Source organism: Vipera ursinii, assembly GCF_947247035.1.
Source record: "Vipera ursinii genome assembly, chromosome: 6".
Taxonomy (NCBI): Eukaryota; Metazoa; Chordata; class Lepidosauria; order Squamata; family Viperidae; genus Vipera; species Vipera ursinii.
This window is the reverse complement of record NC_139515.1, coordinates 22,354,922-22,852,675: the sequence shown is the minus strand read 5'-3', so window position 1 is coordinate 22,852,675 and position 497,754 is coordinate 22,354,922. Positions and strand designations below refer to the sequence as shown.

At 39.5% G+C, this 497,754-nt stretch overlaps 3 protein-coding genes across 6 annotated transcripts; all 3 read right to left on the bottom strand.

The window, feature by feature from the left end:
• Positions 1–53,892: 53,892 nt before the first annotated feature.
• FEZF1 (FEZ family zinc finger 1) lies at positions 53,893–58,136 on the bottom strand (the record flags this gene model as incomplete). The annotated part of the gene is made up of 4 exons (XM_083366632.1): positions 53,893–54,185; positions 55,948–56,080; positions 57,013–57,147; positions 57,237–58,136. 4 exons carry the CDS (start codon positions 58,134–58,136, stop codon positions 53,893–53,895), a joined length of 1,461 nt encoding a protein of 486 aa, XP_083222758.1.
• A 12,063-nt stretch (positions 58,137–70,199) lies between these two features.
• Positions 70,200–480,130, bottom strand: CADPS2 (calcium dependent secretion activator 2). 4 transcript variants are annotated; one of them, XM_083366018.1, is made up of 29 exons: positions 479,681–480,130; positions 387,621–387,734; positions 355,105–355,437; positions 342,604–342,684; positions 339,265–339,501; positions 331,658–331,779; positions 303,368–303,479; positions 282,449–282,588; positions 256,578–256,644; positions 253,232–253,340; positions 251,528–251,728; positions 244,575–244,711; positions 241,035–241,222; positions 219,650–219,751; positions 215,745–215,808; positions 211,673–211,796; positions 197,917–198,020; positions 190,934–191,090; positions 169,199–169,340; positions 168,946–169,065; positions 160,621–160,776; positions 158,474–158,621; positions 152,948–153,022; positions 146,829–146,912; positions 146,704–146,736; positions 111,224–111,241; positions 110,495–110,602; positions 72,656–72,760; positions 70,200–71,180 (listed from the first exon to the last, which is right to left on the bottom strand). In XM_083366018.1, exons 1-29 carry the CDS (start codon positions 480,026–480,028, stop codon positions 71,010–71,012), a joined length of 3,900 nt encoding a protein of 1,299 aa, XP_083222144.1. In that variant the 5' UTR covers positions 480,029–480,130; the 3' UTR covers positions 70,200–71,009. The 4 variants fall into 4 exon arrangements, with proteins under 4 accessions (XP_083222144.1, XP_083222145.1, XP_083222146.1 ...); XM_083366019.1 differs by lacking the exon at positions 111,224–111,241; XM_083366020.1 differs by lacking the exon at positions 168,946–169,065.
• RNF148 (ring finger protein 148) lies at positions 358,818–359,870 on the bottom strand (the record flags this gene model as incomplete). The annotated part of the gene is made up of 1 exon (XM_083366545.1): positions 358,818–359,870. The coding sequence occupies one exon, from the start codon at positions 359,868–359,870 to the stop codon at positions 358,818–358,820; it is 1,053 nt and encodes a 350-aa protein (XP_083222671.1).
• Positions 480,131–497,754: the final 17,624 nt, after the last annotated feature.

Genomic DNA, 497,754 nt, shown 5'->3' with positions numbered 1-497,754 from the left:
GAAGGCCTTTGCATCCAGCCATTCTGGCATGAAGTCTGTAAATTAGTTGGAAGGTGTTTCTTTAACTACCAAAACTATCTACTCTAATTTAATTATTATGCATAAAATATTGCCAGTATAACTCAACCCACATTTAAAGATCTCTTCAGTAATGGAATGGCCTTTGGTAAGAATGTTGCCCAACTTCCCATAGTTATTCTAAAGATAATACAGATGAGGAAGAGATACAGATACAGCACAGGGGAGAGTTGCTTGGGATATAAAAATTGTAAGTAAAATTGAATGCAAAGTAAATAATAAACATCTACCCAGCTTACCAGGCTAGATAGAGCATGGGTCCCCAACCCCTGCTGCCCACTACTGGACCAGGAGCCGTTCAGAACTAGTCCGCAGAAGCAGTGAGTCAACATGCACGAGCGCTCATCCCCACTTGCATGACCAGTGGGTGAGTGCGTGCACATCCTGGCCTCTGGTGTGGAGCCACTCAGTCCGCAAAACTGGAAAGGTTGGAGAACTCCAAGATGGAGGGATCACTCCTAATCCCTTCCTTTAAAGATTGCACCTTATGGAAGCCAAGAAGCCAGCCTCTGCCCTAAGGAACACTGCCCCCTGAAGTTCTGCAGGCCTCTACCATCCTAGCCTTCTGAAAAGCACCAAAGACCTTGTTTTTCCCTAAAGTGTAAGATAAAGCTAGAAAATGGGAGATGGTGAGTTCAAGTCCTGCTGTAGCCATGAAAGCCAACTGGGTGACTGGGCTAGTCCCTCACTCTCAGCCCAACCTACCTCAATGGGTAGTTGTGGGGAAAATAGGAGGAAGGTGTTTTGGACAGGTTCACTATCTTGAGTTTATTTGTAAAAATAATAAAGGTGAAATACAAATAAAATGAGATAAGATTACTCCATTTCAGAAGCTTGACTTGGCAACACTCTTCTATTCTTATCTTTTGGATTTGTGGTTTTAATATGGTTTTAATGTATCAGTTTTTGATTGGGAGCCAACCAGGGTTTGTTACAAGAGGGACAGCTATTTAAATGTCTTACATAAATAAATTAGGCCAGCTAATAAAATGAAAGAATATTGAAGCTATTGTAAATATCTACCACATCTGAGAAGCTTCAGATTCAAACCCTGAAGAAGATAACAGGAAGAAACCTTATCCACACTATTTTAGTCTTCTGAAAGGCCATCAAGATGTGGCTCTTCATCCAGGCCCTGGGACAGAGCGATTGGGCCTATGAAGGGTTGTTGGGGCACCTTAGGAAGATGCTTGCACTGGTGTTTAGTTTTAGTTTGTGCTTTTATAGTTTGTATGGTTTCTTATTTTTTCCATGAGCTGCTCAGAATGTACTCTTCATATCGGCAGCCACACAAATCTTTTAAATAAATAAATACAATTGTAAGAGGGATTTTTTCCACATACCGGTAACCTTCATCTGTGTAGCCATCCTGTCTCCTCCTCCTCCTCCTCCTCTCATTAAAATCCAAATTCTACATTGGTCAAATTCCTCCTTGCATCTGAAAAAGTGGCCTTCAGATCACAAAAGCTTATAACTTTTAATAAAATATATTAATTGGAAAATTGGCCACCAGACTCCTTCTGATTTTTGGATACCGTAAACTAACATGGCTCTCCTACTGCAATAGCTGAAGACATAATTAACTGAAGTGCCTGTGAAAACTGGCTGTGTGATTTGTAAAACTATTCTGCCAAACAAATATGTTTAAGAGCATGAAAGAGGATGGTTTCAAAAGAATCCTGGGAATAGAAAAAATAGAATCTATTTGTAAATCAGCTTTCCATTTGTAAGACAGAATGATGTATAAAAATCATTGTGTGAGAATATTTTAAACTTTCAATGACAAAACACATTATTCATGGAGCATTAGAATTATTTAAATGTTGTAGTTAAGAAGGATGAACAATATATTGTTGTTAGCTGCAAAGTCATGTCCGACTCATCGCGACCCTATGGATTACGTTCCTCCAGGCCTTCCTATCCTCTACCATCTTATGGAGTCCATTTAAGCTCACGCCTACTGCTTCAGTGACTGCATCCAGCCACCTCATTCTCTGTCGTCCCCTTCTTCTATTGCCCTCAATCTTTCCCAGCATGAGGCTCTTCTCCAGTGAGTCCTTCCTTCTTATTAGGTGGCCAAAGTATTTGAGTTTTAGCTTCAGGATCTAGCCTTCTAAAGAGCAGTCAGGGTTGATCTCCTCTAGGACTGACCGGTTTGATCGCCTTGCAGTCCAAGGGATTCGCAGGAGTCTTCTCCAGCACTATAGTTCAAAGGCCTCAATTCTTTGGCGCTCGGCCTTTCTTATGGTCCAACTTTCAGAGCCATACATTGCAACTGGGAAGACCATAGCCTTGACTATATGCACTTTTGTTGACATCCTTTTACCTTCCATCTTTCCCAACATCAGGGATTCCATGATCTTGGTTTTCTTAATGTTAAGTTTCAACCCAACTTTTGCACTCTCCTTCTTCACCTGCAACAAGAGGCTCTTTAGTTCTTCACTTTCTGCCATTAGAGTGGTATCATCTGCATATCTTAGGTTGTTGATATTTCTCCCAGCAATCTTAATTCCAACTTTTGATTCATCTAGCCCTGCCTATGTGCTCTGCATATAAGTTAAATAGGCAAGGCGACAGTATACAGCCTTGCCGGGCTCCTTTCCCAATTTTGAACCAATCAGTGGTTCCGTGTCCAGTTCTCACTGTTGCTTCTTGACCTGCATATAGGTTTCTCAAGAGACAAATAAGATGGTCTGGTACGCCCATCTCTTTAAGAACTTGCCACAGTTTGTTGTGATCCACACAATCAAAAGCTTTAGCATAGTAAATGAAGCAGAAGTAGATGTTTTTCTGGAACTCTCTAGCTTTCTCCATGATCCAGGGTATGTTGGCAATTTGATCTCTAGTTCCTTTGCCTCTTCGAAATCCTGCCTGTACTTCTGGTAGTTTTCGATCCACATACTGCTGGAGTCTAGCTTGTAGGATTTTAAGCATAACTTTACTAGCGTGAGAAATGAGTGCAATTGTGCGACAGTTTGAACATTCTTTGGCACTGCCTTTCTTTGGAATTGGAATGTAAACTGATCTTTTCCAATCCTGTGGCCACTGTTGAGTTTTCCAAATTTGCTGGCAAATTGAGTGTAGCACTTTTACTGCATTGTCTTTTAAGATTTTGAATAGCTTAGCTGGAATACTGTCACCTCCACTAGCTTTGTTGTTGCTCAGCTTTTCTAAGGCCCACTTCACTTCACATTCTAGGATGTCTGGTTCGAGGTCAGTGACCACCTCATTGTGATTATCTGGGACGTTAAGCTCATTCTTGTATAGTTCTTCTGTGTAATTTTGCCACCTCTTCTTAATCTCTTCTGCCTCTGTTAGGTCCCTGCCATTTTGGTCCTTTATCATGCCCATTTTTGCATGAAACATTCCCTTCATCTCTCCAATTTTCTTGAAAAGATCTCTGGTCCTCTCTATTCTATTGTTTTCTTCTATTTCTTTGCACTGTTCATTTAAGAAGGCATTCTTATCTCTTCTAGCTATTCTCTTGAATTCTGCATTCAATTGTGCGTATCTTTCTTTTTCTCCCTTGCCTTTCACTTCCCTCCTTTCCTCAGCTATTTGCAAAGCTTCCTCAGACAGCCATTTTACTTTCTTGCATTTCTTTTTCTTTGGGTTGATTTTAGTTGCTACCTCTTGTACAATGTTGTGAACCTCTGTCCATAGTTCTTCTGGCACTCTGTCTATCAGATCTAATTCCTTAAATCTATTTGTCACCTCTACTGTATATTCAACAAGTCCTTTGGGAATAGGGCGGTATATAAACCGAAATAATAATAATAATAATAATAATAATAATAATAATAATAATAATAATAATAATAATAATATGATTTAATTCATACCTAAGTGGCCTAGTGCTTTTCCCTACTTTCTTCAGTTTAAGCCTAAACTTTGCAATGAGAAGCTCATGGTCTGAGCCACAGTCAGCTCCTGGTCTTGTTTTTACTGACTGTATAGAGTTTTTCCATCTTTGGCTGCAGAGCATATAGTCAATCTGATTTCTGTGTTGACCATCTGGTGATGTCCATGTGTAAAGCCGTCTCTTGGGTTGTTGGAAAAGAGTGTTTGCTATGACCATCGTATTCTCTTGACAAAATTCTATCAGCCTGTGCCCTGCTTCATTTTGTACTCCAAGGCCAAACTTGCCTGTTATTCCCGTTATCTTTTGACTTCCTACTTTAGCATTCCAATCCCCCATGATGATAAGGACATCATTTTTTGGTGTTAGTTCTATAAGGTGCTGTAGGGCTTCATGGAACCGGTCAATTTCATCCTCTTCAGCACCGGTGGTTGGGGCATAGACTTGGACTACTGTGATATTGAATGGTTTGCCTTGGATTCAAACTGAGATCATTCTGTCATTTTGAGGATTGTATCCCAGTATTGCTTTTCCTACTCTTTTATTGACTATGAAGGCACATCCAGCTTTCCTTGATTCATGGATCTTACATTCCAGGTTCCTATGGAGAGAAAATCTTTACAGCATTGGACTTTTCTTTCACCAACAGACACATCCACAGCTGAGCGTCCTTTCGGCTTTGGCCCAGTCGCTTCATTCTTTCTGGCGCTACTAGTACTAGCCCTCTGCTCTTCCCCAGTAGCATATTGGACGCCTTCCGACCTGAGGGGCTCACCTTCCAGCATCATATCGTTTTGCCTTTTGGTACTGTCCATAGGGTTTTCATGGCAAAGATACTGGAGTGGGTTGCCATTTCCTTCTCCAGTGGATCACGTTTTGTCAGAACTCTCTTTCCGTCTTGGGTGCACGGCATAGCTCATAGCTTCATTGAATTACACAAGCCCCTTCGCCACGACAAGGCAGTAATCCATGAAGGGGTGAATGTATGTGTGTGTGTGTGTGTATATATATATATATAATTTATATATATATATATATATATATATATATATATATATATATATATATATATATATATATATATATATATATATATATATATATATATATATATATATATAGTGTTTTGAACACCTTGCCGGCTCAAATACAGGCCAAAGGTTCGAATCTTAGAAGGGTGTGGCTGACTGATGAGACAAATAAGTTTGAAATGGCTATATCAGTCTTCCTTTAATTCTTTGTTAGCAATCCAAAAATGTATGCAAAATAATGATTGTCGCAGTTGCGACTACCGCCTGTGGACGGCCTCAGTTTGGGCTGATACAGGCAAAAAAGATTTGGCTCGTATTTGGGCTCGCAAGGTGTTCAAAACACTCAAGACATATCTCCCCTACCTCTTCCCTCCCCGATGCAGCTAACAAGGTGGGAAAGATTCTGTGGCCTAGAGGTTAAAACAACTGCCTAATGTGCAATCAGCCCAGGTTCAAATCTCAGAAGGGTGTGGCTGACTGATGAGAACAAATAAGTTTGAAATGGCTATATCAGTCTCCCCTTAATTCTTTATTAGCAATCCAAAAATTTATGATATATATTTTATTTATTTATATATATATATATATATATATATATATATATATATATATGTGTAGATCTAGAGTCTCGGGTTTCTTCCCGCGTTCCTTTCATCTTCAGAAAGTTGTGGCGACGTTTCGACGAAATCCCATCCGTCATCATCAGGCCGGAGTGTTCCTCCTGCTGCTTCCAGGAGCAATGCGTGGTCTGGCTGTTCCTTTCCTTCCAACTGCCGGTGGGGCTGTGTTCTGACTGGGTGGAGGCGTGGCTGCTTTCTGATTGGGTGGGGGTGTCCTCCGATTGGGTGGAGGCGTGGTTGTCTTCTGATTGAGTGGAGGCGTGGCTGTCTTCTGATTGGGTGGATGCGTGGTTGTCTTCTGATTGGTTGGAGGCGTGGCTGTCTTCTGATTGGGTGGGGTGTGTTCTGAATGGGTGGGGTTTTTTGTTGTGTTGTAATATCCTGAGTGTTGTGATTTGGTGTCCTGAGGAGTGGGCTGTGTAGTGGCCTCCAGAGCTTTGGTTTGGCTCCGAGTTCGAGGACCTGCTATGTATCTCTGGTATGGGTCAGTCAGGTTCGTGTGTGCGTTCTTCTGCTTGGGTGATGGCACTTTTGCTTGACTTGTTCTGTCTTCTGTGTGGGGGAGTTTTTGTTCTGGGTGTGGATGAGTCTTGCTGGGGCTGGTGGCATTTGGGGTTGTTTGTTGGTTTTTTAAATCCTTGTTTGCTGAAATTCGTTTCTCTATCAATGCTGGTTTCCAAATGTCATGTAGGCGGGAGGTGTCGTCTCGCTTGTTCATACTGTCTGGGTGTTTTTCTATTTCAATGGCTTCTCTGATTATTCTGCTATTGAGATGTTCTATTTTGGCGATTGTTTTTGTACCTTCAAAATTGATGTTGTGTCCCGTAGTGTTTATGTGTTGTACTAGTGAAGATGTGTGATCTTTCTTCTGTACTGAGTTCTTATGTTCTTCTACACGTACCTCTATTCTTCTGTTAGTCTGTCCGATGTATGTTGCTGGACAGGAGGCGCATGGGATTTGGTATATGCCCTGGTTTTCCAGTTCTATTTTGTCTTTGGGATTTCTCAGGATGGTTGATATCTTTCTGTCAGTGTTAAATGCGGTTTTGATGTTATGTTTGCGTAGTACTTTACTGATTTTGTCGGTTGTTCCTTTTATGTAGGGCAAGATGGCTCGTCCATTGTTCTGTTCTTCTTCTTGGATGTTTTTCTGTTTCGGAGTCCCCTGCTGAATCATATTGGTGATTTTGTTTTTTTGGAACTTGTTTGCTGTCAATATGTCTGTCAGGGTGTGTAGTTCTGTTTGTATATGTGTTTTATCTGCAAGGCGTCTGGTTCTTGTTATTAGTGTTTTGGCTACTGAATTTATTTGTGCTGGGTGATGATGTGATTGCGCATTGAGGTAACGGTTGGTGTGCGTTTTCTTTCGGTAGACTGTGTGTCCTAGGGTGCCGTTTTGTTTTTTGTATATAAGTACATCCAGGAAAGGTAACTCGTTGTTTGTTTCAATCTCCATGGTGAATTTTATTTTGGGATGTAGGCTGTTCAGGTGTGTTAGGAAGTTTTCTAGCTCCTTTCTTCCGTGGGGCCAGATCACGAAGGTGTCATCCACATATCTGAGCCACAGTTTTGGTTTGTTTGTAGTCTTTTCCAGAGCGTTAGTTTCAAATTCTTCCATGAAAAGGTTGGCGATAACTGGTGATAGAGGGGATCCCATTGGTGCGCCTTCTATTTGTTTGTATCTCTGGCCTCTGTGTATGAAGTATGTGTTTGATAAGCAGTGTTCTGCTAGTTCTATAATATGGTTTGGTGGTTGGTATTTGCTTCTTATTGTTGATAGAGCTTCTTGGACTGGAACCTGGGTGAATAGTGATACCACATCGAAGCTGACTAGTAAGTCTTTTTGGTCTATCTGTAGATTTTTCACTAATTCTATAAAGTGGTATGAGTTTTGGACATATGAAGCTGCCATTTCTGCTTGAGGTTGTAGTTGTTTTGCTAGGTATTTAGCTAAGTTTTGTAGTGGTGAGCCTATAGAACTTACTATGGGTCTTAGTGGGATTCCATCTTTGTGTATTTTGGGGAGGCCATATAGTTTTGGGCATCTGGATGACTTCTCCCTGGGAATGATTGTTTGTTGGATTTCTTGGCTTATAGAAGTTGATTTTATCTTTTTCTTGGTGGTCTTTTCTAGATAGGTTGTGGGATCTGTATATATAGGTTTGTATGTAGTTTCTTTGAGTAAGTTGGACAGTTTCTCTTCATAGTCTGATGTGTCCATTACCACTGTAGCATTGCCTTTATCTGCTGGTAGTATGATTATGCTGTTGTCTTTTCTTAGGTTTTGCAATGCTACTTGTTCTTCTTTTGTTAGGTTGCTTTTGGGTGGTTTGCTTGTGCATAGGATGTGGGTGACTTCATGTCTGACTTGGTCTGCTTCATCTGCATTGAGTTTAGTTAAGCTGGTTTCAACTCCACATATGATGGTTTCTGTGGGAATTTTCTTTGGTGCAACAGCAAAGTTGAAACCTTTTGCTAGGACGTTTGTTTCTGCTGTTGTTAGTCTTCTGTGGGAGATGTTGTGCACTACTTGTTGTAGATGTTGTTGTGATGTGGTTGTTTGGTTGTTGTAGTTCTCTAATTGTTTGAGTTTCTTTGAATGTCTGTTGTTTTTATAGATGGTCTCTGTTTCTGCTCTCCAAACCGCCAGTTGTTTCACTTTGTCCCATAGTATCGGGTGAATAATGTTGCTGAGTTTGAGATGTAATGTTAGTAGGTCCTTGTTTGTTTGGTCTAATTGAAATCTTTTATTGTGGAGTTCATTTCTTAGTAATGCCATTTCTGTTCTTCTTAGAATGCGTTTGGTTGAAGTGGTATTGATGTGGAATTTCAATTTGAAACAATTTGGTCTTATATTTTGGTCTCGACATTGGCATAGGAAAGGTATGTCACTTAGTATTCTTGCTCTTCGTACTTCTGACTTTTCGTAAGTCCTGGTTAGTTGGTAGATGTCCTCCCCGTAGAGGTATGATATTTGTTTTCGTAGATTCTCGCGGGTGTCTGTATGTGTAGATCTAGAGTCTCGGGTTTCTTCCCGCGTTCCTTTCATCTTCAGAAAGTTGTGGCGACGTTTCGACGAAATCCCATCCGTCATCATCAGGCCGGAGTGTTCCTCCTGCTGCTTCCAGGAGCAATGCGTGGTCTGGCTGTTCCTTTCCTTCCAACTGCCGGTGGGGCTGTGTTCTGACTGGGTGGAGGCGTGGCTGCTTTCTGATTGGGTGGGGGTGTCCTCCGATTGGGTGGAGGCGTGGTTGTCTTCTGATTGAGTGGAGGCGTGGCTGTCTTCTGATTGGGTGGATGCGTGGTTGTCTTCTGATTGGTTGGAGGCGTGGCTGTCTTCTGATTGGGTGGGGTGTGTTCTGAATGGGTGGGGTTTTTTGTTGTGTTGTAATATCCTGAGTGTTGTGATTTGGTGTCCTGAGGAGTGGGCTGTGTAGTGGCCTCCAGAGCTTTGGTTTGGCTCCGAGTTCGAGGACCTGCTATGTATCTCTGGTATGGGTCAGTCAGGTTCGTGTGTGCGTTCTTCTGCTTGGGTGATGGCACTTTTGCTTGACTTGTTCTGTCTTCTGTGTGGGGGAGTTTTTGTTCTGGGTGTGGATGAGTCTTGCTGGGGCTGGTGGCATTTGGGGTTGTTTGTTGGTTTTTTAAATCCTTGTTTGCTGAAATTCGTTTCTCTATCAATGCTGGTTTCCAAATGTCATGTAGGCGGGAGGTGTCGTCTCGCTTGTTCATACTGTCTGGGTGTTTTTCTATTTCAATGGCTTCTCTGATTATTCTGCTATTGAGATGTTCTATTTTGGCGATTGTTTTTGTACCTTCAAAATTGATGTTGTGTCCCGTAGTGTTTATGTGTTGTACTAGTGAAGATGTGTGATCTTTCTTCTGTACTGAGTTCTTATGTTCTTCTACACGTACCTCTATTCTTCTGTTAGTCTGTCCGATGTATGTTGCTGGACAGGAGGCGCATGGGATTTGGTATATGCCCTGGTTTTCCAGTTCTATTTTGTCTTTGGGATTTCTCAGGATGGTTGATATCTTTCTGTCAGTGTTAAATGCGGTTTTGATGTTATGTTTGCGTAGTACTTTACTGATTTTGTCGGTTGTTCCTTTTATGTAGGGCAAGATGGCTCGTCCATTGTTCTGTTCTTCTTCTTGGATGTTTTTCTGTTTCGGAGTCCCCTGCTGAATCATATTGGTGATTTTGTTTTTTTGGAACTTGTTTGCTGTCAATATGTCTGTCAGGGTGTGTAGTTCTGTTTGTATATGTGTTTTATCTGCAAGGCGTCTGGTTCTTGTTATTAGTGTTTTGGCTACTGAATTTATTTGTGCTGGGTGATGATGTGATTGCGCATTGAGGTAACGGTTGGTGTGCGTTTTCTTTCGGTAGACTGTGTGTCCTAGGGTGCCGTTTTGTTTTTTGTATATAAGTACATCCAGGAAAGGTAACTCGTTGTTTGTTTCAATCTCCATGGTGAATTTTATTTTGGGATGTAGGCTGTTCAGGTGTGTTAGGAAGTTTTCTAGCTCCTTTCTTCCGTGGGGCCAGATCACGAAGGTGTCATCCACATATCTGAGCCACAGTTTTGGTTTGTTTGTAGTCTTTTCCAGAGCGTTAGTTTCAAATTCTTCCATGAAAAGGTTGGCGATAACTGGTGATAGAGGGGATCCCATTGGTGCGCCTTCTATTTGTTTGTATCTCTGGCCTCTGTGTATGAAGTATGTGTTTGATAAGCAGTGTTCTGCTAGTTCTATAATATGGTTTGGTGGTTGGTATTTGCTTCTTATTGTTGATAGAGCTTCTTGGACTGGAACCTGGGTGAATAGTGATACCACATCGAAGCTGACTAGTAAGTCTTTTTGGTCTATCTGTAGATTTTTCACTAATTCTATAAAGTGGTATGAGTTTTGGACATATGAAGCTGCCATTTCTGCTTGAGGTTGTAGTTGTTTTGCTAGGTATTTAGCTAAGTTTTGTAGTGGTGAGCCTATAGAACTTACTATGGGTCTTAGTGGGATTCCATCTTTGTGTATTTTGGGGAGGCCATATAGTTTTGGGCATCTGGATGACTTCTCCCTGGGAATGATTGTTTGTTGGATTTCTTGGCTTATAGAAGTTGATTTTATCTTTTTCTTGGTGGTCTTTTCTAGATAGGTTGTGGGATCTGTATATATAGGTTTGTATGTAGTTTCTTTGAGTAAGTTGGACAGTTTCTCTTCATAGTCTGATGTGTCCATTACCACTGTAGCATTGCCTTTATCTGCTGGTAGTATGATTATGCTGTTGTCTTTTCTTAGGTTTTGCAATGCTACTTGTTCTTCTTTTGTTAGGTTGCTTTTGGGTGGTTTGCTTGTGCATAGGATGTGGGTGACTTCATGTCTGACTTGGTCTGCTTCATCTGCATTGAGTTTAGTTAAGCTGGTTTCAACTCCACATATGATGGTTTCTGTGGGAATTTTCTTTGGTGCAACAGCAAAGTTGAAACCTTTTGCTAGGACGTTTGTTTCTGCTGTTGTTAGTCTTCTGTGGGAGATGTTGTGCACTACTTGTTGTAGATGTTGTTGTGATGTGGTTGTTTGGTTGTTGTAGTTCTCTAATTGTTTGAGTTTCTTTGAATGTCTGTTGTTTTTATAGATGGTCTCTGTTTCTGCTCTCCAAACCGCCAGTTGTTTCACTTTGTCCCATAGTATCGGGTGAATAATGTTGCTGAGTTTGAGATGTAATGTTAGTAGGTCCTTGTTTGTTTGGTCTAATTGAAATCTTTTATTGTGGAGTTCATTTCTTAGTAATGCCATTTCTGTTCTTCTTAGAATGCGTTTGGTTGAAGTGGTATTGATGTGGAATTTCAATTTGAAACAATTTGGTCTTATATTTTGGTCTCGACATTGGCATAGGAAAGGTATGTCACTTAGTATTCTTGCTCTTCGTACTTCTGACTTTTCGTAAGTCCTGGTTAGTTGGTAGATGTCCTCCCCGTAGAGGTATGATATTTGTTTTCGTAGATTCTCGCGGGTGTCTGTATGTGTAGATCTAGAGTCTCGGGTTTCTTCCCGCGTTCCTTTCATCTTCAGAAAGTTGTGGCGACGTTTCGACGAAATCCCATCCGTCATCATCAGGCCGGAGTGTTCCTCCTGCTGCTTCCAGGAGCAATGCGTGGTCTGGCTGTTCCTTTCCTTCCAACTGCCGGTGGGGCTGTGTTCTGACTGGGTGGAGGCGTGGCTGCTTTCTGATTGGGTGGGGGTGTCCTCCGATTGGGTGGAGGCGTGGTTGTCTTCTGATTGAGTGGAGGCGTGGCTGTCTTCTGATTGGGTGGATGCGTGGTTGTCTTCTGATTGGTTGGAGGCGTGGCTGTCTTCTGATTGGGTGGGGTGTGTTCTGAATGGGTGGGGTTTTTTGTTGTGTTGTAATATCCTGAGTGTTGTGATTTGGTGTCCTGAGGAGTGGGCTGTGTAGTGGCCTCCAGAGCTTTGGTTTGGCTCCGAGTTCGAGGACCTGCTATGTATCTCTGGTATGGGTCAGTCAGGTTCGTGTGTGCGTTCTTCTGCTTGGGTGATGGCACTTTTGCTTGACTTGTTCTGTCTTCTGTGTGGGGGAGTTTTTGTTCTGGGTGTGGATGAGTCTTGCTGGGGCTGGTGGCATTTGGGGTTGTTTGTTGGTTTTTTAAATCCTTGTTTGCTGAAATTCGTTTCTCTATCAATGCTGGTTTCCAAATGTCATGTAGGCGGGAGGTGTCGTCTCGCTTGTTCATACTGTCTGGGTGTTTTTCTATTTCAATGGCTTCTCTGATTATTCTGCTATTGAGATGTTCTATTTTGGCGATTGTTTTTGTACCTTCAAAATTGATGTTGTGTCCCGTAGTGTTTATGTGTTGTACTAGTGAAGATGTGTGATCTTTCTTCTGTACTGAGTTCTTATGTTCTTCTACACGTACCTCTATTCTTCTGTTAGTCTGTCCGATGTATGTTGCTGGACAGGAGGCGCATGGGATTTGGTATATGCCCTGGTTTTCCAGTTCTATTTTGTCTTTGGGATTTCTCAGGATGGTTGATATCTTTCTGTCAGTGTTAAATGCGGTTTTGATGTTATGTTTGCGTAGTACTTTACTGATTTTGTCGGTTGTTCCTTTTATGTAGGGCAAGATGGCTCGTCCATTGTTCTGTTCTTCTTCTTGGATGTTTTTCTGTTTCGGAGTCCCCTGCTGAATCATATTGGTGATTTTGTTTTTTTGGAACTTGTTTGCTGTCAATATGTCTGTCAGGGTGTGTAGTTCTGTTTGTATATGTGTTTTATCTGCAAGGCGTCTGGTTCTTGTTATTAGTGTTTTGGCTACTGAATTTATTTGTGCTGGGTGATGATGTGATTGCGCATTGAGGTAACGGTTGGTGTGCGTTTTCTTTCGGTAGACTGTGTGTCCTAGGGTGCCGTTTTGTTTTTTGTATATAAGTACATCCAGGAAAGGTAACTCGTTGTTTGTTTCAATCTCCATGGTGAATTTTATTTTGGGATGTAGGCTGTTCAGGTGTGTTAGGAAGTTTTCTAGCTCCTTTCTTCCGTGGGGCCAGATCACGAAGGTGTCATCCACATATCTGAGCCACAGTTTTGGTTTGTTTGTAGTCTTTTCCAGAGCGTTAGTTTCAAATTCTTCCATGAAAAGGTTGGCGATAACTGGTGATAGAGGGGATCCCATTGGTGCGCCTTCTATTTGTTTGTATCTCTGGCCTCTGTGTATGAAGTATGTGTTTGATAAGCAGTGTTCTGCTAGTTCTATAATATGGTTTGGTGGTTGGTATTTGCTTCTTATTGTTGATAGAGCTTCTTGGACTGGAACCTGGGTGAATAGTGATACCACATCGAAGCTGACTAGTAAGTCTTTTTGGTCTATCTGTAGATTTTTCACTAATTCTATAAAGTGGTATGAGTTTTGGACATATGAAGCTGCCATTTCTGCTTGAGGTTGTAGTTGTTTTGCTAGGTATTTAGCTAAGTTTTGTAGTGGTGAGCCTATAGAACTTACTATGGGTCTTAGTGGGATTCCATCTTTGTGTATTTTGGGGAGGCCATATAGTTTTGGGCATCTGGATGACTTCTCCCTGGGAATGATTGTTTGTTGGATTTCTTGGCTTATAGAAGTTGATTTTATCTTTTTCTTGGTGGTCTTTTCTAGATAGGTTGTGGGATCTGTATATATAGGTTTGTATGTAGTTTCTTTGAGTAAGTTGGACAGTTTCTCTTCATAGTCTGATGTGTCCATTACCACTGTAGCATTGCCTTTATCTGCTGGTAGTATGATTATGCTGTTGTCTTTTCTTAGGTTTTGCAATGCTACTTGTTCTTCTTTTGTTAGGTTGCTTTTGGGTGGTTTGCTTGTGCATAGGATGTGGGTGACTTCATGTCTGACTTGGTCTGCTTCATCTGCATTGAGTTTAGTTAAGCTGGTTTCAACTCCACATATGATGGTTTCTGTGGGAATTTTCTTTGGTGCAACAGCAAAGTTGAAACCTTTTGCTAGGACGTTTGTTTCTGCTGTTGTTAGTCTTCTGTGGGAGATGTTGTGCACTACTTGTTGTAGATGTTGTTGTGATGTGGTTGTTTGGTTGTTGTAGTTCTCTAATTGTTTGAGTTTCTTTGAATGTCTGTTGTTTTTATAGATGGTCTCTGTTTCTGCTCTCCAAACCGCCAGTTGTTTCACTTTGTCCCATAGTATCGGGTGAATAATGTTGCTGAGTTTGAGATGTAATGTTAGTAGGTCCTTGTTTGTTTGGTCTAATTGAAATCTTTTATTGTGGAGTTCATTTCTTAGTAATGCCATTTCTGTTCTTCTTAGAATGCGTTTGGTTGAAGTGGTATTGATGTGGAATTTCAATTTGAAACAATTTGGTCTTATATTTTGGTCTCGACATTGGCATAGGAAAGGTATGTCACTTAGTATTCTTGCTCTTCGTACTTCTGACTTTTCGTAAGTCCTGGTTAGTTGGTAGATGTCCTCCCCGTAGAGGTATGATATTTGTTTTCGTAGATTCTCGCGGGTGTCTGTATGTGTAGATCTAGAGTCTCGGGTTTCTTCCCGCGTTCCTTTCATCTTCAGAAAGTTGTGGCGACGTTTCGACGAAATCCCATCCGTCATCATCAGGCCGGAGTGTTCCTCCTGCTGCTTCCAGGAGCAATGCGTGGTCTGGCTGTTCCTTTCCTTCCAACTGCCGGTGGGGCTGTGTTCTGACTGGGTGGAGGCGTGGCTGCTTTCTGATTGGGTGGGGGTGTCCTCCGATTGGGTGGAGGCGTGGTTGTCTTCTGATTGAGTGGAGGCGTGGCTGTCTTCTGATTGGGTGGATGCGTGGTTGTCTTCTGATTGGTTGGAGGCGTGGCTGTCTTCTGATTGGGTGGGGTGTGTTCTGAATGGGTGGGGTTTTTTGTTGTGTTGTAATATCCTGAGTGTTGTGATTTGGTGTCCTGAGGAGTGGGCTGTGTAGTGGCCTCCAGAGCTTTGGTTTGGCTCCGAGTTCGAGGACCTGCTATGTATCTCTGGTATGGGTCAGTCAGGTTCGTGTGTGCGTTCTTCTGCTTGGGTGATGGCACTTTTGCTTGACTTGTTCTGTCTTCTGTGTGGGGGAGTTTTTGTTCTGGGTGTGGATGAGTCTTGCTGGGGCTGGTGGCATTTGGGGTTGTTTGTTGGTTTTTTAAATCCTTGTTTGCTGAAATTCGTTTCTCTATCAATGCTGGTTTCCAAATGTCATGTAGGCGGGAGGTGTCGTCTCGCTTGTTCATACTGTCTGGGTGTTTTTCTATTTCAATGGCTTCTCTGATTATTCTGCTATTGAGATGTTCTATTTTGGCGATTGTTTTTGTACCTTCAAAATTGATGTTGTGTCCCGTAGTGTTTATGTGTTGTACTAGTGAAGATGTGTGATCTTTCTTCTGTACTGAGTTCTTATGTTCTTCTACACGTACCTCTATTCTTCTGTTAGTCTGTCCGATGTATGTTGCTGGACAGGAGGCGCATGGGATTTGGTATATGCCCTGGTTTTCCAGTTCTATTTTGTCTTTGGGATTTCTCAGGATGGTTGATATCTTTCTGTCAGTGTTAAATGCGGTTTTGATGTTATGTTTGCGTAGTACTTTACTGATTTTGTCGGTTGTTCCTTTTATGTAGGGCAAGATGGCTCGTCCATTGTTCTGTTCTTCTTCTTGGATGTTTTTCTGTTTCGGAGTCCCCTGCTGAATCATATTGGTGATTTTGTTTTTTTGGAACTTGTTTGCTGTCAATATGTCTGTCAGGGTGTGTAGTTCTGTTTGTATATGTGTTTTATCTGCAAGGCGTCTGGTTCTTGTTATTAGTGTTTTGGCTACTGAATTTATTTGTGCTGGGTGATGATGTGATTGCGCATTGAGGTAACGGTTGGTGTGCGTTTTCTTTCGGTAGACTGTGTGTCCTAGGGTGCCGTTTTGTTTTTTGTATATAAGTACATCCAGGAAAGGTAACTCGTTGTTTGTTTCAATCTCCATGGTGAATTTTATTTTGGGATGTAGGCTGTTCAGGTGTGTTAGGAAGTTTTCTAGCTCCTTTCTTCCGTGGGGCCAGATCACGAAGGTGTCATCCACATATCTGAGCCACAGTTTTGGTTTGTTTGTAGTCTTTTCCAGAGCGTTAGTTTCAAATTCTTCCATGAAAAGGTTGGCGATAACTGGTGATAGAGGGGATCCCATTGGTGCGCCTTCTATTTGTTTGTATCTCTGGCCTCTGTGTATGAAGTATGTGTTTGATAAGCAGTGTTCTGCTAGTTCTATAATATGGTTTGGTGGTTGGTATTTGCTTCTTATTGTTGATAGAGCTTCTTGGACTGGAACCTGGGTGAATAGTGATACCACATCGAAGCTGACTAGTAAGTCTTTTTGGTCTATCTGTAGATTTTTCACTAATTCTATAAAGTGGTATGAGTTTTGGACATATGAAGCTGCCATTTCTGCTTGAGGTTGTAGTTGTTTTGCTAGGTATTTAGCTAAGTTTTGTAGTGGTGAGCCTATAGAACTTACTATGGGTCTTAGTGGGATTCCATCTTTGTGTATTTTGGGGAGGCCATATAGTTTTGGGCATCTGGATGACTTCTCCCTGGGAATGATTGTTTGTTGGATTTCTTGGCTTATAGAAGTTGATTTTATCTTTTTCTTGGTGGTCTTTTCTAGATAGGTTGTGGGATCTGTATATATAGGTTTGTATGTAGTTTCTTTGAGTAAGTTGGACAGTTTCTCTTCATAGTCTGATGTGTCCATTACCACTGTAGCATTGCCTTTATCTGCTGGTAGTATGATTATGCTGTTGTCTTTTCTTAGGTTTTGCAATGCTACTTGTTCTTCTTTTGTTAGGTTGCTTTTGGGTGGTTTGCTTGTGCATAGGATGTGGGTGACTTCATGTCTGACTTGGTCTGCTTCATCTGCATTGAGTTTAGTTAAGCTGGTTTCAACTCCACATATGATGGTTTCTGTGGGAATTTTCTTTGGTGCAACAGCAAAGTTGAAACCTTTTGCTAGGACGTTTGTTTCTGCTGTTGTTAGTCTTCTGTGGGAGATGTTGTGCACTACTTGTTGTAGATGTTGTTGTGATGTGGTTGTTTGGTTGTTGTAGTTCTCTAATTGTTTGAGTTTCTTTGAATGTCTGTTGTTTTTATAGATGGTCTCTGTTTCTGCTCTCCAAACCGCCAGTTGTTTCACTTTGTCCCATAGTATCGGGTGAATAATGTTGCTGAGTTTGAGATGTAATGTTAGTAGGTCCTTGTTTGTTTGGTCTAATTGAAATCTTTTATTGTGGAGTTCATTTCTTAGTAATGCCATTTCTGTTCTTCTTAGAATGCGTTTGGTTGAAGTGGTATTGATGTGGAATTTCAATTTGAAACAATTTGGTCTTATATTTTGGTCTCGACATTGGCATAGGAAAGGTATGTCACTTAGTATTCTTGCTCTTCGTACTTCTGACTTTTCGTAAGTCCTGGTTAGTTGGTAGATGTCCTCCCCGTAGAGGTATGATATTTGTTTTCGTAGATTCTCGCGGGTGTCTGTATGTGTAGATCTAGAGTCTCGGGTTTCTTCCCGCGTTCCTTTCATCTTCAGAAAGTTGTGGCGACGTTTCGACGAAATCCCATCCGTCATCATCAGGCCGGAGTGTTCCTCCTGCTGCTTCCAGGAGCAATGCGTGGTCTGGCTGTTCCTTTCCTTCCAACTGCCGGTGGGGCTGTGTTCTGACTGGGTGGAGGCGTGGCTGCTTTCTGATTGGGTGGGGGTGTCCTCCGATTGGGTGGAGGCGTGGTTGTCTTCTGATTGAGTGGAGGCGTGGCTGTCTTCTGATTGGGTGGATGCGTGGTTGTCTTCTGATTGGTTGGAGGCGTGGCTGTCTTCTGATTGGGTGGGGTGTGTTCTGAATGGGTGGGGTTTTTTGTTGTGTTGTAATATCCTGAGTGTTGTGATTTGGTGTCCTGAGGAGTGGGCTGTGTAGTGGCCTCCAGAGCTTTGGTTTGGCTCCGAGTTCGAGGACCTGCTATGTATCTCTGGTATGGGTCAGTCAGGTTCGTGTGTGCGTTCTTCTGCTTGGGTGATGGCACTTTTGCTTGACTTGTTCTGTCTTCTGTGTGGGGGAGTTTTTGTTCTGGGTGTGGATGAGTCTTGCTGGGGCTGGTGGCATTTGGGGTTGTTTGTTGGTTTTTTAAATCCTTGTTTGCTGAAATTCGTTTCTCTATCAATGCTGGTTTCCAAATGTCATGTAGGCGGGAGGTGTCGTCTCGCTTGTTCATACTGTCTGGGTGTTTTTCTATTTCAATGGCTTCTCTGATTATTCTGCTATTGAGATGTTCTATTTTGGCGATTGTTTTTGTACCTTCAAAATTGATGTTGTGTCCCGTAGTGTTTATGTGTTGTACTAGTGAAGATGTGTGATCTTTCTTCTGTACTGAGTTCTTATGTTCTTCTACACGTACCTCTATTCTTCTGTTAGTCTGTCCGATGTATGTTGCTGGACAGGAGGCGCATGGGATTTGGTATATGCCCTGGTTTTCCAGTTCTATTTTGTCTTTGGGATTTCTCAGGATGGTTGATATCTTTCTGTCAGTGTTAAATGCGGTTTTGATGTTATGTTTGCGTAGTACTTTACTGATTTTGTCGGTTGTTCCTTTTATGTAGGGCAAGATGGCTCGTCCATTGTTCTGTTCTTCTTCTTGGATGTTTTTCTGTTTCGGAGTCCCCTGCTGAATCATATTGGTGATTTTGTTTTTTTGGAACTTGTTTGCTGTCAATATGTCTGTCAGGGTGTGTAGTTCTGTTTGTATATGTGTTTTATCTGCAAGGCGTCTGGTTCTTGTTATTAGTGTTTTGGCTACTGAATTTATTTGTGCTGGGTGATGATGTGATTGCGCATTGAGGTAACGGTTGGTGTGCGTTTTCTTTCGGTAGACTGTGTGTCCTAGGGTGCCGTTTTGTTTTTTGTATATAAGTACATCCAGGAAAGGTAACTCGTTGTTTGTTTCAATCTCCATGGTGAATTTTATTTTGGGATGTAGGCTGTTCAGGTGTGTTAGGAAGTTTTCTAGCTCCTTTCTTCCGTGGGGCCAGATCACGAAGGTGTCATCCACATATCTGAGCCACAGTTTTGGTTTGTTTGTAGTCTTTTCCAGAGCGTTAGTTTCAAATTCTTCCATGAAAAGGTTGGCGATAACTGGTGATAGAGGGGATCCCATTGGTGCGCCTTCTATTTGTTTGTATCTCTGGCCTCTGTGTATGAAGTATGTGTTTGATAAGCAGTGTTCTGCTAGTTCTATAATATGGTTTGGTGGTTGGTATTTGCTTCTTATTGTTGATAGAGCTTCTTGGACTGGAACCTGGGTGAATAGTGATACCACATCGAAGCTGACTAGTAAGTCTTTTTGGTCTATCTGTAGATTTTTCACTAATTCTATAAAGTGGTATGAGTTTTGGACATATGAAGCTGCCATTTCTGCTTGAGGTTGTAGTTGTTTTGCTAGGTATTTAGCTAAGTTTTGTAGTGGTGAGCCTATAGAACTTACTATGGGTCTTAGTGGGATTCCATCTTTGTGTATTTTGGGGAGGCCATATAGTTTTGGGCATCTGGATGACTTCTCCCTGGGAATGATTGTTTGTTGGATTTCTTGGCTTATAGAAGTTGATTTTATCTTTTTCTTGGTGGTCTTTTCTAGATAGGTTGTGGGATCTGTATATATAGGTTTGTATGTAGTTTCTTTGAGTAAGTTGGACAGTTTCTCTTCATAGTCTGATGTGTCCATTACCACTGTAGCATTGCCTTTATCTGCTGGTAGTATGATTATGCTGTTGTCTTTTCTTAGGTTTTGCAATGCTACTTGTTCTTCTTTTGTTAGGTTGCTTTTGGGTGGTTTGCTTGTGCATAGGATGTGGGTGACTTCATGTCTGACTTGGTCTGCTTCATCTGCATTGAGTTTAGTTAAGCTGGTTTCAACTCCACATATGATGGTTTCTGTGGGAATTTTCTTTGGTGCAACAGCAAAGTTGAAACCTTTTGCTAGGACGTTTGTTTCTGCTGTTGTTAGTCTTCTGTGGGAGATGTTGTGCACTACTTGTTGTAGATGTTGTTGTGATGTGGTTGTTTGGTTGTTGTAGTTCTCTAATTGTTTGAGTTTCTTTGAATGTCTGTTGTTTTTATAGATGGTCTCTGTTTCTGCTCTCCAAACCGCCAGTTGTTTCACTTTGTCCCATAGTATCGGGTGAATAATGTTGCTGAGTTTGAGATGTAATGTTAGTAGGTCCTTGTTTGTTTGGTCTAATTGAAATCTTTTATTGTGGAGTTCATTTCTTAGTAATGCCATTTCTGTTCTTCTTAGAATGCGTTTGGTTGAAGTGGTATTGATGTGGAATTTCAATTTGAAACAATTTGGTCTTATATTTTGGTCTCGACATTGGCATAGGAAAGGTATGTCACTTAGTATTCTTGCTCTTCGTACTTCTGACTTTTCGTAAGTCCTGGTTAGTTGGTAGATGTCCTCCCCGTAGAGGTATGATATTTGTTTTCGTAGATTCTCGCGGGTGTCTGTATGTGTAGATCTAGAGTCTCGGGTTTCTTCCCGCGTTCCTTTCATCTTCAGAAAGTTGTGGCGACGTTTCGACGAAATCCCATCCGTCATCATCAGGCCGGAGTGTTCCTCCTGCTGCTTCCAGGAGCAATGCGTGGTCTGGCTGTTCCTTTCCTTCCAACTGCCGGTGGGGCTGTGTTCTGACTGGGTGGAGGCGTGGCTGCTTTCTGATTGGGTGGGGGTGTCCTCCGATTGGGTGGAGGCGTGGTTGTCTTCTGATTGAGTGGAGGCGTGGCTGTCTTCTGATTGGGTGGATGCGTGGTTGTCTTCTGATTGGTTGGAGGCGTGGCTGTCTTCTGATTGGGTGGGGTGTGTTCTGAATGGGTGGGGTTTTTTGTTGTGTTGTAATATCCTGAGTGTTGTGATTTGGTGTCCTGAGGAGTGGGCTGTGTAGTGGCCTCCAGAGCTTTGGTTTGGCTCCGAGTTCGAGGACCTGCTATGTATCTCTGGTATGGGTCTACGAAAACATATCTACGAAATCTACGAAAACATATATATATATATATATATATATATATATATATATATATATATATATATATATATATATATATATAATATGGATTCAGGGGGTTCCATTGAATGGATTAAAGCTCCATTCAACCTTAATCTTATTGAAGTTCCTGTCAAGAAACTTATTTCTTGGCTCTTTCTAAACAACAATAAGGATGGTGCTTATAAGACTGAATTATTTTAAGGTCACATAAATCTCTGTTCTCTGAGATTCTAAAGGTGACACAGAAGTGACCTAGAGACCATGAACACCTTAAGGAATCACCAAAAAAACTCCACAGGGAGAGACAGAAAAGTAATGGTGGAGACTGCAGTTTTGTGACCGAAGCATCATTTTTTTGCATATGTTAAAACCCCTCAAGACAAGTTTCAACCACTCATTCCTAATTGCCTTCTTTAATTCTTTTAGCACCACTATTTTGTAGATGCCCCTGTTCCCAAACAACTCTGGCTTGAAGTCCTCTATCTTGTTTCCCATTTTCTGTCACAATTGAATCAGTAAAATATGGCACAGTGGTTGGAATGCATTATTGCAGGCTACTTCTGCAGACTGCCGCCTGCCAGCAGTTCAGCAGTTTGAGTTTCACCTGCTTAAGATTGTCTCAGCCTTCCATCCTTCCAAGGTTGATAAAATGAGGACCCAGATTGTTGGGGGCAATAGGTTGACTCTGTAAAATGCTTAGAGCTGTAAAGCATTGTGAAGTTGTATATAAGTCTTAAATTGTATTGCTATTATCTGGAGAGAAAAAAAGTGGGTTGCAAAAAGTCTTATTCATCCAAATCTCTTCTCTCCTTTTGATTTCCACCTCTTGTTTTTTGTCAAATGTCTTCTTTTTCAAGGACTTGGAAGAAGGTAATTGCTTATCATCTGAATTTTGTTGCTATGGAAGTATTCATTATCTTAAATAGGCAAGACATACAGGGAAACCTTGATTTCATTTCATACAATATGAGCTTTTTAATCTTGCCATTTCAATTAGATTATTGATGCGGTGCTATAATTTGCAGTAAACGTTCACCCACTGACTAGCTATGCTAAGCACTTGAAATAACTTCTTAGAAGGAAAGAATCTAGTGCTCTAAGCAAAGTAATATATCTTTGCGACAAATAATTATAGCAACACAGAATCAGACTATTGCAGCTCCAAGAAAAAGTACAGTTTTTGTAGCACATTAAAAAAAGGACATAATTTGTTTTTAGTCCTAAAGTAACCCTGGGCTAAAAGCAACTTATGTATTTTGCTAAAAAAAAACCAAAATGATCTGAGAGACACAACTGAACTGAGTCACTGAAGCATAGTAAGTTTTTCCCTTTTATAAATACAACTGAAACATAAATGGAATATATATGTATGTATGCATGTATGTATGTATGCATTTGTTACGGGGTAGTTTTTGCAGAAACTGGAAATGCTGATTTCTAGCAAAGCAGTCATAAATTGAGGTTATGTGTGGCACTGCAAAAAGCTATAAATGAGGGCCAGTTGTCAAGAACTCAAAATACGGTCATGTAACCATGGGGAGAATGCCCCTGATGTCAGAGCTTGAAACCGGGTCATAAGTAGTTTTCTTGGGAGATCTGTTATAAGGTCAAATGATTGTTAAGTGACCGATCGTAACTTGACGATTACCTACATTTGCAGCTCACATTTGGTAGCCCCACAAAAATGATTCCCTTTTATCTTTTTCTCACAGTCTTCTAAGTGCAATAAACAGTTTGAAACAATATGTATGGGAAAAGGAGGCCGCTGGTAGCTCCCTGCCCAGAGCCTGCATAAAAGGTAATCAGCAGGTTTATCTGGACAATCCACTGCAGAAAAGCATAACCTAAAAGAGACTGAGAGACACACCTGTCCTTGAAGTGACATGTTGGGGCAAACTCCAAAAGATGGAAGGAATCAGAAGGAAATAAATGGTTTGGTATGATACAATTTTATTACTTCCCATATGTTATGCATTAGTAGAAATTTGTGCATGAGCTCTGGAGTTGAACTCAAGGGTTTTAGAGAGCCCCATGTCTCTTTAAGGTCTCAGGTTATCAACCCCAATCTACTGGCTAGATCTAAATTGCTCGATTTCTTCCAGGAGATTAGGAAGGGATTTTTTTTGCTTACAAATGTTTAAACAGTAACAAAAAATGGATTTCCCCTTTTTTAATGTCCATTTCATTGTCATAACTCAGGCATAAGGTTGTATTTATATATCCACCGTGTTCTAGCAGTCTTCTCCTACCTGGTGCTCATCCAAATGTATTGAATTTCAGTGTCCATCATGCACAAACATAATGCAGTGTATGCCTCCCAGCATACACAAAAGACAGCACAGCAGGAGGCTGATGGTGCAGATCAGCAAAGGGGCTGGACAGCTCTGGGCGATGACTGCTCACTCAGGATAAGCCTAATGACTTAAGCTGTTGACAGCCCCAGGCATGGTCAGCCTGGTGGGAAGCCAGGATCTACACCCATTGTCACCTGCACTGGCAGGAAGCCCAGGTTTGAACTGATTGGATGCCATCCACCTGGGCAGGTACAAATAGACGCCAGGCTTCCCTGTTTCCCCAGTTCATTCTGTTCAGAATAAACTCATCTTTACCCCAGCTCTGTGTCCGTCTCTATGTGAAGCACGCGACTTTACACATAACATCAAATTCCCTGCTGGCTGAGAACAATAGACACTGAAATATATTATCTGGACCCATTAACCATTCAGACCAAGACTGGGATGACATTAAACATGCATGTGGATTACTCTGGCAGGCTCAGGTTGTATCAATCCTTTCCTTCCTTAATCTCTCAGACATGGTGCAATTTATGTCACTGGTATCAATTTACATCATATACATAACAACTCATTAGTGTACAAATTATGCAAATTGACACAAAGGTGTAAATCCCAAGCCTTCCATCCTTCCGAGGTAGGTAAAATGAGGACCCAGATTGTTGGGGGCAATAAGCTGACTTTGTAATAATGCCGCTTGGGGTGTGTGTGAAAGCCCTAATAAGCAGGCATATACATAGAATGAAGGCTACTGCTAAGCTTGTAAGCCGCCCTGAGTCTTCAGAGAAGGGCGGGATATAAATGGAATTAAAATAAAATAAAATAAAATAAATCACTACAGAGTTTGTAACATTAAGATAAAATAAACTTTTAATCTACTTTATTTGCCTCTTTCAGATGCAATGGACTTGTATGTTACTTCAGTGGCACGTTCAGATGGATATTTGGCATTCTGCATGTGATCCATTAAGTGAGGGCAGAATAAATCAAGATTTCATTGCAATCATTTTTGTGGGGCTACCAAATGTGGGCTGCAAATGTAGGTAATTCTCAAGTTACGATTGGTCACTTAACGATCATTTGACTTTATAACAGATCTCCCAAGAAAACTACTTATGACCCGGTTTCAAGCTCTGACATCAGGGGCATTCTCCCCATGGTTACATGATGTATTTTGAGTTCTTGACAACTGGCCCTCATTTATAGCTTTTTGCAGTGCCACACATAACCTCAATTTATGACTGCTTTGCTAGAAATCAGCATTTCCAGTTTCTGCAAAAACTACCCCGTAACAAATGCATACATACATACATACATTTATGTTTCAATTGTATTTATAAAAGTCATCTTATTAAGTCACTATATGTCCTGTTTTCAAGATTCTTATTTAAGCTTAATTTCCCCTCTGTATTTAAACCATTCTTAGTAGTCATAATTTTCTCAAAGTTAATCACCTTTAAATATCCAAACTTTTCATTCACATACACCATCTCAATATTTTTACATTTCCTATATTATAAAAAGTACTATACTACTTGCAGTGCTTTTTTTGTAAAAGAAAAAGGTGCCGGAATTCACACATGTCATACAACCCACCTTGCCTACCCTACAAGGTTCCATTCAAAAAAGGTGCCGGAACTCCGTTCTGAGGGTTCTATGACAAAAAAAGCCCTGACTACTTGTATATCTTATCCCTGTTACTGTAGGGCCCCTTTATATCCATAACCTATCTATTCCTTTAACCATATTCAAACAAGTGTTTAATCATATAGTACTCCATCTGGTAAGTCGAATCAAATCTCTTGAATCTAACTCTAGCCTTCTTCTTTTGCCAAGTAGCTTTCCAAGTGAGTGTGTTCAGCTTGTCAGAGGATTCTTACTGTATTTTTGTGAATGTTATTGGGAATAGGAAAGACAAGTTAGGTAGGATGTGTGTTTTTTGTCTCCCAAACTCTATAATTCTCTTGGCTGCTCTATAATCCATTTTGTTAGATCTTCATTCCTATCTTCAGGTCTATTTTGAAGCCCTGAAAAATAAAATATCTTTTCCATTTCCATTGTTGTGGCAAAATCTTGCAAATTTTCTTTTGTTTGTATTAAGCTGTGGTTCTCTTCATTTGTAGCTTCCATATTTAGGTCACTGTCCTCTGGTTTATGTTCTGTTATCTGGTTTGTTTGTTCATTCTTTGTAGTCATTTTCGGAGAATTTTTTAATTATACGTTTAGGTTAAAGATGTACTCATTTATGTCATCAAAGTTGTTTTTAATTTCATTATGATTTGAAACCATTGTCATTTGAATCTGTCACAACATTGTGTATGTTTCCTCCTGGAAAATATTTGCCTTATCTTGGAGTATTGCTCCTGCAGATCTCTGATGTTCCAGACTAGGGCCTTCAGAAGGAGTTATTAAGTGTGGTTTCCTGTCACTTTTATATAGGTATGAAACATCTATTTTATCTCCCACCCTCCAGATAGTTTTTCATCAGTACCATAGCCTCTATAATTAGCCTTGCAAACCAGCCAATAGTAAAATCCAAACAACCAAATCTTGTATAGTTCTTTATATATGGTTTTTATAATCCAGTATGTTTTCAATTGTCAAAGCACCACTAAAAACAGTGTTTTATAACAGTTCTTCTATTCAGGAGTCTTACGATTATCAGCCAGCCAAAGTTGCAGTCCAGAATGTTTAACCATCTAAGAACTTTCCAGTAAATTTCCCCCTAGAAGATTAGCCAAAAGTCAAGGTTTTTCTTTTTCTGCAAACAATTCTTGAGTTTAGAGATCACAGCTCAGTAAAAGTTTATAATCCTAGAAGGTCAGCAGTTTTTAAAACAAGTATAGTTCTCACTCTGTAGTAGGTGGCCCAGTATATTTTCTTTCCTCTGTACTCGAGGTAGAAGTCACTGAGGTTCAAAGGGATAAGCTGTTCTTTGTTTCTGGGCATTTTGCCAATTTTTGAATCAATATAGCTGTGTTCTATGCTCCAATCCTCCACTAGATGTCAGTAGCTATTCATTTTCCAACTTTTAAAACAAAGAATTATTTTCTTGAGTTTTCATCACTACTCTTTCAAATATGAAATCTTAACAGTTTTCATAATTTTCAGATTTATCCAGACTGTAGTATTATTAACTTCATTTAAATATATTTCTGTCTCCCATAAAGATTAAATTGCCACTTCTGTCTATGGAAGGGTGGGGGTGCGGTCCCCTCCCTTCTCACTTTCAGAGGGTTTTTTGCTTCTTGGGGATCTTTTCGAAGAAATCAGTTACAAAATAGACGAGAGAAGATCGATATTCTCATCCAGTTCCAAGCACACTGTTCACAGTTGTTCTGGTTAGTGCTTTTGGACTTCGGCTGCTGGTAGCTTGGCTAGTCACCGAGGTGTACCTAGCCTTTCTCCTGTCAGCTTGGAGGGCTTCCCCCAGATCAAACAGATCAACCACCATTGTTCTGCGATCATTGGGGGGGCCCCTCCTTCTTCACCACCTCTCTGGGATGACTTTAGACACATTTAGGCAAGGCAAAACCAGCTGTGGGGTGCGGAGCCCTGCAACCCTTGACTGTGTCACTATGATGCAAGACCAGAAGTCTCCACATGGTGAGCTTCTTTATGACCAACTTACAACCACAATTGCCAGGTTCAATTCCAGTCATAACTGAAGGACTCCCTGTATATGAGTGACCACCAGGATAACAGGAAAAAGATGCTCCAAATCCTAACTGTAACCTTTTCCATGTTTACATCCAGTTTTTAGCTCAGTTTGTCTTTTCCAGTAGTCTCATAAAAAGTAAAAGATTGAGGCTCCATCAAACCATTTCCATAACCTGAACGGTGTTCAAATATTTCATTAGATTAATCCCACGTTAGTCACCTGTGAAAGCTGAATAGCACAGAATACTGTAAAAGGAGGATGTTTCCAACCCCAATTCACAAACTTTTTCTTTGTAAGTCTTCCACAAGGAGTTCTAGGGGTGTCCACAGAACAAAGCAATATGGTGGCCACAATGGCATAATCAAAATTGCCAGTTTTTTATGTTGTGCAATACACATTAAGGAAAGGCAGAACTTTGATTGCGTCATTGTGGCTGCCATTTTTATTTTTGCTACTGTAGGCACCTCTGAAATCCACCCTAAGCAGTCAGGATGCACACTGTTACCTTGGATCAATAAGACTCCCTTTTTCTAGAGCATTTAACTAAGCGACTTTCTCATGTACTTTTTCAGTTTAATCAATTAATGTTACAAAGCCTTTCTGCGCAGAAAAAAAAAGATTCTTTGGTTTCACAAGGAGATTCAGTGACACTGCATCTTTCCTTTTCCTCCCTTTAATTTTTTCAAGTGGGCACCTTCTTAGTGGATGACCAATAAGTGGCTGTAACTCACAATGCTGCTTCTTGGTATAGCAAAGACATACAGAAATCTGTAACTCTTTGCTCTTATCTCATGGATGTACAGGGTTTTTTTCTACCATCAATTATACTGTATGTTTGAGTTTTTTCTCTATTAATTTCTTGTTTGAGTTATATGGCTGTGAAATACCTTGTAATGCTTTATTGTTTATACTGGGATCACTTTGCTTTTAAAAGGTTTTAAGTTTGCTTATTTTTATTTTTATTGCATATGGATATATTTAGACAACTGATATATAATCTTCGTTTTACAATCTTAATGATTTGACTACCAATGTTGAGAGGAAAACCATATGGAAAACTCTCTTTGTTTCTCTGCCTGGATTTTCAAAGCCCAAATATGGTAGGCATATTTTATGAGAAGGAAAAAGAGATTAGCTTTAAATTTCTCTTTATTTTTTTCTAGTGCTTAATAAGAAAATCTTTTTATTATTTCATTTATTTAGAATATTGATCTCCCATTGTAAGAGTTGGAAGCGTAGAAGATGAGAGATGGGACAATATTTATAAACCCCAATACTGTAATTTTAAATAGTATCAGTAAATTGGATTATTAGTAGATAAACTGTACAGCACTTATGTTTCAATTTAGAAGTATAATAGATGTCCACTAGAGGGCGCCACATCTTTCTCTTTAAAAATCACTATTTTCAATAGCGAAGGTAGAATCTTGGACAACTTAAAACTAGCGAGCAGCTCTGATTTCTTCGTATGAAATACCTGCAAAGAATTCCAATGGATTTTTCCTTCAAAATTATATTCTAAGCAAAATATTAGATATGAAATAAAAAACTCAGCTAAGAAAAGTTTGTGACAAACAAGTCAGAAGCAGGAGGTGAAGATTTATTTTAGCACATAACTAAAGCCACAAAAAACAACAACATAATCATACCATAACTGTGATGAGGAATTTCTGGCATCCGAGCATAAAATTTCAGAGAAAAATATCTGGACAAATCCATGCAGTTTTCTTGGCAAGGTTTTTGAGAAGTGGTTTGCCATTGCCTCCTTTCTAGGGCTGAAGAAAAGTGACTGGCCCAGAATCACCCACCTGGCTTTGTTCTTAAAATGGGACTAGAACTCATGGTCTCCCAGTTTTTAGCCTGATGCCTAAGAGTTAAAATAATAGAAATTTTGGTTTTGGGTGATCAAATATTGTTAGAATTCTTGCTTTTAACAAAAAGCTTAGGAAAAATAATCAAACAAAAAGCACTGATTTTGGAAAGCCCAACTGTAATAAAGAAAGAGGAGTAATAAGCAAGATACCAGAGAAAGGAGATCTTAAAAGGCAAAATGTTGTAGCTAGCTGGGACTTCTTGGAAAGGAAATTAAGGATAAGATGGTCTCAAACAATATCACTGAAGAAGAAAATTAGCCTCGTAAAGACACCAGTGTGATTGAATAGGCAAGTTACAAAAGAATTGAGACTAAAAAAGGATGCTAACTGGAAATGGAAGGAAGGGTTAATGACCAAGGAAAACTACAAAGCTTCACTCAGAAATGCAAGAATAAGGTTAGGAAAGCTTAGGCAGAAAATAATCTAAGACTATCAAGCAGGCACAATCTAGAGAGAAGTTTTCTTCATATATGTCAACAACAAGACAAAAAAAGGCAATAGCTCATTGCTTATTTCAATTGGATAAATCTAAAACCAAGAGAAAGCAGAGGAGCTCAACTCCTTGTTTGCCTCTTCATCAAAGGAAATGATGATTTAAGTAACAAAGTCTGGAAACAAATACAAGGGGGTGGAGGTATACATCAATATGAATGTAAGAAAAGATGTTCTAGTCACCTTCAATTTTCTAGGCTACGATGAAATGAAGCCTAGAATATTAGGAAACTATCTGAACACCTGTCTGAACCTCTATTGATTATCTTTGAAGAATCCTGGAAAAACTAGGGAAGTACCAATAGAGGAGAATATTGTACTCAGGATTGAAATGGGAGGTTCCTTGGTGCCTTCTAAGCTTGGTTGTTTTTTTCAGATGTTTCATTACCCAAACTAGGTAACATCCTCAATGCTAGGACCAGTGCTTTTTTTGTAAAATAAAAAGGTGCCGGAACTCACACATGTCATACAACCCGCCTTGACTACTCTACAAGGTTCCATCCAAAAAAGGTGCTGGAACTCCGTTCTGAGCGTTCTATGAGAAAAAAAGCCCTGGCTAGGACTGATCATTGTTAACACTGGTGATATTACCTAGTTTGGATAATGAAACGTCTGAAAGAAAACAACCAAGTTCAGAGACCACCAAGGACCCCTAAATTAGGGAAGGCCAAAGGACTGGAAAAAAAGAAATATGATCCCCGTCTTCAAGAAAAGAGGGAATCCCCATAATTATCAGCCTAGCATCAATACATGGAAAGATATTAGAGAAGATATTAAGGCCCTTAGAAGCACCTTGAAGAAAAGATTGCAAGCAGTGAACATGGCTTTGTCAAAAAAAATGGCCATGTGAAACAAATCTTGTTACCTCCTTTGACAAAGTAAAAACTGTGATGGACATTGGGAACTCTGAGGCTATTGTCTACCTCAATTTCAGCAAGGTTGACATATTTCCATATATTATCAATGACAAACTGTTAAAGTGCAATTTGAATTGTCTGTCTGACCACACTCACTCATGCTTAATTGCAGAGCAAATTGTAGAGCGGAATTGCAGGGGGTTGTCCCTGGGATCTGCCTTGTATCCATTACTGTATTATTTAACTTTTTGCTAATGATCTGGATGACGGAATGGATGGGCTGCTTTATCAGAGATGTGGATGATGCAAAATTGGTCCAGCCAGCACCCAAGATAAAGAATGAGTTGAAATCTGGACATGTTGTAAAGCTAGACTGAGAAGAACAAGTCCTTTCATAGGGAGGAGAGTATTACATTTAAGGACTGAACATCTAGGACAGAAATGCAAAATGGGGGATTAATGACTTGGAAATGCTACAGTACATTAGAGAACTGCTAATTGTGTTCATTGATGAAACTCTGAATATGAGCCTGTGTGTGTGATGCCCTATGCACGGTTACCCACGCCCTCGTCACTTCTCACCTGGATTACTGCAATGCTGTTTACATGGGGCTGCCCTTGAAGAGCACCCGGAGGCTTCAACTGGTGCAAAATGAGGCTGCACGGGTGCTTATGGGAGTATCTTGGTACTCCCATGTTACACCACTCCTGCGCGAGCTGCATTGGCTTCCGGTTACCCTCCGAGTGCGATTCAAGGTGCTGGTAATAACCTTTAAAGCCCTACATGGCTTAGGCCTGGGGTACTTGCAAGACCACCTGCTGCCATTGTCAACCTCCCATCGCTCGGTTCGCTCCCACAGAGTCAGCCTCCTCAGGGTGCTGTCGGCCAGGCAATGCCAGCTGGCGACCCCCAGGGGGAGAGCCTTCTCTGTGGGCGCACTGACCCTCTGGAATGAGTTGCCTCCGGAGCTGCGGATGGCCCCTGACCTTCGGTCCTTCTGCCGTGACCTGAAGACCAGGTTGTTCCAACAAGCGGGCCTGGACTGACTATGTTTTTTAATTAGGCTTTTTACTGGGTTAAATTGTCTCGTAATTTTGCATTTATTGTTTAATTCTCTTTTAATTTTTTTACTCTATGTTTTTTAATTTTTATTGTCGTGAGCCGCCCTGAGTCCTCAGAGAGAAGGGCGGCATATAAATTTAATGAAATAAATTAAATACAGCGTCCTAACCCAATGAGCCACCGCATCCCGCTAAATATACTACTGCCCAGTAAAATATTTACTATGAAAAATAGAATAATATTTGTTTGTTGAAGCACTTTGGATTTAGGAATTTAAAGAAACATACACTGTGCTTTGTCCCTTCATTTCCCTTCTAAAATAACTCTTTGAGGTAGGTAAGCTGAGCAAAAGGATTGAGTTGAATCTGGGTTTCCTCAGCACCAGTCCAACACCTTAAGCCAGTGTTTATCAACCTTGGCAACTTTAGATGTCTTTAGATGTCTTCAATTCCCAGAATTCCCCAGCCATTATCCTAAAAAAGTCCAGATGTTTTAAAGTTGCCAAGGTTGAGAAACATGTCCTTAAGCAGTACACTCTACTGGGTCGCATGGCAAGCTATTTCAAACTACAACATTTCACAGCTGTATCACTAAAAGTATAATGAATTTAGTACTTGACAAGGAAGAAGCAAAATGTACAAATGACCAGGTTTAAATTATCCTACTTCAGATACATTATGTAAAAGGCAGTTCTCTGGAGAAGATGCTGGAGAAGTCCTACATAATGCTGTGTAAGGACTAGCTATCATACTGTATAGACAAGGATGCAATAAATGATGACATTAACCAAAATGCACAATTTTTTTTTCTTACAGAAGACCCAAAGTGGTAATATTATTGCTCATAGATTCCCCCCCCCCCAGTTTTCTAGATTAACCAAGACTATGACAATTGGAAAACTGAGCAGTGGGTAGGCAGACCATGGAACTCCTTATTGTTATTATTGGGATCAGATTCCTGTTCACCCATGTTTCCTCCTTAGAAAGTTTTGAAATTGACCAGCACTCTAGAATAGCTTTTATAAATTCCCAAAACTAAGTATTTTTCTTCAGCCACTTTAATTGCATTTTTCCAGAGAGGAAAAAAATGTTGCTGGTTCCTTCAGGAGCTGTCTTAAACATCTCTGGCTTCTCCTATCTGACTAAGGAGTTGATAATGCCTGTAAGGGTTTGGCAAGGTGCCCCCTTCTTTTTAAGCAAGAGCCTCACCAATACCCTTCAGCTATGGCCTGCACATCAGGTCTGCTACTCTGCCCAGAGCTGGCCAAACTGAATAGCTTTTATTCTGTGCAGGGAGCTCCAACAGGAGTTTGGCCTTTGACAGTCAGACTCATTTTGATGTGTGAGCTAATCCAATCTGAATTCAGATTTCCTAGAATGGGCATCTAGCACGTTATGAAATGAAACTTCTTTTCTTAAGCATCAGGAAACTAAACCATTCACATCGCTAACTGCACAAAATCAGTTTGCAGCTGTAACCTGCACAAAACCCACAATTCATACCCATCTGAGGCAATTTACATGTGGAGAATTAGCCTACGTATACATTATTTTCATAAAAACCGATTCTTCGGCCAATATGTATAAAATCCATTTTCCCCATCTTTCTTTTTCTTATCAACATACTATTCTTCACAATTGCCTGGGAATCCAAGCAAAACTGTTTTTATTTCACTCCCAAATTATTTTGGAATCAATATAATCTGCATGACTGCTGATAGAAATTAGCTTAATGGGGGGGAGAGATCCTTATTCTTATGGCTGCTCATGTAAAAAAGAAAAGTATTTTTATCCCCATAACTTTTAGCTTGTTCTGAATATATTGCAGGGAGACACTTCAGATTTTATATTACGTTTATAAATTGGATGATTTGGGGTTTAAGGGACCAAGGACCATCCCCAATTCAGAGGTAGACCTCCAATAGGAGGAAGGGGGCTCTAATTCTTTGTTCCAGTAGTGACCCAGATTCTTTCTCTCCCCCCTTCCCCCCCCCTCCCATGTTCAAAGAAGACATGTGAAATGGTAAAGGCAAAAAATGTTCACTGAAAGCACTTTTTTTAATCCTCAGACAGACACCGTCATTTTAGGTATTACCTTACTACGTACCACTCTTCTCTTCAATAAAAGAAAAGAAAATTAGTAATAGTTTTTAACAATTTAAAAGAAAGCAAGAGAAAAGAAATACAGTTCTGAATTCCACTGGTGGTCTTTGATGACAGGTTCCTGGGAGGCCTCAATAGCAAAAGCAATAGCTCTTAGACTTATATGCCACTTCAATAGTGCTTTACAGGCCTCTCTAAGCTGTAGCAAAGTCAGCATATTACCCGCCACAATCATTTCACCACCCTTGGAAGGATGGAAGGCTGAGTCCACCTTGAGCCCTGTCAGGATTGAACTCCTGGCAATCAGCTGAATTAGCCTGCAGTACTGCATTCTAATAGGGACATGGTGGCTCAGTGGGTTCGGATGCTGAGTTTGTCGATCAGAAGGTCGGCAGTTTGGCAGGTCGAATCCCAAGTGCCACATAGCAGAGTGAGCGCCTGTAACTCGTCCCAGCTTCTGCCAACCTAGCAGTTTGAAAGCACGTAAAAATGCAAGTAGAAAAATAGGGACCACTACGGTGGGAAAGTAACAGCGTCCCATGTGCCTTTGGTGTCTAGTCATGCCGGCCACATGACCACGGAGATGTCCTCGGACAAGCGCTGGCTCTTCGGCTTTGAAACGGAGATGAGCACCGGCCCCTAGAGTTGGAAACGACTAGCACGCATGTGCGGGGGAACCTTTACCTTTACCTTTTTACTGCATTCTAACCACTGCACCAACCCGGCTCCTCAAGATAGGAAGAGCCCACAGGACAGTGTAATCCCCTTGGAAGCTAAAAAGATAATTGGGTAAGTTGGACAACTGCAGAATGTTGCATCATTAGATATTTCATATTCTGCTTTTCTTTTCTAAAGAAGGGAAGAAGGAGCAAATCTCTCCAGCCTGCAACTAAAACTTCTGAAAAGATTTTTTTTCTTTCTACTGAGGTAGAAAATGCAGATTGGAAATACGATTATTGATCAATTTAAATTCCAAACTGAATGAAATTACTCAACGCCTTTTAAATTACATGCCAGCTAAAAAGCTGAGATAGGAGGTTAACTCATTCCCACATTCCCAAGACATACCTCTGGTCACACCCCAAACCAGGTTGCTGGACTTCAGCTCCTTAAAATGAGGTGTCAAAATGCTATATCTTTTCTCCCTTCCATATCACTGCAATGAGACCTTGTCAGTTTAAGAAGGAAAAAAGAACCATTCAAAACAATAGGAAAAATATACAGGTAAGGCTCTTTAAATTCTGGACTCAAAATGGGGACATGTTAAAAAAAATGAAGGAATATAGTGGTACCCCAGTACTCATGGTTAATTGGTTCCAGGAGGGGCAATGAGTACCAAACAATTTTTGCCATAAGGAATAATGTAATGAATCACAAGAGAGCTGATACTGACATGTTCTAGCTCAAACAAATGAGTACCTGAACAAAATGTTTGTGTCAAAATGTGCTGAGTTCAATGAGTTTCAAAGCAGTTGAGTACCAAGATACCATTGTCTTGGAATTGACAGCATGTTCTGGTACTGAGATAAGTGATAATTACGGAAACAAAGCATCAGAATATCCCAAGTGAATAAATGGGGTTGGGTGTCTTTTCCCAGCTGCCATTTCAGCACCTTTATTCTCTTTGTAGACAGTGTGTAAATCTCTTTTTCATCCCATTTCCACTTCTGGATTGGCAATAGAATTCAGTTTTAAAAATGACAATTCTCACTTCATTTTCCCCAGAGGTCTTCAGACTGACATTATTGTGACTAGTCATTACTTCTTTGGTTGTTGTTCTTTCTTTTCTTAACTGAGTTCAAAGTGCTACTAAACAGACATAACATCAGGATGATAGCCTAAATGGAAATCCCCTACAATATCCTGGCCAAAAATGAGCTTTATAAAATCAAATGGAAAAGGTTATTGTCTTAAATCAACATTGCTGAACTCATAATACTTCCCCATAAGGAACATCAGCTCCTTACTGAAGTATCTTCCATTATTTTTTCACAAGTTTCTGCAAGCTCTCTAAAGAGCCTTCTTGACCAGATCTGTATATACATGTTCACAACCTACTGCCTTCTGGATATCTGGATGTTTCCTTCTTATTTATTCCTAGCTAGTCATGCATCTTAAGAGAACATCTGGTTGGAGATATAGTTTTCTTTCAGAGGTGTTCTACTCCAGAGGTCCCCAACCTATGAGTGAGTGGCTGGCCAGTACACATGTGCTCATCCCCTCTTGCACCAGCGCTAGCATCACCATGAGCCTCATGCTGGTGCTAGCAGCCCCATTTGTGGAGCGTGCATGCTCACAGCCCCGTTCGCATGCATGCACAGTCACATTTGTATGTGTGCGCATGCACGCATAAAGGTGCCTCCCCCTCCCTTTCCCACTGGGCCACCAACCCAGAAAGTTTGGGGACCCTGTTCTACTCCTGGCAACTTCAGGGGCACCCACATGACTTTTGCTTGATAGTGATGCACAAGTATTTTGGAGACCTGGAGACTTCATTTTTCAGCTTTCCTATCTATCCCACAGCTCTGATATCAGTGGTGGGATTCAACCAGTTTGCACCACTTTGGCAGAACCGTTAGCTAATTTTTTGTTTCCTAGGCCCAGAATGGACTTCCAGAAATGGCATCCACACAGAGAACCAGTTGTTCACATATCTGAATCCCACCACTGCCTGTTATTTCCTTGTAGTTATTCACATAAGCACTTATTAGCTTTGTTTCTCCTTAACTATGAAAACTCAGTTCTGTTAACTAAATTTTCTGCATGGGAAGAAATAAGGAATCCTGTGATAGCTGAACAATTTCGTGTACAATTCAACAATTTCATGTCACTTTGGAATTCCAAGTAACTGTGTGAAATTTCAAATGTTCAGCAAGACTTATTGTTGAATGATCAGGTTCATATGAGTCCCATATCTCTGAAGCCCAATCTCTCTTTTATAGTTAACCATCATGGAAGAGAACAAGGTGGCCCATGACACTTGAAGAAGTTCATGGTAAAACTAGAAGAGTACTTAAAGAAGCTAAGAACATAATTAAGGAGTTATCCTGCAAAGAAAGGGTACAGGATTGGAGACTTTTTAGAATTCAGTGAAGGCATGTGAGAGTAGACATGATAGAAATGGATCAGGTCAGACACATTAAGGAATAAATGGATAGAGATCTTTTCTCCCTTTCTCCAATTGTTAGAATTTAGTGTCACCTATCAAAGTTTAGTGCTGGAAAAACATTCCTTAAACATCAGCTATTTGGAAAGAACAGTGGAAGAGGACACTCTTGTCTACAGTATGTATCTGAATGGCCATCATGAGACATTGAAAGCTGGCCTACATAAGCCATTGGCCTGATGTAGCAGGGATGTTGTTTTAAAATTAATTGTTATGGACCATGTTCCAAGAAGGACCCCATAATAGCAATAGCAGTAGCATTTAGACTTATAAAGAGCCGTGGTGGCACAGTGGTTAGAATGCAGTACTGCAGGCTACTTCTTGTGACAGCTGGCTGCCAGCAGTTCAACAGTTCGATCCTCCCTGGCTCAAGGTTGACTCAGCTTTCCATCCTTCCGAGGTCAGTAAAATGAGAACCCAGATTGTTGGGGGCAATATGCTGACTGTGCAAACTACTTAGAGAAGGCTGCAAAGCACTGTGAAGTGGGTATAAGTCTAAGTGCTATTGTTATTGCTATATGATGCCCCATAGTGTTTTACAAACTCTCTGGGAAGTTTACATGGTCAGCGTATTGGTCCCAACAATTTAGTCTTCATTTTGTTCTTCTGGCAAAGAACAGGATGGAAGGATTACTAACCCTTCAGAGTCAATCCTGACCCTATCAGGATCAAATTCCAGACTGTGGGCAGTGTCAGTCTGCAATACTGCATTCTAACCACTAAACCACCAGGGCTCCTGGTGGCAGATCAGAGTTGGCAGATTAGCTTTCCCTGCTCTAGGAAAATATATTTACTAGGACCCACATTTCAAAACAACTGTTGCTTTCTTGGATGAAGCCCTTGTGGGTCACCTCTTCATTTCTTTGTATGGCTAATGCATGCCAAGAAACTAACATAGTGAAAAGATTAGCATGCTACATTCAACCTCCTTTATGTTCATTAACATCCTTGGGGCAAACAACATACAACTCTCAGTCTAACCTTCCTTATATATTTGTTGCAAGGCAAACAATAGCTTTGCTGGAAGAACAAATTATAGGAGGAAGAAAGAAAGAATGAGTTCTTTGTTCTAGAATGTTTGTGATAAAAGATTCTCATTTTGAAATTCACATTAGCCACAGAGATCAAGTTTGCAATATTCAACAAATTAACATTCAAGGAACTGTAGGTTTCCATCCCAGGACATTTGGTCAATAATAGCCTTCATTGTTATGGCCCTGGTATACTTTTGAGATAAAAATAATTTCCTACAGATCTTCCATTCATCTGATGTTCCACAAGCTCCCCCAACTCTGCCAAAGAATGAGAATATAGTTCTACTGTTAAAACACTTGTACTGTTTGTCCTACTGCTTTGGGTAGTCCCAATATTTACCTGCCTCCATGGTCTGACACAACAAAGAAAGTGATATCTAATCATATGACCATTCTAGATTAATGGTAGTCTTCAACAGCTTTTGCAATATTTTCATTGCTTCTTTTTTTAAGTAGGACATCCATGAAATCAGACACTATCCCACCTGAGCAATATATATTTGCACAATGGAAAAGACAGAAGATGTTTAGAAAATAATATCTAGATGGCAACAATATCTAGATGGTGGGGATGAGACAGCATACAGGGCAGAAGTACAAAAACTATCTATATGGTGTTGTAACAACAATTTGCACCTGAACATTGGCAAGACGAAAGAGATGGTAAATAAATAAATAAACCTTTATTGTCAAGGTACAACATGTGTACATTGAGATTAGCTGAGCCTCCCCCCGTGCTCTCTCCCCCCAACACACAGTGACAACAAACCCTCCATCCTATCACACCATGTGAACCAACTACATCACACACCGGCCTCCCAAGTCAATTCTGCATAAGTTCACAGACATTATGTCCCATTTAAAAGCCTAACAGCTCACAGATAAAAGCTATTTTTCAGCCTGTTGGTACGGCTGGCTATATTCCTATATCTTCTACCGGATGGTAGGAGAGTAAAGAGATACCGTCCAGGGTGTGAGTCATCCGTAAGAATCTTCCTCACTCTTCCAAGGCAACGAGCCCTGGCGATGTCATCCAGTGGTGTCAGGGAACAGCCCACAATGTCTTGTGCTGTGCTCACTACCCTCTGTAATACTTTCCTGTCCGCGGCTGTCAGACCAGCATACCAAACCACAATACCATACGAGAGGACGCTCTCTATAGTAGACCAGTAAAAGAGGGTCATTAGCCGTTGTTCTACCCTGTTCTTCCGCAAGACCCTAAGAAAGTGAAGCCTCTGTTGGTGCTAGACTTCTGGAGGAAAAAGGAGGAACCTGCCCCACTTTACATCGGGGAGTACTGTGTGGAGAGAGTTTCCTCCTTTAAATTTCTGGGAGTCTACCTCTGTGAAGATCTGACCTGGAAAGTTAATACAACCCAGGTGGCCAGAAAGGCCCAACAGAGACTTCACTTTCTCAGGGTCTTGAGGAAGAACAGAGTAGAACAATGGCTTATGACCCTCTTTTACCGGTCTACTATAGAGAGCGTCGTCTCGTACTGTGTTGTGGTTTGGTATGCTGGTCTGACAGCCGCGGATAGGAAAGTATTACAGAGGGTAGTGAGCACAGCACAAGACATTGTGGGCTGTCCCCTGACACCACTGGATGACATCGCCAGGGCTTGTTGCCTTGGAAGAGTGAGGAAAATTCTCAGGGATGACTCACACCCTGGACGGTATCTCTTTACTCTCCTACCATTGGGTAGGAGATATAGGAGTATAGCCAGCCATACCAACAGGCTGAAGCACAGCTTTTATCCATGGGCTGTTAGGCTTTTGAACGGGAAATAATTTTATAAACTTTATGTATAATTGACTTGCGAGGCCAGTGCATTGTGCAATTAGCTCACATGGTGTAATAAGATGGAGGGTTTGTGTCACTGTAAGTTGAGGGTGGGGGCACGAAGGGAGGCTCAGCCAATCTCAATGTATACATGGTTGTATTTTGACAATAAAGGTTCATCCAACATTTTAGTTTATTAATCTCATAACTCCATAAGGGTTTTTTCAGAGCCCTTTCTCAGTGATCTTCATGTACCCCTTTTCTGATAACATTTATAAAAAACGAGGATAGGGGACACTAATAGAGAGTTTCAATGAAGTGGATGTCTCTCTGATCAAATTAAGAGAAAGTGGATCCAGTTAACTAGTTTAGCCAACCCACATAGCTCCCATAAGAGGTATCATTTCAAGCAACCCCCTGCCCTGCTTCTGTAGAAGGAAGCTTTTCAACCAATAAGTCTCAGCACAACAATCTGTCCATGACCCTTGACATACATGTCACCATTGTCCCATCTCAATAAATTTTCTTGGTTTATTAAACTAATGCAGGAATACAAACTCATAACAATGTTAATGAGACAGCATAACATCAGTAATCATAACTATGACAATAATACTGATAATATAGTGGAGATGGCAGCACCCAGAGACAGCAGAATAGAAGAGAAAGAACTGGAGAAGATAACAAAATACAAGACCTGCAGATAGAAATAGAATGACTGTGGCAAAAGAAAGAAAACAAATACTAAAAGGTGCCTTGGTGAAATCCCAAAACAACTCAAGCACCACTTGAATGCCACTGACATTGACAAATTCACCATTAGTCAATTGCAAAACACAGCTTTATTCAGACAGCTTACATCCTGGAATAAACTGGCAAATGTTTCACAGTTACTGGAGCATTAAGAGCCATAACTATAGAATTTGACTAAAGCTTGAATTAGTCCTAAACCACCATTTGCTGAGCATTGTTTAGAAGAAAAATATAGCAGTAATAATAATAACAAGGAAAGTCTTAACATTTGAAACCTACTGCTCCAATCTGGAAGAAGATGAGGAGGTGAGGGAATAAATAATCAAATTCAAATTTTATTAAATACTGCAATTCAATCCATTACTACAGATCAGGTGTAGATTACTTGTTCCAGTGCTACATAACAATTATTTTGACCAAACCCTACAATTCTTCATTTTTGGATAAATCCAGATAGTCAAGAAGGACATACTCATCCTTAATACCCAATGATCAAAAGAATCATTATACCCTATACCAAGAGCCTTGGTGGAGCAGTGGGCTAATGCCTCCTTAAGTAACACCAGCTGCCTGCAATTAGTGCAGGTTTGCATCCCACCAGGCTCAAGGTTGACTCAGCCTTCCATCCTTCCGAGGTAGGTAAAATGAGGACCCAGATTGTTGGGGGCAATTAAGCTGACTTTGTAATAATGCTGCTTGGGGGGGTGCGAAAGCCCTAATAATAAGCAGGCATATACATAGAATGAAGGCTATTGCTAAGCACATTTGATTTGTGCTTAGATTGTAAGCCACCCTGAGTCTTCGGAGAAGGGCGGGATATAAATGGGATTAAAATAAAAAATAATAATTTGAGCCCTAAATGTGGATATAATAAAACAAGCTCAAAGTATATAAGTTAATGTTCTAACATCTAAACTGCAACTCCAACAATAAAACTCATCCTTATTAAATATTCTCTGAAGTGTTCAATGGGCACAAAAATATATATAGAAGACCAACACTGCATCTGTAAACTAATATTCTCCAAATATACCTTGCAGCATGAAGGCCTACAGACAAAGTTCCCTGTATTTGCCAGGAATCAAATATTTGAGCCAAAGAGGAAATTAATTCTGATTCTTATTTCATACACTGACTAATGCTAAATTAATGCTAACCTGAAAATGTGGAAAATTAATTTCAATTTTTTGAACAAAATAAATTTGGTATCTTATAAATTATCTTAATTTGCTAAAGTAATCTGGTGGAATAAAAATAGGATGATCTTTTAAAATGTAATTCAGATTTAGAGTTAAATTCATCTTAATCAACTTTATTTTACCCCAAATTCAAAGGAATTGTAAATGATCAACCTAGATTTTTTTTTCTTGCAAAGTAGGAATTAGTGTAAATTTACCAAATAAGAAAGGTAGCTGAGTTTCTTTATACACTAACAAATAATCAGAACACAACTTAACACCTCGATACTTATATTTGTCAGTATTTTACAGTAATTCAGTGTGATCTGTTTTATGCCAATTTATAGAATAAGGAGGCAAGGTATTAATTTAGTCGGATTAGAAATTGTCCACGTACAGTATAGTAGAATCTTATATCCCTTTATTAGTTTACCATTTTCTCTACATAATGCTATCGGTAAGAGATTCATTAAATCTTTTTAAAAAGAGTAAGGAGCTCAGCTGTGAGACCAGCCCCAGGCAAGTTCAATTCTCCGTCAAATACACTTGTAATCTGAGGTAAACAGAAATGAAGTAAATAGTCAGATGGCTCTCAGATGAAACAAAACACAAAATTAAAAAACTGAAGTATCCCAAGTATAAGGATTCTTCAAAATAACTTCTAGGAAAATGTACTACTGTGTCAGTTCCAGTTCTGACTCTTTATCAAAAATATTTCTCTGGGAAGACTAAAAGAAATCTGGTAGCACTTTTCCCAAATAATCCCTTTTTATTAAAGGACAGAAACTTGTATTTGTTGTAATAAGGCTGGTCCTCTGCATTGTCATTATTGTTCACTTACATTCTGAAAAGCGACAGGCAAGCATTGGGTAAAAATGTAGAAAAACAGAATTAGATCCGAATTCTCCCATTTAATTATTGAATAGATCTCTGTATTTTTTTCACTTCTTTTTTTAAAAAAAGATTTTATTAGTTTTTATAGGGTTGGAAATAGAGTGGAAGGATAGGGATTAGGGTTGGGGTCAAAGGGAGGTTGGAGTCAGGGTTGGGGTTGGGGTTTCTCCCAATAGTATTTCCAATATTTGGCAAACAGCATATTGTCTGGGTAGATATACTTACATAACACTAATAGATCTAATGATTGATAACAATAGTAAATATAGTTAATTATCATAAACAATGTTAATTTTTCAATCCATAGTATTTTTCTTGCTAATATATAGTCAAAATTACATATCACATTCCTTTCTCTTTAATTTGTTTTTCTAGCCACTGATAAAATTTATTCCAAGTTCTATAGTAAACTGAATGTTCTTTCTCTTTAATCTCTAAAGTTAGTCTATCGGATCCATTTCTGCAACTCTAATATTTTCTTAATTAATACTTCTTCAGTTGGTAAGTTTTCATTTTTCCAATATTGGGCAAATACAATTCTCGCTGCTGTTAGTACGTGTAATATTAGATATCCACTCTCCTTTTCATAGTTAGGTCCTATCATTCTTAGCAAAAACAATTCTGGTTTAAATTCTATTTGATTTTTAGTCATTTTCTCCAACCATGTTGTTGTTGTTAGCTGCGAAGTCGTATTTGACCCATCACGACCCTATGGACAACGTTCCTCCAGGCTTTCCTGTCCTCTACCATCTGCTGGAGTCCAACCATAGAGGTATCTTAAGCCAAAACCTTTTACCTTTAGGACATGTCCACCAGATGTGATAATAAGTACCTGGTCTTTGATTACAGTTCCAACAAACATTTGAAGTATTTTTAAACATTTTCGCTAATCTCACTGGTATCATATGCCATCTATAAAACATTTTATACAAGTTTTCTTTATGTGGTACAGCTTTGGTTAATTTAATATTTCTGTCCCATAATTTTTCCCATTCTTCTAGCTCTATAGTGTACCCAAAGGTTTTGCCCATGTTATCATTGTATCTTTGACTTGTTCTTCTTCCATCTTTAGATTAAGCAGAAATCTATAAAGCTTTTTGAACAGCTTTTCATCTGTTTTTAACAATATAAGATCAAATTCGGTCTGTTCTTTATAGAGTCCCATTGTTTTCACATCTTTTTCATATCTTGTTTGGATTTGCAAATATGGCCACCATGCTAGGTCAATACCTTGTTGTTGTAAGTCTTGTCTAAATTTCAATCTTCCTTCATTGCCCAGTATATCTTTATAAGTTACAAGTTTGTCATAGTTAATTAAGTTTGGGTATGGAAAGGCTTCTATTGTTGAAAGCCATTCGGGTATCTTAATATAATTATTTTCTTTTATTTTTTCCCATTCTAAAAGAAGCACATTTCTTATAGAGTGGTTCTGAAAGTATCTGTGAATTTTATTCTTCCCATACCACAAAAAGGCATGCCAGCCAATCTGCAGATCATGCCCCTCTAGGTATAATAGTCTTTTATCTCTGAGCATTATCCATTCTTTAATCCATGTTAAAATAGCTGCTTGGTAGTATAACCTCCAATCTGGGAGTCCAAATCCTCCACTTTCTCTGGCTTCCTGTAGCATTTTTGCTTTGATTTGTGCTTTTTTCCCTTGCCAGATAAATTTCAATATTGTTGTATTTAGTTCGTCAAAGAAAGCTTTTCCTAGTTTTACTGGAAAGTAAAAAAGTATTTTCGGTAAGGTACTCATTTTGACTGTGGCTATTCTCCCCAGCATTGACAGTTGAAGATTTTTCCACTTTTCTAAGTCCAATTTTATTTGTTTTAACAATTTTATATAATTATCCTCTTTTACTGTTGTACATCTTGCTGTTAAGTAAATTCCCAAATACTTAACTTTTTTGACTATTTGGAGGTTTGGTTTTTTGTAAGTTGGGTTTTCTGTTTTTCTGTTAAGTTCTTTGTCAAGACTTTAGTCTTTTCTCTATTTATTGTCAGGCCTGCCACTTCACCATATTTTTCTATTGTCTCCAGCAGTTTCGTGCTTGTTTCAAGAGGTTCTTCCAATATAAAAACCAAGTCACCTGCAAATGCTTGCAATTTATATTTTTCATCCTTTATCTCCAGTCCTTTAATTTCAATATCTTGCCTAATATTTCTGTTCAATACTTCCAATGTTAATATGAATAACAATTGGGATAAAGGATATCCCTGTCTTGTACCCTTTTTGACATTAAAATTTTCTGTATAATCTCCATTTACAATTATTCTAGCAGTCTGTTTATCATAAATTTCATGGATTGCATTCATAAAGTTTTTCCCAATGTCCATTTCAGCAAGTTGCTGGATCATAAACTGCAAGTTTAGATTATCAAATGCTTTTTGTGCATCAAGGAATATTAATGCCATCTGTTTCCCTGGATGGACTTCATAGTGCTCTAAAACATCAAGGATCGTTCTTAAGTTATTTTTTTATCTGTCTTTTAGGCAAAAAGCCGTTTTGGTCTGTATGTTTAAATTCTAAATAAGGGGTAATCAGGAGAGCTGCAAATTTAACATTTAGAACATTTTTTCTCAGGGTCACTGTATAAAGTGAAGACTGCCAACACAATTTAAAAATGATTGTCATTCATAAACTGGTGCAACTGCCAGCTCTGCAGAACCACATATATAGGGATGAACTCTCAGGAAAGAAAAAGAAAAATGTACCGGTAAATGCTGGCCAAACATTTCTTCAATTTTTCCACCTCTGTACAGCCAGGGGTCTCTTAATGCAGAACTAGAATCACTGAAGAAGTCCAGCCAGATGACTGTTTCGCTGGACATTTGCTATCTTCAGACATCACACTAAGATGTGATTTGCTTAATCTTAGATTGATCAGGGTGAATTGCAAGTAATGCAACTAGTACGCTATTGTGTAATTACAAGCACAGAAAATGGTCCTTTTTCATTGTGTTTGAATTGTAATGAGTTGAAATTGAAATAAAATCCATCTAGGTTTTTGCACTGGATGTTCCTCTTTGAGTAATCTAATGTTCACTGTGCTTCTCCCTTTCTGATCCACAGAAGGTCTGCGCTCCTAGGCAGCTCTTGAGAAGCGAGTCCAATCCAGCATCTATGTTTATTAGTGTGAAAATATTAATGGACAAGAGGAAGTAAACAAGTAATGTTCACCTTCACTCTGACACTTCTTTAGGGATAGTTCTGATTTCCAAAATAAATTTGTGCACAAAAATTTAAACTATGGGCTTTGGAGAAGCCATGAGAGTAGCCCCAACAGGGAAGTTTGAGAAGCAGAGTGAAGGGGAAAGACTAAGGGAAGGGTGTTTTGTATTGTATTCAACTAAATTCTCCATGGACTGAGGAACCCAATAAGGAGAACTCCCAGATTTAAGGGGATAAATTCCAAGTAGGATTGAGCCCACTTTACTGAAGTTTCTAAGTCAGTGTGTTTTCTCTGACAAGTCTCTCTGTAGCTGAAAATAATGTTGGATCACTCCTGAATAATAGATGTTACTTATAACAATGACACTCTTTTCAGAAGATGAATGTATAGCAATTAGAATGTATGAGGAGAAATAAGGGCCACCTTCCCTCATCAGCTCAGACACGAAGGGCCACCAAATTCAACAGGAGAAACAGGAGAAAGGGAAGAGGAGGGAGAAGAAGGAAGAAGAAGAAAGAAGAAGAAGGAGAAGGAGAAGAAATTCCATTCTTCTGTGAAATTTTCCATGTTTTGCAGCATTAGGTGGGGAGTGCATCTGGAACACAGCCCAAAATGAGTGAATTTTTGAGTAGAATTGCACAGGGCGTGGAGGGGGGAATTGCACAGGAGAAGGGAGGGAGGGAGCAAGTCATTCCACCTTTTGTCTTGCCAATCAAACCAATGCCCAATTTAGTGTGATGAAAATCACAAATCCCACTGAAGGAAGAATTTAAGGAGTATCTTTCTTTCTTCCCATCACTCCTCCCCATGTGTAAGTGGAAGGATCTTTGCTGTTAAAACACAATAGCCTTTTTTTCCCCTTCTTCGAAGAAAATATAAACAAACCAAATCCAGTGATAGGCATTGTTAGGAAGAAACCACTTTCCCCAATGATAAACAGACCAGAATCTTTCAAATGATCACTTGCGAACAATGGAGAATTGGTGGTTTGTTTCCCCAGCTCAAAATCTGAGGACAGAGGCCCTGCTGAAATCCAGGGGAACCCAGAGACCACAGCCCCAGAAGATTGACCACAAAAGCTGCCCCTGCAGAGGGAGGAAGTGACAAGCATAACCCAGACATTTCAGCAGATGCGCAATGGTACCCTCAGGTAGAAAAAAAGAGGATTGCTGGAACCAAGCTAGGTCTCCTTTGAGGTTGCTTTCCTCCTTGCTCATCACCATTTAATGCCAGGAAAAGCAGCACCTGTTGAACTAAAGCATTCCAGTCTGTGCCAGGTTGCAAATAACTGTAATGGATATGAATAAGGGTAGGCAGCAATGGATTGACTGACAGACTGATTGATTTCAATGGGACTCTGGGCAGTTTGCAAAATAAATAAATAACAGAGCTGTACAATAAAACCTCTGAGGTGTATCTGTAAGATAAGCCAACAAATCAAAATAAGAATGAGCTTTGTAACCAGCCACCTTCTGTTTAACTTGATCCGTTTCTGAAGCCATCCCCTGTTGATAGTTTGGATTTCAGTATGTCATACTGAACTATCTAAATTCACACACTAATACACAAACAATAACAGAATACTGGGTTGAGTGAATCCTGGTTGACTACCGATGGGGGTCCCCGCTATCTCTGAAACAGTTAAAAATGTGAAAGCTTTACGTATGGTATGGAATAAGGTATTTTCTCTGTTTCTCTTCATCCTAGAAGCACAAACAAATATATACCTAATTGCTTGGGTGACAGATGAAGACCGTCAGAGCAGAATTGCTAAAGTTTTATTTATTGAACTTCACACACACCCCCGCTAAAGCAGGAAGGTGAATCCAGAATAGAAATAATCAGGTTTCTTCCACCTGGCTTGCCTGCAAAGCTTTGGAGCATGAAAAACATGGCAAATATGATGTCAGCAAATGAGGTGCAGAAAGAACAAAGCAACATTTGCTGAAATTCCTTCTAATGCACGACCAGTAAAAGCAGAAAGCCTTATCCTTATCCCACCTACCCTTTGAGACCTAAAAAACTGAAATGCGGGGAAACTGTACAGCGCAGGCAAATGCAAATCTTATGCACAAATAACAGCCGTGCTCCTTCAATAAATTTTACGGACTATCTCCTTAATCCAAACGCGATCCTCCCCCCCTCCCCCCATTCTACCTCTCGGTTTGAGGGAACAATAAGGCCTCCCGGCCAGTTTTGGGGTTCCCTATTTCTTCATCTGGAGTGGAACAGATGAAGAGGGCTCATGCTTTGGTCTTCGTCAGCAGCAGCAGCAACCTTGCTTGCTGGCGCTTCATTGGACCCCAGCCCCGCTTAACAAGGGAAATTCCAATAAAGGAGAATACTTGTAGCTCAAGGTTGAAATGAGGGGTTTCATTACCCGAACTCGGTAACGTCATGAATGCACTGATATTATTACCTACTTTGGGTAATGAAACGTGTGCAAGGAAACAACCAAGCTGAGAGAGCACCAAGGACCCCTCAAAGGGAATTCCTGCCGACCAGGTCAATTGGTCTCCAGCTTTTTTCTTTTAACAGCACCGTCCCATAGATTCCGGATTGCTTGGGACGCGGGCGTGGAAGCCCTTTCGAAATGAGTAGCTCAGGACTGGAACCCGCTCCCCACTCCCCCCCCCCCGTGGAGCCTTTTGCTTCGGCCTTTGCGTTCCTAGAGCTTTTGTCTCCTTCATCTAATCTCCTGGATCGATGGGCCGCCGTTGGAGCAGAAAAAGGGGGAGAAAAGTGAAAGCAAAGGTCATTTCCCACTACTTCGCCAACTGGAGGGCTGGAGGGGCGGAGAGAGAGAAGGGGGAAATTACAGGGAGGAGAAGCAGAGCTAATACGCCCCGGAGCGACCTGCTTCTGGTTCTGCGTGTCCTGCCAACTTAAGAGTATATAACCCCACTTGCTCGCCGTGGGCCATGGATCACATGCGAATACAGCCCTCTAAACCTGCGATCGATCCGACCATTACACGCTTGCTAGAGGGTTAAGACCTCGGCGTCACGCTGTTCAAACGGCCTGGCCCCTAACGGGACGATGGATAGAGCTAGGAGGGGGACCCGCAGTCTCCAAGATTGGGTTCAATATCTGTTTTCAAAAGAATTTGAGAATGGGCGGTCCAAAGTTCGTTGCCTTCTACCTGCCCGGCTCTTTCCATCGGGAGAAAGGAAAGCGCTCCGTTAGCTTCCAAGCACCTTCTTGAAAGAAAACAGGGTTTCAGGGCTCGGGGAGAGCCGAAGCTGATGGGACAGACGCTCTGCCAGATGGGAGACACCCAGCGGTCCTCGAGTCCTCACGTCGGTACAGCTGCAAGATGAAATCCCGCGACTTCAACGGGGTTCACTTTGGGAGCCGGGCCGCGGGGTCAGATCCGCTTTCTTTGGAGACCAGAGTCAAGCCAAGCACCTTTTGATGACTTAAGGAGAACAGTCACATACCAACACATATCGCACACGCGCTTTCCAGTTACGTCGGACTACATTGTCCATTCCCCCCCCCGCCCCCCCGGCCAGAGGGTTCGCAATAGCCAATACATCCGGAGGGCAAAAGTTGGGAAGTTTGCCGGAGGCTCTCCTTGTTCTGGAGCAATCGCAGCACGTGGCGCAAGAGGAAGCGCATCTTTTGAGAACCCTAACAACGCCCGAAACGACTCTTCCTTCTCTGCGCTTAGAACTGCCGCGCAGAATGCCGGAAGCCGGTTCTTTTTTTTCTTTCTTTTCTATTTTTAAAACTTTTTTCGCTTTTCTTGCACGTTTTACTTTCTCTTCGATTTTTTCCCTTTTCTTTTTTCTTCCTTGCTTTATGCTTAGTTTGTATTAGTTATCTTTTTTATACACCTATAAAAGTTTTCAATAAAAATCATATTTTTTAAAAAAAAACCTTCGTCGAAGTTCTCGGTTTTCCGGATTTCATACAGCCAGAAAAGAAGGAAGAGATCACCTCATCTGTAAAAATATCAGGTACTCTACCCCACCCCCCACACACACCCCACCCCAGTTTCTACTTTAGCTGAGTGTTCCAAACTAAACCGAACTAAATATAAAACAGTGACGAGTGGTCCTTGGGAACATTTAAAGTGCTCTGCCTAATTTGGTGTCCTCCAGATGATTCGGGTTAATCTCCCATTATCTTTAACCAGCGCACCAACCGCCCGAAACAGAAGTGGGAAACAAAAGGGGAGGCTTTGATCTAGCTATGTTTCCTTGCTAACAACTTCAGCCTCCCTCTCCCTCCCCCCTCCAGGGCGGGGGCTTCTACAATCCAGCGGGGTTTCTACGCGGCACTTCCAAGCAAAAGTCCCAAGATTGCTTTCCCTCCCCCCCCTTTTTTTTAGGTCAAAGAAATCCTGACACCGCGTCCCTGAAGTGGCAAAATTGGGCGCCGCCTAAGATATTCTCTGGCGGAAAACCAATCCCGAACCAAAAATAGCTCGGTGCTGATAAGCCCATTGGACCGGATGCCGGAGAAAAATCTCGCAGCACTCAGGCAAAGCCACTGGACGGGAGGCGGTCGGTCCGGGCAAACTCAAAAGTTTCCAGCAGGGTGGGCTGCAACGGTCGGATGTAATTAAAATCACGACTCGGGTCGCCTTGCGTGCTTTCTCCTCCCCCGGCAGAAAGCGGGTGTTTTTTTTTTTAAGTTTCCCGCCCTAGCGAATGGGCGAGTCTCGTCCTCCCGCCCCCTTTTTTGCATCCTTCGAGGGGGACAGCCGTTGACATCCCACCCCAAGCACCATGGGGCTGCGCTTGGGTGAGGGGCTGCGCATGATGATCGCCTGCCTTTGGTGGGAGGGGGCAAGCGGAGCTCAAAGGAGGCCCATATGAGAGGGAGGGGTGGTCTTTGCCTCCTTTGCCCCCTCCCACCTTCTTCGGGGTCCCCGGCTCTGTCACCACCAGGCTGGTCTCCCGCGCCTTCTGCGGGCTTCGGGACTGAGCGTCGGTCTCTCCTTGGGCTCCCTCCATGGTCATCCCAAAGGGCAGCCTTCTCAGGCGGCTACGCCGGGGAGCTTGGATGAGAGGAGGCGCAGTCCAGCACGTGGAGATGGCTGCTGATGACCCGCCAGTCTGGTTTTGGACCCTTTTTGCCCTTTTTAAGCACTGCTTAAAAAGGGCAAAAAGGGGGGGGGTTGTTTCTCACGACACAGTGAGGTGGAAGCCGGCGTTTCAGCCCAAGCTCTTTCAGAAACCCGCCTCGTAGAGCACGTGGGGCAGGCTTTAATCCTGAGTCAGTAGAGAGAGAGGTGCTTGCACGCGTCCGAGTGCTGCGCACCTTCTCCTGCTCACAACCTCGCTTGTCCCTCAATCTGTTCCGGTTTTAGTTATTCGGCGCGTCCTTTTCCTGGTCTAAGGAAGCGAATCGGTCTCATTCTCTTTGGAAAATCGGGGGAGGACGGTCGGGCCTGCTCGCTTGCTCCTGACTTTTACATTCCCCCCCCCACACACACACACACTGTATCTGCGCCACTCTCTCTGGGTCCCCTGATCGCTCGGAGCCGATCGCTCGGTCAAAGGGGAGGGGAGAAAGTTCCCTCTTAAAAACAAAAAAAAAAAACAACCAAAAAAAATAAACGCCCAGCTCAGAACCAGGAGATCTTTTATTGGTCACCAATTAGCGCCCTGCCAGCTCTCAAGTCCGCCGGCTCTTCCTCGGGCTAGTCAGCCGCCAAAGAAACCGGGGCGGCGGGGGCGGGGGGAGGCGGAGTAGGCGAGGGGTAAGAGCCCCTAAACTTGTAGCTTGAAAAGGGCAGAGAAAGACTTCAGATCCTCAATCTGGCCTCTGCCTGGAGTAGAGCCGTTCTCACTTCAGGGGCGATCCGGTCGAGGGGTGGATGCCGGTGCTTGCATCCCCTCTCCGCGTCACTTTCACTCAGTATCACAGAAGGGCAGATTCCCCCCCACCCCACCCCCCCTACCGGTCAGCTATTGCAAGTGAACGGCGTAAGGACAAAGCTCCCTTTCAGCTCTTTTTGCCAAGAAGCGCGCGCCGGGGGGGGGGGGGCGGCGGAGTTTACAGAGGATCGTCTCTCGAGGCCCGGAGCTTTGATCAATCCGAACTAATTACCCTCGAGTCTTAATTAAACTCTTTTAGCAGTTAGATCCGTGGCTTGGCAAGCGGACAGGAGCGTTTCGTAGTTAGACAACACCCACGCCCGGCTAGGCTTCTTAAGGACCCACGTTGGCACCTCTGCTACTTGGCTCACCTTCCGAGGTTGATAGGCGGGCGGTCGGTCCCCCCCCCCAGAGGAATCCCTTCCCCCGGCCTCTCCTCCTTGCCAGGCAGGAGAAACAGCCACCGCTTTTTCTGTTTTAAAGAGGCGAGCCACCTCTTTTATTTGCCACCAAATCCACCAACCCCAGTCCCTGTTTTTTGTTTTTTGTTTTTTGTTTTTTTTTTGCACGTGCAATAATCATAATTATAATAATTTAAAAAAATACAACTGGAAATTTCAGATCCGTACAAACCTCCACAAGGGGTAGAATAGGATGATCGGGGAAGTGGGAAGGAGATGAAAGGTGGGTCGTGGAAACGGCGAGGGAGGAAAAAGGAGAAGCGACCCACAATGGAGAAATCGAGAATCCGAGAGACAAACAGAAGCGACCAGCAGGCAAAGTCAACCAACACAGCGGGTGATAAAAATCTCTATGTACAGCAAAGGAGTCTGGAGGACGCCTAAACGGGGATTGTCAGATCCAAGGGGACACGGTGGAGGCCTCCAGGAAGGAGATGTGTGTGTGGAGGGGGGATTTCCCCCCCCCCCCGAGGGTGCACTGGAGTACTTTCAAGGTATTTAGTGACAAAATTAGGTCTTTCTCGGTAAAGACACTCAAACTCGCGCACGCACCCATTCACACATGCAGTCCAGGGAAATCTTTGGGATTGTCCTGGGGAAAGGGGACAGACACCGCAGAAGGAACGGGGCCCTCGACAAGAAACCTAACCTGGGTTCCCCTTTTTCTTTTGGACTGGCCTTTCAGGTCAGCCCTTTCTGCAGCGCGGGGAGTCTGCCGGGATCCTTCAGCTAGTGAAGGAGCGGCCAAGGAGACCGGGCTGGCAAGGGGATGGATGGGCGCCTTGGATACCATAAAGAAGCGCCCTTAGGGTTCAGCTTCGTTGGAAAAGAAGCACCTTGGCCCCTAGGGGCAAAAAAAAAAAAAAATCAGGAGGAGTCTAGTATAGCCCCTTTTCTAATGGGCAGGTTTCATTTAGAGGCCTAACACTTCGGGAAAGGGGCTACCAGGCCCCTTCACGAGTTCACTGCACCTCTTAAAACAACCCGCTTGTCAAGGGAGTCCACCCAGATCCACATTCGGGTCTTGGGTTAAACCGATTTACAGAACGACGCCGATCCGGGTAATTCAGAGGAAACGGGACCGAATTTCTCTTCCCGGGTTCCGTTAGGAGTAAGGAACAAATAGGAGCGATTTTGCTCCCCTCCTGGCTTCAGGACCAGGACCGACAGGGGCCGTCTTTTTAGGGAGGAGGGGAGCACATCCTCTTCGCTAGTGACTGCGAAGGGGCCGCACGGGGGTTAGGGTGCCCGAAGTATTTGCTTCCAGGAAATGCTTCCGGGGGAACAGGGAACTCCCAAGAGCCAGCCGAGGAGCCTGCTGAGTTCGTGGCCAGATGAAAAACAAACTCTGGGCTCGGCGTCCGGAGAATCCCACTCCACCTTTTTCTTTCTGAGTCAGCTCCAAACGCTTGGAAATAAGAGAAACTTGAAAATGAAACTAAAAGCGAAAGTGCTTCCTTCCAAAGGACGCGCCTCTTCATTTGCTCGCTACGGGCTGCAAAGCCTCTTTGGGGGAAGGAAAGGAAACGGGAAAGGAGACCACGTGGAAAGACGCGCACTCTTTGACATTCTACATTTTGTCACCAGCACCTCTCTCCTTATCGGGCGAGCTCAAGCACCATCAGTCCGCAGAGTCAGCCTTGCTGCTCCAAACACACGGACACACACACACACACACGAACAACAGAGAGAGAGAGAGAGAGAGAGAGAGAGAGAGAGAGAGAGAGAGAGAGAGAGAGAGAGAGAGAGAGAGAGAGAGAGAGAGAGAGAGAGAGAGAGAGAGAGAGAGAGAGAGAGAGAGAGAGAGAGAGAGAGAGAGAGAGAGAGAGATCGCCAAGGCGTCCGGGTTACAGAGCGGGCCGCGGCTTGGATCTGGCAAAGACTCAATAAATACATGCCCGGAGTCTCGCCCTCCGCAAATCGTGGGTGGGGGGAGGCGGCGGTTGCAGTCTTTTTGCTCCCCCTCCCCCGGCAGCAACCAAGGAGCCAAAGTTCACGGAGTCCCGCCGCTTCTGCCAGCAGCAGCGCGGCTTCCTCGGGAGCGAGTGCGAGAAGCCGGGGAAGGCGGGCGGTGCAGAAGGCCGCGCCCAGGGCGCTTCACGGGCGGTGAAGCAGCGGCGGCGGCGGCAGGTCTGGCTCGCTGCCGCCTCGAGGGAGCCCCAGGGAGGCGCCTCCGCCCCCGCCGCTGTCGTGCAGTTTGCGGACGTGTTTCTTGAGGTCAAAGTTCCGGCAAAAGCCTTTCCCGCAGGTGGGACAGGTGAAGGGCTTCTTGTCGTTGTGGGTGTGCATGTGGAAGGTCAGGTTGTAGACCTGGTGGAAGGCCTTGTTGCAAATGGTGCACTTGAACTGCTTCTCGCCGCTGTGGGTCAGCTTGTGGTTTTTGTAGTTCCCTATAATAATAATAATAATAATAATAATAATAATAATAATAATAATAATAATAATAATAATAATAATAATAATAATAATAATAATAATAATAATAATAATAATAATAATAATAATAATAATAATAATAATAATACAAAATCATCATCGGTCAACCACAAAAAACCATATTTACGGGGAACAGCTTTTAATACTATCGGATTTCCGTGTCTTGTCCTTGGGAGTTGGTGAATAAAAATGCCCGATCCTGCCTAAAGGTTTGGCTGATTTGGATGAACTATAATAATAAAAACAAAAAAACAACGGGGGTTCTGTAACTCAGCGCGCATACTTTCTTTTAGGAGTCTGCAACTCACATCTTAGCCAGCCTTTTCAAGTCCAGATCCGCGTTATCAGCCAGAATAGTTTCATTCACACAACTTGCTGACTTCATACCCTCTATGCAGGTTTCCCCTCGTAACAAATATTTAAGTTGGGCTTCTGTGTTTTGCCTGCTACTCTTTGAACAGAAAACTTTGCCACAGTGGAACAGAATTTCACCATGATCTTGAACAGGGAGGAACGAACTCAGGCGAAAAGCCCAAACTGGAATCTCCCAAAGTCTGGCATCCAATCACTAAATAGATTTTTGCGGGATTCACAGGGTTCCCCAGGTAGATCAGTTGAAATCGGTTTTCCTTAGCATCCCATTTCTGAAATGCCAACCACCAGCAGGATACAAGGATGCATAGGCATTTTGTCTTACTAAAGAAATAAATTAGCTTTTGTCAGAACAAAGTTCCGAAAAGTGAACTATAAAACTTTCCGGCGAAAATAGCGTACATGTTTACATAGTCGTTGTAAACAGTGAGGTTTAATCCCAAATCGGTAACTCTTGAGTTTAGGATTTTATCTTCTGTTCTTTACAGATCCGGCTAAAACAACAACGGATATTTTTCTCAGAAGAAATGGAAGAGTTAAAAAGAGCAGGAGGGGTAATTTCCTCAACTGACACAGTCTCTAAGCTTAACTTTGTTCTGTGGGGAATAAATCCCATTCACTCTTGAATTACTCTTCAGTAACTGAAAAAAAGCCAACCTTAGGCTGTAATTTTAGACATTTCTGAATAGGGATATCATTTTTTTTTGTTTTCTGACAAAGGGAGAGTAGACTGAGAATTTTCTCAGACTGCAGTACAAGTAGCACGGTATTTTGAAATTTGTGCCCAATCGTGGAACTTATTTCCAGGTAAACATTCTTTTGTAAAGAATTGTAACTGTGAAATTACAGTTGCAATCATGCTTAACATTTAAAAATCAAAGAAATTTCTTACTCTACCTGCCCGATGAAATACATCGAAAAATAAAACTTAAACAATTAGATATAAGGCAAAACCTTATCGGTTTTGTGCAGCCAATGGACAGCAACGGTTTCCCACATCTGAGAAACGAACGTCAAAAACTTTTTACATTTACAATTTCATATATTTTAATACACACACACACACACACACACACACACACACACACACTTTTTGGTATTTACATTTTCACAGTGCCATTTCCCTATTACTCTTCTCTAAAACTAGACGCGCTGAATTCCAGTTCCGTGGCTGGGAATGGTAGTTTTAGGGCAGAATCTGCTGCTGGTTTACTTGTCAGGCCTCCCACCAGAAACAAATGGGCAGACCCCCCCCCCAAGCCATTCCAGCTGCAGGCTCCGTTTTACAGCGATAATTCAGAGCCAGTCCTTGTTTGACACTTTAATCTCAGCGGTTTGGCTTACCTTTTTGGTGAAAGCCTTTTCCGCAGAACTCGCAGACGAAAGGTTTGTAGCCCGCGTGGATCCGCGTGTGGGTGTTTAACGTGGAACTCCGGTTAAACGCTTTCCCGCACTGGTTGCACTTATGGGGCTTTTCCTGTGGGGAGAAAAACAACATCAAAAGCACATCCACGTTCAGATGCGCGCTTGGGAGAAACGGGGCAGCACCTCGTCCTGGTCATCCCGCGGCTGTAATGTGATGTGAAGAGCAACAATCACGGGCTTGAATTTTGCCATTGATCTCCTGTCCCAAAGGCTCATTGAATGGGGCCCCACCCTCCTGAAAAGGCAGCAAAGGGGAGGAGATGAGGTGGGGCTGGCTCCGAAGTGGAAAATCTGCGGCCTCGGCGCACTCGGGGTGTTCTGGGACTCTCTCGAGGGACTGAAGCCGAGTCGAGCCCTCAAGAGTTTGCTAGACTAAAATGGATTTAAGGAGGCCCTGTCCAGTGTAGAGTCTTCTTCACACAACACTCTAAAACCTAAACCAGATTATTAGAGCACAATTGCTGCGTTCGCATTATCTGCCAGCCGGACACAAACCATAGCGTGGTTTAGTTCACACAACACATTAAGAGAAGGACTGAGTAGGTTTCCCGAATAACCAATCGGTTGCGCAAACCAAGACCCTTATTTCGGACGAGGCCGGGAGATGGGGCCATGGGGGACATTTTCCCCGAGCAAAGGAGTGAGAAACGAGCGGAAAGGAAGCAAAACAAGAGAGCCCCCCCATTCCTTCGTCTCTGTACGCCTCCTCGCCTCTCTTTCTCTTTCCGCTCCTGTTTTAGGCGAAGCGAGCACCGCAGAACAGAGGGAGAGGGGAAAGTGGGGCAGCCCCCAGAACCCCGACGGGGAATAAGGGGCAGGAAGGGCGGAGAATCCTGGATGACGGCCTGGGAGTCTGGACCTTGGCCGGGCGAGGGATGTCTTGGGGGTCCTGGGCTCACCGGGACTCATCTGGGACCACCGTTGGCCAGGTGGAAAACCGGCCCCGCCAAAGAGGCTAACGCGGGAGGCGGCCGGGAGCGCTACCTGGGTGTGGATGATCTTGTGGCGGCAGAGGGTGCTGGCCTGGCGGAATCCTTTGCCGCAGACCTTGCAGATGAAGGGCCGGGCGCCCGTGTGCACAGGCATGTGGCGGGTCAGGTTGTAGTGCGCGTTGAAGACCTGCAAGAGAGAGCCAGGCGCGATCAGACGGGGAGTCTTGGGGGGGGGGGAGGAGGAGGAGGATGGGGCCATGCACGCGGGTCACTTGCCTTGCCGCAGACCTCGCAGGTGAAGACCTTGGGCTTGGCGCTGGGCGAGCCCCGGCTGTAGTCGGCCGACACCCCTTTGAACGGCAGCTTCTCCGTCGCTAGGAGGTGGGCGGCGGCGGCGGCGGCAGCGGCGGCGGCGGCGTTGTGCAGCTGGGCCTGTGCTAGGTCCTTGAAGGCTGCTTGGGAGTATTTCTCCGGCCCGGACGGCAGCACCTGGAGCTTGTTGCGCTCGGCCAGGTAGGTCTTGGGCGCCGTCGAGTCTTGCAAGGCAGGCGCCGGCAGCGACGAGCCCAGGAAATAGGAGGCCACCGGGTGCAGGCTCAGGCCCGGCGGCTGCGGCTGCGGCTCTGCCGCTCGGCTGAAGTAGCTCAGGGCGCCCAGAGCGTGGAAGGAGGAGTGCTTGATTACCCGCGGCCGAACCAGCTTGTAGTGGGGCGGCTGCTGAGGCAAGCTGAGGGCCGGCTCGGCGGCCTGGGGCTTGAGGCTGAGCGCGCAGCTGAGAGCTGACGAGGCGGAGGAAGAGGAGGAGGCCGGCTCCAAGGGGGGTTTCCTGGGCTCGGACCCCACCTTGGCGAAGGGCTCGTAAGCCAGCGGCACGAAGGGGATCATGCAAGGGATGGAGGGCCCCAGGCTGAACGCCGGCTGCTGCTGCTGCGGCTTCAGGTGCTCCGCCGCCGTGGCTGCAGCCGCTTTGGGGGCCCCGCCTCCCCCTGGCAAGAAGTGGGGCAGCAGCGGCACGGCTTGGGGTTCGGGGCCCGACCTGGCCATGATGCGCTCGATGGAGAAGGCCAGGGGCTTGGGAGCGCTCAGCATGTTGCCCCGCGCGACGGCGAGGCTCTTGGCCGCCGTCGGGGGGAGCTGCTGCTGCTGCTGCTGCTGCTGCTGCCGGCTCTTCTCCATGGCCGGCGTCTCGCTTGGGTCAGCGCGGTTCGGGATGCTTTGGCCCCGCTGCACCCGGTCACAGCGCGACAAGCAGGGAACCTCGCGCCACCGCCGCCGCCGCCACTCGGGAACCCGACCTCAAGCCTTCCGAGGACGCTGCCGCCACCGGCGCCCTCCGCGTCTTCATCGCCTGCGGCACCAGCAAGAGCTCCGGCAAGGTCTCCATCCCGACAGCCGGCGAACGCCGCCTGCCCGTCCCGATGGACTCGCGCCAGCCCATCGCCGCCGCCGGTGTGCTTCCTTGGCGGGGGATGCTGGCACACCTCTCCTCCTCTTCCTTGGCAGCGTCTCTCGCGGTTCCTCCCCCCCCCTCCCCGATGGAAAGTGTTGGGTCAATAGCAGCAGCCACGATCCCCGCCAATCGCTAACTTCCAAGAAGGTAAACTAGATAATTGCTCAATTCGCGTCCAACAGGCATCGGGAGGAAGGGGGGGGGGAAGAGAAGTTGAGTCCCTCTTCCCTACCACCTCGGAGAGCCAGTGGCTCCTTTTCATTGGTGCCTGCGCCTCCCTCCGCCCTCCTCTCAGAAAGAAGGGGGGCTCGTCTCGCCCGCCCCCTCCCTCTCTCTAGATCGCCCCTGCTCTGGATCCCCCCCTCACCTCGCCTAGCCTCCAATTGCCTCTTCTTGCTAGGATCAATCGGAGACCCAGCCCCAGCCCCCTCCCTCAACCCACTCCTGGTAACCCTCCTCCCCCTCCTCTCATCAAAAGACCAAGGACTCGCGCGACCCGGTCAGCGTCGGGAGAGGTCCCGTGACGGACGGGCGCGGGTTTCTAAGCAGTGCTGAGCGAGCGAGCGAGCGAGCGAGGAGAAAGTTGCGTTGCCCGCTCGCTGTCCCTTTCAGGCTGGGCGAGGCGGGGAGCAGGGCTTGGCTGCTCCGCCGCTGCCTTGCTGACTCGCCCGCTCGCTTCCCGTAGCGCTCCAGCGGGACCCCCGAGGTGGCTGCTGGCTCGGCTCTGTAGAAACAGGGGCGAGCGAGGCGAGGAGAGAGCGCTGCCCGGCCTTACCGGGCATCCCACCCGCGAGGAATCGGATTCCTCGTGCCGAGTCCCCTTGACTCAGAGTTGAGTGGGGCAGGTCCGAAGGGATTGTTCCCCTTGCAGACGAGGGGCTGCGCTTCCCTGTATTGTCGCCCGTTTCTCTGGGTCTTCGCCTATTTGGCGGTGCCTTGACCGAAGCCCCGTTGATCGGAATGCGATCTGTCTTCTCTGCTCGCACCTCCCGGATCCTGGAAATGCGTGGATTTCTTGTAAAAAGTAAAAAGTCGAACCAACCATTCTCAATAGGATTTCTGCTTCCTTTCCCTATTCTGAGCTGGTTCTCTTCTTTCAATCCTGCAGAAAGCCCTGGTGCAGTGTGCCGAAGGTACATCCATCCCTGGGACGGGCCCCAAGGCGTCCTCTTGCTGCGCGTGGCTAGGCTGCTTCTGGGCCCTTTGAGGACGGCTGAGGGCAGCCTTTCGGCTCCGATCAGCCCTCCTTAGAGCCACCTGGCCCTTCAAGCAGCCCAGGCCAAGAGCTATATTAACCGGCTGCAGGGAGAGGCTAAGGCCAAGAGAAAAAGGCCGCTCCGAAATACAGTGAAAGAAAAATTAACAGACCAAGAGTTCTCCTGGCCCCAAAACAGAGATTTATTATTATTATTATTATTATTATTATTATTATTATTATTATTATTATTATTATTATTATTGTTGTTGTTGTTGTTGTTGTTGTTGTTGTTGTTGTTGTTGTTGCTGTCATCCTCATCCTCATCATCTTAAAAAAAACCGCTTCACGGGAAGACTAGCTCATTGGGCGCTTGTTACTATTTATACCTTTTAATGGAACCACAGGCGAAACTGCTCAAAATTAGTGTATCATATCGGACGACCCCCGCTGTCTTGGCGAGCCCCTCGCCCTCTTCAGATCGCGTTGGTCCACACCATCCTCTCTTCTCCCCCGCCCACGCGTTGCCACTTTTTCCTTGTATTTCGACCTCCGCGAGACGGTTAATGGGAGCTCTTCCCTAGAGCAGGTGGGTTGGCGCTAACCTATAATTGCCACCCTCTGCAGAGGGGTCGGATTCCCTCTTTAAGCAGCCCAGTGCAACAAGGGGGGGAAGTGGGTGGAGAGCGGGGCAAAGACATCGATTGCGGGCCAAGCACTTCTACCTGTACAGTGCCTGGCACACAGCATAATGCAACCTGAATTGAGACCTGGTTCTTGCCTAGCACAAAATGTGCTTGGCTGGCAGCGTGGCGAAGGCGGTCTGAAGCACCCACGTTAGGGCCAAGCGTCAGCCTCACTCGCTCTCCCAGCCTCCCACGGTAACTATTTGCGGAGCTGTCCAAGTCTCCTAAACGCCTCCGGAGTGGCCTCTTTGCCCTTCCTTTAGAGCTCGGCTTTTCCCCCCATCTCAGAAAGGGAAGGAATCAACCCTTGGAGGAGCATGAGTAATCCCTTCTCAAAGTCGATTTACTGGCTCTGCGGGCCCGTCAGAAAATGCCTAAGGGCAAGAGTAGGAAGTTAGAAGCCTCCCTCCCACCAGCCTCACCTTTGCGCATCTGAGACAATAGAGGGACAGCTGTTGGGGCCGAGAATTAGGCACCGCCCAGCCCATAGAAATCCGAGACAGCCTCACTTCTGCCAAGCTAGACAGGGCAGATCTCACCTTTCCCCACCTGAAACAGAAGGCCTAAACTGCCTCCTCAAGAGCAGATGAGGACTGTTGGGATCTGTGCAGGGTTTCTTTAAAAGAGAAATTGCATTCAATTCAGTACGCTTGTTCTTGCATCCTATAGAAGAATTGCTGTGAGTGTCAGAGGAAATGGGATTTGTCCCCACTGGAAAGCTTTGGGAAGTGTAAAGGTGAAGAGCCTTGCTTGGCTGCTGAAATGCCAATATTGTTTCCTGAGGGGTGGGGGGGGGGAAAGCTGCTTGGCGTCAAAAGAAACTTTGAATAGCTGCTCTGCTCACAGTTCAGCAAACTCGCAGCCTGGATAGCCTTTGCTAAGAAACAGTGTTTTGCTTCCCAGTCTGTGCAAACAATAACCATGTATGCTAGTAGTCTGAGAGGGAGGCACCAGGGAAAACCATGCTCAGAGTTGTGCTCCAGAGCTTAAATTGAGTGTCCTTCATGCACTCTCTCCAGCAAAGGGAAAGTTTGCATTCCAATCAAGAGCAGTCAGAGCAGGACCTAGGCTATTATCTTTTGGCAAACCTGGCTCAGTGATGTTAATACATGGTTCATTGGGTGTCTAACCCAGAATATTAGATGAACTGAACCAGTAAATCAGCACTCAGGTAATCATAAGAAAATGTCACGCAAACACAGCCTATACAGGTAGTCCTTGACTTATGACCACAATTGAGCCCAACATTTCTGATGTTAAGCGAGATAATTCTTAAGTGAGTTTTACCTCATTTTACATACTTTCTTGACACCGTTGTTAAGTGAAGCAGTGCAGTTGATTAGTTAGTAAACTGTTTGTTAAGTGAATCTGGCTTCCTCATTGACTTTGCTTGTCCAAAGGTTGCAAAAGGAGATCACATAATCACACGATCACAAGGGGATGCTGCAAAGGTCGTAACTGAAAAACAGCCACAAGTCACTTTTTTTTAGTGCCGTTGAATGGTCACTATGTGAACTGTTGTAAGTTGAAGACTACCTGTACAGGCTTATGTTGTGAGAGCATTTACTCCACAGCTCCATCAACTTAGAGGGTGTGTGAGAGAAACAAGTCTTTCTCTGCTGCTGAATGAGTACACAATCAAGTAGGCAGACTCAAAGCATTGTACCTGTTCCTGCGAGGGCTCCTTAAAGGGGCACTTCTGGGCCTTGCAGGGAAGTCCTGTGGGTTATGGGGAAATTAGCATTAAAGTGAAGGAGACAGCAAAAACTGTGTCCCTAACTCTAAAACTGTGACTTTGTGATGCAAATCACCCTCATTTGCTTTGGAGCTGAATGCTGTACTCTTCTGCTATGATTCCCATCCTTGATTCAACAGAAAAATAAACTGATGTTGACCACACCCAATGATGATTTCTCTCAACTTTGTAGCTGCAGATGCCTGACTTTCTTTCATGGTAAGGAGTAACAAAGGCTCACAGATTTTTGCATACAGTGATGCTGCCCTTGGATAGTGATGCAGGGTGGAGGAGTTGGAAAAAAACCCCCATCCTTTTAACATGTATATATTTAAGGATGACTTGAAGATGCTCTCCATCCTGGGGCAGTGGATGTGATACAGGTAATGCCATGGAAATAGAATGGCAGGAGGAAAAAAGATGCTGCCAGAAGATGCTTGTGCTGTGGTTAGGTGCAGGTGAAGAAAGCCCATTAAGGCAACATTGATTTGGCCTGCAAACAAGGGAGGGCATAGAGGAAGATTGCTTCACAGCCTTTGCCTCCACCGGAGAACCAGAGGTAGCCAGTTCTACTTCTGGGTGGGCAAAAAAAGGTGATTGTTCGGATTCTGGGTAGGAAAACTAATCACAGAGAACTATAGTTAAATTCCAACTAGCGGCAAATTCCATTTCTGCTTCATACTGAAAAGTTCCTCTTTCTGCTGATTCGCAACCATTCATGCCAATCAAATCAGGGCTGAACCCTCCTTTGACAGACTGAACCTGTAGGTGACTCTTTGAAAGACATATTTTCTTGAACTATCCCAGGAAAAGATGCTGCTGCTTTGAGGGGTTTCTTGTGGACAAGTGCCATGTTTGAGTATCACTTTGGAAAGGGCCAAAATAACTTCAGTCTTAGGACATCACCAGCCCTCTCCATGGCTGAACGCATCCAAATTAATGGGCACAAAACTTCCAGGCCACCATACGTATCTTTTATTTTAGATCGTTTATTTCAACTGTATTATTTTTTTTAAAGTAACTCAAGCTGGTGAACGTAGCTAATGCCCCTTCTTCCTCCTATTTTCCCCACAGTAACAACCCGGTGAGGTGGGTTGGGCTTTCATGCTTAAGGTGGGACCTGAACTCAGTCTCCTGGTGTCTAACCTCGTGCCTTAACCTTTACACCGAACTGAAGGACGCTGATTACTCAGATCGGGTACATAGCTGTATGTGTGTTGTGGGAGAAACGGAAGGAAATTCCGTAAAGCTAATTTTTCGGGGGAAAGTTTTTTTGCGTTCCTCTCTTCCACTCCTCCAGGCAGTCCTGACAACTAACAAGCCGATCCCATAGAGCTCAATGACATTTACGCCCAGGAAAGTAGGCACAGGACTGCGGTCTTCTTCCATCCGGGAAGTCTTTGGCCGGTTCCCCCCCCCCGCCCCCGTTTCTCAAGATTACTACCGTCCAACCGCGCTGTCTCTTTCCTGCTAGGGTCAACCCCCGCCTTCCATGTCTGAACTAAAAAGATCTTTCTCCCTGCCGCCCCATCTCCTCCCGTCGGGATTCAGCGGCGACCAGAGCTCCACGCCACGGCGACTTTGCTCCGCTCGCTCTTTCTCAACCTGGCGCCGCGCTTCTGCCCTTCCAGAGGTCGAGGCGGCCCGCTGCGCGGCTGCCTTGTCTCTCCCGGCATTCAACTCGCTTCCCCGGAAAAGCAGCGTGCTCTTCCTCGTTCTCTTCCCGGGGTAGGTCTGACCTTGACCTCTTCCGACGGCGAAGTGCCGAGGACGGCGAAACGCCCCCTTCCCACGTGCCGCCAGCGGCCTCCAGAAGGCGCGCGGGGTCTTCCGTGCCCCCCACCCCACCTCACCCCACCCCACCCCACCCCCGCGCCACTGGATTCCTTCCAAGCTCTCGGGAGGCGAGGGCGACAGGCGGGCCAGGAAGGATCGCGGACGTCCGGCCGCTTGCTCGTTTCTCAGTCGCGGTTCTCGGCGTTACGGGGCCCGCAAACGGCCGTCTGCTGAGGGGAAAAGCAACCCCAGAGCTCCCTACAAAGAATCGGCGCGAAAGGCCCGCTGATTCCCAGCTCAACAGCTTTGATAGCCTTGCTACCTCCCCGAAATCCCGCCGACTCCGGCTTGAAGCCGGAGGGGAAGGCGAGGAGGGCTCAGACTTGGCCAGGGGCAGGAAAAGCAGCCTTAGCGCAGAGCGAGCGCCTGTCGGGCAAACGGCTGTCCGTCCTTCCAGCCCCCAAGCTCCAGAAGAGGGCCGGGATTCCCGTCCCTCCCGTCCCTCGCCCTCGGCAGGGCTTGCGCAGCGCAACCCGGACTTTCAGCGGGAACCGTTGGCTTAGCTGGGAGCGAGCAACGGGGCGCCCGGGCCGCCTTCTCCAGCGGACGTGGCTCTCGCAGCGACCTGACACACACACACACACACCATCTTCGCCCTCCTCGGGGAATGGAAGCAGCCCTGAAACTAGTGTAAGACCACGAAAGTTAGCCAAAAATCATAATCAAATCAGGGAAAGGGAAAAAAAAAAGACCGGCAGAAAATCCGGGTAAACCCGCTCCCGAACTCGATGAGTGCGGAAACTGAAACTCGTAGCTGGCGGTTTCCAACGTGGCCCGGGAGCTGAGGCTGCAGCTGTTGGAGGCGTCTGGGGAATGGGTCTCCTTCTATGAGGCCCATCTTGCTCCTCGTGGCCTCCCCACAGAAAGGTGGGACTTGGCTCCGGAGAGGAAGGGGCGCCGGAAGATCCCCAGGCCCCGACTCAAGTGAGTCGAAGTACTTTGCAGATGTTGCCCGAGAGAGTCGGGGGAAGGGAAAGGCTCAGGAACATCGGCCTACCTTTTGCAAAGCTAGTTTTGTTGAACCGTGGATCAGTGAATAAACCGTCATCGGCGGGCTTGTACGCCGCAATGATTAGGTTCCGAGTGTTTTTTGTTTCGGTTTTTTTAATTTGCAGGAGCTATATTCCTGCGCCAGGTTGCCTTATGGGGAGGCAAGCAATCGTTATTAAAATAGTTAATAACCTGTATTTAAAAGTTATTAAAAGGAGGGGCTCGCCCTCAAGTATTATCGCCTTATTTCCGAAGATGTTGGGATGTCCTGCAGGTAGTGGGAAATCGCCGAGGGGCGGGAATGGTCCGTGAAACACTTTCTTTAGATTTGTGTGTGCCCGGGAGGCGCCCCCTGCTCGTGCCAGCCACTCTGTGAATTTCAGTAGAGGAGAAAGAACGTCTTTAAGCTCAGGGTTGAATTGTGGAGTCCTTGGTGCTCTCTGCGCTTGGTTCTTTTCGTACTTCAGCGCTGAAGTTTTAATGCTCCGAGCATTGAAGAGGTTACCTAGCCGGGTAACGAAAGGCTTGCACGACAACAACCCAGGGCAAAGAGCACCCAGGACCTCGCTTGGTGAATTGCCTCCTTCGGCGCCCGCCAGTTCCGATTCCACCGCCCAACGTGGGCACCCCTGGCTACAAGGCTGTGATATGAATCCGATTTCTCAGGGTAGTCTAAAGTGGTAACAGTTGAAAAAAAAAGAGGCTCGCCTGTTTTGTTATGTGCTTCGCTCACCCCTTCATGTTTTTTTCCCTTTTCCCTCCTCCGAGTTTTCTATTTTTTACATTTCTCTTTGCGTTTTATGTTTTGATAGATAAAAGTGTGAAAAAACGCTGCCATCTTGATGATTTCGATCGTACCTTGTTGACATAGTTACTCTAGATTCGAATATCAAGTCCGCAGCCACCTTCCGATTTAAACAGAATATCCACCTAGCTAACATCGACACTGATGTTATCACCTACTTGAGTAACGAAACGTCCGCAAGCGAACAAGATTCCCTGATAATGATCTTTTTTATTCGGTCTACGACCGACTATAAACATCGGACATACTAACGCCATTGCTTGATCCAGCCTGGCACGTGGGAAGGGAGACATTCGGCCCCGGGCGAGCCTGCAAAGCAGGGGTTGCCATAGGAGACAGGGCGCCGTCGAGTCGCGGGTCTTCGGCGGCCTTTGGCCAACACAATGTAGCCCAATGCAACTCCCATCATCCCAGCCAGCACGGCGAAGTTCAAGACGGGCAAAGAGCTGGGCTCTTTTAGTCACGCCTTCTGGTCACGCCCATTCCACACACACACACACACACACACACACCAGTTGTATCAGGTGAAAGGCGCCACTCGTTGAGGATGAGTGGGATTGCCCGGCCGGCAGGTTTTGTTTATCGCGGTTTATTAACAGCGTCCTCTGGCTGGGGCTTTGTATTGATTGGCTCAGCTCCTGCCGAGGCCGACGAGCTCCAGTCTGTCAGGCAGTGCTGGCCGCCTTGCCAGCGACTCCCACGCCGGCTGCGTCTTCGCGTGCGCCTCCAGGACTCGGGCTTTGGCCTCCTACTTTGAATGCCAGAGAGGCGGAAGGAACCGGCGTTCGGACGAGATGCCCTATTCTGCGGAATCTCGGGTGCCCGGAGCCTTTTCTTGAGAGAGAGAGCGAGCAAGAGTTACTTGGCTGATCCTCCCCTCAGTTTGTGGTTGGCTTGTCTTTAAACGAGTCACGTTTCAAAACCCAGTAAAGCAACTGGTTTAGGATGGGAGAACTCGGAGGAGGTAATCAAAGAGGGCGGGGAGATTGAATGAGGTGCGGGCTAGAAATTAAAACAGACTTGAACTACCCCATGTCTCTTAAGGCTGCAGTGCTAACCCTGGCCTGCCTTCCTGCCTTCCTCTCTCTCGTTCTCTCTCTCTCTCTCTCTCTCTCTTTTCCTTTCTTTCTCTTTCTCTTCTTTCTTTTTCTTTCTTTTCTTTCTTTTCTTTCAATCAAGGGACAGTGAACTGTTTTTGAAGGGACAGTTTTAAAATCCATCCATTTGCCTTCTCTTGGGATGGGCATCCCGTTCTTGCTATCTAACTTTATTTAATAGGTCGATGTTTCCTTTTTTATATCTTATTCAGGTTAGAAAAGGGGGATAAATTAAAAATAGTTCAGTGTATTACAAGGAGCCACCACTCTTCACATCTGTCACTTCTCTGTTAATAATTTCATGACTGACAACGATGGTTCCGCCCCCCGCCCCTTTCCTGGGTTTCACTTAAATGTGTTTCAACCTTGGCAAGTTTAGAAGGACGAACGTAGGGAAGAGTAGGATAAAATTAAGGACCTAGGAATCCAGTTGAACTCTTTTCAGCACCAGCCAGTGCTTGGCAATGATGTGTTACCTACAAAATCCTTTGCTACTTGATATCTTTCATGTGGTTTCTTTTCCCAGAGCCCGTTTAGTTTAGTGGTTAAGGCATCAGGCTAGTAATCGGGAGCCTGTGAATTCTAGTTCCATGTTAGCTATGAAAGTCAGTTGGATGACTGAGCCAGTTACTCTCTCTCAGCCCAACTCGCCCCACAGGGTTGTTGTGGACAGAATAGGAGGAGGAAGGGGTATTATGAATGTTGGCTATCTTGAGTTATTTATAAAAGTAATAAAGGTGGAATAAAAAAAATCTAATAAATACTGAAGTAGGATGTGGAACTATAAGAAAACCATGTGCCTATGCCTCTGCCATTCCCTCCCACTTTATAAATGTAAATGGACAGCAAAGGGCTGTCTATTGTGTGACAGTTGCACTATCTTTTCCAGGTGGTCTCTACCCTCAGGCATTTGTAAAGCTTAAGCCTGTTGGTGGGGGAAGTGTTTAAGAGCTTTCTTGTCCAAACTCAGAAACCCCTCCTGGAACACAGGGGTTGCCATGCTGTGAATTGTGCCCCCCTGGGAGTTGTGCTTGGCTGCTACACTTTCCACTTTTTGGTTATGAATCAAGACTACCCACTTTAACCCACTTTGTCAGTGGGAGTTGGATAATAAAATAATTCTTACATATTTTATTTCTTACTGCTGTCTTATATGCTCCATTGGTAGCAGAGATAATACAAAGTAGTCAACTATTCGGGAAGTATATATCAACTCTTCATAGAAGGTGGTGAGATTGACTCTAGAAATGTGGCACAAAAGTAGTTCAGTGGTTTTGCCTTCCTTGAGTAGACATTCTTCCCCTGGTGCAAAACAGTGGTGTTGATAGTATCTGGAAGCTTCCCTTGGATGTAGAGGCAGTGCCTCTCTCATAGTTGAAAGCAGAGCTCTCCAACCTTGGCAATGTTAAGACTTGTAGAGTTCAACTCCCAGAATTCTAGGAGCTGAATCCACAAGACTTAAAGTTGACAAGGTTGGACACCTCTGCTTTAAAGTTGACACCTTGCCAACTTTAAGTCTTGTGGATTCAACTCCTAGGAAATATGAACTTTTAAAAAATAATTATTGGTTGAAAAACATTTTGCAGATGAGATGGCTTCTTGGAACCCCATGTAAAAATACATTTGAAATTTTTATATCCATTAGCTGATTAGCATAGAGTCAGTTTGCTTTAGGGGTTAAGGCAACAGGGTAGAAACCAGGAGACTGTGAGTTCTAGTCCCTCCCTTAGTCATGAAAGCCAATGACCTCGGGCCAGTCATTCTCTCAGGCCAACTCACCTCACAGGTTGTTGTGGAGAATTAGGAGGAGGAAGGACTATTAGATATGTTTGCTACCTTGAATATTTATTAAAAAAATAAAGGCAGTTAAAAATCTAAAACTGTATTGTTATGCTTGATCATGAAACAGAAGGGAATATTCTAAAATGGATGAAAATTCAAACAGTTCTCCTAGCTGGTGCAATAATCCTGAAGTTGCAGGAAATAAAATCCATGTATGTTTTAAGCCTTTTTTGTAAGTGAATGAGGGCAGGATCCAGGCTCAGTCCACTGCATTTAAAATGGCATACGGTTTATTCAAAGTATATTCAGAGGTCTCCACAGGGAGGCCACTTCCATTATCCATATGGTGCCTCTCTACACCAGCACACTAAAGCCTTTTGAGCCTCACACTATTTGAATGAATGTGTAGATTTTCCCCCCCAAAAAATATGGAATAAAAAGCAGGGGAGAGGAATTGTAGAGTTGAGTGTATTTGTAAATGTATGATTTACAAATACACAAAATATAAACATGCTGTCACTATCATGGATGGAAACGCTTCCTGCTGGGATTGAAGCAAACTGCAAATTAATTTAAGCAGTGTATGCATTTTAACTTTAAAAAAAAACCACCCAAGTTGAACATCAGAATTTTAATCAAGTTGTTTAGTGAGTGTCTATGGATGTTCTTTTCTTTTAATGTATCCTCATTAGCTCCTAAAAAAGTCACCCTGCCTGAAAGTAGCATCTACATTCTGAGCAATATTAAGGCAAATTAGGATTGTGTCTCTAACCTGTGTTCTATCCTGTTGTCAACACACAAATGCAAGGTGACGTGGAGTCTCTGAAGAAGCAAAAAGAATCATGAGAGTGACACGACCAACTCCTAGAGCAGATTTTTTTTCCCTTTTAGTGGGGGTGGCCGAGAACTGCTAAACTTTATTTCAGAAGAAAGCATGGCGATAGAAAAACTAAACTAAGGTAAAGAGATGTTTGTGCAGACAGTATGCCTGCACAGAATATTTCTTGGGCTCCCATCCACTTCCCAAATAGATGTATTTTAATTTCTTTGGGGAACGAGTGCCACTTTTATAAGTAGCCAGGTCCTGTTCAAGGGCATCTGGTTTGCCCTTGTTTGGCATGATTTATACGAGTGCTTAAAAACAAAACAAAATGAAACCAGCTTGAAAACTTGCTACTTTTCAATTCTTTGGTCCTTTGTCCTTACACAACAGCCCCGAAGTTGCATGACCTGCATTTGCAAAGAACGGTTGGTATAAGCAACCAAGATTCTGAATTGTTCAAGGAATTCATTGGAGTAAAACACTTCACTGCTAAATTAAGGGTCAATGGGAACGTAAGTAATGTTCCCTCCCCTCCTTACCATACAGCCCTTCTTTGAGCAATGCTGTTCCTGATGTCTTTGGAGCAATTTAAATTGTCCTTAGGGGAAAATGCATAGATTTGATTTGAAGATGTGTGTATGTACACACACACACACACCACACACATATTCTGTTTGGAGACATCTATTTTTGTATTCTTACAAATGAATATGGGTTATAGACAGGTCTTTATATAAAGCAGCTAATCACATGCATGTATAAAATTTTGATATCTCCCCTTGCTAACACAGGAGGTCAAATTGTTTTACATACAATAATCATCTTTTAATTTCAGAGTTTTATACAAATATGGGCTAGATAACAGAGGTGACATGGATGACAAGAAGGTTCTTATTGCTTGCATGTTTCCACAGAGACACAGAAGAACCCAGGACAAGCTTCCTGACACCCCACAAGATGACAATATTTTTTTCCACTGTGAAAAAGATGCAAAGATTTGAAGAAGCAACACTTCAAATTTCATTTTCTGTGTACTTTCCCAGGAGTCCTTGACATTCTCCTGCCCTTATATGTAGCCAAATCAAAACACTAAGATACAAGAGTAAGATTTTTAATGTTTCACCTGGTAATGAAAGAGCAAAAATACAACTTCCTCAGAAAGCAAAACCACAGCAGCATCAAACCATAGAAAATACAGGTGGGGTTTCACTCTTTGTGAAGTGCCACAGTATTGTCTGTGAACAATAAAATGGGAGAATTTCTAAGAGTGGCTGCCAAAAGGGTTGGGTGGTGTCTGCAGTTTGCATTCTGCACAGGGGCATGCTGTACTGAAGGCATGGCAAGAGACTGCAACAATACATACAAAAGGCAATGAATCACAAGGGGAGCCTGTGGCTCCTTATTGGCATATTCTCACAGTACAAAGCAAAGCCACGTGGCAAAAGATGCAAAATCTACTGATGTCAGAATCTCCTTGGCATGAACACTGCTCCTCACCATCGCCCTTCTTATGTCATTTTTTCAGAAGTCACTTATCTCTTCCCTTCAAATGGGAGGAGCTCACATTGTAATACCAGGGCATTAAGGCAAAACATACATTCAGACACGAGGACAAGTTATGAAACAGATACTTGGGAGAGACATAAAACATCAGCCTTCTTCTTCATCGCTATCTTTCATGGTGATGCCTTGCAGTCCACCACCATTAGATACAGAAACGGTGGTTTCTTCTACTGTGAGACGGCTATGAACTGTGTTGTAAGTTTTACTGTTTAGGGTTCCTTCCAGCACACCCTGTAACCGAAAGTCTCGATAGGTTTTCTGTAGCAAAACAAAAGCAAAACTCAAGATTAAGAACAACTGTTATATAAGACATAACCTGTTGATTAAGTATTGTATTTAATAAAGGTATGTTGGGAATGGTTCTATCTGCAAAATAATGAAAGGCATGAGTTCACTGATAAAAAATGTCACTTTATAGGCTGTATCTGTTAATAAAATGTTATATGCAGCAAAAGAAAGGCACATGGAAGTACTGGACTAGCAGCCTTTAAAAAAAAAGAATAGCTATGTATCCAATATACATTCTTACAATAAGTGCTTTAAAAGTTTTAGTTTTCTTATTACAGCTTTTGAGTCCTGAGTATTTTCATGTTCATTAGATACTTGCTGTGCTGCTTATTTTGTATGCAGGATATTTTTTCCTGATCACCTCAATTTGATTAATGTAGTTTTGTAAAGTTTCCGTGACATCAAAAGCCACCTCAGGACAAGAGAGGCAGGGCAAGTTGACCCACAGCTCCTGCCTGCAGCACAATTCTCAGGCATTTCAGCACAAATCCCCCAATATAGTCCTGAACTGAAACATGAGTTCAGTTTGATGAACACAATATGAATTCTTCAGCTGATCAGGCTGATCACAGGCTTACAGATAAGCTGTTCTCCATAATTTCTGTAGAATATTTGTATACATCCAATCAAATTGAATACAAGCTTAGTATGAAATAATGCAAGACTTTCCTACCAATTTTGAATTCCCTTGCATGCCACTATTTCCATATAAGCGCAGACAGAAATTATAGGCAGAAGTGTTTTGCCATTTATGTTATCTTGAAACTGGCATCTGCTCATCAGCCTTCATTCATGCTATGTGCCATTATTACTTAATGTGCAGCTCAACAAATTCTGATGATCTTTCAACTATACAGTTACATAATTCATTAAGTGGCTTCTGAAGTCAATTTTCTGTTCTGCAGTATTTTAGCTTAGGGGACCAAGGCTGGTTCCTCAGAAGGCTTTGGGTTGGTTGGCTAAGAATAATTGGAGACTTGGAACAAATGGCACTACGCATTAAGTCTACATTTCAGATAGTCCTTGATTTATTACTGTAACTGATCCTATAATGAATGTTGTAAGTCGTGATGGTCACTAATGCAGTGGTCATAAAATGAACATAGTGGTAATTAACCACAGTTTTTGCTGGAAACCAGAAGTAAATGCCTGTTGCAAAAATCTGTCAATGCAGGCTGGTTGCTCAGCACTTAAAATGCAGTCATGTGACCATGGGGGGGGAGCTATCAGAATTTCAAATCCAGGTCATAAGTACCTTTTTTGGATTCTGGTTGCTAAGCGATCAGTCCTACGTTGAAGACTACATGTACACAATATCTCTGTTTCAGAAATACCACAAAAAGTCTTCCCTGTTAAGGTGTTAAAGTTTTTGACAATAAGAGGAATAATTTGTTGCTGTTGCTGTTTCCAATGCTGCAGTGCAATCACATTCTACTCATATTTACCTTTACTATTTTGATGAGAGTCTTCAGCTGGTATATATGAAGTTGGAGATCTAATCTGTCAGCCAGCCACACACATATGACTTTCATGGAGCTGCTGTACCACTGCTGCAAAAAAGAAGAAGGAAAAAAAAATCCAGTCCAATTGTACAGAATTGACAATGAGAGGTAAATGGAGCACTTAGAAATAGCTATAAATCAGCACTTGAATTCAATAATGCCTTAATTTCTGTTAATAAAATAGCAAGTGTTGTTGCTAGGAAATCAGTTAACTGGACCTCAGTTGGTCTTGATGTGCATTAGCAAAAAACTGTTCAGAGTTGCATCCCATTTATGTGCAAGAGTTTTTTACCCTTTGCCTCCCATAAACAGAAAATAATAATAGCAACAGATTTATAACATGCAAGTCAAACAAAAAGACTCAAGGTGTATAGAATTGGAAACATAATACAGATACAAGCTAAGTGCTAAAATATTGAGTCATTCAGGAAATACAAAAAAAAAATTCCAATCACCCGTCATCACTCAAGCAAAATTACAAATAGCCCGAGCCTCTGGTGTGTTTGAAAAGCTAAGGTTTTAAAGCTTTTCTAAAGGACAGCAGGGTTAGGGCTAGATGGATCTGGGGTGGGGAATGATATCAAACAGTATTAAATGCACATTTCCCTGAAATAGGTATTGAAACAGTTGGTGGAGGGAGATGTTATAGGGAAAAAAAGAGGTAAACTTAATTAGGGAAATGAAATCCTCTCAAAATCAATTACTGCTGTTGTCTTCTTACTCCCACTCTATTCATAATTGTGTCTATCAACATTTCCCCCCCAGTTTTAGGACCTGGAGTAGGGGAAAATTATTTTACCAGATTTACATAGCTTTGATGTATATGAAGCTAAATCATGTTTAGGAGAAAACCTGAGCTTATTTTTATGAGCTTTTATAAGCCATCAAAAACATATTTTAAGGATAATTAGTAACAGGGGAAAGTTAATATTAAATATGAGGTCTTATAGTAGATATCACAGAGGAGAAACCATTTGACAGGATGTCACAGAAGATGTTGCTACCTAGAAGAAGTTACTACTTTGAGACTTAGGAAAAGCTGCATGATTCCAGGTAAAGAGATTTGGGACCTCCACTGACAGCAAAGAGAGTTTTACTTATATCATCATTTTTCTTTGTCAAGAACTATATTGCTGTGTACTGGATCTAATGTCAGTTCTAGCATGACCTCCAATCAACCTAGCATGGGCCCCTTCTTCCATCACCTCCATCTTAAGTTGATGGAAGACTTTGAAGAATTTGAAAGCAGAGTGGATCTATGGAAAGCTACAAAGAACCAACGCTGGCTGGAACCAATGGAGGAGCTGGAACCTGGGTCTGATGAAAGCTGGGAAGTATGGAAATCATTGACTAGATTGCACACAGGTACAAGATCCAGAGAATCTCTAAACAAATGGAGCTATCTGGTGGCTTCTGCTCTTTGTGATTGTGGTGACATGCAGATAACAACGCATATGTATATCTGCCCTTTGTTCCCTGATCAGTGTATACTGGAGGACCTCATGGCAGCACAACAGAACACAATTAATGTTACTAGTTTCTGGGGAAGATCTGTTTAATTTGTACATATTTTAATCTTGTATTTCATGTTTTAAACTTTTATGTCATATAGTATCTTATTTTAATTGTGAGACTTCTTTTCAGGTGCTTAATTGGCAGTGTAATTGCATCAATTTTAAACATTAATATTAGTCATATAGTATGTGGCTTCCCATACTATTAATACAACCTATGCAGAATGTTGTTTCATAAATCTATAGTCAGTTTTATTAATTAGTTGAAGAGCTGTATAAATATGAGAAAATAAAATAGCAAGAGGAACTATGCTATCTGGATAAAGAGCAGCTGTGATGGGTGTGATCAGGTAGATTATATGCAAAATAAGAATTCTTTTTTAGTTTATTTGCTTCTGATGTCACCATTTGAGTAAAATATGCTTAAAATAGCTTTTAAAAGGATAATAACTTATTAAAATATATTTTTGAAAACTTATTCATATGTTTTTAAATATATTTTTTTAAAAAATAAAGTAATTCTGAATTTTAACCTATGGCTAACAGGTGGCATTCAATGACTCCTGTCAGGCACATTAACATGAGTATCATGTAGCTTAACAGATGGCATCTAAGTCAATTCACTTGTGGTGATAAATTCACACTCACCTGATAAATCTCTTAATTGCCATTTGTTCTTTTGTATCTGTTCATTGTTACATGCAATATGATAGGTCCAATCTGTTCTCTTATCAACCAGACTTTTAGACAAATTAACCTCAGAGGTACCCATGTGATCTGGTGCTGAGCACAATGGAAAGATTCTCAATAAAGGAGGGGGAGCTCACCAGTTATGCAAAAGAGACTGGGCATCAAACAATTAGTCAAGAGCCAAAGTGGTGCTTCTTGCACAAATGAGCAAACCGCAGTTACTGTGACAAGTGCTTCAATTTGTAATTCCATGAAAGGAAATTAATAGGGTTGCATGAAGATACTAGAACCCCAACCACACAAACGCCATGTGTCCCATGCACATAAAAAGATGGGGCCAAGCTTCTCTCCCATCCAAATATGCAAAACACCAAAAATATGGAGAAGGCAACTTGCAGCCTTTAATTTAGTCTAGCTGAATTTTACCTTTTTCCTTCATTGTCTATGGCTACTTATAATGAGATGCAAAGTGGAAGGTTTTAATTGTAAATAATCAGCACAGCATTTTAATGTTAATAATGCAATATTAATACTGCAGAATGTTTTTTCAGCAGTATTTTTCATCTCTCACTTGTTTATTAATGTAAAATAGCTGCCTGTGGGACAGCAAAACAAAAAACCATCCCGCTCCCATAAAATTTGCTCAGAATTCCCAGCAAATACACATTAGCATATTTTTAAGCAAAAAATATACAGTAGATAAAGATTATAGCATTTGCATATTTATTATACGACATCCAGAATAAGTAGCTGAAACTTATTTTTGAACATTTTTCCTAACTAAACACACAGTAACTGAAGTAGGAAAGCCACAATGAATGAGATGTGCAGCTTGGTTTAAAGATTGTATTATACAATCTTGGGATTGTATAATAGGACCCTGAAAGCAATGGACAAAGCAATTAACTGTTTATTCTAGGAAGAATAGTGTGTTCTCATAATAAATTCACGAATTTTGATTCAACTTAGTATATGAAAGATCACTACAAAACAGAGGACTTCATGCCTCTCATAATTCTAATGAGCCAGAGGACCCACATCTTTTGATAATGCTGGTGTGTAGAGAACAATATTTAGTGGGATAATTGCTGTTCAAATTCAAGAGATGAAGAAAGAGCAAACTCTGGATGAAATTTATCAGCCCCCTCCCCAATTTTAGCCAAATCATCCCCTTCTAAGAGCCTTTAAAATCACAATAGCTAAGGGGGCAGACACAAAAAGAGAAGGGCATTGGCCTCCCCTGCAACATGAACAAAGCAATTTCTTCATTAGGTCGAAGAGATGTTGACAGGCAGCAGGCAATCTTTTGATGATTTTTTTAAAAAAAGGAAAGGTCTTTTAATATTAGTGCATTCTATTTGCTAGAGATCAAACTTCCCTAAATTACCCTCCAGGCATGGAAAAATACATTTTTTCCAGTCTCCATCCCCTATACTAGACGTACTATACTCTACTACACGTTTTTCTGAGCCTGATGGGGGAAAAAAATTGAAAAAAAGCATTATAATGCCCCCCCCCCATGTCAAGCCTGTGGCATTATTTTTGGATGCTGTGGTCAACATAAAATAAAGACAGAATGTGTGTCTTCTCCCTATTTTTTCACACTGGCTCATGACAACAGCCAACCATTTAAAAATAAAATGGGTTCTACCCCTCCTCTTGCTAGTGCAGTCAGCTCCTGTAAGGGCATGAATTACTCACTTCATTTTCCCTTGAAATATCTCTTTTGAAGTTCTTTTCTTTTTTTTTAAGAGAGAGGAAAAAGGAAAGGCTAGGGTTGACTCTGCAAGACCCCTGTATTTATTCACACTTATTGTGCATGACTGTAGACTGGTAAATCATATTAGCAGCCCGTCTCCCCATCAAGCTGCTACTTGCTTTTCAGCCCTGGGAAGGTTCAACAAATCAACAGGAGCACGGAAAACAGAACATCAGTCTAATCTAGTGTTTAAGGTGAAGTTTTCAAACCCAATCTAAGAAGATCTTTAGAGCAAGTAACAAGCAGAAGGGCTCAGAAGGTGGTATTGACAATGAAAGAGTGTTGAAATATTGAGAAGCGCAGCACTTGTGCATTTTTAATAACAAGAGGGTCAACAAGGACACAGCCCCCTCTGTGCCAATAGTTGCCACCGCCTATGGAAATTGCCATGCCGGAGCCATAAACGCTTTCAGTTCATCAGCCGTCTTAAACACCCTACACCTCCTCGGTGGACCTTTAGTCTTGAATTAACAAACCAAAGCAATGAAAGAGGGTGCAAGCTGAATGGCTGGCATTGATCCCCAACTGTGTTCAGCACTGCTACAAGCCCTGAAAAACTCACTCTATTGTCAATAGAAATTGACAAACCCTCCTCTCCTAAATAGTACAGCTGAGCCAGGCTGGATCCATGCAGCTGTAAAGGGCTCCACTCTCAGGGTCCAGGAACACTAACAATAGAACAAGCATGAGCTCTTTGTCAGCTGCAGACTCGGCAATTTTCTAACAAGGATTAAAGTTGTTTCTCGGCAGTGTTCGTGAAAAGAGATTTAGCAACATACCGAGCTTTCTTGGGCAAGTTAAAGAGAAGTAGTTAAGGAATTTCATTATTCTGTTGACTATTGGAACATACAGAACAAACATGTTCAATATTCACAATCCTTATCTCCCTCTTTTCTTTGTTTTGAGAGCAATTAATTAGATGTAATAAATTGTCTCTTGAAATCATGCACTCCAGATTTCTCTCTCTCCCTCTCCCTCTCTCTCTCTTCTTTATTTCTTTTCTATTTTTTTTAAAGATGCAGCTGTTTGCTACCTGGAATGAAAACTCAACATGTAGTAATACACAAAGCGGCAGTCCATTCAGTTCCAATATTTCTGTATCTGAATCACTGACCACATAGAGTTTTTCTTTAGGTTGGTTCTTCTGGCAACCGCCACTGACAGAATGTGTTTTTGATGAAGGGGGAGCAAGAAATGGTAGCTTTGTTTAGGACAGATCAGCACTTTTGTCCTACTTTAGGGAACAAAGGAGCAATAGTGAAATTAACAGAGGAACACAAGAGCAGCCCCCAATTTTAAAGTAGATTGTATAATTAGGAGCGGTTCTTATAAAAATCCTAATAGATTTCGTTAGTGATATTAGATACACTCATAACAAAGGCAAAGACTACATAATCCTGCCGATTAAAATAGGAAATGCATAAACTATATTGGTAAAGACAAGACTTTGCCTTTTTGGATGCTAGAACATTTTTTAGCACCTCACTCCTGGACAAAATGCAGCACTGATCAGAAATTAAAAATATATTTAAACATTCTGAAAGGATTCTTTATAACAATAAGGTGATTTAATCCTGGGTAGATAGGAAAGAAAAATAAAATAGTATTCAAGCAGACAAAGCTAGAATCATTTAATGAAGAAGTCAAAAACTGTGTAGCACAATCTGTATTATTTAGAGAATTTTATATTATATATGATCTCTGGAAAAAAATAACAAAACAACTGTCTGCACATTATAGAACATTTTTAATATTTTTAAATATTTTAATAAGATTCTATTTATACATATCTCTGCTCCCAGTATATTTTCAGCAATCATGTCTTAAGGAGAATGTGACTGACCAAAATAATTACATGGAAACATCTCATAACATATCACTCACCATTTAAATTTCTTTCATATATTTATGTGCTTTAACTACCTTTGCAAAATTAATTTTCAAGCATAAGCAATATGGATGCATCAAAACGCTTCCAAATCTGACTTGAAATGAAAAGGAAGTGTAATTTGAAAGATTATCCCAGAACATTTCAGATACTTAAATATTTACATTTATGATAGAACATTATGGACCAACTATGAGGAGTCTGTCAATTGCATAAAATATCACAGCAAATGACTGTTCTTCATTATCCATGTGCAATTCAAGATTAAGATCCTATTAAGCCCTTGACTTTTCTCTTAAATTTTGACTTTTATCATTGAAACTGCCTATTAACTGAATGCAATCTTCTATTATGGCACATTCACCCCACTAATTATCATAGATTGCTAATTTATAGTTTCCTAATCTCTATCAATGCACTTGAAATGAATATTGCCTAAAAGCAATTCTGCTTGTGTTAGTGTGCAATGCTAGATCACATCTGCAAAGCTCTGCATTAATGTCAGAATTAATTTTAAACAATTATTCTGTTTGTTTGTAATTACATTATATCAGTATCAGAATGGGACAGCTGATTCCCACACAAAACAATAACTACTTAAACATGTGAAGTTCCTAAATGATTAAAATTATGGTTATGAAATCCACCGCTTCATTCTGATTTTCAAGGCAGATGGCTAAAATGTTGGAGAAAGGAAACCAGATCAGAGGAATGTCTTGTGCATTTGCTCATGTTCCTGACATTTCCCCCCATCAAGTTATGGTTTGGGCCAATAGTGATACTTCATAGCCTCGGAAATAAAGGAAATGGTGGGGACGGGATTTATTCCTTGCAGTTATAGTGGGGACAAAAAAGATTTTCCCTTGAAGCCCAACTATGCTGACAGTTCTTTTCAGGATAGTTGCTTGGAAGCCATTGGTTACAAAGACTATTCAAAACATTTCCAAATATTTGCTCCCAATGAAAACATTTTAGTGGTCATCTGCCATTAAATGTGCATATTGTTTATTAAAAATACATTCAGTAGACTAAAATCCAGGAATTCTGGTATGTATATGGAACTTCAGCATTAAATTTTCATAAATATGCATGGCAATGGTCTTCAACATGAATGCTGCGATGCTCATGTAAAAATTTGTGTACTGGAGTTGGATATGCAGAGTTCTTTAATAAGAGTTCTAATTTCTAACATATTCTTTTACATACAACCTTTCCTTGACAATTTATTTTCCAGTCTAATTTTTTTTTGCTATTGCTTTATTTCAAAAAAGGATCTCACTGGAGAATTTCACTTGAGTTAACAGATAGCAAGGAAAAGGCAGTGCTATTTTAAAAATCAGAAACATATCCAAAGCAACAAAAGCAGCCCTAAATTTGGGACCTGGTTCTCAAGCTGGGCCCACTACCAATAGAGAATCTTGGACCATACCAAATTGGCAAGGGCATCTGTTAACCCCTCATGTGCTTTAAAAACAGGGTTAGCCAATCCTAGGGTCATTTCATTTTAGCCCTCTTCTGAAATGCTTTTCAACTTTGGTAAAAGGCAAAACTGCAGCCACTATAAAAATTAGGTGTTTTTTTAAAATGATACTGCCTTTCTCTTTAGAGTAGATGGCTCATTCTGCCAGCAACAGAGTCCAAAATAGCTATCTTAAAAAAATAAAGTCACTAATATTAATCCTTTAAAGCTAGCCCATGTTTGCATGGTCAACTACCACTAAAATATATTCATGTATTCTATGATAAGAAATCCCTTCCCCAACTGCATAATAGTTGGGAATTTGTAGACATATTTCATAATCTCTTTCACCCTTGGCCAACTGAATCCATAGGAGTTAAGAAATCACAGACTATCTACAGGACATTTGCTGTCTTCTTCTGCTCCAGAATGTAAACTCTTTGCCCTTCTTTGGTTACTATAAAATAAGGCAAAAAAGCAGCTCAGTCGAATTAAAATAAATTGAGAGACAGAAGTTATTATTTTTAATAAAAAAAAGACAGCATGACACTATAAGAAAATTTGACAGGGCAACAAAGTTTATATTTTTTTTCATGGTCTTTTTCCATTGTGAATACCTGTAAAGCTGTTGCAGTATAACTCCATGCTGCAACTGTGAATACCAACCAGGTATAACTTTCTATAAGCAGCAGTTCTCAATCTTTTTCTTTTTTGTAATTACTACATTCTCACTGAAAAAATTGAAGTGCATCACATGACCCTTTCACATAATGTCTGCAGAGCCCCAACTTAAAGGATCATTAATTATAAGAAAGTATTTTACGGCTCAAATAAAGAACGCTAAAACCTTGCAACATTTGGTGAACTCATGACATTTTGGGTGTTTGAAAAAAGCATCTATTATAGTGCCCATACCACAGCCTACTACCACTAAACTGTTGGAAGTCACTGCTCTAGGATACCAAGTTGTAAGAAGATGTGAGTTAGCTCTCCAAATTTTCTAATTAAACCTCCCCAGCAGCTCCAGCCAACACAAGCAGTGGGATGAGCACTGAACATTGGAGCTGTATGTCTGGACTATCTGGAGGCACAGAGGCAGTGGTGGGATTCAGCTGGTTTGCACCACTTCGGCAGAACCGGTAGCTAATTTTTTGTTGCCTAGGCCCAGAATGGACTTCTGGAAGTGGCATCCACACAGAGAACTGGTTGTTCACATATTTGAATCCCACCACTGGACAGAGGTCCTGCAAGTCTCAAGAGGTCAAACTCCATTTTTCTAATTGACAAGAGGCCATAATAATCAGACTTATTTTCTCTCTTCCCTCCCCCTTTTTTTTTAGCACTTTGAATTTCTGATACTTCCATAGTTACTCAACTAAAATGTTTCTGTTTCTCAAAAGCTTGGCCATGCTTTTGATCCTAATCGGCAGTTGATCATTTAATTTCACCCAGAAGAAATGAAGTTGAACTGTTTAAATGCCTTAATACATTTTAAATGTAACAGATATTAAATATTGGTTCATATGTTCAGTAAGCTTTGAAAAGCTGCTTCAGGGGGAGAGTTCCTTCTGTTGGATTTATGATTTCAAAGTTTTTCACAAGCAAAATTATTGGCTATGAATAGTGGCAAAAGCTAGCTTAACATATGCAGGGTTCAGTAGTAAAGGTAGTAGCAGTGCATACATGGTTGCAGAAACTGTGAGCTTCTCCTGCTGATTAAGTGTATATATATATTTACAGTACATGAGGAAATCAATAAACCCTCAATGGTGCCTTTGCCTGGCATTTCATGGTGGAAAACATCTGACCTAAGACAATCCAAATGGTAGAGAACCTATTGATTTTTTTTTACTACACAGAGGACGGCAGGTCCAGTTAACACTTTCTATCAGATTTACCTAGAGTTTTAGAGCTTTGCAGCTGGATGCATCCTATTGATCTCAGCCAGGTACTTCTATATGATTTTTAAAGATACCACAGTAAAATGCGTATGTAATTATGATTCTCTTTTTGTTCTTACCTCTGTAGACAAACACAGTGTTTTCAGGTGATGGGTTTAATTCTAAATTATGACAATATGGGAACCTTTCTCTTTCCCACTCAAACATTCGGGTCATAGTGGCTATTTTTTTAAAAAAAGAAGACAATGTGGTTCATTTAAAACTCACTCTAAAAACATTTTTCTATTTTAAAAGGTTTTTTTTAAATAAAATTAGCTTAACAAATTTACTTATGTGTAGACATTCATGTACTGCAAAACCATAATGTTACAGCACTGTGTACAAAATTATTCCATGATTCAAATGCATTTTGTAATGCTACACAAATGTTATGAAAAATCTCCAGTGCATGACAAAGCTGTTTGGAAAGAATACCTCTAAGAATTATTTTTGAAAATGTACGTAACTATTTCACTGAGCAAATTTTCTTTCTCTTTTCTTCAACAGCATGCAAACTATATTTTAATTTACACAAATACCCCCAATTGCTTTCTGGAGGATTTTTGTTCCTCACATGTAGGAACCTTGGAAGAGATCAAAGAGATGACATGATTATGTTTCTGAAGAAGAAATGGCAGGACTCATTCTAAGGTGTAAGCTGCTGATTGAACTGTGAAAGGAATGATTGCTCACTGAATGCTCAACTTGATCAACTTGAGTAATATAAAGAAAGCCAAGATATAAAAACACCATACTAGGTTTTATCTGGATCAGCTAACATGGATCTGAAACCCTAAAGGTAATTTTTTAATGTATAATCTATTCTGAGAGGATAACAAATTAGAGGCCATCAAACAATTACTCTAATTCAGGGGCATGAGAACATTAGCGGTATTAAAATCTTCAAATTATAGTTTAATTCTGAAACCAGGTTCAAGGGGAAAAAAGTATTAAGGTAAAAGGAGGAATGTGAATTCTCTTAGCATTGCATATTGAAATCTCATTTCTGAAAAGTAAGTGGGCAAAGGGTCTTAGGGTTGTAATGTATTAAGCAAGTAAATATTAAATTTTTCATTACAAAATGAGCTTACTTTTACAATACAGAACACATACTCAGAAGAGTTTGTGAACACTTTACAGTATTTGACAAGTTCTTAAAAATACAGTATTTAATTCTAAAATATAGTTTAATATATTATTATAACATTATTTTATTTGATAGTTACTTTTTTTCTCTAAGATTGGCAGAGAATAAATACCAAGAAAACCAATTTTTTCATTGTTTCATCTTTATACAGTGTGGCACAAAACTTGAGTTATTATTAAAGCACTCACAAATATAATAAAAGATGGAATATTATGAAGAATTGGAAATGTATATTATAAGTGACTTACTGACAAAGCAGTCTATTAAGCCTACCGGCTGCCCTTCCTCCACTTATTTTAGTAATGTTTGTGAGGTATCTGCACTGGCCTTAGTGAGAAAATAGGGGGCTGTTCCCAACAGTGTCTGTGAATTGTGCTTTGTGCCTCCACACGCGTACGCATGTGTGTGAGGTTTCTTTCTCCCACAACAGTCTGTTAATATGTTTGAAAATTTACAAGATTTGCTCTTTCATGCTCTATAGGGAAAACCTGATGCTACAAAGCACGTTAAAGGAGTCAATTATTTTGCTCCCTTAAATAAAGAATCTCAGACTGATTCTTATATTCTTTTATTGTCTATGACAGCCTTAAAAATTAGGCTTAATTAAAGGTGAGTTAAAGCTCAGTAGAAACGTAAAGAGTATCAGCAAATCTGAGCACTGCTCAGCTTTTGAATTTCTTTCTTTCTACCTTTCTTTTTTACTTCTCAGTTCTTTTAAATGGTTTTCTATGGCAGGAACATTTTTCTTAATTAGTCACAGCTAATTAGTGTTCTGGCATAGACAAGTAATCAGAAATGTCAGAGCTACAAGGCTACATCTCCCTAATCCTTTGATAATAATTTAGCCTCCTGGGAGGGCCTCAAGCTGCGGTAAGTAGTAGTTGACAATAAGGCAAAATTAGGTGGGCAGCAGACCATTAGGACAGAAAAATAAAAAGCACTACCAAGTCCTGCTGAGCACCATCAGGCAACTAACTGCATTGCCAGATGAGGTGCCTGTTTAAGCCTGAGTTGTTAATTAGCTGATTCTACCAGACCTGCCACATATGTCCAGGTGCATCAGGAAAAAAACCCCAAGAAATCTATTTTTGGGATTGTGCCAAGTGACAGTTATGTTCCTATCCAGTTTCTGGAAACCTGATAGCAGAAGTTCACATATTTCTTGAAGATTATTTTGATTTATCAAAGAAATAAGCAGCTCAATACAATGCATTATCTTGTGGAGTTTCTCTGGGAATTAGGTACGCTTCATTCAGATTTCTTAGACCTTCATTCCCATGCAGGTTTTGGATGTGAGAAGAGGACTTTTGAACAGCTTCCCACCCAGTTTTAACTTGCAGGTGTTGTCCCGGCATATAATTGAGATCAAAAGAAGAACATTTTTGTCAAAGCTCACACCTACAAATGATAATTTAACTGAAACGAACTTGACAGACTGTAATCTGAGAATGAGCAATTTTGAACACCGATATTTACATTTTCAGAGAGAGAAAAAACAAGAAACAAAAAACTCTCCAAACCTTTTCACTAAATGTGAATTATTTGTTAGACATACTTCAAACTGATCAATAAAAAGTCAACTGACAACAGCTACTCTTCTATCATTCAACAAATGCCGAAAAAGGCATATGGATACTATGATACATGTTTTCAATATAATGTTCAAAACTTTAGCACTGAATATTTAAAATCATTCTGCAGTTCTCCATAATATGATTAGTAACTTTAAATTGCTTCAAATTTAATAGGACTTTTGAAGAATGGATACTATAGAAAAGTAATACATATTTTAACATTCATGGCTGAGAATGAATATTGCAGACTCTGTAACATTAAAACAAAGTTCTGTGAAATGAAATGTACTTTCACTAGGAAGTCTCATGTATAAAGCCTTTAACTTGAAAACAATATTGAAGGACTTAAACATGGTTTTAAAATCTGCAAAAATAGCAAATTATATGCATTTGTTGCTTTAATCTAAAAAAAAGTAATTCCAAATGTTTCTAAGCCACAATGCAGTCTTACCTACACTTCTGTTTGAAATATGAATTTGTTAGATAACATACTGTTAATATGTTAATATCCAAGTCTTTTTTCATTTTCACTGAGTCCAGATCAATTACAAGATAGTATTTAAAGTGAGAAGATACTGCATTAGGGTGATCATGTGTCCTACTTTTCAGAAGACTATTTGAAAGGCCTCTAATATAAAAACATAACAAACAAGAGCAAATGCCTTTGAGTTACTCACCAAGAGTAAACTGAGATAGCAAGCAAAGACATTCAATGGGAAGAGAAGATCATAGCAATCTGTTGCATTTTTAAAATCACACTAATGTGCAGACTTGAAGTGTTTTTGGTACTATTACTACTGTGCTTGTAAACCCTAAGAAATCCTGCTTCATCTCATTCCAATTATCTAAGAGTTACATTTTAAATGAGGATTGGAAGAAGCTTATCCTGAGATCTTAATATATCACTGGAATGGCAAGGGAAACATTTTCGGGCTGTTATGAGGAATTTTAAAGTGCATAATGAGGCCTTAAGTCTCCCCAAAGTATTAGAGGGCACTTTTTAATTCCGTCCTTCCTAAACATTAGTCCAGTTCAGAAAACTTTGGATTGAGGTTTTTTTTTTAACCAACCTCCAAACATTAGGAAAAAAATGTACTATCCCACATCTGTATGGTTGCTTCTAGTATTTATTGATGGAGCTGCACAGTACTTACTCTGTGAAAACCAGTTTCTCTTGAAAAGCTAATTATAGTCCATAGATGAGCAGCCCTGAGCTAATTGTTTTTTAAAGTAGTGTTTCTATTTCCCCCCCCCCCCACAGATTTCAATCTCAATTGCTTCCAGATTCTACCTTGTTCATGGACTTTTTAAAAACTCTACTGAAAACATTGTCTTTAACTTTGAACTCGTCCCTGCCAGAAAAGTTCAGAGAAAAAGCAGCTCAAGGGGAAAAAAAGCTTGCACAATACCCCTTGATTGGTACTTCCAGGAGACCTCCATCTGAGAGCGCACCTAATGACTGCTTTCACACTTGTGTAACCTCAATGCTAGATTAATGCATTTCCTCTAGGTAGGAATGCTTAATCAGTCCTCAAGAGTTGATGATGCAGGAAGGTCAGTGAGAGATGCCACTTTATGAAAGTCTTTCCAAACATTAAACAGTAGGCGGGTGTTATCTAGAAAATCCTTAAGAATAGAGTCCTGGATTTACAGAAGAATTACTTACTATTTGCTCCCTCCTAAGTACTGCTCCTAAAAGAGAACATCCTACTGATTTTACTATTCATGCTTTAGGATTGAAAATAAAGGCACTGAGAAAATCTCTCGACTTTGGGGTTCTCTCTAGTATAGTATTCCAGAAGTAATATACTTTTAAGAAAGCATCTATTGATTTTTGGATTCTGCAGTTAAATGTCAAATTTGTATCAATTGTGGTCACATATAGTATGGAAACGTTTTGAGTGGTACATCAAGCATTTCAAGAAAACACTTTTATTGAAGAAGTATACAACTGTAGGGAATTGACCCATGCTAGCAGACTCATTTGTTTTGACCTAGAATATGGTGTTTTACCATTTTAATTAATGATAGTAAAGTTGTACCTGCAAATTCTCACCCCCCCATATCACATAGCCTCTCAACATACCTGACCTAGAACACTTTTCAGTATCATGTTACAGGGAAACATTATCCTATTGCAAGAGACAGAAGAGGTGCAGGGTTTAGGCAGTACAGAGTGGACAGGCAGGCTCAGTGTCAGAATCTGTGTGCTGTATCCCAGAAAGAATAAGAACAGGTGCCCTTGGGAGATGGGGCAGATGCAAGCACCTTGATGCTGGCTGGTTAGATAGTAATGATAAGTAGGTAAGATGTACTGCTGACATGTAAAGGCTTTGGAAGGAGATCCCAGCCCCCTGTTCTACATACAGTCTGCTCCGATGCCAACAGCTTGAGAAAAGACGAGTAGGAGCAAATGCATTGTCTCTCAAATTTGCTTATAACTCTCACTATGAGAACCTCTACTTTAATCGACAAAGTGGTTGAAGCATCTTCCACCACAGGAACTTTAGACAAAGAGGAAATGGGATGGTTCTGCACCTAAAACAGGCTTACTTTCTTCTTCCAAAATGCAACCTTGCCTTTCTTCTGTCTATTTTTTCTGGCAGTAGTTACAGTACTTGGATAGTCTCCCAAGCCAGCTTGAAACCTTTAATACTTCTCTGCCATAGGCATTTCTCACTGCACATTTGCTTTTTACATCTATCCTTTATGCTTTTAATTTTACTGTAACTTACAGGTATCCTGCCTCAGTTTCCCTGGAATGCATTGCAATATCCAATCATTGCCAAAGAAATCCTATCCCATGAACTCCTCATCATTTTGGTAACCAATTGTCATCTGATCACAAGAGTTATCCTTGAGGTTAAATATTCTAATTATTTATTGTATTCTGTTACTGTCTTCCTCAGGAAGAAATTTGTTCAGTTGCATTTCTCTCTCATCCCCACCCCTCAATCATGGATGATAACTTTATTGTCACTTTGAATGTACACCAATCGGCATACATCAAAATGAAATTTCGTTGCATACAGCTCTCAAAGGGTCACCACCTCCGATATACAGTATACTCCTTGTTCGGGGCCCGCTCAAAATCGGACACAGTTGCTGCATCATTGTCATCCACATTGCTTTGGGGTCTGTTTTTGTATGTGGGCTTCTCTGGATCCTGACCACCGCTCCATTTAAATCCATTCATTCTAAGCTCAGTTTATGGTTTGGGATTTATCATGGATAATTCTAGAGCGCTCATATCACATGCTTCACCTGAATCTGGATACATTTTAATCCATGCAATGTTCAAAATAAGCCATAATTTCAAAGATTGCAATGTGGTCTACTTTCACTATTTGTATTATAAGGAAACCACCAGAAATTAATAATTTATGTAACTTAACACTTAGCTCACTGCAAAATGTAAATATTTTGCAAAACAAAGAGTAAAAATACAGAATTAAAACAAAAGAAGTTATGACAAAAAGAAAAGATGAAAAATATTCTGAAGTAAAATAAAAGTGGGAGCATATGTGTTACACACAGAAACAAATTTACACACTTACCCAATAAAATATCACCAGCCAGTTTCTGATAGATACCCAGAAGCTCATAATTGATACCAAATACAAAGAACGTTAGATCATATGGTTTCACTTTGACCCAGTACAATTTCACTACATTTTTAAGCAGGGTTGTTTACTTATAATTGCTTAACAATAAGACTGCTTTAGTTTTATGAAAACTTTAATTGCAGCGTTATTACATACTGAATCTATCAGCCTAATAAGTAAAAGGCACAATATATCAAAGAAATTTTAAACACTTGCTATTAGATTGCCTTAACCCTAATATTGGTCCAAATTTGCATTCATGCAGTTTTTACTTACTGAATGCTCCATCTTCTTGATAATTCTTCATATATTTGATTATGACTGTTATAACTCTTCAATTATCTCTAGGTTTAAGCTCTTAATTTACAAATTAAATACAAAATGATGGACCACAAGAATGCTAACAAATTAAGAAAAACTCTAAAAGAAATTTGCCACTCAAGACTACACAGCCCACTCTGTAATAAGTAACACTCTCAGCTTGAAACTCTGCATCCTTTTCAAAACACACCTTGCTCTTCCTATTTATTGTAGAAATGACAATATGTCAGACTGATATGTAACCTGGAGAAATGCTCAGAAGCATTATTTCAGGAAAAAAGCATGTATATGTATCAGAAAGCATGTTTTCCACAGAAATAATATTTTTAATGAGCAATATTCACCTCTGACATATGACCAGGTTAACAACAGCTAATGTTATTTTTTTTTAAGTCAGATACTTTAGCATCTCATTTAATAAGCGTAAAGCCAATTATAACTCCACCAGAACAGATAGAATTTAGTGCATTATAAACATTTCCAACAGAAATGTGAATGCGTGCTCATTCACCTATTGAAAGAGCTTTCTAAAACAACCCTAACCAAAAATCACTTAGTACAAAAGAATATGAGACACAGTTGCAGCGATGGTGTTATTTTAGAAATAGATGAAGCACAGATGTAGTTAATCTTAGGAATTATAGGCCAATGATAGCAATGTTTATTGATTAAAACTGTGAACTGCTCTTCATCTCTGGAGATATCAGGGCAGTCTATAAATATAATATAAAATTCTAAACCCTGTATCATGAGGGAGGCAAAAACAACTGATTAATACAATTTGACAACCACAATGTTTAGAGTTAGCTCATAAACACCACTACTAATTCCAGTCCAATATCCATGATGTAAAGGACTTCAAAGCTGGATACCAGAATTGACACCAAACTATCAAGAGCATTTTTTAAAAGGAAGAAGCTGCAGCTGATATTTGGATTCAAATTAGTAGATCTTGAAAAGCAAGAAGTAATAACTTGAACTGGGTGTAAAAGCAAATGTATTCTTATGGAAATTGGCCCACATGCATGTGAGTTTAAAAGTTAGTAAACCAGGTAGTTGGATACAGAGGAAGAAAAAAAGAGACTGGAACAAAAATTTCAATCTCATTTAATCTCACAAAACCTAAATAAGATAAAGTTCAGAATCAAAGGAATAGGACCTATGTTACTGAAAAACTGAAGTACATGCAAACATCTGTAAAAAAATATTTAAGGATCTTGGGGGAAAGCTCCCCCATCCAGCCCCAACCCCAAAGACCAAAATGGCCTCAATCTTTTTTTCCAGACATGATATGATCATGATTAAAGTCACAAATTAATTCTAACTCAATTCTCATGATTGAAGAAATTATACCTTGGCAAAAGACAAAAGAGTAAGTTCTTCAGTATGATAGACATTACTGGTTTTGCAATCTGACTTCATCTAAGTTCAAAAATATTCTTCCAAAAAAAGCTTCTATGGTAATAAGACTATTATTTAATTTAATTTAATTTAATTTAATAACATTTATATACCGCCCTTCTCCCTGAGGACTCAGGGCGGTTCACAGGGCAGAGTAAAATAGCAAATACAAACATTAAAAAGAGATTAAACAATTGCCCTAGTTAAAAACAATAGAAGTACAATTCTAAAAACCCCAAGATAAAATTAAAAGACCAAAGATAAAACAACCCCACCGATCCCCATCAGGCTAGGCCAGCTTGTACAAACAAAAATGTCTTGAGATCGCGACGAAAGGAGCGAAGATCGGGCGCCATCCGGAGCTCTACCGGTAGCTGATTCCACAGCTCCGGAGCACCCACAGAGAAGGATCTCCCCCTGGGGGCCACCAATCGACATTCTCTGATCGGTGGCACCCTGAGGAGGCCCTCTCTGTGGGAACGCACAGGGCGCAGGGAGCTTGATGCCGGCAGCAGATGTTCCCCGAGGTACTCCGGCCCCATGCCATGGAGGGCTTTAAACACCGTTACCAGTACCTTGAATCTCACCCGGAAGACAACTGGCAACCAATGCAGCTCACGGAGCAGAGGTGTAACGTGGGAGTATCGGGAGACTCCCAACACCACTCTTGCGGCTGCATTCTGTACCAGTTGGAGCTTCCGGGTGGTCCTCAAGGGCAGCCCCATGTAGAGAGCGTTGCAGTAGTCCAGACGAGAGGACACGAGCGCATGAGTGACCGTGCACAAATCATCCCGGCTAAGATAGGGCCGCAACTGGCGCACCAGGCGAACCTGGGCGAAGGCCCCCCTAGTCACAGCTCCTATATGGTCTTCCAAGGTGAGCCGTGAATCTAGGAGGACTCCCAAGTTGCGAGCCCTATCTACGGGGGGTAATAGTTCACCCCCCATAGCCAGAGGTGGAATGTCCGAATAAACCCGGGATGAAGGTATGCAAAGCCACTCAGTCTTGTCGGGGTTGAGTTGAAGTCTGTTCCTCCCCATCCAGACCCGAACCGCCTCCAGGCAACGGGACATCACGTTGAGGGCATCACTGGGGTGGTTTGGGGTCGAAAAGAAAAGTTGGGTATCATCAGCGTACTGATGATACCCAACTCCAAAGCCACGAATGATCTCACCCAGCGGCTTCATGTAGATGTTGAACAGGAGAGGCGAGAGGACCGACCCCTGAGGAACTCCACAAATGAGAGACCTCGCGGTCGACCTCTGCCCCCCTGCCAACACCGACTGCGAATGTCCCAAGAGATAGGAGGAGAACCACTGTAAAACTGTGCCTCCCACTCCCAGTCCCCTGAGACGCCGCAGCAAGATACCATGGTCGATGGTATCGAAAGCCGCCGAGAGGTCTAATAGGACTAGAACAGAGGAATGCCCTCTGTCCTGAGCCCTCCAGAGATCATTCACCAGCGCGACCAATGCCGTCTCCGTGCTGTGCCCGGGCCTGAAACCCGATTGGTACGGGTCTAGATAATCCGCTTCATCCAGGACCAGAGGAAGCTGATGCGCCACCACACTCTCAACAACCTTCGCAAGAAAGCGAAGGTTGGAGACAGGACGAAAGTTGTTCAATACAGCTGGGTCCAGGGCAGGCTTCTTGAGGAGAGGCCTCACCACCGCCTCCTTCAAGACGGCAGGGAAGATACCCTCACTCAAAGAAGCCGATATAACTGCCTGGAACCAGCTGCGTGTCCTCTCCCGGGCTGCATAGACCAGCCAGGAAGGGCACGGGTCCAATAAACATGTGGTGGTGCTCAGCCTCCCCATGATCCTGTCCACTTCCTCCGGAGTCACAGAATCAAACTCCTCCCAGATGATATCGACAAGACCACCCGTGTCCTGATCGTCAGACTCTGCCCAGTCAGAGTCCAGACCGGTCCGAATCCGAGCGATTTTGTCCGACAGATGTTGGTTAAACTCCTTGGCACGACCCTGCAAGGGATCCTCCCTCACCTCCTGATTTAGGAGGGAGCGAGTCACCCTAAACAGGGCGGCCGGGCGATTATCTGCGGACGCAATAAGGGTGGCGAAGTGGTTAGACCTCGCCTCCCTTATTGCAGCGAGATAAGACCTAATGTAGGCTCTTAGTCGCAATCGGTCGGATTCGGATCGGCTGGACCTCCAACCGCTCTCTAGGCCCCGTCTCCGACGCTTCATCTCCCGGAGCTCCGCAGAGAACCATGGAGCTCGACGGGATCTGCACCGGGTCAGGGGCTGCAGGGGTACAACTCGGTCAAGAGCCTCAGTGGCCGTCCTTTCCCAGGCTTCCACTAAGGCATCGGCCGAGCTGTGAGCAAGGAAGGCAGGTGGGGACCCCAGCGCCGCCTGGAACCTCTGGGGATCCATTAAGCGTCTGGGGCGGTACCATTTAAGTGGTTCCAAACACCCACGGCGGGGGGTGGCAAAACGGAAGACCAGCCGCAGGAGATGATGATCGGTCCATGACAGGGGCATAATAATTGGAGAGCCCCCCACGGTCTGAACCACCGTCCAGACAAGAAAACTAGGCCAAGGGTGTGGCCTCCTTCATGAGTCGGTCCCAAAATTACTTGCGTCAGGTCCATGGCCGTCATGGAAGCCATGAACTCCCGAGCCAACTCAGATGATCCTCCCAGCGATGGTAGGTTGAAGTCCCCCAAAACTATAAGTTTCGGGAACTCAACCACCAGCCCAGAGAGGACATCGAGCAGCTCAGGCAGGGCTGCTGCTGCGTGACTAGGCGAAAGGTACACCAGCAGCAAGCCCAACTGCGCACCAGGGCCGCATCTCAAAAAGAGAGACTCACACCCGACTATCTGGGGAACGGTGGCCTCCCGCGGACACAAGGTCTCCCTCATAACAACAGCCACTCCCCCACCCCTACCCTGAGCCCGAGGCTGGTGCAGCACCCGGAAACCTGGTGGGCAAAGATCAACCAGAGGAATGCCGCCCTCTGGGCCCAACCAAGTTTCCGTGATGCAAGCCAGGTCAGCCTGCTCACCCTCGACCAAGTCTCGGACGAGAGGAGCCTTGTTAGCGACCGACCTGGCATTCAAGTACACCAGCCGGAGCTCAGGAGGCTGCACATCCTCACTCCCGGGACCTCGGGGCGGAACCAGAGGGTCGGAGTGCCTCACCACTTGTAAGCAGCGGAGAGGCCTTCCCTGAGACCGATACGGCCCTCTGTTCCTACACCTGCTGCCATTCCCTATCATCGTGGGGATGGATAGTCCCACGACTGGCCCTGGAGCCCCAGAAGCAGCCGACCCCCGCTCCCCCCCTCCGCGATCAGCCTCAGCACTAGCCTGAACAGAGGTAGTTGGACTGCCCCCCTCATCCAAACAACCAAGAAAAGAACCCTCCCTCCTCCCTAACCCCCAAAAATTTTTTGACAAAAAGCAAACCAAGGACCTCCTATTAGGTTTACGTCGGAGGCCCATAGCCGTGCCCGGCCATCTCTCAGGATCCCAATAAATGGGACCTTCCTCGAGATTGTACTCGGCTGGAAAGGCGGGCCGCCTCCAGGAAGGGGGAGCACCCCTGAGGGCGAGCAAGTCCGTAGAGGAGTACCTAAAACAAGGCATAAGAGCAGTCCAGATATAGGCAGTCCATGGTCAATTGATTTAAGGAGGAACCAAACAGAGAGCAAATAGGTGTCCCGAGCCTCCACCCAGCCACTGCCACTCAGCTGGGTGCCACCCCAGGACAGGCCAACCACCGCCCTCTCACGACAGTTGGAGAGCCTATACCAGGGGGAATGGTCCGAAACATCCATCCTGGGTACAGCATGTCCCCTAGAGCTCTCACCTCTAGGGGCAGCAGATGTAAGTTCAGGCCACCCTCTCACTGTGGCCAGTACCCAGGGAACTCTGAATCCTTTGGGGACGATATGTGAATGGCAATAAAGAACAGTCCGAAGGCAGGGATGAGATAGTGTATTACATCATCAAAGTCTGCACTACTAGATGCACTATTATAGTTTTAAGGAAGAGGGATTTTTTTTTTTTGCCTCAGAGAGATATTGATCGTGAAGCCTTTGTAACTTTTTGCTTCCCTATGATCGTTTTTTGGTTCAGTATGGTGTGCCTGGAAGAAAAAAAAAGAATGGAGGGAAGAAGTGTTTATGGAGGAATACATGGAGTGAAAGAGAAGATTACCTCTATTAGGGCTCACAGACACACTCAAGCACTTCAATTTCTTTGAGCTTTGCATCTCCAGCACCTGTTCCTAGACATTCCATGATGCTCAAGCTCACGACAAAGATGTTGCCCCTGTGCAGGTGGAACAATAGCTAAGGATGCAGGCTACCCTTCCTGTTTCTAACTCAAATAGACAAGAGACGCTCTCATATTAATCACAGTGAAAAATCTATTACTAAAAATGGAGGAGATAAGCAATTCTATCACATCATAAAAAAAGGCAAAACCTGCTCTTCCTTCCTTATTCCAAGGTGCCATTTTACCCATCTATCTTCACACTCATAGACATTTTAAAATTTGTTTTTAATTTAGAAAAGACCCTTTAAACAGTGGTGGGATTCAGCCAGTTTGCACCAGTTTGGCAGAACCGGTAGCAATTTTTTTGTTGCCCAGGCCCAGAATGGACTTCCGGAAGCAGCATCCACATAGAGAACTGGTTGTTCACATATTTGAATCCCACCACTGCCTTTAAACTCATTCAATCATAATCAAGGAAACTGTGTCTGAACTACCTCCAAACCTCTTCATTGTATTTGAGCTGGGAAATATTCACAGTTAGGATTTACAGAACAAAAAAGCAAAAGTATCTATCTATTGATACATTAAAAAAAAATCTCATTAAATAAACAAAGAATGTTAGTGGAGCACCCAGTAATTCAGACCTGACCAAGTTAGTCACATGCACTAAACCTTTCAACAAGGTACCTTTTGAAACAATATGGAAAATATGTTGAAACAATATTAAAATATGACAAGGAAAAGCTTCTCTGTCTTCGGTTTGAGAGGCTGAAAGCTACCTTTAGAGGTTTCTTCTCACATGAGATATAATGGCTCAAAGGGTGACAAGTGTGAGTTAATTCTGAAACACTGATGAACCATTATTTTAAAATACTTTATTTTCATTCAACCACCCCCTAAAGCAGACATGTCAAACTCGTGACATCATGTGACATCACGCAATGTATCAAGACAGTTTTGCCATTGCCGGCAATGGGGTGGGCACGGCTTCCACATGATGCATCCGGCCTACAGGCCGGCAGTTTGACACCTGCTCTAAAGAATGAATTATTTTTCAGGCTCCCACAAAAAAGATTTTTCATATTTTTATTTTAATATATCAGAATGTGAGTTTCCTCTTTCATTTTCATGCATGATTAAAAACAAACTGCTTTTAATGCTTAAGAATGAAAAAAACCCACTGGTAATTCATCAGTAAGAGCTCCCAACTCCCAATCCATTCACTTCATGTGCACAGGACAATGAGGACGGAAGCCATTACCCAATGGAATGAAAATAGCATAAAGTTTACAGTCCCAGTAAGTCTCTTAGTTGCTTAGCCATGACAGCCCTAGAGTTTTCAGGGTCTTATTCAGATTTGGAACCATTGTTGCTGTCCAGGAAAAATCACTGTCAGATATTGTGACTCAACACAAAGATTACAGGATGATGTCTTCATCCCTTCCTCTCACCATTAACCCAGTTATCAGCCTCATATAACATGGAGTGGACATGGTTTTTCACAACAGCATATGAACTGATTTCTTTAGAAAGAAGACTTCAGTTAATAAAAACTTCTCTTTGTGGTAGCTCATTCATACACACTACTTTTTGTAGTCTTGTAAAATGTAATGAAAACTGAGTACTTCCCTTAGAAAAGCTCATTTATATATGCTAACTATTTGATTTAGCACTACTGTGATTCCCCCTAAAAACTGCTGAACATTTATATATGAATCACCTGACACTGACAGAAAGAGTATGTGATAGATCTTTCTTTAAATCTAGGATCAGATATATATTAAAAATAGAGCGGAATGAAACACAATTTTAGAGCCATTGGAAGATTGAGCAAGGGAGCTAATCTTTACCCATGTCTGCTATCTTGCCTAGCAAAGCTCAGCTGAGAACATTTCTACACATTCTGTTCATGGACACACCAAAAATGAGCAAATATACAATTTGCATCAAACCTATGTTTAAGCAAATAAGTATGTAATTATAGATTGTTTGAGCTTCATTGGTCTAATTCTTTGCACTGAATAGCTCAATTACTATTTATTTACATAAATCCTTTAAGTAATACTATACAACACATATCTTGACACTGTAGTTGCAGGTGCAGTCTGAGTGCATAAAATCCCAAACCTATAAATAGTCAGCTTTATTTGGGCTTCCCAAAATGGTTGAATTTTCCAGGTGAGATGAGTAAAAAAACCAGGGGACTGGCAATTTTAAAGGTGAAATTGTTAAGTAGTTTTTTTTTCTCTGCATACTCATGGATTTTTAGAATTTTGCCAAGCTTAAAAATAAAATAACCTAGAAAATTAAATTACTCAGAGTGCTGGAAATATTCCTAAGGTCAATTTATCAAATCTTGTACCCTACCAGAATACATTAAATCAAAATAAATGAACAGTAATTTGCCATAGGTATCTGTCATAAGGAGATATAAAATTAAGCTATTGTTTAAACCCAGATAGCTTTGGTGTTGATACAATTATTCTTGATCAACCAGCTAATTGGTGCCACTGGAGTGAGCCTGACTAGATCCAGATTAAACTTTTCCTGACTTTTGATATACTGAGGGACATACACTGCATAAACTATAAAAGCAAAATTGTTTATTTGCTCATAACTTTGCCAGAAAAGGGCAGGAAAGCAGTGAGTTGAATTTTTGAAAGTTCCCCTAAGCCTTGATCCTAAAATAGAGTTCAGAATGTTATATGAAAAGAGTGAGTAATTTATATTGCACAAGTGCTATTTGTTACTTGACTTTATCATGTATAGAAGTTGTCTTGTAATCAAAATGTGAAAATTGGATGTAGTCTTGAAACAACCAATTGAATTTACTATGTACAGTATAAAGCAACACCTGAATATAATTTCAGAAGTGATAAGGTTGGGGAATTGTAATGTATCCCCCACAAGAATGACAGCTGTCAAAGGCCACTCCACGTGGCCGTTCTGACAGCTGTCAAAAAAGCCGCGCATGTGCAGTAACAGCCGCGAGCTGTCAAAACAGCGGCAGCTGCGAGCTGTCAAAACAGCGGCAGCTGCGAGCTGTCAAAGCGGCAGCAGCCGCCAGCTGTCAAAGTCATGCACGCGCAGACACATCAGCCACTGACAGCCGCTAGCTGTCAAAACGCTGGCTAGGTTTACCCGCGTTCCCAGCTGAAACAGCAGCCAGCTGACAGGATTCCCCAGCTCAGCGGTGCATGCGCTATCACTGGGGAAATGTCAAAGCTGCCAGCTGACTATTGGGTACAGCCCCTCGGCGGGAAAACACCCGTCCCTGATTTGTTAACCTGTTTGACAGTTGCCTATATAAAGGCTGGTTGTACAGTTTTGCCCCGTCCGGGCTGAGTCAATAAATGTTTGAGCTGAAGCCATCGTCTCCCTCTTCATTGCCCGAGATAAACCACCTGGCGACGAAGGTGGGATCGCGGTACAACTAAGCTGAAGTCACGGCCTAGAAGGCAAGCCGTCCCAGCCGCCGATATCGCTGAAGTCACGAGCTAAGTCACTGGCTGGGGCAGGCTAACCTTCTTTTTAGTGCCACGGTACCGCTGACCCAACATGGCAAATCTCGGGCATGTTAGAGAATTCGACGTCCACCACCCTGAAGGCTGGGAGTCGCATTGGGGCCACGTCGAGGGGTACCTCGTTGTGAATAAAATCACCGAGGACCGCCGCGCTCCTATGCCTCAGTGGACCGGCAGTATATGACATTGCCGTGGGACTCTGCAGCCCGGACCCGGTCGCCATGGTGCCGTACGCTAAGCTAACAGATCGCCTCAGTAAACACTTTATGTCCACGTGATCGGAGCTGTATTGGCAACTCCATTTCGCCCGCCGTCGCCAGCAACCGGGGGAACCTTCCACTGCCTTCATCGCCGGGGTCCAGCGCGCTGCTCGGAAATGCCATTTCCCGGACCTGGAGGACCGCATCCGGGATCAAGTCATTGCCGGCCTCCAGAACGAACGCCTGCAGAGGAAACTTGTGGCAAGACCCACAATGGACCTCGCAGAGCTCACGCTAGAGATAATGGCATATGAGGACAGCCACCGTGAAGATCCCCCACCGCTCAGCGACAACCCCAGCGCCTCGGTCCATCAAGTTCGGGAAGCTGACCAAGGACCTCTGGAGCCCGGCTCCGGAGTGGACACAATCCTCTCCCGATTCAACCGGATGGCTGCCGGTCGAGAAGGAAACTGCAGACAGAATAGACCAGCGGGCCCCAGCACGAAGAAGCCTCCGGCAGGCAACAGGGCCAGATGTGCAAGTTGTGGTGGGGCCCACGCGAGAGCCACCTGTCATTTCAGGAATGCGAAATGCCACGGTTGTGGGAAGACCGGCCACATCCGTTCTGCATGCCGCAGTCAAAATCGGGAGACCCTCCATGAGCTTGATGAGATCCCCGCAGGTAGGACCAAGTTCCCCCGCCATCCCCATGGGTCTGTAGGGTCCGTATTTTCCCAAACCAAACCCACTGCCACGCACCTCATTCGTGCCAAGGTCAAGGCCTGGGTCAAAATTCAGGGAGTCCCCTGCGAGATGGAGGTCGACTCAGGGTCCTCTGTCTCCATCCTATCATGGGACACACTCCAAAAAATAGCGCATAAAACCAAACGCCGCATTCCCTTGCAACCTTCCAAGGTCCTGCTAGCAGATTTCCAGGGCGCCCCTATAGAATTAAAGGGACAGGCCAGCCTAAAGATTGAATTCAAAAAATTCAAAGGGAACCTTTCAGCCCAGATAACCGAACACCCCCGGACCAGCCTTATCGGGTTGGACTGGTTTGAGGCATTAGGCATTCGCCTAGAAGGGACGAACCACATCCAACCTTACTCATTAGAAGACATTTGCAAAAATTTTGCAGATGTTTTCGACGGATCACTAGGCAGATACAACGGGCCGCCCATCGACCTCAAGCTCAAACCTGAGGTTGGGCCAATTAGGATCAAAGCTAGAAGAGTCCCCTTTGCGCTGAAGCAAAAAACAGATAAGGAGTTGGATCGCTTAGTTGCCCTAGGAGTCTTAGAGCCCACCGACAGCGGAACATGGGAGACTCCGATAGTGACGCCTGTCAAACCAAACGGGGACGTGAGGATCTGCGCAGATTATAAAGCCACCCTCAACCGCGCACTGAACCCCCATGTGTACCCCGTCCCCTCTGTCAGGGATGTCCTGTCAGAAATCAGTTCTGGCTTCGTTTTCGCAAAATTAGATCTAGCACATGCCTTTCTGCAACTCTCGGTCACCAGAGAGACTGCAGACGCCCAAACTATAGTCACTCATCACGGGGCGTTCAAAGTAAACGGCCTCCAATTCGGCATATCCGTGGCACCTGGGATTTTCCAGGAGGTCATGGAATGCACCTTAAAGGGCATTCCAGGAGTATGCCCATACTTTGATGACGTGCTCATCGCGGGCGACTCCAAACACATGCTGGCAGCCAGGCTGCATGAAGTTCTCAGTAGGTTCCGGGCAGCCGGATTAAAGCTAAAACGGGAAAAATGTTCTATCGGGGTCCCCTCCACTGAATTCCTAGGGTATAGGATAGACTGCAAAGGCATTCACCCCACCAATTCAAAAATCCAAGCCATCAAGGACGCCCTAGCACCCAAGAATAAAACAGAGCTCCAGGCATTTCTGGGACTCCTAAATTTTTATCATGCTTTCCTACCCGGCAAAGCGACAATAGCAGAGCCCCTCCACAGATTGCTGGACAAAGGAGCACCCTGGCAGTGGACTGCCGCTCACAATGACAGTTTTTTTATTGAAAAGTTTTAAGATACAATTTTCCTTTAAAAAATCCCCCCTTCCCCCTCCCTCCTCCCCCCCTCCCTCCCCTCCCTCCCCCCCTCCCCCCTCCGACTTCCCAGAGCTAAATACAAGGTATATATATAAAAAGCAATCATAAACAATCATATACTAACAACTATAAACTCTAAAATCCATCACTCTCTAGCTTATATAGGATAAAACAAGCCTTAGTAATATTGAATATGTATAAAAAGAAACTAAAATAAGAAAAGAAAAGAAAAACGAAAGAAGACTTATTCAAATGCTACATAAAACTTCTTAACCCTATACTTGTTCTGGATAAACTCAATCCATTTTCTCCATTCCATAATATAGCGTTCTTGCGAATGATCTTTCAAATAGGCCGAAATCTTCTCCATCTCTGCCAGGTCGGAAACCTTTAAAGTCCACTCTTCTATGGTCGGCAGTTCCTCTTTCTTCCAATATTGGCCTATCAAAAGTCTTGCTGCCGTAATTAAGTTCAACATCAACTTGGTGTCCACAACTGTAGCGTCTGCAATTATTCCCAACAAAAAAAGTTGCGGACAAAACTTTATCCTCTGTTTAAAAATCTTCTGCATATTCCACCAGACTTTTATCCAAAAAGCCTTAACCTTCTTACATGTCCACCATATGTGAAAATATGTTGCATCTTCATCACCGCACCTCCAACATTTAGGCTGATAATTCGGATACATACTTGCAAGCTTTTTAGGATCTAAATGCCATCTATAAAACATTTTGTAAAAGTTCTCTCTTAGATTTTGAGCTTGAGTAAATTTTACGTTCCTCACCCAAATCTTTTCCCACGTGTCCATTGTGATAACTTCCTGGATATTTTGGGCCCATTTTATCATACAATCCTTAACAAGCTCTGTTTCTGAGTCAATCTCTATCAATGCAAGATATATCCGTTTGATATGTGCTGGTCCCTGATTTCTAATTTGCTTTATCAAATTTTCATCAGTCATTGTAAATCCATTTTTCTGGTCTTCTTTCCACCTGGCCCGTAACTGAGTATATTGAAACCAATTTTGAACAACCTTCTCTTCTCGCAAGAGGCTATATGATTTCAAACACCAAACATTTCTTTCCAAACTAAGGATCTCCTTGTACGTAGTCACATCATGTTTGAAGCCAGCATGTATATTTTCTATTGCGTGTTTTGGAATTGCCCACAATGGTATCTTGCAACTTAACTTATGTCTATACTTCTTCCAAACTCTCAGCAATGCCTGTCTTAAAATATGCACCCTAAACACGTTGTCTACCTTCTTATCATACAACAAATATGCATGCCAGCCAAACAACAAATCATGGCCCTCAAGATTTAATAACCTCCCTTGCGTCAAATTAATCCAATCACTTATTCCTACTAATGCAGCAGCTTCATAATATAATTTAAAATTAGGCAATTTAAGGCCACCTCTCTCACGAGTATCCTGCATAATCTTAAGTTTAACTCGTGGCTTTTTCCCTGCCCAGACAAATTTATTGATACCTCGCTGCCATTCCTCCAAATTAGAATCTTTCTTAAGAATCGGTGTCATTTGAAATAAAAATAAAAATTTAGGCAGGACATTCATTTTTACTGCTGCAATCCGTCCCAACAAAGACAATTGCAATTTTTCCCAACTCTCCAATTCTTTTTGAATTTTCCCCCATAGTTTTTCATAATTATTTTTATATTGCTTTGTATTAGAGGGTGACAAAATCACCCCCAAATATTTAACCCTTTTAACAATCTCAAATCCAGTTAGTCCTTCTAAGAGAGCCTTTTGCGAAGCTGTCATATTTCTGGCCAAAATTTTGGTTTTCTGTGTATTAACTTTAAATCCAGAAACCTTCCCATATTGTGTTATTATCTCCATCAGATCCACAACAGAGTTCTCTGGCTGGGTCACTGTAACAACCAGATCGTCTGCGAATGCTCTCAATCTGTAGTCCTGATCTCCAATTTGTATCCCCTTAATTTTTTCCGAATTCCGAATTTTAACCAATAATATCTCTAATGTTAACACAAATAACAAGGGCGATAACGGACACCCTTGCCTTGTGCCCTTCTCAATATTACATGCTTCTGTCAAGCTATTATTAACTATAATTCGGGCAGTTTGTTTTTTATATAATGCCCTAATCGGTTGTAAAAAATTTTCCCCAAAATCCATTTTATCTAAAACTTTCAACAAAAATTTCCAATTCAATTGATCAAAAGCTTTTTCAGCATCTAAAAAAATTAGCACCGCAGCGATCTGGTTGTTCCTTTCCAAAAACTCTAACACATCAACTATATGCCTCACATTATTTTTCATTTGCCTACCACTAATAAACCCCGTTTGATCCCCATGAATCACCTGTTGCAGAACCCTCATCAGTCTATTAGCCAAAACCTTAGCAAATATCTTGTAATCTGTATTTAAAAGCGATATCGGTCTATAATTTTTAACTTGAGTAGCATCTTGGTCTTCCTTCGGAATCAAAGAAATAAAAGCTGTTCTCCAAGACGGTGGCACCTTTCCACCCCTCTGGATTGTCTGGAACAGTTCCTTTAACGGTTTTATCATCTCTAGTTGTAAATTTTTGTAATAGGCCGCAGTCAAGCCATCCGTACCTGGTGCTTTATCCACCTTCAATTCCTTAATTGCTGTGAAAATTTCTTCTTCTGTAATCAGTTGATTAATCCCCTCTTTTTGTACTTGCGTAAGAACCGGGATGCTAGCATTCTCCAAATATATATCAATATCTTTTTCATTAATTTCCTCTTTAGCATATAATTTCGAATAGAAATCCACAAAAGCATCCTTAATAAGGTTCTGTTGAAACACAACCCTTCCTTTATACTCAATCTTATCTATATTAGAAGCCCTTTGTTTTTTCCTCAATCTATAAGCTAACCATCTGCCTGGTTTATTGGCGTTGCAAAAAGTATTATGCCTAGCAAACCGCAGATTGGTCGCCACTTGATCAGCCATTAATTTATCAAATTGTCCTCTTAACAGTCTAATAGCCTCCTTGGTCTTCACATCCTCTGAGTTCAAGATCAAAGCCTTTTCTTTTTCCTTTATTTCATTCTCCAGTTCTTTCCTTCTAGTTTCCACTGCACATCTATGTTTATTATTCATATATATCAACACCCCTTTCATATAGGCCTTGCTAGCATCCCAAACCATATCCATAGAGGTACCCTTATTCATGTTAATCTCAAAAAAATCCTTCATCCGCTTTTTGCATTCTTCCACATTTCTCTGATTTGTAAACAAATTCTCATTTACGCGCCACGAGCGCCTGTCTCTTTTCTCCTTATCAATCTCTAACCAAACTGGACTGTGATCAGAGATAGTTCTTGCACATATCTTCACCTTTTTAGTCCTCAAAAAAAATCATTAGTCAGCAAAATAAAATCAATCCTCGAAAAAGATTGATGTCTATCAGAATAAAAAGTATAATCCTTCTCCTGCAAATGTCTCTCACGCCAAATATCTCGCAATTCCAGGTCATCCTTCATTTCAAAAAAAGATTTAGGCAATCTAGCATGACTTGGAATGCGCTTGAAAACTCCAGCCTTGTCCAACTGTACATCCAAAACACCATTCCAGTCCCCCATAAAAATAAAAGATTTATAATCCAACTGGGTAAGCTTTGTGTGAAGTAAACTAAAAAAGTCATCTTGTTGTTGATTAAGTGCATATAATCCAACTAAAAGCGTCTTTTTACCTTCTAACAGCAGCTCAATCATAACATATCTTCCATGCTTATCTGCTTCAATTAAATCTGCTGTTAAGGCACTTTTAACATAAACAACCACTCCATTTTTCTTGTTCTCTGCAGAAGCAACAAATTGCGTACCCAACCTCGAATTCGATAAATACTTTTGATCCAAAACTCTAATATGCGTTTCTTGCAAACATATAACATCTATCTTAAATTGTTTTAAATATTGAAAAACTTTCTTCCTCTTCTGTGGTGAATTTAGTCCATTAACGTTCCAAGTTAAGAATTTAGTTGCCATGCATATCCTCCCAAAGCTCTTGGAGCACAGCTTTGATAGGACTATCTTCTTTAGGCCGTGCTCCTCCCACTGCTTGGCTATGAGTACGTTGTGAAGATTCTGAAGACTTTTGCTGGTCTTGTTCTTTTATTTTCTTTGCTCGTTTTAAAGCAGCACGCGTTACCCTTTGCTCTCTAGGATCATCCAAAGAAGTTATAGCTTGATCTCCTCCAGCACCATTTTCCTCTGTTTCATCCTCTTGATGTTCTCCTTCTCCAGATCCCTTTGCAGCTTCCAGAAGTGTTAATGGGGTTGCTTTTAAAACATTATTGTAGAAATCACGCGCTTGCTTCACAGTAATCAGCCGATACCTTTTACCTTCATACATCACCATCAGCCCGTCTGGAATCTCCCATCTGAACCTTATATCTCGTTGCTTGAGCTCTTGCACAAGAAATGTAAAGTCCTTCCTTCTCCTTAAAATCTTTGGAGGGATTTCTTTTAAAACCAAGACTTCTTGATCAGCAATCACAACTTTAGCATCATAGGCAGCTTGTATAACTTCATCTCTAATTTCTCTTTTTGCAAAGTAAACCACCACATCTCTAGGCAACTTTCTCTGTTTGGCAATCCATGAATTCACACGGAACACTTTATCCATAGCTGCTCTTATTTCAGATGCTGGCTGGTTCAATACCACTTCGAGAGCCTCAGAAACCAGCTGCTTTAAATCTTCCTTAATATTCTCTTTTAAACCTCTGATTCTAACAGCAAACTGCATCTGGTAATATTGAGCAAGGCTTAACTCCCTTTCCATTTTGTCTCTTAAATTTTCATTCTCCCGTACTTTAACTTCTAATATTGCATTCTTTTGGGTCAAATCATCCACTTTTTCATCTAAATCTTCCACACATTCCGCCACTTTATGCACTGAAGACAAAATGTCTACCTTCATCACGCTGAACTTCTGTTCCATCCTCTCTTCCATTCTCTCCTCCAGTTTCTCCAATTTCTCCTCCATCTGTGCAAATTTATCACCCATTGATTGATTAATTGATTCCAAAAGTACCTGGGCATGTTTATCCAGAGCATCTCGTAAGTCCTTCGGTGTCAGTACATCAGGAGGGTGCAACGCCTGTAATGATGATTGTTGCACCGGAGAAGATCCACCACTCCGAAGAGTTTTAGGGGGAGGTTTAGCCGCCATCTTTTACTTTTCAATTGTGACGCACTTTCACTTAAAGTTTAACAAAGTCCATCAAGCTCGAGAGTATAATAAAATAATCCTCTTCACCTTTTCCTCTTGTACCGCTCTGCCTGCTCCTTTAATCCATAGTCCTTTCTTCAGGCAGGGGTGGTCGCAGACGCCTGGCTCTGCTCCAAGAAATCCGGAGCAGAGACGCTGGCCAGCTGGGAGCAACCCAGGCTTCGGGGGAGTTCAATCCTTCAGCCGCCCAAGCTCCAAGCTCAGGCGGCCCCGGAGAACTCGACCCCTACCTGGGGCCTCACCCCCTCCTCTTCTCCCGAGGAGGGGGCTTCAAATTCGCCCGAACAGCTGATCGGCGCTGTTTCGGGCGAAAAAACACACAGCTGAGCCGCGGGCAGCCCGGGAAGGCTGTCTCCGGCGCCGCGCAGCCACCGGAAGTCACAATGACAGTTTTATAAAACTCAAACAACTACTGTCTAGCAATACTACCATTTCGCACTACAATGAATCCAAGCCCCTATGCATCACTTGTGATGCATCTCCTTACGGAATCGGAGCGGTTCTAAGCCATACATTTGGCGATGGCACTCAGGCCCCAGTAGCATATTACTCTAGGACCCTCTCGAGGGCCGAACGCAACTATGCACAAATTGATAAAGAGGCACTGGCCATAGTAGCTGGAATTAAAAAATTCCATGATTATCTCTACGGCAGGCCCTTCACCATCTACACGGACCACAAACCTCTCCTTGGGTTATTCACGTGGGACTGTCAAACCCCCCCAAATATTGTCCCCTCGCATGCTGCGATGGACTACATTTCTCTCTGCATATTCCTACCAGTTAATCTATAAACCTGGAAAAGAGATGTCCCATGCAGACGGTCTCAGCAGGCTGCCCCTGCTACAAATAGACCCAGACCCAGCCCCGGCAGGTCGTATATTAGCCATTCAAGAGCTCTCAGAATGCCCAGTGACAGCCAAGGACATCGCGTCCACCACCAGCAGGGACCCAACGCTCAGCAGAATCCTAGCCTGGGTATCGTCAGGCTGGCAATCTACCTGCCCCAGCCCCACCATCCAGCCGTATTTCGTGAAATGCCACGAGCTCACCACCCATTTAGGCTGCATTCTATGGGGGTGCAGGGTGATAGTTCCTCCATGCCACAGACCCAGGGTCCTCCAAACCTTACACGACGGTCACCCGGGCGTCATAAAGATGAAAGCCCTGGCATGCAGCTACGTATGGTGGCCTTCAATTGACAAAGACATTGAGGCACACGTAGCTGGCTGCTACCTGTGCCAGCAAACCAGGCCAGCGCCCCCCCATTCCCCTATTCACAAATGGGAAAGTACAAAAAAACCCTGGTCCTGCATCCACCTCGACTTCGCTGGCCCCTTCCAGGGACAAATCTTTCTTATCATTGTAGATAGTTTCTCTAAGTGGTTGGAGGTTCTCCCGGTTTATAGCACCACCACAAGTGCCACCATCCAGGCTCTAAGGGGGGTTTTCGTGACGCACAGTCTTCCCGATGTAATAATCACTGACAATGGGCCTCAATTTACCTCCTGTGAATTTCAGATCTTCACGACGAGCAATTGTATTAGACACGCCACGTCAGCCCCTTTTTACCCATCGACCAATGGCCTTGCAGAGGTCATGGTGAAGACCACCAAAGACTCCCTCCGCAGGCTCGTCACCGGGGACTGGCACCTCCGACTCACCCGATTCCTCCTCGCCCAACACACCACACCTGTATCCACCACTGGCAAATCCCCCACCGAACTCTGCTGGGGTCGCCAGCTGGTGACTCGACTCGACAGGCTCCACCCTGACAGACCTGCAGCCGAAAAAACCATCATCCCGCCGTCAAGGACCTTCAACCAGGGACAAAATGTCTGGGCTCGCAACTATGGGGGAAGGGACAAATGGACTCAGGGGGTTATCCTTGAACAAACCGGCCCCCTTTCTTATACTATTAACATCAGCAGAGGGCTCACCCTTTGGAGGCATGCAGACCAACTGCGCCCCAGGGCACCGCTCAACACCCCTCCAGAGCCAACACCAGAAGATACCAACCGACCCAGCACTGATCACCCTGCTAACGCCCAAACACCCCCCCGATCTACAAAGCCTGCCCCCCGAGGAGACTCCCGTGGCAGACGAAGAGCCACTGTTCCATCGCTCCACAAGACCCAGACGACCCCCTGCCTACCTGGCGGACTTCGAGTGGGCCGGAGGCACGCCGACATGCATTCGGCCATAGTTAAAAAACTGTTCCAGTTCCAATGTTTTCTTCAAGGGGGGGGGGAAAGGGGGGTAATGTATCCCCCACAAGAATGACAGCTGTCAAAGGCCGCTCCACGTGGCCGTTCTGACAGCTGTCAAAAAAGCCGCGCATGTGCAGTAACAGCCACGAGCTGTCAAAACAGCGGCAGCCGCGAGCTGTCAAAACAGCGGCAGCTGCGAGCTGTCAAAGTCGCGCACGCGCAGACACATTAGCCACTGACAGCCGCTAGCTGTCAAAATGCCGGCTAGGTTTACCCGGGTTCCCAGCTGAAACAGCAGCCAGCTGACAGGATTCTCCAGCTCAGCGGCGCATGCGCTATCACTGGGGAAATGTCAAAGCTGCCAGCTGATTATTGGGCACGGCCCCTCAGCGGGAAAACACCCGTCCCTGATTTGTTAACCTGTTTGACAGTTGCCTATATAAAGGCTGGTTGTACAGTTTTGCCCCGTCCGGGCTGAGTCAATAAATGTTTGAGCTGAAGCCATCGTCTCCCTCTTCATTGCCCGAGATAAACCAGGAATAGCAATAATATTGTCATCTCTAGTAATTAGTAACTTACTCTAGGAACAATTCCAATTCCTACACAATTATGGTTTAAAAAACATGGAGTATATTAAGACTACAAGTAATTCAGTGATAGATAAGAGCAGAGGCAGTATTCAGATGTTTCATTCTTCTTGTACTTTGCAAATTCATAGGAATAATTAACAACAAAAATACTGTACAGCATTATAAAATACCACAGGCACAACAAAATAAATGTAGCTTAACTGTTCATCTGTAGTTCTGAATTTAAAAAATCCTGCAAAAGCATTGAGTCTCTCCAAATGCTCTCTATTGCCAGAAGAGTGAATAGTGATTGTTACCCAGAAGTTTTAAACATTTAAAAAACAGCAAAGTAAGCTGTGGGAAATAAAAAAACACCTTCAAAGTGGACCATATGCTTGTCTATCCACAAAAACTAATGCAAAGTTGGAAATATGGCTCTTAATACTTTGTAAAAATGCCAGATGAATGAATGAATTTTCTCCCCTTGCAAGAAATCAAAGCTCTTGCAAAATAAATATATAAATAATTTTTCACACATAGTAACACTTAGCTTATTATACCAGATGATACTTTTCTTCTAGATCTGCTAGCAAATGTCTGTAAAAGAGGGAGCTTGAACAAGATTTATTTCAGTCAGCCAAGATAAGAAACAACAAACACTGACATGACATATCCATGGCAGAGAATCTTGTGTGGTGAGACCTTGCACAACTGACATGAGTGAAGTGTCACAGCAAGGGCTGTGAATTGCTGTTATGAAAACATTTGCAGAAAACTTGCATAATTAAACGAAACTGCTAGAAAAGCATTTTGAAATGCCATGGAGATTGAATGTAAATAAATACCTTTCATGACAAAAAAAAGTATTCAGAATTATACTGGAATCAACTGTGGGAAACGGCAGAAAGTGGGTTTCACAAGGAAAATAGATGCAGCAGATTATGAGAGTTAGATTGCCCAGAGACAAACAACGGGCTAGCAAATCTGACCATTGCAGGAAAAAATCATGAATAGGAACATTTTATTGATTGTATTTTTATTGGTCAATGACTGAAATAAAGTTCTGAAAGCGAGAATGAGAGGAAGAGAAAGTAGATCCAAGTGGCTGGAATAGAATACCGTAGTGCTCTTGAGACAAAGCAGTCACTAGAATTCTCTAACATCTCTTACATAATTATGCATTAGAAATTCCTGATCTCTGAAAGCTTGTCTAATTGGTTCTGTCTACTGTGTGAAGCCTGACACTAATATCTGCAACACTACAATCTCTCTCCCATATCAAAAGTATTTTCAAGGAAACCGTACCAAGTTGTTCAGTAGCCAAAGGAGAGTGAAAGGAAAATAAAGAATCTATAGCAATTGAGTTTGGAAATAGTCAAAACTGAAATTATTGCTGAAAATTTCTCCTGTTTTGTTTTTAGAATCCTCATTTGAGTTGATTTGGAAAAATTGCTATTGTTCCCACCCTACCTCTTCAGAGAAGGGAAAAAAAACCCTTGAGGAACAGCGAGAATTTTTCTGTTTTAAAATTCTTGTATTATGAGGTGGCCAAAAGTAAATATATGGACAACTTGTCTTTATAGTGAAAGAATGTAATATGAAGTGCTGGGTTACATTATTGAATACATCATTATAGAGCAGATGTATATCCAGAAAGGATCCATCTGTTTAACTTCAATCTAAACATATAAGGGAGTTTCCTTGTATATGAATATGGTATTTCTCCTATTCCGCTTAACAATTTAATTTCTTCTCACAGTACATACAATAGAAAAATGGCAATCTTTGTCAAGAGATCATTTGTTTCCCAACTCTCTTAAGCTGAGGAGAAAAAGGCAATGCTATAGTATTTCAGCTGTGTGAAGTACCTGAGATTGGAACCTTTTGCTCCAAAAGTAGATGGTTTTCTGATGTTAGTAACAAAGGAAACACAATAGCATTATGGAAAAAAAAATGATACAATTATGAGTGTGGTAGGGATGAAGATATAATCAAGGATGGAAAGATATGACCCATACAGCTGAAGAGATATTTCAGCTACTATGAAGATTATGGTCTCTCTACTTACCTCATAAATGGCCATTAGACGTGTTGAACTGGCCACTTAATAGTAGGATGAAACTACTGCTGAAGCAGAATTGACTTGCATCTCAGTGATGTATTGTGTGAACATAAATCTAAAAGATTCTCACAAATCACAAGCTTTCTAGCACTTCATTTTTACAAAAAGGCAACGAAGACATAGTAATATTTTTCAGTTATTTCATTTCCCAGAGAAAGTATTTTTGAAATCCAAAATCAAGAGTGGTTTGTAAACATTGTGATTCCTAAACTATAAAAGTAAACAATAGAAGGCATGTGTTTATAATATTCAACTCTATGAAGTACTATTTCTCATTGAGACAGTTACTTACATCAAATATTTTTTCTATGTACATTTCTTCATTGACTTTATCTCGAAGTATATCTTGATTTTGACGAACAAACATAATGTAAGTATCTGCAAGATCCATCCCTGGTTTCTATTTTAGTAACAAAAAGAAGAAAAGTAAAAAAAAATGAGAGAGAGATACAAGGTACAGATGTACAACTTGCAGTGTTATTTTTTGTCATATACATATTTGTATGTGTACACATATACATTATAAAATGCACATGCGTGTACATATGCATGATAAAATAAAAACCTGCATGCATATACACATTATTTGTCTTATCCAAAGTTCATATAAGATATAAGTGCAATTTAGACTAATTAATATGGAGTCCTATTTTTTTAAATAGGAAGCTGATTCTACCCTATTTAAAAGTTCCATGGATTTTTTGAAATATATTCAAGAATGTATTTTGAAGCAGCACTCATTATATATATATATATATATGTATGTGTGTGTGTATATGTATGTATATATCTATGTATCCAGGTGCATATCTGGATATATTTTGCAAGTGTGGACACACAGAGGCAATAATCCAAAACACACACACACAAAAAAAAACCCCCAAAGAAACCCAGCACACAATAAAGGGAGAAAAATAACATGTTGATTATGAATTAACAGGCTTCTATAAACAGCATGAGGAAATATATGAATACTATGAATAAATATTTAAAACAATTATATTTACTCATCCATACATACACAGTTGTGGTCTGCAGTCTGGATGTATAGTAGTATAGCATGGATATGAAAACAAAAGATGGATACATTACAGATCAAGAAAACATACTATTTTTTACTAAATTCCTCCTGTCTTATCCCACAGCACATCAGTCATGGAATCATATCTACTTTAATCATGTCAAGTCATGACACAGTTTGTAGGAGAACAAATGCTAACACTTTTAAATGATTACTCTTTACTGGTTACTGATCATAATAAAGATTATCAATCAATCATTACTTTAATAGCCCAGTCTGAAACATTTCTTAGGTTCTGACAAATGAAAAACAGCAATTACTCATGACAAACACAAATAACTAAATTACCATAATAGAAATTCAAAATCATCTTGGAAAACCATTTAAAATTCTAAATCAAAAGCTTAAAAACGGAATGAAGAAAACAAAGAGATATAAGACTTTTTGCATTTGGCCCTGATTCAGAAAAAGTTCCAGAAACTCAAGTGGAATATGCCATTATTTATTATATTCATTTTAGTGTAGGTTTAATAATGTACTAATTGTTATTTTAATAGTAGTAAACCACCAAGAATCCACAAAAAATTAAGTGGTGGATAAAAGGCATAAATAAATAAAAAATAAATATTTATAAAATATCTGAAAGTAAAAAGAAAAAAGATACAGCTTGGAGATTTCAAAGAAAACAATATTAGAATACAAATATGAAGACTAGCATATAACATTTGTTAGTATTATTCTCTGATACTATCCACCCAATATTTTTTGTGAACTTCAATAGCTTTTTATTTTATTCAATACACAAAGCATTGTATATTTTTTATGCATACATTGACTTTGGGATTCACATTTAGAGAGGGAAATTCATCACAATGGATTTAGAGTTTTTAAAAGGGTCTTTATAGTACAAAATGTAGCATGCATCTATACAAAATAATTGTGTTTACATTACAAAAATTACCAACCGTTCTCTGCTCTGGTCATTAAACAACGTACACTATAGAATGACACAATCTGTCATAAAGTAATCATGTTTTTAGCTTTCCTAATCACTACAGAGTAGGCTGGGATGTTGTCAGTTTTGTCTTCACCATCTGCCTTCTAATTCTTTCCCCCACCTAATAAATACATACTCATTGTGCTGTTCTTTTGTGACAAGCAATATTATGCAGAGTGCAGAAAAGGAGTAAAATCTAGTAAATCATAGAAATGACGATTAGAAAAAAAATAGCTAAACCTAATCTACAACACCACCATTCGCTAAACTCATTCATAGCTTTCTTCCTTGCAAGTTATCATTGCTTCCACCATGACCATAGAAAAAAACATTCCGAGAGGATGTTTCAGGCATGGAAGCTCATCCTCATGTAGACCCTAAACTGTACAAAGACCCCTGACATTTTGGAGGATGAAAGATGATTTGAGAGAAAGTGAAAGCTGAGGTTTGTCAGAATGTTTGAAAGTACTGTTCATCAGAGGTGGAGCCTGACAGTACATCTATGTGATGGATGACAGATTTAAAAACTTCCAGAAAGAGGCACATAGCTAATAGTTCTCAGACAGAATATAAAGAACAGAAGAGAACAACTGTTAACTCCCTGTCTCTATACTTTATACAGTTAACTAAGTAGGAAACCAGACACATAAGGGAGGAGTCACAAGAAATAGCCACAAAGCTTGTTTAGCTAGCTAAAAGTGAAGACAATTTTCCCATGTAAGGTTGGAGATAATAACGGTTAATAAAACAAGTCCCTTTTTAACAAAGTGAGAAATCAAAAGAAAGAACTTGCAGAGAAGCAGTAAAACAATACCCTTATATTTAAGAAAAATAGAATCCTTCAGGTATCAGAAGAGCAACTTCGGAAGAGTTTTGTTTATAATATAAACTCATTGTAAATAATCTCATGCAATTCTTCAACAACCCCAGTTTAGTTTGTAAATAGTCTGCTAATAAAAATGATTCCCCATCAGCAGTTATCTATGATTTATCTAGTTTGTTCCCATCCTAAAAACATTTGAACTATGACAACTGTTTCACATATTACCTTTATTTTTTTAAAGTTCTCACTTGTCTCTTTTTGAAGATCTCATCAATTCTACCCAACAACTTTTACAATCTTCCTCTTGACACATTCACTTTTCCTTCATATACTTGTTTTGTAATTCATCCTCATTCATTCTCTCTACATGACAAAACCTCTTTAATGTACTTCTTTCATACTTATAACTCACTTTTGCATTTTTTCACATTCATACAGCTCTCATATGATCTTGATCCTATCTTTTCTTAGTATGTATACTTTTTAAGTACTCCATTCCCACACCATTCAATTTACATCTGGTTTTCCTGACATACCCAATTCTCATTTTCTTATAATAATAGGCAGGAACAAAATCCTAAATAAAGCCCTTTTGCTTCTTTCACCTTTTATTCAATGCAACAGATCTCTTCAGCATTTGGCATATTTAATAGTTTTTCATCCATCTCACCACCTTTAATAAACATCTTAACTAGGAAACAAATTCACTTACCTGTTTTAGTTTTTTTTCCCCCACTGGTGTCTTACCTGAAATCATTCACTCTTATTTTTCCTGTCAAACACAAGTATTTTGGGCTATGATATTTTAATCTTGAGTGATCCTTGTTGCAACATATAATCTGTCTAATGTGAAGGATTTTTATGCTCCCCATGCATAGTTGTTTATTTGCAGACATTTCATTAACCAGTTAGGGTAATTCATTTACAATTGTTGTTATCTAGTTTAATAATGAAATGTCTGTAATAACCAACCTCAGAAAGCACCAAGAACTCCAACAGTTCAACCCTGAGCAACAGATATTCCATTCTACTGAATATGTCTAATGTGTATTATAAATCATTTGAAGTCCCATTGTCATTGTCCACACACAAAAGTGTATCTACAGTCATGTCCCAGGTACTACATAATCACATTATTTATATTTAAGTAACATTAAACAACCAAGGGGACAGTCTGTATTCTTATTCTGACAGAGTAAAACCAGGTGCTTCACGGTGGGTGTGGACATGCTGTCACTGGCTCCTTTAGTCAAATATGTATTTTCATGAGACTGAGCAGCTAGTTCAGGAGCTCAGAAAAACATACACTTACTTTAAGGAAGCATCATCAGATAACACAGGGCTTTTCAACCTTTTCACCGATTGTACCACTTTCAGAATACAGCAATATTCAAATACCACCAGTCACCTAGCAAGGTGTCAAAAACTTGATGATGACCAAAAAAAGTAATAAAGTGATAAAAGTGATAAAGTATAAGTAGTCATCACCCTCTTTTAATATCCTCTCTTCCCCCACCCCCTTTAATATCATCTATTTCCCCACCCCCTTTAATATCCTCTCCTCCCCCACCTCTTTAATATCCTCTTCCCTCACCCCCTTTAATGTCCTCTCTTCCTCCACTCCCTTTAATGTCATCTCTTCCCCCACCCCCTTTAATATAATCTCTTCCCCTACCCCCTTTAATATCATCTCTTCCCTCACCCCCTTTAATATATCTCTTCCCCCACCCTCTTTAATATCATCTCTTCCCTCTCCCTCTTTAATATCTCTTCCCTCACCCCCTTTAATATCTCTTTCCCCACTCCCTTTAATATCCTCTCTTCCCCCACTCCCTTTAATATCCTCTTCCCTCACCCCATTTAATATCCTCTCTTCCCCCACTCCCTTTAATATCCTCTTTCCTCACCCCCTTTAATATCATTTCTTCCTTCACCACCTTTAATATCATCTCTTCCCTCACCCCCTTTAATATCATCTCTTCCCTCACCCCCTTTAATATCTCTTCCCTCACCCCCTTTAATATCATCTCTTCCCTCACCCCCTTTAATATCCTCTCTTCTCCCACCCCCTTTAATATCCTCTCTTCCTCCACTCCCTTTAATATCCTCTTCCCTCACCCCCTTTAATATCATCTCTTCCCTCACCCCCTTTAATATCATCTCTTCCCTCACCCCCTTTAAAATCTCTTCCCCCACCCCCTTTAATATAATCTCTTTCCTCACCCTCTTTAATATCTCTTCCCTCACCCCCTTTAATATCTCTTCTGCCACCCCCTTTAATATCATCTCTTCCCTCACCCCCTTTAATATCCTCTCTTCTCCCACCCCCTTTAATATCCTCTCTTCCTCCACTCCCTTTAATATCCTCTTCCCTCACCCCCTTTAATATCATCTCTTCCCTCACCCCCTTTAAAATCTCTTCCCCCACCCCTTTTGAATTGTCTTTACAAAGACAGACGCGAGACCGTAGGCAAGGTTCAAAAGGTTTATTCGGTTCAGCTCCCGGCAGCTGACTGTCAAAACACTCCGGGTTTATATAGAGAACTGTCAAACGATTCAACCAATCAGGTAACTGTATTTCCCCGCCGTTCGGAGGACGGCCAATCAACACTCGGTACTTTGACAGCTCAGCGGCTGTCAGGGAATTCCTCTCAGCTGAGCGCTTAGCTCAGTTCGGAGGACCGAGTTGTAGACTGCGGATTTGACAGTTCCGGGAACTGTCAAATCTGGCGCGTGCGCGTTGGCCCCCGGCCGCTCTTTTGACAGCTGTCAACGGGAATGGCGGCCGGCCGGGCGGTGCGCATGCATCGTTGCTTCGGGCGGCCATTTGACAGCTGTCAACTGTCAATGTCTGCCGGCCCGGCTTTTTCTCGCGGCTTGGAAACTCCTGGTTTCCAAATATGATTCACCCCCTTTCCCCCCCCCTTGAACAGGTATGTTATGCCTAACAACATTTGAACGTTTTAACACAGTATGGTTAACAGATTTTTTGACAGATGGAGGGTTTCCCTTCCATTCAAAGTCTGCGAGGTATGCGGGGGGTCTTCTGGCTCGGCTGGACCGTCGGGGACAGAGGGTGCTTCCTTCGGGTTGCGTGGCCGGAGGAGTTGCTTCTAGGTGGGGCTCGGTCGGTGGCTGTGGGTCCTGGGGAGGGAAGAGTTCATCAGGTCCGGGGGTGTCGGTTGGTGAAGGCTCGCCCAGAGTTGGTTGTAGAGGGGGGTTGGGGAGTGACCTCGGTCGGAGCTGATCTGTGTGTCTGCGTTGCGTGAGTCCTGCCCCAGTGTCCACTGTGTATGATAATGGTCCAGTTTGGTCCAGGATAACCCCCTGAACCCACTTATCCCTTCCCCCATAATCTCGGGACCAAACACTTTGTCCTTTGGCGAATGTTTTTGGCTGGGTGTTTGGTGTCATTTCGGCTGCCGGTCTGTCGGGGTAGAGTCTGTCGAGCCTTGTCACCAGGCGGCGGCCCCATCATAGTTCGGCTGGGCTTTTGCCGGTGGAGGTGCAGGGGGTAGAATGGTGGGCTAAGAGAAATTGTGCCAAGCGACGGTGCCAGTTCCCCGTGATGATTCTTTTGAGGGCGTCCTTGGTGGTCCTCACCATAACCTCCGCAAGGCCATTGGACGATGGGTGGAAGGGAGCCGATGTCGAGTGCCTAATACAATTGCTCCTCGTGAAGATCTGAAAGTCATGAGAAGCGAATTGAGGGCCGTTGTCTGATATAATTACGTCGGGGAGACCGTGTGTGGCGAAGATTCCCCTGAGGGCTTGGATGGTTGCGGCAGAGGTTGTGCTGTGAACCGGGAGAACCTCCAGCCACTTGGAATAACTGTCTACAACTATGAGGAAAACCTGCCCTTGGAAAGGTCCGGCATGATCAATGTGGATGCGGGACCAGGGGTTTTTGTGAGTTCCCATTTGTGAATTGGGGCTCTGGGTTGGAGTGGGCGAGATTCTTGGCACAAATAGCAACCTGCGATGTATTTTTCTATGTCTTGGTCTATTCCTGGCCACCAGACGTAGCTGCGGGCCAGGGCTTTTGTTTTTACGATGCCTGGGTGGCCCTCATGTAAAGTGTGCAATACTTTTGGTCTGTGTTTAAGTGGTACGATTACCCTGCACCCCCATAGCAAACATCCCAAGTGTGACGTTAACTCATTTTGCCTAGAGAAATACGGCTGAATTTCTGTGCCTGGACAGGAGGTTTGCCAGCCGGTGTGTACCCATGCTAACACTCTGCTAAGTGTTTTGTCTTGGGAAGTTGCGGCAGCGATATCATTCGCTGTCAGTGGGCATTCTTGGAGTTCTTGAATAGCTAGGATGTTGCTTGCTGGGGCTGGGTCTAGTTCTGTGTGGGGTAGGGGCAACCTGCTGAGGCCGTCAGCGTGACACATTTGGTGTCCTGGCTTGTATATTAGCTTGTATGAATATGCTGCGAGGAATGTTGTCCAGCGCAACATCCTGGGCGACAAGATTTGGGGGGTTTGACGGTCCCAGGTGAATAGTCCTAACAGAGGCTTGTGATCTGTGTAGATCACAAAGGGGCGGCCATAAAGGTAATCGTGAAATTTTTTATTCCTGCCACAATTGCCAGGGCTTCCTTATCTATCTGGGCATAATTTCTTTCCATTTTGGAAAGAGTTCTGGAATAATATGCCACCGGGGCTTGGGTGCCGTTGCTGTCTAAATGGCTTAAAACTGCTCCAATCCCGTATGGGGATGCGTCGCAGGCTAGGCAGAGGGGTTTGTCTTCTTTGTAGTGGGAAATAGTGGCGTTGCTGGAAAGCATTTGTTTGAGTGTTCTAAAACTGTTTTCATGGGCTGTTGTCCACTGCCAGGCTGCCCCTTTGTCGAGCAGCCTGTGGAGGGGTTCTGCGATCGTTGCTTTCCCTGGCAGGAAGGCATGGTAAAAATTTAAAAGTCCAAGGAAAGCTTGGAGCTCGGTTTTATTCTTTGGGGTAGGGGCGGCTTTGATAGCAAGGACTTTTGAGTTCGTGGGGTGGATTCCCTGCGAGTCAATTTTGTAGCCTAAGAAATCTGCAGATGGGACGACTATAGAACATTTTTCCCGTTTAAGTTTTAGCCCCGCTTTCCTAAATCTTAATAATACTTCTTGTAGCCTGTCTGCTAAGTTGTTTTCTGATTCCCCTGCGATGAGTATGTCATCGAAATAGGGGCATACACCTGGGATTCCTTTTATTGTTTTCTCCATGACTTCCTGGAAGATGCCAGGAGCCACTGAGATGCCGAATTGGAGGCGGTTCACCTTGAAAGCGCCTCGGTGTGTGACAATGGTTTGTGCCTCAGCTGTCTCCCGGGTGACAGGTAGTTGGAGGAAGGCATGCGCTAGGTCGAGTTTGGCGAATATTGAGCCGGACCCAATTTCTGACAGCACGTCCCTGACAGCTGGCACTGGGTATGCATGGGGATTTAATGCGCAGTTTAGAGTCGCCTTATAGTCCGCGCATATTCTCACGTCACCATTTGGTTTAACTGGTGTGACTATGGGAGTTTCCCAGGTTCCCCCATCTGTTGGTTCCAGGACCCCAAGGCTGACTAAACGGTCTAATTCGGCCTCGATTTTTTGTTTCAGCGCAAAGGGGACCCTTCTTGCCTTGATGCGGATGGGACCTACCTCAGGTTTTAATTTGAGGTCTATAGGGGTGCCTGTGTATTTGCCAAGCGTTCCATCGAAAACGTCCGCGAACGCCTGGCAAACCTGTTCTAATGTTTGGGATTGTATACGGTTGGTGCCCTCTAGGTGGATGCCCAGAGCCTCAAACCAGTCTAACCCAAGGAGGGTGGACCTGGGTGCCTCAGTGATCTGGATCGTTAAGTGTCCCAGGAATTTTTTGTATTCTACTTTTACTTGTGCCTGCCCCTTTAATTGAATAGCGGCTCCCTGGAAATCTGCGAGGAGTATTTTGGAGGGCTGCAGGGGAATACGGCGTCTATTTTTAAACCCAATTTTTCTGAGAGTGTCCCAAGACATTATTGAAACTGAGGAACCGGAGTCGACCTCCATTTCGCAGGGCACCCCTTGAATTTTAACCCAAATTTTAATTTTGGGTTGTAACTGATGGATGGGCGAGATTTTTGTTTTGGCTCGTATGGACAAGACTGAGGGCTGGGGAATTCCTTTGGCTGGGGAAGGGACCTGGGTCCTACCTGCCGGAATTTCCTCAAGCTCGTGGAGGGTTTCCCGGTTCAAACTGCGGCATGCTGAGCGAATGTGCCCGGTCTTCCCGCATCCGTGGCATTTGGCGTTTCTGAAACGGCATGTGGCTCTGGCGTGAGCCCCGCCGCAGCTGGCACACTTTGGTTTCGGCCCTGTGGCGGTGGGTCTTGAACCCGGACCGGCTGGTCTGGATGGCCTGCGGTTCTTTCCGTGGTCGGCGCTCATTTTGCTGAAGCGGGACATGATGTCGTCGACGCCGGTGTAGGTCTCTGGTTGCTCGTCGTCCGGCTCCCTGGTGTGGTGGACTGAACCGGCCGGGCTGCTTCTGTACACCGGAGAGCCCTCACGGTGGCTGTCTTCGTAGGCCATGATCTCTAACGTGAGTTGAGCGAGGTCCATCGTGGGCCTGGCTACCAGCTTCCGCTGGAGCCGCTCGTTAGAGAGACCGACGATAACCTGGTCTCTGATACGGTCTTCCAGGTCGGGAAATTGGCACCTGCGGGCAGCGTGACGTACCCCCGCGATGAAGGCTGTGGTGGTTTCGCCCGGTTGCTGGCGGCGGTGGAGGAAATGGAGGCGCCAGTATAGCTCGGACCGACGGGGCATGAAGTGCTTGCTGAGGCGGTCAGTCAGCACGGCGTACGGGACGGTCGCGATGGGGTCAGGGCTGCAAAGCCCTACGGCGATGTCATAGATGGCGGGCCCGCTGAGACAGAGGAGGGCGGCAGCTTTGTGGCGGTCCTCTGTTATCTTATTGACAACGAGGTAGCCTTCAATTTGTCCCCAGTGCGACTCCCATCCTTCAGGATGGCGGACGTCGAATTCTCTGACGTGACCTAAGTTTGCCATGGTCTGGGTCCACAGTACTGTTCAAGCTGCTGAAAAGGGTTCCTTTGCCCTCCAAGTGGCTTCAGCAGTGACTTGTCAGCGGGAGGGATTGGAACTCCTTCGCGGTGTGACTCGGCTCAGTTGGCAGCTCTATAGTACCGGGATCCCACCTTCGTCGCCAGGTGAATTGTCTTTACAAAGACAGACGCGAGACCGTAGGCAAGGTTCAAAAGGTTTATTCGGTTCAGCTCCCGGCAGCTGACTGTCAAAACACTCCGGGTTTATATAGAGAACTGTCAAACGATTCAACCAATCAGGTAACTGTATTTCCCCGCCGTTCGGAGGACGGCCAATCAACACTCGGTACTTTGACAGCTTGGCGGCTGTCAGGGAATTCCTCTCAGCTGAGCGCTTAGCTCAGTTCGGAGGACCGAGTTGTAGACTGCGGATTTGACAGTTCCGGGAACTGTCAAATCTGGCGCGTGCGCGTTGGCCCCCGGCCGCTCTTTTGACAGCTGTCAACGGGAATGGCGGCCGGCCGGGCGGTGCGCATGCGTCGTTGCTTCGGGCGGCCATTTGACAGTTGTCAACTGTCAATGTCTGCCGGCCCGGCTTTTTCTCGTGGCTTGGAAACTCCTGGTTTCCAAATATGATTCACCTTTAATATAATCTCTTTCCTCACCCTCTTTAATATCTCTTCCCTCACCCCCTTTAATATCTCTTCTGCCACCCCCTTTAATATCATCTCTTCCCCCACCCCCTTTAATATCATCTCTTCCCTCACCCTTTAATATAATCTCTTTCTTGGGGGGCTTCTGGTGGCTACGCCGCGCCGAATAGCGGCTTTCCCCTGGCTGCCCACCCTAAGGCTTCGTTGGAGCCGCGGAGACAGTGACAATCAGCTGTTCCGTGGCTCGTAAACTTCCCCTTCAGGAGAAGAGAGAGAGGTGAGTTTTCTCAGATAGTGGTAGAGCTCCCCAAGACCTCCCAGAATTATCTGGGGGTCAGAGGGTGAGAGCCCCCACGGAGTCCGAGGCTTTCTCCGAGTCCAGGACGCCTTTGCTCCGCGTAGGAGCGAAGCCAGACACTGCATCCACATCTGCGGATTATAGTGATTTATGTGTGCCTTTAAAGCAGACAGAGCTGACCAGGAGGAGTAAAGTTGCAAGCATTCAGAATTTTAACTCAAGGTGCTTTAATCTTCTCCACTTATAAATCAGACTTTGAAGAAAGAAAAAAAATGGCGCTGAAATGTTTTTTCTTTTTAAAAGAATAAATTACGAGGACTTTGTTAAAATTTAAATAATATACTGGAATTTTTTCTCTTTTTTATTATTATTGCTATTAAGAGTTTATTTCCCTTTCTTTTTTGGATTTTATTTTTATTTTTTTCCCCTCTGGAGTGCAGAGGGAAAGTGAAAGTGATAAGAGAAAGTGATTTGTAGCAAGTGAAAATGGCTTCAAGACGGCAGGCAATTCCTGTTGTTTCTAAAACCTCAATCTCTTCTCCTGTCATTCAGCCTACTGTAAAACCCAGATCCCCTCCACCCTCTCCTCCACCACCAGCACTTATACTTAAAGACCTTCAGGATGCTTTGAAGTTGCAGGCACAAGAAATGACTTTACAAATAAAGGAAGAGGTAGCTGATCTTCTTGAACTTAAAAATAGAGAGATGAGAGAAGACATTTTGTTTGCATTTCAAGGGCTGGCTGCACATATTGAACGTTTAGATGACCGCATGGATGAGGTCGTGGAAAATAGTGACAGACTTGAAAATAGAATTGCTAAAGCAGAAAATAAAATTGACAAAACTGAGGATGAGCTGATGATTTCACAATTTAAAGAAATGGAATTTGCTCTGAGAATAAGAGGGTTGAGAGAAAACCGCCGTGAGGATTTACTGGAAGAGGTGATTAAAGTCACTGCTCCCATCTTGGGATGGGATCCTAAGGAGCTATCAAGGGAGGTGGAAAAAATTTTCAGGGTCAATTCCTGGATTGCGAGGCAAAAGAATTTACCTAGAGATGTGGTGATTTATTTCTCTAAGAGGTCACTTCGAAATGAGATTATCCAGGCCTTTTATCAACAGAAATTTCAAATTGCAGGTCAAGATATTATAATTTTGAAAGAAATACCTCCTAAGATGTTGAGAAAAAGGAAGGATTTTGGTTTTTTGTCTGATGAACTTAAAAATCGACAAATTCAGTTCAGATGGGAGATCCCTATTGGAATAATGGTGAGTCATGCAGGGACACGATACAGGCTTAATACGATTGCTAAGGCTAAAGAATTTTATACTTATGTCCTGAAAGCAGGTTCACCACCATCTCCATTGCCTAAGAGAGTGGAAGAAGATAAACAACAAGTTGAAGGTGCATCAGCACAGTTTGTTGGAGAGGCACAATTGGCTGAACCCACTGAACAGAGTTTGATGCTAAAGGCTGACCCAAAAGACCAGAGAATGACACGTGCAGCGCATAAGCGGAGAGAAAAGGAACAACAGAAACAGAAGATGGATTCTGGGCCTATGACACAAAGCCCTGTTATTACGGAGCCAGTGGGAGGGACGCGACCGAAGAGACCAACTGCGGATCTCCAGGTGGCGTTCCACAGGTTCCAGGTCGCTGAGTATGGCGATAAAGCTTTTGACATGGAATGTTAATGGCTTAAATTCACCACAAAAAAGAAAGCAAGTGTTTCATTATTTGAAGCAACATAAAATGATATTGTTTGCATACAAGAAACTCATATTTGTGCAAAAGATCAAAAATACTTGATTAATTCTCAGTTGGGACTTCATTTTATAGCATCTGCTCCAGATAAAAAGAGTGGAGTGGTTATCTATTTTAGAAGAGACTTATCTGCTATGTTAATTGAATCTGATCCACAGGGAAGATATGTTATTATTGAACTATTGTTACAAGGCAAGAAGATTCTCATTATTGGATTATATGCTCCCAATCAACAGCAAGGAAAGTTTTACAAGATTTTACATGATAGACTAACTCAATTGGATTATAAATCTGTTATCTTGATGGGTGATTGGAATGGTGTTTTGAACTCAAATAAGGACAAGAAGAGGTCATCTAAAAACTCTCCTATCTATTCTAGATTGCCTAAAAGTTTTTTTTGATTTGAAAGAAGACTTGGAACTAAGAGATATCTGGCGGGAGCGGAACTTGGAAGATAGAGATTTTACTTTCTTTTCGGATAGGCATCAATCATTTTCTAGAATTGACTTTTTTTTTAGTTACTGGTGATCTTATTTCCAGGGTCAAGCATGTCAAGATTTTTCCTAGAACATTATCGGACCATAGTCCTGTATGTATGGAATTATTTAGGGAAGATGGAATAAGAAGGTCTTGGAGATTGAATGAAAATTTATTTAGATATGATGTACTTTCAGAAAAATGTAAAGATTATTTGGAAGAGTTTTTTGTTCTGAATATGCATAAAGGAACACCGATTGATATGGTTTGGGATGCCAGTAAAGCTTATATGAGGGGGATTTTGATTCATATGAACAATGGTTATAGGCGTAAGCAGATGCAAAAATGTAAAGAATTGGAAGAAGAGATTAAATTGAAGGAGAAAGTTTTTATTTTGAATCCATTACATAAGAGATTAAGGACTTCAATAAATTTGTTGAAAGAGCAATTTAATATGTTAATGGTGGATCAGGTTGCAACTAATTTGAGATATGCGAAGCATAATACTTTTTGTAATGCAAATAAGCCTGGTAGGTGGTTAGCTTATCAATTAAGGAAAAAACAGAGGCTACGTACAATAGAGAAAATAGAATATAAGGGTAAAGAAACATATCAACAAAATTTGATCAAAAAGGGTTTTTTGGATTTTTATCAAAAGTTATATGCTAGTGAGAATGTACAAACTTTAGATATAGATAAATATTTACAGGAAGCGCATATTCCTATGCTCTCACATGAACAAAGGGTAGGGATGAATTGTTTAATTACTTCTGAAGAAATTATTTCAGCAATTAAACAGTTAAAAGTGGGTAAGTCTACGGGTACAGATGGCTTAACAGCAATTTATTATAAAACTTTACTTACAGAGATGGTAGAACCTTTAAAGGAACTATTTAATAATATCCAGGTTGGAGGAGAGGTGCCTCCATCTTGGAGAAGGGCTTTTATATCGTTGATCCCAAAGGAGGATCAAGATCTTACTCAGCCTAAGAATTATAGACCTATATCGCTTTTAAATACAGATTATAAGATTTTTGCAAAAATATTGGCAAATAGATTAATGTAAGTTTTGAAACAGATGGTTCATACAGATCAGTCTGGATTTATAACTGGAAGATATATGAAATATAATGTAAGACAATTAGTTAACTTAATTGAGTATTTGGATAAGAATAACCAAGTCCCTGCGGCATTGATATTCTTGGATGCTGAAAAAGCCTTTGATCAATTGAATTGGCAATTTTTATTGAAAGTTGTGGAAAAGATGAACTTTGGGGATGAATTTTTGCAATCTATTAAGGCCATATATCAACAACAATCAGCGCAAATTATAATTAATGGGGGATTAACAGATGCTTTTAAAATTGAAAAAGGTACAAGACAAGGGTGTCCTCTGTCACCATTATTGTTTGTTTTAACATTGGAGATTTTATTGATTAAAATTTGGGAATCAACTAAAATTCAGGGAATAAAAATAAAACAGAATGATTATAGATTAAGAGCGTTTGCAGATGACTTGGTTGTTACATTATCTCAACCGATTCAATCGGTTATAGATTTGATGGAAATTATAAAACAATATGGGAAAGTTTCGGGCTTAAGGTGAATAATAATAAGACTAAAATATTATCTAAAATATGACTATGAATGAGAAGGATACGTTAGTAAAACTGACAGGTTATGAAATTGTGAAAAAGGTTAAATATTACAGCTAATGTGAAATTATATAAGAATAATTATGAGACGTTATGGTTAAAAGTACAAAAGGATTTAAATAATTGGAAAAAACTACAATTATCTTTGTTGGGAAAAATTGCAGCTGTTAAAATGAATGTTTTACCAAAGTTTCTTTTTCTGTTTCAAATGATACCTATTTTGAAAAAAGATGCTAATTTGGATGAGTGGCAGAAGGGTATTAATAAATTTATCTGGGCAGGGGAAAAACCGAGAGTTAAATTTAAGATTTTACAAGACGTTCGGGAAAGAGGAGGACTTAAGGTGCCTAATTTGAAATTATATTATGATGCAGTGGTTTTAACATTGGTTAGTGATTGGCTTAATTTAACTAATAAAAGTATACTTTATCTTGAGGGATGGGATTTATTATATGGGTGGCATGCATATTTGATTTATGACAAAAAAGTTGATAAGACTTTTAAATCTCACATCTTAAGTGCTTTATTGCGTGTTTGGAAAAAGTATTATTATAAGTTAAATTATAAAATACTAATTTGGGGGATTCCTGGACATGCAATAGAGGGGGTATCTATGGGTGTGAATTTGGATATGATTTTTTATAAGCAATTACTTAGATTGGAAGGGAGAGACTTGCAATTAAGGTCGCTAGTCGAGTTAAAACAAGAAAATATTGTACAATCTTGGTTTCAGTATACTCAATTGCAAGCCAGGTGGAAGTTAGACCAGAAGGTTGGTTTGACACTGATGGATGAAAATTTGGTAAAACAGATCAAAGATCAAACTCGAGCGCATATAAAGAGAATTTATAATGCTTTTAATAGAATTGGACTCGGAAACGGAATTGGTCAAAGATTGCATGGTAAAGTGGGCTCAAAATATTCAAGAACCGATTCCATTTGATGTGTGGGAGGTGTAAAATTTACTCAAGCCCAAAATTTAAGAGAAATTTTTTATAAAATGTTTCATAGATGGCATTTGGATCCTAAAAAGCTGTCTTGTATGTATCCTAATTTACAGCCCAAATGTTGGAGATTTGGTAGTTTGGATGCTACCTACTTTCATATTTGGTGGACTTGTAGAAATATAAAAGCTTTTTGGATTAAAATTTGGTGGAACATTCAAAAGATTTTTAAGAGAAAGATAAAGTTTACCCCACAATTAATTTTTATTGGGTGTTATTACAGATGGTGATACTAAAGAAATTAACTTGATGTTGAATTTGATAACAGCTGCGAGGTTACTGATAGGGCAATATTGGAAGAAGGATTGCCTGCCTACTATAGAGGAATGGACACTTAAAGTGTCAAATTTAGCAGTAATGGCTAAGATTTCTGCTTACCTGAAGGATCATTCACAAGAAAGATACATTTTGGTTTGGAGAAGATGGATAGATTATATTCAGAAAAAATATGGGACCAAAAAGTTCGAATTAGCTTATGAGTAAATTCTAGATTGTTATAAAACCTTTTTTTATTATTATCATTAGTTATAATAATATATATATATTATACGGTATTATTGTATTAGTATAAGTTGGATACTTTTAGATTGTTTGTAATTATGTTATAGATGGGTTAAAGTGCATTATGTATTTGGTTATTTATATAGTTGGTTAATGTTAGTTAGATTATGATTAGGGAAGTGGGGGAGGGGGAGGGGGGTTTAGGGGTGGGTTGGGGATGGGATAATATTGTAACTTTTATAAAACTTTTCAATAAAAAAATAAAAAAAATATAATCTCTTTCCTCACCCTCTTTAATATCTCTTCCCTCACCCCTTTAATATCTCTTCCCCCACCCCCTTTAATATCATCTCTTCCCCCACCCCCTTTAATATCATCTCTTCCCTCACCCTTTAATATCTCTTCCCTCATCCCCTTTAATATCTCTTCCACTACCCCCTTTAATATAATCTCTTCCCCTACCCCCTTTAATATCATCTCTTCCCTCACCCCCTTTAATATCTCTTCTACTACCCCCTTTAATATCATCTCTTCCCTCCAAGATAAAATGTAAGAGAATGAAAGAGCAACCTTTGCACAAGGATAGGTTTTAACAAGTTGGTCCAAAAGTACTTTCCTGGAACCATGTGGACTGCCTATATACATCTCTTGAAGCTGAGCTAATGGATATTTTGCCTTTTATAAAACTGCATGTTACATTTTACTCTGGAGAATGATAGATGTCAAATCTCCTGCTAAGAGGAAAAATTGGCTTTAAAAGTGGGGAAGAGACTTGCAGTGTATTCAGACAGAGCTCAAATCTGCCCCAGTGTTGTGGAAAAAGTATCCCACAACAGGTGCTTCCAACAGAATGACCCTACATATTAATGGGTAATTGTGGAAGGGGTTGGACAGAAAGTGCTTTGGTTCAGCAAGGTAAGGATCAATAGGAAAAGAGACAGATTGGCAACATGTTTCTGTCAAGTGAATTAAAAGTGCTAAATAAGGAGCTTCCAGCAGAATGAATGGAATCAAAATGCCAGCTCAGCGTTGTTTTCTATGGATGGGAGAGGCAGGCCAGATCCAGCTTCTTCTTCTGCTCTTCAGACCTTTTACTGATGTGGCTGCCAGGATCAGCATTGGGCTACAGCTGATCCACGCTTCTGGGCAGCTCTGCAGAAGTGTGGATCAGTTGTAGCTGCGATCCTGGGCTCCCACCCAAAAACACGTGCTTGCTCACTCACCCTTCCTCTGAAAACAGTCCGCTCACTCGCTGTTCCTCTGAAAACAGGCCGCTCTCTCTGTCTCTCCTCACTGCTTCAGTAAGAAAAGCCTCTGCTCTTTTTAGTCTGCCCCTTTTATACCTTCTCTTCTCTCGGCTCTCCTCTTCCTTTTCTCTTCTGGGTGCACCAGAAACTCCAATTTCTATGTCACCATGTGGCAGATCCTGGGGATTTTGCCAAGCTCTGCAGCTCCAGCTGATCTCCTCCAGGTCTGTGCAGCTCCACTTTAACTGGTTTCCTCCCCCACTACAATTAGCTAGGCTCACGTACCACCAGCCAGGTGCTAAAGTACCACTGGTGGTACGCATACTATGGGTTGAAAAGCCCTGAGATAACACATCAGCACTGTTATTTTTGCTTTGGATCCAATTGTAACATATTAACATTTCAATTTCATTATCATTATCATTATCATTCAATACAAATTTTCAGTTTATTCTCTCCAGCATTCCCTCACTCCAGCTTCATTCAGCATTTATTTTTGATTCCATTCATTCTGCTGGAAGCTCCTTTTTTAGCACTTTTAATCCACTTCGAAAGCAGTTTTGGAATATTTGTTTTCTTACATGCATTTTTTTCTCTTCTACAGGTTCTTTCCCCAAGGTTCATATCACAGTTCCCATTAGTATAACTCCCTACATTATAGTGACATTCTGTTACATATTCATTTCACACGTCCATAGCTATATCTTCAAGAAGCTTCCATGACCTCTTTGCTTCTCATTCATTCTGTTGTGAGATTATTTTTCTTCTACAGAAAGCAAAGATAAGATGAGGTATAACAATTAAATTTAATATTGTTCCTCTTTCACTTCTGCCTTGCTAGTTTGTCACTGCCAGAGCACAAAATTCATTGGAACATGAGTGGAACATTCTGACTTAGCAAAATGATTAGTTTCTTTATGGGAATCAGTAGCATTAGGTATTTTCCTTTGAAATAAATTTCAGCACCAAAAGTGTGCATTATAATTATATGAGGAAGGACAATACCACTTTTGCACTCTGTACCAGATAGTTAAGTTGAAAATTAAGATGTAATGTTGCAATATTGCTCCCTACTAGAAGCATTTGTGAATTAATTTTGTGCTGAAAAATAATTTTCACAACAAATCACAACTTACTGTCTTCATGGAAATCTGTTTTCAAGTTTTTAAAACATCCTGAAAATAGTCAATTCTTGAGGGAAAAATTCCTATTAGCAGTTTTTCGTCCTTTTTCTTGGAGCTGTTTACCTAATTTGTGACATATGGGAATTTCACACCTAGTGAATATATTTTCATGTAGCTTGTGGCACGAGACTCTAATTATTAGGAGAATATACACAAGTAAGATAGATGCAACAGCTGGTGACATTTACCAATTAGAATTACAGTTCTTTAAAACACTTTATACTTTTTCTTCCCTGCCCTGTATACAGGGTAATTATCTCTGATAAATTTGTTGAAAAAAAGATAATTTTTCTTTTAAATAGTTTTAGTTGATATATATACACGTCTGAATATACACTACTGATGCTTCAAAGAATTTATAATGGCAAAACCTCTAGTTAAAGCTAATGAAACTATATTACCTAATTAATATATAAAAATAATAATGAGCAATTACTTAAAATCTTTAAGTAAAAAATATATCCTGTTAATTTAAAATAGTTGAGTAATGCAAGGTAAATTCTAATAAACTGTTTTAGCAAGTCTAACAAACAATAATCCTGCTTTGCCTATCAATTTAGTTGGTCGTCGCAGAAGAGAGGTCAATTTCATGGCCTCTGATATGTGGATGGTACAGTGGCTGATCCTCTCCTACGTGGTTTTCAACATCTGAAGTCTAACCTAATGAAGAGAAGGACGAGCGGTGACATGATAGCAGTCTTTCAATATCTGAGGGGCTGTCACAAAGAACAGGGAGACAGCCTCTTCTCCAAAGTACCTGAGGGCAGGACAAGAAGAAATAGCTGGAAGATAGAAGCAACCTAGAACTTAGGAGGAATTTCCTGACAGTGAGAACAATTAATCAGTGGAATAGCTTGCTTTCATAAATTGTGGATGTTCCATCCCTGGAGATTTTTAAGAAAACAGTGGACAGCCATTTTCTGGAATGGTATAGGATCTCCTGCTTCAGCAGGGGGGTGGACCAGAAGACCTCCAAGGTCCCTTCCAATTTTTTTATTCTGTATTCTATAGGACTGATGAAGCTCAAATTATACATTACGAGAGAAGGTTGCCCTTGCAATGCAGTTAAAGTCTGATCCCAGTATCTGGAGGATGCCAAGATCTGGATGGGAAGAAACAGGTTAAAGAGGAACTCAGTCAAGACCAAGGTGCTGCTAGTAGATATGGGTTCCCTGTTGATTTGGTCTTGGGGTTTGGCATTCTCTGTGCTTGGTTCTTTTCCTGCACAGGTTTTTCTCCCAGTCCATCCTCAGTGTATGGGATTTTTACACATAATAGCTTTTCCCTAGCATTTTTTAAAATTTCAATGAACAGTTTCTAAGTTGAAGTTGAAGGTCTATATTTTGATAGACTAAAGAATTTATATTATGTTTTCTAATTGCCAGATGATCATAGATGTGTTCTGCCAATTTTCCATCCTAGCTGTTGCATTTCTTATGCTGTAAATTGTAGATGATGTCCAACACATGGGGGCTTCAGTTTGAGATGAATAATAATAATAATAATAATAATAATAATAATAATAATAATAATAATAATAATAATAATAATAATAATAATAATAATAATAAAGTTGGAAGGGACCTTGGAGGTCATCTAGTCCAACCCCCTGCTCAGGCAGGAAACCTTATACCATTTCAGGCAAATGGCTGTCCAGTCTCTTCTTAAAAACCTCCAGTGTTGGAGCATTCACCACCTCTGGAGGCAGGTTGTTCCACTGGTTAATTGTTCTAACTGTCAGGAAGTTTCTCCTTAGTTCTAGGTTGCTTCTCTCCTTGACTAGTTTCCATCCGTTGCTTCTTGTCCTGCTTTCAGGTGCTTTGGAGAATAGCTTGACTCTCTCTTCTTTCTGGCAGGCCCTGAGATATTGGAACACTGCTATCATGTCACCCCTCACCCTTCTCTTCATTAAACTACACATACCCAATTCCCGCAACCGTTCCCTATATGTTTTAGCCTCCAGGCCCCTAATCATCTTTGTTGCTCTTCTCTGTACCCTTTCTAGAGTCTCAACATCTTTTTTACATCGTGGTGACCAAAACTGGATGCAGTATTCCAGGTGTGGCCTTACCAAAGCATTGTAAAGTGGTATTAGTACTTCACTTGATCTTGATTCTATCCCTCTGTTAATGCAGCCTAGCACTGTGTTGGCTTTTTTGGCAGCTGCAGCACACTGCTGGCTCATATTGAAGTGATTGTCTACTAAGACTCCGAGATCCCTTTCATAGTTACTACTATTGAGCAAGGTACCACCTATACTATACCTATGCATTTGATTTTTCCTGCCTAAATGTAGAACCTTACTTTTTTCACCATTGAATTTCATTTTGTTAGATAGTGCCCAGTGTTCGAGTCTGTCCAGATCCTTCTGTATCTTAAGCCTATCTTCTGGAGTATTGGCTATTCCTGCCAGCTTGGTGTAGTCTGCAAATTTGATGAGTTCCCCATCTATCCCCTCATCCAAATCATTAATGAAGATATTGAAGAGCACTGGGCCCAGAACAGAGCCCTGGGGCACCCCACTACACACTTCCTTCCATGTAGATGCGGTTCCATTGAGGACCACACGCTGAGTACGGCTTGTCAGCCAGCTACGAATCCATCTGGTGGTAATGCTATCTAACCCACATTTTTCTATCTTATCAAGTAGTAGGTTGTGATCTACTTTATCAAATGCCTTACTGAAGTCTAAGTAAATTATATCTACAGCATTCCTCTGGTCCACTAGTTTTGTCACTTGGTCAAAGAATGTAATAAGATTTGTCTGGCATGATCTGTTTTTGACAAACCCATGTTGACTTTTAGTGATGACTTTGTTTGCATCAAGGTGTTCGCTGATTTGTTGTTTTATTATCTTTTCCAGAATCTTCCCAGGTATTGAAGTCAGGCTGATAGGTCTGTAGTTTCCTGGATCTATTTTTTTCCCTTTTTTGAAGATGGGAACTACATCAGCTCTCTTCCAGTCCTCTGGTAGTTCCCCAGTGCTCCAGGATCTTTGAAAAATATAGTTCAGTGGTTCTGAGATCATGTCTGCCAGTTCCTTGAGAACCTTGGGGTGTAATCCATCTGGTCCTGGTGATTTGAACTCGTCTAGGCTGGACAGGTGCTCACTTACCATTTTTTTGCCTATCTTGACTTGCGTTTCTATTCTGTTTTTTTTTTATTGAAAAGTTTTAACATACAGTTTATCTTTAACAATCCCCCCTCCCCCTCCCCTCTCCCTCCCTCCCTACCCCTCCCCCCCCTCCCCCCCCCTGACTTCCCAGAGCTAAATACAAGGCATATAAAAAAAACCAATCATAAACAACCATATACTAACAACCATAAACTCTAAAATCCATCACTCTCTAGCTTGTATAGGATAATACAAACCTTAATGATATTAAATATATAGAGAGAGAAAAAAAAGAAAGAAATAAAGAAAGAGAAAAAGAAGGAAGACTTATTCAAATGCTACATGAAACTTCTTAACCCTATATTTGTTCTGAATATACTCAATCCATTTTCTCCATTCCATAATATAACGTTCTTGTGAGTGATCTTTCAAATAAGCCGAGATCTTTGCCATCTCTGCCAGGTCGGAAACCTTTAAAGTCCATTCTTCTATGGTCGGCAGTTCCTCTTTCTTCCAATACTGACCAATTAAAAGTCTTGCTGCCGTGATTAAATTCAGCATCAACTTAGTGTCCACCACCGTAGCATCTGTGATTATTCCCAACAAGAAGAGTTGCGGGCAAAACTTTATCCTTTGCTTGAAGATCTTCTGCATATTCCACCAAATTTTTATCCAGAAGGCCTTAACCTTTTTACAAGTCCACCATACATGAAAATATGTTGCATCTTCATCACCACATCTCCAACATTTTGGTTGATAATTCGGATACATACTTGCAAGCTTTTTAGGATCTAAATGCCATCTATAAAACATTTTATAAAAGTTCTCTCTTAGATTTTGAGCTTGTGTAAATTTTACGTTCCTCACCCAAATCTTTTCCCACGTGTCCATTGTAATAACTTCTTGAATATTTTGGGCCCATTTTATCATACAATCCTTAACAAGTTCTGTTTCTGAGTCAATCTCTATCAATGCAAGATATATCCGTTTAATATGTGCTGGACCCTGATTTCTGATTTGCTTTATCAGATTTTCATCAGTCATTGTAAAACCATTTTTCTGATCTTCTTTCCACCTGGCCCGTAGCTGAGTATATTGAAACCAATTCTGAACAATCTTCTCATCTCGCAAGAGACTATATGATTTCAAACACCAGACATTTCTTTCCAAGCTTAGAATCTCCTTGTACGTAGTCACATCATGTTTAAAACCAGCATGTATATTTTCTATTGCGTGTTTTGGAATTGCCCACAATGGTATCTTACAGTCTAACTTATGTCTGTACTTCTTCCAAACTCTCAGCAATGCCTGTCTTAGAATATGCACTCTAAACACATTATCTACCTTCTTATCTATTCTGTTTTTTATGGCACTGGTTTGGGTAGGTTGGACTGTTTTTTCCCTTTGTGTAAAGACAGATGCAAAAAACGAATTAAATAGTTCTGCTTTCTCCCTATTGCTCGTCACCTTCTTGCCACTTTCACCCACTAATGGACCAATCATTTCCTTAACTTTTTTCTTGTTTTTTATATGTTGAAAGAAGCATTTTTTGTTATTTTTGACTTTGGTTGCAAGCCTTAGTTCATTTTGAGCCTTAGCTTTCCTCACTTCTTCTTTGCAGGCACGGGCTATTTGCTGATATTCTGACTTAGTTATGTGCCCCTCTTTCCAATTCTTATACTTGTCCTTTTTATCTTTCAATTTATCAGAGAGTTCTTTATGCAGCCATGCTGGTTTCTTTTGAGAGCTGTTATTTTTCTTCTTTGTTGGTATTGTACTAGACTGGGCCTTTATTATCTCACTTTTCAAAATTTCCCAAGCTTCTTGAGTTGTTTTCCCCTTTAGGATTCTCATCCATGGAATTCTTCCCATGGTCTCTCTAAGTTTATTAAAATTAGCTCTTTTAAAGTCCAAGACTATAGTTTGGCTATGTTCTATTGCTTGTGCCTCCAGAATGTTGAATTCCAATATTGCATGATCACTTCCCCCCAAGGTTCCTGTGGCTTCGACACCTTCTATCATTTCATCTCTGTTTGTGAGAATTAAATCCCCTAGTTCCCTTCTCTACTTTTTGGGAGAGAAAGTTGTCTGCTAGGTTTGACAGGAATCTGTTTGATCTTCCACTTGGTGCAGAGTTTGTCTCCCAGTTGATATCAGGGTAATTAAAGTCCCCCATTACTATTGTGATGTGCTTCTTACATACCTTAGATAGCTGACTAGCAAAAAGTTCATCTATTTCCTCTGCTTGGTTGGGCGGCCTATAGTATACACCTATGGCAATGTCATTTTTTCCCCTTTTATATTGACCCAAATGCTTTTAAGTTTACAGTTTTTGTCATTGTTGTGCTCTATTTCTGTAGAGATAAAGTTATTTCTTATATATAGAGCAACTACTCCTCCTCTTTTGTTTAGTCTGTTTCTTTTAAATAGTTTAAATCCCTCTAGCTGTGTGTTCCATTTGTAGGTTTCGTCCCACCATGTTTCCGTAATGGCAACAATATCATATCTGCCCTGATTTACCTGAATTTCTAGTTCACCCTGCTTATTGTTCATACTCTGTGCATTGGTGTATAGACATTTGAGTCCTTTATGACTGACCCTGTGTTTACTTGCTGCATAACTTGTGTGGTGCCTGGCTTCCCCTATTTTCTTAGATTGCCGGGGACAGTGATGTTCTGTATCAATTAACTCACTATCCCCATTATCTAGTTTAAATGTTCCTCCAAAAAAGCTGTGATTTTATTGCCAAGTAACTCAGTCCCTTTCTTGGATGGATGCAGACCATCTCTTTTATACATTTTTTCATTGGACCAGCTACAGACATCATGACTAATATAACCAAAGCCTTCTCCTTTACACCACTCCTTTAGCCACATATTAAATTCTGCTATATGCTGGCCTTTTCCATTTTGCTCCTTATACACTTGTAAAACCTCTGAAAAAGTAAGCCTACAGCCTATTCTGCTAAGTTCCTGCCCCAAGCTCTGGAAATCATTCTGCACAGAGAGTACATCTTTTTGGGACAGATCATTAGTGCCAAGGTGTACAATAGCCTCCACATCACAGTCCTTGCTGGCATTCTTGATTATTTTAGAAATACGCTTCTTGTCCCTACTGGCAGCAGCACCTGGAAGACACCTGACCTCTTTCAAAACCTCTGTGTCCTTTCCTAAATTTACATCCCTTATAATTGAATCACCAATATTTTAATCATTTCTGTATTATTGTCCTATGGATATGTATAACGTTCTTTGTAAAATGCTGAAAATCAAACAACTGTGGTGCTTAAAAAACTGACTGATAATAAATACATTTGGAGGGGGAATAGTTATTTTACTCTAAAATAATATATTTTTAAACTACTGAGCAAAATATGGACAACAAAAGTACAGTTAGATGTCCAATATTCAAAAGTGCCATGAGAACATTTTTAAGAAAGTGGCCTTACTGCATTCTAATCTCTTGGACTTTGCCCCATTGCCTTGTCACTGATCCTGAATGCCAAGTCAATCTGTAGTATGGATTTCTTCATTCTCACCTTGAATGATAAGGCTAATCTGGCATGTTTCACCCAGATCTGGTTGGGTACAATTCCTCTCTTCGAAATATGGCCACCTGGATTTTAGCTGTACCAGTTGTGACCCCAGGGCAGAGGTAGTGAACTATCTATACAGATTATTCATTGAAGGGCCCCTGTGATCACATGATCAAAATTCAGGTGCTTGTTAGCCTGCCTGCATTTATGACCGCAGAGTGTACTTTGATTCCTCACCTGCCTATTTCCTCCCATCTCTCCCTTTTTGGCTGCCCTGCAGCCCACTGTCCCTGCTGCCCCAGCTGACCTTCACTGTCTCCTTCTCCCTACTGCTAATGAGGTGCACCTACCCTAGCCTTTCATGAAGCAATTGCTGGCCACATGTCATCTTCTTCCTGAAGCTGCTTATAGCCTGAGGCCTCATGGAGACTTACTCATTTGGCATGCTGACATGACCTCAGTGATCTCAATGCTACGTGCACACTGGCTACCAATAGGTTTCTGGGCATCATTCAAGGTTGGTTGTCATCCATAAACCTTACATTGTACAGTGTTGAGTTATTGTAGGATTTTTGATCTCTTATTACTTTAGTCTGTCTCATAAGATCTGAACATGTGGGTATGCTTTTGGTCCCTTCTTTTAACAAATGTCTGATGGGACCTGGAAGGAGATATATTTTCTCTATCTTTATGGAGACCTGAATGGCCATTTGAAAGTCCTGATTCTTTTCTTGAGCCCTGAGTAGCAATGTTGGATGCCTTTGAAGAATGCTTAGGCAGATATACTAGTAGGATCAGGCACAATTTGCTTTTAGGATTTTTTTCATTTGACATCCTGTTTGTTGTTTTAATCTGATATTAGCCCCACAGAATTACACTTATGAGTTGGGTAGCTATATAAAAGGAATTATAAATGTATAAATGAAATGCACTCTATTAAATAAGTTAAGTAGGCAAATAATAAGGGCCACTGTTAAGATCTGGTTTAAACAAAATTTAATATTAAGAAACAAATTTATTTCAGCTTAGACCTAGGAACTCTACTACTGGTGCATGTGCAAAGAGGGAGTTGGAAACATCATGAAAGGCAACATGCTTCAAATGATCCTTATTCAAAATGTACAGGCTTGTGTTTTCCTGCCTCTGTGTGTCCTATATACAAGTAGCTGACTAGAGTGGGTACAGAATGCTGGAATTAGATCATGGGTTTCTTCTTATGTTTCCAGTTTAATATATTATTTCTGAAAAGGACGTGGTAATATTAACTAACCAGGACCAGACATTATCCTAACATTCTGGCTAACATAAACAAAACTTTGTTTTGTCAAATCCTCCAGTTCATCCTTTTTGATATGAAATAGTAAATCAGTTATCATTTGGGAATGGCTGTTTCTACCTGAACATGTTTATAATTCCAATCTCTTCTTTTGAAGTTTGCCATGTTTCATTCTCATAAGAATCTTATTGAATACAATAAATAATTTTCTCTTGCAAGGTTCTAAAGATGTGGAATGCACATTTGGAATCTTTCAGGAAATAGTTTGGAGTAGGAGAAAGAGGCTTGTAGTGGAAAGCAAAGGATGGGAAGAGGATTAAGCTCACGTCCTGCTGTTTCTCTGTTCCAAATTTCATGTTCCTAAAGCTGCTTTTTCAAAGTGTCATTCCACACACTTGAAATTCCTTACAATGTGAGTCTTACCACCAACAAATAAATTTGTCTACTACACATGAACCAAATTTGGCATATTCCCCAAGGATTGTATGGACTGAAACTTTGTCATATCCTTAAGAATGTTTAAAAGAATCTAATATATAATTAAGATATTTCACTTCTTTTGAATACAGTGATAATGACAAACATTTATTAACTCTACTAAGTGGGGCAGGGGATTGGTCCTGATGAGCTAAAAGGTTTCTTCAACTCTGCAGTTCTGAATGTGAGTCACATTGGTTAAGTTAGCAGGACACTGTTGGCTAGTGACACTGGAAGCAAACGGATATAAAAACATCTATTGGTATTAGGATCAGCCACCATCCCAAAACACTGAGCACCAGAGGAACATCTTACTGTCCTGACTTTTATATTCTAGACATTTTATGCAACTTCATAATAATAAACTGTACAACTGTTTATGCAGCTTAAGACAGCATATATATTATTAGCAGCACTGACTAGAAATTTTGGGAGTTGTGTGAACCCAATAGATTTGATTGCTAAAAATATCTAACTTAATTTGTCACAAATGCTCAACAGTATTAATGGGTAACACTGTTACAATATTAGCTCAAGGGCATTTTTGTACCCTAAAAGAATCAACATTTGCATGATATTTTGAAAAGATTATGGGCCAGTGTTATGCACAATGGAAGGTACCATTTTGCTTGGTAAACATCTGATAAATAAATGCCAGATTTCAAGAGCAGGCTACAGCTTTTTGTTTGCTTGTTTTTGGTGGAATTTGGTGTTCATGGAAGGAGTCATTGCTTTCAACTTGATCATACCCGCCTGCCAACACTACACAGAGCTAAATGTAAAAAACTGTGAAGCATGAATAGAATACAAGGAAATGAAATTTTGTAACAGGGATACTATTTGATAGGTAACACAGATAAACAAGTGCACTAGCAAGAGGGCGAAAAAGAGAGAAGAGTTTAAAACAAGGAAATTAACAGCAGTAGATCCTTTTCTTGAGGTTAATCACTTGTTAACCTGATGAGATGAACAGTATTTACAAAGAGAGAGGCAGAAAATTTCTGGTTAATTATATATTGCTTCTGGGGCTCTTACTTCCTGTGGCTTCACCTAATCCTGCAGGTGTGGACAGTCCCTTCCCATTCAGTGGTGAGGGGAGGGGGGGGGTCCTTTCTATACAGCTTCCCTCTGGCCCTGCAAGCAACAGATTTAAATACAGAAGGACATACTGAACCTTTTTACTGAATGTTAACAATGTAAGAAAAGGGCATGTTGCCTTTTTTAATGAAGAAGATTTCCAATGCTCAAATATACACTTTTTAAACAATTACCTTAACACACAAAATAGCTACCTCGTATTTCATTAAACTAGAATACAAAATGTATTTTTCCTCAGGATTATTCAGCAAAGTCACTGACGCTTCTTTGAATATAGGCTAATTTGTAGTCATTTAAATAGATTCAAGCTGCCATAAGAATGTGGATATAGAATGAGTGCAAATATATAGCATGTAAAAATCTTAATTAGTTCTAATAATGATAAAAATAATAATTGGAACAGTAGACTTTGCTTAGGTTTTACAGTGGCTAGATAATTTTATGAATTTCTGTAGTTTAACACTGCCTGCTTTAAGTTTCTGGCTTCAGTGTAAATTGGTAGGCAGATATCAATTATTCATTTTGCTCATCACATCTGATCTTGGGAGATAGTTTCTTCTGTGCTGTTTTTTTACGGGGATATTTTTCTCACTTTATTACATCCATTTTATTGAACATGTCAGGCAGAATTGAATTTGATTTTTTTTTATCTGACCATTTGTCAGATCAACATTCAGACATTTCTACTAGAGCGGTCAAATTCTGTACCTCCTCCTGAATAATAATTGACTAAAACATCAATTAGTCAATTAGCTAAGGTACTCAGTTAAGATGCTGAGTAAATTGATTTAATTATTATCTTAACGTTTACCCAAATGTGAAATAGTTTCCTTACCAAATGTATACCATTGTGATCATCCAGATCATCAAAAAGAGTTGAAGAACCATTCAGCTGGTGTGAATGATTTGAAAGAAACTGATTAACTGGCCTTTCTACTATACTATATTTTAAATGTGAAGGATTGTCATAGAAAATATTATCATATATGGAAATATTACTTCTCAACTTAAGAAAAACCATTTCAAAAGAATTTAGGAAACAGGATTAGTTAATGTTATCATAGTTTGGATTTTTCTTTTAAGTAAAGTATATGAAATATATATTTGTACACCCAAATTTGTTTGATAAGATATTATTAACCTCTGATGAGAAACTAATTAAAAAAATTTATAATTTTTTATTAAATTTGAAAATGGAAAGCGAAAAAGTTAAAGAAACAATGATAAGATGGGCAAATTTTTTTGGATAAAATATAAGATTAGAAAAATGGCAAAATTTGTGGGAAAGAAATTATAAACTGACAATGTCAACTTCTTATAAAGAAAACTTATATAAAATGTTTTATAGATGGCACTTGCCACTAGCAAGATTAGCAAAAATGTTTAAAAACATGTCAGATAGATGTTGGAAATGCAAACATAAGTCAGGTATGTATTACCATGTTTGGTGGACATGTGCCAAAGCAAAGAGTTATTGGAAAAAAATACATGCCCAGCTAGGAAAGATGTTGGGAGAATATGTAGATTTTAAACCTGAACCTTTTTTATCAGGTATAATGCCAGAAAGGACTGATAAACAAAGCACATATTTGATTCTGCATGTTACAAGAGCTGCAAGAATTGTATTTGCGCAATATTGGAAAAATGAAGAAATACCATCGGATGAAGAAATAATTAAAATAATACTAGAATGTGCGGAGATGGATAGACTGACTCTGAGGCTGAAAGAAAAAGAAGAAATAGAATATTATCAAACTTGGGACTTATTTTATTGATGGCTAGAGGAAAGAATAAAGGATTAGGAATTAAATAGGTACTAGTGAATGTAAACTCAGACAGCACATTTGTTCAACAAATACTATTGAATGTATGAAAAAAAATCATTACAAATCTTTTTAAAAAAGAGAAATATAATACAGGTTTTCTTGATTTTGTTTTCTCTCCAGACCATTTTTCTTCCTCTTAAAATTTTCAAGACATTTTAGTTCTTTGTTTAACACACACACACGGATACATACACACAGAGAGACAGTAACTTGCATTCACTAAGGAGACAAAATAAAAAGAATTTGCATTTTCAATTAAATAGATAGCACCTAAAATTTCTTCTTTTTTCATGAAATCTAAGGATATTTCTTGTTTACAAAGAAATAAAAATCATGACATCCATCTGTTCCAGATTGGAAACCCATTTTTCTTTTAGGGCTATGCTGTGTCTTTGATAAAGAAATAAGAGGAAAATAAAAGATAGGAAAGATATGTAAAGCTCATCACAAACTCAATGCATTTATTTTGTGGATTGATTTATTATTTTAGAACATTCAGTAATGCTTCTATACCATAAAAGGTGATATTCAAGAAAAATCCTTAAATTATTGGCTTTCTTGAAAAAGATGTCCCAAACTTGTTTTCGAGAGATGAAGGGAATGTTTCATGCAAAAATGGGCATGATAAAGGACCAAAATGGCAGGGACCTAACAGAGGCAGAAAAAGAGGTGGCAAAATTACACTGAAGAACTATACAAGAACGAACTTAATGTCCCTGATAACCATGATGAGGTGGTCACTGACTTTGAGCCAGACATCCTAGAATGTGAAGTAAAATGGGCCTTAGAAAAGCTGAGCAACAGCAAAGCTAGTGGAGGTGACAGTATTCCAGCTGAGCTATCCAAAATCTTAAAAGACGATGTAGTAAAAGTGCTACACTCAATTTGCCAGCAAATTTGGAAAACTCAACAGTGGCCACAGGATTGGAAAAGATCAGTTTACATTCCAATTCCAAAGAAAGGCAGTGCCAAAGAATGTTCAAACTATCGCACCATTGCACTCATTTCACATGCTAGTAAAGGTATGCTTAAAATCCTACAAGCAAGATTCCAGCAGTATGTGGATCGAGAACTACCAGAAGTACAGGCAGGATTTTGAAGAGGCAGAGGAACTAGAGATCAAATTGCCAACATACGCTGGATCATGGAGAAAGCTAGGGAATTCCAGAAAAACATCTATTTCTGCTTCATTGACTACGCTAAAGCCTTTGATTGTGTGGATCACAACAAACTGTGGCAAGTTCTTAAAGAGATGGGAGTACCAAACCATCTTATTTGTTTCTTGAGAAACCTATATGCGGGTCAAGAAGCAATAGTGAGAACTGGACACAGAACCACTGATTGGTTCAAAATTGGGAAAGGAGTCCAGCAAGGCTGCATACTGTCACCCTGCCTGTTTAACTTATATGCAGAGCACATCATGAGAAAGGCAGGGCTAGATGAATCAAAAGTTGGAATTAAGATTGCCGGAAGAAATATCAACAACCTAAGATATGCAGATATGCAGATATGCACTCTAAGATATGCAGATATGCACTCTAATGGCAGAAAGTGAAGAGGAACTAAAGAGCCTCTTGTTGCGAGTGAAGGAGAGTGCAAAAGTTGGGTTGAAACTTAACATTAAGAAAACCAAGATCATGGTATCTAGCCCTCTCAATTCCTGGCAAATAGATGGGGAAGAAATGGAGGTAGTGACAGATTTTATTTTCCTGGGCTCCAAGATCACCACAGACGGGGACTGCAGCCAAGAAATTAAAAGACGCTTGCTTCTGGGGAGGAAAGCCATGGCAAATCTAGAAAGCACACTAAAAAGCAGAGACATCACCCTGCCAAAAAAAGTGCATATAGTCAAGGCTATGGTCTTTCCAGTTGCAATGTATGGCTGTGAAAGTTGGACCATAAGAAAGGCTGAGCGCCAAAGAATTGAGGCCTTTGAACTATGGTGCTGGAGAAGACTCCTGCGAGTCCCTTGGACTGCAAGGCGATCAAACCGGTCAGTCCTAGAGGAGATCAACCCTGACTGCTCTTTAGAAGGCCGGATCCTGAAGTTGAAACTCAAACACTTTGGCCACCTAATGAGAAGGAAGGACTTACCGGAGAAGAGCCTAATTTTGGGAAAGATTGAGGGCAATAGAAGAAGGGGACGACAGAGAATGAGGTGGCTGGATGGAGTCACTGAAGCAGTAGGTGTGAGTTTAAATGGACTCCAGAAGATGGTAGAGGACAGGAAGGCCTGGAGGAACGTTGTCCATGGGGTTGCGATGGGTCAGACATGACTTCACAGCTAACAACAACAAAACTTGTTTATCAACTTGCTTAAGTATGCAAGAAATAATTGACATGGTACAGTCCTTGAGATTAGAGAAAAGGCATAATAGATAAAAGTCAAGGAAACAGATCATTGAACAAGCAGTTTCTAAATATCTTATTCAGATTTCTCAGGTGACAATAATTGGAACTGTTCTCTCAGATGTTTTCATATTATGTATAAACTTGCCATAGCAGGCCTCAGAAATTCTAAGACCCTTTTGAAGGTGAATAAGAGGGTTTCTCTGCTATGATTGTCACAATTATATTCCAAATTTAGCATTGTTGGTATGAAATTTATATAAGAAACCTACTGATTTCATATTCTCAATGAGCCAAAGAGTCAGTGTAATTCTGCAAGACAGTGAACAAAAATGACTATTTCACAGTAAAATCAAAACACAGACAGAAGCATCAGTCATTCCTGTTCATTTATGCTCATTTACAATCTAGCCATAATCCAGGAGAATCAAATCTCAAAAAGAAAGTTACAAATTTCTGGGTGCATATCAAGTTAATAATTCCTCACCCCTGCAGAGGGGATAAACTATTACTAGTCCTTTTTGAGAAAACTGACAGGAGTGCTATTAAGAAAGAAATGGATATAGATGCTGGTCTCAACATAAATGAATGCCTATTGATTACCTCCAAGATAAGCCTAAATATCAATAAATAAATGTTAAATAAATATGTACAGTTTTGATGAAACAGTAAGTCATGAAGGGTATTATTTGCTAAATTATGTTTTAAAAAAGACATTAAAATAATCAATTAAGGATTGATTTGGAGAAATATATTAATGTTTTGCTCCAAATTAATATTGTAAATTGTATTCTTAAACACAAAAGTTACAAATATACACTTACTAGAGTGACAAGGAATGGTTGTCTATCCTTTCCCACTGATGCTGTTCAAATCCTGATTATGGCAACTTCTTGTTCAAAAAGAATTGTTGGATTCTAACCATATACAGCATATTTGCACTGACCCTAGATAACATGACCCCATGACCCAACATAAAAAGATCACATTCATGTGTGTGCACATGAATGTGAAGAAATGATGTATGAACTCTTTACAGAATCTGATAGCTGAGCTACAGAGTACAAAGTACTATTTTTTGTAGCATCATTTCTTTCCAAACAATCCAGTCAAGTGTTCCACTATCAAAGTAATAACCTGCAAGAAAACTGTATAAGAACTCTATTTAGATGAGCACAAACACATTGCAGCACCCATGAACACCTGAAAAAGGAAACAAATAATCTATACAACATCTTCCAACAAAATGGATATCCATGCAACTTTATCAAAAAGCTCTTGACCACTCAGTCCAATATAACACAACCAACACAAGCCATAAAAAGAATAACACTACAATACATCTCAGAAACCACCAACAGATGTCTACAACTACATGGAATCAGGGTAGTACACAAAACCAACTAAAACCCTCCAAAATATCCTAAGTAAACCAAAAGACTCATCAGCCCTAGAAGAAAAAAACAGGAGTCATCTACAATAATATATAGTGTAAAGACTGCTACAGCCACTACCTAGGGCAGGGGTGTCAAACTTGCAACATCACGTGACATGCAAAGATGATTCGCAACTTTTTTCCCATTGCCAGCAATGGAGTGGGCACAGTTTCAGCATGACGCATCTGGCCTGCGGGCCAGAGGTTTGACACCCCTGACCTAGGGCAAACAGAACACATCCATGAACCCTAACACATCCATGAAAACTCTTTAATTTCACAGCATATGGACAAACTTAGCCATAATTTCAACTGGGAAACCGTGACCATCCTAGACCAACACTAGAGAATTCCCGAAAGCCTGGCACTCGGACAAAAGACATAGACATAAATAACATCTACATATTATGCAAAAGAGACAATCAAGCTGAAAAGGAAACAAAAAGATCAAAACACTTTCCCATCAGCAATCAACATCCAGGTTAGCATAGATTAACCACCAAGATTGACATCAGACCAACAATCAGATAAATAATACCCCACTCAAGGAACTGTCAAACAAGTTAACAGTAAACAGCCCAACCAAAGACCCCCAAGACCATTCCCACCAACGCTGACAGAGTAACTCACTAGAATATAAATTGAGAACAAACCACATTCCTTATTACCACATGATGTTACTTACTTTTCGTAATGAAACATCTGCAAGAAAACAACCAAACTCAGAGAGAACCAAGTACCCCTCAATCCAATTTGAATTGTGAAGTACTATATACATAGGTTTCTCCAAATTCCCTCTTCATTTGATCCATTGCTGCATTTCTCTGCCATATATTTTGCAGAGAATATTTTTTCCTCTTTTCTCATGTAACTATTATTTGCTGCTTTTAATTTCCCAATGCCCACAAAGAAGAATTTGATACAAGTGATACTTAAGGACTGCTCTTTTCTGGACCCTGTATATATAAAGCAGTGGAGTGGAATGCCCCTGAAATTCTGAAGCATTGTGGAATCATTGTTATATGCTAACTAATTATATCATAGTTGGGCAATGCAATGTAGTAGTTAAAGCTTTAAGCTAGGACCAGGAGACACAGTTAATAACTTGTTACATAAACATCCAGTGCAGGTCATAGTGCACCAACCCTTATCAAAAAAAGCCTCTAAGAAACCTTTTTACACTCCCCCCCCCGCCCCATTTCCAGGAGAAACAAATTCCTGCTTCCTTTTCTTGGAAAATAACCTGGATCTTGGACTCTGCTTCCCCCCTCACCACATTTGATGTTGCTGCTTTCAGAAAGCAAATGTTGTGTAGTGTTTATGGTACTAGACAATGAACAAAGAGATGCAGATTCTAATCTCCTCTTAGGCATGGAAGCCAACTCAGCAACCTTGGACCAGTCATTCCCTCCAGCCCTCACAGTTATCAGGCTGAAAGTAAGTGCAGTATAAAACAGGTGGATCCTGCAACCAAGTAGAACAAATGCTAAGAACAACATATACCTGCTTTCAGCTGCCTTTACTTTCAATGCAAATCTAAAGCTTGACTTCTACCAGCTTTGATCATGGAGCTACTCTGACCTTTGACTCCAGCCTGAGATTTTGTTTGTCATATATCTGGTCCATTTGAAGAGATGGCCAGTGCCATGGGCCACAGAGCTTGATATCCTAAAGGGACAGATTGTACCATCTCAAAATAACAATGAGGCCAACATAATTTTACACTAAAGAAACAATAGATTGATCTGTATGGTTGAACATGGGGTTTGCAATACTTTGGTTTCAAAAAATGGCATACCATCACTGACAAAAAAAGTTTTCAAAATGGCATCTTACAATATCTAATGTACCCAGAACTTCAACTCTATTAATTGCAACTTGAAATAAAACAGGACTAGAAAAAGAAAACAGGAAACACAGGTTTGCAAATAATAGTTCAACCTAGAGGTAGGAAAAAAAGCTTTACTATTTAAAATTTTATAAATATGTTTTAAAATATAAAAATGATATTTTCCTAGTTTGAAGCCCTTCTAGTTTATGTATTTGGCTACATAACACTGAGTTTAATAACAGTAAGTCCCAGAATTTTCCAAAAGAGTTTTAGGCAAGGGAAAAAGGTAGGTAAATTCAGAAAAACTTTCTACAAATTCTTTTTATACTGCATCACTCATAGTTTATACTTGATATTGTAAAATACAACATGAAAAAAGGTGTATGACTACAAATTGAAAAGAAATATCTATTTGGAACAGGATATATACATCTTGATATTTTTAGTGCTTGAAAAATATGAGCTCCACACTTGGAGAACCTTATACAGTATGCTTATTTAATGCAACAAGGATACCTAAAATTATGATATATATACAGATATTCATGGACATAGGATATAATTATAAACTGTTCACTTTCATAAAAACTCTAGTGAGCTAAACCTAGGAACAATTACACCCAAATGACAAAATTTCCCCCATGACACAGTTTCTAGGTTACAATCCTCACTCCTGCACAACTGAAAAAGTACACTGAGAGTAATCTGAATTTCAAAGCTTTGCTTTGAGACTTTGTAGTAGCTTAAGGGAAATGAAATGCCCTCTAGGGGCAAGAATGATCTGCTTAAATACATGATGTGTAACTATAACCAACCTTTAAAAGAAAATGCAATGATAATACATGAAAAATTACACAGAGTAGAAAGCAATTAATTTATTGCATTCATATTTAAAAAAAAATACTTACAGGAACATCAACATATTTTGCAGCTGCTTTTACCTTTAGAAAATGTAAAAGTAGAAAATAAATATCACTTGGTATTATAGGCTCATAATGGATTTTTCAAATCGTTATTTAATAGTTGTACTTACAGTGAATGAAAGTATTGACGAGAAGAAAGTGCCTTCATCATACCTTGATAATTTAGAGAGCACACCTTCTAGCACTGCAACAAACTATATTAAGAAACACAGTATAAGAGATTGACCTTTATTGTCAATTTTACTATGAGCACACTGGCCCACATTAAAAATAAACTCTCTGTTGCCTGCTCTCAAAACAAAGTATATATCTACCTATAAACATACTTAACACACAAATACACATGCTATACATACACACAGACACATACCTACGCACACACACACACACACACACACACAAATATTAATCACTGTCCATTTTGAATGCACAGCAGAAAGAGGAAACTTGAGAGTTCACAAGGTTGATGCTATGTGGAACAAAACTGTGACTGAATCTGGATGTTCTGCTTTGGATACCACAAAGCCTCCTGTGTAGCAACCCAGACAATACTGCGGACTCTGCTCAAGCATCACTTATATGCTATGTCCTGAATAGAAGGAGGTGAACTTCCAATAATTGTTTGTGCCATATTCGTAATGTGTAAAAGGTTTTGAAATTACTTTAAACAGCTACAGAAGGCTGTGGAGAGGGGAGACCTTTCCTTTATGGCTTATGTATTGTGCCAGATAATAGCTACTGCAAATTCCTTAGTTAGATGTATGGAGTACTTGATGCTTTCCGAGCTTGGTTGTTTGTCTGTAGACATTTCATTACCCAACTAGGTAACACCATCTGTGTGAGTGTGGAGCTTGCTCCCATTTATAGATAGTAGCTTGCCCTGCCAGTTTTGGTGATAAAAATTCCTTAATCTCACAACACCTGGACAGATTCACCTACAGTAGCATCTTAAAGAAAGGTAAAAGTTTGCCCTGTCCAGTTGTGTCTGACTCTAGGGGGTGGTGCTCATCTCCTTTCCTTAGCTAAGGGAGCTGGTATTGTCCTGTATCCAGCATGACTATATGTTGAAGTGCACAAAATGCTGTTATCTTCCCACTGAAATGGTACCTATTAATCTACTTGTATTTGCATGCTTTTGAACTGCTAGATTGGCAGAAGATGAGGCAAGTAATGAGGGCTCACCCTGTCGTGCAGCACTTGAGTCTCAAATCTGGGCAGTCAGCTTTCCAGCTGATAAACTCAATATCTTTAACCATTGTGCCTCCCACCAATAAGCATTCTGAACCAAAACAAATTTAAAAAATGATAGGGAATTTCTAGAAGTTTGATATTTAACCAAATTAGATATTAATAGACACATAGAGATAAACCATATTTACATACCATTCAAAAGAGACAATAAAAAAAGCCAAGAGGGAAACAAAAAGACCAGAACATTCCCTCTCCAACAACTTTACATCCAGATGAGCAGGGATTAACACCAGGCAAACAATCAAGCAAAAAACAATACCTACTATTAATTTTAAGCACCAGTAACACAATGCAAATTAAACATGTAAAGAATTTCTTAACTTCTTAGGTTACTTTTATGGGTATACAAAGCAGACAGCACAAAAGAATGTTGATGATAGAATCCATTGGAAGTTAGACAACTATAAGAAATTTGAATTACTGTAATAATATCCACAACTAAGGAACTTCCTGCTTTGGTTGGTCACTTTCATCAATTAATTATCTTGTCCCAGAATCACACAGTTGGAATTGGGTGGCCTTATAAATCTTGCAATAAATAAATGCAAAAGTACTAATTGCACAATTGGAAAAAGTTCACTACTGTACATATTAATCACGTATGTTTTTTTTAAAAAAATATGTAACCCTTTTTATGTAACTCTTATTGTTATTTATAATGTTATATTGCATTGGTTTCAATAGTAGCCAGCTACATTGAATGACTCATAAACTTTAAAAGAAGCAATACTTCTATATATACATGGAGTAAATCTATTCAGTTAATGCTGTTGTGAAACTGTTATGGCTCTTCTGTTACAAGATTATGATAGCTATAGCAAAACCAAAGGAGAATACACCATTATGGACTCCCTTCTTAGAAACTTCGCTTTTACTGAATAAATGTGAACAATATAAAGCAAATGGCTAATTGCAGTGGAAGAATCCTCAAACTCTTTCAAGGTTGTGCATGTTTTTTTCATTCAATTTCATTGAATTTCAGCTTTCATGAATTCTACCAAGCAAATGTTGAGAGTTATTAGAAACTTTTGGTGGCCCGTGTCTAATCAAGGAACCACCAAGAAAACTTCCACCAACACTAAAAGGGCAGCCACAAGTACATAAACTGAAAGCACACCCCATTCCTTTCTAAGCACCGATGATTTTACTCAGTTTGGTAATGAAACATCTGCAAGAAAGCAACCAAGTTCAGAGAGCATCAAGCACCCCACAAAACTCTTAATTAAAATAGAATTATTTATAGTTTTCTCTTTTGTGTACAAAATATTAAGAGGAATTATATTATGCCTTTCTTATTTCCTTTTTGTAATAAAAGTCATATTTGTAATCCACTAATCAGAATATATGCTTAGACTCTGAATACAGCCAATTTCTAAAATAATCATCACAATTATTTTAAACATAAATAAACCCAAACTAAATAGGTCAACAATTCTGTTGTCCTTATTTTGGAAATTCTATGTGATACAAACAATAATTAAATCTTATCACACTTTGAAAACATACAGTAAAGAGAGTATATTTAAAAACATGTATGAATAAAAATATTTATATGAGAACATTACTCATTGTCAAAGTAACTGCAAAATGTTTATAATAATAGAATGACTAATTTTATAAATATTTTGTAGAGTAATTGCTTGACATCTAAATCACATTCCTAGAACTCAGGAGTGAGAGGACAGGACAGAATTCCATCTGGCACGTTGTTAATGGCCACTCTAACAGTGTCATAACAGTGTCATATTTCTTGTTCTCTGTAAGGATTTGAAAGTCTCACCTTGCAGCAATCAAAGACCCTAACGGTTTAACAGAGTGATAATAGTGACCTTATCTTATTCTGTTTTTCTTATATCTTTATACATTTAATACACATTCTTCCTTCCTATATATCTTTCTTTTTATATCATCATAAAGATAATTACAGAAGAAGAAATGAGAGGGATTAGAAGTAAATGAAGGTATAACTAAAGGCACTTCTTTATTCATTGCACTACTGTAATTCTGTGGCCTCCTATTAGCAAGTCAGTCAGTATAGAAATCCTCATCTATGATGACATAAATGTTTATAAATGTTGTCAAATTTTAATTTTAATTTAGCAAATTAAATTCAACAAAATAAAATAATTCCAGGAATTCAATTTGAACTAGCATTTTGAAAAATTACTCTTGCTAGTTCAAACTGAATTTCTGGAATTGTTTTATTTTGTTGAATTTAATTTGCTAAATTAAAATTAATATTTGACAACATTTATAAAAGGTAAGAATCCAGTTACTTAGAATGAATCTATTTCATGGTGAAGATGCTTATGACTGGGTCAAGTCTGTCCTCAGCCATGGAAGCTCACTGGATGGTTTTGAGTGAACCACTGTCTCTACCTGACCAGTCTTGAAATATGGTCATGAAAAACTTGCAAAGGGAGTTCTGGACATGGTGCTTTGAGCTACTAAAAGGAAGCAGGATAGAAATCTAACCAATATATCAAAATATGTTGGATACAAAGCAAAAATGAAGTATTATCATGGTTTTGCAGTCACTTGGAAATCTAGGGAAAAGATAATTATATTCTTCTGAGTTCTATTTGACTTATGGCAACATAAAAATATTATGCAAGAAGTGGTTATCCGATTCCAATTTTATATGATATTCCAACAGAGATCTATTGTTACTCCTTGGACCTAAAATCTTTTTTTCCCTTAATGATGAGAAACAAAAGTTTAATGTTACTGAAGCTCCCCTTTATGATCATGTGAAATTGAATGCAAAAGTAATTTAAATCTTAATACATTATAAAACTCTTAGAACTAAACATATAAATTTGCTCATATTCTTCCTATGGAAGAGAGAAAATGATGGCCCCCATTCTTATGCTTTGCACCTTTATTTTATTTATTTGCATGGCTGTTCATTTGACACACAATTTAGAGGGGCAAACAGTAAGTTTCAAACACTAATAAAAAATATCAACCCAAATTAAAATACAGCATTCCTAGGGCAGTGTATAATAACCCTCGAACAAGGAGTTCCGCTAGCCTTCTGGCCCAGGGCTTGTGTTCACTGACACAAGATCCCAGTGTATGTTGAAGAGCTATCTGAAGAGCTTTCCTTCCATAAACACAGTGCTTTCTGTTGTATGGAACTATGAATAAATTTCCTCTTCTGCTTTTTCCTTAAGGACACGGAATTAGCTGTGGTCTTCCCTCTTTTTCACAAAAGCATCTCCAAAGTTCCTCTTTGAAGTTGGCCACCTTAACCCTTTCACTTTAATGGCATTTTCAGGCTACGGACAGATGCTAGAACTGTACTAAAAAAACCCAGGTAACTGCACATCTTTTCCCCCTAACATTCATAGTCATTCGTATCCAGTGCAATTTATTACTTTCCATTCCAAGACTCTCATTAATTTCATCCATCCACCCATCCATCCCTCAGCAATGCCCATAACAACTGCGATGAGAACAATATAACAATATAAAATGCAGCATTTGTGTTATGATGTCATCATATTTGTGTTGTCATTTGCCTCCTATCTCTCAGCCCACCAGCACCCTTATTATTTGATATATCCTCAAACTGTCAGAATTAGATAAAGAGTGTACATAAAAGCAGAAAAACTGAATAGCAACATTTCAAACAAGAAAGATTAAAAACAGATTAGCCAATGTCTTTTGAACTTTTTCATATAAGAACAAATGCGTAACCAAAAGTAGGCTTAAAAATCTTTTGAAGAGACTGAAAACATACTTTCCTTCACTGCAAGATGCAGCAAACCAGAATTTCCTTTATCTAATTAAAGCTAATCTTGGAATAGTAAAAATGTGGTCATATTAAAAGGAAGCAGGATAGAAATCTAACCAATATATCAAAATATGTTGGATACAAAGCAAAAATGAAGTATTATCATGGTTTTGCAGTCACTTGGAAATCTAGGGAAAAGATAATTATATTCTTCTGAGTTCTATTTGACTTATGGCAACATAAAAATATTATGCAAGAAGTGGTTATCCGATTCCAATTTTATATGATATTCCAACAGAGATCTATTGTTACTCCTTGGACCTAAAATCTTTTTTTCCCTTAATGATGAGAAACAAAAGTTTAATGTTACTGAAGCTCCCCTTTATGATCATGTGAAATTGAATGCAAAAGTAATTTAAATCTTAATACATTATAAAACTCTTAGAACTAAACATATAAATTTGCTCATATTCTTCCTATGGAAGAGAGAAAATGATGGCCCCCATTCTTATGCTTTGCACCTTTATTTTATTTATTTGCATGGCTGTTCATTTGACACACAATTTAGAGGGGCAAACAGTAAGTTTCAAACACTAATAAAAAATATCAACCCAAATTAAAATACAGCATTCCTAGGGCAGTGTATAATAACCCTCGAACAAGGAGTTCCGCTATCTCTCAGCCCACCAGCACCCTTATTATTTGATATATCCTCAAACTGTCAGAATTAGATAAAGAGTGTACATAAAAGCAGAAAAACTGAATAGCAACATTTCAAACAAGAAAGATTAAAAACAGATTAGCCAATGTCTTTTGAACTTTTTCATATAAGAACAAATGCGTAACCAAAAGTAGGCTTAAAAATCTTTTGAAGAGACTGAAAACATACTTTCCTTCACTGCAAGATGCAGCAAACCAGAATTTCCTTTATCTAATTAAAGCTAATCTTGGAATAGTAAAAATGTGGTCATATTAAATGCTGTTAATTAATTAAGGCACTGTAGCATGAAAGATAAGATAATCGTATCTGCTTAATAGATATTGCATAAAAAGATTTGTTCAAATTTGAATCCAATTTACACTTATAAGTATCTGGATGATCTCATGGAGTGTTAGTCCTTATTTTATTTTAAAAACAAGAACATGGAAAATATAAAAAAAATATTTATAAGAAGCAGATATGGATATTTTATTTTTCTCCCCAAGTGCAAATTTTCTGAAAAAAATAATAATATTTACCTTTGAAACAAGAAGTGAAATTACTTCTTTCATGGTTTCTTCAATCAAATCATCAATTTTTGAATGATATTGTTGCTGTGGTTCAGAAAACCAAAGTAGCATTAGTATATTAAATGAGCACAATGCTGTTTGTCATAAGTCACATTTGCACAAAGGTACAAAAACCGACAGATCAGAGTTATTTAAAATTATTAAAGGAATAAAGCCTTGAAAATGATCCACCCACAAATTACTTTCTTTCATACAATATCCAGAAAGATTTCCTGTGTATGCATTTGAGTTAAGCAGCTAATGGGGTTATTATTTAGATGCAGCAAGGTCTTATGCAGGAAAAGGAATGTGAAGGATATTTTTGTCTTCTATGTAATTAAGGTAGCTATGTATTCCTCTACCCCTGAAGGGCTGATTTAGCTGCAAAAGCAAGACGAGAAGAAGATTTAGTAAATAAACCACTTTCTGTCTGATAACTCTCATTCACATGTTATGTTCTTCAGAAATAAAATGAGTGGCCAATTGTTTGCTCTTCAAAAAACCCTTTTAAGAGTGAAGTGAGCTGCAGGTTATACAATTCCTATACAATCTGCTCTAAAATGGGCAAAAAATAAAAATTAATCAGAAAACCTGAAGAATGGTAATAAATTACTCAACCATAAAATATATAATAGCTAAATCAGTTGCCGCTCTCCATCTTTCTACTACTGCCTTTTTCTCACTAATGAAAACATTTTCTTTAAGAAACACATTTTAAATCTGAAAGACTTTCACATTCTGTTTTTGATAATAATAAAGCAAGCGTCCATCCTGCAATTTGTGGGAGCAAAGGCTCTTTCTTTTATTCTGAACATATATTCATTCAAAAAAGTAATTCTTCCATCAGAACATTTGTTTGAAAGCAAAGAATGCTCCACTAGCCCACTTCACAAAAAATGTGTCTTATAAAGACTAACCCTATCTTGATGGTTCAAGGCTACATGAATCAGCAACAGCATAATGCTTTGAATAAAGAACAGCCAGCATCAGTCTAAACATTCACTCAACTTTGTAAGAGCCCATGGCATATTCTTCTGAAATTTAGGGTACCTGAAGGCAATTTACTTCCTTTTTCAAAGTGTTACATACACATACTAACTACTTTTAAGAAAAGTATGTTAAGCATGATCCCCAGTGCTTGGTTTATCTAGGTAAACTACTGAAGCTATCAACCTTCCCTAACCCCTAACCTTCAAATGTGCTGGCCCTACAGCTCTGCTAAGCCCAAACTTTCTGTAGGATATGTGATGTCAAAGAGTTCCACATGCTATAATGTAACCCACAGCTACAACTGTCACTAGAATAATCATGTCAAGATTATAATCACAGAAAATGGTGTTTTCTTCTCTCCTTCTGCAATGGGAGAGACAAATGCCAGGCTGGATGGCTTTCTAATTCTGGCTGCTTTTCTGTTACATGAAAGACTGAAGGATTTTGGATATTTAGTGCAGTGGAAATGGTAGTTGTTGGAAGGTGTCCTTACAATGAGTACCAATGCTTGCTGTTCAGAACTTATTTCCCTTTGTCATTTCAACAGTTGCCAAGGAAAAGTATCTAATTGCAAAGTTGATGGTTATGATATCATATTCACAGATCTCAATGGGATTTTTTTTAAATAAATGATAGGAATGATAGCTAGTTAGCTGTGCAATTTCACCCTTTCATAAATACTCACTAGACACACATAAAAATTTGAAAATGTCAAATTGGGGGGGGGGGGAAAGCGCATAATATATCAATTGATTTCCCCTCCATTTTGGGGCACTGATTGAATTAATTAATGGCATCCTCCTATTAGTCCTATTTCCTATTAGCAGAAATACTGTGATTGTCTCATATTTTAGTATTCCATATCATTAGAAGTAGTAACAGTGGTCTGTTTTAAAAGGATTGGGAAGTAGGAACAATGCTGTGAGGAAGTGCCCATATATAATGTAATTATAAATGTAGACATTGCTGTCAGGTTTTGCTGAATAAAGGTGTGCAAATCACCTGATTAGGCATTTTTGCTCCTCTGGATCTAACATTAATAGGTTCCTTCTTTGAGATTAGAGTTTGATTCTTGTTAAATCTAAGAAAAGCTACAACCTGTTTTGCCTATAGTGACACTTAAATAGAGTAGATTGCATTATCTGATATCTGTATGCTGGTCTGTGACTGTAATAATGATTTGATTTGATTATCTGATATTGGAAAAATTTGGGGGATTCTTTTAAAAAAACTACAACAAAGAATTAATTAAGACATGACATGAGAGGAATTTGATAAAAGATGTAGATGGTCAGACAGATGGTCAGATAAAGCAAAAGCAAAGTCCTCCCACTGACACTGGGACACACATGATAATTGTAGTGTTGTTTGAATAATGAAAGGTTAATAAAAATGAGAAAGTGGTGGGTTTGAGAATGGCAGATAGAGCACTAATGAAAAGCAAAACCGTTTTGAAAGGTTTTTGTTTGTTTGAAAGTTGCAAAGGAGAGCTGATAACTTTTGCTTTTCCATTGATCATAATTACCCAAAAGGAAGACAGATTTTTCTCCAACTCCAGATAGGTACTTGCTTAATTGAGAAGGGTGTGTGTGTTTCATTTTACATTCCATAGAGAACACATTAGAAGATATTTTAGAAAACAACCAAATGGGTGAAGAAATAAATGATTACATTTATTACATTCTTGCTGAAAAGCAAAGATTAGCTTCAACCTTGATGCTATAAATAAATCATTTTAGGATTAGGAAGAATCCTTTAGAATGCAGTATATGGTATGTTTTGAGAAGTCCAACTAGTACAGTGATAAGTCTTCTGTTCTTTCATATTCATATGAAAATATATGTGACTTTCCCCAGTTTTATTTATTTATTTATTTATTTGTTTTTATATACCGCCCTTCTCCCGAGGGACTCGGGGCGGTGTACAGAGCAAGGTAGGTATACAATTAAACAGTAGTAAAAACAAATGAAACCCCAAGAACTATCAGGCCAGGCCGGACTGCTGGAACAAGTTTTACATAATTATTATTTTTTACTCAATCAACAATTGGGAAAAATGATTCCCTTGAACTACATTGTCTAGGTCTGTTTTCATTTTGTTTAGGGATATATAATCAGAAATTATAAATTCTACCCAAAGCAAGTAAAGATAGAAACACTTTGGAAAAAAAACAAAAACAAAATTTAAAGTAATGAACTTACCCATTGATTTGCAAACTGGTTGATACCCCGAAAGCCCCCCCAAAAGAAGAAAATTGAGAAAAAAAATTGTGAAAATAATTATAAAATAATATAGAAAACAGCAATCTTAGCTGACTTAATGAAAAGCTTGTTTAAATAAAAACAGAATACAACAAAGATGGCTACAAAGATAAATGCACATAAATAGCACAATTTACTGCAAAGTAAAACAGTATGGTACTGTAGCATTGTGAATTTGAAAAACCCAAGAAAGATCTGCGCTCTAATTGGTTTGGTAGTTACCAATGCTTCTTGGAGGAAGCAAGTTCTGGCATTTTCATCTCCTGTTCAACAGAAGCATTTGCCCCTTTTATGGCCTCTCTTTGGTATTTTGTGGGGAATGGTTTGCAAGAAAAGACAGACTCCTCTATTTGAAGCTATCATTTTCTTGCAGCTCATGACTCATATGTATACCCAACAATATGTAACTTGGTCCTAATTTTTAAATTAATTAATTTTCTTAAAAAGGAAGAAATACTCTTTCTTCCCAGATTGTTATGCTCAAACGTACACCAACCAATAGGAAACACCCCTTTTTTCTGGTGTTTTCAATTTTCTTGTGGACATTGATGACTGTAACTGGAAACAATGTTTTTTGAAGGCTATTGAAAAAGCGCAGTGCAATTTCTGCTGGTTTTGGTAGTGGGGATGATGGAGACTTGTAGCATAACATAGCAAAAACACTGAAAAGTGATTTTTCCCCCTCCCCACCACCTTGGAAGTCTTAATAAAATACAATGCAGGAGAGTTGTCAAATACATCTCAAACTATGAAGCATGCCTATTTATCATATGTTAACTATTAAAAAATGAGGGACTGTAATTTTTAGAAACAAAATACCTCAAACATCAAATATTTATAGGACTATTTTTACTCAAAAGGAAGATGGCCCTGAATGTAAGACAACTAATCACAAATTAAGAATATTCAGGAAAAAATACATATTCATGAAAAAACATCATGTGGAAACACCCAGCTTGCCAATATAGTATTATCAATTCCACCTAAAAGCTAAAAGCTAACCCACCAACCCGCCTTGTCAGGAGTCAGTCAGGAATCATGATCCTAGAATTAAGGAGGAATTGCCTGACAGTTAGAACAATTAATAAGTGGGACGACTTGCCTCCAGAAGTTGTGGGTGCTCCATCACTGGAGGTTTTTAAGAAGAGATTGAACAACTATTGGTTTGAAATGGTATAGGATTTCCTGCTTGAGCAGGGGGTTTGACTAGAAGACCTCCAAGATACCTTTCAACTCTGTTATTGTGTTATTTATACTATAAATGAATGGATGGAAGGAAGGAAGGAAGGAAGGAAGGAAGGAAGGAAGGAAGGAAGGAAGGAAGGAAGGAAGGAAGGAAGGCATCTATGCAGCTTCTCTATCAATCTATCTAATCATAGCTACTAATTGTATATGAGGTTCCTAAATTATTAAATTATTTAAATCCCATGTACATATAAAAGCATTCTTTCTCTCTCTCACACAAACCACTCTTATATCAGAAATACAAAAATTGCAAAAAGAATTAGACACAATGAAGGTGGGAAGAGAGGGACAATAATTGCACATAAAACAGAAGGGAAAGCAAAATTTGGAATGGGAAAAGCAGACGAGGTAACCAGATAGGGAAGGAAAGAAGAGAGTAATAGAGAAGCCCTATTTCAATGTTAGGAAAAGGACTAAACTCAGCAAACAATTCAGTAGCTGTATCTATAGGTCTCTGCATTTTATGCTCAATGTTTTGGTTTACAAGAGCTTTTTCTATTCTGTAAGCCACACCTGTCCCCGATAATTATTTGGGAAAAGAATTCATTCATGGTAACTTTTTCTGGATGAATTAGTTACCAGTAGAAGAATTAACATCATCATATCCAACACTAAATCCATTGGCATTCACAAAATAATGTAATATAATATTTTTGGACATCTGGGCTTTTTTTTCTTAAAAAATGGTTACCAATTATCATTGTATTTCTGAAAATCATGACACATAACAATCTTCATTGTTTAAAGCAGCACCACATTTTCAAATTACTGTGTAATTTTGTATTTTGTGAAAAAAGAATGTCCATATGATTTATGGAAAAAATGAGGTTTACAATGTATGTGCATATGTACATAGGGAGGGGCATTGTGTGTGTGTGTAAGTGTGTATCTCACACACAAACACACAAATGAATAAATGTTTGGCATAAAATTACCCCGAAACCTTTTGCATCTTTATTAAGATTTGTCATCATGAATGTTCCTGCTGGAATTCTCTTACCTCCTGCCCACCATTCAGAATACAAAGTTTAGCAGTTTGCTTCTTGGCATCAACTAGTATGTTGAACATTGTGCATACAGAAGAAGGAATACGCAAATCTGTTGATTTGTTTGTCTTCTGCACTTTGAGTTCAAAAGCAGCTCTTGTTCTATTAATTGAAACATGGGATTTACAGAAATTGAAAGATTTGTCAGTCATATTTTAAATAAACTAAATGAAAAGTGGAATTCAGTGAAAACATGTGAAAGGCAAATATGAAATGTTTAGATGCGTGTTACATTAACTAATGTGATTATCATATTTATAAGTTCTAAATTCCGATAGTCCTCTCAAGGTTAGATATTGATTTAACAAAATAGCTGCTTGTCAAAGCATAGCCCAGATAAAGCACAGATTGTTGAATGTTTTCTGCACAAATTTCAAATTAACAAAAGCTGATCATAGACCCCATTATAATATATTCAAGGATTCCTGACAATTAAAAATGTTAAAGAGTTTCAGAACATGTGGTACATTTTAAATGAGCAGGGGAATAGATGGAAAAAGCATAATAATTGTTCCTTTACACAAATAACTCCCACAGAGGTATAATTCAGAAATAACTGGCATGGTGAAGCCAAGAATAGATTATGGTAGAATGATTAACACCACAAACAATTAAAGATCAGTGGACATATTATAGTTTCCTCTGCTTGATGAATCTATTATCATAATTGTACCAGGACACTGTGTTTATGGCAGCATGGTGAAATATGGCTAGTCTGACCAGTGCATATGTACTGCTACCATTCTTTCAGAAGATATTTATAGTGGTCATGATGTAGAGTTCTTGTGCATGACTTCAATAATCAAATATATACAATTTATCATGAAATGTTTTTACTTCTGCCTATTCATTCAGTCATTTGTTTAGCTCTAGCTTGTATTAGTAACCTGAAAAACAATAAGTTCTTCAAGAGCTTGAAAATGAAGGACAGTATTGAATACTTTTTCTAAGAATCTTCATTTTCTTCATGTCCAGTGATGAAAAAAGCAATAATGTCGATTGCTTGAACTGGAAACTGTAGCTAGATAGATCTTCTGCTTTATGCTTTTGCTCCCCAGTTGCATATTATAGTGATTGGGGTTCATTTTGCCATTTTGTCAGAAAATTCACCATATGATACTTACATAAAGCCTACTTATGTGTAAATGCCAGGATTTGAATCCAAATTCGAGGAGCATTTCTTGCTGAACATTCCAAGAACCATGAACACATTGTGCAGAAACTCCATAATATGCGGAGTTGTCACTTGGCATTGTGGGACAGAGAGGAAAGTTTTGTGCAGGAAATTTTGCTTCAATGAATTGGTTTATCAGCTTAAGCAATACAAAGTAATCCATGAAACTGAAGGACATATATGGAAACAGAACATTAGCATCTGGTGCTATTTTTGGTGTAATGGTTAAGGCACCAGTGTGGAAAAGGGAGACTGTGAGTTATAGTCCCCTTGCCCCTCCAGTACATAAACCAAGGCAATCAGTATGTATTTCTGAATGTTAGCCCTAAAAGATTTGTCACCATGTAATGATATATAGAAATGATCTTAGGAGATGAGAGAAAGAGCCACAGACTATAGACAACTATCATGTAAAGATATCTCAGCCATAGGAGGGGAGGGAAGCACTTCAGGAGGGACCCTCCCTAGTTTTCTAGATAGTAAAAGGAAAGAAATAGTTTCAGACTTGCAAGATTCTGTCAATGTAACCATGCAAAAAAGACAGAGTTAGTACTCATAGTTGTGCTTTTTATCTGAACTACCTCAAAGGGTTAACAGATTAACTCCAGTGATAGGTACCAGCTGAAACCTGTGGCATAAATGAGGTTCCACTGGAGCTCTGGATCTGTTGCTACCTATTCTTGCTTTCAATTCATCCATCTCCTTTGTATGAACAGTGAACATAGCAAAGTAAACAGAACAGTCATTTTTCCTTTGCCCTGTGCTCTTATACAGATCAGGCCTACCAAGAAGTGATGAGGAAGTATACTTACCAGAGATATAACCTGTTTCTTAATTAAAATATCTTCCCAAAGGAAGATCCGGATTGATTGATTGATTTTTTTTACAATTATTTTATAAATTAGATACAAAGTTATGAACACATACCTTTTGATGCAAGCTTCTATCATATCACTAGCCATAAGTTTAAGTCTCTGTTCTAAGTGATGGGCAAACTCTGGTTCTGGCCAATGGAGATCTAAGATGAACATCTGTAGGGCATCCAGTTTCCAGAAGAGGTCTTCTGATGTTGCTGACCCATTACTAACAAACAAAAAAAATACTATTATACTTGAACCAGAGCACAAGATAAAGTATAAATACTATTTCTATATTTATAAGCATTTCAGCTACTTGTCATAAACAAGTGACCTGGGATCACTATTATTTTGCTGTAATTACTGGGTAGCTTTGTCATACAAATCTGGTGTGGCTCTAACAGTGGTTCATTTCAGCTTAGAGAGAAAGGAACAATTCAGGCATGAGCAGTAGGGTTATTTAATGTACTGAAGCTATTTCATTTCAGGTGTGAACCAAACAGAGCTGAGCAGGAAGAAGCAATCTGATCTTAAGACAGGGCTTTGATATTGATAAAAAAATGGAAGTTTGGAATTTATCTAAGTTACTCTGCTGACTTTTACAACTTGGTGGTGATGATTTATGCACATTATTGCTTAATATCATTTAATTTTCTCCCACAATATAACAACAGAAAAATATCGCGGAGTACTGCTTTTAATCCCATTAATGTCCTAATTGGAGTCAATGGTGTCAAGAAAGAAGTCAGGTGTCCATCATCATTTCTGGTCCAATTCTTGGGGACTTTACAGAGGTCAAGTTGAAATTCTGATATTATTTCATATCTACATAAATACATCCTTAACAGTAAATTAACTATTAAAAAAACAAAAGCAAAACACTAGCACTAATATTACAATCTTAACATGTGTAAATTCTTGTTTGTTGTGTCTGACGGAAAATTACTATTCATCCTAAGTACTGGGAATGGGCCGAAAATGATTTATTACACAGTAAAGGATGGGGAGGATACCAGGCCATTTATGATAATTTTGTTGCTACAAATGATACAACCGGTTATTTTCAATCAGATGTTTCAATTTCATGTATGCGTCCATGTGTGTGCATGTGCATGTATGTGTATGTATGTATTTGCTGATAATATTGTTAGAAAAGAATAGAATAGAATAATAGAATAGAATAGAATAGAATAGAATAGAGTAGAGTAGAATAGAATAGAATAGAATAGAATAGAATAGAATAGAATAGAATAGAATAGAATAGAATAGAATAGAATAGAATAAGAATAACTTTATTGCCACTTAGAATGTACATTAATCGGCATACATTAAAATGAAATTTCATTGCATACAGCTCTCAAAGGAGCACCACCTCCAATATACACTACATAAATATGACAAAAATAAATACATAATTATGCATATACCCACATATATTATATGACATGGAGAAACAACAGTCTAGTTCTGTTATAAGCTATTTCCATAATGTGCACTGATTAGACTTGAAGTCTCTCATGGTCATATATTGTTCTATCATGAGAAATCAAATCTTAGACTTTTGTGACTGTTCTATGTAAAAAGCAATATATGATTACTATAGTATTAGCCTTACTTATACCTCAGATTTTATAGAATTTACCAATGATAATTCTGTCATTATAGGCTTGGGTTCAAGTTCACCCAGTCCTTGAAGGCAAGTGAATTTATTATTGTGAAGGTCATATGTAGTGGCGAAGGCAGAATGCATTCCGAATGCAGAATGCAATTGTGTCCAGCCTATTCATCTCCAGCTTCCACAGAAGAACAAGATATGAGGAATTCTTAATAAACTTAGATACTCAGGAGCATTCAGAAACCCTGTATGTTTCCTAATTTTCAGGTAGTTCTCATCACTCCCAGCACAAAGGAACAACAACAACAACAACAACCAAACAGAATTACAGATACAGAACTACAATCTAATTAGTTGTATATGAAAAATAGGATGTATGTTAGCCTTCAGCATCTATATAGCATGTTTTTTGTCTGATGAAGCATCAACCCAGAAAGACCAGTGAAGTATTTATAATCTGAGTAAAGCTCTCAATAAAGGAAAAACATTTCTAGAGTTATTTTATGCTGGTCCTGAGATTTACAAGATGCCACAATTGACAAATACAAATTAGATCAGCTTTGATATTTTTATAGAGCCAGTGTCATACATTTTGAAAGCAGTATTTTCACTTCAAAGTTTGGCTATTTATTACCTAAGAATTCAGATTGCAAAAGTGTAATTTCATGCCTTTAAGAGACCACTGGTTCTGCCTAATTCCAGATCCCTGGCAACTGATTTAGAGTGATAGGTTCTTAATCACTGAGTCACAGTGCCCCAAATCATGTTAAATATAGCTCAAAACTATAATTTTATTTGTTGGCTCATTTTGTTGGACTCATTAACCCATAGGAATGTGTGTCTCCTCTTGCCTCACTTGACCATTTACATTCCTGATACTACAAACAAGCCTCTGAGTTAGCACAGAGGTCTTATTTAGAACTGTAAAAGTGAGCACTGAATGGAAATGAAAGAGTATCTTTGAAAGAGAACTTCTCTCCTGGCTAATTATATTCCCTTTCTTTCTTTTGCAACACATTGTTCCAACTCCCTCCTGCTTCAAGTGTGTTTTCCTCAGACAACTCTAATTCAGCATGCTTTTATCGTCTAGCCAAGATATCCTTTGCACTAGATTCTCAAGGGACCAATCAAAAAGAACACTGAATACTACACATAGCATTTTGCTCTCTTAATACCTCCTCCACCTTAATACACAATGCCCCAAATGTACCATTAAAGAGGGTGGCCAGCAAAAACAACTGAAAACAAAGTAATTATTTTCCTGAGACTGTAATGACAGGTAAGAACACACATTTACTGCTCCTAACCATGCACAGAAGAAAAGCACTTCTTTGAATAGAAATGCCACCACAAGAGCAATATTATAATTAATTGTTTAAAATGTGTACATGGTTCTGTGCAGGTCTGTGTGCAGACATGTTACATAAAAAGAGGATCCAATCTTATTTCAGCTGGGCTCCTCCATGCTTGGCAAGGAGCAAGCTAGTGGGACTGAGAATTCCCTTCTCAGAGATATACAACATCCTGCTTATCTAAGAGACCATGTATACATTATTCAATGTGTATCCTAAACAATATTTTAAAATACAATTTTTAAGAAATTAGAAAGACAATCTGTATCTCTGTCATTCCATGACATTTCTAAATCCCTGGTTTATTGATCTGAATTTTATTTTTTCATTATTTTTTAAAGTAAGACAAGTAATCAAACAATTGTTACTTTCTGTAAATTGTGCATTAAAATACAAAAAATGAAAGCCTTGAATTTCCAAGGACTAATAAATTCATTAAGATTTAAATATACAGTATATGATAAAAGAAACTAAATATAGGTATCAATCTCGACTGAGAGGATTAACAGTTGTCACGTGTTTGTATCATAAGGGGCTATTTAGGTAACCCAGTTTAGGGGAAATCCAAAATTAAAATACCATTCAAGAAAGGGAAGCCCCAAACTCTCCGGTTCTCCTGTCAAACTGTTATGAATATTTTTGTCACATTCTCATTTGGGAGAAATATAAAACAGAGTGTAATCATTTGCGTAACATTCCTTCATCCTTCTGAAAAATAATATTTCACCATGTGTTGGAGCAAACACTTCTCTTAGAATCATTAAAGCAGCCATTGTTTTTCCAGTTTTTTATAGCTGTTTATCACCTGCATTTAAGAGTGTGCACAGCCAAGAAGATGCATTTCTGTGAAGCATTTCTTTTGAAGAAGTTACATATCCTTATTCCTACATCCACTTCAGTCCTTTCAAAGCTGAACAGTTCCTGTTTATTCAACTTCTCTTCATGGGGCTTAGTTTTTAATCCCCTAATCACCTTTATCTTTCTTTGAACCCATTACTATTTTTGTGATACTTAAAAACTGGTGCCCAAATGGCACAATATTTGAAATAGGTTTTGATCAAAAACAGAATAAAATAGAATGATATGATGAAAGGGCTTATGACTGAACCTTGTGGCACCCCCACTAGATAACTCATTCCACTTTAATGACGAACCATTGATGAGCATTCAATGAGTTTGTTTTTTCAGTCAGGTATGTATCCTTTTAACTGTTATGCTATCAAGTCCTCCTTAATTGTCCAGCCTCTGCCTATACTAGCCATTACTTTCTGAGTATCTAGTTCCACTATCAAACTGTTATTATTACTACAATGTTTGTTTTTTAACATTTACACAAAATCTCTCTTTAACTCAAAGTCATAATTCAGCAAAATACTGCTAAAAGTAAGATACATTACATCTACAGCATTCCCACAATATATTAAGAAAATTATCCAACTGAAAAAAATATTTGTTTGGGAAATAGAAGGTCTGGACAGATCCATGTGATATTCTGGTAATTACTACATCCCAAAATATCCCAGGAATTAATACCAGACTGATTGGCCTATAGCAGGCATGTCAAACTGCCGGCCTGCAGGCTGGATGCGTCACGCCGAAACCATGCCCACCCTATTGCCGGCAATAGGGAAAAAGTTGCAATACATCGTGTGATGTCACGTGACATCACGAGTTTGACATGCCTGGTCTATAGTTTCCTGGATTTCTTCTTTAGGATAATGATAACATTTTTCCTTCATTCATCTGACCCTTACTCATTTTCCAGGATTTATCAAATATATAATGCTTCAGCAAAACAATCAGTTAATAACTTACATTTCCATGAATGAAATATATGTGACCCTGAAGATTTCATCTCATACAGAAGAAATATTATTCCTTATATCAATCACAAGCTTGAAGCCAGTTCTTCCATACTGCTGTTCATAACCGCATGATTGAACTCACACTTTTTTGTTGAAAAAGACTTAATCTTAATTAGTAGTGTGAGAAATAAGGTCTGGTATTTATGCAAAAAACCAAATGCACTGATATAAAATAGGTGGTACCTGGCTTAACAGTAGTAACTATGAGAGTGGTCTAGATATCCTAATGGACCACCACTTAATTATGAGCCAGCAGTGTGCTATAGTTGCCAAAAACAACAACAACAACAATGCAATCCTAGGCTGCATCAACAGAGGGACACCATCAAGTTCATGGGAAGTAATAATACCGCTTTATATTGCACTAGTGAGGCCATACTATACTATGTCCAGTTCTGGTTGCATGATACAAAAAAGATGTTCAGGCTCTAGAAAGAATGCAGAGAAGAGCAACAAAGATAATAAGGGGTTGGAGGGTAAACCATATTATGAGCGGTTAAGGGAATGTCTAGTATATCTAGCCAAATGAAGAGAAGGATTATGGGTGACATGATGGCTGTCTTCCAGTACTTGATGTAGACACAGTGAAGAGGGAGTTGACTTATTCTCCAAAGCAGCTGAGGGTAGGACAAGAAGCAATGGATGGAAGCTTACTAAAGAGAGATCCAAACAGAAACTAAGGAGAAATTTCCTTATAGTGAGAACAGTTAATCAATGGAACAGCTTGCCTCCCGAAATTGTGAGTGCTCCATCACTGGAAGTTTTCAAGAAAAGATTGGGCAATCATTTGTCCAGGAAGGTATGAGGTCTCCTGCTTTGGGTGGAAGTGGGGTTGGACTAGAAGATCTCCTGGGTGCCTTCTAGCCCTATGATTCTACTTTTAAACTAGGAGTACCTAGTGCACTGATTCTTTTTATTTTGAATTTATATGAAGCACATTTTTCATTGATGTTAGCATCTTTAACAAATCTCAGCTCATTATGAGCTCCAGTTTTCCCATCAATCTCTGCAGTGTCAGAATGCTTTATACATTAATTCTGTGTGGTTTATCTCTCATCTCACCACCAACATTTGTCATTTTCTATTTTTAAGTTTTATTAAGCTTTTTGAGCAACCCTAATGGATTCTTCTTCTTGTAGTTCAAGATGTAAAATTGACTTCAAGCAGCTTTAGCAGAAATTTCCATGAAAACAAGAAAGTTGTTTCCAATAAGGGAAAATAGTCAAGAAAGTGCTGTAAAATACTTCTTGATTCTGCTTGATTAGAGATGTTGCTGCCTCTTTCATTTGAGGACCTGTAGCAACCTCCAAAGCTTGGCCTTTATTAGCTGGTGACACTATCTCAAAATTAAGCTTTGTCCCTTATGACCAGAACCAACTTCTAGATGTACTGAGGCAGACCCATTATTCACAGGTAGCTGATATCTTGCTATCTCTTGAACTGCAGGCTAAGAACCCACTCTTAATGTCTGAATCAGTGGAGAAATCCATAATGACTCTAGGAAAATTCCAACTACTTTCTATATTGCCCAAATCTTTATTTCAGTTGCTTTCTTCAGGTTTTCATCAAATGGATGAAATATGGTTTTAAGACTTTACATTATCTTAAGTAATACAAATGCACAATTCTTATGTTCTATATTTTGAAAATGTGCTTAATATCTTTAATTCAAAAGTTTATTTTTTATTTCATACTGTATATGGGAAACAGAAATACTGGAAAGCAAAGTGTTAACATCTAATGTCATCTTTATCTAAATACAATATAGATCCAATAAGTCAGTCTCAGAAAGTAAAAATGGGAGTGGATGAAACTATTTATTCAGAGGTGTGGCCACTGTCTAAACCTCACCAGGTTGACTTTTGATAAACTTTGAAAACAAGCAGAGCACTTCTCAATCAAATCTAAGCATGGCAAGGGATTGGTGGAGCAGTGGGCTAATGCCTCCTTAAGTAACACCAGCTGCCTGCAATTAGTGCAGGTTCGCATCCCACCAGGCTCAAGGTTGACTCAGCCTTCCATCCTTCCGAGGTAGGTAAAATGAGGACCCAGATTGTTGGGGGCAATTAAGCTGACTTTGTAATAATGCCGCTTGGGGTGTGTGTGAAAGCCCTAATAAGCAGGCATATACATAGAATGAAGGCTACTGCTAAGCTTGTAAGCTGCCCTGAGTCTTCGGAGAAGGGCGGGATATAAATGGAATTAAAATAAATAAATAAAATAAATAAAGTCCCTCTACTTCACGTACACGAATCCTGATCCAAATCAGCCCGCCTACCTATTTATTTCAAACATTCATTTATAAAATTGGTAATCGTATGAATGAAGTCTTGCTTTGTTTGGTCTTGAGTTAAATATAATAAGAATGCAAGAAAATGTAAAATACAGTAATCTTCACCATAATGTTCCAGTCGACTAATCAACCTTCACCTCTTCATGTGTCCATGCTATTCTGGATATATTTTTTATACTATTGGAAGTGCTGTAATTTCTAATTTTCCTTCCTTAGGCATGAATGGTTTTGTTATAGCTACATAAACAATAGAATCTCCAATTACAGGAAATGAGACAATAAATAGCAGAAAAAATATTGGCATCAACAATTATATGTACATGTAAATCTACTGAATTTTTTAAATTAGTGGATACAGTACACTTAAATGACAGGTTTTAGCGAGTACAGTACTTCTGGATGCATCCAGGAGAAGCTTTTATGTTGGGATTGCCTTGTTGGAATCATACAACCATGTAAAAGTTGAGGCTCCCTTTTTTTAAACCTTTTTATAGTCATCCCTTATTTTCCACCATTTCATCTTCTCTCAATTAGTGTAGAAAGAAACATCATAAAAATTGGACAATGCTTCTTGACTAGTACAATTTTGGAAGTCTCTCTTCACATATTGCTAATTTTGTTCAGTTTACTGAATGCATTTTCCTAATATAACATAACCATAATGTATATAGTAATTGTAAAGTTGCTCTTTGAAAACACAGAAAACTATCTGATTCTGTTTTGTAAAAAATAGAGATGGAATCTCAGTCGGCTGCAGTGTAATTAGTTGGGAATTGAACTCTATTAATGCTAGAAGTGCTTTAATAAAAGAAGACTATCAAAGTCTCATAAAAATAATAAAACCAACTGCTACTGCTGTGGCTTTTGAAATTATTTGGCACATGCAGTGGATTAGTAACAACACGCCAAAACACAAAGAGCTGTTGACATTTTTTTAAAAAAATATACTTGAGTACAATAATTTAAAGTGCTTCCATACTGCTTATTAACTAAATAAGAGCAATTATGTAATTAAGGGTGATGATTGTTAAGTGTACCATAACAAACCTTTACCTAGTTAATTTTAAGTAATATCCTACTGAGATCTTATACACCAAAAAGCACAATCCAATGACATTCCATGCTTGGCTCTCAACCAAAAAATTCTAATTTCCAATCCAATGATCACAAACACCATGCGGTCCAAATGCAGCTGTACAACATGACACTAGCAAGGCCATGCAGAGCTGAGACACATACAGACACTCAAAGTTCAGTCAAAAATACACACGTGGAGTCATATAAAGAAGCCATCCATGTTGGTGTAGGAAAACTAGGTATCTGTGGAAGATTAAGAGGCAAACTTGGAACTTTTGGAAGAGCTACATTGGGAAGACTGTTGGTGATGGTCCTGTGAAGAAATAAACAATGCATGGAAACCATAAAAATAATATATAAAAACTAACGTTGAGGAGAATAACAAACCAAAATGAGAATAAAGATATTATAGGTGCAGTTGGTGTAGGCTTTCCAGAAACACTTACTTGACAGGCTGCCATGATTCCTGTTCAAGACCTCTGTGAAGGGACTGGGCAATGGATGATTCCATGAGATCAATGTAGCGGATGACCAAGGGAACAAAAATCTCTTGCAAATGCTTGTGAAACTTTCCATTGCACAAAAGTGCTTGAAAAACAAAACAAAAACAGTTCAGTTGTGATTACTTCTTTCTCATTTGTACAGGCTTAAGATAAAAAAACCTAATGTTTCATAAAAGACTGTCATGGTAAACTAAAACATAATCAAAATTGGATTTAATGGCTAAACACTTCCTGAAGAGTGCATGACTATGTACATTGGAGAGAAAGCAAATTGATTTCAACAAAATCTTGCTTTAAACATGAGTAGGATTATACATCTGTAGGCCAATGACAATAAACAGCCATGTTTTCAAATAGAAATGTCCTAAAAAACCCCTCCAAAACATAAAATTATCTGGAAATGAAATGTAACCCGATCAAAAATCAAATTTAAAAATGGAACAATAATTTGGAAATGTGAGGATAGATTTGAAGTGAACAAGCATGCAAACATTTAAACAGTATACTCCTATGTTTCTGCCTAGAACAACATTTGTGCAGACAAAGGAAATTCAGATGGAAGCACTGTTTACTTAATGTATTATTTTCATATAGATATATGGGTATGTAAAGAAACACAAAAATATATCAAGATCAGGGAAAAACTGAAAAGAGGAAAAATACCTATAGAAAGAGATTTTTTTTTAAAAAATGAAAAAGTTATTTCTTTACTGAATTTACATAGCCTTCCATCAAAATCTTGTGATTCTGAGTGATGCACAATGCATGCAAAAAATCCAAGAAATAATAAAATATTACAATATAGTCAAACTCCCTGAAAACTATAATTCAATCAAGCCAAACATATTGGGTTCTACTAACTAGATGACCTCAATGATTGAAAAAAGCCTTGTCTTCAAAGCTTTTAAGAATGCTAAGTCTGCATCTTGAAGAATGCTATTCCATAAAGCTGATGCTGCAACTTTGTGGGTCCCATTAGGTGGCATTGTTTCCGAGAAGGGATCTTCTATACCCACCTTGTCAAATCTGGTGGGAAGGGCAGGTATAATTGGGGATTGGGGATCACATAAATCATCTGGTCTTGTGGGGTTTTATAGTCACCACTACCACCTTGAATTGTACCCATAAACCTACTGGAGCCAGTGTAGTCCATGAAACAGAGGTGTCACATGAGTATATTATGGTTTCCTCAAATTGCCTTAATATTATGAACCAGTTAGGGCTTCCGAATGCTCTTTATGGGCAGCTTGGGAGCCCAACTGGAAAGTGGCTAAGGCATGAGTAATTGGGAATAGAATTTCCCATTCTAAGAAGCACAATTGAAGAACAGAATGATGGTATGTGGAAGTCCTTCATCCTGCCAGTTGCTCACCAAGTAGGACCTCCAAATTGTGCAGTGACTATCTGAGAGAGTAAAGTTCCATTCTGAGTCAAAAAGGAAATATCCACATACAGTATCTGGAGAGTTTTAAAACCAAGTTATCTCATCTTATTAATGTTGAGTCAAAGCCTGTTTTTCCCCATCCAGACCACTAGAACCTCCTGGCAGTGGGAGAGAACTCTAGCTAGAAGCAGGACAGAAATTTAGAGCTGAATATCATCAGTCTACTGATCATACTTAACTCCATAATAGATTGCCTCACTCAATGGTTACATGTAGATGTTAAATAAAAGAGGGAGAGATTAGGATACCAATTGTGACTGGAACCAGATCTGGAGGAACAAGGAGAACCACCATAAAATACTGCCTGACACATTCAAGGGCCTGAACTGGTCCAGAAGAACACCATGACTGATAATATGTCTGAGAGATCTAGCCATGCCAGGACAGAAGTACTACCTTATTCCTGTGCCTGTCAAAGGTAATCCACAAACACAATCAATGCATTTTTGGTATTATCATCCAGGGTGAAACCTGAGTGAAAAAGCTCTAGATAATTCATGTTTCTCCAGGATCTTTAAAGGCATAAGCCTCCCACCCCTTCCACAACTTTCTCCAAAAAGTGAGGAGAAGAGAAGGTTGGAGACCTGATGAAATTTCTCCAGGTGCTTGCATCTACCAAATGTGTCTTAAGGAGAGTTAAGACCACGTCTTTTTTCAAAGCAGATGAAACCATCCCCTTCCCCAGAGAAGCATTTACTACTGCATGGGTCCTGCCATGCCGTATTTTGGGAGACCTTGAAAGACAGGTGAGACATGGATCTAAACACAGGAAGCATAATTCATAATTCATCATTCATCAATGAACAACCCTGTCCATTTCTTCGGGAATAATAGCTTAAGTTCCCTCTAGAGCAGGGGTGTCAAACTGGTGGCCTGCAGGCCAGAAGCATCATGCACAGGCCATGCCCACATCGGCTTATACGTCACATGATGCAATTGAGCCTGGGAGAAGTGGATGCCTGAGTGAACTATTCAAACAGGTCCTTCTTCCCTGTGGTGAGGAGCAAGTACAGAAAACTGCAAGGCCAATAGAGAGTAATTCTTTCACGACAAGGGACTGAAGGTAATATCCATCAATAACAGGTCATGTTACCACTCCCTTGAGACAAAAAAATAGATCTACAGGTAGCCTGGACTACCAAATACCTTGTTTAGAGACCATTCAAAATTACAATATACTGCAAAAGTGGATTTATGATTGGGACTCAAAACTGCAGCCATTGTAGCATCCCCAGTTACATGATTGCAATTCAGGCACTTTGCATCTGGCCCACATTTACATTGATAGAAACTGTGGTCATGTGATAACCATTTGCAACCCCCACAGCCAGCTTCCAACAAACAAAGTCAGTGGAAAACAGGCAGTAAGTCACAAATTGCGGTCATGTGATGTTGCACTTAACCACAGGTAGTTTACTTAACAATTGCAGTGGAACAGATTTTATTAAGTGTGTGTGGGGGTGGTGGTGGTGGTCATGTGATGTTTCACTTATCCACTATACTGCTTAATGATGAATTGCCAGTCCCAATTGTGGTTATTAAGTGAAGACAACCTCCAGTTTTAGACTGCTGCCATGAACTGCTGATCTGTAAAATCAAGACCAGAGAAAGCAGAATTGAAGTCTCTCAGGATCATAAGGCTAGAGAACTCTATTGTCACCTCAGCCATAATATGCAGCAGGAAGGCTGCCACAATAAGAGTTGCAAATCCACTTGACCCCTAAAGCACAATTTCTCAAGTACCATCTCACCTCCAGTTATCTGTACAATCATCTTCTTGGAAGTCAGCAAAATCTCACAAATAGCAATAGTCATTCCACCACCCCTGCCCCAGAATCATGGCCCATGCCATACCCCAAGCCCATTGTTCAGCCAGATTTTGGTAATTCAGAACAGGCTGGCTTTCTCATCCACAGTTAAATCACAAAGACAAGCTTTGTTACATACCAACATTACATTAGGCAACAACAAACAAAGACAAGGCAAAGAAAGACATTGATGTTTTGAAGACCAGGCACTGGTGGTGGGTGAAATGCAGAATCATTTCAATCACCCGCTATATCTTTTCATGCATTTCCCTGATCCATACTCTCCCTCCGTCAAGCTAAAGACCATCCAAAAAGACCAACACATTCGTCTAAATAGCCAAGTGGTCTGAAGCTTCACTCAACATCTTGGATGCAGCCTGGTATCTGCCTATCCTTTCCCCAACATTGACATCCATTCACAAAAACCTCTCTCCTCCTTCCCATTTTCTGCTGTTACCTGGACTGGCTGCAAGGAAGAAAAGCACATTGTCATTAAACAGGAAAGGTGGAAAAACTGGTGTTGGACTGATGATCCAAAGTTAAATTACACAGTTAAAAAGATATATCCTGTTGTGTACATAGTTATGGGAGTGGTTTCCCTTCGGCGGGAAACCTTTGTGCAATCATTGGCTGTTACTACCCGGCGGGAGATTCTGAGCCGGGGATTGGTTATGTTTGAATGGAACCTAGTATTTAAGGTAGGGTTCAACAGCTGCTAGCCAGTTGACCTATGTGAGTTCTAATAAATGTTCCTTGTTTGACATCGCTGTCTCCGCTCGTCATTCCGGACTTAACAGTGGCGACGAAGGTGGGATCTGACGACAGAACAGCAAAAGAACCGCGGAAAGCCGACAGAGTGAAAAGTGGGAAATTTGAACCACAGTCAACCGAGCAGCAAGCGAACTGAACCAACAGAATGGCGCAAGTCGGTTCCCTGAAGGAGTTTGACCCTAACTACCCTGAAGACTGGAAAGAATATGTCGGACAAGTCGAGGGGTACATGCTGGTCAACGGGATCACGGAGGACAGGAAGAAGGCGGCGGCGCTACTAACCATCAGCGGCACTCCGGTTTACCGGGTGGCCGTCGGCCTGTGCCAACCCCTGCCGGTCTCCAGCGTATCGTACGCCGACCTGTTGGCTAAGCTGAGGGTCCATTTCACCCCTAAACGGTCAGAACTGTTCTGGCGGAGGATATTTGAAAAGCGGAACCAACGGCCGGGCGAATCAATACAACAATTTGTGGCGGCAGTCCAAGAAGCAGCCCTGCGCTGTAAATATGACAACCTTGAGATTCGCATCAGAGACCGAGTGGTTTTGGGCCTGCGAGATGAACACTTGCAAAACCGAATCATCTCTAAGCCCACAGGCAACCTCCAAGAAGTCTTAGACGAGCTACTCACGTACGAGTCTACAGGCAGACGCGACCCCCCCTACAACAGCATGGCAGCCTCAGCCGAAATAAACCTGGAGAGCCCTGTGGATGGTGGGGAGGTGGACTACCAGTGGGAAGCCGAGATTGCCGAAGTAGCCAGAAGATTCGGGAAGATGGCGCCGAGACCACAATGAGCCGAAGGCCCAGACCAGAACAGAAGACAACAACCTCCAGCGCTACAATGACCCCAGAGGGACAACCCAGCCAGACCTCGCGACCCAGAGACCCGGTGCGGAAGCTGCGGCGGGAATCACCAACGATTGACGTGCCGATTCCGAAACGCCAAATGCCGAGGGTGTGGGAAAACGGGCCACATCCAGGCCATCTGCCAAAGCCGACCGCACGACAACCGCCTCCACGAGCTCGACGCTTGGGCCTCAGGTGAGGTAACCCCCGAACGGAGTGGCGGAGAGACCCATAGGCCTAAGGCACGCACTTCCAACCCAGGGGCTGGGGTGGGGGTCAACCACATGGGACTCCCTAGACAAAAACGCACCCCTAGAATCAACCACATTTTGAGGCCTAAATTAAGAATTGAAGTCCAACTGCAAGGTGTCCCTTGCAAGATGGAAGTGGACTCTGGGGCCTCAGTATCTATAATTTTGAGGGACACCCTTAAATACATAGAAACCAGAAGCGGCCAGAAAATTCCCCTTAAAACCACCAAATTACAATTAGCCGACTTCCAGAAATCACCCATAGAACTAGTGGGAGAGGCTACCATTAAAGTTAAATATAAAGGGTTTAGTGGAGTATTAACTATTTTAGTCACTGAGGGCCAGAGAACTAGCCTTGTAGGCCTTAATTGGTTCTCGGCCCTAGGCACCTGGGTGGGGGGAATTAACACCATTCAGAATAAAACCCTAAAATCCGTCTGCGATAACTTCGCAGACGTATTCGACGGGTCGTTAGGGAGGTACAAGGGACCCCCCATTAACTTTAATTTAGAACCCGAGGTCAGGCCCATTAGACTTAAGGCCCGGAGGGTGCCTTTTGCCCTTAAACAGAAAATCGAGGCCGAACTAGATAAGCTAGTAGGCCAGGGCGTTTTAGAACCTGTAGAAGGGGGCCTGTGGGAGACACCGATCGTCACACCCCTGAAACCAAACGGGGATGTGAGGATCTGTGCCAAGTATAAGGCCACCCTGAACCTCGCCATGAAAAAGCATGCTTACCCGGTCCTGACGGTGAAGCAGATCCTCGCGACGATCCAGGATGGCGCCATTTTCGCCAAGCTCGATTTGGCGCAGGCGTATTTGCAACTTACTGTGTCTAAGGAAGCCGCCGAGGCTCAAACGATAGTTACCCACAAGGGGGCGTTCCGCGTTCACAGACTTCAGTTCGGGATAGCTGCAGCTCCAGGCATCTTCCAGGAGGTGATGGAGAGAACCTTGAAGGGCATCCCAGGTGTATGCCCTTACTTTGATGATGTCCTCATCGCTGGAAAATCTGAGGACATCCTAGCTGAGAGGCTAGAACAGGTACTGGGGAAGTTCAGGGAGGCAGGATTGAAATTAAAAAAGGATAAGTGCTGCATAGGGGTAAAATCAACAGAATTCTTGGGGTTTAGAATTGATGCCCTAGGCATCCACCCTACAGAAGGGAAAATTAGAGCGATAAAATTAGCTCCAGAACCCAAGAACAAGGCGGAATTACAAGCTTTCCTTGGCTTAATAAATTTTTATCCCACATTCCTGCCTCACAAAGCAGCTATTGCTGAACCCCTCCATAGACTTTTAGATAGGAAGACCCCCTGGCAGTGGCACCAAAAACACAGGACTAGTTTCCAAACTTTAAAGGACATATTGTCCAGCAATTCTACAGTCACTCATTTTATAGAAAACAAACCTACATTTTTAGCTTGTGATGCTTCCCCTTATGGAGTGGGAGCAGTTATAAGCCACATGGATGAGCAGGGTCAACAGAGGCCTATAGCATATTATTCCAGGACCTTAACAAAGGCGGAACGGAATTATGCACAGATTGACAGGGAAGCATTGGCCATAGTGGCAGGCGTAAAAAAGTTCCACGATTATTTGTACGGGAGGGACTTTACCATTTACACTGACCACAAACCCCTGCTAGGACTATTTACTACAGATAGACAGACACCTCAAATAATGTCACCCAGAATGCTAAGATGGTCAATTTTCCTTTCTGCTTACACATTCTCAATCAAACACAGGCCGGGCAAGGAGATGGGGCACGCTGATGCCCTCAGCAGGTTACCTCTAGAGGATACAGGTACAGACCCAGCACCTGTGGGACAAATCATGTCCCTACAAGAACTCTCTGAGTGCCCCCTAACTGCCAGGGACATTGCAGTAGCTACCAGAAAAGACCCCATACTCAGCAGAATAGCAGCATGGGTACAAGGTGGGTGGCCTAGCAAAAGCCCCGACCCTAAGTTCACACCGTTTGTTAGAAGGAAGGACGAATTATCATCACATGTTGGATGTCTGTTGTGGGACAACAGGGTTGTTATACCAGAGAGGCATAGAAACACAGTGATTGGGGAATTACACGATGGGCACCCAGGAATTGTGCGTATGAAAGCACTAGCTAGAAGCCATGTATGGTGGCCTGGGTTAGACACAGCCATAGAGGACAAAGTAGCGGGCTGCTACCAGTGTCAGCGATCTCGACCAGAACAAGCACACACAACGGTATACAAATGGGAAGAGGCCAGGAACCCGTGGTCTAGGATCCATATTGACTTCGCCGGCCCATTCCAGGGCCTCACATTCCTTGTAGTAGTGGATAGCTACTCCCGGTGGTTGGAGGTCATGCCTGTTAAGTCCATGACGTCAGCCAAAACCATACAGGTCTTAAGGGGACTCTTTGCCACTCATGGGTTACCTGACGTAATTGTTTCAGACAATGGGCCACAATTCACGTCTAATGAATTTCAGGACTTCCTCAAGGCCAACTGGATTAGGCATGTGACTTCAGCACCCTTCCACCCCTCCTCTAATGGCTTGGCAGAACGGAACGTCAGAACAACTAAGGACGCCCTCAGACGAATAATCCATGGCGACTGGCATCAGAGACTGGCTCAGTTCCTGCTGGCACAACACACCACACCGTGTGTGGCCACAGGAAAGAGTCCTGCTGAAATGAGGTGGGGCCGGCGATTGATAACGAAATTGGACAGATTACACCCAGACAGACTACCTGCTGAACACGACCCGGTTACACCAACCAGGTCTCTGAACATTGGGGACATGGTGTGGGCCAGGAATTATGGACAGGGGGACAAATGGGCACAAGGGGTCGTTATCGATAAAACTGGTCCCTTATCTTATTTAATTGAGGGGGAAGGGAATCAGCTGATTAGGAGACACATCGATCAGTTAAGGAAAAGGGTCCCTGAAGGTGTACAAGCCAACAAAGAGAGGGAAAATACCACAACTGACTCTGCACCTTCCCCAGCCAGGGGTAACAAAGTACCAGGGGGGAAAGGGAGGAGAATACATTTCAGGGCAATTGAAGCAAACCCCCAGAATTGCAACGCTAGGATAGAAACAGCGCCCCCTGACAGCCCGCCAGGGTCACCCAGCCAATCCAATGTCTCCCAACAACAGCAATCACAACAACAGCTCAATAAGGAAACACCACCAGGGCCGTCCACACACACAACAGGGTCAGAGGAGGTAGTCACCGGCGGAACTGAAGGAATCCCAGCAGCTAGTATGGCCAGCCGATATCCAGTCAGGCAACATAAACCCCCTAGCTACCTGAAGGATTATGTCAAATAATAAATTTCATCCAGGGGGGAAGGGGTGTTGTGTACATAGTTATGGGAGTGGTTTCCCTTCGGCGGGAAACCTTTGTGCAATCATTGGCTGTTACTTCCCGGTGGGAGATTCTGAGCCGGGGATTGGTTATGTTTGAATGGAACCTAGTATTAAAGGTAGGGTTCAATGGCTGCTAGCCAGTTGACCTATGTGAGTTCTAATAAACGTTCCTTGTTTGACATCGCTGTCTCCGCTCGTCATTCCGGACTTAACATATCCTAAGACTTTTATATCAGCTCTCTCCAACTTTGTGATCTCTTGGTTTCTGGAGTACAGAGATCGCATCAGCTAGGATGGTTATACAATACCTTAAAATATTTCCACTGAGCTTGAAAATTCAACACCCTGGAAGATGAGACTCCATACACACTACATTCACCTTAAGCAACTGTCAGGGTTACTTGAACACACAACTAATCCTTGAAGTAAAGGAAAAAAAGAAAGAAAAGAATCAAGAAGATTTCCCAACTGTATCACTTCAATCGTCTGAGTATTCATTCACTGTACATATTCTGACTCATTATTAAAGATTAGGATTGGAATCAATGACTCATTCCACTGAAATTATGGTTAAAATGAAAAGCTGCTACTGTGGTATACATAGACTATCGATGACTTCTTAGCATCAACATGGAATTCTAGTTGAACTGCATTTGTGAAAGCAGTGTACTTAAAGCTGCAAAGTGGCAGAAGAGAACCAACCATAGTAATTCAGGCTGAGTTCATTAGTACCACTGACAAAGAAATCAACCACAGTTTCCCAAGGCTCCTGAATTAGATTCAGATCACTTTTCTCCAGGTACTACAGGTGGTTGTTCTTTATTTATTATTTATTTATTTATTAAATTTTTATACCGCCCTTCTCCCGAAGGACTCAGGGCGGTGTACAGGGCAATAAATATCAAAATGTAAATACAAAAGTTAAAAAAGAGTTAAAAAGAATTAAATAATTATGCCCAATATAATACAATAATAAAAGTGTGTTAAAACTAAATCCAACCCCAAACCCATCAGACCAGGCCAGTTTGTTCAAATAAATAAGTTTTTAAATCGCGCCGGAAGGAGCGAAGGTTGGGGGCCATCCGGAGCTCAACCGGCAAGCGGTTCCACAGGTCTGGCGCGCCCACAGAGAACGCCTTCCCCCTGGGGGCCACCAATCAACATTCTCTGATCAGAGGCACCCTGAGGAGGCCCACTCTGTGGGAGCGCACTGGACGGAGGGAAGTTGATGCCGGCAGCAGGTGCTGCCATAGGTAATCCAGACCCATGCCATGTAGGGCTTTGTAGGTCATAACCAGCACCTTGAATCTCACCCGGAGGGCAACTGGCAGCCAATGCAGCTCGCGGAGCAGAGGTGTAACATGGGAGTATCGGGAGACCCCCAACACAACTCGCGCGGCTGCATTCTGCACCAGTTGAAGCCTCCGGGTGGTCCTCAAGGGCAGCCCCATGTAGAGAGCGTTGCAGTAGTCCAAACAAGAGGTCACAAGTGCATGAGTGACTGTACGCAAGGCATCCTGGTCAAGATAGGGCCGCAACTGGCGCAGCAGGTGAACCTGGGTGAAGGCCCCCCTAGTCACAGCTCCTATATGATCTTCTAAGGAGAGCTGTGAATCTAGAAGGACCCCCAAGTTGCGAGCCCTATCTACGGGGGGTAATAGCTCACCCCCCATAGAAAGAGATGGAATATTCTGAATATCCTGAGATGCCGGCACGTACAGCCACTCAGTCTTGTCAGGGTTGAGTCGAAGCCTGTTCCTCCCCATCCAGACCCGAACCGCCTCCAGGCAACGGGACATCACATCGAGGGCATCACTGGGGTGGTTTGGGGTTGAAATAAAAAGCTGGGTATCATCAGCGTACTGATGATAACCAACTCCAAAACCACGAATGATCTCACCCAGAGGCTTCATGTAGATGTTGAACAGGAGAGGCAAGAGGACCGATCCCTGAGGAACTCCACAAACAAGGGGCCTCAAGGTCGACCTCTGCCCTCCTGCCAACACCAACTGCGAACGCCCCAGAAGGTAGGAAGAGAACCACTGAAGAACTGTGCCTCCCACTCCCAACCCCCTGAGGCGCCGCAGCAGGATACCATGGTCGATGGTATCGAAAGCCGCTGAGAGGTCTAATAGGACTAGGACAGAGGAACAACCCCTGTCCCGAGCCTGCCAGAGATCATTCACCAGTGCGACCAATGCCGTCTCCGTGCTGTACCCGGGCCTGAAGCCCGATTGGTACGGGTCTAGATAATCAGCTTCCTCCAAGAACAGAGGGAGCTGATGCGCCACCACACTCTCAACAACCTTCGCAAGACAGCGAAGGTTGGAGACCGGATGAAAGTTATTTAATACAGCTGGGTCCAGGACAGGCTTCTTGAGGAGGGGTCTCACCACCCCCTCCTTCAAGGCAGCAGGAAAACTACCCTCCCTCAGAGAAGCAGTTATCACTGCCTGGAGCCAGCCTCGTGTCCCATCCCGGGCTGCATAAACCAGCCAGGAGGGGCACGGGTCCAACAAACATGTGGTGGAGCTTAGCTTCCCCATGATCCTGTCCACATCTTCAGGAGTCACAGGATCAAACTCCTCCCAGATAATATCGACAAGACTGCCCTCGTCCTCATTGTCAGACTCTCCCCAGTCGGAGTCCAAACCGGTCTGAATCCGAGCGATTTTGTCTGACAGATATTGACTAAACTCCTCGGCACGACCCTGCAAGGGCTCCTCCCTCACCTCCTGATTAAGGAGGGAGCGAGTTACCCTAAACAGGGCGGCCGGGCGATTATCTGCGGATGCGATGAGGGCAGCAAAGTGATTAGACCTTGCCGTCCTCATCGCCACGAGATAAGATCTCGTGAAAGACCCTAGCCACAACCGGTCGGACTCAGATCGGCTGGATCTCCAACAGCTCTCTAGGCCCCATCTCCGACGCTTCATCTTCCGGAGCTCCATGGAAAACCATGGTGCCCATTGGGATCTGCACCGGGTCAAGGGCCGCATGGGTACAACCCGGTCAAGTGCCTCCATGGCTGCCTTTTCCCAGGTTTCCACTAGGGCATCGGCCAAGCTGTGAGCAAAGGAGGCAGGTGGGGACCCAAGCGTCGCCTGGAACCGCTCCGGATCCATTAAGAGCCTAGGGCGGAACCATCTCGTTGGTTCAACCACCCCACGACAGGGAGTGGCAAAACGGAAGACCAACCGCAGGAGGTAATGATTGGTCCATGACAGGGGTAGAACAATTGGAGAACCCCCACCTAGATCATGTAACCACCGTCCAGATAGGAAAACCAAATCGAGTGTGTGACCCCCCCCCCATGAGTTGGACCCTGAATAACTTGCATCAGGTCCATAGCTGTCATGGAAGCCATGAACTCCCGAGCTAACTCAGATGATCCCCCCAGGGATGGTAGATTAAAGTCACCCAAAACCATAAGTTTGGGGAACTCAATCACCAACCCTGAGAGGATGTCGAGAAGCTCGGGCAGGGCTGCTGCTGTGCAACTAGGCGAAAGGTACACTAGCAGCAAGCCCAACTGAGCTCTAGGGCCACATCTCAGGAGGAGGGACTCACACCCGACTATTTGGACAATGGTGGCCTCCCGCAGACATAAGGTCTCCCTCACAACTACCGCCACTCCTCCACCCCTACCCTGAGCTCGAGGCTGGTGCAGCACCCGGAAACCTGATGGACAAAGATCAACCAGAGGGACACCGCCCTCTGGGCCCAACCAGGTCTCCGTGATGCAAGCCAGGTCCGCATGCTCCCCCTCGATCAAATCACGTATAAGGGGAGCCTTATTAGCTACGGACCTGGCATTAAGATACACGAGCCTGAGCTCAGGTGGCTGCTCATCCCCGCTCCCGGAACCATAGGCTGAAACCAGGTGGTCGGAGCGCATCACCACTCGGAGACAGCGGGGACGCACTCCCAGATATTGATACAGCCCCCTGTTCATATGCCTGCTGCCATTCCCAACCGCCGTGGGAATAGACAAACCCACACCCCGCTCCGGGGTCCCGGAGACATCCAACCCAAGCCTCGTCACGACGTGATCAATCCCAGGCCTGTTCTGAGTAACGGTTGGTGGAACCCCCCCGGTCTCCAACCAAACCTTTTGAGAACCCTCCCCCCTCCCTATCCCCACAAAAAATTGAGCTAAAAAGTGCACCAGGGGCCTCTTATTAAATTTGTGACGGAGGCTCCTGTCCTTGCCCAACCATCTCTCAGGGTCCGAATAATTGGGCCCGTCATCAAGAGGATAGGTTAAAATAAAGGCGGGTCACGCCCAGGAAGGGGGGGGCACCCCTGAGCGCAAATAAGTCCGTGCTTGAATAAGATAAAACCATTTTTCGGGTAGATCCAGCCAGGCAGTCCCATAGTCACTCCAAAAGATGTAAAATAAAAGGTCAACAATGTCCAGTCCACCAGCTCCCTGCCACTTGAGCTGGCCAGGTGACTTCCAAGACAGATCGGGCATCTCCCTCTCACAGAGGGCCCAAACCTATCCAGAAGCGGACAGGATACCAGCCTGAATAGAGCATACCTTCCTAGATCTCTCACCTCTAGGGAGATAGGAGATGGTAAAGGGTGGTATAGTTGATGGTATAGCTGAGCCACCCTCTCACAGCGGCTCAGCTCCAAGACCTTCTGAGTCCGATGGGTCCGGTGGGTTCGTGGGGGGAAGTTAAGACTTAAATACAAGCAACTACCCATCATTTTTTGTTGTTGTTCTATCTGTTTCTTACTTTCTCATTCCCAATCCCTCCCTGAATCTAACCATTCCATTATTATTTCCACAACTGATCTTGAACCAAAACCCAAAGAAAACATATATTAGGTACCATATGCGACACACATATGTAGCTCATACCTGCAACTCCTCTACTTGTTTTTGATTTTTCTAGCTTGACTAGCTGAGTTATCCTCTGGCCTTCTACCCAACAACTTTAATTAGAGTGTTAACTCACTTCATTAATATAGTGATAGGATTTTGTGTGCTTATATATGTTTATATGTTTATCACATATAACTAAGTCTTCCAAAGGTCACGTTAATAAGCCTGCCTGCCTGTATGAATACTCCAGGGGGAAAAAAAGGTTTCCCATCACACTTTTCCTGGTAATACAATATAAATTCCATTTTAAAATATTTCCAGGTTTAAAAAGTTGATTTACTGGCAGAAAACAGTAAGAGGAAATTAGTGTTAGATATGCTTTATGTATATGCTTCCTCCAGTTAACAAAGTAGGCAATAGAGATGTGAAAAATTATGTTTAATATTTGGAACAGAAATTAAAGTTATGTTCAAAAGACAGATCAATGGTTTGAATCTGTGATACCCATCTCCATATAAATGCTTCAAAAACAACAGATCACAGCTTTTACAGGTAATGCAGAACATTATTGATTTAAGGTAAATAACCTATAGAGCCACCACAAATAACCAGAAGCTTGCTGGCTCAGTAGGATTCAGGGAAAGGGAGAAGCTGCAGAAAGGCCTTATATACCATGTCATCATTCCTTATCATCCTTCTGGAGACCTAACACATTAGTGAGGTCTTTCAAGGTAACACAACTTGGACTATGACCTGAACAATGGGGACTGGTAGGTGATGAAACATGTGTCAGGACACCAAAACTATGAATCCCCACAAAATGTTGGGATTCAAATACATGAGGGGCAGATTTGCATAGAGACAAATAGTTACTGGAAAGTTCCTTGAGCTTCCTGAATATTTTATGAAATGCTCCGTGGTAACCTTCTCCTCAAAGGAATTTGCCCTAATCAAGCCTCCTGGGTATGTGTTGCTGTTGAGATGTGATTCTAGGGGAATAAAACAGGGAGCTAAGGACATACAAACCTGACACTAAAATATTGCTCACATAAGCAGGATTGCTGTGTGCAATTTTGAAAGATATTTTTCAACATAGGAGAACATACATGAAGTGCCTCTCCTCAAATCACTGAAGTAGCCATGTTTTTTTCCAGGCTGTGAAGACAAAAATGTATAAGACTGCAGACAGATGTAGCTGCTTTTAATGAATAGAGATGATTCATATATGTGCCTTATATTGTACCTCACAGTCAATTGGTATCTATCTTTATATTTAACCCAACCCTTAATGGCAGCTCACAAGTTACTTTCTCTTTTTCAAGAGCACCATTCACCTTTCTTCCGAGCAATTTGAAATGTTAAACACATTTTTAGCATGAGCCTAGGCTACTTTCTTTCCAGAAAATCATAGCAGAAAATAATCTCTCGGGTGCCTTAAATAAGACTTGGTGAGCAATGCACATCTCAGAGTTTATTAAATAACGCTTTGTTTGTATGAATTAGGATCTTTGAGAATGTGGCTGTTCAAACATTAAAATTAACAATCCAGGTAGTTTGAATTTTAAAGTAGCAAAAAATGCAAACTGATTTGTTTGTTTATTTAGTATATGGCACATTGTACATGGACCAGAAAAATATATTAACATATATAGGGTGTAAAGCTAGTTTGCCTCCTTGTGGTGCACCTTGGATAGAGTGACAGAGTGAGTTAAATGAACTGGCAACTACTGGCAGCCAGATTACTCTGGTTCTCAAAATATATGACAACAGAGGCAAAAATATATACTGATAGATAAAACAGTAACATTATCCAAAAAGGGATTTGAGAGTTATAAACTTATTTTGATTTATTTTGCATCTGATTACTGGAAGTCCTCGACTTACAGCTACAATTGAGCCCAAAATGTCTGTTGCAAGGCAAGATAGTTGTTAAATGAGTTTTGCCCCACTTTAGACTTTTCTTCTACAGCTGTTAAGTGAATCAATGCAGTTGTTAAGATAGCAACATGGTTGTTAAATACATCTGGCTTCCCTATTCACTTTGCTTGTCAGAAGGTCACAGAAAGTGATCACCTGACCCCAGGATACTGCAACCACCCTAAATATGTTTGGCCAGTTGCCAAACATATGAATTTTGGTCACATGACCTTGAGGATGCTGCAACAATCATAAAAAATGTTCATAAGTCACTTTTTCCAGTGCCATTGTAACTTCAAACAGTCCCTAAATGAATGGTTGTAAGTTGAGAACTACCCATATAAGACTAGATTAGCTCTCCTGTTGTATTGCAATAGTGGACATTAGTCCTCCTCATAATTCCTATATTTAGTATAACTAAATTAACTGCTATATATTGTAGTTATATCATCACGATCAAAGGACATGTTAGAATTTCATAGACTTTCCTATGCATTATCTTCAAATATTTAAAATCACACTGTCAATTAGCTGATGAAAGAGAGACAAATATATCTAATGAGTTCAGTGATTTGGAGAGAACTGAACCAAAGATTTCCTACAGTAAATTCTTGATCGCTGTTGAAAATTGCTACCAACTTTTTGTGTAATATAAAAATCTTTTAGGTATATCAAAATAGCATCAAACTGAAATAAAATAGATTAATGAATCTGCATATGTAGATGTGGAAAGGAACAATATTAAAATTCATAAAGGTTTGCAACTGAATGTATGTAGGTTTGCTTTTTTTTTTTTTTTTACAAATTATGATATTCCTGCATGGATTTGTCACCAAGTAGACAGATGTGCATCAAAGTGTGAAGTTTATAATCACTCCATATGGTCCAGTAGGAAGGCATAATTATTACAAGATAACACGTGATCCAAATAGCAACTTTGTTCATTAAATATTTGTTATGATAACATTTAACATTAGCATTTTAAAGCTTGACCTTTAGTCAAATGTAATATTCTATACAGTAGCATCTCTCACTAAAATTATGGCATAGTTTCTAAATTTTTTATTTGTTTTTAAATCTACTTCATAAACATAAAAATCCTTCAAAATCAAGAAAATGAACTGTCCACTGCTCAACAAAATTTCATGGATACATTAACTGTTAACATTGTATAAATCTACACAATATATTGCTACCTGAATCTACTGAATGCATTTGTGGCAAATTAAAAAAACCCCTCAGCTTTCTGATAAACTATTATTTAGGTACTAGGGACAAGGTCAATAAACAGAAGAGAATAATGAGCTATAGAGAATCCACCCAATTGAAGGTTTTCTTTAGGCACCTATGAAAAAGGAAAACTTGCCCAAATACCTACTGTATACAATCATGTGAAATGAGAGTAGTTTCATTTCTCAATGTGTAACAGCTCCAAAACACCAAATATAACCCATTATTTTGTATTTTTTGTATAAAAATTACTGAAGCAAATTATTTTGCATAATTTTTGTTAAAATAATAGCTCAGTGGAAATAAATGTTCATGAATTATACCAAAACTAATGTTTTTTTTAGAAAAAGTTTGATAAAGATTAAAGAGAGTTGCTTGGAACTTTATTAATTTTATTAAAGATGAAAAATGGGCATAGTGTATGCGTAAAAGATTGCAGGTTTCAAAGCACCTCTCCCAAAGATCTCTGGAATATATTGTACATTCTAACTTTAACTTCTATCTTGGCATAGCAGTTTGGTAGTTACTACTGCCACCCTCTTGCTTTGAGTAGGGTGCCTCCCTGGTATCACCTCCCCAAACTCCAAGGAGCTTCCACAATGTGTGTTATTTTTCTGCTAAATAAAAAAGAAAGACACAAATAATATAAAGCACATTGTATACTGTCATCTCTTGAGTGTGTTACATTTCAACATGTGGCTAGGTAAATCAGCACCTTGTTCCTGTAGCTTTTTGGAAGCTAGACCAATCTTATAAGAAACAAAGAAAAACAAAGTTAAAAAATAAAATCAAAAACAACCACCTTTTTTGTTTTAAGCACTAACAGCAAAGTATTTAATGGCAAAGGAGATTAAAAATGCAGAATTGTACATTTGTTTATTTGGTGATAAATCCACTCAGGCATAATTTCTAAAAACAATGTGACAAACAGATCTCATATAGAAAAATATGAAGGAAGGGCTCTGGGCAGACTGCAAAATGGAGCTAGCCTGCTTCTAATTTAAAAGCAAAACTGATAAACAAAAGGTTTCAAATTGCTTCCCTATACAATTTCTATTTAGATACTTGGGAAGGTTTAATATATAACAAGGTTGTCCTTTGTGTTGCTGGCATTACATAAATAACAAATATTAGCAATTCAGTAAATTACAGGAATTGAGTTTATATTTTGAAATGTGTTGCAATCCTGAAATCTAGAAAAATAATTGATCAGGACAATTGAAACTTACTTTAGTGTTTTGAATAACATTCTTAATATTATTCAGCTTTATGAACACTTTGGCTGTTGACTTTATTAATGTATAAGTATATTAAAACATATTAATATAAATTATATATGTACACGTATACATCCATATGCTTCTGGGCTAGATTAAGGATACCTGATGCCCTAAGCACAGCTCAACAATGTGCTCCTGTATGGAAGCAAAATATGAAACAGGAACAAATGTGATATCCAACAAGACTTCAAACCCAACTTTTAAATTTTAGTTACCATGCCAAAAAAAGTTTTTGTAACAGAGCAGAGCAAGGTCAAATATCATAGATAAGGGCAATTACAGAATATTTGACTAAAGTTGAGTGTGACTTGGAAAGAGTTTCAGGTCTTGATAGGTGGGGGGGAAAAACTGTGGTGCCCCCCTTCTCTTGGTGCCCTGAGCACATACTTGTATTGCTTAGTGGCTAATCCAGGACTGATGTGCATCTTTGTAGAATTCTGTCAATCCATAAGAAGAAACATAATGACACACAGACATATATCTAGAAATTCTTCACAGATTCACAATGTGGAGACTGAAACTTGTGCAAGAGAACAAAATGCAACCGACAACAGTCCACATTTGAAAGATTGAAACATTAAAAACGTTAGAGAAATATCTAGTAGGATTTTCACCTCTTCATTTCCTAATGAGCTTTTTGATAATGAGAGGTTAACTTAACAGTCACTCTGGGCTCTATTATGACTAATTTGACTCCACTTCATTCTCCCTGTTAATTATTAACACTAGCCTTTTTATTCTCCAGAGAGCAGAATTTCAGATTTTTCCTTTTTCCTTAGATTTTTATGAGCTTCTTTTTTTAAAAGAGATGAAAATATCCAGCAATAAATTTGAACAACTTTATTTATTAGCCATTAAAAGAAGACACATGACATCAATACCCTAAGCATGAAATCTCCTTTGTGATTTAACGTGTTCACTCTATGAAAGGGCTGGTAATTATGGACTCCAACTCATCTTCAAATAAACAGCTTTGGGGAAAAGTAATTTGTGACTTAGAAGCAGGAACTGTCCTGATTTTTCTACAGCTGAAGCAACTACACTTGCATTAAAAAAGAAACAAGAAAGTTAGCCCTATAATTACTGGTATTTCAAGTTCCAGCAGCAGCACTTTGTAACACAGGTCATAACTGCTTCATTACGAACATACATTTTCTGTCATTTTAATAAATACATTCTCCCCTTAGAAATGGTTTTCTCATTATTATTTAAAGTAATTCCATATTTAACTGACATGAGGGGAGAAAAAGTTTAAATTCAAGACTTTACATTATTGTCTACTTTTTTAAAAAAATAAAATAGATCCCTTTTTAATGTTTCTGTTTGATAGTATTACTTGTTGGTCTGAGTGAGAAACTAAGTAATATTGACTTAAGATGGCAAAGCAGCTGTGATATGAAAGAACAGGAAGACTATGGAATATAAAGGTTTACAGTTTCTGAATTGGCATTGATGATACAGTAGGTGAAGTAATCCCATTCAGTTACTGTAGGGTTCAATAATAATGTTTTTTTCTAGCTGGAGGGAACTAGGAAGAATGGCAGTGGGTGTAAGACCAATAGGAAATGCTAGCAAAGAATTTGGAATATTTAGGGGGAATGGAGACCAAGCCTTCACAACACACACATACACATGCTTCACACACACACACACACATACACACACACACATGGGTATTTTTAGGTGTATCCTGGGTGTGTACGGCTATATAAAAAAATTCACAAAATGGCAGATGTAGCATTGTGATCTATGCTTTAGTAAGATTGACACATGTACAGTACAAAAAGGCCAAAGCTTAGACTGCAAAGTTGCACCCAATCTTGCAGCTATCTCTTTAATAGCTGCTACATTTATTAAATAATTAAAAATATACTCCTTCCCCCCCCCCCACCATACCAACCCTGTCCCCATTTGTGCTTTCAAGCTGAGCAATTTCTACAATGATTCATGGTTCTAAGGATATGATTGTATGACCAAATGCAAATTTTTCTGCTAGAATATTTCTCATTACCAAACTATGTAAACCATATTATAATTTAAGCTATGATATGTAGAGTGTCCTTTGCTACATATGTAGCCAATTCCCCTCTTCTTTTTGTGCTTGCAGTGGATGCTGAAAACCCTAGTTAAGCAGACTCTCCCATTTCACCTTTTGGGAAATGATGGTTGTCAGATTCCGAATGTAAACATCATAAATCATCATGTAACCATAATTATAAATGTGGGTTGTTCTGAGCTTGGAAACATAGTTTTGTAACAGAAAAGACTAGCAGAGAGCATTCATGAACATTTACTAGCAGTCAGAAGACACGATGAAAACTCCTTAATTTCACAATACATGGACAGACTTAACAATAATTTCAACTAGGAAAATGTGAACATCCTAGAGCAAACCAAGTCCAAAAATGCTAGAGAATTTCTGGAAGCCTGACAAATTGGCCATCAACAGGCACATAAACATAAACAACATCTACATACCATTCAAAGATGATAATCAACAAGCCAAAAAGGAAACGAAAAGACCAAAACACCTCATCACAAGCAACCAACACCCAGTTTAGCACAGATTAACACCAAGATTAACATTAGACTAACAATCAAGAAGCAAGGAATACCTCAATAAAAGAACTGCCAAACTAGCTAACTTTAAACAACCCAACCAAGGAACCATCTAGATCAGAGATCCCCAATCTTTTGGGCACCTGGGACTGGTTCCGTGAAGGGAGGTTTTCCACACACCAGAGGGCATATGGTTTTGTGTATTGCCTGCATCTTGTGGATGGGGCTTTGCTTCTTTGTGTGGCCTGGTTGCTGGTTTGCCACAGCCCAGTACTGGTCCACAGACTGGAGGTTGGGGACCCCTGATCTAGACCACTCCCATCAACACTGACAGGGCAAGCCATTAGAATATAAAACAAGAGCAAACTCCACTTCCTCCCAGCACTGACGATGTTACTTAGTTTTGGTAATGAAATGTCTGCAAGAAAAAACCAAGCTCAGAGATCATTTCATAACTTTATAGTTTAAGTATCGTGGGAAACACTGGTTTATTAGAGCCTTCTAAGTTTAAAGGACTTCTCACTATAAAAAAAATCTGCTTCTCATAAAAAAAATCATGTACAGGTGAGTTTTTTTTTGTACAAGTGTTTAAATTGTAAACTCATTTAAACTAAAGTCATTGTCAGCTGTAACCACAGATTCTTGCTTGCAGTCAGTAAGAAACAAACTGTTGCATATATGATGCATTATACAGTATCTGGATCCATGTAAACATTTAGAAATATATTTGAGAAGCTACAAAAATAAACGAGAGAGAAACAAAGCTCAAAACCTTTTTATGAAACAACAAGAAAGTCTCTTTATACTTCTTTGGACTGTTCAATGTTAAATGTCTAGAGGAAAAGTAGTTCTAATTGTAGTTTAAATCCTCTTTTGTGGAGATAAAATGTGAGCAAGGATCTCTACTGAATTTCTTGGGATTACAAGAAATTTGCTAAAGCCAATCTGTTTCCCTGTCTACAAAGAAGCCATGTGCTACCTGTAATGCAACAGCAAAAGAATTTCAACCTTCATCTAAAATCTGTTAATATTTGCTTTGTATGTTTATTCTGAAATAAATCCCACTGAACACAGCGGGATTTACTTCCCTGCATCATTAACAAACCTAGAAAATCCCAAGGTTAAATAAATGAAGCTAAAGATTCTAAGTTACCCTCAACTTTTTTAAATCTTAAAAAGATTTTAAAATTGAAAGTAACTGTAGCTATAGCAATAACCAGGGCTTTTTTTCTCATTGAACGCTCAGAACAGAGCTCCGGCACCTTTTTTGGATGGAACCTTGTAGTGTTGGCAAGGTGGGTTGTATAACATGTGTGAGTTCCGGCATCTTTTTCTTTTACAAAAAAGCACTGGCAATAACCAAATACCAAACTTACAGTCATTTCTCAGGAAGTTATTGAGTAACTGGAAAAGAGGAAAGCTATCCCAGCTATCCTGTGGTTGTGTCTCCAGCGCAGAATCCATGTCAACAGTAAAAAGTGACCAAAACTTCTCCCCATGTTCAGCTAACAGATCTGGCCACCATGCAAAGGCCTGCATCATCAATTAAAAAAAAAAGATATGATGAAGCAAGGCATAAAAATGGTACATCTATGAAATTATGGAATGTGGCATATATTTTTAAAAGCAATTGAAATTCTTCATTAAGTAAAGTTGAATTTTGCATCCAATGTAATTTTCATGTGTATACAGCATTTCAGTGAGAGTATTATGTTTGATTAAAGAATTTGACTGACACATAAACTAGGGACCTGATTATTATACCCTGATAATCTGATAATCTGGTTTTTTCATGTTACTGTAGATGTAGTTATAAATATGAGAGCCAATGTAAGAGATATGACGTCCTATGAGAAAAAGGATGGACTCTATTTTCAAAATTTCAGATGTAAAAAGGACATTCACCATCTAGCATATGAAGTAAACATTTCTCTTTAAAATTGCAAGCCTAAAAGTGTTTCTTAATATATCAGACATACAATTGGATAGTTACATTAACAACTAATACTATCTAAATGCTATGATTGAAGAAAACAGCTCAATGTTTTTTTTAACAATTTAATATTAAATTGGGTTTTTAAATTCCTGCATACATGAATCAACTTTATATAAATTTGTACTTGCTTTTGTAAAAAACTCTATGGTACCTCTGTTAAACTGAAATACATAAAAATCTTCAAGTGGGAAACACCCCACCCCCCAAGCATAAAGATATCTTCAGTACTTTTTATGTTCTGATAGGGGGTTCTTTGTATGAAAAGAATAACTGCGTATAAAAGGATAATCATGTTGACTGCTAATCCTGAGATTGAGATTGAGACCAGTTTTTACAATAATTTAATCAATGTCTAGTTCTTTCAAAAGAAATGGAAAGAACAACTTATTGTAATTAGTAATTATAACCCTGTGAAACTCAGAGATCAGAATTTCCTTCCAGCTAGCAAAGATAAAATAATATTAAAATGGAAATAAGTTGAAAAAGGTAATGCATGGCAGATTCCAATAAATCACATTCAATAGCAAAAGTAGAAATTTCCGTGAGTCTCTTGATCATACCCTGCTCTACTGGTGCCTGGGAATAAAGTCATGAAGAAAGATTAATATCACAGAGAGCATGGTTCTGTCAAGAATAATATAAAACAACATGAAAAATGAATTCAATTACTGATTAATCACACAGATTCCAAGTGGAAGAAGAAAAAAATACTGTATGAGTTGAAAGTCTTATTTGTTATATTACATGACTATTATTTCTAATTTACAGTATACAATAAAGCAACATATATTTCCTGTACTACTGAATTATAACATTTCAATATTCAGCAATGGCTCAGTTAGTAATGTTCTGTCCAAGACTGAACTGCATAGGCTTTTATCTTCTTTTTCTATGCTGTCCTCAAAGAACTTGCAATAGGACTAATATTTCAGAGTAAAAGGGCTTGTCAGATAATTTTTGGATGTTTTTGTCCATATTGTTGAGTAGATGAATGAATTGCAGCCATATTAGAAGATGCCAGCAAAACATTGGTATTCTGTATGAGCCAGAGGATACCTATTTGGCTGACATTGACCTGGAAAAGTTCTCTATTTGTCACATGTATTTTATAGTCTCGAATCTATAACTTTATGAGTTAGATGAAAATTATTCCACTTTTACTTGTTCAAAGCTGGTAGAAGAAACTCTTTAAGTTAAATCTGTCTGATATCTACTTTTAATCAGCTATCTGTTGGACCAGGTATAATTTTAAAAAGATAAAAAAATAATACAGATGAAATAATGAATGCCACAAGTAAATAAAGTGAATGCCATCAGAGAAAATAATTGATGCCATACATTCAAAATGGTTTAACAATGCATGGAATCAGGACCAAAATGTCAGTTTTGATTGGGATGAATAACATACCTCTTTTCCCTGGGGTAATCCATAATTTTGGAAATGTGGAACAGGAGAGAAAAAAAAGTTAAAAATGTGTTGAACTTAGCAAGATGGACATCCTTTGTCTCCATTTTTGTATCATTATACAATTTTTAGATATATGCTACTCTCAAGTATATAATGTTTGAACTGAGGCACAATAGCCTTGGTGGAGCAGTGGGCTAATGCCTCCTTAAGTAACACCAGCTGCCTGCAATTAGTGCAGGTTCAAGTCGCACCAGGCTCAAGGTTGACTCAGCCTTCCATCCTTCCGAGGTAGGTAAAATGAAGACCCAGATTGTTGGGGGCAATAAGCTGACTTTGTAAAAATGCCGCTTGGGGTGTGTGTGAAAGCCCTAATAAGCAGGCATATACATAGAACGAAGGCTATTGCTAAGCACATTGATCTGTGCTTCTTAGATTGTAAGCCACCCTGAGTATTCGGAGAAGGGCGGGATATAAATGGGATATATATATATACCGTATATACTTGAGTATAAGCCGAATTTTTCAGCCCACTTTTCGGGCTGAAAAACCCCACTTCGGCTTATACTCCAGTCAACAAAAAAAAAAGAACTGTCCCTTCGTTCGGAACAGGCTGCTGAGAGAAGGGAGTGGCAGAGCCTTGCAGAGCTGGCGGCAGTCCAGCGTTGTTTCTCCCCCTCGTGCGTGCGTGTGTGTGTCAGACCCACGGGAATGGCTGGTAGGGAAGCGGCATTCCGGCATTCCCCCCCTTCCTGTGTGTTGAGCCCACGGGGCTTGACACACAGAGAAACGCAAATGCCGGACTGCCGCCACCTTCACTAGCCATTCCTGCGGGTCTGACACACACACACACACACACACACACACACACACGCACGAGGGGGAGCACGAGGGGGAGAAACAACGCTGGACTGCCGCCACCTCTGCCAGCCCTGCAAGCCTCTGCCGCCCCGGCGTTGGTGGTCGAGCTCTTCGGAGCCGGCAGAGAATCTCCCGCAGGAGGAGGTCGCGGCTTTCTCTCTTGCTTCGGACTGCAAGGATTTAAACTCCAGGAACAAATCCCGATGGAAGTTTTTTTAAAAAAAATACTCCTCCAGGTCGGACAGGGGACCGAGGCTGAGGTCTAGGGGTAGTGGGGGGGGGCTCGCGGACATAGATGGGCTCAAGTGGAAGCCAAGCAGCCCTCCCGAATCTGGGCTTCTGGACGGAGCAGCCGATGGTGCGTTTCAAAAAGCAGAAAAGTTGGATTTTGAACATTTCAGAGGCCATGGGTCAAGCAGGCTACGCTTCCCCGGGCGCTGCAATGGCACCCGTTTTCCCCGGCGAGTTTTCCCTACCTGGCCCCTGCAGAATCGCGGCGGCGCCCCTGGAGAAGCCTACCCCGAGGCTGCGGCCGATTTTTCCTTCTCCAGGCCTCTGCCGCCCGTTTCTGTCTGACACACACACACACACGCACGCACGAGGGGGAGAAACAACGCTCTGGGCGGCAGAGGCCTGGAGAAGGAAAAATCAGATTACCCCTTCCACACGTAAAACTTCCAGTTTAATTACAAAGGAAGAAGAGAGAAACTTAGATCAACAGCTCACCTTCATTTCCTCTAGGTTGCAAGGGGAAAAATAAAAATCAAAGATCCTTGGAAGTAATGGTTGGAAAAGTTTGCAAGTCTTTGGGAAAGTTCAAGAAGTGAAAGGAATACCCTCCTCTTGAAAGACCAGATAAGGCAGACAGGGAGATGAAGAGTTCAACCGAGTTTCCTCTTTTGTTCAGGCATCTGCACCCGCTGCTTTTAAACTCGCCGGGCGCTGCAACGGCACCCGTTTTCCTTCTCCAGGACTCTGCCGCCCAGAGCGTTGTTTCTCCCCCTCGTGCGTGCATGGGATGAGGCGAGAAACCAACAGCCTGCGTCCGTCTCTTTTTATGTATATTTCTGTATATATCTTATCTCGGGATCTAGACCTTTCGAAGGAGAAGGGGCGGCTGGAGTTCGTGAGTTGCTGTGGGACCCAAGGGTTGGGGGAAGAGAGATGGGAGGGAAAAGGGGAGAAACCTGCCGCTGGCTAGTTCTTTGTCTGATCGGGGAGCCTGAACAAAAGAGGAAACTCGGTTGAACTCTTCATCTCCCTGTCTGCCTTATCTGGCTTTTTGAAACGCACCACTGGCTGCTCCGTCCAGAAGCCCAGATTTCGGAGGGCTGCTTGGCTTCCACTTGAGCCCATCTATGTCCGCGAGCCCCCCCCCACTACCCCTAGACCTCCGCCGCCGCCGGAGGCTGGATCCGCGCTCCGCAGCGGCAGGGCGCGGATCCAGCCGGTGGCAGAGGCTTGTGGAGCACGGATCCAGCCTCCGCCGGCATGCAGGCAAATCCTGCTAAAGGGCTTTTCCCCCCCCACTGGATCCGCGCTCCGCAAGCCTCTGCCGGCGGCAGGGCGCGGATCCAGCCGGCGGCAGAGGCTTGTGGAGCACGGATCCAGCCTCCGCCGGCATGCAGGCAAATCCTGCTAAAGGGCTTTTCACCCCCACTGGATCTGCGCTCCGCAAGCCTCTGCCGGTGGCAGGGCGCGGATCCAGCCGGCGGCAGAGGCTTGCGGAGAGCGGATCCAGCCGGCGGCGACAGAGGCCTGCCTGCTTCTTTCCGCTGCGGAACGAAGCAGCCTGCCTGCTTCTTTCCGCTGCGGAACGAAGCAGCCTGCCTGCTTCTTTCCGCTGCGGAACGAAGCAGCCTGCCTGCTTCTTTCCGCTGCGGAACGAAGCAGCCTGCCTGCTTCTTTCCGCTGCGGAACGAAGCAGCCTGCCTGCTTCTTTCCGCTGCGGAACGAAGCAGCCTGCCTGCTTCTTTCCGCTGCGGAACGAAGCAGGCAGGCTGCTTCTTTCCACAGCGGAAAGAAGCAGGCAGGCAGGGCGCGGAGGTCCAGAGACCTGCCGACATTTGGGGAGGTTTGGGGAGGTGCGCGCGCACCTCCCCAAACCTCCCCAAACTTCGGCAGGTCTCCGGACGGCGGCGGCTTGGGAGAGGTGCGCGCGATCCTGGAAGCACCGAAGCCTCCGCCGCGCGCAAGTCCTCGGTAAGCTCCGGGCGGTCACTTGCTTCGTGTCTCCTGAGGGAAGGGGGGGCGACTGGAGCGGGCGTGTTTCCTCGCCTCCTGGGCGCCGCGATTTGCCCGGGGAACGCGCGGGCCCCGAATGGCAGCGTGGAGCGAGGAAGCGGACAGCCAGGGCTTCCCCGAGAGCCGTGGCCACACAGGGTATTCCTGTGTATTCAGGCTTGCAAAATGGCGGATCGAGCCTCTGCTGGCGGCAGAGGCTTGCAGAGCGCGGATCCAGCCTCCGCCGGCGGAGGCTTGCAGAGCGCGGATCCAGCCTCCGCCGCCGGCGGCAGAGGCTTGCAGAACGGCGGATCGGCTTATACTCGAGTCAACAACTTTTCCCAGTTTTTGGAGGTGAAATTGGGGGTCTCGGCTTATGCTCGAGTCGGCTTATACTCAAGTATATACGATATATATATATGTATATATATATATATATATATATATATATATATATATATATATATGTATATATATGTATATATATGTATATATATGTATATATATGTATATATATGTATATATGTATATATATGTATATATATATATATATATATATATATATATATATATATATATATATACATATACATATACATATACATATACATATACATATATACTGTATACTTAAAAAAATCAGCATTCTATTGATGCATTTAAACATTTAAACATAAAAATAAATTGCCAGCTACTATGGTTCTAGTTACATTTCTATTTTGCAGAAGGAAAAATATATAATGGACATTGTATTTTAAAACTAAGTATTAAGAATGTACTTTTTCAATCATAATTACTGCAATTTCTAGTGATTTTAATTTAAATATATATTCTCAAAAGAGACATTCACATATAAGCATTATTAAGTATTTACAGTGGCAATACCATTGTAGAATGCCTCATGGGAATTAATTTCAAATCTTTGAAGCAGCTGTTTCTTCAGGATAAAATAAAATATCCATAACAAGTTCACACATGACAGATGTAAGCTAAAATCTAGAACTGACAGTGTGAGATAAAAGCAGATGTTTTGAATGATCGTATTTATAGACATTATATCTTAGCTTACTACTTTGTGTGTCTCCGCTGGAGAAAAATATATATATAACAGTTTTTATGTTAAAATATGAATTTCCAGTAGATTTGTGCTTCAATAAGGCTAGTTCATCAAACTTTTAAAATGTCAAAATGAATATTAATGCAATTCTATAAACTTTATTTGTTCACTGTATTTAATAAAAAAACTTTTTTTATTAATACAAAACCCCTGTGTTGAACTGCATATTTGGGAATTGGCTTCAACTTCTGTCCTCCACAAATAACAAAGGTTTGCCGCTGAATAGAAGACTTGTTCAGATGATTTCACTGATAGGGCTCCCCAAAACTTTCATGTGGACTGTAGCAGTATTATTATTGTTGTTGTTGTTGTTATCCTTCTTTTAAAAAATAATAGCCAAACTAAGAAGGAAGCGTACGAAACACGGCCCTCTTATTTAATCTGTGTATCTACATTAAGACAGAAAGCATTTCTATTTTTATTGCTGTATGGTGCTTATTTTTATTCAGATAAGAATGTGGAGAATTATTTGTAAGATAATGGCTAGCACCACCTCTTCTTTGCTCTTATATTTCCCCCCCCCCAGCATTTATGTCTTTTTTAAATATTTAAACCTGAAACAAAAAAAAAGGAGCAGGGCTTTATTTCACTTGATTTTTCAAACCCTTCACAACTCTGAGAATGCTGCAAATGTAAATTGCTTTTAACATATATTAGAGGTTCTTTCTGTAATGTTTTTTGACAGAACTGCTTCACACCGAGGCAGTGCAGGGTGGTTATTAAAGCATTATTGTGCAGCTAATACGGTTATCCTCACCTCTGAATGATGTTCTTCATTCTGCTGCAGGACTTCAATGCAGAGCTCTGCTAAATGAATAACCTCTTCCAGCTTTACAGAAGGAGATGCCAAGTTCAGCGTCTCTGTAGTGAAAAGGAACACACAAACCAGAATGATTGTAAGTAGGAAAGGCTGGCATGGGAAACATTCCAGATGACACACAACTAAACCATTTCAAGAGATTGACATCATCTGACACTTCAGGGATGCTTTTAATGCAAATTGTACAAATACATAAAATATTTAACCTGCCATGAAATGAGTGGGCACCAGAAGCACTTTCCAATTTAACTAGCAGTTGAAACTGCACTGGCACATCAGATGCTCAACTTCTAGAATAAGTAAATTCTAATCTTTTCCAAGGTCATCTCTGCAAAGAAAGCAGAAGCTACTGGTTTGTTTATTTCTTCATCACACAATGGCTGCAATATTATTTATACTGGAAGTATAATTGTGCTCAGCATGCAAAATTCTTGCTTTTCAAACAGTTGAATTCCAGTTATGTACAATGTAAAAATAAGATTAATGTTAAACAGTGACCAGGATTGCCGATCCTTTTCTAAGATACATCACAATGAGACCATAGTTGAAAATATAGGTTCCACTACCAAAATATTAAAAATGAGGAAAAAATGGTCTACCATTTTCTGCAAAATGGAAAATAACCACAGCTTTAAAGACACAAAATAGGATAAACATATCTATATCTAATCTATATCTATAATCTATATTTATATCATCTGTCTATATCTAAGATAACTGTGTCTATCTATATATCTATATTTGTATGCTCATAAGCACATACAAGAAAGTTTATCTCCACCCCAAAAGCAAGGAAGTACAGAAGGAAAATTATGCTTAAAATAAATTATATTTAGTTTTGTTTAATTGTTATTTGTATAAACATAGTCCTTGATATATAACTGATTGTTCAATGACTGTTCAGTTACAATGGATCTCTAAAAAGGTACTTATGACCTGGATCTGAAGTTTCAACAGCCATCCCCCACATAGTCATGTGATCACATTTTGGGCACTCAGCAACCAGCCCATATTTACAGCTGTTTGCAGTGACCCATGATCACATGACCTAGAACTTTTTTTTGGCCAGAAACTAGTGCTTCTGGCAAAAAAAAATGCCCATTGCAGACAATACGTTTGCTTAATGGCCATAGGTCTGCTTAATGACAGCATTATGACTGTCCTATTAGCTTAATGACCACCAAAAAAGGCCATAAAATTGAGCATGGCTACAACCACTTAATGTTCAGCATGACTGATAACCATAATTCCAGGCTCAATTATGGTCATGTCAAAGACTACCTGAATGTTTCCAAATTGAAGACATTTTCACATATTGCATGTAATGTATATACAGGTAATCTTCGCTTAGTTCACAGTTACGGCAGTGATGGAAAAAAGTATCTTTATTACCAATCCTTGCATTTATGACCTTTGTAGGCCTCTATGGCAAAAGAATGCTGAAGTAAAATTATAAGCACAGTCAGTTTACTTAGTGACCACGTCACTTAATGATCAAGTTGTTGGTTGTGGTCACTAAATGAGGATTATTTGTAATCTAAGTTATATGTGCAAATAGTTGATTTATAAATATGCATATACATGTAATATAACATGCACATATTCTGGTTAATCTTTCAAGATCCTTTGCTTCATATTATTCAGGTTGTGGTCTTACTAAGAACTAATGACTTCTCCCATAAACTCATACCTAAAAATAGCAAGATCTAGACAGATGCCTCTTTTCGCAAGAGCATCTACTGTAATTAAACCACAGCTGAAGGCTACACAGCTTCTTCAGTAGATATCTCCTGGTAACTCTCCACTAAATTCCCCACAAGCCCCACTCAAGAATCCCTGGCAACTCTAATTCATTCCCTTTCCAGCCCCAGTCATTGTGTGTCACTTTCCCATCTACAATGGTCTTCTCCCCTTTCTTTAGCTGAAAGCATAGTGCAGCCCTTAGGGTCTAAAAACATGTCCATACCTAAATTCCCCCACCCAAAACCTGGCATTTTGGAGAAGTTCTGAAATATACCTCCATAGCTGCACCCACCAACTGGATGGAGAATATGAAAACTGTAATCCAATATATCTGGCAGACATTGGGCTGGAGAAAACTTCACTAAAGATTAAAACTCTGATCCTTTATCGTAGTATTTGACCTTTACCATATAGTGAACTTTTGATGTTTCTTGTCTCATGTCTTGGTACAGAAGTATTTTAAATTTGGCTGGAGGTTGCACCACTTGCACAAATAGCTCCTATTTTCTTAAACAATGCTTGTACTGCCCTTTTTTTTCCAAATACATTTGGTTCTGTATTTTTTTAATTACTTAAAAATTGCTTAAGCAAAGCAAGATTCATCAAGCAATTAAAGTATAAGCAGGTTATTGAGCTCAGTTTGGGGACATCCTATGGAATTCACCAAGGATTCTGTAAAGTAGACATGTCAAACTCGCGACATCACATGATGTCGCACAACTTTCCCCCCATTGCCAGCAATGGGGTGGGTGCAGTTTCATCGTGATGCGTCTGGCCCACGGGCCGGCAGTTTGACACCCCTGCTGTAAATGGTACCAGTTTCTGTTTCAGGTGATCCCATTCATGGAGATTCTAATAACATTTATTTATTCAACTCATTATAGGAACCTATACAAGATTTTCTTACTTGAGCTGTTTATTTTCAAGGAAATTAATGTATAGTACTAGAGGAAGTAGAAAAGTAGAAAAAATATAGACCATGTTCCTATATGATTAAAAGCAAACAGAGCCTAAACTTGTAATTTAATTTTCACTAGGATCAAGATGCTTTGAAAAGAACAAAAAAATCTTTCCTGGGGAGAAGAACTAGGAGCACAACCCTGTCAGCAGCTTCCTTTTCACCACTCCCACAAATATCACTCAAATCTATCACATCACCACCTTGGCTGTCTTTGAAAATGGAAAGTGACCTTAACCTCAGGAACATCACCAAGGCAACCTTCCTCTTTGCTGAGACTCTTGTCATTTACAGTACTCGCGGCAGCACCAAGAGTCCACACACAAAAATGAAAAACAAAACCCCATTATGTCAAGCATTGTATGTACATATTAGTGGAGCAAGACATTGAAAAGAGCCTACTATAAGAGGCATATGTGGGTAGACACATATCGAGACATCCAAAATATTCTTCACTACATACATTAATCAACTTAGCATATGATCTTTCCAATCCCTCTTATTATTTTTTTTACTGATGGATCACACTGTAGCAATATGGACAATGGGAGATTCCTGTGAACAGCTGAAAAACTGAAATTTGGCTCAACTGATTCCTAGGAATGAAGAAATTCTTCAGCTAGTTTGTTTTTTTTAAATAACTGAATCCTATGTGATTCTTCTGGAAAAACATTTGCTTACTTGTCTATTTTTCATAATCTTGTAACACAATTTGCAGTTTATAAAATGCATACAGATATAAATAAAAATACATATAAAATTGTGTCAATTAGAAAAAAATACAGATAAACATGCCAACTTAGAAGACCACTTTCAAAAATCATGCTCTCTAGAAAATACTCTTACAAAATTGTTTAAATTGAAAGAAACCATGATGCTTTTTAAAAATAGTTTTCAAGCAGATCTCAAAATAAGCAACAACTGCAAAAATCTATAGCTTCTAAAACAAACAAAAAATAACTTTAAATGAACAAATTATCCATTTCCTAAAGTATTAATTGTAGTTAATTCATATCTGAAACAAAATCATTATATGCATAAGCAAATGTAATGTCCAATCAGTAGGGAACAGCTGAAAAAGGTGTACCAATATATTCCCCTACAAAATTGATAAATAAATAAGTAAACAAATACATTTCTCAACTTGGTAGGTAAGTTCTGGGTGGGGAAAAGTTTTAAATGCAATTGTATTTTGCCTTTTCATCTTAACTGGCTTATCATGGTTACTCTGCAAAGTATATATTAGATATAGTTACATACAAAGAATATGCTTTAGAAATACACATATTCATTGTATGTAACTATATTGTGATTTACTTTGTAAACTGACACTGAACTCATCTTTCCTGAATTCCCCACATATTATATTTCTGGAGTTTTAGTCCAATACATCTAGATATCATTGATTGGTAAAGTCCAGGATAGAATTTATAGTTGCTTGAGAAATATAAGAATTTCACTACATGTAATATAAAACATGGTTACTACATGTAACCAGAAAACATAAAAGAATTGAATAAGTGTTTAATAAGTTATATTATTAAGAAAGTGTCTCTAAAGAAAAAATCCAGCTGATGAGATTTCAAGAGGTCTACTTCAGTCCTTAAAAATAAACTGATTTAGATCTCTTTCTATATTCTTTTTCATTATCCAAGACTATAACAGGTATATATTTATGCACAATCTATTAACAGCCTTAATATCTTGCCTTGTTAATAGAAGAGTTCTCTAACAATTCTTTAAGGATACAGTTCTGTATATTTATGCATGCTTGGTTAAATTGTGTATTTCAACGACTCACCATGCAAACAAACCTGACACATCTTCTGCAAGTCCAAAATTAGACACAATATATTTCTGAAGAATTGAATTCTGTCTATCATATATACAGCTCCAGTTGAAACTGACTCAGAACAACTTATATATCATATTTATATAAAACGCAAACATAAAAAGAATATAAAACAGCCCCAAAGAAGAATAAAGCTCTACCATTCATATTTCAGGAAGAAGAAACCCACAACATTCCTATCCCCACGGTCTATTGAAAATAGTTTTTGATAGCTATTATGATAGTAGGATAGGGAAACAATTAATCTGTCTCTAAGGTTCATGAAGATAGCAACTTGTAATTGAATGGACCTGAAGTGACTCCCTTCTATATAACTGTATAAAATGGACAGATGCAATTGGGGGAAAGGTAGTTCCAAAGATATCAAACAAATAACTGCTATGATCTTCTCTTATTTGGAGGAATTCAAGCCTTAGCTGCCTAGTGCACAGATTGTTGGGAGGAGTCAGCTGATGAAGTTCTCAAACTAGTTTCATTTATTCAATATATAGAACTAGATTTATGTCATCTTAAGAAACAACCATCTATCTATGTAAAACTTGAAACATTAATATTGATATCACTGCACACTAGCATTTAAGAGGAAAGAAAAAAAGGGAAAGGGAAGAGAGTGGACAAAACTCAAAAAATAATTTTAAAACATAAAACATAAAAATAATATTAATATTAAATTCTAAATTGTACCCAATAGGTGAAAAGTGTTTCTTTTCCAGTGTGGGGGTAGCATATATCCTAATATATCCTAATATTTTTATGTACATGTTCTGGAAAAAACAGGCTTGACTTCAACCTATGTTTTTAAAAATATTGGATAATGATAACATTTCTCCCCCCCCCACAACAGTTTGGGTATTTTTTTACATGACCACCACATATGATAAAATGTTCGTTCTGTTTATCATTTCAACATTTTTATTCAATAATTTATTTATCTTTGCAATTACCAATGGAGTTATGTACTACCTATAAAACATTTTATACCAATTTTCTCTTAAATTATAACATGGGGTAAATTTTACTCAGTTTTTCCACAAGTCCTCCCACTGCTGTAATGAAATCATTACCGTAAAATTTTGTACTCATTTTATCATCCATTATTTTACTTGTTCTGGTTTCATGTTGTATTTTAATAGCAATTTCTATATACGTCCTAATAGTTGGTCTTGTTCCGCATAAATGTTTCAAATTATGCTATTTGTCTTAAAAACCTTCTTTCTTAAGATTGGTTTCTTTCATCTAGAAATCTGTAAATACATCAACTACAGTAAATTTCAACCTCCATCAGATAATTCTTGCTGTGTCTTTAATCTTTTCCAAGTCTGGATGGATCATGTCTGCATATGTAATTCTATTTTTAAAAAGAGGGTAAGGCTAAAGGAAAGATTGCTGGACTTATGTTTTTATGGAATTCTATGCTTTTTTTTTAATTGAAAAGTTTTACAGTACATTTTATCTTTAACAATCCCCCCTCCCCCACCCCTACCTAACCCTCCCTGTCCCTGCCCCCCATTTCCCCCTCCCCCCCCGACTTCCCAGAGCTAAGTACAAGGTATAAAAACAAAGAACAATCATAAACATCCAGATGCTAACAACAATAAACTATTAATTCTATCGCTCTCTAGCTCATATAAGATAACTACAAGCAATATTAATATTACATATAAAAAGAAAAAGAAAAGAAAAAAGAAAGGAAGACTTATTCAAATGCTAAATGAAACTTTTTAGTCCCATATTTGTTCTGGATATAATCAATCCATTTTTTCCACTCCATAATATAACGTTCTTGCGAATGATCTTTCAAGTAAGCCGAGATCTTTGCCATTTCCGCCAGGTCAGAAACCTTTAGAGTCCATTCTTCTATAGTCGGCAGTTCCTCCTTCTTCCAATATTGACCTATTAAGAGTCTTGCTGCTGTAATTAAGTTCAACATCAACTTAGTGTCCACAACAGTAGCATCTGTAATTATGCCCAACAAAAACAATTGCGGACAAAACTTTGTCCTTTGCTTGAAGATCTTCTGCATATTCCACCAAATTTTTATCCAAAAAGCCTTAACCTTTTTACAGGTCCACCATATATGAAAATATGTTGCATCTTCGCCACCACACCTCCAACATTTTGGCTGATAGTTCGGATACATACTTGCAAGCTGGAATTCTATGCTTTGAACAAGCTCTGTCTTATAATATTTTGTTTTGAGAATTTGTGGGGTTTTTTGGTATCCTTATCCCATAAATATCTGTGAAATCTATTAGCTAAGTCAGCAACTTCCTAATATTGTGGGGTTTTTTTTTGTATCCTTATCCTATAAATATCTGTGAAGTCTATTAGCTGAATCAGCAACTTCCTAATATTGACATTCTAAATTTCTAATGAAATTATTTATTTATTTATTTATTTATTTATTTATTTATTTATTTATTTATTTATTCAATTTGTATACCGCCCTATTCCTGAAGGACTCAGGGCGGTTTACAGGGCAAAATTTAAAAACAATACAGTATAAAATTAAGTTAAAATAAAATTAAATTAAATATGGCCCCAAGAATTAAAATCCCAATTTAAAATCATTAAAACCCCTCAGTCCAGGCCTGATAGCTCAAAGAGCCAGGTTTTTAGGTTCCGGCGAAACGAATGAAGGTCAGGGCAATCCGGAGTTCCGATGGCAATTGGTTCCATAGGGCAGGCGCACCCACAGAGAACGCCCTCCCCCTGGGGACCGCCAGCCGACAATCCTTGACCAACGGTACCTTGAGGAGGCCCTCCCTGTGGGAGTGCACAGGACAATGGGAAATTGACGCTGGCAGCAGGTGCTCCCTCAGATAATCTGGGCCCATGCCATTTAGGGTTTTACAGGTCATCACCAGCACCTTGAATCTCACCTGGAGGGCAACTGGAAGCCAATGCAGCTTGCGAAGAAGAGGTGTTACATGGGAGTATCGGGGAAACTCCCATCACAACTCGCATGGCTGCATTCTGCACCAGCTGAAGCCTCCGTGTGGTCCTCAAGGGCAGCTCCATGTAAAGAGCATTGCAGTAGTCTAGCCGGGAGATCACGAGCGCATGGGTGACTGTGCGTAGGGCATCTCAGTCCAAATAGGGCCGCAACTGGCGCACCAGGTGAACCTGGGCAAAAGCGCCCCTGATCACGGCTCCTGTATGATCTTCCAAACTGAGCCGTGAATCCAGGAGGATGCCCAAGTTGCGAGCCCTATCAACGGGGGGTAACACCTCACTCCCCATAGTTAACGATGGAAAAACTTGGTTAGTCTGAGATGCCGGTATGCACAGCCACTCAGTCTTGGCAGGATTGAGACGAAGCCTGTTTCTCCCCATCCAAACCTGGACCGCTTCCAGGCAACGGGACATCACGTTGAGGGCATCACCGGGTTGGTTCGGGGTGGAAAGAAAAAGCTGGGTATCATCAGCTTTATCTATTAGATTATCAATGTACTACCTGGCAGTATACTATAATTTCATATCTGACTATTTTGCCATTTTATTGTGCTTGCTGAACACCAACAGCAGCACTTTTTAAGGCAGGTCATTGCATTTTAAGGAAGGATGTCTGTGGGAATAACTATGAAAACAGGAAGAAGCTCTGCAGATTAGACAACTGTCATGCAAAAGGTATCTCAGTCCACAGAAACAGAAGGGGCAAAGGAAGAGTTTCAGAAGGGATCCTTCCTACAGTAGTTTTCTGGAGAGTAAAAGGAAAGGAGAGGAAAAAACTTAATTTGCGAGATTCATGTTAGCCCTTCAAAGTAGTCAAGACAAGAAATACAACTACAGGTATTAACTCTATTTTCATGTATGTAAAATTATGTCAAGAAAATCAAGTCTGAAAGTATTTCTCCTCTCTTCTCCTTTTACTGCCTGGAAAACAACATCCCTACATACCATTACTGTCTGCTATGTGAAGGGCCGCTATGAAAAATTCTTCATCAGTTGGAGAAACAAACTGCTCAGCTAGACCATATCAATGGAGCTGATTGGGGCCTTGTCTTGGGAAGTGATTTGGGCTCTAAGAAAGTGGATAAGATCCTTTGCAGTGTTAGTTTGGCTATTTCCCAATCGGATCCTCAAGACTACTTAAAGTTTCCCATGAAGAACAAGAGTTTGGATCCCAAAAGGAATTGTTGGTGAGGACTGTTTCTACTATATTTTTTAAAAAATGTAGTATGCTCCCTGCTTAAGGTGACTTTATTCAATCTAATTATTTTGGATAACTTTACACACCTTTCCTTTGTTAGGAAAAGCTGTTGTTCACTGTTGCCTTTACCTGCCTTATTTTTAGAATATTATAAGATATTCTGGGAATTTTCCTGGTTGAGAAGCAGGAAATAGAGGTTTAAGCAAATTGTTTTGAAACTATAGTTTTGTTTCAGAACAATCCTATAATTCCTATGCAACAATGAGCCTAATCATATCAAAGATTGGAAATATATAATTAGGTAGCACCTTTAAAAAGAAAAGAAAACAGAAAAAATGGAACAAAAGAGGTTACATCATGTCCCGAACACATTTTTGCATCTCTACTTCTTTAAACATTTTTGAATGTTTAAAATATTTTTTTTTCATGGGATGCCTATTATTTTTACATATGACATTTTAAAGGCTGCAGAAAATCATGAGATTATTGCAGGTATTCATTCCAACAAGATCTTAAACTATTGCCACTAGCTCTACAAGAAAACTAAGAATAACACGAGTGATGTTGACCTGGTGACCAATGTTGAACTGATGGTGAAGTTAAAACAATTCTGGAGTGGTTCAAATGATCTAACCCATATTTAGCTAATCAATACTACTGTATCAGTTTTTATAGATTCAGTTGTGATTCTGATCTTTGGCACTTTGCTCAGATAGGTCCAGACGTTTCAAATACACACATTTAGATGCAAAACTAATTAGGGACCTTTAAACTGGAGGATTTTGGAGAGAAAAATGTATGTAGATTATCTGGAGAGGCTTACAATGAACACACACAGACACATTAATGCACACACAAACAAATATATATACAGAGATTAAACGGCAGAATTCAAACTTGAATATGTACATGCATACAATTAACACAACAGTCACCTGGATCCTTTTCATTTATAACTTATGTAAAAAGAAAGGTTCGGAAAACCCTGCTCAAAAGTTGAGATTATTTCTTTATAAGCATTCTAAAGCATTAAGTTCTTATTTCATTATTTATTCTGACAAGAAAAATATGTGTTAGTAAATGCATCCTTTTGAAAAAAGAAAGTTTGTACAGCAAACAAGATATGTTATCCTCTTAAGCAATATGACTGAAATTTGATGGAATCACCAGAGAAGAAATAACACATGCTGCTTGTGGCTTTATTTTCTAGCCAATTAGCATAATATATGAAATATTCAACTAATTTTATAAGGCTATTATTGTTACAATACTACTGAATATTTTTCTGACAACAGAAAAACATTTCTTTCTAATGTTGCTTCTTGGGTTCATTTAACTAAAGCAATGATTGCAAGAACTATACTGTACCATACCATACTATACCATCACCTTACATCATAAACCATGCACCATATATCAAACACCATACACCATGCCATGCCATACCATACCAATGTTTCTAGTTCAAAGCCTCTTTATTTACTCAAGATGCCCATAAAAATGACCCTGTTCTGTAACAGCCCTGTATTGCTAGTGATTTCTGTTCTACTGAAACTGATATGATTTACAAAGTGATATTTCTCTACTTCCTGGTATCATTGTAGTGTGGCTGGCATAGTAAAGATTATATCTGTATGGTTGCTCTATCATAGCTTCTGCCCTCCTTATCCAAGAATAATATAGCCTCTTAACATTAATATCATTAATTTTTGTGGCCACATCAATATGGAATTCTTACTTACTGCAATAATGCATTTTTCTCTTTATTCCACAGGAAAGAAGAAGGCATTTTCCTCTACCAGGAGTGGATTCAGACATACTTAATTTCAGACAAAGGCAGGATTTGTGAACTTCATAACACAAGATTTGAATTCTGACTTATGAATTTCTACTTAATTAAATATATGTGGTTCAACTGAAGAGAAAAAGTGATATTGCTGGTGATCATTCAGTTGGAACTTTAAAGCATTCTTAGTCACACTTTTTTCAAGGAAGACTATTTCTTACATTTTCAGAATGTTTTAAAAGATATAAAGTAAAGACATTTATATCACCTGTAAACAGTGAGTTATATGCCAAGATTACTTTGCTGACTTTCAGCCCAGCTTTGGTGACTTCTTTTAGAAACTTTCTATTTTTACACCAATTATTCCAAACAAGCTTGTTAAAAACTCAAGATAATTGAACAGCAAGAACCCCTGCTGTAAGCATGCATTGGATGCTTGCTGAAGGTGAAAAGGTAACTTTCTCATTTTCCAAAAGATCTACATACATCCTCCTTCATTTAAACACAACATGATATCTTAATTAATTATGATAAACTGGTTACTAAGGTGCCTCCATGTTGTTATTCCCATGATATAATACTGGTTGCTATAGTGATGAGATGGCTTTTTTTGGACTAATCAGTGAGGAGATTGGTTAACCCATGTTTGTCAGTGAACCTGAAGAATGAGAAAAATAAGTTAAAACAAATGGTCATATATACTATGTGTATTCCTTTTCCCTGATTTTTAAAATAATATTCATGACTGAAATTTTACATACTAAAATAAATTGTAATAAACTGAATATAAACTGGAAGATTCTATAATATTCCTTAAACAAAATCGTAAAAACACATTATGCTACTGCTATAACTAACAAGTATATAAAATGCTTTATATTCAGAAGATTCTAGAGTAAAATTCTGGAAAATACCCAGTATAAGTCTTTGATTTTTATGAACTTGGTACCTTTCAGATGTGTCAGATGATATATTTAGCCATAATGCCTAGTTAAGAAAACTGGTCTGCCCAATAACAAGTTATTGACTATTGACTGATTTGGATTTGGATTGATTTGATAAATCAGCTTCATCGAACCAAATATTTAATTTCTCAGGAAATTCAGAATATTCCATCGTTAATTATGGGGGGTGAGATGTTACCCTCCGTAGATAGGGCTCGCAACTTGGGTATCCTCCTAGATTCACAGTTCTCCTTGGAAGATCATATAGGAGCTGTGACTAGGGGGGCCTTCACGCAGGTTCGCCTGGTGCGTCAGTTGCGACCCTATCTAGACCGGGATGCCTTGCGCACACTCACTCATGTACTTGTGACCTCCCATTTGGACTACTGCAATGCTCTCTACATGGGGCTGCCCTTGAGGACTACTCGGAGGCTCCAGCTGGTGCAAAATGCAGCCGCGCGAGTGGTGGTGGGGGTCTCCCGATACTCCCATGTAACACCTCTACTCCGTGAGCTTCATTGGCTTCCGGTTGCCCTCCGGGTAAGATTCAAGGTGCTGGTAATGACCTATAAAGCCCTAAATGGCATGGGTCCGGGTTACTTACGGGAGCACCTGCTGCCGGCATCAACTTCCCTTCGTCCCGTGCGCTCCCACAGAGAGGGCCTCCTTAGGGTGCCGTCGGTCAAAGAGTGTTGACTGGCAGCCCCCAGGGGGAGGGCGTTCTCTGTGGGCACGCCAGACCTTTGGAACCGTCTACCGGTTGAGCTCCGGATGGCTCCTGACCTTCGCTCCTTCCGACGGGACCTAAAAACACATTTATTTGAAGAAGCCAGCCTGGTGTGATGGGTTTAGGGGTATTTTATAGTTTTGTATTAATTTATTGAATAGGGCTATAGTATTTAATTTTTTTTTTAATTTTTGTACATTGTATTTTATTGTATTGCCCTGTACACCGCCCTGAGTCCTTCGGGAGAAGGGCGGTATATAAATTAAATTAAATAAATAAATTAAATAAATAAATTTAGATTTAGGAATTTAGCACATCATAAACTATAAACTATTTATAGTTTGTTTTTCAAAACAATTACAAATCTGAATAAAGAAGTATAAACTATCCTTTAGATAATATTAGATATAAACCAGTAGGTAATCTTGAATGAAAATTGGATATTGATGCAATAGTATTGTAAGAGTGATTTCTTTCCTGCCCTGTCAATTTAACTATGAGTAATTTGTCAGTGCTTCCTTTGAACTCAATCTGAGGTTTGTATTATGCATCTGTATCCTCACAACAGTGTGGGGATTCCATAGATCTTTGCAGGCTGAGCTGATTTGCTTCATAAATTAATAATCTCAGCCTCTGTGGCATTTTCTCCAGATTGCTGAATGAATGATTGACCATTGATTGGTGCCCCCAACTTGTCTTGCCTCTAATGTCCCCTTTCTTTTCTTGGAAAGTCAAGTTTCTAAGTCACTTTGGTGATCCTATAAGTAGTCACTTCTGGCTAAAAGAGAAACTTGCAATAATCCCTGTAATAAACCTTTGAGTCTTTCTTTACTTTTATAGTGTTATCATCCACAAGCTAAGGGCCATGATTTTTTAAAAATCCCATTTATATCCCGCCCTTCTCCGAAGACTCAGGGCGGCTTACAATCTAAGCACAAATCAATGTGCTTAGCAATAGCCTTCATTCTATGTATATGCCTGCTTATTAGGGCTTTCGGGGGCCCCCAAGCAGCATTATTACAAAGTCATCTTATTGCCCCCAACAATCTGGGTCCTCATTTAATTTGACAATGTAGATTATCAGTTGTCTGTTAATAAAATAGTCCTATAATATATATTAAAATTATGTAAGGATTAATAATGCATTATTCTAGACTGACAACAACAGGAACTTCTTGCTGTATGAAGCAACTGAGTTCAAATGTCAACACTGGGAAAGAGAATGTCTACCAGAACAGGCTGATCTGAGCCACTTTTGTGAAACATAAAACTACAGTTAAAATAAAGGACAAAGGACAACTTCAGCACAAAGCAAAGATCATTCATTCAAGCATGGTCCCAGGAGGCATATTACAGCAATGAATAGGAAAAAGCTCAGTAGTTCACCAGCTGAGATTTTAATGAGATATTTCCCCTTGCTGTGGTTCAGGCTTTTGCTCAGCAAAGAGAAAAGGCTGCTCACAAAATGCATGCAATGCATGGGCACCAATTGCTTTTACAGCCACTACAGTAGCTGATCACTGTACTAACCTTCTATTTTGGCATAATCTGTAAGTCGAGTGTAATTGATCAAGGCTGCTTTCTCTAGACATTTTCTAACCACTTTCTTCACTTCTTCTGCTGGTATGGGAGTAGCAATATCTTTCATTAAGACCTAAGCCAAAGACAATCAAATACTTTTGGTCAGATATCTTCCCAGAAAATAAAAAATGTACTATTTAAAGAAAAGCTTTTGTAACTATTAAAAATTGAAAAGAAAGGAAATTATTAATGGATAAAAGCTATGTTAAAACCATTGCTGAGGCCATAATGTTAAGGTCTGCCTATTGACATGAATGAACCTTTATTGTCAAAGTACAACCATGTATACATTGAGATTGGCTGAGCCTGCCTTCATGCCCCCACCCCCAACTTACAGTGACACAAACCCTCCATCTTATTACACCATGTGAACTAATTGCACAACACACCGGCCTCACAAGTCAATCATGCATAAACCTTATAAAACTATTTCCCGTTAAAAAGCCTAACAGCCCATGGATAAAAGCTGTTCTTCAGCCTGTTGGTATGGCTGGCTATACTCCTGTATCTCCTACCCGATGGTAGGAGAGTAAAGAGATACCGTCCAGGGTGTGAGTCATCCCTGAGAATTTTCCTCACTCTTCCAAGGCAACGAGCCTGGCGATGTCATCCAGTGGTGTCAGGAGACAGCCCACAATGTCTTGTGCTGTGCTCACCACCCTCTGTAATGCTTTCCTATCCACGGCTGTCAGACCAGCATACCAAACCACAATACAGTACGAGAGGACCCTCTCTATAGTAGACCGGTAAAAGAGGTTCATTAGCCATTGTTCTACCCTGTTCTTCCACAAGACCCTGAGAAAGTGAAGTCTCTGTTGGGCCTTTCTGGCCACCTGGGTTGTATTAACTTTCCAGGTCAGATCTTCGCAGAGATAGACTCCCAGAAATTTAAAGGAGGAAACTCTCTCCACACAGTCCTCCCCGATGTAAAGTGGGGCAGGTTTCTCCTTTTTCCTCCGGAAGTCTAGTACCATCTTTTTCATCTTGCTGATGTTCAGGTGCAAGCTGTTGTTGCAACACCATATGGATAGATTTTGTACCTCCCCCCTGTATGCTGTCTCATCCCCACCTGTAATAAGACCCACTACGGTAGTATCATCTGTGAACTTAATTATCACAGTAGATGGGTCGGATGATACACAGTCATATGTGTACAATGAGTACAGGTAGGGGCTAAGCACGCAGCCCTGTGGTGAGCCAGTGCAAAGCTTCAGGGGGGTGGATAATTGTACATATTGTACAAAAGACAAATTATAAACAAAAGAAAATATAAACAATATAAGTAGTATATCCTCAGTTACAAATACATTAGGTTTCAAAATTGCAAAACAAGATTACTTTTTAAATTTTATATTGCTGAATTAAGGAAAAATGGTTTGCCAAGGCATTTATACTACAGTACTGCATAAGAGTAAATTCTTGTGTGATAGCCAAATTCACATGTGTCATTTGAGTATAGGATATGTATCTAGGAGCAGCACAAGAAAAATATGTGGGCAGGGAACATGTGAGTCAGGACTTCTAATTCTCGCCAGGGGTTTCCAGGGATCAATCTCACCAAGAATGAAGTTGAACAGAAGTAATCAAATGCTTCACCAAATGTAGCAAATTTCCTCAGCAGCTACAGTCTAATGCATATTAACCTCATATTAACACTGTGAGATTGGTAATTAAGAGCTCAATTTTATAGACAGGGATTGACAAGATGAGTTTACTAAGGTAGCCAGCTGAGTGCAAGACTTACTGGGACCAAAACTTCCTAAGACCAAATTTAACTCTGCAGATACTTGCCAGCATTAAAGTTTTCTAAGGATTTTTCATTCTCTACAGGTTATTTTGGAAAGTATTTTGCACAGTGTCATAAATGACTGAATTGGATTTAGAGTTCATACTTTTAAAACCCAACATCATTGCTCAGGCTTTTTTTAAAAAAATCATGTCTGTGTCATGATTTATATATATATTATATTATATATATAATATGTAAAGGTAAAGATTCCCCCGCACATGCATGCTAGTCATTTCCGACTCTAGGGGCCGGTGCTCATCTCCGTTTCAAAGCCGAAGAGCCAGCGCTTGTCCGAGGACGTCTCCGTGGTCATGTGGCCAGCATGACTAGATGCCAAAGGCTCATGGAACGCTGTTACCTTCCCACCATAGTGGCCCCTATTTTTCTACTTGCATTTTTATGTGCTTTCAAACTGCTAGGTTGGCAGAAGCTAGGACGAGTAACAGACACTCACTCTGTTACGCGGCACTCGGGATTCGACCCGCCAAACTGCCGACCTTCTGATCGACAGGCTCAGCATCCTAACCCACTGAGCCACCGCGTCCCATATATATCTATATCTATATCTATATATATGTATGTATGTATGTATGTATATATGTATATACAGTATATATATACAGTATATACAGTATATACAGTATATATATATATTGTTGTTGTTGTTGTTGTTGTTAGCTGCGAAGTCGTGTCCGACTCATCGCGACCCTATGGACAACATTCCTCCAGGCCTTCCTGTCTTCTACCATCTTCTGGAGTCCATTTAAGCTCACGCCTACTGCTTCAGTGACTCCATCCAGCCACCTCATTCTCTGTCGTCCCCTTCTTCTATTGCCCTCGATCTTTCCCAGCATTAGGCTCTTCTCCAGTGAGTCCTTCCTTCTCATTAGGTGGCCAAAGTATTTGAGTTTTAGCTTCAGGATCTGGCCTTCTAAAGAGCAGTCAGGATTGATCTCCTCTAGGACTGACTGGTTTGATCGCCTTGCAGTCCAAGGGACTCGCAGGAGCCTTCTCCAGCACCATAGTTCAAAGGCCTCAATTCTTTGGCGCTCAGCCTTTCTTATGGTCCAACTTTCACTGCCATACATTGCAACTGGGAAGATCATAGCCTTGACTATACGCACTTTTGTTGACAGGGTGATGTCTCTGCTTTTTAAGGTGCTGTCTAGATTTGCCATGGCTTTCCTTCCCAGGAGCAAGCGTCTTTTAATTTCTTGGCTACAGTCCCCATCTGCAGTGATCTTGGAGCCCAGGAAAACAAAATCTGTCACTACCTCCATTTCTTCCCCATCTATTTGCCAGGAATTGAGAGGGCCAGATGCCATGATCTTGGTTTTCTTAATGTTAAGTTTCAACCCAAGTTTTGCACTCTCCTTCTTCACCCGCAACAAGAGGCTCTTTAGTTCTTCTTCACTTTCTGCCGTTAGAGTGGTATCATCTGCGTATCTTAGGTTGTTGATATTTCTTCCAGCAATCTTAATTCCAATTTTTGATTCATCTAGCCCTGCCTTTCTCATGATGTGCTCTGCATATAAGTTAAATAGGCAGGGTGACAGTATACAGCCTTGCCGGACTCCTTTCCCAATTTTGAACCAATCAGTGGTTCCGTGTCCAGTTCTCACTGTTGCTTCTTGACCGACATATAGGTTTCTCAAGAGACAAATAAGATGGTCTGGTACTCCCATCTCTTTAAGAACTTGCCACAGTTTGTTATGATCCACACAATCAAAGGCTTTAGCATAGTCAATGAAGCAGAAGTAGATGTTTTTCTGGAACTCCCTAGCTTTCTCCATGATCCAGCGTATGTTGGCAATTTGATCTCTAGTTCCTCTGCCTCTTCGAAATCCTGCCTGTACTTCTGGTAGTTCTCGATCCACATACTGCTGAAGTCTAGCTTGTAGGATTTTAAGCATGACTTTACTAGCATGAGAAATGAGTGCAATGGTGCGATAGTTTGTACATTCTTTGGCACTGCCTTTGTTTGGAATTTGGACTTTATATATATATGGTATATCAGCTCATCAAAGCAGAAAGACAGGTGATTTGGGACTTTTTAGTTTGTAAAGGATAAGCATTATGTATATTAAACATTGGGATAAAAATCTAATCATAATTAAATATGAACAGCACAGATCTGAGTAGAAATAGGCTGTTTTGGTGCCCCCCAGAGGAGGACCAATGTCTCTGGAGGATACTAGCCCAAAATTGGTTGGTTTTAGTTCATGGACTTACCCTCTCAAGCAAGGAAAGAGTGGCTTTCAAAGCCCCTTCAGGACGTCCAAAAGGAAAGCAGTATCTTCAAAGAGACAAATAAAAAACCCAACATATTAGAAGCCCACTTTCTATGGGTTTTACTAGATAATTTAATGCCTAATCTATTGTCTTCCTCACAGGGAGAAAATTTCAGAAGCTACATTTCTGATTGAATATACTAGTCACATACAGTAATTTTAAATTTGTATTTACTTTTATTTTGCTATTATTTGATCTGGATTTAGCTATTTATGTATCTGATTTAACTGAGCTGTGTCTTTTTCTCTGCAGATGTACAACTGGATAACAATTATTTATAACAGCTACTACTTCAACTACAGATTGGAAAATATAGCAGAAACTTACTATTTAAAAAAGTGCATTACAGTACTACCTTAAAATATTCAGTTGTATCAAGCTAAAATCAAGCTAATGATGATCAATAGATTATTAGAAATGTGGAAATGATTTTTACTTTTTCTTTCTTCAACATTTAGTTCTCTCTTTGATTTTTTGATTTCCTTCCCCCCCTTACTCTTTATTAGTTTGCATTAGTTTTTATCTTTTTTTTAAATACCCATCCAATCTCTTAAAATCTCCAGGCACCTGGCCTGTGTGTGTTTGTGTGTGTGTGTGTGTATCCCTACTCTCTCTTTCCCATAAGAACCTTAACAAATGCTACACAAAAATGTGTGGATTTTTGATGAATAGAGATTTCCAAAAATTAGATAAAAGTCATGCCATGATTTCAATGGGCTACCCTAGATATCACAAAGTTGAATAATTTTAGATACAACTTGTGACTCACAACTAGAAGTCCCCTCTAAGACAGTGGTCCCCAACCCCCAGTCCGTGGAGCAGTACCGGGCTGCGGCATGCCAGCAATTGGGCTGCACAAACAAGCAAAACCCCATCCGTGGGATGCAGGCAGCACACAAAACCATGCCCCCTCTGGTCCACAGAAAAACCTCTCTCCACAGAACCGGTCCCTGGTGCCCAAAAGGTTGGTGGCCTCTCCTCTAAGGGAATAATCCTGTTATCATTTTAGGAGCTGCTCTTCTCATTTCTGAATCAGTTATTTCTACAAAGATGCTCTATTATTTATAATTTATTTAACAAGTTTGTGTTTATTACTGTTACTTTATGCTCAGGATAAATAATGTAAAAATCATCTTTGAAAATTTATTAGAAAACTTGGAAATGAAATTTGGACAAAATTGGGTGGGCAGCTCTAGTAGCAGAATACTATTCTTCTTTCTTATTTTTACTGTATTTGCAATTCTACAGAAACTTCATCAAGTAGCAGTATATGTATTTTGTAGTCCCCAAACTAATTCAGTGAAATACACTTAAGGCAAATAAGAAATGCAACTTCAACCTCAAATCCAGAAATTATCCAAGAATAACTGCACTTTCCTGTGTTTACTCCTATTTTTATTCAATTGATAAAAGTATAAAGAAATGCTGCTAATCACAGAGTTACATTTCAAATCAAATTATTCCTTAGGGCTTTTCATAAATACATAGTTATGATATGTCAGTAAATGAATGACCAGTTGAAGCACATATAATTCTAAATAATGAAACATTGAAACAACTATTTAATTAATATGCACATTTTTCTTTTACAGTGCTCCTAAGATATAGTTCTATAAATAGCTTTTCTGTAAAAAATAATTAAACATTCAAACATTTTAGAATGTCAACAGATTTGTTTCTAATGAACATTCATTATAACAAGGACTTGAAGGCCAAGTTATATGTTTAGTACCAGGATATATAATCCTATGATAATAACATACAGTGCTATGTTACATCTGAATCATATATTGCAAGATGAGAGCTAGTATCGTGCTATGGTAGTGAATTCTATGATAATAAAGAGAAGCTGAATCCTGCTGAGATTCTGGTTTTGGATGGTATCTGGATCTACCTCCATTTAATTTTCATCTAGGAGGAGATATATGGGAATTCTGGAACTATTTCTTGATAATTTTTAAAAGGAAATTGCTTTGAAATTTATAATAAAATTAAAAGCCACATCTGCATTTTAAATATACAAAATGTTAGTTTCCAACCCTTTTTAACACCATTAATGACAATTATAGTAAACTTTAAAATACATTAACCAAATTATTTGAATTGTAGTCAGTTCTGGGTTTGAAATGACCAATTTAGCCTTCAAGGAAGACTTATGATACCAGATTGCTTTGTATCATAACTGGCCGCTCAAATCTTGCACCTCACTGTTTGAAATAGGCACAAATAAATGAATATTCCCTGTTTGTTTCTTGTCATCTGAGAAGACTCCTACATCTCACATCTCCTAATGTAATTGCTCCCAGGACTGGGGCCAGTGTCCATATTTAGAATTTTGAAAAATTTCACAGAACTGTTGCCATGGTGGACATGACCAGGCACAAACATCTTTTTACCAGAAGGCAATCTACTCTCTTCCAAATGAGCTGAAACAAAATTCTTAGCTAGCATGAGGGAAATCTTTTTTAGCGAGTTGGTGAGAGTGGTCCCTTTAAGTCTGTTTTGTTGATTGGATAAGTCCATCCAATTTTCTTGGCAGTATTTCTGGAAGCCATTTGCAATTGCCTTCTTTTTATATGAGAGAGAATAACTAGTCCAAAGTCACTTAACTGGCTTAGTGCCTAAGGCAGGACTGGCATTCATGTTCCCTCAGTTTTTAACTGGATACTTTGAAGTATTGCACCAAACTGTCTCTCATGAGGGCAACTAGTCTGTGCAAAAATGACATATGCAATTATTTTTCAATAATACAATATATTAACATACTATTTGCTCTCCTTATCAACAACACAATGGAATATCATATAACATTCCAGATATTAGAAAAATTAATCCTGCAGCTGTTTGATCATGTTCCAAATGAATGCTTGTAATGGTCAAAATCTTGAGGAGACAAATTTTGTTCTAGCAATTAGGACAAAGTATCTAAACAATCTGTTTGGCAGGCTCCAGAGTCAGTTCCTCATTCTTTGTTGACCTTTGCCTCGGAGGATAGACACTTCCTTTTTTGAGTAATTAAGTCTACCTTGCTAGAGGCCCATTTCAAATAAACTAAACTACTGCCATCATCTTGTGCTATTTCCCACCACTAAAAATTTGGACTTTTAGTTTTCTACGGAAATTAAGTGAAAGTTGGACATTGGCTAAAGGAAAAAGGGGCTCCATTTTAAGATGAGGAATGAAGAAATGAAAACTTTCCCTCTGTAGAAAATGGATTTTTGATAACAAATTTATCCCAATGCTAAATTGCTATTAAAAAAGGTACTGTTTTTCTTTCTACAAACAGGAATGGGGAATTGGATATTGTAGTTTTTGTCACTGAATTCTTTTTTCAGGTTTTATGACATGAGTCAGTGCCTGCTATTAATAGTTAAGAGGCCAAACATGGGTTGGTAGTAGGAGAAGGAGAAAGAGAAGACTTAATTGACCTTAGGATCTTCAAGTGGTTTGCATCACTGAACTTATTGAAAGAATCCAACTAGCCAAGCATAAACAAATCCTCTCCATCTCCATTAAAAGGTAAATTATCATGATGGGTAGAAATTAGCATTATAATAATTAAACAAGAAACTACACTACTTATTAAGGGGTGATTTGTAGAGCTATGCCACTTGTGCTAATTTAACACAAAATCAGCATAGTTCATACGTGATTAGCAATGTTAGGTATGAAAAATATCATATAGGCAGAAATCATCCGCATGGAATGCGGTATGCAAAATGATTCAACTGCTTTATAAAAGCAGAATATTCAAAACACTCATACCAGGGCTTAATGCCTAACTCCTTCTCTATTGTCTTCTCACAGTTTTATATATGCCCAGCTTGCAAAGTGCAAACACTCACCTAAAGTGGCTTATTTGGTTTTCTAGAAGTGAAGAAAGCCTCTTCTTAATATCTTCAAATCTTTCTCTCTCTTCAACAGTTACAGTCCCAATTCCATCAGGCCTGAAAATTGATATTTAAAAAGATATGCACATTTTATTTATTAAGAGCACATACACCCTCTCACAATTTTCTTAACTCACTCATTTTGAAATTCGTAAGGCACTTATAGTACACCAGTTATAGTTTCATACAACACTTCCTGTTTCAAAAGAAATGGAGCATAAGCAGAATTAATATATTAGCCACAAAACTCTTCAACAGGAATAATATGATAGAAGCGTTGAACTGAATAAACTGACTATATCTGGCAATTTTGCACAAGATACAGGAAAGGAGTACAGTTAAATAAAGTTGTTCAAATGAGAGAAGCAATAACAGGAAAAGCAAACAGTTTACAACTTATAGGTAAGTGAGCAGGGAAGAGCAATTTGCCACAGCAAATCCTAGAAATAGAACACCAGATAGAAGAGATTGTACGTATAGCATTTGTTTCTTTACACTTTATATCACACCAAAAGGAAAACATTGTTTAACATAAAATAGGATAGGTACTTTGGACTTTATCATGAGTACTATCAGAGAAAGGTAATTGTGAATGTGACCTTATTTATTTTCTTCCACTACCTGCAGGCCCCCAGGATGTGTACCACCATTCTACAGATAGTTGTCAGTTTGTTTAGTGACTGTTCTAAGTTACAGTGGCACTGAAAAAAGTTATTTTGACTGTTTTTCACACTTGTGACATTTGCAGCATCCCCGTAGCCTTGTCCTCTAGTCCAACCCCCTGCTCAGGCAGTAAACCCTATACCTTTCAGACAAATGGCTGTCTAGTCTCTTCTTAAAATGTACAATGTTGGAGCATTCACAACTTCTGGAGGCAGGCTGTTCTACTGATTTATTTATTTATTTATTTATTTATTTATTTATTTATTTGTTTTTATAAACCGCCCTTCTCCCGAGGGACTCGGGGCGGTGTACAGAGGAAGGAAGGTATACAGATTGAACAATAAAAAACAATAGTAAAAACAAACTGGGACCCCAATTAAAGCTATCAGGCCAGGCCGGACTGCTGGAACAGGAAGGTTTTTAAGTCGCGCCGGAAGGTGCGGAGGTCGGGGGCCATCCGGATTTCGGTTGGTAAGCTGTTCCAGAGGGCTGGCGCACCCACTGAGAATGCCCTCCCCCTGGGGGCCACCAGCCGACATTCCTTGAGCGGTGGCACCCTGAGGAGGCCCTCTCTGTGGGAGCGCACAGGACGGTGGGGTGCTGACATTGGCAGAAGGTGCTCCCGTAGGTAGTCCGGACCCATGCCATGTAGGGCTTTGTATGTCATTGTTAGCACCTTGAACTTCACACGGAAGGCAACCGGAAGCCAGTGCAGCGCACGGAGGAGAGGTGTGATATGGGAGTATCGGGAGGCTCCCAAGAGTGTCCGTGCCGCTGCACTTTGCACCAGTTGAAGCTTCTGAGTGGATCTCAAGGGCAGCCCCATGTAGAGAGCGTTACAGTAGTCTAGGCGAGAGGTCACAAGGGCATGGGTGACTGTACGTAAGGCATCCAGGTCCAGATAAGGCCGTAGTTGGCGAACTAGTCGAACCCGGGAGAAGGCCCCCTTGGTCACAGCTCCTATGTGATCTTCCAGGGAGAGCTGCGAGTCTAGGAGGACACCCAGGTTGCGGGCCCTATCAACAGGGGGTAGTAACTTGTCCCCGATGTTAAGGGATGGGACGTTCTGAATATCCTGGCTTGCCGGTACGTCCAGCCATTCAGTCTTGTCCGGGTTCAGTTGAAGCCTGTTCCTCCCCATCCATTCCCGGACCGCTTTCAGGCAGCGGGACATCACGTCGAGGGCATCACTGATATTGTTTGGAGTTGAGATGAAAAGCTGGGTGTCATCAGCATACTGATGGTACCCTACTCCAAAGCTGCGAATGATCTCACCCAGCGGTTTCATGTAGATGTTGAACAGGAGAGGCGAGAGGACCGACCCCTGAGGGACTCCGCAAGCGAGAGGCCTCGGGGTCGACCTCTGTCCCCCTGCCAGCACCGACTGCGAGCGACCCTGGAGAAAGGAGGAGAACCAACGCAGAACCATGCCTCCCACTCCCAGTCCCCTGAGGCGTCGCAGCAAGATACCATGGTCGATGGTATCGAAAGCCGCCGAGAGGTCTAATAAGACTAGGACAGAGGAATGGCCCCTGTCCCGGGCTCTCCAGAGATCATTCATCAGAGCGACCAATGCCGTCTCCGTGCTGTAGCCCAGCCTGAAACCCGATTGGTACGGGTCTAGATAAACCGCTTCATCCAGGATCTGAGGAAGTTGGTGCGCCACCACGCTCTCAACAACCTTCGCAAGGAAGCGAAGATTGGAGACAGGACGAAAGTTATTCAAAGAGGATGGGTCCAAGGTGGGCTTCTTGAGGAGAGGTCTCACCACCGCCTCCTTCCTCTGACAGTTACTACTATTGAGCAAGGTACCACCTATACTGTATCTGTGCATTCGGTTTTTCTTGCCTAAATGTAGAACCTTACTTTTTTCACCACTGAATTTCATTTTGCTAGATAGTTCCCAATGTTCACATCTGTCAAGATCCTTCTGTATCTTAAGCCTATCTTCTGGAGTGTTGGCTATTTCTGCCACTTGGTGTTGTCTACAAATTTGATGAGTTCCCCATCTATCACCTCATCCAAATCACCAAGAAATTTACTGATAATGATTTGCTAAAGTATGTAGATTCAGTTGTCAAGATTCTGTAGTATAATTCCATATTTCCTTGCAATAAAGCTTGTTAAAAAAGCCTGAAAATCTCACCTTGATTGTGAATGGCTGCTAAGGGCTTAACATTGTACTGTTTTATACACACACACACACACACACACACACCTTTTAAATAAGAACATAAAAGCTAACACTACTATAAAGTAAGGAAGATAGAATAAGAAAAACAAGAAAACTAAAAAAGAAAGAAAAAAGATATACAGCCAGTCCTTGATTTACTTCATTTAATCACGATCTGGAATTACAACAGCCTCATAAACTTCCTACAGTTGCAAAATAGCAGACTAACACCCCTGCAGTCTTGGGATAGCAATCTGGGTGCTTGGCAGCCTGTTCACACCTAGACTAGTTGCCAAGCGCCTAGTGATCATTTGATCACCATTTGCAATCTTCTCTACTGGCCTACCCAGAAAGTCAATGGACAGGGAAGGTTGCAAGCAGGGAAGGTTGCAAGCTGCTGCCACCTGCCAAAAGACTCCCTTTCATCTCTGGGGGCTGTAATTAATCATAATTTTAATTAATTAAAACACTGATGTTTACTGTAGTTTATTTGTAAATTCTATAAGCCACCTAAAATTCATTAGATTTCAGGTAAGACAAACTTATTAAATAAAATTGGCATCATTACTCTATTTTTCTTGAAAAATACCATTATTTAAAGATGGAACAGTTATGTTTTCATTAGTAACTGTTTTGTTATTTTTTATTCTGAATGAATGACAAAACATTAATTTAAAAATCCTCCTCAAAACAACCCACCATCCCAACAAATTGCTAAAGATGGTATATTTCTCTTCTACTACAATGAAACAGTATATTTTTCCAACAAGCTATGGCCACCGGAAGTCCCAAAGTTTTTGAATTATAAAGTCAATATAAAACAAAAAGTGCAATTAAAATTAATCATAATATTGATGTCCCATAGCCTAAAATAATTTTAATTCATCATGAATGCCAAGTGTGTCCTACAGGAAAAGTGAAAACTCACTTTGAAAATAATATTGCACCCTTAGGCAAAGACTGCACATTGTTCTAACTCCTTGATGTGCAGCCATCATTGACAGGATCACTATGGTAAAATACAAACCTTCTTCCTGAACTCATTACTTCATAAGACAAATTAACTCCTTTACTTGAGAAGAAGATACAATGAAATACTAGAATACTTGATCCTTCTCCTCCCTCCATCTCAAACTTGATATATACCAATGACTAAGTGTATCAACTCTTGGTTTTTATTAGAATGCATTTCAAGTGTTAGGAGTCTTTTACATATTATCTCTCAGCAATCTTTACAATAACTCATTTAAGTTCACTGGTAGCATTATTGTCACATTGAAGATGAAGGGCAAAGATAATGGAAGCAGGGCCTAGGATTGTCCCCTAAAATAAGGTTTTAAGATTTTCACAGCTCACAGATTCATCAGCCCTGATGCAATCACATAACTGCTTTTTTGTTTGCATCACTACAAGAAGAGAGATTTATAATTCCGCAGTCAGTTTAGAATAATATCAATACTATTATTGTTTAAAAAGTCAGGACAGCTTAAGCAGATGAAGAGCTAACTGAACATTTGGGCAGTGAAGAATCAAGCATGATAAACTATACTTTGGTGATGACAAAAATGTTGCACTGGTAGGCACATAGCAGTTTCCTTCTTTTTAGACCAGGAGTGTCAAACTGCCAGCCCGCAGGCCAGATGCGTCACCAGGAAACCGTGCCCACCCCATTGCCGGCAATGGAGAAAAAGCTCCGATACGTTGTGTCACATCATGTGACATCCCAAGTTTGACATGTCTGTTTTAGACCATTTTTACTTGTGACCTCTCAGGTGAGAGAAAGCCACATTTCTTGAAAATAATGTTGCAGGTTCAGTAACATCAGATAGGGCAAATCTCAGACATATCACCATACTCTTTCATAAATGTAATGTGAAAGAATGAGTAACTTCTTTCTCCCTCACCCAGAATGCCATGACATTTTATCTCAGAGCCCTGACAAATGGAACATCCTCAAATTCAGGTGAATTTTCCTGCCTAGTTTGACTGTCAGGAGACATTGCACTCTGCAAATGATAAAGAAAACAATCTTGTCATATTAAACTTTGCTAGGGCATGTCTGCATCTGTCAGGAAATAGACCAGAGGTCTTGATAATGACAAGTGAGAAAGGTAAACCCCAAGAATGTCACCATCTGTCATGCTCTCCTAGAAGAATTGTTACAGTTTTATAGAAGATCTCACTATCTATCATGTCATACAAAATGCTCCTGACAATGCCTATGATTTTACAGAAGTACTTCTGACTAACCAATGTTATTAAAAGCTATAACTCATGAAAACATATTCTTTTTAAGAACTTTGGAACTCTGGAAAAAGTGCTACCATGCTACTCCTCATTTTTTTTTGGCTACAATAGACAAACATGGCTTACCCTTCTGCTATGATTTTATAATAGTTGATCCATTGCTATACAAAATCCATGCCAAACCAGAGTCTGAGGGACCAATATGAAATCAATATGATCCAATTCTTCATCATTGTTATAGGAGGTGACAAAGTTTATCTTCTCTGTTTTACATTTATGGGAAATAATGTTTATTGTCATTCTCACAAGAGATAGCAGGTAGCTAAATTATGGGCTTTTGCTCTTCTATAAGGAGTTTGATCCCCTAAGAGGGAATGGCAAGAAAATACTTCACAGCAGACTGCTTTAAGATCTCAGCACTGCCCAGGTGATAAAAGCAAAAGTTTTTCATGACATATTCATTTTCTCCTTTTAGTTTCTACTTGTCAACAAACAATAAAATGCTTAAGTACGTAGTTAAATTGACATTTCTTATTTTTTTAAAAAAATCTTTTTTAAATGCAGTTTTCAAGTTTTTGTGGATTTGTATATTGAAATACAGACAAATATATGAAAAAATAGAATAGAATAACAGAGTTGGAAGAATCTTGTAGGTCATCTAGTGGTCAAACTCCCTGCCCAAGCAGGAGTCCCTACACCATTTCTGATATATGTCAGCCCAGTCTCTTCTTGAAAGCCTCCAGTGATGAAGCACCAACAACATCTGAAGGCAGTCTGTTCCATTGGTTGATTGTTCTCACTGTCAGGAAATTTCTCCTTATTTCCAGGTTAAATCTCTCCTTGATCAGTTTCCATCCATTATTCCTTGTCTGGCCTTCAGGTACTTTGGAAAATAGGTTGACCCCCTCCTCTCTGTGACAGCCCCTCAAATATTAGAACACTGCTATCATGTCTCCCCTGGACCTTCTCTTCACTAGACTAGTCATGCCCAGTTCCTGTAAGCGTTCTTCATATGTTTTAGCCTCCAGTCCCCTAATCATCTTTGTTGCTCTTCTCTGCTCTTTTTCTAGAGTCTCAACATCTTTTTTATAGTGTGGAGGCCAGAACTGGTTGCAGTATTCTAGGTGTAGTCTTACTAAGGCTTTATAGACTGGTATTAGTTCCCAGTGGTGGGATTCAGCCAGTTCTCATCTCTTTGGCAGAACTGGTAGCTAATTTTTTGTTGCCCAAGCCCAGAATGGACTTCCAGAAGTGGCATCCACATAGAGAACCAGTTGTTCACATATTTGAATCCCACCACTGTTAGTACCTCATGTGATCTTGATTGAATCCCTCTGTTAATGCAATTTAGGATTGCATTGGCTTTTTTGGCTGCCGCTGCACACTGTTGACTCATATTTAATTGATTGTCCACTAAGACTCCAAGATCCCTGTCATAGTTGCTATTAAGCCTAGTTTCACCCAATCTATCTATCTATATACTTTTGGTTTTTCTTGCCTAAGTGTAAGACTTTACTATTCTCTATGTTGAATTTCATTTTGTTAGATAAGGCCCAGTGTTCAAGTCTGTCAAGATCCCTCTGGATCTTGAGCCTATCTAGGCCAGTGATGGCAAACTTTTTAGAGACCGAGTGCCCAAACTGGAACCCAAAACCCACTTATGTATCATTGGGTGCTGAGTGGGCATGGCCCATTGGGTGGGTATGGCCCATTGGGTGGGCGTGGCTGCAGTGGTAATGGCAGACTGGGTGGGACTAAAAAGTTCAATCAATCAATTCCAACTTTGCGAGATCTTTTTTTTCCCCATGAGAAGTTGAAATTGATTGATTGATTGAACCTTTTTTTTTGACACGGCGGCAGAGGCCTAAAGTAAAAAGGTTTTATAAAACCCAGCTGAAGGCCTAGGACTGGGGTGACAGCGCACATGCCCACAGAGAGGGCTCTGCGTGCCATCTGTGGCACGCGTGCCATAGTTTTGCCACCATGGATCTAGGCAGTGGTGGAAGTCAAATACCTAAACAACTGGTTCTCTTATTTGATGGAGGCCTGGGCCTCCGAGGCCTAGAATGGACTTCCGGAAGTGGCATAATATACTTTTTTAAGCTTTCCAAGAAGTAGATTGTGGTTTACTTTGTCAAATGCCTTACTGAAGTCCAAGTATACCATGTCCACAGTATTCTGCTGGTCCACCAATTTAGTCACCTGATCGAAGAATGAAATAAGATTGGTTTGGCATGATCTGTTTTTAACAAACCCATGCTGGCTTCTAGTTATAACTTTGTTTGTTCGCAATTTGTTTTTGGTTATCTTTTCCAATATCTTCCCAGATATTGATGTTAGACTGATTAGTCTGTAGTTTCCTAGGTCTGCTTTTCCCCCTCCTTTTTTGAAGATGAGAACCACATCAACTCTTTTCCAATCCTGTGGTAGTTCCCTGGTGCTCCAGGATTTTTGAGAGATGAAATCTGCCAGCTCTTTCAGAACTCTGGGATGTAATCCATCAGGTCCTGGTGATTTATGTTCATCAAGAAGAGACAGGTGTTCTCTTACCATTTTTTTTATTTTAATTTTTATTTGTAGTCTGTTATGTTTTTGGCAGATCAGGCTATAATTTCTTTTTGCATGAAGACATGCATAGAATGAGTTAAGTAGCTCTGCTTTCTCTCTTCTCTCTGTTACTTCCTTGCCATCTTCTCTCTTTAGTGGACCGACTGTTTCCTTGATTTTTTTTCTTGTTATTTATATGTTGAAACTTTTTTATTATTACTATCTTTGATTTTTGTTGCAAGTCTTTGTTCATTCTGAGCCTTTGTTTTCCTGACTTCTTCTTTGCAGATTCTGGCTATCTGCTGTTATTCTGCCTTAGTTATGTGTCCCATTTTTTGTACCTTTTTGTCTTTGAGTTTATCAGAGAGTTCTTTGTGCAGCCATGCTGGTTTCTTGTTAGATTTATTGATTTACTTTTTCAATGGTATTGTTCTGGATTGGGCTTTTATGATCATATTTTTCAGTGTTTCCCAAACTTCTTGAGTTGTTTTCCCCTTTAGGATTTTCATCCAAGGAATCTTTCCCAAGTTCTCTTGGAGTTTGCTAAAATCAGCTCTTTTAAAATCTAAGACTCTGGTATCATTATGTTCTATTGCTTGTGTTTGCAATATTGAATTCCAGTATGACATGGGCACTCTCACCAAAGGGTCCTGCAGTTTCAATTCCCTCTATCACTTCTTCTCTGTTCATGAGAATTAAGTCCAGTATGGCTGTCTCTCTAGTTCCCCTCTCTACCTTTTAGTCAACAAAGTTGTTAGCTAGGTTGGTCAGCAATCTATTTGATTTCTCAAGGTGCAGAATTAGTCTTCCAGTTGATATCAGGGTAATAAGTAAGGGTAAGGCTGTGACAAACATAGTTTCCTACAACCATTTTTCTCATCAGGAAGTTTCTCCTTAGTTCTAAGTTGCTTTTCTCCTTGATTAGTTTCCATCCATTGCTTCTTGTCCTGCCTTCAGGTGCTTTGGAAAATAGCTTGACTCCCTTCTCTTTGTGGAAACCCCTGAGATACTGGAACACTGCTATCATGTCACACCCTCGTCCTTCTCTTTGTTAAACTAGATATACCCAATCCCAGCAACCATTCCTTATATGTTTTAGTCTCCAGTCCCCTAACCATTTTTGTTGCTCTTCTCTGTACTCTTTCTAGAGTCTCAACATCTTTTTTACATCGTGGTGACCAAAACTGGATGCAGTATTCCAAATGTGTCCTTACCAAGGCATTGTAAAGTAGTATTAATACTTCACGTGATCTTGATTCTATCCCTCTGTTAATGCAGCCCAGCACTGTGTTGGCTTTTTTGGCAGCTGCAGCACGCTGTTGGCTCATATTTAAGTGATTGTCCACTAGGACTCCAAGATCCCTTTCACAGTTACTACTATTGAGCAATGTACCCCCTATACTATACCTGTACATCTGGTTTTTCTTGCCTAAATGTAGAACCTTACTTTTTTCACCATTGAATTTAATTTTGTTAGATAGCTCCCAGTGTTCAAGTCTGTCCAGATCCTCCTGTATCTTAAGCCTGTCTTCTGGAGTGTTGGCTATTCCTGCCAGCTTGGTGTCATCTGCAAATTTGATGATGTACCTCCAGCTTTGAAGTGTTTTCCTTATGATTGTAGTTTCTTCAATTAGTTCTGAGATAGCAGCTGAGACTAGCAGAACAATTTTTAATATGAAAATACAGTTATTCTGATCTGTTGTCTTGTAGACTGTAAATAGTTTTTTTTTCCCATCATGGAGCAAATGGCAATTCTGATTTACTGCTTATTTCATAGCAAAACAATATAGGAATTTTTTTTGCTACTTTTTTCTCTCTTTATTGGTAAATGTTATGCAGGAACATTTAACCAAAGCCATTCCCAATGTTGGGAAGAGGAACAGTTTACAGTTTATTTAGGCTGGATAGTAATATATAGTTTTATTTTCAGTTTGAAGGATTTTTGCCCTACCCCCTCACTAATAAAATTTGTTTGGAAACTTGTTTTGCACTATCATTACTTGAATTTGCAGAAGTGAGATGATTTTAAATAGATGGAAAACTTACTGGAAGTTTTAAAATAATGCTGAATTCGTAATTTAAAAAAGTAGTTTTATCTAATATTAGAAGCACATATAAAATTGCATGTTTTATTTTTCAATTATAAGTATTAGGATCATAATTTTAGATGTGTTAATTGTCCAAACAGCCATCATAATCTTCCTCTATGCAATAGATACAACTATTATTTCTGTTTTTCAGCACATATCAGCAGTTCCCTTACCATCTTTATTACCTACTATAATAATAATAGCCTTGACATCACCAAAGCTAAAACAAAATTACTTGCATTTTCTAGAAATGCTGTGTCATGTCACATCCTAGGAAATCATTGGTGTCAGCATGGAACAGGTCTGGGCATTTACATATACCTAAATTTTCTTTTAAGCAACAACACTCTGAAAAAGATCAGACAAGGGGGCAATTTCAAAAACTCAAAGCTGAGCAAATGCCATTTTACATTTTATGAAATGAAACAGCAAGCAACAGCAAACAACCAGCAGCAACTGAAATATATATAAAGTGAAAGTTATGATTCACTTTGCCTATATACATAGGCTATAAATATACATAGACATAGACATAAATATAGCTAAAAGACCCTCCCCTTTAATCTATTCAATCTAAATATGGACCTTCCTTTATGGACTTCAATATTTATCCAATCCCTTCATAAGGTTGAAACCAGTTTGAATTCTATAGAGTCCTGTATTTGACTTGGCTGCTTGAATATTGGCTTAATTTACTTCGGGAAAACTATGGCCTATCTGATTTTGGGGGGACAGCTTTCTACCTACATGTTCAATCCCCCACCCCCCAATACTTAACTTTAACTGCAGATCCACAGTCTTTGCAATATCTGACTATGCTGTATTTTTAGTTAGATTGATCTGAGTAAAACAACAAACTTTTGACACATAGTTCCAGAAAGACTTCAGATCTAACCCTAAAGTTTGGCACTAGGGTTTTTCTGAAAGTTCCCAGCCCTCAGATATCCTTTGCAGATAACACGTTACTATCTGCATTCCTGGAAGATTGATTTAACGGAAGTTCCCCACAAGAACATCTTTGCCACTGTTTAGATGTGGCACTGCATGACTAGATGTTATAACCATCACCATCTTCTCCTATATTATCCTTTTTACTCAGTACGGTGCATAGATCTAATCTTCCCTTTTTTGACATTCTACCATGGAAACTCAGAAGACAAATGGTCCATCCTGCAGCAAGTTATGCTCAAGAATAACATATTTCACTGTTCTGCACATTTTCCACATTTGAGATGTTCTAGAAAGAACCTATAACTTTTCATGTGCACCCATCTAGAGTTCTTTCTTAATCAATTTTTTTCTTAGCAATTATTACCTCATCTTAACACTGTCACAGGCTAATATTTAGCAATATAAGATTGCATTATTTTTTTCAGTGAAAAGGGCTATAATTTTAGCCTATTTATACATTGTGCATCTACTTTTGTTGCCAATCCATTACTTCCTGTAGCTTTTAGGATCTGAAAGTTTCCTTACTTATTTCCTTAAGACATGAGGAATGGTGTTTTTCTTGATCAATCTTAACCAAGAAAAAAAAACCAAATACCAAATAACTGCTTCCTATAAAAGCATGATTTACTTTTATATCACCTTTGTTTCTAAAGAAAGAGAGGACCAGAAATCCATGCAGACCCTGAAACTTAATTTCCAAAGTGCAAAATGAAATTGTATTAACATCTCAGAGGGATTGTTGAAACACAGGTTTTCAGTTATAATGGAAAAAGGGGTCTCTAGCCAACTTGATACAAGTATAAAATAGGATGACCCAAAATATTTTCTGGATGAAGTTGGCTGTTTCTTTCCTCCAAAACTCTTAATTTTATGATGCTATGAACATTCAAGGGAAATAGCAGGAAACATAGTACATAAGCTCTGTTCATTTTGCTGCTGTACAAAGCAGTTGCCTCATCCAGATCCAGTTTAATATGTGTATGAAATAACTAAGCAGAAAGAATGTATAAAAACTTTAGGCAGGATATTGACAGAAGTAATCAGAATTTTTTTAAAAAAAATATTTTTACATTTTACATGTTCTAATATGGACATGTTCTATGACCTCAGTTTAGTCACAATATTTAATGTTAATTTGTTATAATTATACAATTTATTTATTTGTTTGTTTGTTTATTAACCTGAGAAAAAAATAATATCCAGAAATAATTAGGAAGGACCCATTGTCTTTAAACTTTATCTGCTTGTCCATGTTGCTTTTAAAAGACTAGCTTAGCTTTCATTCTATGTTAATGCCTTGCAAATGTTTGAAATGCATTCATCCATTCACACAAACACTATCAACATTTCAGGGCATCAGGACTTACTTTAAGGACTACATTGTAACAGCTTCTATGTCAATGCTACAAATCATATACTACTTCACTCCTTCAAATTGTGACCAACATGTTTTACAGGTAGTCCCAGTCTTATGACAGTAATTGAGTCTGCAAATTTGGTGAAGTCATGATGGTTGTTAAGTGGGTCCCAAGGCAACCACATTCAATTTTATGACTTTTGGGGTGGTTGCTAAGTGACATGGTGTAACAAGATGGTGGGTTTGTTGTCACTGTGAGTTGTGGTGGTGGGGGGCACAAAGGGAGGCTCAGCCAATCTCAATGTATACATGCTGTACTTTGACAATAAAGGTTCATTCATTCATTCATTCACTATGAATGCCACTGGTCTGTAAATGAACCTATTGTTTGTTATGGGTGTTGTTTGCTGGAAATTAGAAGTAAATGCCAGTTTCCAGCAAAAAAGTTGTAAATCAAGTTTTGTAAGTTGTAAATCCCATGACTGCGGGGTGCTGCAAACAGCCATAAATGTGGATTGTTTGCCAGGAAACCAAAATGTGGTAATGTAACCACAGGGGGCTCCTAGCTATCAGAACTTTGAATCTGGGTCATAAGTACTGTAGCTCTTTTTGAAGTCTGTCAGAACTTTGATGGGTCACTAAATGACCGGTCATAAGTCAAGGATTACCTGTATTAGGAAATGAAATTTCAGCCAGTGCAACACAGTAAGTAAATACTTCCAATTGGATATTTTCTAAAAGCCTCTATGAATGGCAGTTCATGTTGCCGTGCTCAGTTTCTTCACAAAAAATCCACATTCATTGCTAGACAGAAAATACTTTTCTTTGCACGGGCATTTTTTTTTCCTACCCAATCAAGTATCTCAGACTTTCAGCCCAGACAAGAACCGAAGAGCTGCACATTCTGGTCTTATTCCTTGCCTACCCCTGGAAGTAATCTTTTTTTAAAAAAATAAAAATAAAATTATAACATTGGTGGCCACGGAATGATTTCATTCCTATACAGTTTCCCCCTTTATTATCTCTTTGAAGAATGTTCAACATATCAGCTTCTGTCAAAGAGAAGTAGTAAAATGCCAACTAGGGGTGGGGGTGGGAGGCTTCTTTGTCAATTCAGCTTGCCTCTCAGCAGGAGGAAAAAGTCACTTTGCACTTCATGTATTTCCCACCAACATCATTTCAAAAAGAGATGGACAAAATGGGAAGTCGCAGCATGAAAACCAGATATAAGATGAGACGAAGAAGAAAACAATCGTTCTTTGCTGTATTTTGTAACTTCACTTAACTCCTGCTCTTACTGAAAAGCCTATACTTTGTGTAATTATGATAATTTTGAAGTCAACATTTATCTGATTATATATATATATGTGTTTGATAATAATGCAATCACATTAATTACTTAATTTCTAAATATGACTATATTTGGATGGTTATATAGGCCGACAATAAAATAAGGGAAATAAGTTAGCTGAGAAGGGCAAGCATATTTACTAAGTTGTTGATCATGATTTTGGAAATATGTGAAAAAGAATTTAATCTTCAATTTGTGATGTTGGGTTGCGACAGGTAATCTACAAGATATAACTGTAGCCTACTAATACAGTATTATGTTTTCATTATAACTTCAGATGTGAACTCCAACTGACTGATGAAATATATTTATAGAGGAACAAAAGAGAGAACAAATGGTACAAAATATGAACAAAAAGATGGCTGTGAATTGTTTCAACTGGACCCCCAGTGTCTATGGGGAGAAAAAGTCATGTAAATAACAAAATATATATCATGCTTCAAACTGTTCCTTTTATACTTATATTGGGTCATCCTATACAAACAAGGGGTGAAGATTGCATCATAACAGAATATAATGGAATAACAGAGTTGGGAGGGACCTTGGAAGTCTTCTAGCCCAACTCCCTCCTCAAGCAGGAAATCAAATACAATTTAAGACAAATGGTTGTCCAATCTCTTCTTAAAAATCCCCAGTGTTGGCTTTCTGTGGATATTTCTGGCTATTGGATTTTAACTGAGAAGATGATTTCGCGGCTTCTTTGACATGGCATAAATGTAAGGATGCAATCTTAAGGCAATAACTTTTGTGAAAAATTGAGTGGTTTTGAAGGACTTAAATTCTAAGCTTGCTTCATTTATTTACTACACTGTCAGTGCTATTTTTGATTGCTGTTCTTTATAGACTCTAGTTTTAACTAAATTATTGTATTTGCTGTTTCAAATAAATAATGGGCTTGCTCTTTTATTTTGAGTCTGTAAGTTCCTCTGGTCAGATTATTTCATCACTCTGGTACTTCTTTCTAGGTCTCTCCAAATTGTTTAATGAAGATGCTTTACTTAAAAGTGAACGACTTTACTGGAACTAGTTCTTGAAAATGCTAAGTAGTCATAGTGCTCAAGATCCTACTGATATTTTCTGGGTGTAGGAAAAAAACAAAAAACTTTTGATCCCCTCCAAGACTGAGTGGCTGTGGATACCGGCATCTCTTATTGTCCAACAAGTTCTATCTCTTTTGATGGGGGGGAGGTATTGCCCCCCTCAGAAAGGGCTCACAACTTGGGTGTCCTCCTGGATTCACGGCTTAATTTGGAAGATCATCTAATGGCTGTGACCAGGGGGGCCTTCGCACAGGTTCGCCTAGTGTGCTAGTTGTGCCCCTTTTTGGACCGGGATGCCCTATGCACGGTTACCCATGCCCTTGTCACTTCTCGCCTGGATTACTGCAATGCTCTTTACATGGGGCTGCCCTTGAAGAGCACCCGGAGGCTTCAACTGGTGCAAAATGCGGCCACGTGGGCGCTTATGGGAGTATCTCGGTACTCCCATGTTACACCACACCTGCGCGAGCTGCATTGGCTTCCGATTACCCTCCAAGTGCGATTCAAGGTGCTGGTAATAACCTTTAAAGCCCTACTTGGCTTAGGCCCGGGGTACTTGTGAGACCACCTGCTGCCATTGTCAACCTCCCATCGCCCAGTTTGCTCCCACAGAGTCGGCCTCCTTAGGGTTCCGTCGGCCAGGCAATGCTGGCTGGCGACCCCCAGGGGGAGAGCCTTCTCTGTGGGTGTGCCAACCCTCTGGAATGAGTTGCCTCTGGAGCTGAGGATGGCCCCTGACCTTCGGTCCTTCTGCCGTGACCTGAAGAAGTGGTTGTTCCAACAAGCAGGCCTGGACTGACTACGATTTTTAATTAGGCTTTTTATTGGGTTAAATTGTTTTGTAATTTTGCATTTATTGTTTAATTCTCTTTTAAATTTTTTACTCTATGTTTTTTAATTTTTATTGTTGTGAGCCACCCTGAGTCCTCAGGGAGAAGGGCAGCATATAAATTTAATAAAATGAAATGAAATAAAATATGCACACAAATGGAGCACTACAGTGAAACTGCAAAGACCTATTTTTATTAGCTGTCTAATATTTAGGCCATAAGCTCCATAGCAGCATCTTGTGAGTAGATAATAAGAGTAACTTGTTTTACGGAATAGAAAAGTAACTTGCACTACTATGCACCGTGCTTTTGAAAGGTTTCTGTCAGTCTAAGTAATAAGGTGATGATGGCCCTATTAACAACAGAATACACTGCTCATCTCATACACCCAAACCATTTAATAAGTGGGCCATAAAAACCCTTTGTCTTGACGTTGTCATCTTTCTCCTTGAGAGCCTGACTTAGAAAATTAAGAAGTACAATCACATAGAGCAGCCTAGAACTTTGACCTGTCATACATTGTCTGTAAAATTCTTTCCCCTCCCTCTATATTATTGTAAATGAATGAGTGGATGTTATTATCTGTATGTGTACAATCCTGAAAGAGTGCTTCTATTTGTGTCCTTGACTTACCTTTCTTCTCTCCCCTTTTCTTCATATTTCTTTTTCTCTATTTCAGTATCTTCATACCAGCCAGACCCCATATTTACAACAGTATTCTATTCTTTCATTTCTGTAACACTCATAATGTTGCACAAATACAGTGGTTTGAATAGAAGGAATACATACAGAATGCTCACCATCCTGGAAGAAATATGCTTGGAGATTTCAATGCGGCACCATTGTCCTTCACTTAATACATAAAAAATTGTTCTACCTTCCTTTTCAGTTCTTGAAAACAAGTTTGGGCAATTATCAGTTACTCTGTATTGAATGTTAACTATCAACATTTTCAAAATAAAGTAACATAAAAGGCTAGCAAAGTAGTTGTATATAATCAGACTTCCATGCAAAAGTTTCTCTGACTATACTGGATTGCTTAGGAATAAACATGCAAAGTATGCTAAAAGCCTTGAAATCTTGATTTAAAAAATAAAAGCTAATAATAATTCACTAAATAAAAAGAATTTTAGGAAAGGGTTGTATCTCTGCAAATGCTTCAATGTAGAGCCTTATGGAATATATTTTGGTCACCTCAAAATTCCTAATACCTAAATACTCCTATTTCCTATTTTCCCCATAGCAACAACCGGTTGAAGTGTGTGTGTGTGTGTGTGTGTGTGTGTGCGTGAGAGAGAGAGAGAGAGAGAGAGAGAGAGAGAGAGAGAGAGAGAGAGAGAGAGAGAGAGAGAGAGAGAGAGAGAGAGAGAGAGAGAAACTAGCTCAAAGTCACCCAGCAGGCTTTCATATCTAAGGAAGGGCCTGGAACTCACATTTTCCTGGTTCTTAGGCCAATCCGTTAACCACTGCATTAGTTTGGCTCTCTATTGTCTAATGGCCAAAGTTACTCTTTTTTCCCCAGCAGCACTAAGTTCTTATCTAAATGATTAGGCTGAGTAATTATGAATCCATATGGAAAATATCATTTTTGTAACATTATGGGTTTTTTAAAAAGAAGTTATATGGGCTATGATTAAGTAATCAGTGCACTCAAGCAATGTGCTACACTTGAAAGCCCAACTGGATCAATCCATACTATCCAGGAATGTGTTTCTGAGTGGTTAACTTATTTATTATTTAGGCTGGCATGATATTTAAATCAAATAACTCTCCCCAAACTTTGAAAAGCTCTAATACTAGGATGCTTTAGTGCCTTCCCAAAACAATTCTTCATGGCAAAGATAAAAAAAAGTTACATACGAGGTAAGATTATGTATGAAGGGCCCATTGAATCTACAGCCCACATTTCATTGTCTTTAAAAAAATGTTTTATAACTCTCTGTCTGCTGAAGTAACCAGAAAATTCTGACATTTTACAGACAGCTTTTCCTGTTAGAATCAGTAAGATTACCGTATATGAAACAGAAATTACACCCTTAAAAATCAAAATCCAAAAAAGAACAGAAATAAACAACAAAAATAATGCAATAAAACATTGGGAAAAGTAGATTTATTGTAACAATGTAACTAAAAGATTCTTCACACCTATCCTGGACCCTGTCTGCACCTATTCAAGGGAAGTACACCTTACACTTTGGGAAATCCTGCAGCAGACTATTGGAAAAGGAGAGACTCCTGAGAAATTCAGCCCTCCAAGGCTGTCCTCATTTGCCTTTGTTAATTATAAGAAACGGCCAACCATGACAATAGAGCCCATCCTTTTTTGAGCAATATAAATTAAGCTCTTTGGCTGTACTTAAATTGGCCATATCTTCTTTACGCCAATGTATATATTATTCTGAATTTTTATTATGAAATGTTTACTTTTAACCAAATAAATTCCAGAAGACTAAGCAAATCACATGTTAACATTTGCCAAACTTTACTCATTCAAATACACATGTACACACACACACACACACACACACACACACAAAAGAATCTAGGTGAGTACTAATTCAAAATGGACCAAATGGACGATCGGATGAGGAATCAGTCTGGAACCAGCTTTCTTGAACTCCTGTGACATGGAACAATCAGAGATTGGCATGCTAGGTTTAAATCCAAAGGCCACTTCAGTTGTCTCTGAGCTGCTAAGAGCTACATCTGAAAGTAACTCATGCTGCCTCTGAAGATGCCAGCCACAGCTGCCAGTGAAAACTAGACCATGGCCATTTTGCCTGAAAGCTCATTCACTGCTCCAACAAAGTACTGCTTATGAAGAAAGATCCTTTTAAAAATATATAGGAGGCACCTAGAATTCCTAGTCTATTCACTTTTCTAAGGGCTTGAAATAGTACCAGAATATAATTAACAAATTTTAATAAGTCACTGAGGCAGATAAAAGGCAAGGAGTCCTGCCTTGATTACTTAAAATGATTCACAAATGCATAAACTTCCTTTGGGATTTAATTTCCTATCTAGTTTTATTTCAGAAATGGCTTTTAATTTCTTAAGATCCAGTTCTCATGCTAAATGAACATACTGTATATAAACGCAACCACAATGCAGTCAGAAAAAAAACACGTTTACAACACAAAGGATATGTATATATCAATGATTTCCAAACTGGTGGCCTTGGCTTAATTACATAACCTTTGATATTTCTTAAGATTTCATATTTTGTCCTTGCTTTTTGGTATCACCATGAAACTGCTAGGAAAAGTAATCTGGGAGTTTTGGTTAAAATATCAATATGCAGCTGATGCTCTACTTCTAATTTCCATCTCTTTAATTTTTTTAAAAAAACCAATATAAATCTAAGCAAGTCTGTGATGGATGAGGAGAAATGAACTGAAGCAGAATCCAGGTAAGATTAGAATTGATGTAGAATGGGGACCATTTACTTTGGATTGGAACACACTTCTTCTAAAGAAGCAGGTACATTGTTTAGGGATTCTCCTGGACATATATTTATTGAGAAGCTTTAATTAATATATATGGCCAAAAGCGGTTATTACATACTTTTTAGCTTGCTCAAAATGTTTTATAATTTTTAGCTTACTTATCCAGAGAAACCCATCCTTGCCATTACAGCCACAATGAACTGCTTAAATCCAGCCTTGATTATTATACTTTACTTCTAGTTGGTGCTTTACTTAAAAAACCCCCAACAACACCTGATTTTGAAGCTACAACTAATAAGGAATTTAAGAGTCATAACTAACTTTTGAACTCATGTGAAACTTATTTTGCACCAGCTGAATTGGATGCTTAAATAATGTAATTTGGGGCTACATTATCTAAAACATGGACATAAATGCGGAATTATCCAAGATGTAAAATCAGTTCTGAAGCTTATGTTTCTAGTAAAGAGGAAGTTCCATGAGATTGATAATTAATAAGGGCATGACTGCAGCTCTGGTAGTTCCACACCTCTGGTGTCCTCTCTCCTAATGAAGTAGATATGGTTCCACTCCACTAACCTTTAGGATTATTTTTGTTGTTGTTCTGGACCACTTCTGATTTCACCGTCCTTCTTTACCGACTACGTTACTCTGTTTGTAACTCTTTCACTGTTAATTTATATATAAATATTGTTTTTACAGCTTGGTTATATAGTTTACAAACTAGCTTTGTTGGGGTTTAGTTCTTGAAAAGGAAGTTATGTATCTATTAAATGAAACTATGCTGTTGGTGAAAAAAATGGTAGTAGATTTTTTTAGTATCCCATAATATAAAAAAGTAGATGTTCACTTTTTTCTAATGTTTAGCAAGAAATATATGAGTACTGCAATGATTTCTGGAATCTATAACTTCTATAAGAACTTATGATGGAAGGTCAAAGGATGGAGGAGAGTTCAAAAATGGGAGGACCTAATGGACTGCTCTGAAAGCCTATGTGGATTAATTCTAGCCACTGTAGTCTTTAGCTGTTGGCTAGTTTTTGGAGTGGAGTGTTACAGCTTTCCATGGTAACATTCTATCACTCAATATCCTGTATGTGCGTGCAAAAAATTCCCTAAATATATGACATGTTTTTTTGCTATTTTAATACAAAGCCTCCAGTCTAGCAAAGTTAAACAAATTTTTTATAATCTTGAAATCTTTCACCCAAATGTATACATGTGTGTTTAAGGATGTATATTTACACAAGTATGATGTTATATATGAATCACATGCCTTATGGAATTTATTTATTTATTCAATTGAAATATCTGCTTACTCACCAAATTTTTACCAGTTTACTAAAGTCTGTGCCAAATTTGCTTAATTTTTGTCCCTCAAATTAAGATTTTTTGCCAGACAAAATTTACTTAGAAAAACAAATTTTGCTTTAACAGAAGAATCCATTCTCTTCCAACTATTATGATTTAAAAGATGTAAAGGAGTCTTAGAAGTTGAGAAGGAAACATAGGACAAGTAGAGGCAATAAAACTAGGAATCACTATTGGAATGTCTATAAATCAAATCCCAATTCTATCCTGAAAAACACCAATTTATTGACAATGTATTTAATATACTATGCATAAATATTTTTCCTAGAAAATGTTTCCATAAAAAATACTTTCTAGCTGAAGTAGATTTTCTTACCTCACTTTTAAAATTGTAGCCAAAGCTAGTACTTAAAATAAATCACTGGACTCTATGATGGATCTAGGTAGCTTATCATAATCATCACTGCTAAACCTGGACAGAGTTTTAAGACACAAATCTAGGCAAGAATAATAAAAAGTGCAGCTTAACAGATTTTTAAAAATATTTTATTTCTTTGTTTCTTTGATTGAGTTATATACAATTTTGTGTTTGGGAGGTCAAAACGTTGCTCTCTTCTTGATTTAAGCAGCAAATTGGGGCTATAAATTTTCTAAAGGCTTATGTTATTCATTTCATTTTTCAAAAACTCTATTCCCTATGCAAATAAACTGTACATATCCTGGAGTGACCCTTGAGGCAACCTAAGTTATCCATGTTTTGAATCAGCCATAGATTCATACCCAAATGTCAGAAGTCCTATCTATGTAGTTGGTCTATAATGCTTTCTAAATCACATGCTATCAGATTAAATAATCTCCTGTAGCAATAATGTTGCTTCTATCTTTGCATTAGAATGTAGTGTTTACCAGCATCATCCATCTCATAGTTTAAACATGGATACCTTGCTTTCTATTTCATGCCTTCCATTCTTCAGCCTTTCTACATTTTTCTAGCCACCATGCACTTGAGGACAATAGGATTTGTAGCTGACATATCTGGAGGGTAACTGGTTGGTGAAGGTTTCTCTATACCCAATGTATAAAATAAAAAATAGCCTTCAAATAGAGGACTTTTGAAATGCTAGTCTATTTTAAACAAGAGCCCTCATTTATATGGAAAAGCATTTTATCACACTTCAGAATCAACAGCAATATTTTGTATGAATTTAACCCTTATACTCATTCATTTCTTGGCTCTGTTCTAAGTGGGAGAAGTGAAATCTAAATACATTGCTTGTTTCTCATTTATCACACAGAGTAATGACTTTTTGCAGCATGCTTGCATCTTAAAATACCTGTTGCCATGAACATGAGAAGCACAAAAGGCAAAGCTGTAATGGAGCAAGGTTGGGTCAATGACAGCACCATTTTCTGAGTGTTCCATCAATTCATTCAGATAGCAGAGATGGCGGTGACAGCCTCTTACTCCATAACGAGCACAATATTCATCTAACACGAAGACTTGGCCGGGGCTAAACCAGCCCTGCAAAAGATGAGAAGAAAAAAAGCTCTTTAATGAATATAGGCTGTTCTTTTTTCCCCCCTCAAACAAGTTCTCAGTGTATTATATAAACCTTTTGAACTATTATAATTTTAATAAGCTCCATTCCATTTCTTTGGTCAATAAATTACGAGCCACTAAATTCAAACAATCATTAGCTCGACAACTAAAAATGTCAGAAGTAATTTTTTTCACAGTAGTTCATCCAAAACTATTCCACACTGTATACCAAAATGTCTAAAATGGTATCTCAGATACAACAGACTACAATTTCTTATGGAAAGGAGGTTACCATGATAGAGTATTATATGGGGAAAAAAACTCTAAAAGAGTAATAAGAAATAGTTGCAATTATTCACTTTGCCTTGAGCAAAGTCAGTTTTTCATACTTTTTGTTCTATAGTTAAAAAAATGATCACTGGATGATATTCCAGGATATTCCAGGATATCATCTAGAAGGCTGTGTTGACATCTAGACTCCATATCTTGCAATAGATATAGCTGAATCAACTGAAACATATTTCTTTAGCTTAGAGCAGTTAAGCATTCTGGGATGCTCAGCACAGAAATCATGATACAAAGCTGCTCAGAAAGTGAGACAATAAAGGAGGACTGATGCTTCCGAAAAGTAATAATAACAACAAAAACCAACATCTTAGCTCTCAGAGGTCTGGACTATTGTGATATCTTAAACATGAATAAAAACATGGCACAATATTTCATCTGACCAAGATCAGTAATAAGAACAATCATAGCATTAAATAGACATAAGATACCAGACAGCTAGACCCAAATTTGTGAAAATCTGTTCAACAATAAATCTGCCTATCTTTACACAAAATTCTATCTCGTTATAAAAAAAATAAATCAAAGGTGCCTTTTCTTTCCTTGGTAGCATTTTAGAAAATATGAAGAATAATTTTCTTGGTTTTGAGAGAATCATGATTTAGAAAAGGGCCAAACTGAGGATGTTCAATAGCAGACCTTTTGACAGACCTGAAAAGTCATGGTTTCTTGGCTAAAGAAGCCAAGATTACTGTTCTTGTAATTCTTAAAGAAGCATATGACATTTTTATAGAGCCATTTGTGTGAATAATAAGCAAGGCTTGATTATTTGCAGTAATATTTTGTTTTGTGAGAGCAACAGGAAAGGGGTCCCAACAGGAAGCTGTCTTATAGCAAGTCAAGCCGTTGGTCTGTTTCAACTAGAATTACTAGCTTTGATTGGAAGCTTTGGGTTTTGGAGACACTTTCTCATTTCTCTCTGAAAGTGCTTGAGACTGAATGCAGGAAATGCTACATCTGAATCATTCTCTATCACTAGAATGTCCATTTTGTCATATGAGTCTTCATTTATTCCCCCCCCTCCCAAATTTGTAGCTCTGCCGGCACAACAGAAAATTGAGTTTTTAATGTGATAAAATTATGATAATCATGTACTGTTTTATAGTTGCTTACAAGTTTTCCACTCCTTATCAGGGAGTTGAGGAAAGATACTTCAGCAAAGATTATGGTTTTAATCAGTTTGTGTTTAAATCTAGTTTTTCCACATTAGGCTTCTTTTCTTGTGCAAAGAAATAATGCATGTAGCTATTTTCATTCAATTTACCAAGATGCAAGAGACTCTTTTTTAAAACGTTATTTTCAGTATATGCAGATTGAAAAGAAGGAAATTAAAATATTCTTTCCAAATGGATGTTAGAGAAGAATTTCTACTATAAATTAGTTGATGTCTCTCCAGGTTTCCATGGGTGCCAAATTTCCAACTATCTATACTGATGAAAAAATAATGGGGGAGGGAGGGTGTCACAAAAATAACCTTCTCCACACCCACACCATACTTAGCTTCAAATATTACTAATAAAGAGAAGAGCTACAATCAATGGCAAGGCATATGCGTTACTATGCCAGAGCAACCTTATTATCTGAAGTAGCATTGAAAAGGATACCTATCTGAAAGATTGGGGAGTTACAGAAGATAGGTATACAATAAATTAGGTAAAATGATGGTTTTAATCAATATAAAGCAATCTCCAATAGTCTACATTTCCCTAGTTCTTTCCTGCTGCAGCAAATAAGCCTATCCCCCTCACCTTAGTATACACCACCATACTTCACATTTAGTGCATCACAGAAAAGGAGTCAAGAGAGGATGGTTTTATATCTGTCTGTCTGTCTGTCTGTCTGTCTGTATCTATCTATCTATCTATCTAAAAATATCAAGTCCTAGATCCATCAAGCGTGTCTCATCGTGCACATACATAATAACGCTACTTTTTTTAAAAAAAACTCAGCATTTACTGAATGGCAAACCTACGTTTGTTGTATTGTAAGCTTTGCCCTTATCTTTTTGTGATTAGTAATTTATAAATTAAAAGAAAACTATACCTAGATATAAGAATATGCCATGTCTAAAGCAGAAAATTGGTGGGTCAGACCTCACAGCAAATTATGTTTTTCAAGATACCAGTTTCTGCTTTTGCCGTGAAAGCTATTATTTTTGTTGTACAATTCTTATTTTATCATTTTGATATATAAAAACTTGTACTAGGGGACGATCTTATCTTTTGTTCTGTTGGCTGGTGACAGTAATAAAATATGTTACAGCTATAAACAAAAGGAATCAGCAGCCAAACCGAAAACTGATGTGAAGAATTGCATATCATCTTTTACATTTTTTCCTCTTACTCTTCTCAATTACCCACCTTCATGATTGCAATATCACTCTTTAAATGTTCTATGTGCTCATTTGAAAGTGAAAAAAAAGAAAGAAAGAAAGGAAATAAATTACAGAGTACCTCTAGAGTGGTAAGGAAATGCATTCAGGATTTAAGCTTAGGAAACTAACCTTGACTCAGCTGAATACAAGTGCAATAAATCTCTCTCTCTCCCCCCCAGTGGTTTTGATTCTGTTCTTTTCATTTCTTTTCTCTTCTCAGTCCATAAAGGAGGAGAGAATTACCAGATAGATGACATAATGCTTGACATCTGGCAAGCTGGATTTGTACCTTAAAATGCCTGTACAGGTGTTAGCAAATCCTACCACAGAGGGTTCTATATTTATTAAAGCCTTCTGCTTTTATTCAGCCCTCCCAAGAGGAGCTGATAAACCATGGTTCAGAGACGGTTTGAATCTCTTCTCTTTTCTATTGAGTGGCACAGCAGTAGGCTGCAAATGTATAATTTTCAAATTTGAAGGCAATCGATTGAAATGCTTTATACTAACCTCACGCATAGTTATTAAATGCGTCTAGAAGAAAAGACCAGTTTGCAGTCTTTCTATTTCTCAGTTTTTCTTTTCCGTCACTTCTTTTATTCTAGCCCTTTTACTCACCAAACAAGAATAGGAATCATTCAGTCGGTGATCCAAGGTCTGTCTCTGTAGTACTCTAAAGAGTGCAGCATGGTCAAATGTGCAAGGATTAGCAGAAATAAACTCATCCATGTCATGCTTCTGTGCATGATCTGCATCTGCATGTAGAAAGGTAAAAATAATACTTTGATATAGATTATTTCACTTTAACAAGAGCTTAAAGTTATATGGAGAACAGCTTTAATTAGAACCTGTCTTCTTTTCCAAGTCTCACCACTTCTTTCTGTAAAAATACCGTCACAAGTAGAATCTAAGCAAATGACAATGATATAATTCATGGACAAACAGAGTAACACACACACACACACACACACACATATACATATATACATATACACAAACATATAGATAAAGAGATACACATATACTTGTATATTTATATGCTTTAAAATTCTCACATATAAATAACAAAATATTCACACAGAAATACTTTCAATATTGTTTTCATACATTGCCCACTGCAAAGCTTTCTCTGTAATGATATTCTAAAATTTTAGAAAGTTTAATATCAACTGTTTTGCCAATACTAACTATGAGATGCCTGTTTTAACAAGATACTAACTGTACAGAAGATTTGGTTTATTTAAAACAACATGTCTTTGCTTACAGGCATGAAGACACTTATCTCAGAGGAAAGTAGCAATGGAAGATAGCTGGAAGCCCATTTCTTAAACATCAAACTCAAGCAAAAATGAACACATAGCCCCACACAGGGTCATTTCCAGTCTTTTGCTTTTTATATGCCGTTTTTAAAGAAACAAACATAAAGTAGTAATGGCAAAGAGCTCTTTCAGCCTTCCAGAACAAGAGTAATGAAACGGGAAACAATATTTCTTTGTGCAAATTATATATAACATACCATTTTAAATGGCACCTCAATCAAATATCTGAATTTATTGTTGTTCAGAGATTGCATCTTTCAACGCCTTTGAACCCCGCGGGTTTATCAAAAGACACAATCTAGTGATTCTTTCGTTAATGGTATGTTTTGTCAAAATCCTCAATGCAAGTTGCTATAAAGTATGGACAGAAAAAGCCTTACCATTGCCAAAAGGACTAGTTATGCATTAGCACATTAGCTCACTTTGATTTTGTACACAATATTGGGAGTGAACAGGCCACTATCAACTAAAAAATTGATTTGACCCTTACAATAAGGTCTTTGCTCTTCTTTGTTCTTTTAATTTCAAATATAGAGGTTTTTAATGTTTGTTACTAGAAAAGATGTATTCTCAATATATTCTTGAAAACTGTGCTACAAACCTAAAATTTCTATTAAAAAGGAGACAAAAGTTTATTGATTAAATCCAATTCTAAAGTTAGGTTCATAATAAGACTCCATATTGATCTGTGGGCATGATGCTAACATAATCAGTCACATTTAGAAATTTAGCCCCAGATCATATTGATCCATGTCAAGTCCAACTTTCAGATGCATTTGCAGATGGAAGAATTATTTAATTCAAACTGAAGGATCTACAGCATCATATCCCGAAAAGATGCAGAAACAAATTCATATCACTTGGCTCTGTATTGTCAAAGCAAGAGTCACATTCATGTGACAGATTTAACAAGGTACATATAGCAAATAAACTGTGTGATAACACATTGATAGGTTACGCTATGAGATTATCATCTACAGATAACAGGAGTAAATTTTTACAGAGTTTTTGGAACAATACTTCCCCCACTCCTCAAGTCCTAAGATATATTGATGTATGTAATTAAATGACTGTATTTAATTACCAAGCATAAAATATTAATTTTAGATATAACTACATGATTTAAGAATCTCCTAGTGTAGAAAGGGATTTGAATTATTCTTAAGTAGACTGACAGTTTTTAACTGAATTGCGATGTAGCATATATGGCACTTTGCTATTAATTTTATATATGCAAAACATTTCTGATTAGCAAAGGATATGGGGAAAATTGTTACGCTGATGGCTTACTGTAATCATCTGATACAGAAAAGGAAAAAGAAAGACAATGGTGATTTTTTCCCCTCTCCTTATCATGCATATAAATTAGATCTAGATATTTCAAAATAATTCAAAGCCTTGATATTTCATATTAATAATCTTTATCTATTAAAAAGAAGAAAAGTGAATTAGTTTATGTAAGTTCATTAACTTTTTTTGAAAACAAGTTTACTTATTATATAGTCCTACATACCATTAAAACCTTAATTATTTGGTAGCATAGGCCCTTGAACTCATAGTAGAGTTATATCAACATAAATTGATGCCACATTGCTGCACTACTCTGTGATAATTGATCTTGAGCTTCATTTGGATAAATACACAAACAGTCTGCGATTCCCCAAAAGAGCAGAAAGAATCCTATCCAAACATAGTTTTTTTTAGGGGATATTGTTCAGTTAAAATTGTTAAAGTATTGGGAAACTGAGATGGAAAATGGTTTATAAAATGTTAATGTTATTTTCCTTAGCTGTCTTCATATAACACACACACACACACACACAAACAGAAAAATAGCTACTAGAACATTTTGTTAAAACAGAGAACTGTTTAAACTGCATTTTGCTGTTTTTGCTGACTGTTTTTGCTGCATTTCTGCCATTAGCATAGCAAGCAAGGGCTGGCTATTTTGATGATCCCCCATCTGTACTAAGTTCAATCAAGAGACAGTTGCAGGAAGTACGATGGAAAGGAAATTTGATAAAACCGAAAATTATCCTGTAGCTATTGTCAAGCAACTAGACATAGAAAGGATGCAGCAAGATGACAAGGAAAATGATAGTTAACCCTTAGGTTGATACCTGCCACACAGGACCACATATTTTGCTGTCACATTTTATATTTAAGGAATATATGTCTCTTCCTAGCCTTAGGAGAAAGCAGCCAATATTTCTTTATGGAAAGTTTGGAGAATGAAACAAGGCACGCCATTCTTAAGGCTGCCTCTCATTTTCGATTTTAAAAATCGGTATTATTTGTATCAGGAAATCAATAAATATAAATGTGGGTGGCATCGTCCTTCAGAAGTACTGTCTCATATAAATGTTAAAGTATTATTAAATACAAAGTAAGCCAAAAACATAAAAGGATGCTATAGTTACATATGGAAAAAATGTATTATTTCCAAATAACAATAGAAAGAGGTATTATTAAATAGGATTTAGTTAGCTAAGATGGTTGAAATGGCACTATATGCTTACTCTCTGGCTATTTCTTTAAGCCAAAAGGGTGGTGAGTCATTGTTCTTATTATATTATCAGCTTGAGTTAATTTTTTAGAGCCATATGAACCACTTCAATTATCATATAATCAATAAAAGAACTACTAGAAATGCCTATGAAACTGGCAGTAATAACTGAAAACATCAGTAGTAGTGAAACTTGACCCACTCTCCTGACCAAGAGGCAATTACAGCAAACTGACTTTTCTTGCTTAATGGAACAACCAGGTTTTAACCAGCTTTTAAAAGCCCGAAGGAGCCAGTTGCAGATCAGGTGGAGTGCTATTTCAGAGGCTAGGACAGGAGTGTCAAACTGCTGAGCCATGGGCCAGATACGTCATGCCAAAACTGTGCCCTCCCCATTCCCGGCAATGGAAAAAAAAGTCGTGATACATCGTGACACGTCACGTGATGTTGCAAGTTTGACACCCCTGGGCTAGGAGCATCCTCAAGCCAAGTAGCAACTAGTGCTGCTCTGTGAATAAAGGTGTTACATCCATCAGTATATGAATCAGCTATATTCTGGACCAGCTGCAGTTTCAATGGCATCCCCATGTGAAGCTTATTGACTGTTACCAGTCAAGAGGTAACTAAGGCATGAGTAATAGTAATTAATGCCAGCTAGGAAAAGTCACAATTAGTACACTAGATGGAGCTGAGTGAAGGCCCTATTTAAAATAAAAGCTTGAAGGGCCACCAAAATTGCAAACTGAATCTGCTAGGGAAGTGCAAACTCATTTAGAATTAATGGAGGAATATCATCAGAAGTAATTCTTGCTGGAGTTAAGCCTTAACACTTCCTTCCTATACAGACTTAGTTGATATTAGGTTTTTGGACAGCACTTTGACAGCATAAATAATTTGGTCAATGGCCAAGATATGTAGTTGGGCATAATTGGCATACTGATGCAACCTGCATCATTTTCTTCCCAACCTTCTCCTAAAAGGGATATGCTGGAAACGATCTTCAACAGTGAAGACAGTACATTAGAATTCTCATCTTGTCTTTAGAGTCCAACTTTCCACCCTGTCTTTAGAATCCAACTTTACTGGCAAGGCTTCACATCTGGTTAATTGCAGTAAAGTATCCTTTGATGTCAATTACCCCACTACCTCCTCTTCCCCGAGTTTACAGCTTGAAATTCCTGGCAAGGAAGAAAATTGGAAAATTTCTTTTTTTTTTTTAATTATTTTTATTTTTTATTTTTATTTTTATTTTTTTTTATTTTTTTTTATTTTTTTTTCCGGTGGCTCCGCGGCGACGGAGGGAGCCTTCCCGGGCTGCCCGCGGCTCAGCTGGTGTTTTTTCGCCCGAAACAGCGCCGATCAGCTGTTCGGGCGAATCTGAAGCCCCCTCCTCGGGAGAAGAGGAGGGGGTGAGCCCCCAGGTGGGGGTTGAGTTCTCCGGGGCCGCCTGAGCTTGGAGCTTGGGCGGCTGAAGGATTGAACTCCCCCGTAGCCTGGGCTGCTCCCAGCTGGCTAGCGTCTCTGCTCCGGACTTCATGGAGCAGAGCCAGGCGTCTGCGACCATCCCTGCTTGAAGGAGAGACTATGAAAGGGAAAGAGCAGGCAGAGCAGTACAAGAGGGAAAGATGAAGAGATGAAGAAGATTTTATTTTACTCTCAAGCTTGATGGACTTTGCTTAAAACTTAAAGTGAAAGTGCGTCACAATTGTAAGTAAAAGATGGCGGCTAAACCTCCCCCTAGAACTTTTCGGAGTGCTGGAAATTCTCCGGTGCAACAACAATCATTGCTGCAGGCGTTGCATTCTCCTGATGTATTGACATCGAAGGATCTTGAAAAACATACCCAGTTAATTTTGGAGTCAATGGGTGTTAAATTTCTACAGATGGAGGAGAAATTGGAGAAATTGGAGCAGAGAATGGAAGAAAGGATGGAACAGAAACTTAGAGAAATGAAGGTAGACATTTTGTCCTCAGTGCAAAAAGTTGCTAAATGTGTGGAGGTGCTGGATGATCAAGTGCAAGATTTGATTCAAAAGAATGCTTTATTAGAAGCAAAAGTATTGGAAATTGAAGATTTAAAAGACAAAATTGACAGTGAACAGAGCTTGGCTCAATTTTACCAGATGCAGTTTGCTGTGAGAATTAGAGGCCTAAAAGAGAATATTAAGGAAGATTTAAAGCAGCTGGTTTCTGAGGCTTTTGAGGGAGTATTGAACCATCCAGCATCTGAATTAAAACAAGGTATGGACAAAGTGTTTCGTGTGAATTCGTGGATTGCTAAACAGAGAAAGTTGCCTAGAGATGTGGTGGTTTATTTTGTAAAAAGGGAAATTAGAGATGAAGTTATACAAGCTGCCTACGATACCAAAGTTGTGATTGCTGGTCAACAAGTTTTGGTTCTAAAAGAAATTCCTCCAAAGATTTTAAAGAGAAGGAAGGATTTTATATTTCTTGTGCAAGAGCTCAAGCAAAGAGATATAAGGTTCAGATGGGAGATCCCAGCTGGGTTGAGCTTCATGTATGATGGCAAAAGGTACTGTTTGAGTAATGTGAAGCAAGCGCATGATTTTTATAATAATGTCTTGAAAGTAACCCCATCAACACTTCTGGAAGCTGCAGAGGGATCTGGAGAAGGAGAACATCAAGAGGATGAAGATGCACAGATAGACGAGAAGGGTACAGGAGGAGTTCAAGCTGCAACTCTTTTGGATGATCTTAGAGAACAGAGGGTGACGCGTGCTGCCTTAAAACGCTCAAAAAAGGAAAAAAAATAAGACCAGTAGAAATCTATGGAACTTCCACAAAATATTTATAGTTAAGTGGTAGTTGTGTTTTTTTTAAAAAAAAAAAAAAAGTTTTGGGATGCTATGTATGGTAATAGATTTTTTTTTTTTTTAATTTGGAATTAATGGACAACTTACTACAGAGGAAGAGGAAGAAAGTTTTGTGGGTTAATGTGGGTTAATTTGTGTAAGAACTATTTATTAATGTGCAAATGAGAATATGTTAAGGTAATAGTGAATTGTGGAAGAACATAGATGGGAATGATGCTAGTTTTCTTTTATTTTAGTTTTTTATATATATTTAGTATTATTAAGGATTGGTTTACTATATACAAGCTAGAGAGTGATGGATTTTAGAGTTTATAATTGTTAGTATATGATTGTTTATGATTGCCTTTTAGATATATACCTTGTATTTTGCTCTGGGAAGTCGGGGGGGGGGAGGGGGGAGGAGGGGAAGTGGAGGGGGGGAGGTAGGGGAGGGAGGAGGGGGAGGGGGAGGGGGGGAGATAGGGGGGAGGTAGGGAGGGGAGGAGGGAGGGGGAAGGGGGGTTTTTTTAAAGGAAAATTGTATTTTATAAAACTTTTCAATAAAAAAAAAAAAAAGAAAATTTCTTCAAATGATAATTCATGAAGCGATGTAATCTTATGCTCGTCTTGCTCAATATTATTTCATAAAAATAATGATGCAACTTAGTCTTGAATACCCAATTGAAGGTATTTGTTATAAAATCAGAGTAAACCCTGAAACAAAAATAATCCCTAAAAACTGTTTCCATGAGAATCTGTATTGAATTTTAATGATACCAATTACATATTTTAAAAAGTAACACAACAGCAATAATGAGCTACAAGTCTGGTTTCTAATGGTTAGTAATACTATAAATTTTCAAGAACAGTCAAGTTAAATGCTGATTAATTATACAATTGAAATCCCATAAATTAAGAACAATGTAAACTTACTCTGTGATAAATCTGTGTGAGTATTGTTTCCTTTTGGATTCATCTTCTGTGCTTGACCTACAGAAACTGGCTTGTAAGATTGACCAGTAGCTCTATACATTGCTTGGACCCAAAGGATCCGATCTTGTTCATCATCACTGGCAAATATCACTATGTCGCCTTCTTTGACAGCATTGAAGAACATCTGACCACCTTGAAGGCCTGCAGAATTAGAAGAACTCAGGATGCAGCCAAGTCAACTGACATGAAATTAAGTTTTCTCTTTCCTCTTCCTCCTTAACTAATAACTGGATTTATAGTCTACCTTTCAATCTAAAAAGAAAACTTAAAGTGACTAAATTAATAGAAACATAATTAAAGGCACAGTTAAAATGTAAATGTTAAAAATCATTAAAAGCACTCAAAAGCTAAATTGAAGAGATAGACCTTGATGTCTCTGCTGCAACCAGAAAACATGGAGGACAATTTCAATGGGAGTAATATTATACAACTTGGAAGACATGCATAAAAATGCCTAGTCCTGTCTACCCAAGAGATGGCATATTAAGCAGAAGCATCTTCAAAAGGGTCTCTCAGATAATAGCTCTTAGAAAGAACATTTATGTTCTTCTGTAAGAAATTTCCCAGGTCCACTCAATATAGTGATTGGAGTGAGGAGAAACAAACTCATGCTCACCTCAAATCCCAGTGACAAGAGAAAATTCTTCTATGTTGAGGATATTTCCAGTTACAGCTTTACCTTTCTGTTAGACATGTAGACAAATGACACTTTGATCCTTTTATGTATATTAGTGGATTGTGCTCCCACTTAAATACATTTCTCTAGTTAACCAACTTCCCTTGAAACTTTCTGTCCTAAGCACTACTGTACTAATTCATCTATTGAGTAAGTTCTTGCTAAAGAAAGCATAAAAGGAAAATTGGTATGATGGCTATTATACAAAAGGGTTAATTGGTAGCTGTACCATTTACTACTTTGCATTTGATATCTTCAGGAGGAAGACCACTATAAAATCAGAATCAAAACCTTATCCTCACCTTTGAACGAAATATTGCTTTTCAATTACCCGGTAATATCAGTTCATGATATCAATGCCTTTAATAGCATTAAAATAATATATAGCCTGGCAATTCGGATCTGCAATGAGATGGAGATCCGAATTGCCAGGCTATATATTATTTTAATGCTATTAAAGGCATTGATATCATGAACTGATATTACCGGGTAATTGAAAATTACCAATGAGATGGAGATGTTTCTGATATGATAGAAAATAATATAAAAATGTAACCTGACCTAAAATAGTCTCTCTCTCTCTTTCTATATACCTATATGCCGCGTAGCAGAGTGAGCGCCTGTTACTCGTCCCAGCTTCTGCCAACCTAGCAGTACGAAAGCACGTAAAAATGCGAGTAGAAAAATAGGGACCACTGCGGTGGGAAGGTAACAGCGTTCCGTGCGCCTCTGGCGTCTAGTCATGCCGGCCACATGACCACGGAGACGTCCTCGGACAAGCGCTGGCTCTTTGGCTTTGAAACGGAGATGAGCACCGGCCCCTAGAGTCGGAAATGACTAGCACACATGTGCGGGGGAACCTTTACCTTTACCTTTACTTACTTGATAGGATTTTATGAAAAGATAAAACAAGCCCTCTTTTCTAATTTTCTTTGCAATCAGACATTTTAACTCATTTTGCAGAATACCTGGATGGGGTGCTGTATAATCCACAGTGTATCCTTCAAGTTGCATTAACTCCTGAGGCTCTGATTTTTTCTCTCTGTAGCTGCACATAGCAAATGTATATTGGCTAACCTAGGTGAAACAAGAGACAAAGAGAAGCCCTGAATTAGCTATACTTCACTACATCATGTTATATTGACATTCAGCTCTTAGTTCTGTGGGACATGGGACATAAATTAGATGTTAACAATGGGAATTATAAATAACCTGCTATGTGGCTTAGAACAAATATGTCAACTGTACATTAACAACTTGAAATTCACAACAAAACAAATTGCCTTACAAAATACACTTAGATATCAGGACAATACCACTAATCTATTTGTATACTAGAGGTCTACAGCTGTAATTGTGCAATATTTGTGAAGTCATGATTTGAGAAGTAAAAGCACTATTTTATCTGTCAGCAGTACCCATCTTGAGAAACAATGCTAAATTGAAAATGTAATCACTATTCTATACATTCCCATCAATACATTTTTAAACCTGGTATATGTAAGGCATTTGTTCATTTACCTTGAACACTGCATGTCCTTCCAACTGACACCAATACAAATATATTTACCTTGAAACTTAGAGTGCACAAAAGTTTGAAGGTCACATCATACTTCGCACAATTTGTCTAAGAGCTGTACTTCAGCAATGCTTGGTGGATAGCCGGCCCTATTTTTTTCCCCTAGGTGGGAGAATGTGCACATGCAACATGATACACAGATATCTTTGTATCAATGAACTCACCACTGCAAATAAGACAGAAATGTTTGGCTTCACCCACTTGGGAAATTGGGTGAAGGGCCACACATGAGATACTGGTGTGCCCAATAAAGCCTCTGGTTACACTTTACAACTCCAATCAAAACAGTCAGGAAAGGTATCCAGAAAATAATTGGATCTTCAATTCTGTCTCATTGCTGAGAAAAGTAAAAGTTTTGAATACACACATGCCATTTGCATTTGACTCCAGGTTTTTGATTATTGTAGTCAAGTATAAGATTACAAAAAGTGCTAAGTGATCACCATAATAAGACAAAAAGTTAAGTAGACAAACTCAATGCTACCTGATTTAAATAGCTTTTTAAAGTTGCTGGATGGGGTTATTCATTATGTCACCCATAGTTCATCTGCCACTTAATAATCCTTCAACATAAAGATAAAATATAAATTTAGCACAACTCCTGCAGTGTCAACAGTGCAGGAATTATGAAAGGGATGGCAAAATGCCCATCTGTCAGTACTATTCTTTATAGGCATTCTACATTAGGTCTATTCGTAAAACCGAAGTGGTCAATTGGATTGTTCACTTCAGACTGCAGGTGAAGGAAACAACATTAACAACTTAGTGCACACTTATGCGAGTGGAATCAGGGGAATGGACAGATATCTCTTGCAACTAGATAAGACTACTGTTGGCCTCATCTAAGCTTTTCTGAGAAACAGAAAACAAAAGGAAAATCATTGAAGAAGAAAATAGAGGCCTGAAATCTCAGGTGTTTAAGATTATACATGGACAGATATCAATATGAGTTCAAAAGTGACTTGTAATAAAACATCACATACACTATGTTAAAGTATGCTTATATGAGTACTATTTAATTTATACATAATTCTATCAATCTGTGTCTGACATAAAACTATAGGTAGTAGTATTTGTAGATAGCCTAACTTGGCCAATGATCACAAACACTAGAATTGAATTTTAATTTTCTTAGTTTCCTGCATATTAGATAAAGGGAGATTGTATCTGTACTCTTTTTGTGTATTATATTCACATTGCTCTTTTCATATTTTAGTTATATATATTTTAGTCTGCCAAAAAACAAAGGTACCATTCCTGCATTCCTCACTTAAAAACATACATTATGTCCATGGGAGCAGGGAGGGGCAAAAGTTAATTTTCAATTTACAAAGCAGTTGTGGAGATTAGACAAAAATATTCAGTGAAAGCCCTCCACCATATTTTGAAAGGTCTCTGGGGATGGCCTAGTAAATTATGAAGGATATTTTTGCCTGCCAGCATCCATGAATACGGGAAAACCCAGTTGAAAAATGAACCCTCATTGACATTGCCTTGCCATAACAAGTTTCTTGTATCCATTCGTCTTCCAACTGGAATACTTTGGGAAAAGACCCAGTGACATATTCCAGAATTTTTGGGAGGTAACTTTAGCATCCTCCAAGGTCATGCCTCTGAAGTTTCATAGATTTGTCAGCTGAAGGGACCTTAAGGAAGCCCAACAGAGTGCTGTAACCACTGGATCGTTGTCTCTTCAACCACAAGAGAGTGATAGGGATGGGCTGATATAAAGAACCTTACTTTATTCTCCTTGTCTTTGCTATTGCACTCTGTACCAAAAAAATGCCTGCATATATTAAACGACTCTATACATTTTAAAATTACCATAACAAATTACCTTTGTGGAAATTCAAGATTTTACCTAGCATGTTTGTGCTCACTGCAGCCTATGATCTTATGTGCTCAGATCTCCATGAGAAATTCTTCATGAGAAAGACAGCTAAAATAATGAGAATTCATACCACCAATGCTTGGAAGTGTGAAGAGCCATTGTTATATATTCTCTATCTGGGTCTGTTGAGATTGTTTTGTTTTTTTTGAACTGGGTATAATATAGTTCCCAAACTCCAGCATGGATTCAAAGGAGGGAATCTGTCACTGACTAGATCTATTGATAACTTTTAAAATGTATATACATCACATACAGTATGATTATCATTGAAGTTAGAGTGAGAGTTGCAAATGTAGCATTCATAAAATACAGAATTGGTTTAATGAGTTGCCGGTGAATGCTATATTTATACTCTTACACACTCTGAAGCACCATTTTGGAATTGAATCCAAGTGCTACACAACCTTGACTGGAAGTGAGCATTTATGCACTTGCTCTCTTGAATATAGTCTAGAAAGAAATTCAGGATTTTGTAAATGAGTTCGAACTGTTTTGCTGAAATCAGCATTATCTATCTATCTATCTATCTATCTATCTATCTATCTATCTATCTATCTATCTATCTATCTATCTATCTATCTACCTACCTACCTACCTACCTACCTACCTACCTACCTATCTATCTATCTATCTATCTATCTATCTATCTATCTATCTATCTATCTATCTATCTTTATCTATATATCTATATCTATATCATCTACCTCTACCTCTCTCTCTCTCTCTCTTCAAATTTCCTTTTGCTGACAAAGAGTTAAAGATTTTAAATCCGAAAAAACTTTATATATTTAACACCATCTCTTGAAATGAAGTTGAAATTAAACAAGAAAGAAAAATCACTAACCTGCACAAGAACAAAGTAGCGCTTTTTCCATCGTTTCCAAACTTTTTGTCCAAGGGCATACAAATACCTGTTAAATGTGAAGAAAAATCATTGTCAGTTAAAAATCTTACAATGAAAGGGCCACAAATGAACATTAATGGAAGAATTGAGGATTTGTTTCTTATTACATTCCTCTATTTACTTATCTTTAATATACATGGATACATTTGGATGCATTTATTACTAGTACTATTTATCTTTTATATATGGAGCATGAAACATAGATCTTGAAAGGTAAATTAGTATTATACCATATGCTCCACATAAAAACTGAGATTTAGCAACTAAAGCAACCCTATTAGTTTATAGCAGAGGCAAGATTTGAAATTGAGGTTTTCCAGCTCATAGTTCATGTGGTGTTTCATGAAGAAATCTGTGAGTTTACAGTAGTTGCCTTTCAGAATGCTATTGAATTTTCAATCAATCTTCTTCAATCTGGGGCTGTGAAGAATTGTTGGGGCTACAACTTCCAAGACTTCTAGGAAAGGCAATCTCAATATGTCTAGAAGATCACAGGTTGAAAAAGCCAAGAACTAAAGATAGCTTTCTAAGGCTTTGTGGCTGATATACAGTATAATAAAAAATCTGAGAGCAAAGATTGGAGCAGATTCTTGATTGCAGCATATTTGCAGGATCTCAAGAAAATATGTAGTTGAGTTAAACAACTGTTATGAAGATGGCAAAAGGATATAACCAAACATCAAGACTCTTGCTTCCTCCTCAACTTGCTTCTATTGGATGAACCCAGAAGCACCAACAGATAATATGAAGGTACCTGCACTGGATCCAAATATTTTTTCTATGCTTTGGAACTTAATACTACATATTTCTAAAGCATGTTTTGCCCTCAAATGCACTGCATTTTTCAGCATTCTCTGAATAAGTTTATGAAATATATTTATTCTATTTGCATATATACTCAGTCACTCTGCTTCCAGCTCTATAGCCAAGAATTTGTTGATTAAATAATGATTGAGTTAATATATTGTGCTAAGCCACAGATGTCAAACTCAATCACATCATGTGATGTATTGTGACATATCATGACTTTTTTGCCTTTGTGGAGCCGGGGTAGGTATGGCCTATGCATGATACATCCAGCCCACAGGCCACCAGTTAACACCCCTGTGCTAAACCATTAATTCACAGAGCATCTCTTAATACAAATAGTTTAGATAGATACTTCTATAATGCTTACCTTCAAAAAAGAGGTTATGAAGTTTGTTGAGGGTATGGATATGCTACATTCTCACAAAACATATACCTAAAATAGGGGTGGGTGACTTGCAACCTCCCTGTTCTTGGGACCTTTAGATTAAATTTTAGTATTTAAACTACTTTAAGTAGGAAACATAAGAAAGCTATAGTGTAACTTCTAAAACAGGCATACCAATGAGAGGGAGAGAGGGAGACTATCCTTATAAACTCTACTTTTCCAAATCCCAACTCTCTGTATTCATGAACTGGCCTTATTTACTTATTAAATTTATCTGACACCCATCTCACTATTGAGAGATGTGAGACTCTTATCTTGTTTATAGCTTTCAACCTTGTCAAAAATGTTAATGCTTTCCTTGACCATTATAAGGTTACCCATCACTGCTCTAAGGCAGTATTATGCCCCTAATTAAAACCTTATCCTTACAAGTGAAGAAAGATGAAACTGACTTAATCATGGAATGATACTAGGAAAATTTTGGCTTCACCGACAGACATGAGAAGGTAGCAGGAGTTATTGTGCTCAGTCCTTGTGAGTAAATCTTGAATTGGAGGCTCATCCAACCACCCAATGGAAAAGCTGCCAGCTTTCTGACAAGGGTAAAGAAATCAAGGAACAGATGGATGTTTGAGTACCTGGAGAAGCATCCATCATTATGCAAGACTACTTAGGAGAACCCTATGGAAATAAGAATTGATCACTGCCACCTCAGAGCTTCGTGTAAGGTTCTACTTGAGTGCAACACATCTTTCTGTGCAACTCCATTCCTGTATTCTTTACACTCCATTTTAAATTGTGCCCTGCAAATCTCTCATTGTTTCTAAGTCTTGTTATGAAACTTGGTTCAGTGAACATTGTCTGTTGAAAGGGAATCTATTCTCTTGAACTTGAACTTAAATTGGTATTTATAACGACAACTTTGCTGAATTTATGACCTTGTAACTGCTATACTAATCAACTGTAACCCAAGGGGGCCAGGAGAGTTACACACAGTATACTGTTCTTTGACAGTGAAGGCAGTGGTTTATGCTCTCAATACCTCTGATCACTTGGTTAGATAACAATACTTTAAAAAATGTCTAGTATGCAGATAGCACAAAATTCCTATAAAAGTATAAAAGAATATGTTCTCACACAGTTTCAGGATAGAGCTGAGATTTTTACAAATGATAAATGTTGCCAAACACAAAAGACACATGAAAATGGCAGCCACAAACACTCTGGGATTGAAGAGTGGCCATTTTTAACTTGACACGGGTAGTACAAGAGCCCATGGCAAGAAGAGGGTTGAATTGGATAAATGTTTGCAATTTAGGCCAAAGACGCTACTAGGACTTGCTCCTATAGGAAGGGAGATACAGGAATATACCTCTGTGTTCCTGTAATGTGCATATTGGACTGTCTAGGCAGGGAAGATGGAAGAACATTTGAGGTATAATTTTACAAAAATCAACCCCCTGACTGGAAATTTAAATTTGAGTGTGGTTGTTATATTAATTTCTTGTCTAGCCCTAGATCCAATTAAATCACAGGATTTGTTGAGGGGAAGGAAGTCTCAGGTTTCCCATTTTCTTACTTGCAGCACACAGAGTTTGAGAATCCCAGCAATAGCCAATAAAATAAGAGGGACAAACGCATGCCTACTCCCACAGACCTGAACTAGCACTGCTAGCTAAAGATGAATCAGATAAGCCTCTATTGTTGTATGCCTGGTAGGATGAATCGGATTCTTCAAAAACACTGTTTGCCATAGGGAAGTTCTTATTTGATTGTAATGTTGTCTGTGGGCATTCTGGTTATGGTCTGTTTTCTTTATGAAGCAGGGAACTAAATGTAAAAGTACATGACAAAAGACATTGCAATGCCATGGAACCTCCAGGTTGCCAAATGTAAAACTATGTTTCTTGGCCATTGAACTTTCCAAATTCAAAAAGTATTCACTTTGCATGTGTACAGTGTTCAGAAGTGTCATAAGCTAAAAAAGTGCATTTATTTATGTTAATCATATTGTTCGCAGGTTGTATTGAAGTCAGAGTAATCCATTGCTGCTGCTACTTTAATGGCTTAGCTCAATGGCTGAACAAGAAAACACGTGCTCAATTGTTACATTTGCCACTTGCTAGAGAATTTTAAATGTTGTTGTTATCATTAGATTTTCATCCCACCTTTTTTACATATTACTCAAGGTGGCAAACATAGCTAATCTTCCTTTCTCCTATTTTCCCCACAACAACAGCCCCATTAATTGGGTTGAGCTGAGAAAGAGTGAGTGGCCCAAAGTCATTCAGCTGGCTTTCATACTTAAGGGAGGCCTAGAATTCACAGAACATGTAGGCTGCTCTTTAACCACAAAACCAATGTACTTCCCTTAAAAAAAATCATCTTCATGGCCAGTTTCTTTGTAGCTGATAAAAAAACCAGCGAGAAAAAGGCTTTTAAAAAAAAATTCTAAAGTTATCTAAGATGCAATAAATCTTTAAATTAGTTCCACAAGAACAGAGAATATATGAAATGTTCTGATAGAACATTTTGAATTGTGATTTTTTAAAAAAAAGATATGTTTGAATGCTTTATATAAAGGAATGATATATGTGTGAGACAAAGATTTATAGCACTTAAGACTATGCTATGAGGTTTGCCTATTTCTCTTTGATGTTTATGAAGGGAAGGAGAAAAGCCTAATTATTATTAAATAACTATATGGCATCATTATTTACTGGCTCCTAAAACAATTCACCACTGTTGTATGTGTTGGAATAATGTTGTTAGTACTTGTTAATACTCCATAAGTAGGGTCTATTCTTTGTTTAAGGAAAAAATCCATCTGCATCTTGAAAATGAATTATTTATTTTTTATAAGCTTTTATTTATCACAGTTGAAGAAAAGGTAGAAAGGAAAAAAAATCAATACATATTACTGTTCTGTTCTGTTCTACAAAAGGCTTTCTTAAAAAGAATCTAAGTCAAGGTTGAAAGAGCAATTAAAGCAGTCTCAAAATCTGGGCCATTCTGATAGTGTTCAGTTAACATGTGGCAGAAGTAATCATCCACTTGTGAAAATGATTTTCAGTTCATTCTCAAACACCTTTCAGACACTCATGATCCCATTTAACTGACAACAATACAGTCTATCTGCGGGCATCACTGCATTCAGTGTGAGAACCAATAGGGACCAAATGCCCACAGGCACTTTCAGCCATCACAGTGTATTCTGTTCTGCCTAGCATAAAGGAAATTCTTCCTTGTTCTGCATTCCTTCTTTTATATAACCCCCACAAGATTAAGCTTTTTTCTTTTCTTTTCTTCTTCTTTTTTGTCCTTAGTTGAGGAGGAGACACACAACAGCTTGAAGACTACAATATGGCTAGGTCATCAGAAGCATAGCTGAAAACATTCTCAGATTGATTTCAATACTTTTCTGTGCTCTTGAAAAAGAGCACCAAACACATCTTCACAAGAAATGGGGTGGGTTGAGGAGCTAAGGAAAGAAAAGAAAACCCACATTGCCCAAACAGCTGTTATAATGATGTCTTGGGAAGCAAATATTCTGAATGCAAAGAAAGCTAAACAACAATGGAAACTATATCTATTCACTTCAGTGAACTGGACGCTCAATATACAGTATGAATAGAAAAATTGGCAGGAAGCCCCTAAAGATTTATACACTTTCCTTCTATCTCCCAAAATATATGGACATAGAGAGAGGGGGGGCATTAGGACATTAATACTGTTATTTACTGATGGCACAAGTATCTTTCATCACTTTGGAAACAAATATATACAAAATTAATAGACAGGTTATCATGAATGAATGCTAATATATGTCCCAGGATAATGTTGCAGGATCCAATCTGGGGAGCAGAGTTTTTTAGTCTTCCGATTCCAAATGTGTCATTCTGGTGAGAGAAAAGTTCCTTTGGGCTCCTGAATAAGTCTGAAATCTCAGAAGACTAAAAACCTCTGGTCCTGGTGACTGACCCAAATTGGATCCTGCAAATAGGTTGTCATTGTGAGGCTGGGCTTTATATTCTGAGTTAGACACATAATCTAGTTTGAGAACGAGGCTAAGCAATTGTTCAGGCTAGAAATGATTCCCAGACAAAAATCTAAGTAAAGTATAAATAAAATAAGTACTGAAAAATAAGCCAAGTGCCAGCCTAGATACCAGGAAACTGAATTCTTGTACCGCCTTAGGTATAAAAGTTGGCTGGGTGATTTTGGACCATCTCTTTCTCTCAGCCCAACTCAACTCACAGGGTTGATGTATGGAAAAAAGGAGGAGGAATATTATGTACATTTTCTCTGTTGAGTTCTTTATAGAAATAATAATTAGTACACATTCCAATACTGTATATAGGTACCTAGGATAATAGTAGCCTAACAGCTGTATTTTTCTAAAGATATAGGAGCATAAGTATCACTGTTTACATTGAATTCCAGTTCTTAAAGCCATTTTAAATTTTCACTGATTTTAGATGACAAAAATCAAATACTTTCCCACTTTTTATTTTATTTATTTATTTATTTATTATTACATTTATATCCCGCCCTTCTCCATAGACTCAGGGCGGCTTACAAGCTTAGCAGTAGCCTTCATTCTATGTATATGCCTGCTTGTTAGGGCTTTCACACACACCCCAAGCGGCATTATTACAAAGTCAGCTTATTGCCCCCAACAATCTGGGCCCTCATTTTACCTACCTCGGTAAAAGGATGGAAGGCTGAGTCAACCTTGAGCCTGGTGGGATGCGAACCTGCACTAATTGCAGGCAGCTGTGTTACTTAAGGAGGCATCAGCCCACTGCTCCACCAAGGCTCAAAATATTTTTGAGTATTTTGCTATTTTAAAAACTAAATTTAAATTACTTATAACATTGTCTGGCCTCGGATGTCAACCTTGATCAATGGCAGAAGGGTATTAACAAATTTATTTGGGCGGGGAAAAAAACCAAGAGTTAAATTTAAGATTTTACAAGATGCTAGGGAAAGAGGGGGACTCAAGGCGCCGAATTTGAAATTGTATTATGATACGGTTGCCTTGACGTGGGTTAGTGATTGGCTTAACTTAACTAACAAGAGAATACTTTATCTTGAGGGATGGGATTTGGTATATGGATGGCATGCATATTTGTTTTACAATAAGAAGGTGGACAGGGCTTTTAAATCCCATATTCTTAGAAGTGCTTTATTGTGTGTCTGGAAAAAGTATTATTACAAATTAAATTATAAAATACCGATTTGGGGAATTCCTGGACACGCGATAGAGGGCGTATCTATGGGAGTGAGTATGGATATGGTTTCTTATAAGGAACTACTTAGATTGCAAGGGACTGATTGGCAACTTAAATCATTAGAGGAGTTAAGACAAGAAAACATAAGTTACTCTTGGTTTCAATATACCCAATTGAAAGTTAGGTGGAAGTCAGATCAAAAGGTTGGCATCACAATTACAGATCAAAATTTAGTAAAACAAATTAGAGATTTAAATTGTGCACATATAAAGAGGATATATAATGCTTTAATTGAATTGGATTCAGAAACGGAACTGGTTAAAGACTGTATGATAAAGTGGTCACAAAATATTCAGGAACCAATTTCGTTGGACACTTGGGAGATAATTTGGGTTAGAAATGTTAAATTTACTCAGGCTCAAAATTTAAGAGAAAATTTTTATAAAATGTTTTATAGATGGCATCTGGATCCCAAGAAGTTGTCTAACATGTATCCTAATTTACAGTCTAAATGTTGGAGATGTGGTAGTTTAGAAGCCACCTATTTTCACATGTGGTGGACTTGTAGAAATATAAAAGCTTTTTGGATCAAAATTTGGTGGAACATTCAAAAGATTTTTAAGAGAAAGATAAAGTTTTCTCCGCAATTGTTTTTATTGGGTATTGTGGTAGATTGTGATGTTAAAGAAACTAACTTGATGTTGAACATGATAACAGCAGCAAGGTTACTGGTGGGACAATATTGGAAGAAGGATAGTTTGCCCACTATAGAAGAATGGGTGTTTAAAGTTTCAAATCTTGCAGAAATGTCTAAGATTTCTGCTTATTTGAAAGATCATTCACAGGAAAGATATATTTCAGTTTGGAGCCTGCTAGCTGTTTATCTGGGGCATTACATTTATAAATTGCAGGAGTGTGCAACTGTTGTAAGTTCCATGGATATTTCAATCTTTGTACTTAAGGTGTGCTCTTTTGCACATGCAACAAAAACACGGACTCTGGATCCTCAATTCTCTGGCTCAGAGATTTTAAGGCCCTTAATTGATTCCTTGAACTTTCACAAGAGTAAAAGCCCCTATTTTGTCCCATAATTCTTTTTCTAAATTCCCCAATATGGGAAAACATCCTCCCCAACTCTGATGGCTCCCAAGTGGCTCATTAGGTATCCCTGGGATAGGATCTTTAAAAGTGAAATCTACATAGTATATTTTCTACTATAAAAATGCCAAATAATGTATGCTAACGTAGACATACATCCAGTGACTTCCAAGCCTTTTTCCAGTCAGTGGTGTAAGACTGCAAACAAATATAGTTTGTTTGAAGCCCCCTGAAGAATTTTTTAAAAATAGGGGAGGGGGAGAAAATGCAATACAACTGACTCCTTTAAAAACAAACAAATCAAACACACCCACATGCTGAAATCTTATCTAAATATATGATTAGAGATACAGTACCTTTCTACAACTTATTCCCTTTCTAGATAAGCCATGTTATGCAAGGCACAAAGAGAGAAAAATAGTGAGCCAAAGAATTTAAGGGCAGGCAATGATAGAAAAAAAGAAAATCTCATCAAATCTAGAATACTCTAATAATTCATCCCTTATTTATTTCCATCCTTGCAAATTGTTTTTACTTCCATATACCAATTAACACATTGCCTTTTGTTCTTATAATTTCCTACCACAGGTTTCTCAGTCTTCTCCTCTTTCCTCTTGATCCATTTTTCCGTCCTTCGTGTATGTTTTATGAATTGATCCACTTTATATGACCAGGCCATCTCAGTATATTTCTTTAATACTCTTCAATTAATTTTCATTTTTGAACCTGTAACTTAATTGTTTTACCAATTTTAATTAACTCATTCCTATTAGTTAGTTGATTTTTAACTTGCTCCTGACATACACAACTCTCACTTTCAAAAAAGAAAATAAGCAGAGCACAATCTTGTACAAAAGCACTTTTATTTTTTCAACAATATATACCATAATTCCTTGCAGCAGACCACATGCTGCTACTATCTTATCATTAGTAGTTGCATCTCATAAAATTTCTCTGTTGTTAGCTACTATTGTGTACAAATTCATCTACATGTAAACTTTTAATCACTTTTGCACAACTCAGAATTGTTTGCTCAGTTTTAATCTTTCCAACATAACCAGCTTAATTAATTAATTAATAACCAGCTTAATTAATTTCCCACATGGGCATCAGATCTAAGAAATCATTTTGTAGCTGATATGGCATCATCTGCACTCAAAAGAGCATGTATATTCATGTCCCCAACCAACATACTTTTAACATTAGCACAAGCATTCCTTACACATTTATTCATAAATACGGTAAACAACCATGATTTACAACCATGATTTACACCCTGCTCACATTTTGATCAAGTTGCACAGCCACTCCATATGCAAACCACACCTAGATCTTAATACGTCTGCAGTTACACTTTACTGTTGTTCAACATTTAAAATTTTTGTCACTTTTTTCCTGGATGCCAACATGTACAGCATTTATTTCAATTCCATTTTTTGACATACTGCTAATTCCCATGAGAATTTCTAAAATGTTTCTTCCTGCATTATTTTATTCCATAGGACTTCATTACTTCAGTTTTCTACTACAGTATATAATCAAACTAAAATCTACATAAAAGAAAAATAACACATACACATAAAAGCAAAACAAAAGAAGAATCAAATGTACCTATGACAAAAGAATCTCATAGGGCCGGAAGGTGGTCTTCCAGTCCAACTCCCTATTTGAGGCAGGAGACTTATAATGTTGCAGTCCAATGGTTGTCCAGTCTATTTTTGAAAACCTCCAGTGATGGACCACCTACAATTCCAGGAGGCAAATTATTCCACTGATTAATTGTTCTTACTGTCAGAAAACTTCTTAGTTTTAGGTTATAATTCTTTTTGACACTCCTCAAAGACCCATTAGTTCTTGTCCTGCCTTCTGGTGCAGTTCAATTGATTTCAGAAGAAACCTTGGTGAAACTAGGCATTCAGGTCTTTTTTTTAAAAGAATGTAATGTGCCTTTTTCTGCGTTCAAACACTATGTTTGTCTATACATTTGTAAACACATCAAAAGAAAGAATCAGTGATTATGTATGCGCATTGGTGATCTTTAAAAAAAATACTACAGCAGCTTGTCTTCCATTCTTATGAATATCGTCTTTCAATCTCTTGAAAGACTGTAGAAACCAACAACTGTGGTTTCACATGAAGTGTTAGTATCAGTTTATATTGCTGTGGTAAGACCACACATGAAATTCTGTGTCCAGTTTTGGTCACCACAGTACAAAAAAGATGTGACTCTACAAAGGGTGCAGAGAAGAACAAACAAGATGATTGGGGGCTAGAGGCTAAAACATATGACGAATGGTTGCAGAAATTGGGTACATCTAGTCTAACAAAGAAGACTAGGGGGTGACATGATAGCAGTTGTCCAATATTTGAGGGGCTGTCACAAAGAGGAGGGGATTAACCTATTCTCCAAAGCACTTGAAGGCAGGACAAGAAGTAATGGGTGGAAGACCATTAAGGAGAGATCCAATCTAGAACTAAGGAGAAATTTCCTGATAGTAAGAACAATTAACTAGTGGAACAGCTTGCCTTCAGAAGTGGTGGGTGCTCCATCACTGGAGGCTTTTAAGAGATTGGACAGCCATTTGGCCAAAATGGCATAGGATCTCCTGCTTGAGCAAGGCTTTGAACTAAAAGTCCTCCAAGGTCCCTTTTATTGATATTCAGTAATATCAATAAAAATAGTCCATAAATTCCCAAATTCAACAATTTATGAGATAATAACAAAATATTTATGTAGTAAGAATCATCCACTAAAAAGTCAGGAAAAGTAAAACAGATTGAAGCAGTAATATATTACTATAGTAGGTAGTGAAAAGGTCTTTAGTCTCTACAAGCTTTAAATGTTTTACAAAAACATTTAACAGTAACATTTCCAGAGGTTTGAAACTAATCAATGAAACAATGAAATTTCAAGTCAAAACTTATTAGTTGCTTAATAGACATACTATACTGGCAGGTTAATAAAGAGCTTCACAAATTCATTACCACACCCCAATAAAGAAATGATACCTCATCTTCACAGACATGAAGTTAAATACAAAGTAACAAACCTTACAACTCTCAATATTAATTTCTTAGGTAATATTTCCCATATTTTTCTTAAAAACAAGGCTCCCTTTGTCTGACCACAATTATCAAAAATCATGGCATAATTTTATACCATTTGACAGCAACAAACAAAAACAAGTATCTTAAATACTTAAACAAACAAAAACAAGTATAAATCTTAAAAACAATTTCTCCCAAAACAAGAAAAAGAGAGAATCTTGGTGTTTCCTATGAGCATAACATAGTCTTCTTTGCATTATTGTCCCATATACCATAGGCCAAATCTTTACAGAAAATGTTTAATGAAACCTACTGGCACCAAAGCTTGGCTGATCATATTAAATAAATTGAAGTAGTAATAAGCAAACCATGGAACACTCCACCATTCTGCAGGATAGCTAATGTGTTGTCACATCATTTCTATATATTAAAATCTGAAACAAAATACTCCAAATTGATGGACAAACTAGTGTTATTCACATAACCTTCTAGGGCTAGGCTATACAGTTTCATTTTGGCTTACCATATTCAGTGATTAATTTGGAGCTTAGTGTGTTGTGCTTATTTATAGCTTAGCATGTGTGAAACCAGCCAACTAAGATTCAGTAACAAACTCCTTGCATTGGATTCAATCTTTGTGACTATAAGTAAGTTTGCTATTATCATCTTCTGGGAAGGTTTTCAATTTCCTAGTCAAGCTTACCATCCAGATATTCCCTGATGGTGCCCAACAGATGGTTTCCCTGTTTTGCTTCAAAGGCCAGACATGATTGGTCAGGTTCTGCCACCTGCTGGGAAGATATATTCTCTTATGACATGTGAACCAGGAATTAAATTCTGACAATTGAGCTAGGATTGTTTGAAGAAGTGAGGAAGGAATAGCTTTGGCTACACTTCCTAGTTTTTTTTCTTGGTGAAAAACAATAACACCACCCTACTATTATGAGGAACAAGAACAAATATATTTATATTACCCAGGAATTCTTCTTTGGATCAGATTTTTCCCCCCTGTCTTGTGCCTTTTTGAAGCTTGTAAAGATCAAGTTTCCTGTCTTTGGAAAATTAACTATGTGGGCTCAGGGAAGTTAAAAGGCGATATGAATTTAGATTTCCTTTTCAACTCTAAAGTTCTTTTCCTATGAGGCATGATTTATTGCATGAACATATAAGAACTCTTGAATTCTTGAATTTGTTTTTAAGGCTGTATAAGGTAGTCAGTGGAATGAGGGACAAAATCTGCATTGTAGAGAAAATTGGAACAAAAGCAAATTCCATTTAAGCAGAAAATCACTACAGATCTATCTATTTAGGTAGTAGTAATGCACGTATTTGCAACCATAGGTTTTAGCAAAATTTATGTAAAATATAAAATTTAGCAACATTAATATAAAATTATTATTCATATAATCCATATGAGTTCATCTCCTCTAAGATTAACAGCACTGTCTGTCAACACCTGGTTTCATATCTTCTGCACAGCCATTGCAAACAATGCAACTTAAAGTAAGACATTTAAAAGTAAGTCTTTTTCTCTAACTTTGAAATTTAATTCTTGACATAGCTCTAAATTTCCTGTGGACCCAACCACACATAATCAGAAGGGTGACATATCTGCTAGTAAACATTCTATTCCCTACTCAAAGAAGGAAAATTATGTTTAAATCTCCACAAAGGTGAGGGGTACTGCTATCTTATCACTACTTTTAGCACTATCAGGAAACTTTTTTATCCATCTAATCCAACTCAAGTCAACCAGCCTTCTCAAACAGTATGAGGATTTTGACAAAGTGCTTCCACTGAATGCATATTGCCAACAGCAAACCCTGATAATCTGTTTTGTCAACTAAACATTCTGGTTGCTTGTAAACCTCTAAACACTGGCTTTTCTTTTCTTTTCTTTCTTTCCTTTTCTATCTTGTGCTTTATTAGGTCCATTGTGTATTTGAATTGGGTAGGTTGCCTAACACATCTTTTCCTTCTCAGCTTTACAAAATTGGTTTGCTATATTATTGATAGTAATAACTCCAAATGCCTTCACACGTATGTACTTGATTGCTTAAGTTTAAGATCATCATTCCATTTTAAATTAAATTAATTGCTTTATAATTGCTTTATAGGGCATGTAACATCTAGAACAGGTTCCCCAACCTGTGGGCTATAGCCCACTACTGGACCATGGTTTCTTGGCCACCAGGCCGTGTGAAGGGATGGCCAGTGCACACGCTAGCATCACCCCGCCCTGAACATCCCAGCAGCACTAGCACCACTCCGAGCATCCCGCCGACGATACTGCCGCCCCATCCCTGAGCATCCTACTGGCACTAGTGCTGCTCTGAGCATCCCACCATCGCTAGCACTGCCCCATTTGCAGCACTCACACTCGTGTGGCCCCTATTTGCACGTGCACATGTGTGGCCCATTTGCCTGTGCATGTGCACTTGCGTGTGGCCCATTTCTCTCTGTGTGTGTTTGTATGCACGTGTAACAGTGCCTGCCTCCGTTTCCGAGCCACCAAACCAAAAAGGTTGGTGACCTCTGATTTAGAACATATCTGAATATTCCAGAATATCAAATATCAAACAAAAAGTCACACTTATAGAATAGGGTCTCAAATGCAAATAGTCAAAAATGTTTTGTGAGAGCTATTTCATTAGGCCAAGAAACTTACTGAAATCTTTTCATAATTAATATAAAAGTCTCTGAGTGAAAGCTAAAGAAAGAAATCATGGACCCAGATTGTTGGGGGTAATTAAGCTGACTTTGTAATAATGCCGCTTGGGGTGTGTGTGAAAGCCCTAATAAGCAGGCATATACATAGAATGAAGGCTACTGCTAAGCTTGTAAGCCGCCCTGAGTCTTTGGAGAAGGGCGGGATATAAATGAAATTAAAATAAATAATAAATAAATAAAATAAATGTGCGTGAAATTTTTCTTTACTATTTCAGTTTGGATACGAAATCACAGTGCTGGCTGCACAATGTTGGTTAAAACTGCCATTGTCACTGGATTTGAGCTATTGGCTCTGTGAAAGACAATAGAGAAAGGCCATTGAAATGTGAAAACACTGGAAATCCAGGAACTCTGCTTACATTCCTGTAAGACCAGAACAGGCTGTTGGTCTGCATTGGACTCACAGAATCCACCACTCTTCCTGTCTGCAGGGCATCCACTCTGCCTGAAGTACTCCAGGAAAATGGAAGAGCAGAGCCATAACAATCAAGGCCAGGACCCACTTTACTCTACTCTACCGCCACTAAAGATAGTCCTTGACTTTCAACTCTTTGTTTAATGGCCATTAATTCTGACACTTTTTGTTGTTGTTGTTAGCTGTGAAGTCGTGTCCAACCCATCGTCACCCCATGGACAATGTTCCTCCAGCCCTTCCTGTCCTCTACCATCTTCTGGAGTCCATTTAAGCTCACACCTACTGCTTCAGTGATTCCATCCAGCCACCTCATTCTCTGTCGTCCCCTTCTTCTATTGCCCTCAATCTTTCCCAGCATTAGGTTCTTCTCCAGTGAGTCCTTCCTTTTCATTAGGTGGCCAAAGTATTTGAGTTTCAACTTCAGGATCTGGCCTTCTAAAGAGCAGTCAGGGTTGATCTCCTCTAGGACTGACCAGTTTGATTGCCTTGAAGTTCAAGGGACTCACAGGACTCTTCTCCAGCCCCATAGTTCAAAGGCCTCAGTTCTTTGACCTATAAAGCCCTAAATGGCCTGGGTCCAGGATATTTGAGGGAACACCTCCTGCCAGCATCAAACTCCCTTCGTCCAGTGCGCTCGCACAGGGAGGGTCTTCTCAGGGTGCCGCCGGTAAAAGATTGCCGGCGGATAACACCCAGGGGGAGGGCCTTCTCTGTGGGTGCGCCTGCCCTCTGGAACCAGCTGCCCATGGAGCTTAGGACCGCCCCTGACCTTCGTTCATTCCGCCGGGACCTGAAGACCTGAAGAGAATTTTTAACTGAGGTTTTTAGTTAAGGGATAATTTAATCTTTTAATTGTTTTTTAACTTTTGTATTTCGCACTGTTTGATTTTAAATACCCTGTAAACCGTCCTGAGTCCTTCGGGAAAGGGCGGTATATAAATTTAATAAAATTAAAATTAAATTAAATTTGGCACTCAGCCTTTCTTATAGTCCAACTTTCAATACCATTCATTGCAACTGGGAAAACCATAGCCTTGACTATACGCACTTTTGTTGACAGGGTGATGTCTCTGCTTTTTATTGTGCTGTCTAGATTTGCCATGGCTTTCCTCCCAAGGAGCAAGCGTCTTTTAATTTCTTGGCTACAGTCCCCATCTGCAGTGATCTTGGAGCCCAGGAAAATAAAATCTGTCACTACCTCCATTTCTTCCCCATCTATTTGCCAGGAATTGAGAGGGCCGGATGCCATGATCTTGGTTTTCTTAATGTTAAGTTTCAACCCAACTTTTGCACTCTCCTTCTTCACCCGCAACAAGAGGCTCTTTAGTTCTTCTTCACATTCTGCCATTAGAGTGGTATCATCTGCATATCTTAGGTTGTTGATATTTCTCCCAGCAATCTTAATTCCAACTGTTGATTCATCTAGCCCTGCCTTTCTCATGATGTGCTCTGCATATAAGTTAAATAGGCTGGGCAACAGTATACAGCCTTGCTGGACTCCTTTCCCAATTTTGAACCAATCAGTGGTTCCGTGTCCAGTTCTCACTGTTGCTTCTTGACCGACATATAGGTTTCTCAAGAGACAAATAAGATGGTCTGGTACTCCTATCTCTTTAAGAACTTGCCACAGTTTGTTGTGATCCACACAATCAAAGGCTTTGGCATAGTCAATGAAGCAGAAGTAGATGTTTTTCTGGAACTCCCTAGCTTTCTCCATGATCCAGCGTATGTTGGCAATTTGATCTCTAGTTCCTCTGCTTCTTCAAAATCCTGCCTGTACTTCTGGTAGTTCTCGATCCACATACTGCTGGAGTCTAGCTTGTAGGATTTTAAGCGTAACTTTACTAGCATGTGAAATGAGTGCAATGGTGCAATAGTTTGAACATTCTTTGGCACTGCCTGTTGTGATTCAGCGTCAGCCTGTGGTTTTGGCAGCTGAGTCGGATAATTCTGAAGAGGAGAAGGAGGAGGAGTTTGGAGAGCCTTTGGTTGCAGAAGAAAGTTCTGACGCACTGCAGAGCTCTCAGCCAGGCCCCTCCCGTCTTGTTCCTCCTCAGACCCAGCTGTGTGAGCCTGAAAGATTGGAAGAAGACGATCCACAGCTGGCTCTGTTCAGGGACGCTCGAAGCAGGAGGCAGACTAGCAGAAGTGAACAAAGAAAAGCAATGAGGCACCTCAGGAGAAGGCAAAGAGAAGCCACGCCTTGAGACTGCTGTTTAAAAGGGGAATGTGTGGGAGATGCTGCTTGATGAAGGCAACTGTTTGAAGAGCTTGTGATATAGTCTCGGTGTGTATTTGTTTAACTCTGTTTTGAACTGTTTCATTTAGTTTTTGCAAATAAATTTGGTTGTCTTAATTCCAGCCTATTGAATATAAAAAAGGGGTTGTCCCTGACATTCCAACAGGGCCGGTCGTAGGCTGGAACAGAACACTGCCTTTCTTTGGAATTGGAATGTACCGTAAACTGATCTTTTCCAATTCTGTGGCCACTGTTGAGTTTTCCAAATTTGCTGGCAAATTGAGTGTAGCACTTTTACTGCATCATCTTTTAAGATTTTGAATAGCTGAGCTGGAACACTGTCACCTCCACTAGCTTTGTTCTTGCTCAGTTTTTTAAGGCCCACTTCACTTCACTTCACATGAAACATTCCCTTCATCTCTCCAATTTTCTTGAAGAGATATCTGGTCCTCCCTATGTCTACAAAGGGGTCACTCTCTATGAAAAATCGATAACTGGATGGTCTCCCTGGATTCAAACAACATATGTAGGAAGAAAGGGAGACACATTTGAGAAGCTAAAGGCAATGATATGGAAGCCTGTTTGGCACAAAAAGAAGGCTAGAGTTAGATTTTTTTAAAAAATGATTTTTTCTTCCTTTTCTGTTGTAAGTGTTGGGACTTGCAATAATAAACCTTGATTTTTTTCTCTCAACAGGCCAAGGGGAACTGTTAAAAGATATAAACTGAGTCTATATTTAGGATCTAGATTTTAAGGCAATGAAAATTAGCTACAAACAATAAAACACTTTGTTAACTATAGGTGAATTGTAAGGATGACAAATAGAATATGTATGTATTTCAGATACGATAATTACTATATAATGAAATAGATTAGTTATCAGAACATAACTTTGAATTATATTATAGAATTTGCAATGATATAATAAAAGATATTATTTTAAAAATTGATGAACTACTAAGATGATAAATAGCATATATTTCTTGTAATGATAGAGCTAATTTTTTTTCTCAATGGGCTAAGGGAAATCTTTAAAAGATACATATTGACTTTATAACAATATATGTATTTTAGACATGATAATTACTATATAATAAAATGGGGGAAATGTGAGCTACCCAAAAATTAAGTTTTCTTTTATATATTATGAGCTAGTTCGGAATATCCTATTCCAATTAGGTAAAACTCAAAAACAGGACATGAATATGTATATGTGAAAATATATTGAAAATTGTTCTGATTGTGTTATAATTAGAAATGTATTAATTTGATTAATTTGACTATGTTATCAAAACTAAGGGAATCAGAGAGGGAATTCTTGTTGATGTAACTTGACCTATCTACAAATGACTTTGTTATTTACTATTGTTTACTTTTAACTACCCAACAACTGTATTGCTTCATAAATACCTGGATGTAAAATTAAAAAATCAATAAAACTTGTATTAAAAAAACCAAAAAACAAGTCAGTTTAGTGGCTCCTACTACCCAACTGAAGCCATGTTCTTTTCATGTGTGCTATATGTGTAGCTACATGTAAAAAAGAAGTCAAGACTTCAGTTGAGTGGCCACCATCTTGAATTTTTTGACATCCTGCATCCCCTGTCTTGAATCAATGTTCATACTGTCTGGGGATTCTGGGCAGTCCAATACTTCTGAAGGGAAGTCTAGTATAAATCAAAGCAAGGTTTGAATGTGTAACACCAAAGATTTCAATTCTGGTTATGTTATTTCTTTTCAAAATGTAAGTCAAAATATTTGTATATCATTGATATTTTTTTAGTTCTAAAAACTAAAGTTCATTTTTTGAACAAGATTGCATATTAATATGTTGCTGAAAATAAAGTAATTTATAACTATAAAATAAGATATGGTAATATTGTATATTTTACATGTTGAACTTTATATCAGTTCAACAGTATTTTTAGAATTCCTTTAAACCATGCTGCCCTCTTGTGATCAATTTAATATTTCATACTAATACACAAGACTGTAAATACAGCAGCTGCTTCTATTGGAGTATTGTTTAAAAGCCTAAATTCATATGGTGCCCATTGTATAACATTGGATTACTGATACTCTTTATATCTGAAGTTCATTTGACACCATAAGTATCAGCAAAATCAAATCTTTTTTCTGAAAATACTTCATACATTAATGTTTAGACTGAAGAGAATACACTCACACACATATCACTTTTAGTGTGCACATTCAAAAGTGACAAATGACACAAATCATTTAAAAGGAAAAAAATAATCTGGCACAGAGATATTCATTATAAGGCTAGCATAGATACATATAAGATGATTTTGAGTCCTCAAGAAACATTTCTCATGAGGTCATAATTTTGTATAAACAATCACACTCTCAGTTTATGATGTAATATTGTTCCACATAAGATTCACTCAAATAGTAACCTATCACGTCAGAATACATTCACCTTCTTATTGCCAATCAGCTATACTATAGAAGGCAGGTCTACAAGAAGTCTTGAAAGAATTTCTATCCCACAAAGTTATTTCCTCACAAACTGGCCTCTGAAGTTCCTTCTTAATAAAAAGATGTGAATATCACCTTTATTACCTTTATCCCCCAGTATCAACATCATATCAGTTTCTTAAAAATGGGGAATGAAATGTTCAAAGGTACCTGTATTTCTTAGCTGTTCAGTAGGGGGTCACTACCCAAAACTATCCCCTGAATACGACTATATGCTATAGGAATTATAATAGGTGGCATGTAGATGTACTGAAGATGTCCTTCTTCTGCTATGAACATCCTACAGATATGGTAAAGGTCAGAAGGTGGAGCTGTTAGTCTGCATTTTAATTCAGGTGAGATGTTCTAATGAGAAGTTTAAGCAATTGAGTTTCCTTGTGGGAAGCTTGCAGTCAATATGTATATATCTGAGGTATGAAGCATGGAGGAGTTGCCAAACTTTATTGCCACTTTGACACACAGAGACCTCCTCAAATAAATATCATAGAAAGAGAGAATGTATTGTAAGCTGTACCACATATTTTGGCAAAACTATACCAGTCAAACTTCCAAGTTTTAGTAATGGCGTTCAAGAACCAGGAAGGATTTGCATTCCAGAGGGCCAAGAGGCAGCAAAGTTTAGATAGCTTGGTTGGGAAAAAGAGAGTTCAGATGGCTCCTCCTTAGCAATTCTCAGAGTATATATCTGTAATGATGCAAGTAGTTGCTTTAGTTTGGCAAGATTTCTGTGAATAGCTGAAACTGCTCAGAAGTAATTCTACATGTCTTTCTTGGTTCTTGGCGCCTGATAGGGATTTACTTTTTCCATGTCTTCCTGTTTGAACACTGAAATCTGTGTTTGAATCCCATGGTTGAGAGCCCATCTGGTCCTGCCATGATCTATTGTTATAATATGTGGGAATATTCTTGGAAGATGGAGTAAGAGCTGCAACCAAGGCAATGGTCAGATAAAAGCAGCTTAGCTTGCAACAGACCTACCTCACAAAGTTGACATCTATGTGAAGACAAATGTTTGAGGCTTAGCAGCTAAAGCATGTCATGCTTATTTGACAGTGTTATGATTAATGCCACAATTTTAAAATTGTTACTACTTCTATGTAATATATATATATATATATATATATATATATATATATATATATATATATATATATATATATATATATATATATATATATGTGTGTGTGTATATGTATATGTATATATATATACATATATATATATATTGCTTGGAAAGCTGAGATAATTCATTCATTCATACCATGTTTTCAGATGCACATTTTTCACATGTTTGTTTTCAAAATTATCTCATTAGTAAGCTTTAAGGAAAACTAGACACTATAGATTGCACTATTTCTCCACTGACTTTCTCTTTGCAAGCTTCCCACAAGCAGTCAGTTCTTTCCAGATTCCCCATTGACTTGTAAGAAGCTGTCAGGGATTATTGAAAATAAAGATCACGTGTGTGGCTCACCAAGGCAGCACAGCGACAGTGCTGAACAGCACAGTGCGGTAGCACTGAAGGAGCAAAAAAATCCCCAAATTTCATTTCCTCGGGAGTAATGGGTTTTGGCATTCTGAATATGAGGTACTTAAAGGTTCTTCCCTAGAGTATTTTGCCAAACTTTGAAGTTACAAAGTATCAAACAGACACAAGAGTTTTAGTAGTATATAGATTATTTGATCCCAAGATTACTGTTATTCAACAGTATAAAAAGAGAAGGATGCTAGGATTTGCCTTTTACTTTTTCTATCTTTGAAATCATAGAGATATTTAGAGTCAATTATGTTAGGATACAAAATGTTATAAAATAAAAAGCTGTTGGAAGCATGTTACTATAAACTGAAACAGTATGTTTTACGCTATAAATCATGAAGCCTGTCATGCTAATGAAAAAGCAATTGACCTCAGTAGCCACACTAATTAGATAAGATAATGAAATGCTTCTCAACATGTAATCACAATGAAGATGATAAGTGTGTCACAACTTTTCCTTCACCACAAGTACTCTGAGAAGTCAGAATCAATTTAACTAAAAAATTAAGAAATGGATGTGGGCCAGCATCCAAATAAAAAATAAATATTTTATCAAGAGGGAACTACAATTGCAGCAAGAGCTATGTGCATTCTACTACACAATTACCATACATAATTGCAGCACAGATATTTCAACAGATATGAAAAACCAACAATAGCCAACATGAATAGATATTTATCTCTGCTAAACAGAAATGCACACCAGCATCCAGTCTCATATAGAGATTAAAATATATTACTACAAAGCATATACCAGCTCAGGAAATCCACTATTCGTATTTCTACTTGCTTATTTCCCTGAACTATATAAGTAAAAAGGAGAGATTCTGATCTCACTTTTTACCAATATATTACAGGAATGTGTAGGAAATTCCTCACAGAAACAGTAGTCATCATGGATGGAAACTTATTAAGGAGAGAACCAACTTAGAACTAAGGAGAAATCATTCCTGACAGTTAAAACAATTAATCAGTGGAACAACTTGCTTCCAGAAGCTGTGAGTGCTCCAACACTGTAGGTTTTAAAGAAGGGATTGGACAACTATTTGTCTGAAATGGTATAGGGTTTCCTGCTTGTGCGGGGGTGGGGGGGAGGGGGATTGGACTAGAAGACCTCCAAGGTCCCTTCCAACTCTGCTATTGTGTTAGTCTCTGTACTATTGAGAAGACATGACCAAAAAAATTCTTTTCTATTCCCCAAGAGTAGAGGAACCCTCCTTCAATCTTAGCTTTGTCTTCCGAGAGAAGAATTGTGGGCCTGGGAGGTTCAGAGAGAATACTTCCTCAAAATTCCTCCTTCTGCACTGTAAACAACTGTGCTCCTCCAGCAGCCATAACAAATATTGTTAGCACAGGAAGGGTAAAGGAGAAGTCCAAAAAGCAATTTTTGATGGACACCAGCAAGGGCACTCCTGTAAGTTCCATGGTATGACAGAATGTATTGGGGAGGTTGTAAAAATTCTATTACATTACTCTATTAACAATAAATATTTTTCTATAACTAAAAAGTTCTGGTTTCCTAGGTTTGCTAGCCACGCAAGGCTTGACATTAATCTTGAAAGAACCTCAAAGTAACTCTGCACAATTTAAAGCTACTGTGATTAAAGCAGAGTTTCTCTGACTCCCATTTTCTTTCTTCCTCCCTCCCTCACTAGATAGTCAAGAATCACTTCTGGAATTGTCCTTTTTCTCCCATGAAGTATCCTGCTGCCTCCACTGGGCTCCCAAGGTCTAACAGGCTTCACACTCAAAATGGCAACAAAGGCCCAGGGACAGTAGCTGAGTTACAGTAGCTAGCTTCTCATTTGCTTTTCCTCCAGCAAAATTAAGGGCCTGTGCATGCCACCATCCACTTCATACATGGAAGTATGTGTTCTGAAGCACCTCTTTCGAAAGATTAGCATAAGCCTAGTACATTGGTCAGGAAAATCTCTTGCCAGATTTTCTTTAGGAAAACTAAGAACATTTCCTTAGGATCAGTGGTAGCCTGAGTATGGGAAATGCTATTTGCTGAAAAATTAACACTACCACAAAAACTCTTGAGCTGTCTTTTATTTAAATATGGTTTACTCATGCTATTTAGTTACACCACTAAAATAATTCCTAATAGTTTATCTATTAATGACAGCATATATCATTTAATCAGTATACTTGGGCAATTAAAAGTGTCTCAGCTCTTAAAGTGGCTAGAACGTTTGTAAGATCCTCTTACAGCAAATTAACAGAGATCATTAAAGTCATATATATCTATACAGGTAGACCTCAACTTATGACCATAATTGAGCCCAAAATTTCTGTTGTTAAGTGGGGCACTTGTTAACTGAGTTTTGCCCCATTTTACAACCTTTCTTCCCACAGTTGTTAAGTGAACCACTGCAGCTGATAAGTTACTAACCTGGTTGTTAAGTCAATCTGGCTATCCCATTGCCTTTGCTTGTCAAAAGGATGCAAAAAGTGATCACATGACCAGGGCAGTGTGAGAGCAGAGGGACACAGCAATGGTCATAAGTATAAACCAGCTGCCAAGCATCTGAATTTTGATCACATGATCATGTGAAAAACAGACATAAATCACTTTTTTCAGCGTCATTGTAGCTTTGGCCACTAAATGAACTGTTGTAAGTCAAGGAGTTGTAAGCTGTCCTAACTTACAACAGTTCATCTAGTGACCATTCAAACCTACAATGGCACTGAATAAAGTGACCATTTTCCACACCTACAACTGTTGCAGCATGGTCTTATGATCAAAATTCAGATGCTTGGCAACTGACTCATATTTATGACAGTTGCAGTGTCCCAGGGTCACATGATCCCCTCTTGTGACCTTCTCACAAGCAAAGTCAATGGGAAAGCCAGATTTGCTTAACAACCATGTTACTATTGCAGTGTCCCAGGGTTCATGTGATCACCTTCTTACTTTTACTGCATTAGAATGAGTGAATGACTTGAATCTTGACTCTTGCTTATTTCATTCATTTTCCCTCCAAGGGCTGTTAACAGCTTGTGTTTGCTCCAAATATATGCCAGGTTGTTTTCAGTTAGGGAATCAAGGACCAGAACAGCAAATGCTTACACAGTTTAATAATAAGATGATAATAAGAAAGGACAAGGATAAGCAATAAAAGAAGCAAGGATAATGAGTTAATGAGAAAGGACAAGCACTGATTACTTCTGTAAAGGAAATCTGCAGCACAAATTGACAGATGAAACAACTCTCCATAAGCAGGGCATTCAAAGAGAGAAACAAATCCAGTGGATGAGACAAACAATCAGAAGCAAGAGACATAGATTAGATTTTGCATTGCTCAAACTCAGGAGCAGTTTTCAGGTATTTGAAGATGAAACAGGCTCTGAGAATTCAGGAGAGCAAAGAACAGGAGAATAAAAAAGGATGTATTCCTAAAGGGCAAAGACAAAGTGCTCACTACTACAACAAACATATTCTACTTTATTCTGTTTTGATGAGTTGCCATCTCGACTTTTGCTTCAAAAAAGATTCAGAGAAACTGGAAGAGGTTAAGAGAAGGACAACAAGGATGAGAAGAGACCCAAGAACTATGAAAAAAGACCAAAGAAACTATGGATGTTTAGGTTTAAGAAAACATGACTCAAAACAGAACATATAGGAACTTTTCAAATACTGGAATAGAAAGCAAAGGCCTGTTCTCTCTTGTCTCAGAATGCAGGAAAAATAGCATATACTGTATATTATATATATATATATATATATATATATATATATATATATATATATATATATATATATATATATATGTATGTGTATGTGTATGCGTATGCGTATGCGTATGCGTATGCGTATGCGTATGCGTATGCGTATGCGTATGCGTATGCGTATGCGTATGCGTATGTATGTATATATATATATCATATATCATATCAATATAAGTTTTTAAAAGAAAATAAAAAACTAGTGCAAACTAATACAGATTAAAGAAACAGAGAGAGAGAGAGAGAGAGAGAGAGAGAGAGAGAGAGAGAGAGAGAGAGAGAGAGAGAGAGAGAGAGAGAGAGAGAGAGAGAGAGAAATGCAGAAAGAAAAGACACAAATAGGAAGAAGAGATTTTCTCTGTGACCAATACAGGTATGATTACAAAGTTATCTCTTACTCTATGATTAGAAAAAAAAGCTCACTTTTTCTGTTATCTTTTTTTCTAATTATCAAAACATGAGTTGTAAGTACATTTTTTTCTATTTCATGCAAAAAAGTCTATAAATGGTTTCCCATCAGCCATAAATGCAGTTATTGTCTTTTTTCTAATCAGAGAAGTCAATTTAGCTATTTGTGCAAGTTCCATCATCTTCAACAGCCATTCTTTTATTGGGAGTAGTTTTGAACCCTACCACTTTTGAGCATGTAGTAATATCACTGCAGTTGTCATACATACCTAAAAATAAAATTCAATGGCTTTTTTCTAGCCATCTCTCCATTCACCCCAAAAGAAAAGCTTTTGGTTTCAATTGTGACAGATAAATAACTTGAAATAGCTGAGGAAAGTCTCCATTTAGACCTTGAGATGAGTTGTCACAAGAACAAATGGAGATTGGCTCTACAAACTCTTAAAAATATAACACATAGAAAATAGGCCATTTCACCTAATTCAATCAGTGTTAAACTCAGCCAATTTTAAAGATTAAATATGACTAGATGGAGAAGCAGAAGCCCACAACTACAAAAGCTACTGAGACCTTTGGAGGTGATTTCTTCTGTTTCCTCTCTTCCCCCAACTCAACCATTCATTTCCTAAATTTTATTTAATGGCTTAAAAGTATTCACAAAACGAAGCAGCACATATTTTTGGCCACTAGGCTGTGCTAAAACATAACTCATCTGATAAAACATTTTGTTTTTTTACACTGACTTTTGAAAATCCAAACATTTGCTTGCTTTAAACTGTTAGTTTTGAGACAGAATAGCTAGAAGTCATTCTTTAAATTTTTCAGTGGAAAAAAATGAAGAATCAGGGCCTGGCAGACTCCAAGTAGAATGGTTAGCTCCTAATCTTTTCAAACCTCTCTTCTTGTTTACAGCACAAAGAAAGTATTTTTCATCAATTTTTAAAAATTCTGTCATAAATTATGTATACAGTGACCTTTTCATTTTGCTACATGTAGAACTGTTTGTTCTTTCTGAGGCAAAGATTCCCATTAAAGAATTATACTAAACTGTGGAAGATTTTATATTTATATCCCTGATAATGTTCTGTTTGCAGTTTCTTTAGGCATGTCCAATATGATTCAATTTTCTCACTTTGTTTTTAGAAACTCTGAAGCTATTTCTCAAAGTCTCTTAAATTTCAGAAGTGGTCTGTCAATGTGTAATAGGAAGTAACATATTCATTCACCTAAATTCACATTATGGTATTTTATATATTAGCTAAGAACATCATCTCCTTCTTTGAAATCATCTGTATCACATAAAGAACAGCAACAAAAAAAATGTTTTACATATACTTGGAAAACAACATGAAAACAGAAAAGAGTTACATGTGGTAAGTCTGATTTGTAAAGAAACATAATTGGAAATATGGAATATGTATCAGTAGAAATCATCATTTAAAAACTCAGTACATGTTAACACATCACTTTCCCTTCTTGCTTTTGATTGTACTATGAGTCGTTTACTTATTTTGAGGCTACAAAGGTGACCTGGTTTAAATAAATCTTACATTTCATCTTACCACACTGACAGTGGCTTCTCTACTTCCTTCTCTTCAGTCTATAGGCCATGTAATAAAAATTTACATGGGCAGCTGAAAAGGAATTAGCATTTACTCTTCTTCAAAATAGGCACTCACCCACAATGCTTCATGTGTGGTGGCTTATCCATTCTCACTGCTAGTTTTATCCTCAGATCAGAATCTTGGCTGTTTTTAGGGACTATCATTTTATGCAGCTCTGTTGACTTTGAGCTATTGGAAGTTGGGTACAACACAACCTGGAAAAGATATAAAAAAATCTATTTATCAGTCTGACAGATTACAATAAACTTTACTTGGAAGCTTTGGTTAACTGAGAAGTTGTCCGTGCCACCTTTTTCTATTTCCTAAAAATTACATGGACTCCAAAGAAAATCACACGCTTCCATTACACTGCAACTCATCGTTTCAAGATAGGTTCATTTTCTCAAAAATAGGTCACATAGGAGCTCTGATTCTCCACTGGCCTACTTTAAAAACATAATGAGCATTGAAAGTGAAAAATAGTCCTTCAGTGAACCAAGCACTTATAATAAGCATGCTATTCAATATTCCCCAGATTATGTGCTTTTACTAACAATGAACATTAGAGAGCACTAAACTATAACTTTTTGTATGGTTTTTTTTTTGCTGTCTTGGATTAAATGTTTTAGGATTAAATATCCTAAATAAATTAATACTACCTTCATTATTCTAATCAATGCAGCTAATAGAACTATGCTAAAATAATATTTTAGATTTAGTTTAAAGTAGCTGAGTTTCAATTTCACTGATTAAATTATTCTGTTGTAAATGAAAATAACTCAATTGAAATTTGTAGAAAAGATAAAACATGCTATATTTATACAATAATATTATAACACTGTGAACTGGATTGTGATGTCCATGTTTTCTGGGTTGGTGTATCTCATTATCTGAAAGTTGTAGGAATTGCTAACCCAAACCATGTTTATTATCCTCGTGATCTCGTTGCAAACACACATTACTTTCCAGTGAATGTTAAACTTCAGAGTCTGGAACAAAATCAGAAAAACCAAAAAGCAGATAATAAATATGATTGCAATATTTTTTCACATTAAACATGCCTTTTGTGTGATTGGTTCCTTTTATTATCTTAACACAAACAGTTCCATTCACTTGAAACAAACTAGATATCAACATAATAGTAAAATATGCTGCTGTACCATTAAATGTATTCTTAGAAGTATTTAAGTGGTAAAAATAACTTCACTCTTTTTGGTGTCAAGAAACAGTACCAATTACCACAATGTTACACATATACAGTCTCTGTATATTTTACTAAATATTTTACTAATCTGCTGTATTTTAACAATATTAAATACCAAATGAATTAAAAAGAATACATTTTCATCCATATATTTCTTGTAGATAGAATCTGTTTCAGATTTGAAGATTTATCAAAGCCCTTTATGTCCTTCTAATAGCCCAGCACTTAGTGCGAATGACTAAGTTCTAAATTTTCAGTAAGTACTTGTGGCAAGTGTGTAATGATATACTAAGATCTCTCTCTCCTCTGTCAAGTAGATTGGAACAATGATCATTTATCTTATGATATTTTTCCAATTTGAATATTTTCAAACAATATTTTGAAAGAATCTCTGAAACAGTCATTAAATTCCTTCTCCCCCACATTGCCCCTGAATTCTCTTCTCTGCTGACTACCAGCTATCCCATAATCCTGAATACATCTAACTTACAGCCCTACATACATGCAGTTTGTACTTTCCTGGCAGTGTCAAACATGGATGGAGTTGATGAACACTATACGAGTATACTAGTGAACACAAAACATCATCATGCTTCCAAAGTTCATGGTTGGCCAAGGAAAACAAAAGGATGGACAAACTTGAAAAATATTTAAACTAAAAAACAAAAGCCAAGGAAACACATACCAACTTAAAGAACCCCAAGTTCCATGATGCAAGAAGTAGAGAAAGGATTATCAGTTATTTTCTAAAAGATTAGCCTTGGCTGCTATTTGAACAACCTACATGAATCAGAACCAACCAGTGAAACAGATAGGTATCAGAACATATTATTTCTTAGATGTGAGGGGATAAAATAAAGCTCTCTCAAATTAAGGGGAGGAGAAGTGGTGAATCTTCACTGTTAGATGGGAAAGAAATAGAACAAAAGCCTAATGAGTTGAAGACAAAGCAGCAATTTTATCCTAACAAAAGAAAAACAATAATGATCATTGAAGAATGGGAAATTATTTAACTATGTTCACAAGGCGTGCCAGCAAGCTATTTTAAGATCATTAGCAGTTACAGAAAAGAACATCAGCAATATAAAGTATGCATGTGCATGCTCACCCCCTAAATGCTAAATTATTTTTTGGCTACTTAAGGATTTGACAAGCAGCTTAAAGAAATTAGAGTTTATTTTTTAACTGAATAATCAAAACTAATAAGACTAGGTTTTCTTCTTATTGAAATAGGCTTTATGCTCAAACAAGCCCAGCTGTTCCCATGCTGAGTTCACTTCTGTGTTAAGCAAGTACAATGAATGTTGCTTTGAATTAATTTTAAATATCTGGATTTCCAAAGGCCAGAATATGACAGGATGAGGAAGAAGTTCTTTGATGGTACAGAATTTAGTAATCCTAATCCCATCTCAAAAACATATCTTCAGAAGGCCGTTTTCAAAACTGCTAAAAATATTTTATCCAGACTTTGTCATGTTTAGAGGAAACTAAAGAAAACAATGGGTCATGTTAATAATGCTTAATTGATATTCCATTAAATTTAATGAGTCTATTCTACTCATTAAGTCAGGAACCAATATGTGGATCTGCCTCTGACAAGTAAACATTTTTATGGGTATAAAGTTTAAAATATATGTGCATGACAAAGCATGTTATTGTAGTTATATACCGTCTTTGCCAAATTAAATATCAAATTTCTTCTTTCTCTTCCTACTATTCCCATACAACTCAATATTGCCCTGTTGTATTAATCTGTGAATACATTGGAAATTGCTTATGCTTGTAAGCATGTAATATTCAGGATTCATGTCTGATAAACCCAAGACAAATAAGAATATAGAACAATCCTGCTGGATCAAGCCAAAGGCATATGAAGTCCAGTATTCTGGGTCACAAATGGCAAGTTGTACTGGTGGACAACAGCCTCTTTCAGTATTGGAGTAACCAATACTTAAAAGACACTGCCTATGATTCAGGAAGTAATGAATAGGTATCAGTATCCTTGTCCACTTTTAAACAATCAAAATTAGTTGCCTTCCACAATTGAGCTATGTGCTATGACACCACATACAGTATTTCTTTCATCACTTCTGAAACTCCCTGTCTTCCCTGTCCAGTTTTATTTTGTGAGTGAAAGAAAAACATTTCTCTGTCTGTGCTGCTTGTGCCATAAATAATTATGTAAAGTCTTTGTAAAGTCTCCTTTGCTTTCAAGCTGGAGCTATAATCTTTCCTCATAGGAGGCTAGCCCACCCCTTAATTATGTTGGTCGCTCTGTTTCAAAACCTTTTCCACTTCTAAATTAGCATTCTAAAGGAACTGTGACCAGAACTATACATAATACTCTAAGTGTGATTTCACCATAAATTTGTGTAAGGGCATTATTATATCAGCAGTTCTATTTTCATTTCCCCTACAAACGTTTGCAAGCATAGAATTTTCTGGTTTTGCAGCAGCTACATATAGGTTGACATTTTCATCAAGCCATCTATAATTATTTCTGATCAGTCTCTGTCAGAAAAGATGACATTAATGTCACTGTGGTAGGTTGTTGCTGTTTTTTGTACCCTTGAATTGGTGTTGATTTCTAGTGACCTGCCTGGGCAAGTCCCTGCAGTTTTCTTGGCAATGTCTTCAGAAGTCACTTGTCATTGCTTTCTTCCTACAGCTAAGAGACAGTAATTGTCCCAATGCCACCAGGCTGACTTTGTGCAACTATAACTCACAGTCTCCCAGTTTCTAGACTGTATCTTTAACCAAGCTGGCATTTTCTCTTTTCATGAAAACGATTGAAAGTGCCCATCATTATCATTGCAGCTTTTTTCAAATGTCTAATTTCATTTGCCATTTTCTATGTTAACTTTAGCTTCTTTGGAGCTAGTTGTCACTAGTAATATTTATCTTTTGGGGGAGGGGGAGGGAAGGGGAGAGTTGGGGAGGTTTGGGGAGAGGGGAGGGGGAGGGGAGGGTTTTTTTTTATTGAAAAGTTTTAAAATACAATTTTCCTTTAAAAATCCCCCCTTCCCCCTCCCTCCTCCCCCCCCACCTCCCCCCCTCCCCCCCTCCCCCCCGACTTCCCAGAGCTAAATACAAGGTATATATATAAAAAGCAATCATAAACAATCATATACTAACAACTATAAACTCTAAAATCCATCACTCTCTAGCTTATATAGGATAAACAAGCCTTAGTAATATTCAATATGTATAAAAAGAAACTAAAATAAGAAAAAAAAACGAAAAGACTTATTCAAATGCTACATAAAACTTCTTAACCCTATACTTGTTCTGGATAAACTCAATCCATTTTCTCCATTCCATAATATAGCGTTCTTGCGAATGGTCTTTCAAATAGGCCGAAATCTTCGCCATCTCTGCCAGGTCGGAAACCTTTAAAGTTCACTCTTCTATAGTCGGCAGTTCCTCTTTCTTCCAATATTGGCCTATCAAAAGTCTTGCTGCCGTAATTAAGTTCAACATCAATTTGGTGTCCACAACTGTAGCGTCTGCAATTATTCCCAACAAAAAAAATTGCGGACAAAACTTTATCCTCTGTTTAAAAATCTTCTGCATATTCCACCAAACTTTTATCCAAAAGGCCTTAACCTTCTTACATGTCCACCATATGTGAAAATATATTGCATCTTCATCACCGCACCTCCAACATTTAGGCTGATAATTCGGATACATACTTGCAAGCTTTTTAGGATCTAAATGCCATCTATAAAACATTTTATAAAAGTTCTCTCTTAGATTTTGAGCTTGAGTAAATTTTACGTTCCTCACCCAAATCTTTGGAGGGGAGGGGTTTTGTATTTAAAAACGTACTGTAAAACTTTTCAATAAAAAAAAATGTCTTTTGGGGGGAATATATAGACACACACATTGACTCACTGAAACAATTTCTTCCATATATAGGTAATCTGTTATGATACTCTATGCCACTTTCAAGTTACGGTACAATTTTACCCTCAATATACCCTTATCTACAGAGCTTATATAAGAGATAACTATGCATCAAGTACTCCAACTCCCCTGTTTTTACTTAGATCTTCTTTCATTTGACAGAAATACATAATATTTCTTACCAAAAAAAAAAAAAGTCACTCTCAGCTATGAGTGATTCTTCTGTACTGGTTATTCCTTGCATTCTGCTGGCTTTCTTTGCAGTACCCATTTAAAAACTGCTCTATCATGGCTTCCAGTTAGGCATCATGGTGTGACAGATGCAGGAAGATGGGGCTCCATCTTCCATGTTCGATTTCACCCCACTGGGGACCCTAAAAAGGGTTGAAAGTCATCCTGGAGAGGCGATGAAGAAGGAGAGGAACTTCATTGATTGCAGAGGGGTGGCGGCCCTCCAAACTGGCGGGGAAAGACTGGCCACATTTGTGTGCCAGTCAGAAGCTGCTGACAACCAAAGAAAATAAGTACTAAGGAGCAAATTTTGAGCAACGTGGATGGAACCTCTCTTTATGACTTTAAGACTTTTTCCTGGAAAAAATCACCCAAAGGAAAGAATCCTCCCCGATGAGAGAGGGAAGAGGAATTTCTACCTCATTCTCTCAGGAAAAGAAAAGAGGTGAACTAATTGCTTGGGAGAAACAGAGAAAATTACAAGATTAATTTGGAATCAATACAGAAATATAACTTTGAAATTTTGGTTCTAAAAGTGCTTTTGAGACTTTTTTTTAGAAAAGAGACTTGAAAAGCTTGCAATATAAGTTTGGATTTAAAAAGCTGGAAGATGGTGTCAGTGACATCTAGTGGCAAACCATGGCACTACAATCTATTATGTTTAAAGGAAACTTGGGTTGAAGCCCAGATTCAGATAAGACTTTTGTTATCCTTGGAAACTTTCACTTTTGAATACTACAGCTGGAAAAAGGGGAAAAAACTCTCTTGGGCTGCTTATCTGTGTGGCAGAGATGATACACTATTTTGAAACTGGCCTGCCTGGATTACAAATACAAATACTAACTGATGTTTAGGGCTGTGTCATGGATCTATTGTATCCAACCTTTTTGATTTGGCAGCCTGGAAAGGGAGGCAGGCACTGTTATGTGCACATGTGCAAATGGGCTGTGCACGTGCAAAAATGACCCCTGCGCATGCATGCACAAATGAGCTGTGCTTGAGTGCATGCACAAACAGCTGCATGCAAGCGCATGTGCACATGCAAATGGGGCTGCATGGGCACTAGTGCTGGCAGGATGCTATGGGTAGCACTAATGCCAGTGGGACAGTCTGAGGAGGGGTGGCGCTAGCATGAGGGGGTTGCTCGGGGTGGTACTAGTGCTGGCGGGATGCTCTGGGCAGGGTGGCTCTAGCGCTGGCAGGATTCTTGGGTTATGGGTGGCACTAATGCCGGCGGGATGCTCAGGGTGGAGTGGTGCTAGCACCAGCAGGATGCTTGGGGCAGGGTGCCACTAGTGCTGGTTGGATGCTTGGAGTGGCACTAGCATGAGTGTGGGGTGGTGAGTGCACACATGTGTGCATGTGCACTGGCCATCCCTTCATGTGAAATGGGGGCCAAATGGCCGTGGCATGGTAGTGGGCCATGGCCCATAAGTTAGGGACCCATGTTGTAGAAGAAAAATGCATTACTGATTGAGATGATGGAATACTTTGGATTATAAGCCTTTGATTGATGAACAATTTTAATTGTTTTTTTCTCTCTGGACAGAAAGGATATGTTTTTCATTGGACAGAAAAACTTGGATTTTGCTTATATTTGTTTAGGGGAGGCTTAAGGATGGACTAATAGGCTGGCTTGATAATTTGGAGTGCAAATGACAATTGACAGAATTTTTTTTAATCCCTAACGAGATTAGACAATAAATACCACATACAAAAACAAAATGGATGTTCCATACTTAGCCTTAAATGGTAAAAAACCATCCCTATCACTTGTCTTCAAAGCCCCCAGCTTGACATACCAACAAGAAAATGTTGATAAATCTCAGAGAGAAATTCTTTCTATGTTGAAATCAATACAAGAGACAATTCCCTTAGCTCATGATGGGACTAAAAATAACGCAAAGAACAATCTTCTAATCTAAACCTACAAATTTAGAAAACTACTATAAAGAAGGTACTAGTAAACCAGACCCCTTCATGGATTACTGCCTTGTGGTGGTGAAGGGGCTTGCGTAATTCAATGAAGCTATGAGCTATGCCGTGCAGGGCCACCCAAGATGGACAGGTCATAGCAGAGAGTTCTGACAAAATGTGATCCACTGGAGAAGGAAATGGCAACCCACTCCAGTATCTTTGCCATGAAAACCCTATGGACAGTACCAAAAGGCAAAACGATATGATGCTGGAAGATGAGCCTCAGGTCGGAAGGCATCCAATATGCTACTGGGGAAGAGCAGAGGGCTAGTACTAGTAGTGCCAGAAAGAATGAAGCGACTGGGCCAAAGCCGAAAGGACGCTCAGCTGTGGATATGTCTGGTGGTGAAAGGAAAGTCTGATGCTGTAAAGATTTTTTCTCCATAGGAACCTGGAACGTAAGATCCATGAATCAATGAAAGCTGGACGTGGTCAAAAAAGAGATGACAAGACTGAACATCAACATCTTAGGTATCAGCGAACTAAAATGGACAAGAATGGGTGAATTTAATTCAGATGACCATCAGGTATACTACTGCAGGCAAGAATCCCTCAGAAGAAATGGAGTCGCCTTCATAGTCAATAAAAGAGTAGGAAAAGCAATACTGTGTTACAATCCTCAAAATGACAGAATGATCTCAGTTCGAATCCAAGGCAAACCATTCAATATCACAGTAGTCCAAGTCTATGCCCCAACCACCGGTGCTGAAGAGGATGAAATTGACCGGTTCTATGAAGCCCTACAGCACCTTATAGAACTAACACCAAAAAATGATGTCCTTATCATCATGGGGAATTGGAATGCTAAAGTAGGAAGCCAAAAGATAACTGGAATAACAGGCAAGTTTAGCCTTGGAGTACAAAATGAAGCAGGGCACAGGCTGATAGAATTTTGTCAAGAAAATACGATGGTCATAGCAAACACTCTTTTCCAACAACCCAAGAGACGGACATGGACAACACCAGACGGTCAACACAGAAATCAGATTGACTATATGCTCTGCAACCAAAGATGGAGAATCTCTATACAGTCAGTAAAAACAAGACCAGGAGCTGACTGTGGCTCAGACCATGAGCTTCTCATTGCAAAGTTTAGGCTTAAACTGAAGAAAGTAGGGAAAAGCGCTAGGCCAGTCAGGTATGAATTAAATCATATCCCTGTTGAATATACAGTAGAGGTGACAAATAGATTTAAGGAATTAGATCTGATAGACAGAGTGCCTGAAGAAATATGGACAGAGGTTTGCAACATTGTACAAGAGGTAGCAACCAAAACTATCCCAAAGAAAAAGAAATGCAAGAAAGCAAAATGGCTGTCTGAGGAAACTTTGCAAATAGCTGAGGAAAGGAGGGAAGCAAAAGGCAAGGGAGAAAAAGAAAGATACGCCCAATTGAATGCAGAATTCCAGAGAATAGCTAGAAGAGATAAGAATGCCTTCTTAAATGAACAGTGCAAAGAAATAGAAGAAAACAATAGAATAGGGAGGACCAGAGATCTTTTCAAGAAAATTGGAGAGATGAAGGGAACGTTCAAAGCAAAAATGGGCATGATAAAGGACCAAAATGGCAGTGACCTAACAGAGGCAGAAGATATTAAGAATAGATGGCAAAATTACACAGAAGAACTATACAAGAATGAGCTTAACATCCCTGATAATCACAATGAGGTGGTCACTGACCTCGAACCACACATCCTAGAATGTGAAGTGAAGTGGGCCTTAGAAAAGCTGAGCAGCAACAAAGCTAGTGGAGGTGACAGTATTCCACCTGAGCTATTCAAATTCTTAAAAGACGATGCAGTAAAAGTGCTTCACTCAATTTGCCAGCAAATTTGGAAAACTCAACAGTGGCCACAGGATTGGAAAAGATCAGTTTACATTCCAATTCCAAAGAAAGGCAGTGCCAAAGAATGTTCAAACTATCGCACCATTGCACTCATTTCTCATGCTAGTAAAGTTATGCTTAAAATCCTACAAGCTAGACTTCAGCAGTATGTGGATTGAGAACTACCAGAAGTACAGGCAGGATTTCGAAGAGGCAGAGGAACTAGAGATCAAATTGCCAACATACGCTGGATCATGGAGAAAGCTAGAGTTCCAGAAAAACATCTACTTCTGCTTCATTGACTATGCTAAAGCCTTTGATTGTGTGGATCATAACAAACTGTGGCAAGTCCTTAAAGAGATGGGTGTACCAGACCATCTTATTTGTCTCTTGAGAAACCTATATGCGGGCCAAGAAGCAACAGTGAGAACTGGATACAGAACCACTGATTGGTTCAAAATTGGGAAAGGAGTCCGGCAAGGCTGTATACTGTCGCCTTGCCTATTTAACATATATGCAGAGCACATCATGAGAAAGGCAGGGCTAGATGAATCAAAAGTTGGAATTAAGATTGCCGGAACAAATATCAAAAACCTAAGATATGCAGATGATACCACTCTAATGGCAGAAAGTGAAGAGTAACTGAAGAGTCTCTTGTTGCGAGTGAAGAAGGAGAGTGCAAAAGTTGGGTTGAAACTAAACATTAAGAAAACCAAGATCATGGCATTCGGCCCTCTCAATTCCTGGCAAATAGATGGGGAAGAAATGGAGGTAGTGACAGATTTTATTTTCCTGGGCTCCAACATCACTGCAGATGGGAACTGTAGCCAAGAAATTAAAAGACGCTTGCTCCTCAGGAGGAAAGCCATGGCAAATCTAGAAAGCACACTAAAAAGCAGAGACATCACCCTGTCAACAAAAGTGCGTATAGTCAAGGCTATGGTCTTCCCAGTTGCAATGTATGGCAGTGAAAGTTGGACCATAAAAAAGGCTGAGCGCCAAAGAATTGAGGCCTTTGAACTATGGTGCCGAAGAAGACTCCTGCGAGTCCCTTGGCCTGCAAGGAGATCAAACCGGTCAGTCCTAGAGGAGATCAACCCTGACTGCTCTTTAGAAGGCCAGATCTTGAAGCTAAAACTCAAATACTTTGGCCACCTAATGAGAAGGAAGGACTCACTGGAGAAGAGCCTAATGCTGGGAAAGATTGAGGGCAAGAGAAGAAGGGGACGACAGAGAATGAGGTGGCTGGATGGATTCACTGAAGCAGTAGGCGTGAGCTTAAATGGACTTTGGAAGATGGTAGAGGACAGGAAGGCCTGGAGGAACGTTGTCCATAGGGTCGCAATGGGTCGGACACGATTTCGCAACTAACAACAACAACAAAGTAAACCAGAAAATAGAAGGAAAATTAGAGGAAGTGGATCCAAAGATGGAGGACTTAAACGAAGGAATCAACACACAGTCTCAGACAAATGAAGAACTACAAGACGTAGTGATAATACCAGAAATGGAAAAGATATCTTACTTGTCAAGATCTCAGAACACATTTGAGGATAAGGAAAAAGAGCTGATCGAACAGAAGATAAAGCTGTTAGAAGAATTGTGGAAAATTCAAGAAGGAGGGGGGCTGTTTAATGAATATAAAGGGGCTGAGCATTCTTCCAAAAATATTTAATCAAATTGTCTTTCTTATTCCAAACAATATACCCAAAGATAGAAGAAGAACTACTTGATGATTCAAATGCATTGACTTGGAAAGTTAGTTGGCAAAGGAAGAAAGCTAGAGTAAGACTGAAGAAAATAGAGATTTTGACACATTAGATGAGATATTATATTACTAAATAGATGTTTGAACATGGCTAAGAGAATAGATAATTGTTAGAAATAAAAGGATTATTATAACTAGAAAGATAGGATCTGTAACTAGAATATTATATTTTGGTATGAGAAGGGAAATATGAAAACGGTAAGAGGGTCTGAATACGGGAAGCTTTTGGTTACCCAAATATAATTTATTATGAGAAAACTATAAGCAATAGAGAACACCAATGGGAAATCATTTTTTTTTAAAGTGGGAAAAACAGGATACTGATTGAACAAATGGATTTTAAGTGCAAATGCAATCAAGATGTTTTGGTTAGAAAAAATATTTTAAACTGACATTACTGATATTATATATAATATTAGAAAAATATAACAAAGATGCTGTTATTCAATTGTATTAACAGCAATAAGAATTGTATTTGCCTAGTGTGGAAAAATGTATACCACCCGAATAAGAGAGGAAGCACTGGATGGTGTAGTATTGGATCTAGATTGAGGAAGTTAATATGTACCACTGAATTACTAATGGACCCAGACAACACGTTGTTTGTTAAGTACTTATGATTGCAAAACTAGAAAATTAATAAAATATTTATAGCCCCCCCTGCTCTATCACCTTTTTGAAGTTATCTTATGCCCATTACTGTGCAGATTAGGTTTGTCCCAACAGATATACAGGTAATCCTTGACTTACATCAGTTCATTTAGTCACTGTTCAAAGTTACAACAGCAGTGAAAAAAGTGACTTGTGACCGTTTTTCACACTTATCATCATTGCAACATTCCCATGGTCATGTGATCTAAATTCACACACTTGGCAACTGACTCATATTTAAGACAATTGCCATGACCCAGGGGCATGTAATCACCTTTTACAATCTTCTGACAAACAAAGTCAATGGGGAAGCCAGATTCATTTAGCAACCATATTACTAACTTAACAATTGCTGTTATTCACTTATCAACTATGGCAACAAAGGTTGTAAAATGGGGCAAAATTCACTTAACAAAACTCTCACTTAGCATCAGAAATTTTGGGCTGAATTGTGGTCATACGCTGAGGACTACCTGTACTGTACTGTACCTCACAAATCTAAACCCTTTCCCCAATAATATTGTCTTAACCATTCATTGAGATTTTTCAACCAAACTTAATTGATTCTGTGTGGAAAAGTCGTATCATCAGTCATTGATGCCAAAAATGTGCCACAGCCAATGAACAGCTTTTCCCAGCGCTATCTAAATAACTATGTAGACAGTGTCTGCCACCTTCATACTAGGCAGATGGAACACCCATATCTCTATGTGTAAACCTCTAAAAAAAAGTGAATACCCCACTACTGCAAGCTGATGTATCAGACTGAAGTTATATGCTACTATCTTATCCTTGACATTTGTTGCCAACCTCTCTGTTTTGCTAGCTAATTTTGTTCATCTATTTTGGCCCGATGAGAATGAACCTGCTCCCTAAGAATCAGGAGGTCATTACACTGATCATACACACATAATGTCTGACCAGCAGTTATTCACATGATGCTCAATACAATACAACAGATACCATAGTTCCACAGCCTCTGACAGCTGTTTGACTGTCTACTTGTAATATAAGATCACAACAATGAATCCTAAATTGATATCATACCTAGGAGGAAATAGAGACAGTGTTGCCCAATCTGGGCGATTCCCTTCTCCTAAGCAGAGAATCAGCTGCAACATGAACTTGCAAAACTCAAATGCATTCAGGAAAAACAACTGAGTGGACAGAGATAATAAACATGCAGATTTCACCATTTATCTGCTCTTCCGGCTGGATCAACAATAACAAAAAAGGAAAGTAAGAAAACATCATTTAGAAGTTTATATGCCTTGAAGCAATTTAGTCAATTTCTGTATTTCTTTTATTCTCTACTTCTATGCTCAATTTTTCTGTGCTGCTTTTTTAAAAAGAGGTAGTTACAAACTTTGCCCAGACTTTATACTATAACATGCTGAGATTCCTGCTGGATGCCTACTTTTCATTTTCCTATACAAATAAATGAAGAGTTTTTATCTACTGACTTGCACAGAGGCAAAAAGATGCCTCGATACTCCAGTGGGTGTGGACTGAAAGAAAGTATAAAAGGAAAGTATAAAGAAACTGGATTTTTTTTAAAAAAAAACCAACAATCAGCAACCCTATCCTGTAGGAAGATAATGGCAAGCTGCTTTCCTATAGCCAAGAAAACCACAAGGGTATGGTAGCATAGTCACCAAAAGTAAAAAAATGACATGCTTTCATGAATATGAATACATGTGTGTATAGAAAATAGTCAAAGTTGGGGAATCTGAGTATTTGGTAACTGACCATCTTGAAAAGCTGCTCCAAAAGGAAGTACTTATCTGTCTCTGAAGAAAACTTCTCTTCTACTAAAAAAATATTAAGTTATTAAAAAGTGTTATGGAAAGGGTGTGGGTGGGGGTAAGTTCTAGTGTCTGTATAAACTGGCTACACCACAGCTCCCCACTGGATATAAGCCCTGTTTTTCAGCTGCTGAGCTCAACAGCTGAATGCAAAATCTCTATTTCATGGTCCTCTTGCGAGGACAAATAGCTGATTTCCCTTACAGCCAAACAACTCTTCAGGCTACAAGTTCTGCTTGAGTACCAAATCAGTTGTGGTGTCAGTTCTCCTTTGCAAGAACCATTCAATCTGCCGTTTCCCTCACCAGTGTCTAACCATATTTCTAACACAGATCTTTTTTAAAAGCAAGCCATGCTACCCACTACAGAAATTGGTGCTTGCATCCACAGTGATTTTTAATGATCGTGTATATGAGGAATATTCATACCTTAGAGATACAACAATGCATATATCTTAATACATGGGAAAAGTATTAACTTAATGAAAAAAGAAACAGGAAGATCCCATAATAAATCCGGTATGATGCTAAACATGAAATGGATTTTTCACTATTTACTGAAAATTTGAGAGAAGACGGTATGATGAATAGCTTTGGAAATGATTCAAATTATGTTATGGTCACAAAAGATTAACTTAGTTGAATACCATAAATAATGAACTTACTTTCACATATTATGTTCAAGCACAGCTATGCATACTACATATAAATCTCCCTTTTTACAAGTGAGAGGATGAAGCTGAGGCAGGATGCCCTTCCTTCCATACAGAGTTCACAGCAAATATTTTTTTTCTTTGCACCCTAGGACAAAAACATCTGCAGCTACTTAGGATTGAACTCTCAACTTTCTGAGTGGGAGGTGAGCATCTTTACCACTAGGCCACCATGCCATGCAATATGAATGGAAAAATTCATTGCCAATCTTTCAGGTTGTCACTCTCTCCTCAAACTAATTTTCCCATGCAGCTATGAGAACTTTAACAGAGTTCATGACTTCACTTTCCATAAAAGTTGCATTGTTATTATGTGCATACCAGAAACGATTGTTTAAAACAAATTGTTCAGTTAGGCAAGCCAACTTTGAGACTTCCGGGTGGCAAGACTCCGTCGATGGCGGTCATTTCTGACCGTCAGCCCCGTTGTTCCGTTCAAATTGCGAAAACAGCGACAATCAGCTGTTTTGCGGTTTGGGAATCCTCCCCTTGGGAGAAGAGGGGAGGGTGAGCATTCAGGTAGAGGTAGAGCTCCCCTAGACCCCCAGAATTAACTTGGAACATCATGCACGTTCCTCTATAACTGTGAAAATAGATATAGCCACTTCCCCTGACCATCCAGTGGCCATTAGCAAGAGAATTAAGAACTCTCATCCTTAGAGCACATAGTATTGGGTGCCACAGTATAAGTATCCAGCTGTCAAATATCTCCAATCTAATCCCTTCTAATAAATCTGATTAAAGAGCGTAAGCATCTTATATTCTTTTCCAAGTACCTGACACTATATTTTGTGAACCAAAAGCTTTCAAAATCATGTTCTTAGTTGCATGATATAATAAGAAATGATAATAAGACTCATTTGAACTTCTTCCATTCACACATACATAGTGTGCATATAGTCATGCATGTATGTAACATGTTTGTAGAATATAGTGGAAACATCTGAATCCAAACAATGAAAGACTGGGGGTCTCAAAACTCCTTTCCCAGAAACCTCCCCAGTGTCCCCACTTCGGCTACAGTTTAGGATAGCATCTTGGTAGTTGCTGCTGTAACCACCTATTTTCTGGGAAACAACCAATCTGATAATCTTTCCACACTAACCTTCTTCGTATCCTCTATCCTCAAAATGTGACAAAATTGCCTGTTCAACTTTTTTGGAAAAATATAGGTTAGAAATTAAAAGATGAAAATAATTTTAGTAATGGATCTTCCTAGTCATATACATGGAGTCAGTTTTAATCTTTCCATCCTGTCCTTGGAGAAGAGAGAGCGCAATCTTGCCCAGGATTTTAAAAAAATAAACTTTACATAGAAAATATAAAGGTTAAAATCATAAAAGAGAATGCAATATTCCAGGCATACCACGATGGGTTTTGCTACAAATAAACTCTTTTTCTTTGGGAAGTTAGCCTACCAAAATATTATAAATAAAACAACATTTTCCTGCTCAAACTGAAGACTGGAATGCAAGACTGTGATTACAGTCTACACAACCCAGAAAGAGGCACTTACATAGCATAGGAAAAGAGATTAATCCAATTCAGATTCCTATGTAAATTTATTATTTATATCTTCGAATCTAAAATTCTCTGGAAAACAGATGTTCTATTTTTCTCAATTACCTTGGATGTTCTGTAGATTCCTGGCAAATCTAAGTTTCAATGAGAGGCTGAATGAAATAATCTTAGGCTATTTTTCAGCCCTGATTCATAACTGCTCCCTTGGTTGTCTCCTCCAATACTTTTTAAAGGATTCAAACAATTTATCTCCAAAATAGAACAGACTAGAGTAAATCTCTGTATGTATGTGACAAAGAACATTTCTCCCTCATGGATGTAACTGAACATCTGAGACCATCTGGCAAACAGCCCAGAGTAATGTGAATGACTGGCTTGAGGTTACATCCACAACACATGGTTTTGCATGAGATGCAAATGTAGTTGACATCTACAGTAATATTTTTCAGCTTGCTTTCTCAGTTAAGAAAATGTTTAGAATACTTTTGATTTGAATATAATATCAGACTGCTGTAAGAATTAATAATCTTTGGAACAGATGAAGTCCAGAATAGTGATGTTATATAGTCAATGTATATTTCACCAGTCATCAATGGGATAGTTCAAAATACTAAATGGTGCTGCATTGTGGGAAAAAAGGTAATAGAGAGGAGGGGCAAAAAGAATTAGTTAGCCTTTCATCCAGCAACTTGTCATTAGGAATGATGTAATCAGAGAACAGAAATGAATTTTAATTGCTGTGAAAAAAGTCCACCTAAGAAGCTTTTTGTTAATGTGATCCACAATTACAGCTGTTAAGATTAAGTTCAAAGTGAACAATAGAGGTACAGGTAGTCCATGATTTACAGCTGGTTGCTTAGCGGCTGTTCAAAATTACAACAGACTCTTCCTCCAAAGTATTTACAATATGGTTCCAGAATTCTGACAATCCCACCCTACAGTCACATGACCACAGTTTGGGCGCTTGACAACCATCCCACCTTTATGACTGTCTGCAGTATCCCATAATCATATGATCATGATTTACATTTTTGCCCCAAACTGGTGTTTACTTCCAGTTTACTTAAAATGCCCTATAGTAAACAATGAAGTCTCTTAATAGCTGCAGTGTTTGCTTAATGACTGCAGCAGTGTAGGAGATGATCAAACTGAGCCCGAGGGAGGGGTCAAATGCATCATCAGTCATGAGTCTCTTTGTGCCTACAAGAGATCTAAGTGCAGCCCACTATGAATTCCTTTGACCTTAATAGTTCAGATTCTTGTAGAGAGCTTAAGCTTAAAATAAATTCTTATAGTCATTTGAACTGCCTGGATCTCCTGATTTTATGACTGTGGCAATTCCTTAACAACCATTGCAAAAAAAGGTCATAAAATTGAGTCAGCCACATGATGATTCACTTTACAACTATCACAATTTATAACCATAACAGGAAGGATACAATTCAGTTGAAAGTTGAAGACTACTTGTATCAAGTCAGATAACACAACCAAAAGAATCTCTACGACTTTTATTGCTCTAAGTCCGCAGTTTCTTAGGAATTTGAAAGCCCTTCCCAGTGCATTTATTCATTTCAATGAAACACTTAGGCCTTCATGCACAAATTAATCTAGATGATGACCTCTTCCATCATATCATAGAATAGGATGTTATTCCCAACAGAAAATGTTGCATCGCTATCAGTTTTGAATATATGGATAATATTCATAATTCCTAGCTTCTGGTAAGGGTTGTTGTTATTTTAAATCCAGAATCAGTTTTACAAAGATTTCAGGAATACAATAAACCTCTTATATCTTCTCATGCAATTTAGTATGCAATTGAAATCAAGAAAAAAATCTAGCCCATTAAAAATATCAAGAATGGCTCTTATTTCTCAGTAATCAAAGCCCATATTGCAGTGACAATCATCCAAATCATTTGATCAACTACACAACCTAGCACTATTTTTCCAGAAATAGTGCAGCTTAATTTGTATAAGACATCTCCTAACCGGTTATACTGTTTTTTCTTTCTGTGCTGCTTCAAGAAACCAAAGAGTCAGTAATAGTTGTATCTTTTAAATAATCCTCTTTTGCTTTGGAGAAAGGGAACAGCAGATCTTACACAGTTAGGAACAAATTGAACATAAGCAGTGCCCTGCTGGATCGGACCTCAGGCCCATCTAATCCAACAGACTGTTCTCACAGTGGCCAACTAAATGCACAAGGAAGTCTCTCAGTAGTCTCTCAGCAGACGGCCTTCAGAGACAGTCACACTGCCATCAAGGCTAATAGTTATTGATCCACATGACTTTCATGAATCGATCCAAACCTTTTATTGAAGCTAGCCAAGTTAGTAACCAGCACCACATCTCTTTCAGGCTATATTGCTTGCTAAGTATGACAATGCCTCACACAAAGAATTTGCCTTCAAACCAAGTATAAATTATGTGTTCCACCATGTGCATCTTTTTTAAATACTGAACTGTATACTTCAGTATAATGATGCACCTCAATGCTGGAATCAAGTGTTGGAGGCTTTTCCATTGACATTGTTACTTGCTTTATCCAATTTTCTTTTAATAAGCATGATCTGCAAAGGATCATAACTTAATGTCAACTCTTTAATTTTCCGGCTCCCGGGAATTCTTGCTTAATGACTCTCTTTGAAATTGTCAACTCTGCTGCTAAGTGAAGTGGTCCTTAATTGGCACAACTGTGCTTTCCAGCTAGAAAAAGACAAGATTACTCAGTTACACATTTTGGGTTTTTATTTGCCTCCTAACCATTCTGCTGGCCTTTGCAATGCTCAAGTGCCTGCTTACTGTCTTGTTTACACTGAAAGCAATGTGACTGTGCCACAACCTGGGCGTGGGAGCCATGGGTATGCTACATAAACATCTTACACTAGTACTCTGTTGAAATCTCTTCCTTTCTTTCCATTCTGTGGTGGTGAGGGTGAAGAGAGAAAAAGCAAGCAATTTCTGTAGACAATCTTTTCTTTGCCTGACCCTTAAAAAGTAAAGGTAAAGGTTCCCCCACACATGCATGCTAGTCATTTCCGACTCTAGGGGCCAGTGCTCATCTCCATTTCAAAGCCGAAGAGCCAGCGCTTGTCTGAGGACATCTCCGTGGTTATGTGGCCGGCATGGAACACTGTTACCTTCCCACCTTAGTGGTCTCTATTTTTCTACTTGCATTTTTACATGCTTTCGAACTGCTAGGTTGGCAGAAGCTGGGACGAGTAACAGGCGCTCACTCTGTTACACGGCACTCAGGATTCGACCTGCCAAACTGCCGACCTTCTGATCGACAAGATCAGCGTCCTAACGCACTGAGCCACCGTGTCCCTTGCATGACCCTTACCTACTACCAATATATGATCACATAGCTTTCAATACATAAAAGAGCAAATAGCTTATTCTCTTGAAATGCAAAGATCTCAAATGTTTTTAAATGGGCTAGAAAGATATTTTTCAGCACTATTATAACTTTAAATTGTTATTGAATGAACGGTTGGTAAGCAAGGAATACCTGGATTTTATTGTAATAATTTCATACATCATGTTTTTAAAGTTACTGTTTTATCTCAAATGAACTGTAAAGTACCCAGATACTCTAAGTGGAGGCTGAATTAAAATTCAGTAATGGCTAGTCCTCATTTAGCAAACGACTCATTTAGTGACTGTTTGCAGTTACACAATGATGAAAATGTAACCTGACAACCAATCCTTGTAATTATTACCCCCCGTAGATAGGGCCCGCAACTTGGGGGTCCTTCTAGACTCACAGCTCTCTTTGGAAGAGCATATTGGAGCTGTGACTAGGGGGGCCTTGGCCCAGGTTCGCCTGGTGCGCCAGTTACGGCCCTATCTAGACCGGGATGCCTTGCGCACAGTCACTCATGCACTCGTGACCTCTCGTCTAGACTACTGTAATGCTCTCTACATGGGGCTGCCCTTGAGGTCCACCCGGAGACTCCAGCTGGTGCAGAATGCAGCCGCACGAGTCGTCTTGGGAGCTTCCCGATACTCCCATGTTACACCTTTGCTCCGCGAGCTGCATTGGCTACCGGTTGCTCTCCGGGTGAGGTTCAAGGTGTTAGTTATGACTTACAAAGCCCTTCATGGCATGGGTCCGGATTACCTACGGCAACACCTGCGACCGGCGTCAACTTCCCTCCGCCCAGTGCGCTCCCACAGAGAGGGCCTCCTCAGGGTGCCGCCGATCAAAGAATGCCGATTGGTGACCCCCAGGGGGAGAGCGTTCTCTGTGGGCGCGCCAGACCTCTGGAACCGCTTACCGGTTGAGCTCCGGACGGCCCCCGACCTTCGCTCCTTCCGGCGAGATCTTAAAACATTCCTTTTCGAACAAGCTAGCCTGGTCTGACGGGATGGGGTTGGGTTTTTAAAACTAGTTTTAACTTTAATATGTATTGATTTTATGGGCATGATGTTTAATGGTTTTTTAATTTTTGTATTCAATTTTTATTGTGTATTGCCCTGTTCACCGCCCTGAGTCCTTCGGGAGAAGGGCGGTATAGAAATCAAATTATTAAATTAAATTATTAAATTAAATTAATTCTAACTTTACAGGTCTGTAAAACAAAGAACTGAATTAAGATCATAAACACAGTCAGGGTTTCATTTAGCAACCCCTTCACTTAATGACCAAGTTGCTGGTCCCAGTTGTGGTCATTAAATAAGGACAATCTATACCAGATGCAGTGGCATTCTAGAAAAGACAAAAAGATGATTCATCCCATTTGTATATGATCCAAAGCAAATGGGGCTTTGATCAAACTGCCACAGCCACCATTTTTTAATCATCTTCCCCTCACCAATATATTACTGAACAGATACTGAGCACATAATAACTGGAATTTGTTACAACCTGAGGTATAATCTTTATTCACCTTTTCAGGCTTCTTCTCCTGATGTTTTGGTCATACAACTCCCAAATTTTCAGAAAATATCATTTTGGCTAGAAATTCTGGGAGTTACTATTCTAACATATGTGGAGAAGGCTAGTTAGCTTATTCCTTATTTATGAGACCATCACTAGCAAAAAAAATGAATAAAGCATAAAGCACAGTTAAAAATCAGCTGTTATTATCTACCTTTAATAGGTACGACATTACTTTTTACACCAAAAGTACCAGGTTCACCGTTTCAGAGATAAAGTAAATATCAATTATTGTCAAATTCTATTTTACCTTTATGAATTGCATAGGCCAAACATCTTGCCATTCTCCATACATTCTGGTTACAAGTCATTAATAATTTGTTATCTATAAATTGGGTTTTTACTGCAAGTCTGAAACTAATACATATTTATGGGGTTCACAAAGAAGCTTATAGCAGTTACCCTCTTACTCAATATTTTATACTAGTAAAAAAAAAAAGTTAACACTCACCCTTCCTAGCTCTTTATCTTCAAGTGCCAAGACCCCTGTGCTTTCTGTAAAAAGTTTCACTTTGACGACAGGCCGAGGATGGGTTGTGGTAAAATCCCCCTGAGTTCCCCATCTGTAACAACAAAAAATTGTGACATTCATAACCCAAGCCCATTAAGGGTAAGTGGTGCTCTGGATTTCAATAAATAAATGCAGGATTTTCACCTCTCTTCATACTTATTGAATAGAAATGTACATCTGAACATTAAGTTTTGAGAGTGGCAGAGTTAAGGATTTTTCAGACATTAGTTTTGTAATTAAAAACCATTCAATGTGGCAGATGGCATGATGAAAGATTAATTATACGCTGTGAGTATACAACAAAAACTGGATAGATTTGTGTAAATTATTTGGGAGAAATCTAAATTTTTCCCATTAGAATATACTAAAGATATGAACACCAATCATGTTAAAGGTGTTTTTTCAAGTATTGGTCAACTGTCTAGTACAATGTTGTGACTAATGCCTAATCCAGTGAGGATGAACCTATGACAGGGGTCCCCAACCCCCAGTCCGTGTACTGGCCCTGGGCCACAGTATGCCAGAAACCAGACCGTGCAAACACAGGATGCAGGCAGCATGTGAAACCACACCTCTCTTCACGGAACTGGTCCCTGGTGCCCCAAAGGTTGGGGGCCACTGACCATGCCATTTTTGCTGACATGCAAGCCCTCTAAGGCCTCTGAAAATCGAGCAAGCATTTTCACATGATTTTCAGAGTTTCCACAAGCCCAGGGAGAGCAGGTCCCAGGCACATGAAAGGGCCCTCCTTTTGCAGGGCCCGTGAGACCTCCAAAAAACCCACACAAGAACAGGGCACGCTATTCCGCTCTTTTCGGACAGTGCAAGGACAAGTAACAGCATTCTCTCATTCAGCATTCCAACAACTACAACCTGAAAATAGATTTTCATTAATAGCATTCTAGCAGCTACAGCCTAAAAATAGTTTTCTTTTTAAAGGCTTGTTTTGATGGAGCCCAGTTGCAGTCACTGCTGAGCTTTCCTGTTTTGCTTGTCTTGGAAAACAAAGGAGAATCTTCCATAGAACAATTGTCAGCAGGTGGGAGCTAGAAGCATGTCTTTTCCACGGCAGCCCCTGCTCTATGGCACACTCTGGGCCCCTGAAGTTCAGCAGGCCTCCATCCTCCTGGCCTTCTGTAAAGCTTTGAAGACCAGTCTTTCCCCTCAAGCACTGGGAATAGATGACTGCATATTAGAAGTTTGACTTGGTGCCAGGTCTTTTTCTTAATGTTTTAATCTGTTTTATAGTTTTAATAAAAAATAAATGAGTATTTAACCATTTTTTGATAAACCTTGCCAGAAAAAAACTTCAGGGACTTATCTAGGCAGTCTCCAAGAATTGGACATGGTTGAACAGGAAGAAAAAAAAAGCCTCTGCATTGCCAAACCAGACATCATCTGAAACATGTTGCTGATACTATCCTGCACTTTATTGCTACCTCCTAGTAATGCAGAGGGACGCGGTGGCTCAGTGGGTTAGGACGCTGAGCTTGTCGATCAGAACGTCGGCAGTTTGGCGGGTCGAATCCCGAGTGCCGCGTAACAGAGTGAGTGCCTGTTACTCGTCCCAGCTTCTGCCAACCTAGCAGTTCGAAAGCACATAAAAATGCAAGTAGAAAAATAGGGACCACTCCGGTGGGAAGGTAACAGCGTTCCGTGCGCCTTTGGTGTCCAGTCATGCCGGCCAAATGACCACGGAGATGTCCTCGGACAAGCGCTGGCTCTTCGGCTTTGAAACGGAGATGAGCACCGGCCCCTAGAGTTGGAAACGACTAGCACGCATGTGTGGGGGAACCTTTACCTTTACCTTTACTAGTAATGCAGATCTGCAACTTGACAACAAAGGTTTCTTTTGCCATGGAATTTCATGGCTGTCCAGTGTATACTTTAGGAAAATGCTGAAGAAGAAAAAACATATAAGGAGAATAAAGGTAAAGGTAAAGTTTCCCCCGCATATGCATGCTAGTCGTTTCCGACTCATCTCTGTTTCAAAGCCGAAGAGCCAGCGTTTGTCCGAGGACGTCTCCGTGGTCATGTGGCCAGCATGACTAGATGCCAAAGGGGCACAGAATGCTGTTACCTTCCCACCGTAGTAGTCCCTATTTTTCTACTTGCATTTTTACGTGCTTTCAAACTGCTAGGTTGGCAGAAGCTGGGACGAGTAACAGGCGCTCACTCTGTTACGCAGCACTCGGGATTCGACCCGCCAAACTGCCAACCTTCTGATCGACAAGCTCAGCGTCCTAACCCACTGAGCCCTCACATAAGGAGAATATAATGATACAAAGTTGTTGTTCTTTCATGTCAGTGTTGATGTTGCTGACTGATTGGACAAGTTGCTGCAATTTTCTTGGCAAGATTGCACAAATGGTTTGCTATTGCCTCCTTCCAAGGATTGAGAGACAATGACTGGCCCCAAGGTGACCCAGCTGGCCTAAGTTGGGATAGAACTCACAAACTCACAATCTTAACTACTTGCACCAAATTAGAAATAACTGCTATAACTAACACTGGCAACAAATTACTTTAAGATAAGACAAACTTCTACGTACATATTTTGGCTGTTTTAAACAACTACCGTCCAGTCTCCAACCTTCGCTTTCTGGCGAAGGTTGTTGAGAGCGTGGTGGCGCATCAGCTCCCTCTGTTCCTGGAGGAAACTGATTATCTGGACCCATACCAATCGGGCTTCAGGCCCGGACACAGCACGGAGACGGCATTGGTCGCGCTGGTGAATGATCTCTGGAGGGCTAGGGACAGGGGTTGCTCCTCTGTCCTGGTCCTATTAGATCTCTCAGCGGCGTTCGATACCATCGACCATGGTATCCTACTGCGGCGTCTCAGGGGTCTGGGAGTGGGAGGCACCGTTCTACGGTGGTTCTCCTCCTACCTCCAGGGCCGCTCGCAGTCGGTTTTGACAGGAGGGCAGAGATCCGCCCCGAGGTCTCTCATTTGTGGAGTTCCTCAGGGGTCGGTTCTCTCGCCTCTCCTGTTCAACATCTATATGAAGCCGCTGGGCGAGATCATTCGTGGTTTTGGGGTGGGGTATCATCAGTACGCTGATGATACCCAACTTTTTCTTTCCACCCAAAACCAACCCAGTGATGCCCTCTCCATGATGTCCCGGTGCCTGGAGGCGGTTCAGGTCTGGATGGGGAGAAACAGGCTTCGTCTCAATCCCGCCAAGACTGAGTGGCTGTGCATATCGGCATCTCGGGTTAACCAAGTTATTCCATCCTTAATGATGGGGGGTGAGGTGTTACCCCCCGTCGATAGGGCTCGCAACTTGGGCGTCCTCCTGGATTCACGGCTCAATTTCGAAGACCATAGAGGAGCCGTGACCAGGGGGACTTTTGCTCAGGTTCGCCTGGTGCGCCAGTTGCGTCCCTATCTGGACCGAGACGCCCTACGCACAGTTACTCACGCACTTGTGACCTCCCGTTTGGACTACTGTAACGCTCTCTACATGGGGCTGCCCTTGAAGACCACTCGGAGGCTTCAACTGGCAGAATGCGGCCACGCGAGTTGTAATGGGGGTTTCCCGATACTCCCATGTAACACCTCTACTCCGTGAGCTGCATTGGCTTCCGGTTGCCCTCCGGGTGAAATTCAAGGTGCTGGTTATCACCTATAAAGCCCTACATGGCCTGGGTCCGGGATATCTGAGGGAACACCTGCTGCCGGCATCAAACGCCCTTCGCCCAGTGCGCTCCCACAGGGAGGGTCTGCTCAGGGTCCCGCCGGTAAGAGATTGCCGGCGGGTGACACCCAGGGATAGGGCCTTCTCGGTGGGAGCGCCTGCCCTCTGGAACCAGCTGCCGGTGGAGCTGAGAACTGCCCCCGACCTCCGATCATTCCGCCGGGGCCTGAAGACCTGGCTCTTCGAGCTCTCGGGCCCAGACTGAGGAGAAATTTTTAATTTGGGGTTCTTTTTAATTGAGTACAGGGTCAATTTAATATTTTTTAATTTGGTTCTTAATTTTTGTATTTTGGATTTTTAATTCCCTGTAAACCGCCCTGAGTCCTCAGGGAATAGGGCGGTATATAAATATAACTAAATAAATAAATAAATAAATGTAAATACTATGGCTACAGCTGTGTTTTCCATAATTTGCAACCCCCCCTTAAAGATAGCAATCAGCAAATGGCATCAACTTCATTTGACTCATGGTGGAGTCATTTGAATAGCAAATTTCTTCTCTAACTAGACTGGCCACCATGATGCAGAATTAAGTCTTTTGCATTAGCCTAAGCATTGTTTTCTTACGTATATAGCTTGTCTGCAACTGTTTGCAGAGAGCATTTATGTATTTTTCAAGTTACTAGTTTTGATTTTTCCCCAAAAGCATTTAACCATCTGTGAACTACCATAATATGAATTTATTCTGTTGCAAGGGTTGGATGCCTTAGCGACAAAATACTGCCATCTCTTACACAAGGATGAAACAATTACAACATGTCAATCACTGCAGACTTAATTCTAATAGAGTTCTGAGATGATGCTGAGAAAAAAGACAGGTGATGCAGGAAAAACAAAAAAATAGTGCAGAAGGGGAAAAAAAGCTTATTTAGGATGATATTCTGAAAGAGACAGGAGGGAGAGTATTCTGAAAGAGATAGGGCAGATATACAAACATTAAACAGTGAATTCTTAATATAATAGATGGATGTAGAAACTGAAATGGCATCTAACTTAATGAAGTTAGATTATTTTTGTGACTCTTATCACCAAAAGATTACTCTTTTGAAATAAGCCCAACACCATCAGCTTTTCTTCAATCCATTTTGTTAAATAGTTAAATTCTGTGATGCAAATGCTTACAGCATAATGCCAAGTTATATTGGAAACAGATATTCTCTTGGCTTCTATTTACTATAAAGATTGTTAAGGCTACTTTCTATTTCTTCTGCTTCATTGTGGTACACTGAAAAGTGTGTGTGTGTGTGTATGTCTATGCAGTATATCCCTTGTGGTGTTTTTAGCTACACTGATCAATAGGAGTCACTATGTGACCAGTTTTATTGTACTGTGGCTCAACAGATATGAGTAGTAGTCGTTATTCTTTGGGGTATAATATCCAATATATGGGTATAACATTTATGGGGAAGACCATCAGGTGATTCATTTTGATGTCCAAATAGGACAAAACCAGTCACATGGTGGTCAATGTAACAGAAAATACCACATAGGTTATCTGCTATGTAAAAATGGGGAATCCCTGTTCATTAGATCAGAGGTCCACAACCTGGGCTGCGACCCACTACCAGGCCATGGGCTGTTGGCCACTGGGCTACCTGAGTGGCTGACCAGTGCACATTTGTGTGTGCATGTGCACCGCCATTCTCGCTAGCATCGCAGTGTCACACGGGCACTAGCGATACCGTGAGCATCGTACAGGCATTACCTAGTGTCACCATGAGCCCATCCCCCCACTTATGATAGCATTGTGGCAGCATACCGGTGCTATCATCGCTGCGAGTGCACACTTCCCCCACTCACACTAGCATCACCCAAGCATCGTGCGGGTGCTCGTGGCCCCATTTGCATTGCATGTGCAATCATGGCCCCAATTGTGTGCGCTTGCAGTCCCATTCGTGCACGCATGTATGCACAAATAAATGTGTCTCCACTCCTCCCAGTGCACTGGGCCACCAACCAAGAAAGGTTGGGGGCCCATGCACTAATAATAATAATAATAATAATAATAATAATAATAATAATAATAATAATAATAATAATAATAATCCCCTCCAAGGATTACTGCCTTGTTGTGGTGAAGGGGCTTGTGTAATTTAATGAAGCTATGAGCTATGCCATTCAGGGCCAACCAAGACGGACAGTTCATAGCAGAGAGTTCTGACAAAATGTGATCCACTGGAGAAGGAAGTGGCAACCCACTCCAGTATCTTTGCCATGAAAACCCTATGGACAATACCAAAAGGCAAAACAATATGACACTGGAAGATGAGCCCCTCAGGTTGGAAGGCATCGAATATGCTACTGGGGAAAAGCAGAGGGCTAGTACTAGTAGTGCCAGAGAGAATGAAGCAACTGGGCCAAAGCCGAAAGGACGCTCAGCTGTGGATGTGTCTGGTGGTGAAAGGAAAGTCCGATACTGTAAAGATTTTTTCTCCATAGGAACCTGGAATGTAAGATCCATGAATCAAGGAAAGCTGGGCGTGGTCAAAAAAGAGATGACAAGACTGAACATCGACATCTTAGGTATCAGCAAACTAAAATGGACAGGAATGGGTGAATTTAATTCAGATGACCATCAGGTATACTACTGCGGGCAAGAATCCCTCAGAAGAAATGGAGTAGCCTTCATAGTCAATAAAAGTGTAGGAAAAGCAATACTGGAATACAAACCTCAAAATGACAGAATGATCTCAGTTCGAATCCAAGGCAAACCATTCAATATCACAGTAGTCCAAGTCTATGCCCCAACCACCAGTGCTGAAGAGGATGAAATTGACCAGTTCTATGAAGCCCTACAGCACCTTATAGTACTAACACCAAAAAATGATGTCCTTATCATCATGGGGGATTGGAATGCTAAAGTAGGAAGCCAAAAGATAACGGGAATAACAGGCAAGTTTGGCCTTGGAGTACAAAATGAAGCAGGGCACAGGCTGATAGAATTTTGTCAAGAGAATACGATGTTCGTAGCAAACACTCTTTTCCAACAACCCAAGAGACGGCTCTACACATGGACAACACCAGACGGTCAACACAGAAATCAGATTGACTATATGCTCTGCAGCCAAAGATGGAGGAGCTCTATACAATCAGTAAAAACAAGACCAGGAGCTGACTGTGGCTCAGACCATGAGCTTCTCATTGCAAAGTTTAGGCTTAAACTGAAGAAAGTAGGGAAAAGCGCTAGGCCAGTCAGGTATGAATTAAATCATATCCCTCTTGAATATACAGTAGAGGTGACAAATAGATTTAAGGAATTAGATCTGATAGACAGAGTGCCTGAAGAAATATGGACAGAGGTTCGCAACATTGTACAACAGGTAGCAACCAAAACCATCCCAAAGAAGAAGAAATGCAAGAAAGCAAAATGGCTGTCTGAGGAAACTTTGCAAATAGCTGAGGAAAGGAGGGAAGCAAAAGGCAAGGGAGAAAAAGAAAGATACGCCCAATTGAATGCAGAATTCCAGAGAATAGCTAGAAGAGATAAGAATGCCTTCTTAAATGAACAGTGCAAAGAAATAGAAGAAAACAATAGAATAGGGAGGACCAGAGATCTTTTCAAGAAAATTGGAGAGATGAAGGGAACGTTTCATGCAAAAATGGGCATTTTAAAGGACCAAACTGGCAGGGACCTAACAGAGGCAGAAGAGATTAAGAAGAGGTGGCAAAATTACACAGAAGAACTATACAAGAATGAGCTTAATGTCCCTGATAATCACAGTGAGGTGGTCACTGACCTCGAGCCAGACATCCTAGAATATGAAGTGAAGTGGGCCTTAGAAAAGCTGAGCAACAACAAAGCTAGTGGAGGTGACAGTATTCCAGCTGAGCTATTCAAAATCTTAAAAGACGATGCAGTAAAAGTGCTACACTCAATTTGCCAGCAAATTTGGAAAACTCAACAGTGGCCACAGGATTGGAAAAGATCAGTTTACATTCCAATTCCAAAGAAAGGCAGTGCCAAAGAATGTTCAAACTACTGCACCATTGCACTCATTTCTCATGCTAGTAAAGTTATGCTTTAAATCCTACAAGCTAGACTCCAGCAGTATGTGGACCGAGAACTACCAGAAGTACAGGTAGGATTTCGAAGAGGCAGAGGAACTAGAGATCAAATTGCCAACATACGTTGGATCATGGAGAAAGCTAGGGAGTTCCAGAAAAACATCTACTTCTGCTTCATTGACTATGCTAAAGCCTTTGATTGTGTGGATCATAACAAACTGTGGCAAGTTCTTAAAGAGATGGGCGTACCATACTATCTTATTTGTCTCTTGAGAAACCTATATGTGGGCCAAGAAGCAACAGTGAGAACGGGACACGGAAGCACTGATTGGTTCAAAATTGGGAAAGGAGTCCGGCAAGGCTGTATACTGTCGCCCTGCCTATTTAACTTATATGCAGAGCACATCATGAGAAAGGCAGGGTTAGAGGAATCAAAAGTTGGAATTAAGATTGCTGGAACAAATATCAACAACCTAAGATATGCAGATGATACCACTCTAATGGCAGAAAGTGAAGAAGAACTAAAGAGCCTCTTGTTGCGGGTGAAGAAGGAGAGTGCAAAAGTTGGGTTGAAACTTAACATTAAGAAAACCAAGATCATGGGATCTGGCCCTCTCAATTACTGGCAAATGGGGAAGAAATGGAGGTAGTGACAGATTTTATTTTCCTGGGCTCCAAGATCACTGCAGATGGGGACTGTAACCAAGAAATTAAAAGATGCTTGCTCCTGGGGAGGAAAGTAATGGCAAACCTAGACAGCACACTAAAAAGCAGTGACATCACCCTGTCAACAAAAGTGCATATAGTCAAGGCTATGGTCTTCCCAGTTGCAATGTATGGCAGTGAAAGCTGGACCATAAAAAAGGCTGAGCACCAAAGAATTGAAGCCTTGAACCATGGTGCTGGAGAAGACTCCTGCAAGTCCCTTGGACTGCAAGGCGATCAAACCGGTCAGTCCTAGAGGAGATCCACCCTGACTGCTCTTTAGAAGGCCAGATCCTGAAGCTAAAACTCAAATACTTTGGCCACCTAATGAGAAGAAAGGACTCATTGGAGAAGAGCCTAATGCTGGGAAAGATTGATGGCAATAGAATAAGGGGACGACAGAATGAGGTGGCTGGATGGAGTCACTGAAGCAGTAGGTGTGAGCTTAAATGGACTCCAGAAGATGGTAGAGGACAGGAAGGCCTGGAGGAACGTTGTCCATAGGGTTGCGATGAGTCGGACACGACTTCGCAGCTAACAACAACAACAACAACAACAACAACAACAACAACAACAATAATAATAATAATAATAATAATAATAATAATAATAATAATAATAATAATAATAATAATAATGTTGGAAGGGACCTTGGAGGTCATCTAGTCCAACCCCCTGCTCAGGCAGGAAACCCTATACTATTTTGGACAAGTGGCTGTCCAGTCTCTTCTTAAAAACTTCCAGTGTTGGAGCATTCACTGCTTCTGGAGGCAGGTTGTTCCACTGGTTAATTGTTCTATCTGTCAGGAAGTTTCTCCTTACTTCTAGGTTGCTTCTCTCCTTGATTAGTTTTCATCCATTGCTTCTTGTTCTGCCTGTGGGTGCTTTGGAAAATAGCTTGAGCCCCTCCTCTATGTGGTAGCCTCTGAGATATTGGAACACTTCTATCATGTCCCCCCTTGTCCTTCTCTTCATTAAACTAGACATACCCAATTCCAGCAGCCGTTCCTTATATGTTTTAGTCTCCAGTCCCCTAATCATCTTTGTTGCTGTTCTCTGTACTCTTTCTAGAGTCTCAATATCTTTTTTACATCATGGTGACCAAAACTGGATGCAGTATTCCAAGTGTGGCCTTTCCAAGGCATTGTAAAGTGGTATTAATACTTCACGTGATCTTGATTCTATCCCTCTGTTAATGCAGCCTAGCACTGTGTTGGTTTTTTTGGCAGCTGCAGCACACTGCTGGCTCATATTTAAGTGATTGTCCACTAGGACTCCGTGATCCCTCTCACAGTTACTACTATTGAGCAAGGTATCCCCTATACCAGGGGTAGGCAACCTTGGCTCTTTTATGACTCGTGGACTTCAACTCCCAGAATTCCTGAGCCTTTCCCCTCAGAATGGCTGGCTCAGGAATTCTGGGAATTGAAGTCCATGAGTCATAAAAGAGCCAGGGTTGCCTACCCCTGCCCTATACTATACCTGTAAATTTGGTTTTTCTTGCCTAAATGTAGAATCTTACTTTTTTCACCATTGAATTTCATTTTGTTAGATAGCGCCCTGTGTTCAAGTCTGTCCAGATCCCCCTGTATCTTAAGCCTATCTTCTGGAGTGTTGGCTATTCCTGCCAGCTTGGTGTCGTCTGCAAATTTGATGAGTTCCCCATTTATCCCTTTGTCCAAATTGTTGATGAAGATGTTGAAGAGCACTGGGCCCAGAACAGAGCCCTGGGGCACCCCACTACATAGTTTATTTTATTTTATTTTATTTTATTTTATTAGATTTATATACCACCCCTTCCCAAAGGACTCAGGGCGGTTTACAGGGTATTTAAAACAACCAGTACAAAAGTTAAAAACAAATTAAAAAGATTAAATTATCCCTAAAATTAAAAAAAACCCAGTTAAAAATTCTCAGCCTGGGCCGGAGAGCTCAAAAAGCCAGGTCTTCAGGTCCCAGTGAAATGTGCGAAGGTCGGGGGCAGTCCTAAGCTCCACGGGCAGCTGGTTCCAGATGGCAGGCGCACCCACAGAGAAGGCCCTTCCCCTGGGTGTTATCTGCCGACAGTCTTTTATCGGCGGCACCCTGAGAAGACCCTCCCTGTGGGAGTGCACTGGACGAAGGGAGCTTGATGCTGGCAGCAGGTGTTCCCTCAGATATCCCGGACCCAAGCCATGCAGGGCTTTATAGGTCATCACCAGCACCTTGAATCTCACCCGGAGGGCAACCGGAAGTTCCCTCCATGTAGATGTGGTTCCATTGAGGACCACATGCTGAGTACGGCTGGTCAGCCAGCTATGAATCCATCTGGTGGTGATTCTGTCTAACCCACATTTTTCTATCTTATCAATTAGGAGGTTGTGATCTACTTTATCAAATGCCTTACTGAAGTCCAAGTAAATTATATCCACAGCATTCCTCTGATCCACTAATTTTGTCACTTGGTCAAAGAATGCAATAAGATTTGTCTGGCATGATCTGTTTTTGACAAACCCTTGTTGGCTTTTAGTAATGACTTTGTTTGCCTCTAGGTGCTCACTGATTCGTTGTTTGATTACCTTTTCCAGCATCTTCCCATGTATTGAGGTCAGGCTGATAGGTTTGTTTTTTCCTGGATCCATTCCCCCCCTTTTTTTTGAAGATGGGAACTACATCAGCTCTTTTCCATTCCTCTGGTAGTTCCCCAGTGCTCCAGGATCTTTGAAAAATATAGTTCAGTGGTTTTGAGATCACATCTGCCAGTTCCTTGAGAACCTTGGGGTGTAATCCATCTGGTCCTGGTGATTTGAACTCATCTAGACTGGACAGGTGCTCACTTATCATTTTCTTGCCTATCTTAACTTGTGTTTCTATTCTCTTTTTTATGGAACTATTTTTGATAGGTTGGTCTGTTTTTTTCCTTTGTGTAAAGACAGATGCAAAAAACCAGTTAAATAGTCCTGCTTTCTCCCTGTTCCTTGTCACCTTCTTGACACTTTCACCCACTAATGGACCAGTCATTTCCTTCACTTTTTTCTTGTTTTTTACATGTTGAAACAAGCTTTTTTTTGTTATTGTTGACTTTGGTAGCAAGCCTTAGTTTATTTTGAGCCTTAGCTTTCCTCACTTCATGTTTGCAGGCTTGGGCTATTTGCTGATATTCTGACTTAGTTATGTGCCCCTCTTTCCACTTTCTATACTTATCCTTTTTATCTTTCAATTTGTCAGAGAGTTCTTTATGCAGCCACACTGGTTTCTTTTGAGAGCTATTATTTTTCCTCTTCGTTGGTATTGTGCTAGACTGGGCTTTTATTATCTCACTTTTCAAAATTTCCAAAGCTTCTTGAGTTCTTTTCCCCTTGAGGATTCTCATTCATGGAATCCTTCCCAAGCCCTCTCTAAGTTTATTGAAATTAGCTCTCTTAAAGTCCAAGACTCTAGTTTGACTGTGTTCTATTGCTTGTGCTTCCATAATGTTGAATTCCAATATTGCATGATCACTTCCTCCTAAGGTTCCTGTGGCTTTAACACCTTCTATCATTTCATCTCTGTTAGTGAGAATTAGATCCAAAATGGCTAATCCCCTAGTTCCCTTCTCTACTTTTTGGGTGACAAAATTGTCTGCTAGGAATCTGTTTGATCTTTCACTTGGTGCAGAGTTTGTCTCCCAGTTGATGTCAGGGTAGTTAAAGTCCCCCATTACTATTGTGATGCGCTTCCTACATACCTTAGTTAGCTGACTAGCAAAAAGTTCATCTATTTCCTCTGTTTGGTTGGGTGGCCTATAGTATACATACACCTATGGCAATGTCATCCCCCCTTTTATATTGACCCAAATGCATTCAAGTTTCCAGTTTTCATTATTGTTGTGCTCTATTTCTGTAGAGATGTACAGTAGTTATTCCTTATATAGAGGGCAACTCCACCTCCTCTTTTATTTGATCTGTTTATTTTAAATAATTTAAATCCCTCAAGCTGTGTGTTTCATTTGTGGGTTTCATCCCACCATGTTTCTGTAATGGCAACAATATCATATCTGCCCTCCTTAACCTGAATTTCTAGTTCACCCTGTTTGCTGTTCATACTCTGTGCACTGGTGTATAGACATTTGAGTCCTTTATGTCTGACCCTGTATTTACTTTCTACATAACCTGTGTGATGCCTGAGTTCCCCTATTTTCTTACCACCTGTTTGGTTAGTGCACTTTGTGTGGCACTTGCTAATAGAAGCTTGATTTTGCTTGACAGCAAGGTTGATATTCTTGTCCACACACACATCTATGTTACATGCATTGATAGCCCTATAATTTTTAGATTGGCGGGGACAGAGATGTTCTACATCAATTAACTCACTTCCCCACTGTTTAGTTTAAATATTCCTCCAGAAAATCTGTGAATTTATAGCTGAGTAACTTAGTCCCTTTCTTTGAAGGATGTAAATCATCTCTTTTGTAAATTTTTTCATTGGACCAGCTACAGATATCATGACTAATATATCCAAAGCCTTCCCCTTTACACCACTCCTTTAGCCACATACTGAATTGTGCCATACGCTGGCCTTTTCCATTTTGCTCCTTATACACTGGTAATACCTCTGAAAAAGTAAGCCTACAGCCTATTCTGCTAAGTTCCTGCCCCAAGCTCTGGAAATCATTCTGCATAGAGAGTACATTTTTGGGGGACAGATCATTAGTGCCAAGATGTACAATAGCCTCCACATCACAGTCCTTGCTGGCATTCTTGATTATTTTAGAAATACGCTTCTTCTCCCTACTGGCAGTAGGACCTGGAAGACACTTGATGCTCTTTCGAAACGTCTGTGTCCTTTCCTAAATTTACATCCCTTATAATTGAATCACCAACCAGAAGGTAGCTTCTCTTTTTGGATGCCTTTCTGTTCTTGCATGACTGGTGTGTAATACCAGATTCGCACTTCTCCCTGTCGAAAACAAGTTTTTCATCTTGGACCACGATCCATTGCTTATTTGAGTTATTATCACAGATACCTTTACCTGTCTCCTTAATGTCCCTATTAAGGTCAGAAAGGGCACTGTATCTGTTGTGCAGGGACACAGCGAAAGCTTTGTGTTTATGGTTCACAGATCTCACCCTGCCAGATCCCACGTTTGTCCACACTGCCCTTCTCCTGCAGGATCTTTGTGGTAGAGAGGGCTGATAGTACGGAGGCTCAGTAGAGTAGAAGGGCTGAATTGGACACCTAATTTCTGCCTGAGGAGCACAGATTACAGACCCTAGATAAATAATCTGTCCTAGATTGAGACTGGAAGTCATGTAAAACCTTATATATGGGAACATGACATAATGATATCTATACTTCTCTGCTCTGAGATTTCAAGGGAAGGGGAACTCTATATACAATTCTGACACTTGCTATATAAACCTTCCTGCAATGACTAAGCATCTGGACCTGGATACCTCTTAAACTAATGCACTGTATACAATCAAATGTGTATTGTCTACTGAAATGAAAAGGCCCGTAAGTTCAATTCCCGTTAGAGGGTTTGAACCTCACAGAGTAATAAGCTACCTATAGTAGGTAGGTATGCAACATTTTGGTGACGTAAGGATTACATTAAACAAAGGACAAAAATGAGATCACAAGGAGAATGGATATTACGAGATAGGATAGTTCATAGCACACCTCCAAGACAGAACTAGAAATACGATTTCTTTTCTGAATGTGAACCCAAAATTCAACAGTAGAATTAGGAAGGACTTTAAGATGTGTGTCATAAAATAAAATACTGGGTTGGAAGATGCTCATGCTGTGTGTGTGTGTGTTAAATAAAAGAGTTTTGGCTTGAAGTAAAAGAAAAAGCCTCATATGCGTTATAATATAGATACTAGGAACATTCTCTCTCTCTCTCATATATATATATATCAGTGTCCGTGTATCTGTCTGTGCATCTGTGTCTGTCTGTCTGTATTCACAGGCACACAAACGTACACACAAACAAACGTAGTGTACACACAAACACACACACACATATATACACACACAAATAAAACTGCTATACATATGTTCAGATAAGTAATGCATACAATTTAATATTTCAAATGTTATTTACTAATATTCTCCACAATAATACAAATCTAACAGCTGCAGTGTTTATTGTAGTAATTTTATTTTAGTGACATCTGCAAACACTGTGTTGATCAGGATAACTTAATTTAGCAAAGACTGAGAAAAAAATCCAAACTACTAAAACCAGTGTTAAGTAAAATTTTCTAGCTTTTTCGTAGTAGTATGGAATTTATATTGGATTAGGAATCCAAAATGTTATTTTTATACAGAATGAAATAAGGAGAGGAAAAAGCAGTGTGAACTGAGAATGTTAACTATAAAAGCAACATGTAGGTATATCCTTATCTGCCCAGATACTGAAGGTGACATTCCTGAACACTAGAACTGAGAACTTCTCTCAAGGCTAGAGATAGGTGCACAGGTAGTCATTGAGTTATGGACAGTCACCTAATGATCATCTGAAGCTACAACGGTTCTCCTTGGGGATATTTACATCCTGGTTTTAAATTTCCAACAGGTCACATGCCATTTGCAGCATCCTGCAATCAAATGACTGCTTTTTATGATGGCATTTACTTCCAGTTTTTGGCAAAACCATGGGTTTGCTTAAAGACTGTGCCGTTCACCTAGCAACCACAGGATATGCTTAATGATGGAAAAAAAAGATTATAAAATAAGGTCGGTCATATGAGTGACCCAATTTACGGTCATCCCAAGTTACGACCGTTATGGATAGGTTCCATTATGGTCATAACTTAGGACTATCTGTAGAGAAATAGTCATAAAGCTTTGAAGAAGGTAGATGTCAGTCCTTTAAGAACAGAACAGGTCAGGAAATAGACATTAGAAGTCTTACTTTATTGATACTGTAGGCTATAACTGAATCTTGATAGCCTGAGAGCATTTCTCTTTCTCTCCCTCTTAAACTAAAGAGAGACAAAGCAGAACCATCTTGAATTCCTTTCTTATGCCCTCTGGATTTCCTGGATTAAACTTAAGCCATTTTCCTCATGGGTTCTACATATAGGTAGTCTTCAACTTACGGCCCCAACTGAGTCCATAATTTCTGTTGGTAAGGGAAACAGTTAATAAGTGAGTTTTACCCCATTTTACAACCTTTCTTGCCACAGCTGTTAAGTGAACCACTGCAGTTGTTAAGTTACTAGCATGGTTGTTAAATGAATCTGGCTTCCCCATTGACTTTGCTTGTCAGAAGGTCGCAAAAGGTGGTCACATGACCCTGGGACACTGCAACCATTATAAATATGAAGCAGTTCCCAAGCATCCAAATTTTGATCACATGACCACAGGGATGCTGTAGTGGTCATGTGAAAAATGGTCATAAGTTACTTTTTTCAGAGCTGCTTCAACTTTGGTCAGTATACAAATGGCTGTAAGACAAGGACTACCTGTATTTTTTTCAAGGCTATGTCTGTACAGTACTCCTCTACAACAGGGGAGAAGGAGGTCTTTATATAGCAAATTATTTGTAGACAATCGTTCAGCAAATCGTTCATTTGATAAAACAAAGGGGAAAAAATCCCAGTTTGTATATATGATGAATCAGCATAAAATATAGCCACTTGATATTTGAAGAAAATTATTGTCATGAGCCAAACTTGAACTCAGATGGAAAGATGACTCATATCTGAAGTTCCCTTTCTGCTTCCCTAATTATGGAGATACATTTAGGAAGTCACAGAAATGCTAAATGTTTCCATGTCCCAAATGCACACTGTTGAGTTTCCTAACCAAAGTCTGTTGAGTAAAGCAATATATTATATATGAATACATTGTGAAAAATTTGGGGAGGGGTGTATTGCAACTAGAAGTATAAATGAATATAGTTTTGCTTTAGATTTCCATTGGAGACAGTTGGTACAATATGCCTTAATAACGTCTCTTTCACTATGTACACTTTAGAACATTCATTTCTACCAAACTGGCTTTGCATTAATTACAGCATTAAAACTCTACTATTCAGTAAATATTTATCTCCTCCAGCTATGTACGTTCTCACAGATTATTCCCCAAAATGGTGAGATTTAGAAAAAAAATGATTTGATAAGTAGCTAACCATAGGTTTCATAACTTATGGGAAATGACAATGTGTATTATCTACAGTTTTAACAGCACCCTCCAGATATTAATGAAGTTGGTAATTCATCAAGCCAAAAATATGAAATGCAGTTATGTGGACCTCTATTTGGATAATATATTGCTATTCTACATCAGTGTATTAAAGAGCAAGTAGACTGATTCTTTATTGCTCCATAGGCAGAATCAAAACCAAGGATACAACTACAAGGATGGATGTTCAAGGAAGACATTTCTGATTATGTGAGATATCAGTCAGTGAAATAACTTCCATGAGATATCAGGAAACAACAGTGAGAGATAACCACTTTACAACAGTTTTTAGACTAACTCCAGTGTGGCTGAATGGACAATCACTTTGAATAAATTCTGCAAACAGTAGCAGCTTGGGAGGTTTCCCCTATGGTCTTTACATAGGACTAATGGATTCAATTTATATCTGATTTCTATATCAACACACACACACACACACACACACACACATATATATGTGTGTGTGTGTGTGTGTGTGTGTGTTTTCTGAGGTTTTCACGGGTGTTTGTATGTGGATCTTTGGTCATTCGGGTTTTTTCCTGCGTAGAGTTGAAGGTGTGGGAGCAACGTTTTGACGGAATCCCATCCGTCATCCTCAGGCTGGTGGCTTCAGCTTCCTTCTTCTGGGAGAAGCATGTGGTAGTGGCTGTTTGTTCCTCTTTTTTAAACTGCCAGAGGGGGTGTGTTCTGTGGGTAGAGGTGTGCTCTGATTGGGTGGGGGATTAAGTGTGTTCTGATTGGGTGGGAGTGTGTTTTGAATGGTGGGTGTGTTCTGATTGGGTGGGGGTGTGTTTTGAGTGGATGGGCTGGTCTCAGCTGCCAGCCTTAGACCTGAGCTGGTGAGTTGTGCTGCTTTTGTTCGGCTTCATGTTTGTGGTGGTGCTATGTTTTTATAGTGGGTGTCAGTTTGCTTATTGTGTGGTTTGGAGGGGTTTAAAGTGGCTGATGTTGCAGCTGTAGTTAGGTTTCTGTTTTGTGGTTGTGCGTCATTATCATTGTGGGTTCGGATTTGCTTTTTGAATGGTTGTGTGGTGGTGGTGTCATGTGATGTTATCATGAGTTTGGGTCTGGTATCATTCTTGGTGGTTGGGACTCGTCTGTCAATCAAGGTGGGTTTCCAAATGGCTGGTAGGCGAGAGGTATCATCTCGTTTGTTCATGCTGTGGGGGCGTTTTTCTATCTCAATGGCTTCTCTGATTATTCTGTTGTTAAAATGTTCAATTTTGGCGATAGTTTTGGTTTTTTTAAAATCAATTTCATGTCCCGTGGCTTCAAAGTGTTGGACCACAACAAACTTCATCCCTGGTCCAACACTTTGAAGCCACGGGACATGAAATTGATTTTAAAAAAACCAAAACTATCACTAAAATTGAACATTTTAACAAATTCCATCGAAACGTTGCTCCCACACCTTCAACTCTACGCGGGAAAAAAACCCGAATGACCAAAGATCCATATATATATATCAGATTGATCAATAGAGAGAAAGGTAGACACACCAACAATAGAGAGACAGGAAGACAGACAAACACAAAAATTAATTAACCAGTTAAAAACAGAAATATCTAAATCAACCATCTGGAAAGGGATCTGGCTATGATTGCTTATCCCTTGAAATGATTAAGAATAATGCAGATTGATGGCTGCAATTGTTGGCTCTGCTTTTCACTTGTGATGACAAATCTACCTAAAATCTAAAATTGGCTGATATGGTATCTATCTTTAGGAAAGGTAGGAATTGTAACTATTGGCCAATCAGTCATTTAAACATGTTTAGCCAGCTTCATGCCATTCTTTCTGGAAAATTGTAATATTTTGGCAACATAGTGGCAAATAAACAGGCTGACTTTTAGAACCAGATGCTTCAGTTCAGATTATTGCTTGGTCTTGAATATTTGGTGGAAAAATATATAGTACTCATAAATTTATGTATTACTAAAACTCTCATTCTGTAACTTTTAATTGGCAAAATTGTGCATTGTAGGGCAACAAATTTGTTAGCCTCAAATAAACTAACTTGCGGAATGAGTCCAAACTCTGGGACCCATAACTCCTAACAGAATGAAATTTGGGAAAGTTGTGTCTGGGAGGAAAAATAGGGAAGGAGGAAGGGGAGGAAGGAAAAGGAAGGAATGGAGGAATGGGGAGGAACACATTGCTCCACCCGCATAACTTCCTTGACCTGCTCAGTATCTCTTGTGCATCCCCATATACCTTCCCTGACTCATTCAGTACATCATGCTCACTTCCCATCCATCATCCCTGATCCACATCATTCATGCATGCCTTTCCCGACCCATGTAGCACCTATGTACCCTACCTGACCCATGTGGTATCTCTTATATGCACCCTTCCCAAACTGCATGGCGCACCTTGTGCCCCCATGTACCACTCCTGCCCCATACTTTTGTGCACTCCTCATTTCCTCCCCACCTGGCAGTTGCCACTTATTCCCTGGTGGCCTTGGATTTGCAACATTCTACTTGCAACTATTGGGAAGCCAAGAATTTTAGGGAGGGAGGGAGGGAGGGAGGGAGGGAGGGAGGGAGGAAGGAAGGAAGGAAGGAAGGAAGGAAGGAAGGAAGGAAGGAAGGAAATTGAGATTGTTTTAACAAAATCTGTCTTATCACATTTACATTTTTGTTAAAGCTAATTATTTACCCACAAATATTTTTCCACTAATGTTGGCTGAGAACATCTAGAGCCTCTGATACAGGAATAAATGGTTAATTATGGCGTATTGTCTATGAATCTGCTCATTTTGATTTATGAGTAGCCTAAGTCCTCTGGATATGGACTACCACACCCAACACAGCCCAATATTAAAATGTGCTGAATTACAGAATCAACAGAATAATTTATTTATTTATTTATTTATTTTATTTTTATTACATTTATATCCCGCCCTTCTCCGAAGACTCAGGGCGGCTTACAAGCTTAGCAGTAGGTACTTTGATGTACTTATTGCACATAATTATTTAAAAAGGCTGTTCAACTATCATACTTTAATATTTTATCTCCAGCTATTTTCCAGCGCATAGTTAAGAAGACTTTTAATATGAAGTTATCCTCTTAGAAAGTTATGCTTAGGTCACATATTTTGTCTATGCTTTACTATACTGTATTTTCTACAGAGACTGTAGGTAATAGCCATAAGAATAAGCAGTATGCATGGATGGATGGATCTGTAGCTGGCTGGCAAACCAATGAGTAGTCCTCAATGGCACTACATCCACATGGGAAGAAGTAAGCAGTACCACAAGGATCCGTCTTAGGTCCAGTACTCTTAGGTCCAGTACTCTTCAATATCTTCATCAATGACTTAGATGCAGGAACTGAAGGGGAACTCATCAAATTTGCAAATGACACTAAACTGGCAAGAGTAGCCAACACCCCAGAAGACAAATTCAGGATCCAAAAAGATCTTGACAAATTTGAACAATGGGCCCTATCCAACAAAATGAGTTTAATGTGGAGAAAAGAAAAGTTTTACATTTAGGCAGGAAAAATCAAAGGTTTAAGTACAGATTAGGTGAGACATGGCTCAAGAACAGCAACTGTGAGAGGGACCTTGGAGACCTAGTGGACGATCACTTAACTTAAAAAAGATGTCGAGACTCTAGAAAGGGTACAGAGAAGAGCAACAAAGAAGATTAGGGGGCTGGAGGCTAAAACATATAGGGAACGGTTGCTGGAATTGGGTATGTATAGTATAATGAAGAGAAGGGTGAGGGGTGACATGATAGCAGTGTTCCAATATCTCAGGGGCTGCCACATAGAGGAGGGGCTCAAGCTATTTTCCAAAGCATCCACAGGCAGAACAAGAAGCAATGGATGAAAACTAATCAAGGAGAGGGAGTCAAGCTATTCTCCAAAGCACCTGAAAGCAGGACAAGAAGCAACGGATGGAAACTAGTCAAGGAGAGAAGCAACCTACAACTAAGGAGAAACTTCCTGACAGTTAGAACAATTAACCAGTGGAACAACCTGCCTCCAGAGGTGGTGAATGCTCCAACACTGGACGTTTTTAAGAAGAGACTGGACAGCCATTTGCCTGAAATGGTATAGAGTTTCCTGCCTGAGCAGGGGGTTGGACTAGATGACCTCCAAGGTCCCTTCCAACTTTATTATTATTATTATTATTATTATTATTATTATTATTATTATTATTATTATTATTATTATTATTATTATTAACTATGATCAAGTAGTGCACAGCAGCAGCCAAAAAAGCTAATACAATCCTGGGTTGTATAAACAGAGGCATAGAATCAAGATCTGAAGTCACTTAATCAAGATCATGCAAGGTATTACTACTGCTTTATAAAACCCTAGTAAGACCATACCTGGAATACTGCAGCCAATTTTGGTCACCATATCACAAAAAAGATGTTGAGAGTTTGGAAAAAATTCAGAAAGGGCAACTAAGATGATCAAAGGCATGGAAACTAAAACATACAAAGAACGGCTGCAGGACTTGGGTTTGGCTAGTCTACAGAAAATAAGAAATAGGGGAGATATGATAGCAGTATTTCAGTATTTGAGGGGCTGCCACAAAGAAGAGGGGGTCACATTATTCACCAAAGCACCAGAGAGAAGGACAAGAAACAATGGTTGGAAACTGATCAAGGAAAGAAGCAACCTGGAATTAAGGAGAAACTTCCTGACAGTGAGGACAATTAACCAGTGGCAGTGCTTGCCCCCAGAAATTGTGGGCACTCCATCACTAGAGATTTTTTTAAAAGAGGCTAGACAGTCACTTGTCTGAGACATTATAGGTTCTCCTGCTTGAGCAGGGGGCTGGACTAGAAGACCTCCAATATCCCTTCCAGCTCTATTCTATTCTATTCTATTCTATTCTATTCTATTCTATTCTATTCTATTCTATTCTATTCTATTCTATTCTATTCTATTCTATTCTATTCTGTGCTAGTACCAACATCTCATGGAACTACTAAACAAATACACACAGACACATAACTCAGCATGCAAATCTAAGTTTGGTTGCACCAGGATATTTATTTTTTTAAAAAATACAATAATTTCTCCACTGTCTGTTACTTCACCTGTTGCATTAAATCTCAACAAATTATTAATATTTGTGACATTGGTTAGCGACCATAATAGTAACGTTTTGGTTTACCTCTGATATAAATGAATAAATACCAATGAATTGAATTCTCTAACAAATACCATTCTCTGCTTAAAAACTTGCACAAACTAGCATATTTTCAGGAAGACCAGATCATATCTTAAAAATTTACCTTAGGGAAAACAACATATAAAACTCTGTATATTCCATAATGAAATATAGAAAGTTCCATATGGTGAATGAATGCACATTTTCCAATATTTTTTAAATGCAAACAAGAGCAAGAACAACAACAAAACCTTGAGTGGATGGGAATAAATACAGGATGAATCAATTAAACCTAAATCCAGTCTCTATTAATTATTTTACCAAATGTTACCAAACAACATATAAAACTCTGTATATTCCATAATGAAATATAGAAAGTTCCATATGGTGAATGAATGCACATTTTCCAATATTTTTTAAATGCAAACAAGAGCAAGAACAACAACAAAACCTTGAGTGGATGGGAATAAATACAGGATGAATCAATTAAACCTAAATCCAGTCTCTATTAATTATTTTACCAAATGTTACCACACAGACATTTTAAATACGTAAGCACTTCCAGCATTCTGTATAATTCTGTTATCTTACTCTGACATTCATTAAGCAGTTGCTGAATGTTTTAGTCTTATATCATCATTCATGATGAAATATTTATGAAAAATAAAATTAAAATGGTTTAAATATCCAGTGGGCATTCCAATGCTCAGGCTCTATTTTATTCCTGAACGACAGAGTTAATAATGGAGAATAAAATTCTCAAGACTAGCTATACAAGGAGATGGGAATCCCTGTTGTTTGAAAGCAACAGACTGATGTATTGCTCCATGAGCTCAACTTCACTGAAAGTGTTTTCCTAACTGAGAGTTGAGAGAAAAGGTCACTATCATATGCTGGGGGCCTTTGGAAACCTTAAAAAAGCAGAAAACTGCTGGGCAGGTGACACAAAAGTATTCCACACACTTTAAGAAAGCTTTAATATGACTGAAATTGAAAGGAGCTAAAAGTATTATTTTAAGAAGAATCCTCACCTAAATAACAACAGTAGAATTTTTCTGAAATATATTTGCCTGTTAGATATGTTTAATATTCCATTTTAAAAGAGATAGTGGATCAGATTTATACCGTAGCAAAGGAAACAAAATATAGATTATATATATTTTTAGTCCAAACTAACACGATGCAAGTCAGTCAGATATGTCTATTTCTGTTTAAATTTTTCACAGTCTAGCATTCTGTCCAGTTTCAAGAATATTATTTTAACTTTACGTTCCTCACCCAAATCTTTTCCCACGTGTCCATTGTAATAACTTCTTGAACGTAAAATTTACACAAGCTCAAAATCTAAGAGAGAACTTTTATAAAATGTTTTATAGATGGCATTTAGATCCTAAAAAGCTTGCAAGTATGTATCCAAATTATCAACCAAAATGCTGGAGGTGTGGTGATGAAGATGCAACATATTTTCATGTATGGTGGACTTGTAAAAAGGTTAAGGCCTTCTGGATAAAAATTTGGTGGAATATGCAGAAGATTTTCAAGCAAAGGATAAAGTTTTGTCCGCAACTCTTCTTGTTGGGAATAATCACAGATGTTACGGTTGTGGACACTAAGTTGATGTTGAATTTAATTACGGCAGCAAGACTTTTAATAGGTCAGTATTGGAAGAAAGAGGAGCTGCCAACCATAGAAGAATGGACTTTAAAGGTTTCTGACCTGGCAGAGATGGCAAAGATTTCGGCTTATTTGAAAGATCACTCGCAAGAACGTTATATTATGGAATGGAGAAAATGGATAGAGTATATCCAGAACAAATATAGGGTTAAGAAGTTTCATGTAGCATTTGAATAAGTCTTCCTTCTCTTTTTCTTTCTTTATTTCTTTCTTTTTCTTTTTTTTCCTCTATATATATTTAAGATCATTAAGGTTTGTATTATCCTATACAAGCTAGAGAGTGATGGATTTTAGAGTTTATGGTTGTTAGTATATGGTTGTTTATGATTGTTTTTTTATATACCTTGTATTTAGCTCTGGGAAGTCGGGGGGAGGGGGGGAGGGGTAGGGAGGGAGGAAGAGGGGAGGGGGAGGGGGGACTGTTAAAGATAAACTGTATGTTAAAACTTTTCAATAAAAAAAAGAATATTATTTTAACTATATAATCATCATAATCATCATACTATATAATAAATAGTGATTGTAAGTTGTTTGTTAAGATTAAACTTAGTTAATATGATGAGATGCCTGTAATTATTCTTAGAAGACCAGCCTCATTCAAAAAGAGTCAGTTTGGTCTAGTGGTGAAAGCATCAGGCTAGAAGCCAGGAGACTGAATTAGCAACTCTAGGCCAGCCACTCTGTCTCAGCCCAATTCACCTCACAGAGCTGCTGTTGTGGGGAATTGGGGAAAACAGAAGGAGGAAGGATTATTTTGGGTCTTCATTGCCTGGAGTTATTTATAAAAATGATAAAGGCAGGAAATAGATGATAGATAGATAGATAGATAGATAGATAGATAGATAGATAGATAGATAGATAGATAGATAGATATGTATGATCCTGATCTCTTCTCACTTTAGCACCATTTCAGGAAAAGTAAGATTTACTGGTTTTTTAAATAGATTTTTATAAATATAAATATAAATCTTTGTTGGCATTAGAAATGATTGCAAGAGATTTGTGAGACATGATTCCTGTTCAAAATGTCAATTTCTTTTATTAAAGGTCATGACATTCATAGATTACTTATATCAACAGATATGCATCCACTTCTCTGTACCATCTCTAACACCACCAGAAGCCATTGTCTTAGGCAGTTCTTATGCATGGGCACAATGTGTGAGCAAGGATACCATCTGTGAATGCCATTTGCCACATTATCAGGATGCCCAGGAAAAGCAAATAAATGCTCCCTCTGGATTCCTACAACTACAGAGCTGCAGTGCAAGAGCCTGCAAACCTAGACAGAATGTTGACAATCCCTGGATTTGATCTGGCACCTTTTCAAAATTTAATTTGAGAATTAATTTAATTTGAGAATGCTAATGAAACCTTTAATTGTGTAGTTAGTCTTCTCTTTAGGAGGGAAAAAAGAGAAATGAACAAACATTGAAGTCCAGAGTTTCTTTTCAACAGCTCAGACATCTATTAGGCCAATCTTTCAAAAGATCAGGCAAAGTATGAAAAAGAAAATCATTTCTCCTGTCCATATTACCTAGCTGCTTATGGTTCCCCTTGTCAGTCACTTCATACTCTGTCCAAATGGACGAACAAGAGGAGAGAAGGAAATACAACCAAAGTACATTCTCTTTTTTCTTAAATGATCCAGATCATTAAAGAAAAATGTTAATGCTTTAGTTGTGGCAATAAAAAGTTAATAAAAGGTACTCTGAAATTTTAAATGATACATTGCTGTTAGAGCACTGTGGCAAGCAGGGTGAAAAAGAATAAAGATTTTTACCACCATTTCTCTATGCCAACTACAACCATACATGAATCTCAGCATGCCAACATCATGCTACTAGAATTCAGTGGTAAAATGCCTGATTTTTGCCTCATCTTTGCTGTGTATCTTTTGAATCTCTATGGCAAAATGCTCCCATGCCCAGCCTAAAATTTAAAAACTGCTATGTCAATCAAATGCCTTTTGCAATCCTTGTAGAAATGGGACAATACAGCACAGCCCCTCATCCCATAGTTACTTGCCTGTGAGCTACATGACTGATCAACTCTTCCCACATTTCTGTCATTTTTTCCCCTTTTTTCCCCTCTAATAACAGATAGTTCCTGAATTATGGCTGGTTGTTTAGCGACAATTAAGAGTTATGACAGACCCCCCAAAAGGTACTTAGGACCTGGACTCAAAGTTCCAGTGGCCACCCCACAAGTCACGTGATTGCATTTTGCAGATGACTCCTGTTGCTACTACTCTTACATGTAGGATCTGGACATCCATACAAACCACAGCTTGAGATCCTTTCTCTTCTATTCACTATACATTCACAATCAGATTCTCATTCCTTGAGACGAGATATTACTTTTTAAGGTCTTTGTATGCCTTTAAATGCTTCTTGGGCTAATGCCATTATTTAATAGTGAGATGTCTTTAATTGTTCAATGTATACAATAAAGTTGAAACATTTTCCACCATTGTACTGTATACTTTATTTAGTTGCTTTTTATTTTAATATTTGTTTTGTTTTGTTCCTGAAAATTGTAGTAGGGTTTGGATGTACTCAACAATTACTAAATTAATAATTAGTTTTCCTTCCAATGCCCATTTCTTGGTATCTGCTGCATTTAAGAAAATCTGTGTTTTATGATGATCTATGATCAAAATAAATGTGCGGTTTTAAGACAGTACTTCTATGTTTTAAACATTAAGCAGTTTATTGTCTTCCTCACCACTGTTTTCCAATTATATTGTACAGATTTTGTTTTTAATTGGCTGTTGAACATATTATTGCCACTCAGTGGGAAAACAAGCAGAAATGCATGAATCTGAGACCTTTTTTTGGTCAAAATGGTGTCAGGTTTAATCCTGCATACTTCCTGCACTGTAGGCTCCATTTTTGAAATACTAAAAAAAATATGAAAGAGGTTTCAAAGTAAAAATTTATTTAGAGAGAGGAAAAAAAACACCTTGTCATATTTATATGCTTATAATACTTCCAAATGGAGTTTTATACTTGTTTAGCAAATGTCAAGTTCATGATTGGTCCACAAGGAATTTCGTGACTACTATCTTCAAAACAGCATCTCACAGCACACATAAAAGAGCAGGAGACACTCTTGGTAGTATGTTTTAAAACAGATCTACAAAAGATTCTGAGTGATATTTTAACAGAAGGGAAAGGCTTTTGAAGAAAGTGCATCACCCCAGAGGCCAATCAAATGAATTAGAAGCACATTTAATTAACTTCCTGTGTGTCAGCCTTGGAATGAAGTTTCCCTCCTGGAGTCTTTTTGTTTAGTGCATCCTCCCAAAATGAGCTGAAAGAAGATCCAAGAGGAAGCCAACCACAAGTCCCATAATCTTCAACAAAGTCTTCACTGAATGAGTTGGATATTATGCAAATTATAACTCACTTATCTGGAGGGCTCCAGGTTGAAGAAATTTGTCATATAGTGAATTTTATCAGGATTAATTTATGGGATGTTAATTTTAAGCTATGTGTACAAATTGAATCTCAGCCAGGCAAAGCATCTCTGACTGAATGAATACATTTATGAAGATCCATCCAGCAGATCCAGTAATATAAAACAACAAAAGGGAAAAAAATATTACATTTGAAAACCACTCATTTCACCTTTGTTATATTTTACCACACGTCGGCCGCTCAGATTTAAGTTCTGAAGAGAACACTTCCACACTGAGATACCCCATTTTCATTAAACCTGATCAAAAAGAGTTCAAGGCAGCATGCATTTAAACTGAAAACATGTAGGCATAAAGATAAATAGCAAGACAGACAGGATATTACCAATGAATTTATCAAACATTATCAAATAGATCAATAATATCCAGCTAGATGGAAGCACTTAGCTGATCTTGGCTAATCTTGAAAAGGTAAACAGGCTTGGCCTTAGTTTGTATTTGGAAAAAAGACTACCAGAAAATCCCAGTTTGAAGATTAGACTGGGAAATTGACCAAACTATGGAAGTAGGCATCACCAAACATCTTACATATTACATACAATGTCTATAAAGTCACTGGGGATTGTAAGATTTTACTTATTTTACTCAAGTAAGTAAATTTGGGACTATGGCCTATTTAGTAAATGAAGAATAATCACAATGAATTTTGATTAATCTACCTTATTATGTTTTTAAAAATAAAAGCAAAATGTAATTCTAGAAGGAAGGGCTAAACAATATGTGTTTTGCTGTCTTTGCTGCTATGTAGTCATACATTGAGTGGAATGAATGAAATAAATAAGGGCACCAATATTATTGGCCTTCACCCTATAATGTTGCCTTCCTCTCATTCCCAGTCCATGTGTTATACAGTCTTAAGTATTTGTCAGCTACAAACATTTTCAAATAGTATTTTCTCCTTCATTATTCTGACATCATCCAAAGGCAGCTCCAGGCTATGTCATTCATGCAGGGTTTGTGTGCGTGTCAAAAATATTAAAGAGGGTTCTGCAGCAATATGATTAAAACCTGCCAAATGGTTCATGTGAGCAACACAGACACATGGACAAAAGAAGCAAGTAATTCTGATAAGATAACTATCTTAATTTTATTCATCATCCTGTAGATACTGATGTTGGACATGTCTACTTTCCTCTGTTCTCCCATCAAGCCTCTTCTTCAACCCTTCAGCTGTTATCTCCTAGAAGAGAAATGGCAACTAGGCCACCAGTGTGTCAGTGACCCATCAGATTTGCACATGAGTGTCTTGTTACTTTTTGCTAACTTTTACTTCCATAAACATAGCTCCAAATTTACAGCAAATTTTCCCACAAGACTGAAGGGACCTTCCTTATAAAAAAGGGGGAAAACCCCATTATTTGAAAATCTTACTGTGGTCTTGAAGCTTCAGCTTGGTCTGTTTGAAGTTTCTCTCCTCCTTCTACTTCCATTGTACAGTAAACAATACGGCTCGGAGCTAGAGACTTCAAGCCTTGAACTTCTATTATAACAATCTGTACAAGAAAAAAACAACAGTCAATGTGCATTGACATAACAGTTTGAAAGATATACTTCGTTTCATGAGGCAATGTTATCATTGATTAAAATGTAGGTCTCACTCAGATTTATAAAAATGTAAGCTTATTTCTGCTTTATACCATCCATTGATCATCTTCATTGCAACTTTGGATTGCCCTTTAAAATATATTTATGGTTTTGCTATTAAACATTCAGGAAGGAAATTGATAAATGTCACAGCCTATTAAGTATGCTCTATATCAGGGGTCTTCAAACTTGGTCCTTTTATGACTTGGCTTCAACTCCCAGAATTCCTCAGCCAGGCACAGTGACTGAGGAATTCTGGGAGTTGAAATCCACAAGTCATAAAAGGACCAAGTCTGAAGACCCCTGCTCTGTATTCATGTGTGCAGAGCAACCATTATACTAAGCATCCCACTGAGTTTTAAAAATCCAAAAATCCTATATGTAGCGGCTGTGATAACTTATACTATATTAGGTTATATTTGTCCTATCAGTAAATATACTACAATGTATAATGGACAGGATTATGGGGAGGCTGAGCTCCTCCACATGTTTGTTGGACCCGTGCCCTTCCTGGCTGGTTTATGCAGCTAGGGAGAGGACACGAGGCTGGCTCCAGGCGGTTATATCTGCTTCCTTGAGTGAGGGTTATTTCCCCACCGTCTTGAAGGAGGCGGTGGTGAGACCTCTCCTCAAGAAGCCTGCCTTGGACCCAGCTGTATTGAACAACTTTCGTCCAGTCTCCAACCTTCGCTTTCTTGCGAAGGTTGTCGAGAGTGTGGTGGCGCATCAGCTCCCTCTGGTCCTGGATGAAGCGGATTATTTGGACCCCTACCAATCGGGTTTCAGGCCCGGGTACAGCACGGAGACGGCATTGGTCGCGCTGGTGAATGATCTCTGGAGGGCTCGGGATAGGGGATATTCCTCTGTCCTAGTCCTATTAGACCTCTCGGCGGCTTTCGATACCATCGACCATGGTATCTTGCTGCGGCGTCTCAGGGGATTGGGAGTGGGAGGCACGGTTCTTCAGTGGTTCTCCTCCTATCTCCTGGGACGCTCGCAGTCGGTGTTGGCAGGGGGGCAGAGATCGGCCCCTAGGTCTCTCGTTTGTGGAGTTCCTCAGGGGTCGGTTCTCTCGCCTCTCCTGTTCAACATCTACATGAAACCGCTGGGTGAGATCATTCGTGGTTTTGGAGTTGGGTATCATCAATATGCCGATGATACCCAACTTTTCTTTTCGACCCCAAACCACCCCAGTGATGCCCTCGCTGTGATGTCCCGTTGCCTGGAGGCGGTTCGGGTCTGGATGGGGAGGAACAGACTTCAACTCAACCCTGACAAGACTGAGTGGCTGTACATTCCGGCATCCCGGGACATTCAAAATGTTCCATCTCTTTCAATGGGGGGTGAGCTTTTACCCCCCGTGGATAGGGCTCGCAACTTGGGAGTCCTCCTAGATTCACGGCTTACCCTGGAAGATCATATAGTGGCCGTGACTAGGGGGGCTTTCGCCCAGGTTCGCCTGGTGCGCCAGTTGCGGCCCTATCTGGACCGGGATGCCTTGTGTACGGTCACTCATGCGCTCGTGACCTCTCGCCTTGACTACTGTAATGCTCTCTACATGGGGCTTCCCTTGAAGACCACTCGGAGGCTCCAACTGGTGCAGAATGCAGCCGCGAGAGTTGTCTTGGGAGTTTCCTGGTACTCCCATGTTACACCTTTGCTCCGCGAGCTGCATTGGCTACCAGTTGTCTTCCGGGTGAGGTTCAAGGTTTTGGTTATGATCTTCAAGTCCTTACATGGCATGGGTCCGGGTTACCTCAGGGACCACCTGCTACCGGCATCAACTTCCCTCCGCCCAGTACGTGCCCACAGAGAGGGCCTCCTCAGGGTGCCTCCGGTCAGGGAATGCCGACTGGTGGCCCCCAGGGGGAGGGCCTTCTCTGTGGGCGCTCCGGCATTATGGAACCAACTGCCGGTGGAACTCCGGATGGCATCAGACCTCCGAGCCTTCCGTCGCGGGTTGAAGACCCACTTATTCGAATTAGCTGGTCTGGCCTGATGGGGGATTATGGGTTTTAAATTTGGTGTTTTTAGTATTGTATTATTGTTTTTAACTGGGCATTGATTTAATTTCTTTTTAACTTTTGTACCGTTATTTATATATGCCCTGTGAACCGCCCTGAGTCCCTAGGGAGAAGGGCGGTATAGAAATCAAATAAAACATAAACATAAAACATAAAACATAATCAAATGCTTATAATATTTTTAGGATGTATAGGGTATTATAACACCTCTGTTCACCAACAGAGTATAAATATTGAGAGTGCAATTGTAGATGCTTTTGTGGATCATGACTAGTGGCAACAAACCTCCAAATGTATGTTTGTGTACAAATATTACTCATCAGCAAGTAAGGGACAATGCTGGGACAAATAAACTTATTGTTAAGTTTTGAATCCAAGAAAAACATATGAAGAAACTAATAATATTTCAAGTATATTACAAACACTGTATCCATATCTAACCTGATACATAGCAACTGAGCATTAATATAGAACTGTGAACTTTCACATATTAAAATAACACTCTTCTCAAGTGCAAATCTGAATTTATCCCAGCTGGATGTAGCTAGGGGAAACTTAATCTTTGACTGATGGCAGAATGCTACTAAACTGGTGGTCAAACCCCATTATTCATATTGCTGGGAAGAATTATGAACACAGTTGAACTGCATTCTCATGTCCAACCAGAGATAAATAAAATGTTTTCACACCATTAAACCAGGATATTAAAGGCCCTCCATATCAACATCTAATTGCCCAAAGCTATACTTCTGGGTTGAATGTAGCTAATGGGTGTTGAAGAGTTAAACCACATGCTGCCTTAGTGGCTTGCCACTTCAGAGATTGAAATTGTTGCCTTGAAGACAATAAATTAAATTATGACTGTGAAGGTGACTGGTCCTCAACTCAAATTCTTTAAACGTTAATTAATGTCATCATACTATTGGGAAACCATTGTTTTCTTGATTATAGAAATATGCATTGTGACCAGGTCAACTTGCAGAGAGATTTCCCTGATTGAAAACAGGCACAGTATCATTTTGGTCTTCTATGAAATGGGAGAAAAAAGAGAAACCAAATAATTGGGAAGCTTTTTCTCAAGGAAACAAACTTCTTTTATGCAGTTTTTCAAAAGCCTTAGTTAACTTACCACATAAGTTTGCAGTTTCTATACACTTTGAAATTAACTAAGTTAAATTCTTTCTTTCCAACTATAAAAAGATAAATTGGCCAGACCTGCAGGTTCTAGAAATACTCTTATTAGTTTTCCACTGCCAAAAAACTTCATAACATGCAATACAGGCAGCCAGTCCTAAGCATATTATTTTAAAGAATAATTTTCTCTAAAAAAAGTTATCACTTCTACTTGCATTGTAGTACTGGGCATCTAAACTGAAGCACATCTTCAGAGATTAAGAAGACAAATAGTTCAACAGATAATAATTTGGAGAACACTGACTTAAAATGACAGTTGCACAAATAGACATAATAATATTTTTTAAAACAACTGTGGCTTTCTCGTTTATAACAAATCTGCATGCTTATTCAACCTTTCTCTTTTTAAAAAAGATAATCCTATGATAAAGATATATAACTCTATTGAGCTACAGAACACACACACACACACACACAAAGCATGCATGCATACCTACCTACCTACCTACAAATTCTATATGCTCTCCCAGGTCTAACCAGTCAGGAGCAAAACACATAAAAGAGGAGAGACCCGTTCCCTGATAACTTTTCAGCCAATTTGATTCCAAGTAATTCACCTTGTCACACTGCTAGGTTGTGAAGCCATTACCCTTACAGTGAGGCCACTGTCTGCCCAAGAAATACGGTGTTGTCTTCCTTATGAAACATTCCAGACTGAAATCCATTCTTGATTGAACATCGCTTTTAATGTCTGTAGCTCAGTTAGCTTCCAACACTATTTTCTTTTATTCACAAATAGATTGTGAATCTATTTCAGATTTATGAACTGTAAAACACTTCATTTTTGCAGCATAATATAGAAGTACTCAAGAAAAGGGTATGTGAATTTGGCCCACAAGATCTGTTTACTCAAACTGCAGATAGAGTGACAAAGGAGGTAATCACTTTGTAGAACTAAGTCCCATTACTACAATATAATCTTTGTTCCTCTTAAAAAACAATTCATACTGGAGTGGGAGCTAGTGGCCTCCCCTTAGCTTTCAGCAGTACTACGGTGATTTTATGCTCTTGAAAAGTGTACTGTACAGTAGGTGATAAGTTAAAAAAAAGGAATATTTGTGGAACTTTTTCTCATGTTAATAGAAGAATGCAACTTTGTACTTGTATTATTGCCCTTGAACAATAAGCAAAACATAATTTTATAACAAACACACATATGCAATAAATACTTCAGTAGAAATATCAAGAATTTATTATCAGGGAATAGGAAAAGACTAAAAAGTTAGGACATGGTAAATATTTCAGACTTCTGGGGCAGTTATTTAAGCCTTTTTTAAAGGGGTGCATATGAAGTAATGAGAAATCATATGTCCCTGTTAAAGAAAGGTTTACCAGTAAAGCAAGAATCTAGAGGTCCTAGACTTTAAATTGAAATCAAGTCCAAAGAAGGTAGATTTACTACCCAGAGTTATACTGATCTTCAGAAGCATTTGCAGCATTCAGAAGTACATTGTTAAGACAAGAGTAATTTTCTTTTCTTCTTCTCTGAATCCCAAATTCAAGAGATGTGTGAGATTTGCCATATTTATCAGAGAAAACAAGAAATGGTCACAATAATAAACAAAATTATGCATCCCCGCACAACAGAAAGATACAATTTAGTTTTGTTTTCATGCTAATGTACTAATTATTATATCCACCCAGACACTCTAGTGGCAATCTGAAGGGTTGTTATTTCTGAATAGGTCCTAAGATAATAGATAATAAAAACAAGTAAGTGAAACAATTTAAACAAAATTCAACATCTGGTTCAAACAATCCTCATCACATTTCTCTTGTGTTAAGATAATTACTGTGCCTTAGAAAAGGTTAACATGACTTCAACATAAAGGATGATCTATTCAGATAAGATCAACCTGACATTAAGGACACTAAGTTTGCATATTTCCCTTTCTAATCACTTTCGGAAATTGCTTTTAAACTCCTTTTCAGCTATTAGGGACCTTTGGATATGTTACAGCATCAGGTGAATTTCCTTCAAATGCTTAGCAAAGGAAATTGTTCTTACAAGAATTGAAATTTTTTTTGAAGGAAATAAACAACAAGGGAGTGATTAAAACTTTGATTTTAGAAAGTGACAAGCAGACTAAGGGTCCAGATAAATTTGAAATAAGATTTTAGAATTAATTATATATAATTTTTCCCATTCAAAACTGCTTTCCCTTTGATTTTTTTTAAATAAGACAAGACTTTAAAAATTGGACAATAGAAAAAAAACACTAGAGGACTGAAAATGAAAAGAAATCAGGTTTTAGGACGTTATTTGAAGGGATTAAAGATCATGATAGTTAAAAGTAAAAAGAAAGAATATAAAACTGATTGATTTGAACAAAGTTAAAATAGACATATTGCTGTCTCTGGTAATCCTTAATGGACTTTTGCTGACATCAGAACTGAAATCATAAAGGAGAACTTCCTTGAATAAGGCCAACTGATTATATGCCCAGTGAGGGATACCACAAGGGTTTTTCCCTGGGCTGTAGCTCTTCAGCTACAGCTGAATTTTTGGATCCTGATCAAAGAGGGAGTCAAGATGGAGGAGCAAATTATTAAAGATAAATTTGAAAGGTCTCTAAATAAAATCCACTAATTTGTTGACCAGCTGTGTTTCAAGGATGATTTAAAAAAAAACCTCTCAAATTACTCAAGAGATGCAAGCATGTCCAGAAAGTTACCAAGCTACTGAGGCAACTTCACAAACAGCTGAAAATGCAGAAGAATTTATTGCAAATTTGGAATACAAACTTGACATTAACTTTTATTATGATGGTATAAATATAAATCTCTCAACACAGCTGAAAGAAGAGTGTCAAGAAAATCAGCAACTTTTAAAAAGACTAATTTGGGACTTTTTCTTTAAGAACATTAAGAAGATTGAGAAATCTATGATAAAAGGGAGGCTTATAATTAGTTGATAATCGGTCCAGAGAAGATGATTCTACTCCAGGAAGATAAGTTGGAGGGAGTGACTTAATGAGTTACCTGGATCTAGGATGGATTTGATATTTGTAACTGAAAGTTTTAATCTAAAATTTGAAAATTATACACATACACACACACACACACACACACACACACATATATATACTGTATATATGTAAAATCTTTTTGAGAGTACTTGTGTTAACAGAAAGTTTTAAAAAATAATGTACTAGTTTAAAGAAAACACTGTATTCTAAAAAGGATGTTTATAAAAGGAGAAAAAAAAGATTATTCTATAAGGGTAGTTTGGAGGGTGGGACCTAAATTCAATACTGAAGTTCAAAGCCTGCATGTTAAGAAGTTAAAGAAAAAGTTGTTCTAGAAAGTTTTGATTCTAGAAAAGTATTTAAAGAAAGTTTAGCATTTTTTTTAAAAAGGGTTGAAAAGAAAGAAAATAGTATTTATCCCCCCATAAGATCGAAAATTTGAAAGTATATAGTTAACTTTCTTAATAAAATGGTGATAGTTTATAAAGATTATTAGGTGCAAATAAAAATACATACTATTCGCACAGCAAAGAAGATAAAATGGGAATGGTTAAATCGATCATCTTATTCAAAGAGGAGAATATACTGTATTTGAGTATGCTTTTCATTTGGATATCACTTCTGGATTTTGTGCTTGTGATGAAAAAAATGAACCTTTGACTTTGGTTTTGTCGTTTAGATAGATTTGTCATTATAGAAATGGCTAGTTATATATTAATGTGTAAAAACAAAAAAGTTGAGGCTGGAGTGTTTTTATCTTGTACTGTGCTAAAAAGAGTCGGAAGTCAACACCTTTTTTTTTCCTTTTCCCCTTGTACCTTCACACCTTGTCTTCCCCTCTCCTTTTCCCTCCCTTAATTTGCTATTTCTATTCGTCTTTGTATTTTATATATAAATAAGAAATAAATAAAAAAGGACTAAAATGATAAAGCATTATGAATTTGTTTATAAATAAGAAATAGGAGAGGGGAAGAAGAGATTATTTGTTGTATTTTAAGAGGTGATAAGTTATTAAAATTGTTCTAGAAAACATTCTGTAGGTAAAATGTCCAACTGAATTGCTGGCAGATAATTCAAAATATAGACCCATAAATATCACATCTTTAGGAATTCTTAAAGGAACCACAATAAACAAGAAGCCCAAGGAGTTAGGAATAATCATAAGTAATTAAAATATCAACAAGTATTATATGATAAATATGCTTACCTCTAATGTGAATGACAGCACCACATCGGATTTTGACAGCTGAACATCATTTTCATCTCCTATGTCCAAGAAAGCAGAATTCTGTGATCGCTTTAATTTCTGTAATTTAAATTCTGGGCCACCTTTAGACACTGGAAGACTTTCCAAATTTGCCATCAGCAAATTCACTGAAGATCGTAGTTCTTCTATATACATGTGCTCCATTTCTTTGGCTATAAACTCTGGACATTTTCTTTCCTTGAAAATATTTTTGAAAGTTCAGTGTCACTTTAGGTTCTAAACTCCTAGACAGATAAACACAGCCCTGATTAATTGGTATCTTGTTTTATGTAAATATAAAATGTATCCTTTAGATTATTAATCTGAAAAACTACAGAACTCATTTTAAAGTGTCCATTAGATACAAAGAAACAATATATCCCAAATAATGCAATTCAATTTAGAAATGTTCACAAAATAGAAAAGTATTGTAAGAAACAAAAATAAAACATTCTGATAGTAAATCTGGAGTAATGTAAAATGACAGATTATCATTTCTTTAGCTAAACCTAGTATGTAGTGTAATTCAAAATTTAAAAGTACTTCCTCACAAAGGACAGGAATGACCGGATACTGAATCATTTTGCTTTTATAGCATTTTAAATACCAGAATTTTACCCTACAACTCACCAGTACTTAAAATTCTCCATTAAACAGAACAGTTAGTTGTTCCTGGGTCATACTGTATAATAACATATAATGACAATTATAAATCATAAAATAATCAAAACTGATCTGATTTCTGGGGTTGCTGAACATAGATGTAAATCATTTTATATGTCTGCAATTCTTTCTCCAATTTCTTGATTTGGTAAGATAAATTTTGCCAGGAAATCTGAAGCAACAGAGTCCAGTTAACTAGCAAGTCTAAAAAGAGAACTGAAACCCAAGCAGTATTGAAAAATCAAATAGGTTAGCATATTTCTGGATTATCTGATGTTGTTAAAAATAACACTACTGACACACATAGTACCGATGGCCCATCTGAATCCCCAAAGATATCTTAGGTATTTCCATTATCTAAAGTAGGGCTATTCTATGTATTCTTTTGAATTCTTCAGACTGTGCAATGCTTATATCTCTTTTCTTTTAACAATAGCAATAGCACTTAGACTTTTATACCATTTCATAGTGCTTTACAGCCCTCTCTTAAGTGGTTTACAGAGTCAGCATATTGCCCCCAACATTTTACCAACCTTGGAAGGATGGAAGGCTGAGTCAACCTTGAGCTAATCAGGATCGAACTCCTAGCAGTGAGTAGAGTTAGCCAGCAATACTGCATTCTAATCACTGTGCCACTATGTCTCTTTTCTTTCTGCAATTATGTATGCATGAGACTTAGTGTATGATGTCAATTAAAACAATCACTTCCAAATTATATCTAGCAGTGGTGGCTAGATATAGTTCCAATAGACAACTAAACTACCGTATTTTCTGGCGTATAAGAGGACTGGGCATATAAGACGACCCCCTACATTTCCTGTTAAATTATAGGGTTTGGGCTATACTCGCCGTATAAGACTACCCCTCTTCCAACGCACACCAAATAAAAATTAAAAAACATCAGATTTGATTTTAATATGGTAATTTTAATTCAAATGCTTATGACATGCAGGTACTTAGTAGGAAAACTGTCACTTATAAACATAAGGCTGTTTGTCATGAAACATGTAAACATAAAACAGTGCAAGTGGATTAAACTTTAATAATAATAATAATAATAATAATAATAATAATAATAATAATAATAATAATAATAAGAAGAAGAAGAAGAAGAAGAAGAAGAAGAAGAAGAAGAAGAAGTTGGAAGGGACCATGGAGGTCATCTAGTCCAACCCCCTGCTAAGGCAGGAAACCCTATACCATTTCAGGCAAATGGCTGTCCAGTCTCTTCTTAAAAACGTCCAGTGTTGGAGCATTCACCACTTCTGGAGGCAGGTTGTTCCACTGGTTAATTGTTCTAACTGTCAGGAAGTTTCTCCTTAGTTCTAGGTTGCTTCTCTCCTTGACTAGTTTCCATCCATTGCTTCTTGTCCTGCTTTCAGGTGCTTTGGAGAATAGCTTGGCTCCCTCTTCTTTGTGGCAGCCCCTGAGATATTGGATCACTGCTATCATGTCACCCCTCACCCTTCTCTTCATTAAACTACACATACCCAATTCCAGCAACCGTTTCCTATTTTCCTAATTCACTTTTTCACTTTTCCTAATTCACTCTAAAGCTTTCCCTGCGCAGAGCCTTAAGTAACACCAGCTGCCTGCAATTAGTGCAGGTTCTCATCCCACCAGGCTCAAGGTTGAGTCAGCCTTCCATCCTTCGGAGGTAGGTAAAATGAGGACTCAGATTGTTGGGAGCAATAAGCTGACTTTGTAATAATGCTGCTTGGGGGGGGGTGTTGAAAGCTCTAATAAGCAGGCATATACATAGAATGAAGGCTATTGCTAAGCACATTGATTTTTGCTTTAAATTGTAAGCCGCCCTGAGTCTTCAGAGAAGGGCGGGATATAAATGGGATTAAAAAAAAAAAGACCAAATGGGAGATCCGCTCCAGGTTTTCCAGCCAGCCTGCCCAGTACCTGAGTCAAATGTGTCCTTAGAGCTAAGCAGCTGCTCTGGCTACGGCATTCCCCACCTGCTTTTCAAGTTGCTGTTGCATTCCCACCTGCCTACAGCTGCTCTTCAACTTTAGAAGGAAAGACGCCCAGACCCCAGCCTGTAAAAAATCACAGACTGCAGCTTCTACTCCACTTGGTCCCGCTTTCCCTGCGCAGACTAAATGGAAGATCCACTCCAGGTTTTCCAGCCAGCCCTGTCCCTAAATTTTCAGCACCCAGCGTATAAGATGACCCTTGACTTTTGAGAAGATTTTTATGGGTTAAAAAGTCGTCTTATACGCCGGAAACTACGGTATTCATTTAGCTGACAATGCTAACTTGAAGCTTGGCTGTTGACCTGTTTTGCCCTCACTTTGTTCCTCCTTTCTCCTTGAATGCCATGTCTTTTGATTGGCAAACCTAAAAGCAGATTGTCAAACAATTTATGATAAGATCAGTTTACCAGTTACAAAAACATGCCATCTATTAACAACACTCACAGCCACTAGTAGTCATCCATCAGAAAATAAGGCCTATCCAAATGAACTGAAAAGCTGAGACAAGGCTAGAGAAGGACAATGCAAATAAATGCTGTTATAAATCCATGTAGTTTGTTCCACTGGCTGCAGTGGAACTTTTTCCTAAACAATCAGTTTCAAACCTATTTAGAAAAATTTCCACTCCTCAAAACAAGAAATTCAAACTTACTTTTGCCATTTGATCAGCCATTTGAAGGCGCCCATCAAGCTCTCGTCTGATCTGGGCAGCTTGCTCATCTGCATTGTCCAGCTGGAATGAAAATTAGAGAAAAATAAGGGGATCGGAAATGCTCACAATATTAAAAATGAAGTACTTAACAAATGCAACTTATCTGACATTTTCATAAATGAAACCAATGACAGAAAATAGTAAGAGGATAGCAGCATTCTGGATTTTTTTTGTTTAAATCTTGTAATCTTATTATATGATCTATGGTTATGGTAAATAATACAAAAATAGACTTTAATGAAAAAGGGTATAAAATATGATTTTTTTTATCTTGCATTAAAAGCATCCCTAACCCTAACCCTAACCCTAACCCAATTTTACACCCCAAATACTGAATTCTTCAGTCTAAACCAAATAAACATAAACACACATACAGTATACACAAAAAGGGACAGTGTAGATTAAAGTTGGCCATGGCTGGCACCAGGGCAGAACTGGCAGAACTGGCAAGAGGTAACAGGGCAAGTGACAGCTTTCAGGGTGAAGGTTGTAGTTGTGGACACTGTGCAAGGACTCACGGAGGTCTTCCTTTCCTACTGTTTAAATGTCTAGGAAGTTGTTTTTGAGAAGGTGTCCAACAATTCAGTATGCAAAGTCATGAATGTGTTGATGATACCCAACTATCACCAAGTCAGGCTGTGGGAGAGATGCTGTTGATAGCTTAAGCCACTGCCTGGAGGAGAAGCTTGAAGGCAAATAACATGGAAGTAACATTTGTATGCTAATGTTCCCTATATACCATGACCCTTTTACTGGTTACCGACTGTTTCACAGGTCTAATTTAGTGCTGGTTTTAACAGGGCCACTTATCCAGCTTGAGTGAGGTTGACCTATTAGTTGGGTCAGGGAGAAATCACTCTTAGTTCTGAGAAGTGGGAAGCTGAAATCAGGAGGTGCTCTTTTCAGAAACAGTACTAGTACTCTAAACATGTCTCTCCCTAGAAATCCAATTGCTCCTTTTCTCGACAGCATCCTGGAGAATGCTGAAAATCGTACTGATCCAGAAGGCCAGAGCAGCAGGTTTTTACCATTAATTCCTATCTTCTTTTTATTTCCTCTTGCTATTGTATCACAATTTATCTGGACTTGGCCACTTGTTTTAGTTTTCTTCTAAAATTTTTACTGTATTTTAAGACTTATCATGGATGTGTAGTTTAACTATTTACAGGATTTAAACTATAGATTGTAAATGTACAGGTAGTCCTTGACTTATGATCATAATTGGGACCAGACCTTCTATCACTAATTGAGGCAGTTGTTAAATGAGTCGTGCCTGATTTTATGACCCTTTTTGCTGCAGTTGCTAAGTGAATCGTATGATTATTAAGCAAATCTGGCCTTTTCTATTGACTTTGCTAGTTGGAAGTTGGCTGAGAAAGTCACAAATGACAGTCATGGATCCTGGGATATTAACACATGCCAGATGCCAAGCCCCCAAATTTTGATCATGGGACTGAACGGCTGCTGTGATTGTTGTAAATACAAGGTCCAGTAGTATGACACTTTGTTCAGTGTTGTTGTAACTTTGGTTACTAAATAGACGGTCATAACTCAAGGACTACTTGTTTAGTTGTTTTTATAATTCTTTGCTAATAATTTTTATTTTATTTTATTAGCATATTTTGTTTCTTCTATTTCTGCTTAGGAATAATTGTTATGCTCTTTCTATTATGCTACTTTACAACCAAAATAAACCCAATATAAATTTAAAAAATATTTATTTATCAAATTTATTGCCTGCCCATCTTACCACAGGGTAACAAAATAAAGAATGACTGCTCATAAAAAAATGTAGATATTAGACACATGACCTAAAACCACAAATGAATTATTTCTTTAAAACATTTATACAATCACCCATCTTATATCAAAGTTATATTCCATTGAGACAAAAATATAATTTAATCGCTAGAACTTTTATAACATCACATCAACCCAGTATAATTTTTTATTTATTTATTTTTTTATTTTAATCCCATTTATATCCCGCCCTTCTCTGAAGACTCAGGGCGGCTTACAATTTAAGCACAAACCAATGTGCTTAGCAATAATCCACAAGCAGGGATAATGGCAATGTAATCTAAAGATTATCATGGACTATATGAGATAAGGGAAAGGTACTCCAGACTACAGTGTTCTCCAAGCAGACTGTTTATAAAAAAAGTGTCCCTTAACAAATTGTTCTAAATAACTGTGGAAAGAGACATCTTTGGCCCTTGTCCTCTGCGTTATTCAGCAGGTAAAAATGAGCCTTGATCATCATTTAATTATTAAAACACTAATTAACATACAGAATTCCAACCTTTGCTGCAAACTTTATTCATGGTTTTTCTCATCCCACTTTTTAGGCAATTGTTCTCCAATGAAAAGTTAAATACAGGTGTGGTGGTTAGACACACATATCAAAATAAAGACGTGCAAAAACGCTTCAGTGAAAAGAGAAAATAAAGAGTAGAAAGACCAGTTCTTCAAGGTCAGAACATAATTATAAACTATAAACAGGCATTTAATGCCGTTTGATTGAACTGAACTTGAACCTGATTAATAGGGATTGAAAGCACTATTTTTTTAACCAAAGGATGGGATTGACATTCTCTAACACTTATATCTCCTATATCTATGGTCTTAGAGCAACAGTTACTGAGTATTCTTTCTGATAAAAGGCAGAAAGTTCCTGTGCTTATGTCTTTGCAGACCAGTGGATGAGGTTGGATTGATCTCCCCCTTAGAATGAAATAGCAGTTTTCCTGGAGTGCTAAATCTTATTTAGAAAACCATATTTTCTAAATATCAGCTAAAGAATCAGATATTTTCCCTTGCATTCTACATCTACTGCTTCTTTTCCCCCCAATTCATTTCAATCTACTTTCCTACAACTTCATAACTTCATCTCCGTGCATTGCCTTTTATATGGTTTTTAAGAATAATTCCAAAAATACTGCAAACAAACTGTAAATACACATATTCAGTTGCTTTTTTATCCTTAGGATTAAAAAGTTTAAAAGACTGCATCAGTAATTTTTGTAACATAAAAATAGAATACAAAATTCCAGCAAGCTAAAGAATCTCACACAGATCTGTGCAAACTTTTAAAATAATTCAGAGAAATTGATACTGTCCCATCCTGTTATTAGTCTATGAAAAGAATTAAGAAATTGGATTGGAAACTACAGGAAAGGTCAAGCTTTGCCTCAAATACTTGTTTATTAAGTATTAAAGCTGGTCAGACAAATGGTCAGGATTTTACTACTGGACCTTGTTTTAGTATCATTGCTCTGACTGCTCTCCATTTTGATTTGTATGATGATTTTACATGTGGAACTAGAATATTAGAATCACTGTAAACTACTAAAGTAGAAGTCTAGCCAATCTCTTCATGAAATTAAGTTAAACACATTCTTGCCCTTCCAGATTTCCTTTTAACATGAATTTCAGTGGTGTCCTTCAGACTATTTTGCATGATGTCAGTGTGAGATAATTCTACTATTAAAATAATATGGAAAGACTCTTACATAAATTGGAACGAACCAATCAGACAATTGTTACAGTAGGAAATGTCATGTAAAACAGTTTTGAACAGTAAAATTCAGTGTAATGAGATTCAGCATATTCACAGGTTTCCATGATTCTCTCTGATACACAGGGCTTTTTTTCTCATAGAACGCTCAGAACGGTGTCCCACCACCTTTTTTTGCAAAAAAAAAAAAAAAAAACCCAGCTCCCTTATTGGCTTTCCTAAGCCTATTGCAGGGCTAGCAATCTTGGCTCTTTTTTATGACTCATGGACTTCAACTCCCAGAAATCCTGAGCCAGCCATGCTGAGCAGAAAGAGAGAGGTTTCCAAGCTGAGCCATGCTGGCTCAGGAATTCTGGGAGTTGAAGTCCTTGAGTCATAAAAGAGCCTGCACTAGAGGAGGACATTAAAATTATTTACAGGATTACTTCTTTAGGAACTAAACTTTTAGAATCTAAAACGGCTAATTCAAAAAAGCCAACAGGAAAGAACCTCACATTTTTCATCTGCTTCTGTCTTTTGGAAGGTAAAATTATCAAAATAATCTATTTCTTATGTTAACATTTCTGCAATAAAATCAAAGGTAACAGGAAAGAAATGAGAAACATTTTTCTCAATGTAATATGTCTAATTTAGCTGATTCTACAAAAAATAGTATCTTTTGTACACTCTTGAAAACTATTTTGAATCTAAACAATTCTTAAGAATGAAATATTCTTAATTTGGACTTTACTTTTACTGTTTGGACTGTTGTGTGTTTTGAAAAATAGATTATTTAGACTCTAGTTATGTTGCACTTCAGTCTTTAAATAATTAACCTAGTATATACATAACAATATATGATGTTTTCCATGGTGAGCTTAACATCAATAACAACATTTATTTAAAAGGCTAAAATAATTTCTGGTGGTATTATCTGTATAGTAAAATTTTGGACAAGCAGTGATCATGTTACATATGTGCATAAGCGTAGTCAGTAGCATATGCCTTTTTAAAAATATCAAATATGCAAAGAAACAAAAATAAGTCCAAAATATCTGTATTACATCCAGAAATGCCAACTTTGCAACCAATATCTCTCATCCATAACTATGGCACCCTAAGGATACCTGTATACATGCAAATGTTTCTCTGGGATCAGTAATGCAGCAGGGATTGGTTTTTCCTTCCAGTAACATATACCTAAAACCAGTTTATTGCATTTGGCAATTGTACTAAAAAAAATCTCATTGTCAACCAATATAATTCATTTAATTTGAAATCAAGTGAAAAATTGATTTAAATTATTTTATTAAAATAAATTAATGGCAATTCTTTTATAAGAAGTTGCCTCAAACAAAATGAGTTTGACATGCCTGCTCTAGATAGTTGAATGCTCCAAAATAAATTCTAGACCAGGCCTGTACATACAGCCTACCAAGACCCTTGGACAGAGCACAGACTTTTTTTTTAAAGTAATAAAATTACCACCACTGCCCTGAAAGTCATGTTGCCTAGTGCCTCCATGGCTTACCATGACCATGAACTCCAACACTGTAGATGCTCCTCTAGTCACCAAATCATTGATTAGCCCTCCAGCATTCCTTTGCAGACCACAAAGATTTTTAATTTATCAGTGCGGGCCTTTCCCTTCTACAAGTTGCACAGATCTCTTCTAGATTTTCCTCTTGCCTTTCCGAGTTAACTCCTTGGTCTGTCATTGAGCAAGAATTGACTTTGTAGGGAAGCATATTATAATTTGATGTATATTTAACATATGTTCTACTTTTATTTACCAATTATATAATATTTGTATGCAATCCACATGGCGAGGTTTGGGGAAACTTACAATAGAAAAAAATATATTTTTGAAATCATAAGATTAAAACATTGCCTGACCCACACCGCCTCCGCTGTCCGCACCACGCAGCCCCGCCATATAGAGTGGGCTCTGCTGCTCCCACAGCACCAGCCGCGCCAGCTCCAGCCCTGGGGGGGGAGCCCGCTGCCAACACCCTTCGCACCTGTGACTGCAGCAGCGCCCCATCCCCACCCACCCTGCCTCCTGCGCCCACCAAGATGAGAGTTCCTGCACCTTTTTTTTTAAGAAAAAAAGCACTGCTGATACATTATAAAGAGATCAAAAACTTCTAAAAACCCAGATTAGCAGCTGTACAATTCTAACCATAATTCATTAAAATGAGGCAACTTTATCAACTGTATTTTGGGGTTGTAAGGATTCTTTGAATTAAGAATGACATGGTAAATCATGATTAACTAAAATGAAAACAAAATTTCTATGTTTTATGCAGGTATCCTGGGTAGGAGGGAAGAATCTGGAGAAGCTATGCTCAGTGGTTTAGCATTACATCTCAAACCAACCAATCCTGAGAGGGAAGCACAGCAAGAAAAGCAACCCAACATTTATTTCCTAAGAATCCCACTGAGGAATGTTGATATTCTGAAGCAGCTCTTTTATCTTCACATATTGGCCATAGATTGTTTACATCTATTTCCACAACTGAAGCGCATAAGTAGGTGAACAGCCCCCCAAAGTACAATTGTGACAAACATTACATTAGCCTGGTCTATTGCAGTCTTGCCACTGGTAGGGTGCCTGGTTGTACAAATTTAATTAAACCAACCATAGCAATGAAACTAATACAGTTTAATCTCCTAAAATCCAAAATAATGGAAAACAGGGTGAATAATCCCTACTCAAAATGAGAATCAGCAAATTAGTTTCTTCTGCAGTGTACTTCATTATGCAGGAAACTCCTTTTTTCCAACATAAAAGTTAAAGCTGTAATGGATTCTTCAATTTACTTTTAAAGTCACAAAGAAGGCAAGCACAACGCAAAGTTGTACTTTAGACTGTACAGGATTCAAGGAGAGGTTTTTTTTGCACAGTTTACTGCAAGGAGTGTGAAAGTATCTGCAATATGAAATTAAGATAGTATTTTATTTCTTCAATGAAAAAGTGTTTGTCAGATATATAATATTTTATAGATCCAACCTATGCCTAAACCAATAAATATAAATGATAAGCTGTGCTCCTTTATAACTGCTGCTGGGCAGAGAGTTAATGAGTAATCAACATGTACTAAACAATTCTAAAACTATGCATTTGCTCCACCAATTTTTATCAGTTCATCTTAAAACTAATGAATAAATAAAGGAAAGCTGAGTTATATACAAAATCAAGGTGACAATGCCTCTTAAATTGTGAACACTGGCAAATTACAGCAAGCTGCTTATCTTTGGTGACTGACAAGTGCCTTGCTATGCAGGTTTTCAATAGCACAGTGAGAGCAGGCTTCTCCATATGGAAGCTCTATTTATGACCAATTGTTCTCAACAGAGGTAGTTGCAACAATCTGCAGTTTTAATTTTGCAATCTGCAATTTTAATGTTCGCACACATTGACTTTAACAAAGCTTTCACATGGGGATCTGTTGGATTAGGAAGTTCATGTTTGATTTAATAAAGGATATGTTTGCATCTTCTGTCTCTTAAAAAAAAGAATTCACAATGTTCTAAGTAAGGAAAATATTCTTTAAAAATAGAACTGGTATAGGAACCAAAAATGAATATAAGACAATGTATACCTTTTCTGTATGAAAATCATCTTTAAAGGGTAAATAAAAGAACCTATTGTGTTGAATGTTGAATGGTATAATTACTTTGAGATCAATGTTCTTATGGAATTGTCCCCAGATTCAAACAAAAACATTTTGCTCCTGATAAGAAACCATGAAAAGAAAAGGTTGAGGAGTCAAGAAAATCAGATTCTTAGAGCCTGCTTGCTATGTCTCTCCCAGGCATAAGGTAAAAAGAGCATGAAAGAAAAAAAATATAGAATTTACTTCTCCTAACTCAGAATTCAGTTTCATCCAATAATGACTTCAAGGAAATGTTTCTTCCTTTGACCAGGATGGACAGCTAGCGATTAGGAAAGCAGAACCATTTTCTTACTTAGAAATGTTGTCATTGATAGTCATGTGTATCTTTACCTTTCTAAATTAAAGCAAATGAAACTAGAGTGAAAATCATTCTTAAAAATATGTGTGTAAATTGTTTTTTTAAAAGAGGAGTTCATATATTGTGGTGGAACAAAAAAAAAATCTCACAGGCCTGATTGCAGATAAAGCGGGCTGATCTTTTATTTCTCCTGAATGCATTCATCTACTTTTTTAAAAAAAGCAAGATTCTAGATGCCAAACAATAGTCTCCAGCCTGCCTTTCATGCTTCTCTTTGATTTTCAACATCTTTCTAACATAGCTGGAAATAATGTTGGTTGTAATGGTGTTAATACTCTGCTTTTCTTCCTGAGCCAAGGTATTAAATCCCACAAGATTCAAATTGTTTATATGGTTACTACTGGTTAAAATGAAACACTGGGATGCCAGTTGAATAAATTGCATTTTTCTGTCACTTTAAGGAATCTGTTACCTTGATCACCAACTCTTCAGAAGAATCTCTCCAATCCAAGAGTCTTCAAACTTGGCCCTTTTATGACTTGTGGACTTCAACTCCCAGAATTCCTCAGCCAGTCATAAAAGGGCCAAGTTTGAAGACCCCTGCTCCAATCTGTTACCTTGATCACTAACAACATGGTCAGTTGGGCCCAGAGTGTGAAGATGTTATGTTTTTATGACAATGCCACACATCGCCTATAATTAGGAAGTGCGTCTGTTAAATACACTTTGGCTTTTTATATATTTTTTAAAAATCAAATTTTGAATACGTATGTAAGGATAACATATAAGACAGTATGATTTTATTTAATTCTAATTTCATCCAGGTTTCTTGCAGTGGCTTTTTAAATAAAAAAATAGGAGATGTCTTTTGGAAAAAAAAACCTAAATAGACAATTTTAATTGAGTATTTCCTTCAATTGTTTAAAGTAATCTTTATTAAAGACAGGTTAGGATTAAGAGGAAAACCTATGTGAATAGTGATATTTTTTTTCAGACTCCAGGGGTTCCAAAGTAATAGGGTGAGGAGACATAGTGATGACCCTTGGAGGTACAAGGCCACTAGATTTTAATTTATTTTTATTATTTCTTTTTTTAAAAAAAGTGGGAAATAGTATAGCACTGTCAATTTTCAATGGCATGACCACAGAGAACTCTAAGGACCAGAGCAGTGTTTCCAACCTTGCCAACTTTAAAATGTGTGGACTTTAATTCCCAAAATTCCCCAGTCAAAACACTGGCTGGGGCTTTCTGTGAGTTGAAATCCAGACATCTTAAAGCTGGCAAGGTTCAGAAACATCAGGATAGAGAAAAAAGGCATGGTTTAAAGACACCTAATGCCACCTCTGAGGGATCCTCATTTGAAACCTCAGTTTTTCAAATATTCCCATACATACAAATATACCTACATAAAACCCCTAATAATGTTCATAATTGCCAAATTAAACTAATACTCCTCCTCTTGAAAACAAGGTTTCCATATTCATTTGTAAATATTCTGCTTTGAAAAGCCATGCATATATATAAATGAACAAGTAATAGGAATGGTTCTAACAATGAAAATTATGGAACATCCCTCAGTAACCAATGACTATAAGCAGGCCTTTTTTTCTCATAGAACGCTCAGAACGGAGTTCCGGAACCTTTTTTGGATGGAACCTTGTAGGGTAGGCAAGGCAGGTTGTATGACATGTGTGAGTTCCGGCACCTTTTTCTTTTACAAAAAAAGCACTGACTATAAGCATTTCCATGAATCTAATATGAATCACACCAGGATGTTCTAATGCCACACCAGTTTGTGAAATATCCAAGAACAGCCATTCCTATACCTTAGGTGCTTTATTTTGTCAAGAAATAAATAGATTTGCAGACTAAGGCTTTTTCTCCCTATGTGTCTTCACCATGTAGAAAAAGAAAATTAAATTTTCACCAAACAAAAATGGAACCAGACAATCTAATTCCTTTCATGAAAGCCTATTCTACAATTTATCTTTGGGAATTGTAGAATTTTTATCATGAAATATTCCCATAACAACATGTAGGTGTTATCAATATAAAACATTTTATTCCAAAATTACAAGTTCTGCTTGATCAGAATAGGGCATAATGTAAAAAAGCTGACTTCAGATTCAAGCTAAATAACTGCACTAAAAAACATGTGGGTAGGTTGTAAAAACTGGGTTTTTTTTTAAAGAGGAGGAGGAGATGAAATGTCTAAAAAACATTAGCATTCTTATTAAAAATTGACCTTTTCTTTAACAATCTCCTAGGAAGCATTAATAAATTGTGATTTGAAGAGAATTTATCCTAATACTGCTACATTAGGAACTCACATTTTCAGAATTTTTTTTTAAAAAATTACTTTATTCAGACTACATGCACTTAACAGTGAGCACAGGAGTTATGTTCACACTTTTTGTGAAAAAGCTATTACTCAAAAAGAGCAAGCAGTTATTTCAGAAAGCAGAAGATGGGATTGCGTGATACTCAATTACAGACAGAAGCAGCATGTGACTTCATTCCTTTTGACACTTGGCAAATTTCATTTTGTGCATGTGCAAGTGATATCAATATTTGGTTTTAGCTAGCCAAGCACATATGCAAGCAGATTGTCCTGGAAGAACACACAGATTTATACAGTCAAAGTAAAGTCAGCTAGGAGGCAGATAAGTAAGTATACCACTCTTTTGCAGAAATGAGTCTTATATAGTTTGGGGACTGTTGAACCTGGACTGCTTTCAACCAAATGTTTTAAGGTAAAATAATTGTAGCATCATTTCCCCAAATGATTAGAATCCTAGAGTCATCAGCTTATATTTATTTTCTTTGCATCTGGCTTATTTTCATAATGGGGATAATCTGTTTAGGCAGAAAAATCTAGCATTTTGCACTACAGATGGTCCTCAATTTATGACCAAAACTGACCTCAAAATTTCTGTTGCTAAACAAGACAGTTTGTTATTGAGTTGTGCCTTCATTTTACAACCTTTTTAATTTTATTTTTATTTATTTATTTTATTAAACTTATATACCACCCTTCTCCCGTAGGACTTTTTGCCATAGTTGTTAAGTGAACCACTGCAGTTGTTAAGCAAATCATGTAATTATTAAGCAAATCTGGCTTCTCCCATTGACTTGTCAGAAGTCAGCTGGAAAAGTTACAAATGGTGATCACATGACCCTGGGACAGTTCAACTGTCATAAATACATGCCAGTTGCCAAGCACCTGAATTTTGATCACATGACTATTGGGATGCTGCAATGGTCAAAAGTGTGAAAACTGGTCATAAGTCATTTTTTTTCAACACTGAACAGTCACTAAATGAATGGTTGTAAGTCAAGGACCACTTTTATACGCAATTGGAGTGGTGCAGCTTTTAATATTCCTCTTTGTCTTCCTATAATTGCCAACTTTCTAACAGATACCCAAGTGTGTTGTTATCTACCAGTGGTTCTTTTATAAATGAATGTCCTGTAACTGATGTTTAACAATTAAGACTGATGCAAATAGCTGATTTTTTTTCTTTATTATATTACTGAAATATCAATATTACAATGTAACTATAAGACAGCTGAGCAAGGGGCAGTGATTATTTGGGGCATTTTGAAACAGTAGTATCCTAGACATTTTTAAGGGTGTGGATGTTTATAAAATATTTGCATTCATGTTCAATGAAGAGTGTATGAGAGAAATACAAGAAGTAGCTAGGCCAACTATGTGTCAAGAAGGTGTTATCAGTACCTCCCCAGCAGTAATGGATAAATTACTATAGATTTATTTGCTATAAAACATTTACCAGGAATGAATGCTGTGTTACAATTCTACACACCAAAAAAAAAAATCTCAGATAATGGGGAAACTAGGTTGTCCCTGAATATATGGCAGATCTGTTCTTGATTAACTTTAAGGTTTTGTTTAAATGATAGCCTTGAAGCAGAAACTCTCATTTGCAATTTTCAAGGACAATATTATTCAAGCCAAAAGAGAAAATACACACTATTCATCATATAATATCAATTCTCAATGTTTTATTTTTACATAATATTCTCCAATAATAAACACAATGGAATAAACCACACACACACCTTCCTCCTACCTACCAACAAACAATTTGCAATCCTTGGGGATGGATGGATGAATAAATAAATTGAGCCAGAAAGCTCGCCTTCAAATGCACAAAGTGATTACCTTAAGTGATAGATGCATTCATATGTCTTTGATAGATGCATTTATATGAGCACACTCAACAAACAGAAAGAAAAAATGTTGCTATGAAATGATGTTAGAAGACCAAACAATGCAAGAGGCACAGTAATATCACCTACCAATAAGTCATCCATTATGACTGATCCACAATTAATGGCTATTGCTGAAGAATGAGAATTTCAAGAGCAGTAAACAGACATATTTATAATGAGCTGCAGCTACTCACAGCACTACTGTATTGAATTCTATAGTTTCTTTTATGCATGAGTACTTCTAGCCCAAGCCATAATGACAGGGGAGAAACCACAGGGGGAAAAGATGATAGGGAAAAAGGAAAAAAAATGGAGTCTTTCTTTTGTACTAGGTTTCTATATGGAGGAAATATTCAGCATTCTTTGCCCTTTGTGAAGAAAAGAAAAGAAAATCTGTTTTCCTCCTGCACAACTAGAATTGGGCAGGAAATTACAACTGCGTGTACCTCCTGCAAAAGCCCAGCATATGGGCAAACAGAGAATAGGGGACTAATCATTACCAAAAAAAAGTGACTGGCATCCAAGGAAGGGTAAACTTCATTGCCATTGAGTATTTATTATTTTTCAGTTCTGCTGTCCAAAGCTCTCCCAATGCAAATTCTACAAGGAAGGTAAACATCTTCCTGATCTATATAACAGGAAGAGAGAAAGATCTTGTGAACTGGACATCTAATAAAAGGAAATGAATGGAACATTCCATGAATACAGGTGAACTGAGATGAATTACTTACTTGACAGGCATTATAGATTAATTGATGCTCCAATTTCTTTACGCCTAGAATCTGCTGGAACATCTCATATAGTTGTTCTTTGCTTAAGATGAGTTCAGATACAGCACTTAAAGCCATCCTGTTGGACTGTTTGTACAGATCCTCTTCTCCCCTGTAAATAGCATCATATTTGGCTATCCAAGAACTTAGCACAGTCTCTTTGCTTAATCCATCTATCTCAGGCAAGCTCCGGACTCTTTTTTCTATGTTCTTCTTAAAAACATCTCTGAAATCATTTGCTGAGCATCCGCCACTGTGGACCATCCTAGCAACTCGGTCACTCTTGAGGAAAACCTTTTGAACAAAAGAAGAAACACATTAGAACAAAGGTAGATGGGAGAAGAGGCAAATAGATTTTTGAAGACTATTGTGCTATGGAGCAATTTTAGTGCTTGGATAAGGAACCATCTGGACATTTCATGTCAGCTAAAAACATTCTGGAAGCAGGCAGTGACAAATTATTTCCAGAGCACTAAAACAAGAAAAATCTTGTCATTCAACAGCTACTGAGTTTTACTTATGCTGAGCATTTTTAAACCATGTTTCAGATAACTATGCAATTACAACTTGCAGTTGATCCAAATTATTTTTCTCATGCACTTCACCATTTTTCTAAAGAAATTGCATGTCTGAACCAAAACATATCTGAATTTACATCCCTGACTGATTTTTCTATGACTGAGCCTAAACATAAATTTATGTATTGTTGGAATATACCTAAACAGGTATCTTCCTGTTGGTAAGCATGATTTTTCTTCAAGACATTGGTGGAAAACAAAGGCCAGAGTTTTCTGAAGATGCTCCCTAAAACATAATTAAAGAATAAGGATTATAGGCTGCTGAATCTGATGTTTTAGTAATAAGCAACAGCACAAATAATTCTATCTTAAACTAGATCTAATACTTTCAGTTACTCACCTCTGGGAACAGAAGATGGTAATAATCCTTTGCCTAACCTGGAGAAAGTTTCATTTGTCAGGAAGTTGAGCCCAGGTCCTCTCTAGAATGTACACTCTCCCTTACAACCCTTGCCTAAATTTCAAGGATGAGGCTTGAACATTTAGTAGCATTTTTGAAGCACAGCTTAGAAGCACACATGAAGCTCTTTGAATCTGCTTTGAGACCCTCGATGTAGCTTCATAGGATGCGTATGTAATTAATCAAAAGACCGTGGAAAATCACAATTTATTCACAAAAAACTATGCACCCAAAATTCATTAATTGCATCATAACATCCTCCTCATTCACAGTGTGATCCTCAATTGGCTAGGACCGCCCATGACATTAATCCAAATAAAAATAGCAATGAGTAAAAGAAATATATGGTGCCATAGCAGAAGAGGAATGGGGAAAAATTTCAGTGCTGACAGAAGACACCCAACCATCTTGATTCTATCTGAAAAGCTGTGGGCAGCTAATTCATTACATAAGGCAAAAGACAAAACAGAAAAAAAATGCTACATGGTTACCTAGCAGAATATAATGTAGAATCTTAGGCTATATTCTGAAAAGCATAGTATGTAGCAAGTATGCTGCATTTGATCAAATTTGGTCCTGCAAACTCTATGTCTATTGTAGGGGATTTTGGAGAACTAAGTTAAAAACCCTTAACCCACATATATCTTGTCAGGGAAAAGAAAACATTGGCTCCGATATAAAGCATCAAAACAGGCAACTATTCCATTACAAAAAGACTTTCCCAGGAAAATTACACTGTCAGTTTAGCCACAGAACAGTTAAGAAACCAAGAAATGCTGAATAACTTGGGAAAAGACACTGGGAATAAGCAGAGCTCTACAAAAGCTAAAGAAAGTAATTCCCTGAAAAACACTATGGACTAACTGCCTTTCTTTCAAATCTTTATTATCTTTGAAGTCTTGTCCCATTATGTCATAATCACACTGGTCTCACTGACTTCATAAGGCATGTAGTATGTTATGTCCAATGAAATGCCTGGCTGTTTCATCCAATCACATACTGTATAAGTTCTAATTTGAGTAACTCTATTAAGGGGACTGTACCTCCACCATTCTTTAGGCTCTCCTTGTTTTGCCACAAAAGTGGTCAGTAGCTCAATTAATGCTTCAATGTCTTAAGTCCAGTACTATTCAAACGTATCCCTAAAAAAAATTCTATTCCATTAGAGTGGCGGATGAGGAAGTTATGAAATATAACAAGTATATAAGCAAAATGCCGTGTAGATTCTGAGCTGATAATTACGGTATCTTTTAATGAAGGTTGAAAACAACATTCCAGAAGCAGCTGTGCCTAATAAATATCATTCTCATGGTTGAGGTTTCTGAACTACTTGCTCAAGGATAATGATTATCTGCATTGGTATCAATGTTCTTCCCTCCCCCCCAAAAGGACACAGGGTCAGCTTATTTGAACAAAGGCAATTTGGTACCCTTGAATATCAAAGTACTGTAGAAATTCTGCATTTTCAAAAGAGGTAGCTAGGGTGTCTTCTCCACTTTCAGTTGATATAGCTGTCTCCTTGGTGTTGTTTTGTTTCTATCTCCATTGCAATTCTCACTTCTAATAGGATCAGTAGATGTGCACTTGTGCTCAGATTGCCTTTGGGCGGTCTCCTATATAAGAACTATGTAACGTTGGCCATTGCTCTTTGGAGGTTTTTTGTATGTGCAAGAGACAAGTGACTCATTAGAACATGCTTGTTTTATAACAGTGATATAGAAATTGGATATTTGTGGTAGGAGATGGAACCACAACCACAACCAATAATACATGGTTTCTATTCTTAAACAATGAATATGGAGATCTAACTTTTAAAATTGCTACTGAATCCAAGCCTCTTGGGCCTACATGTACATCAGAACAAAGGCAACCAATGGGCTATACATTTTCTTGAATGTAGTAACTAAATGTTATTAAAATAAAAAGTGATATATTTAAATACATTTTTAAATTTGCAAAACATTAACATACATTATGAAATAGAATTAGAGAAAACGCAAGTTATTTTTTCTCTTTTTCACCTCTGTTTTAGGTGGAATTCCAAAGCATTCAAAAATAACTAAGGTAGTCCTCAACTTACAACCATTCATTTAGTGACTGTTCAAAGTTACAATAGCATTAAAAATGTGACTTATGACCAGTTTTCACACTTACGACTGTTGCAGCATCCTCACGGTCACATGATCAAAATTCGGGCACTTGTCAACTGGCATATATTGATGAGAGTTGCACTGTCCCATGGCCATGTGATCACATTAACCTTCCCAGCTGGCTTCTGACAAACAAAGTCAGTGCCACATTCATTTAAAGATTGCATGTTTCACTTAACAATTGCATCCGATTAACAACTGTTGCAAAAAAAGTCGTTGTTTAGCAATGGAAATTTTGGGCTCAATTGTAGTTGTAAGTGAAGGGCTACCAGTAAATTATCATCCTAAAACAATATAAAAACCATTCTAAATTGTTAGGAATTTAACAACTGTAGCTGGAGTTCTTCAAATCCAAAACTTAAGATATCAAACTCTGATTTCCAAAATCACATTGAATATTTTTAGAACACAATTCAAAATAAGCTTCCCAAGTTTGTGGAGAAAAGATATTGTCATAAAGCAAACAAGCTAAACAGAATCAAAGGTAATGTTTTATTTCACACACCTTAAGCTCAATCTTAATCAAGACAATCAAGATTGAAATAATCATTTGTCCCCAGATTGAGCTTTTGAGCCTTTATCAATTCCTGCAGGTACTTCTTGACAGACGGCTTCATTAGGAGAATTGATAGCAGAAGATGCTTCATTTGATAGCTGAACACTGAATGGTTCTACTGTAGCTGTAATCCTTTCCACATTTCCAAGCATGTTCCACTTACACACAGGACATGTTTGGTGCTTCAAAAGCCAAGGATCAACACAGATTTTGTGGAAAAGATGCCCACAACGCAAAATACGGGCTACATCTTTAGGCTTGTACATTTCTAAACACACTGCACAGTTGTCTCCATTTGATCCAACTTCTTTGCCATCCTCTTTTAATGTACGAAGCTCAAGATGATTGATGGCTTTAGTAATATCAAGCTCCTGCTGACATCTCTGTATCAAATTCCTTGCTCGTCGTAGCTTTCCGGCACAATAAAAGGTGCAATATGCCACAGCTATAGAGGAAAGAATAAAAATGGTGCCCATATAACGGGTTAACCATGGGTTACAGTGCTTTCCAACATCGATGGTTGCCATCACTTTGATGCCATTCTGAATTAGATGCAGAAGGTCCAGGCCTTTCAGGTTGCCAATCATAAGAGCCACAGGGCCTTCCTTCCCAAAGTTAAGCATTGGAAACACATTGTTACCTGTACCAGGATAATTATAGATGATCACACCAACTGCTCCTTTTTCTGCAGCCACACTGATTTTTTTTGTAAATGAACACTGCCCTCTTATGATGAGTGCTATCCAACATCCTGCCTTTTCTGACTTAAAATTTGTTACAGAACTACAAGCATTTTGATGGGGCTCCTCTGCAGCTATCACGATGCCGGACACCTTCTTCAAGGGTGAGGCTTTGGCGAACACTCCATTTTCTGCAATCTCCCATACAGTCCGATTCCCAACTTGAAATGATATGTTAATATTGGCAATCCAAAAGCTGTCAGCTTTTGAACTCTGCAGGTGGAGCCCAAGACAGATGCCAAGGTATAGAAAGCATAATGATTTTATCTTTCTTCTTTCAGTGGCAGCCCCAAGTAAGTTCATGCTGACATCTGTTAAGCAGTCCCAGAGCCAATAACTCAAAGACAATAAAAATCATCAGCACATCAGAACTGAATGATATTTCCAGTGAGATACCAAAAACCCATCTCAAAAATTCTGGAGAAACAAGCTGAAGGGTCTGTCTGCAAGTATGTTGCCTAGATAAAGATTTGACAGGTTTTTTTGTCTCCTTCCAATGAAGTCATTTATTGTTAAGTAATGAAATTGTGACATCATTAACAGTTTGCCAAGCAGGACTCTTGGGCTTTATCTTATATAAAATTACACTATTTAAAAACAAATAAACATTTTGATATAAGTTACACAAACCGCAAGGTATACAGTATCTGGGGTCTTGTCATTTAATGTGAATATGCTGAGAGAATGCATAATACTGCATTTTAAAGTTCAGTAAAGTACTCTTAAAACTGCTTAGCTTTTTAAGATCAAACAAGAACAGCTAAGTACTCTTACTTTGTTAACTTACAGTTCAGCAGCATATAAAGATATGCTAACATATATATCAATAGAACAGAACAGAACAGAACAGAATAGAACAGAAGCTGGAAGGGATATTGGAGGTCTTCTAGTCCACCCACCTGCTCAAGCAGGAGAACCTATACCATCTCAGACAAGTGACTGTCCGGTCTCTTCTTAAAAACCTCCAGTGATGGAGCACCCACAATTTCTGGAGGCAAGCTGTTCCACAGGTTAATTGTCCTCACAGTTAGGAAGTTTCTCCTTAATTTCAGATCGCTTCTCTCTTTGATCAGTTTCCACAAAAACTTATAGACATTTAGTTTTTTTTGGGGGGGGGTTGAGCAGATGAAGAAATCATTCCCATCATCCCACCTCTAATTTCATAAACATTAAATTGGCAATATATACAACTGTCGATCAGAAGGTCGGCAGTTTGGCGGGTCGAATCCTGAGTGCCGCGTAACAGAGTGAGCGCCTGTTACTCGTCCCAGCTTCTGCCAACCTAGCAGTTCGAAAGCACGTAAAAATGCAAGTAGAAAAATAGGGAACACTACGGTGGGAAGGTAACAGCGTTCTGTGCGCCTTTGGCGTCTAGTCATGCTGGCCACATGACCACAGAGACGTCCTCGGACAAGCGCTGGCTCTTCGGCTTTGAAACGGAGATGAGCACCGGCCCCTAGAGTCGAAAAACGACTAGCACGCATGTGCGGGGGAACCTTTACCTTTACCTTTTTACAACTGATCAGATCTGAAAATATTAGGGCAATGCAATTCCTTGCAGAGAAGTGCTTTGGAATGTCCAGAGGTGTGTACAAATACCTCTTCTCAAAATATTTAAAGTGGCTGCATTTTTTTTCCATTCTCAGTGGCTGCTTAGAAACCAGTCCCTACTGTCTTTGGAAACATAGGTATGTGCAGCCCTTTTGCTTTGCTAGAAAGAACCAAATAACACAAGCTAAAACAGCTAGATGCTTTTGCATTGAGGCTGGAAAAAGATGTGACTGCTTTAACTATTTTCTGAAAAAAGGTGCTTCATATGTTCCCATATCGTCTGGAGCACCTCTTTGCAAAAAGTTGCAAAGATGAAAATATTATGTCCATGTGTGTGTGTATGTGTGTTTGTATGTATATATAAAATAAAAATGCAGGAATGATTCTTGCTTATTTCAATGCACATACTTCATACATAGCAGCAGAGATCTCTGCCAACTGTTTGCTTTTCTTGTTTTCATAGACACACTGCTTTTACTGAACAGAAATTGAGAGGCTTTTCTTTTTTTTTTCTTTTTTTTTACAAAAAGACAAAAGTTTAGAGTTGGCTTGGTGGACTTTGTTCAAATCCAGGGACTGCCATGAAACTCACTGAGACTGTTTTCTGCTAATTCAGAAGACTGATAGCTGACATTTTTCAAGATATCCCAATATATAATATTTTCAAAGGATAGAAAGGAACAACTTAATATAACGTTCAGGTTCAAAAAGGCAGGGGCTCAAAACATAAATGAGGGAAATTAAATATTTGTGGAAGAATGGACAGTGTTTTTTTTTCTTTTGAACTTTGTAACAGGACCTTGTATACAATAAAGAGTCTCACAATTTTCTTATCTAGCAAAAGCAAGATGTTAATTTCACACCAAGCAGAAGTTGGCAAAGCATTTTTCTAAGCACAAGTCTTTGGGTTTCTTACAGGGTTCAATATTTTTCCTTCCTAAGGAGAAATGTTCAAATTCTCTCTAAACAAAATCTATTTGCAGCTCAGGATGTGCAGATGCAGACATGAAGTTGTGGAATTCAATTTATCTTGCAAATTTTTGATATACTTCTGATGTTTTATATCAGGACAATCACTTGATACACATTATTTATTTTAAATTAATATGCATTCATATTGTAATAATTAGGGAAAAAATCTCACCTACATAGATTTCTTAGTTTTCCCTTCAAGACAGAAGTGATACGCTATTAGAGAGAACGTTTCTTTTAACTCACTTTTCATTTTCAGAATAAGAAGCCACCAATAATTCCATAGCATTTTATTAACTGTTAAGCGTTTTTGTGAGGTGGGAGAATAACAAATTGTTGTAAACTGCCCAGAGACACTTAGGTGAGATTGGTGGTGTAGAAATTTCATAAATAAATACATACATTCCAGTGGAAAGAAAAATCTTAGCGACTAGGTCATTTCAGACCTAAAATATTAGGTTTTAATATGAATTCTTAAGTCCTTCTTAGGCTCCATGTTTTAATTTAGCTTTGTCCATTGTGGGCCTTCCAGATGAGTTGATCTTCAATTCCCATAGGGTTTGCTAACCAATGTAATAGTTTGGGGAAAGATAACATTTTAACAATCCACATAAAAATGTGTGTTTCACTTCTAGAATTATCAAATATTATCAAATGAGCCTTGGTGGAGCAGTGGGCTAATGCCTCCTTAAGTAACACCAGCTGCCTGCAATTAGTGCAGGTTCGCATCCCACCAGGCTCAAGGTTGACTCAGCCTTCCATCCTTCCGAGGTAGGTAAAATGAGGACCCAGATTGTTGGGGGCAATAAGCTGACTTTGTAATAATGCCGCTTGGGGTGTGTGTGAAAGCCCTAACAAGCAGGCATATACATAGAATGAAGGCTACTGCTAAGCTTGTAAGCCGCCCTGAGTCTTCGGAGAAGGGCGGGATATAAATGGAATTAAAATAAATAAATAAATACAGCAATGTAGTTAAACTCATTTTGGAGACTAAGGTGAAGTTGCTCTTGAAAACCTTTCCAACTACCCATCTGACTACTATCATGATTGTATCAGAAAGTAACAGCTTTAGTACAATAGAAATGGAAGAGAAACTCCCATAGGCTGACACTTTCCATTAGTATGTTCTTATGACTGAGAACCAGAAAAGGGAAAAAAAAGGATTTCATCTCGAAGTAAACCATGCCCTATGTTATTTTTTAGAAATTATGTCATTTTTCCAAGATTGGAAATATCATGTGAGAGTTTTCTATAGCTTGGGGGTTTGTCTACTATGTATTGTCAGTGTATCAACCAGAATTTATTTAGTCTGACAAATCTGGTCCTCTGCCCTCTGAAAAACTAGGTTCCTTTCCCAATATGTGTAGCTTCCATCCATGACTGTCTGTCTCAAATAGAATTCAGAAGCATTACCTTTTATTTTTTTCATATTATAGGGATATGCTTTAAGGGATGTAATGGGCAGTAAAATTCAAAAGCCCAATTTCTTTAACCAGTGCTAGATTTTCATTATTGCTGAACATCCTGTATTAATGGCTTAGTTCGTTCATTCTGTCCCGCCATTCGTTTGAGGATGGTGACTAGAACTTAGGCCCTGGTCTGTTCCCAGGAGGTCCAAAAATGCTCTCCAGAACTTACAAGTAAATTGGACTCCACTGTCTGAAATTATGCGAAGTCGGGCCCCTTGTAGGTGGTAGACATGGTGGAGGAACACCTTTGCTAGAGTCTTTGCTTTTGGGATTTTTTGACGAGGAGTGAAATGGACCTGCTTTGAAAATAGGTTGGTCACCACCCAAATAACGGTGTTTCTTTCTGGCAATTCTACAATAAAGTCCATAGAAATCTTTCTCTAGGGTGCTGATGGGTTTGCAACCAGCTGCAGAAGGCCAAATGTTTTCCCCTGCCTTTGTGTTGCCAGTTTTTTGATCACCAGTTTTATAACCAAGGTGCAGTTTATACACTTTCTTAATAAATCCAGTCATGGTATATCTTTGATACTTAAATGTGTATTCACCACAAATATGGCAAAATGTATCAAGGCTATCCTGATATTGGGGAACTATCTTCTGTCACCAATATTCCTGTCTACAACTGGATTATTTGTAAAGTAACTCACATGTACATAAGCAATGCTATGCCTTGAAACAATTGCATCAAAATACACAGAGACTGATATCAATGAAATGAGCATTGTGCACATGATCTGCTTTTTTAGCCTTTCCAAACAGCCTAACTATGCCTAGGCATGCCAACTACCCCATTTTCAAGCAGACAAAGCTTCCAGTCTCTGTCATTTCTCCAAAAAGTGTGTGGCACATCCGGATCCCCTGCCTCCATGCTGGACTTACCTGCACTGCTTCAAGGGGCCGGCGGGCTGCAGTTGCTGCTGGACACCTTTGGCCCCCATGCGCTCACTGCTGCTTCTGCTGGCCATGCCCACCACCTCGGGCTTATTTTTGGGGTATGGCTTATATTAGACCTACCCCAAAAAATCAAGCTCAGGCTTATTTTCTGGGTACATCTTATTTTCAGGGAAACACGCTAGCTACAACTTTATTGCTTGTATCTTAAAATTATGTTAATCCTAGTATGATTTATGTTGATTATTTAGTACCCTTATTTACAGTACTGAGTGCTGTATCTTATGATTTATGATGCATATGTTTTATGACTATGATCATGATTTATCACTTGTTGCTTGTATGTACACTGAGCTTATTCACTGCAGACAAATTCTTTGTGTGTCCAATCACAATTGGCCAATACAGAATTCTAATTCTAATATGTAAAAGCCTATCACCAATGTATTTAAATAAAATAAAGCAAAAATTAAACATGTTTGAGAATTGCAGGTCATACATCAAGGGTTTTAATTGATCACAACTAACTCTTAAAATATCACTTTCTTCCATAGATAAGTGCATTTAGTGCAGAGAATAATCATGTGTACTCATAAATCTGCATTTATATCCCTATGTATGTCTGACAAAAGGAAAAAGTAGCTTCTCTTTGCTTTGGGTAAAGGTATAATTGCAAATAGAGCAAATCCCATGCTTTAGCAACCAGAGGTCAATACAACTTTGTGGAAGATATGCCTGCAAGTTAAAATTCAGATCAAATACATCCTTTTCTAACTTCCGCAATTCAAGAGAATGAACATCTTTCTGGAGTTCTGATTTCACCATCTGGGCTCTCCATTCATGTCTTATAATAATCTGCTCTGAAGAAAAAAAAATAAGGCATAGGCTACAATTATCCTAACAGTAAAAAACAACAACACAGAGATATATATTCAAGGGGCACTGGATTGCTCTCACTCTATTTGGACAGGGTTTTTTTTTTCCCATGCCAAATCAAAGGTACTTTTCCAAGAAAGCTAGAAAATTGTTTTTTGGTCTGGTTTCTCCAATAAATTGTTAGATTCATGGAATATATAGAACCACCTGCAACTTTTAAGTAAAACAATTCAATATTAAGGAAAATGCTGAACACCAGGTCCCAGCACCACAAAACCTCTTTTCCACAGTTATTGTGAAGCTTCATTCTTGAACAAATGGCAACAGGAAAATCCAAGCGTTGATTCACTTGAGAAAACTACCAAGGTACTGCAAAACATTTCGGTGTCAAATATCCTGCTGACTAATTAGAAAAAATGCAGTAAGATCACAGACATGTAAACCCCTACTTAACTACTTTCTCCTAGGAACTCCTAGCAAAAAGAGTGAATACTTTTCCCCATTGTTCACAAGTTTTACAACAGCAATCTGGAATAGAGCTGCAGTCATTGTGACATCAGAACTAGCTCCATTGGAGAATCCCTCTCAACTCATAGATACCCTACAAGAACACAGAAATCAGGAAGCTTGAGATAGGCTGAATAGCTTAACTCTTGGTTAGCATTGTCCCTCAATCCTTTTGATACCCTACTATTCTTTTGAATTCCAGCACAGGTTAGAAAAGAGAATTATTTGCTATCTAATTAATTTAGCTATGTGATTTGAGTTCTGTCCACAAAAAAATGGTTGTCTATACTCTATAACATGATTATTGTAATAAGCTTCCTTTTTATGTGACGTCTTTATGCTCTTCTAATTGTCTTGAGAAAAGGACGCGGTGGCTCAGTGGGTTAGGACGCTGAGCTTGTCGATCAGAAGGTCGGCAGTTTGGCGGGTCGAATCCCGAGTGCTGTGTAACAGAGTGAGTGCCTGTTACTCGTCCCAGCTTCTGCCAACCTAGCAGTTCAAAAGCACGTAAAAAATGCAAGTAGAAAAATAGGGACCACTACGGTGGGAAGGTAACAGCGTTCCGTGCGCCTTTGGCGTCTAGTCATGCTGGCCACATGACCACGGAGATGTCCTTGGACAAGCTCTGGCTCTTCGGCTTTGAAACGGAGATGAGCACCGGCCCCTAGAGTCAGAAATGACTAGCACGCATGTGTGGGGGAACCTTTACCTTTAATTGTCTTGAAACACATTTCCTAGCTGTAGTACCTTAGTCTTTCTTTTCCTTTCCTTTCTTTTCCTTTCCTTTTTCCTTCCCTTCCCTTCCTCTTTTCTTTTTCCCTTTTCAAGGTAGTTGTTCAGAACACCGCCATAAGCTTTTAGACAACTTGCACTGACACTTGCGACTTTTAGTACTGTGGGCTATTTTGGGACAATACGGAGAAACATTGCATCACATTTAATGTAAAACAACAAGATCTATAGTCTTACCAATTCATTTGGTAGTTGTGGCATAGCTTCAATCAGCTTTCAGATTATTTATTTAATTAGTTTTATATACCACCCTATTCCCGAAGGACTCAGGGCGGTTTACAGGGCAAAGTTTAAAAAAACAATATAAAAGTTAAAATAAAAATAGAATTAAGGTTAATTATTGAGGTTACAACACTCTATACCACCAGCCAAAATTCTGGGAGTTGTAGTCCCAACCAATTTGGGGAGTACCAGGCTGAGGAAAACACCTAAAGCTATTAGTTGAAAGGGCTTTCATTCTGCAAATTTTGAGAATCCCATTCAGTACAAGGCAGGTTTGTCTACTTAGACCAGACATGTCAAACTCGCGACATCATGTGACGTTGCACAACGTATCAGAACTTTTTCCCCATTGCCGGCAATGGGGTGGGCATGGTTTCCACATGACACATCCAGCCCGCGGGCCAGCAATTTGACACCCCTGACTTAGACCAGTGTTTCTGAACCTCAGCAGCTTCAGAATGTGTGGATTTCAATGCCCAGAATTCTGCAACTTCCAACAGTCCTCCTTAATAATTTTTTGAATAGATCAGCTTTTTGATCAGTGATTTATCTGCAATCAGTATTTTTAGTTCTGAATAGTTAACAAATATTTTATAATTACATTCTGGGTTGCCTCTTCAGCATCATTACACATGACAAGCTTTGCACCTACCCTATATTTCATTTAGAAAAAATAATAGGTTATTCCCTACCCTTAGGGCAGGGCTGTTGGCCCACAGGCTAGTTTTATCAAAGCGAAGCCAAACCCACCCCATTGTTGGCAATACAAAAAGAGTTGCAATACATCACGACATGACACGTGATGTGACAAGTTTGACACCCATGCCTTAAGGAGATATTTCAACGGAAAAAAACTATGGAAGTTTATAGGAAACTCCAATTCCATACAAAGCTACATTTAATTTGTTGCGTATGCTTTCCCAAATGTTTTTCTAACATATTCTAATCTATGAAATTGTTTTTGATAATATTAAAATATAATCAACTAGGGTGAAACAATCTGAACAATAACTGTATCAGGTGAGAATTTAAACATAGAGTTCAGCATCTTGAATAACATACAATAATCCCACAGTAATTAAGAATACAAAAATCGAAGTGTAGAGAGTTGGAGAGCTGATGCAAATACCAGGCTAATGTAGGAACATATGTTGAAGGCTTCTGGTGGAGTTATATGCCATATATCAGGGCTTTCCAACCTTTTTCCCCATTGTATCACTTTTAGGATATGGCAACATCTGAGTACCGCCAGTCGCCTCGCAAGGTGTCAAAAACTTGTTGACCAAAAAAAAAAGAAAGAAAAAAAGTGATGAAGTACAGGTAGTCCTCGACTTACAACAGTTCACTTAGTAACTGTTTGAAATTACAATGGCACTGAAAAAGGTGCCCCCCAAGCCACAGCTGAGCAAGACACCTGCCTGCCCGCCTGATGCTCTTCCTCCTGTCCGAGGTTTTCATTGTTGTGAGCATTTCTGTTGAGTATTGCCAGTGGGGGTGGGTGTTTTTTTTTGGTTTTTATTCCCCCCCATCTGCTGGGTGGTTGCAGCAGGTTTTGGTCACTTCACATGACCCTGGGATACTGTGACTGTCATAAATATGAATCAGTTGCCAAGCATCTGAATGTAAATCATAAGACCCTGGAGATGCTGCAACATTCCAGCTGATTGGCGCTTCTTCTAGGGTCAGCAGACGCACTGGGATCAGTGCTGCTTTCCAGCAGATTGGTGCTTCTTCAGGGCTCAGCAGAAGAGCCAGGATCAATGCTGAGCTCCAGCTGGAGCCTGGCGCTGATCCTGGGGCTTCCACTGAGCCCTGAGAGCCCCGAAGAAGCGCCGATCAGCTGGAAAGCAGCACTGATCCTGGCGCTTCTGCTGAGACCTGACAGCCCTGCAGCTCCAGCCATGTCTCAGTCAAGCTTGTGCGGTGCTGCCACCGGTTCAGCTCATTCCCCTCCCCCACTACCACTTCTCTAGGATGGTCACGTACCACCTGCCAGGTGTCAATGTACCACAGGTGGTACCCTTACCACTGGTTGAAAAGCCCTGCCATATATCAAAAAAAGAATGTTCAGTTCTTTGCCCAACAGATTTAGTATGGCATTTGCAATTAGATCCAAACAAACAAAAAAGTGGCCTGTAAAAAACTAAATAATTCTGTAAATCACAGGTAAATAAGGTCAATATGGAAAGAAAGCAAAAGCCCCACTATCAGATATTTTTTTCAAAAACTGAAGCAAAACATAATGACCAATGTCAAAGAATTAAACTTTATAATATACCGAAGGTATGGCTTTATGCTTCAAACAAATTAAATACATTCATGGATTTCTGTGTACTCAGCACTTAGAGACATATTACAATTATACAGCAGCACATACTGGATGTAATTGTGCTGAACTCGAGTGGACAACAGCTGGATATGTGGAGATGACCTCCAGATATATTACTACAGTATGTTACAACTCCCATTAAGTCTCACCATTTGTACCTTGACTAGGGCTGAACAGAGTGGTAATTTAACCACATTTGAAAGATACATTTTGGTTTACAGTGTCATTTAATCAAGTTAGGAGGAAATAACCAATTTAGTACAATAATTACCACACTTGTATACTCAATAAAAGAAAAAGAAAAAGAAAAAAGGGGCTGGGTAACAATGATCACAACAAGAAGGTCCCATATCTTTTATTGTAACTTCAGAAAATTCTACAGACTAATTTCCATTGTTGGCATATAGATCTACCTTGGAATTTTTGCTTACCTAAATATTACATTTCTAGCAAATGTATTTTGCATTCAGAGTATACTGCAGTCTGCATTGTTTATTCCTGCCATAATATAGATTTTCTGTAACAATAATTACATAACAGTTTTCTCCTAAAAATGATTTGTTGCTCAAAAACCTGTTATCCTATAGCAGTAACTACAGTAGTTTCACACTGGAAAGGAAAGTAACATAATGTTAAGATCATGATACACTACTGGCAAATAGAAAAATGTTCTAAATGAATGTCCAGGTTACTATCTGAGCATCTTAAAAAACTTGTTAGGTGGATATTTTCTTGCTATGTCACAAGTGATACTCAATGTGCAGAATAGTCATGTAGAGCAATGGTGATGACAAGACGGCTACAGCCTCGGTAACACCAATTAGAAGTAACTGAGATTTTTTAAAAAATCCACTCTATACTCCCTTTTCTTATCAAGCATGCATTCTCCTTATTCTGAGAAGGCATAGCAAAGCCTTCTCACACTGCTATTACTTAGTAATAACAACTGATTTATATCAACAGGCTATAGTCTAATGCTCTTTTTCAACATGATACGGCTGGACCCATTCCTGTGTTTAAGAAGGAATCTTCTGGATGAGTCTTGGGCCGCCTTGTTTCTTCGCAGTTTCCGCCACTCAAATGATTAGAGGTAAGCCAAGAAATTAAAAGACATTTGCTCCTGGGGAGGAAAGCCATGGCAAATCTAGCAAGCACACTAAAAAGCAGAGACATCACCCTGCCAACAAAAGTGTGTATAGTGAAGCCTATGGTCTTCCCAGTTGCAATGTATAGCTGGGAAAGTTGGACCATAAGAAAGGCTGAACGCCAAAGAATTGAAGCCTTTGAACTATGGTGCTGGAGAAGACTCCTGCAAGTCTCTTGGACTGCAAGGCTATCAAACTGGTCAGTCCTAGAGGAGATCAACCCTGACTGCTCTTTATAAGGCCAGATCCTGAAGCTGAAACTCAAATACTTTGGTCACCTAATGAAAAGGAAGGATTCACTGGAGAAGAGCCTAATTCTGGGAAAGGTTGAGGGCAAGAGAAGAAGGGGAAGACAGAGAATGAGGTGGCTGGATGGAGTCACTAAAGCAGTAGGCGTGAGCTTAAATGGACTCCAGAAGATGGTAGAGGACAGGAAGGCCTGGAGGAACATTGTCCATGGGGTCGCAATGGGTTGGACACGACTTCACAACTAACAACAAATAGAGAAACAGCCTGTACACAAGGAATTACTGATTAAAAGTTTAGGATTTTCAATCATATTATCTAATTATTTTCTCATTAAAATAAATGTTTCGCTTATAAACTCAGATTCTGTTTCTTGCATTTATGTTGTTCTGTGCTAATTCTACCCATGTTTCTCATTTAGTTAATGTTTGGCTTTACTTATTTTCAGTCTTCTCAAGGGGGCTGTGGGAATAGCTAGTTTGGAAATACATTCAACAGTTGACCTGCATAAAATTGATATTTTGGAAAATGCTTCTGCATGCAGCTTTAACTCAAATAGTATGCAGACATTATGCAGCACTAGTTGCAAATAATTTGTTTCTTAAGTTGCTTAATGTCTGTGCTTGTTGGTTTCTTATTAGATAAGAAGGATTAGTTCGATATGGATAATAAATACATTTTGCAAAGACAATCTTATCCATAAATTTCTGAGACTATCTATGCACATATATACTGCAAAATCACTATGTCTCTTGGGGGAAAAAAGCAACAGAAATTCACATTTAGGTGGTGATGTCCATAAATGTAGAGTTTTAATTATTGATCATAACTGACACTAGCCTCCAAATCATCACCATTCTCCAAGTAAGAGTTCTTAAGAGTTAGTGAGAAGAATGCTCTTACATATGATCCTGAAAAGGAAAGGAGCCTTAGGAATCTGATGAAGATAAATTATTGCATCTCTCTCAGTTGCCTTGGATAATGGCATAATTGCAAATTGGGCAAATGCCACGTTTTAGCAACCAGCGGTCAATACATCGTTTGTGGAAAATATGCCTGCAAGTTAAAATCCGGACTATTTCTCTTGGTTTGTATGTCTCTAAGCAAACCACACAAGTCTCTTCTGCCAGATCAAATTCATCCTTTTTTAACTTCCGCAGTTCAAGAGAATGAACAGCTTTTCGGAGTTCTGATTTTATCATTTGGGCTCTCCGTTCTTCATGTCTCACCATAATCTGCCCAGGAGTACAGCATATTAAGACATAAGCAACGAATGTCAAAATGAGAGAGTAAGCGCAGAGATAGATCTTCCAGAAGCACTGAGTTGCTCCCAGTTCAATCATGGCAGTTACTCGAATACCTTCCTGAATCAAGCGAAGAATTTGCTTTCCTTTCAGACTGCTAATCATAACAGCAGCAATCTCACCAGCATCTTCACGAGTTAAAATGAGACTTTCTCTCTCAGCACATGAATGGTCATAGATAATGACCCCAGTGGCACCTTTCTGTGCTGCTGCCATGACTTTATCCTTAAAGGTACAGCCTCCTCTTGCAATGAAAGCAATCCAGTCCTTTGTATTTGGTGGTATGTTGAAGTTAGTTTCCACCCCACAAGCATTTTTAGCTTCGTCTTCTGGGATCACCAAGACACCCACCATCTTCTTGGAAGGCAGATTCTCTTCAAATAAAGGTGGATGATAGATCTCCGACATGGCCCACTTCCCCCATTGAAGTGTTAGATTCATATAGTACACAGATGGGCTTGCAGCTTGGGAATCTGGCACACCAAACATTAGGGAGAAACCTAAGGCCAATTTCCAGCAAAGTGAGATTTTTCTTCTGCAGTGATTAAAAGGCTTCATTTCTCCTTCTACCTTTTGTAAGTAGCCAGAATATGCTTTTTTTAAAAAAAATCCTGATGATTTCTTCAAAGTGTAGACACTTAGATAAGTAACATTTTTTTGTCCTGGTATGTTTGGAGGAGAGATTATTTGTGGGATCAGCCAATCCTTTCAACTGCCATGTCAACTGATGCACTTCCTATTATCATAAACTAACATAAACAATGGCCTAGCTAATTTGAATACTGCAAGCTTATTGGCTAAAATTTTAAAATTTGCCAAAGCTTTGGCTGTTGAGGCCAGTAGTATAATAATTTGCCTGATTTCATAACCTCATTTTAATTTTCTAGCTGCTGATTTCTAGCTGAACTATTTTTAAAAAAGAATGTTAAGTCATTGCACACTAAACATGCTGCATTTTCTATATTTATTTTACTTTCTAAATGTTTACAGGTGACATCAACGATTGATCTTCATGCCTGAGGATAATCACTATGAATAGGACTGAAATGCAACTGGGATGGAATGTAGCCTGGATTGTCAGGAAGGGGGTACCTAGTTTGTATGAGAGAAAGAGGGTGAAGACAGCTCCTCCCTCATAGTTCCCAGTATAACTTTCATGTAGGTAGTAGTCTGCCTCAGTTGACAATATTTTATTTATAGGTGTGGAACAGTAAAGAAATCTGATCATAATTCCTTTGTATGTCCCTAGGAACACTTCATTTGTATACCAATCTAGGCTAAATTTCCTAAACAGACATCTGAGGCTTAGGCATTACTGTGTACTTATAGTATTACTGTACTTACAGTATTTACCCACATTCTAACTAGCTACAGTTTTGACCAATAGCAGTTTAAGACATGGCTAAACTGAAAGACTTGATTTTCATTTCCTGTCCATATTATTTTATTGCATACTTTTAATTGCTGTTCTTATTGTTCTTACTGATTGTTCTTACTGCTAAGCTTGTAAGCCGCCCTGAGTCTTCGGAGAAGGGCGGGATATAAATGGAATTAAAATAAAAAAATATTAATAATTGGAGGGTTAAAATGGCAAACTGGCAGATGAAGTTAAAACTAGAGCTACCAAATGTAGGCTGCAGTTTTCTTTAGATTTCAGTTTTTGTATAATTTTGCTGCCATCTAATAATTGTTTGGATTGTTGTAGCCCTGCACTAAATATACAGGATAACCCTGAAGGAAAGAGGGAAGATCTGTTACCCAAACCACAGTCAGATGAATGAGGCTTGATCCCAGACCAAAAACACAGCTTATGAAAATGACTCAGACATGAAGATAAGAGGGAAGAAGGGAAGCACATTCATACTTGTAAGTTTCTGTTCCTGTAACCCTATAATAAAAGTAGTATTAGTAACTTTGGCTTCCTAGCCTGGTCTGCCTTGAAGGACTGGGACGTTCACCCTTTGTAAGATTCCGTGATTATAGCTGTTCTAATAAAATAAGCTTTAGGTCTACATGGTGTGTGTTTCACAGTCTGACCTATTCATATAGGATTGAAAATTAACATCAGACCAACAATCAAGAAATGAACAATACCCCAATCAAAGAACTGCCAAACAAGCCAACAGTAAACAGTCCAACCCAAAAACAAAACAAAACAAAAAACTCCAAACCCATCAGGATCACTCCCAACAACACTGACATGGCAAGTCACTAGAATATAAATTGAGAGCAAACCCCAGTCTCTACTAGCACTGATGTTGCTACCTAGTTTGGGTAATGAAACATCTGCATGAAAACAACCAAGCTCAGAGAGCATCAAGGATTCCTCAAAGTTGTATGTGTATGTGTCTGCCTGTACCTGTAACTCTCTCTCTCTCTCTCTCTCTCTCTCTCTCTCTCTCTCTCTCTCTCTCTCTCTCTCTCTCTCTCTCTCTCTCTCTCTCTCTCTCTCTCCATCCATCTATCTTGTGAGATGGTTCCTACCATCAGACATGTAAAATTGAGGAGAAATGTGAACATTTGTTATCTATTTGATTAAATGTGATTTTTTCAGATAGATTTACAGATGGAGAAATTGTTCAGCACTCATCCTAACTCAAAGTATATGTAAGGTTTGGAAAGATATCTTATGTTACTTCTGGTGGTTCCTATTACTACTGGTAATAGGAATGATAGATAGATAGATAGATAGATAGATAGATAGATAGATAGATAGATAGATAGATAGATAGATAATAGATAGAAAAAAATCAGCCCTCTCATTAAATCCATAATGTTTACCCAACATCCTTGATATCTTTCACTAACAAGCAGAATCTTAAAATTCATATACGATAAAAGGCCATAATTATAATTTACATGTTTTAAATAAGCTTTGTCACCATTAAATCAGAAAATATGGAGGGAATAGTGCAATACAGACCTGCAGTATATTTTAGGCTTTTATGTGTGATGTCTCCTTGTTATGGTATTATGAACTGTTGCTGTTCTCTCTTTCTTTGCAACTACATCAACTATAGGAACCTAAAAACATTCAACAACAATAATAGTGATCTCATCCCAATATTACAAATATTATAAAGAGAAAGACTGAGAAAGATGATAAATAGTTGATGGAGAACCAGTTTGGTGTAGTATTTAAGGTCTCGAAACCAGGAGTCTGTGAGTTTAGGCATGAAAGCCAGCTGAATGGAAAAGAACAACAAATATTTGGGTAACAAATTAATCCTTTCAGAGTTTATAAATTTGTTTATGAAAGCTTGACATCTTAAGTATATATCAAGCTTGATATAATGTTAACAGCCATCAGGACAAATATTTATATTACATTTTCTTTTATGAGCCATTAACATTTAGTAAAATATTAAATATTTAGCTATTCAATAGTTTGTAAATACTAAAATTATAATTTAAATATTTTGTCTTCATGTAAGAATATTCTACAGATTATACTGGTAACAATAAAGCTTAGGGAGGGAGGAGAGAGGGAGGAAGGAATGAAGGAGAAGGCATTTAAAACAGAGAGTAACCAATAAGGCACTGCTACCCCCCCAAAAAAACAGTTTAGTAAATCGGACTACTCTATCTTTTATTTGAGATGTACAAATTAGCAAGGTTACAATTCATGACTGCATTTGGACCTGTAAATTCTATTTACCAAACATCTGATTTATGACAAGCTAGACTGGGGGGGAAAAACGTTATCATTCCAGAAGAACGCAATACCACACCACTTCCATATTGCTGCCAAGAAAATTACATGGATATATCCATGAGGACACTAATAGTTAAGGTTAACCTGAAGAGATGTAAATTTTACTTTTGCTCACCCTGATGATAAATATCTAACACAGCCACAGATCTTCAGGTGGGATATGCCCTCTTTTGAAACAGACCAAGATTAAATGTACATGCAAATCATGTTTTCTAATTCACGTTGGACACACTGGTGTTTAGTACTGTTACTTCTCAAGATGAGTTTTATCCCAGATCAAAACAATCAGTTCTCAAAGGGCATAACAGATTGAAAGAACAGAATCAAAATGAAGCATGTAATGAGTCAGATGGACTCATTTTTGTAGTCACCCAACAGTGATCTCACTGAGGCAGAGATAAAAGAAATTGGTCTCTCCTGAGATAATAGTACAGTAGCAAGTCAGAATGTGATACTCCCTTGCAAGAAATTGATCAATTTTTCCAACTCCATAAGGGGTAATGGTTTCTATTATTACAGAGGAAAAAGCCAAAATACTTAAACAAATCTAAGTTATTATTTTACTCTTTTATGATGTATTAAAATAAAACTTTTATAGGGCTGAATTCCATGGGGACCACTATCTTGTAAATCCACACTACAGCTCTTAGATTAAAAGACATACATTTAGAATTCCAAATTTGCCAGGATGAATTGGAACTCCAATTCCTCTTCCTAGAAATCAATTAGTTTAGGGTTCCTCAGTAACCCCATCAGACTTTTAATGCTTATTTGAAAGAAAGGAGGAAGCGGTTTTTTTAATTAAAGAAAATATATTCTAATTACATAAACAATTCACTAAATAAATTGGGAAAAGCTATAAGGAGAGGCAAGGGCATCTAAGTGCTGTAGAAACACTGAGCTTTCAAGAACAAATACTTGCTACTAGACTGCTTTATTTGAACCAGACTGATCTCTCAATTAGTCACATCTCAGACTGAAGAGCATCAAAAATTCTCTTTCTATCAGCCCTTCAATTTGTTCTAAACCTGTTTTTCATTTTGCTTTTTGGAGGATTTTTGTAGAAGAAATAAGAGATTCAGAACCTTCAAAAATAGATCTGGTTCTCCAGTGTGACAAATATTTTGTTTCCAACACCAGGGCTCACCAATAATACCCAGTTCCTCCTGTTTCCTCTGTGTATATTGTGCTATGAATGTCAATTCTTAAGGTTGACTTTACATTTTTCAAGTCATAGACATTATATTATAAACATCATTATTAAGATTTGAAAGAATACCCCCTAGATAATACAGTAGTCATCATGATCTCCATGAGTAGTGGGAGCACACAGTTTGTCAACTCTACAATGACCTGGCTGCAGTCATTTTTCTTTTCATTCTAGGCTGCCAGATAGAACAGAGGGAGGGGGGCTTTCCCAGGTGCTTCACTAGTCAAAATAATCTTCTGTCCCATGGGAACCAAGGTCATCTACTGCTCCCACGATCAGGGACTGGGCATTGTATAAAAAGCCTGTGAAAAGAATACATTGGGAACATAGTTGATTGCATAGTTTTGTGGATGGGACATTATACTTTGTAACTGGGTAATTTTTAGTTGGCAATTCAGACTTGGCTTCACTTTTGATCATGCCAATATTTTGTAACTAACAAACATGTTCTTTGAGGAATTTTCAAGCCTCGGAGTTCTGCTTTATTCATCTCTGTCTGTTGGAACCATGACATTAAACCAAGTCTCCTACAACTTTAGTTTTTCTGGGGTGCTGGGCCCCAACTGCCTACCTATCCTTTGGGAGAGTGGTGAAGACTCAGAAAATTTGAAGATGGAGGAAAAGAATGGAGCTGTTGTTGGTCGCAACAGAACTCCAGCTGTCGGAGCACAAGCAGCCGCTCCAACCACCAAGGAGGCATCACTGGCAGGGGCTCGGCCAAAATCCAGGTTGACCCAACCTGGGAAGCTGGTACCGCAGCGGGGAACTACAATCCTGGTGGACCTCTATCAAGCTGAGCCTGCCACTCAGCACAGGAGCACTTCTGTCGCTGCTGAAGGGGAACTCCTGTTGCTGCCATCCCAGGGGTTTTCATCCATGGCATACCAGAAGGGAAAGGGATCAATTGGAGGGGATGACTGGAGACTGGAAGTTCCAGTCCACAGTCCACAGCCCCTTGCTCATGAAGGAGATGTTGGCCAGGCTGGAGGTAAAAGAGATGGTTCCTGTCAAGCAGGGTGTGTGCGATGTGGGGGGGAATGCTAAGTTACCTATTTATTCCCTCCCTCGCTGGAGTCCCAGCCCGATTGCTGGAGCCTGTGCCACCTCATCTGTTCCCCAGCCAGCTGTGTTGTCAAGCCCTGTATCCCAGCCAAATCTGCTGCTGCAGCCTCAACCTGCCAGTCCAGGAGCCTAGCCAAATGAAGTCCAGAGAGTGGTTTGGCCATATTCCAAGGTCCAACAAGCAGCACAGCAGCAGGTGCAGGTGGCTCCGCTGAGGTTTGAGCCACCTCCCATCAAGCCCACCTTTGATGGGGACCCAGACAAGCTATCCTTCGTAAATCAAATATGGGCTAATCTAGATCGCTATGCTTATGACTACTATGATGCCATGATGGTGAATGCTGTGGATGCCAATCTAGAGGGGGAAGCGGCTGAGTGGGTGACCAACCTCCATGATGAAGGGGCTCCTGAGCTGCAGATTGCTAACCTATTCATGGAGCAACTGAGAGGCTGTTTTGAAGACAGGTCCCAGAGACTGCTGGCCACTAAGGAGATCCATTGTTTGAACAAAGAGGCCGTCACACTAAGGAATACATTCAAGAATTTAGAAGAGTTGCTGTTCAGCTGGGGCAGTGGTTGGAATGATCATTAATCAACTACTACAAGAAAGGACTAGACTGCGACTTTCTCCAAGCCTACATCTATTGGGGCCTTACCAACCAATTGTGGGAGTGATACAGCATGGCCGTGATGCTGGACATCAAATTGGAATGCCCCAGAAATCCAAGCACAGCCAAACCCAAGCTGCCACACTTCCAAGAGAAGCGACTTTTTGGTCAATGTTCCCAAGACACTATGACCACCAGTGTCCCCCAAGTGCCAGCCAGAGCTGTTATCAAGTGCTACCGATGTGATCAAATGGGTCACTATGCTGTGGAGTGCCCGACTCCCAACCCCCTAACCCAGAAGCATGCCAGTTGCCACCGCAAAGCTCCAAAAAGCCCCCAGATGAAGAAGAGAGAAGACAAACTGGGCATGTCAAGAGCCAGACATCAAGACCTCCCCTCCTACTGAGCTCAAGACGAAAGCCCAGTCTGAGCCACAGCAGATGCCTACACCATACGACAGTGATGAGGAAGGTGAGAAAGATCCGATGGTAAGTCAGCCCATCCCACCTTTTGCCATTCCTGCCAAGATAATAGTACCCAAAACCAGGGCCCAAATGGACTTAAACATTTTAATAGACTCAGGTTGCACAAGGTTACTAATTAATCTGCCCACAGTGCTCAAGCTGGGGATTTGAGCAAGGCTGTTACCCCTAGCCATGAGATTTGAACAAGCTGACGGATCCCTTATCAGCGGTGCACCTGCCACGCACCTGACAGAACCAGTGCAATTGGAAATGGGTCAGCACTGGGAAATCAACTGTTTTATAGTGGTCCCAAAAATGACTAAGGCTGTGATTTTGGGTCTGGCCTAGCTCGACAAATGGCACCTAAACATCTGGTGGGAGAATGGAGTGAGGAATTTAAGATTGGGGCTAGGGCCCTTCCCACCTGCCACCACCAGTGACATAAAGGGCCATACCATAAATGAGGTTCAGGAGGAGCACCCTGAGACACTATTGACTATTGCAGAAAAGCTCCCATGAATCCAGCTTGTCCAAAACTGAATACCATGATTTAACCAAGGCATTTAGTGAGAAAGAGTGCAACGTCTTTCCACACACACACACCAGGCTCTGGACTGCACCATTGAAATCTTACTTACATGTATTCAATGATGCCGAGAGAGATGAAGGAGTTAAGAGAGTACATTGATAAGAATCTGGCTTGGGGTTTTGGCCAAACCAGCAAAATCATGTGTAGCAGCTCCTGTATTGTTAAAAAAAAAAAAAGGATGGCTCGCTGAGATTATGTGTGGATTTTAAAGGGTTAAACGCTGTCAGCATAGAGAAAATGTACCCCCTTTCCTTAATGAAGGACATGTTGGCCCACTTGGCAAAAGGGAAAGTTTTTACAAAGTTGGATTTAGGAGAGGCTTATTACAGAGTCCGGATTAAGGAGGGGGGAAAATGGAAAACTGCCTTCAATTACCCCCTGGGAAGTTTCCAGTTTAAAGTGATGCCTTTTGGACTACAAGGAGCCCCTGCTGTATTCATGGAGTTAATCAACCAGGTGCTCCATGATCACTTGTATAAGGGGGTGTTAGTTTATCTTGATGGCATTCTCATTTACACTGAGATTATGGAAGAGCACATTAAATTGGTCCGTGAAGTGCTGAGGAAACTATGGAAGGCTAAACTGTATGCCAAGCTATATCTAAATGTGAATTTCAACAGACATGCCTTGACTATCTAGGGCAGGGCTTCTCAACCTTTTCACCAATTGCACCACTTTTACGATAGGGCAATATTCGAGTACCAGCTAGCAAGGTGTCAAAAACTTGATGACCAAAAAAAACACAAAACCCTGTTCAAAGTTGTAATTGCACTGAAATGACTTATGACCATGTTTCACACTTATGACGATTGCAGCATGCCCGAGGTCATATGATTTATATTTGGATGCTTGGCAACTGATTCATATTTATGATGGTCACAGTGTCCCAGAGTCATGTGATCCCCTTTTGCAACCTTTTGACAAGCAAATCAATGGCAGGGCTGCTGGTGGCTACTGGTGGCCAAGTGCTAAGGCGGGACTTCCCTCCCTCCTTCCCTGCCTCCCTCTTTCTCATGCCCACCTCCTTCTGAAGGAAGAATTTGAAACCCCCCACTTCCGCCTATATTTTCTCTCTTCCATATATTCATCAAACAAGGAAAAGCCCCAGAGACAGAAAAGACAAGCTGCTGAGTGAACTAGCTTAAAAAGGCACATTCCCCTTTAAGAATTAGAAACTAGATAGAAAGGAAAGTTAAGGAGTGCAGCCCGCACTTAAGGAAGGAAAAAAAAAAGTAGTAATTATTGGCTGCCAGCTAAGGCAGCTTCCCCAAATGGCTCCATTCATAAGTAAAGGAATGCTACAGCAAAATCCATTCAGGAGAAAAATTCTTCAAAATCCCTTGCAGCAAAACTTACAGCTAACAATAGCAGAGCAATAGAAGCTAACACGAGACATCAGCCATCAGCCAAATAGAAATTGCCAAACGCTTCTTCAGGACACAAAGCCCACATTGCTCAAGTCCCACAACTTCAAAGTCACAAAAGCACATAAGAATCCTTCCACTCTCCATCTCCCTCCTTCCGTGTCTCACCTCCAGCTGATGATGCCTTTCTTCATTTGCTATCTTTCTTCATTCCTTGCATTTAAACAGGCATTTATTGCCTGTTTGTTGCTGCCAGCAAAAGTGGCTGCCACAGAAGTTCTAGATTCCACCTCCTCCCAAGGTTGCCTTCTTTTTCTCTCTCTCCCTCTCTGGCCCAAACTGCCTACTTTTATAGCCTCTCCCATCTCCGCCCCCCCTCCTTTCTCATGGGGGAGGGTGAGCCAGAAGTGAACCTGGGGCCTTTGCTTTGCCCCAGCCACTCTGCATCTCCAGAGGACTCTCTCACAGTAAGTCCTTGCCTACACTGGTTCTTTCCCTCCCCCACTACACTTGGCTAGGCAGGGCTGCATACCAGCTGCCACGTGTTAATAATGTACCACCTTTCCCCCCATTGTACCACTTTTAGGATATGGCAATATCCGATTACCACCAGTCACCTAGCAAGGTGTGAAAAACTTGATGACCAAAAAAAAGAGGAAAAAATGATAAAGTACAGGTAGTCCTTGACTTACAACAATTCACTTAGTGACTGTTCAAAGTTACAACGGGACTGAAAAAAGTGACATGATCATTTTTCACACTTATGACTGTTGCAGCATCCCCAGGGTCATGTGATTTACATTTGGATGCTTGGCAACTGATTCATACTTATGACAGCCAGTGTCCCAGGGTCATGTGATCACCTTTTGCAACTTTTTGACAAGCGAAGTCAATGGCTGCTGTGTGCATGTAGCCAGTCCATCACTCAGGTTGTGGGGCACCTGTGGGGTGTGTGGGCAGGGCTGTGGGGGGATCCGTGGGTCTCTGGTGGAGGGGGGTGGGACTGGGGTGGATGCCTTCCTTCCCTCCCTTCCTCCCTCCCTCCCATTGTCCCTTCCTTCCTTCCCTCCCTATTTGCAGACTTGCAAGGAAGGCCTGCACATGGATTAGAGAACAAACTAAAGTATATGATATCATGAAGAGAGTAAAAGAATTGAAATGGAAATGGGCTGGTCACCTAGCAAGAAGAACTGATGGCAGGTGGACCAAGCAGTCATAGAATGGATCCCACTGCATAAAAAGCATCCTTGAAAGAGACCTAAAACAAGATGGATCGACAACATCAGAAAGTATTGTGGGCTCAACTGGCAAAAGAAAGCTCAGAACTGTATAGGTTAGAAATATGAAGGAGGAGGAGGAGGAGGAGGAGGAGGAGGAGGAGGAAGGGAGGGGCAGGAAGAGTAGTTGCTGATATGAACTTTCCTTATCTGAGCCTTCTTGTTCAACAAGCTGGTTAGTAGGCAAATATTTATTTATTGAAGACTGCTTCTAACACATTTATTATAGATTGCTTCTACCAGTTAAAACTGTTTTATCGAGGTTACAGGTAGTCCTCAACGTACAACAGTTCACTTAGTGACCATTCAAAGTTATAATGGCACTGAAAAAAGTGACTTGACCATTTTTCACAATTATGACTGTTGCAGAATCCTTGTGGTCGTGATCAAAATTCAGATGCTTGGCAATTGATTCATATTTATGACAGTTGCAGTGTCCCAGGGTCATGTGATCACCTTTTGCAACTTTTTGACAAGTGAAGTCAGTGGAAAAGCCAGATTCACTTAACAGTCATATCACTAACTTAACAACTATAGTGATTCAGTTAACAACTATGGCAAGAAATGTTGAAAAATGGGGCAAAATTCACTTAACAAATGTCTCACTTAGCAACATAAATTTTTGGCTCAATTGTGGTTATAGGTCGAGGACTACCTGTGGTTATACAATCTAAATCAGGGGTCTTCAAACTTGGCCCTTTTATGACTTGTGGACTTCAACTCCCAGAATTCCTCAGCCAGGCACTCTGGCTGAGGAATTATGGGAGTTGAAGTCCACAAGTCATAAAAGGGCCAAGTTTGAAGACCCCTGATCTAAATGAATTAATGAATCAACAAATAGTTATGTCGTTGATAACTTAATGCACAAACATAGTTATATCATTTGCAATATATCTCAAATGTCAAGATCTATTATAGAAACTAAAACAATGTAAGGAAAATCTTCTACTAAATATGATTCTTGGCAGCTTCCAAAATAAATTAAAAATAAAATACTGTAAAAATATTTACTGTGCAGAGACTCGTAATGATGGCTCCTGTTAAGAGGTTTTTTTTTTAAAAAAAAATCCAGTTAAAGCAATAAAAATAATGACTCTATGATGAATACCTAGTGCTCACAAAGACATTTAGCAGGATATATGGTGCATTCTTAACTGCTGTTTTGCTTCCTAAGCCTTCAATACTATGTAGTCTTCATAGAATAAAAGTGAAGTATCCAAATAAAATGGCCAACAGTCACAGCACCTGAAGGCAAGTCGGTGAAAACAAAATATATTTCAATTACACAACGTACTATAAATATGTCTGGAAGAAAGCAATCTTATAATAGAAGCAAGCAAATGGAAACTTCACATTAAAACAATAAAAACAACAAAAACTGGCACAAGGTCAAACTTCTAATGTGCAATTATCCAATCTTATCCCAAGCTTGGGGGAAAAGCCAGGTTTTCCAAGCTTTACAGAAGGCCAGGAGGATGGAGACCTGCCAAACATCAGGGGGCAGAGTGCGCCATAGAGCAGGGGCTGCCATGGGAAAGGCACACTCTCTAGTCCCATCAGATGGCAATATTTAGGGGAAGGGTGTAGGAGCATACCAACCTGGGCTGATACTATGGGTAGATGTCCTTAGGGAAAAGCAGTCCTGCAGATAACCTGCATGTTCCCCCTAAACCTAAATATTCCCCCTATCCTAAATGTTCACCTTATCAAGGTAGGATTGCATGTTACTTCTGATCCAGATCAGCTCTGTACTTTCACTATTTGATAATTTATTAATGACTGTTACTGGTTAAAGGTCGGCCTTTTGACAAGCTCGTGAAGTGTCCCATTTGCTGAGAGATGCTACCAGCAACAGTAAATATGTTCAAGACCATCCCGGTAGTCTTAGCTTATATATTAATCATGTGCAAAGCTACTTTGTCCCTTGAAGAAATAAAGCCACTCCAAAGAAAAGAGGGTATAAAGATTTTGTCAGCTGCCGTAATAAAAGGATCTTCTGCAAAGTATGAAGGACAGAGAAAGAGAGAGAATGTGCACAATATGAAATTAAACATCATTTCCCCCTCAAAGTAGCTTTTTTCTAAGGAAAAGGAAAGTGGCAGGCTTTATTAAGCACACTGATGAGAAACATTTAATTAAAGAGAAGCAATGCATATGAACCTACCAGATAGACATATTTTAAAGACAATAAAACATTTTATATATTTATACATTTATTTATATATTATTTTAATGTTGTAAGTTGCCCAGAGTCACCTTTTGGAAATGGGCGGCAAAGAAACTTAATAAAATAATCACAGCACAGTCGTGTCAGAAACACCGAGGAGTTTCTGGATTGAAAGGATTAGCCGGTGACACTACTGTTGCCCAGGGGATGCCCAGTTGGGATCTCCTTTCACGTCCCTGGCACGAGCTAGAGCAAATGACAGGAGCTCACCCTGCCCAACGGGTCTCGACCATGGGCTTGCTACTTGTCAAGCCAGTGTCCTAACCATGTGAGTCATCATGTAATATATAATAAGCAAACTCCACAAAGTATGTAAAGTGAGGGGGGGGGGGAAGGGATGTTAATTTACACTAAAAAACTAGTGTTTCTCAATCTTGGCAATGTTAAGATTTTAGCTTACAGAATTCCCCATCCACATGGGGAAATACTGGACTAGACCATGAGCTTGTATTTGCTAAAGTGAAATATTGGAGTTGTAAATTAAAGATTTTGATGCCCACAGCAAACCAGGCAGTGTGACCAACTCCTTAACGAGGCAGTTATTTTAGAGTAAACAAAATTGCTTCAGATTTTGTGGCATCCAATGTAAGTTGAGGAAGCCATTAATTTATCAAGCCATGCTGTTTCAAGGATTGTCTCAATCAAAAGGAAACAAACTGAATCCTCTACTCCAGACTGCATTCATTTTTTTAATCAATCCCTTTTTTGCTCAGTGAGGTCTTAATGTTGCCTCCAAAGGGGAATATGAAATAATAAGAACATTTGTTTTGACTGTTACAACTGTTTCATTAGATTCTAAAGAGAATACTAACTTGTAAAAGATTCTGACTTCTCACGCCGCCCTTCAGTGATGTGCCATCATAAAAAATGTAAATTGATTAAAGCTTTGTTAGCACTCTCTGCCTCCAGTCTCCTACCAGTAAATATCACTGTTATCACTACAGACCATCAGAGAAGGTAACTTGTTTCCATTGGAGGCTATTAGAAAAAATCAAATTCATTAATTTCCCTAGGTTGTATAAATTAAACCCTTCTGGACCATTATTTCTGTCTGGCTGTTAACCACAGACACATCAACTTATTTCCTTATTTGTCATGTTTCCCTATTTAGTATATAGGAAAAATATTTTAAGTGGTTAATTTCAACAGTTTATTTTCAGGCATCTCTCATTCCAAAAGAAAAAAGGTAAAGATTTCCCCGGTCCTGTCGTGTCCAACTCTAGAGACATTTCATAACCCTCATCTCCTTTTCCTAGCTGGAGAAGCCAGCATTGTCTGAAGACACTTCGGTGGTCATGTGGCCAGCATGACTATATGACGAGACTCATGGAACGCTGTTACCTTCCCATTGAAGTGGTACGTAGTTATCTACTCCCATTCCATGCTTTCAAACTGCTAGGTTGGCAAAAGCTGGGGCAATGGGAGATCACCCCATCATTCACGTCTCAAACCCAGGCTGTCAGCTTTCCAGATGACAAGCTCAATTGTCTTTAACTGCTGAGCCATCCTGTCCCTTTTCTCATTCCAAATATGGAAATAAATTACTACATTAGCAAATGTGCATATCGGTTAACCTGACAAACTGAAAAGTCTATTTTGGGGGTGGGAATTGGAAAGTTCATGAAAGCAAAGGATAATCAATCCCAACCAACATGGGTAGAAGAATACATTACCTATTTGGAAGATTCAAGTATTCAAGTACGACTGGGATGATTATTATTCCTCTGATTCCCTCACAAAATTTAGGACAACCATTTGATATCCCTTGCTATTTATTATGTACAATAATACTCTCTAAGGAAGGTAAGAAAAGTATTCAGGCTTTCCTGTGACCTTCATTCTCAGGATGAATTTTAAGGTCTTACTACTATAGTTCTAATCTAGCACTAAGAACAAAGATGCAGAACCAAGAAACACCTGTACATGCTCATTCTACTTCCTTACCCATCTGCTCCTCTTGTTGAAAGTGTAGGAAACATATACCTAGCATTATTAAACTTAGATCCAGCTATTTTAAAGCTTTAATCCCAGCATCTGTTCAAGGAACTCATTTCTTGAACACCATAATAAAGGGCCAAAACACTAGGAAACAAAAGGGTAAAACAAATACTCTTGGTAGAAAGATATAAACGAAAATATGAAATATATTCTCTAAGACTTTCATAACTGGATATTCTATTAACAGCTGGAATGTGCTAGCTGGCATACCTCCTCTGATCTAATGTGACAAGCCTCCATTCCAGATTTTCAATAATTTCTTAAAGTCTAGTAGAATAGTGCCCATCTATGTATTAAAACAGTCTCACATTTTCTCATTGTGTGAAAATACAAGTGCTGAAGCTTTAAGAGTTGCATTCATTTTAATGAATGATTTCCAAACTGAATATGTCCATTTCTCTCTCATCTCTAGGGAGTTGTTCTAGATAACAGACATGAAGAAGATAAGCCATCTAATCTTCACACATGGACAAACTATGGAGTAATTTAATTTAATTTAATTTAATTTAATTTAATTTAATTTAATTTAATTTAATTTAATTTAATTTAATAATTTAATTTGTATACCGCCCTGAGCAAAGGATTCATGGGGAAAGGCTTCTGCTAAACACCAAACTTAGAAATGATAGTTCTTCAGAGAAGGCTGATTTCATGAAAAAGTCTGTATCCCATTATAAAATAACTGAAAAAAATTTGGACAGGAAATGTATACTTCATCAGTTGTGGAAAAGTAAAATGTTATTATTGTTCAAACAGATCCTAATCCAGTCTCTAAGAGGCAACAAGAAAAATTCAACAAGGTTTCAGACAAATCAATTTTGGTTTGGGATGCATGCATGTAAAAAAGGAATGCTATTTGTGGCTCCTTCATATTAGCACAATTTCCCATATACTGTATCTACATTAGCTGCACATGTTAGTACAACAGAAGGCTAATATTGCTAACTAATAATTTTATGAAGAATTCCTTATTGTCCTTTTTCCAATCATTGAAACAACCTTTGAAATATTAATGACTTTATTCCAGAATTTTGGACAAACATGTATCAGACTTCTACTAGAAGCAGTGAGTGTTTAGTCCAAATATTCAGAGAGAATCCTTGTTTTAAGCCTGATTTACTGTTTTTAATTTAAAACATTATTTAAAATGTTTTCATTAGGTACCGTAGCTAATATAAAGGCTCATGTGAAATGGATACACACACAAATACAGAAGAGAAAAAGCTTTTACTTACTTCATAGTAACTTCGAACTGCATTGCAAAAAGCTTCATCAGCCACAATCTGTGTCTCTCCATTTAGAAATGCCTGGAACCGCTCTTTCACCACTTGTAGTTGTTGTTTGTTCAGCTGAAGGAAGAAGAATACTGTTAGCAAATCCACACATTTCTGTTTATTCCAATATTTCTTTTCTTTTCTTTCTTTCTTTCTTTCTTTCTTTCTTTCTTTCTTTCTTTCTTTCTTTCTTTCTTTCTTTCTTTCTTTCTTTCTTTCTCTTTCTCCTTCCTTCCTTCCTTCCTTCCTTCCTTCCTTCCTTCCTTCCTTCCTTCCTTCCTTCCTTCCTTCCTTCCTTCCTTCCTTCCTTCCTTCCTAGAAGATAGGAGGGTTGAGGACAACCTCACATCGAGAGGCAGGATGTTCTAGAGGGCAGGAGCAACAGCAGAGAAGGTCCTCCTCCCAGACCCCGGGAGCTGGAATAATTGGGCTGATGGGACCCACAGCATGCTTCCTGAGTGGTATGGGCCAATCCCAGTGGGGTGAGATGGTTCCTCAAGTAACCTGGACCAAAGCCATGAAAGGCTTTAAAGATGATCACCAACACCTTAAACTGCACACAGAAGCAGACTGGTAACCAATGCAGCTCATGGAGCAGTGGTGTTACAGGGGCAATTCTTGAGGGGCCCCCAAAACTACCCACACTGCTGCACTCTGAACTAGCTGTAGCTTCTGAATGCTCTTCAAGGTTAGCCCCATGTAGAGCGCATTACAGTAACACAGTCATGAGATGACTAGGAACTGAACGACTGAACACAGTGAATCCTGGTCCAGGAAAGGCAGCAATTGGCACACAACACAAAGTTGGGGAAAGGCTCTCCTAGCTGCGACTACCACCTATTCCTCAAACAAGAGTTGCAAGTCCAGGAGAACCCCCCCACACACACACACACAAGTTTCAGACTGGTCTTTCTGGGTAGTGCCACCCCATCCAGAGTGGCAAAGTTCCGGATTACAGAGCCCTGTGTACCCCAGTCACTCAGTCTCACCAGGGTTCAGTCAAAGCCTATTGTCCCCCATCCAGGCCCCCACACTCTCCAGGCACTGCAAAAGGATAACCACAACATCATTTGGGTCATCAAGAGTGGAAATATAGAGTTGCATGTCATCAGCATACAATATATATCTCAACCCGTGGTGACATATAATCTCATACAGCAGTTTCATAAAGGTGTTGAAAAGAAGTGGAGAAAGTACCAAGCCCTGTGGTATACCACAGAATAGTGGCTGAGGGCTGAATCTCTCACTTCCTATTAATACCGATTGGGACTTCCACAGAGAAAGGAACTGAACCAGTGTAGAACTGTGCCACCCATTCCCATCCCCTGGAGCTGGCCCAAAAGGATACCATGGCCCATGGTATCAAAATCCGCTGAGAGGTCAAGAAGAACAAGGAGGGTTGCACTACCCTTATCTCGCTCTCACCAGAGATTATCAACAAGTGTGACCAATGCTGTTTCCACCCCATAACCAGGCCTTAATCCAGACTTAAAGGGGTCCAGATAATCCATCTCATCCATGACCCTCTGCAGCTGCCAGCCCACCACCTTTATAAAGTTGCATTAAATTTTCCTTCTTTCCAAGTTTGCTCTTTTGTTTGTTTAATGTTTATTCTTCAAATGAAAATTACAAATTCAAACTATCAAAATGAAAAAAAATAAATAGGGAATGACAGGGATGATAGACACATCAGTGCATTTACGCATGCTCCCTTAAGGATCTCTTAAATATGAGGTGAGATCTACAGAAGTTAAGTTAGAGTTAAAATTATGAAAGTTAGTAGTGGAGACAACTGAATCAGGTAGAATATTCCAAACTTTGACAACTCTGTTACAAAAATAGAATTTTTTTTACAATCAATCTCCATTCACATTACAAGTATTTTGCAATTTATGATGATTTCTTCAGTGACCAAAATTATAATGGGCTGAATGAAAGGTCAGATATATGGCCATCCCAGCAACCCCATAGTCACATCATCAACATTTGGCTGCTTGGCAACTGGCTCACACTTATGACTGGTGAAAGCACCCACGACCATGTGGTCACTATTTGTGATCTACCCTGCTGGCTTCCCCACAAAATCAATAGGAAAGCTGGCAGCCAAGGTTGCAAGTTGCTAGCGTAGGTCTCCAAAGCTAAGGAATGTGATTGTAAAATACAATGGCATTGCTTAGCAATGGCAATCCCTATAGCGCTGGTTACTGTTGTTAACTGAAGCTCATGGTTGTTAAGCAAGGCAACTTCCTGCCAGCTTCCTACAACCAAGTTACAAGACCCAAAGGGCCAGAAGGTAGGTAAGCAGCTGCTGCTAAGAGGAGGAGGGCACAAGGTGATATGTGAAGATGTGAGGAAAGCATAGTGAGGGTTGGGGAAGGCTGCCCAGAAGAGTGTGGGGGACACATGATGACATTTGGGCAGGGTACGTGGGGATACACGAATGGCTGGCACAGTGCAAAGGTAAAGAGATTAGGGGAGAGTGTTAAGGTGGGTAGATCTTCAAGGCCATATACAGCTAGAGAGCTAAAAGGAAATACATCTTTTTTTTCCTTCTGTGGTCCTCTTCCATGATCCCCACGTCTCTTCCAGAGAGACTTCGGACTCTTCAGAACATAAGTGGGGCATTGATGGCCTATAAAAAGAATAGACAACTTGATTTATCCATTTGATCTATATCAATGGCAGCAGGTTATCCAGACCTGAGAAACCATATAACTCTCCACCAAAATACAGATAAAAATGTGTCTTCTTATAAATATTAGCTATTGACCAACAACTAGAATTGTATTTCTGCTTAGTCTAAATACTAAGACAGAAGAGTTTTTGCAGTGAAGGTATTGCTTTCTGTTAGGAAAAATGAGAACTACAATTAAAATATCACGATTATAATAAGGGTAAAGCACTGTACCATATTTTTTTACATTAATCCCTATTTTAAACAGGAGAATGTACTTTTTAATTGCTGCAGTCGATCTATAATTTCACCGCATAAACATTTCATTACAATGCTACAGTTTCACTGCATAAATATTTCCAAGTTTCTTGAACCTGATGGCCCAAAGGAACTGTTGCTAAAATGACAGCAAGATTTTTAATCAGTCTATAATCTTTTGTCGCAGGGGGCTGGGGGAAGTCTCTGTCATCTTGGATCAAGTCATTAAAATATTTTCCTGACAATTTAGTGCATCAGAAATAAACCATGACAAATAAATGCTAAACCTTCTGTCCATTTCCTCTAAAATTTGAATAGCTCAGATTAAGCAAGGAAAATATTTTCTTTCAAAAATCAAACAGCACTGGAAATTCATTACCATTTGTCTCACTCATACTATGTTAAACAGATTCATTGTTCCCAGAAATGCTTTAGGATTAGACATTGTCACCTGTTTGCCTTACCTGTTAGCTTAATCATTTACATTTTCACATAAAAATCTTAAGAACTAGCTACAACACTGGCCTTTTCCATCCTGTAGGGAACAAAACAATCCATGTTGACTTTTTCTGTTATTTGCTGATCACACTTTTATCAAACAAGCTTTTGATGCTTTTTTTATTCATCTTCTAAAATATACAGCAATATTTCTCACCTTGACAACTTTAAGATGTGTGGAGTTTATCTCTCAGAACTCCCCAGAAAGTCTTGCACTTTAAATTATTCAAAATTATGAAATTAAAAACATAAAATGTATATGCTATAGCAGGGGTCCCCAACCCCTGGTCCATGGACCAGTACCGGTCCGCGGCATGCCAGCAACCGGGCCGCACAAACAAGGAAAGCCCATCTGTAGGATGCAGGCAGCACACAAAACCACGCCTCCTCCAGTCTGCAGAAGAACCTCTCTCCGTGGAACCGGTCCTTGGTGCCCAAAAGGTTGGGGGCCTCTGCATGACTGTTTTTCAAACTTGGCAACTTTAAGATGTGTCAATTTTGACTCTCAGAATTGAAAATGGAGTTGAAGTCCACACATTCTAAAGTTGCCAAACTTGAAAAACACTGTACTAAAGTACTTCTCTATATCAGGGACATATCTACTAATTATTATTTTACTCCAGGAGAAAACCAGGAAGTAAATATACATTTCCTTGCATAAATCAATCTATAAATCTTTGCATTTTCTTCAGATACATCTTAAAAACAAAAATGAAATGACAATTGCCTCCAAATACCATTCAAATTGCTGTTGCCAATTATAATTTTTAGTGTGACAGAAGGTGAAATAATTAAATTTACTGTGAATATTAACTATATTTACTCAATTTAATATACACTTAATCAAAATTATATCTTCCACTAAGCTTACTTTGTACTGTGAAGCCAAATGGATCCCTTAGTCCCCCAAACAATTGTGTATCTCTGTGTTTGCACATAAGGCTTGTCACGTGCAATTTGTCCTTCAAGGAAAATAAATCTCCCTCAAGCGGCGCTAAATACCTCATGGCTTATATGGGCAAATTTCTGCAGCTTTCTTGGCACAATTCAGAAGTCATTTTCTACTGCCTTCTTCATGGATGTGGTTTTTTGTTTTGTTTCTTCCCAGATAGTCCCCATTCAAGGACGAACCAGGACTGACTCTGCTTAGCCAAGGTTTGCTACATGTAGCCACTCCAATATGAAATATATTAAATTTTTGTTGGAGAGCTGGCGTAGCAGTAAACAATTTATGAATGCATGGCCACAGATTCTTCAGATCTTATTAGCTGCACCCCTCTCCGCACACACATACATTCAGCACTTTTCCTCTGCAGGTGAAAATACAAACTCTCATTAATATAAATGGAAGAGAAGAGGCTTTAGATAAGTTCCACCAAAATTTTAAAAATCTCATTGCTGAAATGGATACATCTATTTGATGAATGGGTTGCAGAACACCTGGCCATCTGCAAAGAAAATAAATCTAATTATTGTTAAAACTACTCTTCTGTAACCAATGAAAATGAGGCATAACTCTTCCCACAAGGCTGTTTCAACAGTTCTCTTCTATAAATTGGCATTTAGGTCTCAGAATCAGCTCTGTCACTTAATTTCTTGACCAAGTTCTTCTAAGTTTTCTAGGCTTGACTCCAGTAAAATGAGTTCTCAAGCAGAACATTGTAAGTTCCAAAAAGCACTTTGGAACTCAAATCCCACCTCTGCATCATCATTCAGTTCTTCAATGTTATATTACCTTTATTCTGGAGATCAGACTAGTGACTAGGATGTGCCAATGAGTGGGTGGTGACTTCTTTACCATACTATTACTCCTCCTATTCCACTAGCCCATTTCTAGACTGATACTTCTATGTAATAAATAGGAAAAATACAGAGAAATAACAACCAATGACGCATGCAGGAATGATCAGTTTATGTAGACTGAAAAAAATGTTGTTTCAGAGTAAATCCCTTGTTCATATACTCTTTGCAGCATACTATTTTTTTTACTATAAATCCCAGTTCTCAAAAGCACATTTATATATATATATATATATATATATATATATATATATATATATATATATATATATATATATATATATATATATATATATATATATATATATAGTCAATAACATGAGCAGAAATTACAGAGTAAGAAGAAATCTTGTATGGAGCTTCTACATAAAATGTTAGTGATATTTAGGTAGGCCTCGATTTACAACCACAACTGAGACCAGACTTTCCATTGCTAAGAAAGGGACTGTGTCCGATTTCATGTGCCTTTTTGCCAATCCTGGCAGTGAAGTGAGTCATGCAGTTGTTAAGCAGATCTGGCTTCCCCAATTGACTTTGCTTGTCAGAATACAGTTTAGGAGATTGCAAATGGCAGTCACATGACCCAGGATGCTGCAATTTTGGTCATGTGACCCTGGGGAATGCTGAAACTGTTGTAAGTGTGAAGACCATGTATACATTGAGATTGGTACAGGTGTTTTTGTTACTTGCCACGAATACCGTTTTGGAGGGATTCCCTTTGTGGACCTCTTGGAACGCCTCGGGCCAACCGTCCATTCTTCTTCCATGTCGTCCTCGTCTTCATCATCGTCACCAGCAGCAACATCAGCGGCTTGCGAAGACGGAACAGTAGGTTGAGAAGAACTCGTGGAAGGAACATTCTCCTGTGCATCTTGATCAGGTTGCGTGGCATCAGCAACATCATCTCTAGGAAAATAAACTCCAGGATCGTTAGAATGAATCCTGGACCAGTCCGCATCTTCCTCAAAAGTAGCAGATTGTGAAACCACAATAACATGATGAGAGTCAATGTATTTGCTCCATTTTGAATTATCATCAATGCCCATAAATCTCATCCTTTTTGCTGCAGGACCCCCTTTCTTTCTTTGGGCTAAAGGAATATTCACCATAGCATAGGAACCAAAAATATGGAGATGTGAGAGATCAGGCTTGTGTCCATACAACATGAAATAAGGGGTCTGATTTATCACACTACTCCAAGTACGGTTGATGATATGGTTAGCATATTTGATAGCTTCACCCCAGTATGGAAGACTGAGGTTAGCATCTTCAAGGAGGCAACGCATCATGGTTTGCAGAACTCCATTTCTGCGTTCTGCCACCCCATTTTCAGCTGGAGTATAAGGAGCAGATGTCTGATGTACTATCCCATTCTTACGCATCCAGTCCTGGAAACGTTGAGACATGAATTCAGCACCGCGATCACTCTGGATTCTGGCAATGTTGACCTCGAATTGGGTATAGACAAGACTAGCAAAGTCTTTAAAGATCTGAAAGGTCTCAGATTTTTCTTTCATAGGATATACATATCCATATCTAGAATAATTGTCAACGATTGTCAAGAAATATCTTTTACCACCAAGTGTTGGTGCAAAAGGACCAACTATGTCAGTGTGTACCAAATCAAAAATGCGTGTTGACAGGCGTGTAGCGCGTTTCGGAATTGCTGCTGCCTTGGATTTGGCTTTCTTGCAGACAGCACAGTCCAAAAACACCTTACACCCCTTTAGATCCAAACCTCTTGCGAACTCTGGCATCTTCTTCAGAACACGGAAACTGGCATGACCCAATCTTCTGTGCCACTTATGGATACACCTGGAATGCAAAGGTTTACCTGTTAGTGAATTCTCAACTTTAGCATTTTTATTAGGAACTCCAGGCTTGCTGTGAGCAACCTGTGTCTTTTTTGTATTTTTATTATCTTTAGGAACCTTTGGAGTAGCAACAGGATCTCTCTCTGGGACGTCTCTCTCTGGGCCTGTGCTTTTCCTTTTTGGAGCTTGTATACTTGCCTGCTCTTGCTGCTTAGGCTTTGGTTTTAAGTAATAAACACCACCAATCAACATGGTTTCAGCAACAATATCTCCATCTTTGACTATATAACTTGCTTTTTCAAGATGGTGGACCTGAAAATGAGAAAACCTAGACAAATGACTCTGACTAAGCAAATTACTACTGGCAGACGGAACATAGTAAACATTTGGAATGAGAGCATCAAGCTCTTCAATGTAGACAGTTCCTTTTCCCATGACCTGAACAGGATGATTGGAAAAAGAGTAAAGTTCACGAAGTTCAGGTTCAGGCTCGTGCATCTCAGTGTAAAGCTCTTTTCTGTAGGTTACATGTAATGCTGCTCCGCTGTCCAAAGTCCAAAGAAGTCGTCTGTCGTACTCTGGTTGAGGCTGTGGATCGTTGGTCACAACCAATGTGGCAAGTGGAGCTTGTGGATCACGCTTGGAACCACGACCATGACTTTGTCGTCCGCCTCTACCTCTGCCTCCTCTGGAATCTGTTCCTCTGGGCTGGTATGTGACGGGCGCTGGAACTCGTTGGGGACAATCCTGGGTGGCATGTCCCACACGATTGCAGATGTAGCATCTTGGCATTCTTGGAACGTAGGTCCTTCCACGGAAGGCACGCCTCGCTGAAGCTCTTGATGCAGGTGGTTCCCTTAAATGTGGCGCAGCTTGCATAACTGCCTCTTCTTCAGCTAAGATTCTGCATACATGATCCACTGTGCGTTGAGCAATAGGCACTTGATTAATCTTGGAAATAGCATCTTTCCACTCATGATTCAAAGAATTGATGATAATGCTGATCATTTGAAAATCATCAATAGGATAGCCTTTTTCACCCAGTTCTTTTCTAATACCTTTCATTTTAGTCAAATGTGCTCCAATATGTTCACCAGGTTTTAATCTGGAACCATGGAACTCAGACAAAAGTAAACATGTAGACTCAATTGATGTAGGCCGATAACATGCCTCTAACTGAGTCCAAATTTGTTGGGCAGTTGCATCTTGTGAAAACGTGAGCTGCAATTCAATGTCCATTGACATCAATAATGTTGTGCATGCTCTATTATCCAAGTCCCATATGTCAGGAGTCCATGGCTGGGCAGGAGGATTAAACACCATCATGTGAGTACCTTCTCTGCGTAGCAAAAGTCCAACCTCACTGACCCATGCCCTGTAATTCTGTCCTGACTTCTTTAATTTTGAGTCACCAGCCAGTGGTACAATGGAAGGTGTTTGATGAGGAATATACAATTGAGGTACTGGCTGTGCAGGTTGTGCAATCCGACCATAACCTGCAGGGGGCACCAGTGGCGTCTGTGCCTGGACATGCGGCAGTTGCATTGAAGCTGCCGGTAGTCTTGGTGCTGGCTGTGACTGTCTTTGAGCTGCTATTCCACCCTGGCCAGCAGGAGGCGCTGGTGCTGGGGCTGGTGCAGTAGCATAACCTGCAGATGACTCTGGCCTTCGCATATAAGAACCCGGTGGCAATTGCATGTGGGTTAAATATGGCTGTGTTCTGCCAGGTAGAGGGGCTTGCATAGAAGCAATATTAACAGAAGAAGCAATAGTAACAGGAATCCTAGCACCATCAGGGACTGGAGCCTCAGATGATGGCAGAAATCTTGTATCTCTGAGCAAAGACTCCTCCATAGACAATTGCGAGAGTGAGAGCTCCAATTTATGTCTTAATGCAGCTTCACCAGTAGATGGTGCTATAACATTTGCTTCAGGCATCACTGTGGCTCTGTATGTCCTTTGGGACAGCCCATAATCATGTGACATAGGAGCCTCCGGTTCCCATTCGTCTTGCATGACACTCAATGATGGGCGTGACTTTAGCTTTGGGGAAGAAGGAGGCAATATGGCTTCTCCTTGTGGGTGTGGCAATATGGCCGGTTCATGCTCATAATTCCTCTCATATTGCTGAACCATTGACACATATTTCTTTGCCTGCTGCAAACGCCTTTCAAAAACCCAAATTTGTTCACAGTAGCCTTGCATAGCCCTATCTCGCATAGTTTGCTTGGGGCTTGAAGGAGCAGAAGGAATTTTCTTCGGCTGAACTTTAAGTTTCACTCCAAGCCTTTGAAATTCATCTTGAGCCCCTGGAGTGTGAACATTTTCAAAAGCAGCTGCCAGGGAGCTTGGAAAAGTAGAAAAAGGAGTGACTGACCTTGCATCGTGGACAGGAGCAGGCGCGTCTTCTCCAAGGCGTGTGGCCGAAGCTATCGGAGTTCTTAAGGTCGAAGGGATCTGCCCCACAGAAAGACTCCTTTCCAGCCGTGGCTTCCTTCCTGACATGTTTCAGCAGTTAATCACCGCTGCCTCACTAGCACTAACTAACTGATAACAGCCGCAGAAACATGCTTCTCCAAAAACATAAATCAAACCATCCTCGATACCAAAATGTCAAGGTAAAAATCACCTTTGTAGAGGGCGACGGACCGTGCTTCAGAGAATGCATGTTACACTTGCAGGAAGGCAAGAAAAACACGACGCATAATCTTACTAAATACCTTTTACTAACAAAAATATAAAAACTAAATATATATTATACAGAGCTAGCTAGCTGCATCCTAACGTAACAGACAGTAACAGCAAAGTGAAGAAAAACAATACAGATAATAACTCTGGGAACTTCTTCTAGACATGCGCACTAAACAGACTGAAACCATAACATAGCTAGTCATATGGGATTCACTATGGTTACCAGATAAGTTATCACAACAGGTGCAGAGAACAGGGGAAATGTACAGTTAGAAATGAACTTTTCTGGCGAACAAAAAAAAAAAACGTGCAGTGACAATAACTGTATTTTTCTTTACAAAAATTTTGGCCTTGTCCATCATGAGAAGAAGAAAAGCTACAATGGAGGTAGTGAGGGAAAATATTTCCTTCATTTAGACACAGAGAGAATCATGCCTTAAGGTTTTATTGATAATGAACATTATCAGAACGTTGATCAAGACAGAAAGTAAAAAAAGAAAAAAAAACACAAGGAAATGAATATTCATAGCAATAACTTTATGGGAAAAAGAACAAAGGAAGTGTAAGAAAAAAAGAAATATGGATTAATTGGATATATGGGGGTTGGGAATCATTCCTCTAAAAGCAAATACTATTAAATTAAGAATATACCATATATTTAACTATTCAATTTATATCCTATCTGTCCACAAGATGTTCAAGCCAAGTTAGAAGACAATAGCCCTGGGAGGTAGACTTGGCTGAGAATGATTGGTCCAGAATCATCCAATGAGTTCCTGTGACTGAGAGTGGATTTAACCTTGGTCTTCCCCACCCCCAATCCAATAATTAGTATACCACATTGAGATTACATTTATAGCTACTAATTTATTTTTATGCCACCAGATTTCTTCAATTTGTATTTGAAAACCAGTGTTTTCTTAGAATTATATATACAACATGGCTGCTACAATCAGCTGTTTCCCTGGAGTAAATGCTTACACTTGTGCAAAGGATAGAATGCTGTCTTAATGTTGTTCTATTGGAAGCATACAGAAAACTGGGGTGGATACATTCCAGATAAGGGTATGGTTAAGTAAATGAATGCCAATTTCAGGTCTCTTTTGTCTAATCGTTTAAAAACAAATGATTAGCCTTGGGTAAGTTTTTCTGTCACAATTGCACACATTAATTATTCTTAACTTAGTTGCAAGGCTCACAGGGGAAGGTTTAACTGAAAAGAGAGGTGTTTGGTCTAGTAACATCCTAGAAGCTTCATGGAAGGTGGAAAAACAACTGGCCAACATAGTATCCCTTCATTACTGTAGGGTTAAATGCTATACCAGATGAAACATAGAGTTATAATTCAGCACTATGAGTGCTCCATCAAATCTAAACCAAAGCAAACAAATTAAAGGCAAATGTGAAACTGGGAAGAGAAATAAACATACTATACTGAGCTTGTTAAAAAAAATTAGCTCTCACCACTATGTAGAAAAGTTACTGAGCACTGATGATGTTATCTTGTTTGGTAAAGAAACATCTGCAAGATAACAACCAAGTCAAAGAGCACCAAGAACTCCTCATCTCAACCCTGAGCTACAAACATTATCCTCTAACAGAAATGCTACTTGTTGCAGGAAAAAATAGTCATGTCACTCATTTGATTTTCCAGGTTCACATTTTTATTTAAACACCAAGATCTTATGTCTTAGTGACTATCTAGCCATTTGAAACCTTCAGTTTGTGAGTCATTAATCCTGACACAAATTTAAGAAAATTGATGTTTACTTAATACTTAAAATACAGCATCTTCTGGTACCTCTTTGCTATAATAAGGTGTCTTGTTAATGGCTATAACAGCAAACATGTTTTTCCAGAATAAAAACTGTATTTCTTTTATGCTCCCATTATACAGTTCTGTAACATATTCTCTACATATCACATTCCTCCGCCTATCCTGCTTTCTTTGACAAGGTAGTACCTAGTAACTATTCTTGATTAATGTGCTACCAAGAGTCAGACCTAGTTCTAATATCAATAACATTAATTAGGTTGTCAAGAGACAAAGTCTAAAAAGTGAACTAAGCTTGTGCAGTGCAATTTCAAGATTTGCTCATTTATTAAGAGTTGCAATCAATAATAAATTAATAAAATTAAGATTGTTGCTGTTGTTGTTAGCTGCGAAGATGTGTCCGACCCATCGCGTCCCCATGGACAATGTTCCTACAGGCCTTCCTGTCCTCTACCATCTTCTGGAGTCCATTTAAGCTCACGCCTACAGCTTCAGTGTCTAGTAACTAGTTCAACAGTAACTGGCTGTCCAAGATTTCACACAGCAATTCTTTCTCCTCACTCTACCCCAGTCTATGTACAAAGAATTTGTTGTTGTTGTTAGCTGCGAAGTCGTATCTGACCAATCGCGACCCCATGGACAACGTTCCTCCAGGCCTTCCTGTCCTCTACCATCTTCTGGAGTCCATTTAAACTCACGCCTACTGCTTCAGTGATTCCATCCAGCCACCTCATTCTCTGTCGTCCCCTTCTTCTATTGCCCTCAATCTTTCCTAGCATTAGGATCTTTTCCAGTGAGTTCTTCCTTCTCATTAGGTGGCCAAAGTATTTGACTTTCAACTTCAGGATCTGGCCTTCTAAAGAGCAGTCAGGGTTGATCTCCTCTAGGACTGACCGGTTTGATCGCCTTGCAGTCCAAAGGACTCACAGGAGTCTTCTCCAGCACCATAGTTCAAAGGCCTCAATTCTTTGGCGCTCAGCCTTTCTTATGGTCCAACTTTCACAGCCCTACATTGCAACTGGGAAGACCATAGCCTTGACTATACACACTTTTGTTGACAGGGTGATGTCTCTGCTTTTTAGTGTGCTTGCTAGATTTGCCATGGCTTTCCTCCCCAGGAGCAAGCATCTTTTAATTTCTTGGCTACAGTCCCTGTCTGCAGTGATCTTGGAGCCCAGGAAAATAAAATCTGTCACTACCTCCATTTCCTCCCCATCTATTTGCCAGGAATTGAGAGGGCCAGATCCCATGATCTTGGTTTTCTTAATGTTAAGTTTCAACCCAACTTTTGCACTCTCCTTCTTCACCCGCAACAAGAGGCTCTTTAGTTCTTCTTCACTTTCTGCCATTAGAGTGGTATCATCTGCATATCTTAGGTTGTTAATATTTCTCCCAGCAATCTTAATTCCAACTTTTGATTCATCTAGCCCTGCCTTTCTCATGATGTGCTCTGCATATAAGTTAAATAGGCAGGGCAACAATATACAGCCTTGCCGGACTCCTTTCCCAATTTTGAACCAATCAGTGGTTCCGTGTCCAGTTCTCACTGTTGCTTCTTGGCCCACATATAGGTTTCTCAAGAGACAAATAAGATGGTCTGGTACGCCCATCTCTTTTAAGAACTTGCCACAGTTTGTTATGATCCACACTATCAAAGGCTTTAGCATAGTCAATGAAGCAGAAGTAGATGTTTTTCTGGAACTCCCTAGCTTTCTCCATGATCCAGCGTATGTTGGAAATTTGGTCTCTAGTTCCTCTGCCTCTTTGAAATCCTGCCTGTACTTCTGGTAGTTCTCGATCCACATACTGCTGGAGTCTAGCTTGTAGGATTTTAAGCATAACTTTACTAGCATGTGAAATGAGTGCAATGGTGCGATAGTTTGAACATTCTTTAGCACTGCCTTTCTTTGGAATTGGAATGAAAACTGATCTTTTCCAATCCTGTGGCCACTGTTGGGTTTTCCAAATTTGCTGGCAAATTGAGTGTAGCACTTTTACTGCATTCTCTTTTAAGATTTTGAATAGCTCAGCTGGAATACTGTCACCTCCACTAGCTTTGTTGTCGCTCAGTTTTTCTAAGGCCCACTTCACTTCACATTCTAGGATGTCTGGCTCTAGATCAGTGACCACCTCATCGTGGTTATCAGGGACGTTAAGCTCATTCTTGTATAGTTCTTCTGTGTAATTTTGCCACCTCTTCTTAATCTCTTCAGCCTCTGTTAGGTCCCTGCCATTTTGATCCTTTATCATGCTCACTTTTGCATGAAACGTTCCCTTCACCTATCCAATTTTCTTGAAGAGATCTCTGGTCCTCCCTATTCTATTGTTTTCTTCTATTTCTTTGCACTGTTCATTTAAGAAGGCATTCTTATCTCTTCTAGCTATTCTCTGGAATTCTGCATTCAATTGGACATATCTTTCTTTTTCTCCCTTGTCTTTTGCTTCCCTCCTTTCCTCAGCTATTTGCAAAGCTTCCTCAGACAGCCATTTTGCTTTCTTGCATTTCTTTTTCTTTGGGATGGTTTTGGTTGCTACATCTTGTACAATGTTGTGAACCTCTGTCCATAGTTCTTCAGGCACCCTGTCTATCAGATCTAATTCCTGAAATCTATTTGTCACCTCTACTGTATATTCAACAGGGATATGATTTAATTCATACCTGAGTGGCCTAGTGCTTTTCTCTACTTTCTTCAGTTTAAGCCTAAACTTTGCAAAAAGAAGCTCATGGTCTGAGCCACAGTCAGCTTCTGGTCTTGTTTTTACTGACTGTATAGAGCTTCTCCATCATTGGCTGCAGAGCACATAGTCAATCTGATTTCTGTATTGACTGTCAGGTGATGTCCATGTGTAGAGCCGTCTCAGGTTGTTGGAAAAGAGTGTTTGCTATGACCATCGTATTCTCTTGACAAAATTCTATCAGCCTGTGCCCTGCTTCATTTTGTACTCCAAGGCCAAACTTGCCTGTTATTCCGGTTATCTTTTGGCTTCCTACTTTAGCATTCCAATCCCCCATGATGATATGGACATCATTTTTTGGTGTTAGTTCTATAAGGTGCTGTAGGGCTTCATAGAACTGGTCAATTTCATCCTCTTCAGCACTGGTGGTTGGGGCATAGACTTGGACTACTGTGATATTGAATGGTTTGCCTTGGATTCGAACTGAGATCATTCTGTCATTTTGAGGTTTGTATCCCAGTATTGCTTTTCCTACTCTTTTATTGACTATGAAGGCTACTCCATTTCTTCTGAGGGATTCTTGCCCGCAGTAGTATACCTGATGGTCATCTGAATTAAATTCACCCATTCCTGTCCATTTTAGTTCACTGATTCCTAAGATGTCGATGTTCAGTCTTGTCATCTCTTGTTTCACCACGTCCAGCTTTCCTTGATTCATGGATCTTACATTCCAGGTTCCTATGGAGAAAAAATCTTTATAGCATTGGACTTTCCTTTCACCACCAGATACATCCACAGCTGAGTGTCCTTTCGGCTTTGGCCCAGTTGCTGGGTTGCCATTTCCTCTCCAGTGGATCACGTTTTGTCAGAACTCTCTGCTATGACCTGTCCATCTTGGGTGGCCCTGTACGGCATAGCTTCATTGAATTACACAAGCCCCTTCGCCATGACAAGTCAGTACTCCATCAAGGGGAAAATTAAGATTGGAACTCATGAAAGACTATTCTTTAGAATAAAAAGAATAGAAAATACACAAAAAGGCGTAAATCCACAAAACATCAAAACTGTGATAGAACATGCACCTGGATCAACAGTGGAGGAGAGCTTTGGGAACACAGAGTTTTCCCAGAGAGGGGCCAGGATTAAGAGACTGTATTGTCCTGAGCTGTATGGGGGAAGAGGGGAAAAGCTCAGTGTAGCTTTTACAATATGTCTAGTAAATTAGAAACTTATAGCTTTAGTCTGGCAAAATTCTGTCCATTAGGTGTAAGCAAATAAATGTTAATCTCTGTTCATCTGAGTGTTTTGGTCTTTTGTTTTTTTTTGGGGGGGGGCACTTTTGTTTCTTTTGACTGGTACGTATGACATTTCTCTCCATTGTTTTTGAACTTGGCTTGATCTATAATGCTCAGTTTCCCAGTTGAAACAATGATTGCCAAAAGAGAAAATGAAAAAAAGCCAAAAAGGGAACAAAAAGACCAGAAACCTCCTCACCAGCAATCAAAATCAAGATGAATGGAGATTAATACCAAGATTAACTTTAGACCAACAATCAAGAAACAAACAATGCTCCAATTAAGAAACTTTAATTTAATTTAATTTAATTTAATAATATTTCTATACCGCCCTTCTCCCTGAGGACTCAGGGCGGTTCACAGGGCAAGAATAAAATACAAAGTTACAAATATTAAAAGGAAATTAAATAATTGCCCGATTTTAAAACAATTGATATATTACAATTATAAAACCCCAAAAATACAATATTAAGAATACAAGAATAAAAACCCCCACCAATCCCCCATCAGACTAGGCCGGCTTGTACAAACAAAAATGTCTTCAGATCGCGACGAAAGGAGCGAAGATCGGGCGCCATCCGGAGCTCTACCGGTAACTGATTCCATAGTTCCGGAGCACCCACAGAGAAGGATCTCCCCCTGGGGGCCACCAATCGACATTCTCTGATCGGTGGCACCCTGAGGAGACCCTCTCTGTGGGAACGCACAGGGCACAGGGAGATTGATGCCAGCAGCAGGTGTTCCCTGAGGTACTCCGGACCCCTGCCATGTAGGGCTTTAAACACCATTACTAGTACCTTGAATCTCACCCGGAAGACAACTGGCAACCAATGCAGCTCACAGAGCAGAGGTGTAACATGGGAGTATCGGGAGACTCCCAACACAACTCTCGTGGCTGCATTCTGTACCAGTTGGAGCCTCCGGGTGGTCTTCAAGGGCAGCCCCATGTAGAGAGCGTTGCAGTAGTCCAGACGAGAGGTCATGAGCGCATGAGTGACCGTGCATAAATCATCCCGGCTTAGATAGGGCCGCAACTGGCGTACCCGGCGGACCTGGGCAAAAGCCCCCCTAGTCACAGCCACTATGTGGTCTTCCAAAGTAAGCCGTGAATCTAGGAGGACTCCCCAGTTGCGAGCCCTATCTACAGGGGGCAATAATTCACCCCCGATAGAGAGAGATGGAATATCCGAATAAACCCGGGATGAAGGTATGCAAAGCCACTCAGTCTTGTCGGGGTTGAGCTGAAGTCTGTTCCTCCCCATCCAGACCCGGACCGCCTCCAGGCAATGGGACATCTGTCAAACAAGTTAACAGTAAACAGCCCAACCAAAGAACCACTAAGAAAACTCCCACCAACACTTATAGGGCAAGCCACTAGAACAGGGGTCCCCACCCCCTGGTCCGTGGCATGCCAGCAACTGGGCCACACAAACAAGCAAAGCCCCATCTGCGGGATGCAGGCAGCAGACAAAACCATGTCCCCTCCAGTCTGCAGAAAAGCCTCTCACCTCTCCACTAGAATATAACATGAGCACAAACCCCATTTCCTACTAGCACTGTTGATGTTACTTAGTTTGGGTAAAGAAAAGGCTGCAAGAAAACAACCAAACTCAGAAGCACCAAAGACCTCTCAATAATTGGTTTATTCATGCAATATCATTCTTGCATTTATCTGCTGATTTTGGAAAATATGTTACTTCTTTGTTTTTGTTAAAACTATTTGGTGGTTAAGTGTGTATGCAGAACTTGTTCTTTTAAAAAATTCAAAGGAAGATAACTTCATTAGACCACAATGCTATTTAATACTTATATGAAATTCCTGGGGTGATCATTAGGAATTTAGGAGCAAACTATCAAAGCATTCATATGCTAAACTAGGCACCTGCTCAAAATCCTTTTGGAACCAACTAGCACTTAAGAATTGTTTCTACCCTTAATTCATGGCACTGAAACAACAGTGAAGTCATGAAGATCAGTCAGAATATATGGTTCGTTGGACTATGTTTTAATTAGGGGGAGACCTAAAGACAGAGGTAGAACAGAGTAGAAATCACCTATAGTTTAGATTCCACTGAATGAAATATTAAGTCATTTGAAGATAGAATGAATCTGCAAGAAGCCCCAATAGTAGAGACTATATCTGTTGTTTTTCTACCAGCATTTCATCACCAGGCTAAAGAATGTAATCAATGCATGAAAACCCAGAGAACATCAAGAACCTAGTGAGAAGAATTCTTAACCCAAATCTGCTCAAATACACAATGGCTGTAGACATTTCTGCATTTCCCCGATAAGAAAGTAAATTTCTCTCTATGTGACATTTCCCGGAATTACTTCAAAACAATTGGAAGTACTTTTAAGCAGGACATGGGGTTGTTGGCTTAAGCCAACTATCACCAAGTCCAGATTTGGTATTAATATTTCCTAATATAGCATCAAAAGTCTCCATGCAAAAAGGATGGCTTGCTTCCACAATTAAACTACTGCCTTTAAAATACAAATAAAGAGCAGCCACACATCCTGCAGTAGCAACCCAAAAAACCTTCCATATGGGTGTTCTAATTTCTAATTATTCTTACAAGAATATTTCAAAACAATGGACTACAGGTGGGCAACTCACAACCATTTGGACAAGTGCTGCCAAACAACTCTTCATATGTGTGTTTGTGTGTTTGTGTGTGTGTGTGTGTATTAATAAACTATATGAACACTGGGACAGAATACAAAAACTAAAACACTTTTATTGTTAAAAGATCAAGCTTTCGTTGGCTAACTGCCAACGTCGTCAGGATGGAAATGCTGGAGTGTGGAGATTGCATTTATACTGTCAGTGTCTCTGCGCTCTGCTCATAGAGTGCATCACCAGTCTGTTTATTGCAGCTGGCCGTATTCCTTTGAACTGCCCCACATCCATTTTTTGGGGATGAGATTGTCCCTGTTGTCAGAGATGAATTATTGTCAATTCTGTGTGTCATAGCCATAACCCTAGTCGTTGCCCGTGTTCTTATACCAAAGGCTGTAGATGATTGTTTCTCTTCTTCCCTGTGTTCTACAATGAAGGGTAATTGTATGGTTGTGCAATCTCGATCTTGATTCAATAAAGCACTCTGTGAGTGTTTGCGCTGTTTGCCTCCATATCGTGCACGCCGTTCCTCTTCCCAATTCCTTAGTGCCTGGTATGCAGGAGGGAGGTCTATGTGGCGGTTGATAGAGGAGTGGTTTGAAAACCAGGCTTCCTTAAACAAATGGCCGCCTTTAGTGTTGTCACTAGCAATTGCCTCAGTCCCTGTTAAATTAAAAATGTGGTTATGTGTGGCCATGTGTGCTCACACCTGAGAATGTTGCTCTTGTCTTCTAATAGCGAGCTTGTGTTTGTGCACTCTAGTCCTCAGTCGTTTTGCTGTCTACCCAATGTAGCTGCAATTGCAATTTTGGCATGACATCTTATACATGACTGATGATTTTTCTTCATTGGGGAATGGGTCTTTAGGGCGCATGACACAAGCACATAGAGTTCGATCAGGTCTGTGGGCAACACCGATCTTATGAGGGGCCAATATGCGCACTGTGGCCTCGTATACACCATGGATATAAGGCATGATATGGAGGCTAATATATAATATAATATAATATAATATAATATAATATAATATAATATAATATAATATAATATAATATAATATAATATAATATAATATAATATAATATAATATAATATAATATAATATAATATAATATAATAATATTATAATATAATATAATATAATATAATATAATATAATATAATATAATATAATATAATATAATATAATATGCACCATTGATGGTTTGTATAATGAGTTGATTTTGTGATTAGAAAATTAAAATACAAACCATTCAAGGTAAATATGTAGCTGGAAGACCTGTGATTTTTTTTTTATAAATATAGAAAACTAAAGACTGATCTTCCCAAGTGAAAACAGAAGATTCCTTGTGTTAATTTTGTTGAGAAAAGATATTCAGTGTAACTCCCCAAAGGTATAGAAGAGAATTAATCAGGATGTTATAGATAATAAACATCAATGTATTTAATTTGATAAAAAATAATTTGAGGCTACTCAGTGTGGGAAGGACCTACCCCATTTAATGTTTGAAATGAAACTAAATCTATTACTGTCTTACAGTTGATGTAACTGAATGCAATACTGCTTGAAACAAAAGTACAGTGTCACTTTTTTCCCTTCCACTACAAACATTAATTTTTGGCATTCTTTCTACAAATTGAAAGGTTAACAGGCATAAGAGGTAGTACAAATACTTTTTATGAACCCTTTAAAATCTTTGTCATAATAACTAAATCTTTGACACAGAAACACTTTAATTCCCAATTTTTCAGTGAAATGAATATTTGAGTCTTGTGCATTCACAACAAAAACATAATAAAGCCAAGTATCCTTTAAAACAATACATTCAAATATTTTAAAAAGTCCATTACAATAGGTTTAATTTTTCTCCTTCCTAACAACCAAAAAAGTATCAAAGCAAATTAAGAACAAATAGAAATATAATCTGGCTCTATTATGCAATTCATTTAGAGATAGGAACATAGCTAATTTAATTTAAATTATAATTTAAACCATGTCTGTAGTACAATAAAAGTCCTTAAAGAGTACAGCAAGGAAAGCACATTTCTAGTAGTAAGTAATACCATAGCAACTTCTCAGCAACATTTAGGGCTTTTTCCTACTTGGATCTAATTATGATTCAAGCATAGACTAGCAACATCTTTTTTCTGTTATGTTCCCATAAAGTTGTGTATACCTCATTCCCAGTCTTAAATGAGACAATCTTAAGTCATAAAAGTAGCATTTTGCCTCTTATTCCAATACTACCCAAGGACAATCTGCAGATACATAAAATCCATTAGGCTTTCAAGTTTCAAGTTTCAAGTTTTATTTAATTTGTATACCGCCCTTCTCCTTGGTAGGGACTCAGGGCGGTTCACTGACTGGCGGCACCCTGAGGAGGCCCTCTCTGTGGGAACGCACAGGGCGGAGGGGAGTTGATGCCGGCAGCAGGTGGTCCCCGAGGTAACCCGGACCCATGCCATGTAAGGACTTAAAGATCATAACCAAAACCTTGAACCTCACCCGAAAGACAACTGGTAACCAATGCAGCTCGCGGAGCAAAGGTGTAACATGGGAGTACCGGGAAACTCCCAAGACAACTCTCGTGGCCGCATTCTGTACCAGTTGGAGCCTCCGAGTGGTCTTCAAGGGAAGCCCCATGTAGAGAGCATTACAGTAGTCAAGGCGAGAGGTCACGAGCGCATGAGTGACCGTACACAGGGCATCCCGGTTCAGATAGGGCCGCAACTGGCGCACCAGGCGAACCTGGGCGAAAGTCCCCCTAGTCACGGCTTTGTCATCCGTTACCTTGGAGGAGGCAGGGGACATCATCAAATAGTCAACAGAGGTATAATTTGGATTGGGAATGGAAACAACAAATTTCATACAGGTACGATTTTCTTTGCCAACTCAAGAAGTGGTGGATATTATTCAATTAAGGAGCAAGGAAAAGGCCTTAATTTGATCACTGCACTTCAACTTGCTTCATCTAATTGATTTAGGTTACTTAATATTAAGATTTCTCAATTTTTCAATATAATTAATTTCACTAGGCCTTTTCAAATCACCTGGTCATTTCCTTCACATTAGATCTATTGCAAAAATTGGAAATAGAGTAGCTAGTTTGATATTTTCACATGACAATATCAAGACACAGCCAGATAATCCCAACAAACAATCAAAAACCTAAACTCTCTTCTCTTTGTGGATGGGATGGGATGGAACATGTTCCCTTCTTTAAAGGCACAACCAGACAGGTGAGGAGAAAGGAAACATATTTCAAACATCAAAGGCTAAGCTTCCAGGCTCACTCTACACCGACCCTCATTCTTTCTCCTGGGTTATTAAGTGTAGTTTTTCTGTAGAGCTCCTTAAAAAACGCTTTCAGAAGTGTCCCCCTCCAAAAATAAAATAGCTAGTAATTGTCCTAAAACATACTCTACAGAGAACAGTCAATGGGAACTTAAGCATTTGATATGGATGCCTAGGCATTTAGCTGTTTCCTAGTCCACAGGGAGCTGACACCTACAAATTAGCTGCTAGTAACACCTGGAAGCCTAAAATAGTTTTCTAAATCCAGAGGTCAGGCAGCCAGACAGGCCAATTTTCTCCTTACATATCCCTCTGTGCAGAACTTTCTAGTATGAGGAAGATGCAGAGCTCCTCTTGCAGTGAAAGTCTGTAAACTGACTTTAAGATATGAACTTGAGCCCGTATGAGTAAAAAGTGGCAAGTCCTCCTAATTAAGCCTTGTCTCGAGAACAATTAGCAACAAATGTATCAAAGTCAGGAGGGACTCCTGAGAAATTTAAAAAGGTATATTTCTGCTTTAGAGAGAGAGCAGGCGAGACAGCAAAGTTAAGTAAACTTAACTTTATTAAGAACCAGGCAAAGAACAGAAGAGCAACGCTCTTATTTATACTCGCAGCTGTCACGTATTGTCCAATCAGGGCTGAGCCGGTTTCCCGCGCCGTCTGCTTCGCCAATCCGAGCCGGCTGAGTTTGACAGCTCGGAGCTGTCATTGGTAGCGCGTGCTGTTGCCAGGTGATTCTGACAGCCGAGAGCTGTCAGACGGTGGGCGCCTGCGTAGTTCTGTCCGGCAGCTTTTGACAGCTGTCAAAAGCTGCCACGGCTTTACCTCAGCCCCGTATTAGTTTATGTTAACGTTAATAACATGTAAATACATAACACCCCTTACCCCTCCTTCTGATTGAGTTGCCGTTTCCCTGATTGTTTCTTTTTGGGGTTGCCCCATTCGAAGTCTTCCAAATACATGGGGGGTCTTTTTATTCTTTCGGACCGTCGGGGAATTGTTTCTTCCGTTTGTTCCTTTTCTTGGTATGTGTTGGAATCTGGCTCGGGGGCGGGGGGCTTGATTCTCTTGCTTCGGGGTTTCCTTGATGGAAGAAGTCCCGTTGTGCGGGGTTTTGTAGTGGTGTCATTTGTTCAGAGGTGTCTTGGTGTGCAGTTGCCTGCGGCGGTGGTTCAGATTGCATTTCAAGGTTCCCCCTTTCCCCCATATTTTGTGGGCTGCGACGCCGTAGTTGGTCAATGTGTCTGCGGATGTGGGAATTATTTCCCGTGTCAATGATGTATGATAGGGGACCTGTTTGTTCTAAGACGACCCCCTGTGTCCACTTATTGCCCCCTGCGTAGTTCCTGGCCCAGACAGTTTGTCTGGTGCTGAGAGTTCTGTACTGGAGGGGAAGCTCTGGGTCTGGTGGGGATCTGTCAGGATGTAAATGGTCCAGTCTAGTCTCTTGCCCCAGCGCAGTTCTGCTGGAGACTTTTCTGTAGTTGTGCAGGGGGTGGTGTGTTGTGATAAAAGGAATTGAGCAAGGAATTGAGCAAGTCTGCGGTGCCAATTGCCAGTGATGATTTTCCGCAGTGCCTCTTTAGTTGATTTCACCATCACCTCAGCCAAGCCGTTCGAGGATGGGTGAAACGGAGCCGTTGTGGTGTGCCTAATAGAGTTCGCCGTTGTGAAACTCTGGAATTCGTAGGAAGTAAATTGGGGGCCATTATCGGAGACTAATACATCCGGAAGCCCATGTGTGGCAAACAACCCCCTTAAAACTTGTATTGTGGCTGCAGAAGTTGTGCTTGTTACTGGGGCCACCTCTAGCCATCTAGAATAGCTATCTATGACTATTAGGAATGTTTGTCCCTGGAATGGACCCGCAAAGTCTATGTGTATGCGTGACCAGGGTGTCTTGGTTGTTTCCCATCTGTGTATGGGAGCTTGGGGCTGGGCTGGTCTGACAAGTTGGCAGGGATAACAACCAGCTACATGTGCTTCTATTTGTTTGTCTAATCCCGGCCACCAGACGTAGCTTCTGGCCAAAGCCTTCATTTTGACCGTTCCCGGGTGACCTTCGTGGAGGCTTTCCAACACCTTTAATCTGTGCTTTTTGGGTATTACTACCCTGCTGCCCCATAATATACATCCCTGATGGGTGGATAATTCTTTTTGTTTCAAAATATAAGGTTGGAATTCTGGGTCTGGGGGTGTGGATTGCCAGCCTGACGTGACGTAGCCTAAGACTCTGCCCAGGATTTTGTCTGCAGCTGTGGCTGCAGAAATGTCCTTGACTGATAATGGGCATTCTGGCAGTTCCGAAATAGCCAGTATCTTTCCAGCTGGTGCAGGGTCTGGGTCGATTATTGGTTGGGGAAGTCTGCTAAGCCCGTCTGCATGGCCCATGCTTTTCCCTGGTTTGTATTCCAACGTGTATGAATAGGCTGACAAAAAGGTAGACCATCTAAGGATGCGGGGAGATAATATTTGGGGTGTCAGTTTGTTTACTGTAAAGATCCCTAATAGGGGCTTATGGTCCGTAAAAATGGTAAATTGATGACCATATAGGTAGTCATGAAACTTTTTTACGCTAGCGACTATAGCTAAAGCCTCTTTATCAATTTGAGCGTAATTGCGCTCAGGTTTTGACAGCGTTCTGGAATAGAACGCTACAGGGGTTTGCATTCTCTCCTTAGTTAAGTGGCTTAGGACTGCTCCAATGCTGTAGGGAGAGGCATCACACGCCAGACATAAGGGTAGCTGTTCGTTGAACAGTGCCACCGTAGCGTTGCTGGTCAGTAAGTTTTTTAGAAGTTTAAAACTTTTGTCGTGCTGAGGTGACCAAATCCAGGGTTTGCCTTTGTCTAATAGCCTGTGGAGGGGTTCAGCGATGGAGGCTTTGTGAGGCAGGAAGGTATGGTAGAAATTAACTAAACCCAGAAAGGCTTGCAGTTCCTGCTTATTTTTGGGGGTGGGTGCTGCCTTGATGGCTTTTATTTTTGATTCAGTGGGGTGAATCCCCTTTGCGTCAATTTTAAAACCTAGGAACTCCGTTGAGGGCACCCCTATGGAGCATTTGTCTCTTCGTAATTTGAGGCCAGCCTTCCTGAATCTAAGGAGCACCTTTGTTAGTTTGTCCGCTAAGTCATTTTCTGATTCCCCTGCAATTAGGATGTCGTCGAAATATGGGCAGACCCCAGGGATCCCTTTAAGTGTTTTTTCCATGATTTCTTGGAAGATCCCTGGGGCTGCAGAGATGCCGAATTGGAGGCGGTTAATTTTAAACGCTCCCTTGTGCGTGACAATTGTCTGTGCTAAGGCGGTGTCAGGGGTGACAGGCAGCTGTAAATACGCCTGCGCCAAGTCTAACTTAGCAAAAATGGCGCCTGACTTAATGGCCGCGAGGATGTCTTTGACAGCCGGGACCGGGTAGGCATGGGCGTTTAATGCGCGGTTTAGGGTCGCCTTATAATTAGCACATAATCTGATTTGGCCATTGGGCTTAATTGGGGTCACTATGGGTGTTTCCCATTCGGCCACTTCCACTGGTTCTAAGACCCCTAAGTTAATTAGCCGATCTAGTTCATTTTCTATTTTTTCTCTCAAGGCGAAGGGGACTCTTCTAGCCTTGATTCTGACAGGCATTACATTCGGGTTTAGTTTTAATGATACTGGGGGTCCTGTGTATTTCCCTAGTGAGCTGTCAAAAACGTCCGCGAATTGAAGGCAGACGGATTCTAAGTTTGACAGCTGAGTGGCGTTGATGCCTGTCAACGCTATCCCTAGCGCCTCGAACCAGTCCAGCCCTAGCAGGTTGGTCCTGTTTTCCTGGGTAACTAGTATAGTAAGGGGTCCCTTAAATTGCTTAAACTCCGTTGGGACGGAGGCCTTCCCCCGGAGTTTAATGGGCTTTTTTTGAAAATCCGCTAGGCGGAGTTTAGTTGGGCGTAGGGCAGGCCTTTTTCGGCTGCGGTTACAAATGTCCCTGTAAGTTTGCCAAGAAATGAGTGAGACGGAGGAACCAGAGTCCACTTCCATCTCACAGGGAATTCCGTGAATTAGGACGTCCACCTTGACTTTGGGCTTAAGGGTGCTGTGGACCGTGTTTCCCTTCACATTTTGCACTAGGGGTTTGGATTTGTGCCTGTCCCTGGGTGTAGGTTGGTTCATACCTGCAGACGTCACCTCCAATTCATGTAGATTTTCTCGACTTCGGCTACGGCACACGGCTTTGAGGTGACCTGTTTTTCCGCATCCATGGCACTTGGCACTGCGGAACCGGCACGATGCTCTCGGGTGGCTTCCACCGTAGCTGGCACATTTAGCCCTGTTCGGCTGGTAGCTGGTGCTCTTTTGGTTGTTGGAAGGGCCCCCTCAGTTGTTGCGTTGCAGCCTGAGTCTTTCGAATCACCGCTGCACGGCATCGATGTCCATGGAGATGTCGTCATCCTCTGGACCGCTGAACCCGCCGTCCTCCTGGTGCACGGACCCGTTGGGCCCGCTATCAGGGGAACGTTGGTTGTCACCGTGGCTGTCTTCGTAGGCGATGACTTCCATCGCCACTTCAGCCAGCATCAGAGCAGGTTTGGCGATCAGCTTCCTCCTCAGCCGCTCATCTTTAAGCCCTATGACAATTTGGTCCCGGATTCAGTCCTCTAAATCGGGGAACCGACATCGCCGTGCGGCGTGTCTGACCCGTGTTATAAAGTCATTGGCGGGCTCGTCAGGAAGCTGTACTCATCGGGCGAAATTTACCCTCCAGAAGAGCTCTGACTTTGTGGGCATGAAGTGTTTACTCAGCCCCTCAGTGAGTTCAGCGTAGGAGATTGTTGCGATGGGTTCTGGACTGAAGAGTCCCACAGCGGCATCGTAGACGGTGGGCCCGCTGAGCCAGAGGAGTGCGGCTGCCTTCGCCCGGTCGTCCGTAATCTTCTTCACCACCAGGTACCCTTCTACCTGGCCTAGATGAGATTCCCAGCATTCTGGGTGGCGAGTGTTGAACTCGCGAATATGGCCATGGTTCGTCATGCTGTCTGTCTTGGTCGTGGGTGCTGCTGCTTGCGTTGTGGGGAAGCTAGGCTTCCTAGTGACTTCAGCGAGTGACTAGCTCAGGCTAAGGGGAAAAATCTCTTCTCCCCTTAGGCGGTGACTTCAGCTATGCAAGCAGGCATCCCACCCTCGTCTCCAGTGCTTTAGAGAGAGAGCAGGCGAGACAGCAAAGTTAAGTAAACTTAACTTTATTAAGAACCAGGCAAAGAACAGAAGAGCAACGCCTTTCGCCGCGAGCTAAAAACATACTTTTTTGAACAAGCTGGCCTGGCCTGATGAGGGGATTGGGTGGGGGGGTTTGCTATTGTCATTTATTGGTTTTAAGATGTATTTTAGTATGTGGGCATTTATTTAATCTACTTTTAACTTTTGTAAATTGTATTTTTATTCTTGCCCTGTTCACCGCCCTGAGTCCTTCGGGAGAAGGGCGGTATAGAAATATTATTAAATAAATAAATAAATAAATAAATAAATTTATACTCGCAGCTGTCACGTATTGTCCAATCAGGGCTGAGACGGTTTCCCGCGCCGTCTGCTTCGCCAATCCGAGCCGGCTGAGTTTGACAGCTCGGAGCTGTCATCGGTAGTGCGTGCTGTTGCCAGGTGATTCTGACAGCTGAGAGCTGTCAGACGGCGGGCGCCTGCGTAGTTCTGTCCGGCAGCTTTTGACAGCTGTCAAAAGCTGCCGCGGCTTTACCTCAGCCCCGTATTAGTTTATGTTAACGTTAATAACATGTAAATACATAACAATTTCAATCATCTCTTATGATCAAAACCTGTCCCAACCAAAGCAGCAGGCATGAATGTTTTATTTTCAAGCCTTTAAAACAGGGGTCTTCAAACTAGACCCATTTATGACTCATGGACTTCAACTCCCAGAATTCCTCAGCCAGCGTGCCCCTCCTGCACTCATAAAGAAGACTACAGATCAATAGTATGGTTCTCCTGTCTATCTCCATTCCAGAATTTAAGAGATAGTTTTTTTTTAAAAAAAAGTTTAAATGTTACCTTTCATGAGATGTTGCTAAAGTGAGAAGAGATCAGAATCATACAGATTTATTTACAGCCTACCTTTATTGATTTTACAAATAACTCCAACCAGCAAAGATATCCAACACTCCTTCCTTTTATTTTCCCTACAACAACAATCCTGTGAAGTGAGTTGGGCTGAGAATGACTGTCCTAAATTCACTCATCTGGCATTTATTCTTAAGGTGAAACTAGAATTCATAGTTTCCTGGTACCTTAATCACTGGACCAAACTGACTCTCAATCATCTCAAAATTGATTCCTGAAACATGTTACTCGGACTATAAAGTACGGACTCAGACTACAATAGGGATGAGATGCAACTACTTCCTAACTATTCTTCTGCCTGTCCTCTTGTTCCCATCTTTGGACAATAAATCTGTATTATGTAAGATATTCACTCATTCCTCAACTAGCCTACCGCCTCAGATGTGGTGAAGTTATAGATACTGAAAGAGCTGGCAAAATGTCTTAGGATCTCCCTTTAAAACGTTAGCCTCTCAAGCACTAAGTTAAATTAAAGCTCTTATGGCATCCAAAAAATATTCTTTAATAACATAGATAAACAAAACAGTTGTTTTCCCAGAGTGATGGGAAAGTAGAGCATCACTAAAATAGAACCCAAAACTTTTTTATAGGCTGAAGGTGTAGATTAATAGGAACTTTTAAAAAATGCTGTTATAGCTCAGAATTTAGAAAATGGATCATCAACTTGCAAAATTTGAAGTCCACATCTGCAGCAATTTGGAAACCTGAAATTTTAGAATTGATGTCAAAACAGCTCTTTTATTTAAAGTGGTACCAGTGGATAAATTGGACTAAATCAATGAGCAGGAATCTGACCCTTAAGGCTAGGAATTATAGGAACTGAATCCTATAACATTTGTGGACATCAGATAGAGAAAAATTGATAGTCATTATATCATACAGGAAGATGTTACAACCTCTGTTCGTTCTCCTTTTAAGAACAGAGTTTCAGCTCTGAGAAACAATGTAGGAGGAAAATGAGTTCTGACTTAGGAGCCAGCACCCAGAGAATTGTTCACAAAATAAAATAAAGTTCAAGACACTTATCTCTCTCTGTGTCCCACACAAAAGAACATTTATTTTGGCAAGATTTAATATCTTATCTTCAAAAATGAGGGAAGGGAAATTTCACAACATCCTTATCAAGAATGTTTCTATGCATATTTATTTACAGACACTGAGTCAATCAGACAGGTTTTTTTAGATATTCATTGTACCACACCTAGTGCCTTCTCTAATTAGATGCTTCTCCTGGCCCCAATCAGAATTGTGCATAAGCAACCAGTGTAGAGAAGCATCTACAAAAGTTGTCAACTTTTGTGTCAGCAATCATAACTAAAGATGCTGGGTCCTACTTTGACTTATGTAATCTACAGATCCTTAATTTTTGATATATTGATAATTACAACTATTTTACCATTTTACTTTCCTCTTCTTTATCATTATATTCACTATTTAACCTGCAGTTTTTTTCTATTTTTTTCTAGTGTAACTTTCTATTAGTCTTTTGGTTTGTACTGTAACTTTAATAAATAAAATGAAGATGCAACTGCAAGTTTTAGTATAGGAAAATAAAGAAAGCACATAATTATTTTTGTGGTCAGCTATTAACTAAGGGAAATTATTATATGCAAAAGAAGAACTTCTCTAAACAACATAAATGTGGTCCTCTAGAAGACAGCATAACTAATTGATACAATCTTAATCTTTCAAATAGTAACAAAATCTTGTGCAGGAGAAGAAAGATTACAAAAAAATAGACAAGTTTTTATTCTAGGTTAATTATATCCTAGTTGAAGATACTGTTTCAGTGGCTGATTATTATTCTGGTCTTCAAATGATCCTCAACCTGCACTTCAATTGTGTAACCCAAAAAACTATTAGTGAATGGAAGTAAAAAAAAACATTTTTATTAAAACAAACTTAATGTTGCCCTATAGAAATAAGAATGAATTGTGTCCAGTCTTGTTCATTACACACCAACTATTTTGATGTTTATGTGTAAAATATGTATCCTAGCTCTAGGATCTATGTATGTATACATGTACAAGTACACACATATATGGCAGATAAATATTTTTGTTAATAAATGCTAATTTTTAAAGGCATCATTTAGACACGATACAGAGGTTTGCAAGACAGCTAAACAATTTCACCGAAAATCATCTCCCTTTCAATTTCAAATGTACTCTACCAGCCTACATTCAAGTTCAAACTCACACAGTTTGAATTGCTAAGATGTTTTCACCCTTTCAGTGGAGCTTTAAGATGAAGATAATATTTTATTCATTATACTTTATATATAATATGCTTGTTCAGCAGCAAGATCTCCCAAGTGAAGCTTCTGCATTAGGGAAACAGCTTTGAGAATTTTAGTTAGTGGGGAAAAGAAATAATAAAAAAGAGCTGAAAGCAATTCTAAAATCCCTTTACAATTCGAAGACAACAGAAGGGAGAAGCCAAAATAAAATAAATCTAATCAGAAAAAGAAAAGACTTTGAATAGCATTCCAGATCACATAAAAATCTAAATCAAATAAATGGATATTCCAATAAAATATGGATAAATAGAAGGTTACAATGGGTCTTGGAGACTTGGAAAAAATAAGAGGGTTTTTTGGGGGAGGGGCAGTATAGTCACTGAATTGCCTGCAACCCCTACAATGCAGCTGAGTCTGGTCACTGAACAGAACAGTAGTCATTTCTCCATTCAGTGCAAATCCCTAAAGCAGACATGTCAAACACAAGGCCCGGGGGCCGGATTCGGCCCACAAAGTGGTTTCATGTGGCCCGCGAAGCCACCCTGAAAACAGTGAGGGAACGGCCCCCACTGCCTTGGCCCTGGCCCAGGGCAGCCGGGAGCCAATGTACAATTTCGTGGTGGCCATCTATGCTGAAACACATTCAGTCTTACCTTCACAAGGCCATCTGAAAACAGTGAGGGACCGTCTGTGCCGTGTCAGCACTGCCCCCTGGGTACACCCTGGGGAGGTATCACCCTTTGTGAGAAATGAAGAAATGCACCATCGCCTGGAAGTGGCCAGCACATGGCCCTGCCTACTTTGGGCAGGCTAGGGGCTGGGCAGCATTGCGCTTCTCTTCAGATTCGTGCCACCTGGCTCAGCCTCTTAGAACTGTGAGGAGAGCCAAAACCAGGCAGGCTGGGGACTGGGCAGAATTGCGCAGGTAACATTGACTCTCATGCTGCTCATGGCATTCCCTCCAGCAGAGCCCACCAAGCCGGATATGTGAAGTAGGTGAGGGCCATGTGCTGGCTACTTCCAGGCTATGGTGCATTTCTTCATTCCTCATGAAGTATGACACTTCCCCAGCTGCGTTTCTTGCCTGTTTTTCTCCCTCCCTCATCTCAAATATTTTCCCACCACTTGAAGGAAGGAAGGAAGGAAGGAAGGAAGGAAGGAAGGAAGGAAGGAAGGAGAGGGAAGGTCTGAGGGAAGTCCTGCCTTAGTCCTTCCCTACTGCCCTTTCACCATCCCCTTGCCCGCTCCTCCTGGCCTATCCTGGGGGGTCTCCCATCCTATTGCTAAGGAAGCTTTGGATACAAAGCCAGGTCTCCTCACATGGAGAGGGAGTGGGCCTCCCTCTTGACTTTGCCCTCGTACCCATCATGAGCAACCTGGCTAAGGAGAGCAAGTGCAGCAGCAGCAGCAGCGCAGCTGGGCACCCCCTTGGGGAAGTGGAGCTGGGCTTAGTGCCATGGGTGCTTGAGGGCTGGGCATTTGACCTCCGCGCTTTCCAGCTTTCCCCTGCATGGCCTGAAAGGAACAGTGAGACTCCTGCAGTGGACCATGCCTTGGCACTTGCCCTGGTCCCATCTCCTTCTGCTAGAGACCTTCAGATCTGTCCCACTCCTGCCCAGGCCCCAATAGGTACCCTTGATGTGAAAGATGTACTGTAGAGCTGGCCACGCCCACCCAGTAGGCCACACCCACTCCAGTCACGCCCACCCAGTAGGCCGCACCCACCCTGGCCACACCCACCCAGTCCCCCGAGGGCAACTGCAATGCTGATGCGGCCCTCAAGAAAATTGAGTTTGACACCCCTGCCCTAAAGAGTACTGCAGCTAGACCAACAGTCTGTGTAGTACAGTGCTTAAAGCAGCTGAACAGATCAGCAACTATCTAGGACTCAAACCCAAAACTTTCCCAACCTATCTTTGGAATGTCAGAATGGATTTGTGATCTTGGCACACAAAGCACATCCTTGATAACCACCATTTTTCATTCTCTATATTTGTTATTGCCTTAAAAGACTTTTTTTCTTCCTGGTGGAAAGGATAAAGCACACAAAATAAGAATGATTATAATCCAGGTTTATATTACTGAAGATTTGCTAAGAAGAAATTATATGCTGTAAATTGCAAAATAAAAAATAAGGGCCCTGGAAAAACAATGTTTCATTATTGTCTTGAACTGCAGACTGATTTTTTTTTACCAGCTTATTATTGCAGAATGTATGTTTCAACTTTTGTGCTGATGTACAGTATGACATTAGGAGCACTACCGCATTGCATGGTTTTCACTCTCCCAAGCCCTCAGAAGGAATCTGTGATTTTGTTTACCTCTGCTAACTTGAAACGCTAAAATGTGGAATGAAAATGACAATCCTGCCCAAGCTGCTACAGATCTCACAGGAAAAATCATTCTGCAGAGAGAGAAAAGGGAACCCCCAGTAGCTTGGCATTTTCTAGCCAGCTGGTCTGTGCTGAAGGAGAAAATTGACAAAACTTTCTTAATTTCACCTCTTTGTAGGCTCCCAAATGGGAGATAAAAAGCCCTCTAACTAAAACTCCTGAAGGAGAATTAATGCAAGGGTTTACTTAAAGGGGGGAAGAAAAACACCCAGACCTAAAACAAACATACCAACCACAGAAATGTGAAGAACATCACATTGGATTGCACATATATCACCCAAGCTGCCCAACATTGCTGATTTTCTGTGCTGACCTGGCACAGAGTCCTTATGAATTAATATCCTTAGTTTTGGCTTGAATTCAGTAGTTTATAATGGCCACTTTATCTGATCTTTTAAAGATCCCAGAAATCTGTCTTATTCCCTTCAAGTGAATCACTTGGACAGCCATTCCTGATTCCACTGTTTATCACTCCTTTGAATATCATACCAGTCTGTCCATCACGATATACTGGTTCCGAGTGGCTCTTTCACTGTTTCAGGTTGCTGACCCCTGATCTAGTATATTCCTAGATAAACAGAGGAAAACTCCTTAGTGAATCAATCTTCTGATTTAGTTACAAGTAAAGGCAAACATGCCCACCCAATCCTTCGAAAAAAACAAAAACAAAATAGCTGTAATTCTGAAAAAAAAACCTTACATATTTAACTTTAATTGCCAAGCATGGTAGCATTCTATGTGTATTTTTCAGTCTGAAAACAGATTTCCCCAACTGTTAATAGATTTCATAATACAGAAGGTTTCCTATAAAAGTTCCTTAACATTTTCCCAAGTAAATGAAAAGATGGATTTTCTTCAGAAATTCACTCTATTTCTGGTATCACTAGAGACCCCCAGTTTTCTTCTGCAGCCCAAGAAAATATCAGTTTTCCATAAGAGAGATATCTCACCACATTCCTGCCTGTTTACTGTGTACAGATCTTCAGAATTTAATTTCCATCTGAAACCAAGGCAATGCATTGTCTACCACCAACCATCTTGTCCTTTCCCTATCTATGTATATGTCTATATCTATCTATTGCTTATAGCTAATCTTCCTTCACGTATCCATTACCATTTAAACACATAACATGATGCAACCAAGTTTTTATTTTTTTAGACTCCTGAATGCCAATATGCCAACCTAATTATAGCTACCAAGAATGGTTCCACATATGTATATTGCTATATCTTCATGGTCATTTACAGTACATTATTCAGAACTGATACATTGATAAATACCAGGAATTGGCAGTTTAAATAGAGTTGAAGACCACAACTCAGCAACCTGTCCTGATTACTACAGGAAAGTAGTTTGGGGGATTCGCAATGGAAATAGCATGTTTGGCTTACACAGATCTTCAGGTCTCATTCCTATTCTCAAGCTTCCCTCCATCCAAAAACTGGCCAACATTTTGCTACTACAATATGGCTGTTTTAAAATTTAACTTCAACTTATAATGTGGTGGGGTGGGAAATATAGTTAGGAATGAGGCAATATGAATTTCAAAGGATCTTGTGTCCCAATCTTTCATTTATGTATGTATTTATTTATGTATTTATTTATTTAACTAATTATTATTATTGCTAAAGAAAAATATATTCTTTTGAAATTTGGTCAATTTACAGTGCCAAGATATAAATAACATGCTTGGTTGCGTGCAAGGCTCATTGGAAGAAAAACCCTGGTACCTCTTTTCTTATCTCTCATCTTGTATCTCTTACGTCAGCATGAAGAAGTGATTTTTATAAATTCATCATCCAGTGCACAGTGAGTTGGGGAAGAGAAGAAAAGGATACTCAGCTTCTGGACATCTTGCAGAGATGTGAACAAAAACTGGGAAACTTTTTCTGCAAACCTGCAAAAATCTAGAAATGTCCATGACTACAACACTATAAATACCAGCACAGTGATACAAACAAGTGAAGACATCTTGAAAGTCTTCCAAATTCATTTAAACATGCATAGTAACAGATGGTAAACAGATGAGATGATGATCTAGAAATCTTTTATTTCTGCCTCTGTTCAATATACAACTTGAGAATTAATTTCCTTACACTGTTAATGAATCTTCACTAGAAGATACCAATAAGCTCTGATAAACTTCATAAAATTTTAAATATACTGCACTGCATTTTATATTATATGGGTTTAGGGCTCCAGGAGAACTCATCAATGGTAATGGTAACTAAATTTGAAAACATACTTTCAAATAAATTGCAACAATGAGTCTGCTAGTTTACGATTTTAAAGTTTAAAAAATGATATTCTTATTTCAGTTTGTTAAAACAAAAACAGTTGCTGCCTGGAGCTATTAGGTCTTCTTCCCTGATTATAATTATTTTAAGTTATGGTCACATTTATTAAATCCACATTATTATAATTTTTTTATGAAAACTTAGAACTAGTATACTATTTCCACAAAGTGAGTTAGCTTTCTATTAGGAGATTATCAGCAGGAAACAGATTTTGAAACCCACTTGCTTAAATGTGCCAAGTTTCTGTGGTGTAAACATTAGTGGTGGTAGATATTCCTACCAAGTTGTAATATGAAACAGAGATTAAGGTGCACAATAAATCAGTTTCTTTTCTTCTCCATTATCCATTCAAAATATGTTTATATCATGATTGCTTTTGCTTATTCTGACTCACAACAGTTCACTAAGATTTCGCTTAGGCAACAGTGCTTCCAATCCTGACAGTGGAAAGGAGTAGTTTCCATTAAAATCACTAAAGAAGGAATAATATTTTTCCCTAGAGCATATGACAGCCTCCCCAATTTGGCCCTCCCTCCCTCCCTCCCTCGCCTGCCAAAGCCAGCCCAGCTCCCTCTGCTCTTTTGGAAGCCGATTGGCTCTCTCCCTTTCTTTCTTTTTCTCTCATTCCCTCTCTTCTTTCCCTCTCTGATTCTCTCCTTCTTTCTCTTTCCCTCATTTCTCTTTTCCTTTCATGCCCTCTCTTCTTTCTCTCATTGTCTTTCCCTCTTTCCTTTCTCTCATTCCCTCTTCTTTCTCTGATTCTCTCCTTTCTCTCCCTCTCCTGTTTTCTGGCTGTGAATCACTAGAGCAAGAGGGACTATTTGAATGAAAGAAACATACTATTTTTGATTGTTTTATCTTTGGAAGATTGAGAAGCAATCAAGAAAAATAGTGCTTTTAAACTAAACTTGGTTGTCTGTGCTGTGCTTATTTTGCTGTCGCTTCCACTGATCTCGCTGCCAAGCAGAAATGTGCTAAAACTATTATCTGAAAAGAGCATGAAGAGAGAAAACTGCTGTCCTCAAATCTGAGTTTGCTTTGTGATGTTTTCCTGCTAGTTGTAGATAAGCTGCATGCGGCTGATGCCCACCATGCTGGGAATTTTGGGAATTATTTAGGACATGTTGGTTAAGATGGGATTGTTCTACTTTAAGAATTTAGAGTCCTAAAGAATTTTAAGGAAAAAGTGACTTTCCTACAATGAGATCTCTTTCTGATAAGGTTCTTAAATGAGAATAGTAAACCAATAGAATGGGGGCAATCTGGTCTTGATGGATCACACGCTGAATGTAGTCAATATGGTGATCTTCTGCTTCTCAAAAATGTTCTCACCTGCTTTTTTATATGATATACTAAAACATCGGTCCACCGCATTCAAAACAATGAACTGTTATCACCGACCCATTGTCTATCTGTCATGATCATCTTTCTATAGAGGAGAGTCTTAAACTTTAGAGGTTCAAGAGCTTATTCGGAAAAAGAATAAGCTACATTATCAGAATAAAGCATCCCTTGAGTGTGACTACTTAGGCAACATTTTGGTTGTGGGTCACCTCTTTTTCTGGGATATACTTTCAAATTAACAGAATGACAGAGTTAGAAGGGACCTTGGAGGTCTTCTAGTCCAACCCCCTGCTCAGGCAAGAAACCCTAATTCTGACTTAAATTTACAATTTTGGCAGTCTTGGAAAGACTCCCATCCACATTAACAAGACCTGGTTCTGTTTAAGCAAGTTCACCTAAGTGCCATCAATGATGATATAAAACTACAGTGACTGATCACGTCAAGTAAATCAAGATGGGTTAGGTATAAGTATTCTCTTTTGGCTTCCAGGTTACAGGGGCTAGGACCCAGTTATCTGCCTATGAACACACCAGTTTCTTTGCACATACTTAGAAATATTTCCTGGAAATATTTATTATCTACATTCAAACATGATAATTATCAAAAGTGATAACTACACTTACACTGTGTTCTTTCTTATTTATTTTTAAATGAGGCAGAGGCGTTCTAGTATTTTTTCTCTCTGTCAATTTTTTGTTATTTGCCATCAACTGCTAAAATTGACATAAGAAACTGATTTCTAATCAGAGCATAAGAAAGTTGGATTGTTTTCATGTTATACATCAAAACTGCATAAACTATGTGAGCTGATGTAATGTATTTTGTGTAAAATATAAATTAAAGTATGAAATTAAAAATGGCAATCTGATGAATTTCCAACAGGTGCTTTTGAAAGTGATTTTGTCTTATCAAGTAGCAATGAAAAAACAGTACCCATGGGATTTATAGTTTGTTGCAAACTGTTTGATTGGAAATAGATTTGTCTATATAACTTTCAATGCTATCATTCCACTTAATTTAGGGTTACTGTACCTCTGGTAAAAGAAGAACATGCCTTTTTGACTTCCTGTTCTTGTCTGGTAGATATAGCCTCCTTAGATTCAAATCTTGTCTGCCTTTTTTTAGTATTTTAACAAGCTATCTCTTCCTGGGCAGCTTTTCTCAGTGGCACAATGTTTCCCTCTAACTCTAAAAGTTCTCACTGCAAGTTAACAATTTCATCTCTGTGAAAGTCATTAGTTGATTAGAACTATCCCCCTCTTGCATTGTTGCCTGAAATAGATAAGACCACAATCAGTTACACACCAAACTCTTTTGCCTACTAGGGGACCTAGAACATTCCTGCCATTGACAAACCCATCTTTCTGGTGCTGGAAAAAGTAATTTCATACACACGTAGGTCCAAGTACATTTTTTGTTTAGTTTTTGTAGTCCTTCACTGTAATATTTTATCATGGATGCCAAGAAAGTTTATCAATTCTCCCCCACACTTTGTTCTCCTTTTCAATTGTGTCTGTACAAATTGTTCTACTACTACAGTGGTTATCCCCTAATTCAGTCTTTTGAAAAATAATCTTATTTCTGTGATTCCTTTTCTGTTTTGGTGAACACAAAAAGAAAAGCTATGAATCAGCATAATTAATTCTTCCCACGCTACCAGCTGTTCATTTTGAATTCATACGATTATATATAATTGGCTTTCAGCTTCAGACAATACAAAGGTGTATTATCTTAGTTAAGCCCTTTAGTCAAACATTTTCTTTGATATGAAAAGGATTTCAAAATTCACAAGGCTCACTACAATCTACCTTGATGTATGTATGTCAATTAGAGTTGATGTTCATAGTGAAGATCACTGAAGTTTTCATTTTGGTTACTTGTTGTGGATTTATCATCCCCAACTGTTTACAGTTTGGACTGTGTGAAAGTGAGTGCATATATGTCTTATTCTTTAACTGTTGTTAAATAAGCTTCTTTTCAACCTAAGAATTTGATAGTTCTACTATCCCAATGAGAGAAATGCAAAGCAGCTACAATTTCATGACAGAGTTTAATAACCATGGTTAAGTGAATTAAAGCAAACAATCTGTTCATATCATACCACTTCCTGTAATTATGTGGAAATCCTCCACTCCTCTCATTCTTGGAACTTTTTTCTTCTGTTCAGTTGTGTCCAATTCTTAGTGACTGCCTAGAGAAGTCCCTGCAGTTTTCTTGACAAGGTTTTTCAGAAGTGGTTTACCATTTCCTCCTTTTTAGGGCTGAAAGAAAGTGACTGGCCCAAGGTCCCCCAGTTGGCCTTATTCCCAAATCAGGACTACAACTTACAGTCTCTTGGTTTCTAGCCTGATACTTAACCACTAAAATTATAGCAATAGTTTCACAATCGATAGTGTGCACATCATGTTACAATGGGCATTAAACACAGATTTAATATTAAGCATGAAATTATTTTCTTGCAAAAGAAAAACAAAGATGGGATATCTGTGGACAATAGCAGGATGACATGAACCTATAAAATGGAATCTTAAATGAATTAAAGTCATAAATGGATTACGGTCTTTGCTCCAGAAAACCCAGCAATGTAACCTCCTGATATCATCATAATGAAAAGATGTTTATTTCAGGGAACTCCAGATGTAATTATTGATGAGAATTATTCTTTTTAAAATAGGCTAATAGTTGTTACTGAACTCTCTGAAAAAGATAGGACTAGGGCTTTTTTTCTCATAGAACGCTCAGAACGGAGTTCCGGCACCTTTTTTGGAACCTTGTAGGGTAGGCAAGGTATGACATGTGTGAGTTCCGGCACCTTTTTCTTTTAGAAAAAAAGCACTGGATAGGACATAATGGTCTGAGGCATAACATATTGTAATGGAATTATGACTGGAGAAAATAACACCCTAACTGTCAGGACCCACCTCAATCCACATCTTAGGAAATAAGAACTCTTGGATGCAAGTTTAGTCCAAAAGGAAAATGTTTACTAGGATGGAATCGATTGTGGCAATACAAGACGGAATCTAACAAAGTTACATTTCAATCCTATATAAAGCATTCCCATTTCAGCCCCCTCCCCTCATCCATTTGGTCAGGCTCCCATCATTTGCTTAGGTGTCAGGCCCTTCCGTGGGAAATGGAACTCTCCTTGTTTTTATTGTTATTGCTTCTTCCTTTTCAGTTGTAAATGAAGATGTGATCCAGATCTGTCTCTCCCCCTCCCTCCCCCAGTTCAAACGTTTTCCTGTTGTTTGAAGATCGCCTTAAGTAACCATCCTCTTCCCCCCCCTCGGAGAGATGGCAGAATCCCCAGAATAAGCACAATGTTCTACCTATACATTTATGAAATGTGATATAAATGGATTCTGACACTAACATTATATTGCTCTCCTTAATTCAGAGATTCTGAATCCTTGAATGCCTTTCTGGATAAGAACCTATTTTCATAAAATGAAAGTGATGTGGTTTACCACTGGACAGAAAAATCCCTTAAACAGAATCTAGGAAGCATGACCAAAAGCATCAGAAAACCAGAGTAAGACACATTCTTGCTAAAAAATCATAACAGCATTAAAGCTCGAGAGTCTTCCCATATAAGGTATATCCACTCTATCTTATTTTCCATTCTTTTCCATCATCACACACTTTATTTAAACATTACCAATAATATTTAATCAATCATTATAAATTACCACTCAAAAGCACTTATATTTGTTCCATACGTGTAATGCTCTTTTTGACTGAGTCTGATAGTTGATTAAATAATTCAACAAACATGTCTAGATCCATAATTTGTTCTTGCCAGTGGCATAGACCATCTCATGAGGAAAGCTGAATTTTCAACTGAAGGCATGACTTCCAGAATTTCCAGAATAAAATGAATATATTAATGAATAAATTGATGGATGAATAAGTAAAACATTACAGGAGTGAAGGAAAAGTCTAACATCTGTTTTTCAGGCACAAAAAAATACTTTAGGAAATTGGAAGACAGATTTCAGCACTTGGTTATTCAGATATCACTACTTAACTATGTCTTTAAAAATAGGGTACATACTATGCTATTAAGTAGACAGGTGTTTCAGCTAGCAGTGAAAGGAACTGCAGAATAATGCGTCAATATACCTTGGGTTAAATAGGCAACCATTGCTTCCTTCTCAGCACTTCAAAAATTATACAGAATAGAAGGAGAAAACTGGAAATGACTCTAATTTTATTGATTTTAAAGTTCAGAATGAAAGGAGTTCATTCCAAAAGCCAGCCTTACTTCCTTCTACTGAATGCCTTCAGCCTGAGCAAAATATCTCACTCTAAAGGTTTCTAAATACATTTAAATTGATGCAACCTAAACCAATAAGTATATATAATGTGAAACACAAAATTATTGTCTCATTCAGTGCTTGAATAGCATTATAAAAAATTAAGCACATCAACTGAAATTTGATAATCTACCACATTTATCCCCCTTTGCCTATTTGATATGCTGATTGAAGTCTAAATACTCATTAACAGTAATAAAATTACTATAATGAAGAATATTCTTCATATGAAATAAGCATATGTTCAGTAATTAAAAAGAACTTCCTCAAGATACATTCTAGCTTAAAGAAGACAATGAAGAGGGTAAAAGTCCCCTCCTGTTGGATATGCCTTCTACAGACAGTCCTCGTCTGTTAAGTGACCATTACAATGGTTCTGAAAAAAGTGACTTATAACCGTTGTTCACGTTTACAACCATTGCAGCATCCCCATGGTCACATGATCAAAATTCAGAAGCTTGATTATTGATTCATAACAACGATAGTTGTAGTGTTCTGGGTCATGTGATCACCTCTGGCAACCTTTTGACAAGCAAAGTCAATGGAGAGTCCAGATTCACTTAACAACTGCGTCACTAACTTAACAATTACAATAATTCACTTAACAACTGTGGTGGTGGTAGAATTGAGCAAAATTTACTCAAATGTTTCACTTAGCAACAAAAATTTGGGGCTTAGTTATGGTCATAAATCAAGGACTACCTCAAATTTACCACAATGGTGGTAGAATTGAGCAAAATTTGCTCAAATGTTTCACTTAGCAACAAAAATTTGGGGCTTAGTTATGGTCATAAATCAAGGACTACCTGTATATTCCAATCCTCTGGAGTCAAAATGCTGCTGAGCAATTTAAAAAAAAAACAACTCTGAACTTTAGTAAGCTGACAAAAGCAAAGTTGGTAAAAGAATTGGAAGCTTAAAAGGATATATTTTAGAAAAGAAAAAAGTTCACAAAGTTCCTTGCCAATTGAGATATTATCATATAGATGAATAATCTCACAAAATGGAAGTATAATGTAACCTTTTTTCAAGAATATTTCTCTCCTTCAAATCATTGCTAAAAATTCAGGCAGAAAATTATAGCAAGTCATTTGTGACCATTCCTTGCTTGAAAGAAAACACAGAGAGAGGGTTTTGCTCTTAAGGAGAGTAAATTATTCAAACCAGGATATGCTGATTTCTTTCTGAAATCATGAAGGAAATGTATTAACCAAATGCTTTCCATGAAAACAGCAATGTCTTCCAGTATCCCAGATCCCTTCCCCTGAATGTAAAAGCAACAGCAAACTACACAAAATGCCAAGTTATGCACTTTGACAAAAGGTCTATGGCAGGGGTCTTCAAACCTGGCCCTTTTATGACTTGTGGACTTCAACTTTCAGAATTCCTCAGCCAGCCATGCTGGCTGAGGAATTCTGGGAGTTGAAGTTCACAAGTCATAAAAAGCCAAGTCTGAAGACCCCTGGTCTAAGGCAGGGGTTGATAGGGCTTGCAACTTGGGCGTCCTCCTGGATTCACGGCTCAGTTTAGAAGATCATATAGGAGCCGTGACCAGGGGGGCTTTTGCCCATGTTCGCCTGGTGCGCCAGTTGCAACCCTATCTGGACCAAGATGCCCTACGCACAGTCACTCATGCGCTCGTGACCTCCCGTTTAGACTACTGCAACGCTCTCTACATGGGGCTGCCCTTGAGGACCACTCGGAGGCTTCAACTGTTGCAGAATGCGGCCGCACGAGTTGTGATGGGGGCTTCCCGATACTCCCATGTAACACCTCTACTCCGTGAGCTGCATTGACTTCCGGTTGCCCTTTGGGTGAGATTCAAGGTGCTGGTGATGACCTATAAAGCCCTTAATGGCTTGGGTCCGGGTTATCTGAGGGAACACCTGCTGCCGGCATCAAGCTTCCTTCATCCCGTGCGCTCCCACAGGGAGGGCCTTCTCAAGATACCGCCGGTTAGGGAATGCCGGCGGGTTATTCCTAGGGGAAGAGCGTTCTCTGTGGGCACACCTGCCCTCTGGAATGATCTACCCGTGGAACTTCGGACCGCCCCCGATCTGCGTTCGTTTCGCCGGGACCTGAAAACCTGGTTTTTCGATCTATCAGGCCTGGACTGAAGGGTTTTAGCTTTTTAAATGCTTTTTAAATGTTTTAATTGGGCTTAATTAATTTAATGTATTTTAATTCTATATTATTTTTATATTGTATTTTATTCTGCCGTGTAAACCGCCCTGAGTCCTTCGAGAATAGGGCGGTATAGAAAATTAATTAAATAAATAAATAAAATAAATGTAGTGTTGAAGATGTCAGAGCACAACTGGAGAGACCGAGGCTGAAGTCCACATTTGGCCATGGAGATTTACTAAATGGTTTTGGCCAAACTCTTTGTGGTAAATGTTCACAGAGTTGTCCCTGAGTAAGACTCCCTGTATAAGAAATTTTCAGCTGAGTATATGAAGAATATGAGTTTTTTTCTAGAGTATATCTCTTATGCATATTTTTGCAACACACTCACAGCGACACTATCAACACATGATGCAATGACATCTTTTTCTTTCTCGGTTTGTGCCAATGCCTAACACTGATTAGAGCTGAGGAATGACTAGTTCAAGGCTACCCAGCTGGCTTCTGTCCACTGGCAGACTAGAATCTGGTTCTCCTCACTCCGATTACAGTACTCTGGTCCTCAAATGTATTTGGGACATCCACATCCTATATCTTCAGATATTTTTACTGCCTCCCTTTCCAGTGCAACTGTCCTGTCCCATGTACTTTTCTGTATGACTTCTTGTAAGCTGATTCATTGATTGATTGTTCTTACTGTCAGGAATTTTTTCCTTAGTTCTAGGTTGAATCTTGCTTTAATGATGTTCCATCTGCTATTTCTTGTTCTGCCCTCAGGTGCTTTGGAGAATAGATTGGCCTTTTCTTCTCTGTGATAGCTCCTCAAGTACTAGAAGATTGCTATTGTATCACCCCTAATCCTTTTCTTCTAGACATACCTAATTCCCTCAGATGTTCATCATATGGTGTAGCCTCTTTATCATCTTTGTTGCTTTTCTCTGCACTCTAAGGTCTCAACATAATTTTTGAATTTTATGAGATAAAAGGCAATATTTTGTCATAGTGGCCCTCACCCTGAAGATGAGGCCTCCTACTAGAGATCTAGCTTCCATCCACCATGGTATTCTTCTGGAAAGCAACTCAAATTAAAATCCTCCAAAAGACCTATAATCTTCTGCCACATAGACAGGGGTTGGTGCCTTTTTATCATCACAATCATTTTATTTTATTATCCTATTAATATTATTTCATTAATTTAATGTTTGTATAGGATTTTACTAGATTTTGTGTATTATTGTAAATTACTGTGAGATGGTAACTTTTGGCTGTAGATAGCAAACACAATACACATAGTATTATAAATGAGAATTTCTTTGTATCCAATAAGGAGTGGTTACAGATTATATATTATTTTCAATGCATTGTTAAATATATTGGTTAAATATATTAACTATAGTAGTTTTGTCAGCTGTGTCTTTGACTAATGCTGGTTCTCCCTCTACTCATTATTGGTTCTGAACATTAATACAGCCATAAAGAAGCTGACCTCTATTTATCCTTATTTTAGAAAAACAGATAAATTAAAAGAACCCAAATTGCCTAATGATATCAATACAGGAACACTTTATGAAAATAAAATAAATCTAATATTTCAGTAAAACATGCACCCTGTCCCTGAAATTAATTCTCTGGCTAAACAAATTGAAGGAAGCAAACTTAACAACCTTCTAACTCAGACATGTTAAACTCGCGACATCACATGATGTCACACAATGTATCGGGACGGTTTTGCCATTGCTGCCAATGGGGTGGGCGCGGCTTCTGGATGACACATCCAGCAAACAGGCAGTTTGACACCCCTGTTCTAACTAAACCACAGAGGTGACTAACCTGGGATATGAAAGCCACATATCTTCTTGGACTTTATTTCCCCAGCTCTTAGCCCTTTGGAAACAATCATTCATCTTTTTTGTCAAGAGTGTTCTATTCCTTGCTAGTAACTTGATAGATTGGAAAACAAACAAACAAGAGAGAAGAGGGTAAAAAAAGAAACTCTCATCAGTTGTCTGAAAGAGAATGCTGAGCCTGCCCATTTCTGGTACTGGCTTCACTGCTTTAGCCACTGGCAAGCAATGTGGCCCTAAGATGATTCTTGCTCCCTTTTACTTGGAACCTAAGTAAAGAATTGATGAAGAAGCTAGTATATCTTTTCACCAATGAACACATAGATAGTCCTTGATTTACAACCATTCATTTAGTGACCATTTGAAGTTAAAACGGCACTGAAAAAAGTGACTTGTAACCAGTTATTATATGACTATTGCAAGATCCCCATGGTCATGTAATCAAAATTCAGATGATTGGCAACTGCCATGTATTTATGACAGCTGAACTATCCTGGGGCCATGTGGATAATAAATGGTCACAAATGGCAATTTATAACCTTCACAGCTGGCTTCCAACAAGCAAAGTTAATGGTTAATTAACTTAACAATTGTAGTGATTTGTTTAATAACTGTGGCAAAAAAGTCATAAAATGAATAAAACTCACTTAACAACTGCCTTACTTAGCAACAGAAATTTTGAGTTCAATTGTAGTTGTAAGTTGAGGACTATCTGTATCTCAAAAATTAGCATTACTGAAATAATCCCCAGCTTCAAAAAAATAAAAACAGAAGCTTATTGAATTTTTCTTTAGTAGGATGAGTGTAGGATTGCCAATACAGTAGAAGTCAAAGATTTTTCCCAACTAGGAAAGCAGAGAACTGAGTTCCAGATAAAAATAAGTATTTGCTTCTCATCCACCTCCCCTACCCCTAGGACAGGGGTAGGGAACCTTGGCTCTTTTATCACTTGTGGACTTCAACTCCTAGAATTCCTGAGTCAGCATGGCTGGTTCAGGAATTATGGGTATTGAAGTCCACAAGTCATAAAAGAGCCAAGGTTCCCTACCCCTGCCCTAGGATATTAATCTGTCAAGGAAGCAGCTATATTCCATTTGTGGAACAATTGAGAAACAGAAAATAGCAAAATAATAACACTTTTTTCTAAAACTGTTTCCAAACTGATCTAATAGCCAGTGATGACTTGACAGTTTGCTTCTCAAACATCCCCAATATCTCTACTGGATGTCCACAAATAATAAGCGTACAACCAACGTAACTCAAGAGTTTTAGCAATTAATTACTTAATGCTCATCAAGTCTGACATGATTCTTGATTTCTCAGATATATGTTGCCATGTAGTGATGCCCATAGAGTTTTCATGACAAATGTACTGAAATAGTTTGCTATGGCCAAAGATTTGATTTTAGAGTTCCTTCTGTTAAGTGGGTTGGCTTCCCTCATAGCTGCAAAGGTTACTTGGCCTTGATCTGTTCTGGATTTCTCTTAGCAGCCCCTTCCCCTTTTGATATTGTCCCCCATTCCCACTGATGCTGCTCTCTGGGTCACCATTATAGAATCTTCCATTTCCTTCCTAGTTGTTTTTTTTTAAAAGAAAAGTGAACTGAGCAACAATATTAAAAAATGCACGCAGAGTTCCAAATCTAAAATAGCAAAGGCAAAGTTCCTGGAATATGTAAAATGAACTAAACAAGATGTATAAGATAAAATAAAAAGGTAAATAGAGGTGATATTTAGTCATGATGGCCACTTAGTACTTCTAGGAGCTTTCTTAGTATCATTTGCTGTCCTGTTTCCCTAAGTTAGGCTAAGGAACAGAACGCTGGATGAAATAAGCTTTTACCATTACTTTGTTGCTCTTGTACTTTGCTGAAAAGAAGTCAATTGAAAGGTACCAAACGGAAAAACAACCCTTCTTTGAAACCACATTCCCAGGCAATATTAAAGGACTGACAACACTGTCTGGTAGCATGATAACTACCACAGCAATGAAGAGGCTAACAAGCACAATACATTTTGTTGTTCACTTATCCAATATTTCTGTCAAGTAAGAATTGTCAAGAATGAAACTTTGGCAGCTACGTGCCTCTACATTTCAATGTGCCTTTAGAGTAAGGTGTGTGTGTGTTATTTTTAAGTGGGTTAGATGGAGAAATGAAACTTCTATGATTTCGCTGGAGACCATGAGAGCCTGAAATCTTTTCAAAGATACCATAAAAAGTCAGGATTTGAAGCAGATAGTTTCCATAACAAAATGAACTTGATTATAGGGACTATGTAAGACATTGGGGGTTTGGCTGGCAAAATTGTTGTTTAAGTCTTTGATTTGGTGTTGGAATCTCAGAGTTAGTTTTGCTTCAATATAACCATGCAATGTATTCAATAAACAGTAAGATTTTCAGAAATAGAATGAACCTGGAGTTTTATTTGGATTCTCATGCTGGATGTTGACAAGAAGAGGCTGGATACATTTCCACATTTTATGGTGCTCCTACTTGGCTTGGCAGGTAATCACTATAATGTTTATATGGCAAAATACAAAACAATAGGGAGAATTTTCTCCTCAGGTACAAGTACTAGGCAAAATCTAACTGGCAGCATGCAGCCTAATTTTTACTACAAGTAGTAACATTATTTGAATTTCATTTCATGAGTCTCCATTTTCTCTCAAGTCTTGCAGACAATTGTTAGAGAAAGACAGTGAATGCACTGATCTCTTAATGTTTCTGATCCCAGCCACCTTTCCCACAAGATTAACAGCAGACCTTCCCTAAACTTCAAAAGAAAAAAACAGTCATTGTGCAATTCCTTTATGCCATAGAACAAGTCTTTGTATGCATGAATTCTTATTTGAAGTCAGTGAAAGAGTAGAGTGGAAGATCAGGTTTCTTTTTTGTCAATTTTATTCTTCCCCTTTCTTTCAGAGCTGCAGAACTCTGACAACCCCCACTCCTTCATATGTGCGGGGTGTAAAGTACAGACTGTGCTGCATTTGATCTGTTGGTGTCCCTGTTTTCAGCATTCCTGGGTTCTTCTTTCTTCAACCCATGTACATGTGGGCAAGTAAGTCTCAATATTTGCACGCACAGCTCCAACCTGACCACTGTGCTCCCTTCTGGCCTGTGGTCAGAATCTGAGGAATCAGTAGCCTTATCAGAGATAATAACAGCCTGTGCAACAGAAACCAAAGATGATGGACAATATCACACCATAATTATTCTGGGTTTGTTTTTCAGTTAAATGAAACAAACTGTTCACAAGAAATTCTATTTAACTGTAATACTAAATGCTGAATGAAACCCTCTGTGGCCATTTCCTATCTCTCTTGTAAGCTGTTCAAATATTTTGGACTACAATGTTGGTGGCTTGCTGGCAAGCCAAGCTTGACTTGATCAAGTTGGTATTTCAGTTTACCTGACGACTATCAGCTCAACCACTGAGTAATTGGATTCATTTTTAGAAAAATACTATGCATTCTCTGAAAATCTGAGCAGACTCCATAAAAGCAAGCTAGCTTAATTGCTTAGATAGTGCAGTAAATGTTAGGAAAAGTGAATCCATGTAATTGCTAAACTGACTTTTCTTTTGAAAATTGCTTGTCAAATGCTAAGTGACCACTGATTGCAATGAGCCATATCATTTGAATTGCTAAACACTTTAAATGTCTAAATTATTTTTATCCACAGGCAGTATTCAATTGGCAAGAAAACTACATGAGCTACAGTCCCTTATTCTGAGATGCCCACCTTTCTAGGTAGCCTAAATCCATCAGTTCAAGAGCTTATTCAGAAAAAAAAAGTCATTGAAAAATACTGCCATTTATTTGTGAAACTATAGTTAGGCTCTGGTGATAATTTGTAATAACATGTGGGAATGATCTTGGGCAAGTGGATAAAAGAAGCTGCCTAACGAATGGTCAGATAAGAGAAGGCACATAATGGGTGGAGGAAGATGCTTAGGGGGACCCTCTCCCCAAAGTTTTCAGACTGTAAAGGACTCTACTTTCAGACTTGCAGGATCCTGTTAATGTGGTCTTATAATCAAGTAGAAATAGCTTGTCTGGTTATGTTTCCTATTGGTGTATCTGGGAAGGCTGACATTTTTCTTAAATTCAGTTAAAACTGAGAAATTAATGAACACAGTCACATACTATACTCAGTAGCAACTACAGAAAAAAGTTTCCCATCAACTTTTCAAGATTTTTTTTTTCAACTTCCAAATTTTACCTAGATTTACCTGGGATTTCCTAGTATCAGACCTGATAAGTAGCAGGAGCTCTGTGAGAGAAAGGAATAGCTATTTTGCTCAACCCAAAGTTAATGCCCTTAAGGACAGTGGGTTTGCATACTTCCTGTTCTAAATGGGAACCTTTGGATGAACAAGTTTAATGTAATCAGGACAGTTTCCCTCAATTCTTAGTGAAAGAAGTTTAAAATACAAATTTAAGAATTGTGTTTCTGAAATAAACAGTAAAGCTTTTATTTTGGAAAGTTACAAACAGACTAAGAATCTAGATCCGTGATGGCGAACCTATGGCACGCGTGCCACAGGTGGCACCCAGAGCCCTCTCTGTGGGCATGCGTGCCGTCGCCCCAGTCCTAGGCTTTCAGCTGGGTTTTATAAAACCTTTTTGCTTTAGGCCTCCACTGCCACGTACAAAAAAGAGGTGGCATGCCTTTCTATGGTATGGGAAGAATAAAATACACATACTTTCAATATCATTATATAAGAAATGCACTTTTTTAGAATGGGAAAAAAATAAAAGCGAAAATTTACATGAAAATACCTGGATGGCTTTCAACAATGGAAGCATTTGTTCACCCAAAACTAATTAACTATGAGAAAATTCTGACCTATAAAGACATTTTGAATAATGAAGGAAAATTAAAACACAGACAAGAATTAGAAGAACAAGGTATTGACCTATCATGTTGGTCATATCTGCAAATCCAAATGAGATATGAAAAAGATGCTAAAACATCTGGATTTTACAAAGAACAGCCAGAATTTGACAAGATACTATTGACATCAGATGAAAAATTGATTAAGAAACTTTATAAATATATGTTAAATCTAAAGATTGAAGAGGAACAAGTTAAAGAAACAATGATAACATGGGCAAAGAATTTTGGACATAATATAGAAGTAGAAAACTGGCAAAGCCTTTGGGAAAGAAATTCTAAAACAACAAAAGCAGTGACATACAAAGAAATCTATACAAAATGTTTTACAGGTGGCATTTAACACCAGTGAGGTTAGCAAAAATGTTTAAAAACATATCTAGCAATTGTTGAAAAGTAGACAAAAACCATGCAAAAGATTCTGGGTCAAGAATATACATTTGGTTAGACAAAATGACAAAAAATCATATAGATTTTAAACCAGAATTATTTTTGTTAGGCATAATTGTAGGAAATTATGAGAAAGAGTGTATATATCTAATTTTACCTGTATTGACTGCAGCAAGAATTGTATTTGCTCAACACTGGAAAAATGAAAATTTACCAACAGAGGAAGAGTTAATTAAAAAAAATAGATTGTTCAGAAATGGATAGATTGACAATGAAAATGAAAGAGAAAGAAGATTCAGTATAATTTAGAACATGGGATACCTTTTATCAATGGTTAGAGAAACAAGGTAGAGAGAAAGGAAAGGAATTTAACATGTATTAGTAAGTTGAATGTTGGAACCCAGACAATATGTTGCTGATAGTCAAATGCTTGTTAACTATTTTAGATTACCTTGCTAGGCCCCAAACATGGGACAAATCTTTATTTCCTGTGTCAGCCTAATCTGAAGGCCAGCGACAGGCAGTAGTCACACCGGTGACAGCTCATATTTATGTAAAAAAATTTAAATTGCTAACAAAGAATTAAGGGAGACTGATATGTATTTCAAACTTATTAGTTTTCATCAGTCAGCCATACCCTTCTGAGATTCGAACCTGGGCTGATTGCACATTAGGCAGTTGTTTTCACCTCTAGGCCACAGGCTATAATTTTTTTAAAAAAATTTACACACACACACATATACACACACACACACGTGTGTGTGTGTGTGTGTGAAATGTTTGTTAAGCATTCAGAATACCCTTGCTTAGTCCCAGACATGGGGCAAATCTTATTTCCTGTTTCAGCCTAGCCCAAGGCCATCTACAGGTAGTAGCCACAGCCGTGGCAGCTCATATTTGTGTAAATTTTTTGGCTTGCTAACAAAGAATAAAGGGAGACCGATATGATCATTTCAAACTAATTTGTTCTCATCAGTCAGCCATACCCTTCTGAGATTCAAACCTGGGCCGACTGCATCTTAAGCAGTTGTTTTAACCCCTAGGCCACAGGCTCTCTCTCTCGCTTTGTTAGCTGAGAAGCAAGGGGAGATATGTGTCAAATGCTTGTTAACTATTTTAGATTACCTTGCTAGGCCCCAAACATGGGACAAATCTTTATTTCCTGTGTCAGCCTAACCTGAAGGCCATCGACAGGCAGTAGTCACACCGGTGACAGATCATATTTGTGTAATTTTTTTTAAATTGCTAACAAAGAATTAAGGGAGACTGATATGCATTTCAAACTTATTAGTTTTCATCAGTCAGCCATACCCTTCTGAGATTCGAACCTGGGCTGATTGCACATTAGGCAGTTGTTTTCACCTCTAGGCCAGAGGCTCTCTCTCGCTTTGTTAGCTGAGAAGCAAGGGGAGATATGTGTCAAATGCTTGTTAACTATTTTAGATTACCTTGCTAGGCCCCAAACATGGGACAAATCTTTATTTCCTGTGTCAACCTAACCTGAAGGCCATCGACAGGCAGTAGTCACACCGGTGACAGCTCATATTTGTGTAATTTTTTTAAAAAAAAATACCCTTCTGAGATTCAAACCTGGGCCGACTGCATCTTAAGCAGTTGTTTTAACCCTTAGGCCACAGGCTCTCTCTCTCTGTTTGTTAGCTGAGAAAATATATATATGTTTTCTGAGGTTTTCGCGGGTGTTCGTATGTGGATCTTTGGTTATTCGGGTTTTTCCCCGCGTAGAACTAAAGGTGTAGGGGTGACGTTTCGACGGAATCCCATCCGTCATCATCAGGCTGGTGGCTTCAGCTTCCTTCTTCTGGGAGAAGCATGTGGCTGTTTGTTCCTCTTTTTTAAACTGCCAGAGGGGGTGTGTTCTGTGGGTGGAGGTGTGCTCTGATTGGGTGGGGGAGTAAGTGTGTTCTGATTGGGTGGGAGTGTGTTTTGAATGGTGGGTGTGTTCTGATTGGGTGGGGGTGTGTTTTGAGTAGATGGGCTGGTCTCAGCTGCCAGCCTTAGACCTGAGCTGGTGAGTTGTGCTGCTTTTGTTCGGCTTCGTGTTTGTGGTGGTGCCATGTTTTTATAGTGGGTGTCAGTTTGCTTATTGTGTGGTTTGGAGGGGTTTAAAGTGGCTGATGTTGCAGCTGTAGTTAGGTTTCTGTTTTGTGGTTGTGCCTCGTTATCATTGTGGGTTCGGATTTGCTTTTTGAATGGTTGTGTGGTGGTGATGTCATGTGGTGTTATCATGACTTTGGGTCTATCATTCTTGGTGGTTGGGACTCGTTTGTCAATCAAGGCGGGTTTCCAAATGGTTGGTAGGCGAGAGGTATCATCTCGTTTGTTTATGCTGTGGGGGCGTTTTTCTATCTCAATGGCTTCTCTGATTATTCTGTTGTTAAAATGTTCAATTTTGGCGATAGTTTTGGTTTTTTTAAAATCAATTTCATGTCCCGTGGCTTCAAAGTGTTGGACCAGGGCTGATGTTTGTTCTCCTTTTCTGAGTGAGTTTTTGTGCTCTTCAATGCGTGCACTTATTCTTCTGTTGGTCTGTCCGATGTATGTGGTGGGGCAGGTGGTGCATGGGATTTTGTATACTCCTTGGTTTTCTAAGCCAATTATGTCCTTGGGGTTTCTTAGGATGGTGGATATTTTTCTGTCTGTGTAGAATGCTGTTTTGATGTTGTGTTTTTGGAGGACCTTGCTGATTCTGTCTGTGGTCCCTTTTAAGTATGGGAGGAGGGCTTTGCCATTTTCTTGTTCTCTGTCTTGGTTTTTTGTGGGTGTCTCTCTTCGGATTAAGTTGGTAATCGTGTTTCTTTGGAATCCATTGGCTGTTAGTACATTAGTGAGAGTGTGTAGTTCGGTTTTTTGGTGTTGTTCGTCAGCTAGGTGTTTTGTTCTGGAGATGAGCGTCTTGGCTACGGAGTTGATCTGTGCTGGGTGGTGGTGTGAGAGTGCGTTCAGATAGCGGTTTGTGTGTGTTTTTTTATGGTAGATAGTGTGTCCTAGGGAGCCGTTGGATTTCTTGTAGACTAAGACATCAAGGAAGGGAAGTTGATTGTTAGCTTCTGTTTCCATGGTGAATTGTATTTTGGGGTGTAGGCTATTGAGGTGTGTGAGGAAGTCATCCAGCTTTTCTTTGCCGTGTGGCCAGATTACGAAGGTGTCATCTACGTATCTGAGCCAGAGTTTGGGTTTGTGGTTGGATTTTTCTAGAGCGAGGGTTTCAAAGTGTTCCATGTAGAGGTTTGCGATGACAGGTGAAAGGGGTGATCCCATGGGTGCTCCTTCCATTTGTTTGTATCTTTGTCCATTGTAGATGAAGTATGTGTTAGATAGGCAGTGGTTGGTCAGATCTAGGATGTGTTTTGGGGGGTTGTGTTTATTTAGGATAGCTGTCAAGGCTTCTTTGATTGGCACTTGGGTGAAGAGGGATACGACATCGAAGCTCACAAGTAGGTCACAGGGCTGTAAGTTTAGTTTACTTATGATCTTTATGAAATGGAATGAATCTTGTACGTGTGAGGTGATGGAATTTGCGTAAGGCTGTAGTTGTTTGGCAAGAAATTTGGCTAGATTTTGTAGAGGTGAGCCTATGGAGCTGACTATGGGTCTGAGTGGGGTTCCTTCTTTGTGTATCTTGGGCAGACCATAGAGCTTAGGACATCTGGATGATTTTTCTCTGGGAATGATTGTTTTCTGGATCTCTTCACTGATGGGGGTGGCTTTTATTTTGGATTTTGTGGTTTTTTCCAGGTAGGTGGTGGGATCTGTCTTGAGGAGTTTGTATGTGGAATCTCGGAGTAGGTTGGATAATTTGGTATGGTAGTCAGATGAGTTCATTACCACCGTGGCGTTGCCTTTTTCTGCTGGCAGAATGATTATGCTGGTGTCATTTTTTAGGTTAAGTAGTGCTGTCTGTTCCTCTTTGGGTAAGTTGCTTTTGGGTGGTTTGCTGGTGCAGAGGATGTTGGTCACTTCGAGTCTGATTTTGTTGGCGTCATCAGGGTTAATTTTGGTCAGGCTGGATTCGACTCCGCATATAATGGTTTCCGTGGGAATGTGTTTGGAGCGACTGCAAAATTAAATCCTTTAGACAGGACGTTGGTTTCGGCTTTGGTGAGAATCCTATCTGAGATGTTGTGCACAGTTTGTTTCATGTGTTGCTGTGAGAGAGGAGGGGTTTGTTTCTGGCATTCCTTTATATGTATACAGCCACATGCTTCTCCCAGAAGAAGGAAGCAGAAGCCACCAGCCTGATGATGACGGATGGGATTCCGTCGAAACGTTGCCCCTACACCTTTAGTTCTATGCGGGGAAAAACCCGAATAACCAAAGATCCATATATATATATATATATATATATATATATATATATATATATATATATATATGTATATGTATATGTATATGTATATGTATATGTATATGTATATGTATATGTATATGTATATGTATATGTATATGTATATGTATATGTATATGTATATGTATATATGTATGTATGTATGTATGTATGTATGTACGTATGTATATTTTCATAGATTTTCACGGGTATAGGTATGTAGGTCTTGGCGTATTCGGGTCTTTTCCCGTGTAGGATTGAGGGTGTCTTGGCGATGTTTCGACGAGGTCCCACTCATCATTTTCAGGCTGGTGTCTTTGGTTTCGTGCTTGTGCTTCGGGAAAAGACCCAAATATGCCAAGACCTACATGTATATGTATATGTATATGTATATGTATATGTATATGTATATGATGTATATGTATATGTATATGTACACATACATACATACACACACACATATACATATATACATACACACATGCATACACATACACACATATATTTGGATCCTAGAAGGAAGTAGAACCAAAAATTACAATTAAAGGAAAAGAATGCTTAAATGTGACTTATCAATACAGAATGGAGCAAAATATTTTAGCATTCAACAAATTAAAAGATATTCTTTAAAAAATGGTCCCAGAAGTTAATTTTAAGAATGTCTGCATCTATAGATAGACTGTGTTTAAAAGTTTTTATGAAAGAGAAGTATGTTTTACTGGGCAAGACTGAGATTGAATTAAAAGTGGATTTAAAAATAACAATGTACAAGATTGTTATGGAAAAAGATGTTACACTGGACATACAAAGAAGCTGCCCAACATCTTAATAACTAAAAAGGATTTACAAATAAAAATCAACAGAGTGACCTGGATAATATTCCTGTACTGAATTTACAAAAGAGACTTGTTAAAATTTGAACAATTTTTGTGAGAAGGGACAAGAACCATGAAAAGAAATCGGGTTTTAGGAATCAAGATTGTTAAAAGGAAGGAACATAAAGTTGGTTTATTTTATCTAAAATAGCAACAGCGATAGCATTTAGACATATACCGCTTCACAGTGCTTTACAGCCCTCTCAAAGCAAACCCCTGCCCACCCCATTGCCAGCAATGGCAAAAAAGTCATGTGACATTGCGAGTTTGACACCCCTGACCTAAATGATGTGTTCTTATCTTTGCTAACCCTTAATTGGCTTTTTCTGTTCAGGACTAAACAACTATGCTTTAAGGATTTCTTTATGTAGTAGATAAGAGATGGGATATAGAAAGAAGAGTTCATTTGTTGCTTCTTAAAAGAAGGTGATGAAGTTACTAAAACTCTTTATGTTTTGATTGGGAAAATTATTTCTTTATATATTCCTTTTCTTCTTTACTATATTCTTATCTTTTATTTTCTATTCTTTTTTCTTTTCTGCACCTTTTTTCTTTTATAGTTTGCATTAGGTTTTTTATTGTTGTAGACATAACATTAATAAAATTACTGTTTTGTTTTGTTTTTAAAAAGAGAGATAATCTTGCAAGTCTGACTGAATTTTTCCCTTTCCTTGTACCACAGGAAATCAGACAGGCCAATCTGAATCTTTTCTAATTCTTTTTCTGATTCCCAAGCTCAACCCACTGTTTTTTGTAGATGCTGTTACAATTGCCTCTGAACAGTTTCTCCAAGGTCATCTCCATGGCTCCCTACACTGCCCTGTTTCCAGCGAAGAGCTTGGACTGCTTTGTTTTTTTAAGCACCTTTCTGGTATCCTGACTGGGAGGATATTTGTACATGTCTTCACTTCCATGACAGCAACTACTTCTAATTTAATCTGTGGTGTAATCACACAAGCAGCTGTATGGCGTATTGTCTTTCTCAAAGAGCACAGAATACTTTGTGAAAATACGGTTTGTATGAGCACTGCATTTAGCCATAAGTCATTTATAAACCACAATGCCTGAGCTTACTGATCAACCTATGTCATTATTTATTTATTTTATTTTTTATTTTAATCCCATTTATATCCCGCCCTTCTCTGAAGACTCAGGGCAGCTTACAATCTAAGCACAAATCAATGTGCTTAGCAATAGCCTTCATTCTATGTATATGCCTGCTTATTAGGGCCCCCCCCAAGCAGCATTATTACAAAGTCAGCTTATTGGCCCCAACAATCTGGGTCCTTATTTTACCTACCTCGGAAGGATGGAAGGCTGAGTCAACCTTGAGCCTGGTGGGACTCGAACCTGCACTAATTGCAGGCAGCTGGTGTTACTTAAGAAGGCATTAGCCCACTGCTCCACCAAGGCTCTTATAGGGATAGTTTGACAAGGGATCCAATTCACACTTTCTGCACTTCTGGGAATTATCATGTGATGTAGCTACCAACATGTCATTGGTCAAATGATCAATCTAAAAAGGGCTGCAAAGATGATGTCTCTCTTTTGAAAGCACAGGATATTTTATAAAGGCAAGCAAATGGAAGATATCATCCCCAGCCACAAGTGAACAAAGAAGCTAGACTTTAAAGGGAGAACATTTACATAGTAGCTGGGCTACATTTGGGTCTGGGGATCCATTGGAAATAAAATGCTTATTGTGTAGTTTAATTGTTCTAAATCCCTAATCATGATTGCCTATACTTTTAAAAAAAGTCTTATCATTTGATATGATTTCTACTATATTTAACTGAACAGATCCTCACCACAACCTTTTAAATTATATGTTAGTGCGGTATTTTATGAATAGATTGCTGTTGTATTTCGCTTTAGCATTCATCCATTCCAAAGTTTTAATTAGAGCCATTTCTCAAAAGGCCAATTGGTTTTTTTTAATTTAAAAAGTTTTACAATACATTTTGACTTTAATCCCCCCTCCCCCACCCCTATCCAACCCTCCCTATCCCTCTCCCCCATTCCCTCCTCCCCCCCCCTGACTTCCCAGAGCTAAATACAGGGTATAAAATCGAAAAACAAACGTAAACACCCCTATGTTATCAACAATAAACTATAAATTCTATCTCCCTCTAGCTCATATAAAATGAATACAAACAATATTAATATTACAAATAAAGTAAAAAAGAAAAAGAGGAAAACAGAAAAAGAGCTTTACTCAGAATAAATTTTCTTAATCCCAGTCCTTATTCATATTAATTTCAAAAAAGAAAGAAAAGAAAAAAAACAACTTTCACCTGCTATTTACATTCTCCCACCTTTCTCTAATTTCCAAACAAATTCTCAGTTACGCGCCAAAAGCACCTATCTCTATTAACCTTAATAATCTCCAACCAAACTAAACTATGATCAAAAATAGTTCTTGCATGTATCACACCAAATGTCTCGCAGTTCCAATTCATCCTTGAGTTCAAATAAAAAGAGTATAAAAAGAAGGTTTAGGCAGTCTCTAAGACAACTTGTTGTTAATTAGGAGCTTGCGTACCCATTCTTAGTTCAACACATACTTTAAGTCCATAACCCTAATATACTTTTCTAGCAAGCAAATAACATCAATCTTAAATTGTGTAAAATATTAAAAAAAAACTTTCTTTCTCCTCTATAATAATTTTACTCCATTGACATTCTAATTTAAAAATTTAATCAGCAATCTTAATGCCCCAAAACATTTGGAGCACATCTGTCATGACCCCCAAAACTTCTTTAGACCGCTCCCCACCCACATCTTCACTGTAAACACGCTTCGGAGATTCCATAACTTTCTGCTGGTCTTGCTCTTGCTCTCGTCTCGCTCTTCTTAGGGCAGCACGCGTCATCTTCTGGCCTCCTGCAGCAACCGATGAGACTGTGACTTGATCCCCTCCAACACCATTGTCCTCTGTCTGTCTATCTGCAACATCTTGAAGCTTTCCCACACCGTATCCTTTTGCAGCTTCCAAAAATAATAGGGGGATTGCTTTTAACACATTACTATAAAAATCACGTGCCTGAGCCACAGTAACCAAACGATGTCTTTTACCTTCGTGCGTCGCCACCAATCCAACTGGAATCTCCCATCTAAACTTAATATCACGTTTCTTAAGTTCCTGTACTAGAAATGCAAAATCTTTCCTTCTCCTTAGGATCTTCGGAGGGATCTCTTTTAAAACCAAAACTTCTTGCTCAGCCACTACCAATTTAGTATCATAAGCAGCTTGGATGACTTCATCTCTAATTACTTTCTTTGTAAAGTAAACCACCACATCTCTGGGTAACTTCTTCTGTCTTGCAATCCATGAATTTACACGAAAAACTTTGTCCATATTTCCCTCAATTTCAGATGCTGGCTGGCCCAATACCCCTTCCAGAGCCTCAGAAATCAGCTGCTTTAGATCTTCTTTACCATTCTCCTTTAAACCCCTGATTCTAATAGCATACTGCATCTGATGATACTGAACAAGGCTCAATTCTCCGTCCATTTTATCCCTTATATTTTCATTTTCTGATACCTTTGCTTCTAATATAGAGTTCTTTTGACTGAGATCCTCCACTTTTACATCCAGCTGTTGCACACATTCAGCTACGGATTCAACCATAGACAAAATGTCCACCCTCATTGCTCTCAACTTCTCTTCCATCTTCTTCTCCAATTTCTCCATTTTCTCCTCCATTTTCTCCTCCAGCTTTTTCAACTTTTCATCCATCATATCAGACATCAATTGTGCATGCTTTCCAAGAGCATCTTGTAAATCCTTAAGCGTCAATACCGGGGGAGATGCAGGAGGAAGCAAAGCTTGCAATGAGGTCTCTTGCACCAGGGAAGACCTCGCATTCCGAAGAGCTTTAGAAGTTTTAGCCGCCATCTTCCCCCACTTTCACTTATTGCGCACTTTCACTTTAAAGCTATAAAGTCCATTGAGCTAGAGAGTAAAAATAAAGAGTCCACTTCACCTTGACCTCCTGTACCGCTCTGCCTGCATCTTGATAATCAAAAGTATTTCCTTTTGGCAGGGGTGGTTGCTAACGCCTGGCTCTGCTCCAAAAATCCCGGAGCAGAGGCGCTGCGCAGCTCGGAGCAACCCAGGCTTCGGGGGGGCTCATCCTTCAGCCAATTGTTTTATCACAGTGAAAATTGTGCTATCAGCCATGAGGAAGATCTGATAGCAAATCATAAGATTTGGATCAGTTAAGATGAGCCTTGAGCAGACAAATGCTTCCTGATTCAGATACATAGACTTCACTTTTTTCAAAAATGCACTGAAAGAAACCAGATTTTTGGTTATTATCTTTTCAGACTATGTTATTATCAAATGCACATATTGCATCATCTACAGTTCAGATTTTATTTTACTGGGCTCCAAGATCACCACAGATGGGAACTGCAGCCAAGAAATTAAAAGACGCTTGCTCCTAGGGAGGAAAGCAATGGCAAATCTAGACAGCACACTAAAAAGCAGAGACATCACCCTGCCAAAAGGCTATGGTCTTCCCAGTTGCAATGTATGGCTGTGAAAGCTGGACCATAAGAATGGCTGAGCGCCAAAGAATTGAGGCCTTTGAACTATGATAGTGGAGAAGATTCCTGCGAGTCCCTTGAACTTCAAGGTGATAAAACCAGTCAGTCCTAGAGGAGATCAACCCTGACTGCTCTTTAGAAGGCCAGATCCTGAAGTTGAAACTCAAATACTTTGGCCACCAAATGAGAAGGAAGGACTCACTGGAGAAGACCCTAATGCTGGGAAAGATTGAGAGCAAGAGAAGGAGGGGATGACAGAGAATGAGGTGGCTGGATGGAGTCATTGAAGCAGTAGGAGTGAGCTTAAATGGACTCCAGAAGATGGTAGAGGACAGGAAGGCCTGGAGGAACGTTGTCCATAGGGTCGTGATGGGTCAGACACGACTTCGCAGCTAACAACAACAACAACACAGTTCAACTCTTCTGGCATGACATGTTTTATTTCCTCAGTTTATGTAATAATACATAATTTCACTATACTGTCTATTAACAGAATTCTAGGCTTATGACTTCTTTCCAAAAATCCAAGGCAAACTCCTGCTATCAGTTGAAGTCGGCTGACCAAAGGTTGACAAGTAAGAAAAAATAAGGCCAAAAGTATGGCTATCTGAAGACTTTTACAAGTATATTGTAACTCTGGTTTCTATTCAACACAGATGCATGAAATAGGGAACAAGAAAATTTGAAAACTACCAATAATTATTCATCAGCCTTTCTATCAATGTTACAAAATGTTATAAAACTTTTAGAGACCATGTTTTGCAACATCAATCAAGTGCAATTCTAATCATTCTGTTTTAGAGCCTTAGGAAATAGGCAATAGACAAAGGTTTAGTTAACTAGGACAATACTGGGGGAGGGATCTTGGAGTCCTAGTGGACGATCACTTAAATATAAGCCAGCAGTGTGCTGCAGCTGCCAAAAAAGCCAACACAATGCTAAGCTGCATTAACAGAGGGATAGAATCAAGATCACATGAAGTGTTAATACCACCTTATATTGCCTTGGTAAGGCCACATTTGGAATACTGCATCCAGTTTTGGTCACCACAATGTAAAAAAGATGTTGAGACTCTAGAAAGGGTACAGAGAAGAGCAACAAAGATGATTAGGGGACTGGAGGCTAAAATGTATAAAGAATGGTTGCTGGAATTGGGTATGTCTACTTTAATGAAGAGAAGGATGAAGGGTGACATGATAGCAGAGTTCCAATATTTTGGGCTGCCACAAAGAAGGAGGAAGTCAACCTATTCTCCAAAACACCTGAAGGCAGGACAAGAAGCAATGGATGGAAAGTAATCAGAGAGAGAAGCAACTTTGAACTAAGGAGAAATTTCCTGACAGTTAGAACAATTAATCTGTGAAACAACCTGTCTTTGCAAGTTGTGAATCCTCCAACACTGGAAGTTTTTAAGAAGAGACTGGACAGCCATTTGTCTGAATTAGGGTTTCCTGCCTAAGCAGGGGGTTGGACTAGAAGACCTCCAAGGTCCCTTCCATCTCTGTTATTCTGAACATCATGCCCATTGAGGTGAGACCTGCAGCCATCCTTTTGGCCTTCCAAAAAGGCCTGAAAATTAGGCTTCCCAGGCCCTCATTCCCACCCTGAGCACCTCATGCTCTGCTTAACAATTGCAACAGGGAGAGCAGGGATTATGGTTTTTAAGTGAAGTGATCACTTAATAATCACCACAATGTACGACCATAATTCTGGGCTAAATTAGGAACATAAGTCTAGGACTACCTGATAGTTATAGGAAAATTGTTTTTACAATTTGCAGATAATGAGGCATAATTAGCCTTAAAATTTTATTTTACATTATGAGGTGGGAAACAAATGACACATATAATGAAAACATTCAGTTCTGCAGATTAATTAGGGGAAAAGGTGTCCGTTAAATTTGAGTACTTGTTAAATATAAAGTTACATAACTGACATAATTTGCCATGATTGTTTAATTACATAAATTGATGCAAATGACATAAAAACATCAGTTACATAGTTATGTAAATGCTGATAGTAACTTTTAGAAGCAAAAAAAATATAATTGTTTTAGAATGCAATAAAATTTGTCCATTTTATCCTGAATAAAAATGATCTATGCAATTATGTTTTTATTGTATATACATACTTATTCATAATGCTATTTCCCTTGAAGTATCAGGGAAACTGGAAAGAAAAAAAATAAAAAAGTAGAAGGCAGAAAAAGAAAAATTAGAAAAAAAGATTTTTAACTAAATATAGTTTCTATGGAGCCACTCATTTTTATTTCTTCATATCTTTGTTTGCAAACTATTATTGTTTGCATTATTGTTTGCATTATGTCTCTTACAAACTATTATTCTTTTCATTATGTCTGCCTTCCATTTCATATCCTACCTTTTGTTCTTTAAACTTCTCACATCTCTTTTTTAGGATCTTATCACCTCTGTGCAACCGTAACTTTTTTGATCTTCTCCTTCCTCTTAATCCAGGGGTGTCCAAACTTTTTTCAAAGAGGGCCAGATTGGATGAAGTGAACATGCTGGAGGGCCGAACATTTTTCTGAACATTCTTTGAACAATTACAATTAAATGCAAATGAATTATTTTATGCCAAGTTAGTTGCAAATGGCATACTTTTCATTTAATAACATTAAGATCAACTGACAGCTGAGTTTTCACAATGTATTTTATGTGCAAAACAAGAGGCTTGACAGAACAGTGGAGCCTAAGGGGAGACATAGAGGCGCCCTGCCCCCTCCGCTCTCATTCACTCACCTTTGCTTGGAAAAGTTTCTCTCTCGGTCTCATTCACTCATGTTTTGTTTGCAAAAGCTTCTCTCTCGCTCTCTCATTCCCTCACTCTTGCTCCAAAAGCCTCTTTCATGCTCTCATTCACTCACACTGCTCAAAAAACGTTTCTCTCTCACTCTCATTCACTCACCAACTCAAAAGGCCAGCCGTGGCGCCTCCATTGACTTCCATGGGGACGCTTGGAAATTAAAACCACTCCCGCTACTGCTGCTAAATTTTTCACTTGCTGCTTGGTTCCGATTTAACCTGCAGAAACAAATCCCCGAGCCGGCCCCCATGGCAGCAGCAAGCCCCAAGGAGCGGGGCGGCCCAGTGTGCTCGCTGAGATGCTGGATCGATATTGCCCCCAACAATCTGAACACGAGATCGGCATTTCTCAGCCCGCGCTGATCTTGCGCTCCTTACAATCTCCCTCTCTTTGTTTCAGTTTGCTTTCTACTTTGGGATGAAGACTCGAGGTTCGGCGTTTCTCCGTGCCCGCTGATCAGCACATGCGGAAAAATGCCCATTCCCTCTGCTGAGCCATCCCAGTTACTTCCCTGGAGCACCTCCATATCTTGCAAGGGTGCACAGGGAATCCACGTTTCTCTGCGCTCACTGATCAGTGCATGGGGAGAAACGCCCGTTCCCTCTGCTGAGCCATCCCAGTTGCTTGCGTTGCAGAAGGCAATATTTGGGATGAAGACTCGAGATTCGGCATTTCTCAGCCCGCGCTGATCTTGCACTCCTTACAGTCTCTCTCTCTCGAGTCTTCATCCCAAATGAAGAAAGCAAGCTGAAACAAAGGGAGGGAGACTGTAAGGAGGGCGAGATCAGTGCGGGCGGAGAAATGCCGAATCTCGTGTCTTCATTCCAAATGATTGCCTTCCGCAATGCAAGCAACTGGGATGGCTCAGCAGAGGGAATGGGCATTTCTCCGCATGCAGGAGAGGTTTGTTAGGGAGGCGGTGGTCCGGCGTTGTTTACCTCCTTCCTGTGTGTGTGTGTCAGACCTGTGGGGAACAGCTGGTAGAGGTGGCCGTCCGGCGTTCCCCCCCTCCTGTGTGTGTGTGTTGGGCCCACAGAGAGATGCAAACACCAGACTGCCACCACCTACCAGCCGTTCCCCACAGGTCCGAGACACACACAGAAATGAAAGGGGGAAAAATGCCGGACTGCTGCCTCCCTACCAGCCGTTCCCCACGGGTCCAACACACAGCTCAGCAACACCCTCTCACGGCCCTCCCTCCTGTGGCAGACAGTCTTCTGCTTGCCGCCCTCAATCAGAAGGGAGGGCCGTGGGAGGGCCGCATTTACACAGACCAGGGAGGGCTATTAGAGGGCCGTATTAAACTGCCCCCCCCGGCCCACAAATGGCCCGCGGGCCGGACTTTGGACATGCCTGTCTTAATCCAATCACCCTTCAGTGATTGAATACTTCAGTATTGATTCATTCTCTCTCTAATACTCAACCACATCAAAATACTTTTTTGCCCTGGTCATTGACCTTTGTATTCAGTCCAAAGTCTTATCTTATTCTGCATCACCTCTGCTTTGTTCTGGCTCACATCCCTAAAAAGAAAACAGGTGTAGTTCCCAGGCATCAGAAGATTGTCTAACCATTTTTTTCAGAAAAGATTAAGAAACAAACCAAAACAAATGAATAGTTATCATCTACAAATTCCTAGATAAACAGATATGTATTAAAATACTTAAAGTGTAAAATAAAAAATAAATTGAATGTCTAAGCTACTTTGTCCCCAAGGTACTAGTAATAAGTGGAAGCCACATAAACTATCATGGCAAATTATCTGCTGTGCTGAATTGTGAGAAAAGATAGAAGGAAAATATCAATCAAGTTCTCAGAGGAAAAGGCAACACCATTTGGTACATTTGAATTTCAAGATCCATAATGGTTAATTTGTAAAGTAAGTGGAAATGCACCTTCTGTCAATGCCTAAATTTGTGGAGCTAGTTATGATGGAAGCAGTAAAAGAGCCAAAGGTTTCCATCAGTCAACCTATAGATGTGAAATTGAGGAAGGGTCAGAATAAAAGCTGGAGAGATTTGGGTCAAAATTATAGCTACTGTAGTCACTGATCATTTCTTAGTTGGAAAAAAAGAGGAATTGAGGTTTCTTGGTTTTGTGCACCATTGTTTCCATATAAAGGGAAACATTGTTAGAGGAACATGGTAGAAGGGAACTATAGAAGCATTACAAGACTGCTTTGAGTGCACAGATTGGGGCATGTTTAAGGAAGCAGCTACTGAGAACCAGGGCTTTTTTTCTCATAGAACGTTCCGGCACCTTTTTTGGATGGAACCTTGTAGGGTAGGCAAGGCGAGTTGTATGACATGTGTGAGTTCCGGCACCTTTTTCTTTTACAAAAAAAGCACTGCTGAGAACCAACATACAAATGTTGAGGAGTATACCACCACGGTGTCTGCATATATCCAAAAGTGCATAGATGATGTCTGTGTCCTGAAAAGCATTGTTGTGAGGGCGAATGATAAACCATGGATGACGTATGAGGTCCACAAGATGCTGAAAACACGGAAAATGGCTTTTAAATCTGGCAACATGCTGGCACTTAGAACAGGCAGAGAAAATCTGAAAAGTGCCATAAAAGATGGAAAGCAAGCCCATTGCCAGAAAATTCAGAACTTTTTTTCAAGACCCTACAAACACCAGGCAAATGTGGAAAGGAATCCAGACCATTACGGATTACAAGGTGAATCCAGCGAGATGCAAGGACAACACGGACTTCCTAAACAAACTGAATGCATTTTTGGTAGATTTGAGACATCAAATAGCACTCCTGCTAGGAAAGCTGTGCCCCATCCTGACGAGCAAGTGCTAAGCTTTGATGTCACCTCTGTCTGGAATACATTGAGGAAAGTTAACATTTGGAAAACAGCAGGCCCAGATAACATCCCTGGATGTGTCCTTAGAGATTGTGCAGATGAGCTGGCTTGTGTTCTCATGGATATTTTCAAACTCTCATTGCAGCAAGCAGTGGTCCCATCGTGTTTTAAGATGGCCATCATCTTGCCAGTGCCAAAAAAGTCCACAATTACAGGCCTCAATGGTTACCATCTGGTTGCACTGACATCCACCATTATGAAATGCTTTGAGAAGCTAATAAAGGACTTTATTGTATCTAGCCTCCCGCCAGCATTTGACCCACTTCAGTTTGCCTATCGACCAAATTACTCTACAGAGGATGCTATCTCTTCTGTTCTCCATCTGAGCTTGAAGCACCTAGAGGAAAGAAATACTCATGTGTGTTTGTTGTTTGTTGACTTCAGTTCGGCATTTAACACAATCATTCCCCAGCATCTAGTAGACAAACTGGGCCTTTTAGGCTTAAACACCCCTTTGTGCAAATGGATTCTGGATTTCTTACCAACAGGCCCCAATATGTGCGAGCTGGAACAAATACCTCTAATACCATTTCCCTGAGCACAGGTTCTCCTCAGGGCTGTGTCCTAAGTCCGCTGCTGTTCACCCTGTTGACCCATGACTGTTGTGCTAGGTTTGCCACCAACCATATTGTAAAGTTTGCAGATGATACAACAGTAGTGGGCCTTATTCATGATGACAATGTGGAAGTTTATTGCAAGGAGGTTGAGGGGCTGGTGAACTGGTGTAAAGAAAACAGCCTAGTTTTAAATAACGGTAAAACCAAAGAGATCATTGTTGATTTCAGAAAAGGCAGGCACAGCCACACTTCTCTGTGCATTAATGATTCACCTGTGGAGATGGTTACTAGCATAAAATTCCTGGGTGTGCAGCTAACAAGTAGGCTGGCTTGGATGCTCAACAGTGAGAAAATGGTGAAGCGGGCACAGCAGCGCCTGCACTTTCTGTGTCCCATGAGAAAAGCTCATCTTCCTTTCCCTGTTCTGACCATTTTCTACAAGGAGACGATTGAGAGCATCCTGTCACACAGCATCACAGTCTGGTTTGGATGCAACACTGCTTCACACAGGAAGGCGGTGCAGAGAGTTGTGAGGATGGCAGAAAAGATCATTGGCAGTTCCCTGCCTCCCATCCAGGACATAGCACAGAAGCATTGTTTGAACAGGGTCCATAATATTATCTGGGACACGACTCATCCTCTTCACAACCTGTTTTCCTTGTTACCTTCTGGGAGGAGGCTTCGTGGTATCCATAGCAGAACATCCAGATTCAACTGTTGTTTTATTCCATACAGCATTAACCTTGTGAACTCTCAAGCTTCCTCCTTCTGTTATATATTCAAGATGGGCAGTATTTAATATTTTATTGTTATGTATATGTAGGGGTGTGGGTCTATACATATGTTGTATGTAGTATGTTTTTGGGGGGTGTCATGTATGTGTCTCACTTTGAGAGCAGGCAACTAAATTTCATTTTTGATGTGTGCCATTGTGCCCACAGTAAAAAATGTCAGTAAAGATTATCTTATTATCTTATCTTATCTTATCTTATCTTATCTTATCTTATCTTATCTTATCTTATCTTATCTTATCTTATCTTATCATCTTATCTCTTACGATGCAGCTAAGAGTTAGGATATTAGAGCAACTGTGATTAATGGTGTACTTTCCAGAAGCCATACTAAATGGGTCACGGTCAGAGTTGAACATGAGCTAATAATGCCAGAGCTTAATGCACATGGAGTTACAGCCTTTTCCTAATACAGCACACATGGTTTAAATTATCTGTTCCTGAAGTTTTGCTTTGGGAATTTCCAACACTGATACCTTTCACAGATGCTCAACTTTTACAGGTAGTGCTCATTTAGCAAATGCCTCATTTAGCAACCATTTGCAGTTACAAATGGTTGTAATTTTAAAGTAACTTTACAATCAACCCTCACATTTGCAACCTTCACACATCTGTAAAGAAAATGAAAGCAGAAGATCATAAGCACAGTTGTATAATGATTGCTTTGCTCATGATCACGTTGTAAATAACAATTGTGCTTGCTAAATAAGGACTTTACCTCCATACATTATTACTGTAGATTCAAATATCATTCTTGAAATGTATGTATCAATTTTAAGTACATTACAATGTATTATAAACTAATAAAAATTATATACTGCTCAAAAAAATAAAGGGGACACAAGATAAGACATCCTACTATTAAATATAATACATTGTGTTGTTTAAGTGTTCCCTTTATGTTTTTGAGCAGTATATATTTGGAAGAGAGCCTAGAAACTCACTTTAAATCTCCACAAGCAGACACATCTCTCAAACAAACAAACAGGTGGGGCTTTTCCCATTGCAAAAGGCATTCAGTGATGAAAGACTATTGCTGTCAATATTCATTTTGAAAGATATAATGCATATTTTATATCCCCCCAAATAGCCATTTTTATGATGCTAAGACACAGCCTTGGTATCCTGCCATAAGGCCTTTAAATCCATAATTCAAAAATTAATGAAGGAATCGGGGATATAGCTCCAACTGTGCTTTCAACAGAGCAACAAGCAAAAAGGCAGATAATTGCCACATTTTGCCTTAAAAAGTGTAAAAAATTGCCTCTTTCCCCACCCCACCCCCATCAACTCCTAGAAAATCATGAGGATCATTATGGTATGTGACAGATTCAAATGGTAGATTCTTTTATGGAATCAGATTCTACATGCTATCCGCCAATTAAACTTTTTGGCTCAGTTTACCGAGCTCAGAAGGATGGAAGGCTCAGTCAACATTTTGCCCTGTCAGGATCAAACTCCAGGCTGAGAGCAGAGTTTGCCTGCAATATTGCATTCTAACTACTGCGTCACAATATAGCTGTTTGGATTGCAGGACCATTTCTATGAAGTTGTATGCAAAAGACTGCAACACTGGAGAAATTTTAGGACAGGCAAATGCATGTAGAAAAGTAATGGCTAGTAAGTGAGCTCTTGATAGAAATGAAATGTTTTTAGAAAGAAATAAAGTGGATCTATCATCTATCTATCTATCTATCTATCTATCTATCTATCTATCTATCTATCACTTTTGTTATACAAATGTGAAAGTTGCGTATGGCAGAAAAAATATAAAAGTAAATTAAATGCAGTGTAATGGTGCCACAAAATAAGAAGCAGTAAAGAATGAATGGATGGTAAATTAATGTATACTGGATACAAAAGTATATTATTAGTATGCAGTGTTTTTTTTTGTAAAAGAAAAAGGTGCCAGAACTCACACATATCATACAGTCTGCCTTGCCTACCCTACAAGGTTCCATCCATTCTGAGCATTCTATGACAAAAAAAGCCCTGTTGGTATGAAAGAATTGTGGTTTGCTCATATAAAAATGGAATGATTTTTAGTCCAACACCATAATCACTATATCATGATATCTAATTTGGTGTAGTGGTTAAACCACAAATTTAGAAACTAGGAAGCCATGAGTTTTTAGCTGTCTCATGTTAAGCACCAAGCCAGCTGAGTGACTGGGACAGTCACTCTCTCTCCATGAAAAAGGGAATGGCAAACCACTTCTGCAAAAGTTGAAGTTGCCAAGAAAACTGCAGGGACTAATCCAGGCAGGTGGCAGGAATCAAGACTGAGTCAAAGGCACACACATGCACACACAAGAGAGAACTAATGAAGATCAAACAGCAAACAAAATGTAAGAGAGCAAAATAAATGTTTATGTTTATGTTTATGTTTTATTTAATTTATATACCGCCCTTCTCCCTGGGGACTCAGGGCGGTTCACAGGGCATATAAATAAAAATACAATACTATACAAAAGTTAAAACAAAGATTAAATCAGTGCCCAATTAAAAAACAATAATACAATCTAAAATGACAATTTAAAACCCAACTCCCCCATCAGGCCAGACCGGCCAATTCAAACAAATGGGTCTTCAGACCACGACGGAAAGTTCGGAGGTCCGATGCCGTCCGGAGCTCCACCGGCAGTTGGTTCCACAAAGCCGGGGCACCCACAGAGAAGGCTCTCCCCCTGGGGGCCGCCAGTCGGCATTCCCTGACCGGAGGCACCCTGAGGAGGCCCTCTCTGTGGGAACGCACAGGGCGGAGGGGAGTTGAAGCCGGCAGCAGGTGGTCCCCGAGGTACCCCGGACCCATGCCATGTAGGGACTTAAAGATCATAACTAGGACCTTGAACCTCACCCGGAAGACAACTGGTAACCAATGCAGCTCGCGGAGCAAAGGTGTAACATGGGAATACCGGGAAACTCCCAAGACAACTCTCGCGGCCGCATTCTGTACCAGTTGGAGCCTCCGAGTGGTCTTCAAGGGAAGCCCCATGTAGAGAGCATTACAGTAGTCAAGGCGAGAGGTCACGAGCGCATGAGTGACCGTGCACAGGGCATCCCGGTCCAGATAGGGCCGCAACTGGCGCACCAGGCGAACCTGGGCAAAAGCCCCCCTAGTCACGGCCACTACATGATCTTCTAGGGTAAGCCGTGAATCTAGGAGGACTCCCAAGTTGCGAGCCCTATCCACGGGGGGTAAGAGCTCACCCCCCATAGAAAGAGATGGAACATTTTGAATGTCCCGGGATGCCGGAATGCACAGCCACTCAGTCTTGTCAGGGTTGAGCTGAAGTCTGTTCCTCCCCATCCAGACCCGAACCGCCTCCAGGCAACGGGACATCACAGCGAGGGCATCACTGGGGTGGTTTGGGGTCGAAAAGAAAAGTTGGGTATCATCGGCATATTGATGATACCCAACTCCAAAACCACGAATGATCTCACCCAGCGGTTTCATGTAGATGTTGAACAGGAGAGGCGAGAAAACCGACCCCTGAGGAACTCCACAAACGAGAGACCTCGGGGTCGATCTCTGCCCCCCTGCCAACACCGACTGCGAACGTCCCAGGAGATAGGAGGAGAACCACCGAAGAACCGTGCCTCCCACTCCCAATCCCCTGAGACGCCGCAGCAAGATACCATGGTCGATGGTATCAAAAGCCGCCGAGAGGTCTAATAGGACTAGGACAGAGGAATATCCCCTGTCCCGAGCCCTCCAGAGATCATTCACCAGAGCGACCAATGCCGTCTCCGTGCTGTACCCGGGCCTGAAACCCGATTGGTAGGGGTCCAGATAATCCGCTTCATCCAGGACCAGAGGGAGCTGATGCGCCACCACACTCTCAACAACCTTCGCAAGAAAGCGAAGGTTGGAGACTGGACGAAAGTTGTTCAATACAGCTGGGTCCAAGGCAGGCTTCTTGAGGAGAGGTCTCACCACCGCCTCCTTCAAGACGGTGGGGAAATAACCCTCACTCAAAGAAGCAGATATAACCGCCTGGAGCCAGCCTCGTGTCCTCTCCCTAGCTGCATAAACCAGCCAGGAAGGGCATGGGTCCAACAAACATGTGGAGGAGCTCAGCCTCCCCATAATCCTGTCCACTTCATCAGGGGTCACAGAATCAAACTCTTCCCAAATAACATTGACAAGACCGTCCGTGTCCTGATCGCCTGACTCTGCCCAGCTGGAGTCCAAACCGGTCCGAATCCGAGCGATTTTATCCGACAGATGTTGACTAAATTCCTCGGCACGACCCTGCAAGGGATCCTCCCTCACCTCCTGATTAAGAAGTGAGCGAGTCAAATGAGGTAGAGAAGAAGGGAACACAAAGTTGTGGTTGGAAGGAGTAGATAAGATCCTAAAAATGAGAGAAAGATGAGACAGCTAAAAACATAAAATCAATGTATGATCCAGATGATGGACATGGTAGAAATAAGTATTGTTCACAAGGATAGAAAGGTATTGAGTGGAATAGTGTGCTGAATAATTTTGCCCTATTTTATTTTCGTCTTCCTTTTTCAAGTCTCTTTAATTTCTTTTGTTTCCTATTTCTTACTACTTTTCTGTGCTTTGCTTAATGTTGCTTATTATAGAAAGGGATAATGTGATAGCTGGGTATGTTAACATTTGCCAATGAACAAGGCACAAACAGGACCAGAATTCAGATTTATTTACTATAGCTAATTGTAGTAAATGTGAACACCAAAATATTACATAGAATTACTATAATCGTTTATGAAATTCTAGAAGGTTACCTATGATATAGTCCTAGAAATTACTGGAACTTGCTCCTTATGATGAATGTCAGTTTTAAATAATCAAAGCTGAATTAAATATAATGGGCCTAAAAACTAGGTTCATGTATTACATAAAGCCACAATGCAAGCTGTTTGTTTTCTGGCTTGGTGTTAAAGCAAGCATACACCAGGAGCATAGATTAACTTCATGGAGAGAAGGGGAAGACTGGGGACATATCTTCTGCCCATGGTAACAGTTTGTTGCCTATTTACTTATGTAAAACCAAGAAAAACAAAAACAAGTCTTGATGAGAATCCCTTCCATCTAGGAAACTACTTTATCACACTTAATTGGTGCCAAACACATTTGTCTCTTCTGAACATGAACTAATCCTCTAATCCTCAAAATTGTTTTGCTAATCCTGCATTCTCCAAGTCACCCATTCCTTATGAAGATGTTCTAGAGGGAAGGCAGAAAGACAATTGGCTTTTCTACTCAAGAAAGAAGAGGGTATAGACACTGTCTCCCTCTTAGCAGACCGTTTCCTAGGCAGCCTCTCCCTCCATTCCCATATATCATTAGAGTTACTGACCAGCATAACACCTTATCACACAACCTTCAAGAATTAAAAAAAAACCAAAACAGTCAGCTGTTGTGATCCAATCTATATACTACTAAAATTGATTATACTGACTACAAAATTGTGATGCCAATGACCGTCATGACTGTCAGATCAATTTTATAAAGACAACAGTAGAGATTTGCATGATTTGTATAAAATTATGGGATAAAATTTATGGGATAGATAAAAATGGTTACTGTAATGTGAAATGTAAAATCACTATATCACTAAAATCTACAGATAAAACTATATTTAATATTAATATTGTAACTGTAAGAATGATAATAGCGTGATGTAAAGTAAAATGGTATATAAGGGAATGACAGTTACATGAAAGACTAAAAGGCTAAAATATGCAAATTTATAGACATAGTCTTTGTCAGCTTGATAGCTCTAAAAAAAAAGAAAATGAATTCATGCTTTATGTAACAGGGAAAAAATAATCAATGTTACTCAAAGAGAAAGCTTTGACAATTTACTAGAGACCAAAAACATCACATTCTTTTTAGACCAATTAATATCTATTTATTTGGTTTATATAAAACCCATCTCAACAACTGATTCTTGTTATTATATCCTGAAAATTATAATTCTACCTCTCTTTCAATATTCAAACAAGCATTTTACCACTTAGAATCTTAACCAGAAGACTATTACATATTTGGACTGCATATATTAACATATTTAACAGGGGGGGAATTAGGAACTAAATTAGCTTAATTGTATAGCATTACACAAATATGTAATGTAATATAAGGTTAGTTTTATTAAGACAGGATAATTAATGTGTTTCTTTATACACTTTTAGTTGTCTTTTTTTCTCTTTACCTGTAAAACAAAACTAATAAAAAGGGACAGTTTTGAAAATTGCTGAGAATCTGATCCATACCACAGTTTATATTAATATAATTACTTGCAACATTCTTCAAATACCTTAGATAAATCAGACAATAGTTTCTTTCCTGTTTTAAACTTTTATCTAAGAACTCCCTAGCAATTTTTTTAAACAATGTGGTTGCACAGCCAAAACTGCATTCCATAGTATGCATTAACAATTTGAATTATGCTCCTGATTCATGAAAGCATAAATATCTCCTCTTGTCACTACACTTTGCAATGGAATGGCTAGTAATGCAACTATTCTCAAGGAAGCATGTGGAATTGCCACTATTGAAAAGTTCATTTTTTAAAAAATGTAAAAAAAGACAGCCAGTTTGGTGTAGAAGTTAAGGCACTAGGTTAGAATCTGGGAGTTCTAGTCCCACTTCAAGGGCAAAGCCAATAGAGTGACCCTAAGCCAGTCATTCTCTCTCATCCTTACTAGAACTAAATGGCAAATGACTTCTGAAAGACTTGCAAGAAAATTGCAAGGACCTATCTAGGCAGGTGCCAGGAGTTAATACTGACTGGAAGATGACAAATTAAAAATGTGAATGAAAAAAGGCATCACGTTGGGATTTAGGACATTTCAAAATCCATCCTTCAGGCTGACAGTCAGTCAAACTTGTGATACAATTTCTGCATAAGAAATAATTTGTTCCCGCTTCCTAAATCCCTGACTTGTTTTCTTTAAGAAGTAAGAATACCAACAAGGAAGTCGGGTTTGCTTGGCAATGAGTAATATAAGGCAGTTTTATAAAAACAGTGTGTTAACATTGAATTTTAAAAAATTGATTCGGCACAGCTTTGTAAATGAGAAGACGCTGTGCCATGAAGTTAAGCTTCCTGGGAGCAGAATTCAAGGTCTCTGCATTGGCTAACTGTGTCTCGTTTTATGAGAAAGTAACATCTTAGAACTTGGCTGTTCTGGTTATTGGTTCCTGCAGCTATGAAACTGAGCACTGCAGTATAAAATACACAATTGTATTCAACACTTAAATAACACTAAAATAGAAAAACTGTCCAATGCAAATTTCAAATTCTTCCTCTAATCAGCAGCTATAAACAAGCGACTAGCATCTGTCTATTTTTTATTAGACATTTTTCCCAGGTTGCACTTGCTTTGAATTTACGAAATAAAAAGGAACAAAAGGGCTCACAGAAGTGAAGATCAGGAGAAAGTTATTCTTGACATCCAGGTAGTGTTGTTTTAGCTATGTGTATTCCTCAAGTGATCAAAATTAGTGGTAATATTCCAAAAGGATACCTGAATTCACACTGGCAAATTTTTCCCCCCAAAGATTCAATTTCTCTCTTAAAATCAAGCCTTTTCTGAAATAGCTGGGAATAAAGAAATACCATCATGTATTTGCTAGAAGGTTTTCCATTTGGTGATGACAGTACCTGATCTATCAATAAGATTCCATGATCCATAAGTAATCTGCCATGGGTCTGGGGTATGGGAGTTGCAATTTAGCAGACGTGAAGGACGTCAAAAAGGATAGAGGCATTGCAATTTGTGGAACTTCATTTGGCAAGTCCACAGAAACTGGGTGGAATTTCAGTAGCATTCTGACATGTCACCATTGTTTGGGTGAAAAAATAAAAATAAAACTTTATTGTATAAGTGTATCAAGCTTAAGATAACAAAAAATAATTCCCCCCAAAATATAATTCCCAAGAAATCTTAAACTTGCCACTTCCATGATTCCACATTATTGTCTTGTTTGACTGTCACTGCCTTGCACTAAGAGTAATATTTTTTTAAAAAAAAATATTGCATTCCGTAGCCATCAAAAGTTCATCTGCTACTGGTCTATGTCCTTAGTATCAAACTAAATTCTATATTCTTTCCTAGTTCCTTGCCCTTTTCCTTTGAATAATTAATAGCACAGGTTATGTCCAAAACCTGAAGATATAAAGAGACAATCTAGTTCTTATTTCAAATATTCTAGCAGCTGTTCAGAGAGAATTGACCTATCCAATATGAATATCACAGTAAAAACTCCTGGTAACTCCCTTCTACTTCAATGTTAGGGGCTGAGGCTGGGATAAAGTGCTTCTCCAGGATTCCCATTGTGTTGTGGAACAATCTTCCATGTGAAATTTTAAGTGGTGATACAATTGGCCTTCTGTAAGTAAATTAAAATAGTGAATAATGCTATAGGGATTTTTGAAGTAGCTCCTGTTTTAAAGCTGCATTATTATTTTAATGGTTTTATTGTATTATAAGAAGAAGGGGAAGGAGGGGAAGGAGGAGAAGGAGGAGGAGAAGGAAGAGGAGGAAAACTTTATTTTGATCATTGACCAATAAAAGAACAATCTGTTAAGTCGTGGGCTCTGGACAGCAGGAATGTTGACATGAGGCTGAGTACAGAATACTTTTATTCTTACTTTTATACTCATACTTTTATTCTTCCTGGAACTGTACTGAAGCTTGGGCCGCAACCAGCCACAATATATAGTCTAGCCCCTAGGCGGCAGCCAATAGGTTTGAACACACGCTTGCTGCCTGAGGCTGACTAATTGCAGGACCGGAGATGGCCTGTCTGGGTTGCTGGAGAGCCATTAGCTCCTCCAGCAACGCACGTGGTGTAACACCACAAGCCCAATACATAATACCCTCTTGGATCAGACTATGACACCCTTAAAATAGTCTTAACAACTGTCAAGACTTATTAATCACTCCCAACAACCGTAATGAAAATAATAAAAAAATAATAAATAAATCATAAATCATAAATTCGCTGTGGATACAATGAAATTAAACAACGTCTGAACAGGCTTACCAACACAGTAAGAGCTACAATGAGATTAAACAACATCTCATGAACAGGCTTACAATGCAGTAATGGCAGTTTCACAATGCCAAGTTTCTGTAGGTAATGATACAAGTTTCAGAACACTATACATCACTTTATTTTACAATAGTCTGTGAGGTACGCAGGAGGCTTGTGTGGCCTAGAGGAATGTCTTGGAGTTCCCCTCACCTAGTGGTCTACAAGCTTACCCAGTGGGCTGGGTAGACCCATGTCCCCTTGTGCTCCAGTGTCAAGGGGAATCAAAATGCTCTGGCTGGCCTCACCAGGTTGGCCCACCCCAGAGTCAGTCTGTTCTGCAGAGTAGGCACAGTGGTTGCTGAGGTTCGGCTGGCTCGCTTGGTTAGGGGTTCCCTTTTACACTTCCGTGCTTCCCGGTTCTTCCTCAGATTCTACTTCTGCTGAGAAGGGAAAACCCTGGTGGTTCCAGTGTGGGCTGGCTTGGTTACCGGTTTGAGGACATTGGGAGGGACTTATACCACAGCCCTCACTTAGTGACCATTCTGGGAACCTTTTTCTGAGTTGGTCGATGTGTCTTCTGACCAGTCACCCTCCCTCCAACCCCACTTCATAAGATAGGGGTCTGGATGCCTTGGTTATTTGACCAGGAACCCATAAATTCCCTGGACCATAGTTCCTGGCCCAAACCCAATCGCCCATGTGCAGCCCCCTCGGAGGTTTTGGTCAAGAGGCTTCTGTTGCCACTCTGTCTGGATGCAACTTGTCCAGTTTAGAAATCAAATGCCTCCCCCAACGTAGTTCAGCAGGACTTTTACCCATAGCAGTGCAGGGTGTAGAATGTTGGCAGAGTAAAAAATCTGCCAATCTGTGATGCCAGTCACCTGTGACAATATGCTTGAGTGCCTCCTTTCTTGTCCTCACCATGCGTTCGGCTTGGCCATTAGAAGAAGGATGAAATGGTGCAGACATTGCATGTCTGATGAGATTAGCTCTAAGAAAAGCCTGAAATTCAGCAGCAGTGAATTGGGCCCCATTATCAGAAACTAAGACATCAGGCAACCCATGTGTTGCAAAGAGTTTTCTCAGCACCAGGATGGTCCTAGCAGTGGGAACTGGAATTACTTTCAGCCATTTTTAGTGGCTATCCACTACTATCAGGAAAAGCTGCCCCTGAAAAGGCCCAGCGTAGTCTATGTGAATCCTAGACCAGGGAGTGTGTGTTTCCTCCCACCTGTGAACTGGGGCCTGAGTCATTTCAGGCCTAGATTGCTGGCATGTATAACAACCATGAACTTGATCCTCTATAGCCTTATCAAAGCCAGGCCACCAAAGGTAGCTTCTAGCTAAAGCTTTCATTCTGACAATGCCTGGATGGCCTTCATGTAAGGAGTGTAAGACCTTGTCCCTTAGGGAAGTGGGAATTATGACTCTGCTCCCCCATAAAATGCAGCCCTTATATGCAGACAACTCATGTCTCCTGACAAAACAACTTTGAAATTCAGAGCCTGGACTTTTTTCCAACCAGCCCGTGTATACCCATGACAACACTCTACTCAGAATATTATCTGTGGCAGTTTCAGCAGCAATATCCCCTGCATGGAGGGGAAACTCAGGTAAGTCCTGTATGGACAGTATTCTAGCAGCAGGAGCTGGATCAGGATACATTAGTGGCAGTGGTAGGCCATCAGCATGGCCCATTTCCTTCCCTGGTTTATGAATTAACTTAAAATTGTATGCAGACAAAAAATAGACCATCTCAACATTCTTGGAGATAGTATGTGGGGGGGTTGTTTGTCTGTTGTGAACAATCCCAACAGAGGTTTGTGGTCAGTGTAGACAGTGAAATCCCTGCCTTATAAATAATCATGAAATTTCTTAACTCCAGCAACTATAGCCAGGGCTTCTTTATCAGTCTGTGCATAGTTGCGCTCAGCAGAGGATAAGGTCCTAGAGTAAAATGCAATAGGAACCTGTTTCCCATTTTTCTCTTTGTGGCTTAAAACTGCACCCACCCCATAGGGAGATGCATCACATGCAAGACATACAGGTTTAGACTTTATGTAATGAGTTACAGTGGACTTTTCTGATAGAAGTGCTTTCAAATCCTGGAAGCTTTTGTCGTGTAAGTTAGTCCATTTCCAAGGGGCTTTTTATTAAGCAGCCTGTGGAGGGGCTCTGCTATTGCTGCCTTTTGAGGTAGGAATGTGTGATAAAAATTTAGGAGGCCCAAAAATGCTTGCAACTCTCCTTTTGATTTTGGCCTAGGAGCCATTTTAATGACCTTCACTTTAGAATCAGCTGGGTGAATACCATTAGCATCAATGCAGAACCCCAAGAATTCTGTTGATGAGACCCCAATACTACATTTGTTGTTCTTTAATTTGAGGCCCGCTTCGTGAAGTCTCTGCAAAACAGCCCTGAGCCTTCTGGCTAACACTTCTGAGGATTCCCCAGCAATAAGAACATCATCAAAATAAGGGCAGACACCCTGAATACCCTTAAGTGTGCATTCCATAATCCCTTGGAAAATACCCGGTGCAACACTGACTCCAAACTGTAAGCATTTGACTTTGGATGCCCCTCTGTGAGTCATGATCATTTGAGCCGCGGCTGTCGCCTCGTCAACCGGCAATTGCTGATAGACCTGTACTAAATCAAGTTTAGCAAAAATGGTTCCCCCTTGCAAGGAGGCTAAAGTATGGTTGACTGCAGGAACCGGGTAAGCATGTTGTTTGAGGGCCTTATTTAATGTGCATTTATAATAAACACAAATGCGAACTTCTCCGTTGGACTTCAGTGGGGTAACAATAGGAGTTTCCCACTCCCCCCCATCAACAGGCTGTAACATGCCCTGTTCTACAAGCTTATCAATTTCAGAATCAATTTTGTGCTTTAAGGCAAAGTGGACCCTGCGAGGTTTAACCCTAATTGGAACAATGTTAGGATCTAACTTAAAAGAAATTGGTGGGCTAGTGTATGTCCCCAGGGTTGAATCAAAAACATCTGCATATTCTTCGCATACTGCCATGAGGTCTGCAGTTTGTGTCTGGTTTATGTTAGTAATCTGAATACCTAAGGCATCAAACCAATCAAGTCCAATAAGATTCGTTCTTTGGCCCCCTACTACTATTACATCCAGGTGCCCCAAAAACCCTTTAAATTTTACCAATAATGTGGCTTCACCCTTAACTTTAACGTGAGCGTTCTGAAAATCCATTAAAATGATATCTGAGGGTCTTAGTTTAGCCCAATTGTTACTGCACCTACACACGAAGTCAAATGTGTCTTGTGAAATGATTGAGACTGCAGAGCCGGAGTCCAACTCCATCTTACATGGAACTCCTTGTAGCTCTACCAACAGCTTAAGTTTAGGCTTGAGGGGGCATCGAGCCCCAGTGTGGCATACACTTCTCTGGCTTCTGAAGAACCCCACACTAACTGGACCCTGGGCCCCAGTACCTCTCCCAGTCAGTTCCTCCGACCGGTGTTTGGGTGGCCTGTCTCTCTGGCGGGTTCTGCAAACCACCGCGATGTGGCCGGTTCTTCCACAAGCTCTACACGTGGCTGAACAAAATCTGCAGTTGGTGCGAATATGGTTGCCTCCGCAGCCTTTACATCTCAGTAAGAGAACTGCCTTGTAATCGTTCTCTCGCTGCTGCGGTGTTGCATGTTGGGTTGCCTTTGGAGTTTTTTGATTTTGGGTTCTTCTTCTTCTGATGATTCTCCGGCACATTTGGCGATCTCAAGATTGACAGAATCTTCGATTTTTGAAGGTTTGGTGGGCTGAACTGTTTGCACTACACCCCTGGTGGCTTCGTCGGTCATCACCTCATCCTGTGCCTTGGAGAATGTTAGATTGGGTCTAGCAAACAGTCTCTGCTGAAGGATTCTGTCCCAAAGGCCACAGACGAGCCAGTCTCTTAGTTGTTCTTCTAAGTTTGAGAACTTGCAAAGGCGTGTGGCCTGCCTTAGGCCCGCGATAAACTCCAAAGCTGTCTCCCCGTGTAGCTGCACTCTTTGGTCGAATTTGAATCACCACGCCATCTCTGACATCTTGGGCTGGAAGTGCCCAGTAAGCTTCTTCTTATGGTCTGCATATGATACTGCTTCGATGGGCGACGACGCGAAAAGGTTCTCTGCTAGATTGAAAGTTGCTGGGCTGCACACGCAAAGCAACGCGGCGGCCTTCAGGCCTTCCTCCGCAATTTGATTTGCTCTCAGATAGTTCTCTACTTGCAAAAGGTAAGACGGCCATTCTTCCGGATGCTTCACATTGAACTCTCTTAATTTGCCGACCTTCGGCATCTTCCTTAGATTCCTGCATTCTTCGGATCCTGCTTCTAGGTTCAGGGAATGTGTCCTCTGAGCACGCGGCCGCTAGTGTGGCTTACTAGCCGGCCTAGAGGGGGGGAAATGCCTCTTCCCTCTGGCGTGTACTGCTGACCCCTCGTTGACTTCAGCCCTTAATCAGTGAAGCAGGATCCCATCCTTATCACCACTGTTAAGTCGTGGGCTCTGGAAAGCAGGAATGATGACACAAGGCTGAGTACAGAATAACTCATACCTTTATTCTTGCTGGAACTGTACTGAAGCTTGGGCCGCAACCAGCCACAATATATAGTCTAGCCCCTAGGTGGTAGCCAATAGGTTTGAACCCACACTTGCTGCCTGGGGCTGACCAATTGCAGGACCGGAGACAGCCTGTCTGGGTTGCTGGAGAGCCGTTAGCTCCTCCAGCAATGCACATGGTGTAACATCACAAGCCCAATACATAACACAATCAATACAATGAACAAATTATTTCCTAACAACAAACACTGTTAGCAACCATTTGTGGGCAAGGTTTACACATAATGTAGCAAAATTTTGCTACTTTTAGAGAAATAAATTTATCTTGATTTTTTAATAATAAAAGCTCTAAGAGTGCCCTGGAAATTTAAATAAAACAGGGATAATCAACTGGTGCTGTGATTTCTATGTTACTCATATCACAGGGGTTTCATGTGGAGTTTTCCTATATTTCTGTTCCAGACACGTTTTATATTTGTGTACTGCTGAGAGATGTGCAATTGTTGTAGGATAAAAAAAATCAATTAAAAATTACTTCTAATCTGATCTAGACTATCTTCTATCTTGGATCTGTGCTTCTGTTGCTCCACTTTGTGACTGAAATGGTATGTGGGAAGATGTGAGGAAAAATACTGCATAGGGAATGGTGAGATAAGAGAGGGCAGAGTTTGCGGCCGGATAGTGGCAGAATGAGAGGCTTTAGCTTCTTGAGCTATAAAGGAGATGGTGGGAGACTTGTACTTTCAGATTTGCAGGATATAATGTAGCCTTACCAAAAAGTAGAATTAGCTCATCTGGTCATGTTTCTTACCTGAGCTACCTCCAAATCTGACAATTAATGCATTCCTATCACTAGCCTGCATCACTGACTTAGCTTTGCTTTCCAAACAAGTTCTGTTTCAGACACATGCAGGCAGAGATGCAGCAGTGGGTTTGTGATGCCTTTGAAAATATAGAAATAGAATCTACTGCCATTTCCACGTTCATTAAGGCTACAATTCTACTGAACAGAATCTTATTAGTACTGTGATGGCTCCCTTGGACACCAGCTTGGATGACAAGGAAGAATAGGCCCCAGGGACATCTGAAAGGGACTAAGGGGAACACCAGGGGGACATGGAAGGCTCTGTAGCAGAATTGGACGGTCGAGGAGAAGCTATGCTGGGAACATTGGGGGAATCTGGCAGAGTGGCTGGACAAATAGCTGGCTACACAGACCAGAGGAGAGGCACAGCTGCAGCTGGTCAGCACAGAAGAGGAGGGATTGCCACCCCCACTAGATCCTAGGTTGCACAGAGCTGAGCAGAGGGAGGGGCAAAGGAGGTGAGGCGACCTGCAAGGAGAAAGCCTTACCCCTCCAAATGAGATACACCAGTCAGTGCCTATTTACCTTGGCACTTGGCACCTGGTGGTTGTCAGAGATAACCATTCATAATCTGTCCATCTGTGAATGTCTGTGACTCATTTTCTTGAACTTATTGTGACTATGTTGTCACCGTTATGCCTTGCACCCACTGAAGTCAAGTTGCTTTACTCATGCCTTGAACCTATAGGAGTCATATTGCTTTTGTTGTGCTTTGAAGCCATTGAAGCCAAGTTGCCTTCAGTGTGCCTGGAGTATGGAGAGTTATGGTTGCTTTCGTTAGGCCTTGCAACTGGCAATTGCTTTCATTCTGAGCAGAGTTCATTAGTTCACCTTGCTAGCATTGTCCCTATACCTTAGGTGTGGAAGAGACCACATCTAGTCTTTCTCCCATTGCTTCGCTACGTACAGTCACAGAAGTTGCTTGAAACTGACTCTAAGGACTGCACATGCAGAGTTGGGACCTGGGGAATGACTATGGGATTGGTGTATGAAATTAACAAGCTTAATCCCACTCTTACTGTGTGTGTGTGTGTGTGTGTGTGTGTGTGTGTGTGTGTGTGTATGTGGGAGGGAAACTGAGACAAGATAGGAACTTATTTCTTGTCTATCAGTCCATTTCTACTCACAGGTTTTTCTATAATTCTAATTCATTAGGAAGTCGAGGCACACTTTTTGATGCATTTTTGTAAAAATATTTAATTGCTGCATAATCTACAAACAGATCCAGATGAGATTATCATGTGAAGCAAACATGAAGAATTAAATTACCACGAAGAGGCTTCCAACTGGCCTTTCCAATGACTATGATATCCCAGGACATCCAATTATGGATTTATCCACTGTAAAAAAAACTTTTAATAGATTCAAAATTCTGTAAATGCCGTCTTACTACAAAGGCACTATGAGGCAATGTGGCATGAAAGACGAAAACAATATATTTTCTGAAAGATTTAATAATCTTCCTTAGCACACAAACATTAAGCAGGATACCTGATTTCTGGAACAAAAGATTGTTTGCATATTCCCTATACATGCTAGAAGCAGTGCATCACATAATAGCTACGGAACTGCTTTGTTTTCACAATAGGAGGAAGGGAAAATAAAATTTCTGAACTGTAAACTTCTACATGTGAGGGATTTTGTACTTCTTGTTTTTTTTTAAAAAAACCCTCTATGCATGGACAAAAAAATATGCAAGGGAAAAGAAGGTCTCACTAAGCCATATTCACTATAAGCTATCATCCAAATGAGTTAGATAATGGCTGGGGTTCAAGTACCACACAAAGCCACAGTTTGTTTAACAAAGCAAATCACATAATGATTCAGTGCAATGTGTGAACCCATTTGGTAACTCCTTGGAACTAGTTAACTAGAGATTAGGAGAGCAGATACCTGAAACCGCCAAAGGGAACCATGGAGGCAAAAACTGGAGTGGCATTTCCTTGGAACAATCCATCATAGGACTAGGCTGATAGTGTCTTTCCTCTTCTAGTGAAAAATAACCTCCTATACAATAAAATGACTGATGTATATAATAAACAACTGGGAGCTGAAATCCGGACACATCTCACATCTCGTGTCACCCACTAGAGCCTTGAACGTGTCTCTTCTCTGAGATTCCAAAAGGCAGTGAAAAGCTGGCTATTCTCTCTGGCCCTAATACAAAATAGTAGAAGAGCTCTTGCTGTTATGTATGTTTTTCTGCAAAGATATCATGTTTTTATTTTATCACTTTGACTTTTTATTATGTAAAGCTCCCAGAATTGTTATAGTCAGGGGTTCCTTTTAATTTTTTAAGTAAATTAACATTTTGTATTCTATCAGGTCTCAGAAATAACAACACACAAGTTGTTAATTCTCCAATACAAGCTAAACACAGTATTCATCAATAGAAATAAACCATCTTATATTCTATTGTAGATTTGTTAATTCATGGAACCTGCTTCCCTTTAAGTTAGCCATGATATAATATTTACCAGCCCAAAGAGGGAGATAGTAGAAGGATCCAAATATATCTAAGTGAAGGAAAAAATAACCATTTGTCATGACAGATAAATTTTCAAATTAACCAGATATTTTGTTCACAAACTACTTCCCAAATGAAATGAGAAATAATTAGGTGCAGGAATTAAGTCAGTTGAAATGTAAGCTATTTAAATAAAACAAATCACTTGCCCAATGCTCTCTGTCAACTGCTATTTCAAAACTCCATTTCTCTTGGTAGATCTGTTACTTCCCAATTATGAGCAGAGCTGACCTCATTTGGCATCCAAAGGAAGGAAAGTGGATTAACACTCATTGCATTTCAAAACAATTAGTATTAGTTCATTAGCAAAACCTAGCTCATAAAATAAAGTGTTGTAGTCCCACAGAAGGCATTTGGCAAGCTTTTATCAATACAAATAGAAAAAGTATTCTTTCAAAGATATGTTTTATTTTAGGCTGATGCAGGGCTTTCACTTCAATACCGACCAAACAATTCACAAAAGAAAAAAACATGTAATCACATTATAAACTTTTAGCAAGAACCAACCAACCAAAGGTTCACAGAGGCATTCAACAAATTGCAAGATGCTAAGTATCACCTGAACTGTGAAGAGCTGTTGTCTACCTTTCTTGTTGCCTAACTGGTCTGGATGACCATTACATGAACACAGAGCACTAGAGTCTCTTTGTGACCTTCTATAATTGTACGTGGGAAGGAGTCTGAGACATAAGAGGAAGAGCTGAAGACTAGACAACTGAAATGCAAAAGGTATCTCACCTCACGGAAACTAAGGGCATGAAAAGCATTTCAGAAAGAACTCGTCCATTTTCTGTAGAGTAAATGGAAAGGAGTAAAACTCTGAGATATGCTAGAACGGTTATGGTAATGTAACCTTACAATAAAAATAGAACTAGCATTCATTGTTGTACTTCTTGTCTGGACTATCTTGAAGAGATAACATCAATTTTGCAAGTTTCAGAGTACTACTCTCTCCTTTCCTTTTATTCTCTTGAAAGCTAGGGACAGTCCCTTCCAAAATGTTGTCCGTACCCTCCTTTCTTCTGTGGTCTTTGACATATATTACATGCTAGTTGTCCATTCTGTGGCTCTTCCTCCTGTCTCTCAAGGTCATTCCTATGTACCATTACAGTTTGTGAGATGCAGATTTCATCTAGGCAACTACACAAAATAAACTTAACATCCAGCTTCTTAATTGTTTGCATGGAGAGGAGACACAACAAAAACTGAAGGTGAGAGGCACCCCAAATATACAAGACAGCTTGTAGGCAGCCTTGGAACAATCAAGTTGCTCCTTGAGGTGGCATGTATTATTTGTGATTCCTGGGGAAAAACAGGGAGCCCCGGTAAGGGTAGGCACATATTTAGACAAAAAAGAGTATCTGGTAGCCATAAATAGCCTGGAGAATGATACCTGAACTGAGGAAAGAACTCAATTATTACCAGCAAATTCAACCATAGAGAGAAGGTCAGGCTATTTGTCTTAATGGCAATTTATACAGCATCAAAAGATATTGCACTTATCCTCTGTATTTCACCATCAGTTTGAAGCTGATGGATAAAGGAGAAATTGAACTTCACGTCTAACAGTATTGAGACTTCACCAACATAGCTAAGAATTGTGGCCTTTTTAATAAAGATTATTAGGCAGATCATAGGATCAGAACATGCTAAATAATAGTTTCAGGTAGTTTCAGATGCAGAGGACAGTCACTACCAGCAATAAAATAAACCCTTTTCTTTTCTTTTTAAAAAGATAAACACTACTAGGGCCTTGACACATGATGTAATATCCAAGGAAACTGTTGAGAGTCCTTGTGGAGAGAGAAGGGATGCAGCAGTCCAATGTGCTTGGTGGCTAAAGGTTTGGCATAATCTTGATCTGTGTTTAGTGCAAGGCCACCAGCACCAACATTTCATGGAACTGAGGTGGGTCATTTTAAACACTCAAAAAACAGATTGTTTTAAACACTCCCAATGGCTGACTGTGGTAGCAAACCTGTAAGATTTCTCCAGGATACCCTGTGAATATTATTTGAGCCCACTCATGTCCAACTCTTGCTGAGTATGGATGATGGATGGACAATAGAGCTCCAGGCAGCAATGCAAACTTTAACAGGTGCAGGATGGTAGCAGAGGCTTAGTGATCTCAGGATATAAAATACTTTGGTTTATATGGTAGACATCAGCCTGCTTAGTTTCATAAAAATAAGGATATGAAAGTTGAAATAAGAATCAAGTTGTATTCTGGTGCTGTGAAAAGGCATTTCAGATTCCTATAAGAGTGTCAGATTCCTATGAGTCCATGCCTACTTCAGTGGAGTGATCACTTCCTTCAGGAAATGGTGTCAATATTAGAAAAATTCTTTGATGAGTTAAAAACTCCTTGTTCAGAAAGAATCATATTTCTATTCAGACAGCAAGAATCACTTACAAAACCATTGTGCAAGGAAGCAGGTCTGTTTACTGACATTATTTTCCCTTGGTGAGGTACAATCTATAGATATTATTAAATAAAAAAGGATTGGATGGGATTTGGAGGGCAAAGAATGGCTGAGATGCAAGATGTCTGTTTGAAGAAGAGAAAAACTTGCTTACTCTCAGAATATCATCTAATCTATATTCCTTCCTTTTTGAGGGAATGTGTCAATGATATATTAAGTGCAGCACAATTAGGAACAAATGTAAAATAAATGTGAGGAATGCTGGCAAAATATAGGACATAATGAAAGGGATAAACCTAGCTTTGCACATTTCTCTTGCTTTCTAACTCAAAGAAGGCCTCTACCTAAAGAAGAAGTATTCCATTCAACTCAGTAGAAAACCCCAACCACACATTCAAAATCCGAAAGTGCTAAAATACTCAAATGACAAATACTTCCTGGAAGGCAGTCACTCATTTAGTACAATTATCTATATGGAAGTCCTACTGTAGAAGTTATTATGGGACCATCTGCAGAAGGAATTCCAGCTCTGTTCAAGCCAATGTAACTGAAACTTTATAAACTGAAGAAAATGTGGTAATTTTGGATTTCTTTGGGCAAGTAGCAATAGGACATCTGTGTTTATAGACTAGTATGCTAATTCCATTATTTCAGTTTGTCTTTTCTGTATTGAGGACAACCTTCTCCAGAGCAGAGTGTCTTCTATCCATGCTAGCTCTCTACATGATTGAGGATTCAAACATAACAAATTGGTTGGTTCGTGGCTAATTATATACAAGTGTACTCTTTGTGATATTTATTCATTTACTTCAATATTTTACATAATCTTTCAGGGTAAAAATATCCCAGGAGGAATGCATAATAGAATTCTAAGCAGCTGCATAAACTATTTAGTATAATTTATTCTTATATAAGTGCCCAAAGACATTGTCAAAATATAAATAGTTTTGTAGCTGGAATCATACCCCATGTACTTGAAATAAATCTGCTAATTGATGCCTACGACAAAACATAAACAAGCTTTATTTATTGCCATCTGAAAAGTAACACAACTCTTCTTCACCACCACCATCACCCCAAGAAAACAGAATTAACAAATTCTGGACAATTAACAAAAAGAGTCTTAGATAGAAACACTTTTCCAAAGAAACACTTTTCCAAAATTGTAAGAAGAAGCAACAAATTAAAGTTTGAAACACTGAAAACAGTGAATCAAGACAGTCTATGAAGGCATCCGAAGGCTATTTTTGAACATTTAGATTAGATTAGGTAAAGTAAAGGTAAAGGTTCCCCCGCACATGCGTGCTAGTCGTTTCCGACTCTAGGGGCCAGTGCTCATCTGTTTCAAAGCCGAACAGCCAGCGCTTGTCTGAGGACATCTCCGTGGTCATGTGGCTGGCATGACTGGACATCAAAGGTGCACGGAACGCTGTTACCTTCCCACCATAGTGGTCCCTATTTTTCTACTTGTATTTTTATGTGCTTTCAAACTGCTAGATTGGCAGAAGCTGAGACGAGTAACAGGCGCTCACTCTGTTACGCGGCACTCGAGATTTGACCCGCCAAACTGCCGACCTTTTGATCGACAAGCTCAGCATCCTAACCCACTGAGCCACTGCGTCCCTCATAGATTAGATTAGATAACCTTTATTGTCATTTTTTTACTGTGGGCACAATGGCACACATTAAGAATGAAATTTAGTTGCTTGCTCTCAAAGTGTACACATACAATGCACATTTAAACATATTATATACAACATATGTATAGACCTACACCCCTACATATAAGTAACATATAAATATTAATCACTGTCCATCTTGAATACATAATGGACGGAGGAAGCTTTAGAGTTCACAAGGTTAATACTGTATGGAACAAAACTCTGACAGGCTGAATGAGTGTCAGTAAATTTAAGCTTTTGATTAGTGATTTTTAGTTAGGAATTTGGAAAATACTTCATTCTGGATGAAACTGCAGTCCTGTTGAAGTAACAAGTTCGGAACTTGTCTTCCTGGAGTCAAATCTGTAAACTAAAGGCATATGCTTCTTCAGTGTCCAAATGTAGAGTGCTAGCTTCTATTTTTTGCAGTATGGTGATATCCTAGCTTCAGTTATTCCCATTCTAATAACTCCCAAATGGACTATTACAGGGCATCCCCCTGGATATAACTTCCAAAGAAAGTCAACCAGTTGCCAGTCTGTTATGAAGTGGAATCCTAACCCTAACACCGATCATAAAAGCATTGCTTTAACAATAAGCTACTGCAAAAATTATATTTTAGTATATATGACTATAAATGACATGGAGTCCTGTTCAAAGATGGCCTTTATGATCCCTGTTAATGTAGGCACTGAAATCCAATCTTGGAGCTTCTTCACCAATCAATTATGGTCGATGCTATCTTTAATCAGAACACTCTGGAGAAAAAGTTCACTTTGGTGTTATTACTGTATGGCTTTAATGTGCATCTCCCATAGAATACACACTGCACTTGCTGCCAATCTTGTGCAAATTATGCAGTGCAGTACTCTGCATTCGGGATTGAAGAAGGAAATAGACAAGCATATCAGATACCCATCAGCAATGTCACATGTAATAATAAAAAAAATGTTTCCATGTCCTAAAGTCAAAACCAGGATTTCTCAGCTTTGGAAATGTTGAGATGTGTGGACTTCAATTACCAGAAATCTTCAGCCAACTACGCAGACTGGATAATTCTGGGAATTGAAGTCCACACATCTTAAAATTCCCAAGGTTGAAAAATACTTGTCTAAATATTCTACACTCCAAAACTGTTTCTGCAGATTTCCAACCTGCATGTGTGTATAGGCTCTTCTATTCTTGATCCTTTATTTGGAGAGCTATTATGCCAAGAAAAAAAAGAAATGCCTTCTCTTATGACACAGCCACCTCTTTTATCATTCGCAGAGTCTAGGTCAGGCCTCAATTCTAGCACTAGAAATTGAAATACAGTGCTGACACTCAAACAGAAGGTCACGAATTATCAAGCCAGCTATATTCTGTTGTTGTTTCTTTAAAAAAAATTAAGGACACCATGACCAATTGCTCACCTAATCAGAAGTGAAATCAAAAAACAAGTTTTGATATCATGCCACTGTGGACATACATTATAGATGGACCAAGGATCGCCTTTCAATTTTAAGCAGAACCGAACATTTATTATATTGAGGAAAGACTGTAGGATTAGACATGGTTCGAATCATTTATCACCAACTTTACAATTTCACTTTTATAATGCTAAAGTCCAAATAATGTGTGTATTTCAGAAAAAAAGATATTCAGTTATTTCATAAGTTTTTTGCATATTATAGATAAGTAATATATCTCTTTTGATGTAGCTTTGCACTGGATCCTTTTATATTAAAGTGATCAGCATGTTGTACAGGAACAAAATGTTTCTATTAGAAAAATTAGCTACCAGTTCTCCCGAAGTGGTGCAAACCGGCTGAATCCCACAAGCGAGGTTCCATTATTGTTAATATCTGCTTCCTTTCTTAGCATTTGTGATTTTTTTTAATAACTGTTTTTATATGTTAACTGTTTCATAGTCTTGTTCTATGCCACCCTGAGTCATTCTTTTGAGAGCTGGACATCTAAATAAATTTGATGAATAAATAATATGGCTATTTATCCTTGCAAAACTGCTGGGTTCCAGTATGATAGTTCTTAAAGCCGTTTAAATGAACCTGCACCTGAAGTAAGAGAAAATAATTACAAATGTTCTGAGAAAATAGAATTTGAAGAATATAAACATATGCATCCCCATACTAGCATTTAAACAAGATTTTGGCTAAGGACAAGTTTCTTCAATAGATACAATTTCATTGCAAGACAAATATCAATATAGCCAGGACAAATATAAGTGCCCAAGGCTAATTAGATTCGAGTTCATTAATTAGGGAATATTAAAGTCTTTGTTCCCGAATTACAGGTATTATTTATTCTGAGTTAAAGTGTGAAACCTTTTCCACCCAACAAAGAGTTTTAATTACTATGACGATGAAATTGCATTATTTGATTTATTACACCACTAACAAAGTCTCTTTTTAAAATAAAAAAATGAAATTCTTAAAACAGTTGAATGAAAATTAAACACAAATGGAAAGAAGCATTCTCAAATAGCCAGCTTTCCCTCTACAAGTAATGATCAGCACTTTTTATTTTGCCAAGAAAGAAATTGATAGCCAGTGCAATACTTTAAGCACTAAGCATATTGGCCTCTCTGGGTTCTTCCTGAAACCATTCTGGTTGTCAAGTTTTGTACCAACTGAAATTTCCAGACTGGAGACAAAGCAGTCTTCAATAGAGCATACTTCAATAATCAAGCCTGAAGATTATTAGTATGCACAGCACTTTTAGAGTTATCTTCCCTGCTTTCTTGGATTAATATTTTCTTGACATGAAATAAAGAATTTGAGATTGGTTCAAAATCAAATATTGGGCTATCATAAAAAAAAAAGATACCTGGGCCGAATTAGACTCTTGGGAAGATCTTGTTTGTAACATATGGGATAATTTTGATACATTAATAACACAGTTAAAAAGCTAGAGAAAGGTTACTTTTATGAACTTTAAAACAACCTTCCAATGTTGGGACTACAATTTATAGATTTTTTTCAATCATCTAGTACAGCACCTTCTCTTACATGAAGTCCCCTTCATATTGTCTAGCTTGTCTGGTGGCATCTGTCTAAACCTGTTTATACCCTCTCTACAAGATACCAGAGAATGAATGGCATTTGTATGTAAAATATTCAGAGTGAACAATCAATCTAAATATAATATTTTCCAAGTGTGTTTCTTGCCCTGCCTTGCACAACCTCCCCCTGCCCTGCACAACCTCACCTGCTACATTGGGGTCTAGCCTCTAAAAGCAAATAGAATTCAATTTAGTTTGAAGAAATGAAATTGAAGGTAAGACAAAGGCAATAGAATTTAAATTAGACTTTCAAAATCATGTTGCTGTTCCAGAGTTTTGAAGAATACACTAATTGTTGTTCAGGGAATAATAAAAGTTTACACACACACACACACACACACACACACACACACAGGCAGAGACACAGACACACAGAAACACACACACACACAGAGAGAGAGAGAGAGAGAGAGAGAAGGGACCCTTTAACTTGTGGCTATTAAGAAATTCACCATCTTTAAGAATTTTTTTCTAAATTCTTCTCCAAATATGAATTTTGTTCCCTTAAATTAGAAAGTTAAGAGCTTGTTTCACTGGTCAAATGTTTTACAGGGCTCAAACTAAACAAATGACTATTGCTCTAAGTCTAAAGGGTATTTGTTCCATTGCTTTGGCCCAACAAATCTGCCTTTTTTAAGACAAATACTTATGTTCACTACAAGGAATTATTTCAAGAAAAGTAGGATGAAGCAGGGAGGAGAAAGGAATTTTGAGGAATTAGGAATTCCCTGCAAAAAAATGGGTGGTATTCCAGTCGATGCCATTTTGAGATGTGGCAATTCCAAATGAAAGATAATACTCTTAGGTTATGATTTTTGGCACAACTTACTTTACGGACAACTCTATTCCAAGAAGGTTGAACCAACCGCCCCTCAATCCCGACTGTTACCTACAATATAGTTTCTGTAGTCTTCTCCACAATTGCATTCAGCCAGAATATTGTACTTTTGAGCAGATACGTGCAGAAACCAGAGCTTACCCGTTTCATACCAAACAGGAATTTTGTGTTATTTTTCTCAAAAAGCTTCTGCACCCCATACCGGTCCTATCAACCGAGCTCACGGGACTTACTGACAAATATGTAAGATTGTTCTGAAAAGAGCCTGTTTATCCCCGAAACAACCGAGTGACAGGAACTGCCGTGAGAGAACTAGCCCGGGTTCTTGCAAACGCGGCGACATCTGGCTTAGTTAACTAACCAAGAGCAACTCAACCTGTTGCGGGAAGAAGAAAGAGAAACAGTGCCCTCCGCCAGCTGAGAGCCTGCTTTTTTTTTTCCCTCCGGGGAGTTTCCTTTCCTCCGTTCCCTCAGGAGCCACTGAACCACGCACAAAATGCTTCTTGTTGGACCACGGAAACAGATTTGGCGACAGGACGAGTGGAAGAAATCCTGCGCCGGGCTATAATCACCGGATCCAGCCACCATGGAAGTTCCTGGAAATAAAATTCTTCCGGACTCGGCGCACAAACTGGACATGCCCTCCTCTACCCCCAGCGCTTCAACGAAAATCCGACACAACAATGGACACAAACCAGCCCTCTCCGGTCAGCTTCAGCTGCGTTTCCTTTTCCAGACACACTCACACTCACTCACTCACACACACAAACACACACACCGGGTGGAAAGGATTGTGAGTGATCTCGCAGGGAAAAGCCAACCGGACGTCTCCCTTCCGCCAAACAAGCTGCGGAGAAAGAGGCTGCAAGACTCACCTTCTGCTGCCGGCGGGCCATGTCTGTTGGCTGCTTGGCGTTAAACGGATAGGCGATGCACCTGACGATGAAGACGTAAAGCTGCAGCCGGAGCCGCTTCTCCCTCTCCTCTTTCTGCAGCCGCTCTTGCTCTTCTTTGCCTTCGCTCCGCAGCGAAGGGCTGGGGCTGACGGGCCGGGTCGCCGCGCCGCCACCGCTGCCCTGGCGCCCGGAGTCCCGGCTAGCAACCGGGAGGGCTCGCGGGGAGCTGGTCGAGGGGCCGCTCCCGCCGGACACCCCCAGCAGGTCCCGCCTCTCTTCCTCGAGCACCTCCTCGGACTCTTCCTCGCTGGAGGACGGGTCGAGCATGGTGCCCCGGGCGGAGCGCACCTTTCGCAGGACGCAACAGAAGAGCCCCGCCGCGAAGCTGACGCGCCTGAAGCCAAACCAGCGGTTACCTTTCCGGACACGTCGAGCTTCCACGCCCGACTATTTCCTACGAGCCAGCCAGCAGTGCCGCCGAAAAGGAAGGGAGGCGGAGTTTGCGAAAGGGGTCGAGCTTGGGGACAGCTCTGATCGGCTCCTATCAGCGGCCGGCCCGGCCGGTCGCTACTTCCCTGGGCGGCCGGGAGGGAAGCTCAGCTCCGCCCAGCCGAGAGCATCGGCGCGACTCACAGGTGGGAAACCTGTGGCGCCCACAACAAGCAACACGTGGAACGGAATGCTAATAGCGCGTCTCCATTGGCGCTCGGCGCTCCGGCCACCCTCCGGCCTGCTCGCGGCCGCCCTAGCGCCGGAAGGTCGCGCCGGGTGTGCGTCCTGCGCCTCCTTCACCGCTTTCCCTCTTGGCCGCGTCGTTCGAGGGGCGAAGAAGGTGGGAAGAAACGGGACCACCAGCTCCGCCAACGAGAAGACCTTGGGAGTTGGGAGATAAGCCAGCCGATCCTGTCAGGCGAGCTGGATTCGAGAACTACGTGAGGCAGGAGCGCCGGTTGTGGAGAGGGGCTGGCGCCTCTGCAGCACTGTTTTCGGGTTTGACGTCTGAACGGCGCTCACCACCTCCTTATACCCCCCAAACCGATCTCGGTTGTTTTGCGTAGGGGCCCTCAGTGCCTCCTGTCGCAGCGAAGAGAGGTCAAGCAAGAAACCGGTGAAAACTAGGCTACCTTGCTTGACTGCCTTTTAATTAAGTGGTTTATTTCTAGTGGAACATTTTAGACAAAAGCCTTTCCCCATCACACAGGACCCTTTCCTGGTAGGGTGCTTGTTTATTGAGCGGATACAGCTAGATACACTGGCATCGCCTCTGTTTTTTCGATAGTGGTTTCACTGGAGTTTATTCCTTAGCTTGAACTGTGATTAGGATTGTAGGATAACGGGAGCTTTGCCAGAGCTGTTTGTTCATTTTACAGCCTCTCTCTCTATGTCATTGATGCACTGTAAATAGAGGTGACAAAAGGTCACAGAATTCATTCTGCATTTCTGAGCCATGAAGAAAAACTATGGTAGTTCTTTGCAAAGCTCAGAGGCAAAAAATGGGGATTTTGAATCATCTAGGCAGTTAGGGTATCAGTTTTCCTCCACCAGTGAAATTAAGAATCCCAGTTCTGCAGCCTAACCAATCCTACCAATTTGTTTATGTTTTCACATTTAATTTAAGAGCTTCCCTTCTTTCCCAGTTAAAGAACGTCAGAGCAATACTAAAATAATATAAAAACATATCAACATTGATTGTCCCTTGCTGGTTGAGTGCCATTTCCCACAAGGATTTGCCTTATTCATTATACAAAATAGATCTGCTCTTTTTACATCCACATTGCAAAATAAGATGACCTAAGTCTTTATGTTTGGGATGATCCTAGGCCTGGAAAAATACCTGAGTTTTATTATTAATAACAAATAATGTCTGTTTATATTATAGTAGGAGACAGCACTCAGGTGACATTGGATGACTTAAAAGCAAAAATATGCGAAGTAGATAGGTTTGCATTTGAATTGGAGATTGCTTTCTTATCTATATACTACTAAAAGTCTTGTCATGATCTTTACCTAATGGTGCATCACATGGCAATAGTTTTTGAGTCATTGTATCACAAATTCACAGTATCCTAAATCTGTGTCCTGAGAAAGTGAAATTAGAGACATTGTGGCTGCTTTAGTGCTACTGGCTGCTGCCGGGCTGCTGCTGTGGTCACATGATCTTCATTTTCAACATTCCATTACAGTTTCCCAGCCACTTTCACAATCCCTTGCTCCAGTTCCCACACCCAGCAGCAGCCACTTACCTGCTTGCTGGAAAGGGAAAGGAAGGGAGGGAGGGAGGGAGGAAGGGAGGGAAGAAGGAAGGAAGGAAGGAAGGAAGGAAGGAAGGAAGGAAGGAAGGAAGGGAGATTTCTGGTATGCCCTGCCAGCTTCCCACAAGGAAACTTAATGGGAAAGCTGGCAGGAAGTTGGAAGTCGGTCCTTCCTTTTTTGTCTACCAATTGTCATTCTGTTTCTCTGTATAGTATAGGTAAAGAAATGTGTCTGTAATGATGATCCAATAGGGCACAGGTTGTATAGTTGTTACGAAAACTACTTGGAGACTTGAGCTCAAACAGATCAGTCTGTTACCAAAATAGGAGATAGGTGGAAATTATCCCTCTATCCAAAAGAGAATAGCTTCTAGACTGCTACTTAGCAGATATATGAGAAAGAGAAGTAAGAATTTCAGTTTAAATGAAGTTGCATTTGATGTAAAACAGTCTGGTACTAAAGGCAATATCAGAGTAGTTTTAACCTGTAGTTTTAGCTTTCACTTGAAGTTACTTTCTTGGTCTGGTATACATAGTGGGATTGATATCAGTATTGCTAGTCTCACTGTGCTTTACTCTCTACCCCTTATACTGCTATCTCAGCTACTTCCTCTTTTTCTCAGATCACTTTGGACCTGAGTTGCACTTCTTGCATCTTCCCTGGGAATACAGCTGGCTTATCACCATCAATATCATCTTTTTTACTCTTCACTCTGATGATGATGATGATGATGATATCCATTCAGTCAAGTTTGATTCTTGGTGATTCTATGGGCCAGGTCTCTCCATGTCTTCTGATCTTGTACTACTTTTTTGAGTTGCTCTATGCTCTAGCTGCTGTCAGCTTTGATGGTGTCCAGCCACTTTGTTCTTTGACTGCTTGGATTCCTTTTACATATGCACTCTTACTACCAGTTAAAACCAAGCATGACTTAGTGTAACATAGGACTCCAGTCATTGTGATAAACTGTAGTTTATGGCTTCCTATGATTTGCAAGCTAGACTTAGAATCTTTATCAACTTTATTCATAATTTTAAAGGTCATTGAACTATCCTTGTCAGAAAATTAATCAGGGAAAAATATATCAACAGCAAAGTATTTTAAGATGACCTAGAAGTTCAGAAAATCATCTGGCAAAGAAAAAAAAAGATAGTGCTAAGGGAATATCAGAAAAATAGCTTATTATTCTGTTTTGCAAACAAAAATGCAAAAGCTCAATCTTTTTCTCAGCACAATAGTGCTGTAACTGGAGAGGCTTAATGCAGAGATTTTGCATCTTGTAGAAGAGTGAAAGGTCCAGGAGCTACATCAGAAAAAAAAATGAGCTGACAGATCTTTTTCAGTAACTTGCCCAAGCAGAGATCATTGGCCTTTATGAGTTGAATGACAGGTGAAGCTTTTCCCTGAATGAAAATGAAATATCAAGAAATATTTAGGGTAAGAGAGCAATTGATGCTTAAAAAGTAAAAACATGACCTATTTCATTGAACTCGTCAATTGCAAAAGGCAAAATATTCTTAGAATTTACAGGGCAATTCTTATATATATACCAAAGTAATGAATGAACCTTTTATTGTCAAAGTACAACCATGCATACATTGAGATTGGCTGAGCCTCCCTTTGTGCCCCCCACCCGCAATTCACAGTGACAGCAAACCCTCCATCTTATTGCACCGTGTGAGCTAATTGCACAACACACAGGCCTCGCAAGTCAATCATACATAAAGTTTATAAAATTATTTCCCGTTCAAGAGCCTAACAGCCCATGGATAAAAGCTGTTCTTCAGCCTGTTGGTACGGCTGGCTATACTCCTATATCTCCTTCTGGATAGTAGGAAAGTAAGATACACCAAGTTCAGCTACACCAACTCTCAGATAAGTGGAAGGATCACTGGTGGATTGGCACCTCTAACTAACAAAAAGGAAGAAAACAACCTAGGAAGAAAACTGAATAAAGCATTTTTTCTGGATAGATTCACATTGATTATCACTTGATTTGTTCTAAGTTCTTCTAAGCTACTGAAAATGCCCTAACTGTATTAACTGATTTCTTGGGGGGGGGGTTGTTTATTAAGATATTTAGGTAGTACCACTTCCCTTATTATTATTTTAAGCATATAACAGCACTCAGGGATTGTAATTCAGAGAATAAAAAAACCCCTCATGACGTTGATAGTGTTATCAATAATAAATTGCAAACACAGCATCATAAAAGTTAAAAAAAGTTAGAACTTGTTATGTGAATTTGGGAAATAAGTTTTCAGTTGATGCCATAGTATTGTGATTAGTACAGTTGACTCTCCTGTAAGGATACATGAACTGGAGACAGCCACATTTATAGGCAATAGGTAGTTTTGGAGTTTTGAGATCATGATGTGATGTAGGCAATTTCACAAAATGGTTTCCTTGTCAGAGGATTGCCTATTTTCGAGAACTGCTATGATCGACAGAGATAGAAATCACTGCTTCTCAGAGAGCAACTGGTGAGTTTATTTTCAGGAACCTTCTTAATCCCCTGAATGCTTCCTATATCTTTACCTTGATTTTTTTCTCTCCTGCTTATACAGGTGCAGTTTTAAGCAAAGCACTGGACAGTACTCAATCACCATTTTTATTAGTTATGAATACCTATGTGGCATATTTATGAGCATTCTCATATTCAACTTAGGTAGTTCCACTTGAATAATGTGAAAGGAAAAGACTGTTGATGAATCCCTTTGGGGTTCTCCAAAACAGGAAGCATATTCAACAAGAAGATTAAAAGACAGCCTACTTTATCAGAATGTTGCAAACCTGATTGTTTTTTTTTTCTTTTACATCCATTCTTCCACATTGAGTGAAGAAGGGGCTGGCATTAATCTCTTCCCAATTCCACCTCCTTTCCCAGAGATCAAGGAATGCTTTCACACTTTTTGTTTTTTTAATGGCCTCTGAATATTTTTCTCAAGGTCATCACCATGACTCCCTATACAGACTACAAGAGCTGCAAGTACAGAGGTTTTCCCCTGAAAAACAGCCGAATGGCAGTAGGGGGCGTGTAGCTGATGAGGTTAAATTGCAATCGGTGACATCTGACAGCTTTACATATTAAATGATTACTTTGCTACTGTAACTGGAGGTCATGGCATGGTCTCTGATCGTCCCTGGTCTGCTGCCATTCCGTTTGTCCAAAACAGATTGAAATATCTGTGCACAGTAGGGCTGGCCTAAACACTTCTGCTAGAGACTCTGTCTTCTCCCCACCTCTCTATGGAAGGCAAATAAACAAATAGGCAGTTGCTTATGCTGGAAATACGACTGCATCTTCAATCAAATCAATATTTATAACAGTCATAGACCAGCAGGAGGCAATGAGGTATAGTTATTAGGAAGAAATGTGAAAATATAATAGATACAAAGCATTAAAAAGTTGTATATAAAAGCCATATAATTCTCTGAACTAAGAAACTGAAAAACACATAAAAGGTATACAAGATAAAAAGTGAGACTCTAAAAGGAGCTTGGAATAGAATAGAGCTGGAGGGGACCTTGAAGGTCTTCCAGTCCAAACCCCTGTCAAGCAGGAGATCCTATACCATTTCAGACAGGTGGCTGTCCACTCTCTTCTTAAAAACCTTCAGTGATGAAGCACAACTTCTGAAGGTAAGCTGTTCCACTGATTAATTGATCTCACTGTTAGGAAGTTTCATCTTAATTTCAGGTTGTTTCCCTCCTTGATTAGTTTCTATCCATCGTTTCTTATCTTGCCTTGAAGAATAAGTTGAGCCCCTCTTCTTTGTGGCTTTTGTGTGTGTGTGTGTGTGTGTGTGTTTTAAATTGTCCCATTTGTCCTGGATGTTTATCTAGTAATGGTAGAATGACACTAGTGTTAATGTCTTGGTAGCACATGGTAGGCCTGGAAGTATGCATCTGTGTTGTTCCAAGTAGAGAGCATTCTTGTATTTATTCTCAAGGTCACTTGAGAGGGGGATCTTTTTCCAATAATGAAATCTTGCCAAGGATTGGCTTGCCAAGGACAGGTCCATCCAGTAATTAGGAATCAAGTCTGACTCAAAGGCACATACACACTAGTCCATCCAGAAGCTCACCAGACTCTGGAATCTCAGTTACGAGAAAACTGTGCTTAGCAAGGATCTCCAATATAATAATTTTCCTATCTTGTATGCTTCCTTTCTATCCTATGTTGACTCTTAGATCTCATCCAATATCTGATAGGAATAATGGTTGTAATATGTTCTCATTTTGGTGTTTCACAGATTGTGGTTTGAGCACAAGTTATTCATTGCTGATAGGAAATATATTCATGATAATCCTATTAGGAATTTATCTAAATAGAATTATTTACCCATCTTAATACTATTCTTTTGAGACTGTTTTTTGGTGTCCTTCACTCTTAGACTAGTATCTCACTATTAAAAATGGTTATCTCTGTAGAAGTCTGAGAACATCTGTTTATGTCAGATGTAAACAAACAGCCCCATATTTGCAGAGATCAAATTTACTACTTTATTATGTTCTGTCTATAACATAGGAATCTCCCCAATCTGTCAGTCTACTCCTGGGTACAAATAAATAAAGTGCCAAGGAAAGGGGGGGTTGGTTCTAACCATTTTGCAATTGCCCAGTAACTCCAGGCTAGCTCCTCAGCTGATGCTTCCTCTCTGTCAGGTTGGGTGCTCCCAACAGTTTAAAATTTGTACCTAAACCATTCTAATTTTTTTTTAAAAAATCTAATCATATAGGATAGAGCTCTATACTGTAGCATTTGTAGCTCCAAAGCTATGTATTTCTTACCTGAGATCATGGCTTTAAGTTCCTTCTTTTTAAAATAGAGGATTGTGTAACTAGGATGGTAATTTTATAATTTCTGCTGGCATTTTTGGACACACATCATAAATTAGATTGTCCTCTTTAACAAAACAGTTCTTAGTCATCACATCTCAACATGCATAAGTCTTTGTAGAAGCAGAGGACCTGAAATTTAAGTTTTGCTCTCTTTTTTTGAGCCCTTGTGATGCAGTGGTTAGAATGCAGTATTGCAGGCTAACTGCCCACAGTCCAGAGTTCAATCCTGACTGGTTCAAGGTTGACTCAGCCTTCCATCCTTTCAAAATCAACAAAATGAAGAGCCAGAGTGTTGGGTGTAGTACACTGATGTTATAAACCACCCAGAGAGTGTTGTAAATTAAGCACTGTGAGGTGGTATATGTCTATTGCAATTGCTATCTTTTTATTCAATGGACCCAATCACTTAAAAAATATAGCAGTATAATGTATTTAAAAATACCAGTTATTCTTGTAGTTTCATCTGTTGTCGAGAGTTAGAAAAATTCCTGAAATACAATCTTGAAAGAATAAAAATGTACATAGTCATTAAAGCAACAAGTAATTGATTCCTGGGAAGAGTGAAAAATCAAATTGTTTAAACATTATTTTGGATTTCTAGGGATTAAAGCCGTATGTGGCAATATTAAAGTAGTAAGAAGAACAGGGAGATTTATATAAGCACCCATTTCTGTCGCAAAATTATTTTTGTTAATTTTCCATACATAGGAAGCACACACATGCATACACATGCATACAGGAAATCTTATTAGTATTTTACATGGATATCCATTCATCAACTGCATCTCTTGAAACAAATAGCAGCTCATGAAAGCTTGCAAATTTAAAAATTTCCATCAAACATCTCCTGATTTTAGAATACATAAAAGTATATTATAAGGATGAAAATATTCATTGTGCTAAAGCAGTAGTAAGAGGGATGATTCATATTTTCAGAGCTTTTTATTTTGAATGCACTCTATCGCCATTCTATAGCTCTGAGATCAATCATCCTGGTTTCAATAGACTAAGGCAGGGAAGGTCTGATCGCTTCCTTTGGAAATGGAATGCGGTCACTCCCCTTTGACCTCAGTCCATGCTTTCAGCTTTGCAGGATTCTCATTACTGGCACATCCTCTAGTGTTTTTCAAATTCGGCAACTTTAAGATGCTGGTTGGGGAATTCTGGATGCTGAAAGCCACACATCTTAAAACTTTCCAAGTTTGAAAAAAAAACAAATGTCACCAAGCCATTGCTGAAGCAATCAAAATCCTGTTTCTTTGCTTTTGATGCAAAAAGAGGTTAGATAACTAAAAGGCAATACAATTCAGGTAGTCCTCGACTTACAAGGACTTACATTAGAAGTTACAATTGGACTTTAAAAAGTGACTTATGATCAATCCTTGTAAATGAACATAGCAGCATCCCACAGTTGGGTGTTCAAGATTTGAGTTCTTGACAACAATGGTTACAGGATTCTGGAGTCACGTAATGGCCATTTGTGATCTTCCCAACCAGCATCTGGAAAGCAAAATCAATGGGGGAAGCCATATTCACTTAATGACTAAGTGTTTCACTTAATAACTGATTTGGTTAACAATCACTATAAAACTGGGCACAACTCACTTTATAACTGCCTTACCTAACAATAAGGGACAAGGTGGCTCAGTGGGTTAGGACCCTGAGCTTGTCGATCAGAAGGTCAGCAGTTTGGCAGGTCGAATCCTGAGTGCCATGTAACAGAGTGAGCGCCTGTTACTCGTCCCAGCTTTTGCCAACCTTGCAGTTCGAAAGCACATAAAAATGCAAGTAGAAAAATAGGGACCACTACGGTGGGAAGGTAACAGCATTCCATGTGCCTTTGGCGTCTAGTCATGCCGGCCACATGACCACGGAGACGTCCTCGGACAAGCACTGGCTCTTCAGCTTTGAAACGGAGATGAGCACCGGCCCCTAGAGTTGGAAATGACTAGCACGCATGTGCGGGGGAACCTTTACCTACCTAACAATGGAAATTCTGGTCACAATTGTTCTCATAAGTCAAGAATTACCTGTATAAGTAAGTAGTAGGAATCCTCCCTAAATTTACTTTAGCTGATATGAGCATCCTGACTGACAAAAAAATAATCATATCTATTATATCAGCCTTCATTTATATTTATGCCCTGTGAACCGCCCTGAGTCCCTTTGGGAGAAGGGCGGTATAGAAATCTCAATAAATTAAATTAAATTAAATTAAATTCCCCAACATGCTTAGAAATCATAAGAAGATACTATCAATAAAATATCTTACTAAGAAGACTGAATCAAAACTAGGCAAAATTAAGGCCATAACCTTTGACTAGCATCCCTATATTGTTCAGTTTTGCTTGGTCCTGGCTTTAAATATATAGGACCATGGCCTTAATTTTGGTTGGACTAAAGGCAACTAGAATTAAATGTAGTCTAATTCTCATTTCTATATGTGACTTCCTAATGTGCATATCAGTTGGAATGGAATGACAGTGTTATCTAGACTTATATGAGACAGCTTTGGTTTGTTTCAATAAGGGACTCGAGGCATCTTTTTAAGCTCCTCCAGCAACTACAAAGAAGAAACGTCTGATACATAAAATCATAGAATTGCATATGTTCATTGAGCCCATGAAGTCCAATTCCCTCTTCAGCAGAATAGTCCAAATTAAACCATCCTAAATTGCTGCCTTAAACATTCAGTGAAGGGAAGCACCTCTTTGGTTAACTGGTTCCACTACTAAATTGCATTTACGCTTTATTAAATATTCTTTCAGAATTGAATTATTCTATACTAATCTATTTCATAGTTGTTATACAATGGAATAAAAAGATTATACACAGAGACACATATCATCATCATTTTAGCCATTGTCTATCCACTGCAGGATGAAGGCCTCTTCCACATGTTTCCAACTATATGGTTCTGAGCTTTTTTTTTTACCAATTCAGCCCACAGTACTTGCTGATGTCATCGATCCATCTTGTTTTAGGTCTCTTTCGTGGACACTTTTTATCCAGTGGGATCCATTCTATGACCACCTTGGTCCACCTGCCATCAGTTCTTCTTGCTATGTGACCAGCCCATTTCCATTTCCATTCTTTTACTCTGTTGATGATATCGTATACATTCATTTGTTCTCTAAGCCATGCACAGGCCTTTCTATCTTCTCTTCTAATGGCAAGCATGTATCTTTCCATGGCTCTTTGTGCCACTCGTAGCTTTTGTATCGATTGTGAGGCTAGTGTCCATGTTTCACTGGCATATGTTAGAGCAGGTAGCACACACTGATCAAAAACTTTTCTCTTCAGGCATAGGGGGAAGTTCTTGAAGATTACGCTTAGCTCGCCAAATGCCTGCAAACCACATATAATATTCCCTTCAATTTCCTTTATTCTATCACCTTCCATTGAGATCCGTTGGCCAAGGTATATGTAGTGGTCTACTATGTCTAATTCCTCTCCAGATATATTTTTTGTTCTTTCTCTGGTGAATTTATTAAACATGGCCTGGTTCTTGTTCAGGTTTATTTTTAAACCAAATGGTTCTTTTGTGACACACACAGAGAGAGACACCCACAGAGACACACAATACACACACATTTACTGTATGAGTGTGTGTATGTGTGTCTCTGTGTGTATACTGTGTATACTGTCCCCTTTCTTCAAACAAATATAAACAATTTGGCTACCTTAACATCTTCTCTAGTACTTCAGTTAAAAAAAAGAAATTCTTCCCTTATCAAATAAAGCAGAATTATCTCCCCACTTATAAATAAATATTTTAAGCTTTGTCATACAATCTTGATCAAAAAGAAATCCCATTAACAGTGACCAAAAATCAATCCATATGTATTTTAATCCTCATCTAACAGATTCATTTTATAAATGTTTTCATTTTCAAAAAGCTTCAAAAAAATCCTCTAAAATAGTATCCCATGTTCTTACCATCTTCTCTTGGTCTTTTCTATAAAGTGCTTGAGTAATTCCTCTTTGCCTCTTCTCAGAAGTGGTTTCTTGGTTCCACCCATTTCAAATCTGAAGTAAGAATGCTTTCCAATTCACTCTCCTGATTTGTTATGCATATGTCCCCTTTAATTATTAAGACATCGATCAGTTTCATTTGTAAATGTATTTTGGAATTGTTTTCCATATCACTCTTATATTCTGACATTTTAAAATCAATTTTCAGAATCCACATTTTTTCCATATTTTTATAATCAAACAGATTTTTAAACTCCAAATCCACATTCACATCAGTCTCAGGCCTATTTTATCCAATAAAATCTGTTGTATCATCTATATCAGGGATCTTCAAACTTGGCCCTTTTGTGACTTATGGATTTCAACTCCCAGAATTCCTCAGGCAGGTAAACTGGCTGAGAAATTTTGGGAGTTAAAGTCCACAAGTCCTAAAAGGGCCAAAATTGAAGATCCCTGATCTATTTCCTCTGCTATAGTATCAAACTATTCCCAAACCTTAATTTCATCTGTAGTCAAACAGTATTGCTCCATTATAATAATGGGTTTGTTCTTCTTTAAGAGTAATCTTTTGTTCTTTCTGGTTCCCTGTAGCCAGATAAATCCCCTCTTATCATCTGTTTATTTTCTAATGAACAAAATTGTCCCATGGGAGGATTTCTTACAATTAATTTCAAAGACTTTCAATACTATTTTATAAATTTTTAAATATCCCACGGGAAATATTCTTTCAAGTCCATATAGCCTATTAATCTTCCAAAATCAACATTCTATTCTTCCTTTTGCTGTTATCCAAAAATTAAGCCTTCTGTTATTAATACTTAAACTTATTTAGAACTTCTTTCTTCCAGGGTTGAAGGAAAATCTCCAGTGTAACAGAATATGGCTCATCTTTCAGAAGGTTCTTAACACCAAAGAAATCAATAATAAGCAGCTTCCTAAAGTAAGTAAGAGAGGAAGTACTGTAGGTAGACCCAGTGTCTTTTTGAAAGGCAATGAGTGTATCTTAGACAACATAAATATTTCCCTTCCCTCCTGTGATGGGATGTAGTGAATAGGTGGAGCCCCAAAAGAGAGGGGAGGCATTCCAGAATAAGAGGCAAATTAGCCCTGATATCATGTACAGTATGACAGAAAGAGGATGAAGACAGCCCCTCTCTAAAAGTTCACAGAGTATACTGTAGATGCAGACAATAGAATTCTCAGTCTGGCAAGTTTTGTTCATACAGTAGGTGAAAAACAATAAAGAACTCAGCTTGGAAGAAATGCCACATGTCACTCTTGGTTTGGGGCCTGATACCCCAGACTTCTCAGACATGCTGGAGAACACTGTCTTTCAATCTCTTTGCAGAAAGAAGCCTTGCCTTCTCCTTGCTCAGGAGAGAGGTTCTGAAGAGTTAATCCCTTCACTAGCTTGTATTTCAGCTAGTATTAATTGACTCTGCAAATTAATCAGCTTGTATTAATTGGCTCTGCAAAAAGCAGAGTCATGCTCCATCCACTATTCTGCACCGGAAGCCCAATCAAAGGCCATGGTCTTGTCTGTGCATCCTTTCAGGTACTATAATATAGTTTTTGTATCATATTATCTCTCTTCACAATACCTTATTTCTTGTCTGCTGACTACCTTCATTGTCCTCTGAATCTCTTTCAGTACAGTATCTACGAATCCTCCAAAGTGTGGTATTTAGAACTGGATGCAGTTCAACCAAAAGTGACAAAACAATTACTTTCCTTTAGGATCTATTTGACTTTTCAGGGAATTTTGTTTTAAAGATTGGATTTTATCCTTTTTTATGTCGGAGATATAATAATTTGAAGGAGCTTTTTGTAATATGCTGTAAGTGTGACTATCTTTAATTTATTATTAGACATCATTGGTATGGTGAATCATGATCTCTGAAGGCAGGTAAGATTAAGGATGTTCATATATCCTGTAATCTGAAAACTTTCAGTCTATGGAGAACTTTGAATATACTGAGTTTGGATTGTCGCAAAAAAAAAAAAATGATTGATGGAAGAATTCTTCTGTTTCAGACTCTCAATGTTGCCTTAAAGAAATTTGTTCTCTCTGAGCTTTTGAATCAGTTTTGTATCAAAGAGAAAAGACAAATCAATTTGGTCCTGTGTAAATTTAGTTTTATTATTTAAAAATTGAATCATAACATTTGAAAAATGAAAAACATGTTTTATATGCATGCATATATAAATATTATATACAGTTTTGTGATTTTGTTCAGCTTTGTTTATTTCATTCTGTTCTTTTTAGTTTTTGTTTCCTTTTTTCTGTTTCCCAAATTTTTACCCCTTTATCTTATTTTCCAGTTAATTAACTATAAAGTTTTTTAAAAATCTCTTCACTATATAGCTTCTTTTGTACAATAGGCTAGGTTTCTTTTGTAAACTGTATAGTTACTAACATTATGGTTTAATATAGCAATATAGTTGTCTTGCTATTTAGGTATAATAAATAGTAAGATTAATTGTAGCATTTTTGAAGGGATATATATATACGTAATCTACGAAAACAAATATATATATATATATATATATATATATATATATATATATATATATATATATATATAGAGAGAGAGAGAGAGAGAGAGAGAGAGAGAGAGAGAGAGAGAGAGAGAGAAGAAAGAAAGAGAAAAGAAAAAACTGGATTCAAAAAGTCAGAGTCTGGCAATAGTAAAATAAAATAGTATGATTACTTACTATGCTTTGGCAATCATGTTTCTGTTGATGCAGCCTAAATATTTACCTTCTTTGCACCAATGTAATTTTGATTCCTACCCATTTTTTTTCATAAGTACTATTATCCTGCACCTTTAATTTTGTTTTTAAAATGAATAATTACACACTAGTCTCTAGTTGAATTTATTTCTGTTTCTTTCGGGTCGTATCTCTAATCTGTCAAGATTATTTTTTCTTTCTGTCCTCTAAGATACTTGTTAAACTATACAAACTGTATGATTGCATGTACAAGTCTGATGAGTATTTCTTTCACTTTTTCATTCAAGTCATTAATTAAAATATTAGAAAATAGAGCTCCCACAGCTGATCCTCTCCAGTCTGACTTGAAACCATTGCTAAGTAGTAATTGAGGACTATTTTCTAATCAATTATGTATGGGCTTAATTGTCATGTTGACGATTTCGTGCTTAACTAATGTGCTAACAAGCAAGCCACAGAATACTTGTCAAATGCTTCATCACAGTCAACATATATTATGTCTATTCCCCAGCTATTTAAGGAAGGCACCTAGTCAAGACATAATATAAGGTCAATCTGGTAACATTATTCTACTCATGCTATTTTTTGTTAATTATCACGATGCATTCAAAATACTTACAAGTGCATGTCATACAGTTTGCTAGTTTTTCCATTTTGCTACTTCTCCAACATACAGACATCATGAGCCGTGGTGGCGCAGTGGTTAGAATGCAGTATTGGAGGTTAATTCTGCTGACTGCTGACTGCCAGCAGTTTGAAAGTTCAATTCTCATGGCTCAAGGTTGACTCACCCATCCTTCAGAGGTCGGTAAAATGAGGACCCATATTGTTGCGGGCAATATGCTGACTCTGTAAACCACTTAAAGAGAGCTGTAAAGCACTGTGAAGTGGTATATAAGTCTATAGTAAGCACTATTGCTATTGCTATCATGATCTCAACATTTATTCAGTTTCAGATACAATACAGAAAGACTCAGCCAAACTTTAAGCTGATGTTTTCTGGTCTTAGAAATTTAACTTGATTCATATAAGGAAGTAAACCTTAAACCATGTTCCTGTATGCCTTAAACCTCCATGTCACCCTTTAAACCATCTACTCATAATTTCCTGGTGCAACAGATACTTTTGGTTGAAGACTGAACCAAATAGAGTTTGAATAGCTTTGTCTTCCTTTGGTTACCTAGGTTTTACTGTCTTCATTAAGCAGCTGATAAGCTAATTCTTTCCTTTTATACTGCTCAAAAAAATAAAGGGAACACTTAAACAACACAATGTACTGTATTTAATAGTAGGATGTCTTATCTTGTGTTCCATTTAATTTTTTTGAGCAGTATATGTTAAACTTAACTAAAGAATATGATTTTGTAACATACAGTAAATTTAGCTCAGTTTTCAGGGATGGAGCTGACATCATCCCTACAGCTAAGGGCTATGATCCTCCTATTTATGATCCTCCTTATATTCCTATCTGTTTTATCTCCTAAGGCTAACACATATTGGTGTCCTCTGAAATTATTCACAGTTTTGCTTTTAGTATCTTCTTTTTTTTTTAGGAATTTACACTCATCTTAAGTCCCTATACCCCTGATCTCAGAACCACTGAACTATATTTTTCAAAGATCCTGGAGCACTGGGGAACTACCAGAGGACTGGAAGAGAGCTGATGTAGTTCCCATCTTCAAAAAAGGGAAAAAATAGATCCAGGAAACTACAGACCTATCAGCCTGACCTCGGTACCTGGGAAGATTCTGGAAAAGATAATCAAACAACAAATCAGCGAAAACCTTGATGCAAACAAAGTCATCACTAAAAGTCAACATGGGTTTGTCAAAAACAGATCGTGCCAGACAAATCTTATTACATTCTTTGACCAAGTGACAAAATTAGTGGACCAGAGGAATGCTGTAGATATAATTTACTTGGACTTCAGTAAGGCATTTGATAAAGTAGATCACAACCTACTACTTGATAAGATAGAAAAATGTGGGTTAGATAGCATCACCACCAGATGGATTCGTAGCTGGCTGACAGGCCGTACTCAGTGTGTAGTCCTCAATGGAACCGCATCTACATGGAAGGAAGTGTGTAGTGGGGTGCCCCAGGGCTCTGTTCTGGGCCCAGTGCTCTTCAACATCTTCATCAATGATTTGGATGAGGAGATAGATGGGGAACTCATCAAATTTACAGACGACACCAAGCTGACAGGAATAGCCAATACTCCAGAAGATAGGCTTAAAATACAGGAGGATCTGGACAGACTCGAACACTGGGCGCTATCTAATAAAATGAAATTCAATGGTGAAAAAGTTCTACATTTAGGCAGGAAAAATCAAATGCACAGGTATAGTATAGGTGGTACCTTGCTCAATAGTAGTAACTGTGAGAGGGATCTCGGAGTCCTAGTAGACAATCACTTAAATATGAGCCAGCAGTGTGCTGCAGCTGCCAACACAGTGCTAGGCTGCATTAACAGAGGGATAGAATCAAGATTACATGAAGTACTAATACCACTTTACAATGCCTTGGTAAGGCCACACCTGGAATACTGCATCCAGTTTTGGTCACCACGATGTAAAAAAGATGTCGAGACTCTAGGAAGAATACAGAGAAGAGCAACAAAGATGATTGGGGGACTGGAGGCTAAAACATATAGGGAACGGTTGCTAGAATTGGCTATGTGTAGTTTAACGAAGAGAAGGGTGAGGGGTGACATGATAGCAGTGTTCCTATATGTCAGGGGCTGCCACAAAGAAGAGGGAGTCAAGCTATTCTCCAAAGCACCTGAAAGCAGGACAAGAAGCAATGGATGGAAACTAGTCAAGGAGAGAAGCAACCTAGAACTAAGGAGAAACTTCCTGACAGTTAGAACAATTAACCAGTGGAACAACCTGCCTCCAGAAGTGGTGAATGCTCCAACACTGGAAGTTTTTAAGAAGAGACTGGACAGCCATTTGCCTGAAATGGTATAGAGTTTCCTGCCTGAGCAGGGGGATGGACTAGATGACCTCCAAGGTCCTTTCCTTCTTCTTCTTCTTCTTCTTCTTCTTCTTCTTCTTCTTCTTCTTCTTCTTCTTCTTCTTCTTCTTCTTCTTCTTCTTCTTCTTCTTCTTCTTCTTATTATTATTATTATTATTATTATTATTATTATTATTATTATTATTATTATTATTATTATTATTATTATTATTTTCTGCAACATAATCCTACTTATAATTGTTCTGAATTTATTCAATTTTCAGATTTAGTTTTCTTACAATTCTTACATAATCACTTCCTCCAATTTCCTACTGTTTTCAGGTTCTCGACTAAGACTTCGCCACTGATTAATATCAAGTCAAATGTATTTCATTCTTTTGCATATTATCCTAGTTTTTGAAAGAGAAAATTGATAGCAAGATAAGTAGAAAAATTCTTGGAAGGACCGTGCTTAATAGAGCTTGTCTCACAACAGATGTTAAGATAATAAAAAAATGCCATTGTTACCATTGCATGCTTCTTGAAAGATCTGCAATTTATTTTTGGAAAGCATCATCCACATGGCTGCTGATAATAGATACCACCACCAAGGTAGCCTTTGTTTCTTTACAGATTTTAACCTAGATGTTTTCTATGTCATTACCAAGTTCATTAGCATTTCTGAATAGGAATGGTTATTTTTAGCATACTTTGTAAATCCTCCTTTCACTTCTATTCCTTTAGACTGAGTTATATTCTTTGTTATATTCTAGAAATAGTCATTCCATCATTATGCCTATTGTAGCATATGTTTTTATATATATAAAGAGCTAAAGTTTATCTTGCTTATTTCCCATACTCTGAGTATTAATGCGTGGAGAATAAAGGTCATGAACTTGATGGCTCTTAAATGGTTAAAGATTAAGCAATGCTTCTCTTTTCTATACCATATAAGTCTTTAAGCCTGTGGTCCCAACTTCAAAGTGTATTTCCATTCCCCATAAAGATCAGAATCATGCAGGCAATTGTCTTCCCTGCAACACGCTATGGAAGTGAAAATTGGATTTTGAAGTAATAAGATAGAAAGAGTATTAATACTTTTGAACTTTGGTGTTGGAGGAAAATAGCCAAGAAAACAATTGTCATTGACCAAATCAGTCCAAAGTTCTTATTCAAGGCACAAAAGATTAGGTTCAAATTATCATATTTTGCACACATGATGTGAAGACCTACCTCTCTAGAGAAGTCTATAACACTGGCTGAATAGGGGTTTGAGGCAGAAGGATACTGTT

What these genes read in the sequence shown, in the direction of transcription:
- CADPS2 (XM_083366018.1), bottom strand. Translation starts at nt 480,028, where the DNA reads ATGCTCGACCCGTCCTCCAGCGAGGAAGAGTCCGAGGAGGTGCTCGAG. An exon ending in GCTGAAGCTTCAAGACCACA is followed by an intron (nt 303,480 to 331,657) that starts GTAAGATTTTCA and finishes TTGTTGTTACAG; the next exon opens with ATGGGGAACTCAGGGGGATT. An exon ending in AACCAAATAAGCCACTTTAG is followed by an intron (nt 215,809 to 219,649) that starts GTGAGTGTTTGC and finishes GTCTCTTTGAAG; the next exon opens with ATACTGCTTTCCTTTTGGAC.